The sequence below is a fragment of the Aspergillus luchuensis genome, chromosome 3 (genome assembly GCF_016861625.1).
Source record: "Aspergillus luchuensis IFO 4308 DNA, chromosome 3, nearly complete sequence".
NCBI lineage: Eukaryota > Fungi > Ascomycota > Eurotiomycetes > Eurotiales > Aspergillaceae > Aspergillus > Aspergillus luchuensis.
The window spans coordinates 1-436386 of NC_054851.1; the positions used below are offsets into that span (position 1 = coordinate 1).

At 47.3% G+C, this 436386-nt stretch overlaps 145 protein-coding genes across 145 annotated transcripts; 65 read left to right on the forward strand and 80 right to left on the reverse strand.

The window, feature by feature from the left end:
- Window positions 1-13923: 13923 nt before the first annotated feature.
- AKAW2_30001S (HET domain-containing protein) lies at window positions 13924-15863 on the forward strand (the record flags this gene model as incomplete). Its single annotated transcript, XM_041686466.1, has 2 exons — window positions 13924-14490; window positions 14544-15863. 2 exons carry the CDS (start codon window positions 13924-13926, stop codon window positions 15861-15863), a joined length of 1887 nt encoding a protein of 628 aa, XP_041540448.1.
- A 2707-nt stretch (window positions 15864-18570) lies between these two features.
- AKAW2_30002A (dynamin family protein) lies at window positions 18571-20482 on the reverse strand (the record flags this gene model as incomplete). Its single annotated transcript, XM_041686467.1, has 3 exons — window positions 18571-18970; window positions 19021-19844; window positions 19898-20482. The coding sequence occupies 3 exons, from the start codon at window positions 20480-20482 to the stop codon at window positions 18571-18573; spliced, it is 1809 nt and encodes a 602-aa protein (XP_041540449.1).
- A 1634-nt stretch (window positions 20483-22116) lies between these two features.
- AKAW2_30003A (uncharacterized protein) lies at window positions 22117-22496 on the reverse strand (the record flags this gene model as incomplete). The annotated part of the gene is made up of 2 exons (XM_041686469.1): window positions 22117-22394; window positions 22448-22496. The coding sequence occupies 2 exons, from the start codon at window positions 22494-22496 to the stop codon at window positions 22117-22119; spliced, it is 327 nt and encodes a 108-aa protein (XP_041540450.1).
- A 1928-nt stretch (window positions 22497-24424) lies between these two features.
- AKAW2_30004A (uncharacterized protein) lies at window positions 24425-26654 on the reverse strand (the record flags this gene model as incomplete). Its single annotated transcript, XM_041686470.1, has 3 exons — window positions 24425-24646; window positions 24696-25223; window positions 25272-26654. 3 exons carry the CDS (start codon window positions 26652-26654, stop codon window positions 24425-24427), a joined length of 2133 nt encoding a protein of 710 aa, XP_041540451.1.
- A 2608-nt stretch (window positions 26655-29262) lies between these two features.
- On the forward strand, window positions 29263-30445 carry AKAW2_30005S (uncharacterized protein; the record flags this gene model as incomplete). Its single annotated transcript, XM_041686471.1, has 2 exons — window positions 29263-30184; window positions 30234-30445. 2 exons carry the CDS (start codon window positions 29263-29265, stop codon window positions 30443-30445), a joined length of 1134 nt encoding a protein of 377 aa, XP_041540452.1.
- Window positions 30446-39939: 9494 nt separating this feature from the next.
- On the reverse strand, window positions 39940-40800 carry AKAW2_30006A (ankyrin repeat domain-containing protein; the record flags this gene model as incomplete). Its single annotated transcript, XM_041686472.1, has 1 exon — window positions 39940-40800. One exon carries the CDS (start codon window positions 40798-40800, stop codon window positions 39940-39942), a length of 861 nt encoding a protein of 286 aa, XP_041540453.1.
- Window positions 40801-43489: 2689 nt separating this feature from the next.
- On the forward strand, window positions 43490-44200 carry AKAW2_30007S (uncharacterized protein; the record flags this gene model as incomplete). Its single annotated transcript, XM_041686473.1, has 1 exon — window positions 43490-44200. The coding sequence occupies one exon, from the start codon at window positions 43490-43492 to the stop codon at window positions 44198-44200; it is 711 nt and encodes a 236-aa protein (XP_041540454.1).
- Window positions 44201-46257: 2057 nt separating this feature from the next.
- AKAW2_30008S (uncharacterized protein) lies at window positions 46258-47027 on the forward strand (the record flags this gene model as incomplete). The annotated part of the gene is made up of 2 exons (XM_041686474.1): window positions 46258-46329; window positions 46398-47027. The coding sequence occupies 2 exons, from the start codon at window positions 46258-46260 to the stop codon at window positions 47025-47027; spliced, it is 702 nt and encodes a 233-aa protein (XP_041540455.1).
- Window positions 47028-47530: 503 nt separating this feature from the next.
- AKAW2_30009S (uncharacterized protein) lies at window positions 47531-48840 on the forward strand (the record flags this gene model as incomplete). Its single annotated transcript, XM_041686475.1, has 2 exons — window positions 47531-48017; window positions 48068-48840. 2 exons carry the CDS (start codon window positions 47531-47533, stop codon window positions 48838-48840), a joined length of 1260 nt encoding a protein of 419 aa, XP_041540456.1.
- A 2099-nt stretch (window positions 48841-50939) lies between these two features.
- Window positions 50940-51386, reverse strand: AKAW2_30010A (uncharacterized protein; the record flags this gene model as incomplete). The annotated part of the gene is made up of 1 exon (XM_041686476.1): window positions 50940-51386. One exon carries the CDS (start codon window positions 51384-51386, stop codon window positions 50940-50942), a length of 447 nt encoding a protein of 148 aa, XP_041540457.1.
- Window positions 51387-52340: 954 nt separating this feature from the next.
- Window positions 52341-53057, reverse strand: AKAW2_30011A (uncharacterized protein; the record flags this gene model as incomplete). Its single annotated transcript, XM_041686477.1, has 2 exons — window positions 52341-52900; window positions 52985-53057. The coding sequence occupies 2 exons, from the start codon at window positions 53055-53057 to the stop codon at window positions 52341-52343; spliced, it is 633 nt and encodes a 210-aa protein (XP_041540458.1).
- A 1346-nt stretch (window positions 53058-54403) lies between these two features.
- AKAW2_30012A (putative DUF221 membrane protein) lies at window positions 54404-56487 on the reverse strand (the record flags this gene model as incomplete). Its single annotated transcript, XM_041686478.1, has 3 exons — window positions 54404-54750; window positions 54803-56256; window positions 56318-56487. The coding sequence occupies 3 exons, from the start codon at window positions 56485-56487 to the stop codon at window positions 54404-54406; spliced, it is 1971 nt and encodes a 656-aa protein (XP_041540459.1).
- A 366-nt stretch (window positions 56488-56853) lies between these two features.
- Window positions 56854-57510, forward strand: AKAW2_30013S (uncharacterized protein; the record flags this gene model as incomplete). The annotated part of the gene is made up of 1 exon (XM_041686480.1): window positions 56854-57510. One exon carries the CDS (start codon window positions 56854-56856, stop codon window positions 57508-57510), a length of 657 nt encoding a protein of 218 aa, XP_041540460.1.
- Window positions 57511-67107: 9597 nt separating this feature from the next.
- On the forward strand, window positions 67108-71010 carry AKAW2_30014S (uncharacterized protein; the record flags this gene model as incomplete). Its single annotated transcript, XM_041686481.1, has 1 exon — window positions 67108-71010. One exon carries the CDS (start codon window positions 67108-67110, stop codon window positions 71008-71010), a length of 3903 nt encoding a protein of 1300 aa, XP_041540461.1.
- Window positions 71011-80880: 9870 nt separating this feature from the next.
- Window positions 80881-84783, reverse strand: AKAW2_30015A (uncharacterized protein; the record flags this gene model as incomplete). Its single annotated transcript, XM_041686482.1, has 1 exon — window positions 80881-84783. One exon carries the CDS (start codon window positions 84781-84783, stop codon window positions 80881-80883), a length of 3903 nt encoding a protein of 1300 aa, XP_041540462.1.
- A 6233-nt stretch (window positions 84784-91016) lies between these two features.
- On the reverse strand, window positions 91017-91709 carry AKAW2_30016A (uncharacterized protein; the record flags this gene model as incomplete). Its single annotated transcript, XM_041686483.1, has 1 exon — window positions 91017-91709. One exon carries the CDS (start codon window positions 91707-91709, stop codon window positions 91017-91019), a length of 693 nt encoding a protein of 230 aa, XP_041540463.1.
- A 1683-nt stretch (window positions 91710-93392) lies between these two features.
- On the reverse strand, window positions 93393-94139 carry AKAW2_30017A (uncharacterized protein; the record flags this gene model as incomplete). Its single annotated transcript, XM_041686484.1, has 1 exon — window positions 93393-94139. The coding sequence occupies one exon, from the start codon at window positions 94137-94139 to the stop codon at window positions 93393-93395; it is 747 nt and encodes a 248-aa protein (XP_041540464.1).
- A 273-nt stretch (window positions 94140-94412) lies between these two features.
- On the reverse strand, window positions 94413-95321 carry AKAW2_30018A (uncharacterized protein; the record flags this gene model as incomplete). Its single annotated transcript, XM_041686485.1, has 2 exons — window positions 94413-94941; window positions 94996-95321. The coding sequence occupies 2 exons, from the start codon at window positions 95319-95321 to the stop codon at window positions 94413-94415; spliced, it is 855 nt and encodes a 284-aa protein (XP_041540465.1).
- Window positions 95322-96297: 976 nt separating this feature from the next.
- On the forward strand, window positions 96298-96879 carry AKAW2_30019S (uncharacterized protein; the record flags this gene model as incomplete). Its single annotated transcript, XM_041686486.1, has 1 exon — window positions 96298-96879. The coding sequence occupies one exon, from the start codon at window positions 96298-96300 to the stop codon at window positions 96877-96879; it is 582 nt and encodes a 193-aa protein (XP_041540466.1).
- Window positions 96880-99504: 2625 nt separating this feature from the next.
- Window positions 99505-101405, reverse strand: AKAW2_30020A (uncharacterized protein; the record flags this gene model as incomplete). Its single annotated transcript, XM_041686487.1, has 2 exons — window positions 99505-101033; window positions 101096-101405. The coding sequence occupies 2 exons, from the start codon at window positions 101403-101405 to the stop codon at window positions 99505-99507; spliced, it is 1839 nt and encodes a 612-aa protein (XP_041540467.1).
- A 1287-nt stretch (window positions 101406-102692) lies between these two features.
- Window positions 102693-103027, reverse strand: AKAW2_30021A (uncharacterized protein; the record flags this gene model as incomplete). The annotated part of the gene is made up of 3 exons (XM_041686488.1): window positions 102693-102812; window positions 102886-102933; window positions 102980-103027. The coding sequence occupies 3 exons, from the start codon at window positions 103025-103027 to the stop codon at window positions 102693-102695; spliced, it is 216 nt and encodes a 71-aa protein (XP_041540468.1).
- Window positions 103028-103872: 845 nt separating this feature from the next.
- AKAW2_30022A (uncharacterized protein) lies at window positions 103873-104142 on the reverse strand (the record flags this gene model as incomplete). Its single annotated transcript, XM_041686489.1, has 1 exon — window positions 103873-104142. One exon carries the CDS (start codon window positions 104140-104142, stop codon window positions 103873-103875), a length of 270 nt encoding a protein of 89 aa, XP_041540469.1.
- Window positions 104143-104284: 142 nt separating this feature from the next.
- AKAW2_30023A (uncharacterized protein) lies at window positions 104285-104638 on the reverse strand (the record flags this gene model as incomplete). The annotated part of the gene is made up of 1 exon (XM_041686491.1): window positions 104285-104638. One exon carries the CDS (start codon window positions 104636-104638, stop codon window positions 104285-104287), a length of 354 nt encoding a protein of 117 aa, XP_041540470.1.
- A 399-nt stretch (window positions 104639-105037) lies between these two features.
- AKAW2_30024A (uncharacterized protein) lies at window positions 105038-105538 on the reverse strand (the record flags this gene model as incomplete). Its single annotated transcript, XM_041686492.1, has 1 exon — window positions 105038-105538. One exon carries the CDS (start codon window positions 105536-105538, stop codon window positions 105038-105040), a length of 501 nt encoding a protein of 166 aa, XP_041540471.1.
- A 2046-nt stretch (window positions 105539-107584) lies between these two features.
- On the reverse strand, window positions 107585-108993 carry AKAW2_30025A (uncharacterized protein; the record flags this gene model as incomplete). The annotated part of the gene is made up of 2 exons (XM_041686493.1): window positions 107585-108718; window positions 108775-108993. 2 exons carry the CDS (start codon window positions 108991-108993, stop codon window positions 107585-107587), a joined length of 1353 nt encoding a protein of 450 aa, XP_041540472.1.
- A 174-nt stretch (window positions 108994-109167) lies between these two features.
- Window positions 109168-109533, forward strand: AKAW2_30026S (uncharacterized protein; the record flags this gene model as incomplete). The annotated part of the gene is made up of 1 exon (XM_041686494.1): window positions 109168-109533. One exon carries the CDS (start codon window positions 109168-109170, stop codon window positions 109531-109533), a length of 366 nt encoding a protein of 121 aa, XP_041540473.1.
- A 15-nt stretch (window positions 109534-109548) lies between these two features.
- Window positions 109549-110292, forward strand: AKAW2_30027S (uncharacterized protein; the record flags this gene model as incomplete). Its single annotated transcript, XM_041686495.1, has 2 exons — window positions 109549-109984; window positions 110039-110292. The coding sequence occupies 2 exons, from the start codon at window positions 109549-109551 to the stop codon at window positions 110290-110292; spliced, it is 690 nt and encodes a 229-aa protein (XP_041540474.1).
- Window positions 110293-110422: 130 nt separating this feature from the next.
- On the reverse strand, window positions 110423-110827 carry AKAW2_30028A (uncharacterized protein; the record flags this gene model as incomplete). Its single annotated transcript, XM_041686496.1, has 1 exon — window positions 110423-110827. The coding sequence occupies one exon, from the start codon at window positions 110825-110827 to the stop codon at window positions 110423-110425; it is 405 nt and encodes a 134-aa protein (XP_041540475.1).
- Window positions 110828-114958: 4131 nt separating this feature from the next.
- Window positions 114959-115708, reverse strand: AKAW2_30029A (uncharacterized protein; the record flags this gene model as incomplete). Its single annotated transcript, XM_041686497.1, has 1 exon — window positions 114959-115708. The coding sequence occupies one exon, from the start codon at window positions 115706-115708 to the stop codon at window positions 114959-114961; it is 750 nt and encodes a 249-aa protein (XP_041540476.1).
- A 1563-nt stretch (window positions 115709-117271) lies between these two features.
- Window positions 117272-117551, forward strand: AKAW2_30030S (uncharacterized protein; the record flags this gene model as incomplete). The annotated part of the gene is made up of 2 exons (XM_041686498.1): window positions 117272-117332; window positions 117388-117551. 2 exons carry the CDS (start codon window positions 117272-117274, stop codon window positions 117549-117551), a joined length of 225 nt encoding a protein of 74 aa, XP_041540477.1.
- A 9947-nt stretch (window positions 117552-127498) lies between these two features.
- AKAW2_30031S (uncharacterized protein) lies at window positions 127499-127930 on the forward strand (the record flags this gene model as incomplete). The annotated part of the gene is made up of 1 exon (XM_041686499.1): window positions 127499-127930. One exon carries the CDS (start codon window positions 127499-127501, stop codon window positions 127928-127930), a length of 432 nt encoding a protein of 143 aa, XP_041540478.1.
- A 598-nt stretch (window positions 127931-128528) lies between these two features.
- AIM9_1 (phosphotransferase enzyme) lies at window positions 128529-130285 on the reverse strand (the record flags this gene model as incomplete). Its single annotated transcript, XM_041686500.1, has 5 exons — window positions 128529-128805; window positions 128857-129451; window positions 129499-129677; window positions 129728-129939; window positions 129989-130285. The coding sequence occupies 5 exons, from the start codon at window positions 130283-130285 to the stop codon at window positions 128529-128531; spliced, it is 1560 nt and encodes a 519-aa protein (XP_041540479.1).
- A 532-nt stretch (window positions 130286-130817) lies between these two features.
- Window positions 130818-131366, reverse strand: AKAW2_30033A (uncharacterized protein; the record flags this gene model as incomplete). Its single annotated transcript, XM_041686502.1, has 3 exons — window positions 130818-131169; window positions 131219-131313; window positions 131364-131366. 3 exons carry the CDS (start codon window positions 131364-131366, stop codon window positions 130818-130820), a joined length of 450 nt encoding a protein of 149 aa, XP_041540480.1.
- A 1309-nt stretch (window positions 131367-132675) lies between these two features.
- Window positions 132676-133729, forward strand: AKAW2_30034S (uncharacterized protein; the record flags this gene model as incomplete). Its single annotated transcript, XM_041686503.1, has 3 exons — window positions 132676-133327; window positions 133376-133450; window positions 133500-133729. The coding sequence occupies 3 exons, from the start codon at window positions 132676-132678 to the stop codon at window positions 133727-133729; spliced, it is 957 nt and encodes a 318-aa protein (XP_041540481.1).
- AKAW2_30035A (uncharacterized protein) lies at window positions 133704-134121 on the reverse strand (the record flags this gene model as incomplete). The annotated part of the gene is made up of 2 exons (XM_041686504.1): window positions 133704-133985; window positions 134044-134121. The coding sequence occupies 2 exons, from the start codon at window positions 134119-134121 to the stop codon at window positions 133704-133706; spliced, it is 360 nt and encodes a 119-aa protein (XP_041540482.1).
- A 1630-nt stretch (window positions 134122-135751) lies between these two features.
- On the forward strand, window positions 135752-136193 carry AKAW2_30036S (uncharacterized protein; the record flags this gene model as incomplete). The annotated part of the gene is made up of 2 exons (XM_041686505.1): window positions 135752-136061; window positions 136114-136193. 2 exons carry the CDS (start codon window positions 135752-135754, stop codon window positions 136191-136193), a joined length of 390 nt encoding a protein of 129 aa, XP_041540483.1.
- A 936-nt stretch (window positions 136194-137129) lies between these two features.
- AKAW2_30037S (uncharacterized protein) lies at window positions 137130-138201 on the forward strand (the record flags this gene model as incomplete). The annotated part of the gene is made up of 4 exons (XM_041686506.1): window positions 137130-137463; window positions 137531-137662; window positions 137721-137926; window positions 137977-138201. The coding sequence occupies 4 exons, from the start codon at window positions 137130-137132 to the stop codon at window positions 138199-138201; spliced, it is 897 nt and encodes a 298-aa protein (XP_041540484.1).
- A 306-nt stretch (window positions 138202-138507) lies between these two features.
- AKAW2_30038A (uncharacterized protein) lies at window positions 138508-139066 on the reverse strand (the record flags this gene model as incomplete). The annotated part of the gene is made up of 2 exons (XM_041686507.1): window positions 138508-138942; window positions 138992-139066. The coding sequence occupies 2 exons, from the start codon at window positions 139064-139066 to the stop codon at window positions 138508-138510; spliced, it is 510 nt and encodes a 169-aa protein (XP_041540485.1).
- Window positions 139067-141755: 2689 nt separating this feature from the next.
- On the forward strand, window positions 141756-142358 carry AKAW2_30039S (uncharacterized protein; the record flags this gene model as incomplete). The annotated part of the gene is made up of 1 exon (XM_041686508.1): window positions 141756-142358. One exon carries the CDS (start codon window positions 141756-141758, stop codon window positions 142356-142358), a length of 603 nt encoding a protein of 200 aa, XP_041540486.1.
- Window positions 142359-143511: 1153 nt separating this feature from the next.
- On the forward strand, window positions 143512-145692 carry AKAW2_30040S (uncharacterized protein; the record flags this gene model as incomplete). The annotated part of the gene is made up of 1 exon (XM_041686509.1): window positions 143512-145692. The coding sequence occupies one exon, from the start codon at window positions 143512-143514 to the stop codon at window positions 145690-145692; it is 2181 nt and encodes a 726-aa protein (XP_041540487.1).
- Window positions 145693-146555: 863 nt separating this feature from the next.
- Window positions 146556-147464, reverse strand: AKAW2_30041A (BTB/POZ domain-containing protein; the record flags this gene model as incomplete). The annotated part of the gene is made up of 1 exon (XM_041686510.1): window positions 146556-147464. One exon carries the CDS (start codon window positions 147462-147464, stop codon window positions 146556-146558), a length of 909 nt encoding a protein of 302 aa, XP_041540488.1.
- Window positions 147465-153185: 5721 nt separating this feature from the next.
- On the reverse strand, window positions 153186-154051 carry AKAW2_30042A (uncharacterized protein; the record flags this gene model as incomplete). The annotated part of the gene is made up of 3 exons (XM_041686511.1): window positions 153186-153725; window positions 153792-153961; window positions 154033-154051. The coding sequence occupies 3 exons, from the start codon at window positions 154049-154051 to the stop codon at window positions 153186-153188; spliced, it is 729 nt and encodes a 242-aa protein (XP_041540489.1).
- A 4797-nt stretch (window positions 154052-158848) lies between these two features.
- AKAW2_30043A (uncharacterized protein) lies at window positions 158849-161078 on the reverse strand (the record flags this gene model as incomplete). Its single annotated transcript, XM_041686513.1, has 3 exons — window positions 158849-159070; window positions 159120-159647; window positions 159696-161078. The coding sequence occupies 3 exons, from the start codon at window positions 161076-161078 to the stop codon at window positions 158849-158851; spliced, it is 2133 nt and encodes a 710-aa protein (XP_041540490.1).
- Window positions 161079-163616: 2538 nt separating this feature from the next.
- Window positions 163617-163972, reverse strand: AKAW2_30044A (uncharacterized protein; the record flags this gene model as incomplete). Its single annotated transcript, XM_041686514.1, has 2 exons — window positions 163617-163697; window positions 163754-163972. 2 exons carry the CDS (start codon window positions 163970-163972, stop codon window positions 163617-163619), a joined length of 300 nt encoding a protein of 99 aa, XP_041540491.1.
- A 3042-nt stretch (window positions 163973-167014) lies between these two features.
- On the reverse strand, window positions 167015-168432 carry AKAW2_30045A (uncharacterized protein; the record flags this gene model as incomplete). Its single annotated transcript, XM_041686515.1, has 2 exons — window positions 167015-167595; window positions 167649-168432. 2 exons carry the CDS (start codon window positions 168430-168432, stop codon window positions 167015-167017), a joined length of 1365 nt encoding a protein of 454 aa, XP_041540492.1.
- A 1337-nt stretch (window positions 168433-169769) lies between these two features.
- AKAW2_30046A (class I SAM-dependent methyltransferase) lies at window positions 169770-170989 on the reverse strand (the record flags this gene model as incomplete). The annotated part of the gene is made up of 2 exons (XM_041686516.1): window positions 169770-170667; window positions 170853-170989. The coding sequence occupies 2 exons, from the start codon at window positions 170987-170989 to the stop codon at window positions 169770-169772; spliced, it is 1035 nt and encodes a 344-aa protein (XP_041540493.1).
- A 469-nt stretch (window positions 170990-171458) lies between these two features.
- On the reverse strand, window positions 171459-171852 carry AKAW2_30047A (uncharacterized protein; the record flags this gene model as incomplete). Its single annotated transcript, XM_041686517.1, has 2 exons — window positions 171459-171572; window positions 171622-171852. The coding sequence occupies 2 exons, from the start codon at window positions 171850-171852 to the stop codon at window positions 171459-171461; spliced, it is 345 nt and encodes a 114-aa protein (XP_041540494.1).
- Window positions 171853-173375: 1523 nt separating this feature from the next.
- AKAW2_30048S (uncharacterized protein) lies at window positions 173376-173780 on the forward strand (the record flags this gene model as incomplete). The annotated part of the gene is made up of 2 exons (XM_041686518.1): window positions 173376-173594; window positions 173652-173780. 2 exons carry the CDS (start codon window positions 173376-173378, stop codon window positions 173778-173780), a joined length of 348 nt encoding a protein of 115 aa, XP_041540495.1.
- A 2348-nt stretch (window positions 173781-176128) lies between these two features.
- Window positions 176129-176650, reverse strand: AKAW2_30049A (uncharacterized protein; the record flags this gene model as incomplete). Its single annotated transcript, XM_041686519.1, has 3 exons — window positions 176129-176205; window positions 176261-176487; window positions 176547-176650. The coding sequence occupies 3 exons, from the start codon at window positions 176648-176650 to the stop codon at window positions 176129-176131; spliced, it is 408 nt and encodes a 135-aa protein (XP_041540496.1).
- Window positions 176651-177898: 1248 nt separating this feature from the next.
- On the reverse strand, window positions 177899-178952 carry AKAW2_30050A (uncharacterized protein; the record flags this gene model as incomplete). Its single annotated transcript, XM_041686520.1, has 2 exons — window positions 177899-178856; window positions 178933-178952. The coding sequence occupies 2 exons, from the start codon at window positions 178950-178952 to the stop codon at window positions 177899-177901; spliced, it is 978 nt and encodes a 325-aa protein (XP_041540497.1).
- Window positions 178953-180829: 1877 nt separating this feature from the next.
- Window positions 180830-182585, reverse strand: AKAW2_30051A (uncharacterized protein; the record flags this gene model as incomplete). The annotated part of the gene is made up of 3 exons (XM_041686521.1): window positions 180830-181630; window positions 181684-181771; window positions 181825-182585. 3 exons carry the CDS (start codon window positions 182583-182585, stop codon window positions 180830-180832), a joined length of 1650 nt encoding a protein of 549 aa, XP_041540498.1.
- A 2286-nt stretch (window positions 182586-184871) lies between these two features.
- Window positions 184872-187076, reverse strand: AKAW2_30052A (DUF3435 domain-containing protein; the record flags this gene model as incomplete). Its single annotated transcript, XM_041686522.1, has 3 exons — window positions 184872-185905; window positions 185980-186356; window positions 186415-187076. The coding sequence occupies 3 exons, from the start codon at window positions 187074-187076 to the stop codon at window positions 184872-184874; spliced, it is 2073 nt and encodes a 690-aa protein (XP_041540499.1).
- An 11264-nt stretch (window positions 187077-198340) lies between these two features.
- Window positions 198341-199646, forward strand: AKAW2_30053S (uncharacterized protein; the record flags this gene model as incomplete). Its single annotated transcript, XM_041686524.1, has 2 exons — window positions 198341-198638; window positions 198697-199646. The coding sequence occupies 2 exons, from the start codon at window positions 198341-198343 to the stop codon at window positions 199644-199646; spliced, it is 1248 nt and encodes a 415-aa protein (XP_041540500.1).
- Window positions 199647-200094: 448 nt separating this feature from the next.
- On the reverse strand, window positions 200095-202681 carry AKAW2_30054A (uncharacterized protein; the record flags this gene model as incomplete). The annotated part of the gene is made up of 5 exons (XM_041686525.1): window positions 200095-201068; window positions 201124-201482; window positions 201537-202165; window positions 202220-202433; window positions 202503-202681. The coding sequence occupies 5 exons, from the start codon at window positions 202679-202681 to the stop codon at window positions 200095-200097; spliced, it is 2355 nt and encodes a 784-aa protein (XP_041540501.1).
- Window positions 202682-215886: 13205 nt separating this feature from the next.
- Window positions 215887-216774, reverse strand: AKAW2_30055A (uncharacterized protein; the record flags this gene model as incomplete). Its single annotated transcript, XM_041686526.1, has 3 exons — window positions 215887-216175; window positions 216232-216620; window positions 216694-216774. The coding sequence occupies 3 exons, from the start codon at window positions 216772-216774 to the stop codon at window positions 215887-215889; spliced, it is 759 nt and encodes a 252-aa protein (XP_041540502.1).
- Window positions 216775-217489: 715 nt separating this feature from the next.
- On the reverse strand, window positions 217490-218590 carry AKAW2_30056A (uncharacterized protein; the record flags this gene model as incomplete). The annotated part of the gene is made up of 2 exons (XM_041686527.1): window positions 217490-218253; window positions 218335-218590. The coding sequence occupies 2 exons, from the start codon at window positions 218588-218590 to the stop codon at window positions 217490-217492; spliced, it is 1020 nt and encodes a 339-aa protein (XP_041540503.1).
- A 48-nt stretch (window positions 218591-218638) lies between these two features.
- AKAW2_30057A (uncharacterized protein) lies at window positions 218639-219201 on the reverse strand (the record flags this gene model as incomplete). Its single annotated transcript, XM_041686528.1, has 2 exons — window positions 218639-218728; window positions 218806-219201. The coding sequence occupies 2 exons, from the start codon at window positions 219199-219201 to the stop codon at window positions 218639-218641; spliced, it is 486 nt and encodes a 161-aa protein (XP_041540504.1).
- Window positions 219202-220785: 1584 nt separating this feature from the next.
- Window positions 220786-221840, forward strand: AKAW2_30058S (glycoside hydrolase family 18 protein; the record flags this gene model as incomplete). The annotated part of the gene is made up of 3 exons (XM_041686529.1): window positions 220786-220801; window positions 221010-221183; window positions 221236-221840. The coding sequence occupies 3 exons, from the start codon at window positions 220786-220788 to the stop codon at window positions 221838-221840; spliced, it is 795 nt and encodes a 264-aa protein (XP_041540505.1).
- A 315-nt stretch (window positions 221841-222155) lies between these two features.
- AKAW2_30059S (uncharacterized protein) lies at window positions 222156-222696 on the forward strand (the record flags this gene model as incomplete). Its single annotated transcript, XM_041686530.1, has 3 exons — window positions 222156-222298; window positions 222379-222532; window positions 222619-222696. 3 exons carry the CDS (start codon window positions 222156-222158, stop codon window positions 222694-222696), a joined length of 375 nt encoding a protein of 124 aa, XP_041540506.1.
- A 406-nt stretch (window positions 222697-223102) lies between these two features.
- On the forward strand, window positions 223103-224692 carry AKAW2_30060S (uncharacterized protein; the record flags this gene model as incomplete). Its single annotated transcript, XM_041686531.1, has 5 exons — window positions 223103-223138; window positions 223193-224062; window positions 224116-224199; window positions 224261-224299; window positions 224357-224692. The coding sequence occupies 5 exons, from the start codon at window positions 223103-223105 to the stop codon at window positions 224690-224692; spliced, it is 1365 nt and encodes a 454-aa protein (XP_041540507.1).
- Window positions 224693-226091: 1399 nt separating this feature from the next.
- On the reverse strand, window positions 226092-226661 carry AKAW2_30061A (wax synthase family protein; the record flags this gene model as incomplete). Its single annotated transcript, XM_041686532.1, has 1 exon — window positions 226092-226661. The coding sequence occupies one exon, from the start codon at window positions 226659-226661 to the stop codon at window positions 226092-226094; it is 570 nt and encodes a 189-aa protein (XP_041540508.1).
- Window positions 226662-226712: 51 nt separating this feature from the next.
- On the reverse strand, window positions 226713-227263 carry AKAW2_30062A (uncharacterized protein; the record flags this gene model as incomplete). Its single annotated transcript, XM_041686533.1, has 2 exons — window positions 226713-227005; window positions 227095-227263. 2 exons carry the CDS (start codon window positions 227261-227263, stop codon window positions 226713-226715), a joined length of 462 nt encoding a protein of 153 aa, XP_041540509.1.
- Window positions 227264-229761: 2498 nt separating this feature from the next.
- On the reverse strand, window positions 229762-230505 carry AKAW2_30063A (uncharacterized protein; the record flags this gene model as incomplete). The annotated part of the gene is made up of 2 exons (XM_041686535.1): window positions 229762-229887; window positions 229942-230505. 2 exons carry the CDS (start codon window positions 230503-230505, stop codon window positions 229762-229764), a joined length of 690 nt encoding a protein of 229 aa, XP_041540510.1.
- Window positions 230506-231084: 579 nt separating this feature from the next.
- AKAW2_30064S (uncharacterized protein) lies at window positions 231085-231599 on the forward strand (the record flags this gene model as incomplete). The annotated part of the gene is made up of 3 exons (XM_041686536.1): window positions 231085-231101; window positions 231203-231384; window positions 231439-231599. The coding sequence occupies 3 exons, from the start codon at window positions 231085-231087 to the stop codon at window positions 231597-231599; spliced, it is 360 nt and encodes a 119-aa protein (XP_041540511.1).
- A 722-nt stretch (window positions 231600-232321) lies between these two features.
- On the reverse strand, window positions 232322-234523 carry AKAW2_30065A (LysM peptidoglycan-binding domain-containing protein; the record flags this gene model as incomplete). The annotated part of the gene is made up of 4 exons (XM_041686537.1): window positions 232322-233148; window positions 233370-233422; window positions 233495-234070; window positions 234147-234523. The coding sequence occupies 4 exons, from the start codon at window positions 234521-234523 to the stop codon at window positions 232322-232324; spliced, it is 1833 nt and encodes a 610-aa protein (XP_041540512.1).
- Window positions 234524-234980: 457 nt separating this feature from the next.
- Window positions 234981-236381, reverse strand: AKAW2_30066A (uncharacterized protein; the record flags this gene model as incomplete). The annotated part of the gene is made up of 1 exon (XM_041686538.1): window positions 234981-236381. One exon carries the CDS (start codon window positions 236379-236381, stop codon window positions 234981-234983), a length of 1401 nt encoding a protein of 466 aa, XP_041540513.1.
- A 2526-nt stretch (window positions 236382-238907) lies between these two features.
- AKAW2_30067A (uncharacterized protein) lies at window positions 238908-240904 on the reverse strand (the record flags this gene model as incomplete). The annotated part of the gene is made up of 4 exons (XM_041686539.1): window positions 238908-239028; window positions 239090-239923; window positions 240009-240608; window positions 240678-240904. The coding sequence occupies 4 exons, from the start codon at window positions 240902-240904 to the stop codon at window positions 238908-238910; spliced, it is 1782 nt and encodes a 593-aa protein (XP_041540514.1).
- A 1136-nt stretch (window positions 240905-242040) lies between these two features.
- LEU2B (3-isopropylmalate dehydrogenase) lies at window positions 242041-243276 on the forward strand (the record flags this gene model as incomplete). The annotated part of the gene is made up of 3 exons (XM_041686540.1): window positions 242041-242518; window positions 242585-243005; window positions 243054-243276. The coding sequence occupies 3 exons, from the start codon at window positions 242041-242043 to the stop codon at window positions 243274-243276; spliced, it is 1122 nt and encodes a 373-aa protein (XP_041540515.1).
- Window positions 243277-243974: 698 nt separating this feature from the next.
- Window positions 243975-244450, forward strand: AKAW2_30069S (uncharacterized protein; the record flags this gene model as incomplete). The annotated part of the gene is made up of 2 exons (XM_041686541.1): window positions 243975-243980; window positions 244046-244450. 2 exons carry the CDS (start codon window positions 243975-243977, stop codon window positions 244448-244450), a joined length of 411 nt encoding a protein of 136 aa, XP_041540516.1.
- Window positions 244451-245433: 983 nt separating this feature from the next.
- On the reverse strand, window positions 245434-245834 carry AKAW2_30070A (uncharacterized protein; the record flags this gene model as incomplete). The annotated part of the gene is made up of 2 exons (XM_041686542.1): window positions 245434-245543; window positions 245600-245834. The coding sequence occupies 2 exons, from the start codon at window positions 245832-245834 to the stop codon at window positions 245434-245436; spliced, it is 345 nt and encodes a 114-aa protein (XP_041540517.1).
- A 1731-nt stretch (window positions 245835-247565) lies between these two features.
- On the forward strand, window positions 247566-248784 carry AKAW2_30071S (uncharacterized protein; the record flags this gene model as incomplete). Its single annotated transcript, XM_041686543.1, has 2 exons — window positions 247566-248402; window positions 248476-248784. The coding sequence occupies 2 exons, from the start codon at window positions 247566-247568 to the stop codon at window positions 248782-248784; spliced, it is 1146 nt and encodes a 381-aa protein (XP_041540518.1).
- A 727-nt stretch (window positions 248785-249511) lies between these two features.
- On the reverse strand, window positions 249512-249964 carry AKAW2_30072A (uncharacterized protein; the record flags this gene model as incomplete). The annotated part of the gene is made up of 2 exons (XM_041686544.1): window positions 249512-249935; window positions 249957-249964. The coding sequence occupies 2 exons, from the start codon at window positions 249962-249964 to the stop codon at window positions 249512-249514; spliced, it is 432 nt and encodes a 143-aa protein (XP_041540519.1).
- Window positions 249965-250549: 585 nt separating this feature from the next.
- AKAW2_30073A (sugar porter family MFS transporter) lies at window positions 250550-252210 on the reverse strand (the record flags this gene model as incomplete). Its single annotated transcript, XM_041686547.1, has 2 exons — window positions 250550-251686; window positions 251746-252210. The coding sequence occupies 2 exons, from the start codon at window positions 252208-252210 to the stop codon at window positions 250550-250552; spliced, it is 1602 nt and encodes a 533-aa protein (XP_041540520.1).
- A 1210-nt stretch (window positions 252211-253420) lies between these two features.
- Window positions 253421-254767, forward strand: AKAW2_30074S (uncharacterized protein; the record flags this gene model as incomplete). Its single annotated transcript, XM_041686548.1, has 4 exons — window positions 253421-253694; window positions 253758-253798; window positions 253858-254176; window positions 254241-254767. 4 exons carry the CDS (start codon window positions 253421-253423, stop codon window positions 254765-254767), a joined length of 1161 nt encoding a protein of 386 aa, XP_041540521.1.
- Window positions 254768-255285: 518 nt separating this feature from the next.
- On the reverse strand, window positions 255286-255723 carry AKAW2_30075A (gluconokinase; the record flags this gene model as incomplete). Its single annotated transcript, XM_041686549.1, has 1 exon — window positions 255286-255723. The coding sequence occupies one exon, from the start codon at window positions 255721-255723 to the stop codon at window positions 255286-255288; it is 438 nt and encodes a 145-aa protein (XP_041540522.1).
- Window positions 255724-256368: 645 nt separating this feature from the next.
- Window positions 256369-257704, forward strand: AKAW2_30076S (putative glycerol dehydrogenase (GCY1); the record flags this gene model as incomplete). The annotated part of the gene is made up of 7 exons (XM_041686550.1): window positions 256369-256465; window positions 256527-256611; window positions 256666-256673; window positions 256737-256894; window positions 256954-256983; window positions 257048-257345; window positions 257415-257704. 7 exons carry the CDS (start codon window positions 256369-256371, stop codon window positions 257702-257704), a joined length of 966 nt encoding a protein of 321 aa, XP_041540523.1.
- A 626-nt stretch (window positions 257705-258330) lies between these two features.
- AKAW2_30077A (flavin-containing monooxygenase) lies at window positions 258331-260377 on the reverse strand (the record flags this gene model as incomplete). Its single annotated transcript, XM_041686551.1, has 3 exons — window positions 258331-259555; window positions 259615-260023; window positions 260083-260377. The coding sequence occupies 3 exons, from the start codon at window positions 260375-260377 to the stop codon at window positions 258331-258333; spliced, it is 1929 nt and encodes a 642-aa protein (XP_041540524.1).
- A 323-nt stretch (window positions 260378-260700) lies between these two features.
- Window positions 260701-261939, forward strand: AKAW2_30078S (Zn(II)2Cys6 transcription factor domain-containing protein; the record flags this gene model as incomplete). Its single annotated transcript, XM_041686552.1, has 5 exons — window positions 260701-260842; window positions 260918-260953; window positions 261014-261089; window positions 261149-261647; window positions 261700-261939. The coding sequence occupies 5 exons, from the start codon at window positions 260701-260703 to the stop codon at window positions 261937-261939; spliced, it is 993 nt and encodes a 330-aa protein (XP_041540525.1).
- Window positions 261940-262119: 180 nt separating this feature from the next.
- AKAW2_30079S (fungal specific transcription factor domain-containing protein) lies at window positions 262120-264140 on the forward strand (the record flags this gene model as incomplete). Its single annotated transcript, XM_041686553.1, has 11 exons — window positions 262120-262242; window positions 262290-262312; window positions 262364-262436; window positions 262488-262609; window positions 262656-262769; window positions 262836-262904; window positions 262958-263099; window positions 263147-263287; window positions 263340-263411; window positions 263476-264021; window positions 264078-264140. The coding sequence occupies 11 exons, from the start codon at window positions 262120-262122 to the stop codon at window positions 264138-264140; spliced, it is 1488 nt and encodes a 495-aa protein (XP_041540526.1).
- A 561-nt stretch (window positions 264141-264701) lies between these two features.
- AKAW2_30080A (putative NAD binding Rossmann fold oxidoreductase) lies at window positions 264702-266033 on the reverse strand (the record flags this gene model as incomplete). Its single annotated transcript, XM_041686554.1, has 5 exons — window positions 264702-265238; window positions 265299-265360; window positions 265416-265517; window positions 265579-265690; window positions 265749-266033. 5 exons carry the CDS (start codon window positions 266031-266033, stop codon window positions 264702-264704), a joined length of 1098 nt encoding a protein of 365 aa, XP_041540527.1.
- A 1528-nt stretch (window positions 266034-267561) lies between these two features.
- AKAW2_30081S (SDR family NAD(P)-dependent oxidoreductase) lies at window positions 267562-268510 on the forward strand (the record flags this gene model as incomplete). The annotated part of the gene is made up of 2 exons (XM_041686555.1): window positions 267562-267606; window positions 267713-268510. 2 exons carry the CDS (start codon window positions 267562-267564, stop codon window positions 268508-268510), a joined length of 843 nt encoding a protein of 280 aa, XP_041540528.1.
- A 211-nt stretch (window positions 268511-268721) lies between these two features.
- Window positions 268722-269813, reverse strand: AKAW2_30082A (carbon-nitrogen hydrolase family protein; the record flags this gene model as incomplete). The annotated part of the gene is made up of 1 exon (XM_041686556.1): window positions 268722-269813. The coding sequence occupies one exon, from the start codon at window positions 269811-269813 to the stop codon at window positions 268722-268724; it is 1092 nt and encodes a 363-aa protein (XP_041540529.1).
- A 636-nt stretch (window positions 269814-270449) lies between these two features.
- Window positions 270450-272560, reverse strand: AKAW2_30083A (TolB family protein; the record flags this gene model as incomplete). Its single annotated transcript, XM_041686558.1, has 2 exons — window positions 270450-271562; window positions 271625-272560. The coding sequence occupies 2 exons, from the start codon at window positions 272558-272560 to the stop codon at window positions 270450-270452; spliced, it is 2049 nt and encodes a 682-aa protein (XP_041540530.1).
- A 1536-nt stretch (window positions 272561-274096) lies between these two features.
- On the reverse strand, window positions 274097-274774 carry AKAW2_30084A (LysM peptidoglycan-binding domain-containing protein; the record flags this gene model as incomplete). Its single annotated transcript, XM_041686559.1, has 1 exon — window positions 274097-274774. One exon carries the CDS (start codon window positions 274772-274774, stop codon window positions 274097-274099), a length of 678 nt encoding a protein of 225 aa, XP_041540531.1.
- Window positions 274775-274913: 139 nt separating this feature from the next.
- AKAW2_30085S (uncharacterized protein) lies at window positions 274914-275099 on the forward strand (the record flags this gene model as incomplete). The annotated part of the gene is made up of 1 exon (XM_041686560.1): window positions 274914-275099. The coding sequence occupies one exon, from the start codon at window positions 274914-274916 to the stop codon at window positions 275097-275099; it is 186 nt and encodes a 61-aa protein (XP_041540532.1).
- A 2190-nt stretch (window positions 275100-277289) lies between these two features.
- On the reverse strand, window positions 277290-278075 carry AKAW2_30086A (SDR family NAD(P)-dependent oxidoreductase; the record flags this gene model as incomplete). Its single annotated transcript, XM_041686561.1, has 1 exon — window positions 277290-278075. The coding sequence occupies one exon, from the start codon at window positions 278073-278075 to the stop codon at window positions 277290-277292; it is 786 nt and encodes a 261-aa protein (XP_041540533.1).
- Window positions 278076-279197: 1122 nt separating this feature from the next.
- AKAW2_30087S (zinc-binding alcohol dehydrogenase family protein) lies at window positions 279198-280469 on the forward strand (the record flags this gene model as incomplete). The annotated part of the gene is made up of 3 exons (XM_041686562.1): window positions 279198-279527; window positions 279589-280161; window positions 280257-280469. The coding sequence occupies 3 exons, from the start codon at window positions 279198-279200 to the stop codon at window positions 280467-280469; spliced, it is 1116 nt and encodes a 371-aa protein (XP_041540534.1).
- Window positions 280470-280832: 363 nt separating this feature from the next.
- AKAW2_30088A (phosphotransferase family protein) lies at window positions 280833-282422 on the reverse strand (the record flags this gene model as incomplete). Its single annotated transcript, XM_041686563.1, has 1 exon — window positions 280833-282422. The coding sequence occupies one exon, from the start codon at window positions 282420-282422 to the stop codon at window positions 280833-280835; it is 1590 nt and encodes a 529-aa protein (XP_041540535.1).
- Window positions 282423-283337: 915 nt separating this feature from the next.
- Window positions 283338-290700, reverse strand: ags3 (alpha-1,3-glucan synthase Ags3; the record flags this gene model as incomplete). Its single annotated transcript, XM_041686564.1, has 4 exons — window positions 283338-283386; window positions 283441-290046; window positions 290102-290277; window positions 290338-290700. The coding sequence occupies 4 exons, from the start codon at window positions 290698-290700 to the stop codon at window positions 283338-283340; spliced, it is 7194 nt and encodes a 2397-aa protein (XP_041540536.1).
- Window positions 290701-295608: 4908 nt separating this feature from the next.
- AKAW2_30090S (cytochrome P450) lies at window positions 295609-297258 on the forward strand (the record flags this gene model as incomplete). Its single annotated transcript, XM_041686565.1, has 3 exons — window positions 295609-295784; window positions 295853-296290; window positions 296346-297258. 3 exons carry the CDS (start codon window positions 295609-295611, stop codon window positions 297256-297258), a joined length of 1527 nt encoding a protein of 508 aa, XP_041540537.1.
- Window positions 297259-298784: 1526 nt separating this feature from the next.
- AKAW2_30091S (uncharacterized protein) lies at window positions 298785-300569 on the forward strand (the record flags this gene model as incomplete). The annotated part of the gene is made up of 6 exons (XM_041686566.1): window positions 298785-298952; window positions 299023-299621; window positions 299682-299700; window positions 299760-300070; window positions 300132-300402; window positions 300462-300569. 6 exons carry the CDS (start codon window positions 298785-298787, stop codon window positions 300567-300569), a joined length of 1476 nt encoding a protein of 491 aa, XP_041540538.1.
- Window positions 300570-301483: 914 nt separating this feature from the next.
- On the reverse strand, window positions 301484-302065 carry AKAW2_30092A (uncharacterized protein; the record flags this gene model as incomplete). Its single annotated transcript, XM_041686567.1, has 1 exon — window positions 301484-302065. The coding sequence occupies one exon, from the start codon at window positions 302063-302065 to the stop codon at window positions 301484-301486; it is 582 nt and encodes a 193-aa protein (XP_041540539.1).
- A 63-nt stretch (window positions 302066-302128) lies between these two features.
- Window positions 302129-302830, reverse strand: AKAW2_30093A (F-box protein; the record flags this gene model as incomplete). Its single annotated transcript, XM_041686569.1, has 1 exon — window positions 302129-302830. One exon carries the CDS (start codon window positions 302828-302830, stop codon window positions 302129-302131), a length of 702 nt encoding a protein of 233 aa, XP_041540540.1.
- Window positions 302831-303579: 749 nt separating this feature from the next.
- AKAW2_30094S (GNAT family N-acetyltransferase) lies at window positions 303580-304265 on the forward strand (the record flags this gene model as incomplete). Its single annotated transcript, XM_041686570.1, has 2 exons — window positions 303580-303964; window positions 304033-304265. 2 exons carry the CDS (start codon window positions 303580-303582, stop codon window positions 304263-304265), a joined length of 618 nt encoding a protein of 205 aa, XP_041540541.1.
- Window positions 304266-304512: 247 nt separating this feature from the next.
- Window positions 304513-305934, reverse strand: AKAW2_30095A (NAD(P)/FAD-dependent oxidoreductase; the record flags this gene model as incomplete). Its single annotated transcript, XM_041686571.1, has 2 exons — window positions 304513-304774; window positions 304832-305934. The coding sequence occupies 2 exons, from the start codon at window positions 305932-305934 to the stop codon at window positions 304513-304515; spliced, it is 1365 nt and encodes a 454-aa protein (XP_041540542.1).
- Window positions 305935-306944: 1010 nt separating this feature from the next.
- AKAW2_30096S (aromatic ring-hydroxylating oxygenase subunit alpha) lies at window positions 306945-308279 on the forward strand (the record flags this gene model as incomplete). The annotated part of the gene is made up of 2 exons (XM_041686572.1): window positions 306945-307765; window positions 307832-308279. 2 exons carry the CDS (start codon window positions 306945-306947, stop codon window positions 308277-308279), a joined length of 1269 nt encoding a protein of 422 aa, XP_041540543.1.
- Window positions 308280-309735: 1456 nt separating this feature from the next.
- On the forward strand, window positions 309736-312131 carry AKAW2_30097S (putative C6 transcription factor; the record flags this gene model as incomplete). Its single annotated transcript, XM_041686573.1, has 6 exons — window positions 309736-309797; window positions 309863-309974; window positions 310028-310083; window positions 310167-310567; window positions 310642-311555; window positions 311613-312131. 6 exons carry the CDS (start codon window positions 309736-309738, stop codon window positions 312129-312131), a joined length of 2064 nt encoding a protein of 687 aa, XP_041540544.1.
- A 1359-nt stretch (window positions 312132-313490) lies between these two features.
- AKAW2_30098A (uncharacterized protein) lies at window positions 313491-314516 on the reverse strand (the record flags this gene model as incomplete). The annotated part of the gene is made up of 1 exon (XM_041686574.1): window positions 313491-314516. The coding sequence occupies one exon, from the start codon at window positions 314514-314516 to the stop codon at window positions 313491-313493; it is 1026 nt and encodes a 341-aa protein (XP_041540545.1).
- A 68-nt stretch (window positions 314517-314584) lies between these two features.
- AKAW2_30099A (uncharacterized protein) lies at window positions 314585-314794 on the reverse strand (the record flags this gene model as incomplete). Its single annotated transcript, XM_041686575.1, has 1 exon — window positions 314585-314794. One exon carries the CDS (start codon window positions 314792-314794, stop codon window positions 314585-314587), a length of 210 nt encoding a protein of 69 aa, XP_041540546.1.
- Window positions 314795-315053: 259 nt separating this feature from the next.
- Window positions 315054-315492, forward strand: AKAW2_30100S (uncharacterized protein; the record flags this gene model as incomplete). Its single annotated transcript, XM_041686576.1, has 2 exons — window positions 315054-315130; window positions 315411-315492. 2 exons carry the CDS (start codon window positions 315054-315056, stop codon window positions 315490-315492), a joined length of 159 nt encoding a protein of 52 aa, XP_041540547.1.
- A 232-nt stretch (window positions 315493-315724) lies between these two features.
- On the forward strand, window positions 315725-318013 carry AKAW2_30101S (transcription factor domain-containing protein; the record flags this gene model as incomplete). The annotated part of the gene is made up of 6 exons (XM_041686577.1): window positions 315725-315751; window positions 315836-316384; window positions 316460-316623; window positions 316705-316884; window positions 316958-317293; window positions 317362-318013. The coding sequence occupies 6 exons, from the start codon at window positions 315725-315727 to the stop codon at window positions 318011-318013; spliced, it is 1908 nt and encodes a 635-aa protein (XP_041540548.1).
- Window positions 318014-318384: 371 nt separating this feature from the next.
- On the reverse strand, window positions 318385-320171 carry AKAW2_30102A (uncharacterized protein; the record flags this gene model as incomplete). The annotated part of the gene is made up of 4 exons (XM_041686578.1): window positions 318385-319659; window positions 319732-319839; window positions 319893-320018; window positions 320067-320171. 4 exons carry the CDS (start codon window positions 320169-320171, stop codon window positions 318385-318387), a joined length of 1614 nt encoding a protein of 537 aa, XP_041540549.1.
- Window positions 320172-321034: 863 nt separating this feature from the next.
- On the forward strand, window positions 321035-322642 carry AKAW2_30103S (uncharacterized protein; the record flags this gene model as incomplete). Its single annotated transcript, XM_041686580.1, has 2 exons — window positions 321035-321343; window positions 321404-322642. The coding sequence occupies 2 exons, from the start codon at window positions 321035-321037 to the stop codon at window positions 322640-322642; spliced, it is 1548 nt and encodes a 515-aa protein (XP_041540550.1).
- A 1016-nt stretch (window positions 322643-323658) lies between these two features.
- On the forward strand, window positions 323659-325145 carry AKAW2_30104S (uncharacterized protein; the record flags this gene model as incomplete). Its single annotated transcript, XM_041686581.1, has 2 exons — window positions 323659-324761; window positions 324818-325145. The coding sequence occupies 2 exons, from the start codon at window positions 323659-323661 to the stop codon at window positions 325143-325145; spliced, it is 1431 nt and encodes a 476-aa protein (XP_041540551.1).
- Window positions 325146-325294: 149 nt separating this feature from the next.
- On the forward strand, window positions 325295-325573 carry AKAW2_30105S (uncharacterized protein; the record flags this gene model as incomplete). The annotated part of the gene is made up of 1 exon (XM_041686582.1): window positions 325295-325573. The coding sequence occupies one exon, from the start codon at window positions 325295-325297 to the stop codon at window positions 325571-325573; it is 279 nt and encodes a 92-aa protein (XP_041540552.1).
- Window positions 325574-327329: 1756 nt separating this feature from the next.
- On the forward strand, window positions 327330-328104 carry AKAW2_30106S (uncharacterized protein; the record flags this gene model as incomplete). The annotated part of the gene is made up of 2 exons (XM_041686583.1): window positions 327330-327519; window positions 327581-328104. 2 exons carry the CDS (start codon window positions 327330-327332, stop codon window positions 328102-328104), a joined length of 714 nt encoding a protein of 237 aa, XP_041540553.1.
- A 171-nt stretch (window positions 328105-328275) lies between these two features.
- AKAW2_30107A (uncharacterized protein) lies at window positions 328276-330145 on the reverse strand (the record flags this gene model as incomplete). The annotated part of the gene is made up of 6 exons (XM_041686584.1): window positions 328276-328823; window positions 328874-329171; window positions 329233-329348; window positions 329401-329715; window positions 329783-329867; window positions 329927-330145. The coding sequence occupies 6 exons, from the start codon at window positions 330143-330145 to the stop codon at window positions 328276-328278; spliced, it is 1581 nt and encodes a 526-aa protein (XP_041540554.1).
- Window positions 330146-330426: 281 nt separating this feature from the next.
- On the forward strand, window positions 330427-330807 carry AKAW2_30108S (uncharacterized protein; the record flags this gene model as incomplete). Its single annotated transcript, XM_041686585.1, has 1 exon — window positions 330427-330807. The coding sequence occupies one exon, from the start codon at window positions 330427-330429 to the stop codon at window positions 330805-330807; it is 381 nt and encodes a 126-aa protein (XP_041540555.1).
- A 103-nt stretch (window positions 330808-330910) lies between these two features.
- On the reverse strand, window positions 330911-332187 carry AKAW2_30109A (putative extracellular exo-polygalacturonase; the record flags this gene model as incomplete). The annotated part of the gene is made up of 3 exons (XM_041686586.1): window positions 330911-331180; window positions 331237-331717; window positions 331775-332187. 3 exons carry the CDS (start codon window positions 332185-332187, stop codon window positions 330911-330913), a joined length of 1164 nt encoding a protein of 387 aa, XP_041540556.1.
- A 933-nt stretch (window positions 332188-333120) lies between these two features.
- Window positions 333121-334208, forward strand: pmeA (putative pectin methylesterase; the record flags this gene model as incomplete). The annotated part of the gene is made up of 3 exons (XM_041686587.1): window positions 333121-333563; window positions 333619-333731; window positions 333781-334208. The coding sequence occupies 3 exons, from the start codon at window positions 333121-333123 to the stop codon at window positions 334206-334208; spliced, it is 984 nt and encodes a 327-aa protein (XP_041540557.1).
- A 395-nt stretch (window positions 334209-334603) lies between these two features.
- AKAW2_30111S (uncharacterized protein) lies at window positions 334604-335486 on the forward strand (the record flags this gene model as incomplete). The annotated part of the gene is made up of 3 exons (XM_041686588.1): window positions 334604-334726; window positions 334784-334979; window positions 335068-335486. The coding sequence occupies 3 exons, from the start codon at window positions 334604-334606 to the stop codon at window positions 335484-335486; spliced, it is 738 nt and encodes a 245-aa protein (XP_041540558.1).
- A 448-nt stretch (window positions 335487-335934) lies between these two features.
- Window positions 335935-337354, forward strand: AKAW2_30112S (thermophilic desulfurizing enzyme family protein; the record flags this gene model as incomplete). Its single annotated transcript, XM_041686589.1, has 3 exons — window positions 335935-336230; window positions 336302-336775; window positions 336841-337354. 3 exons carry the CDS (start codon window positions 335935-335937, stop codon window positions 337352-337354), a joined length of 1284 nt encoding a protein of 427 aa, XP_041540559.1.
- Window positions 337355-341124: 3770 nt separating this feature from the next.
- On the forward strand, window positions 341125-342267 carry AKAW2_30113S (putative glycosyl hydrolase; the record flags this gene model as incomplete). Its single annotated transcript, XM_041686591.1, has 1 exon — window positions 341125-342267. The coding sequence occupies one exon, from the start codon at window positions 341125-341127 to the stop codon at window positions 342265-342267; it is 1143 nt and encodes a 380-aa protein (XP_041540560.1).
- A 469-nt stretch (window positions 342268-342736) lies between these two features.
- Window positions 342737-344072, forward strand: AKAW2_30114S (uncharacterized protein; the record flags this gene model as incomplete). The annotated part of the gene is made up of 2 exons (XM_041686592.1): window positions 342737-343631; window positions 343687-344072. 2 exons carry the CDS (start codon window positions 342737-342739, stop codon window positions 344070-344072), a joined length of 1281 nt encoding a protein of 426 aa, XP_041540561.1.
- A 1007-nt stretch (window positions 344073-345079) lies between these two features.
- AKAW2_30115S (SET domain-containing protein) lies at window positions 345080-346204 on the forward strand (the record flags this gene model as incomplete). Its single annotated transcript, XM_041686593.1, has 2 exons — window positions 345080-345919; window positions 345971-346204. The coding sequence occupies 2 exons, from the start codon at window positions 345080-345082 to the stop codon at window positions 346202-346204; spliced, it is 1074 nt and encodes a 357-aa protein (XP_041540562.1).
- A 629-nt stretch (window positions 346205-346833) lies between these two features.
- AKAW2_30116S (uncharacterized protein) lies at window positions 346834-348902 on the forward strand (the record flags this gene model as incomplete). Its single annotated transcript, XM_041686594.1, has 8 exons — window positions 346834-346999; window positions 347066-347173; window positions 347236-347346; window positions 347398-347503; window positions 347561-347723; window positions 347779-347861; window positions 347920-348129; window positions 348194-348902. 8 exons carry the CDS (start codon window positions 346834-346836, stop codon window positions 348900-348902), a joined length of 1656 nt encoding a protein of 551 aa, XP_041540563.1.
- Window positions 348903-349037: 135 nt separating this feature from the next.
- On the reverse strand, window positions 349038-350531 carry AKAW2_30117A (SNG1 family protein; the record flags this gene model as incomplete). The annotated part of the gene is made up of 1 exon (XM_041686595.1): window positions 349038-350531. The coding sequence occupies one exon, from the start codon at window positions 350529-350531 to the stop codon at window positions 349038-349040; it is 1494 nt and encodes a 497-aa protein (XP_041540564.1).
- A 1331-nt stretch (window positions 350532-351862) lies between these two features.
- AKAW2_30118S (uncharacterized protein) lies at window positions 351863-353374 on the forward strand (the record flags this gene model as incomplete). The annotated part of the gene is made up of 3 exons (XM_041686596.1): window positions 351863-352258; window positions 352306-352710; window positions 352757-353374. The coding sequence occupies 3 exons, from the start codon at window positions 351863-351865 to the stop codon at window positions 353372-353374; spliced, it is 1419 nt and encodes a 472-aa protein (XP_041540565.1).
- A 489-nt stretch (window positions 353375-353863) lies between these two features.
- AKAW2_30119A (uncharacterized protein) lies at window positions 353864-354484 on the reverse strand (the record flags this gene model as incomplete). The annotated part of the gene is made up of 1 exon (XM_041686597.1): window positions 353864-354484. One exon carries the CDS (start codon window positions 354482-354484, stop codon window positions 353864-353866), a length of 621 nt encoding a protein of 206 aa, XP_041540566.1.
- A 1226-nt stretch (window positions 354485-355710) lies between these two features.
- AKAW2_30120S (uncharacterized protein) lies at window positions 355711-356091 on the forward strand (the record flags this gene model as incomplete). The annotated part of the gene is made up of 1 exon (XM_041686598.1): window positions 355711-356091. The coding sequence occupies one exon, from the start codon at window positions 355711-355713 to the stop codon at window positions 356089-356091; it is 381 nt and encodes a 126-aa protein (XP_041540567.1).
- Window positions 356092-356392: 301 nt separating this feature from the next.
- Window positions 356393-358194, forward strand: AKAW2_30121S (uncharacterized protein; the record flags this gene model as incomplete). The annotated part of the gene is made up of 4 exons (XM_041686599.1): window positions 356393-356468; window positions 356525-356830; window positions 356891-357259; window positions 357308-358194. The coding sequence occupies 4 exons, from the start codon at window positions 356393-356395 to the stop codon at window positions 358192-358194; spliced, it is 1638 nt and encodes a 545-aa protein (XP_041540568.1).
- A 914-nt stretch (window positions 358195-359108) lies between these two features.
- AKAW2_30122A (MFS transporter) lies at window positions 359109-360257 on the reverse strand (the record flags this gene model as incomplete). Its single annotated transcript, XM_041686600.1, has 1 exon — window positions 359109-360257. One exon carries the CDS (start codon window positions 360255-360257, stop codon window positions 359109-359111), a length of 1149 nt encoding a protein of 382 aa, XP_041540569.1.
- A 2107-nt stretch (window positions 360258-362364) lies between these two features.
- On the reverse strand, window positions 362365-362685 carry AKAW2_30123A (uncharacterized protein; the record flags this gene model as incomplete). Its single annotated transcript, XM_041686602.1, has 1 exon — window positions 362365-362685. One exon carries the CDS (start codon window positions 362683-362685, stop codon window positions 362365-362367), a length of 321 nt encoding a protein of 106 aa, XP_041540570.1.
- Window positions 362686-363460: 775 nt separating this feature from the next.
- Window positions 363461-364059, forward strand: AKAW2_30124S (cell wall mannoprotein 1 family protein; the record flags this gene model as incomplete). Its single annotated transcript, XM_041686603.1, has 2 exons — window positions 363461-363799; window positions 363862-364059. The coding sequence occupies 2 exons, from the start codon at window positions 363461-363463 to the stop codon at window positions 364057-364059; spliced, it is 537 nt and encodes a 178-aa protein (XP_041540571.1).
- Window positions 364060-364716: 657 nt separating this feature from the next.
- Window positions 364717-366692, forward strand: AKAW2_30125S (flavin-containing monooxygenase; the record flags this gene model as incomplete). The annotated part of the gene is made up of 6 exons (XM_041686604.1): window positions 364717-364798; window positions 364869-364991; window positions 365048-365127; window positions 365177-365495; window positions 365552-366187; window positions 366241-366692. The coding sequence occupies 6 exons, from the start codon at window positions 364717-364719 to the stop codon at window positions 366690-366692; spliced, it is 1692 nt and encodes a 563-aa protein (XP_041540572.1).
- Window positions 366693-366905: 213 nt separating this feature from the next.
- Window positions 366906-368594, reverse strand: AKAW2_30126A (uncharacterized protein; the record flags this gene model as incomplete). The annotated part of the gene is made up of 1 exon (XM_041686605.1): window positions 366906-368594. One exon carries the CDS (start codon window positions 368592-368594, stop codon window positions 366906-366908), a length of 1689 nt encoding a protein of 562 aa, XP_041540573.1.
- A 760-nt stretch (window positions 368595-369354) lies between these two features.
- On the reverse strand, window positions 369355-370116 carry AKAW2_30127A (uncharacterized protein; the record flags this gene model as incomplete). Its single annotated transcript, XM_041686606.1, has 1 exon — window positions 369355-370116. One exon carries the CDS (start codon window positions 370114-370116, stop codon window positions 369355-369357), a length of 762 nt encoding a protein of 253 aa, XP_041540574.1.
- Window positions 370117-371677: 1561 nt separating this feature from the next.
- Window positions 371678-373392, reverse strand: AKAW2_30128A (uncharacterized protein; the record flags this gene model as incomplete). Its single annotated transcript, XM_041686607.1, has 4 exons — window positions 371678-372097; window positions 372145-372770; window positions 372832-372996; window positions 373050-373392. 4 exons carry the CDS (start codon window positions 373390-373392, stop codon window positions 371678-371680), a joined length of 1554 nt encoding a protein of 517 aa, XP_041540575.1.
- A 1167-nt stretch (window positions 373393-374559) lies between these two features.
- Window positions 374560-375913, forward strand: AKAW2_30129S (uncharacterized protein; the record flags this gene model as incomplete). Its single annotated transcript, XM_041686608.1, has 3 exons — window positions 374560-374691; window positions 374743-374866; window positions 374928-375913. 3 exons carry the CDS (start codon window positions 374560-374562, stop codon window positions 375911-375913), a joined length of 1242 nt encoding a protein of 413 aa, XP_041540576.1.
- Window positions 375914-376535: 622 nt separating this feature from the next.
- Window positions 376536-377760, reverse strand: AKAW2_30130A (D-isomer specific 2-hydroxyacid dehydrogenase family protein; the record flags this gene model as incomplete). The annotated part of the gene is made up of 4 exons (XM_041686609.1): window positions 376536-377130; window positions 377191-377278; window positions 377333-377385; window positions 377441-377760. 4 exons carry the CDS (start codon window positions 377758-377760, stop codon window positions 376536-376538), a joined length of 1056 nt encoding a protein of 351 aa, XP_041540577.1.
- Window positions 377761-378043: 283 nt separating this feature from the next.
- On the reverse strand, window positions 378044-378545 carry AKAW2_30131A (uncharacterized protein; the record flags this gene model as incomplete). The annotated part of the gene is made up of 3 exons (XM_041686610.1): window positions 378044-378154; window positions 378208-378469; window positions 378529-378545. 3 exons carry the CDS (start codon window positions 378543-378545, stop codon window positions 378044-378046), a joined length of 390 nt encoding a protein of 129 aa, XP_041540578.1.
- A 148-nt stretch (window positions 378546-378693) lies between these two features.
- On the forward strand, window positions 378694-379364 carry AKAW2_30132S (alpha-hydroxy acid oxidase; the record flags this gene model as incomplete). The annotated part of the gene is made up of 3 exons (XM_041686611.1): window positions 378694-378820; window positions 378875-378949; window positions 379003-379364. 3 exons carry the CDS (start codon window positions 378694-378696, stop codon window positions 379362-379364), a joined length of 564 nt encoding a protein of 187 aa, XP_041540579.1.
- Window positions 379365-382569: 3205 nt separating this feature from the next.
- AKAW2_30133S (sulfatase domain protein) lies at window positions 382570-385261 on the forward strand (the record flags this gene model as incomplete). Its single annotated transcript, XM_041686613.1, has 3 exons — window positions 382570-382886; window positions 382937-384637; window positions 384685-385261. The coding sequence occupies 3 exons, from the start codon at window positions 382570-382572 to the stop codon at window positions 385259-385261; spliced, it is 2595 nt and encodes an 864-aa protein (XP_041540580.1).
- An 854-nt stretch (window positions 385262-386115) lies between these two features.
- Window positions 386116-387393, forward strand: AKAW2_30134S (aminoglycoside phosphotransferase family protein; the record flags this gene model as incomplete). Its single annotated transcript, XM_041686614.1, has 1 exon — window positions 386116-387393. The coding sequence occupies one exon, from the start codon at window positions 386116-386118 to the stop codon at window positions 387391-387393; it is 1278 nt and encodes a 425-aa protein (XP_041540581.1).
- Window positions 387394-387506: 113 nt separating this feature from the next.
- AKAW2_30135A (uncharacterized protein) lies at window positions 387507-389292 on the reverse strand (the record flags this gene model as incomplete). The annotated part of the gene is made up of 4 exons (XM_041686615.1): window positions 387507-388097; window positions 388154-388467; window positions 388532-389131; window positions 389187-389292. The coding sequence occupies 4 exons, from the start codon at window positions 389290-389292 to the stop codon at window positions 387507-387509; spliced, it is 1611 nt and encodes a 536-aa protein (XP_041540582.1).
- A 1231-nt stretch (window positions 389293-390523) lies between these two features.
- Window positions 390524-392185, reverse strand: AKAW2_30136A (putative amino acid transporter; the record flags this gene model as incomplete). Its single annotated transcript, XM_041686616.1, has 7 exons — window positions 390524-390607; window positions 390659-391000; window positions 391049-391407; window positions 391454-391785; window positions 391832-391904; window positions 391955-391968; window positions 392019-392185. 7 exons carry the CDS (start codon window positions 392183-392185, stop codon window positions 390524-390526), a joined length of 1371 nt encoding a protein of 456 aa, XP_041540583.1.
- Window positions 392186-393894: 1709 nt separating this feature from the next.
- Window positions 393895-394893, reverse strand: AKAW2_30137A (SDR family NAD(P)-dependent oxidoreductase; the record flags this gene model as incomplete). Its single annotated transcript, XM_041686617.1, has 4 exons — window positions 393895-394088; window positions 394163-394264; window positions 394321-394550; window positions 394616-394893. 4 exons carry the CDS (start codon window positions 394891-394893, stop codon window positions 393895-393897), a joined length of 804 nt encoding a protein of 267 aa, XP_041540584.1.
- A 1645-nt stretch (window positions 394894-396538) lies between these two features.
- Window positions 396539-399046, reverse strand: AKAW2_30138A (glycosyltransferase family 2 protein; the record flags this gene model as incomplete). Its single annotated transcript, XM_041686618.1, has 4 exons — window positions 396539-396871; window positions 396933-397124; window positions 397198-398095; window positions 398163-399046. The coding sequence occupies 4 exons, from the start codon at window positions 399044-399046 to the stop codon at window positions 396539-396541; spliced, it is 2307 nt and encodes a 768-aa protein (XP_041540585.1).
- A 3925-nt stretch (window positions 399047-402971) lies between these two features.
- On the reverse strand, window positions 402972-403802 carry AKAW2_30139A (class I SAM-dependent methyltransferase; the record flags this gene model as incomplete). Its single annotated transcript, XM_041686619.1, has 1 exon — window positions 402972-403802. One exon carries the CDS (start codon window positions 403800-403802, stop codon window positions 402972-402974), a length of 831 nt encoding a protein of 276 aa, XP_041540586.1.
- A 636-nt stretch (window positions 403803-404438) lies between these two features.
- On the reverse strand, window positions 404439-406188 carry AKAW2_30140A (putative proline permease; the record flags this gene model as incomplete). The annotated part of the gene is made up of 2 exons (XM_041686620.1): window positions 404439-405744; window positions 405791-406188. The coding sequence occupies 2 exons, from the start codon at window positions 406186-406188 to the stop codon at window positions 404439-404441; spliced, it is 1704 nt and encodes a 567-aa protein (XP_041540587.1).
- A 1109-nt stretch (window positions 406189-407297) lies between these two features.
- AKAW2_30141S (rhamnogalacturonan acetylesterase) lies at window positions 407298-408077 on the forward strand (the record flags this gene model as incomplete). The annotated part of the gene is made up of 1 exon (XM_041686621.1): window positions 407298-408077. The coding sequence occupies one exon, from the start codon at window positions 407298-407300 to the stop codon at window positions 408075-408077; it is 780 nt and encodes a 259-aa protein (XP_041540588.1).
- Window positions 408078-419175: 11098 nt separating this feature from the next.
- Window positions 419176-422785, forward strand: amdX (putative C2H2 transcription factor (AmdX); the record flags this gene model as incomplete). Its single annotated transcript, XM_041686622.1, has 2 exons — window positions 419176-419269; window positions 419328-422785. 2 exons carry the CDS (start codon window positions 419176-419178, stop codon window positions 422783-422785), a joined length of 3552 nt encoding a protein of 1183 aa, XP_041540589.1.
- A 1352-nt stretch (window positions 422786-424137) lies between these two features.
- AKAW2_30143A (uncharacterized protein) lies at window positions 424138-426915 on the reverse strand (the record flags this gene model as incomplete). Its single annotated transcript, XM_041686624.1, has 2 exons — window positions 424138-426684; window positions 426751-426915. The coding sequence occupies 2 exons, from the start codon at window positions 426913-426915 to the stop codon at window positions 424138-424140; spliced, it is 2712 nt and encodes a 903-aa protein (XP_041540590.1).
- Window positions 426916-427381: 466 nt separating this feature from the next.
- AKAW2_30144S (uncharacterized protein) lies at window positions 427382-431028 on the forward strand (the record flags this gene model as incomplete). The annotated part of the gene is made up of 3 exons (XM_041686625.1): window positions 427382-427433; window positions 427485-430276; window positions 430333-431028. 3 exons carry the CDS (start codon window positions 427382-427384, stop codon window positions 431026-431028), a joined length of 3540 nt encoding a protein of 1179 aa, XP_041540591.1.
- Window positions 431029-431549: 521 nt separating this feature from the next.
- Window positions 431550-434015, forward strand: mvp1 (sorting nexin Mvp1; the record flags this gene model as incomplete). The annotated part of the gene is made up of 5 exons (XM_041686626.1): window positions 431550-432048; window positions 432108-432866; window positions 432922-433064; window positions 433127-433717; window positions 433806-434015. 5 exons carry the CDS (start codon window positions 431550-431552, stop codon window positions 434013-434015), a joined length of 2202 nt encoding a protein of 733 aa, XP_041540592.1.
- Window positions 434016-436386: the final 2371 nt, after the last annotated feature.

Sequence of the window (436386 nt, forward strand, 5' to 3'; positions counted from 1 at the left end):
CCTAAACCCTAATAAAACCCTAATAAAACCCTAAAACCCTAAAACCCTAAAACCCTAAAACCCTAAAACCCTAAAACCCTAAAACCCTAAAACCCTAAAACCCTAAAACCCTAAAACCCTAAACCCTAATAATAAAACCCTAATTGGACCTTCTAGTATTGCTGAGGGGATTTTCCTAGGCCGGGGCTCTGAGACTGTCGAACAGTTAGAATTTGGATCGCAGTCGGAAGATCGCTCGTTTACTGCAACCAGCAGCCTCGGCTATTTGAGCATCACTTAGCTCTCTATCAGCCATCGTATCGTGAATGAAATCAAGCGTTGATTGAGCAAGTTAGGGGTTATTCTTGTCATTTGACTGCTGCCACTAGCTGAATGGTATTATTCTCTAACACTAGACTGAGAGGAAATTAATTACAGACGTGTGTTATGATATTAGGCTGTTATATCCCATACATACGCGGCTTATCAATGATCCAGCTCCGTGCCGTGATTGGCTTAGCGTTGTTTCATGTCGGGGTTGCTCAAACAAACGAAGAGTGTAGGTAGTGACACCGGTATCCGGAAGCCCTGTACTTCTCATTTAGTTTAAAGAGTTCTTGGCGCGAATGCTAAGCCAATTATATTAAGTATATACTTTATTAAGTCAATCATTACAAGAAACATTGTTTAGTAAGCCGGCAACTAAGGACTTCTTAAATAACAAAACAGTGCCCGGGGGGCAGGCTTATTTTATAGATAATTATATCACTTTTTTTTAAAAGCTGGTTACTGTGGCTACATACTTCTAAAGAAAGAATAACTAGTTCCAGAAGAGAAGAGGAGATGATTAGAGTACTATTCAGACTAGATTATATATATTATACATTCAATGTCTGACAATACTGTGAAATATTAGTAATAGATGTATTTAGCTAGCTAAGGATTCCTGAGCTAAATAATAATGATTACCCGCCGTATAACATTATCCAAGTCTACGAGAGATCATAACATAAATGAATATAAAAGAATTCTTGTGCAGGTATATACTGAGCTTAAGTATTTTTTAATATCTATTATCTGTACAGAAACCCTGACCCGCGGACCCGTGTTACAGTATAGAAAATCCGCCACTTTTATCTGTACTCAAATATAAGGACAAAAAGATTAAGTATAGTCTGTTAGGTAATGCCACAGAGTTGGATATATTATATGACTTTTAAATAATTTTTCCAGCAGTTAAACTTTAGAAAAGTAGTCTTCTTTCTATGAGCCTATGATTCTTATTATATATACTGGACAAGTATGTGAAGCCTGGCAAGTATACTTTTATATAGCTCATGAATTTATTTGCTTTAAATCTGTTAGTAATATCTGAAATAATAGACTTAAAACTGCTGTCTTCTTATATAATACAGCTAGTTATTATACTGTCAAGTCTTGAGAATTCTCTAAGCTTATATTTACTTTACTATGCTGAAGAAGTAGCTTTACCTGATCTATCTGTTCTGAGTGTGCTGCTTTATATAATAGTATTAAAATTTTATAATTACATGCACAGTTGGTATTTACTTCCGGCTACTGGAATAGCAGCTCTATAATTTTTATACTACCCTTACCTGCCGCTAAATAAAGAGGTGTTTTATTTTTACTGTCTGTGAGATTTATATCCACTTTTTTATTATTAAATAGAAGATGCACGGTGTTTATGTAGCTACTTTAAATAGCTAGAGCTAAAAAAATATATTATATCAAGTTCCTGATATTAATATCAATCCTTGGATTATCTAGAAGAAGTTTTACTACTTCTATATTATTTTTATTTGCTGCTGCATGTAAAGGTACTTTTCTCTAATTACTATCTTTGATATCTATAGTAACCCGTATACTCTCTAGCAGTAATTTAATAATATCTCTTACTCTAAAAAATATAGTGTAGTATAGAGGTGAGTCTCTTTTATTTATACTTGTATTTATATTAATATCTTTATATTTAAGGAGAATTTTTATAACTTTTAGATGTCTATAGTTCACTGCCAAAGATAACAGTATTATATTTATTAAATCAGTTATGTTAGGATCTGCTTCTTGTTATATATATAACTGAACAGTTATATCTTATTCCTTACTTACAGTCTATAACAGCACTGAACTCTTTGAGTAGGTTATATTAAATTTATATAAAGTAGGATTCAGGAAATTATAAAGCCGGGTGCTAGTTTTAGCAAGATCATTAATATTATTTTCATGGAAGAGAAAGCTGGTAATACCAAGCAGTATCTTTTCTAGTAGATCAATGAAGAACATGAGGTTGAAGAATAATAGTATTATAGATTATAGAAAAGATAAGAAAATTAAATAAAAAGATAATGTTGGTACAGTGTGACTTGATTGAATACAAAGATTTGCTGTGAACTGCAAGTAAAGGCTACTGAGATTCTATTAATTAAATATTATAACTATTATATAACTGCGGTATAGCCTGATTCTTCTATTTACTTTAATCATGAAATGCCCAAGGTAAATTACAAGATAAGTAAAACAGATAGAGTTGTATCTCCTGGGTCTTCGGAGCGAAACTATAAAGATTTAGTACGGGCATGTTAAGAGATGTCTTGGCGCAATCAATACTGGATCTATAATTTAATTATCTGATTTATTACTTGGCCCACTTCTTAATAATGAAATATCTATTGCCTTATACATTAAATAGCTATAATTACCAGCTAATCTACGTGCAGGCACGATACTGTGTGGTGATTAAAAGTTTTCTGGGAAGTTACCGGTCCTTCTATACTATATATGGAATTAACTGGGTTCTAATAAATTATATATAAGTTCTAAAACCTGTCTATATAACTTGTAGTTCAGCACAGTATTTCTATAATTATTTATTAAATATGCTATAAAATGGTAAGCTCATCCACACTAGATTAGTATTAGCTTTCAGATTTATTAATGATAAGATTCTAGTACTAACCTGGAATTTTACTGTATCAGCTAGTTTCTCAATGCTAAAACACACAGTAAGTATCTTATATCTATTACTTTATCTGTAGCTAATATATATTATCTAATTCATACCATATATATAATACTATAATATTACTAGTATAACTAAGGTATACTAGGTAAGGAGACTAGGCAGAATTAGGGAACTCCCCTCCCAGGGCTAGAATATATATAAATATAATAGTACTATCTAGAATTATCTGTTTAATATAATTATAATTATAAAAGTTGTAAAACTTGTAGGTACTGAAGATCTTTTCTACAGGTACTACTAGATTCCTATACTTCGTGCGGATCAATATAGAACCCTGCCATATTATTAAAATTAATATTTATTTTAGATAATATTATAGCAGTTTATATACTGACATAATTACAAATAAATATTAACAATATATTTAAATTTAATATCTATATATAATTATCTACTGGCACAGCACATATCATGTTTTCAATATCTTTGAGATATTAAATATTGACAGGTGTCTCCTGAATATAAGCTAAACTATAATTAAATAAGTATATAGGATTATCAGTCTGTAAACTTTTCTCAGCTCAGTCTTTTAAATATATTAAAGTCATACAGTACTCCTCTTCTGTATTGGCCGAGAAGTAGTATTAGCTGGATATACTAGTATATTAAATATCTGTAAGTAAGGCACCATTTATTAGCTATTACTAATAATAAACTATATTAAATATATATTATATTACTATCTATATTTTAATATATCTGATAATTAACTGTACTAGTGACCTGTTCATGTCAGATTAGCTAGTTATAAGTAATATATCTGTCAAGCCAGAGCCTTATATATGATATTATAAGAAAGAGATAAATAATTTTAAGTAAGAGGGACTCTATTATTTAATTTTATAAATAATTATATAATCATTTAATGTAGTAAGAGTGATACATTCTGGTTTATATTATAAGAAATAAGAGGAGTAATAGTTAAGTAACTGTTCTGTGCTCTTTTTTTGCTGGCTTTATCAGACTATCCCTTATACTATATCTATATCAAGAATATTAGGCCTAGCTCTTCCATGGACCATACTTCTTATAGTCTATTTTATATATTTAAACTACTTCAAGCTACCCGAAAATACTCTTTTTTTATATGGCGTCCTTGACCTGGTTTCAGGGCACTGTACTTATATTTTAAATAAGTAATAAGATCTTATAGAATAGCCCTTATCAAGGGCACAATCCTTTCATAAAATCTGCATGTAGTGTAACTAATTACATAACATAATATATCCAGGTCTTCTGTCCATTAATTAGTTATGGTCTAATAATATATTAAATATAATATACTATGCTCTGGTATCAAGGAAGCAAATCATTAACTCAGTTTTAATTAAAGTTTATGTACTGTGCTAAGAGCGCAAAATGTAAGACAGCCAGAATCAAAAGTAAATTATATCAAGAATATAAGAGCCTCGGTTATGTGTGAATCAGTCTTCTAACATTATTAATTAGGAAAATAGATATACTGTATTATTTTTCAGAGATATTAATAATTTATCTCTAATACAGTTCTTTACACAACTAGTTCATATTATGTTAATCTACTTAGTACTACTTAATTACTATCAAGCTCTGTTATTCCACAGCAGCATGCCTGTATTCTACCAGTCGTGTAGCCTTTAATTACTCTAACTTAGAATATCCCGAAGACTTTGTGGCCGCATATAATTTAAATCTTTTTTTATTACTATGAAGTAGAAGATAGATTATAAACTAATATACTTTAATCTAAGTTTCCAGGAGCCGTTTTATTTCCAGGATTAATATAGTTGGATTTGGGTTATACTCATGTCTAAATCATAACACTAACAGGTTGCAGAGCTTGTACAGATTTCAGAGTTTATTATTCTGATATAACTTCAGATCCTACTGGATATTAGAAATTAAATATTTCAGTTAAATGCCACAAGGTTCTGCCATTTTTTTCTATTTTTTAGAACTTAAAAGGCTATATTAGCTCTCTCTCTTTATAATTAAACTATTCTGTAATCTCTATATCCTTTCCAACTTAGGATAGCGCACAGCACAATATTTCCATTATGAAGAAACCCGATCTGACAGTGAGCGATCCGACAGTGAGAAAAAAATATGGTGAATTGGGCCACTCATTCGTTGAACGACTATCGAGAATGTTACGTGATCTCAACCCTGTAATTTCTTTATCATTCGTTCCTGAGCAAAACTGTTTTCATATCAGTGGGTTTCCTGATATGCCCCTCTCTGAATGCGTTAAAATACTTTCTCAAGTCAGATCTCCCTATTATTATATGAAAGTCAAGGGAGAATCTACCCACGGCATCATCATTTTTCAGCTTGTCCGTAATTCAAGTGATCTTGAACGCGAGCTTGTCTGTATTTTAAGTGGTACTGAACTCGAGCTAAGGGAGAGTCAACACCTTCAATGGGAGCGTCAACGCCTTCAATGGGTGCGTCAACACCGTCAACGTACTCTCGACACCAGAACTTCGGCTGCCTTACAAGCCCAATTCCACCGGCTCAAAGCTGCCCGACGATAACCTATATTTAAGGATCGGACTCGACCACATAGCGGATCCTACCGTGGTTTACGTGGACCTAGGTGACAGCTGTCAGCTTGTGGCATTTAATCATATGATCCTATCTACTCCTGGCCCACGCGAGACAGAGAACTATCGACCCTGAAATTAAGGGTCTCGCTTGATTTGGACATGGAGAGCGTTACAATTAATAAAAGTTAGGTCGCGCGGGAAATTCATGGTGGACAAGCTCAGGGACACTCTAGGTCAGGGACAGCTATCCCTTGACTTGGCTTCCAGTTGTTTCAAGAATCCTTTGATATACTCACTCCCTTTACAAGGATGAATTTGACTGTTATTAATCCTACTTAAACATATTTTTCACATCAAGAAAATTCTACTGTATGATGGGATTTCGTGTCCATCCGAAACAGTCTCAGAATCAGAACTTGTAATGTAGTAAGAGGCTCAGCTAAGTATTTAGCTGACCAACTAAATATGATTCACGCAGTTTCATACATTTAGATGCGCGAGACCCATACTGTGCTAATAAAGATAATGCCTGTATATTAAATATATTAGCCAGAAAAGCAGCTGGACCAGCGGCTTTTTGACAGATAGATTTACTATGATATGCATGGCTTAGTTTAATAACTATTACTAACACCCTTCATCTGTGGTGTATCTGAAATATATATCAGAATACATAACAATACATGGCTGATGCAGAGCAGACTTCTAAAAGTATTATAATAGCCTAGAAAATACTCATCTTCAAAGAACAGGAACCGACGAGAATACATTTAGAAGTTTGCTAGTTATATACTGTACTGAGGTTCCTTTCCGTTCTGCAGTACATGGGTGTGTGTATGTATATACATACACTGATTCCTTACCTTCAGCAATATACATGATCTCCCTATATATTTCCTTACATACTTCGAACCAATCCTTCTCCTTACGAATTTGGTGCCTCGCTGAGGCCTACGTTAACCTAATTATGTGGTGTTCTGTTCTATGGCGCCCGTGGCGCGCGACTTCAACACTCTAGAACACTTCCGCGAAGCCCAATACAGCTCCTAGGGAACTGCAGTCTTATTCAGAGTATTATATCTTACCTTCTTTATCTTATTGTGCTCCTAGCATATTTGAAACGTTGCTGAATTGTTATCGCAGGTCTCCGAGTTTTGGGCAGTCTCTTGGGACTTGGACTACGGGTTCTCGAGCTCCGCAGACTCATCATCCTGGAAACCATGTTGTTTTATATACGCTGCCAGCCAAGAGTAACCCTCCCCGAAGTTGTGTGAGTAGATATGCTTAGTTCCGTGGATAAGATCTGTACAGTCTTCAGGTACAGATTGCAGGCAGCGTTTTACTTAAGAACCAAATAGCTCTTATTACATAGTATTTCAGGTCAGACTTTCAAATCAACAGGTGGGTAAGCTTAACAAGTATCATAGACCGGCCATTTATAACTTACTGTGGACCTTGTTCCTATAGGGTCTAGCTGTCTCAAGAGACAACAACAATTTCGACTCTCCCAAAGGCCGGTGTAAGCTAAGAATGCCAACACTGTCAAATAGAACAGAACGAGGACTGCACGATAATGATAATATACTAAATACCCAAGATATGAAGAAGATGAAGACACGATTCTGCAGATATTATCATCATAAGATTCTTCATTCAGGGCTGTTTAATCTAAGGTGTCCGCAGGAAGCTGTCCACGCATTAGATCAGAGATACTGAAGAAATCGGACTCTTAGGCTACCTACACTACTTTGCACAACTACCATGCCTACCGCTTACTTTCCTGCATAATTTCTCATATTCTGTATCTGGTTAGCTTGCATACGAAAGTCTGTTTCAGCAACAGTGGATGCTCCCTGTTGGAGCGTTGTCTGGACACGGAAGCTTCTAGATTCCGGTATTCCTCTGACGTGTACTACTGTAAGATGAAGAAGTAAAGTATCAAATTTATAAATGTGTCCATGAGTGACAAGAATACTAATATGCCCGCCTAACCGTATGCAGACTAGTGTATCTAAGCCAGGGATTGGGAAAGAGTTTGAGGACTCTGGGGTAGGCATGGTGATTGTGCAAGATACTGTACCGTAGAGTCATCTGTGACAAGGAGCTGCGGTGGAAAGAACACGTACAGAGAGCAGTTCAACGAGCAAGCAAGGTAAACATAGCCCTGAGTGGGCTGCGGCACCTTCGGCTAGAACAGATATGCCAGCTCTACCAGGCCTGCGTGATACCAGTGCTGGATTATATATCCATAATCTAGTATAAACCACTCCAAGATAAGATCTATCTGAGACTTCTTAAGACAGTTTAACAGATTGCCTTTATTCGGATCCTGTCAGCCTTCCCGACAGTATCTATATTAGCTTTTGAAATTAAAGTCTATATACTGCCTACCCGCCTGCGACTCAAGTAACGGGTATAGATTGTAATAGCCCGCTTCAGTACTTTACTGGAAGATTATCCAGTCCATGATGTTATCAGCTGGGCAAGAGTATGCAGCATCTAGGTTAGTAATAGAGCGTGCTTTCCCCTGACAGGAACTTTATAGATAATAAATCTCACGCGGCTGCGAGTCCTGGAAAGAATTGATTCTAGATTACTAGTACCTTGGTGAGACTAATTATTCACTAATATTTAAATTAAGCCAGATCAGGAGAAAGTATTGATGAATACTCTAGCAAGAGCGGTTATATCTAATATTATAGTCTCTTTGGATGCCTCGGGTAAAGAGAATCAGCTAGGAGCCGCAGCGGTGGCTTTTAATTATAACCAGCAGATTATAGAATCTTGATAAATTAGTATTAGTTAAATGGAGTCCTGGTTTGTCTATGTAGTTAAGCTAATAGTAATCTACTATATAATCAGGCTGGTTTTTCAGCTCGCGCAGAAGAACCAGAGATCTAGAGTAATAGATATAGAGCTAGTGATAATTCTTAATAACAGCATATCAACCCTGCAGGTTATCAAATTTTCTGGAATAAATCAGGCCAGTATATCATTCAGATGATTTACCAGTTAGCCGGGGAGCTCAGGGCGCGAGGGATTCTATTGTAATTATAATAAATTCCAGGACACTGCAGCAACCCTGGAAATGAAGTAGCGGATTATCCAATTAAAGCCATAGTAGGAAGTGAAAAGAGATACTTTTCTAAATATTTTTTGTTATAAGAGAAAAGATACATCCGCAAGAATATTAGTAATAAATAGTACCAAGAATAGAGGGCCTCTTAAAACAGAGAATATTTCTGCTGCATTGACCGGGCCCTACTGGTTAACCAGATCCGCTGGCTCTATGGCTTGCTTTCCCAAAATCAAGCCTACTTACTCACCTAACTCTGGACTGGCTACTCATGGCTGGCAATGTATATAAAAAACAGTGCGGGCTCTGAGACAATGAGAAATGTGAATGTAGAGCAACGGAAACCGTGGTCTATATATTAGTTAATTAATTGACCGCGGCTTAGTAGGTTATGTTAAGCCCTCCGACGGAAGATTGGAAGAGTATTTAATAATATTTCAGATATGCTGGGAGGAGCAGGACAAGATAGAAAGATTAGATCTCAAGATGGTCTGTAAGACAGTAGTATTCTCGGGGCAGTCCTGGACTTTGCGGAGGTATTATAGAGATTTTGAAGTCGCACGCTACAAGGGTGGTATAATATAATTCCAGGCACTGGCTATCACAGGCCTTGACATATCCCAAGTTTGTCAGGAAAGTACCGTAATAGTTTATGACGAATAGATGTATATAGAGTGTGGAGGTACTAGTACCCTGTATATTGCTCAGGCAAGGAGTCAGTGTATGAATTAATAATAATAACTACTTCTGTGCCGTAGCTCTGAAGGCGCAAAATATGACATAAAGTTTATGCTCGAAAACCTGCGATGAAGTACGGTATATAGTGAATAAATTGACGGGTTAGTCACAGCAATTATAACATGAGTACGCGATGTTTGAGTTCCTTGACGCCATAATTAGCACGAGGCGTATATGCAGTTCTATGCACTTTAGATGGAGGACTCCTCAAGTTCTGTGTTCACAGCGTGCTCAGCTTCCACGTTGAGTCACTCTGAGAAAGACTCCCACGGGAGGAACCTGTGAGTTGAGGCGGCAATGAGATGGGTGTATATTTGGGAATAGAACGTGTACTTACCGGTCGGGCGGGGGCCGTTCACCCAGACAATCCAGTCAGGAATGATACGGTCACTTTCAGTTACGGGACGTTAATGGGACAAGGCGGGCTGTTCTGCCGCACGAGAAGACGGTGGCGCCACAGTGCGGCTACGTCGAGACTCATGACGGATGATTTAGTGGGAATGTTCTAGCGCGGATGATACGGAACAATACAGTGCGTCCGGATACCGGTGTCACTACTTACTCTTTTTGATTGGTTCAGCAACCCTGACCTGAAACCGCACTAAACCATGTTTGGGATGTCAGCAGGAAAATCTTTAAACCGCCATTGTATGGTAAATTACTATCTATACCGTGACTAAATACCGTATTAATGACTAAGCTCCACGTGCCTTTCACCCATAATCCACATGCCCTGACACTCGGTTACTGCTTGCAATTCAAGCAACGCAATGGCTCCCAATTTAGCTCAATCGACGCTTGACCTCATCCATGATATGCTGGTCAGCGGTGAATTAACTACATCATAAATAGCTAAAACTGCTAATTACAGTAAACATGTAATATTCTGACTCCACTCTAATCTTTGATTGTTTAGCACTCTCAAAGCCCCTCTAATAGAAGACAGACACCCGCAAAAGTTAACTCCACCAATACTAGAAGCCCTTTGCAACCATCTGATAGAAAAGCCAGGTCTGTACCTGCATAAAATAGAACTCTTTCTACTAGATGAATTTAATATACGTGTGCCGAAGTCCACTATCAGTGATATATTCTGCTAGTCTAGTTAGTCTAGAAAAGAATATCAGCAGCAAGTAAAAGAACAAAATACCGATCTACATAATGATTATATATATCTGATTTCAGAATTCCAATTATTCTACTTGGTTTATGTAAGACAAGTCTGAATGTAACAAAAGAATAGGCTTTTGAAGAAGCGGGTGATCTCTGAGTAGTATTATACTAGTTCAGATATTAAGATTTTACTAGGATCAGCACTACTAAATACTCCCTGCTTATGCACAGGACGGTATTATACTTACTAGAGTTTTTCAAGACTCAACCGATGCATTATTCTTTAAGAATTTTATTGAAGAACTATTTTAGTATTGCGGGAAGTAGCCCGAGCCTAAATCTGTACTTATAATAGATAATATATCCTTTTACTGTTCTGATAAAATAGAGCAGATGTACTGTGAAAAGAGTATTAAGTTAGTATATATACCATCCTATTCACTGGATCTAAACCCCATAAAGGAGTTCTTTGCTGTGCTTAAGGCTTTTATTCGGCGGAATTAGCAGTCGTACGAGGATAATACTGAGCAGGGGTTCACAGCGTTCTTAGAGTGGTGCGTTGATAAGGTTGGAGCAAAGCAGCAAAGTGCAGAGGGTCATTTTTGGCATGCAGGGCTGACTATTGAGTATCCACATGAGATATTCCAAGGTGTAGTAGGCTACTTGGCGAGAGATTCGTACAGCATTGTTGACTAGGCGTCTTACAGGTATGGCTATTGTAGTATATTAGATACTTAGCCAGCTACACCAGTTATAACAAAAATATGTTTTGCATGTTACAGCTCTGCCATCACGATTGCATCTCCTGCACCCAGTCATTAATTTCAGTGATAAACCAGCATGCAGCCCCCAGTTTCACGCCTTGGTTAATAAAGAAGCCAGGGTCTTAATCTTAGTAAATCTGCTTCAGATCAAGATAATTATTCAAAACTATATTATATATCTTAATAATATTATCCTTGAAGCTTTCAGTATTCACTTGCAAGAATTACTATACAGTATAATTCTCTACTACTACTTCTAACAGACCGGGGACATTGATAGAACTACTAGGCAGTAAGAAATTAAGTACCAATAGTTCTGCAGCAGCTGGTAGAGATATAGCTGTTAACTAAAGTAATAGCATGAAAAAAATATTAATATTAATTAAAAATGGGAATCTACTTGCAGGATACCCAGGAATCTTTTATTATTATTCCAGCCGCTACTGTTCCTTAGTATATAACTGCTCACGGATGTTATCAAACATATTATCATAGTATTCAATAGCACCCTCCTCCTGCTCCACATACCTAACCAGCTTTTTTAAATAATATATACATAATCTATAATGCTTTTTTCTGACTAGGTTCTACTAGTAATATTATAATTCAAGGTGGCACAGAGAACTAAAATAGTATATTACTCTGTATATATCCCGCCAGGCTGAGGATTGCCCTGGAACCTGTTCTGTGTTAATCTCAGCATCTTATATATGAAGTATTCTTCTGGTTATTGAGATTTATCCTCTTTTATCAGTACCATTTAAAGGCTGGTTGGAATCTAGATAATTAATTAAGATACAGAGCCTAAGCCTTTTGCCTTGCTGAAATAAATTTTTTTATATTATAAGCTGCTTTTAGATAGCTGTCCAGTCAACATCAGTTTTTTTAAAGTACTTGATAAGATTATACTATAAGTAATTATTTACAGAGACCACTACTATAGTATTATTCAGTCTCACCTATCAGTTATAAGCTATTTTCTAATATAGTAAATCTTCCGCTTTCTGTTTTATTCCTGACTAGTAGAAGTTAAGATTTAAACCCAGATCTTATTCTATATCCTTCGCTACTATACAGTTATTAAGAGTTACTCTCTATTCAATCAAATATCAGACTATTAAATATTATTCATCACTATTTATTCCTGTAATATCCCACTCTGTGTCTTAAATGTAGTCTTGAAGCAGCAAATAATATAAGAGAATAAAACTTCAATATCCACAACTAGGAGACAGGCTGTATCCAAATAGCATGCTATCACAGCTAAAGATTCCAGGAGTGGGAGCATACAAAGAAATGCCTTCACCTGGAGCAAGGTAACGCGCTGGAAAAGCAGTTTTACTTATTAAACTAAGTGCCACATTATTAAGGCAATATATCCCGCCGAAGAGCCTATTGTTGGAAATAATAAGATATTAGCTAAGAAAGAGCAGTCTTTTATATAATTTATTTAGAAGACCAAGAGCATTTGCTGACAGGCTGAATATGATAACAAGCAGAGCAATATACACTGCACTACTCATGCTGTTCGTGTGGCAATGGTCCATGTGGTGTATGGTAGGAACATGGACGGCGAGGAGGGGCGTCTTTGGCGTGCCATGGATATGTTTTTGTTTGTTCGGTTTGCATAAGAGCCAGTCACGGTGCCTTCCCGGGCCGGGGCGGTTCCAGATCCTTCTAAGCCACGTGATAAAAACATTAAGTGACGTCACATCACCTGACTCTAGGCTATCAGTAGCTTCGGAGTCCTCTCTTCGAGGCCACGCTCTTCGGCTGACCCTATCACCCGTGGCCGTAGACAGAGTGTGAAGAAATGTGTAGAGACTGAGGGCCTTCCGCAGCAAATCTCTGCCGAGCATAGTTCCTAAATGATGCTTTTTCTCTACTATTGTCACGCTGCCGAAAGAGCCAAGAACCGAGATGCCGATCGCCGCAATGGCGGACATATCGGAAATCCTCCAATCACATAGTAGATATGGCTGTGGCTGGCTAAACGTAAACCAGCACATCCTTGTCCTTCAACCGTGCCAGCTCACCATTAAATATACCTCATATTAATGAATCACTTACCTATCGCTTGTCCTGTGCTACGTACAAGATGCTGTGATATCTCTAAAAAATTAGAGGGCGAGCTCTTTTGCTGTATTAAATATGCCCGATCCTTCCGGAACGTATTTTACGAACCGTTTCGTGGATATGAAGAGACGGAAAGGTGAAAGTTCGAAACCAAGCAAAGTCAACGCAGATGGCTTAACCTGTACTATAAAACGGAGTCTTCCTGATATACACCGAGTCGGACTATCAATATCCGCATCTGTATATCCAGAAATCAAATGATAGCATAACTAGATCTCATAGGCTACATTGGACTAAGCGACATGCTTAGTTTTTCAAAATATATAGTCTTTACCGCTTGATCATTCAGGTCAGCGGAGCCGTTTTTCCGCCGCCGGCCGAAGGTGGGGGTAGCTGATCTCTTCGGAGTTATATGCACGGCTCGGTCTGATTTGAGAACCAGTCCCACTTATTCTTGTATCTATTTATAGGCCACCCCGCTTTTACCTTCACTTTCTGGCGTCTCTGCAACGTCCTGTGGAACACATTGTGAAATTTGCACCAGCTTCGTTGATGCATCTGGTTGACATCATTTAGGGCTAATACGCATTCATTGTACATACGTGGGAGATGATGTCCTCAACACATGAACAAGTCTCAAATATGTCTGTTCCCTCTTTCACATATTCACCACTTCCACCGAAGTCATATACACGAATGATTCGCCTTTTGCCAGACGAGGATGAGAGCGCCCTAATCAAATGTGAACTTCTCAACTACAACCTCTCACAACCAGGAGAGGAACATCTTTATGAGGCGCTTTCCTATGTTTGGGGAAGTCCAATCAGATCTCGTTCAATCATTCTTGGTGGCTATATGCTCCCCGTTACTGAAAGTCTTTATACTGCATTATTGCATCTCCGAAGCAAGCAACTGGAAAGGATACTATGGATTGACGCAATGAGCATAAACCAGAATGATGACAGTGAGAAGAGTAAGCAGATCCCGCTTATGCGGACGATTTATGCACAAGCCAGACGTGTTGTTGTCTGGCTGGGGGAGGCTCATGACCACGGGGAAAGAGCACTTGAAACAATTGCTTGCCTTGGCAGGAAAAAGGTTTCAGAGCCAGTACAAGGAAGAGTCCGTGTAGAATGTGAGAAGTTGCTACAACGAGACTGGTTTCGCCGTATCTGGGTAAGGTAACAGTTTATCGTTCAATATAGAAAAACGCTAACGATGTGGGTTAGGTATTACAAGAAGTCGGTGTCGCGCAGTATATTTCTATCATGTGTGGACCCGTTCAGATCAATGGACAAATGTTCTGTGAGGGCCTGGATAACTTGAAGCCTTCTTCCGCACTCATGGCTAGAATAAGCCCGATTTCTTTTCTAATTAAAGGTGCACCTTTTCGGTCACGTGATGGGCATCTTTCTGTTCCTACACTTTCGATTGGGGAGCTTGTCAGCATGTACCGCAACCATAATGCAACAAAACAGCATGACAAAGTCTATGCATTACTGGGTTTAAGTTCAGACTCGAATAGTACTGCGTTGGTCCCAGACTATGGGCTTCCTTGGCATGAGGTCTTCAAACAAGTCACGGAACATGTTTTCCCGAAATGTTCCGTGGGGTTATGTTATGGGTCAGAAACAGCTGTTATCAAAAACAAAGGATGGATCTTGGGTTACATACATTCAATCAGTGACTCATTGAGGAACAGTCAACAGACTTTCAAAGTTGTCCTCAATCAAACTTGTCAGAAGCTGGGATATTATGATAAGTGGGAGGCTGAATGGAGTGTACAGGCTTCTGGAGAGTTACTTCAAGAGGGTGATATTATCTGCCTTCTCGAAGGCCTTTCACAGCCAAGTATACTCAGATTATGTGCTGAATACTACACGGTGGTGACACCGGTGGTGAAACCCAAGAAACAGGCACAGAATATTGAGGATGACGTGATAATCGGTAAGAGCTGTTCTGATCATGGTCTATGTGATATTCTCTTCAGTTGGAAGGTATCTCAATCAGAAGATAAGCTTGATTTACAAAGCCTATCAAGTCTCATTGAATTTGCGCCAAACCACTATAAAGAAAATCATGAAGCTGAGCGAAATCTAAACCATACAACATCTGTTATGGTAGATGCTGCCATGCAGACATTAAAGCTGAGAGTTCCTGGAAAAAGAGCACTCGACAACGTTCTATCCAAGGGTAGGGTAAAAGGCGTGGATACTACTTTTCTTTTCTCGCAGAGTAACGTCGAAGTCTCCAAAGATCTAGTAACTGCAATTGAGACAGCTCTGTGGCAAAATCATGAGTTTCCCTATGCCTGGGAGAAGGTTCTAGCAGTTGCAGTACGGAATACTCGACCCTGTGGATTTGTTATTACAAGCATTCTCCTGCAGCGTCTACAGGAAATGCTACCGATTTCCGAAGAGGTGGTCAAGGCGGCTGCAGCGAACTATAGGCAAGGATATGAGATCATGCAGCTATTTCTCGAGCATCGTGGGAATAAGTTACCAGTCTCTGACGAGGTGGTCAAGACGGCTGCTGTGAATTATAAGTAAGGACATCAGATCATGCAGCTGTTTTTTGAGGATCATGGTGATAAGCTCCCAGTTTCTGCAGGGGTGGTCAAGGCGGCTGCAGCGAATGAATATCAGGGATATCAGATCCTGGAGCTGCTTATTAAGAATTGTGGGAACAAGCTTCCAGTTTCTGAAGAGGTAGTCAAGGTGGCTGCAGTGAATGAATTCCACGGATGTCAGATTATGCAGCTGCTTCTTGAGCATTGTGGAGACAAGCTACCAATTTCTGAAGAGGTGGTTAAGGTGGCTGCAGCGAATACTGGAACTTCCTTTTCAGATGATACTGGCTATCGGATTCTGAAGCTGCTTCTTGAGAATTGTGGGAATAAGCTACTAGTTTCTGAAGCGGTGGTCAAGGCGGCTATAACAAATACTGGATATAAATGTCATATTATGCATCTGCTTCTTGAGCATCATGGGGACAAGCTACCACTTTCTGAAGGGGTGCTCACGGCGGCTGCAGCGGATGTTGAATATGCACGTGAAATCATGTCTCTACTTGTAAAGTATCGTGGAGACAAGCTACCAGTTTCTGAAGGGGTGGTCAAGGCGGCTGCAGCGAATGAGTTTCAAGGACGTGAGATCATGCATCTGCTTCTTGAGCATCGTGGAGACAAGCTACCAGTTTTTGAAGAGGTGGTCAAGGTGGCTGTAACGAATACTGGATTCTACGTTAGAGATACTGGGTATGAGATATTGAAGCTGCTCCTTGAGAATCGTGGGAATAAGCTACCAGTTTCTGAAGAGGTGGTCAAGGCGGCAGCAGCAAGGAATTATTAAGCATATCGGATTGTGCATCTGCTTCTTAAGCATCGTGGGGACATGCTACCAGTTTCTGAAGAGATAGTCAAGGCGGCTGCAGCGAATGAATATCACGGATGTCAGATCATACAGCAGCTTCTCAAATATCGTGGGAATAAGATACCAGTTTTTGAAGACGTGGTCAAGGCAGCAGCAGTGAATACTGGATGTGCGTTTGAGACTATACAGCTGCTTCTTGAGCATCGTGGGGACAAGCTACCAGTTTCTGAAGAGGTAGTCAAGGCAGCAGCAGTGAATACTGGATGTGCGTTTGAGACTATACAGCTGCTTCTTGAGCATCGTGGGGACAAGCTATCAGTTTTTGAAGAGGTAGTCAAGGCGGCTGCAGTGAATGAGTTTCAAGGATGTGAGATCATGCATCTGCTTCTTGAGCATCATGGTGACAAGATACCAGTTTCTGAAGAGGTGGTCAAGGTGGCTGCAGAAAATAAAAAACAAGAATATCAGATTATGCAGCTGCTTCTTGAGCATCGTGGGAATGGATTACCAGTTTCTGAAGAGATGGTTAAGGTGGCTGCAGCAAGCCACAAGCAAGGATATAAAATTATAAAGCTGCTTCTTGAGTATCGTGGGAATAAGCTACCAGTTTCTGAAGAGGTGGTTAAGATGGCTGCAGCGAATACTGGAACTCCCTTTTCAGAAAATACTGGCTATCGGATTCTGGGGCTGCTTCTTGAAAATCGTGGGAATAAGCTACCAGTATCTGAAGAGGTGGTCAAGGCGGCTGCAGCGAATGAATATCAGGGACATCAGATCCTGGAGCTGCTCATTAAGAATTATGGGAACAAGCTACCAGTTTCTAAAGAGGTAGTCAAGGTGGCTGCAGTGAATGAATATCACGGATGTCAGATCATGCAGCAGCTTCTCAAATATCATGGGAATAAGATACCAGTTTCTGAAGAGGTGGTCAAGGCAGCTGCAGCGAATCATAAGCAAGGACATGAAATCATACAGCTGCTTCAAGAGTTATCGTGGGGACAGACTATATAGGAACATGGGAGTACGGCTGTGTTAACAGCTTGCCAAGTTTCAACATACTATCATCATTCTCTAGTGTCTTTGGAAAAGAAGAGCCTGGTATAGCTAGGGATTATCTACATCTCTCGTTGGTTACGAAGAACTCCACCGCTTTCAGGGTGATCCTGCAGATCTGCCAGTTTGCCATCTTACGGGGCTGTAGTTAACTAGTATGACGTCACTTTGCTGCGGCGTCGCTCGATTTCCGGGGGTTGCAGAAGCGGATGCTTTGATTGCTGGGTCACATTGTGAAGATACGTGTTATTTACCGTATACCACCATGATACAGGAAGATAATTATTCCACCTCGCCCTGGTTCCGTATTCGGCTTAGCTTGGTTTCACTTCAGGGTTACTGAAACAATCAAAAAGCGTAAAGTAGTGACACCGGTATCCGGACACCCTGTACGCCGGTGTCAACTTCCTCTCTCGTAAGCCGCGACGCCGCGGCATTGATTGCTCCTTTGATTGCCAATCGTGGCGTTATACTCCGAGTTGGGAGAGATCAATTCGGGAAGCTCTGCGGCTTCATCCCTCCGTACCCTGCCTGTCTCTGTAGGGAAATGACCGTAAAATTATTCGCCCTTCTTGTCAATCCTTCCTATCTAAATCAGATACACATCTGAGGCTCAATGAGCTGTGTGCATCGTTAAAGTATATAGCAAGGAGACCGCTCTGTAGAGTTCTTTGTGAGATCGATTAAAGTGGTTTCGGTGCTGGTGTCGCCAATTTACACCATTGATTCAGTAACTTAAACCAAGTACCTTCAAACTTCAGCTGTAGTATAGTACGTATTTGGTTCTTCGTATTCTAACTAATTATCTCGCCTATCTACTTACTCTTCCAGACTAAACCAAGATTTTTCTGCCAGACTCAAGGTCCTTGAGCTGCTTTTTCAACTGCTTGCGCTTCCTTCGCACAGAAGCTTCTTCTCCAACAATGTCATCCAGTTGCTCAGGTGATAAATCGTAGACCCAAGCGGGAGAGAACAATCCCATTGGAGCTTCTGGTCCCGTGACCAGATAAAAGTCCACCGCTTGCATGCACATGTTGTCAATGAACCTTTTCCGAGCAACTTTGTAGTACGATTTTAATATGTCGTGAATGTCTTGCACAGTCTGCTCCATATTATTCATATGATGGATCTGGGTTAGGTCAGAAAGTGGAACACATTCTCCACTTGAACCATTTTGGTAAGTCACGGAGACCGATGACTTCTTCGCTGCGGAAGTGATGCGTTCCTGCCGACTGAAACGAACGTTAGTAACTTCGTATTTAGAAACAGGGTTGGCTCTGACCATTTTTGCAGATTACTATTCAAATAATGATTCTGCGTCATTGGCGTGCCGTCTCTTTCGATGCGGAGCAGGAAGTTCGTTGTCGAAAGAGCCTGTCGATATTTGTCGCTAAGACCGTCCAACAGGAATGAAAGGATGTTCTGACCTAATCTCTGATCGTTGCAGATTATGGTCAATGCCTTTTTGATGAACGTGTGAACCACACATATAACATCACAGATGTAGCCCTCAGCGAAAGACGGCCACTTTGCAGACTGTCTTTTCAGTACGCTCGAGAGTATGGTCGAATTAAAAGTACCAATTTCAAATCCACGAGACTCCCGATAGATTTTCTCAATCCAAGCGAGGGTACCTTGGGTCTGTGAGTCTTGGATAGGAACGCAGTCATGCAAGATGTCCTCAATATCGCTGCAACTGTTGATCTTCCTGCTGGGGATAGATTTGCACTCTTCCTCGCTTTCAAACTTGTCAGCATCCGAGCAGACAGAGTTCGCTAGGGAAGCCACTGAACGATTACGTTGATCCTCTGAATCGTCGTCATGAGTATGAGACACAAAGGCGTACGTGTGGCCATGGGTAGAAATCTCATCGGAGAACAGTGCATTCCGGTTGGCAACCAAGGTTGCCAAGCGTAGTTCAGGCTCGTCATCAAATGCATCTTGTGATCCATAATTTGTTTGCAGAGCATTCTCGGTGATACGCTGGAACTTCGATACAATCTCGAGCAGATATTTTCTTTGTTGTTCTGTGGACTCACGCTCTTCGCCTAAGCCCTCCAGAGCTCTCTTGCATTCTTTCAGGCGTTTCAAGACTTCAGATCGCACCTATTATCTTTGGTCAGGCTTCGTCGCACACCAGTTACAAAATGATCACCTACCGACGGAAATTCTCGCCGCACATTAGAAGCTAGAAGTGTTTGCAATCGTGCTCGAAGAGCCTCAATACCATAGTTGTCCTTAGACAGACGATTCCAGGGAGGCGAATGTCGGAAAATGTCTTCCGCAATGTCACGATCTTTGGAGGGATCCTGGAGGTCCTTCTGGCCGAGATTTTTAACCACCACCCAGCCTAATTCTTCCGAATCTTGGCTCCCTTCGACTAGCTCGATGATTTTCTCTTCTGCTCCTTCGTCCACGAGATCGGGCTTGGTAAGGATTCTGAGTGTCCTTATTCCATCGGGATCCAATTCTCTGGCAATTTCTATGATCTCCTGTGTTGCAATATCCACGTTGGCTGGGACGACAGCTAGCATTATTGACCGAGGATTCCTCATATAATTGAGTACCATATCTCTCACAAGAGCAATATCTGACTTGAAAGTCAAGCCGGGTGTCGTGGTCTTGAAAATTCCAGGAACATCAATGACGCTAAGGTGATTTTCATGGGGTCCAATAATCTCTAGCCGAAATACGTCGGAGGAAAACGTGGGCAAGTTGTCTCCCGCCGACGTTGACAGGCCCATAGCTTTATGAACCTTGGAACAGTTAAATTTAACCCTCATTCTTTTTGAAAACTCACTTACTTCGCTTATCAAACTTTCAAAGTCCGCCTCGTTGAGACTCTCAGCATCCGACATACTCCAACTGGCGTTTCCCTTTTCGATTTTGTGCGTTGTTGAAATGATCGAGCCAGAAATTTTCCTCCCCCTCAAGCTCGGATCTCTCCGGAATATGATCTGGGTCGCAAATCGTGTGCAAAGGCCACTGTTTCGAGGGAATTTCAGCTTTGTCAGGCCTTCCAGCACGGAGCTCTTGCCACTGGACTGATCTCCAACAACGACCAATTGTGGAAGATTGATGTATTCACCCACATTGCAGGCGAACAACCTATCAATCTTCTCAAGTAAAGCGGGTTCGGCGAGGACAATGTCGGCCTCAATCTGGGCCTCAAGCTTGACTGTTATTTTTGTTTTTCGGATACAGCGATCTGCGAAATGAGCCTTCCCCCCCGGCACTGTTTTGTTGTTGAAGAAATCTTTGGTTGCCGGTTTACTAAACAATGTCGCTTGCAATGATGGCCTTATCAAAGTATATACTCAACACATTTGGCTTAGCATTCGCACCAAGAACCCTTTAAACTAATTGAGAAGTATATTGCTGGGCAAGCTGATTTCGCAGATCACTGTACTCCCGGACGTCAACGTTTGAATTTACATAGGCACGCGATTCACATTCCTTGGCAGCTCTCCGGTTTGCTAAGTCATTTTTCTGCTTTGTTGGAATTTGAGAGTGTAACCATTGCACCGCCCTTGCCTGGAAGTGCTTCTGATATGCTGTAAATCGGGATTGTCGAGTGGAATTCCTTCGGGGCAACAGAGCTTGTACCCTCCCAAGGGGTCTTCTAGAGCTTCAAATTACATACCAGACAGCAACTGCACGTAGTTGGACGAGATCAATGGCTCGGAATTTGACTCTCCAACACGGAAGAATTAGAATGTATACACACTGACATCGGTACAGTATCGGGAAGCATGTTATCTAAGCATTGGCCCTGACGAGGCAAGCGTTGACCGACGTTGCAGATTTCCTCGGTTTATTTGAACAACATAACCATCTGGAGTAGCTCTAGATTTACCATATAATCTGTATGACAGGAAGGACTTGATAAAATTAGGTTGTTTCAGATAGATAAAATATCTGATTAAGTATGAAAAACTAGAGGATATATACTATTAAGGAGATAGCTGTTCAGTGAAACAACTCTTTATTGGCACTTCTAGTCCACCTAGCATGATTGGGGAAGAACAGGAAGAGTAGATAAGATTTGGAGAATAATTTGTAGTAGGCATGCGCGGGTGGGATATCTAATATGCCTCAATGCCCCCTTATGAGGCAAAATGGCACTAAACACGCATAACGATTCTGTAGTCTTCCTGCTCCCCATGACAGAAGTCCAAAGCCTGCGTACTAAGCAGCGTTTGCTCTGGTTCAGCTTCATCGCTATTCTTCTTTGTAAGCATGTCAGCTGTTGCTTCCGTGTTAAATAATTGGTGCCCAACCTGTATCCGCTTAAACAACTTCAGTATTGATCTCGACTGTCCAAACTTCCCTAGTAATTTGCATACCAAGGAGCAGTACAGCATCAACCGAGCTCAAGTTAGAAAGTGTTGCTTTCTTCTATGTACTGGGGCAAGCTTATATGGCACGTCTGGAGATCTTCCATCACTTGATTGGGAAGGAAGTCTTGAACGCATCGTGACGAAAAGTCGAGCAACTTTCGCAATGCTCGTTCCCAGCTAGGGCCCAGTGCTTGCATGACTTTTACCCACTCGCCGTATATCCCCCATTTATATGCAAAGACGGCCACATCGTTCCCATGTCCTCCGTTGCACGTCACGAAGTCAACGTTATTACCGAACAGGAAGCGGAGATTTGCTGTGAATACCTTGTCAGTATTGGTCTGGGCTGAACAAACTATACATACTGACCTAGGATCTGATCACGAAGGGGAAGGGAGGGTTCACACATTACCCTCATAATGGAAAGGAATAAATCATGTATAATCGCACGAGAGTGTATGCAGCGTTCTCGAACAAAAACATAAGCATCCGGATTTCGAAGATTTCAAAATATGGAAAGGTTGGCATGACGGAGTTTGCTGCCGTGAGCCACAGCTGATTTGTCAACGCGGGTTGGGCACCCTCAGCGGCTTTGTGTTCGGTTTGAAAATGGGGGGCAGCTACAAACAAGATAAATTCGAATTTCGCAAGTTAGACTGAACAAGCTATTACTATGAAGTGATACGCATCCTGCAATCGGTGGTTTCGCGACCAAGATGCCGTTGACCAGCACCTTCGAGGCTCACCCGCACTTGCCCAGCTTCGTACTTCAAAATATTCTGAAGGAGTTACCTGTTGTTCGCACACTACCGTCCATAGTGCATTCTGCCCGGCGCGTCCGCCTTGCTCCTGAGTGGAACTAATAAGAGTCTGTAGCGGCGCCCGTGACCTACCTAACATTAGGAGGGGATACCTATGATATTACAGACTTTATATTGGGGTTAAACTGTTCTGTTTGGGCATTTTCGGGGCTTGTTTACTTGGTACCAAAGGTTCTCCTGGGTGCATGCTGCCTAAGGCCAGAATGGTCAGGCTATGCGGTCGAAGCCCTGCAGCTTGATCTCATGAGCCTCGGTTTACGTTCGGCATCGCTAGGGGAAATTAGGTAGTCCTAGAGAACTGAGTCCCAGCCGAAAATGACTGGCACCCTAAGAGTGAAGGGCCTCCGCAGGGGCCGCCTTTCTCTTTCTCCTTCTAAATGACAACCCTGCCTCCTTCCCTTCTCTCCATTAACGCTCCTCAGCCATTTCATCTTCCCATAACATCTACATTCTGGCAGTCACCTCGCGATTCCACCCTCTCCTGGTCTCTCTTTTCAGTTGACCGGTCATTTGACTCCCTCCCTTGAGCCATGGCCCGCCCTTCACCACATCACAACATTGGCCATAGCAGCGACAATGACGAAACCGCTGGCAGTGCCTTTCCGCCTAGACTCAGACAACGCCGCCGGTGTGGATTTCCCGATAGACATCACTGATGTCACAACTCTGACTCACCTCCACCTATGGACAACCGACCGCGTCTTTGGCCATTTTTATTATCGCGACCTAATATTTAGCTGGCTTTATAAGCCACATTGATATAGCCCTGTCGGCAAGCCGGACCGCCGGCCTTACGACTCTCCCCTCGAAATTAAGTCTCTGCTTGCCGTTGGCGTTCTTCTGCTTGTTTCCTAAGCTCAGTTTACCGCCGGCGTTCCTCCTCCACCCTTAAAAAGAGCGCTTTGTAATTTGGTGGGCTGCTTTTAGCCATTTGCTTGATGTCGGTTTGTGAAACAGCCAATTCCGACCGGCGCTCGTCTAGGCGGCAGGCCTCCGTCAGCTGACCAAGGAGTCGGTGAAAGTGTATTTCCGCGTACTAACCGGGCGGCCAACTAAGTGAGGGCTAGGGGAACCCCTGGAGAGCGGGCTTGGGCGGGGCTAGGTCTTCAAGTCAAGCGTATATTGAAAGGCAGAAACAACTGAGTACCGCCAAGGCATCTCATATCTGCAAAACGACCAATCTATTCCTACAATACTGAGAATTATGAGGCTCTATTGATTTGGGATCAGCATCTGAATAATAATTTCAGGAGAACTATCTATGAACCATCCTTGAGCGTGTGGCAGAAACAATAGTAGTTCGCAATCTCTTCGTGTATAACACGTCAGAGAGATTACGTCAAGAATTCTAATAGACAATTCGAGCAATCTCAGACGGCTTCATTGAAGAGCTAGACAATGTAATATCACGCTGAAAAACACAACCAGAATTTGACACGATTAATGGGGCTGGCTCCGCATTCGCAAATGTTTGTGGGAAAAATCCAAGGGGCAAAAAAACCACAAACAGAGCCAGGGCACACTATCAGTTTCCAAGATCTCGAAGGCTTTTTTCCAAAGCTTCCTGAAGCTGAAGCGCCTCTGCCCTACGGTGGCGAGTATTAGCAGATTCCAAAGCCAAGTCGAGTAGTGCCTCGTCTTCGTAAGCACTAACACTGACTGGGTCAAAGATACCAGGCAGCCTGGCTAGAATGTGCCGTTCAATCACCTGACGGCAGACATTATCGACGAAAAGTTTCATTGCCACCTGAAACAAGTTAATATTCGGAGATCTTGTATGGCACATGTAATCACACCTTGTAGTAGGCTGCCAGGTCATTTCGAGCCTCAATGCAAGCCTGTTCGGTCATATTCACAACGACCCGATCCTGCAAAGCTGTTACCAGCCTGCGAACTTCGTCAGAAGAATTCTGGAAATGAAACCTGCCATTCCACTCTCCTTCAATCGCCGAGTCGATTGATTCTTGTAGCTGCTTTCTTGAATGTTTTTGTCTCGATTTCTGGATATTGTCCGTGTAGTAGTGGTTGTATGTAATTGGCTGACGCTTCTCGTCGTCCAAGAGAGTTTCCAGCTCCTCGTGCGCATGTCGAATATCCATCTCCAGCGTGGCATCGATCACTTTGGATACGCTTTCCCGAACTTTCATGTCTTTGATAACATGTTTAAGAGCGCATTGGATGAATTGCGAAACTATGGAAACAGTTTTGTCTAGATGCCGACGGGCAATGCTTCCCCAGCGGTCCGATTGAGCATGGTATAATTCGGCCAACAGTGCGTAGTTGTGATTGCCAGGAAGCTCTCTTCCACGAGTCTCATGGTATTTCTGTTTTGTGTCAGAGCTTACAACTGAGCATTCTCTTCATGAACTGACCTGTTCGACCCATGACATCATTTGTTTATCTGTGAGGAGAATTTGTTCCTCCTCCGCCTCAATCTCGTCAGCGTGTGGATTGGCAACAACTTTTCGCTTTTCACTGTGATCCCGCATGTAACTGGCAAAGGTCTCATTTTCACAGTGAATGGCAGCACGAAGACGAACAAACATATCCTTTCCATCAACAACGAAGAAGGCAGCGTCGCGGCCACTATAGACTCCCTCGACAGCAGCTTTGACTAGATTATGAAAATCACTACTGATTTTCGTAAGGAAGACACGAATTTGGCTTGGGGAAGATCTCTCTTGACCGAGTTCATTAAGTTCCTCGTTTATCTCATAGAGCAATCTGCGCACGTCCTGTCGAACTTTCGGTAGTTCTCGCTCAATATGGCGATCAAGAAGCTCTTGGAGGAAGATGCGCAAATTATCAATCCCGATCCGGGAAGGGTCGATACCTTGACTTTTCCATGGGCCGGTAGAGAAGAACTCCAACTCCGCTTTCCGACGTTCTGCTAATGTCATGCCTTGATCTAACTGCGCTGGAGTTGGATTCTTCAAGAGGAAAAATCCCAAATTCAACTTGGTGCCATCCAAGTTCTTTGCCACACGAGCCACACGAGCCTCTGTACCGGAATTTATCAAGTCAGGCTTCGTGATAATACCGACTGTTCGACAGCCGGCTTTGTCGAAATGACGAGCGCGTTGGATGATTCCTTGGGTGTCAATGTCGCTGCTAGCAGGAACTACAGCAAGAACAATAGTCCGCGAGTTTTCGAGGTATGAGTCCACGAGATCGCGAACAAGTTTGACATCCTCTTCTTTCTCCGAGACAGAGATAAGTCCAGGTAGGTCCACGATTGTCAAATGTACACCCGTGTTTCCAACCAACTCCAAGCGGAGAATATCAGCTGAAAAGGCTGGCGCGTTCAAGTCTGCGGAAAATCCACGGATTCCCATCAACGCTGAGGCCTCTTCAATGATACCAGGAAGCTCGGCGAAATCATGTATCTCGTGCCGGAACGCATTGAGACGTGCCTTTTCCTCTTCTGTACGAGTGACATGCGGAATAATCATAGCAGTAGCACGCTGCTGTCCGGATTCGTGTCGAAGGCTAATCTCGGTCGCAAACCGTGTGCAGAGGCCATCCTGGCGGGGAAACGGAATCCCGGTGACGCCCTCTAGAACTGAGCTCTTTCCAGCGGACTGGTCACCGCAGACAGCTAGCTGCGGTAGCGAGATATGGTCGCCAACTCCATTGGCGCGAATACGGTCGATTTGGTTGAGTCTGTCGGATGTTCTGGATGTCTGGAGGCCAAGCCCGTCTCCTACTCGATCCAGATCAAGCGCGATCCAGTCCTTGTCAGGCGGTGTATCCATGATGCGTTCAAGATCGGGCCTCTTCTCAGCCGTAATTGGAGGGGAAAGTTTGCCTGCGTATATCGATAGGTCAATGGAAGAAAAGACTAGCGCTCGAGATAAAGAGGATGACCCAGCCTCTTTATAGCCTTGATCTGGAACCTTGCTCGGAACGAGTTGATATCTAGATACCAGGGCACCCGAAAGACTCAACCAAATCGATCGTAACTCCAACGGAGACGGCAACCTTATCACGATATCACAGCTTTATCGTCCGGTCGCGGCCGCGAGATCGCAAGCGGGCAATTGTATTGTAACCAAGCTTTGCTCCAGGCCTTTTATAGGTCCGAAGGCCTAAGATCTCACAAGGTACATTTCGCTGCACATTCCATTCGCAAGGCGGTTGCAGCTCGCGGCTTTGAAGGGGCAAAGAAATTGACTGCAAGGGATTCACATACCAATGAGTGGTATGGAGAAAGTTCTTCTTTGGTTGCTTGCAGCATTCTGGCTGATTATTGCTATTATGTGCATGATCCTTGAAATGTAGTAGCCTCTGCTCATAATGCTTTTTGGCCTGCTTCTTACACAGCGTAAAAAGGCCACGTTGCGTTCGTCTATTTTTCGCTCGACGCAAACAAAAGCAAGTTACATACACTCCCCCAGAGCGATTAATGAACGCAGAACTCACTGTCTCAGAGAGTAGCGTCATACATAACTCCGGATTTGCACAAATGCCGGCAAGGAGTTATCGACGCAATTCTGCGGACTTAGATTCGTAGATTTCTGGCACTTTTACTTCATTCGTTACAGACAGTCAGACAGACATTGAGGCTCGAAGCCGCATTGAAGAGCAAGCATACCATATTGAATATTGACATGAAAATTCGAGCACGAAAAAGCAAGCTGTTACTGGAACAACGCCAGATAAAACATACCAAGGAGCAGAGCACAAACGCAGTATGCTTAGCTAAGCGGTGTATATTTAGCAGTCTGACAAGACCGCGACATTCAATTGGCTGCGTTGGCTTACTAAGATTCTCAAAGATCGTTCCGTCCATCTAGCAGAGTATTGCGTAAACTGGTATTTCTGCTGTGTAGTCTGCCATGGCGGAGATTGTGCTGGACTCAGTGAAATCATCATACAGGCTGGTGCAAAATAAGCTTCACCATTTTATACCCTTCTCTTAATTCTCGGTCTACCGCCAAGACGCTAGCCCGGAAAATGAGTGTAGGTTATTGGGCTCTGGCATTCGGCTAAGTATGAGAGCATGATGGCTCGGCGAGTAACTCCAAGTTCTCGAGCTACTACTTCCCTGAACCAAACCGTCCATGAATAAAGGTACAATTTTCCTGATGTTGAAAAGAATGGTTAATAGGGAATTCTAGGATATTATAGGTTTGGAGAGCGCGCCTTACTCAGCAAGACGAAGTAGAATTAATTATGGCGACCGGGCCTTATGGATTTGCCACTATTTGGAATTCTAGCCTTTATGAAGAGATACAAGTCTATTTGAATTATTTTTCTCTCATTTCCTACTCTTGCAAAGAGAAAGGAAGTAATCAATTAATATATATCTATCCTATACGGAATCCAATGAAGGAAACCCGACCTGACTGATGTCACTGGACAGGCATATATTTGGCATTATTGCCAAATAAGAAGGCTTACATAGTCTCAGGAGGGAGCCATGATACTTACTTATCGTTCAAACGTATTTAATGTAAGAATTACTGTACAATGTAGTGGAATCTATGGGTTCGTATTGGATGAATGGCCTTGGCAGGATTCGAGCTTATCCCTACAGTCCTCAAGGGTCTTTTGAGGGAACCGTGGCCGGGTTCCAGAGCCGCACTATCACATCACAGGAGTTGGACGCCAGTAACTGGACATCAATTGAGAAGACCACTAGATAAAGTTGCTGCCTCTTGTTCCACAGTCTCTCTGTCCCAATTGAGATGTGTTTCGGTGAAATGCATATGTATAGGTCCATGACAGCAAAGGCTTGGGATCGACTTGTTTCTAGTAAGTCAAGGCACTCGAGGTTCATAATCTTCATTATTTTTGCAACTAGAGATTTAAACTATACATTTTGGCTGGGATTCTGGGCTCACAGATAGCTTCTCGAATTAGGTAGTCACGGGGAAGGGTATGCGGTCTAAAACTTACACTTTTGCGCGATCATGATATGTATATATATTATATTATATATACTTTTTACTGATGACCTTGATGATAGGCACTGTTGTGCAATGTTCTGCTGAAAAGAGGTTGTGTTCCTGAACATATCTCCTTTGACGTCTCCGGTGGAGGTTACCGTAGCCTCATCTCAAGTCGCCTGCAACCTTTCTGCATGCAGCATTTTTCTAGGTATAATTAAGGTCCGGAATACTCAGTTACTACAGAAACAGTAGGGAATATTCTATATTAGGATTAGTATGATTCTTCTCACCATGCCATCGATTGTCACCGTGCAACCAAAGGGTTGCGTTGTCCGGAAGCGGATGACGTGCAGCGTAAATTGCTTATTTAATACACAAAGGATATCCTATTTAAAATGGATGTACTTGGCAATTGAAGTCAAAATACAGTCTTTTGAAACAAAATTAGCAAAGTTTAAAGACTTTAAAAATGAAGAGAGATAAATACGGTCTACGCACTCATTTTCCTTCACCGAAATACGTCGGTTTTGCCGAGGAGTCTTCCGAAGAATATTCAAAGAAGAGAGCTGCCAACTTCAACATCCAAGCCAGGTCAGAAATACTCAAAAAGGAAACATCAAAACTCAGAGATACATTACGCGTATTTAATTCTTTCCGATTTAACATTCCTCGCATACAAGGCGAAATTTGGAATGTTATCCCCCTGTTGGTTGCAGGGCCTGAGAATGCAGAGCTATATACACACGGCCAATCAGAGCATGACATTGAGATCCAAAAATTGACTGCCGAATCACGAATTATCCAGGACCTCTTTACACTTCTTCAGGGATTCAACGCTAAACTATCAAAGATTCAAGGGACTCTGAACGACTTTGCTACAGCTCAGGGAACATCTAGGTCACCGATCGGTGTTTATCCTCAAATCAGGCTTGATTCCCCAGATTCAGTGAGCACTAACTACGAGGAAATAGGATTCCTTAGTCCTGCAATGGTAAATTTCTCATATACTGAGAAAGAACTCACCAAAGAAGACATTGAGCATCATTTGAGAGACGGAGACAGGTCATTCCCGCCAACTATATCCGTTTCAACAAGTCCAGCGAGAATCTATAAGATTAGCAAAAGACCGACATTCTCTGACAGAAGGGAATGCTACGTCTATATTATAGACCCTGACTTACTTCAATTACTCGGCATCACTTGCCGCTCGACTTCGGATCTTGTCGAAGAACTGGGAATCGAGAAATATTCCCTCCGCAACCAAGACGGTGCACAATACGTCACACCAAGTCACTATGTTTGTCATGGATTTATTCCTCATGAAGCTATAATAATGAAAATGGAGTTGGGCGTATATTATTTGTTGCTTGAAAAGACAGGAATCACAATAGGTATGTCATCGGTGTACCTGTTGGGATAGTATGCTCACATCTTCAAAAGCTGGAAGTCTGCAGGATACCTCGTGCACCCAAAAGCTTACTGTCCAAGATTATCTTAACTTTGCGAGAAACCACAATAAGGCATATCCTGCAACCTCTCGCGTGGAATTGGGGCCCGCAGCAAAGGGTTTCATCTCCTCGCAGGAGCACGTTGCCGATATTGGTGTCGAATCTTTAGTGACAGAGATGTCAGCTTTTCGACTACCGGTTTAATATACGTCAGACTTTGGGTCATCCCACTCGAATGTGGGAAATTTTTTTCATATCGTTCAAAGGACCCTTGGGATCAAATTACATAATTCGCTCATTAATTGCACGAATCTACCACGTTGTTCGGTAAAGGGAAGCCAAATTATTTTAAGAACTGAGATATGTGCCTGTGACTTCGTCTTGGGCGTATAGGATTTGTCTTTAGTTGATTTTAATTAATATCTATCTGACAGTCATTAAGCCATTTCATATCCTATGGATGGGCAATTCTACTCATAATCCAGTAGGGGATAGTGCCTTAAAGACTTGGTGGAGTTGCCCACATGAATGCGTGTGCCAGAGCCCACTCACCTACACTCATTTTCTAGACTAGCGTCTTGGCAGTAGACCGAGAATTTTGAGAAGAGTATATAACGGTGAAGCTGCTTATGCACCAGCTTGTACGAGAGCTCAAAGCTGGGAAATCTTCTAGAAAATCATGAGAAGAGCCTTTTAGCCGTAATTTTTCAATACTGTACGCGGTATACTGGGCCAGCCAGTCCAACAGGGTATCATGTTGAGGCAGCCTGGGCATGGGTAGGGAGAAGAAGGGATACTACCTTGCATCTCTTGCGCTTGCAGTCGCGGCAGGCGGTTGAGGCCTTTTGTCTGGGGAATATAGGGGTTTCTGAGATATTGGCATTGAATGGCCCACTGGGCTGTCGGCAGTCTTAGGACGTAGGGCGGGGGCAAGAGGCTTCATGGAGCATGAAGTCTCGGGGCGGTTGCAAACGGCGCGAAATTGCGATGTTTAGTTTGAGTGGGTCAGACATTAGCAGGACGAAGAACTTCCTCCTTTGCCCCAACTCCACCAACGGCAATGGCACGGCCACGGGAGCAAGGGAGACTTCCATTATGTGGATGTGCTCCGTAAGTTCCGGAGAGCGACCACCCTTTGGTCGAGCTTGTCAGGCTTTGACCAGAAGTTGCTTCCATCCACACAGCAGCTGTAGTTTCCGCGGGCGACCGGTAGCGGCCACGATACAACGATGCTTACTAAGAACAGATTGTGGTATGGAGTACGCTAGGAGAAGATATCCACGACGAATCTAAATAGTTGGATTGCGCGCTACGGCTACGCGCCATTTGCCGACTAGACCTGTAATCACAACTACGATGCAGGATTACAGTACATGCCGCCAGACTTCTAGCTGTTTGTGGGGCGCGAAGCTTTAGCTACATACTGTAACGGAGTCTGCGAAGAGAAGAAGAATTGCAATTCAATACATCAATCGTTAAGTAGGTGATAAGGTATACCGACCGTCACATGGCCTGCCGATATCTTCCTAAGTTAACTTACGTGTGTCGATGACTAAGCCTCAAACAAGCCGGGAGGAAGAGCCCCAGGGGAAAAACATTCCCGGGGTGCAAAGCCCCTAAGGAAAAGAAGGCCCTGGGGCAAAACGTCCCTGAGGTGAAAAAAATCCCGTGAGGGAAAGAAAGCCCTAGGAGCAAACTTCCATAAGAGAAAGGACCCTAATGTAATGACTACTGGCTCGAACGGCCAAAAGGCGCAAAGAAATCGTGTGAGGATGCATTTTACGAAGCTTTCTCGTCGTGTGTGGGTAACTGCCACCTCTGGAGTGTGGAGTAACCTTAACCATCCAAACATACATATCTATTCTTTAAGTGCACTACAAAGATACCTCTTCCCGGATTATACAGAGATTTCAATGTCAAGCATTCTTGTACTGTAACGTATCTGAGGTTCAAAGTGCCCGCTACCATCGCCCCAATATCTTACATCTTGGCCTCCCACATCTCATATTGAGCAGCTAGCTCGCCCCAAGTTATTTCTCTTGGTTTTGGGTACGACGTGTCCTTAAGAGCTCGTTAATATCACTAATATTACAGTAACAGTCGTAAAGGCTGCCTACCAACTCTTCGCGCGACGGATGCCACTGACTGTTAGAGTTTGTGCTTCAGGCGGATAACGAGTGCAATGTCTGCCTCACACAAGTTGCAATACTCAAAAGCTTTTAAGAACAGGCTGTTCTTTCGTCGAGTACGTTGTTGATATGTGGATCGTTTGCTACTGGGTCTCCGCCGTCGGATGCTTCTCTTCTTCGCTGCCATTATGTTGATCAGGCTTTTGAAATTTCCTCAAAGTACATTAATCCTGAAACTCAAGATCGACTCCATTTTGATATCGCTCATTTGGATGCAATACCTAGCAAATCATCCGGCAAGGGCCGCCTCTCAGGTGTAAAGAGGTTAATGGCAGCTAGTGGCTTAGATAATCGAGGATAACCTACGCATGAACATAAGCTTGTGCTGCCTACTAGCCTACGCTGGCCTGTGTGTAAAAGTCCGTAGCGAAATCTCGATCGGATATTGAGTAACACATAGTATTATGTAGGGTATCTGGGAGTTGTTAAACAAATCTGGCAACAGAACATGGGTGGATGCAAGGGAAACGTCTTCTTGTGATTCACGTGGATAGCTTGCACGTGACATTGGATATCAATTCGTGACATCGCTGATACCGTCAGCTATCAATTAGTGCAGGCTAGCTACAAGCTTGGGCTAGTAAGTAGTTTAAGCTATCTTCAAGCGCAGATAGTGTTTAAGTACTCAATAGCTTATACTGACAGCTAGCCTGGATCAATGCACAGCCTCTGCTACCTATCAGTAGCTGTTAGTATAGATTATTGACAAGTGCATGCTAGCTACAAGCCCAGCCTAGTGAGAAATACAAGCAATCTTCCAAATTTGAGCCAACAGAAAGACATAATAGCCTATCGTCTTCCTCATTCAAAGCTATCACTAGCCCACGCTAGAAATTGTCGATAGATGAGTGAGGCTGTGCATTAGTCTAGGCTAGTGTAGGTTGCTGTTCAACACTCAAATAATAACCGATACACAAATATAGCTTATGCTACCTTAACAGCCTGCGCCAGTTAGACCTGTAAAATCTCAGAGCCTATACTCTGGCCAGCCTTCATCGATCCATCACCCATATTACTATCATTGTGTTTGTGGAAGCTGCCACATATTCTTGCTCGAGACACTTCTGCTGGAATTTATATGTTTGTCGCTTCAACAGTGACGAGTGGTCTCCTGGAGAGGCGGTACTTAGAATTCGGCGGCCGTAGCCAAAATAAGGTCAATACGGTACAAGACGAAAAAACACAGAGGTTGTCAACATTTTCCTGCAAGCTGACCCAAAAGATGACTTGGGCGAAAGCGAGGGTTTAGATAAATCTGACATGACTAAAGACATAGGTAATGACTTGTTTGATTATACATATCATTTATTCACTGTATTACTCCCATCACTATTAGATGCGCATATGGGATAAGGTCATAGATTTCTCCATACCATTTATGCAACGAACCGGGACATAAGCATTATAAACATCAGTACTATTCATCTACTGAGGCATATATTTGCCCGTCACAACGTGCGGGACTAAAGCAGATTAACAATTCAGTCTTCGCTCATTGATTAACTGACATTGCTTACATCATACATCATCCCCAATCAACCATAACATACAACGGATATTAAGTCCACATACACGTTTATAAAGACATAATAGAGAATAAGACCTCCAGGTATAAGTGAGATCCATAATATTTCAACTAAACCTATATACCAGAGGTCCAGTATCCAGCACCAGCTTAGAATTAGTATATAAATTATTTATCTTGATAGAAGAAGATGCCCTGATACTGAAGACACCACCTTATTCTATAATATAGCTTTCATTTGCAAGAGTCAGATCCTCATTAGGAAGAAAGTTCGCAGTAATAGTATTAGATATAATTAAGTTCTGGGCTCAGGCCATAGGGCACTGGTAATTATTAATAAGAAATTAGTGGTAGATCTTAGTATATAAAATTATATTTAATAACTATAGAAACACAAAACAATCACTTAGTTATCCCTATGTTTAATACCACATGGAAGAGTGATATCATATTAAGAAAATGTCCATAATCTTCGCGGTAATATACTGATACTGAGTTTTTATACAGCCAAGTCCTACAGGTCCTTTGGATAGAGCTGTGTAGGTGGAAGGGTAGAAAAAATACTCTTCAAGAAGACTAACTAGCTTGAAAGACCCTCTATTCAAATATCTTCCTAATTATTTTCGGCAAGATACTGTAAGAGGAGATTTATATAATAGTATAATTCTATAGTATTATAACAGCTGGATAACTTATAATACAAGTATCTTTTATTTATTTTTCTGAGGTTGAACTTTTTATATAAAATAGAATTATAAATATACTGATCCCTAGTACAGTATGGAGATATCTACTCACACCATAAATTAATTCTTAGTGTTTTAATTTCATTTAATATTAGATATATAATCTATAATAAACTAAAGATTATAGAACAGAAGCCATAGCTTATATAATTTATTTTTAAAAGGTGTCATGTCTGTGCCTGTATAATTACTGTACTGAAAGTATGATTAAACCCAGTATTATATAAAATAATATAAATAAAGCTAAATAACAAAATAACATATTAGATATCTACTTATAAAATATATTCAAGATCTATATTGTATCTGAGACAGAGTAGAATTATTATATTAGTCTTACTCAAGCATTAGTTATGTCTAAAAATTTATTATTATAATTAAAGATTTAATTACTTTTTAGTCCACTCAGCTTACTACTTAGATAGTCTCTTCTTATTCTACTTTTTCTTATCTAATCCCTGAAATCCCTAATCCTAATTATCACTATCTTCATAACTGGAGGAAACTTCTGGATTAGTCTCTTTATAATTAACTGAAAAAAGCTTAACTACAAGTTTATTACATAGACAATTCTGATCAGAAGTAGATAAAGATAAATTATTTATAATTTTATATATTTTAGACTGTACTTTAAGATATTTTTTTCTATTATATTCTTCAGTAGGCTTAGATTAGGATACAGTAAATAATTATTTACATAAAGACTCATTATTATTCTTTGTCTTACTACTACCGGTAACTCTAAAAATATTTCATAAGTGTGAGGTCTCCGTAATAAAGACTTTGATTATAATCTTTATTACAGCTTTGCTGAATGCTGGATTATTTATAATTTTTATATAAAACTTATCCAGCTGGAATATTATTTTACCCTCTATAAAGTTATTAGAAATTTTAGTGTCTAAATAATGATAAAACTATTCTTTATTTTCAGGTAATTTTGAAAATATTAATCTGGCTCTTTGTAGGATCTGGAAAATTAATAGGATTTTACTAAGAGTTATAATATAATTTTAGACAAGTATATTAAAACTATCTATCTTATACTTCCTGGCAGTATAATAAATCTGGATGTTTTTCTTATATTTAAGTTTAATTTGGTGTTTCTCTCTTTGATTTTCTATATTAAAGATCATTTCATATTCCCCTTTATATAGGAAATGTAAGATAATATAGCTAATATCTACGTTGATATCTCTGAGTAGAATACAGAAATTCTAAGATTATCTTGCTTAGACCAGCAGGTGCCCTGAGAAATAATTTTTTAAAATAAAGTAATTTCTTTTTCCAACAGTAATGACGATGATTCTTAATTATTTATAAGAACTATAATTAAAATAAGAGGATTAACACACATCAACAAAGACAGGATATAGTTATCTTATAATATTTACAGCTAGTTATAATTGATTACTAAGAACTTTATAAAAGCCATAAGTACTTTTCAAATCTTAAGTCTTATTAGTGGTTTATTAGAGGATTAGTTATAAAATAAACAGAAGATATAATTTAAGAAAAACTTGAGAGTAAAGAATTAAAAACCAATTAAATATATGAAGATGCCAGGTTTTTATAATCTCAGATCTTTAAAAAAATAATAATTCTAAATATCTGATTTATTTAATCTAGTACTTAGACTTTATTCCAAACATTACAGTGGAATTGTGATGACACGGGGCAAGGAATATAATAGGGTGTCTTGTAATAGACTATCTTGATATAAATATACTATCTAAATAATAAGTATCTCTTGCATGCCGGCCTTACTTATATCCTAGTGTTCCTTACAGGAGAGATCTGGCTCGAAAGAGAATATATGTGATTATATTTCTGGTATAATGAGTTCAAGCAAAAGAAGGCAGAAGGATATGTATTGTAAGAACTATTCAAGTAGTGTATGAAAGAGCAATCTCTATTCAATCAAAAAGCTTCACCGGAAACTTGCTGAGCTGGCGGACATACTTATATATCTCAATCTTTTAGTCTGAAACAGAGGGAATGCTAACATAAATTCCTTGCAGGTGAATTCTTGGCCTGAAAGTCACAAGGATATGCGGAAATTTTACCTTCTATATAATGTAATTGTTGCTTAGTATGCTATTACTGTCAAGGCAATATATATATTTCAAAGATCTTTATTTATATGGTGGCCACTCTTACATGATATATACATAGATTATAATAAGTCAGCTATCACGTGCGGTGCGTAAGCAGATAATATATATAAATCATAATTATTGTTTATTACAGTGAAACATTTCAGCCACAGTATATGCAAATGAAAAATACCTGTGATATTCCAGACTTTATACTGGGTTTAAACTGTTCTGAAAGATAAATAAAGTAGCTACTGATCCTGGCCAATTAGAATAAAATAAAATAAGATATTACTGTAAAAGAACATATTCTTCTAGAAAATAACAGAAAGAATTTATAATCTAGCAGAGCTGTTGGACTTATATTAACTAATATATTTATCTTCCAACCATTTAGCAGAGTATTAGATAAATAGATATTTTGGTTGTATAGTCTGTTATAATAGAGATAATGCTGGTTCTAGAGACAGTATCATATAAAAATTTAAGATTAGGAATTCTTTAAGAAGATTATGAAATGGGCCCTGTACCCGAAGCTTATCTAAGTAATATATAATATACTGAGTTAACTAGTTTAACAATTTATCATGTTGCAGGAGCCTGGGAAAAAAAAGCTATAAAATATTAATTATTATAAGTTAAATATCAAGACTATTTAGTTAGTTCAAGTCTATTAAGTAAGCAGTTAATTTTTTATAAGCCAGCTGTTGAAGATCGGGAACAAGGTAAGTTTCAGAGAATATATATAGATGAATATAAATAAAAAGAGAGTAGTTCTCTAATATAAAGTCAGTTTCGGGAATTATATGTACAGGCTTTATTTCAATATCTGTCTCTGTACTTTCCAGTAAAGTTAGAGTCTGTCCAATGCTGGTTCCGCTGATTGTAGTAAGATAATTATCTTAGTATACTTATTCAATAAATTATATAATTATATTCTCTGATATCTCTTGAAATTCATACATACTGCTCTGGTCTTTCTTAAGATTATTATCCAAGACTGTAATCAATAATAGGGACTTAGTATAGAACAGCCTTCAATAAATTGTAAATAAGCATCCTGTTTAAGTAACTCAAAAAGAAACAGGCTTAAAATCTAGAAATCTGACTCAGATCAATATCTATTATATGTATATATTCTAGAAAAGAGTAGCTTACTCAGAATATAATAATTCTTATACTTCTTTGATTATACTCATTACTTCTTAAAAGAGTAAGGTTTGATAAGGAGTGAGTGGCAGGCCTTGATCCAAGATTGAAGACTCTGAAGGGATAATTAGACTGAATAGTTATGGTAGTCTTTGTTTTCTTTTTTTTTTGCCTGCCATAGATTTCCTGGTGGGAAGGGAGAATAGAGGATCTCAGGACCTGTCTTATCTTAGGTGCGAACGGTCGACATGTATTCTATCATGATTGGTGGAGAAATATAATTAATGAGTTAGACATAGTTACTGTCTGTAAGGGGCCATACAGGAAGTACATATATGTTACAGTAGGTATTCTGAAGAGACTCTTAATAATTATGTTCCCTTTCACGATGTCAGGCTTGTCATGTTGTTCTTTGATAATTTATAAAAGAACATCTAAAACTGCACGGTATCTAGCTACTGAAGTAATCTATGCTTTGCGGAATAACCACTATGGTTCCTCTCACTGTGATTGTATATAATCATCCTTGATATTTCAATGATAGAGATTATGTGGCTTTACTTATTTATGAACAGTCGAATGGCCCTTAGGGCTACTTTATTTCTTATTATTATTATTCAGATTGGATATACTGTAACCGCTTGTAATATTCTGTTGAGAGTTCCTTGATAGGCTAAACATGTCTCCTTCAAGCTTTCTGGAGGTACTTATCTATCTGACGCAGACGGTTGTGTTCTTGATAGCTCTTATCTTCTGGAGAGACGAGCTCAACACATTTGATATTATCAAGTATTCCAGACTATATCTCAAGACCTACGTTGAAGAAAGCAGAGTAGATACTGTAAAGCTAATTCTTGTCCGAAGAGAGCATAAAGTTAGAAGTGCTCATTTAGTGGAATCGCGAAGTACAGTACCAGAAACGGGAAATGTATGGTCCTATCACTGCGAGAGACCTACTAATGCACATGATGGTATAAGTCTCAGATCTTCCCGTCATATTGGATATCCAAATGAGCAATGTGCAGTGATGTTCAATGAAGCACATAGTGTTCAAGCACATATAGCGGTTATCTGTTGTGATATTGAGGAGAGCCAAGACATGCTATTTCAATTCAAAGCCAGACGGCTTGACCCCTCATTAAGTGGGGCTAACCAGAACCAATCATCTGACAACGTAGCCAATGCCAAAATTGCTGCAGCGCGAAGCTTACTCTTGCTGAAGCTGTTGTCTACAGACTTTCCTATCACTTTCGTTGAAGCCTTGCCTTATCTCCCGGTTTATGTATAGGGTGTCCGGATACCAGTGTCACCACTTCTCATTCTAATTATTTCAGCAACCCTAGTGTGAAACCGACCTAGGCTTGATTTGGACTGGAATGGAATAATAATTCTCCCGATCAGTATCGTGTCCTGTACTTACATGTAACATGAGTACTGGGGCTACAGTAAGCTGTTAACAATTTCATCTACCGCTTTGATCGCCTTGACCACCTCTTCAGAGACCGGTAGACTGGCACCTAGATGCTGAAGGAGAATGCTTGAAATAATATACGCGCGCGCGCGCACACACACACACACACACATGCACAAAACCAATTCATTAGCGCCCAGCGGCCAAGCCGAAAGGGCAACTATCACTGATCTATCAACACTGTCCAAGAGCTTATGTAAACCTGACGCCAAAGTCTGACCATCCGGAGAGCAGGGGTGAGAAGACTAGGATTAGAATTATGACAAGCCGGCTGATCTTCAGGTGATCCTGTCCATGTTTCGGCTTGCCACTTGAGGATTAGTTCAGTTATTCGTGGCTGCGGCCTTTAATGGTATAACGTTGTATTATTGCAATGCTGTTCCGGTTTGAATTCCGGACATTAGATACCTATAATTCGCTATCGCATCGGTATTCAACAAAACCATCTCCCCCGACACGCCTCTGCCAAAGGGTAGATGGAGAAGACTCAGCTGCTCTTCCGCTGAGAAGCTCTCCTGTAACTTACTTGTGGTACGTGAAGCAGCAGGTTAACAGCCTCATCCCCATTCGCTGCATCACTGGCCGCCGATCTGACTTAGCCTTTGTCCCAGTTGCAGCACCTCTCTCAATAAGCATCTTGACAATTCCTTCATATCCATTCTCTGCAGCCAGTGATAGTGGTGTCCGACCGTTCTGATTCTGAGTCTCAGTTACAGCGCCTCTCTCAAGAAGCATCTTGACAATTCCTTCATGCCCATTCTCTGCAGTCAGTGATAGTGGTGTCTGACTCCACTTATCCTCTTTCTCAGTTGCAGCGCCTCTCTCAAGAAGCATCTTGACAATTCCTTCATATCCAATCTCTGCAGCCAGTGATAGTGGTGTCTGACTGTTATGATCCTGGACTTCAGTTGCAGCGCCTCTCTCAAGAAGCATCTTGACAATTCCTTCATATCCATTTTCTGCAGCCAATAGCAGCGGTGTCCGACCGTTCTTATTCTGAGTTTCAGTTGCAGCACCTCTCTCAAGAAGCATCTTAGTAATTCCTTCATGCCCCTTTGCTACAGCCAATAATAATGGTGTCTGATTCCACTCATCCTCTTTCTCAGTTGCAGCACCTCTCTCAAGAAGCATCTTGACAATCCTTTCATGCCCATTCTTTGCAGCCAGTAGCAGTGGTGTCTGACTGTTCTGATCAGTCATATCTACCCTGACATTACTTTGAGTCAGAAGCAGCCATACACCATCCATATCTCCTCTTCTTGCGTCCGTTAACAATGCTGCTGGTTGTCTGGGATGCTCAGGTGGTCTTAACTTGTTAATAGGATAAACCTCTTCTTGAAAGTTACTGGCCTGTTCTACAGTGATTGGTTTTTGTATGAGCATTGTACGTCCGCCTTGGACAATAATCTTTCTCACAGGATATTGGGCTGGTCGGAAGGTACTGGGATCAATTTCTTGAAAATCTCTGCTTTGAACCCTCTTGAACAGATTTATACTTAAAGTCAAATCTTTTAAGTAGATAGTGATTAGATTGTCTTGCTGGGTTCTTTTAGTACAGGAAAGAATTGCGAGATCTAGGCCTCCGCCTCCTATTCCTCTGAAGCCAAGGTCTAAATGAACCCCTCTACTACTCACAGTGAGAGGGCTGTCAAGTGTGCTAAATGGATTGGATTGAACAATGTCATGGGAATGGGAGAATGTGTCAGAGAAAGTGGTGAGAAGCCTACCATGATTATCAGAAGATTCCTATGTGAAAAGACTCTGATTATCTGAGATCCGCATGATTTCTTCCTGAAGTCTGATAAAGGCATTTTCATCTTCCCCGTATATTAACGGCATATTGACGCTAAAAATTTCCATTAGGGAATAGGCATGGTCTTTTACTCTTGATATCTGTCTTTTCACAGCCCATGACATTCTCTGTGCAATGCTAGATGTTTCAAGATTTTTTTCTCCCGATAAAATACTAGCAGGAATGCCAGTATATTCAGAAAGCTTGTTCTGGAGATCTGTTTTATCTCCCAGTATTCTCCATTTCTTATTCAGGAATACCACTCTTGATAATGTGATCAGTTCCTGAAGTATCCAGCCTCTGGTAAGCTATTTACTCTTAGCAATTTTATCTTCAGATCGTGTATCTGCAAGATATATATAATATATCTCAGCCTTTTAGTACCAATGATACATGGAGTTGATTGCCTCAGATAACTCTGTATTACTTATCTTATTAATATAATAAGTATTTATCCAGATGTACTTGTACCTATTCGCCCTAGCTACTAAGCAGTATTGTGTGATTTTCTTATACCCACTCTTTTTCTTCGTGCCGGCTGAGTTGATCTCCTGATAAGTAACTTTCTCTTTGCTCCAGGTATACAACAAAATAGTGTATAGCAGTATTTCATAACCCGTGAACTCATGGATTGCGAATTTTCCTGTGTCAGATATTTGTGTATTTAGTAAATACATAGTTAAGGTCAGCCCAGATACCTCCTGTCTTGAATGTGGATATTGTAATGATGCTTAGAATAGGAAAGATATTATATGCCTTCCTGGGGACTGAGAGTGACGGGGGAAAATCAATATACAAAGGCTTCAAGGGGCGGCTTCGGTACGTGCATGGAAGAGGAAATGAAGAGGAAGTCTCATCAGTTAAGTACACCAGCAGTTGTTTTGGCGATCACTTGACTGACGCGGCTTACGGACAAGGATGCCAGCTTGTGTTTAGGCAGCCATAGCCATATTCACCATTTGATTGGAAGATAGTTCCGAACTATCCATTTTGCAGCAGTCTGCGTCCCACTCCTTTTGTCCACCGCCAGGACAACGATGGAAGAGGGTAATTTTGAAGTTGCTGACCAAAAAAAAAATCTTTGGCAAGTTTCCTGTTCATGGACTGTACGAGTTATCAGAATAACTAGAGGAAAGTTGGATGTGCGGGCCAAGATCTTTCGGACTCAAACTTCGGCCCGAGCCAGGTCCGCACTTGTAAAGGATAACTGTAGTCGAAAGCTATTGGCAAAGTATGATTCACGTGATGAAAGGCACACAGTGTATAATCAGGTGCTCTGGAGAAGGCTCTGGAACCGCCCCGGCCCGGGCGCACCGTGACTGAACTATATGCAAACTAAACAAACAGGAATGTATCCATGACACGCAGTTTAGTCATTAATACAAACTCTGGTTACAACTTGAAACAGTAATATACCATACAGTTGCGGGTAAAGATTTTCCTGCCTGACAACCAAATATAGTTTAGCGCGGTTTCATGTCAGGGTTGCTGAAACAATCAAAAAAAGTAAGTGACACCGGTATCCGGACTCCCTGTATAGCGGGAACGAGAACACATTGCTCCGATCCCTCTCTAGCAGTATTTTTCTACGTATTCCCTCAACTCCTGATCTGTCTTGGCGACTTTCGTGGCAGAGAATAGACAGACTTTGGAAGTCCCCGGACGCTTGCTTGTGAAAACTAAGGGACAGTCTTACACACTCTGGTGCGTTAGCAGCCACTCGCTGGTGTCAAGTAGCTACGCCTCGTAAGATAAATTTCGCTTCTGCATCATCTCTCACTATAACCTATATATGCATACAACTACTCTTTGAAGGCATTGAGCAGGGAAGGGGACAGCCCACCGTTTGCGATGGTCCATCTCGTACCCACAGTAAAGCCCATACATAGCACCGCAAGCATACGAGTGGATCAAAGCAATAGCCAAGATCTGAAAGTTAGATTATAGAGTTCAACAGTTCAAAGATTCCCACTACCTGTTTACTGCGATGCGGAATACCCATGAGTTCGTGGCGGGCCTAAAATGCTGCAACCCCTCGATTATAGTTACATTATTAGTGTTCAGTGATCATAGCACTGCCTGAAAAAGTTAACAGAACATGGTTGGCTGAGGTCGAGTCACTAATGTTCTACCACGTTCGGAGCAGGTGTCTTGGTATATTAGCTCAAATAGGCGCTGCATGCCCACTGGCTGATCCTTGTCGGTTGTCTTGCTCCTCCCTGTCATATTGGTCTTGCTCTTCTTCTCACACTTCTCAACAGTCTGACTGAATCTCCCACAATGATTTGGTCTGAGGTCCGAGGAGGCGATCTCCCCATCATCTTCATCCGCCTGTTCGAGCTCCTATATCTTAGTCTGTCTGCAGCCAACTATCTCTTCAACTTTGTCATTCTCCCCGTCGACCAAGCACAAAATGCACTGGGTGACGGGCTTACCGCCCTCGCTATATTCTCTGTTGCCTCGACACTTTCCCTTCTCTGTATATGCACCCGTCTCGGCCACCGTACCTCTCATTTGGAAAGAGCTGCCGTTATAGTCTTGATGGCCGTGGCAGCTTCCGCATTTGTTTATGTCCAGTTCTTTTACGATACGTGGATAGCTCGAGTCTATTTTGTGATCCTGATCTTCACGGCGGTGCAGTGCCTGTCTCACGGCGTCAATTTTCGTGAGGGCACATTTTTCGACTTTCCGTTCATCTGCCTGGGCTATGGGATAATAGTCCTGGCCCCTGCTATGCATGCGGGCTTGTGGTCGTCCACCTGTCGACAGGCGTTGTTACCGTCGTACCTCGTCTACGTTGGCCTCAATGCGCTGGGGGGCCTTAACCTCATCTTTAATGTTCCGGAGCGGCTGGGCATGTCCAGCGGCAGCAGGTTGGTTCTACACTGTTGCGCCGCCCTGGCAACGATTTATCTGTTCAATAGCCTGCTTGCTGCATTGCAGACTGATATACACTTGGAGGTGGAACGATGTGGGAGAATTTTTGGTTAAGGAAAGAAGTTGCTACCAGCCTTCTACGTGCATCTCTCCTAAGTTCAGCAACATGCACCGTGCATGATGGAAGCAATAATATTGGTTTCCTCGTGCCCAGGCCAGAGGGCCCGAGGAAATGTTACTGTGACAAGCTTTAGCAGAGGTTGGCAATTATTTGAACATTTGAACCAAGGCAATTTAAAGTAAATGTTATGTTGTGATTCAGGAAGTACAATGATGAACATGATTTCAGCCTGCCCCCCTAGAATCCATTGTAGCGTTTAGAAAATCCGCCAAGAACCGCTAGGATATATATGGTTAGACTGTCATAATGCCCAGTGTATTCTGTGATTGTTTTTTAAGTATTCTCTACTGTACAAGGCATACCCCCGCTACTGTAAAGAAAATCAGATGTGACTAGAATCATTCAAACAAATCGGACAAACAGCTGACGCCAAATCCAACACATTGGGCAGCTGCCGACTTGATTGATCGCACCACACTGTATCCGTGAATTTTGAAGATTCTCAGCCCACGCTCAACATCCATAACGTCAAAGCTGCTATGGTCCGTTCATCTACCGCCACATAACTAAATCTGCCTGCTGAACTTCAAGTTCAAGTTGTCAATCATCTTGACTACCCTTCGCAGTTGATCTTGTCTCAGTCGAATAGGTATTCACGCTCTACTGTTGAGGTTGAAAAGCCTACAACGGTGGAGCAAAAGTTATCATACTTGTGTGTTACAGAGACATGGAGAAGGTAGTATCACATGAGAACTCATAGTTGCATCGCAACGGAATACTGACTATAATAGGTACGATGATTAGATGAGTTTGCCAACAAACAAGTATCAGGAAAAGGGTTGAAACAACACACTGAAAATAATCGTCGGTTTTGCCCCACTTGCGGTGTCCGGAAAGGCATATACCAAACTGGACAGGTGATACGGATTAAGAAGCATGACCACTTCCTGTGCTGTTTGTGTTGGGAAATATGTAAATATGGACTATATTGTCGAGTTTGCAGCCGCTGCGAGGATTGCCTTCAGCGCACAATGGCCAACAGCAGTACCGAACCAGCTGTTTCGGAACAATTGAGGGAAGATAGCCGCTGCCCTAATTGCCTAGAACACCGTTTTAGATATCTAGGAGACCCTGAACCGAACCTATCTGCAAGTGCGAAGGACATGCTACTCCAGCTACCTCTATCACTGAAGATGGCCGCATCTGAAGGATGTTATGGGATGATACCTAGCCCAGAATGGCTTGAGGAAGACATTGCGGAGGGCATTTCCTAGTCTGATTCTACACTTCTTTGCCTTATCTGCTTGCCGTAGATACTGTATCCTGTCCGCTTGCGTCTCATACCTAGCTTATTTGAAAGTGCAACTGGTTCAAACGACCTCTCCTATCCTGTAGACTTGCCCTAGTAGACCGACCGCTGCATTCCGAGCAGCAACAACTGCCATGTCTCCGAAGCCAAGCTCAGTGGGTCTAGTTTCGGACACTGCAAAAGTGAACAGGATTTGATATGGCCGCCGGTTGATCTGCCGAGCCGCTGTAGTAAGCGTGAAGATCAATATCGAAAGCAATGCCAAACTTAGCTGACTGTATGCTGGGTTGACCCCAGGATTCTGAAGCTTCCGGTACTGTCCACTTAACACGGGTAGATGGGTCCTGGGGCCACATTGTTGTGTACATTTGGTGCGGTTCAGCACTGTAGTTAGCACTATCAGCCTGTCGATATGGGCCAAGTTCAACTTCACCCACACGCGAACAGTCTGTTGAACACACCGAATCCGGTGCAAGCTCCACTGGTCTGACCCGCGTTCTAGTCTAGTGATTGTTCGAGGATCCATGAGTTTTCTATGGCACTCTTGCCGCAGCTTGTCCAACAGAAATGATGATCGTTTGATCGTTTAACACCGCCGGTCTAATTCCTGTTCGCATAGCCCAGGGTCGCTCGAGGCATTGCCGTTTATCAACAAAGAAAGGCCTGGCATTGTAAGGTTTTATAAATACAAGCCTAACTTCCATCACACTAATAGCAGCTGTCATATTCCCATCGCGCAGAATGAAGATCTTTTTTTGCTTCAGCGCTGGTCTTGCGCTCGTGACTCTCCAGAATGCCGCTGCTTCGCCTGATGTGAGCAAACTGAATGATACAATTATGACTAGTTGGCTACAGCAGCGATGACTAATGGCTGTATTTAGGTCAAATATCCTCCCCGGTGTTACCCTGATCCATGCGCCGGAATTACCTTTCAGGATGACAAATACATCTGCGGGGATCCGCGTCTAGGACCTAGATCGCTCCCGTCCTTCTTCCCACTCACCACTGAACTCCGAACATACTCCCGGTTTGGTGATCTCTGTCCATTCGAGTTTCTCCTGAAGTGGACCACTGATATCCGCCCCAACGGGACCTACATCTATCCGCCAGAGGACGGATTCCTACTGGACACCCAGGGCTCCAGCATCCAGGGCAATGTAACACTGCCGATCGGACAGAAGATCGATCGATTTGGCTCGGAATCTGGAACATTCTTGGCTGTTTTGGGCGCTCCATATATCGAGCGAGCGCTGCCGCCGACAAACTTGGATACGGAAGATGGTTTCTTTCCTTACAATTACCACGTGTATGAGGTTCTTGAACCGCTTGTAGTCAATGCCGGACCCATTGCTAGTTGGTTCGAGCAACCTGGCCTAGGAACGCAGTTTGACGCTTACGATTCCGTTATCGATCTCATCGGCGGGGGCTACATCAGGAGAATGCGCAAATCTGAATACAGCCAATCAATGGATTATGCTGCGGACTATCTGCCGGCACCCGATTCCGAATGATGTGAGTATAAGATACGCTACGTCCGGATGCAGGTGGCACCACCTTCACCCCTTGACTGTTGGCAGTCACCCGACATGAAACCGCACCATGCTAATTTGTGCTGTCAGATGGAAACAATATGTCCCCTACTATGTATCCTAAGATTCTGTCTTGATGAAGGTACTGTACATAACTACAAATTTTCTCCACACCATCATGCGCTGGGTTAAATACACTACTGGTGGTTATCCCTGTAACGATAGAGAACACACACAGTTCTCCATCTCCGCAAACGTTCCGAACTTCATGGACTTTACGGACTTAATGCATGCATAGATCCAAGAGACTGTCCGAGCTCTTCTACACATGTTCGGAATTGAAAGTAGAGCACTATAAATTAAAAGATATATAAACTACTTGAGTGAGCTCACATCGTTCTCAAACACCAAGGTAGTCTATCAAAATTTTCTCTTAATCTACACCAGTTTTATAGTCAATTCTTCATCTTCAACGAGGTTAAATTATGGCTCCGCATCTACTATCGGGCAAGGAGATCATCCAACAACCACTGCCGGACTTACGTGTTGATGAAAAATACCGTACCACTAGCATATCAACACAGAAGCTCTTCTTCTCAGCACACCTATCCCAGTGGAATATAGAGCAGAAAGCACGGCAATATTCTGATACCATCAATTGGAAGGATGACATCCGAGCCTACAAATTTGTTGAACAACTTCTTCACTGTGGTGATGAGCACTCCGTGGTTGCGCGCTTTAACCAAAACCTCGGCCATACCTTGACAATTGCGCTGAACGGATATGTTGATGATGGCTTGGGTTTTGGGGACTACAAATGTGCTAAACAGCCTCTAGATCTCAAGAAGGTCCCGGATATTACTCTTATTACGGATAAACATGATCTATGTGTTGTTGGTGAAGCCAAAACACCCTGGAAGCATAATATTATACACCAACAAAATGCAATTGTAACATTCCGCAACTTTATTGGTAAGCTAAACTAAAGGCTGAATGTTTATAATATATTAATTTTGAGACAGGCCAGATCGCACAATATATGTACATGACCGAGACAAAGTACGGATTCCTCACTACATACGAGCAGACAATGTATTTCCAACAAGTACCTCACCCAAAGAAGAAGAATGAGTGGGTACTCCGCCACTCTCCCGTGATCCATCATAATGTCAAATGTGAAAAAGTCGCGGAGGATGAATCGGACAATCCGGCTTTCTATCAGGGAAAAGTGACATTAACCGAATGTTTCTTATATTTGGCTAAACTGGCCAGCGAGGGCAGCCGAGCCGTTAATACCATGAAAGCTACAAGCTGGTTCGGTACGGATTCGAGCATAGTCGATACGCAGGATGATGGCTATATCTCATTTCATGAGGAAAGCAACGAGGAAAGTGATTCGGACGAGGAAAGTGATTCCGACGCAAAAGACGCAAAAGACGCAAAAGACGCAAAAGACGCAAAAGACGCAAAAGACGCAAAAGACGCAAAAGACGCAAAAGATGATGACAGCAGTTCACGAAGAATGACACGCAGCACAACACGAAGACTAAATGAAAATCTGAATATCAATACCCTGCAGACTGAGACTGAACGACTGAATATTCGAGGCCAGTCTAATCCATACTCGACACTGAAATGGAAAGGCCCTGTTTCTATCTACTTTGAGCCCTCGAAGAATAATTGGTACTATCTTGTTAAGGAACGACGGGTATATATTAATCTTCACCACGACGAAGATCAAGGTGACTTTTTTGTTTCTGGAAACTGTCGCTACCCTGTGAAGAAACATCACTGACAGGTGCTTCTAATATCTGTTAAGATAAGGGAGGAACAGGAGGCAGGGAGTAAATTGATTGTATGTATCATCTATCTAGACCCTCAAGATGGTTGATGAGATGAGGCAACGTATGCAGCAGAGGTGGTGAAGGTTCATGTGTGCTTGGCTACATATACTTTTCAGTGTGACTTTCTCTTGACACGGCAAAATTTCAGTTATTGATTTTTGTTAGTCTAAGCTTCAATTCTATTATCCTCAGCCGGTTCTGTTGGAAGACCTTTATCTTTGGCTTCAAACTTGGTTGAGCAGATCAGTACAGTGCACTATATTCCCTTCCATGAAAACGGTGAAGCTGATATATGAGAATAGCGTTGCATGTAACAAGGCCTTGGGTGGGAACGTGCGGCTCCCCAAAATGCTAGACTGGTTAGGCATCTGCTGTCGAAGGGTTCTACCTAGAATTTCTTGGCTGTAAGCCCTTCGCCTTGTTTGATATTAAGATTGACTTATTAGCTGCTGTAAAGCTTTATGGTAGTGAGGTCAGGCTCATAATCTCTAAGGTGTTGCTACGTAGCAGGAGTGAAATAACAGAGAAATCTTTACTGCATTACTATCTAAGCACTACGCGCAAAGCAACACGTGGAAGAGGTGGTTGGTGAGGCGATAGTCGTGGTCGCGTAGCGATGTCCCGCTAGCGCCTACCAGAGATTATTGTAGCCTTCCGAATGCCCACATTTTTATGTCCTAAGTTTGTTTTGTAGTTTGGTAGTACGTTAAGTTATTGATTCTATACTAGTGCAAGCATCGACTGGCGGCCGCGTCGGGAGCCGTGGCACGAGTGAAGGGTGGTGTGGAGGAAGCCTAGCCGGTGTGGCAGTAGCATCTTCTAACTTCAATTTATGCATGGCACAACTAACATGATATACAAGTAATAAACAACAAGAGTATTAAAACATCAGTGACCAAAGTCAGGCGAGATCAGGTGAGACCAGGTGAGATCAGGTGAGATCAGGTGAGATCAGGTGAGATCAGGTAAGATCAGGTGAGATCAGGTAAGAGAGCTTCAGGCAGTTCAGCATGTTGGACTTCAAAGCGGCATCGCAGTGGAGTGCCCGGTTGCACCCATCTAGACTAGAAACCGTATAGTGCTGTTTGGATCGGCGCAATAATATTATCTAATAAACTATACATACCACGCTGCTAAGGATGATATTTCTCACAGTAGTATAAGAGATGAAGGTTAAGTAAGATATTACTTCTAGTAATGTCATTATATAACTTCTTCATCTTTTCATTAAACCTTCTGAGTCGTATATCGAGCCTTCTATATATATAGTTTTGAGTATGGCTTTGCGAGTGTTTTCACGTGACTTGATATATATATCTCTAAATTACTTTCACTACTACTGCTAGTGGTTAATCAGTTTTCATCATTTTCATATCTACATACCGCTCCGAGGATGCTACTGTCGGGCGGGGTATCTTCCACCTACCTTGCTTACCTTGACCTGCTCCTCCCAGCATCTCTGAAATGTTGTTGAACGCTCTCCCAATCTTCTGCCGCATGTCTTGGCGCAGCCCCTTCAGTTGCGGGCAGTCGATCAGTACATGGACCACGGTCTCTATTCCTCCACACCCGCATTGTGCGTGGTCTTGAAATCCGTGCCGCTTGCGTGTGTTGCGAGCCATGAGTGGCCGGACTTGTCCCACAAGTTCGCGATCACCTGCAGCGCCGACATGCTATCGCTGAGGATGGTGGCTGCCGAGCATACTGTAACAAAGGCCAAAGCTTGCATCCACTACTCGATGCCGAAGTTCAAATGTAAGCATCGGATTTAGGCTTCCACTGTTGTCTTCTTGCGTTGCAGATGCATGATGTAGGACGCATGACGCTACAGTACATACATTATTACAGTAACCCAATAGTGGTTGTCCATCGTACTGTAAATGAGCAATTCATGAATTTTCTATTTCTATGACATATCGAACATAGGAGAAGAAAGGAAGGACGATGAGGAGACTATCCGAGAATGAGTGAGGGATAACGCAAAACCAAAGATGCAAAGCACGGTTGCAGGCCGGTATTGGCGCAGCGTCTTTGCGTGGTTATCCTCGCATCACCTCCGCATAGTCAGCTCTTTGAACAATTCGAGATTCTCTTCCACGATCCAGCCCACTACTAGATAGTGTCGGCTTTGTTGCCCACCACTATTGACCACCCGCTTGCTGAGTACAATGAATTCGTCGGACAGCCTTTTATCGACCTTGCTCCGGTCAGAGAGATCAAGCTCAGCGGTATCCGAATCACTTACAGCTGCCGAGCCCGACCGTTCGTCTGTTTCCATGTCAGACCCCAAGAGCTCATATCCACAGCTGTGTTCGGATTCGCCGTCCGACGTCTCGAAAAGAGTACTGCTATTTGACGTGCCGTGGGAGTAACTGCTGTCCGAAATTGAGTAGCTTGACGAATCAGACATACCGTCGTCGAATAGCAGCTCGGAAGGGTCGATGTATCTCGCAGAGACGTTGTTCGTAGGATCATTGCCATGGCGGGGCGGCTGCATCTTCGCGGACCGCGTTGGACTCAGCTGCTTACCTTGTGTTTGTGGATTGGAGGCTTATCGTGGTGGCTGGAGGTAGCGTTATATAAATGTCCTATGGCAAGTTACAGAGCGTTGTTCGACTTGTGTAGGGTCACGCTATATAGTATATTTCCAACGCCTGCACATGGGCCTGATCTTTGATTGTGGAAACCAGCCGGGAACTATGATGCCTGGGACCAATACTTTTAGCATGTCCACCGCGTTAACGGCGATGTGCCGACCTCTAATAATCTAAGGCTGGCAAAGATGAACAACCGAGCCCTTAGTATGACGTGGACGTGCGAAAGCGAGCAGAACTGACAGAGAGCGGTTTTCGAGGGCCTTCAATATCAGCCTCCGAGGTAGGTTGTGAGACTGAAAACATCCGGCTGAATGATATGGCGGGGGCATTGGAAGTGTGGGGCGGGTGCCGAGCGGATCGGACAACCACCCCGGGTCTCTCTGGTGGAGTCGGATGCGGAAGGTGCTGCCCACCCGGACCCCGCGCCCGCTCGGCCTACGGCTTCCATATGAAGGGTTGTGCGGTCATCGGTTGCGCGCAGAAGTGATCCAAATTCCGTTGGCCTACAGTTTCATCAAGCAGACAGGACAGGCGCCCCCACGTTGACCGACCGCGATGATCCCGGCCGGGTGTGTGAGTATGACGGCCCATCTGAGGCGTGGTGCGACCTTATGCTGATCATGCGGAGTCCTTTTCATCCCTTGTAGAGCCTAATGGGAAACTAACCCGAGCGCAACGCTGATGAGAAGCCTATTGTACTCGGAGGTTATCGGCCAGTCATAGAGATATGCTGCCGTTTCTTTGCATCTACGTATGTACTGAAGGTAAATCACAGTGGGTGCATATCAATGACTAGAGCAGATTGAACAGATCTACTGAGGTCTCAGGAAAGACAAGCGCGTGCAAACACCGCCCTAAAGGATACCCGCGGACTTGGAAAGAAGTCCTTGAATCTGGCCCACCTGATCCAGCGCATGGCAGATGCCGGCTTGCAACGAGGCACAAGACAATTTCAATCGCTCGTTCTCTTCCTGCAGCGCACGTCGTTCTGCATCCCGGTGTCCTCGTTCCTCAAGCAATTCCCGTGCGTGAGATTCGTTGATTCTCTGCCGTTCGGAGCGTAGCGCCTCGTTTTCTTGCTCAAGCTTGCGAATGGTAGCCGTGGAGCTCTCATCACGGACAGCCCCGCCATTCGCCCCGTTGTCGATCAAGACATAAACGTCGGATTCTCGAGGCTTCGGAGCAGATATGCCAACGGGGCTCTCGTGGCTTGGCAACGTGTGCGGCTCCACAGCCTGAACACTGCCATTCTTCAGGGCTTCTTCGATTGCCGGTAATAGCTCGACAGCGCAGCGGCTGAGGTTCTTCTTGAATGTGGCACGTAGTGTCTCGGGCACAACCCATCGGTACGGATCATCGGGGCGGGGTTGCAGCCGGACATGCTTCGGATCGATTCTCTTGCTGAGACGTTGGTCTGGCGAAATGTCATCACTCAGCTATGCCTCTCCAGTATCTCCAATAGACCCCCACAGGATGTGTAAGGGGCTGTTTCACCTACATATGTGGTCCGTGAGAGCCTTTTGGCATTGGAGTCTCCGGGACGACCTGGTGGGATACCGGTTGGAAGACATGTCGCGGGGTTACTCGCGACCGTGACTGGCGTTTGAGTTGAAGCCTACTCGGGATGTCGGTACGCAGCCGCGTGCTCGCCGTATTTAAGAGCCTTGGTGACAGACATTGTAGGCTCTCCAGCCCGTAACACCATGTCTCTCGTTCATAGTATGATACTCAGGTAGTGGCCCCGAACCGCAGTTAGATGTGCGTGATGATGGAAGGGTGCGCCAGTGTAGTCGTTCAACAGACATGCCTCTCTCCAGCAATGCCCTGTCAAAAAGGTACCTGTCAATATCACCGGGCCGTGGATTGCTTCCCGAGTGGGTCTATGTTCGGCGCACGGGCTCTTCAGGACAATACTGCTTACTGTCCCAGCCTGCTACCTCTCCTGGCTGCGTTGTTTTGTTACGAGCATCGACGCATTAGGTGCATTACTGTGTACGGGGCAGGTCAGGGCGTTGTAGAAGCCGCTCTAATGGTATCTGCTGCTTTTGCCAAGGGTCGCTTGTCCCCATACAACACGCCCATTGTTTGCTTTCTACGGAGCATCTACCGTCGCCCAACTGGACGAGACTACGGTGACGAAACGCGGCTTCCAAAGCCATGATATCTCGGTCGTGCGAGGATCAGGATTGTGGAGTTAGAAGTAGCAGACATCAGGAGATTTGACTACCCTCCAGGACGATGGCCAGCGTATCCGTCCTCAGTTTACACCTCCGGCACTGTATCCGGCACAGTAGTGGTCGCCCTCCAGCTCTATTGATGGATATAGTGATTGAAGATAGTGTGAGCTCTGATGTCGGTCAGACCCCGAGATGCATGAATGCCTGCACGATACATATGGGCATCCAAAGCACTGCATCTACGCCCTCCATTCCCTGCTGCCCCTCTAATATGGTTGTCTGATCTTGCGTGCCTCCCCAGTCAATCACGCATGAATTGATAACAGTCCCCTTGGCTCTCAGACCCCGCCAAACATTGGAGACGCCCGATCAGCAGTAGTATGTTGAACGGCCGCCGAATTACAATTGGAAGCAAACCCTCAGAAAGAGCATACAGTTATATCTAGCCAATGATATTGCGAGGCAGCGTACGCAATGGCCATCGCGACCAACACAAAGATACAGTGGCACGTGCTACGCGCAAGAACCGGTCAGTGGCTCAGAAGATGGAAAATGGCTGCCAGTCTCAAACTCGGACTACGTAGGACCGTTGAACGGAAGGATCTGTCAACTCCTCTTGTTGCACCATGAGATGATTGGTGCTACAAATGTCATCTCGGTGGATGTGAGTCTAACCTCTAGCCTCAACGCCAAGGAAACACAATGAGGAGAATTACAGGCGGGGAACCATGCATCCATGTTCAACTTGAAGGAGTGGCGCAGGATACGCTGGCGGAGAGAAACTGAACCAGAGGACGGCAGCGTTGGTGCGAATGGTACTGTAGGGCGGCCACTAGCGCGAGTACAACGGCCGCCAGCACGGCCGGCCCATACGCGTTGCGCAGTATGAAGAGCCCAACCAGAAAAAGGTCTAAGGTGTAGATGCCGACAAAGAGTTGTTGTAGCGCCTCCCAGTAAAGCATGCCTGCTGTCTCCACCGTACTCTCCAGCACGTAAATGATCTGATAGGCGTACGCAATCCCAAACAATCCAAAGACGAGCGTCCCAACCGGAAGAATGAGGGGTGACGTCACGGAGAAGATCAGGCCTGCGAACAGTCAGTGGACGCTATCCAGGGGACGAGTGCGCGACGCTCTTACAGATGCACAGCAGATTTGTCAGCACGGGATAGATCAGGCTCCACGTGACGGCCTTACGACTGGATCTCCGCACGCGGGCGGTAAGCCACGTCCAGAGACTTTGTGGGAGCTGGAAAAATGCCAAGACGCACTGGGTGACCGCCTGCATGAGCAAGTACGAATAAAAGTAGTCGCAAGCTTTCGGGAGGTTCTTGCCCAGCATCGTGGGCACCGATTGGATGCTCCGGAATATGTCTGGAATCATCGTCGTCAAGCTGGAGGAAACCGAGACTACGAGGAAGACCTGGACGTAGAGGAAGAAGAAATAATGTCGCTGCACAAGAACCTGTCGCGCCGCATCGCTGTAGCAATGAAACAGCCGCGCCAACCCCACAAGCATCAGAGGAAATCCGTACATCAACACGGCAAGACCGGCCTGCGGCAAAAGAGCTTGGATGAAGCTCAGTTGGGTGTTCGACAATCGAGCCAGAAGAGCGCTCAAGGAGCTGAGGTAGACCAGCTGGGACAGCAGGCCGGTCATGGCGATGGGCACGACCCATAGCAGAGACAGGCATACGAGCGCCACCGTGGCGGTACAGTTCCGCAGGGCTCTGGCGGCCCGGCCCCGGTATATCTTGGCATTATGGATCGAAGATTCGTCGATCAGATGGGTTGCCATGGTCGATGGCTGCGACGACAGCGGAGTCTGCAGACTGAGGTGGGCCGCGAACAGCGATGCGAACCGCAGAATCGCAACACTTCGGATACTCTGGATGTCCGCTGCCAGACCGTGAAGGCGCCGTCGCAGATGACCGCGACCCAACATCTCATCGACCCATTCTTGTGGTTGCATCACTCTGGAGCGGAGTCGCAGCTTCCCAGACGGTCGGCTCCCTGCCGTGTGGAGCAGCTGATTGTATTCTGCCTCCTTGGTCGTACATTCCCTCTCGCGGAGGAGCATCACCTCCACCGCGCCCCCGCCCAGTTGCGCGAATATCTGCGTCAAGGTTTCCCGGTTCCAGATCTCGGCAGGAATCTCGGTCACGAGGATGGTTGCGCTGACCCCCGACTGCGAGACCCGCTGGAGATACCTCTGCCGGGTGCGGGCGATCACGTCGAATTCGTCTGACAAGACGTGGCCGAAGTACAGATTGGCAAGCAGGGCGACGATCGCGATGATCCAGCACCGCGCACCCTGGTCCTCGGGCACATTCGAGATACTGAGTTTGTCCAGGCCTGCTACGCTGTCGTTGCGGGCCGTATAATACACCGGCAGCAGCGCGGGCAGGACGGTCATCGACGGCAGGATCAGCAATTTCAGGGCCACGTGTAAGAACCGCATCACGAAATAGCTGTCCAGCCCGTGCTTCCGCTGCAGAGTCTCGTCGTCGCTGACCATGTCTTTCAGCCCCTTGAGCCAATCGATACCCGGCGGCAGCGGCCGGATCTCCTGGTCCTCTATGCAGCCCGGCTGGCTTTGGCGATCACGGTCAGCGTGGGACTGCCGAACAGCATTGGTGGTCCCATCATACGTACAAGACCGCGTGGCTCACATTCTTCAGCCAGGTGAACAGGCCGACGCATGGGATGAGCAGGCCGCCGTAGACGCCTAGAGAGATCAGAAATGACTGAGCGGAGAGTCCCTCTTCCTGTTGGGCTTTGCCGGCAAGATGGTCGAAGGTCTGGTTCACGGCGTCAAGGTCCATGTTTGGACTCCTGGACAGTCACACGCAGCAGCCTGTGTCCCGCAGTACAGCAACGAGGGTGAAGCGCTGGCGAACCGCTCCCGTGTGGAGTGATCCCAGCAGGCTTATAAAGTGATGGGAGAACCCACGAAAGGCAGCCGCTGCCGGCCGCGGGAGTGCCTGCGGCGCCCGTCCGGTCCGGCGGGCCTCCTGATTGCCTGGACTTCATTCTCTGGAACCCCGATGACCTGCGTTATGTCCCGCGGCCGGGCCCCGTGACTTTTACCGGGCAATGGGGTCTCCTCTCTATAAAGGCGCGCGAACTGATGGGGTTTATCTGACCTGGGCACCACCCCTGTCTCCTTTGCCCTCGGCGCGGTAGCAGCCATGGCCGTTCTCGCTCTGCATGCGCCATGGATCGTTCTTCTCATGGTCGGTACATGTTATGGCATGATCATCTATGGCGAAGTCGGCTGGCAAGATCTTGGACCTGGTCTCGGACCTAGAACTACCAGCGCCAGCACGATCTCGGAGCCTCCTCATGACTCATACAACATCGCTACGCCTTCGGCGGTCAACATGAGTACGGGGCCCACGCCGAGTATGATTATCTGTCCTCCTGCAATCGGGGAAAGCCGCCATGAGCAATGGACATCCTGTCCTCGAACCCTGTCGGGTGTTGGAATCTCCACAACCGCATCGCTGCGGAACTTGTCCAGCCCAACCTTCTTTGGAAACAAAACAAGACCGGTCATGACGAGGACTAGCACAACCAAAACCACCACTGTATCCATCCAAAGGGCTCCTCAGACGTCTTCAGGGGCGCCGGGCTTGACCACGTTTGCAGCACCGAGCAGCAGCGGCATATCGCATCCGATCCAGTCAGCAAGTGTTGGCCGCCCAGGAAATAATTCATTGCCTTCGCCTAGCACTCAATATACTCCAGCGGCATCCAGTCCTGCAGAAAGCGTCTGGAGAGGAAGAGGGAAAGCTGGAATGTTCTCAATCATCTGTCTTGCTTTACTCCATGGTTTGGTTCTCTGAGATAAGCTCAGGATCGGGGAGAAGACACCCATTTGGCATGTGTTGCGTCAGGAAGGATAGGCGGGACATGTATCCTCAAGCTTTGCTTTTATCTGCGTTACTATGCTGTACAGTTCTAAGCGACTAGAGGAGACGGATCGCAGAATTTGATCTACGTGCCGGCTTCACAGGGCCAGACATCCGGACTACACCTACCTTAGTTGCTCTTTCTCTGCGCACCTCGTCGCAACCTTGTAAGGATGTACAAAGGTTGGTCAGTAGAGCCAATTCCAGGATATTATACAGTATTTAAATGATCGTCACTATATCAAGAGGGGTGTGCTGGTCATAGAGGGACGGTAGCCATCGGCAGCGTCATAGTACGACGCGTTCACCTAGCGCTCAGACGTTTCAATTCCGCAGGGGTAAAGGCTTGAATCTAAATGTCTCTAGCATCATGCGAAATCTGCCCCAGAGGTGTGGTAGAATCATATGGTTCGTCTCTTCATTCAGATGACGGAACGAGCCGGACGGGATACATCTGGCTGGTGGATACTATCTTACCCATCGCGGCCATCTACACACACCCCGTTTGTGGTTCCAAAGACATCATTAAATCCGCATCTCCCGGTTAAAGTGAAGTTCATCCGTCGACGTTCGTTGCAGACACGGCCGTCCCTCGGACTCCAATCATGTTGGCATACCTCAACCTCGGCCCAAGGAACTGGTAAATAGCAGACAGGGTTGTTTGATAAACTTCCAAACAGGCCTCAACAGTCAGAGTCCTGGTAGAGTTGGCGAGCCGCCACAGATCACGGCGCTGCAGTAACGGCTGTGCTTGCCCCGTCAAAGTGCTCCGTGATATAGTCAGTCAACGCTCTGACGTGGGCCCACATTTTCTGATTGTATTGGTTCTCCAGGCTGGGTCCAAATTAGTCTTCGATCACCCACAGGACAGACCAAGTACGGGCAGGCTTCAGGACGGGTACTAGGGATACCTTCTCTCTTGTTGCAGATCGTCCACCCATTTTTTGAATGTTTCCTGGAGTGTTTCGTGCCGCTGCTCGAGGCTTGATCATCATATTCTTCAGCTATCTGGTTCTGAGAACAGTGAAGTAGTGGACCTCTGGCACACTGACCGTTGTATACTTTCGCGGAGCGCTCTGACATGTAATCAGCCGTTGTAAGAAGCAATAGCCAGAAAGGAGGTCACCGTACTTGACGTCGTCTTCAACATTTCGGGTCCGGGGTTCCTCATGGCTGCAGCAGGTTAGGGCTGGATGACCTGTAGGGGACGGGACTGTGTACACCCGGTGATCCTGGTCGGCTTCCAGCCTGTCACGATCAGTCATGGTGGCCAAGACGGTACCCGTACTGAACCTACGTGTCGATGCTACTCCCTATGCTTTCAGCTTCCTGGCATTGGCTATGATGGCAGGAAGCAGTGGCTGTGGGCTTGAGGTGCTCGACCGGAGGTAATTTACACGTGACGGAATTGCTGATGTAGTGAATCCAAGGGTCGTGGCAAGCCATGTGCAGCGGCGTCAAGGTTAGAAAATCAGGGACAAGGCGCGACTTCGGATACCAAGCCTGCTCCTGCGTAGCAGAATGGCAGAGGCATGTCAGGACGACTGGGGAGTCCACGGGGAATTGGAGTGAGGCGTGGAGTTTTAATAGGCGCGTCGTGCAGGACTGGTTGATCACGTTGAGCAGGAGGGCTTGCTCCTCACGGAGATCTCTACTGGAAGCTGATTGTTTGCGAAAGATGCATCACCAAACTGTTGAAAGGCTACCCATGAGCCTGTTCATCTACCCTCCTGCGTAGTCAGACTCGCACCCTGCCTTATGCGATGCCCGCAGGTCCCAGACACAGTGGGCGGGTCTCAATTTCGGCAACGCGCAAGACCTTGATCCTTGATCGAACACAGCCGTATCCGACACCAGATCACCTCACAGACCTAAGGCGATAATATTTGGCCCGCCGGCGAGTGTAAGCCATTTTTATTGCACGCAATCACTGCCGGCGAAACACTTCATCTCGTGTCATACATACTGCAGCCGGAGTGCAGCAAGAGTGGAATGACCCCCGATTCCTGCTTCTCCCTGTGGGTACACCAAACAGTGCGCTCATTCTGACCTGTTTCAATTCCCAGATAGGTAGATGTGTGTATCCTTGCAAGGTCAATCGACAGCCCTGGTCACGAAACAGGGGATGTTGGAAAAGAGGTCTGCGATCATACAGTAGTTGTTGTTGTTGATTCATACACTGACCCCTCGCCTGAGCGATATGCAGGGTACTACTATCTCCACGCTCTATGTACATCCATTCATTGTAGACTATTACTTTCCTGACGAACTTGGAGCCTCGTCAAGGCCTGTGGTGGCCAGTGCCTGGGGTTGTGTTTTACCGCCCTCGTGTCGCGTGACTTCAGAATCTCTGTGATGTCTCCGCAAAGTCTAAGACAGCCCCGAGGACGCTACTGTCTTGCGGACTATCTTAGAACTTATTCTCCCTACCTTGTCCTGCTCTTTCCAGTATATCTAAAATATTGTTGAATGCTTCTCCAATCTTCTGTTGGAGGGCTTGGCGTAGCCTACTAAGCCACGGGCAATTAATTAACATGTAGACCATGGTTTCTGTTGCTTTATATTCATATTTCTTATCGTCTCGGAGCCCGCGTTATTTTCCGTGTGTCGCCAGCCATGAGTGGCCAGTCCGGAGTTGGGTGAGTAAGTAGGCTCAGTTTCGGGGGAGCGAGCTGTAGAGCCGGCAGGTCTGGTTAGCCAGTAGGGTCTGATTAATATAACGGAGATATTCTTTATTTCAAGAAGTCCTTTATTCTTAGTGCTATTTGTTACTAATATTCTTGCGGATATACCTTTTCTCTTGTGATAGAAGATGTCTAAAGAAATATCTCTTTTTATTCTTTATTATGGCTTTGGCTAGGCGGTCTGCTATCTTATTTCTAGGGTTGCTGCAGTGACCTGGAACCTATTGTAGTTACAGTGGGATCCCCCGCGCTCTGAGCTCCCCGGCCGACTGGTAATTTACTGGAATAATATACTAGCCTGATTTGTTTTAGGAGTTTTTGATAACCTGCAGGGTTAACATACTGTTATTAAGAATTGTTACTGGTTTTGTATCTGTTGCTCTGGATCTCTGGTTCTTCTGTATGAGCTGAAAAACCAGCCTGATTATATAGTGAATTGTTATTAGCTTAACTGCGTAGATAAACTAGGACTTTATTAAATTAATATTAACTTATCAAGATCCTATAATCTGCTGGTTGTGGTTGAGAGCTACTACTGTAATTTCTAGCTGATTCTTTTTACCTGAGGCATCTGAAAAGATTGTAATATTAGATATAACTGCTCTTGCTAGAGTATTTATCTATATTTTTTTCTGATCTAGCTTAATTTTAATATCAGTGAATGATTAGTCTTACTAAGATATTAGTAGTCTGGGATTAATTCTTTCCAGGGCTTGCAGCTATGTGAGGTTTATTGTTTGTAGGGTTTCTGCTAGAGGAAAGTGCGCTTTATTACTGATCTAGATATTATGTACTCTTGCCCGGCTGATTATGTCATGAACTGGGTGGTCTTCTGGTAAGGTGCTGAAGTGGGTTATTATTATCTGTGTCTGTTACTTGAGTTGCAGGTAGGTAGGTAGCATGTGGGCTTTAACTTTGAGAGCTGACGTGAATATTATCCGGAAGACTGACAGGATCTGGATGAGAGCGGCCTGTTGAATTGTCTCAAGAAGCTTCAGATAAATCTTGTCTCGGAGTGATTTATGCTAGACTGTAGATATATAATTTAGTATTAGTAATATGCAGGCCTGGTAGAGCTAGCGCATCTGTTCTGGCTGAAGGTGCTGTAGCCTACTCAGGGCTATGTTTATCTTGCTTGCTTGTTGAAGTGCTCTTTGTATGTGTTTTTTCTACTGCAGCTCCTTGTTAAAGATGACTCCTAGAAGCTTGGCAGTGTCGGCTGGTTCAATAACCTGGCTGTTCATCCGGATCTGTCCGATTCTGTGTGCCTTTTTGTGTCGGGTTAAGTGAATCAGCTCGGTTTTTTCAGCGGCAAAGGACGCGCCTGTTTGATGTGTCTATTCTTTAATCCGCGGAATATCCTCTTCTTGGATTTTCTTGATATTCTCTTCTGCTGATGAGCTGATCCGCCAGCGGAAGTAGTCATTGATGAAGGCTGATGCTCCACCATTACTGTTAACTGGTTAATTAATTAGGTCTGAATTATAGAATCCAAAGAGAATTGGTGAGAGTGGGGATCCTTGGGTCAGGCCTGTATTTTCTAGAGAAAGATTATCTATTTCAAAGTTATTAAATGTGATACTAGCTTGTCGGTCCTCCATGAAGCTGCTGATTTATTGTCGGGCCTTTGATAGGATACCTTTGGCCCGTAGTTGAATGCCCAGGCTAGACTGATGCACTCCGTTGAATGCGCCTTTCAGGTTGAATGCAATAAGTGTGACTATTCTAGACTGTACCTATACTTGGTCTATTGTATTGGTAAGGACAAGCAGGGCTTGTTCTGTATTCTGTTCTGGTCTGTCTCTATACTGGATATTTGGAAGAAGTCCATGTTTCTCTGTCTAGTATGACAGTCTGCGGGCCATGACTGCCTCCAGGACCTTCTCCAGGGTATTAAGCAGTGAGATTGGTTGGTATACCCCCGGGGCTGAATAATCGGGTTTGCCTGGTTTCCGCAGCATAATAATCCGTGCTTGCCTCTATTGTCTGGGGTGGTGGCCCAGATCTACTGATTTTATGAAGATCGTGGTGATAATATCTTTAAGGTAGGTCTACAAGTATTTCTAGACAAGCATGGGGATTCCATCTCTACCAGGGGCTGTAGTCCCCTTGGCCACTCTGAGTGACCGGTAGATCTCTTGTTCGGTAATCGGTTCCCATGGTAGCTCCTCCGCGGGGTTCACCAGTTCCTCTGGCTCAGGTTCAGCCATCACGGGGAAGAAGGCTTGCAGGAATGCCTCTGCCTTCCCTTGGTTATCTGTCACCTCTTCAGTGCCTACTTTGAGGGTGGGGATGCTCATGGAGGTATCCCGGGGGCGCATATAAGTAGCTGCTTTCCACAGATGGCCTTCGCCGGCTTTGTCAATAAATCCCTTCCAGTGTTTACTTTTTGCTTTCTCAATTGCTCTAGTCCACTCTCGTCTTTTCTGCCGCATTTCTTCAAAAAGTATCTTCGTCATTGGGTAGTTAGGCCCTAGCAGGGCGCATCTGTTTTGCCACCGTCGCCGGATCTGGTTAACCTCAATCTGCTGGGCCTTGAGATCCGTAGTGAACCAGCGCTTCGAGTATGGGCACGGGGCCTGCACCGGCACATGTCGGTCTAGGGCAACTACTGTGGTCTGGATTAGGTTATTGACCGCGTAGTCTAGATCCTGGGCCGACTGAATATTCACAGGTGGGTCAATCTGTCTTAGTATATCTTGGCCTACTCGGGCCCAGTCAGCTCGGTCATATGCTCTTTTCGGTTTGGGCTTTCTAGTTTGCTCTGCCTGGAGATTCCATTCCGAATATGTTCCTCGGTGGTCTGACCCGTAGTGGTCGTGGTAGAGTTGGCATCTGATCAAGCGTGTTACATCGTTGGTGAGCGTGAGGTCGAGAACTGATGTCTTTCCCGGTTGATTAAGGGACCAGTATGTTATGTCGCCTTTGGCCAGGCATACTGTAGCTCGTGGGCTTGAAAGAAGTTGATCAGTTCCTCCGCATGTTGTGCGAAGCGGTGATGGACCGCGCGATGGCTCCATGCAGGGTGGTGACAGTTAAAGTCGCCTGCTAAGATAAGTTTTGTTGTACGGCTATTCTGCTCTATATGTTCTTGGATATTTTTCTGGATTTCCTCCAGTATCTCCTGGGCGCTGCTGGCTTCGAACGGCTCATGCATTGCTATTGGCAGGATGTAGATTGAGAATACCAGGTACTGTAGTTCTGAAGTCCAGAGTTTGATGCCTACTACGTCTGGGTGATAGCAGTGGATTTGGCGGTGTGATGATGTGGAGATCCTCCGGTTGACATAGAGGAGGCTGCGGAACCGAGGTATTTCCGGGTGTGTCGGCCGGTAGAGTCGCCAAGCACTGTGGTTAACATGGGTGTGGTATGCTGTCTTTGGCGGTTCCTGAATCAGAAGTAGGTCCAGGTTCTGGCTTTGATGGTCGTTGATGAGGGCTTCCATCCCTGCCCTCGATTTCATGATATTCAACTGTAAGATGCGAAGGTTTGCTATCATTGGAATGGACTGGGGTTAGGGGATGCCTGACATGTCTGGTCGCCTGTTGGGTATTCTCCATTGCAGTCTGAGCATCTGGATCTTATTCCTGGGAAGCAGTGACTCTGGTCGTGGTGACCCGCGCAATATCCGCACTTCACTTGTTCCTTGCATGACCAGGCTAGGTGGCCAAATTATTGGCAGTGGCGACACCTCTTCTTCTCCATCCGGTAGGGTTCCACGCTCCCAATGAACCTTTGCCCTATTAACAGTCTGTTATTGATAATCCATTCTGCTGCCTCCAGTGAGTCTAACCAGACCTTTATTGAGGCTGATTTTCCTAAAGGCATGTCCCTCTTCTTCAACCATGCAATATCTTCGACCCGGAATTTCTTGTCATGGAGGTTATTCTTAGTTATAATTTTCTCGATCCCTTGTTTCTTGTTTCCTTCTAGTTCGAAGTCTTCGGTTGGAACTCGGTGAACCACGATCCCAAACCGGGGTTTCACTAGTTTGGTGTTGTTTCCCAGCTCCTCCAGCCACTCGGTGCTGTTCCGGGCTGTCTCCGCAGACTGGGTGTCCCGGAATTGAATGACATACCCTGTTTTGGTAGTACCAATGCCCGCGACTTGCACTTCTCTGGTGGTCTCTGCGTTCAGCAGGGCGGTCCTGATGTGTGTGTTCGCTGTTTCAGTAGGAAGGGCTCTTGAGAATCGGTCATTGTCAACATCTTGATCGAGGGTTGGTGCGGTACTAATTAATAAATACGTCCCGCCAAGCGGAAGCTTGTCCGGACACATTCTCACCATCAATTTGAGCATCCCGCTCAGCGAGCATCCGCTTCATCGCCGACATAGCAGCTCTTTTTTTTCCGTGTTTTAGTAAAGCCGCATTGCTGTCCTCTGTGTAGTTAATAGATACTTAAAGTTTAATCTGTTTGCCAAGGCGGAATAGATTGCTCTATATCAAGAACTGCTTTTCTATAACTGTCCACTTAATCTTAGTGCTTTCATCTTATTAACAGAGATTCTACTGGGTCCGGTCCTTAATAAATGCTATAACAATTATATCCTCTATTCTGATCCTCCGGGTATAATCTATTTTATAAATCTTGAACCTTTCCGCCGTATCCTTCAGAGAATTTTGCCAGAATTCACTTGACCTGACTACTAAATCTGGCTCAGTAATCTGTGCAATACTCTTGCTGTTAAAAGTCATTTTCCAGTCGATCTAATAATAAATATATACAGGAGGCTGCTTATTATACCCTTATTTCTCTTTCCATTCTGCGAATGGGAGGAATTCTAGCTGTTCTGATTATGGTTGTTGATGGGTTAAATAATAATTATCAGGCATGTATTCTGGGGAGAAACATGATGATTCAGAGGTATGATTAAAGTAACCAGAGATTAGGGTATATTCCGGAGTGCTAGTCCAAAGGTTGGCTGGCTGGTATTGGGAGACGTCGTCTGAAGAACTGTATGCTATTATCTCTAAATTAACAACGGCTTTGAGCTACCTAGAACTAGTACCATTGCTGTTAGTCTTACAACCAGTGCCTACTCTCTTGTTGGGGAAGGCTTCATCTGACAGGCCAAGTAGAATGATTACTAACAGCATGAATTCTGCTGACTCAGCCTGTCCTGTTCAAACAATCAGCTCTTGTATGGTGTTTTCAGACAGTTCAGCAGCGCAAGATTTAGGCATGGGAGAGTGAAGACGTTCCAGTGTTGACAAATTGCCCCGTCTGAGTGGCATGTGCCCGAGTCACCCACGACCGAAGCATCTAGAATTCTGTATGGGCTTTACGCCTCCTGTAAGACCAAGTGTAATTTTGATAGAAGCTACAAGACAAATCGGTACCTGCCAAGAAGTCTTATTCACATGCTAACTATATACAGACTAGTATATATGTTAGGGTTTGGGAAAAGATTCGGGAAGAGTCTGGGGTAGGCATGGTAATTGTGCAAGATGCTGTACAATTAGGAGGAGACAGGAAAGTACTGTATGACCCGAAGAGTTGTGCAAAGTACTGTATTGCAGAGAGGACCGTTGAAGAGAGAAATTCGTATATCAAACCATCGTGAGTAAGTGAGGTGTTGTGGCTGTCATTGTGTGCCGAGCGGGCACTAGTCTCGGCCCGATGGCGATCCCGGCAGGGGTTACCGAACCCCATCCCACAAACACCCAAGAAACAGCGACAATTTTCAGCGACTATGACTTTCGCCCAAGGATCCCAGCAGCAAGAAAACGCCGCAGGCGCGGCCTCGACGGAGAGGAAAATGAGCCGATCGCGAACCCTGAATTTGCGACCGGCGGAGAAAGCAACGGGCGGGTGACGAACCAAGACGTCCGACAGTATTTCAACAGCTTCAATGAGGCACTCAAACACCAGACTGAAATAATTGAGACAGTGAGGGCGGAGGTCCAAGAACTGAAAGCTGAACAACAGCTCCTGCGAACCCACAATAAGGAACTGCAGGAAGAAATCGAAGCCCTACGGGCCAAACTGGAGGCACAACCGCTGAACGCCCCCGTGAACAGATCCTGGGCGGAAGTGGCTGCTGGCAACCCTCAGCCAAACCCAGCGAGAACCGTCCCGCGCCCCAGGAAGGAACCCAACTGTGTCCGAATTAGTACCGCACCAACCCTCGATCAAGATGTTGACAATGACCGATTCTCAAGAGCCCTTCCTACTGAAGCAGCGAACACGCACATCAGGACCGCCCTGCTGAACGCAGAGACCACCAAAGAAGTGCAAGTCGCGGGCATTGGTACTACCAAAACGGGGTATGTCATCCGATTCCGGGACACCCAGTCTGCTGAGACAGCCCGGAACAGCACCGAGTGGCTGGAGGAGTTGGGAAACAACACCAAAGTAGTGAAGCCCCGGTTTGGGATCGTGGTTCACCGAGTCCCAACTGAGGACTTTGAACTAGAAGGAAACAAGAAACAGGGAATCGAGAAGATTATGGCTGAGAATGACCTCCATGACAAGAAATTCCGGGTCGAAGATATTGCATGGTTGAAGAAGAGGGACATGCCTTTAGGGAAATCAGCCTCGATGGGGGTCTGGTTGGACTCACCGGAGGCAGCAGAATGGATTATAGATAACGGAATATTAGTGGGGCAAAGGTTCATCGGGAGCGTGGAACCCTACCGGGTGGAGAAGAAGAGGTGTCGCCGCTGCCAACAATTTGGCCACCTAGCCTGGTCATGCAAGGAACGAGTGAAGTGCGGACATTGCGCGGGTCACCACGACCAGCGTCACTGCTTCCCAGGAATAAGACCCAGATGCTCAGACTGCAATGGAGAACACCCAACGGGCGACCGGGCATGTCAGGCATCCCCTAACCCCAGTCCATTCCAATGACGGCAACCCTTCGCATCTTACAGTTGAACATCATGAAATCGAGGGCAGGGATGGAAGCCCTCATCAACGACCATCAAAGCCAAAACCTGGACCTACTTCTGATTCAGGAACCGCCAAAGACAGCATACCACACCCATGTTAACCACAGTGCTTGGCGACTCTACCGACCGACACACCCGGAAATACCGCGGTTCCGCAGCCTCCTCTATGTCAACCGGAGGATCTCCACATCATCACACCGCCAGATCCACTGCAATCACCCAGACGTGGTAGGCATCAAAATCTGGACTTCAGAACTACAGTACCTGGTATTCTCAATCTACATCCCGCCAATAGCGATGCATGAGCCGTTCGAAGCCAGCAGCGCCCAGGAGATACTGGAGGAAATCCAGAAAATTATCCAAGAACATACAGAGCAGAATAGCCGTACGACAAAACTTATCTTAGCAGGCGACTTTAACCGTCACCACCCTGCATGGAGCCATCGCGCGGTCCATCACCGCTTCGCACAACATGCGGAGGAACTGATCAACTTCTTTCAAGCCCACGAGCTACAGTGGTGCCTGGCTAAAGGCGACATAACATACTGGTCCCTTAATCAACCGGGAAAGACATCAGTTCTCGACCTCACGCTTACCAACGATGTAACACGCTTGATCAAATGCCAACTCTACCACGACCACTATGGGTCAGACCACCGAGGAACATATTCGGAATGGAATCTCCAGGCAGAGCAAACTAGAAAGCCCAAACCGAAAAGGGCGTATGACCGAGCTGACTGGGCCCGAGTAGCTCAAGATATACTAAGACAGATCGACCCACCTGTGAATATTCAGTCGGCCCAGGATCTAGACTACGCGGTCAACAACCTAATCCAGACCACAGTAGCTGCCCTAGACCGACATGTGCCGGTGCAGGCCCCGTGCCCATACTCGAAGCGCTGGTTCACTACGGATCTCAAGGCCCAGCAGATTGAGGTTAACCAGATCCGGCGACGGTGGCAAAACAGATGCGCCCTGCTAGGGCCTAACCACCCAATGACGAAGATACTTTTCGAAGAAATGCGGCAGAAAAGACGAGAGTGGACCAGAGCAATTGAGAAAGCAAAAGGTAGACACTGGAAGGAATTTCTTGACAAAGCCGGCGAAGGCCATCTGTGGAAAGCAGCTACTTACACGCGGCCCCGGGATACCTACATGAGCATCCCCACCCTCAGAGTAGGCACTGAAGAGGTGACAGATAACCAAGGGAAAGCAGAGGCATTCCTGCAAGCCTTCTTCCCCATGATGGCTGAACCCGAGCCAGAGGAACTGGTGAACCCCGCGGAGGAGCTACCATGGGAACCGATTACTGAACAAGAGATCTACCGGTCGCTCAGAGTGGCCAAGGGGACTACAGCCCCTGGTAGAGATGGGATCCCCACGCTTGTCTGGAAACACTTGTGGACCTACCTTAAAGATATTATCACCATGATCTTCACGAAATCAGTGGACCTGGGCCATCACCCCAGACAATGGAGGCAGGCGCGGATTGTCGTGCTGCGGAAACCAGGCAAACCCGATTATTCAGCCCCGGGGGCATACCGACCGATCTCACTGCTCAATACCCTAGGGAAGGTCCTGGAGGCAGTCATGGCGCGCAGGCTGTCGTACTGGGCAGAGAAACATGGACTTCTTCCAGATACACAGTATGGAGGCAGGCCAGGACGGAGTACAGAGCAAGCCCTGCTTGTCCTTGCCAATGCGATAGACCGAGCATGGGCACAGTCCAGAATAGTCACACTTATTGCGTTTGACCTGAAAGGCGCGTTCAACGGAGTGTACCAGTCTAGCCTGGACGTTCAACTACGGGCCAAAGGCATTCCGTCAAAGGCCCGACAATGGATCAGCAGCTTCATGGAGGACCGACAAGCTAGTATCACATTCGATGACTTTGAAACAGACGACCTTCCCCTAGGAAATGCAGGCCTGGCCCAAGGATCCCCACTCTCGCCAATCCTCTTTGGATTCTATAATTCAGATCTAGTTAATCAACCGGTCAACAGTAATGGTGGAGCATCAGCCTTCATCGATGACTACTTCCGCTGGCGGATCAGCTCGTCAGCGGAAGAGAATATCAAGAAAATCCAAGAAGAGGACATTCCGCGGATTGAACAATGGGCGCGTCAAACAGGCGCGTCATTTGCCGCTGAAAAAACCGAGCTGATTCACTTGACCCGACGCAAAACGGCACACAGAATCGGACAGATCCGGATGAACGGCCAGGTTATTCAACCAGCCGACACTGCCAAGCTTCTAGGAGTCATCTTTGACAAGGAGCTGCGGTGGAAAGAGCACGTACAGAGAGCAGTTCAACGAGCAAGCAAGGTAAACATAGCCCTGAGTGGGCTACGGCACCTTCGGCCGGAACAGATGCGCCAGCTCTACCAGGCCTGCGTGCTACCAGTGCTGGATTACGCATCCACAGTCTGGCATAAACCACTCCGAGACAAGATCCATCTGAGGCTTCTTGAGACAGTTCAACGGACCGCCCTCATCCGGATCCTGTCGGCCTTCCGGACAGTATCCACGGCAGCTCTCGAAGTCGAAGCCCACATGCTGCCTACCCACCTGCGACTCAAGCAACGGGCACAGATAGTGATAGCCCGCTTCAGCACCTTACCGGAAGACCACCCAGTCCATGATGTCATCAGCCGGGCAAGAGTACGCAGCACCCAGGTCGGCAATAGGGCGCGCTTTCCCCTGGCAGAAACCCTACGAACAATGAACCTCACGCGGCTGCAAGCCCTGGAAAGAATTGACCCCAGACCACTAGCACCTTGGCGAGCCCAATCTTTCACCGATATTGAAATTGAGCCGGATCGGGAGAAAGCACAGACCAATGCTCTAGCAAGAGCGGCCACACCCAACATTACAGTCTTTTCGGATGCCTCGGGCAAAGAGAATCAGCTAGGAGCCGCGGCGGTGGCTCTCGACCACAACCAGCGGATCGTAGGGTCTCGACAAGTCAGCATTGGTTCGATGGAGTTCTGGTCCGTCTACGCAGCTGAGCTAATGGCGATCTACTACGCGATCGGGCTGGTTTTTCAGCTCGCGCAGAAGAACCAGAGATCCAGAGCAACAGACGCAGAACCAGCGACAATCCTTAGTGACAGCATGTCGGCCCTGCAGGTTATCAAAAACTCCTGGAACAAATCAGGCCAGCGTATCATTCAGGCGATTCACCAGTCGGCCGGGGAGCTCAGGGCGCGAGGGATCCCACTGCGACTACAATGGGTTCCGGGTCACTGCGGCAACCCTGGAAACGAAGCAGCAGACCGCCTAGCCAAAGCCACGGTAGGGGGTGAAAAGAGACACCCCTTTAGACATCTTCTGTCACGAGAGAAAAGGTACATCCGCAGGAATATTAGCGACGAATGGCACCAAGAATGGAGGGCCTCTCGAAACGGAGGACATCTCCGCCGCATTGATCGGGCCCTACCGGCCAACCGGACCCGCCGGCTCTACGGCTCGCTCCCCCGAAACCGAGCCTACTTACTCACCCAACTCCGGACCGGCCACTCATGGCTGGCGACACACGGAAAACAGCGCGGGCTCCGAGACGATGAGAAATGTGAATGTGGGGCAACGGAAACCGTGGTCCACGTGTTAATCGATTGCCCGCGGCTTAGTGGGCTACGCCAAGCCCTCCGACGGAAGATTGGAGGGGCATTCAACAATATTTCAGATATGCTGGGAGGAGCAGGACAAGGTAGGGAGGGTAGGTTCCAAGATGGTCCGCAAGACAGTAGCGTCCTCGGGGCGGTCCTGGACTTTGCGGAGGCATCGCAGAGATTCCGAAGTCGCGCGCCACGAGGGCGGCAAAACACAACCCCAGGCACTGGCCACCACAGGCCTTGACGAGGCTCCAAGTTCGTCAGGAAAGTAATAGTCTACGAGGAATGGATGTACATAGAGTGTGGAGATAGTAGTACCCTGCATGTCGCTCAGGCGAGGGGTCAGCGTATGAATCAACAACAACAACAACAACACTGTACAAGTAATCCCTGATCTGGTCGCGGTCAAAATCTGGACGGCAAACATCCAATATCTCGTCTTCTCGATCTACATCCCGCCTATCACGCTCCTCCAACCAACCCACGACTCCAGCGCCCAGCAACTACTAGACACAATCCAGACGACTATTGAGGAACATTCAAATAGCACACACAGAACGACGAAACTGATTCTGGCTGGGGACCTTAATCGCCATCATCCAGCATGGAACCACCAGCCGATCGCTCCCCGCCTTATCGAACATGCCGATGAGCTCATTAACTTCTTCCAGACACATCGACTCCAGTGGTGCTTACCGCGGGGCACACCGACATACTGGGCTCTACACAACCCAGGACAATCATCCACGATAGATCTCACCGTGACTGACGACTCCGCGAGACTGATCCGATGCCAACTATATCACGACAACTACGGGTCCGACCACCGTGGAACCCTCTCAGAATGGGACCTACAGCCTAGGCGAAACAAGCCATCAATACCAAAGAGGGCATACGACCGGGCAAACTGGGAGAAGATTGGCCAAGACATTCAGTCCCAGACGACTACCCTACCTACCATCCTATCTACCACTGTCACTACCGCAGACCTGGACCAAGCAGTGGAGAAGCTGATTAGCTCAACCGTCGCCGCCCTTGACCGACACATCCCGAGGCACCGGCCATCGCCATACGCCAAATGGTGGCTTAGCCCTGCACTCAAGGTCCAACAGATTGAAGTTAACCAAGCCCGCCGAAGATGGCAGAGTAGCTGTGCAGACCTAGGATTATAATATCCCAGTTTCAAGGCCCTCTTCACAGATATACAAGGGAAATGCCGACAGTGGACACAGACTATTAAAAAAGCCAAAACCGCATACTGGAAGAAATACCTTGATAAAGCCGGAGAAGGACACCTGTAGAAAGCAGTAACTTATATACACCCGCGGGATGACTATACTACTATTTCTGTATTAACCATCAGATCCAAAGAAATAATAGATAATAAGATAAAAGCCAAAACATTTCTCGAGTCATTCTTTCCCAAGATAATAAATATAGATATAGAACTAGAAGGTCCAGGATTACCAGTGGAAGAAATATAATAAAAACTAATTACTGAGCTGGAGGTTTATAGATTAATTAAAGCTGCTAAAGGAACCACCGCCTTTAAGAAAGATAAAATCCTAATCTTAGTTTAGAAGAATTTATAGACCTATTTTTAAATAATAATTACCCATATTTTTACCAAGTCAGTCAAACTAGGCTATTATCCTGGCTGATAGAAAAGAGCAAGAATTATAATCCTATAAAAATTTAGTAAGACTGACTATACAGTCCCTGGAGCATACCAACTAATTTTACTACTAAATACTCTCAAAAAAATACTAGAGACAGTAATAGCCAAGCAGCTATTACACTGGGCGGAGTCATATAAGCTGTTACTAGAGATATAATTCAAAAAATAGCCTAGCCGAAACACGGAGCAAGCATTACTAGTCCTTATAAATATGATTAATCAAGCATAGCTATAGTAATAATCAAGAATAATAATACTTATTGCCTTTGATCTCAAAGATATTTTTAACAAAGTTAATAAGACCAGCCTGAAAGCATGCCTGCGGGCCAAAAATATTCTTATTATAATCAGAAAATAGATCTATAGCTTCATAGAGAACCGACATACAAGTATTACTTTTAATAATTTTAAGATATAATTATTACTATTGGAAAATACAGGACTTATCCAAGGTTTGTTTCTGTTATTAATTCTCTTTATCTTTTTTAATTTAGATCTAGTAAACTAGCTAGTAGATACTAAAAGAGAAGTATCCATTTTTATTAATAACTATTTCTGTTAGTGAGTGGGCCTGTTAGCAGAGGAAAATCTTAGAAAGTTACAGAAAGAAGACATTTTATATATTGAAGTATAGGCCTGACAGATTAGCTCCTGCTTTATAATAGAGAAGACAGAGTTGATTTACTTAATAAAAAACAAAAAAAAATAAAATAAGAGAGAAATTATTATGAACAGTAAAATCATCAAGCCTACTATAGTAGTAAAGCTCCTTGGGGTTATCTTTGACAGAGAACTGTAATAAAAAAAATATATCTAATAAGTATTTAAGCAAGTAATCCAGGTCAATATTACACTAGAAAAACTTTAATATCTATAACTGGAGCAGATAAGATAATTCTATCAAGCCTGTATAATACTAGTAGTAGACTATATATCTACTATGTGATATAATTTTTTAAAGAATAAAACTTATTTATAACAGCTAGCTACTATCCAGCAAGCAGCTCTAATACAGATTTTTTCAGTCTTTTATATAGTATTAATATAAGTACTCAAAGTAGAGTTCTATATATTATTAACTTAGTTACAGCTAAGATAATATATCCAGCTTATTATAACCAGTCTCAGTACCGCGCCGGAATATTACCCACTTCATAAGATAATAGCCCGGGTAAAAGCCTGTAATATATATCTCAGATATTATTATTATTTTATACTAGTTAAGATATTATGAATAATAGACCTCCGCTACCTGTAAATACTGGAGATAATTAATCTTATATTACTAGCGCCCTGGCAAGAGCAAATATTTACTAAAATTAAGATTAAATTAAACTAAAAAAAGATAAAAGAGCACACAGCAACTAAACAGAATATATCTAGAACTATAGTTTTCTCTGATATATCCAGCCAGCAAAACTATCTAAGAGCTGCAGCTATAGCCTTTAATAAAAATCTACAGATATTAGAATTGTGATAAGTCAGTATTAGATTAATAAAATATTAATTAGTATATACAGCAGAGTTTATAGTAATTTTTTATACTATCAGCCTAATTCTTTAAGTAAGTTAAAAGAGATAAAGCCAGTTAGATACAGTAAAATATCCTGTAACTATTCTAAGCAACAGTATATCAGTGCTATAAGTAATTTATAACCTGTTTAATAAATCTAGTTAATAAATTATTCAAGCTATACTGCAGGTAGTCTCTAAAATAAAGACATAAGAAATCCCTATTCACCTCTAATAAATACCAGGATATTATAATAATCCCGGAAATAATAAGACTGACTAGTTGGTAAAGGAAGTAGTAGATCTAAGAAAGATATATTTCTTTTAGTCTTTTCTCTTACATAAAAAGAGCTTTATCCGGAAGAGAATTTTAAATGAGTAAAAGAAAAAGTAGACTAGATCTATAAAAAAAAATATTTTTGCCAGATTAATAAAATCCTACCAGTAATCTATATCCAAAAACTATATAAATTATTTCTACAAAATTAAGTATACTTACTCATACAACTACAGACAGGTCACTCGTGGCTGATAATATATAAGAAATAACATGATTTCTGAGACGATGATAAATGTATCTGTAGAGCTTGAGAGATAATAGTCTATATACTAATAGACTACTCAAGACTTAGAAATCTGTGACAATAATTACAGAGAAAGATTAGACCCATGTTTAATAATATTTCAAGTATATTGGAAGAATAATAAGATAAGGAAGATAAGATATAAAATACTAAATAAGACAGTAACACTCTCAGAGCTGTACTGGACTTTGCAGAAGTATTTCAGAGATTTTAAAATTATATACTACGGGGGCCGCAGAATAAAATACTAGATAACTAAACTAATATAAACCTCAACAAGACTCTAAATTTGTCAGGAAAGTAGTAGTTTAATATATTTAAAAGAATATATAGAGATAGATAAATAGGGAGATCCTGCATATCACTTTAAATTATGAAGAATCAGAGTATAAATATATATACACACATACACACACTGTATAAGTAAAGTATTCTATATTGTTCTACAACATGTATAAATCATTTTATATAGTAATTTTTAAGCAGGGACTTATAATAAAACACTGGTCAGCAATTATGGATCATTTTAGAATATAATAAAATCAGATCAGAAAAAGATTTCCGTGACGCAGAGACTCTCAAGAAAAAAAAATAGCCATGTGAAGGCATTCTTAATTCTAAAATTTAGTTAAAAAATAAATGATTATATGAAAATACCTCTTCAAAACCCAAGTCTTCTAGAAACCTTAATTTATAGCTATTATAATCATAGAGCCTCATTTACAGAAGCCTACAGCATGAGATATAACTGCTGTATTTATCTTTCAGACAAAATATAAAATATCTCTTCAGTAAATCCATCTATTTCCTCTTCTAACTAATACTGTAAATCAATTCATTACTATAGTATAGATATCTTGGTATAGTAGTAGGCAGCTAATAAAATAAAAAATATAACTTAACTCTAATTCTTTGAAACCAATACACCAGAGAAAATTGAAAGACTAATAAACTCTGTAAAAGAATTCTATTATTTATTCACTGCCAAAGGCGGAAGCTGTTCATATACATAAATTAATATATATAAAAACTAAAAGCTATTAAGATATCTATTAATTAATAAAACTATAATACATTTTTTTATAAGTTACCACTTAGCCCTTTTTTTTAAATCTTTGTATTAGCTTAACTGAATGTATAAGTATATACTAGAATAATAACTTAGTACTTCTCCTGTTCAGTTTATATAATATAGTAAGCTTTCCTTGCTATAATAGTTAACAAAAATATAGATATTCCAACTGTGTTAAAAAAAATCTAGATATATAATATAATTATATTACTCTTGTATTCCCACAGCACTTTTATCAGTAATAAAATAATTCTAATACTTAGTAATAATATTTTATAATATATCTATAAGATACATGGCCAGTTATATATCCAGATCATAAGACTTTGCCATATTATACACACAGATAATACAGTTAATTTCTTTAATAGAACCCGCAGCTAATGGTCTAAAATTATAATATTCTAGCTCTAGTATAGATTCAGCCGTTAAACATCTCCAATATAGTTTAACCATGAATTATATACAGTTACCAGAAGTTTTTATGGCAGTAGAGGAGGAAATTATTACCCTGCTTACAAATCTTTTCTTACTTTATATAATTCTGAGAAGATATTATTAACATATACTATAAAATAATCACAGCCTAGAATCCAGTGCACATATTTTTTAGATTATATAAATCTATAAATATTATATTAATATAGACTACCAGCCTAAAATTAAAAAGTCTATTTACTAAAAATCTTACACCCTTGAACACAGATAATTTTTATAAAAGGTATTATAGTGCAGAAAAAAGAGATCCAGTAAGCTATTAATTATATATTTATACTAGCCCTTAGAAAGATATAAAATACCGGGGCTATGCTTATATAACAGACCCCCGGCAGATGCAATCTCTATATAGATCTAATTCATCTCATAGATCCTGGTAAGTCTATTTTCAACACTTTTTATTATATAACTATTATAATAAAATAGTCAATTAGAGGGCGCCAATCAGGATATTTTTCCAGTTTTCTTTTCAGTATTATCTATCACTGCAGCTTGCCTGATTTCTTTTATTTTTTTTTCTTATAATCCTTATCATTCACCCCTCTTTATTACAGATTTTCTTATTAAAGAATCTTCTGAATATCTTACAGCTAGCTCCATATCTACTGAAGAAACCTGCTGTCTGTTACTATAAATAATTCTGTTGTAAGAGTTGCTGTCTCTATCTCTGTCATACTACCATATAATTCTAATACTTATTTATCTTTTTATTACTTTATTATTAATTCTATAGGATTCACCTTGTTGCCTGCAAAATCATTATTTTCTTATAATTCTGAATTTTCTGCCTATTGGCACTCTAGTTAATATACTTCTTTTTACCCGGCCACTACAACACTTGGTATTACTATAAGTATTTACCCTAGTCAGGCACCCGTCCGCTCTCTCAGCTTGCTTATTATATACTTAACCAAACCCCGTGATATACATTTCTGTATTAACCAGATAGATTTAAATGGAAATACAGGTATTAAGTATAAATACAGCTCTATTACCACACCTGCTGAACAGCCTGTAAAGCACTTTTGCTCTGAATTAAACATATTAATACCTGGAAATTCAACTCCTGCCAATAGAACTGTATATAATATAGAGAATAATAAAAATATATATTATCTACTGCCTGTAGGGCCTGCTCAGGATAACTTACTAAAATAATAAGCTACTTTAAAAAAAATTATAAAGAGTATTATATCTATCTACTTCTATCAGACATACTCCTTTGACACTGAGCTGTCCATGAGTAGTCAGGCTACTAGATTTATAATAAATACAGATAATAGATATATATTAACAAACCAACACATGGTTTACCCGGGACCTTTTTAGAGATACTGTATCTTTGATAATCATGAGAAAGTATATTATATATTCTACATACAGATTGCCTTGTGACAGTGATGCTGATTTAAATTGGTTACTAACTAGTATAATATTTATTCTATATATCAGGACCCTGTACATGACTTTGGAATTTTAAAATTCAAACCGAAGGCCATTCAATATATAAAATTAAGAAAGCTAAAACTGCAGCCGGGTGTAGTTAAAGTAAGATCAGAGATTCATGTTGTGGATAATAACACAGAAAAAAAATTAAATATTCTATTTAATATTATTAGTCAGCTAGATAGAAATACACCTGAATACAGTAATAGTTACAGTGACTTTAATATAAATTACATCCAGGCTGCCGCAGTAGCTAGCAGTAGAAGTTCCAGCAGTTCTGTAATTAACATTGATGGCTATATAATTACTCTACAGGCCAGTAATTATATAAATAGTATAGTAACAGATTATTTCCTCCCTCTGGACCAACTATTATATATACTGAAATACATTTATTACAGAGAGTCTGTTATACATAGAATAATCCAGATACAGTAGATCCTGAAGCTATTTAATAAATATTATTAGTTAGGCTTGATGCCTGAGTTTGAAACAACTATATATAAAGCAGTATTCATAAAAATTAATATACTAGTAGCCGAGATTATCCTGCCTGAAGACCCGGTAGACAGAAAGCTTAAAAAAGGAGATATACTCCTGTAGGTTAACAGAAAACTTTTTACCTAACTTATCCGGTTAGATAATATTCTGGATTTAAATATTAAGTAGAAAGTATATCTACTGGTTTAAAGAAGTAATTAGAATATAAAGATTAAATACCAGATTAGTGACTTATATATTATTACGCCTGACCAGTTCATAACAGTGGCTGAAGATATATTCTATAACTTATTATATCAGCAGTCGCGGCTGTATACTATCACTACTTATAGTATTTATATCTGCAAGACTACTAGCTTCTTTAAATTAGAAAATATTCTATTAAAATAAATCATCAACTTAGTGGACAAGTGGTTTATGCATAATCTGGATAAGTTTATAAAAATAATATAAACAATCCCTGATTATTTGTGTGTAGCTATCTTATATCAGAATATTCATGATCTCCATATCTGAGGCATTAGTATTATCTATATTAATTAACACTGGTACCTGAAAATGCAACTAGCTGTGTACAATGATAATACCAGTCTGTAGGACTTTTCAAATCTTATAAATCCTATTCCAATTCTTTCTCTGGTTTCAAGAAAAGCTGATTTCATTTAACTTAATAATATTAGCCAGCCTACTGCAGCTGAAATTATGCACAGCTTTATACAAGTATTCTTTATAATATTTCTGAAGCTGAACAGCTACCCCCAGTCTAAGAAAACTAGGTTTAGATTAATTATCAATATAGAGAAGGGTTTAGTGGTTATGTTATAAATAATTATACTGTATAATCTCTGTGATATTAATATTAAAATAGCCAACTCTATTATCATAAATACTAAAGTAGTTTTTCTGTATTTACTTTAGAATTATAATATCATCTAATATAACCCAAGCCTGGTACAGGTGCCGGTTTAGAGTACTAAACTTATTATTAATTATATCAAGCAAGGACAGGACACGATCTTCATGGAATTTAACTAAAATTCCTGGATTATTATGGTTAAAATCACTGTAACTAATATCACTACTGTTTCTATTCCAGCCAATATGTCCGCACCGTGTTACTGTATAATTAATCTAGATACTATTATTATAAACACCAGACTTAGTAAACAGTATTTTAACGGTATTCTGATTAGCAAGGATAGAGTAGTATAGATATTATAATTAAACTATCTTAGAAAACACATGTTTAATTTATATAAGAATATAAAATATTATTTAAAATTTGTAATTCTATCTCTTCTTTCTATCCTGTTAAAGATACAGCACGGAGAGATGCTGAAATTGCAGATTTTAAATATAAAGAGTTATATAATCTAGATAAGTCAAGCTCATATCATAGACATATCAAAGGAATAGATTAAGAAGATAATATAAGATAATTCATTATAATATCAGCTCTTTATAATATATAAGATCAGTTATCCACTACCTGGGTTCAACTCAGCAGCTGATATATTTAAAAAAAATAATATTATCCTAATCTTAGACAGACAGCTGATTACATACATCTCAAAGTTAGATATTATATACAAGAAGGATATGCTGTAAGTCCTGATTATCTGAAATAGTCAAGAAATATATATTCAGGTACTGACTATTCTAATAGAGGATTTAGAAACTGACTATATAATTATATTCTATAATACTGTGTTACAGAAACTGCACCATATAATTTATCAGTAGATTTCTAAGCTGTATAGCAAAGTCTATATTAATATAAAAATATACCCTCTCCCTCTTTATTACTATTATCTAAGTTACTAATTATCTATCTATTCTACAGAGTCGCGGATCCCCCTTCTACTAATACAGTTTAATCTTAATTAACTTTATTACCACCATAAACAGTATCCTAACCCCTAACCTAGACCACTTCTCTGAAGAAATAAATAAAATCCCTGATAATATATATTTCCACCTACAGGCGGTGACCTTTGATAGTATACCATGGATAATAACTATAAAAAAGAATAATTATTATATATACCAATATTCTTTAAAATCATATACTTCTTATAAATATACAGAATTAATATTAATCTTTAATTTCCTATATTCAAGTATATTAAAGACTAGTCCCAGCCCCCCGGCTGGCAGACAGTATCTTATAATAAGAATAAATATAAAGACAGCATTACACCGGATACTGCGAACTTGAACCCAGATACTATAGATAAGGGGTTTAACAGTATCAGTAATATTAAGCCGGATTTCAAGTAATTGGAGGCTGACTCTATAATACTTTGTAATAAGCATAACTGTGTTAAATATGTATAGCAGACATGGCTTAGAAAAGTAACAAGTAAAAAATAGAAAAATAATAGATATAAAATGATATAAACCAGTAGCTTTGCGTATACGAAGTCGTAGACGGATGGTATCATTCTGGGTAAATACTCGGTATAAAGTGTCTACTCTGCTAAGATCTCATTAGAGTTAAGTCTCTGGTATATTAAGTATTTGTCCCATAACATGTATTTACTATTATATACCCTGTATATACACAGTGTATTACTTGACAATCTAGATCTGAGTGAATGGAGAATCAAATGACATACAGGGGAAAAATGAAGATATCCTTATGAAAAGAACACAATTTCAGAATCAAGTTGGACCAGACTAATTGTACAGCAGTTGTTGTTGTTGTTGTTGATTCATACGCTGACCCCTCGCCTGAGCGACATGCAGGGTACTACTATCTCCACACTCTATGTACATCCATTCCTCGTAGACTATTACTTTCCTGACGAACTTGGAGCCTCGTCAAGGCCTGTGGTGGCCAGTGCCTGGGGTTGTGTTTTGCCGCCCTCGTGGCGCGCGACTTCGGAATCTCTGCGATGCCTCCGCAAAGTCCAGGACCGCCCCGAGGACGCTACTGTCTTGCGGACCATCTTGGAACCTACCCTCCCTACCTTGTCCTGCTCCTCCCAGCATATCTGAAATATTGTTGAATGCCCCTCCAATCTTCCGTCGGAGGGCTTGGCGTAGCCCACTAAGCCGCGGGCAATCGATTAACACGTGGACCACGGTTTCCGTTGCCCCACATTCACATTTCTCATCGTCTCGGAGCCCGCGCTGTTTTCCGTGTGTCGCCAGCCATGAGTGGCCGGTCCGGAGTTGGGTGAGTAAGTAGGCTCGGTTTCGGGGGAGCGAGCCGTAGAGCCGGCGGGTCCGGTTGGCCGGTAGGGCCCGATCAATGCGGCGGAGATGTCCTCCGTTTCGAGAGGCCCTCCATTCTTGGTGCCATTCGTCGCTAATATTCCTGCGGATGTACCTTTTCTCTCGTGACAGAAGATGTCTAAAGGGGTGTCTCTTTTCACCCCCTACCGTGGCTTTGGCTAGGCGGTCTGCTGCTTCGTTTCCAGGGTTGCCGCAGTGACCCGGAACCCATTGTAGTCGCAGTGGGATCCCTCGCGCCCTGAGCTCCCCGGCCGACTGGTGAATCGCCTGAATGATACGCTGGCCTGATTTGTTCCAGGAGTTTTTGATAACCTGCAGGGCCGACATGCTGTCACTAAGGATTGTCGCTGGTTCTGCGTCTGTTGCTCTGGATCTCTGGTTCTTCTGCGCGAGCTGAAAAACCAGCCCGATCGCGTAGTAGATCGCCATTAGCTCAGCTGCGTAGACGGACCAGAACTCCATCGAACCAATGCTGACTTGTCGAGACCCTACGATCCGCTGGTTGTGGTCGAGAGCCACCGCCGCGGCTCCTAGCTGATTCTCTTTGCCCGAGGCATCCGAAAAGACTGTAATGTTGGGTGTGGCCGCTCTTGCTAGAGCATTGGTCTGTGCTTTCTCCCGATCCGGCTCAATTTCAATATCGGTGAAAGATTGGGCTCGCCAAGGTGCTAGTGGTCTGGGGTCAATTCTTTCCAGGGCTTGCAGCCGCGTGAGGTTCATTGTTCGTAGGGTTTCTGCCAGGGGAAAGCGCGCCCTATTGCCGACCTGGGTGCTGCGTACTCTTGCCCGGCTGATGACATCATGGACTGGGTGGTCTTCCGGTAAGGTGCTGAAGCGGGCTATCACTATCTGTGCCCGTTGCTTGAGTCGCAGGTGGGTAGGCAGCATGTGGGCTTCGACTTCGAGAGCTGCCGTGGATACTGTCCGGAAGGCCGACAGGATCCGGATGAGGGCGGTCCGTTGAACTGTCTCAAGAAGCCTCAGATGGATCTTGTCTCGGAGTGGTTTATGCCAGACTGTGGATGCGTAATCCAGCACTGGTAGCACGCAGGCCTGGTAGAGCTGGCGCATCTGTTCCGGCCGAAGGTGCCGTAGCCCACTCAGGGCTATGTTTACCTTGCTTGCTCGTTGAACTGCTCTCTGTACGTGCTCTTTCCACCGCAGCTCCTTGTCAAAGATGACTCCTAGAAGCTTGGCAGTGTCGGCTGGTTGAATAACCTGGCCGTTCATCCGGATCTGTCCGATTCTGTGTGCCGTTTTGCGTCGGGTCAAGTGAATCAGCTCGGTTTTTTCAGCGGCAAATGACGCGCCTGTTTGACGCGCCCATTGTTCAATCCGCGGAATGTCCTCTTCTTGGATTTTCTTGATATTCTCTTCCGCTGACGAGCTGATCCGCCAGCGGAAGTAGTCATCGATGAAGGCTGATGCTCCACCATTACTGTTGACCGGTTGATTAACTAGATCTGAATTATAGAATCCAAAGAGGATTGGCGAGAGTGGGGATCCTTGGGCCAGGCCTGCATTTCCTAGGGGAAGGTCGTCTGTTTCAAAGTCATCGAATGTGATACTAGCTTGTCGGTCCTCCATGAAGCTGCTGATCCATTGTCGGGCCTTTGACGGAATGCCTTTGGCCCGTAGTTGAACGTCCAGGCTAGACTGGTACACTCCGTTGAACGCGCCTTTCAGGTCAAACGCAATAAGTGTGACTATTCTGGACTGTGCCCATGCTCGGTCTATCGCATTGGCAAGGACAAGCAGGGCTTGCTCTGTACTCCGTCCTGGCCTGCCTCCATACTGTGTATCTGGAAGAAGTCCATGTTTCTCTGCCCAGTACGACAGCCTGCGCGCCATGACTGCCTCCAGGACCTTCCCTAGGGTATTGAGCAGTGAGATCGGTCGGTATGCCCCCGGGGCTGAATAATCGGGTTTGCCTGGTTTCCGCAGCACGACAATCCGCGCCTGCCTCCATTGTCTGGGGTGATGGCCCAGGTCCACTGATTTCGTGAAGATCATGGTGATAATATCTTTAAGGTAGGTCCACAAGTGTTTCCAGACAAGCGTGGGGATCCCATCTCTACCAGGGGCTGTAGTCCCCTTGGCCACTCTGAGCGACCGGTAGATCTCTTGTTCAGTAATCGGTTCCCATGGTAGCTCCTCCGCGGGGTTCACCAGTTCCTCTGGCTCGGGTTCAGCCATCATGGGGAAGAAGGCTTGCAGGAATGCCTCTGCTTTCCCTTGGTTATCTGTCACCTCTTCAGTGCCTACTTTGAGGGTGGGGATGCTCATGGAGGTATCCCGGGGGCGCATATAAGTAGCTGCTTTCCACAGATGGCCTTCGCCGGCTTTGTCAATAAATCCCTTCCAGTGTTTACTTTTTGCTTTCTCAATTGCTCTAGTCCACTCTCGTCTTTTCTGCCGCATTTCTTCAAAAAGTATCTTCGTCATTGGGTAGTTAGGCCCTAGCAGGGCGCATCTGTTTTGCCACCGTCGCCGGATCTGGTTAACCTCAATCTGCTGGGCCTTGAGATCCGTAGTGAACCAGCGCTTCGAGTATGGGCACGGGGCCTGCACCGGCACATGTCGGTCTAGGGCAACTACTGTGGTCTGGATTAGGTTATTGACCGCGTAGTCTAGATCCTGGGCCGACTGAATATTCACAGGTGGGTCAATCTGTCTTAGTATATCTTGGCCTACTCGGGCCCAGTCAGCTCGGTCATATGCTCTTTTCGGTTTGGGCTTTCTAGTTTGCTCTGCCTGGAGATTCCATTCCGAATATGTTCCTCGGTGGTCTGACCCATAGTGGTCGTGGTAGAGTTGGCATTTGATCAAGCGTGTTACATCGTTGGTAAGCGTGAGGTCGAGAACTGATGTCTTTCCCGGTTGATTAAGGGACCAGTATGTTATGTCGCCTTTAGCCAGGCACCACTGTAGCTCGTGGGCTTGAAAGAAGTTGATCAGTTCCTCCGCATGTTGTGCGAAGCGGTGATGGACCGCGCGATGGCTCCATGCAGGGTGGTGACGGTTAAAGTCGCCTGCTAAGATAAGTTTTGTCGTACGGCTATTCTGCTCTGTATGTTCTTGGATAATTTTCTGGATTTCCTCCAGTATCTCCTGGGCGCTGCTGGCTTCGAACGGCTCATGCATCGCTATTGGCGGGATGTAGATTGAGAATACCAGGTACTGTAGTTCTGAAGTCCAGATTTTGATGCCTACCACGTCTGGGTGATTGCAGTGGATCTGGCGGTGTGATGATGTGGAGATCCTCCGGTTGACATAGAGGAGGCTGCGGAACCGCGGTATTTCCGGGTGTGTCGGTCGGTAGAGTCGCCAAGCACTGTGGTTAACATGGGTGTGGTATGCTGTCTTTGGCGGTTCCTGAATCAGAAGTAGGTCCAGGTTTTGGCTTTGATGGTCGTTGATGAGGGCTTCCATCCCTGCCCTCGATTTCATGATGTTCAACTGTAAGATGCGAAGGGTTGCCGTCATTGGAATGGACTGGGGTTAGGGGATGCCTGACATGCCCGGTCGCCCGTTGGGTGTTCTCCATTGCAGTCTGAGCATCTGGGTCTTATTCCTGGGAAGCAGTGACGCTGGTCGTGGTGACCCGCGCAATGTCCGCACTTCACTCGTTCCTTGCATGACCAGGCTAGGTGGCCAAATTGTTGGCAGCGGCGACACCTCTTCTTCTCCACCCGGTAGGGTTCCACGCTCCCGATGAACCTTTGCCCCACTAATATTCCGTTATCTATAATCCATTCTGCTGCCTCCGGTGAGTCCAACCAGACCCCCATCGAGGCTGATTTCCCTAAAGGCATGTCCCTCTTCTTCAACCATGCAATATCTTCGACCCGGAATTTCTTGTCATGGAGGTCATTCTCAGCCATAATCTTCTCGATTCCCTGTTTCTTGTTTCCTTCTAGTTCAAAGTCCTCAGTTGGGACTCGGTGAACCACGATCCCAAACCGGGGCTTCACTACTTTGGTGTTGTTTCCCAACTCCTCCAGCCACTCGGTGCTGTTCCGGGCTGTCTCAGCAGACTGGGTGTCCCGGAATCGGATGACATACCCCGTTTTGGTAGTACCAATGCCCGCGACTTGCACTTCTTTGGTGGTCTCTGCGTTCAGCAGGGCGGTCCTGATGTGCGTGTTCGCTGCTTCAGTAGGAAGGGCTCTTGAGAATCGGTCATTGTCAACATCTTGATCGAGGGTTGGTGCGGTACTAATTCGGACACAGTTGGGTTCCTTCCTGGGGCGCGGGACGGTTCTCGCTGGGTTTGGCTGAGGGTTGCCAGCAGCCACTTCCGCCCAGGATCTGTTCACGGGGGCGTTCAGCGGTTGTGCCTCCAGTTTGGCCCGTAGGGCTTCGATTTCTTCCTGCAGTTCCTTATTGTGGGTTCGCAGGAGCTGTTGTTCAGCTTTCAGTTCTTGGACCTCCGCCCTCACTGTCTCAATTATTTCAGTCTGGTGTTTGAGTGCCTCATTGAAGCTGTTGAAATACTGTCGGACGTCTTGGTTCGTCACCCGCCCGTTGCTTTCTCCGCCGGTCGCAAATTCAGGGTTCGCGATCGGCTCATTTTCCTCTCCGTCGAGGCCGCGCCTGCGGCGTTTTCTTGCTGCTGGGATCCTTGGGCGAAAGTCATAGTCGCTGAAAATTGTCGCTGTTTCTTGGGTGTTTGTGGGATGGGGTTCGGTAACCCCTGCCGGGATCGCCATCGGGCCGAGACTAGTGCCCGCTCGGCACACAATGACAGCCACAACACCTCACTTACTCACGATGGTTTGATATACGAATTTCTCTCTTCAACGGTCCTCTCTGCAATACAGTACTTTGCACAACTCTTCGGGTCATACAGTACTTTCCCACTGATATAGTCGATTACTTGTACAGTGCCGACCGTTATCGCCTTCCATGTCCGATAACACAGAGTTGGTCTTTCGAAACCCTAATCACATGATGTGCTAGTATTGAAATGGTTAGTCATGTATTTGAGTCCCTGTTTGAAGGTTGAATTGAAGTTTTAATACAGAGGGCAGGTAATTTTCGTACTGTATCAATTTTTATACTTGTAAAATTAAATGGTGATTTTTCCTAAACATGAAGATATCCTGATACCAGGGCATACTATGTAATAATCTGATTAGCTCATTCAAAGACTACTACCTCATGTAAGAAGACTTATATTTCTTATTTTTAGGTAATTGTATATATATATAGTCTTATAAGATGGTGCTTCTGTTGAGATTAAGTCACGACCACCCTTTGGGTGCTAGCGCCATATGTCTTCCCTTGCCATTATAGATTGCGGACTTAGAAAGTTTGATATGGTTCTTTATCTCTTCCTCCACCTTCCGTCTCCAACTTAGAGTTATCTGTTGGTAGTATTTATGCTATAATTTAGGTAAAAGTTGGACATCCTGCGTACAGTACTGCATGATTTTGGCTGATAGTGGGCGGATGATGAATATCTTATAAGAATTGCTATATTCTGGAGTAAAAAGTTTCCGTTTCCTGTCTTTACATGCTTTTCATTTTGCTCTCCTACTTATGGTCATCAGAGCATTGTATTTAATGTACTTGTCTAATCTATTAATAAGTCTCTTGAGAATGTACACGTTGCAAGTTCTATTAACTGAAGGTTTTGTACTCTAGCTAATTTTATTCTATATTGGCTGAACAGGGCGTCTGAGTCATTATGTATATCAAAGAAAACTTTTGAAATAGATAGTGATTTAAGAATAGAACGTAAGGTTGAGCTATTTGAAGTGGAATAAGAGAAAGCCTTGTCCTTGAAGGAGAGGATATTAATAAGAAATATTTTTTATATTGAGGAAACAAAAATTTGAAGTATAGAGATAGTGCTGTGTTGAGAAAGGTTCACACCCTCAAGGTCGATGAAAAGAGAGGGGGGCTAAGCAGGAAGTTCAGCTAAACCTTCTAGTAGCTTGACTAGGCCGTTGAGGATATCAATAAATAAGAAAAAAGGGCTGTTTTTCAAAGTTAATCTCTGAAAAGATTCTATGAGTCCTGGCAGGTCTTCCAGACTAGATTTTGCTAATACTTTGGCGTGTAGTTAAGGCTGCTTAATGTCTGCATTGCCTACCATCTTCGATATTCTAAGAAGATTCTAGGAGAACTAGTTTCAATCAACATCAGTTCTAAGTAGTTATCAAGAATCATTGACTTACAAAAACTCTTTCAGAATTACAAGGTTATTTATGTCATAAGGAATGTACGAAGATTTTTGGTGTTTATAGAGAAATTAAGGGTAACTTTGCAAATTTATATTCGAGGGCTCAGGGAAGGAGTCAAATTTCCAAGGCAATCATGGAACATGGATGTATTTCTTTAGTCTAGATAAAGTATTCTGAAATATTCCTATATAGAACTAAATCTTACATGCATGCCACTCTAGCATGTGATATATGTATGTGGCTTTTACCACATTTCTCAACTCCATTGGTGAAACTAGCTTCCATTATGCACTGTACTTTTAACCCTGTTATCAGAAGTCTGCTGAAAACTAATGAACTGTTGACGCGTTGCAGCCATGCATCTAAGCGAACGCAAAGTGCTTTGTCAATTAATTCGAACAAATCCTCCACTAACCTGTACAGCGAAGAAATCGGAAGTTCGGGAGTGAATTACCGTATTTCCAATACTGAGCCATACAAGGTATGGTATTATCTAGTTAGGTACGGAACAGATTATTTACAGCTAGTCATATCTGGATTAGTTGATCACATGATTAGGGTGTCAAACAGTCTCTCTCTGTTTAGAACATGGAAGGCGATAGCGGTCGGCACTGTACTGCTACACGCTTGGAGACGTTATTCTCGAATCAGAGCAGCTCAAAGATATTCACAAGTCTTAAGTAGAGCCATATATCTCTAGATCAGTCCCGAGAACGCTCTTACGTTCGCCCGAGCGACATAGAACAGTTACGTTTATTGGGAGACTTTGGCTCGGCTTCCGCTCAATCCAGGACTCGAGAAATCAAGCACAAAAAGTGTCTGTCCTTGTTGCACCAACTCTCAGCTGCGAGCCTCTGCTCCTCATGCTCAGAGATCAAGAATACGGCTTTGCTGCCGTCAACCGTGGCTGCACGATAGTAACTGATACCGAGCTGGCATTCAATGGAGTCCCATTGGTGTGGGCAGGATTTTCGTCGGCGACCGTCATCACTCAACACTGTTGGATAAATCTCCTCTTCTACGCCTGATGCCCGCTTGAGCTCAAGGAATGCAGGTCTACGCAGTTATGAGTTGCAACCAAGCGAAATTCTTGGTCCGGACTACGGCCAGGCGTTAGGCCCAAACCCGATACCCTGATCGTGAACTACGTTTACTGGAATCGTCCTACCCCATGCAACCCAGCTTCCGGTGCAGTGAGTGAATTGGGTGGTCCTCTAACAGTACAGTGTCTCCGTCAATCAGCATCTCGCCCAACCGGAACCCTCATAACAACATTTCCCATACCGGTCGGTCAGTCCTTGCTAGGAAGGTATCAGTGTGGGTGATTATGGGCTCGGGATCAGCGGGAGTGCTGCTCACGTACCTTGCAATAGTAACCTGGCATACACCAACCCAGGCTTCCATCGCTTGCGCATCTGTCTTTGTATTCCAAGCGATTCTCTACAGGGGTCTCCGCCACTGGTGTGGCTAGGGCTGCAACAAACAGAGCAATACTGCATGTAAGAAGTGTGTGAAGTTGCATTTTCAGGCAGTATTCTCGCACAGAGGATCTTGAAGTGAGGAATATCAAAATACAGACAATGTATAATCGTTCTGCACGCTGACCGCCCCAGGATTCTCTACCATGTACAAGCGAGGAGGGGACCAACAGGTATTTATCGTTCTTGAAACTGACCTTACAGTAAGTTCTTCTTTCCTGCCCTCTCTATCTTTGTCTGTCGATCAAAGAAGGGCTAACATGTAAGAATAAGGACTATAAGCTAAAATATCGGCATGCCACACCAAAAGGAAGGGGGAGAGGCCGGGGATCAAACACAGAATAAACCAGAGCCACCGTAGTTGTTCACTTGCATTAGTAGTTGCGCCATTCCTGGAGCAAGAGCACTGGAACTTACTGGGAACCTTCTCATGACGGTCTATGCACTTGTATTGGCCGCACGGGTCCTGAACCGACGGACCCGCTCTTGTCGTTGCGGCGTCGATTTCCAGACATAGCCCGCCACTACTCGTCGGTAGAGAAACTAGAGAAAAAGGTCTGCTTACCATGGCCGATGCACGGGACACTCGCACGTAGTCGTGGTGGTGAGGCCTACCACGCTGATTTGTCACCTAGTGAACCCCGACATACTACGGTGACCCAGCCAATGATCCAGCTGGCCGCTTGGCGGGAGAGCAGTAGGCCCAGACAAGAGTCCCCTTCCAATACTGTACCTCCTCTCCCAAAAGGAAGGGCATACTTGCCGGAAGGTACAGAATAAGATGCAAGGTTCGAAGACTGCTGCGAGAGGAATACCTCCACTGGACTGGGATGTCTTCTTCCTCGGTCCATGTCCAGCAGACGTACGGCTTGCTCGATGATCTGTGTAAAATAGTGAATAGTGACTCTGGTTATGCATGTCAGTTGCTTGATCAGGCATCTCCGCCTCGCCTTGGCCTGGCCTGAATCGATTATAATCGCTGCCTCTGTGTAGGTATGATGTTGACTACAAGGGATTATGAAGATTGAAGGTGTACATAAGCTTGTATAAGTATTTAGTGTCGTAGCAACTAGGTAACTAGATAAGCAACACATACATTGTTAGTCATCAATGTTCACTCCCAGACCTTCCATTATAGAGCTGCGTCTTTGTGGAAGAAATCTCTGCTGTACTTTGTATGTGATCCAGAAGTTGACTGGAAGCTGCATCGTCATAGTTCCTTGGCCGAACTGTACACAATGCTGACCTGACCTGGAAGTACAGATGAGAATACTTACTGACGGCTTCAGAGTCATTAGCATTTCTGTATTACTACATCCCTAATCGAATGTACTTGATAGATTGCAGAGTCATTGAACATGTCTGCTACCTTTCTTCACCACACTCCGTCAGGAGTGTATGCTGGTGGTCGGAAAGTGCTGTAACAAATTCCATTACCTTCCACGCATGCCTGCACTTCCTGTTTTTAGACGCCGAGCCTGCTCTCCTGTGTGGGAAGCCCAGCCTACTGCCCAGAATGACACGAGGATGCTCTCTCAGACACTACGCTTTGAAGCGACATTGTGGCAATGGGGGTGCTCTATGGGATACTCGCAAGGAGCAAGATCATTGGGATCCTATAGCAACATCTACACAGACATCTGGTTTGGCTCATTCTCCGGGTTGAAAGCGCGGCTGTCTGCTCCTTATCCAATCTATTTGGATGCCAAGGCTTCCCTGATAAACATGGTGGAGTTGAGATATTCGTCTGGGTGCAATGTAGGGTTATACAACCAGTCCGACGACTGAATTTCCCCTTTGACTTCCTTTATTGCTTTCCTCACCAGGTTTTCGTCCAGCTTACTGCGCCAGTCTTGGAAAGTTGTGTCATCCATGTTCCCTCTTTGGATGAATATTTTGGCCACCGTCTCAAAGTGGCGGGGAACCTGATACGTATTCGGAAGGCATCTCTGCACGAATAGAGCAACGGCATGTGTGCCCCAGTGAGGGAAATTGTGACTATTTTGACGCCGTTGGTCAATACCCACTGGTGTGGTCGCAGGCTCGGGACTTACATATGAGCGTCCATATCTGCACCACACGTGATTAAGATACCCGGGCCAAGATACTGCACGAGCTCGCACCACCGTCGTCCGACGCGCTTCCTGGCGTGGAACTTGTCGCGTGCGGTCTGTTTGTCCTCCTGACTCCATTGCTCCCAATTCACGTAGGCCTTTTGGAGGCATAGGTTTGCAGCTTGGGTCTCAAGGCCGACACCTGGTTCTAGCTTCCGAGGACTGGCTTTCATCTGCTCATCGTGCCAGTAGTACAGGCGCACCCATGCCAAACGCCGCATGAGGATGTTGGCCATTCGATCATCGTACAATTCCGCCTCGACCAGGTCCGCGCACTGCATGGAGAGTGCACTCACGACGGGGTGAGTTAACAATGGTTGCCAAAGACCTTCTTTTAACCAGCCCACAAGGTATTTGTCGAGAAACTCGAGAAGATCTCCCCTCACCACGGCTTGACCTGCCCGGACGACAAGAGCTATCTTACCCATATCCGGCGTAACGGCGGGGTTGATGGAGCCGGGAACTCGGTATTGTGACATGGTCTCAAGCCCTTGATGATATCTGGGCTCAACGTCTTTCTTGGCTGCCTCGAGCGCTGCTGTGGTCTGGTAGTCACTGGGTAGGTTCAGCATATCGAATATATCATTGCCCTCTGCTGCTGTCGCAGGAGGCGACTGCGCGCCGCCCATGAAATCTCCGTTCCGTCGATCCGAAGCCCGTGCCTCGCTGGCCGCGGACCGTACCTCGCTGGCCGCGGACCGTACCTCGCTGGCCGCGGACCGTACCTCGCTGGACGCGGACCGTACCTCGCTGGCCGGAGAACGTATCTCGCTGGCTGCGGACCGTACCTCGCTGGACGCGGACCGTACCTCGCTGGACGCGGACCGTACCTCGCTGGCCGGGGACCGTACCTCGCTGGCCGTGGACCGTACCTCGCTGGCCGTGGACCGTACCTCGCTGGCCGTGGACCGTGCAGCATAAGTCAGTCCTGCATGGCGATGGTCGGAGCTCGAAGCATTGGGAATGCCTAAGTGCGACACACAGAAAGGTTGCTCAAAAGGGTCCTCTACATGTCCTGGATGTGTGTCAGTGGCCGCAGGAGGCCTCCACCATCTTTGACAGAATGAGACCAGCCCAGCCGTTATGCAGCGGGTATTAAGACCACGTACTGTCCAGCCGAAACAAGGTCGGATATTTGGTGCTCAGGTAAGCCGATATCGCGTGCTTCTGAGCTCGGTCTTGCCCCGCTATCCAATAGACATGGGCCACGAGTGCTTCCACCGCCTAGTAGAGACCCGAGCCAGAAATTTGCTGATGAGAAGGGCGTTTTTTAAAATTCCGGACTGGGGGGAGAGGCAACTATACCTCCCTATCTTGCCTCTCTAATGCGGCAACTGGGCCTTCATGTTCAATCTACACAAGTCAGTTGGTCACCTCTGCGGGTTGGCAGCTAGTCGTACTGGAATATTGACAACAAGGTATCTCATCCCGTATATGTCTGGGGTACAGACCGGTCACTCTGCTGCAATTCACGCTTCAAAACCGCTGAATGGAATATTGCACCGCGCGAGTGGAATACCCTTGCCGACAATACTTTATAGATAGCCAAGTCGAGCTAAACATGTCTTCTGTACTCAGCGCACTCACCCGCCTCAATGGGAGGGCTGCCGGCATGGTCCGGCCTCACGGTGTCTGGCGGGATACGCGACAGGCTGCACAGCGGCTTCGTACCTCCGCTGGTGGTTATGAGGTGGGATAGAGCAGAGAATAATCTCCTGCTCTTGTGGATGAGAAAAGCATCATGACAAATGGTCAGGCACCGCTCACGGTGTGGTGGTACATTCCGAGCGCCCAGAGCTTTGACAGGGCCAGGATGAACGGTATGCCCGTAAGTATATTTGGCAGCCGCTAGAAGTGGGTCCCACAAAAAGGGGCCCGGCGGAGAGTCGCGGCTATAGCTCACGCGTGCCAAGATCCCAGTGATACATACTGCGAATAGGTCCTATACTGGGCGTGCTGTGACGCGTCCGGGTCGCGACGACGCGGAGCTGCCGGACGGCACTGATTGCACCGGCACCCCTCCAGAATCCGCCGTCGTGTTGCAGGTCTGTCTAGCTCGACAGCCAGCCTTGAAGCCAGTCTGCGTTATGCATTACCTGCGTCTCAAAAAGACCCATTCGCAGTTCCTTGAGCGCTTACATGAAGAGAGGGGTTCATGCTAAGAAGAACTGCTAGTGCATGTCTGTACGTTTACATACTCGTCTACAGTATCGTGTCGGAAGCAGAAAACCTGACGGAATGTGTCAACGTTGCCGCGCGTCCTACACCGTCTGCCATTCTCGCATAGGCCATATGTCTCGCGGTAGGGAGTGCTAGCTCGCACGGAGGAGATTGTTCCAAGCATCCTCTGCCTCCGTCTCCCGATTACCCAACGCCCGCATGTGCTGCAGCATTCGAACCGCAATGTCCGCCGTCGAAACGCACGGCTGCTGGGACTTCAGTTCAGATAGATACTCAACCAGCAGCCCCAAGGGCGGAGAAGGCTGTGTGCTGTATCGACTGAGATGCTCTTCCGCTTGGGCCAAGGAAAGGCCAGGTTGTAGATAGAACAAGTCCAGCAGCTGGACTACCGCCCGCAGAGACGGAAACTGCTGCAAACAATGGCGGGACAGGAACCGCTCCACCGTGTCCAGCGAAGGCACCGGATGTGCGAGACGCCCCACTAACTGCATGACATCAGCCGACGTCGGTACCGGCTGGGAGGTGAAGAGCCGTAGGTAGTCCAGCAGCTCGCCCATCAAGGCAAATGGCCGCGAAGCGCACGGACCCAAAAGACCCTCGCATTTACTCAGATCCGACGCCGGCTCCAGATAGAACAGACATAGAAGCTCTACGGTATCCTTGAAGGGCAGGCATGCCTGCGAGCAGTAGAGGTCGAGGAGCCCCTGGATGCCGTTGAGAGAAGCCGGCTGCCAGTAGTACAGGTCCAAGAGTTCGTCGATACCGGTGCGAAGCACCTCCTGCAGCTCCTGGAATAGGCCATAGCAGGCCCGATACAGGCGATTTTTACCGCGGTGCCACCCTATCTCGCGGATAAGCTCCAGATTCCGGTTTTCCATGGCTGTCGCACGGCAGAGACGTGTACTATCCGCTCACACGGCCTTGTGCCTGGTTAAATACCGGAGGCCTGCCGTGCTTTCGGGGTCGAACCAGAGAACTGCGAGAGCTGCGTATGTGGCTGCCGCCAATACGACATCCAGGCCTCTGGCAAGAGTTCTACCCCGTGGAAATCTGCTGCCTCAGGTTTGGGTGACGGTACAATCCGGCCTACGAATATGCGGGGTGGACATGGGGGAGTAACCAGATGCACGTCGTATGCAGCGAGTGGCTTTCTATCTAGCTCGGGATAGAACGAGGGCGTTCCCTAACTCCTTCTCTTTCCACTTACTCTGGTCCAAGCCATGGCCATTGAGGTCCCACGGATCTACACCAGATGGATGGGACAGGAGGCTAGCGATTACCCCGCTTTCGGAGATAGGCACATTTTCCAGCGTGAGCATCCGTAGATTAGGGAACTCCACAGGGTCGCGATCGTGAGCACGTGCAACCGACGGCGTGCGATCCACCGCGCGCCTCGAAAACCTGAGGTCCAACCTCTCGAGCGTCCCAGAGTTCTGCCGGATGCATGTATCGAGGACAAGGGCATGTCTGCGGGGGCAGATTCCGTGCCACACCAAGCACGTCAGGTGGCGTAGTTGGACAAGACCGTCAACGCTGATCTCTTCGGCGATGCTAGACCGGCCGGTGCCTGTTTCATCGCCCGCCTGGGTATACAGCTCCAGCGATACGATCTGCGGCTGAAACCGCGGGATATAGCCATTCGAGTTCATGATTCCTCTGGGTAGCCACGGATAGCACCAGCTGTAGGTCTTTTGTTAGCTGAGCACAGAACAAGGACCTGCTCGGACTGCTTACGTGAACTTCACGAGCGACCCGGGGCTGAGTCCGCGCAAGATCAACTGGATGCCGAGGACGAGGCTTTTGGGGATGAGCATGCGGTTTCCCACGGACCATTGCGGGTTGTGCCGGTCGTGTAGTGCGCGATCATGGCACAGGTTGTTTTGTACCGGGGTCTCGGCCACAAACGCCAACTCTTTCAGAAGCGATAAGACTAAGTCCGCATTCTGCTGATCATGGCAAGAAAGGAAGCTGGCAACCCCAGCAAGGGGCTTTTGGCGCGGCATGACAATGCGCAGTTCTCGGTTATGGGGAACTATGTCGTACCAATTCTGACGCACCATTGTAATATGGACTGGACGATCCACCTCGAGCTCACCAACAGATTGCCACAGATTGCCACAGATTGCCACAGATTGCCAACCATGTGGCGGTTGCGCGGGTCCGGACCGGATTAAGTAGCGACAACCGGGCAAACCACGAGGTGTACCGCGGCGCGGGACGTGAAGAAGTGCTTGCGATGCCAACTTGGCCAGGAGGCTCTGCTACAGACTGCACTATTCTTCGCTGTAGAAAAGGGCTATTCCGTCCCTGGCTGGTTGGTTCGTTCCCGGATGAGCCAGCGACGTATACAGGAGCCTCTGCGGCATGATTTTAGGAACGTGTTGGAGCTCCCAGAGCAGGGGCGCAGATAGCTGGTCCCGAGTGACCCAACGCGGCGAGAAGCTAACCGCTGTTGCACACTGCCTCCTGTTCAACCGGTCGATCCGCGCCTTCGAGAGCTGACTGCACGTGCCCGGATTTTATCCCGACCAGGTGGTACTCGGCGCAGCGATCTGCCGCCACAGCACCCCCAAACGTTGCACGACTGTGGCGCCTGGCAAGTGGTTATGCAAAGAGAGATTGATCTCAGACGAGGTGTTCGTCACCACCGAGCCATCCGGCTCCTGGCTACCGTTCCTGACCCACTCTCTGGCCGCCTGCTGCTACGCCGCTTTTGTGTGAACGGCCGAACCGTAGGAGAAATAAACACGATTTTTTTGTCAATGTGCCTGGTGTGTTCAACAGTACCATGGACGTTCCTTTCTCTACTTCCGGACGGGTGCATTACACTACGAACCGAATATGCTGACAGCCGGACTGGTACCGTTGCCGCGCCATGAGTCCTCCGCAATTGCTCGGAAACCCCCCCGGTCATTACCAGACGATAGGCGTCGACTTTGTACAATACCCATGCCATGCACATTCCGTATAAAGTCCCATCGGTGGGCTCGTTGGGGCGGCAGAGCACCCTCTCGGCGAAGCTCTTAAGGATCAGTGATGTGGAACCTCGACGCAATGGACGGCCGCTGTCGCGACACCCCGGTGCGTCATGTGACAGAACTTCCGACGTCGACCCCCTCGTTTCCGCAACCGACGGGCACTTTCTTCACGAACCGTTCGTCGTGCAGCTCTAGCGCCGGTTCCCTCGATTTCTGCAACACGACTGCCTCGTATGCGAAAGCCAAATACGAAGCAGCCTCGACACCGAACTGGGAAACATGTCATCTTCTCTGCACTAAGATCATATCCCGGTTGCTCCAGACGACAGAGGTTGTGCGCAAGGTGGATCTGTATTACTGTGGCGAGGGAAATGACCAGCAAAGCAGTACGATGCTGGTATTGACAGCTCACCGTCTCCGAGACGACTGGGTGCAAGCCGACCTCTCCTGCACTGACGGAACATTGGTTGCCAGCGCCTTCGCGTTGTTTACCCAAAAGTCGGCGCAGAAAACTCACGTGCGATCTCTGGCGTCACCGATTTCCTTCAAAGACTCCCAGGGCAAGCCAATGCCGAGCGACTTCAGATTCCCATTTTCCAAGCCCGTTCAGGGGCCGACGTCACCGTCGGGTGACTACTGACGACCAACGCGCCACCGCCGTGGCGCCAATGATCGGCAGCTATCACGAGTTGCTGGTCCTACCTCTTTGGGCTTATCACGCGAGAGAACAGACTGATCGTACCACCCACCTGTGATCTCTACGGTCTACTTGCGGGCCTCGGGGTACTCTTGAGCTTCCGCCATCGGCCATGTAGCTAGAAGCAATGATTCCATCGCGAACAGAATTTCCCACGAATGTGCTAGGCAGATACTTTCCCAGGCCGTCATACTATGTACTAGACAAAGGGACTTCGTTGGCTGATCAAGCATGCCTTAACTCCGAATTCTATCACCATAGTAGACTTTGCTGGGAGTTGCTCGAAGCTTACAATATATAAATTTTCTGTCAGTTCAAGTATGTAAATAGTGTAAATGAGGCAGTAATTCTGATCCTCATATAAAAGTTCTATAGAATGTGAAAATCCAGGATAACAATTCGAACATCTGGATAACTATGGATACTTCTAACCTCAGAATCATGTACCCATTAGCTAGGTTCATCTGATATACGTGCTGTGAGGATCCGGTCAATCTCACATTCACCTAGAAAAAGTAGGTTTATAAGTGATGCGCGTTCTGAGTCACTAGAACCAGAATTCTAGACTTGTACTAGTTAGCCGAGCGGTTAATGCTAGTAGTCTAGAGAATCTATTACCTAAAGCGCACTAGGTTGGACTCTGACACGTGCCGCCGACCTAGCCGAGATGGTGACTGGTGAGTTTCACATTCAGGATAGTTCCACTGAATCCAGCAACTGGAGCAGAAATGAAGGGATTGTTGCCGACACATGCGGAGAAGATAAATTGTTGTTCATCATAGCTGCACCCCGAACTCAACCCCAACGATTAGTCAGCTCGATTGTCGCGGACAAATACCACAAAGGGTCACCAAATTTCAGTGGAATCAGAGCACGTGAGTATTTCGAAGGCTCTCTCAGGGTCAAAATAGAGGTACTTTTGGCTGATGGCCCGAAGACAAGAAAAGTACCGACGACAGACCGATAGACTGCAGAAAATGGATGGCTCATCAAAATTGATGTGGGTGCCAAATTGATCCGTGTTCAACAGCAGTGGGGCCTCAGAAATGATGGAGGTCCACTAGCTAGGTTCATCTTGCTTGATGTTCAAACTTCAAAGTAGAGGTGGTGTGATTATACTTTTGGGAACTCATTTTATGAAATTTGCAATTTCACTCCAAAAAGTCGTTACAATCACAAAAATCATGTGGAGATAGTGGATACCAACCGTGAACTTTGATCGGCTTAAATGGACTAATATGTTGCCTACATAGTAAAAGATTTTCTTGGGGGCCAGCGTAGGTTTTACCATTACAAATCCAAAAATCCGTTACATGAAATCTTGACCAAAAGTCATTAACCATCATGGAAATCAAATTACACTGCACATCCCTACTTCAAAGAGTGTTGAACACCGAAAGATTTGAGTTCAAGAGAACTCCGTATTTTGCACTGACTTGGAAATTACGTGACAAGCTAGCTCAAATCACGAGGGTGTTCCACCGTTTCTGTCTGTGACTCTCCCAGCCTAAACCACACTGCCCGGCGGCCGGGCAAACATACTGGACACAGCCCCTTTACAATGCACGGTCCAAGGGGTGATGTTAACGATGATCCAATTCGAGGTCATTGCACAAGCCCTGGCGAAACTCCCAAGCGAGACTCCCGTGGAGGCAATCCTGCACAGCGATTGCTGCCCGGTTGCAACCTGTCTAAAACCGCAATTCGCAAGGTGCAATACGCCCGGTGAGCTAGCATGTGGCAGCGGCTCAAATCGTCAGTTCCCGACCGTAAGCTGGCCAAGCCAAAGGTTATCCCTGGTCAGCTCCTGCTGTCAGAACACAGGGATGTCCGCCTGTAGACTTTACCATGTCGTTATCTGAGTATGTAGTTTGACCTGGAAGCCAATACAGAGCCTAACTTCACGATATTGCAAACTTACATACAAAATGGGGAATTTCTCTTTTCAATAACACTGTAAGTTCTATACACCGTAACAGTTGTCCAATCTCCTCAGCAGGATACAGGCTAGGGATGGCAATATGACCCGCAATCTAGCAAGGCCTATCAACTTGTATCAAGCGGTCAAGAAAAAGATTATCTGCTGTGTATCAAGGCATAAAAATTACAAACGCTGCTTCTATCGACTGAACATATGCAGTATAAGGCTCGTGTAGATTTCTGGTACGCGCTACAACATATCTCTCCCCCGATATATTGGCATGTTACTGAAAATAATAATGGCACGCGCCCCAATCAGTAAGTTTGCAAGCCCCAAAGACCAAGACATAGAAGAAAAGCTTTAAGTATTGAATAGCAAGGATAGAACTCAAAGTAGAGACAGTGGTGTATTGCAAGATCGAATCGGAAATTACCAATGAGCAGCGTCAACAAAAGAGCATCCAACAGAATGAATATAATATGTGTTCTGGTCTTCCGAGGTATCGAGCCGTCCGCCCAGGGAGAATTCCATCGCACTTGGTATGTCGGACCATAGTCAGGTCCCTAATTGTGGTTCCAAGAATGCTGAAACATCAAATGTGCCGTACTGTCACAACTGATAGACTAACCTCAATGTGCCGTCGCTGTCTAGTATATATTCAGATTCTCAAATCTGGTTCTCAATGCCACCTCCAGCATTTCTGTAAAGCTTGGCATGTATTCTTGGAGACAGCTGTTTATCACACTGTTAATGTCGTCCGGGGAAAGTACTGTCGAAACCGGCTGTGATGAGGCTTGCGTGGTCGCTCGAGGGGGCAGGGGCGACACTCGTGTGGTCGCTTGAGAGGGCAAGGGTGACGCTTGCGTGGTCGCTCGAGGGGGCAGGGGCGACACTCGTGTGGTCGCTTGAGAGGGCAAGGGTGACGCTCGCGTGGTTGCTCGAGGGGGCAGGGGCGACGCTCGCATGGCCGCTCGAGGGGGTAAGGTCGACGCTCGCGTGGCCGCTGGAGGGGGTAAGGTCGACGCTCGCGTGGCCGCTGGAGGGGGCAGGGGCGACGCTCGCATGGCCGCTGGAGGCGGCGAGGCTGACGCTTGCCGTCCTGCTGTATCCATGATGTGCAATGCTAATCTGTTCTCTGGGCAGTCCGCATTGAGCGTGGAATCACGCAATGCTGGCAACATTGATGGTAGAATCAGACCGTCATTCACGCAGCATTGATGAATCAGCTCCATTGCGCTGGTCTCTGTCTGCCATCTCTTGAACAAATACATCGGTACGAATTTCGGTAACAGTTCCTCCTTCAGCCATACAAGACACTCCGTCTCAGGAGCCCCTCGGTTTGTTTTCTCGGATTTTCTGGACCGAGCAGTCAATGATGCCGTAAACTCGAGTCTTCGTAAAGTGCAATTCTTGAGTATATCCCATTGATGATACTTATCAGATGCACTAAAGATGCAGCGTTCGTGTTCCTCTGTCTTTTTCCTCCACGCGTCGATATGTCTGCGATAATCTTGATATCTAACAAGACGTCGCTGCCATACAGTTCTCCATTCATCAGTTCCTTCGACCTCCTCTAGAACAGGGATCTCCACGACAAACAAGCTGATGGTGTCTTTTTTGCCAGCCCTCATAGAACCGAGCGACTGCCTGTTTGTCTGTTTTTCAGCCATGATTGCACCACCGTTGGGCAAAGGCATTGTGACCCAAGGCCAATCATGGCACTTGTCTTCGCCGACTTGCGTCCAGCCAACGTTCTCGCATGGCACTTCATCGAGTTCATCTTCCAATTCCAATCTGTGACCTGGTCTTGGCCGGTTCGGTTCCGGGCTAACTGAGGGAATACTCGCTGTTATCCTAGAAGGAGACTCTTCTCTCTTCACGGCCACTGACGGTTGCGTGTCAGAGCCGCTCGGCTCTTCCTCTTGAGGGTTCTCCGGCTGGCCGTTGTTCTCTCCCCTTGCTGGGGATTGCGTGTCAGAGCCGCTCGGCTCTTTCTCTTGAGGGTTCTCCTGCTGGTCGTTATTCTCCGTTTCCTGTTGGTTGTCAAGGTCCATGCCATCTGCACCCGAGTGGTTGGGCGCTCCTCGACTATCGGAGTCCAGACTCGGGGAAGCCATTGAGGGGTTCAGCTGATCCTCCTGTCGACCTTCCTCGGATACTTGAAGCGAACCAAGCTCTGGTGCAGGTTTACAATCAGTTAGTCTCGACAAGGATGCATAGTACGGATGTTCTGCTTACTTTCCAGGGCTTCTCCTGCACCGGGGATCTTTTTCTCTACCGCCATACGAAGAAGTTTCTCCCATTCCTCTTTCGCACTGGACCCTTCTTTGCCAAAAAGCGGAGGAACTTGAGTTTGAGCTTCTTGCAGCGTGGTAATCTTTTGGGTCACGGCGGCTATCAGTTTTTCCTTCTGAACTTTGGAGATATCTCGCACATGGTTTTTCAAATCCGACGGGAGCGGTGCCTCCTTCTGCCCAGATCCAATATGTGGGAAATCCCCTGCGTCAACAAACTTGACGTAGAGTTCGGTTTCCGGATAAGAAGGCATGTTGGTGTGCTATATGCTCCGGGAAGTGATAGTCAATGTTTTTGAAAGTATTCCTGTAAAGCCTCTGCTGACACTGCTTGCATTTGGTTCACTGTGACAGAATGTCTTTCCCTTTATAGTCAAAAAATTTCAGCCGTGGTGCATACACATCTCTGCACCTCATACATTCGATGAAAGCCCCGGTAAATGGCCTGAAACCAATTAGAGTTTCTTTCAGGTACAAGCTTTTCCAGATTCTCGGGGCGTAGGGAATGTTGTCCTCCCGCAGAAAGCCACATACTGCCATATCCGCCGAGAAGCCGACTAGTAAGCCATCAACGAGGTAACTAATATCCAGTACTGACGCCCTACAAGGCTTGATGAGGTATAACTCGAGCAACGGCCTTCGGAGCAAGCCGTTTTCAATTCAGCAAAGGCAGGCCCGCCAAGACAACCACTGGCCATGTATTCACGACGCCCGCGGAAAACGCAGCTCACATTTACACTAGCGTGGAGCAGCTTCACATGTCAGTAGCGCATTGATCTGTAGACTGCACATGGGAGCCACCGCACATTTTCACGAAGCGCCTGATATTCGAGCAACACGTACCACTAAACGAGACCCAGTACCCAACACAAATCAGCGAGCGTAAGCCTGACGCAGCCAAGCCATCTAGCAAGATCTACGGTAGGATCAACTCTAGTTGCTTTCTCTAGGCTAGTTCCCTGATCAGATACCTATGGTGCGTGTCGTGGAGTATTTTAAGACCTCACTTTTGGATGCAATATGCACAGTCACTGCTGATACTCAGATCAAACCAGAGCCAGTCTGTCTTTGTCTACTCAATGTGACAATCTGGCTGTTGTGTCAATTACAGTGCCGTATTAGTTTCCAGACTCAGCATGGATGGAAACCGCCCTTTCTGCCTTCATATGGAGGCATCGCCATCCATCTGCCCCTAGTCATGGCAGGCCTACTTTTTCTTGCGATACTGTGTACGATGGTTTGATGGCGCTAGCGCCCCCGGATAATCTCGCGTGTAGGCATGACCGCTGAGCTTGCTCTAGGCTTGAATTCATAGCGACATTCGTCTGTGCAGGGGAGAGGGGTATGCTACTCTGAATTCTTAAGTATCGTAGCATTCTCCTTATATTGAGCCCTCCAAGTATTCATTAGATCTGCATGAGGCCGGGTTCATGTTGCTGTTCATAGGGAATTTGCTAGCTACATTACACAACTGTCCCGTCTCCTTGGAAGGGGAAGTCTCTGCACGTATCCCCGTTCAGTGCCGTGGTCCGCCAAATAGATCATATTGATCTCCGGTGACTACGGTACAGCCGACTCCGGCTCCATCGGTACACCCGACATCGTACCATGGGATCTGGCTTTCCAGGCCTCCTCCCGTCCAGACGGTGGATGGATGCTTCCTAGAGAACGCACCGTTTAGACCTTAAACCAAGAACGCGAGCAGCCAGAGGTTGGTCATACACGCCTAAGTACCTTGTGTTTCGAAAGCGGAATGGGGCTTCCACTGATTGTCCCGAACATCTAGACAGGTCAGGCGGGAGTCGCTCAACTCGGGGACGATGCTAACCACAATTCCAATCCCAAGCCACGCAACAATAAGCTTGAACCCCAGCATGGAGTGTAGTGCGACGCGGTTGATACGGCCGAGTGCCACTCCCTGTCAGAGCGACTGAGATATAAGTTGTCCTGACCTGGGCTGGTCAGCTGCGACCCAGGGTCGACGGACGGGACACCCTTCCGGTGGCGTGGCGAACCGTACTTTATGAGTCGCATCGGCCGTCCGCAAATACATGAATGGTGATTTGACAGGTCTGTACAATGTTCAGGTCGGCAGTTTGCTGTATCGGTCGTATGCTCCGGGCGCAAACATCATTTTTATGTGATGTTATAGCGTTCGGGAGTAAGTACTGTAACTCCGTCGTCGCATTGAAGATGCCTAGCCATCACTAATTGAACTCCGCGGATATTACCCATACCCTTGTTTCAACTTTTTTATCCGGTAACATGTGAAACAGTGAATGGAATTCCTCCGGCTGCATTGCACTCGGAGAGAGAGCCGAGCCGACATGAACCAGCTAGTCTAAAATAACAAACTCTAAGTGGCCATCTGCATCCATGCACATGGCGAAATAATGCCCATCTTGCCTATTTCTATGTAAAGCTGTTACTATGCTCACACCCGTATCCTCAAGTCTGCACAATTGGGGATTCCTTTCATCGCCTTCCTGAGTACAGGCTCGGTACATTGATGCTCGCGACCACCGGTCCGTGCGGCTCAGGAGCCTTTCTATGTCTTTGCCGCTAGTCTCACCCTTGGTCTGGTTGCCACATGCGTGAAGCACAACCGGAAACCTGCTTCTGGATGGCCATAATCTATGCAATGGTCACCCTCATCCGAGTTCCTTTGCATCCTCCGCGAAGAGGCGAAGGAGGTCGGAAACATGGACCGAATTGCCAGGATCACGGCAGCTGTACGACCCGGGAAGGTCTGTCGTCCAAGAGCAGAGAGGCCGCAGAAACTGCCGGCCCCATGATCTCTTCTTTGCCCACCAACAGCTGTAGGACGCGCGCCGTCTTCTCGTTCTGCATCATGAGATGCAGACCCAAGGCGCACAACCGTCGACTAGCACGTCTCCGCAGACGGACCAGGAGCGCACGGCGTATCTGCGTAAAGTCCGCGTCTTCTGGCCATTCCAGCACGCTCTGGAAGCACTTACAGGCGCTTCTCATGCGGCCCAGGTGGTGTTGGTCGTTCCATCGGGGGAAGACGCCGGCCGTGCTGCGACGCCGCGATCCGGTCGGTGGCTGCGGTGGCTGCCAGGCCCGGCGAGCCAAAGGGATACGGATGGGCGGTGGTGCTGCCTGTCTCTATTTAGCCTCCCACCATCTCTGTTCGCGCGGGGGGTCGAGCTACCCTCCGGATCGCCACTCCGTTGGTCGGAGCTGGGCGACCGCCCTCCACGATCTCCCGCACGACAGCCGCCCCCTGAACCGTAGGCCTTTCCCGTGCCGTCACGCATCCCACCGAAACCGGCTGCGAGTATGATTGGGCCAGGATGACGATCACTGCGATAACGCATCGTTCCAGCAAGCTGCAGTGAAGCTCAGGGTACGTACCAGCATCTTCAACGGGTGATCCTAGTCGCGATGGGGAGCATGGAACAAGTCCGTGGGGCGAATGCACCTCCTGGCTCTCGCCGTCTGCAGGCATCGTGGTTCCGGACATCGTTGGCCGTGGCCAACCTGGTCCTCAAGCGGACTCCGTCCGGCTTTATATATGGAAGGAATGTAACGGACGCAGATACAAAGCGACGCCCTCAAAATGTTCAGCTGCAGCCCCGCCGGCGACTTTGATTCTACTTTGCTGCGGCCAGATGACTACTGAGGGGAGATGCATACAGGAGCATGTATCTGACGGGAGAGCGCCAGCGCGCGGTCCCGTACTTTAATACGCGTCGCACCAGGACAGAAGTGGAACAGCTTGGCAGTGCTTCGGCACGTTCCATGCCATCCAGGCCGACTGCCTTGAGTACGGAGTACGTCTCTCTACTCGACGGTAACAGACCAGTAGATACACTCATGCCTCAACCATCCCTCCTCTGCCCCAGGCTGCTCCCAACGGCAGCTAGATCCAAGTGGCTGGCATCGCGGCTGCTGGCGGGACATTCCAGTATTGCTTCCAATGCTCTTCCGCGTTTCTTTCCCCGGCCTGTGCTGTCTGAAGCGCCGCGCTGAATTGTCGGATGGCATCGTGGAGAAACGGATCTCCCGCCGGGGGTGACTCCGGCTCAAAGTACGACTGCAGAATGAGCTTCTGGGCGATATCGGACACCTTCGTGCGCAGCTCGTGGTATAGGTCATAGCAGGCGCCGTAGAATTGGTTCTCCTGTTGATGTTGATCCAGTTCCCCCACCAGCCGGGCTCGGAGGTCGCGATCCGTCTCTGGCGGGGAATATTTCGCCGCCTGCATCTCCGGGTGCATGGCGGTCGGAGCGATGGTCGCCCCCCTACAGCTTCGGATGACATGGTCGACCTCGTTCACTTCCGGGCCACGGGACAGACGATGTAAGGAAAACCAAGAACGTTTGTGCCGGGATCTTCTCTTCCCACTGGCGGCGTTAACCATGGCAGGTTCTTCGGTTCCAGGGGTGATGCGGAACGGGCCAGGGAGTGCCGTTAAGCCTTTTCTTTCGGTGCTCCCAATGGTCGGCGGCGCTACATTTGTATTCAACACTGTGATTCAGGTGCAAGCTTTGACCTGCAGCCGCAGCTGGAGGCCCCATGCTTGTCACCTCCAGAATTACACGGCCTACCTTGGCCGGACCAAGAATTGAGGGCCCCAGTGCAACTCAGCTACCGCCACCGAGCGTACGGTAGCGCAGATAAGGGGGACCCCTCGATTCGAGGCAACATCGAGTGAAACAGCACAATAGTGGTGATGGTCCTCCAACCGGGACACTCAGAGCGGTACCGCGGACGGAAAGAAATGCCGACCGCGTTCAGGAAGAGGCCTCTAGCTCAGCATCGGAGGTCAGTTCGGCAGCAGGATTAGCCGCATGACTGCGCGCTGATGGCAAACATTGCTGCGTCTCGATTGATAGTACTGCTGTGTTATCCGCGGGGTGGCCCCGTTGTAGGAGCTAAATGTAATTTGGACTCTTTTGGTTTTCTCGTAGACCTAGGGAAGAGCGAGTCCGCCGTTCGACCCCAACGCCGCCGCCCGAAGTGGACCTTCTTTCCAAATGAAGATGGCCGGACTGCGGAACGGACGGTCATCGGCCTGCCAACAGTCAACGCACATCATAGGGCAGTCGCTAAACGCGCCTGGGCGGCAATATATCCTATCTTGGTAAACAATCCGTTTCTGGGAGAGATGCGAGAGCAAAAACCGTCGCTCTGATTCGCTCAGGAGACGCCCTGCGGAGGGTCTAGATCTGCACGATTGATGGTTGGAGTGGATCGGGCCCTCATCGTCGATTGAGCCAGTACTGATCGTGGTTGTGTCTGACACAACGGTAACTACTGACTCGTGATTTGTTCTCCCAGATTGGTCCGTCTATTGGACGGACGGAGCAGCGCGGAGTCTTCTACCGTGGTACGACTTCAATAGTCCTCACAGGCTCCTAACGCTATCGGAGGCAGAAGCTGACTCCAAAAGCATTGTTTCGGCTATGTCCGAGCGATCGCTCGCCATCCAGCAGGTCAGTTCCTGTGGGGAGATGTCGGCAATACAGGCCATTAGGTCCGATTTCAGTGGAGGATAATGGGCCACCACCCTGATCTGGCACGCCAACGCGCTCGGTTCTTCCTCGATTTGCGGAGCTCAGAATGAACATGATGGCGAGATACTGTCAATACGCCTGAAAACACCAGAAACGCCTCCCCTCGCTAGGTGTTACGTATTTTCTTGCTTACGATTCGAATGTACGGAAGAGCGACCGCCTGAGTCATGGGTAAGTTCCGATGCTCGGTCTGGGCGGCAGTGAGCTGCTTGCGACGTTGAACAGAGAACGACTCCACCATGGGACCGTGACTTCCCGCTCCTGAGGCGCGGATCTGCTGTCTCAGCACGTTCTCGATGTTGCTTCGGCCGAATGATGAAAAGTTTTCGCTCTGCGTGAAAGGAGCAGCAGAAACTGCAAACGGACCGCGAAGGGACAGTTGCAACGAACGGCCACTGGCCGAAGTATGTGCATCCACAGAATCGACTGCCTAGAGATGGCCTAAGAGCTACTGAAGCTACTAGCCTAAAACACTGATCCGCTGAGCAGACAACCACGGTTCGTGGAACTTTGCATGTTAGTTCGAATATCGGGGGTTCTGTCATCTTGCAGGCTGATCATCCGCTTCCTCTTCTTCCACCATTCGGAGATTACCCGGCAGGGATACTAAGTGCAACACACCGGAGCACTTGGTGGGGAAACTCACCAAACGATGCCTACTGCGGAGCAGGCGCCGGCTCGAGTCAGTAGGCGCAGCACATGTCAGGAAATGCACAAGGGTTACAGTTCGTTGCAGCCATCATGGATATTGCAGTGCATAGTCTATAAGACGGTGTATATCAATTCAAAGCAAGGAATTATCATGCCATCATGCAAGGTTGAACATTGTGTATTAGGTTAGATAGTACTAGACATGCCGAACCGATCTACACTCCAGCAAACAGTCACCTTTACCAGGGCTCAGAGGGGGCCGCGTATCCGCCTGCGGATGCCATGGCCATTGATCCCATTGAGCCGTCGGGTACGGCTTGGTTCGGTAGGTAACCGACTTGAGTCGGATACTGTGCGGTCTGCGCAGACAGTCCCTGATTCCACAGTCCTGAGTGAGCCGGCGGCATATAATGTGGTGGAACTAGCGGATTCATCAAACCGGTCGAGTGACCCAGAGAGGGATACTGACCGGACTGCAGCATCTGGCCCGAAGGAGACGGAAATGCAGGACCCCCCCACAGGGACCCCGCATACATCTGAGCAAGCGGGTTGTAGACCACAGTTGACGGGGCTCCATAGACGGGGCCATTCAGAACAGAGCTTTCCGGTTGCGTCGCATGGCTCATGGGCGGCGGCGTCGTCGTTGTCGTCGTGGTGGCCTGGGGCAGCACCGCGTAGCCTTGCGATGGCTGCGAGCAAGGCTCCGTCGATGGCCCATGGCCAGCGGACAGCATGGACGCGGACGATTCACCCGGGGACGGCTGCTGCGCATGGCTGATCTCCGACGCGACGAGCGCCGTCGGGTCCTGGACGTCAGGCGGGATGTCAGACGGCCGCCGCTGGTTTTCCGGTCCATCATTGTGCGGGCGACCGGCAGGGGAGTTATGGGGATCCCGTTGCAGATCCGATGCGACGTTGTGCGGATGTTGATGGGAGACAACGGTCGGCGTCCCCGGACCGGTTGTGGGTTCTGTCGCGGCCGTCGTAGCGGGGGAAGAGTCCGCATGCTGCGAGTCAGCCGCATGCTGTGGGATGGGCGCAACATCGGGGGACGCTGATCGTCGTAAGAAAGGGCTCGGCGGCTGGATCGTGCTTGTCTCCGAGGGAGATGAACCGCCGTCCCTGGCACGCTGTTCACCGGCACCCCCGGACCAGTCGTCCTTTTTGCGCAGAATGGGAGCTGCAAGAGGTATAATAGTTGTATTCGGCCCCTCCATGATATAGCGCAGCAATTCCGGGGCCTCCTTCGTAAATTCCTGGGCTTTTTGATACAGTCCCGGTGGTCCCTGATCGATCATGTTCCGGGCGACAGCGCAAACGTTGGCCAGGAAACTGAAGAAATGGCGATATTCGCCCTGGCGGAGCTCGTCCATCTAGCCAGACGAGGCCCGTCAGCGCGTTGCAAATGGAGGAGGGATTCAAAACTCACTATACCGTTGATGGCCGCCAGATTCGATTCGTCCTGGCCAAGATCCTGGCCAAGATCCTGCCGGCTATCCTTGCGTTCAACACGGCTGCACTCTGCCGCTGGTGTTGCCACCAGATCACTGCGTGTCGACGCGATTCCCGGTCCCGACTCGGAACAGCTTTCGGTCTTGTATGGGAGCAACGAACGGCGCTGCTTTCGCGATCGTGTACTCCGTCCCATATTGCCGTGTTTGTGGTATCAGAGGAGTTAATCAGGATGACGGAATGGACACTCGGAGTGCTGCACAATGCCTTCGTGCCATATTAATAGCGCTCGCGTACGCGGGTACCGAACAATTCATTCGAGCCCCTGGTGTCTGCGACGACCGGTTGTAAATAGCGCCGCCGAGCGCCCATGGCCAATTCGGCCGGCGTGCGCAACGTGTGGGGTGGTGGATGTCTAATCTCTGCCATTGCGCTTAGCGCCGCCACCATGCCGCTTCAAGACCATGGCAAGGAACGGATCCACCGAGACCGGATCAACGCGAAAATTGTCAACGCAAGATGCCAACGCTGTTGCACTCATGCGCGCAACACGCAGAAATCGGCGAAATGGCCGCAACAGGCATGTACCCCACCCAGGGCCACCACAGCCGTCGGCCGCCCAACGCGGACTGACCACGAGTGGGAACTCTGCGCGTGCATCTGCTGTTCGCAGAGTCGATGCGGTCCTGTTCAACCGACGGTCCTCGTTGCACAGAGCAGTCGGCTTCCCGGGTAGACCTGGCGGTCAAACATGGCAAGATCAACCACGCGACGGGCACGACGGAGGTGGCAAGAGGCGGAGCTCCAACACTTGTGGCCCTGGATGAAGGAGCAAGAACAGCAAGGGACCACATGGAAGGTCCGAGAACAGAACTGGCTCAAGGACATTGGAACCCGGAGAAGCGGCCCGGCCATCCAGGCGCAATGGCATCGCCACACCCGCAAACGCCCGCTCTCGGGGCATGCTGAAGACGACGGCAATGTTCGAGTGCAGAAAATCCCCGCCGAGCCATTGCGAGCGCCGTCCACACAACAGGAGGCTGCCGGCCCCGCGTCACCCGCGACCAGCAGCTCGCCCCCGCGCTCGGAGACCGTGCGGCCATCCTCGTGTACCGATCCTGCCCCGTCCGGGAACGATGAGATCCCCCCGCCGATCGAAGAGAGGTTCTGGTCCTTGATCCAATTCGGTGAGTTGCGATCCTAGACCATCGCCCAAATATCAGCCGCTAACCGAACGCTAGTCGCCACCGTCTGGGAACCAAAAGTGCGGCATCGCGCTTGCGCGAAATCCTCGGCGGCGGATGGGAGATGTAGAGACCTTCCGCCTCCAGGGTGCGAAGGCGCGACAGAGCGCCACGCTCCAGGGTCCAGGCTCGCCGGGATGTGCCAATCCCGACCTCGGTGCGAATTGGGTCTCGAAGAACCGATTAGAACCGCTTGTTCTGCCGTTGCTGCTGTCCAAGTCTTAGGGATGGATGAATGGATGATTGGATAGAATCAACGGTCACCAACAGTGTCATTGGCCTCATCAGTAAGCGCGGCGCATCCCCCAGCACGCAACGTAGACGGAACCCAATGATGGGACGCCATTTGTGCGAATGTAGCAACCAATGACTGGAAGCATCTTACCCGACCAGGGAGTCGCCAGGCCCTAGCCAATCCGCCGGTGGAACAGGTATGTGCCAGAGGGGCCGAGGAATCCGGAAAACGACCGCACCAGCAGTATGAGCGTCGACCGCCGATGAACGGGTGAACTGGTCAGCGTCCGAGTAGAGCGCCGCGGGAAAGCCGGTAGACGAGGCTCGAGCACGGCAACCGCCCAGCAAGAGACGAGTCGAGCAATGCAGCCTGAGACACTTGGGAGACACTGCCCACGAGCCTCGCAACACCGACGGACCCAGAAGCAGGTGGCCCGCCTTACTCCGGCTGCCGTCTCGGTGCCTGGAGGTCTGTCGCCGTCGAGGCTCGCGATGACATGTGCCACCGACAGACGAAAGCACCAGCCACTCTGCTTCGCACCTCAATGCCATTACCACAGAGACCGGTCTTCGGCTGCGACAAAGTAGGAACGGAGTGAGCACAACTAGTAGTCCGAATCAACGCCTTTCACTGGATGTCTTCCAGCTCGACGGACCGATCGCGACATCACGGCATCAGCTGGACGGCGCCCAGTGAACAAAGTAAACGGACACGGATGCCTCACGAGCTGACAAGGGCGTGGTCGGCCCATCCATTTTCTTCCACCAGTAGAGCCCCATCTTCAGGCGCCAGCTGCACTCTTCAGACAGACGAGTCATAGCCAGACTTCTGCCATCCGCTCGGCTCTCCTGCAGTGTCTTAGATGAGCGGACATGCGTCTCGCGACCAATACACCCATTCAAAACACTACGCACTCGACATTGTGATCGTGGTCGACCCCAGTGCGCTGGAGTATTCGCAGAAAGAGAGCCGACAGAGGGAGCGCGGAAGATTGTCGGTGAGCGACTGGGACTGGGAAGGAAGAGGGAGATTGGCAAAGATATGGGAAGAGATACGAGCCAGCAGCGGGGGCACACGGCTGAAATCTTCGCAGCCCCACCAGACTGTCCAGGTGCAGCGGCAGGATTCGCACATGAGCTGATCCATCATCATTGGAGGATCCTTGGATGCTTACCCCCACGAACATGTCGGTAGTGATGATAGGTGATTTTTTACTGCTGGGATAGCACCGGAGACTAGAGATGGATTGTCCGGATGCAACACGCCAGACGCTTCGTGTTTGTACGCCCTCCGTGGTGCGAGCGTGATGTTCGTCAGGAGGCACGCTATTTTAGTCCGGACACGTGTTTGACCCGGTGGTGTGGTCTCCGGGGAAGATTTGTTAATCCGAGCTGAACGAGGCTAAGCGTGCCCTCGATTCGGTCTAGCGCTCCCTCTAAGCGCTCCTCTAATATGTTCGAGAAAATTCGAGCCTGGCCGCTAGTGTACCTTTGCTGGTCAAAGGCACCGTTTTCGCTGAGGCGAGATGTTGATAGAGAAGTCATAACACTGAGCAAGTGTACGGGTTGGAGACTGAATATCTATAATATCGCCCACAGATGGTGGGTCACTCATCGCGAAGTGTCGCCCTTTTTGAATTATGGAAATGCATATCTAGAAGTTCGGATACTATGAATAGCAGAAATTAACCGTGCATATTCAGACGTCTATATGTGTATATATACATAAATTCCAAGAACATATATATATATGCCAAGAATCTCCTGGACTGCTTACTGGAACTTATTCGAAAGAGCAAGAATTACGGGTCATGTGGCGCTTTTTCGAGTTTCAAACCTGTGTTAGCTTAACTTCATCGATGCCCTCTCTTCGACCCTTGATCTGTGTAGATGCAGTGGGCGAGGCATGGAAAGGTACAGTGATCTGCGAAATGAGCCTGCCCCCAGACACTGTTTTGTTGTTTAAGAAATCCTTGGTTGTCAGCTTACTAAACAATGTTCCTTGCAATGATTGGCTTAACAAAGTATATCTTCAATACAATTGGCTTAGCGTTCGCGCCAAGAACCCCTTTGATCAAATGAGAAGTATCTTGCTGGGCAAGCTGATTTCGCAGTCCACTGTAGCAGCGATCGCTGGAGCTCGCCAAGAACTGACGAACAGATCTGCAATGACATAACCTCACGTGAGTGTTAACTTGCCTGATCCATTATGAGGTCCGCTTTCTTCCGGAAACCCGATGCCTCCCCTACAATGGTCGTCATGGCGGTCGCTCCGAGATATTCTGTGGTAGGTAGATTTCCTCGAGAATATTCTTCTATTGTCGCTACGAGACATGGCCTAATATGGGCCACGACTGCTGATGTCGACGCGGACTGGGCAGTGACAACATTAGAGATATCCCCAATTTGATTAGTCCCAAATAGCCAATAGATTCCGAGCCTTGCTCATAGGGGATGGATCCCGTCATTTTTAATTATGGAAGTGGCGTGTTTCCTGATTCTGTGCGACCGGTCTCCGAACTGCTGGGATATAGATTATCCGCGTTGCCGCAGAGAAGCTGACGAAGCCACTGGCGGCAAAATGCGCGTATGCTACTGAACTTGGGGTCAGCTGGTGCTCGTATTCACTGTTGTCGTGTAGATGATCCTTAAGACTGCTCTATGCTTCTGACTAGCCGCGTTTAGGATATCCTCCTTCATTGCTAGGTAGCGCCACATGCGTCTCCATGCATCACTTTACGGGGTTGGTTGCGAGGCTGTTCCTGTTTTGCCATTCGCCAAGACGAAGAAAGACCATATCCCCGAACAAGATGGCAGGTTTCTTCCGATACTGGGGATAGTTGATCTGCCCTTGCTACTGCGAGAGAGACCTCGAGGCTTGCCCATGATAAAGTCCGACCATGCTTACGCTTCCACCATCATGATTACTGTGATGCCAGATATTTGTCGATCCATGTTTCTTGTCGCATAAACACACCTGATTTTATTACACCCTCTGACTGGTTGAATTTAGAGGGTCTTGTTGATCAAGATCAGCCATGACTGCTTGGCACACTCTATTGTGTCGTAGATTAGTATATGACTAGTGTTTATTATACACTTGCAGGAAAAGATCTGTGTTGGCGGTGTTTTTAGGATATCGAACCTAGTCACACGTAGGAGCATCCAAGATTGTAGCGTTGACACAGAACTCCTGGTCACATTACGTAGTGATATTTACCGGTATACCACTGGTGCTGTTATGCAACCGTCCATGACACCTAAAGCACAGATCACTTTGGGCCAGTTATGGCTACTGTGGTGCAACTTTGGATCCGTCCTCAAATCCCCAGCTGACAGTGGTGGTCTAAGATGACAGCTCGAAAGTGCTGCGTCATTCAGCTCTATCCGCGGCCGGTCATCGGGCGGGAAAGAATCTGCAGGAGACGAATAACATACGGCCTCCCTGAGAAGAATTCGTCGCAGGGCCGCAATTCGCTTGATGCAGGCTGCTCCTTCTCCGGTCTCGGGGGATAATGATGCCCGCAGTACTTGTGGGCTGCTCGGCTACGTTTTGGATGATGATGTTTTGGACAGGGAAGACCGGCTGCAGGTGCGCTTTTCTTAGTGGAAGTTCGTCTACGGTTGTGAATGCATAACCGGTTGCAATTAGGGGAATGCCCGACAGTTAGAGTCAACCTACTACTGTCTTGGTCGAGAAGAATGAACGGCCTGTCCAGGAGAAGAGATTAGTGGGGACCAGACGATCTGTTCACAACTCATATGGATCCACTCAGTGGGGCCTCCCTGGCTATAGGTGCAATTAGCAGGCGTTCAACACACTAGTCGACTTGAGAATGAACGGCCCTGCTCAATGAGGGGGAGCGGGGGCGGGAACGAGGGGGATGACAACCATGAGACGCTCAAGGGCGGTGTGAAGCAGACAACAGAGAGATTCAATTTGTATCACCTGTACTTCGCTGCAGCTGCCCAGTGTTAATGAGCAGCTGCGTGTGATTAGAGTTTGTTGAGGCGCGAGATTATTAGCAAAGCAAAGCAACGAAAACGAACGCGAATTGCAGCAAAAGAGTGTGTTCAATTGTAGCAGCTATCTAGGTGCTCTAGCAAAGCAAGAGAAGGGGTCGTTCGTGGGCGGTCTGGGCGCCAGGCACGTGACTACGCCCACGTACTTGAAACTTCGGCAGATGCCTCAACAGAGTTCACCAGAGCTGTAGTTGTTGCACTGAACCAAACTGCTTGCCTTGTCTCCACAGGTACATAACGGTACGGCTGCGCACTGTGCCAGACGCGCACTTCGCATGGCACCGGCAACTGTCGTTCCAGTGGGCTGATGTCCTGAAATGGTCGCTCCGAACCTGCTGCAGATGCGACAAACCTTCCGCTAGACTCCCTTACAATCAATGCCCAAGTCCAGACATGGTCAGGTATGGCAGCTTTTACCGAAAAGTTCTTCGGCGACCACGTAAAGCCGCTCCTATACCCATTTTTGAACTAGCTCCCTATAGGGAAAGTTATCAGAGTACTAAAACTGTGCAACTTGTGCTCTGGTTTTGCAACCACACATAGAATACGAACAGATTACCAAGAAGAGACCCATGAAATTTGATTTTGGTCTAGTTCCATTTAGATTGCGTAATAGGTAAAGCTAGATCGATTATAGTGGGAAATTCCTGGTGTATCCGCTCAGTTGCCACGAAAATTTGTCCAGGAACGAACGAAAATGTCCAGGAATACTGAGCATGATTGCAGATGCAAGCTGAGGAGACGGTCGTCCTTGAACAAAATCCGCCTCTTATGGAGATGATAGAACATCAAATCCACAATCCGGCTCTCCTGCAGCTCATCCTTCTGAGTAGACTGTAGAGTGTCTAGCTCAAGAACCGGCTTCAGTATCACGTTTATTGAGTTTAGTAGATCATCAACCTCCCATTCCTTTTCGATCGCTCTTCGATAGTAGTCGAACGCGATGTCCTGCAAATCCTGCGGCAAGCCAAGGTATTCCGCCAGCTGATAGACAGCGGCTCTTCGTTCTAGGTGTCCTCTATCGTCTTGTCGGTTATTAGTCTCCTTCCCCACATGACTGGTATATGCAGGAGCATTAAGGAAGCAATCACCTGGCTGATTCACAAGAGGGCAAGGTTTTAGTGTGTAGCTCTGGCAGTATAGCAGCTCTATCACTCTCCAAGCTGTGTGGACGTTGCCGCTTTCCAAGTTATGTGAGAGTTGTATCTCTGGGATTTCGGTCTTCTGCGGACGAACGGCGAGCCATTGGCGATAATATCGACTTCCGGCCGCAATTATCGTATTATGTACCGGTATTCTGACGTTGCCCACAACGATCACAGCATCTGTCTGCTCCTTTGGACCGTTTTCTCCCCATTTCTGTTTCCAATTATTATGCCTTTTGAGCTTGAAGAACCCGGTGGGAGCCATAAGATAGAGGAAAGCCGATGCGAAGCATAGAGATTGCAACAAGTTATGTATGAGATAGCATGTCATATATAAGATAATCTGTACTTGAACGCCATCGTAGCACGCGCGTTCGGCCGCTGGCTATTGCGGTGTAGGTCCGTGGAGTGTGGTCTAGAAAGTCTTGTTATTGACCTTGACAGTTCAATAAGATTGATATAGTGCATTGAGTTGATCATCTGATAATGGGACCCCGAACACCATTGACAGTTAATAGTATCTTTTCTTCGTTGCAGCAATTTATTGATCAACAGCTCCGACATATCAGCCTATCGCGTCTTCTGAAGTGTCCTTAAAGCATTTCGGCTGCGTTCTTGATGATAAGCTTGGTGGGGCTCCGGTCGATTACCAAGACACTAACATGCATAGTGTTTATCTCATCGCTGCTTGAAATATATGTACCTTTCTCCACATTATGTCGCAACTGGGAGCAAGAGTCTTGTGCCTGGACTGAAACGTTGCAGCCGGCTCAATCAATTCAGGAGAATGCCGACTAGAATAGTGTCACATGCATATCTTCATGATAATAATATTATTATCATGATTATTTTCAACTGCAAACAGCTCAGAGAGCTAAACCGTAGTACGAGAAGTGCAGGAGCTATGTCTGAAGGCACTGCCATGTTCTTGTAGTCCGAAGATACTGTTCTATTCTCTGATGACTACACAGTTGTTTAGGTGCAACATTCTCAGGATTCCCAAGACATGGATCAAAGCAAAGGTCGAAGCACAGACGAAGCAATAAATTATGATCATGGAAATTCTCTATAAGATACAAGGCAATCATGATAACGCGTACATTCTTTTCCCGCAGCCTACCCCATAAGTGCTGGACAGTTGGTAGGGTATCAGTTGTGATGGTGCGCATTCATTGTATCACGTGATGGTAAATTTGTTTGCTTTGTTTGTCTTGCTCCACGCGCTCGCATGTTCGCTTAACTCAGTGTTATCGCGTGTTTGCCTTTACTCCGTACACTTCTTCCTTTCCCTCCTCATGTTAGTTATATTCGTTTAGTAGCGCCAACACCATTGGGTTTTTTGATCGGCTATCACACCAGTTATACAGATTACTTTGTTCCCTCCTGCTATGTATACAGGAAGTTCTTATCTTAGGTTGACGTTGTGAGCTCTGGAAATAACTATGAAGGATAGAGAAACGCTAAGGAACGGGGCGGGTGAGGAAGTATTGATCCATTGTGTCCTTCCCATACACTATGATGCACTCACGCTCATGGCTTGCGATTGGTCAATGAGCTTACCGAGAAGGAGGTTGGAATTATCTGGGAATACAAATGTGAAAAGGAAGAATCGAATCATCGATAAATCTTCGGATTTCAAAAGCACGGTTCATCGACGCCTGCCATATTCGGAGTCGGCACCCTAAGTTATTAGTAAGAGTCCACGATGACACACGCCTTCATGGTTTCGCTAAACTATAGCTCTCAGGACTGGCGAGCTTGCTAGGGCCTTGGCTTAGCGCCTCAGCCAGTTCGGATATTTCGATAGGACGATCCAGGATAGGTCAAAATGTTGTCTGATCTCTCCAGTGCTCCTGACCCACCCAGCGACTCAACGAGCTATCTTCGCTGTAAGCTTTGGAATGCCACTCTAATATTTGGCGTAGACTCACTGTCGATATCAAGCTATCATTCCCCTCTTTATCCCCGGAGACCTCCCACCACATGCCTCCTCCAAGCTTCTTGTCAATGATGTATTCTGCCTTGCGTCTGATTATGTCCGGGTTGTCGTAACTGACCATTACCTGGTCTTGCGAGCTATATTCATAACTTGCTCCAATATCCTCTAAGACCGTCACGTTATCTCCACTGAGAGGGAGTGACTTATAATCGTATACACCTTTCTCCCAATCGCCCGCAGGGGTGCTGTTGAAAGCTTGGCCAGGCCCACTTGTATTTGCAAAGCCCCGCCCATATAGTGGTAAACCGAGAACAATCTTTCTAGAAGATATATTAGCACTTATATAGCTTTCAACGGCTTGATTGGTGTTGAACGGAGTGGACGCAGGTCTGTCCATGGATGCATAAAGGTTGGCCATGTGACCACTTTCGGAGTCCCAGCTGCCCGTATAGTCTTAGCTCATCAAGTTCCAGAAATCAATATAGGCATCCATCTCTGTCTTTTTAAGAATATCGTACTTTGAGGGCCCTATACCAGGTTCAATGTCCTAGGCATCTGTCATGAAGAATGGTGAATCTCATACCAGCTGGTGCCGCAACTGTGAGAAGAAAATGTCTTTCCAACGAGTGTAGGTCACTATAACGGTCAAGCTCCTAAGCAACGTGCTATTATTAGTAGCTTAACCCAGCAGTTGCCTTGATAATTACCTCTCGCACTTGCTTCAGAAGCAATACCATGTTTCCTGCATCGGCATCATTGGTGGGATACTGGAAGAGATTTCGTAAGCTTGTGTCGAACCATGATTCTTGTGAACACATGCCTCCCAGTCTATATCCAGTCCATCGAAGCCCCAATCTGCCATGAGCTTGACGGCTGAGGCTGCAAATGTTTCCCTTCCAGAATCCGTAGCAGCCATAACACTGAAGGAGCCTGACTGCGAGTATGTGTAACCCCCGATTGATAGAGATACCTTAAGGTTTCGGTGGTTCTTTTTGAGTTCGAACAACTTTTGTACACAGCCGTGTACATCCTCGTTTTCTGCTCGTTTTGCACTCTCGCCTGCCGATGGCCAGCGCTTCTCTACGTCCGCCCAGGTGTCTGAGGCAAAAACAGTGCCATTCGGCCTAACGTTCGCAAATGAATATAGAACATGAGTCAGGTTTTCAGCAGGCAGCTGCCATGGATAATATTTTCGCGCGTAGATATCCTTTTCCTGATCAGCTGTGCACGCCAAAGAGCTGAGTAGCAAACGACTCACCCAGTTAGCGTAATATGCCACAGACCTGTAGCCATCTATTGATTCTTGATCAGCAGATCGAGTCCGGTGGTGATGATGGTAGGTAGGATGCCTATGTGCAGCAGTCCAGCCGATGATGAGAAAAACGACGGCCAATACATCAATCTTATGCAGTATCATAGTTAGGATCCAGGACAAATGGAGCTCGAAATGTCTAAAGTTTGCTAACGCTCAGTTACGGTATTGATCTTGGACTTGAATACTTGAACAACAGCAACGAAAAGCGCACTGGAATGATCGCAGAACATGAGCATAGAAACAGTAGAATAGAGGAATATAAGTAATCCACACTGTGGTACACTTCACAGGAAGCTGCATTTTCAGGCGCCCCTCCGTAAAACGGTGTCTCTCAACGAAAAGGGGTCCAGTAAATCATGTCTCGCCGATCACATCAACCATCGATGTGCTGTGATATTCCTCTAGTTGAAAATCGCCCACAATCTGTTCGTTTCCTGTTTCGACTGCGTACAGACCCTCCACGGTCTCCATAATTCTGTCGATGAGTCAATGTTTGTCCATCGTTTCTTGAGATGATCATACTTCAGCAATGTAGGGCTCGCTATATAAGGGCGTCTGTAACGGGAACCTTGGGTCCCACTGAATTGTTACATGGATGAAGAAGGAATGAAGCGTATTGCCCAGGTGAGGTGCTAGGATTATGGCCGCTCCTAATGGGAGGTCGTCCCCACTCGTCACCACGAGCGCTGCATATGTCCTTGTGTACAGCGGTAGTCCAGAATTCTATACCAGTGTCTCGTCTCATGAAAAATGACCCTGCTGCAAATTCGCCCTGATTGGACTATATGACCGAGAGTAGTGCTCTTTCGAACAGTCTCTGTATCTGATGATACTGTACAGTCATCTGCGAAATGAGCCTGCCCCCCGGACACTGTTTTGTTGTTTAAGAAACCCTTGGTTGCCGGCTTACTAAACAATGTTTCTTGTAATGATTGGCTTAACAGAGTATATACTTAATATAATTGGCTTAGCATTCGCGCCAAGGACTCTTTAAACTAAATGAGAAGTATCTTGCTGGGCAAGCTGATTTCGCAGCTCACTGTATACTATCAGGCTGGTTTTCCACCTAGCACAGAAGAAATATACTACAACAATGGCAACCCAAGGTCCAGCGATAATCCTCAGTGACAGTATATCCGCACTACAAGTAATCACAAATCTATGGAACAAATCAAGCCAGTAGATCACCTAGGCTATTCATCAGTCAGCTGCAGAGCTAAAAATATAAGAAATTCCGCTGCAATTACAATGGATCCTGGGACACTGCAGTAGCCCTGAAAATGAAATAGTAGAATCTCTGGCCAAGGAAGCAGTGGGGGCGGAAAAGAAACACCCATTCCCCACCTTCTATCGCGGGAGAAGACTTTCATCCGCAACAAAATCAAAAGTGAATGGGAACAAGAATGGAAGACCTCTAAAAATGGAGGGCACCCCTGGCGCATAGATCGGGCCCTGACCACTCATGGCTCGCCACCTATGCTAAGCAACATGGCTTCCGAGATAACGAGCAGTGCGAATGTAGAGCGACAGAAACCGTGGTCCATGTATTAATTAACTACCTGCGGCTGAGTGCCCTACAGCAAGAACAGCAGCAGAAAATCAGAGACGTGTTTAACAATATTTCAGATATACTAGGAGAAGCAGGCCAAGATAAGAAAGGTAAGTTGGAAGATGCCACACAGAACAGTAGCATCCTAGGGGCAGTACTGGATTTTGCAGAGGCGTTGTAGAGATTTCGAAGTCACACACCACGAGGGCGGCAGAGCAGAACACCAGGCAACGGCCAACACAGACCTTGACGAGGCTCCAAGTTCATCAGGAAAGTAATAGTCTACAGTTAATGGATGTACATAGTGAGTAGATAGTGGTTCCCTGCATATCCCCTTAAGGCGAGGGACCAGCGTATGAATAATCATCATCATCATCATCATTGTAACAAAGGTCCGGAATAACCGTCCTAAAAAGCTTAGCGTAAATCTAATTAGGGTTTCTGAAACAAAAGAAGATTATAAACATTTGCGCCATTTTTGGAACCAGGTATGTACGCAAGGAAGTGGATTCCCATGTGAAGATATATTATTGGTAAGATTGACAGTTATATGATTTACCGGACAGGCAAGCTACTCTTATATAAATTCTCAGAGGACTTTGGCAACGGCGAGGAAGCGGCAGGAATAAGACTCAAGAAACGCAATCCGTGGTTATCGGGCTGCGCAGCTTAGACTGCGCTTGCAAGAATCATATCTCGGTTGCCGGAGGGGCAAGGAATATATGTGTCGTGACGCTATACGCTCCCAACAGTCCCAATGAGTTTGCCTGTAAAAGTTGTCACAGCCTCGCTGCGATAGTCAGTTCAAAATGGCATATTAGAATTGGGCTGTAGTTAGTGGCATTGCTTCCACAATTATGCCAGTGTATGTTTATAAGTATTTATAGCTTTTACAACATATATCAAGAATAGCTCCCAGAAACTGCAGGAGACACGACTGGAAGAGGAAATTTACCAGCTAATTATAGATCTATCATATAACCAAGTTAACAAAATCTCTATTAGTTATTTAATCTTCAGGAATATTACAGTACTTTTCCGTCACTAGTCCGAGAAACTGGCGAAGGCTCTCATAAATCAAGAATATCTTATAATAAAGTATGCCAGTGAAAAGATTTAAATCTCAAGTAATTATCTAAGATTGATAGAAGATTATATAATTAAGATCTATATATAGAAAGTTCAGAGGCTTAAAAGATCGCATAATCCTGGTTATTTTCAGGATATAAATAAATAACTTAAACTTTTTACAATAACTGAATATCTGATAAAAATTTATTAATTTTATACTGATTAAAAAGAAGCAGTCCCTGATCATACATATTTACAAGAATCTAGTAAACAGGCTTAAGAAATTTATTACTATAGTCTTTCTCTTTTAGTTAGATAGTACAACTATAGTCCTATATTATACAAAGATTTAGTACTAGTAAAGTCAGAAATCTGAATTAGCCTGCAGAAGTATACTGAAAGATCTTAAATACAGACTATATTATAGTATAACCACTGTCAGATAATCTTCTATTAATTATAAAGTAATAAATATCTTCATGGATATGATAAAAGATAGCAGAAAGCTATAAGAAACAGCAAATTTAATATTCTTTTTATACTTTATAACTGATTTATCACTCTTGTTCCTTATATAACAAAGTAAATTATTATATATTATAATCTAACTCTCGCCAGACTTCCAGAAGCTCTTTGATTATAAGATTATTCTATACCAGTATCTTATTAATAAACTAACTTTCTAGCTTATCCCACGGTGTATATAGCTGGGATAAAGTCTGAGTCTCCAGCTTTTATATATTTTAAATAATTTCCTATAAAGGACTTTCTTTTTATAATAGCTTGTTCTATACTTTCTAATATCTGTAATATTATAAGTCTTGAAGTGCTTAAAGTAAATACAAGCTCTAAAAAATATTATATATCTAGATAAAGACCTACTAAATCATATTAAGTGATATTATAAATATACTGTGTGGAGGTATACTATAATTTACTTTAAACAGAATTATAAATATTACAGATTATCTCTAGTCTAGCCTATGTATCCTGTTGTATGCTAGATAATATATTATCAGTAATAATATAAATAAATCTAGTAGAGACTGACTTTTTTAAGTTATATTTATCTTATACTAGTTTATCTTTGGATAAATAAAGACTAAGTAATACTGTAGCCTGGTAATCTACAGAAAATTTCAAATCCATGCTCCGTGAATACTACTAGTTAAGAAAAATTAGACAGCTTTCTATTCATTACTTAAAAACTGATAAGATTAGTTTCTTATAATAACTCTCGCAATCAATGACAGTAATCTTATTATACTTATTAAAAAAGATGGCAGCTTCTACATCAGATAATACAGTTATAGAAAGCTATTAATATATAATACTTTAATTACTCAGTTCGAGAATCTGCGTATCTATATTAATAATAACTTTAATTAGAGAATATTACTGGCTGATAAGATTAAGCAGCTATTTTATTTAAAATTAAAAGTTTATTATATTCTCTGTTATAATACAGTGCCTGTTTTCCTCTTAGAGTAAAAGACTCAGGACTAATATATTAATATAAAAGAGCTGCAGTAGATTCCACTATAGTATAAATTATAAAAAAAGAAATTAGTTATTATTTATCCTGCTAAAATCTATAATAAATAATTAATCAAGCTTTAATAGCAGATCTTATACTAAAATATATAATTTATAAAAAAATTTTTTGGCCTCCTTCAGAAACATAACCCTGGAAAGATAAAAGTTAATAAAATCTTTTTAATATTATAGATAAAAATATAAAATCTTTATAAAAGTTAAGATATCTTCTAGATTAATACTAATAAATACTTGGAATTATAAAATCAGAGTAAATCTAGTTCTACAGATCTAGTTCTAATACTCAGCTTCAGGATTATTTTTCTTATCTAATAATATAAAATAAATCTAAACTTACTCAGGATTAAGACTATAATAATAATAACTTAGATATATCAGAATAATTATAATATCCGGATAATTAAACTTAGTATACTCAGATAGAATTCTTTTTATACAGAATAGAACTGTTATTATATATTAACTCAGATAAAGACTATAATTTATAAGCTATCTTTTTCTAACCAGAATAAATCTGAGAATATTATAGACTAAAAGATCTTACAGAACTAGTAACTTCCGCAGAGTAATTTCCTGTCTAAAAATATCTTAAATAAAGTGAGACTCCTACAGTATCAGATAAATAAAATAAATAAAATTTAGTATCTGTTAACGGATCCAGCGGCTTTAAAAATATAATAATAATCTAATTAGCCTATACTTATTAATAACTAAAAGAATTATATTTATTAAAGTATCTGCTTTATCTATTCTAAGAAATTAAATAATTAAATATCAGATACCATAATATTTAATATTTATACCAGATAAATCCTGATTATGGAGTTCTGTTACTTACTATTCTATTAATAAAAGTAAATTTTATATAATTTATTATTACTTATTATACCTGTCCAGGGACTGCTGGTTCTTAATAATATATATTAATTAAAACTTCAGGTCAAGGATCTTATTACTCTTGTTAATAAAATTACAGTAATTATCTTATAATTATATTTTTAATTTAATTACTTTCTGAGCTAATTTTAGTATCTGTTCTATCAGATCTAGTTCAACTAATTAAAAAAATAATATATATTCTGGCAGCGTAATCAAGACTTTCTGATACTTCTAATACTATTTATATATTTTTTATAGATTTTTTAGTATTTTCTTATCCAGAGGCATATCTCTGGAGAAAAAAATATAATATATTAGATGATTTAAAATGCGGCCCAGTATTTATATAAATAATATTAGATTCTATTAAAAAAAAAGCTTCAAGATAATAATTTATAATATTATAGAATTATTTATTAAATTTAATATAATTATTAAAGTAATCACAGTAGTCTTTCCCTTATTTATATTTAACTGTGAGACAGTATTGCCAGGCTGGTCAAGATATATTATATACTATATAATTTCAGCTTATTAGATACAAATAATAATATTATTTTTAATTTTAAGGAGAATTTCCATTTGGGCCGCCGCCGCCGTTTCCGGCCGCGCCCCCGTTCGGGTTTAGCCCTCGTCGCCGCCCCGCCGCATCCGGTTTAGCGTGTCCCAATGCGGTTTGGTGGCCCGCGCTATGCCCGAGAAGGTACTGCCGCCGTCCACCGCCCCGTCTTCTGACCCTCCGGACTATATAAGGGTCGGGTGCGTCGCTCGACGACAACTGCTCGTTCCTCCCCTCATAGCACTGCCCCTGTTTCGCCCGTCCTGCACGATGGAACGGCCATCTCCGACCTCCCGGCTGAACTGCACAGCCTTTCCAGCCCGGGCTGAAAATTCGGACCATCACACGACCTGCCGTCTCCACTGATGGGCATGAATGTAATTCGCTGACTCGCTGTTGTGAGCTGCGAACCCATCTTTTTGGCGCTCAGCGCGCGCGCTATTTGTGTTGGGTATGGGCATTCTAGGCTTGGAGGCAAGGAACGTTGCTGCCTAAAGGATGGAGGAGGTGGTGGAGGAGGAGAAGAAGGTTTCATCCATCTGGCGGAATCAATTTCACCAGGCTGTATACACCGCGGCGACGACCCTTCACCCCCACTCCGTCTGACTTCCACCACTGTCTCCTTTGCTCCATGTGAACTTCCAAGGTCGGCTGGCGGAGGATGGCCTGGGGGGAAGAAGCCCCCCATCCCACCTCAAGGCCTAGATTCCCTCTAGCGTGCCATTCGGGTGGCCGTTCCAGGATCTCATGATGCGCCTCGACAAGGCCGCCTTATCAAGGCCAATCAAAAAAATGCCTCAATTGCTCCTGCCCATCCCGACTTTGCCTCGTACGGTGACGGAAGCACACAAGAAGGGGGGCTCCTTTCTGCTGATCATTCCCCTCCAACGGACAACCGATCAATGTCCGACGGCGATGACACGTCCAACTTCACCGTCACTGCCTTGACAGCATCTACTGGTCGATAACACACGGCACAGCCCCGACGGTGGGTCATTGGGTTCCCAAACTGGGAGATCCGTGCGGCCTGCATTTCCTGAGGTGTTGTTAGACGGGCTTATTGGCGGCAAGGAGCCCAACACTCGTTCAGATTTGCTAGGCTAATTGGGACTGCATCGGAGTCGGAGAGGCAATCTACGAGTTTCCGGGCTGTTCCGCTGGCCGCCTGGCCGTCTCAAATCTTGGAGGTTGGATGCTGAACTGCTATGCTATAAAGCTGGCCTTATCCATGTCTACGCAGAAAACTGTGTGAGCCATTGTCTTTTTTTCTTTTTTTAACCACTTCAAATTCTTTCTCGGAGACTCTCCCGGGTCCATCTTCCCATCTCTCCACGATGACCCAGCCAGCACCACGAAGGGCTCTGGTAGATCTGGACAATATCGAGTTCTACCGGCCGCAGCCCTCGAAATTACTGCAGCCGGAGCCGGCTCTTTCTGTCCAGCCTATAAGCCCATGCCTTTCTTTCCTCCCAGGTACGGCTGTCGGCACCACCCTCCCTCGCGGCGACGGTACTCCACTTTTTGACCGTCCTCATGAGAAGGATTCTCCATGCAGCCTTGCGCGGCTGAATTCATTTGATGTCGAGTTGTCCAAGTTCGCGAAAGCAGCATCACAGGTGACATTTTCAGCCATGGACAGCCAGCGCACGCACGGAGAAACCAGCAGCGAGGCTTTTGATGCCTCCATATTCTGTGAGTCAGCGCTTTTAGGTGTTGGTATTTCGCTTTAAGTCATTTGACTTACGTTCAGCCTGCAGCCCTAACTTCGTGTCTCTCCAGCCCCAGACAAAGGACCGATGCCCCCGACCCCTTCGTAACTACGACGGCGCGTGAAAGGAGTGAAATCCCTACAGGTCTTAATGGTCATTTGTGCACTCCATCTCCGGACCTACAGGAGCAGGATCATTCCTTAGGTAAGGGCATCCCATACGCACACCTGATTTGTGCAACGATCTGATTTGTTTTCGCAGACATACAGCCTTCCACCTCTGACGAGTCTAGCGTAATCAATCGGAGCTGTTCGAGTCCCCCGAACGACAATCATGACATGAATTTTCGCAGCACCCCATCACGCAATGTGCCTTACAATGAGAGTACTGACAAGCCTATTGGGGGACAAGAAAATAATCAGAACGTTTTGGGCGATGTCCCGCAGCAGTTGAAGCAGCACGTGCCAAGACCAGCTGTCAGTGACGGGGAACAACTTCCGAACGATCGACGGTCGCCTTCAACTGCGGTGATTGAATCCAGCGCAGAGGACCAACTCTGTTTAGAGTCAGATCAGTCTCGTTCGGCGGGGTCCGAGGAAGCATTCAATCGAAAATTAGCAGAAGTTGCCCCTAATCTAGATCTTCCATCCGCGATCACAAAGCCGCCTCGGCGAAAGGCCTTTGAAGTTGCCCAGACACGAATCGTGGAACCAAAAAACCAGCGACCCCGCGACTGCCAACCGGGCCTTGATGCTATACCTGCCCGCCGTCCCAACTGCTCCGACACGGAAGAGAGCCCGCGTCTTGCTAAGAGACGCAAGCGTGCAATTAGGCCTGCGAAGAAAGTGGCCAACCATGCATATTCTGGACGTTCAGGGAACCCGCTACGTGGCACAGCATCTGCGCGGTCTGCAGAGCCTTGCAGCAGCCAAGATATCTTTGGGCATGCCATCCTCACTATCGAAACCCGCGCGTCCGGAACCTCGTACTTCTTCTCTTTCGAGCCAAATTCCCTAAATAAACCAGAGGCACCGCCGTTTCGGTTCTCCCTTGACGAGGAGCCGCATCGTCTTGCGGACGCTTCGTCCACCCAAGAGCCCAGAAACGTTGGAAGGTCTAGGGAGGGTAGGCCTTCCTCCAGGAATCATATTCCCACTAAGGTCCCATGCAACACCATCGACGAGCGAGAATGGGAAGTGGAACGTATCTCAGCTTCACGATTATCTAGAGGAAAGCTACAATATCAGGTTCAGTGGAAAGGATGTGATCCTGATCTCACCTGGTATCCAGCACGTGGATTTAAGGGCGCTCCGTATAAGATCCAGAACTTTCATGGAATGTTCTCAGATCAACCCGGCCCCCCCAGGAGGTTGGCAGAATGGCTGGAAGCTTGGGAGGCAGGGCAAGAACTTGAAGATGTCCCAGATGATGACCTGCCAGAGTGACTGGAACCATCAAATACAACGAAGAGCAGTCCATGCTATCCAGATTTGGTTGTCACTTCACTGTATTGTACCCAAATACTACAGCAACGCGTCTTCCCCAGCCGGACTCCAACGACGCGAAATCCAATTTGCGATCTGACAAGGGCTCGGTGGTGGATGGAAAACTTGAATTGATTCTCCGAGCCAACAAGAATGCTGCAGATGCGGGTATGAAAGCTGCAGCTGCTGAGGACAGCTATAAGATCTGGGCCAAAATCCTCATTAATCCCGAAAATCTAGATAAGAACCAGACTGCGGAGGATCTTTCTTATATTCTTCAAGGAAACAGACTAAAACAGTTAAATGTTAGTATAGCTTTATCACTTTTGACTACTTGCCACCGTCGCTGTCCTGTCAATGAACTAGTCACTCAGCTCGACTCAAAACGTACCTTGCAAAAGTGGAAAGGAGGGATTCTGGGATAGCTATATGTATATGAATACAATTTGAAGTCCATTAGCTCTCCATGGCATAGTCTGATTGGGAATGTGCATGATTTGCTATGCCCTGCTTTTTAAACAGTCAGAGCTTCTGCGTATTACGGTAGTATAGTTGTAATTTTCTTTCCTTGTATGAAATTCTCTCAGTTATGTCTTTGCGCCATGAAAATCCTAGTTTAAGACGACGGGAGTTACAGGATACGGGTAACTTTTCTCCGAAATAGGGAACTGTTTGGGTGCATAGACTGCAATTCTCCAATCATTGAAAGTCTGTTTTGTGTGGCAGCCCTCCGAAGGCGTCCACCTGCAGTCAACTGTCGGAACCACGCAAGCGAAAGCCGCAAATATTGGATGGCCAGCTATCTAAGTGGGTTCGAGGTCCTATGTCCGGCTCAAAGATACGTCGTATTGAAAGAGGTGGGATGATGGCACATGACAAATAAGTGCTTAATAAGCAGTTTACAGTCGACAGAGTTAAAATTACTGTCTATCCCATCTGCAACCACGTGAGCGGTTGGAGCTCAGTGTAACACCAGCCCGACGGATTATCGTTAAAAAAACAGTTGGGAAGAATGCGGTCGAATTAATGCTTCTTGACCCACTGCGTCTGTTTTTCGAATGCGTCTCTCTCCTTGCCTACCATAGCTTTCAGGCCAATATCTCGTAGCTCCGTAAAAAGAGAAATGGCATCATCATATAGATGATGTGGTGTCCAACCATCTCTCGATACTATATGCGCAACAGAGTCCCAAAATTCCTGAACGTCGTTCCACCCGTCACTTTCTTCTGCATGAATACGAAGATCATCCTCTGTAAAATTGATAGGGCATGGAAAATCAAATCCTAACTCGTTCCAGCTCCTGAAGCATTGTTAGTAATATGGTATACAAGACAGACAGAGAAGTACTTACCTCTCAACCCTTATCAATGATTCTCGCAAGGGTATGATTTCATCATCCCACGTGTCACCCACAAATAAGATTGGCTCGCACCGTATCCTGCCGTGGTCAAACCGAAGGACTCTATCAAGGAGGGGTATGTCTTGAGCAATCTGCTTTTCGTAGAGGTAAAGTAGTATCGAGCTACTCATAAGGCCTCTAATTCGAGTCTTTTCTGCTGGTTCAAGATCTTTAAAGTTTGCCGGGGCTTTCAAAATAACTTCCCCATTATAATCAACTAGTCGTGCATGGCGTGCTTGAAGTATCAATGGTGCTGCCCACAGACCCTGCCAGTCTATAACACTGGAAATTTTTCCCTTTTGGACGAAGATGTTTCCAGCATGTAGATCTGTATGCCAAATGTATGGTGCAACTACCGCAGGAGCGTTTGGGAGAAGATAAGGTGCCACTTTAAGATACTTGTGTAGTAAATCAATATGGCTGTTTGGAGAGTTCTGCGAGGCTGAGGTCACTAGCGGGTCGTCTTTGGGTCTTGGGGTTGCATATTTCTGGATCCATGCCTCTTCTCGATGGGCCAGAGAGAGCACGTAATCCTGCGGTTGTTTCCCTTCAATTGGTCAGTCAAGACAACAAGGAGATGGGTAGATAACAAACACGGTCCACGATCCAAAGCCATCTCTGCACGTTCTTTTAACCAATAATGTCTTTCTGCGACTGGGCCAATGACAAATCGGCGATTTATCTTGTCCTTGAGCTCAGGGGATACATCTGCACATATGTCAACTGGCGTAGCACCCCTGATATTAGTGTTCGCAAAGTATAAACTTCCATAACTAGTCATCATTAGCAATATAATAGACCAAGTTGGCTTCGAAGATATTACTTATTCAGTGGCACCTGGAGCATTTTCTTCTCTAGTTGGACAAGATCCTTCATGATCTCTATCTTCTCTTCAAGAGAGATAACGTCCCATATGTCGTCCAGTTTGGTACCGGCGGCTTCTTCCATTATGATATACTCAGAACCGACAGCATTATTCACATCGGCATTCCAAGCATATACTCGAGGTGTTGGTACTCCGAGGATTGTACGGGCCTGGATCTGTCAGTGATATTATACCTGATACATCATGTTCAATCCTTACAAATTCCATCGTTGCAACCTCAGACGCCGTAGTATAGTGTCTAGGCCCGGCAATAGGATGAGGTATTCTTGCAATCACAGATGATCCATTATCCATTTGAAGTCTGAAAGTCTTGTTGAATGATCCTTCGGCCAATTTTGTAATTGCAGTACACGTGTCTGCTCCAACACTTTGCGCTGCAATTCTCTGCAGCTCAGGCACATTGAAAGGCGAAAATCTTTCTCGAAGTTGCTGCTCCTCGTCCCATAGCCAACGACCACTGGTGTATTGGAAGAGATCCGTGTCGCGGTGTGGCATGCTTGCAGAGCTCATGACACGGAGATGTCGGCAATACCCGTTGAAAAGACAGGGAAAGGGGCTGAAAGGTAATTTTGAGGTAGAGCGTAGTGTATGTGGATGATAGATTTCTTGGGGATGAATATAGAATTTGAAGTGTGCTGTCCATCTGGTTGGCAGCTTCATATTGTCTTAATGATCCAACTCAAGCGTTGCGCGAGAAGGTCGCCCGTTCTTAAGTATTTCCGGAGCTCCTTCATTGCGTAATCACCACTTTTACTGGTCCACACTTCAGGTAGCCCCACAGTTTCCCCATGTATACCCGTAATACCCACGGAATCTCCGACAGCCTTAAAGCAGGTAATAACATGGAGAAACAGAGCTACTGAAGTTCAAAGTATACTCATATGCATATAGCTAACCCAGAATCCCTCCTTTCAAATTTTGCAAGTAAAGTACGTTTTGGGTCGAGCTAAGTGACTAGTTCGTTGACAGGACGGCAACGGTGGTAAAGTAGTCAGTGTATTGAAGCTACGCTAATAGTTTAACCATTTCACTCCGTTTCCTTGAAGGATTCAAGAAGATCCTCCACAGCCTGATTCTCATTCGGATTTTCGGGATCAACAAGAATTTTGGCCCAGATCTTATGGCTGTCCTCAGCAGCTGCAGCTTTCACACCCGCATTTTCAGCATTCTTGTTGGCTTGGAGGATCAATTCATGCTTCCCATCAACCACCGAGCCTTTGTCGAATCGCAAATTGGATTTCGCGTCGTTTTTGGGAGTCCGGCTGGGGAAGACGCGTTGTCCTCGATCGACATTTGCGGCTTTTTTGATGACTTTGCTCCATGGGATACCTTGCGCGAATTCTTTGACCACCTTAGCTGAGAATTTCGCCATATCTGGACTGAGATTAGGTAAGTGTACAGAAGATCATGTCATATCGAGTAACTTACTGAGCGCGCACGACGACCGTCGGTGGATACGATAAGGGGATGATCTCGTTATGTGAGGAACTCAGAATGAGAACTTGATTTAGCTGTGATAACCCCTATTTATATTAGAAAAACTTCCATAGTGTACAATAGACGGTAAAAGAACCATAAAATTAACAATGAATTTGAAACAATCGTCTCGAAATGACTGGTACGCGGAATGCCGTACTTTTGTTGTACTCTAACCCTTGGAATCCAATTGGGGGCTATGACCTTGTCATCACAAATCATGTCCCTATGAAGCCAGCTAGACACTCATTTGACGTGACAGTGTTGTGACAAAAGCCTATGTGAGCAGAAATTTAGCCGTGAGAGCAAGCTATGATAGACTTTTGTCAATGCAACGTGATTGCCAGTATGAGGGCGTTTTGGTCATGCAAGTTCAATCACAGCAATATGCGGGAGATTGTTGACGAGCCATCTTGTATGTGGCCTGTGTGCTATAAGCTCTTGCCCTAGGAAGACTAGCTCTTTGGGACTGCGATTGATGATAGGTCGAAGAAGTCGTCTTCATGTAGCTTAACGCGCGCTGTAAATGTGTCGTCCTACTAGCACACCTTATCACCAGCACTTGGAATACCTGTTCCCGAACAGTAGCACGAAGAAGAGTACATCTATGGACCGAATTTTGGTAATATTTCGACAAGTTTTTGACGAATATTTGACTAAGATTCGACTGGTGTGGCCTTGCACTTCGGACCGCTACATTTCTCTGCACAAGCCAGAGATGGGCACGGAAGCCGCGACAAGGCTGTAGGCAACAGCTTTCCCCAGTATCTCTTTTACACCTGGCTATTGGATAGTAATATTGTGGATCCCACTAAACATGAGGGCTCCAGGAAAGCGCTAATGGGCACTAAACCATGTTAGTAAATAAATTCTCGCTAAACCTCATTAGGTCTTACACTCTCTGGCATGCTGTATTAGGCTTTCATTGGGTAGCTGCAGGACACCCTGTGATAGACATCCATATCTACTGGTCTAAGAGAAGCGGAGGCTAGAACGGGCTTGCCGATCATTTCCCTTCTAATAAAGTACACATAACATGTAAGTACTAAAAACCCTTTGGGCTGACGTGGCTTTGCTTAGGTGTTGGGTCCGTTTATACATTATCATGTTGTTTTGAAATCTCACCTAAGTCCGGACGCCTAGCAAACTGGCCTATAAAGGGAAGAGAATGTGGATTAGTGTGGTCTCCTTCCAGATGTGGTAAGGCTTCTTCTTAGATGTTTCGGTCCGGATATTAGCAACACGTCACCCAGGCAGGCGGGGTTCAGAGTTAGGTGAATTGACGGAAGTACATAACTTCGGACTCTATTTAGATACTCTGTATTCTTATAATCTGCTCGCTTGGACACAATAATAACAAAAACTCTTACGGACCTAGAATTTACATTTCTCCCAGCATAGCGCGCAATATGGACGCCAAGACCTCGGCATCATGCGATCCGACCGTGATCATGACTCACTTGCGGGAACTCAGCAGTCAAGCAGCCAGTATTGTTAGAGCTCTAAAGTATGGGAGGGTGCAACTTGGTCACGAAGAGTACAAGTCCTTGGAGGCTGCAAGCATGGACCTTAACAAGACTGTAGCGACTGTTACGGAGGAGGTCAAGTCACTGGGAAGACGGCGGAAGGATGCAATTGTCGCAGAAGGACAAAAACTTTTGTCTCAGGCAGAAAACGTTAAATCAGACATGATGAGGACAAATGAGTTGAAAAATCGCGTCATCTTTATACGGAACATGCAGTTATTCTTCAATCCTCCAGAAGGGTCAAAACTTGACTCGCCGCCTGTCCAAAAAAGGAAGAAGTTAACTCGTGAACGTTGTGAAATGATTCGCAGGCTTCCTCCGAGTGCAGCAATTATCTGGGCAGCAGCCTTTCCTCCCAGTGCTTGGGATTCGAACATCATGTCTAAAAGCCTATTCGATTACGTTATCGAGTTTCTGACTCCTGAAAAAGATGAAAAAGAACTGCGATACCCTGCCAGTTTATACGAGATCTTAACGGCGCTGGCAGCTGAGCAGCCACTCCAGAATTCAACCGAATTTGAAGCGTTCTTGGCCAGTGAGTACGCCACCAAGGTTCTGAGTAAAGAAGACTAAAAGACGGTAGATCTATATAATGAAGTAGGAAGCGACCACATAACCCCGCGTGCAGAGCAAAAATCTCACGTTACTGGTGTGAACGGTTAGTAGCTTGAGGATCTTCTTCTAAATTTATTCTCATACCGAAGCAGAAGCGGCACAAGAAGTCATTGAAATGGCATTCCTTGTTCCAGGTTCCAAAATGGACAGACTTCTAGAACTCCATTCGTTGTCCGCAAACCGTCATAGCATTATCCTTACGATTCCCATTGAAGACCGTGTTGCGACTGTTGTTATCTCTATACCGCGTGACGATGCTATCCGATTCGGCCACCAATTCTCTTTGCCAGTGATATTTAACTCAAATCCTTTTTCCTCGTAAACAACTTCAGTTCGACCAGCATCGCTTCAAACTGACAGTCGGTAGGTACTAGTCCCATGTATGTGTCGCTTTTCCGAAGTACCTCCCATTCAACAGCGCCTTGTGGGTTCCTAACCCTTATACAGTTGAAGAACCTGGACGACGAAGGAGGCCGAAATACGATCAACCGCTGTATGGATGAACTCTCGAAAAGTTTGACCGTGTAGGTAGTCCAGCTTTCTTCAATATCCACCTTCGACTCGAAATCACCTCCGAACTAGGAAATTTCATCAGACTCCGCTTCTCAAGTCATCTGTGTCGTTGTGTTTACTGACATTTTTCACAGCTTCCGCTATCAACCTGGCTTCATCGTTTGCGACGTCTTGCGATATTGGCACATAATTTGATTGCATAGCTCGTGAAAATATGTTCACTGTGACATAGGATCCGTCAGTTCAATGGTCAGGAAATTCTTTTCGACTGGTGTTAGGGGTGAGTCCGCTGAATTGGGATTCAACCATTCGCCGTAGCCAAAACGTGAAAACTGGATCGTTGACAACAGCGTTGTAGACTATCTGGGAGCGTACCATGTAATCTCTTTTTCACAATGGTTTATACCTGTCTGTCGTTCACCGCCACTGGCTTCTGCCAGCCTGATGATAAATTATGATGCTTCAACGTGGGGTTCCGGGAGAAGAGCGGGGCATCATTCAGCTGTCATGTGATGTGGCTTGATGTGTACTATCAGTTAGTTAACCTGGATCTACCGATGAGCACATTCTTCAGAATATGAAATATGTCATCAGGTACCTTGTTCCCTTACTAGACCAGAAACTCTTTGGGCAGCAATATGAGCAGGCTGACCGACGACGCTAATTAGTTACGTAATCTAGAAGATGAGTCAGAGATGCTCGGGCGATGTGCTGCTTCGTTCCGAATGTACATTACAAATAATTTAACCTTACTTAGGAAACTTTTAAGTTTCACCTAAGTTATAATGAACCTCTTAGACTTCATGATCCAGTACGTGCTAACACAGGACCTCAAGACGAGATAGTACCGTGCAAATGATAATATGCATCACAAAGCGGGGTAAATTAAATATGGTGTCTTCAGTCGCGTTCTATGACATAGACCCATAAGAGGAATGATATCGAAATACGGTCATTGTTGGAGCAGGGAGGGGGATGGGAGCTTCCCAAGTAACAGTTATAAATATAATCATGGTCATAGCATCTGCAATGGGCATGATACTGACCTCAAAGTCTAGTAATTCTACAAATCCACTGGTTCAAATTTCGTTGTCCGTTCCTGCTCTCCTTGAATTACCATGTATTGCCTTACTAGCATTGTTCCGAAGGGTATGAGACGGTGGCTGGTTGGGTCCAGGTTTCAAAGCCATACGGTCAGGCACTTACGTATATTGCATACTTTTTATCTAACAAAGGATTAGACTATAGACTTTATTGGCGTGGAGAGAGGCCCCGACGACCTCGTGGTTACTTGCCTTCGTGGCAGGTTTAGGGACCGTCTTCTCTGGAGCAACTTCAAGGCAATTGGGCAACCGGCAATAGTTGCAGTTGCTCGTGCTGGTTGGCACATCCAGAGCTTGGATGATATCGCCAACTCAATCAGGGAAGGGAGGTTCGACGAGCTAGAGCTGGAAAGAGCCCGTGAAAATGCAAAGAAAAATCTTACATGGATTAACCGATCGTCGTCTGGACCACCGAGTCAGTTTGATTAAATCAGTCATGTATTGGAGAAGCCAATAGGCGCGATGTCCAGGACGATATATGCGTGTATTGACGTAAAACGGTATTCCGGTAGTGCATGAGCCGTCGTGCACAGCAACAGGGCAATGCGTCTCACCCCTGGCATGTCGTACTTTAGCCTTAGCTGTGGATTTTCAAAAAAGAAGAATAGTGGCCGGTCGTTTGAGCCAAGTCCCTGATCCCAGGCGAGGTCTGTTCCTATATAACCCCTCGAGACTCTCACTCTGAGTGCGTAGATCTGAAGTTTGCAATCACTCCTCCCAGGCACAACATGGCCAGCTTGCAAAGGCAGTTGAACACACTCAAAAAGGTTCTTGAGAAGACCTCCATAAATGTTATTTGCCCACTATGCCTTAGGGGCTTCTCCCGTGCTGACGTCTTATACGCCCATTTCCGCCAAGAGGGAGGAGAAGATACCATGCATGCAGGTCTTGCTATGAAACAAGCCGACTTCGGAACGTTTATCTCCTGCTATGAAAGGGCTATGGGGGCTTCTATTCCTTCTTCTATGTTGCGCGATGGCCACGAATGTTTTAAGACCTGGTTCATAGTGGAAAATTATAGAAGAGATGCCGAAAACGGTTGGTGGTCTCTTTTCCGTATCAGATTGACCCGCTAATCCACCTATTTTAGGAGCGGTGCATCCTGACGCTTCGCTAGGAGAGTTATTCAACTTTGATGCGCTCGATGACTGTGAATCCACCTGTGTCTAGTTTTACTAGTGTCTTCAAGGCGAGCCATGAAAGCAGAAGCAATATGTCAGTGATGAGGAAAATATCCGGGCAAACTCACCATATTGCATGGACTAGCCATGAGGCTACTTTGTGCCATTGGCGGAAAACTGTGATGTTGGAGGGCTATTGAAAGGATGAACGTGTGTTTGAGTACTCAGTGATGCTGGTACAAGAGGGATAATGAAAGGGCCCAAGTGGCCGATCTGCTCATGTCATAGTATATCAATTGATACGAAATTCACTAGCTTCCAGCTTCTTCATGTGTTGTTCTTGTTGCGTGTACAGCTTCCGCCTCAGGCAACGAGTAATCGAAAGGAGCCTTCCTATATAACGATTCAGCCTTGTAGTGATGAAAAAGCAAGAGATTACCTGATGGTTCAATCAGAGCTATGCTGATTGTTTCGTCTCATTGGCCGCCTGATTTTGGATTCGGCCTTTCTCTCACATCTCAACCATTCATGAAGGTTGCGACTCGCTCACAAACGGTGGGGCAGTTCCCGAATAGCAATTGCCTATGATAGGCTGGGGCGGCGAAGGCATAACACCAAATGCGGGAACAGCCCCTCTGTCTACTTGGCTATGCTTATGATGTACAAGTTTTCGCTTTCAGTAGCTTGAGTTGAAGGCCTGGTTTCGCTTAAGTCTGCGTCCAAGTTCGTCAAGCCCGCACTTGGCTTCCGTGTGCCCAGAAAACTCAGAGCTCCACCAGGCCAATTTCCCTGCGGTCAACAATTCCGATTTGTGCAAGGGAGTCTTGAAGTGACTAGATTTGTAGGGAAAGCTGCCGCGTGTGGGTCAGCCACTCGGTATCATTTTACGGTACACCACGTATTGGTGTCGGGTCTCAAAAACACTCCAGCCCCGCATCAGTAGACATTTAACCGCATCCCACAAACTCTCCTCTCCTGCTTCGACATGCCCAGGAAAATGTCTAGACTCGAAAGGAGCTTCAATACCCAAAGTAGGGTTCTTCAGCAGTCAAAAATAAAATATTTATGCCCAAAGTGCCTCCAAGGTTTCTCCCGCTCCGACGTTTTATACCAGCATTTCCGACAGAAGGCAGATGCGATCCATAAAGGGCTTGATTCGAATAAAAGCAATTTCGCACTGTTCCTTTCAAGCTATCAGGGATGTATGGGAGCTTCGATCCCAGCTGCAAAGCTACCCAAAGCGCCAGATTGTTTTGATGTTTTTTTTGTGATTGAACACTATGGCGAAGAAACAGAAAGCCCAAACATATCAGATTATGGTATGCAGTCTATATATATGTCCCAGTCCATGAACAATTCCCTTTACTAAAACAAGCATGCTTCAAGCCCAGTCCTATACGTCTACACCTTCTATGCATCCCCACAGCTGCAACTTTTCTGTTCCGCTTTACCATGATCGCCAGCCGCGTGGCTATGATCATGATTCACATAGAGGTACTGCATTGAGTACTATGCCTGGTGAGGATCTGACTACTGTTTAAAGCGACTGCCAGTTTGCTAAATATTACCGACAAAGTGCCTGAGCAGCATATACGACACCTGCAAATACTTCACGATGTGCAAGTGGAGGCTAAGATCTGTGCACTTCTACCCCAAATGGATAATTGGTTAGATGGGACTTTGCCTCTTTCGGATCAGCCCCATCATGATTTTGGCGTTATTGTTCCGTCTGTGGATGTTGATAGGCCATTGATCCCAGTCCGAGACCTGCTATACAAAGGGGTAAGTTTCTAAAATATGTTTGGTAAGTGTTCGTCGCTCATCATCAATAGTTCGGAACATTCGCCCTCATACGCACATCCAAGGATGTTTTCTCGCCTCAAAACATCCCCGAGGCTGTCTATACGGTGCTCAGAGTAGACGGGCCGGGCCTAATCGGCAACCAGAAAGTGGCCATAGGCGAGTCAATCTGGGTTAGCCATCAGACAACCTTATCCGCTGGTCTGATCCTTCTGATTGGCGTTTTCCCAACGGTAGTAGTTGGACAGAAGGTCTAGCACACAGATTGTCGCGGTGTACTTAATGTGGATGATACACATGGATTGTTGTCATTGCGGGTGCGGGCTGGCCTGGTTGAAGGGGCTTCATTTTGATTAATCATCACAGAGCGACAATCTGAGCACAGTTATCTTCAGACCAATGCACGGTCGCATACAAGATAGTCTTGGCACGGACGTACATAGGATGGAGATATGCCCGTGAAAAGCGTTACCACTTTGCTACATACCTTTCTATATTTACAAAGGATGATATTGTCCAGATGCAGCCTCAGTTCAATACTCACTTTCGCAAAATGAGTGTAGCTAGCCACTCCTACCACATGTTTCGGTCCAACTTCTGGCAACATACCCTTCAAGAAAACGTATCAGTCTTAGCATCTCAACCGTGAAGACTTTGCATGACACATAATGCTCCGAATGATCGCTATACCGCTCCCAGATAACCTGGCATACTTCCTCAAACTCATCCAGTTCGGTAATGAATTGAAGGAGCTCTTGGGAGAAATCGCCTCTTGCATCAAAATGCCACGTGAGGAGAGAAAGCTTTAGTAAGGCGTCTGGAGTGAGGTCGCTGGAGATCTCTTCCACATGTCGACAGACCGTTTCATTTTGATCCAAGCGGGATATGTTCACGGAATTCGAGCCGTATATCAATCCCAGAAAATAAATATGTACCGCCTTGACGGTTGATTGAGCCGGGAATACCAGGATCGCTTCCGGAATTAGAGTGTGGGGAGCCTTATCCATTGGCATTAGTGAAGTTATGTGAATAAGGGTAACCACTTACCATGATTGTTTCAAATTTCGATAAAAGAGGCGAAACATGGGCGAAAGGTCTCGAGGAGTCGTGGAGGGAGGTCATGATGGCCGGAAAATGCAGAATGTTGGACTTTAAATCAAGGGTTATCTAATGATCTTTCTTTTCCTACCGGGTAAATGCAAAGGGCATGTCGTCAATGTTGATTGCTCTTCCCAAACTCCTGATAGGTAGGCCTTTGCGTCGGACATATCAGCGCCTTTCCCGAGGTAGTCACCATATCTTGGTGTATTGAAACCGTACGTATTGTAATATAAGGCGAACATTTCCCTTTTGGTAATGATCGTCGGTGGAGATTGGAGATTGCCCAGTGGATGTGCTTTCCCCTGACTTATCGTGCGGTAGTCTAAAAGCGTATGGAGCCGCTGGCTGCCAATGAATTGAGCGGAATTGCCTGGCATACAACGACTACCCATGTGTTCCAATTTTTGTCTTTCTAGACCGCAGGCTACATTTCATGGTGCATAACAATTGACCAACGGAGTTGCTGCAGTATCCGGTCCTAGAATTAGTGTTGCCTGTAAACAACAAAGATGGGCATTCTGATGTCTGGAGCAGGGACACGTGCTATACTGCTAATACTTAGGAGCGCTCTTATAAAGATGCCAGGGGTAACCAGAGGCTGGTTTAACATCCCCATACACCTTGCTCCTTGGCCATCTACTGAACTCATAACGTCCTCTGAATAACCTTACGACCACGTCTACTATGTACGAACTAGCTGTTGTGCTGTGCCTGATCTGTATATTCTATGTACTCGCAGTGTGCGGGGTTTTCGGTAAACGTCTATTTGATATCTTTAATGAACTATGGCAGATGCGCAGGTCAGCACCATCCTAGCCATTGCTCAGCGATTTTCTATAGACTAACACAATCCAGAGAAATTGCCGTGCAGCTTCCGGTTTGATCTGTCTGACACATCGGTCCGTTGAAGAAGCACGACCTTAAATACACTCGAGCCGCGTCTTATAGGCAGAGGCTGACGGGGCAGGATGCTTATTCGTCTCAAAACTGAGTATCGGTCCAGCATATGCGAAGAGTACGAGACAGGCCAATGCGCTGAGCAGATATATTGAAGCGTCTTACTGAGAATAGGAAAAGTGAAGGCGCACTAGAAAGTCGTGGCCCGGTAGAAGTCTCTCTAGTATAGCTTCAGGTGGCAGGATACTGGACACCGCATGGGTAGGATTCATTGTGGGAGAATATGTTGGTACTACTGGTCAAACTCCTGAGTACGGAGCAGAAGAACTGGTATGAATAGAATAGATACTTCGCTTTCACGACACTAGTGAGTATTCTGGGCACTGTAGGCAACACTGCCGGTAGTAGATTATATACTGCTTTCACATGGTTTATTACCGGATGAGATCTTGTAATATTACAAATAATTAAGCGAGAACGCTCTCAGCCCCAGGAATTAAATCCCCTAAAAGATTAACTCAACCACACGCGTTTTGTGCCGCGAATACTTCCACCAGGGTCATCTCAGATAAGTCAGGAAGCACTATTATGAACAGCATACCATGGACTGCATTAGTGTCCAGGACTTTCTCCTTGCCCCACTCGTATCCACTTCGGACCATATTACGGTGTTTTGAAAAGCTGTATTGAATGTAGTATTCAATCGGGAAAATCTCTCGGACCAGTCTAGATTGGCCCACCGATGTTCATTGGGTATGCCTTTAGCGCCTTATTCGACTTCAGTAGACGATTCCCTTTCTAGGTATGATCTTCTAACAGGACACTCATGCCGTTCAATACACACGCGAGGCGACCTATCTCCAATCAAGCAGGATTTTTCCCATCGGGTGTTATTTTTGTTCGCTTAAGCTTCCTAAGGATTATCGAGCAGTTTGTCCTAAGAGCAACTAAAGTGATAAAAGGGGACGCAGCCACTAGTAGATACCTGTGGGTGGGAGTTTAAAGGCAACGTCTCATTGCATTTGCTTAGACCAAACAGTGGATACCTTTCCTTCTAATTCCCAGTTTGATCGAGTAAATCATATCAAGATGCCCAATTCTGGCTGTCACCAGGAAAAATCCCCCATGAACTGCGAGTCATGTAAACGGCGCCATGAAAAATGCGATAAATCCTTGCCGCAATGGTATGCCTTCCCACGGAGCCCAGTGTATGGTGCCGAGTCAGTTGACCAGTGCAGTCGAAGTTGCAGCAATCGCAGCGTCTCCTGCAAATACACAATCACAGCAGAAATCGAGGAAGGGCCTAAGTATTGGCGGCCTATCAGACCGAAACTGAACTACTTGCCGCTAAACAAACTCATTGATCTTATTACCAAGCTCTACGAAAGTCTGGAACAGCGCGGCATGAGAGACTACACAATCTGGGCTCAGAAGCTGCCTCTGTAAGTAATTCTAACCCATATCGAAGCCAGAGCTGATATCATATACAGATTCTATTCTATGGCAGGCTCCGATAACTTAGTAATGAGCTCGCTCCTCACCCTATCCGCATCCTTGTTAGCTACAATCGAGCCGAAGGTGGGAATAAAACAGACATATTTCTACTTTCGTCAGACTGCAGTCGAGCAACTACGAATAGCTTCTAGCAAGCTTTGCAGGGAGAATTATGATAAAGTCCTTGCGGCTACCATGTTACTATTATGGGCAGACAGTGAACGGTAGAGAATCTCTTCTTGCCAATACTACGGGTGCTGATAAGTTTAGGTCAAGCTGGATAGCGTTGTGGACTGGTCTGAAATCTGTCTTTTATTCCATGCCGCGGGATTGGAGGTACGAGTCCGAGCTGGCAAAGTTCCTCGAGACTGAACAATACCTTCAAACCTTGGACTCGTCTTCTATCGTGAGCTGCCAGTTCAATAATAAGAATCTATCTGGTCTTGCCGATACAATTACAGTCCTGCGGCATATCCAGAGACAACTTGTGCATACTAAAAAGCACTACAATCAGGTGAACAAACTGGTGGATTTTCTGGATAAATTCCTTGGTGATATTGGTTCTCTTTCGCCAGATCAGGCTTTCCAGCGCATGCACATTCTGCGACAGTGGCTCTTTTGGCTTCCTCCAGTCATGCTGCGAGATGGCGTTGACGACAACCTCGGTCTAGCGGTTCTAGCACAATTTTTTGCTGTGGGACTCAACCTGTACTGCTTATTTCCAGAGCTAGGATGCCATGATCTTGGGCCATTGGCTGTGGGCCCTATTAAAGAAATTGACCGTACTGTCCGTGCGCGCAACATGGCGAAGCCTCACGACCCGGACGTACAACTGGCCATGTACCTCATGGGCATGCCCCAAAGTATCGCCACCAAGTATCAGGATCGCCTTATCGCCGACGAAAGTGCTGTGGGACTATAAGAGCGCCGTGATTATGTTATGTATCTGGGTCCTCTTTAGCGCAGTTGGAGCACCTGTGTTTCTGTTAGCCGTCGTGGCGAGGAAAGCTTACCACATCGCATGGACTGAACATGGGGAAGTACCAAGTCATCATTCTGGTGTGTGCTCGTACGTTCAGTTAGCTGATACAGGAGTCTAAAAGGAGGGGCTAAGTGGCAAATTGCAAGCAAATATATTATAGTTTCATCAAGTAATGGACATCTCAATGGCTTTCGGTTCCCATATATATCCATTTGCGTGTGCGAAAAATTTCCGCCTTCGGCAGCGAACAGTCAATTGAAGCCTTCCACGGAGTTCGTTGGTCTTTCGATTTTTTCCGGTATGCTGGTTTCAAAGAATTTGAGTTGAGATACATTTTTCGTTTCATTAGCTGCCCGCGTTCGGATTTTGGATCTATTCAAACTCCGTCCCAGCCACTCTAGAAGACCGTGGCTAGGCGGGAACTGCATCTTTTGCCTGTTAGCAGCTTCACAGTTAGCTACGCTCAGGAACGTCTTCCTGTCTTCAATATAGCATTGCCCTGAGGACTTGACTCCGCTCAAGCCTGTCTCCGCAGTGTTCCTCAAATCCTCACTTGACCTCTGTATGCCCAGTGACCTTAGTGCTCCACCTGACCCGTTTTCCCCGTTCAATAGCTCTGACTTGGCCACGGAACTAACTCGGTATCATAAATTTGGCTGCTCGGGTTATAAGCTTAGGCGTGTTGAGAGTTTTCATTGGCCGCCCTTTCATGCCCGGAAAATTACTTTCGCCGACCCTTTGAGCATGCGCGCTTAGACAATGGTCAACCGTGAACAAATCTATTCAGCAAACTAAGAAGCTTCATTACAGGGCGGATAGCACGGAAGCAGTGGCTAGCGGGGTTGGAAACATCCCAGCTAATTACAGAGTAAGCTGCTCCGCGAAGAAATGTTTAGGTCGTCCATTTTCAGGTTAGGGATCCAGGTGTCATCGAGAGCGCTGAACCCAGCAAGCTAATTGGCCGCCATTTGATGCGGACTATCTTTTAACCGACTTCCATGATCAGCTGACATATTACTGCGACCGTCTCCGCATGCTCGCGAGATAATGGTCGACCAGAACTACCTCCCCTCCAGGAACCGACATCAAGCAGATGGCTAACAGCAGCCCGCCAGATTACAAGGCGCTCTTTTTGAGGGCAGAGGAGGAAAAGAGACAGGCGGAGGAGCGCCAACAGCAAGCAGAGGAACGCCAACGGCAAGCAGAGCAGGAAAGGGACCAGGAAAGAGAGCAAACACGACGAACCACCTTTGCAGAGCTAATTCGATACTGCCACAACTATACTTCTCTATGCCTGAGAGTCGAAAGTCCGTCTCGCTCTACGACAGGAAAGGTTCCGGCGCCTAAGGGGAAGCGCTGTCCGCTGCAGCTTCTGCCTTGGACTGAGTGCACATCCATACAGCAAGAGATCTATCACTCCGTCTGCACATATTTAGCACCGCATGGACAGCCTGCTGCACAAATATTCCCGTCACGTGCTGTCCTGAAGGGGTTTGGGGAAGAGTTCAAGAAGAGAGCTATAAGCAGTGAGCAGGATCTGCAAAGCTATGAGAGATTCGGGGTGGAGAACCATGTTCGTGATATAATCACGGAACTCTGCAAGATACGTGCTGCTCGAGAGGAATTTCAGTTAGGCGATGGAATTCAGTTCGATAATCACGCAAATGCCCTTGATGCGATCGAAACAGACCAGTCTAAAACAGATAACTTGGCGAATTCCCGACCGGACCAATATTGCATCCACCGTGTCGAAGGTGATAAAAGTACAACTATTATGACTGTTGAGTACAAGCCGCCCCATAAGCTATCTGTAGAAAATCTTCGAGCGGGTTTGCGACCAATGCGGTTCTGGAATGAGGTGGTCAGACCGGACTCTGTTCCCATGAAGGGCCCTGAGAAACTGAGATACAATGCGGCATGGCTAACCGGCTCAGCTGTGGTCCAGGAGTATCATGTCATGCTCCAGGAAGGACTGGAGTATTCATATCTAACTAACGGGATTGCATTAGTTTTGCTGTGGGTTCCCTATGACAATCCAGGCACCTTATACTACCATCTCTGTGAACCCAACATGGAAGTTAATCCGGATAATGAACCGAGTTCTCTACAACAGCCGCTAACAGCTGTTGCTCGGGTATTGTGCTTATGTCTCATGAGTTTCCGCTCACAATATCGTGACCAGGAGTGGCGGAATGCCACAAAGAAGCTGCCAGAATGGAAGACAAGTTTCGATCATACACGTTCCCAGATCCCGGAATTGGAATTGCAACAAAACCCGCCCGATTCGGAATACACAGCATCGGAGTATACGAGCTCCGAACCTACTACATCAGAATATATACCGTCTTCGTCTCCTGCTCCACCCCCTGCCGACGCCCGCCGAATACCCACCCGGTCTCGAGCTAGCTGCGCGTCGCCGAACTTGACACCACGAGATGATGCTGATTCTGACGCAGATCAAGCTCCAGGAGGAAGGAAACGTGGTTACAGCCAGATTCTATCATCTCCTTCGTCTCCATCTGCTCAACGATCAACACGTCTGGCGGGATCTCGATATATCCAAAGCAGTGGACAAGGTCAGCAGCACACCGCACAGTTTTGCACCCAGAAATGTCTACGTAGCCTGCAACGTGGTGGTCAGCTGGATGACAATTGCCCAAACGTCATGCTCCACCGACAGGGAGGGAACAGCAGCCAACACCCCATCAATGCCAAAACGCTGATCAGGCAACTCAAGCAGCAACTAGACAAAAATATCGACCGAGACTGCACACCTCTGGGGGGTTGTGGCGCATCGGGAGTCCCGTTTAAAGTCACTTGTACGGCATATGGATATACTATGGTCGGTAAAGGAACAACTCCCCAACGGTGGGAGGAGGTCAAACGTGAGGAAGTTGTATACCGGATACTCGACCAAGCACAGGCTTCTGCTGTTCCTGTTTTTCTGGGGGCAATTGATTTGGCCAAATCCTACTACGTTCATGGAGCTGGCGAGATTCGCCACATGCTCATCATGGCCTGGGGGGGTGAACCTATACCTGAGATTGAGCGTGATAAGAGGACACGTGAGATTGCGAGGTCTGAGAAGAAGATCCGTTCCCTGGGAGTCTTGCACGGGGACCTCCGGCTGGCCAATATTCTGTGGAACGCTGAGCTGGGACGGGCCTTAATCATTGACTTTCACTACGCGGAACTAAATCACCGTCCGATGAAAAGGCGGGTGAAGTCATGTGGGAAGCATTTGCACAGGCGAAAACGACTTTGTATCGTCTAATAATGAAGGTAGAAGGAATTGCACGCGTGTGCAGAATTGGACTGGCAGTAATATAATGCTTAATTGATAAATTCTCAAGTAAACGCAGGATTGTTGTTTACACGGTAGCTACATGGGTCGATTCCGGTGTCGCGATGACCTTTACGACTGCAGGGCCAGATGAACAGCGGTTGAGTGAAATTGGAGTACGTATGTTGCTGAGTTTGGGGAATTTTTTGGTTTGTCCAGCTCTGGCTCTTGTCATCTGAAGGAAACTAACCTTCATTATCTAGCGTGAAGACCAAAGACAAGGGCTCCGTAAGAATACCAAGTGGTAATAGTACATGTCGCTTTCGTCTCCATCATTGCATTTGCAAATATTTCTGCTACATCAACCAGCGACTGGCTGGACAGGAAGACCCTTGTTTCGGTAGACGACAAACTATCAATGACAAAATAAAGTTGAGCAGTTCCTTAACTACACATTGGTGGAATCATTAAGATCATGGCCTTCAATAGTATCTTCCAACACGCCAAAAAGCAGTTTGAATGTAGAATAATCACAGTTGTGTTGGTAACTGTGATAATACGAAAATGGACCGTACCATACCGGCGATCTGAACGATAACACTTTTTGCACGAGGGATCTGTAGCTCAAATCCGGGAAAGGAGCCACAGGCCTCAGCAAGAGTAGGGCATTCAAATGCATTTCTTTTGTCAGTGCCCCGTACATGATTGAGCTGCATTCGAAGCTACACCCTTTACTGCCGTTTTGGAGTTCATCGCGCGTTTCTTCAAGTTGAGAAATTAGGCCAGCGATCGCTCCCTGTCTTTTATCATTCATCGATCCTGCTTTCAATTAGCAGTCAGGCGTATCTGAGGATTCAAGCGCCCATACTAATGATTTCCTCGGGGATTGGGAGCCCGAGATTATCAATCCAGCCGTTACTTAAAGACATGGCACTTGAGGTGGCTTCTTTGAAGTTAGCGGGGAGGTGGAAATACCAGGCAACCCATAACCAAAGTATCAAGTCCCTAGAATATGTTGCGGGAGTAATATCGTCCAGAGCGTTAATCCATGTATCTGCGAAAAAGACTACAGCCTCCCTGCAGTCGTAGTAGTCCGCCAAAACAGCAACTTTCGCGAGCATCTCAAGCGTCAGTTTACGCGGTATTTGATGGGACTGACAATGTATAATGCGAAGCATAATTAAGAGCGCGTCGACATCCCAGCTATCCGCAGTGATTTCAACCGAGCCTTTTCGTAGATATGTAATACTTTCTTTCCACCCACCAGTGAGTATTTTCTTGAAAACTGAGGAGGAGAGGATCAAATGTTTCGCCGATACTTGGATGCGGAAGCAGTTTTCCTCCAACTGTTTAGTGACCCCAATTCCGGCAGGTCCTTCGGCGGGTTCGTGAACGGGTTCGTCAATGGGTTCTTCAGCGGGTGCTTCAGCGGGTTCGTCAACGGGTTCTTCAGCGGGTGCTTCAGCGGGTGCTTCGGCAGCGGGTGCTACAGGAGCAGACTCTTGATGATGAACAGCACGCCGCCCAGAACTAGACACTTTCTTCTTTTTCTTCTTCCCCTTTTTGAGCGTTTTAATCGGCTCATTTCTCAAAGCTTTTATCCCTTCCGCCGAGTTCTGGATTTCATCGCTTGGTCCGGGAAGGATATATGCAAGATTGTCGCTGGTCAGAGCTTCACTTAGTTCTGCAAAAGGGGCATTTGGATTTTGTAGAACTATTATAACTTCGCCGTCTGGGTCGATAACGTGAGTCACTCGGTCCATGACGGTTGTTCGTTGCGGGATCTCAACACTGGAAACTCTCTTGTTTGGTACGTAGTAGAAGCATTGAAGTGGGGGGTGAAGGAAGATAAATCTAAAGATAGTCGTGCTGATTATCATGTGTTTTTACAAGTGAGATAGATGTGGCAGCCTATGATTGGTATTGGTGATGACAGCCTCGCAGATACAACATGGTCACTGATGCATTCATGCCCAACCATTGGCACTAATTGGCTTGATAATGTGTGCTGTTACCAGTGCTCATAGCAGTTACGCTGGATAAAGGAATGTTGAACCGTGCTTAATGTGACTGCTAATACATACATGCGTAACATGAGGATGCCACAACCTCCATGATTCACTTACAAGCTGGTATTCATCTGACCTCCTTTGAATCTCTTCGACGACGCTGGGGGCTTGCAAGGGCAATAGGGGGTGGAGGTATAGCCTCTTCAAAATATGCCGTAGTACAACAGCATAAGTCACGTCATACGTAAGTCCTTTTTGACGCTGCGGGTCAGATACTACTAAGCGCATAGGGAAGACTCATGTTGAAATAAGGAAGACAAAGCGTTGACTAGGCTAGACCGGGAGCCATCTATCTCATTGATTACACAGCAAGCAGTGATTAAGAGCCAAGGTGGAAGAAAATTTGTTCAGACCTGTTAGAACAGGAACTGAATCACGTGAGCATTGTCATGCGCTGTTATCATACACTGTAGTAATTTACCATACATACGCGGAGTAGAAATGTTTCTGCATGACCACCAAGAGTGGCTTAGTGTGGTTTCATGCTGGGGTTGCTGAAACAAAGAAAGAGTGAAAATGGTGACACCTATATCCGGACATAGTGTAGCACGTGTTCTTTATGGCTTCTTAATATCACTACTATCTACGGTGCAAAATAATTGCCTACCAACTCATCGTTGCCGAATGTTTGCAGGTTGGAGCGAATATGCACGATTGACTGTTTGCTGCAGCCAGCAACGTAAGCTATCTTGGAAGTTGTCAGGGAGCCGCTCTGAATCAGGTGGTGAATTGGTTCTAGGTTTGCGAGTTTCAGGCTTGGAGCCATCGTGCATCATGCGACGACTGTCAACTGTCCTGCAGTAGGAAATGTTCATCAAGCAAATGCTCTACGTGGCCCGGTACAGACGTGTGTGTGTGTGTGTGTGTGTGTGTGTGTGTGTGTGTGTGTGTGTGTGTATTCATACTCTGACCCCTCGCAATTTAAAGCGATATGCAAGATCTCCCTATCTACCTATCTCTATAAATTCCTTATATACATTGAACCACTACTTCCCTGACGAATTTGGAGCCTCGTCGAGGCCTATGTTGGCCTAGTCGCCTAGTGTTCTGTTCTGCGGCCCCCGTGGCGCGCGGCTTCGAAACCTCTGGGACGCTTCTGCAAAGTCCAGTACAGCCCCGAGGGTGCCGTGGTCTTGTTCAGCGTCTTGTGCCTTACCTTCCTTACCTTGTTGCCCTCCTAGCATGTTTGAAATGCTGCTAAACGCAGCTCCAATCTTCCTCCGCAGTTGTTGTCGCAGGTATCTGAGTTTCGGGCAGTCCACCAGTACGTGGACTACCGTCTCACGAGCTCCACAGACACATCTGTCATCGTCCTGGAACCCATGTTGTTTCTGGTACGTTGCCAGCCAAGAGTGACCCGTCCGAAGTTGTCTGAGTAGATATGCTCGGTTCTGTGGGAGCGATCCGTACAGCCTTCGGGTACGGATTGCCGGTAGAGTTTTGTCGATCTGGCGAAGGTGCCCTCCCCTTGGAGACTTGACCCACTCATCCTTCCACTCGTCGAGAATTGTCTTCCGGATGAAGCCCTTTTCCCGCGAGAGAAGGCCCGGTACATAGCCGGATGGCATCGTGTGATTCGGATCAATCAACTTCCGTTCCTGCCAATGATATTCATCTTTGTGCGGAAAATTCCCCACCTCTTGGACGCGGCCGTGCCGCGTAACTCCTGACATGGACCGCAGCAATCTAGTTATTTCTGCCTTTCAATATACGATTGACTTGAGGACCTAGCCCCGCCCAAGCCCGCTCTCCAGGGGTTCCCCCAGTCCTCACTTATTTGGCCGCCCGGTTAGTACCCGTAAATTCACTTTCACCGACTCCTTGGTCAGTTGACTGAGGCCTGCCGCCTTGACGAGCGCCGGTCGGAATTGGCTCTGTTTCACAAACCGACATCAAGCAAATGGCTAAAAGCAGCCCACCAAATTACAAAGCGCTCTTCTTAAGGGTGGAGGAGGAACGCCGGCGGGAAACTGAGCTTAGGAAACAAGCAGAAGAACGCCAACGGCAAGCAGAGACTTAATTTCGAGGGGAGAGTCGTAAGGCCGGCGGTCTGGCTTGCCGACAGGGCCATATCAATATGGCTTATAAAGCCAGCTAAATATTAGGTCGCGATAATAAAGATGGACAACCGACCAGGTCTTCGGCCTGGCATGGACGCCAGTTGGTGGTCATACGCCTGTGCTGGTCGTACGACCAGCGTCTCAACATCATACAGGTCGGGTGCATCGGAACAGAGGGCTGGAGTTGTGGACCTGGGTGCTGACGAACTGGGTCGTTCGGTGCGAGGCGTAGGTCCTGTGACTTAGCACCAGGTACGCCAGACCTTGTGCGCCCGACCCATATAGTCTCAGGACGCTGGTCGCACGACCGGCACAGGCGTACGACCACCAACTGGCGTCCATTCCGGGCCAAAGACCTGGTCGGTCGTCCATCCAAATTCGTGCGACTTAATCAGCCTGGAGAACATGCGCTCTGAGACCACTCTGATGATACATAGTGCGCGTTGACCATGTTCCGCTTATTGAGTTTATGATGATAATCAATATTGTTCCGAGAGCACAAATATTGGTACCGGACGTGGCAAGATACTCTAAAGGCTTGCCCAAGGTGCATTTTCTATGAATACACTCGGGTTTGTTCAACACAGCCCACCACAGGGGAGTATCGAAAGTGTTATGTCAAACCTCTGTGGTGGGAGTATTGCTTGAACAGTGGAAACATGTGCGAGGCTAATCTGCAGCTGCCCGCAAAGTGGCTTCGTACGTTGAGGCCGACGTAGAAAGGGGAGGCACCTGCACCACCGCCCCCTCCCTGGGAGTCTTCAATTCGGCTGTCCACGGAAATTGTTCGCTTTGGTCATCGTCTCGCGGGCCACCTTCCAGGACATCACAGTACAACGGTACAGCCTCAAGTGGTCTCATTCCGTCGCCGCCACTCGGCTTCTACGAAATGGGCCACTTCAACAGTTTGCCTGGGGTATGTTCGCTGTGGAAGAAGGCGCTCTGTGGCGTGAATTTATCCCTCACCCACTCCCGCACACGCTGGCGGACGGCATACAGCAGTCTATATCGTGTGTTTGTGACTTGTCTCTTCAAATCGGTGTGTTGACCAATCCTTCAATCAGTCTTTACCGACGACGATGAAGTTTCCGGCTGAATACATCCCACTTCTGAATAGCTTTCTGAATCTCTGGATCCTGATCGACTGTAGCTCTCCACGTACCAGTAAGTTCTCGGGATCGGCGTCGGCTAATCCATCATCCTATCCGTATAGGGCTCGCGATATTGCAAAATCCAGCTCAAGGCCTCCTTTCATTGCCTGCACATCGGTGTCTATTCATCGAGAAAGATAATGGTCCAAAAAGACTTGGATGTCCGCATGCTTCATGATTAAGTTCTTCTATGTATCGCTGATAAGCTGTAATATACCTAGTTGCTCCGCATTAGTGTTAGATCAAGGGAGCCTAGGGAGCCACGGGCATGCGCCAGGACTTACCATTCTTATAGAGGATGGTGCTGCCGCCATACTGACGTTGATGTATGAATAATGACTTCATAAAGCCGGCAATCTCGCTAAACGTCACGAGTTGTCGTGACAATGTACTCTGAGAGGGCTTCTGAAAGACAGCAGGGAATTACATACACTTGCGCTATGCCCTTATATCCCCTGGTTTACTCATACTTGATCTCAAGGAGGATTTGGGTGTCTCCTTGGACGGAGCACTGTAGATGCTGGTATCAGGACGTCGAGCATGGCTGGTGTCAACATTCACACCACCGCCTTCAGAGCCGCAGTCTAAGTCCGTATTCATGCGGCTTGGAGAAGGAGGTTCTTTCTCACTCTCGTAAGACTTTCTCCCTGAAGACCGCTGTCTAGAGCGGTTCCAACAAGTTTGATCCTTACCTCCACGGCCAGTGGGTGGAGGTAAGTCAAAGTTATGACATCAGTGAGGTCCATCGGGAAATCCAGATCGGCGGCGTTGTCTGAGTCTACGCAGAAAGACACACTACTAGCGATTCGTTGTTGTCGCTGCTACGGCTAATGTTGTGATGTGGTGGGCGGCGAGCTATGGCTTAAGAGAGGGAGTCAAGTGACCGCGTTTACTGAAAAGAGAGACAACGGAGATGGTGGGATCGTGGGGTGACTGGCAATAATGGCAGGCAGATATTATGGGAAGATAAGATGGTTGAGGAACATAAATAGAGAGAAGGGAAGGGAGCAGGATTATCATTTATAAGGAGGAAGGCGGTCCCTGCGGGGGCCCTTTACTCTGGGGGGCGATCATTTTCGGCTGGTCAGAAAGGATAAAATGATTGATTTTTTTTTTTTTTTTTTTTTTTTTTTTTTTTTTTTGCTTTAAGGCGGGGCGAAAGTCCCTGTCAGGATGCAATTTCTAATAGCTCAAGGGCCAGAAAAGGATCTCACAATCGGATCGATAGACTGAATAAAAAAGATGGCTAAGCAAAACTGATAAGTGTTCGAAAATGGATGGATGTACATACGATTGGTTTTAAAAATGGATGGGGTTCCTAATTGAAGGGGGTTCGAAGGATGGTGCTCAACTTGTCTCATGTTCAGTAGCGTTGGACACCTAAGTTGCGAGGTGATGCACAAAAGAAATACTCTGCTACTGTGAAATAAGATGCCAGACGAGACTCCCATGAAGGCAAATCACAGAAATTACTGGCCAGTTCCAACCTGTTTGGGGCCGCATTCGCCAGGGGCAATTCCGACAGTATGGGAAGTTGGCCAAGCAAAAGCTAGTACTGGTACGTTTCCGGGTTTGGTCACGTGACACATACTTTCGAGGTCGCATGTCAGATAAACCAACTTAGATAAGCATAAGGACTTCATTGGTCCAATTAACAGTGTCGCAGCCATGGCTTCATATCGCAGGTGTATTATGGGTGTCTGCTCGTAATGACCACCAGGGTGAGTTAGGCGGTGGGGTACCCGCTTGTTGTGCTGAATACGTAAGCAGTATACGGAGGTGTTGTTCCAGAAAGTCATTAACATGACCTGTCACATTGCAGTGTCTGGGCAGTAATGTATAGTAACCAGTACCCTGTACAATCCCTCACGTGATGCAAACCTCAGTCACGTGAGGGATTGTACAGTGTTTCCAACTTATATTATGAGTACTGTGGCGTACAGTGGGAATTCCCTATTTTCCGATTCAACCAATATAGGGAGAGTATCTTTACGCAAATATCCAGCCGACAAGATTCCTGGATGTTGAACATGTCCGATATCCAGAGTACAGCTACCTGTAAGGCATAATTACACCTAAGCTACCATTAGGAAGTTTGTGGGGGTCCATTCCAGCGTATAGAGGGACATGCTGGATTGATGTGTGCAACAAAAAGAGTAGAAACATGCTCCCAAGTCCGTCCGCCCTTCCTCCACTAGTTGAGCCTACTGACATTGATACGATTCACGAAGCCTCTTCGCAATGGCGGGATCCACTCGGTACAGCTCCTGCTGCCGCATCGAAGGTCTTCCGATGAGAAGATCATATTCAACATCTTCTACAACGTAGAACGCTGTCCGGTAAGGCTTGCTGCGCCCACAGAAAGACCACTGAACTTCTGCAATTCCAACTGGTATGCTATCTTGAAGTCCCAAAACTGGGACAGGAGCCCCGCGATAAGGCATGATGTTCGTTCCAAGTCTCTGGTGTGCGTCTTTCGACATAACGTTGGTATCTGCGTGGAAGCTAAGCAACATGCGTCGACGGAGCTGCTCCTTTCCAGGCGCACCGGCCATGACATCATAGGCAAAGTCGCAATGATGCAGCTCTGGTAGCTGCGGTTCTTGTGATAAAGCAGAGTCCAGCGACTCTGTTAGTAAGAGGTCATCGTTATGAACTGGTGCGTGGTCATTTTCATCGGCACCACACTGCTCCACTATATTTTCATGATGGTGTAGCTGCCATGGCTCGTCCCGCTGCTGCTCCTAGTAAGATCTCAGTATTTCAGTTCTGATGCTAAGATAAAATATAGTAATTATTGCCTATCTCACCGGTTTACTTCCAAAAAAGTTGAAAGATGGCAGTACTGCAGATGCAGTTTTGTAGAGTAGCTGGCCACAGGAGGAAATGAGCGGGGAGACTATGTCGGATTCATTGACGTCTGAAGATTGACTGGGCGTTGGCTTTTCGTCCTCATTCTGGTCCTGCGTTTGCCAGGGTGCTAGCGCAAAACAACACTAATCAGCATTATTTGGATGGAGTTAAGTGAGGTTGGAGCTATTGTCTACTTACCAAAGGTGCTCCAGGACATTTTAGCGACTACTAAGGATAGAATAAACGGTGGGACATATCTCCCGGAAGCATTGCCCCATAGAAACGCCCGGGCGTGAAGGGCTCTTATAGCCTTCTTATAATTTATAAGCTAAGCCTTATTTGCAATCTTAAGAAAAATTCCATAGCCTCTCAATTTATAAAATTAGCATGCGAATATTTCCTGCTGGTGTACGGAGGTGTGCTTCAAAAGTCATTGAAATGACCTGTCACATTACAGTGTCTTGGCAGTAATACATAGTAATCCATCCATTCACAGCTACTCACGTGGTATCCAAACTCAGTCACGTGCTACTTTATACAGGTATTGTACATCAGGTGTCAATGTATAAAGTATTTGGGCATGGTCATGTGATGCATAGGGTATTACGTATTTCCGCAAAATCACTAGCGTGACTATTGAAACACACCTCCGTACTGCATGGGTTTACGTTGTCAGTCGTGGCAACACTTGGTAAATCAAAGAAAATTTCGTCAGCCTTCCTGGCGCGGTAGGCGCTAAAATTATCATTGGTGGCTAGGCTCGCCTGCTCAGCCTCGTCTTCGTGACTTGAACGCGCATAACAAGGCTGAAAGTGAGCGAAAGTTACACGCTGCATACCTGCCAATAATTGGGCGGCTGGGACAGTATGAATAAATCAATCAATCAATCGGAAAAGTCATTGGGGGATGAAAGTCCCTGGGGGAAGTCCCTGGGCCTGGGGGAGATTTGGGGAGAAAATTCCCTGGGATTAAGCGCGTGGGTCCTATTGTCAGAGTCTACCAGATCCCATACGGACTCAGCTACTTGGCTCTAGATATCCTGTAGACCTAGGTCTGTGGGTCAAGCTGTAATGCCTGAGCAGCGTGGCTCAGTAATTGTGGCCTAAGGCAGTGACTCTAGACAGCTCTTAGATCTAGGTGCGTGGACCTAGATCCACAAGACGTCCAGGGCCAAGCACCCGAGCCCCTAAAATGCCCAAGCATGCGCTCGGCGCCAGCCCGCACGTATATATTTGCCCAACGCGTAGAAAGCCTTCTCTGACTACTGGTTTGGTGAAGGACCTTACGGTACAACAGGGACTCCAGTCAAGGATTGAGAAAAGCACTGCCTGGTATATTGCTAAGCAGAACACCCCATAACTCACATAGTGAGCGACAGAAGAAGCTCACTATAGGCCTGGGCTTGTCTCCGCGTACTTAATCCTCCCAAACCCCCTGTCTATCCCTAGACATTCAATTTGTGAGTGGTTCAACATGTTCAACTATGGCAGCAATTAGACAGTTGTTGCTGTGCCACAGGTGTTGAACCAAGAGAAAGGATTACTATACTGTCATACTATGAAGTGAAGAGTTGGGCAGTTGACTTCCGGAGGATTATGTTCAACTGGCCTTGGCTCCCCTTAAGCTCGACGCGCTGGGCTGACGTGCCGGTGCGCAGCGCAATGCTTAGGCATTTCGGAGGTTCGGCCATATGGCTCCGAACGTTCTCCGGATCTAGGTCCACGCGCCTACATCCAAGAAGGGCCCACGGCCATTGCCGAAGACTAGAATGACCAGGCGATGTCGCCCGAGCCCTACACCTTACTGCTTGACCCCAGGAGCCTCGGTTGCCCGTTCTGCCGTTTCGCCTTTGGTTGAAGATAAGTAGTCTTCTTGGGTAATCGAATCCACGCCTATCTTTGATTTTTATAAGCAATGTAGCAGCTATTGCTTGTGAACAGAGTACGAGTCACCACAGGTGATCAGCGTTTACAACCCACGAATGCCAGCTGTTCTGGTTCCCTTGCTGGTAGTTGCCTCCCTTCCAGCCAAGGCTACTCACCCTTGGTACACCGTGCGGTGGCGTTTGGGATCGACATTAGTAAGGTACTTCATCACTGATCTCCACTCATTTGTGCCGTGTTGGCCGAAGCTGAGAGCACCCTTATATCCCATAAGTGTAAGAGATGGGCCATGATGTCTATTTAGGTTGCCTATCTGCCACCCCGTTTCTCCTTTCGCATACTTATTGGAACGCTGTCACCCTTCATCACCCTCCCTGTGCGACTTTTGCGCCGACCGCTTAATTATAAGAAAGACGGCTATCTGTACTAAAGTTCGCCGGACCCGCAGCGGTACAAATCGAGGAACACTTTAAGAGGGCTGCTGCGGGAAGTACGCAGTATTGACGCACATTATTAGGCCGGGAGGCCAATCAACATTTACTTCTGATACTTGGCAGGAACGACTGCGGTTCAGCTGGAAGTCGCTTCGTAACCATTGGACATCCGCATCACTAGGCCCGCAAGCAGGAGACCCACTTTTCACTACCCGTACTAACGTGTCAGCACCGCTGTGATAAATGAGATATGAGTCATTATTATTTTACGTTCTTTGTCTACGGAGTAGTCTCAATGACTCATACAGCAGCCACCTCCCATGCTGTAGGCTCCTATACCCAATGTTCTATGATCGCATTGGCTATAGATCCAGCCTTCTAGAAGGCCTGCGCTTCGAAGAGGTGTTTCCCAAGACTGTATGGTTCTTACATGTATTTAGATTTCAGAACAGTTCTCACGTGGCTATTTTCCTCACAAGAGGATTTTCATGAGAGCCATTCCATTCTGAAAAACTCCTTCTGGTCTGATACTTCCATGTCCCAAATCAACTTATGATCTTTCACATAACAACTTATTTCTAGAAGCTTTTGCTTGAGTATCGCTATATAAAATAATCCATATATGTCGTGGGGCAACAGAAAAGGCATTTCTCTTACTGCTAGCCGCTCGGAGACGTCATTCTCGAACCAATCCAGCTCATATGTATACAAAGGTCTTAGATAGAGCCACCTATGTCTAAACATGTCCTGAGAATGCTCTCACATTCCCCCGAGCGACATAGAACAGTGACATTTATTGGGTGATTTCGGCTCGGTTTCCGCTCGATCTAGGACCCGGGAGACCAAGAATAGAAGGTGCCTGTCCTTGTTGAGTCGGCCCTCAGCTGCGAGCCTTTGCTCCTCATGCTCAAAGATCAGGAATATGGCATTATTATGGTATCGTCGACAGTGGCTGCGCGATAACATTGCGCGGGGCTGAGGCTTTGTAGATCCCGATCATACAGCGAATAGTTCTTCCATGAATACTTCCTCGCAATTCGTTCCACCGGCGATGGATCGGAAGGATCCACTCGGAGACTGTCGGACCGCTTCCACTCCTCTCGTTTATAACTCCAGAAGGAAATCTCAACAAAAGCTGGTGGTTGTGGTGCCTCCACCGGGGTTGGATGGTTATCCGCCTGGAGTACAATGGCCAGGTCTTTAACTTCAACTCCAACAGCCAGTGGCGTCTTCGCGCGTCCGAGCACCGCGCAATGGTGTAGGTCGCCCACGCAGCCTTATCCTTGTGCTCGAAGCTCTTTGTGAACATCTAGCAGAAGTCCTTTGCCACTGTCCTATTATTAAACATTACTTTCCACTCTACCGAGTAATGAATACACGACGGTAGATCTTCATCATCATACCCCGTCCTCCTCCTAATCACCAAGTTGTAGTATTGGAAGTTTCTAAGATTGCACGATAATAGATTGCGAGAATATATTGTCGATTGGCAAGGGGTTGTCGCTCATAGTACTAAGATATAATGGAGAGCTAGCGTTATAACCGACGTTTCCGGGGTTGGTGCATATTATAAAGAGTTATTCCAACTGCCGTGTTCGTGTAGACACTCCTAACATCATTCATAATCAATAAATCAAGATTCATTATGGTGGGTTCGCTGGAAGCCTCGTTGGTGACCTACACCAGCTCAACAATGGCTAGCTGCTGTGCGCCCGCAAACACCAGAAGCCTACTCAAACTAGTGCTTCTCGGATCATCTGTAATGTTCAAAATGAAAGGGAGCGAATCAGGCGTGAGGCTAGATTGACCTCATATTTGCTGTTGATCGGCCAGAGGCCATGCCGTGATGCGGGGAAGAAAGCGGTTGATGCTACATGGCAGATCTGCCAGGAATCAGGCACAGCCGTTCCATGGTTTGTCTGGTTTGTCAAAGTACTACCTTAGGTTTGGAGGAGTTCTAGTGCAATGCTTTGCTATAACGTAAACCGGTAAGCGAGTCGGCCACCCACTGAATATCGTACACGCCTCCTGAAATGAGCCTATTCGACCAGCCATTACACCACCAAAAATGCCAAATCATCAAAAGTCTTGGTGGAACAGGAGGGCAGGCTCTTTTTAGCAGCTGAGGCTGTTCATAATGGTCAAGTTAAGTCTATTCACGAAGCTGCACGTGTTTTGCAATTTCCTCGATCAACACTTCAAGATCGCCTCTAAGGGCTTAATTTTCGCAAGAATGCTCGAGTCAACTCTCACAGATTGACCTCTATAGAGGTAGAATTGCTTAAAAAATGGATTATCTCATTAAATCAACGTTGTGCACCGCCAAGGCATTTTCGAATCTGCTAAATGGCCAATCTATTTCTTCAAAACTGAAAATAATAAGGCTCTTTTGATTTGAGATCAGCATCTGAATAATAATTTCAAGAGAACTATTTACGGACCATTCTGGAACTTGTGGCAAAAATAATAGTAGTTCGCAATCTCTTCGTGTATAACGTGTCAGGGAGATATATGTCAAAAATTCCCGGCCTACTCAAGCAATTTCAGACAGCTTTATTCAAGAGCTAGATAATGTAATATCACGCTGAAAAACACAACCAAATTTTGACACGATTAATGGGGCTGGCTCCGCATTCGCAAATATTTGTGGGAAAAACCCAAGGGGCAAAAAACCACAAACAGAGCCAGGGCACACTATCAGTTTCCAAGATCTCGAAGGCTTTTTTCCAAAGCTTCCTGAAGTTGAAGCGCCTCCGCCCTACGGTGGCGAGTATTAGCAGATTCCAAAGCCAAGTCGAGAAGTGCCTCGTCATCGTAAGCACTAACACTGACTGGGTCAAAGATACCAGGCAGCCTAGCTAGAATGTGCCTTTCAATCACCTGACGGCAAACATTATCGACGAAAAGTTTCATTGCCACCTGAAACAAGTTAATGATTGGAGATCTCGTATGGCACATGTAAGCAAACCTTGTAGTAGGCTGCCAGGTCGTTTCGAGCCTCAATGCAAGCCTGTTCGGTCATATTCACAACGACCCGATCTTGCAAAGCTGTTACCAGCCTGCGAACTTCGTCAGAAGAATTCTGGAAATGAAACCTGCCATTCCAGTCTCCTTCAATCGCCGAGTCGATTGACTCTTGTAGCTGCTTTCTTGAATGTCGTTGTCTCGATTTCTGGATATTGTCCGTGTAGTAGTGGTTGTATGTAATTGGCTGACGCTTCTCGTCCTCCAATAGAGTTTCCAGCTCCTCGTGCGCATGTCGAATATCCATCTCCAGCGCGGCATCGATCACTTTGGAGACGCTTTCCCGAACTTTCATGTCTTTGATAACATGCTTCAAGGCGCATTGGATAAATTGCGAAACTATGGAAACAGTTTTGTCTAAATGCCGACGGGCAATGTTTCCCCAGCGGTCCGATTGAGCATGGTATAATTCGGCCAACAGTGCGTAGTTGTGATTGCCAGGCAGCTCTCTTCCACGAGTCTCATGGTATTTCTATTTTGTGTCAGAACTTGCAATTGAGCATTCTCTTCCTGAACTGACCTGTTCGACCCATGACATCATTTGTTTATCTGTGAGGAGAATTTGTTCCTCCTCCGCCTCAATCTCGTCAGCGTGTGGATCGGCAACAACTTTTCGCTTTTCACTGTGATCCCGCATGTAACTGGCAAAGGTCTCATTTTCACAATGAATGGCAGCACGAAGACGAACAAACATATCATTTCCATCAACAACGAAGAAGGCAGCGTCGCGGCCACTATAGACTCCTTCCACAGCAGCTTTGACTAGATTATGAAAATCACTACTGATTTTCGTAAGAAAGACACGAATCTGGCCTGGGGAATATCTCTCTTGACCGAGTTCATCAAGTTCTCCGTTTATCTCATGTAGCAATCTGCGCACGTCCTGTCGAACTTTCGGTAGTTCTCGCTCAATATGGCGGTCAAGAAGCTCTTGGAGGAAGATGCGCAAATTATCAATCCCGATGCGGGTAGGGTCGATACCTTGACTTTTCCATGGGCCGGTAGAGAAGAACTCCAACTCCGCTTTTCGACGTTCTGCTAATGTCATGCCTTGATCTAACTGCGCTGGAGTTGGATTCTTCAAGAGGAAAAACCCCAGATTCAACTTGGTACCATCTAAGTTCTTTGCCACGCGAGCGACACGAGCCTCTGTACCGACGTTTATCAAGTCAGGCTTCGTGATGATACCGACTGTTCGACAGCCGGCTTTGTCGAAATGACGAGCGCGTTGGATGATTCCTTGGGTATCAATGTCACTGCTAGCAGGAACAACAGCAAGAATAATAGTCCGCGAATTTTCGAGGTATGAATCCACGAGATCGCGAACGAGTTTGACGTCCTCTTCGTTCTCCGAGACAGAGATAAGCCCAGGTAGATCCACGATTGTCAGATGTACACCCGTGTTTCCAACCAACTCCAAGCGGAGAATATCAGCTGAAAAGGCTGGCGCGTTCGGGTCTGTGGAAAATCCACGGATTCCCATCAACGCTGAGGGCTCTTCAATGATACCAGGAAGCTCGGTGAAATCATGTATCTCGTGCCGGAACGCATTGAGACGTGCCTTTTCCTCTTCTGTACGAGTGACATGAGGTATAATCATAGCAGTAGCACGCTGCTGTCCGGATTCGTGTCGAAGGCTAATCTCAGTCGCAAACCGTGTGCAGAGGCCATCCTGGCGGGGAAACGGAATCCCGGTGACGCCCTCTAGAACTGAGCTCTTTCCAGCGGACTGGTCACCGCAGACGGCTAGCTGCGGTAGCGAGATATGGTCACCAACTCCATTGGCGCGAATACGGTCGATTTGGTTGAGTCTGTCGGATGTTCTGGATGTCTGGAGGCCAAGCCCGTCTCCAACTCGATCCAGATCAAGCGCGATCCAGTCCTTGTCAGGCGGTGTATTCATGATGCGTTCAAAGATCGGACCTCTTCTCAGCCGTAAGTAGAGGGGAAAGTTTGCCTGCTTGTATCGATAGGTCAATGGAAGAAAAGACTAGCGCTCGAGATAAAAAGGATGACCCGGCCTCTTTATAGCCTTCACCTGGAATCTTGCTCGGAACGAGCTGATATCTAGACATCCAGGGCACCCAAAAGACTCAACCAAATCGATCGTAACTCCAACGGAGACGGAGACCTTATCACGATATCACAGCTTTATCGTCCGGTCGCGGCCGCGAGATCGCAAGCGGGCAATTGTAGTGTAACCAAGCCTTGCTCCAAGCCTTTTATAGGTCCGAAGGCCTAAAGTTTCACAAGGTATGCTGCACATTCCATTCGCGAAGCGGTTGCGGCTCGCGGCTTTGGAGGGGCAAAGGAATCGACTGCAAGGGATTCACATACCAATGAGTGGTACGGAGAAAGCTCTTTTTTGGTTGCTTGCAGCAATCTGGCTGATTATTGCTATTATGTGCATGACCCTTGAAATGTAGGAGCCTCTGCTCATAATGCTTTTTGGCCTGCTTCTTACACGGCGTAAAAAGGCCACGTTGCGTTCGTCTATTTTTCGCTGAACGCAAACAAAAGGAAGTTACATACACTCCCCCAGAGCGATTAATGAACGCAGAACTCACTGTCTCAGAGGAGTAGCGTCATACATAGCTCCGGATTTGCACAAATGCCGGCAAGGAGTTCTCGATGCATTTTTGCGGACTTAGATTCGTAGATTTCTGTCACTTTTACTTCATTCGTTACAGACAGGCAGACAAACATTTAAGCTCGAAGCCGCATTGGAGAGCAAGCATACCATATTGAGTATTGACATGAAAATTCGAGCACGAAAAAGCAAGCTGTTACTGGAGCAACGCCAGATAAAACATACCAAGGAGCAGAGCACAAACACAGTAGGCTTAGCTAAGTGGCGTATAGTTAGCAGTCTGACAAGACCGCGACATTCCATTGGCTGCCTTGGCTTACTAAGATTCTCAAAGATCGTAATCATCACCCGTCCATCTAGCGGAGTATTGCGTAAACTGGTATTTCTGCTGTATAGTCCGCCATGGCGGAGATTGTGCTGGACTCAGTGAAATCATCATATGAGAGCTCAAAGCTGGGAAATCTTTTAAAAAATCATGGAAAGAGCCTTGTAGCCGTAATTTTCAATACTGTACGCGGTATACTGAGCCAGCCAGTCCAACAGGGTATCATGTTGAGGCAGCCTGGGCATGGGTAGGGAGACGAAGGGATACTACCTTGCATCTCTTGCGCTTGCACTCGCGGCAGGCGGTTGAGGCCTTTTGTATGGGGAATATAGGGGGTGCAGAGACATTGGCATTGAATGGCCCAGTGGGCTGTCGGCAGTCTTAGGACGTAGGGCGGGGGCAAGAGGCTTCATGGAGCATGAAGTCTCGGGGCGGTTGCAAACGGCGCGAAATTGCGATGTTTAGTTTGAGTGGGTCAGACATTAGCAGGACGAAGAATTCCTCCCTTGCCCGAACTCCACCGACGGCAATGGCAGGGCCACGGGAGCAAGGAAGACTTCCATTATGTGGATTGTACTCCGTAAGTTCCGGAGAGCGACCACCCTTTGGTCGAGCTTGTCAGGCTTTTACCAGAAGCTGCTTCCATCCACACAGCAGCTGTAATTTCCGCGGGCGACCGGTAGCGGCCACGATAAACGAGGCTTACTAAGCACAGACCGTGATATGGAGTACGCTAGGAGAAGATATCCACGACGAATCTAGATAGTTGAATTGCGCGCTACGGCTACGCGCCATTTGCCGACTCGACCTGTAATCACAACTACGATGCAGGATTACAGTACATGCCGCCAGGATTTTAGCTGTCTGTGGGGCGCGAAGCTTTAGCTACATAACGGAGTCTGCGAAGAGAAGAATTGCAATTCAATACATCAATCGTTAAGTAGGTGATAAGATATACCGACAGTCACATGGCCTGCCGATATCTTCCTAACTACGTTGTGTCGATGACTAAGCCTCAAACAAGCCGGGAGGAAGAGCCCCAGGGGAAAGCCATTCCCGGGGTGCAAAGCGCCTAAGAAAAAGAAGGCCCTAGGGGGAAACATTCCTGGGGTGCAAAGCCCCTGAGAAAAAGAAGGCCCTGGGGGAAACATCCCTGAGGTGAAAATCACCTGAGGAAAAGGAGGCCTTGGGGGAAACATCCCTGAGGTAAAAAAAACCCCGTGAGGGAAAGAAAGCCCTAGGGGCAAACATCCATAAGAGAAAGGACCCTAATGACTACTGGCTCGAACGGCCAAAAGGCGCAAAGAAATCGTGTGAGGATGCATCTTACGAAGCTTTCTCGTCGGGTGTGGGTAACTGCCGCCTCTGGTGTGGAGTAACCTTAACCATCTAAACATACATATCTATTTCTTTTAGTACACTACAAAGATACTTTTTCCCGGATTATACAGAGATTTCAATGTCAAACATTCTTGTACTGTAACATATCTGAGGTTCAAAGTGCCCGCTACCACCGCCCCAATATCTTACATCTTGGCCTCCCCCATCTCATATTGAGCAGCTAGCTCGCCCCAAGTTATTTCTCTTGGTTTTGGGTACGACGTGTCCTTAAGAGCTCGTTAATATCACTAATATTACAGTAACAGTCGTAAAGGTTGCCTACCAACTCTTCGCGCGACGGATGCCACTGACTGCTAGAGTTGAATTTGAAGACCTGGCCATTGTGCTTCAGGCGGATAACCAGTGCAATGTCTGCTTCACACAAGTTGCAATACTCAAAAGCTTTTAAGAAAAGACTGTTCTTTCGTCGAGTACGTTGTTGATATGTGGATCGTTTGCTACTGGATCTCCGCCGTCGGATGCTTCTCTTCTTCGCTGCCATTATGTTGATCAGGCTTTTGAAATTTCCTCAAGGTCTATTAGAGCCGGGCCAAGGGCTTGTGGATCTGAGGATTATTTATTCGAATACATACAAGAAACTTATCAGACATTGGACCTTTTATAGAAAGAAGACATGCGCGAAAGCGAAGATGGGCAAAGTGGGAAATTCGCTTTTTGACGAGCGATGAGGGCCACGATTTTGAGCGCTACGCACCAGAATTTTCGACGTAAAAGTGTGCATAAAAGTACTGATCTAAGGGCCTAGATACATGAACTCTGAAACTCGAGATCGACTCCATTTTGATATCGCTCATTTGGATGCAATACCTAGCAAATCATCCGGCAAAGGCCGCCTCAGGTGTGAAGAGGTTAATGGCAGCTAGTGGCTTAGATAATCGAAGATAACCTACGCATGAACATAAGCTTGTGCTGCCTACCAGCCTACGCTGGCCTGAGGGTAAAAGTCCGTAGCGAAATCTCGATCGGATATTGAGTAACACATAGTATTATGTAGGCTATCTGGGAGTTGATCAACGGATCTGGCAACAGAACATGGCTGGGTGCAAGGGAAAAGTATCTTGCATACATCTTTTGCTTGAATCACGTGGATAGCTAGCACGTGACATTAGTTATCATTTCGTGACATCGCTGATACCGTAAGCTATCAATTAGTGCAGGCTAGCTACAAGCTTGGGCTAGTAAGTAGTTTAAGCTATCTTCAAGCGTAGATTTGTGCGTAAGCACTCGATAGCCTATACTGCCAGCTGGCCTGGATCAGTGCATAGCTTTCGCTATCTATCAATACCGGCTAGCATAGGCTGTTGACAAGTGCAGGCTAGTATGAGATATAAGCTATCTATCAGTACATGTTAGCACAGGATATTGACTAGCGCTTTTTCGCTACAAGCTCAGGCTAACAAGTAATCTAAGCCATCTGAAAGCCTACGTATTACTGGAGTATCCTGTAGCCTAGGCTGCTATCCAGCCTGGGCTAATGGAAGGCCTATATTATCCATTAATGCTTTCTAGCATAGGCTATTGAGTAGTATAAGCTGGCCATAAGCCTAGGCTATTAAATAGAATAAGCTATGTGAAAGCCTAAGTATTACTGGAGTATCCTGTAGCCTAGGCTGCTATCCAGCCTGGGCTAATGGAAGGCCTATATTATCCATTAATGCTTTCTAGCATAGGCTATTGAGTAGTATAAGCTGGCCATAAGCCTAGGCTATTGAATAGAATAAGCTATCTGAAAGCCTAAGTAATACTGGAGTATCCTGTAGCCTAGGCTCCTATCCAGCCTAGGCTAATGAAGGGCCTAGGCTAATGAAGGGCCTTATTAACAATCAGTATTCTTTAACAGAGGCTAATAGTTAGTATAGGCTAGCTATAAGCTCAGGCTATATTATAATATAAGCTATCTGAAAGCCCAAGTAATACTGGAGTAGGCTGCTGTTCAGTACTCAACAATAACCGATATACAAATATAGCTTATGCTACCTGAACAGCCTACGCCAGTTAGACCTGTAAAATCTCAGAGCCTATATCTGGCCAGCCTTCACCCATATTACGATCAGTTTGTTTACGGAAGCTGCCACGTATTCTTGCTCGACTAAGACGGTTGGCCCTGCTTTTGATAGAATGTATATGTTTGTGCTTCAGCACTGACGGGTGGTCTCCCAGAGAGACGCGACACAGGTACTTAGAATTACCTACGTCACTATCCACCATCGCGCCAAGAGAAGTACCCACGGGTATACCCGTGGGTACTTCTCTTGGCATTATTGCCGTTTAAAACAAAACGACGCAACCTATTACCGTATAATGACGTATCCCTCCAGGGACTCGCGAGTACCCAGCTGGGTATACCCCGTGGGTATACCCAGCTGGGTACTTTTCTTGGCATCTTACTAACATGCGCCTAGAACGACAGAGCTCTGGGTACCTGGAGCAAGGCCTACTATGAGACTTATTTGCATCTTCTTGAAGTTTCCGGTTATTGCAAGTTGCGTCCACAGGAGAGCTAGAATTTGCCCACAGAGCCGTCAGTCTGTTCCTGAAGTCTCCCCTCCCACACCTGCCTATTCGGGCTGGTGGCCGGTTGATTGGTAATGTGCCAGGGAAAAGCCCAGCCTCCACTCTTTGGGATACATCATGAAGCCCAAAGTTATACAGAGTCGCCCGAAACTGGATTCCGTGATGTATATACAGCGACTTATTTCCAAACCCTAATCACATGATACACTAGTCTAAATATGGATAGTCCGTAAATTATCTGTTCGGTATCTTACTTGAAATATTACTCCGTGGAGTAAAATAATACCATCTAGGAGACAAGGGCCTGGAACCTTCCAGTCATGCTCGCCCGCTAAGCAAGACCGCCTTCGAAATGGCAACCTGTCCAAGAAGCGTCTTTCTCCGTCCTGTTCATCTCACGGCTGTTGCACTGCAGAGACCTTAGTGCCCTCTAGGTCATCTAAGTCAAGTTGATGGGTAAAGCTTGAGATACCGGGTGATACTGTATCTTTACTTTCTTCAACCATTGATCATCATTATGCTGCGGCTTCATGTCCCTCAGCATCTCATTGACACTCTCCGTCATGTGCTAACCCCTTGCAGCTTGTTTGCTTCGACTTCTCTCAAACACCAGACAATGACCAATAGATGCCATGCCAATGCTTACCAGTCTCGGATGATCAACCCATGGGACGACACTTCCACCCATACCCGGTCACTTCGGTCATACAGTTACCACCTTGTCTTCTCCTAGCCCTGCCCCGGACCCTACCAGAGATCATCTGCAGTCCGATCAACTAGGATGTCTCCCATTTTGTCGATGGAATGAGAATATCAACTACGATGAGCGACCGCCTAACTATATTTTGCTATACCATCCCTTGGAAGCCTCTGCTAAACCGCACGACGGTGGGTAGAATGATGTAGCGGATCTTGAACTTGGAGGCCAGTCTCGGTATTTATCTGCTCGGGCTTTTCTAGCAATGAGTATTTCAGTTATGTACTAGCTCACAAGTTCACATGATAATATTCACGAGTTCAAGTTCATAGATCTTAGTGTATCGGACGGATCAAACGACATGTTCTTTTCGTGGGCTTCCTCTAGGATGCTTTCAAAAGCCACAGCAAACCTTCGAAAAGAATTTCCCAGAGCCAATCTGTTGCAAATTGTCTTGTATTGGCACCACTCATAAGACAGATTCAAATCCCGTAGAAAATTGTAAAAAATGTTCTCAAGCTTCCTTGCATATGCCTCTTGTTGCTTTGATTTCAAGAGCAACAGTGCTGAATGCTCGTAGTACCCATTGAGACCATTAAAGTTGCGTTGCAACTCTGTTGTTGGCCATGATATCTGGCACCAGCTTTTGAACTGCGAGTGTAATTGTTCGAGCACGTTCGGGACAACAGTCTCTTCATTCTCTAAAATCGACGCAATATCGCAACATATCCAAGTAACCTTGGATTCCACCAGCCGATACGAACGATTTTCGACACAGGTAAAGCCATCTTCACAGAAAAAGCATTTCTTGAAACCTGCTCTCAAAGCCTCGAGAAGATCTGCCCATTGGCTGGTGAGATAATGTGCTTTCCAATACCTTTGATTTTCTTCGGCTAAGACGAAAATGCGTCAGAAGCCATCCCATAAACCACAGTGGGTGGAATACCTTTCCGAAGCTTCTTTGCCTGTTCATGACATTCATTTCTCAAATTAGCCATCCACGTCTCATCATTCCATCTCCCTTGCCACAAGGAAAACGCCTTAACGAATTCCAGGACCAGTAGGCGCTTAAAGCAACTGAATTCCGGAAAGCGGTTGATCGCGTAGCTGGGATGGAATGCATTTACGCGAATAAGCTCCAAGCCCGATTCAGCTAGCTGCCTTGACCCCTGGAGATCAAAATCGAAGTTGGACCCAATTCCTCGATGACATAAATTCTGAACAATTGCGTTCGTTGTATGCTTGTTAAAGCAGGATATTACCACTTTTGGCTGCTTTGCCTTGATCATCTCGACGAACACGTCATGTGCCTTCTCAATAATGTTTTTCCCAGTAACCTTCTCGTTGAGAAATGGTACTGCGTCAAAAACACTGATGCCATCAAAAGATAATCTTGCATTGCTTGCCACAGAAATCAACTCAGATACTGCGTTAATCGTCGAACAATTGCGTTTACCTGCTAAGAAGCCATCTGAGTTATCCTGTGAAGAGTGGGGTTGTAACAAGGCAACCAGAATGCCACCCTTGGTTTCAGGTCGCGCCATTTCGATTCCAAAGCTGAGATCACATGTCGCAAGATAGTCATCCTCATCCTCCCCCACCTTTAGTGAAGTTCCGAATTCTTGGAGTATTCGAATATGATCAGAGTCCAATACGTTCGAATCAATTGGCCGAACTTCCCGAATTAGAGACCGCAGTCGATGGTCAACAGGAATACCGAGGCACTCCATACTCGATCCAGTAACCTTGAGATTTGGCTACCCTTGTGGCAGGGGATAATGGCAATGATTATAGATGGCTATGTCGTTGGACTGGGATACCGACGAGAACGGGAAAAGACATTCCACATTAAATACAAATTCAACAGTCATTAACAGCCTGGTCATTGACCATGAGTTTTCTGCCATCACACAAGCGTTTCGTCATCAGGCATCACTGCATAGCTGTCAGACAAAGTTAGGTCGTAATGCAGATAGATTGTACCGAATTATTCCTAACCATGTCCCGCTGTTTCGATGCATACAAAGGCACAGGCACTGAAGCTCACTGATCTGGAAGAGATTTCTTTCTGAAGTAAAAAAGAAAAAAGAAAAGAGTGGAAGCGGTATGTAGAGCAGGGCGCCCAGGTAATGGCTGTAGCCCTGGGTGGTCATGATGGTATCACGCATCACAGGAGTAACAGTAGGCGGCCGGCCGCACGGACGGGGGAGATCTTGCGCCACCGGACAACCTCATCTTCCAGCGTATCTTAGTGACGGTGGATTCACTACATTTCATGCTGGGCAATCTGTATGTCGTAAACCATTTGTTGCTACGAATCATAAAGTTGTTCTTCCAGGGATTGAGGGTCTTGCCATTTTGCGATGGCCAGCTCGAATGATGGTGATATTAGCAATGCGGCGACGTCATGCATATTTTGATTTATTTTCAGGCTACAACAATACAGTGGTCATACAGCTGACTCAAGTACCAGGTGGTTTTGTCTAGAGCACCTGGCCTGCAAAACATAAATTACAAGACAGCCTTTCCTTATATAGATAGCGCATCTTGGCATTTAGGGTTCGAAAGCATCTCGTTAAATGTATGATATGTATGGAATCCAGTTCTGGGCGGCTCTGTACAGCTAATGATGATAATGGTTCATAAACTGGCCCCTCGCTGTGGAGAGGTAGGCTCGTTTCCAAGGAAATGGGCTGTAAAAGACGCGCAAGCACGGCCCAATCAATATAGTGAAGGTGCCCTCCTTTTTGGGAGGTCCTCCATTCTTTTTCCTATTTCTTATTGATCTTATTGCGGATATACACGAATACCCTTTCTCCCGCCAGAGCAGGGGTTGGAAAGGATGCTTCTTTTCTAGGCTGTCTGGCTCCTTAGCTAAGCGATGCGCTGTAGTCGTTTGTAGGGCCGCCGCAGTGTCCTGGAGCCCATCGCAGTCGCAGCGGGATTCCTTAATCAGAGCTATCTCGTCGGCTGATAAGAACGAGCCTGCCACCAAACACCGCACGTAAATAATCAGAATGAAACCTGCATTGCAGCTAGTACTTTTAATGATCCCCCCAGGGGGCCGTCAATGGGCCCGGCCGCCCGGCTTCCGTGCTTGGTATACGTGTAGGATGTTGTAGGCATGGATTTTCTTGTTAAAGGCCTCTGATTTAGCCTCAGCTACTAGATGTCTGATCCTATCCAAAGGCCACTTGAACACGCGACTGAAAGGGGCGAGACTAAGTGTCTCGAGACTCTCGGAAAAAGCTAGGCTATACCAGCGAGCAACCTTTCTCTCATGTTCATCATTATGCCAAGGATTGAGAGGCAATTTCATCATCTGGTGGTCGATTTGGGTAAAGCCTGCCTCTTCAAGGGCTCTGATTGTATCACGCGAGTTGTGGGCTATGGGCCGCATAGTGGCTTGTGTTGCCTGCTTCAGGCACTGGTACCATTGGTCTAGTGCTAGTCCGTCCAAAGAGCAATCGTCGCAGCGAGGTTCGAAATCGATTTCCACCTGCTCAAACCACGCCCCTGGTTGAAGATGCCTTAAGATCCGCCTGTAGAGATTCGGCCAAGCCACGACACTGCCGCAACCCATCTGCAGATGGATGAGATCCCAGGAATCTTCTCCAAGCGTCCAAGGACTCTCAAAGTCAAAAGGCGCATAGAATTGGCAGTTGTTGGGGTGATTAGGAGGTTGTATAGGTGCTAGATCCACCCCAACAACAAAGGCATTGGGATATTCATGGGCGACATCGATTGCCCAGATCCCAGTCCCGCACCCCACATCTAAGAATCTACCATTCCTGGGGTGTGGTGCGTAGATCAAGCTCGCAGACACCCGTGCTACTGTGAATAGCTTATGGAATAGATCAAGACGGTCCTGCTCCTCTTCATCACACGGTAACATATAGACTCCTCTCCGATATCCGTGATATGTGCGGCCATTTTCTTCGAGGAAGAGACTTCTGTCCGGAGGCCTAAGACAGATAAACAATGGGAGACAAGGGTCCCAACATCAGTCACTCACTGATTGAATATAAACGAAGTATAATCAGCACTTCAGGCGTGATAACTTTCCGGGGGAGGAGTGGGGTTGGTTGAAGGAGGGGCTGGAAGAAAATGAAGACGAAGTGAGGGCAAGGAAGAGACCAGGGAGAGATACTTGCTATCAGAATGGCTCATGCTTGGAGACCCATTGCATACTAAGTACTCGCTGCTGGTTGGGGCTTTTCTGGAGGGTTCTTGGTCGGTAATGAAGCGAATATCCATAGCGTCCGGCTTTTGTCCGAAACCGCGCATTCTCGTAAGATGCTGCGACTTGAAAGGTGAAGTGGTCGCGAGACGGCGAAGCCAAGATGACTGGCTGATGCAAACCCTGACCGTTCCCAGATATGATGTTCGGATGTCAAAGAGTTAGTCCACAAGAGGGAATCTGTCTTGTCCTGCTAAGAATATGACCGAACTGAATACATTCGTAAAGTGACCAGCATCATTGCCGGCGAAAGAATACCGACTTTAGCCAACAGAAACCAAGAGTCAGGTAGCGCAGAGAAAGGTGAAGTTCGGTTCCGCAGATAGACCCGAGAATGTAAGGTCGATCATCACGTGATTAGAGCACGTTAACCATCATGTTGGCTCTACGCTTCGGCGGCCGTAGCCAAAATAAGGTCAATACGATCACTCTTTTTACTCTACTTCCTTGAGCCAGTGCATGCATTCCTCTGGTCATCGCAGTGTGTCTAATCATAATAAATATTTATGGGTCTTCTCATTGTTCTCCCCCTTTGACGTCTTCAACTGCAGCTGAGTCATCCTCATCAGTTGTAGGATTGGAGTCAAAATCCTTCTCCGTTTTCTGAGTCGGGCGTGGATAGTATATTTCCTATTTAGTGTTAGTTTCCATACCGACAGCAAGCATACTAAAAGCGTACTAGTTGCGAGGAAAGGCCTGACCAGAATCCTGTCGAATCGGAGAGAAATGTAGTGACCTGGCCAGACTCTCGAATGCGAATACCCAGGCAGACGTCAGCATCACACAGCTTGCTGTATTCGTAGGCCTTTCGTAAGAGGCTCTTTTTACGCCGGTCTCGTTTCTGTCGCATCATCTTCTTGGGTGAGGTGGGTGACTTAGGTGACTTCTGCTTGTTTGATTCCTTTGACATTGTACAGAGTTCCGCGAGTTACTGTAGTCTGTAGGTAGTCCTCTTCTTATCTCCTCATCTCAAATCACAGACCCTCGCAGTGTTTATTTATATTTGACTACTGAAGCGTTTAGGTGGTCTACTAGGTTTTTGACCATCACTAAGGAATATCCGAAGTAGTTCAACATGTTCAACTATGGCACCAGATACACAGTTATTCTGTCGCGAGAGCATTGCTTGTGTTGAACACGGCTACGGTGCAACAGATGTTGAACCCAAAGAATAGGTTACTGTAATGTTATTAGTGAAGAGTTGAGCAAAAGACTCATGGAGGACTGTGTGCAACTGGCCTTGCCCGACTACTGTACTGTCCCATCCTCTGTCCAGATTGCCGCAGTCTCCTTGGTTCACGCTGTTCCCTCAGACTACTGCTGCTCACCTAAAGTGACTACTATCATAGAAGTTCAATCGAACGCCAGTGTCGATTTCAGCCAGACTAATATTTGCCACTAACCCCATGCTAAGGCTTTGACTCACCTGGCTTGCATCATCATCGACACTCCTTCGAGTAGGCTTGTGAAGGGACAGGAAGGAGAGTAGGTAAGAATAGATGAATATCATGAGAAGCTCGCTCTGGTATGGCATGAATTATGGGAATTTCTGCTGAGGAATGCACCAGGCAATGTCTTTCGCAATCTCCGACCGTAGTGCTTATTCGACCATAAGAGCCTTCGCCGAATCACTAGTCGAAGAAGGTTCTTGATGCTCTAGGCAGACGTGCCGGTGCGCAGCGGATGCTTAGGCATTTTGGCGGTTCGGCAACTTGGCGCCGAATATTCTCCGGATCTAGGCCCACGCTCCTAGATCCGAGATGTCTCCAGAACTATTGCCCAAGGCCATTATGGCCAGGCTACGCCGCCCGGGCCCTACCGCTTGACTCCACGAGCCCCTTGCTGTTCTGCCGTTCTTTGTTCCGGTTGATAAGTAGTCCTTTGGATAGCCAAATAGAGCCTTTTCCTAAATCTTTATAACCAGCGTAACAGCCATCGCTTGTGGCCCTGCTACCCTTGGCTGGGAGGGGGCTACTACCATGAAGGGGGCCTAATGGGTATGCACCCGTGCTGCGTGCTCACCCTTGGTGAATAGAATAGGTGATCGTGAACTGGCACCCCGTGCGCCGGCGTTTGAGACCGACACTAGTAAGGTACTTCATCCCTGACCTCCACTTATTGGTGCCGTGTTAGCCGAAGCTGAGAGCACCCTTATATCCCATCATTATCAGAGATGGGCTACGATATCTATTTAGATTGCCTGTCTGCCACACCATTTCTCCTTTCGCATACAAATTGGATCGCTGTCACCCAAAGTCATCACCCCAGCTCACCCCAGCTCACCCCAGCTTACCCCAGCTCACCCCAGCTCACCCTCCCCGCGCGACCTCTCAGCCGACCGGTCAGCTATAAGAGAAATGGAAATTGCACACATCTGTCTCGCGCCTTTACAGGCTTGGATCCCCCACTGGCAAGACGAGACCGATATCCGCCATGGCAGCACGACCGCGAAGAATTCAGAAACGCCTTTCAGATAGTCCGAAATCGAAGCGCCAACAACAATGTCGCCGAAAAGATAATTTGTTCTTTAAATCCTTCGAGTACTGTCATGAGTGTGATGCGGATATATTTATCATGGTTCGAAACAAGCAAACTGGCCAAATCCTATTCTTTAACTCCAACAGCAACTGGCCCCCATCACTGGAGGAGCTGGTAGAATATTCTCCTATGACAATATTGAGAGTGCTATTCTGATAAGATGATATATAGGCTTCGTACTATCCAAAGCCGAAACAGGTCACATGGAAAGAGTTAGCTGCCAGATACGCTACCGAAGAGTCACAGAATGTTCCGAGTGACCAGTCACAAGCCCGGGCAACTGAAAAAAATCACAAGTAGCGGAGTCGAGAAATGAGAGTGAGGCTGTGGCATGTAGAGATAAAATGCAAAGGCTCCGAAGTGCGAACGACACTAGATTTGACGGTTGAGCTTCAGCTAAAACAGGCAGTATATACCCGTTTTATCATGTCATCTGGATTTTTGATACGAGGGTTAGTGTTGCTTCTTCGCTTCCTACTGTTTACCTGAACTGGGATGGCGTAGATCAACTTAAGCTTCGAGCATGTTCCAGCACTTCTGCCCTGTTGTTTTATTGATCACTATAGGCTCTATAGATCAGATATAACGTCTGCCTAGCGTTTAGCACGAGAATACATGAGAGGGTCCCTTTATCATACTTTAAACCTGTCCAAATCTTCGGGCTATTCTTAGTACGCCATCAACGAATTATCTAACCAGGTCATTTGGATCTAAATTGATGGCATAAACCCCCGCGTGGTACATGCTACTCCAATCGCCACATTATCAGGTATCTTTCTGCTTAGTTATTATCAGCCATGACTTGGAGTCAGTGGACCCCCAAATCTGAGGTTTTTGCGGATGGTTGACACAGATCGCTTATCGCATTCCACACTTTTCGCGATCTGTGATGAAGTAAATCTTCTACTACGAATCATATGAACAATCTTTGTACGCCGCCAGGGCTCCAGGTGCCGTGCCATCTTGAGGAAATACCTGGATAAGACGGATGTTGGAGTGACGTCGTCTTAGACTGAGGTTACGAGGAGATGCAAACACATCAAACAGCATGTATCTAAGCCGATTTAGTTGAATGCCTGCCCCAGGCTTTCAGGCATAAATAAGCGCCAAGCCATTGTGGACAGCGGAGCTTGATCCTCGTCTTTGCAAATGCCAAAGTATTATCGTACTCGAGAATGAATTAGACCATTTTAGGCTAAGAAATCTGCCTCAGGCTTCGAGTCGGGAGAGAGGCTGTGCGGGGTTCGTCTGATATGATGCCCGAGAGCCGAAGTCTCATCGCTCACCACATCAACTCAGCACACAGAGCACATCGCTACCAGAACCAATAAACTTACCACTAAGGGACCAAGATTTATTCCAGTGAAAATCACGAGTTTTAGCTACAAAGTGAGGTTAATCCGCTACTAGATTTCATAGTTAACGACAAGGTAGATGTGTGATTATATCGTGACTACTTGCCCTCGATGCAACAACATCATAGCTACTGAGCGGATCGACACCTGCCGTGATACCATCCATCAAGTCACAGACACGGTAAACGCCAATGTATTCCCTCGAAGGGAAGTCTGTGGACCCTGTAGTCTGCCTACGCCAGAGTCTCAATAGGAGACACCGCTAGGTTCGAATCTCCAAAACAATCTAGCCCTCGATCTTATTTGCTGAGGGCGGAGTACAGGTCAAACCAATAACGATGGATCGCGTGGATTAGAATATAATGGTGACTCGATGGTATAATCCGTGACAAAGGGCGGGAAGCTGTTTACTCCGTTGGCGTTGTGAACCCGGGCAACATCGCTATTCACTTTGTTCCCCACAGGGGCGCTTGCTGAGTAGGCTTGTACCTTTTTGCCCAACCGAATGATTGTAATAGGAAGCTTGTTTTGCTCGGGTAAATGTCCTAGAGTAGGATCATAAGAAGTATTTGAAATGTCGAATACAAGGAAGACGTGAGTTGCCCACTTCTGTTTTACCAGCAGCTTCAACTCGGGTCGCTCATTATATGTGCCCTCCAAAAGATGATTGTCGCTGAGTATATCAAAAGCTATTGGAAGTAAGTCCTCCGAAGAAGACCAAGACTGCTCCCAATATGAATTGCTCTCCGAGACGATGACGAGCACTCGCTGTGGCTTTCGCTCCGTCATTTGAATGCCTACGTTTGTCAGTTATAGAAAATTGATTTCGTCACTGGCAACTTACTACCAATACTCTCAGATAGACCACATGGAAGAATTCCGTCAGATTACGCGATGATGTGACTGTTCCTGACTGACGAGTTATCCCCTTGCCAGGGAAAATGGCTTGGAGAGCCGACCGGATTACATAATGATCTGCTGAATGATTCCGCCGGCTATTGGCGGAAAACGAATTACTCCGCAACGGCACATACATCGGGCGAAGGATTGGAACTCGACAAGACGATTCCATCTCGCCAGTTCAAGAAGTCACCATACCGGCATTTAAGCTTTTTTATTCTTGTCTTGTCCTGAAACTCTACATAGTACCTGCCTCTACTCAGAAAAGGAAAGATTGCAGATTTGATTGAAATTGTGACAGTTCAGCCCAAAAGCGATCGTTAGCTGCTAGGTACCATGTCCACCACCTTTTCGAAACACGTCTGAACATCCTGGATGCAGCTCCTCACCGATTTATGGGCTTCTCCTGCGCATTTGCTCGGCCATCCACTCCGTGCGTTCTTCTTCCGCCCATTCGTCGTACGAGTATTCTAATATGTTTAGTCATGTTAGGTACAGTCGCCCGGTGGGAGAGATTTAACTCACCGCAACAGATGACATCACAGTCGGCACCTGCGTCTGGGGAACCGCACTTCCTGACGACCATTGTAGACTCTTTGACAACTATATTGCCGCCGCTATCTTTTGACTGGCTTAGGAGACGCGACGTCGCCTTTCCGTGGCTTTCAGTTGATATAGCCGAGTGTGTAAGGCACCAGTCAAAGCAATTCTGAACAAAGCACCATTTTGTAATGTTTCTTCGACATGAAGGACTATATAAGGTTCATGAGCAATTGTTAACCACAATGAAACATACTCGAATGGTACGCACCACGGCTGCCCTTCAACATTCGCCTCGACATCATCAACCGCTTCATGCGTCTTGTCCCTTCGCTCCTCATATTCAACAATCATCCTGTCTTTGAGATCCAACATCGCGGTATGGTTTGTATGGCTGGGACTTTTGTAGGTTCCGGTTTAACTCAGGTGTCGTGGTCTCTAAGGACAAAAGACGGGTGGAGGATCTGGTAGGCCAGATGACGAGAACTTGATATACTTAGTCTGCAGGTAAGTTGTCCAACTTAGCAGCCATTCTGTGTAACATCAAACATTCCAAACCTCCTCAGAGCTCTGGTATGTAGGGATAAATAGCGCAAATCTCAAGCTCCTCCCTGAAGCTTAGGTTTGATTTAGCAAAGCGCAATGAGGCGTCGAGAGTTAGGAGACAATTTCCATCGGTTGGACGTCATCATCATAAACAAATCAATCACTCGCCATTTCCCGGAGTTTATCAAGCAAGATATCTATTGGAGGCGTTAAATATTAGTTACTCGGGTGCCCAAAGTCATGCCAACTGACAGAGGGTGGAGATCAAGTAACCAAATCCAGAACTGGTATTGAAGAGTGCCGATGATCCTGCTTGGCTTGGAATAGCCTCACGCAGGTTTTCGGACGCCGTGCCGCTCAGCAGTGAGCAACTGCAAGTTCGAAGCAAGTTGTTGATAAATTGCCAAATTGGCACACCGTCGTTTGTTTGTTGAGTTTGCATGGGATCTTCCAGACTGAAAAGGCAAGAAAGTCTACATTCTTTGTCTCGCCCATTACCAATATAACTTACAGCTTACGGGTTTTATACGTCATAATTCTTACCGTCGCCGAGTGCTGGTTTTATGCTAATCCTAATTCGGCTTAAGATGAGCATGTGATTAGGGTTGGAAAACGAATGCATATGTCTTTGAATGGGAAGCTAAAGGCGCATCTCACTGTAAGAAGACTGCTTTATCTTCCCAGACCGATAAAGTCTTAGCAGACTACCATAGCCTCTCCAGAAAACGAGAGTCCCTGTAGAATAATTGTCTTTTCAGACTAGAATAACTTACCGAGGTAATCGTCCCATTCACTTAGTTTTCATGGCCCAGAAAGACAAGGTTGTCTTTCCAGACTAAGATGTTCTTTCCAGATGATATAAGCTGCCTAGAATATTAACGTCCATTAAGGGTGAATGATCTTCCCGGACTGATAAGATCTTAACGTTTATAGATGGTTGCAAATACGGTACAAATCCTTATCCTCTGTATCCTCAATACTGGAAGTTCAACCATATGACCGATCGCTTCCATCAGCAGAAAACATACCACCTGTTGTGCCTTCTAGATCCCCTGTAATGCTAGCAGATTCCCAAGATCATTCCCAGATAATATGCCAGAAATCAACAACAAATTCCCCACCCTCCGCCAGCAGCTCCTGGAACCCGGTACTTTCACCTATTTGCCCAAGAACAGATACAATATAGGTTGTTACCAATGTCCTAAGAGCATCATTCGGCATTGTACCTTGATAAGAAGCCCGAACCAACTCAGCTACTACACCTATATCATCTTCGCACAGTGTGAAGCATGACAAGGTCATCGCTAGCTTATCCAGAACCAAATCCGCAAGCGAAACAATACCATACTTATCAGCTAAGATATATAGCTTCGTATGTCCAAGAAAGACAGGCGTAAAATCATCTTTAGGATCACAATTGCCCCTTGGGGCAAACTTTTCTTTTCTTTTGGATAAGACATTGTCATACGAATTCGTATATTGCATGCTGAGATTTTTGAACCTGTCCCGCAGATAGTCGCTCCAGATACTTTTTTCTCTGTAGGGTAATACACACCCATTAAAGGGATCATGGGTCTGCGCTACTTCTTCTTCTGGCTCGTCTTGTGCGACCGTTGCTTCGTCGACGTAATCTTCAGGAGGCTTTTCCTCTGATGACGGTTCGAGGCTCGAGTGGTAGCCTTTCTTTTTCTTCCGCGTGCTTTTCTTTGTTTTCGATGGAGAAGAGTACCCACTCCATTCGCCAGCCTCAGTTTGTTGCTCTGGCATTTCTGATGCTGATACAAGTGTCTGGTAAGACCTTTCCGTGCACGACGGTGGCGTATAGTCGCGCACGTAAGCGTACTCACACAGCCGAATAAATGTATCCTCATCAACCACCTCCGACCAGTCGACATGATGAGTCTTTGCCTCTAGCATTGGGCCGTTTAGGATACAGTCTAGTGTGGATGATAGGCTGGCTAGGGGGCCGGAGTGTATAGTGACTTCCTTCCTTGTAGGGCCGACGATGAAGGTGACGAGAGGAGACGAGACGTATCTGCTATACTATTAATATAAAGGTTCCCTTCTTCTATGGTTCATTTGGAGGATTCTGTTTGTTTGGGGTGACTTACATGCTAAAGTTGCTGTCCATTGTTGTGGGTATAGCGAGACTGATTATTGTAGCTTCGGGGGTTCTTGGATGAAGGAAGTGATGGTGGGGCCCTTATAGTAACTACATTCTAATATCACATGTAGAAGCGTGACTAGGCTGACACGTCACAGTCGGCAGTGCGGGGTTGTTGAATTACTAAGTGCCATTAACTTACTAACACGATAGCTATACAAGGATAATGACTGGACTGATTTTATGTAATTGCCTGAAATTGTAACAAAGGCTGAGTTGAATCAAGCCCCTTTGGCGGACACCAAGATTAGCAAGCAAGGCCGCAGGTAATTAAAGACTCTGGGCAAGAGAGGACTGCGAGCAAGAGAAGACTGGGGGCAGCAGAAGACTGCGGGCAAATGAGGACTGCGGGCGAGAGAGGACTGCGAGCAAGAGAAGACCGGGGGCAGCAGGAAACTGCGGGCAAGAGAAGACTGGGGGCAGCAGAAGACTGCGGGCAAATGAGGACTGCGGGCAAGAGAGGACTGCGAGCAAGAGAAGACTGCGGTCAAGAGAAGACTGGGGGTAATTAAAGACTGGGGGTAATTAAACACTGGGGGTAATTAAAGACTGGGGGTAATTAAAGACTGGGGGTAATTAAAGACTGGGGGTAATTAAAGACTGGGGGTAACCAAAGACTGCGGGTAAGTAGAACCCCTTCACCGGAGTCCTAGTCCAAAGATTATGCAATAAGCTAGCTCCAACTTCCAGGAACCAAATCAGCAGTTTCTGTGATCTTACCCAACCTTAATCTTGAACTTTTAGCCGGCGGCCGTACAGTACCGGCTACTTGCCAGATTTCCGACCGTACGTCATGTTTGCCAAGCAGAAAGCTAGTTCCGGTATGTTCTTGTATTTAGTCACGTGACAAATTCCTTACGTAGACAAACTTAGATGGGCATAAGGACTTTGTTGGCCGACCGAAAGGGAGCAGTGTGTCACGCGTGATACGCTATACCAACCTACGGTTTGACCTTGTTTATGTGTAATAAGTGTGATCCGAATGAAAAAATATTGCTACCGTACCTTGTTGTTCGATGGCGCACCTTCCAGGAATTGTTCATGGAGCGATAAGCAGCGGCAAGAACGACTGAAAGAACCTCAAAACCAACGAGTGACTTCGAAAATGGGTTGCAGATGGGCTTTCGGGCAGTACTTCGGTATATGTTCGACGTTGCTAAGGCAGGGGATGAGAAAGCAGGTAGTGGAGAGTGTCAACTAACATCGAAGGGAAAATGGTCAGGCCTACCAATTTGCAGCAATGATCATGAATTGAATTTGTTGCCAGGACTTATGGTTACGGTGGGGATGATCTCATTTCGTTACCATGCTGGTAGATCTAATAGTTTCTACTGTAGGCAGGGTGGTAGTGTAATGCACAATGACTTCTTTCGAAAGGAAGGACTATAAGGGCTACTATGAGCAATTATTGACCAGAAATAGAACATATCAAGATGATGCAGTACGCACCACGGCTGCCCCTCAATATTTGCCTTAACATTATCAAATGCTTCATGCGTCTTATTTCTTTGCTCCTTGTATTCAGAATCGCAGCATAGTTTGTGCGACCGGGATGAATCTAGAGCCTCAAGTGTACAGGTGGTTTCCTCATGAATTGAAAAAGAGGGATATAACATGTATTGTGATCATTACTGTAAGTCTTACTCAAAATCACATAACTTCTCACTACATGCCAAGCGACTTTGCTATCACACTAACCGGTTATGAACTAGCGCAATAAGCATAGGATCAAAGGGACATTCTTAAAGGAGTCTAAGTTAGCGTTAAGGTGACAAAAGAAAGGAGCCGAATTTCGAATGCGGGCCTATAAAAGTAGCATCCCATATTGCTGTAACTGTCATTCATCACTTTCCAGTTGCCTTTTTAGTACCATTTGAGTGTCCGTCTGGCTGGTTTGCACCTTTGGGGTTGGCAGATTTGCTCCGTAAAGTCTTTGCCATGACTCGAACCACGCTAGAATTGGATGTCGCCTTTGGTAATTCACTGGACGCTGCGCAGAAGAGAGGTGATGATTTGCTAAGCTGGATCACAACGGTGTGTAATGTCATACGATCGTTCTCTATGACTGAAAGGCGCGGAAATATTGTTAGAGCATTCTCATCCTGGGTGTTCTGTGCAGTTTGTGCCTCCGGTCGGCTGTTGTCGTCTAGAGTAAAGGGAAGCCAATACTCGTCAGGGCCTGGCTGTTCAAAATCTGGCTCATATCTTCGCTTGGCACGTCGTATGGGTTGCCAAACTCCTGCGGCCTTCCGCACGATGTTTTCCAAACTAGAGCGCATTGACGTACGTTGTGCCTCTGTCAGTAAATCGTCAAAGTATGACAGCACGCGACCAACGACAGTCTGGATAGTCGACGAAAGAGCTTTTTCTTGGGCTTGCGTATTAATTGACTGCAGGACAGACCGGCAAAATGATTCCTTCTCACTGTCTGTCATGGCAAGATCACCAAGAATTTTCCGAATACGGGCGTCTTCAGGGATGATGTAACATGGCTGAAAGATATATCTGTCGATCTCCCTGGCGAGGATAGCAAGAATAATTGCTAAGCGGATTTGTTTCGCTGGCGGGGTATTCGAACAAGGTAGGGGAATGTGGTGGTTACGGACGAGATCGCAGCGTTTTAGATTGGTCCACGCTGAGCCGTTCTGAGGAAATAGATCAGTCAGCCATAATTGATATCTTGCTGTCAAATACGTACCGAGATAGCTTCTGTAGTGAAGTCGACCTTGAACTGGGAGTACAGCTCTGTTTTGGCAAAGTGCCACAGGCCAGTGAAATCATCTATTCTGTAAGCAATTAGCATGCTCTAGCTTCTACTGTGTTACCAGGTGTCACTTACAAGGAGCCCTCGTCCCCTTCATAAAACCCAGAGGCAAATCCTTCGATCGTGTTGAGTCTGGCACGAGTGTTATCCAGCAGTTGTTGAAGGTTTGAATTCTTCTCCTCGAGTGCTTTTGCATTCTCCTTAGTAGTAGAAAGGCTATGTTTTAGTCCCGATTCTGCTGCCTTTAGTTGGTCGATGATAGTGTCCTTCGCCCTGAGATTACCCTGTAGAGCACTGATTTCCTGTTGCACCTGCACCAAAGCCTCCGTTTGTTTCCTGAACTCGGCCTTTGCTTTTCTTATCTGTGTTTCTTTGGTCTCCAGGGCTGCATTTTGTGCATTGATAAGGTTGTCTTTCTCTTGCAGGGTCTTTTGAAGCTCTTGCACACGACTTTGGGTATCTTGATGGCACCGCCTTTCTTTCTCATTCATCAGGAACATTTCGTTGATGGCTGTCTCCTTTTTCGAATCACAGTCTCTTATCTTTTTCTCAAGATCGATGACTTGCTCTTCTTTGGACTTCAGATGACTTCGCAGTGTCATGTTTTCGTCGTGGACTGTCAGAATCATATTGAAGCCTACTGTGGGAGATAAGTCCTTGAGTTGGGCAAAGAAGCCGAAAAATGCCTGAACATCAGGGGCCTGGGCCTCGGCCTCGGATTTCACTGATAAGGCGGTTGTAGTTGCGGAAGGCATTGCTGACAGGAAAGCTTCAATTGGTTCCCTTGCTAAGATAACAGAGTGAATCGGTAATAGTACATCATTTTCAAAATCCATGCCCTGAGCAGTTTGCGAGCTTGGTACTTATAGTGAGCCGCGGACCCTGTCCATTCTCTGTCATACTTGGAGCTCAGCTCTTCGATGCTACTAGCTCTCAAGTGGAAAGTAGTTTGGCGACTGAACTGCCCATTTGATAGTAAGCAATAGGTGGTATTGTTGTGGCATGGTCTGTATGGTTACCACACCTGTGGTACTGTCACTGCGCATCTGCGCACTCTTGCTTACAGGGTTGCAAGTTATAAGATTCTCGAAAGTATTCTGCTTTTGATCTGCTACAATCCACTCATATCTGACTAAAATCAGAGTGAGGCAGTCGGGTTGGAAAGATTAACACACGTTTGACTCACTAAGACTTACAGCTCAGCAAAGACAAAGAGGGGTTGTGCAACGTGTCGCTTATCCTGGCGGCGCTTTGACCCTGCCAACTTGGCTGAGTACTCCAGCAGTTCAATTGAACATAGTTTCTGTGGATCACTGACCCAGCGCATCTAATCGGAGCGCCCGGATATGTCGGGCTCCATTATCCAAGGCCATGCAGCACATTAAAGTCTACGCTCTGTTAATCATTGGCATGATTGAGACAACCACCAAGTAGAATCCCCTCCCATTAGAGGAGGGGCAATATCTAGCCTATAACTTTGCAACAACAGTATGACAGACGCTGGCCCCGCACGGAAAAAACCCGGTCGCCGGTGTAGTGGGATTGCGCGTAGGTCCGATCAAAGCAATTAATGTTAGGCCAAGAAATGAAGATGTCCTTGGAACAAATCTTGCCTTGTACATCATACAGCAATGAGACAACGGGATATTTAGCTCTACGCCACGCTTCTAAGATCATCCTTATGGTGCATCGATTTGGTGGAACGGTGCATCTGTTCCCTCAGATTACTGCTGCTCGCCTAAAGTGATTACTATGATTTTGTTTTCCGGGCAGCAGACCTTGGACAGGAGTCTGGCATGGATCATGATCGGTGGATCGCGATCCACATCCGCTCTCAATCCACGAAATCCAATCCAACATGGCTCGTTTTCATGTTAGGCGCAATATCTGAGGCCCACTCTTCAAGCCAGACCAGAGTCTTGTGTTCAGGAATAATCGGTTCGTCCAATAGGACTAACAGGATTATTCCGATCTAACCTCACCATCATTCGTCGTGACAGAAATAGTTCTTCGGGCGCCAAGACCCTGAAGTCCTGTGTTAATGGGCAATTAGTCTTTCCCTGTCCGCGACTGCGGGGTTGGCTGGTGTAGCCTCTGGCCGTGCCTCGGGGTCTGAAGTTTCGTCGCGGCCCCCGCTGGTGGCGGTGTCTGTTGGCTCTGTGCTTGGAGGCATGGTCGGAACAAGACTGAAACGATGAAGAAAATAAATCAGATTCCCGATATAAGATTATTTATGGGTGCGCCGGTACAGTATCAACTTGGAGCAGAGTGGTAAAGAAGAGAGAGTTGGTGTGGAAGAGAGCACGGCACTGAGCAATAAAAGGACAGCCTTGCGGCGGGTTACTTTCCGACGGTCCAGTTTCAACAAAACAGGCTTTTATTGGCCATGAGTCTGTCTGGCTGAGAATGTAATTGATACTAGCGTTGTCAGCACGACTCTTGGTGCGTCTGATTGATTTGCAGTGGATCCTCCCGCTTCAGCGCTTCAGCACTTTGGCCTCTCGTGCTGCCAAGGAACCAACTGTCGGTTCATGAGACACCTTGTCCCAGAAATGACATATCTTGAGAATCGCCTCGCCATGGGACACGCGTTCATGGGATCTACCTAAAACTGGGAGCAAACTTGCCAGCATGGCGCGGCTGGCAAGGAAGTTTCTGTTCTGAAGAAATAACATCTAGGGCGAAATTACGTCGCAAAGACATTGGATTACGGCTCATTTCTGGCGACTTCAGCAGGGATGGGGCTCGTAGAGGTAGAGCTGGTTTCTTTTACGGAGGATGGCTGGGACGGCAACGCTGACGTAAACCAAACCAAACCATCTCCGGTAGTTACAGTATCATATTGTCTTTGTTCGAGATGTGAGACAATTGAATATCGGCTCTCTTGTCTGCTTAGGAAAGATCCTATACTCTCTTCCCAGCAGAACACCTTGATACAATCTGGCGAGACGCCAGAAAACTCTAACCAAGGACGTGAAATCGGGAAGCAGGCCTAAATCTAGACTAGCGAATATTTAAAGGGGATTTCATTTCTACGGTCACACGTGGACGAACCAGTTAACTTCTCCATGGCTGATCTAATGTAAATATGCTCCTGGACCAGAGTATTATCCATAACATACTCAAAGATCGTGAGGGTAGTCCCCAAGGTATCTGACATTCAAGCGATGCTTGTCTACGGTGTGCCTTCGCCAATACATCTCGTTGTCCACCGACTCGTTGCAGTAGTTACAGTGACGATCGTCGAGATGCACGGCTCGGAAGTGTCGCAACAGACCTTTATGGCGGGAGTACTGCATAAGACGCCGATTGTCAAATCCCGCGGGGTTTCCATAGCATTGAAAGCATGCTCGGGGCTTCGCGGCAGTTTGGATGTCTTTGCCAGCCTCCTGCAAGGCAATTTCATGCCGTGAGGGCGACGGGGCAAGAAGAGGGGGTTGGGCCGGCGCCATAACTTCTCCGGGGGGGCTAGGCATCCGGGTGTCTTGAATCGGAACAATCCGCTTCGGCCGTCGACCTCGTCGCGGGCCACCTTCCAGAACATCACAATAGAGTCGAACGGCTTCGGTAGCCTCATTTCGCCGCTGCCACTCGATTTCCACCGACAAGGAGGTGGGCCAAGTCATGAGTTTACCTAGCAGGTGAATCTGCTGAGGAAGGAGTTGCTCTTCAGTTTGGAGCTGCTCCTTCGCCTCTTCGTCTAGAATTGCAGTGCCCGCCAGTTGCCGCTCAATATCAAGGACCGCCTGCTCCTCGTCAAATTCCTCTCGCACACGTTGGCGGAGCGCATACAAGAGTCGATTCCGTGTATTCGTGACATTCCGTTTCAGCTTGTCAAGCTTATCGAGCTTCCGGCCACTCTTTTTCTGACTGCGCTGAAGTTTTTTGGAGAACGCATCCCGCTTCCGAATGGCTTTCTGCAGCTCTGGATCGTGCTCCACGGTGGCCTTCTGCGCATCAGTGAGCTCTCGGGGCCGACGTCGGTCAATCCATCGTCCCATCCGGGTGACAGCCCTCATCATGTCCGAATCTGGCTTGAGTCCTCTCATCAACGCCTGCATATCAGTGCCGATGTGCCGAGGAAGGTAATGGTTCAGGAATGTTCGGATATCCGCGTGCTTCATGATCAAGTTCTGTTGGGCATCGCTGACAAGACCTAGCAATCACAACGGCTTTGAATCAGTATTGTATGACGGAAGGACGGGCAAGGTGGCATATTCCACAACTTACCGCTTTCATTCAGAATAGTGCCGCCACCGTACCGGAACCGATGCGTGAACAACGACCACTTAAAGCCGGCGATCTCGCCGAAGACCTTGAGCTGTCGGGATAGGGTATTTGTGGGAATGGGCTGATCGCGATGTATCTGAATCTTGCCGCGGACGCTCTTGACTTTGCAGAATACGTAGTGTTTAGCCTTGTCCCGTTTCAATGGGACTTCCATCTGCTGGCGGCCATCTTCCACCCACAGGCGTCGGAGGTCCCCCATGGACTTTATTCCCGGAGCCCGAAATGCATCATCATGAAAGAGAATCCCAAGAAGGAACGTATGAGGGCTCAGCATCAACGATGGATCATAGATAATCTCGGGGAGGGGGAAGGTGTTTCTGATGGGCCAGTCAGTAATGGGATTTCTAGTGCGGAAAGAAGCAGGAAGCTACATACGCTTGCGTCACACCCAGGTATTTCTTGGCAAATTTATACTTGATCTCCAGAAGGATTCGGGGGGGTCCACCATGAGGATCCCGTTGGATCGAACACTGTAGATGTTGGTACTGAAGACGACGCATCGCATTGATCCGATTCACCGTAAAGCAGGCCATTAAAGGGTAGAGACATTGCTGCATGCGCTGAAGACCAAGATCAAAACGTTTCTCCATGGTGCGCAGGGTTGTCTCCTGCAGGGGCACCACATCTTCGATATACATCGGAGTCTTTTCTTTCTCATCTGTATCTAAACCATGCTTCCTTGCAACTTTTCGAATACTCTGGGGCCAAATATGGTTAGCAATCCATTTCAAAGAGAGGCAAGTTCTCATCCCAACCTTTCTCATTCGCCGACCGAGCACATCGTCCATTGGCTCTTCCATGAGCTTTTCATAGTATCGGAGAAACGATTTCCAGTCCGTATCCAGAGCCTTGAATTTCTTGATACCCTTGAGCTTTCGACCATTTTTGCCCAGCTGCAACCGCAGGCACCAACGGACAAACATAGTCAACTCCTTTTGCCCAGCATCGCGAAGTGCAGTCGCTGGATCAGCCCACTTGCAGTCCGGTCGCGCTAACGCTCTGTATTTCTTCTCTCTCTTTCGACAATACCTGGTCATTTATTAGCCTGTACCTGATGCTTCTGTGCCACTGTACGGAATTTCGGCATACCGTTCCCATCGGTCTTCCATCCGCGTAATGTTCTTTCTGGTGCCGTCTGCATAACCGTCATCATCACTGTCTGACGATACCTCGGTATCCGAATCAATATCGGGGTCCGTGTCAGAGTCACTGGCAGAGTCACTATCACGGCAACTATTATCGCTGGAGCTGGTGTCTAAATGCTCGTCTTGTTTTGCGACATCTGCCAAAGCAGCTGGTTTTTGAGGTTTCTCCCGGGAACACCTTTTCTCTGAGCGACGAGTACGGCTGGCACTAACAACCATGCCACCTTCTCCAGAGCTGCAGTCTGAGTCCGTATTCACACGGCTTGATAAAGGAGATCCTTTACAAGTCTCATGAGACTTCCTTTTTAAAGATTTCTGCCTAGAGCGGTTCTGACGGGTTCGACCCTTGCCTCTTCGGCGAGTGGGTAGAGGCACGTCGGAGTCTGTAACATCTGTGATGTCCGTCTGGAAACCCGCACTTGCGGCGTCGTCCGAGTCTAGGCGGAAAGACGCATTGCTAGCGGTTCCGTCGTCGTCGTCGTTGCTGCTGTGGCCAGCGTCGTGATGGTGTGGGCGACGAGCCATGGTTCAAGGAAAGGAGTCGAGCGACCGGTCTACTGAAAAGAGAGACCAGAAGAGGGTAGAATCGCAAGGTAAGTGGCGGCAACGGCAGGCAGATAATATGGAAAGATGAGATGGCTGAGGAACATAGACGGGGAGAAGGGAAGGGGGGAGGAGTGTCACTTATAAGGGAAAGGTGACTGCTTCGGGGAGGGGGGCGCTTCACTCTGGAGGGAGCCGAAAATGGCTCCCTCAGAGGCTGACCTTCAAAGGTGAAAACGAGCATTGCTGTGGTTTGTTCAACAAAGCACCAGGAGTGGACAGTATCTTGCCGCGGGAGCTCAGTTGGCAGCAACTGGTGCCTGTCACGTGCCAGGAACCCGGTGCGTGGCCGAGATGGAGTCGTTATGCGCACGGCGGCTAAGTCAGCGGATGGGCTGGAGCAGCCGTTTTTGGCGTCATTTGCGGCCGAAAAGGGCAGCTCCAGCCCAAATTGAAATACTAAGATAGTAAATTATACTATATCTACTGTTTCTATCACACTTTATTAGATATTAACTAATTTATTACTTATTAGATTAAGTTACTGTAGCTGAAGTTTTATAAAGTAGTAATAATTATATTCAGTACATTATCCTGAATTATATAGTTAAGATTCTATATATCTTACTAGATTAACTGACGTGTATATACTTTAATATAATATAGAATTCTGGAGATCTGTATTCATGTAACAGTTATTATTAGATTATTCTTTTTTATCTCTAATAATATACTTTCAAAGATAATAATAGAGATACAGATAAGATAGAAGAGATCTTTTATATTATATAAAAATATCAAGATAAAATATAATTTAATAATATATATAAACTGGCAGATTTCTTTAATTTAAATAAGTAATTACTGCTGCACATAATTCTATACACCTATTTATAAATCTAGAGTAGTAATAAGACTTTTTATTCATTATATAGTAATCTACTGGCTGTGATATAAAAATATAGTTACCTGTTTGATTACACCTATTTCAGACAGACTGAGAATGCAGAGTATAAGAATAATTAGTATTTCCAGAATATAATACTTATTCTAATTTACTTTAATAAAGTTGAGCTGGTGTTCCAGAGTCTCTAGTAAATATTTATTAAAAAATCTATTCTTAAAAATACAGTAAGTCTCTCTTAACTCTATATTTTTATTAGGTGTGTCTAACTCTTATACTATCTAGTAAATAAGAATATTAACAGACTCTTAATTTAATAAAAGAACAGGGGATACAAGCTCATGTATAATATTAAATTATTATATATATTTACCCGCGCGTAAGCAGCTAAAAGTAATAAATTCATATAAACTCAGTGACTGGTGGTAGTGTACTTAATCCATGAGAATTTGGTTCTAGATATATTAGAAAGAGTTTATTGTATTTTAAAGATTAGAATAATACTCTTGTAGAAGATAAAGTATATATAATAATTTAATAATTAAAAACTCTATCTAATCAGTAATCTAGTTATTACTACTATTATCACTATCAAGAAGCCGGAGTTGAAAGAGATATAAATAATTAATTTCCTGAAAATCCATTAAAAATATTTAATAATTATAATAAATCCATTACCATGACTTTATTTTTAAATTTAAAATAAAATACTAGTTTTATTTAACAGCAAACCTGCAGGTTCTAGTATAATTTAGCAGATTCTGTTTTATATTCTATATTTTCTTCAATTTATGTTAATCAAAATCCTGAATAATTTTCTAGATTAAATTATACTATACTATAAATTAATAGAGACAAACTAGCTCAAAGAATATAGATCTTAAACTATTTTTATTATTTAAAAAAAATTATTCATAGCTTTTAATAATGATATTCTCAGTCTATTCTATATATAAGTACTTTTTATATAACTGTATATAGTTATAGCATCCTTATAAATTTAGCTCTATATTATGTTCAAGCTGTGCAGCTTAAATATATAATTTATAATATTTACTTAATTTTAGATTTTACTTTATTTTCTTTTTTCTTAGTTAATTCTGAATATACTGCTTAATCTCTTATTACAGTTATAGAAGATTAACAGATAATTTATAATATAAGACTGCAAAGCTTTTACTCCCGGGATTATAATATATTAAACCATATCTTTGATCTTAATACTGAATATAAATATAATTCTTAATCTTTTTTACTCTACATATCTAGCAATGGTGTGGTAAGAGTAGTAACTTAAGAAATTTAACTAAAATTTTAAGAAAATATTTTTTTAAAAGCAGACATACTACAGTATATATATAATTAAAAATAATTTATAATTCTAACTGGATTAATTACATAACTGATATTATTTCAGAATTACCTGCAAAAAATTTAGTTATATATTTATTATACTGGCTAAATTAATCTGCTATTATATAAATAAAGTTCTTAGATAAAATCACTGTTTCAGTCCAGGTATTTATATTATATTTAATCTAATATTTAAAATTTAAAATAAAGATAAAATCATATTTTTTTAGTATAAGAAGACCATAATAATTATATTAATTATAAGTCTGGCTATGATGATTTAATTCCAGGATTTTTATAATTATAGAACTTGGTGATATTACTACTGTAAAAATAATAATTAAATAAGAAAGTATTAAATACAAATCTTATAAAGTATATATAAATTTTTCTAGAATAATAATTAAATTACTTTTCTTGAATTCCATCTGAATATCTGCTAATCTGGTTTTAAGTATTTTTTCTACTGAGAATATATATTATACTATAAAATTATTAATCTTATTATTAAGCTTATTAATATAATAAGTAATCTTAAACTAGATTACTTGTAGCTGATTAGTACAGAGAATACTTAATATAATATTAATATTCAGAATAATTTAGATAATAAAATAAAGTATAAAATTCTTATATTAATAATACTTCTTAATATTACTAAAAGCATATTAAAAAACAATCTGTAGTATAACTTATATTATAAATTAAAGAAAAGATTATCTCCAGGAAAATCTATTATTTCTCCAGTTAACTTTATTATATATATGCTTGTTAAAGAATAATTAACTATTATAAACTTCTTATACTAAAAGCTGGATCATGAGATTTTCAATAACTATTTCAGAATAAATAATATTATATTTCTTAAGAGCCTGGGCTCCTGCTTTCTTAGTAATAAAAATTATTTTATTTATTATTTTATTAGAAAGATAACTAATCTCTCCAGTTAACTAGAAATAAAATTTCAGCTTATTAACTATATATACTGGGACAGCTACACTTAATCTAGAAAATTACTAAAAAAAGCTCTCCTATACAAATAAAATATCTGCTATATAAAAAGATATTTTAAATATATTAAAAATTAATTTATTATTAGTCTAGTTATAATAAACCAGCTAGCTGTAATTTTAAACCTAGATATAAAATATCACAGTCCCTGTTTATTAATATTAGTTATATCCTGGAAATAAGAAATAATAATTATATTATAAATTTATATATTAGAAAGAGCATTATCCAAAGTATTTTTATATAAAATTTCTTTTTTTTTAATTAATATCTAAAGATTTAATATATTAAACATAATATTTCAGGGTCCCGTTGACTCTGGTAAATAATTACTAGTAAAATCTTTAAAAATATTTAAAATTAATTAATATAACTTCCATTCTAATAGCTTCTCCTGGTCAGAAGTTTCTGTTTTATTATATTAAAGCAGCATTGGAGAATGAATAATATAGTAATAAATATATTTAAATATATATATAAATATTTTAAATGATTAATTATAATCAATATACTAAAATTAAACAATATTTTTTCTTATTTTACTTTTTATATATATAGATTATCAGCTTCTTTCTCTGCTGTGTCTTTAGGCAAATAATTCAAGTCTCAGTCCTCTTCCTTGGATTTATATTTGCGCTTTCCATATTAATTCCAGCTTACAGTATTAGTGGTTTCCTGTTAATACATGAACATCACCAACAATGATCTACGAGGCCGGATAGTGAAGCTGTCAGAGTAATAAATACTAAATTTTAAAAGAAAGTCTAGATATAGTATTTATTATATAGAATTCCTTTATTTCATGTTTACAAAACAGTCTAATATAACCTTATGTAAGGAAGATACATCATTTATAACATTTCTGTGGTTCAAGCTCAGCCAATAATTCGGGTCTCCGTAGGAGATTTAAGTTCTCTGGATGTGGATCATCGAAAGTTTGCTTGGTAACATAGGACAAATAGTAAGCTTTTGTAACCTGTCTAGCGTCCATTCAACTATTAAACTTCGCAGGCCCAGCTTTGGTTGGTATCTAGATGCACAATATGTTCTTTTTATCATTTAATTCACATTAGCAGACCCATTAATTTGCTGTATATATAGAACATAAACAGCAGACAATATATCATAAAGTATAGTAGTAAATAGCCTTTTCATAGCTAGATCTGATTTATACTTTATTCTACTAGAATAAAACCCCAGCACTAAACAGATCTTATATTATATAAATTATATTATTCATATTTTTTTCTATATTACTTTCTCCATGAAAGAGTAAAAGAGCTGAGTAACTAGATATTCTATACTATTAAGAATAGTATACTTCTTTACTAAACAAGAATTTATTACACACTGTAAAATAACTATAATAAAAGATTATAAAGTCTCCAGGTATTATACAATTAATTTATATATATTTCTTATTACCTGCCGCAGTTCACTTAATTATCCAGTCCGGGCCTTCATTTGGATCTAATCATTACTAATCATTAAATATATATTATAGATAGGAATATTATATTTAATATTAAGACTAATATCTTTGAGGAGATTTCAGATCCATATCAAAATAAAATCTGGTATAAATATATCCTGGAAGTCTTTACTATAATTCTTATATAGATTTTATAATAGAATTACAGATATATAGCAGTATCCGGCTGCTAGTTAAACATAGTTTTTATAACAGTTTATTTCTAATCTATAATATTCCTGAAGCACTTTAGCACTTAAGAATATAAGATTATTATTACTAAGCTGAAGCCACTAATTTATAGTTACTAATAAAATATTTACTAATATTATATCTATAATACTATATAAATCCATCATATTGGTTTTACACACTTCTTGGAGTTATTCAAATAATATAAACTTATTAATCTTAAATATTCTTTTATAAGATAAAAAGAGAATACCAGATAGTTAAGAATAATAAATTATATCTAGAGAAATAGATATTGCCCAAAATTTAGAGATTTAGACTAAGCCTTAACTTACTAATTAAAGACCAGCTGGTATTACTAATTCTAACTAGCTATAATTTAAACTAAGTTTCAGTCTATCAAAATACCTATTGCAAATTTATCTCACTAATAACTTTAAAAAAAAGTAAAAGTATTAATATTATACTCTTGAAAGCCTTTACAGTTTATTAAATATAATAGTATTATAATAATACATTTTCAGCCTGTGAAAACACTAAAAGAAATATATATCTTTATCTATTACTCAGCTTATAAATATTATATAATTGGATGAATACTAACATCCTTCTGTTTCCAGGGAACTGAGACATAAGATTACACTTCAGATACTATGTATTCTTCTGAAAGCAGTTAAAATTAATAGTAGACCAATTTACTCAGATATATAAACTTTCAGCATAAATCTTGATTTCCAATGACGTTGCCCTAATCCTCTCAAGAGCTATATGCCCGCCACAACATGTCTCTAGTCTGTTCAGCAGTCATCAAGATACTGACCCCTTCCAGGACCAGGAACTTTCCAACTGAATTAGATAAAGGCGCAAGGAAGCATCGAGAGACACTGTCGCAGGAAGACTCAAGTTGTGGGTCTTATGCATTTGAAAGTCTAACAACAGTCTTGCTATAGCCGTTGTCAAATAACATGGAATGATGTCTCACTGACGCGAAAAATAGAACATTCTCGCCACCAGTTGTCTAGAAACATGTATATTGGAATATCATTAATCCATTACTATCCTCTGGGGGTTGTCCAACTACTGTACTGACTCTGTGTTTATCAACATCATGCTAGCATTATGAATTATTATATCTATACAGAAGATAGCAATAACTTTTAGACTGATATAAATTTAATCAAGTATTTATGAAAGCAGCACCACACTGATTTTATCAGAAAACCTGGACACCCGGGAATCATGGACAACCATGGATATATCTGGTATTACTTCAGATATGAACAGTCTATAAGTAATTATAAAAGTTTTAACTCTGACTGATCCATACTGAGCCATCTTAAAAATTATTACTAAGATCTTACAGCTTCTGTCTGTGAGTATTAGCCTGAAATACTTTAAATATTATTATACACATTTTGCTTCACATAAAGGTTCGGATTGACTGACAGAATCTGTTGTGGGTCAAAGTGGATGATGTTGACAATGATGAAATTCTTAGGCTGACCCTCTTGCCGTAAGCATGACTTCAGCTTTCTGTTACCGACTCATTTGGTCCAGAGGACAAAGGTGATAGCGGCGAGGTTTCGTATAGTGACCCGTTATGGCTGTTTCTTAGGCCCCGTTTTCGAAAAAAAAAAAAAAAAAAAAAAAAAAAAAAGTTGGATTGATCTTAGGCAGAACACATTAGCCATAAGATCAGTTAGTTTCCGGTATGATTAATCATATATCATCACTACATAAGCGCACATCAGAGCCTTCCATTGAAGGTCTTTGGTCGTTCAGCGCCCTCTTCCGCGGGCGGTACGGCAAAGAGTCCCATTGTGGGAACACGGCGTAGGCGTCTACGCTCTTGACCTGTTCTGAAAATTATTTCCTGAATGTTGAGTTGCGCGCTCACAATGCCAGTAGATATGGGTAATTTAGAAAGTGCGAAGGGATAATTGTATTTGAAAGGGGTAAAGGAACGGACAGTATGTCATGGTGTCTTTAAGAATACTGGTAACGTTCACAGAAATCTCAACGCGTCAGTACCCGAATTTCTAGTTTGTCTGACGCCAGAGAGCGGGGCAGTTTGGGTCAAGTCCTGCCCCATGTTTAAAATTACTGTCACGTGAATGGTCATCTGGAACATGGGGAACCATATGGATGTAATACTCTAGGCTAATCCGATATAGTTGTACTGATATGGACTCCTGCATGCTCCGTCATATCTTGAATGTTATCTATCATCACTTCCATCCCAATATCCTCACAGATGTCCATAGCTGACTTCTGGAGTAACATCTAGTTTATTCTCTGCCGGCTACACGGGTTTTCTGTTTTTTTTTTTTTTTTTTTTTTTTTTTTTTTTAAAAAAACGGAGTCTGACCTTATACTGGCATGAGTAGATTTCGCCAGCTCCCATACGTCTTTTCCGGGGGTGTATCCGTGGTACGCGGTGTGGCTCCCGTTCGTGAGCTGCGTTGAATCTTTATAATAAATAGTCAGGTGCCAACCATTTGGATCTTCCTGGTGTCTACCATTGATGCTGGTAGTATTGTGAGATCCTGACCTGACCAGGTATACTGTCAGCTGCTGCTTCGACTATGGAGGAAGGAAATGATGCTTAAAAATGATATATCTGCTGGCGGAGTATTTGCCCGTGGTCGGGATATTTGATGTACCTGATCAGGATTGCTTTTGGGTATAACTTTCGGTCCCTACCTGTTTGGTATGCGAGGGTAGCCATGTTCCATGTTCAAAAGCTTGGGATTGTTAGGTATAATTTCTCTGTAGAAATTATACTTGACTAGAATTCACAGTCGATATTGCTGCATCGGAGGTTTGTCAGTAGATAGGCTATGGCAGAGAGGAATAAAGCTAATATTAGTCTTCTATGATAAGGACATGCAACGATATGGACAAGGTTTTATATATGCTACTTTGCAGAAGATGACTATTAGGAATTGTAAGTTAAAAGTCCTAGAAAAATATAGTTTTTAAAGACAACGGTGCAATTGGCTTTCCAGCGACAGAGGTAATGTGAAAGTATTATATTGAGTTAGTTTGCTAAATAGTGCAAAAGATGTATATATATGCGTAAATCCGCGGAATTACGGGCTAAATTGTGTAATGGTCAGGTGCTCTGCTGCGCCAAGAACCTAGAATGTACTATGTGTCGCGACGAGTATTTTATCATCTGGCTGTATATATAGTCATGCATGTTGCTCTCCATTATAAAGAGGTTAATAAATTTCAAGTCCTGCATGAGTGATGTAGCGTATATTAACTCGTGGAGGAATATGAATTTCTGCCTTAACTGTTCCAGGCTCTTCTTGATTAATGTGTCGCGTCTCATGAAGTTATCTTTCCACCCTAACTGTCATTATTATAATGAGGATACTAATGAAACAGGTTTAGTGATTAATAAGTAGGCTTAGTATGTTTTCACCACCTCATCTTTTGGTGAGAATTGTTAATGAATTACATATAAAAAACCAACTAGATTAGGTAAGGCTAGATTATTACATGACTAATCACTGAGATGCTATTCCTATTAAGATTCTGCGGACAGAAATTACTATAATACAATTATTATTATAATAGTGCAGAACCTTTCTATTGTGCACGCCATGCACCGCTCAATATTCGGCCGGTCTGATTTTCTGCCGATAGAATTATGCTCAATATTTTGCTGGTTTGTTTTTCTGCCGATTAAATTGTAGCAGTTTTCACCGCTCAATATTCGGCCGGTCTGATTTTCTGCCGATAGAATTGTGCTCAATATTTTGCCGGTTTGTTTTTCTGCCGATTAAATTGTAGCAGTTTTCACTGCTCAATATTCTGCTGGCACTTTGTTTATACAGACTACTCCCATACCGTGCGAATTTCTGCCGGAACACCGCTTCTTAGTCTACTGGTTCTAATGGGCACATGTACTGGTTGATAGTCTGCCAGTACAAATTTGAAACGCGTCGCGAGATTTCCTGTTGATCTGACTAATTACGAACATTGATTTGAACTGTCTCCCAGTATATAGTTTTTAGGTGTCGTATCATTATTCTGAGGATATATGTAATCTGCGTCTGTCAGTCCCAGTACGACAAGTGATTTACAAACGAACTTACTGCTTGCTTCGGAACTACATATATTTGGCATTATATCACGTTGCTCTGTCTCAGGTAAGACTCCTGGTTCGCATAAATCAATTTCTGCGTTGTGGTATTCTATCTAGACATTAGCTCTCGCTAAAACAGTTATCAATGGGACGAACTTCGAAGGAACGGCTGTGTGCTCGCATTTAGTGGCAGTTTTACTACGGTTCTTCGAATGGAGTCACGCAGGATCCAGTTCGAACGAAAAGCTCGTCTTCCTAGATATTCTTGAGTATTATCCACAAGCCAATTAAACTCTTTGTCTGGAAGAGAAGAAAGGCCATTGAAAGAGAGCATTAAAAATAATTGCGTGTCGCAGTTTAGTTTCAAAAACTCGTTCCACCTTGGCGTACAATCTCCCGAAAGCTTTTTGACATTGTAAGTGATTCGCCGGACTGGTAAATCCCGTTCATGCTTAACAAGCTTGGAAACAGAAGCAAGCCTGATTAGCATGGGTACCTCGTCTGCAAGCATGTTAAGTCTGTTTTGCAGTGCAGTGCCGATTTCTTCTTCGAAATCTTCGAGTTGCAGAAGACTTTTGTGAAATTCTTCAAGTCTATCGAAGACGTTTTCAATCATGGCGTGCGCGTGGTGTGAATTGGTTTCGAAGCAGATGTATGTGAATAATAAAATTAGGGAGCTGGAGTACGAAAGGAAATAGCGAGCACAAACTCTGTTTTTCAATGCCAAATGGGCTTGATTGAGAGCTGATTATTTTTACCCCGCCTTTGGAGTTTTACAATTGAACAGCAGACACGTGGCTGTTTGGTTAGAAACAGTGGTATTCGTGAGAACGGTTTTCATCGTTACAGTTACAGAGCATGTTGACGTGGCGACGTCAAATCTCAGCCAATCATAGATGTTGTCTGAATAATGACTAATTGGCCAAGACACGAGCGCAGTCTTCTAAGACGACCGCGACCTTTCCCTTGGTTTACTATTAATTATCATCATCATCGCCTCTATCCATTCGTTGACAGGTATAAGTGTCTCTACAGCACACACATTGTCAATTAATTTTCCTTCGCGGACTATGAATCTTTTCTCCAAATCCTCATACCGGATTCCTAGGTTACCACCCAGGTTACTAAGGAGAAACATGAGCTCTAGCAGCAGTCGCAATCTGTTTGAATACACGTCGGGTCGGTTCTTGTAAGCACCTGCTGCTTACCTAAGTTAGTCTGGCGATTGCGTTTTACTGAAATCTATGGTGCCTTAGATTCAACGAAAAACTTCGTCGAAGTGAACGATATGTACCATTCGATATCGATGCGCTCTTGAATGCTATATGCAATGCTGTCAGTCGAAATGCCGGTGACGTAGCTTCATTTCTAAGATCGCAGAAGGGGGGTTCAATCGGATTCTTCAGGCTACTTTCAAAGATGGTTATGCAGTGATTGCTAGGATACCATATAGAATCACCGTTCCAGAACATTATGCTGTGGCTAGTGAAGCCGCGACACTTGACCTTCTTCACTCCAATGGCATTCCTGTCCCCAAGGTTCTCAGCTATGCCCCCAACCGTGCGAATCCTGTCGGTACAGAATACATGCTGATGGAAAAACTTGAAGGCGTGCCATTGAGCACTCAATGGTTTACGATGGATAATAAAGCCAGGGTAAAGATTATGAAGCAAATAGTCGACTTGGAAAAGCAGTTCATGAGTATCCGCTCTCCGGCTAGCGGGGGTTTATATTATCGCAAAGACTTAACACAATTGCAACGTGCAATCTCCCTAGCTGTGCAAGATGACCAGCGCGGCCCTAGCGAAATTGTGGTTGGCCCAACAGCGCAGCATGAATGGTGGTACAAAGAAAGAGCACGCTTGGAAATTAATCGTGGCCCATGTTCGTTAATCACTTTTGCTCTGCACGAATGGTCCAGTCGTATTGACAATAGATTTAGGGATTGATTTTCGCTCAGCCTTTGAGGCTCCTGCAAAACGTGAACTTGAATTCTGTAAACAGTTCGGCAGACCTCGCCTTCATGTTGAACGATATTTGCGTCAGCTATACGAGTTCAAGGAAGCACAGCCGGCAACTCACATACAACTTCTCCTGGACTTTTTAAGGTTGATACCTCATCTGGAAGTCCCTTCAGACCATCGCTTCTCTCGCCCTACCCTTCGGCACCCAGATTTTTCACCGAATAACATTTTAATTAACTCCTCCAATGATATATCGGGAATTATCGACTGGCAACATGCTGTTATTTTGCCGCTTTGTTTATGCGCCGGTATACCAGATTATTTTCAAAACTGGGGAGATCCTTTGTCGGAGCGACTTGCGAAACCAGAGGTTCATATGCCAGACAATTTCAATCAACTGAACAAATTTGAGCAAGCGACAGTTCAAGAGACTATACGGAAACGCCTCGTCCATTTCTATTATGCTGCGCTGACTATGAATCAAATGCCAGATCACTTCGATGCATTGAGGGAGGAGAATTTAATGCTGCGTGCGAAATTATTTAAACGTTCCAGTGCGCCGTGGGAAGGTGATTCATTGTCCCTCGAATATGCTATATTTCAGGCCTTTACAAATTGGCCTATGCATTTCGATGATATGGAACCTGCAAGTGCCGTTACGTGTCCAATGCAGTTTTCAGAAAATGAGATCCAACGCATCTTAAAAGACCATGATCGAGAACAAGAAATAATGGAAGAGCTATCGGAAATGAGAGATCTGATAGGTATTGACGCTCTTGGCTGGGTTCCTGATGATGAGCAATTAGGACGGTCGAAGGACGTCGTACGGCAGATTAAGGCAGGCTTAGCGGAGCACTGCAACACAGAACTAGAGCGGACTGCGTTGCAATCTCATTTTCCCTTCGATGATCATGATGAGGATGGCTAGAGAGTTCAGGATATGTAGCTCATTGAACCAACTGTCAATAGATTCGTCGCCACTCAACTTCCGAGCAGACCGGGTTATCTTGCATGAAGTGCTGAGCTGAACGGGAGAAACGAAAATAACGCCGAACACGTGAAGGAACTTCTTACTGTGTAGCGTAATAGAGGGCACAAAATATTGTATGAGTGCATGGTGTTTGCCATTTCATGACATTTCCGTTGAGTACTCAACTGCTGGACCAGAGTCGAATAAAGAGATGAACTCAAGCATCGATAGAGAAAAGAAAAAGTGCAGGAAGACTGATCCAGCGCACCTGTATGACGCTACAGGTCGACGTAGTCGACTGAACATGCACGCTTGGAAGTACAGTAGGTTATTAGTACTAGTGATAATGACATACCCATCGATTTACTGATCGCAAATATTGTTCAGAAGGGTAGGGACACATGATTCAGGGACGTAGTCTGATTCCGTGAACCGTCTGGGTATGGTTTTTGAACTCATTCCTGCTGGAAGGCAGAAAATCAATGTTTCGTATGCTGCATATCCCACAGCGACGATTGCCAGTGTCAAATGCAGCTAGTTCCTGGCAGTGAATCTTCTCCACGTGGTCCCACAGTTTATTCGTCTTGCATTTCCGTTTTTGTCGGTCAACTTGGGGCAGACGCAAATCTGAGAGGCAGAACGGACATTGTAAGGGGTCATATCTTTCGGGTATAATTTCGGCCTTCGGTGGTGTCGGGGTCGGCATTTGTTGTATTGAGACGGCTGCCTGCTTTCCTCGACGTGGGCTTTCCTTTCGACGCTGCCAGCGGACTAGAAGCCGTACATACTCGAGCCGACGATGGTGGGCATCCTCTGTTGTTTCCGCGAGCGCGGAGTAGCACAGAAGACGGACGAGCTCCGCCCGTTCAGAGATATGATAATAGCGAGGCAGCTGGCTCTGTCCGTCGCCGCTTGCGGCTCCAGAAGTGCCCTCATATTGTTGATTGAATATTGCCGTATCGGTATCCCTAAAATGTCTCTTTCGGTTTCGCTCCTTGGCTTTGTCTCGGAGACATGTGAGCATGCTGTTCAGCTCCGCGTCTGCTCGCCTTTTCTGTTCACCAGCCTCCGTCCCTGCCGCATCCTTGATAGTGAGGCCCATCGCACGGATTCTCGCTGTGAGCCCCCGGGAAATCCTTCTCAAGCGCCGTACTTCCGGATCCCGGGATATTTTCCGAGACTGTGCATCCGTGAGGCCGATTGGAGCGGTATGGTCCGCCAAAAGTGTTGCCGAGCGAAGTTCCCGCTGCACAATTTCGTTCGATGGTCGCTTGTGAAATGCTGCTGCGGTGTCAAAGTCCACCACCTCATTGAGGTAATATTTCACAGCATTAGATTCATGATCCGCAACTTGATCACGAACAGACGATGGGGCTTGGTCTATTTGTGGAGCGTTTAGCTATAGGGGTCAACATTCATGTTGCTGGAAACATACTGTTGATCGCGTTGATTCCACCCCGGCGAAGCACTTTCTGCGTCAGATTTTGCGCCTGACCAGCCCGAATTCCAAGTCGTTTAAGATTGCGACTCCATGTCCGCGACTTAAGTGGTTGACTATCAGATGTTCGATAGCCTTCTGCGGTATGCTCGGGCTCCCGAAATATTGGGATGTCCAGTTTGTCTCTCTTTATTTTCATCTGAATACCTCTCCGGTGGGCAGGGATGGGCACAGTGTAGATATCCGCCACGTCCTTCATTGTCGCGACGAATATATCATCGTCAATAGCCAACGCCATCAGCTGACCTAATAGGTCGAATATCAGGTTTTCCTCATGTTCGATCACAAACCTCTTGCTATATTCGTGTAAGTAGATGATTAATATAATCTGCTTCAGGTCTAATAGTTACATTCTCGGCTTTCGGTCCTCCCCTTTCGTGTGAAGCAGCGTTATGATAGCGGCGAGGATATGGCGTTCACCGGGAGTCGGATTGCGGACAATATAGAATTCAATATGTCTCCAAAGGATAGTGTTGGTCTCTTCGTCGCCCTCGAGATACCCGTCATCCGTAACGCTAGATGCGTCTGAATCGCAGTCGACGTCGCTCGCAGTTTCCAGATCGGAGTGGTGGCTGAAAATGTCATCCAGATCGGTTTCTTCTAGCTCGCTCATCTCAGTGTCTTTACCCGTTGTATGGCTGGAACCCCCAGAGGGCGCCTCGTCCTCCGACTTCTTAAACGAGCTCTCGCATTTCGTACGATTACTGGGGTTCTTGGGTCCAGAGGTTTCGAGGGGGCGTCCATCAGGTTGAAGGTTAACAGTATGTCTTGTGTCAAACAATGATACTGCTCGGCAGGCGGAAATGCTCGATAAATTGAGACCAGCTAAGACATATAATCGTTGCTTCTCATCGGCAAACACCGAGTCGCAATGGGCCATGTGAGTGACAAGAAAATGTAGAAGGTCATCTGATGCTGCTGTGGGCTTGGGCAGAGGGTGTCTGCGCAAGCCCATCCGCCTACTCACAACGTTCATATACTATACAGCCGCATTAGTCAACCCTCCAAGCCAGTTCCGTACGGGAACACTCACATTACGGCAGTCTGTCTGCATGTTCGGCTCCATCTCCTGGTGGTTCTTAATGAAATAAAGTCTTTTCAGAGTTCTCCAATAGTTTGCAAGTGCACTGTGGGCTTTGATAGAGCCCGAGAAGTTTTCCTCAATCCAGTCAAACCAGGACTTAACATCTGGAGCTGTAAGATTCTTAAGAAGGGTATCTGGGTCCTGGCAAGCTTGGGAGCAGAACCTGGCAATAAGGACGGTCAGTAGTGTGGCCTGGGATTAGGAATAGGCATTCCCTGGACTTAAGACATACCGACTCCATTTCCCCCTGACCGAGGCCGCTGAGATGTTTGTGTTAGATGCATACTCGGGCAGTGTTGGCCCTCTTTCGAGGTGCAGCTTCCGACGCTCAGCGTAGTAGAGGTAGGACTTACGTCCTCCGTGCTTCTCTTGTTGCGCATATTTTCTTCGGGGAAGGCCAGAGAATCCCATGGTGTGAAGAGTGCCTGTGAAAGACGGGCGCTGAGCGCGAGGAGTGAAGAGGATAGAATCATGGTGACAAAATAGCAGGCGTGCACAGGGCTATTTATCTTCCTCCCCTGGCCTCTTGCTACACTATGACAGGATGAAAAGTAAGGTCTACGGGTGTCTAAAGAGCGGAGCTCCTTTCCCTCCTCGTCGCTGTGACGCCGCTGAGGGTTCTATCGTCCTCAGCCGGTCGCGTCTGATGGGGACGGCTCAGCAGGAGAGGAGTCATAGCTAGCTGGGTGGGGGTGAACTGGGCAGGCTGAGGGTAAAATAACGGTATTACAGGTACATGTCCGGGTGCCGCTCTGTCCGGGCTAGAAGCAGCACCCACGGATTGCCCATTTTGGCGAAGTTTCCGGGGCCGACAACGCCAGAAACGGCCGCTTTGAATGCCCTTTTTGGCGTCGACGGCACCCAAAGGCACATTCTATATGTAAATTAATAGAATTAATTATATTAAAAATTAATAAACTATATAATATTTTTTATGATTTTATAAATTATTATTTCTAAATATTTAACTAGCTAAAGAATAATAAAATTTAAGAAGTCTAGAAGAAAGCTTTTTTTATTATTTTAAAATTAGATTTAAATAATAATTTTTTTAAAATTCCTGTAATTAAAGCCCCTGTAATTAAATTTTAAAATAATATTATAATTCTTATAGTTTAGACTACTGGTAGAGCCTGAAACATTACTAAGTAATAATAATATATAAAGAAAGAATATTATTTTATTTGTAGTAAAACTGGTTATTAAGCCAAGAATAGGTATTTTAAATAGTTTAAAATTTTAAAGCCAGTAAAGCCCGAAAATATAAAAAAAATAATAAAGAAATCTATGAAAAAAACTGATATTTAAAAAAAATTTTTATCTTAGATAAGATTAATATTAATTATTAAATACTTAATATATCTGTTCTTTTAAATAATCTTAAATTTAATTTTTTTATTAAAACTTTAATCTCCTATTCTAGTATAATTATAAAAGCTAAAATACTTGTTAACTTTAGAATAAATATCTATAATTATATAAATATCTAATTAACAATCTAACTAGTTAAATATTTTAATCTTAGTATAATTCTATTAAAAATCTTTATTTATATTTCAGGATTTAATAGGAAAGAATGAACTAAGCTTATTTATATTATTTATTTAAATTTTATTATAAATAACTAATTCTTTTAAGATAAATTATTCTTTATTCTAAATATTAGAAATTATAATATTATTCTTAGATAAATATAACTCTATAAGTAAAAGATCTTTTTAAATTATATTAATAAAACCATTGTATAGCCAGAATCCCTAAAAATTAAAAAAAAAATAAAAAAGAAATATTTAAATAAAATTTTTTACTAATAATTTTATTAAGATACTAAACATGCCTTGATATATATAAATTATAAATTATAAATATATAAAAAATTTCTAGAATCAGAAAAACCTAAGATCTGATAAAAATAGAACTATATTTATAAAAAAATAAATATAGTACTTATTAATATTACTGGAATATTCTACTATTTATAGAATCTAGAAAGCTAGAATTTTATAATATTATTTTATAAATTTAATTAAATTATTAAGAATAAAAAATATAACCAGCAGGAAATTAAATAAATAGAAATCCTGGAATAACTACTAGTAATCTATTATAATTATATAAATATCTTTTTTAAAATAATATCTGATATACTGTCTCCCTTATAAAAACTAGATTTTAAAATTAAGTTAAAAAAAATAAATTATCTAGAATATACTCCCCTGTATAAAATAATTCTTAAAAAATTAGAAATTATAAAAGAATATATTATTAAAAATCTATATAAGAAATTTATTAAATTAAGTTTAGTTCTGTTTACTTTTCTAATTCTAATAACTATTAAATCTGGAAAAGAATTATATTTCTGTATAAATTATTAAAAACTTAATATTATTATATAAAAGAATTAATATTTATTATTTTTAATTAATAAAATAATATACTATATTAGCAAAGTCTGAATTTTTATTAAGCTGGATATTAGACAGGTCTTTTATTAAATTTAAATATATTTTAACTTAGAAAACTTAATAATATTCTATTTTTATTATAATATATTTAAATATAAAATATTTTTATTTAAGCTCTCTAACAGCTCAGTAATCTATTAATAATTAATAAATAAAGTACTTATAGAATATTTAGATTTTTTTATTATAATTTATATTAATAACTTACTTATCTATAGTAATAATAAAACAAAATATAAGATTTATATTAAAAAAATCTTAGAGTAATTACAAGAAGCAGGACTTTAGATAGTAATTTATAAATATAAATTTTATATTACTTAGACTAAGTATCTAAAATTTATTATTAGAAAGAATAGTATAGTAATTAATTTTTAGAAGATAAAAATAATTATCTTATAAGAAATTCTTATAATAGTATAAGAAATACAGTTATTCCTAGGATTCTATAATTTTTATTACTATTTTATTAAAAATTATAACTGAATTATCTAATTCTTAATATATTTAATAAAAAATAAGATTTTTTTTAACTAGACAGCACAGTACCAGAAGATATTTATAATACTTAAAAAAATCCTGATTAGTACTTCTATTCTAATAATTTATAATCTAATATAAGAAACAAAGCTGGAAACAGATATAGTAAATAAAATTATTACTAAAATACTCTTTTAAAAGATAAAAAGTAATTAGTATTTTATTACTTTTTTTTTAAAAGGAATAGTTTTTGTAAAATATAATTATAATATTTATAATAAGAAAATATTAGTAATTATCTGATTATTAAAAGAATAATAACTAGAACTTAAAGAATTACAGTGACTGAAACAGTTTAATATATATATTAATTATTAATTTTTAAAATATTTTATAATTAGTAAACACCTTAACACCTAACAAGTATAATAATTTAAATTTTTATTATAATTTTATTTTCTAATCTATTATTATCTAAGAAAAAATAATATATTAATAAATATTTTTATATATTATAACAGAAGGCTGAAAAATACAAAGAACTATTATAATTAAATCCTGTTTAAATAAAAATAACTAAAAAAAGAGATATTATTAATTATAATTATAAATAAAGATAATAAGACTGTAATTATATTATTAATATTATTAAATCTTAATTTAATTATAATAAATTATATATTATAAGCTAACCACAGCTATAAATTACTATAAATTTACTAAGATTAAGTAAAGACAGAAAATAAAAACTAGATATTATAAAATAAATTACTATAATTTAAAAATAAATTAATTATATTTAATAATAATAATCTTTATATCTAATTATTAAATAAAATTTATTAATAATTCTTAACAGCCCATCTAGATATTATAAAAATAAAAATCTTAATCAAGAAATACTACTACTAATTTATATAAAGTAAGAATATCCAGAACTATATTAAGAATTATATAATTTATTATTAAAAGAATATATATTAAAATCTTTTTTTTAATTTATTTCAGCTGCTACTAGTACTGGATAAATTTTAATAATATATTTTAATAAATTTCTACTTTTTTCTAAAAAATAAACATAAATATAATATTATATTTATAATAATAAACTAGTTTATAAAAAAAACCTGCTTAATATTCTGTTTAAAAATAATTATTTTTATAGAAATAATATAATTATTTTTCTAGTATATTTATATATATACTAGTCTATCTGATATAATAGTATCAGATAAAGAACTATAATTTATTACAGATTTTTAAAATAAATTATATATATAATTAAAAATTAAATTAAAATTATTAATCTTCTATTATCTGTAAATTAATAGATAAATTAAGATTATAAATTAATATATAGCCCAGCGCCTGATCCTTTTTATAAATTACTATTAAAATAATTAGTCAGATCTACTATTTATTTTAAATTTTATAATAATAATCTTGTCCAGTATAATTATAGACTAATTATTTTTTTTATATTAAATAAAAATATAAATTCTGTATATTCTTTAACTAGATAAAATTATAATTACTTTATTAATTAAATTCAAATTAATAAGAAACTAAGCAGCTAGCAGTATAAATAATAGAAATTTAAAATTTTATATATATTAGTATTCTAGTTACTTAAATTAAATAATCTATATAAATTAATAAATATTAATAAAATAAGTTATTTCAGATTAGCCAGCAAGTCTATATAACTATAAAAAACTGAAATCTAGAATAATCTAGCTATAAGTTATCAAATTACTGGATAAAATTATATAAAATATTATAAAAAATAAGTTATTTATACCTAGTAGATCTGTTAGAAAAAATTAAGATAAATTTAATTTTTAGTTCTTATAAACTACAAATTATAATAAAATACTAGTTACTACTAGAATAATACCTGGATAATATCTAGAAATTATATATAAATAATAAAATTAAATATAAGATTAAAAAAATTTTATCTAGTTAAATATAAGGCAATAAATTATAATATAAGATTAAATAAACTGGAATAGATATCCCAGATAATTATTAATATAATATTAAAAAATTTAAAAATACTTTTATAAAACTTAAGATTTTTTATAAGAAATATTCCTTCTGTACAGGATTATTAATTTAATTTAAATTATAATTAAAATTTATAACTAGCAGCACCCCCTCCTTTAATTATAATAATAATAATATAATAATATATTGAAATTTTATATCTAGGGACAGTCATGCCTAAAAAAAAGAAATATATAAGATTTCAGTTATTCTATATCTTATTATATAATTATTATATATAGATTATATAATCTTCTAGACCCAAAAAATTACTGATAGTAATCTTTAAAAAAAATAACTAAGAAATAGGATTTACTAAAGGCAAAACAGGAACCAGCTGAAAGAGAGAAGAAAAGAACTGAAAGATTAATAAAAAATTAATAAAAAATTAGTAGAAGAAAGAATAGAACTTATTAAAAAAAATTAATTTTTAAAAATATATAAAATAACTTAATCTTCAAGAAGTAGATAGTTTTCCTTTTCTTTTCTAGATTTATTAATTCTCATGAATACACAGGCATTATTCAGACTCAATTAGTTCTTGTAGCCTTCAGGTTCTCACACTCCCTGTAGGCCAGTGACTGGCTGATTCAAGCATGGATATCCCTGTCATCCAACCGCGTCAGTCTAACAAACAGGCAAACAGCCAACATCTAGAGTGCCGCCTTGGGGCCCGAGTGTGAGAACCTAAAGACTACAAGAACTAATCATATCTGAATAAAGCCTGTGTATTTACAAAGACTAATAAATCTAGAAAAAAAAGAAAAATTATCTATTTTCTAGGCATCAAGTTATTTTATATATTTTTAAAGATTGATTCTTCTTTAGTAAGTTCTATTCTTTTTCTTATTAATTCTTTATTAACTTTTTATTAATCTTCTAGTTTTTTTCTTTTATTTAATTTTTAATTGATCTCTTATTATCTCTAGTAAGTCTTATATTATAATTATTATTTTAAAGATTATTATTAGTAATTCTTTAAATCTAAAACATTATATGACTTGTATATAGTGATTATATAATAAAATATAAAATAATTAAAATTCTATATATTCTCTCTTTTTAAATATAATTATTTTTAGATATAAAATTTTAATATACTACTATATTATTATTATTATAATTAAAGGGAGATGTACTGCAGATTATAAATTTTTATTATAATTTAAATTAAATTAATAATTCTATATAAAAAAATATTTCTTATAAAAAATCTTCAATTTTATAAAAATATTTTTGAATTCTTTAATATTATATTATTAATCATTTAATATATTTATTCCAGTCTATTTAATCCTATATTCTAGTAGGGAAATTGTCAGAACGGGACAACAGTCAAATGATATTTGATAAGTTTCTAAATAATATTATTCAATAGGGCTTTCCACGGGGAATATAATAATATAACATTTATTTTTTTATTTAATTATTCTGTAGAGTTATAAGTGTTTAAAGATAGCAGAATATATTTTTAAATTTAATTAATATAGATAATAAAGATTTAATCAGATTAATATATATAATAGAAATTTAAATTAAATTAATATACTTTTCCACAGGTACTAAGCTTAATTAAGTCTATTTAAATATATTAAAAATAAATATTATAGTAATAAGTGTTATTCTAATAAATATTATATAAATTAATATATTAATATATTTATAAATCTTAAGAATTCTAATCCACTGGAAAAATCAAATTAAATATACTTATTATTTTGATAATATTTATTATAATTAAATTATATACTTTTAAAAAATATCTCTTTTTATAATATTAAAATAGAATAGTCTATATATATACTTACAGTTAATTATAAGAAAGTAAAGATTATATTTTAACCTGTAAGCTGTAAAGATAATATTATTATAAAAATAAAATTAAAATTAAGAAAATAATATTATATTAATATAATTAAATCTACATGATCCTGCTGAGCCAGTAGATAGTAAAGAAAAATAATATATATTATAATTAATAATTTTTTTACAGCTTTTGCACTCAGGTAATATTCTTTTTAAAAAAAAATATAAAAATTAATATATATATTAATACTATATTTATCTGTAATATTATTTTTCTTAATATGTTTAGTCCTCTTGCCCCTCCTACAGCTAGTAAAGTATAAAAAAATTATAAAAAAATAAAAAAAATATTTTATTATTATATTTTAATTTTTACAATTCTGTTAAATTAGTAGATAGTAAAATAGATAATAGCTGCTGTATTATAAAAAATCTTTATATAATAAAAATTCTTTATTTTTTTAAATATATTTTATTAGTTTATTTCTCTGAACAGCTACTGAGCTTGTATTATAATAATTATTTTTAAATTTTTATAATTTCTGTAAAAAATAGATTATAGAACAGATAACAGAGTTTCTAGAATATTAAGAGTTCTCTTTTTTACTGCAGAGATTTTTTATTTTTTCAATATATTTTATTTTCTCGCCTCTCCATGCGGGCAGAGTGTGGAAGCTGTTTAAATAGTCAAATTCAGTGCTATCTAACGAGAATTTCTAGTGTGAGGAAAGAAAAGAAAGAAGCTTAGAAAAGAATATATAATTATATAAAGATAAATAAGCCATGTAAAGTAAATAAATAAAATAAATATAATAAATATTATATAATCTAGAAATATTACTTATTATTATATTATTCTTTTATTTAAGTCTAGCTGTCCTCAGCTAGTAGTAGATTATTTTTTTTATAATTAAATATAAATTTATTAATCTTTACAGTTATTAATTATTACAGGAAATACTTGAAAAGTCTAGAATAAGTAAAATATTTTATATAATAATTCTAAAATTAAGAAAAAAAGTATTTTTAAAATTTCTTGCTAAATATTAAATATAATTTATTATATTAGATACTAGTTATTTAATCTTATACTAAAAATAATTATATTACAGATAGTTTACTGGAATATTTTTAATTTTTTATTTTATTTAATTATTAATTTTAATAAATATAATAGTATTTTAAATCTGTCCAGGTAATAGATTAAAAATATTATATAAATAAAACTTCTTAAAATAAAAGATAGGATATATATATATATCTTTAAATAAATAAATTTTATATATATTACTTATCTTATTAATAATAAGTACAGGATTATATTTATTTTTAAATAATTTTTATAAGGGCTGGCTCCATCTCTAATTACAGATATTAATAAAGATTTTATTCTTGATATTAAAATTAATAAAATAATAAAATCAATTAAACTGTTATATTTATTAATTTTATATTTTATAAATTTTATAATATATAAAGATCTAAATTTATTCTATATAATAAGTAAACTCGTGAGCTTAGTCCTGGGTAATATTATATAATAATAAATTAATTAAAGAAATCTAAATTAAATAATATATAGAATTTATATTTTTTTTAATTATAAATAAAAATAATCTGGTAGATTCATGGGGCAGGACTATAATAGTAAAATTAATTAATAATAATATTTTTAACTAATTATTCTGAAAATAATTAACAAATTATAAGGACCTAAATCCTTATAACCCTCATGATTAGATTATTGCAAGGAATATCTTGTGATAAAATAACCTAGCTATCAGGGCCGTGGGCATTGGAATGATGTATTATAATAGCTATAAAAATTATAAGAGTATTAATAAGAATTCTATATCTTCCTAATATCTATAAGATACTGATTTCTTTATAATAAATTACTGATTTTCTAAGAATCAGTCTATTTTATGAATATAGACTATCTTTATTATTATTAAAGAAATTTATTATATTTCATAACTAATTTCTTACTTAGTTAATAGATTTTCTATTCTGATAAATAGATTTTATTATATTCTAGTTCTTTTTATTTTAATTATTTAAGAAAGATGCTACTCCTTAAAGATAATAAAAAAAAGATATTTAATAATTATATTGATTTTAAATTATTATTAAATATAGTTTTTACTGTTAAGGAAATCTAATAATTAAAAAATTATATTTATTAATTAAAACAGACTATTAATTTATAGAAAAGAATAACTTATTTTTAGAAATATAATCTTCTAGATAAAATATTCTCTAGTTATTATTATTTTTTTAAATTAGAAAAAAATAAGAAAAAGATTAAATTTAAAAATATTTCATATTTTATTTTAAATTTTAATTTCTAGAGATATTAAGAATAGATTACTGATCTGGAATATATATTTTAAAAAATTTTTAAAAAATATTTATTAAAAGAATATAAAATTCTTATTATTATTAATTATATAGACTTAGTATACAGGCAAAAATAATATTATTTTATTAATAATAAAAATTTAGAAATAAAATAATTTTTTAAAAAATTATAATCTTGATTCAAAGATTAGATTTTTATTTTAATTTAAAATATTATAATTCTTTAATTAAATATTATAATTTAATTTAAATAGACTTATTAGTAATATAGTTAAGATTTAAAAGAGTTTTATATATATTTTAATATCTTAAAGTAATATTTCTCCTGTTAAGCTGAGACAAAAAAATCTTATTTTATTTTATTAAATTATTATTTAATTTTAATTATTATATAAAAAATATGTTTTCTATCTACCAGAGGAATAGAATAAAATAATAATTATTATTATTTATTATTATAAATTATAGAATAATAAGGGGAAATATAAATAAAATAATAATTAATCTAATAATTATAAATTATATAAGTATTTTTAAAAATAAAGCTACTTTAATTGATTAATTAAAAAAGATATATTAAATTATAAAAAGAATTCTACTGGAAAGAATAGTAATTAATTATAATATTTTATATATAATAATATCTAGTATTTTATAAACTAATATTTTATTAAAAATAGAAAGATTTAATTTACTAGAATTTATTAATATTTATTAGATTCCGAGAGAAAAGTAGAGAAGTTAGAATAAATCTTATAATTTTAATTTTTTTATCTGAAATAAGGATTATTTATTATTTTTATATTTTTATTTATATTTAAAACAGTCTCGAAATCTTTGCGGATTTAGATAATTATATAAAAATAAATATTATCAATTATTAATTTATTAAGACTTATAATTTTTAATATACTATATTTTATTCTTAAACTGATAGTTAAATAGAACAGATAAATTAGATTTTTAAGTATTATCTTTAATATTACTTGAGTTAGTATAATTCTAACTAGTCAGTAATATTATTAATTATTTAATTTATTTATAATAATATAAATAATATAACTACAGGTTTATTTTTTTATAATATTTTATATAATTACTTTCTGGATTTTTATATCAGGATTAAGAAGAATTTTTAATAATAAAAGATTCCAGCTGTACAGAATAGGATTGAAAAATTCAAAAAAATAAAAGAATAGTTGTAGAAGACATAATAAATAATTATAAAAAAATAAAAAAAATATTATAATAAATATAGAAAATTATTTTTATTTAAAAAAAAAGATTTAATTAAGCTATTAATCCAGAACTTATAATTTAAAGAATTAAGAAAATTAATCCTAAAGTTTATAGAATTTTTTTAGATTTTTAAATATATCAGATTCTAAGTGTACTGCTTATATTTATTCAAAAAATATAAATAAATTTATAATATATTCTATATTCTATTACTAGAATTATAAAATATTAATTAAGATTATAAAGAATTACTTTTAATACCTGATCTAGATGATGAGGATAAATAAAAAATTGAAAAAATTAAAAATTATTAATAATATAATAGCTAGAATTACTATCTGATTAAATAAAAAAAATACTGAGTAAGTATAATTTATAGATTTCTTATAAAAATATAAAGAATATATCTGAAATTATAAAATAATATTAAAAGTTTTATAAAAAATACTTTGTATTAAGGAAGTAAAAGAAAATTATTATTAAATTATTTTATATTTTTAAAAGATAAATTATAGAAATATTAATCTTTTAATATTTTTTATTAACTATATTGTTATAGATTAAATATGTTAATAAATATAAAATTATTCTATTATAAAATAATAAAAGATATTTAAATATATTTAATTATATTTATTATTTATTTATAAATTAAATAATAAAAATAAGTAAATCTTCTTATTATAATTTAAAGATATTTACAGGAAAAGTAGACTTGAGAAGAAGAATATAAAGATTTATAATTAATTTAATTATATTATTATTATTATTTAGAGTAGTCTGTGGATTATTAATATCTAGAAACTAGATATATATTATAACTTTTACTAAATTTAAAAAATTTCATAAAATAGAAATCTAATTTATATATTCTAGATTACTGGGTAATAAATATAATAATATTTTTATTTAATAAATATTATAATTTTTTAATAAAGTATAAAAATTAAAATAAAGAACTAATTAAGTCAGAAAAATATATTAGATTTTAATAAACTTAATATACTTAGTAATATATTTCTAATAAAATATTAATAATAGAATTATAAAGATCTTATCTTTTAATTATTATAAAAATTTATATATTTAGCTGTTTTAATATTTTTTAATAAAAATTTATAAATATAGATATTCTCTATATTATTAAATATCTTAATAAGAATATAGATTTTTTTATAAATTATCTATTTAATATTCTTGTTCTAGTATTTTATATTAAAAATAAGAATAATTTATTTAATAATATTTATTAAATTATATATATTCCTGAGTAGACTAGTTACAGATTTAAAAGATATTAATAATTTATATATATCTGATATAAAGTATGTGAAATATATAGAATTATAAATTTTTTTTATTAAAATAAAAATTATATAAAATAAATATCTTTATATCTAGTAAGTAATAAATATTATATAAAATATTTTTCTTAGAGTTGAAGTTATAATTTATATATTTAAAATAATATATATAAAAATTATACTGGATCTTAACAGAAATATTTTTTTTGGAGTGCTTGATTTCCTTAAATATTATATAATAATTAAAAATAAAATTAATATCTGAAAAAAGAATAATAAAAGTAATATTAAATAAATAAAGTTAAAGAGAAATAATGAAATATATATAAAATAATTATAAAAAATAGAAAAAATAATTTTAAAATATTAAAGAAGCAATAACTTCAAGATAAAAAAAGAAAAAAAAAGAAATAATATATAAAAATCTTTTATTTATATTTTCTTCTAATTAATCTATCTATATAAATATAATTAAATATTCTTGAAACTATATAAAAATAGTATATAATCTTATTTTTATAATATTTCTTATAAATCTTATATTTTTTATTATTAGATCCATGCTATTCTAAATTAAAAATATATAAAATTATTTTTAATATTTAAATCAGATAGCTTGCTTTAATAAAAAAAATATTATTTATAATAAAATAATCTAGTTATCAGGGCCTTAGATATTAGAATAATATATTATAATAATTATAAAAGTTATAAGATTATTAATAGAGGTTTTATATTTTCCTGATATTTATAAAGTACTGATTTCTTTATAAGAAGCTATTAATCTCTTAAGGATTAGTTTATTTTATGAATATAGGCTATCTTTATTATTATTAGATCAACTTATTATGTTTTATAGTTAATTTCTTATCTAGTTAACAGGCTTTCTATCCTGACAAGTAGATCCTATCACAAAAACCTTATTTCAAATATCAGTTATTCCTTCTTGTCCAATAGGCGATGTACTCTTGGGACCAAGGGGCGACCCCTAACATAAATAAGCTATATGAGATAAGTAAATAAGATAAATAAGATAGAAGTCATATAATTCTAGAATATCACTTACTACCATGCCAACTGAATTTATAAATATATATTATTATTTTTAAATACTTATAACTCCATAAAATAATTGAGTAATGAAATAAAAGTTATATTACTGTATTCCTCATGGAAAGCTCTATTAGATAATATTATTTTAAAATTCTTCAGATATCATTTGACTGTTGTCCTGTTGTGACGATTTCCCTACTAGACTGTTTTTTTATAGACTACTGATTCCTCAAGGATCAGTCTATCTCGTGGATATAGGCTATCTTTGTTATTATTAAATAAATCTATTATGTTTAACGTAATCAACGGTTGGACAGCCCACACAGTTGGGCGGCCCATCTGGTAATACTATATAAAAGACTCATTTTCAATACAAGATAACTTAATCATTATAAGTCTAAAAGATTTAATATTGCATAAATAGATTATGAATAATATAAATAACCATCTAATACTCCTCAAAAATCTATATAAATATGAATAGTATCTGATTATAATACAGTATATATATTTTATCTGTAATTTTGGATACATTAATATAATTCATACAAAAAATTTTTGAAAAATTATATACTATTCATCAGAATATATATTATCTATATATAAAGTTACAACTAATCAACTTCAGTATTGGTTAAGATATAATAGATTTAAAAAAGCATCTTTTATATGGATAACCAGTTGGGCCGCCCAACCGTGTGGGCCATCCAACCGTTGATTACGTTAATGGCTGATTCCATACCTAGTTAACAGGTTTTCTACCTTGACAAGTAGATCCTATCACACCTGTTGTAAAGATTTCCCTACTAGAATATTAATCCAACAGTCCTGTTTAGTTTATAATACCAACAGTTCCCGACTAAACGGCTGACTGCCATATCTCATCCCCCTGGGACCAAAGCTCCGCGGGTGGCATAGCTGTAAGGATGGGATAAAGCTCTGGGATTACCGAGACCACAGCAACTCGGAAATACCCTGGGTATTCTCCCTCTTCTACTTCACTCGAATGATCAAAATTCATATCCAAAGCATACACCCATGGCAGGTCACTGTTCATGGACTCTACAGCGGCAGTATCAGCAACCAGACATAGGCCCACATCTAATCCCGGAGCCAAGCCCTCAGTTTCTATGTACCCATAGTATGATCTGGCTTGTATCAGTGACCTGCATTGACAACATTTAAATTTCAAGATTGATCTTACTGTTGTATCTGCTGATGAGTAGCACCATGTAATTCCGGATCCTCAAAGCGAGGCATCAAGCATTTATCCATAATCTTCTGACCGCCAGCGGACCTTTCTATCGACAAATCTATTAGGCGATCATACTCTGCATCCCATTTATCCCTACGTTCATCATCTGAGTAATCTGTTCGGAAAGTAATGAAACCGAAGTCATCGAATCCATTCTCTTCCACGACCTGGACGACTGCATCATCGGGTATCTTAAATATATCTTTTGGAGGGGCAGGGGGCATGCCCTTTCTCGCGCGACTTGATCTTTGTTCCTCGAACAATTTTGCAAATGAAATGATTGTGCGAGCTCGAACATTGTCGAAGGGGATCAAATTTAAATCAATTTGGCGGATTTGCTATGTTGGTGAGAGATGGTTAGTATGAATCAATAGAGGGTTCCATAAAGTTCGAAGGTGATCATAGGCTTACCTCCTCCGGTATTTGACGCAAGTCATCCTCGGTTATGGTTCGAAGTCGCTCTTCAGTCCATCCGGGTGGTAAAGAAGACATATTCGGCGGATATACTTAAAGCCTTTGATATGTAATGTCTTGGGTTGGAGAGGGAAACGCTTTGACAAGGCATATGGGTGAGGAAAAGAAGGAATTTGGACAAGAAAGGTTGCGATATTGAACAAAGGCGGGGACGGGGCTCGGTAAGGATCCACTCGGTAAGAAAGCATGTAACTTTTGAAAGCTTAGCGTAACTATAGCAACCTAGGCTCCCGATTATTCTATTAAAAGTGGCCTAGGGCTGGTAGCGAGGCATAAACTTGGAGTAATACTGGAACCTAGTGAAAAGTAATCTCCGGTCGGCCCGATTGACCTTTTCAGATCCAATATCTTTCCTGGTTTCGGTTGTAGGGACTGGGTTTATAAGCTGGTTTTTTCGTTTCATTTTTCAACGCCTCGTGCCCCGGGAATAAATAGCATGCTTCGATTAGACCCTGTATATAAGAGTTCACACTATTTTTACTTAGCGGTGCACGAACCAAATTCGTGAGTATCAAGTATTGGACCTGACGAGAACTTGAGACTTTGTCCATCGACTATTTGATTAATGATTTGCATATTATCGAAGTTATGGATCTCCGCTCCCTACTCGGCAATATTTGACATCCAGTTCTTCAAGTCAATAGCAAGAAAAGACAACCCACAGCATTTAGATTACTAAAATGCTTGCTATACTAGAATCCTTCGGAAGCAGAATGAGTGCAGCGACCGCAATTCAAAGATTCAGCGCCGTCGAAATCGCCGTAGCAGAAGCAATCCTGCTGGTAGATGAGACATTACTTGGTCCATCCACACAGTATGCATCTCCCAAAATAAGATTTCCACACGTCGAATTTAAATTGGAGTTCCAAGATTGTAATTGCGTAAAAGTAATTCCATACTCACTCTCCAGAAGAGCACAGTAGTCTCCACTGATAATCACATGCCACTTGTAGCAATCAAATGTGGTGCCAGAAGGTGTTGGTGCTGGCGCAGTAACATAGGAAGCCGTCGTAGTTGTGGTCGTGTTGGTGCTGTTCCAGTTTGCTACTGGACGCACACAATAAGCCAACCCAGGAACCAAGTTGGTACATCCAGCATTGATTGATGGGTTGATCGCCTCAAACAAACTCACTGTGATGGTATTGTTCAGCGCGACGAGGCTGCAGTCGTCTCCACTTTGCACAACGTAATATTGGCCGCAGTTGGTTGTGGTCCCATAAGCCAGGTTGCTTGGAGCGGCAACGGTGGTAGTGGCGTAGACGCCGTTTTGAGTGGCTGAAGCGCCTGGGATGGTTGTCCCAGTCCATGTCGATCCTGCCTGCCCGACACAAACGGCTTGTCCAGCTATCGGGTTGGAACAGTAGCTGTTGATGGTCGGGTTCCAGGAGGTTAATTGGACGAAGGTGATTCCTGCTTCATTACAGATGCTTTCACAAGTGTCTCCAGACTGAACAGTGTAAGCATCACACGTTTGCGGAAGGCACAATGAAGCGCCAGCTGTCATGGCATTGTTAGCTCAGAAGCATACTATTTGGAGCGACATATGTGGCCGTGCGCTGGGTGGTTGGGTTGGGTTACCGTCAAGGTTAGAACAATCCGGGAGCAAGTTATTGAGCGAGATAAGTGTCCCAGTGGAAACATTTTGCGCTTGCGAAATAGCGATGCAATTATCCCCTGAAACAACCGTGTACGTCGCTTCTGACAAACAGCTTGGCGAAGTATAGTTTGCAGGCGCAAATCCGGCAATATCAGTGACATTTGTGGGATTCTTTGGGACGTCTGTTGGATATGTGACGTGGCAAAGACTTTGCATGGAAGACCAATCGGATGCCATCTCGGAATCGTAGTATGAATATGGCGTCTTTTGGAGAAGCTGGTAACTCTAGAACGCATGGGGAGCATGCAACAGAGGATGGTAATGAGGTTGCAGATACATCGTCTGTATAATTGCTCGAAAGAGTGTTAAAGTAGTCTATGATCCACAATTATTTAGTTTGATAGGGCGAGAATACCTCCGATAAAAGGGCTGAAGCAGGAATTTCGACTCACCAATGCATGCGCCCCGGAGGTGGGATCTGCCAAACAAGACAGATTGTAGCTCGCCCAGTACACATCTCCAAAATATGTCGCTGGATATCCACTCCAAGCCTCATCCTGGCCAGCACAAGCAGATGAGACGGTATTGTGATATATTTCCAGAGATGAACAACAGCTATTGGTGCAAAGATAGGCGTATGTATCATTGTTAATGCCATAAACATCATCTGCGGCGGCAATATTCACCAAAGTGCTGTTGCAGTTGACAGTGCCCTGCAAAGCAGTTAGGCAAGCATCAGAGAATTTCACAGCAGTGCTGTTTGCGATGGACTCAGCATCTAGAACTTGAAACTGTGCCTGGCAGAGGGTAAAAAATGCTGCCAAAACGACCAAGCCGAAAGACTTCATGATCGCCCGTAGATCTACCGAAGGAATGGATTTGCGGTAAGGGTCTCTGGGCCTTGAGAAGAGGCAAGTCGGACTTCTAGACTTGAATATGATCGCAACTATGGCCCCTCATTTGGTTCAGTCCTATCTACAAGCCTCCTAGGTTTAGAGACATTTCAGAACTAGGAAAATCGGAAAGTATCATTTCCTCTAGTTCCCGGCATCTCGGCAGCCTTGCATGGCAGAAAGTGACTCCTGTATCAAGTCTGTATTGGAAAACTGGGTCTACCAAGCGGAGCTATTAAAGGTTCCTGAAGCTTCACCAATGAGACAAAGCTGCACAATTGACAGATACCAGTCTCATATGCGCACCGGATCATGCTGTACCTGAATCTTAATCTTATTGGCTGCGGAGCAAGAGATGCAGGGCCGATGTAACCTCCTCTAGCCGGCATATCCGTGGTGTTCCGATAGCATATTGCACTCGAGGATATGTGTGGATGGTCTGGTCCCATGCGGATCCGAACGCAAGGCTTGATTGCGGAGGCTAAGCGTTGGTCATGTGCATAAGGCTCGTGAACCTGTCGGTAAAATTTGTCCTACATTGAACCTTGGAAACAGGATCTATTCACACCTGGACCCTTAATGCTACCGATCAATAATGCCTCGGGTTTAGTTCGCAGCCACTAGCAGGGGTAATTTAGTGCAAGCGCTCTAGGCTGTCACATATCCCTCAGACCTCAGGGCCAGATAGCGCCCTCGGGAAGAGCTTCTTAGGCTGAAAGACGTGGACTTAAGCGTGAGATAGAATGGTATAGGTGCTTGTCGGGTAATGTATGAAATGGGGTTTTCGTAATTTCGAGTAATCGTGCTGGAACCGACATTCCCCCGAATTGAAGATATTTGTACAATTCATGAGTCTGCCGACATGCCGAGTCGCTTCGTGAGATTTTATCGTTGGCGAGGTCCAGTCTCTGAACTTTGTGAGATAGAATATCGACTTCCTTCTACCTTGTCCTCATTAAAACCTGATTATAGACCTGTCCAAGTATAGGATGTGGTCTACGTTTTGGGCCGTCTGGGTCCTAAGTCTTCTCGGTTCTCTGCCTCCCTCGTATTCCCAAGGGACCATTCCATCGGCCGACGACTATACCTGGTATTTTCCTTGTTCCTGCACCCATATGCGCCTGAAGGATTATAGCTGATATCCCAAGCTCCCTAACGAAAACCTGCGCCATAGGATGTTGCGGTAATTCTGGCGTCTGGTAAGTGATAGTGCCAGTTATTCCATCTCAGGTCGCAAGCGATAACAAGTGTTTAAAAGTGGACTAGGACCTGACTTTTGCGGCACCGGAAACTGCACTTCTAGTTGTGATGCGAAGTCTGAGTGCGACCCTGGCTGGGGATCGGAATGGAGCACGGCAGAAAAATGCCCCCTTAATGTCTGCTGTCCGAAGTATGGGTTCTGTGGTAATTCACCAAAAACGCCAAATCAAACTTCTTGGCCGTGATCTTGCTAATCCGAATTGTGATCATTAGAAACTACCTCAGATTTCTGCGGGAACAAGACCGTCAAGAAGCCCTCCTGCAGTGGGAGTTCAGCGGATGGAAGATCAATTGGGTGAGTTATCACGATTCTGACTTTAGTGTTGACTTAATATTTTTTTGATCCTAAGATACAAATTAGATACTATGAAGGATGGTCAATCAGCCGGGCTTGTGATGCCAGTAAGTTCTCACTCGCTTTGATTTTTCCTAGGATGGTTGGATCTTAATCGAGTCAAGTTTTTGAATCAATACGATGGCTAACAATTTATTCAATACTACAGTGGTCCCCGAAGCACTCCCCGCTGGTGCTTATACTCATCTCAACTTTGCGTTTGCCTACATAAATCCCGACACATTCGAGGTGGCCCCTATGAGCGAGAGTGACATGGGTCTTTATTCTCGCTTCACTGGTCTCAAAGAGGACAATACGGGCCTTGAGACATGGATAAGCATCGGTACGGAACTCTGGATAGTGCAAGTGAATTTTTATTGTTGACTTCTTGCTAGGTGGATGGTCGATGAATGATGCCGACCAGCCGACTGCCACCACGTTTTCGGACCTTGCGGCTTCGACATCGGCTCAAAAGGCATTTTTCAAATCCTTACTGTCATTCATGACAACTTATGGCTTCGACGGCGTTGGCATTGACTGGGAGTATCCCGTTGCTTCGGAAAGATCTGGCAAAGCTGCCGACCTCAAGAATTACCCAACATTCTTGCAGAACCTAAAAACTGCACTGGGCTCAACAGGTCACAACTACGGATTGTCAATCACTGTCCCGTCTAGTTATTGGTATATGCAGAACTTTGACATCGTCGCGATCGAAAAGACTATTGACTGGTTCAATGTCATGACCTATGATCTCCATGGAACATGGGACTCGACAGATCCATACATTGGTCCGTATGTATATGCACACACTAACCTGACTGAAATTGACCAGACAATGGATCTCTTTTGGCGCGACAGCATATCTCCTTCAAAGGTTAATCTTGGACTTGGCTTTTACGGCGAAGCTTCACTCTTACTGATCCGTCGTGTACAGCAGCTGGCTGCCCATTCAGCAGTGGCGGCAATCCAGGTAACTGCTCGGCATCCTCTGGAACTTTGATGGACTCGGAGATTCTCTCTATAATTGCCGAAGGCGGTACAACTTCAGTCCTTGACAAAGATGCGGCTGTCAACATCGTCACATGGGACACGGATCAGTGGGTTTCATACGATCACGAGACAACAATTAAGATGAAAAAAGATTATGCTAATGGCAAGTGCCTTGGCGGTACTATGGCATGGGCGGTTTCTACAGATACGAGAAATGGATCAGTGAGTCAAGAGCTTTTGGAGATGAACAGCCTCATCAAGAGTCTTTTCGGAGGTCAAACCCCTCAGGTTTCATCGCTCTCACAGTGTGTTTGGGGAGGATGTGATGAAGACTGTCCTTCTGGCACTACCCCCGCAACCAACGGGAAAGGAAAATCAGCTTCAAATGTGGCGATCTACTCAGCATGCTTCAATGGTCAGAAGCGCAATTACTGTTGCCCCACGGATAATGTTCCGACTTGTCACTGGGTACGTTCTTTCGATCTGGGTTCCCCGCAATATGGATGTCAGTATTTTGAGCAGTTGCATATGCTAACTATTCAACTTAGCAAGGCTCAGCTCCCCTTTGCCGTAGCCATTCCTGCTCAAAGGGAGAAGTCCAAGTCGCAACCGATCAATCTGCCACGGGCCATAGCTGTTGGTTCAACCATAAGTCCTTATGCTGTACTTCGACGTCATCCGATGCAGCAGTTGGACTGTGCAGTAAGTTACAAGTCCTGCTTATGCCTTCAAGAAGAGGGATTTATGCGACATTGTATTCCAATAGTCCACTAACAGAGTGGAAATAGAATGGTCAGGCTCTGCACCACACTGTGCAAGTGGTGACAATCATGCCGGTTGTGCTTCGGGTTATCCTGAGTACTTAACAGATAGCGTAGATGGGCAAGGTGGAGAGTCAGTCTGCTATAAGGGTAAAATCAGGATTTTTTCGCGATCCAGTACGAAAATAACTGGAATTCTGCCAACGCCTTTTTCTAGGGATGAAAAGTTTGTGCTGTACAGATCCCGTTCCTTATCAGAACTGCTCATGATATGATTTAATTTTGATCAGGGTTATCTTGTAGGAAAATTCGAATACTGATCTACTGTAGGACGACTCGTGCCCATACTATTCTCGCTCCTTTCACTTGCAATACAGGCTGTCCTGCCGGTAAACAGATCGTCGCTGAGAGTTATATCGATCATCACTCCTCATATCCATGCTGGCACAATACAGCAAGTTACTTCTGGATAACTCCATAAATCCAAACTTACTGTATTCTATTAACGCCAATGATTTTTCAATGTAGCTGTGATACCTTCAACCAGGTAGCTTTAGGCCCAGAAAGCTGTGCAAAGAAGTTTCCATTAATATGTCTTTAGACTGATCCGACGAATGACCCTCCTAATTTCTGCTCAGCTGCAGATACCGACTACATATACTCGGACGAGCTTGACTCTGATGGAAACCCAACAGACTTCATTGAGCTGTATTGGTACGAAGATGACTGCTTCACACTCCCTAACACTGGAAGCCCAGATGTAATGAAGCGGTGGTATTCATTATATGAGAAAGTCGGAGGTTTGACTGCAAAACGTTCCGTATTAGCCACTCAAGGCGACGAAGACTATGACCTCCCGCAACTCTGTGAAGGGGATGACTGCTACACAGTGCCAAAGTTACATAGTGAAGAGTTCCGCGAGCTGTTATGGGCAATAGGCAATGCGACAGAGGAGGATTCTGATGGAATATTTGGTGGTCTGTTCCCGCGCGCTCGCAAACCCAAAATTTGCCAAAACAAGAAAACTATCAGCACTTTCAAAGCGAAAAACTATCCCAGTGTTGGAACCCTGTCTGCCACCCGGCAGTTCTACGGGGTGGTCAAGTCTGGCGCAAAGACTGCCATCTGTAACGGACTGCCAATAACTCTTGGAAAGCGAATCCTGGGCACCAACTACGTGGTCGAACATGTTACCGAACTTCAAACCCCAGCTCAATTTGCCACGAGCATGCTTTCTGGGAAGCTTCCTAGTGGGGCGGCTGCTCCGGGAACCGCATCGAACTATGACTGGACCCAAGTCTTCTCTCAGAATGGCTACTTTTTCCAGACTTGGGCACAATTAGGAGTCACACAACCCACTGGCCTGACTGGGGATACTCCTGCAGAGGCTATTGCTAATGCACTGGGAAGTACCGCTGATATTAGCAATCTCCAAATCTTGGACGCTCCGACGAACGGGTTCAAAGCCGCTGTACGTATGCACCATGAGCTCAATTGTATATCTCTCTAACACTGCAAACATAGGTTTGGCAACTGTTCGACAACATTATCTCGCCAAAGAGATTCAGTGCGGAGAGTGCACAAGGAAAAGTCGACATGATTAATCGTGTGAGCCATTCCGCGCGCTGTTAAATCTCTCCGCTTAATATTGATACCTGATTCCTTGCAGCTTTACGATACTCTGCCAGGATACCTGAACAGTGTCGATGTATGTCAAATCTATTTTGTTTTCTTGATCATCACGGGATCTAACATACTGCAACAGGTACAAGATTCTTTGGAGTATGGCTATAAAGCAATCAAGGCAGCCATGGGGGCCCTCGATCAAGCTGCGCAAAATAACCCGAATGTTAACGGCATCACAGCCTCCTCGTTCGAAGACGCATGGATAACTTACTCGAAAGACTTCTTCGAGCAAATGCAAGGGAACCTTCAGGATTTCGTGACGGCTCGTATCAATGAGGTTACAGAGTATTGGAGTTCAAGTGCCGCAACCAAAGCCTTTACCAAGACCGGGGCAGCGGCAGTTGCGAAAGCACTTGGCGAGAAGCTGAGTGGTGTGTCTACGGATGTTGTCATAGACAGCACCTTTGTTCAGTGATTACCATCCATTTTTGATGTGGGTGTTACAAATGCGATTATCCTGCCATGTCGCGTATCATGTCATTTCAAAGGCGACTTCAAGTTGGTAAAGATGAGAAACATAATGGAGAGAGTGTGTCAAAGATGATTGTGCGGAGTTCAAGTATACATAGCTCCTAGAAACCTAGTAGTACTATATACATCCACTGTAGAACCAGTTTTTGTGGTATAACCAATACCTGGATTTATCTTAATAGAAGTAGAATTTAGCTTTAAGAACATGTATATAAATATATATAGATATATAAAACAGCTTAATTCCAAGTAAATATATATTTTTCTCTTTCTCTAGATTTATTAGTCTTGGTGAATACACAAACATCTTTTGACTTGTTTAGTCAGTGTGGTCTTCAGATTATCACAATAACTTGGTCAATTGCCACTCTATTCAGAAGACAGTTGGTGCAACAGAGTAAGTTTGTGAATGCTATACTTAGATATGCAATTCCCTGACATCAGTGGACTAGAAGGAAAGAGTAAAAAACAGAAAACGGATAGATCATCTGACCCTACTAGAGTAAACAGCTCCAATCACTGGAACGCCCTTGTCTGATACACAGGGGTAGTAACACCTGGTGACCCCCAAAAGAACTGTGTTCTTCGCTTCCCCCCCTTCAATTCCTGCCTCTGGTTCTTTCTGCGTAGTTCCTGTTCACGAGCACGTATCTGTTTGCTTCGCTTCCGACTTCGACGCTGCTGGTATCTCCAGTCGACGGCAGTGTTGTTGGCACTGAAGAGTTTGCGGAGCCAGTCTAGCATGGTAGCGTCTTTAGAAAAATATTAAATATTCGTCTTTCTGATTAGGCCACCGAAAAAGCCCGCGTGTGTAGTAAAATAGTGGCAATGCCGATTACACTGAAAATATAGCATAGGTTAGAAAAGAACATTGTCTCTCGTGGGTGGGTTGTGTTTATCCTCACGTTCAAATTTGATGGGAGGACTTGCAGTGGCTGGTTTGTTGTATGAAAGATGTAGTAAATAGGAGCTTCTCTAGTGTGAACATATGTGGGTATTCCGTACATTTATTATGCTACGGACTAGAATTCAGGGCAGGTGACTGGTGGGGCGTGGGCTCACTTGATTTGCAATCATGTGACACCTCTCCTCTGTAGAAAAAGATACTTCAATATCGAGGGGTGCCTGAGTGCCCGAAGGCTCAGCCAAAGGTAAAAGATGACTAATCAATATCATTTGCTCACTAGTAAAGCAGGCAGTACGGGATGGCAGGACGCCTTGAAAATCTTTGTAATTTCTTCTGCGTCCCGTCTACTTTGTAAATTAGTCCTGTTAACGGCAGGGATCAGCAAAATCACCCGACTTATTGATGACCAAAACCCATTCATAAATATTACTACTGACTACTGCCAACCGTAGTATCCCTGAACTTGCATCAAAACTGCATACATTTTGGGATACTGCCACTTGGGAGTGATCCAGAAGAAAAACTTCAGAACCCAAACACACCCCACAGCCGCAGTAATTGCTCTCAATGATCCTAACCAAAAATACTTGTCACCACCTGCATGATATCTATTCATGAACCTCAGCCTGCGCGCCACTAACACCTCCATGGCACTGGCCAAGAAATTCGCCCCGAAGAAGAGTAGATCATCATGCGGATAGCATGGCTCGCCCACCTGCCAGTCAGGAATCACATGGCACAATCCTGAGAGCAAGAACGTCCAGAGCGCGACGAAGATCTTTTCACTTCGGCATCCAGGTGTCATGCCGATAAGACGGCGGGTGACCTGTGTTCCAGAGGAAGCGCATGAGGAGACGGTCAGGCGGTGCCAGAATTTTGTCCAGAAGCGGCGAATGCTGTATGCTTCGAGTGGGCTGCCGAAGAGGGGTTGCCATTCATCGGGGTTGTCGAGGCGGAGAATGGCACTGAAGAGAATGGAGAGTAGTATATTACATAGGTCAAGCATGAGGTAGGCAATCCAAATCCAGTAGACTGAGAGAAAGAGGCGAATCTGAATCTAGCGGAAGGTAATAGGGCGATAGTTGTTATAAAGAGGTAGCAGGCGACGGAAGAAGACTTTGCGGGAGGGGGCGAAGTCTTGTGCGGTGAAGTTGAAATGAATGGGAACCATAGGGCCGATGAAGATGAGCTGAAAAGTCCAGCAGAGGATGACCTTGGCGATTCTGTGGAATGTGAAACCTGTACGACTGGAGAATGAATTGGCACGCTTGTATCGTGGTGGAAGCCCGGGACTCATGCGACGCTGCGGATCGTCCAAATTTTGTATGTCGCTAGCCACGAGGATGCCGTCTTGGGTACCCTCAGTTGGTCAAAGTAGAGGACGGCTGCTGCATGTTGGATCCAGACGCAAATGAAGAGTGCCCACAACACGTTCATACCGGTGAGCCATGTGAGGTAGGGGCTCGTATGCAGCGAGAGGATTGCGCTGCCGAATAGCAGTGGCGAGACATACAGTCGACCTTTGTAGGGAAGGTGGATGGCAACACAGAATAATGCGCTTGAGATAGTGAAACATACTGGGGGAATTGAGGATATCCAGAATAGCATGAGGAGTGTGAAAGTTGATCGAGGAGACTCAGGTGAAGAAAGTCAGGCGGTAGGATGTAGAAACGTTTCAAAGACTTTGACGTTGTGTTATATTTAGCAATTACCCCCTGAATCTATGCATCGCCCGAACTCTGCCTCGTACTCTGTATTTGAGTAGATAACATGTACCTCTCCTGACCAAGACCCACGGCCATCACTGCCAACATGGTGCATAATGATGCAATAATGTGCCCAACTACGGTCCCAACTTTTCAACAAGTCTTTCATATCGTGGGGCATGTTGGGGTTGGCGCACTTGGCCATGGCCTGATGTTTGCCGGCATAAATCCGTTGATCCAAACTAACGCCGTAGCTGAACAGTAAAATACCTACCGCCAAGCCCTACATCCGACGTAACAAGAGAACAAGAGCGTCAATGAGTGGCCTTTCAATAATCTCTCCTTTCTAGGCTGCTTAATAAACTATATTTTACTGTGACCCCAACGCGCTCACGATAGAAGTTGAAGAATATGGAGTCATTCATGGTTCTCACGCTGCGCAGCGGTTTGCTGAAGCCTGCTGGGCCCTTTTGATCATTGCTTGCAAACTAATGTAGCAGGTATCTGAGGCTCCAGAAGAACCTTCTGGTCCTATCCACAAGGCCAAAGTAGAATCCCTATAGTTGGAGATGTCGTAAATTATGCGGGAACGGCGAAGCTGGAGTCAGACCCGCTTAGTTCAAGCACTAGCTCAGAACTAGTACAGTTGAGGGCGTGGAGACTAGTTTCTGGGCACGTAGTTGTTCCTCCTTCTCCGGAAAATATGCTGGCAGTACACTAAGAGGGATAGTCAGTCTGCGGGAAGAGCCGACGCACAAACCAGAGAAGAGAGACTGGCGGGGGACTCAACCTCGCGGGAAACCAGAGGTAGTCCAAGGGCTCGAAGGTCGGCGAGCTCCAGCCGGTATGGCTAAGGCAGACCAGTTTGAAAGTAACAGAGGGCGCAGGAAGCAACACTATAGCAAGGATAATCGAAGTTTAGCGATTAGCATAGACATTCTCGAATGATGCATCCCAAGGGACCGAGTCACAACTAAAAGGCCGAGAAAAAATATCATTACCCACAGCTGGCCTTGAATTAGTAGTTACAGGATCTCACTGCTCCAATATTGCGTACATAGACGCCGAGCACGCAGCTCCACTGTCTCTTTGATAGTTCAGTGGAACAACCGCCTACAGAGTGTCTGTAGCTGAAGTACAAAGTAAGACATACAGAGTTAACTGTCTATGCTCTGACTGACCCAACCACGGTCAATAGATACCCGGCGCCTGCACCGGCGACTTGGCATTAGTAAGACAGAACAAAAAAATTTCCGTTGCCAAAATGCTAGATGATGCCCACACGCGAGAAATTATGTCGGCGCACTAACCACTAGACTAATAATTATATATCGCATCTAGTTAGGCCAGTAACAGAAAGATTACTGTCCCAACAAATTATCACCGCCGTATGTGGCTAATGCATGATTTTGCTGTGTACTACTATGAGTATGCAAGAAGCAAGGATTGCTTTATCTTTGTATGACAAACATCCGCCAAAGTCACGCGTTGGCAACGGAGAGGAAAAAATAAAAGAATAAAGTAGAAAATTGTCACGTGCGCAGGCTAAGTGCGGATGCGGATACAATCGTTTGAAACTGGCTTCGCCGCCAAGAGACCCCTCAAGCCAACCGTCGGACGAGGTCCGCAGCGCACCAAGGAACTGACAGTGGCGCCCCGCTTATAAGCACTAGCTGGAAGAACTGAGTTCCGCGGAGGTGTCTTAAATGCACACATGGCAATGTCAATATAATAGTAGAACCAGTATCTATAAGCGCTAGATGTTATGCGGGCGGGAAAATTCAAAGATACCAGAGATCCAAGGCAGTCACGATTTAATGAAGAAAGAAAACTCCTAAATCGTCGGAATTCACGGATAGTGAAATATAACAAAGTATAGGAATCAAAAGTGGAATGCTATCTTACTGAGAAATATCAACAATTGATTTAGCCCCGGATCGTGTTCATGTACGCGTAAAATCCGGAAAGCGGAGTTCTCTCCTATTGGCCCTTTCCAAGTATTGTCTCAATAATTGTAGGTCCACCGTTGGTAAGATGCTTTATCAATTCTATGCAAATTTCCCATAGTTTAGAACTAAACTCCTGTATTATCGTATTGTAATGATATCACGACTTCCTTGTATAGGTTAATCCAAAGCCTACAAAATATCGCCTAGAGAGTCCCAGAATATAAGAACCTTACATGCTTGTGTTCAATCGATGACTTTGAAAGTAAGCAGGAAGTTATGTTGTTCCATGTATCCAGCAGAGGGATCTAAAGATGAAATCATACACCACTGAAGATGATAGGCGTTACAAGAAGTATTAAGTATCATTGGATGTTAATTTACCATTCTTGACGACTGTTCTGATGATCAGTGATCACTAATTATCTCAATAAACTATTCAATTCACTGTCCATCACGGCATCTTGCCTTTTTCATTTCTCGTCGATATAACGTCGTCTTTCTGGCTCTTAGGGGAATACGACGACGGCATGCTACTATACTTAAGCAAGGTGGCCAGGAGCACGCCAATAATCGATGCCTATGATCGCATCGTTAGGCCCATCGTGTATATTTTTTTCTAAGGGGTACCTACCAGCGAGAGATCAAAGCCTTCTGCAACCGTCAGCTCCCACTCAGGGCGTTTCCCTGGTACATATACCGACAGCATGTCCGTAAGTTTTGCCATCATCACCAGTGCCCCATTTTGGTAGACATGCGTTTTCACTTTCCATATATCCTTTCCGCGGACTTCTATGACCGTGTCCTCTCCGGATGCAGCAGCATTCTTGATATGAACGTCAAACTTGTCCTTGAAAGCACTCCATTTCGTTGCGATTGTGGCAATAGGCTCGTCATCGTTTTTGTCACTAGGTAGGTGGACAAACCACGTCACACCGGACCTTTTACGATGGAGCTCAAATAAGGGCAGACCAGAGGAATCTCGAAAATGCCGTCGCTGACTCAAGGATCCAAAATCACCGTCAACAGAGAATAGTTTAGTGACAGATCCTTCTTCGCCTTGACAGGTTGAGATGGTGAAGTCGCCTCCGGACCAGCTCTTACTGTGTTGCTTGATTCTGATGGTTGTAAGGGACGACGCAATATGTTCGGGCCGAATGGCGATCGGCTGCTTGAGTGCGATTGGAGTTGAGGACATAGGGTTTGATAAGGTGTAGGGAGGAATTATAGAATCAGTCGATGTTCAAAGAAGGGTTGACGGGGGGAACTAAACACATACCACCCCTTCGCAACGGGTGTAGGAGGGTCATTTTATTTGGCTTTGAGACAACCTGAGTTCGACGGCTCCACCAGGGCCAAGAGTGGGAAATTGGGGTTCTTAGTATCACACGACGATGGGACAAGGTATGCCCAGGCAACTTCACTAACGCTGGAACAAACAGCAGACCCTGAAGTTGGTGGTGGATACAACAGTAGGGCCAGGTCAGCCCAGTCCCCGCCGAGAACGGAGAAATTCCGATGGCTTGGCACAAGACGTGATATCTACTTTAGTTTCTCTCAAAACATTCAGGATTCATTACAGGAACACTACCTTTCGCCGCCAGCTTGGCATGCTAAATGTTAGTCCGAACCTTCCAACCCTTGGGTACTTGTGAAGTGGTGGATTCTGAGGGCCACAGAGCGTTAAAGCTATAAATCGACTAACCTGTTTAGATTGAATCAATGTGTTCCCAACAAAGACAGTTTATCCTAATCAGGAAGCTGGTACGATAGCACAATGCGCCCAATTCTCAGGTTTTAACAATAGGACAAAGGCGATGAAAATGGAAATAGATAGAGTATTGGTATTTTGTAACTCAAAATCTACGATGTTACGCCAAAAACCAGCAACATAGCCGCGGTTTTGCCGGCAACCTGCTCTACATTGGTCTCAATGGCAACGTTAAGCGGGCTGACATCAACGGCGAGACTCTATCCAAGCGGCAGTCCTGGCCGGGTGTTCCTGACTACAACATCCAAATGTGCCACGATGCCAACATTGGCAGAACCGTGACTGTTACTCAGACTTCTACTTCTTGTACGTGCTATCACCTCTTTGGAGTTTGAAAAGAGAATTACTGATAATCCTTAGCCATGAGAATTGAGAACGTTGCCCCCGAGTGCATGAACCTCGCTACCCTCTTCACTGAGCAGGGGACCCCCATCCCATGTGGCTCTGCTTGCCTCGAGTATGTCAACTTGAGTGCTGAAGACAACCAGAAGCTCATTGACATTATCAACAATCTCCTCTAAGATGGATGTGGCTGTGGGGGAAGGCTGGGTCATTGAAGGATAACCTGGGAAGTTATATTGTTAGAGGATCACATGCGGTAGTTAGTCTTTTGCTGCAATATCCGTGTGGAAGGCGGGTTTCTATGCGTCTTCGGTACTTTCATAGGATATAAGAGTATTTTTGTGATTCTATGCAGAGTATTTCTGCTACGGTGTCGAGTAACGGTATTATTAGGCTTGTTTGGCACGCCCATCGGGCCGGGCTAAACTAAATGTACACAAACGCCCCACAGATGGAATGGATATATCATGATTGCGTACAACATCTAAGGGTACGATTACTATGGTTTATAGGGTGTAATAAGAAATCAACTTAATCTGATACTGGACCAACAGCGCACGGCCGCCGCGTCTCAGAAGCCCAGACACTACCTTTATAAGATTGGGACTCAACACTATTCATCTAATGTTCTATTATAGTAGGCGCTTACTATCCCAACAATTACCATCATCTATCATGACCAGCCTCAACCCAGGTGCTGCACAGGGAAAGCTTTGGAGGCACTGCACCGATTGGTAAATTTACTGAGGGTCTTGATCCAGTTGGTATGGCCTCTTTGGACGTCCTCGAGGCCATGTCCTACAATTCCGATACACTCCAGCCCGCGATGTCGTACTTTGGCAGTGACAGTTTTCCGACCGGTGGTCGTTATTAAGCTATAATCCACCGTTCCAATTATTACCTAACTCGTCAAGACCGCTGCTCCATTGACACCGATACAATAATACACATTTACCTGAAACTCAGTGCCACAGTCCGCACCATCGGTCCCGAGCACCAGATTCCATGCGTATAGCTCCGCAGCCATGATACCGTGCTCCGTCGCAAAAACGCTGCAGTACTCCCCAATCACAGCCGCGGCATAGAGGTCGCAATTCCCGGGAATGGCGTTGTTGTCCAGGATGGGGGACGGGATCGCGACGCCCACGCAGTACCAAACGTTGGCCTGAAGGGCAGTGCTGAAGCTTGCGCCATTGGCACCTAGCACAGAGTTCCAGTTGTACAGTTCGTCCGGGGTGATATTGTTGTTGGCCGCGAAGAGGGTACAGTTGTCGCCGCTGAGGGCCTCGGCGTAACGGTTGCAGTTGCGGGAGATACTTCCGGCTTGGGTTGGCGATGGTACTGCCACGGAAGAAGACGAGGAAGAAGTGATGGTGACTGTGGTAGCCGTGGGACTGGTGCTTACCGGGCCCCCGGTGGCCGGCGAGATCGGCGTTGTTATGCCTGTGATTGTGGCTAAAGGTTCACTTATCGGGGTTGAAGAGTACTCCGTCAAAGTGTATGTCTCCGTTATGATGTCACCCGTGGAGATGGGGCCGTCTGCTATTACACAATATCTATAGCTGTCGTCAAATGTGCAATTATTCGCCGTGGTGTTCACGATGGAGGGATTCCAGACCGACAGGTCCGTGGTGAGGTTGAATGCCCAGAAAACCGATGCGGCGAGACAGTCGCTTACTCCAGTCATGTTGTACTTGAGATCAGACCCGTCAGCGTATATATAGCATCCTGTTCGTGTTAATGACGCCAGAGGCAAGGTAGTTAGAGAGAATATGGGAGTATATGTTGAATCGGGAAGGGCAGAATACGCGATGGTCGAGTAGGTAGCCACAAAGCTACCCGTATATCCAGGGGCATTAGGGTAGCTATCGACTAAGATGGGAGAGAGCGTGTGCGTGGTAAAATATTTGCAAGCTTCATAAATATAGCGTCAAGGGGCCATAACTTACTGCTGCCTACTGGAGCGACGCAGTAACTCTCTTCCGCATCCAGCTTGGTACAACTGTGCCGCCGGAGTCAATGCTCTGATAAGAGCGAACGAAAAGGAGAGAAAGAGCTCGAGAGGCAGACTTACTTTACATTTATCTCTGGATTGAGGACCCGGAAATCTGCGAGAAAAATACCGAAGGTCAATGTGATTACATCACAATCATCGCCAGCGGCGACCAAATAATATTTGCCGCAATTTTGGGTGGTACTATAAGCAATGTCGGTAGGCACGGCGGCAGCCGTGGAAAAGACTGTAGCCGCGCCAACTGTTGTAGATGGTATGGTGTACTTTTGTCCCGGCTCGTTCACGCATATTTGATACCAAATAGTCAGGTCGAAGTTATAGCAGCCGCTGTCGATGTTAGGGTTATAAGCTTGCAGCTGGACCCCGGTTAGATTATGTGCAGCAGCAACACTGTCACAAGTATCTCCTGACCGTACAGTGTATACTTCACATGTATTAATCAGACAAAGGGTACCGTCAGCTGGGAAGTCCGCACAATAAGCCGGAAGATTGTTATCTATTAGTAACCAAGTGGTGCCGATTCCCTCAGAAAGACTGATAGATGTGCACGTGTCCCCAGACTGGATGGCATAGGAAAGCCCGCTACAACCGGCTGTGGTTGCTGTTGCGGAGGCAGAGGTGGCAATATATGATGACCTATGGCATAGATGACGGATTTAGCCCCTGTCTATCCGATCAAGGGGGACGTAATTTTCAGGAGTTCTCAACTCACAGTAAAGTGGTGGTAGTAGTCGGCGGCAGGGTGTAACCTGTATACGAACAGTGGGAGGTGTAACTTTGGAACAGACTGCTAGAACGGACCAGTGGCCCATCTCCATACTCGAATAGCGCCTCATTGTACAAAGAAAGCAAATAGCAGTCGTCACAGATGACCGTTGCGCTGGACTTTTCAGTTAGCGATGCGGTAAGATTTCCCAGGACTGTATTGCAGTAACGATTGAGGCCGTCTGTAACGCCTTTGACGAAAATTTCCGGGGCTCGGCCTATGCCAGTGCAGCTCCGGGTACAGCAATGAGCGGGCCCGCCAGACCGGCGGGGGTGACCAGCTGGGGGCTGCGAACTGCGTGGTGCTTCTGGATTGACAACCATCTGGCAAATATCGAAACGAACATTGGTCCGTGGTTGCACACGGGAAAGACAAGGTTACAATCCCATACGAAGGGATCTGATAAGCTGGCATCGAGGTTCCTCGCAGCATACATGGGTGTCAGTGGGCTGGCGAGCACCAACCAAATTCGCTTCCCCCGCGCTGCCAACTTTGCAACCACCCCACTTCCAGGAACGGCCAACAGCGCCACCACAACGAGCAGCAGATGCGGAATGTGAGGGAACAACGGCTTAGGGGCCCTGGGGGTCTAGTCAGAGGGCGTGATATTGGACCATGCGCCCCAATCGGAGGTGTGTCTCGATGTCTGTATGTATTCATGTGTAGATAAGGTCATGGCACGGGTTGCGAAACAAATCGGGAATTGCGACTCAAAGTCAGGATCAAGGGGACCAAAATATGGGTGAAAGTGTAACAACAGAGAAGCTCATCGTACCAATATCAATAGACCATTGCGAGTCTCCGCGCCACCTCTTGGATTCCCACACTGCGCCAAACCCGAAACATCGCATAATCTCTTGGTTGGTTCGGTTCTCCATATAAGTTGTAGACGTTTTGCATCGCCTCATCGGTAATCTCGTCTCCATCGGCCAAGAAAAACAACACCCCTGGCCCGGTGAGAAAGTCTGGGCGGTCAAGAACCACAAAAAATGTCTGATAAGGTTCCCTGTCACTGGGGTGGCCGCGATTGTACCCCTTTTGTGGGAACTTGCGGGCTCTTTGTCCTGAAGTGGGCCGAGAAACGGCCACTCCCACCTCTGGTCGTGATTTCATCAATTCTCGATGCGACGATAGAGCTGCGCCCAATGATGAATTGGGGACCGAATGGAATTCAAAGTGTACAGTCTTCTGTCCAGGGACATTCTCCAAGATCGCGGCAGTGAAAGCGCGACCGATCGTCTGCAACGTCAGGTGATTTTCGATTCTGTGAGCGAATGTCACGTATATAATATATCTGAGTTCTGGGTCCGAGGTAGTTATAGCGCCCGAAGTCATGACAACAACTCCATTGTCGGAGGATGGCTGGACAACAGCAATCTCCTTGGGCAGTGAGTCGGCTCTGCGCTGCCACTCCTCTACAATATCCGGCGTAGGTGGTTCAACTGACCTATTAGGATCGCCCTCATCCTCTCCCAGGCCGTAATCGTACACATAATCCTCAACCACATCATCACGTTGACTTCGAATGTGAAGGGAGGCCAATTCTCGACGGACATGGTAGATATTTCGGCACTTGCGGACCACAAGATGCTCCCGTTCCGGCCAAATTTCCTCCTCCCATCCCTCGTCGTCATCAGGCTTGGGCGAAGGCAGGTCAACGCGAGCCTGGTACGGAAAACAGCGGTCGAATTTGACGAACAAAGGTCCGGTTTCGGCTTCATCATCGGGGTAATGCGGATAGTCGCGGAAACTGTAGGACATAATAACAAATATTACTCCCTGGAGTTGCGGATCCTCTCTGCTGAGGGCAACCTTGGCGATCCCAGGGGAGAGACCATCATCTCGAGATGGTGAAATGGCCTTGCGATGGAATATCTCACGCCGCTGATGCTCCACGCAGGCGAATACATCGGTTTGTGGGGTAGAATAGATCTCAAATGACGGCCCGGGTAATGTGGATATCTCACGGGATAAGTATCGGCATATGGCAATGAGATCATCCTCTTGATCGAGAGCAACAGTCGTATAGACCTGAATTGCGAAGGCTGGATATGTCGCCTCGGGTTCCGGTGTGGTTGCTTTGTAGACTAACAGAGCTGCAGGCTGGCTTGCATGATCTTGATAAATCTGAGCACTCCATTGTAGTCGCCCGCGCCGCGGGATATTTCTGTTTCTGGCCATTGCTTTTCTGGGTTGACGGGAAGAAAGGCGGTATTTGAGAATGCCAGGATATTCATATGCCCACCGCCGAGCTGACCGCTCCGCTTGGAGTTTCTGCAGGTTTCCGCTGATTGGTGTAAGTGTAAAGCCTCTAGTCTCTTACTGTAAGCGGCAAGCCAGTCTGCCACATAAGCGAGACGACTATCCCATTGCACTGCGAGACATCCGTCTCTCATGCTTCCTCACCTAAACTATTCTGGTCTAATTTAGGAACAACATCTACCCGCAGCCTTTGGAGAATTGGTAGCTGCTGACAGTCTAACGGAAAAACACGAAGGCATTGAAGGAAGTTAGCATGATAGACAATAAGGAAGCAGAAAGGAATCCGCGTTGCTGCTTCAATACTATATAAAGTAGCTATATGTTACAGCCACCTCCTACTCAACTATCACTTAGTAAGGCGGACTTGTCAGGCAGAAAGCGCCGGTAGAGGCAGCGCTCGGGCAATCGACAACTCTAGTCCAGTAAAATTGTTTATCTTGATTTCGGTATAGATAGTTAAATAACCATGACTGGTAACGAGAGTATTCCACTGATAATCCTAATCTATTAATTGGATGAGCATAGATATCATAGATTAGTGTTGTATTTTAGCAGGCTATGCTGGGATATATTCAGTACTCCGTATTATGGATATGCAAGTAATCATAAATTTATGTTCATATATCTTCCCCAAGAATTTGAGCTTATCACGAAATGAAAAGACTACAGGTTAACTAGAACCCATTCTTGCCATTATTCGAGTTTGATTAGTAGAACAACTGGATAAATCAAATAATGATAAGATAAAGCTGTGCTGTATTTTCCATGCCCTTTGTTCTCATTACTCGGTTCCATTTCCTCCTGCTTTCTGTTTCTGTCCGTTCTCCAACTCTCTCCTTTTTCCTGCTTCCTTTCCCTTCCTTCTACTCCTTGACTTGCGTTCGTTTTGCATACTTCTAAAGGTTATTACCACGTCTCACAAATCATCCGAAAAGCATCCACATAACCTGGCAAACCCTTATCCCAAAATTGTTCTTTTGAAGATACTCCAGCTCTTTCTCACACATATCATCACTCATTAGCACTCGGACATCCAGTGCATGACTTTTAATCACAGTAAATATCTGCCCCTTTGCACAAGCAGTATATTCAGTACATGCGTCAGTGTCTTAGCAATAATTTGTCGCTGTAGCCAAGTCACTACAGTGTAGCTCCACGGCTTTCATTGATTCATTTGTCATGCTCAGAGACATTTCAATACGATCTGTTGACTCCACTGTTTGTGGCGATGGTTTGAATAGAGGATTTGAGGTTAGCCTCGCTGACAAGTGTGTTGTATTGTCCGCCGACGATCGGGTTGCCCCATGGGTACAGATGGCTTTGTGATAGGCCTCGTACGCATTGTCGAGTTTGGGTCCGGCAGCGGAAGAAAGCTTTTAGCAGATTATGCCAACAAGGGGAGAGCTGTTAGAAGTGGGGGTAAGGAGGGTTACGAGGCGGTACATTTTGCGGATAGGGTTGACGTTAGAGGGTTAGAGATCAAAGTGCATAGAGGCAGTAGGGCGATTATGAATCGAGTATGGTAGATTGCCAAGTCACTTCTTCAGGATGTTGCATAAACATAGGGGGAGACCCCCTTATGTACCCTGATCATCCATAACACACGGTTATATGGGGATTGTGGCGTCTCATGGATGAAGGCCCCATCGTGTTCGCAATCACTTTTTGAGATCATCCTTACGTTCGATGTTGGTCTTCACATGAGTGATAATTCGTATCGCTAATGGACTCAGCTTAAAACCTTCAGATCTTGACGATAGTTTGCTCTAAGATACAGCTCGGGGCTCAGAGGTCTGTAGCGGGGAAATAACCTCCGCATTTTTCCACCGTGTTTTGGGCTAGGTGAAGCTTGCGTCTGTGGCTTAGCATACCATATAAAATTGGCAAAGGATATTCCAATTCGATGCGGGGATTTCTACAGCGTAATCCGGCTGACTTATTTGAATAACAGGTCATCCGGCCGTTAGAGCCAAGATTACTATTGGGCATCGATCTTACTTAACCACAGAAAGCGAATCTTCCACATGCGATGGGTGACATCTGGAACATTTCGAAGATAAGTTCATTGACAATTGTAGTATTTATGGGAGGAAACACCAAAAGATATATGGTATCAATGAGCCATAGGCAAGTTACATCGAACGCTGAAGGCTCCGCAACTAGCTTCAGTAAAGTCTTGTTGCTTAGCACGGTGGATGTAGATCCGTTATCTACTGCTTGTACCTGATTCCGGTTAGTATCCATTATATCGAACTGGTTGCAAACGACTAGTTATTGTGGTTATAAGATCATGGGATGCCATAGATAAGTGTATTATTGCATCATTTTAATATTTGTAGAAAATCCTATCTTAATGGGGAGAAGAAACCTTCAATCTAAATTCATAAAAACAGGAAGATGTACTTAGTTATTGAACAAAGTCCTGCGTTCTTTCACGTCTTGCCGTCAAGTAGTAGCAGCCACCATTGCTTGTGGTAGCTTTGCGTCTTTTTCCGGACCAGACGAACGAGTTATCATATCAGGTTGTGGTACTGCAGAGTATTTATTACTTCGACATAGAAACCACCTACATTGGTCAGTTGTTTTGACTTCGAGTAGAGCGAAACCTAATGAAACGGTAAACCTACCATAGGGCAGCTGCCAATGCTACAACGGCCGGGAAACCAAGTCCCACACTCAAGCCGATAATCAGTTTGTAGTTGTTGGAATGAGAGCTTTTGTGGTTAGGGTCATCATCAGTATTGGGATGGGCGCTACTAGTGGCGGTCGCAGTGGGGGGAACGTAGGATACCGGTGTTCCAGATGTAGAACCCAGTCGGCGAGCATTACTTCCAAAAGGGATGGCACTGGTCAAGGATGAGAAGGTTCTTGCAGGGTATGTGGCGTCTATGCCCGATTCGACTGTGAGAACAGTCGTCATAGTGCTCTTCACTGATGTCGTACGCTGAAGATAGACAGGGCAGTTGATGAGCCCTTTTGATGAACAGTCAACAATGGTATACGTCGTTGAGGTAGATACTGTAGTAGTGACGAGATCGTTTCGCTGTCCAAGGGTGGCAGAGGGTGTTATGGTCGCCGGAGATTTTTTATAGCCGGCGCAAATACTATCCAGCGTTGTATAGAACACTGGCACGGTGGTGTTGGGCGTGGGGCCCCATTGGTATGTATCAACAGCAACTGTCGCCCCCGCAGCAGCACCCACAGCAAGGGTGTACTCTGCAACCGCTTCAAAGCCGCACTGGGTATCATTGCTAGTAGAAGCGTCGATCTGCAACAGGAAGTCGGCCACATACGCAGACACCTCCCCTCCAATCCCTGCACTAAAGCTGAGATACTCGAACACGGAGACCGAGTTTGGGGTTGATATCTGGAAACCAATACTCGTTTGGACCTGTAAGAGGGCCCGGAGGGTTCCATGGCCTTGGACGGTTACTGGAAGAAATTCCATCCGCCCACCGGGTCTACGACATGTCAATTAGTGTTTGTCACCCGGGAAGAAAAGCCCACCTCGCCTAGGGCCTCAGCTTGTGATAGAGACTAACTCACACGGTGATACTCGAAACATTGTTGTTGAACAACTCCAGAGCCAGCGTTAAACCATCTTCCAGCTTGATGTGGATTCCACTGCTAATGTCGATTTCCGCTTGGGCTATTAGAACAAGCGAAACCTGGAATATAGCACCGGCCTCAAGACTAGATATTGATATTCCTGCTGGGGTCTCGGAAGTGAAGAGGTCTAGTGTGTAGGTAGCTCCGGTCGACAGCTGAAGATCCAGGTCCAGATAGAGCTCCAAGCTATCGAACTCGACCTGTGCATGTACTCCTGGAAATCCATTTGCCTCATCTAGATCAAAGTTAAGATCCAATGTCGGCCAAGCGGGGATATCGATCAATTGGAACTGGGAGACATCCTCGAGAATATCACGGGCGGCTTCACGCGCGAAATCTTCTAGCTGAGAAAGTGCAGAATCTGTGACATTCGCAATATCTGCCTCGGCGCTATCCACGACCGTGGTGACATTGAACCCATCCTCGACTGTCAAATAGCCACCAACAGTACCATTTATATAGCAGGCTTTGCAGACAATTTCCAGGCCAGATTGCAGGCCTACGGTCCCGTTTTTTGACCCAACAGAAGTTTCCGTGCTACGGTAAGAGCGTCAAAATTAGTGTTTGTACTTTGCATTAGGGAGCAAGCGGTGTTGATTTAATTACCTTGCTCCGATGGAAAATATAGTAGCATTTGCCCAACTCTTTGTCAACAGAGTCTGGTTCATCGAGTATGTCGTCCCTCTAGCCTCGTGTAGAGCCCGTCTAATGGCGATGGTGGCGTCTTTGTCAGCATTGGTGTGAGCTTGCAATGGGGCGTATTTCCCCCCCAATGCGCGCACGATGTATAAGAATTGCAGGCAGATGAGCCCAAATATGCTTTTGGTCATCATGCTGAATCTATTAGATTGCTAATCTTCATTTGCTATCTGAATATGGAGGCAGGCGAGTGATTGTTCAAATAGTTGGCTGCTTCGCGCAGCCTTGTGCCGCACCGCAAAGGGGCAAAGGTGGTAACACAGAAAACAGTTGTATCACAGCCCCCTTAATACATTTAGTGGGCAAAATGATGGCGCAGCTTGCCTGCATTAGCGCTGTAATCGGCCGAAATGTAACTTTCGGGAGCTGAAATTGGGGTCGCGATGGCTTTCGATGGATCGTATGCGGTAGAGTATATTACCTGGATCTGTTACTCTAGCACCGTGATGAGTGTGGAATTATTATAGCCTAGGTTCACTGGCAGAATGTGGCCTCAGAAGAGAAAAAAAAGGAAAGATAGTATGCTGACAGGCATATTCCCATTAGACTTATGGGTTGTCTGGGAAGGAATAGGACAAGGCTAATTTGGCGCTACCCTTCCTAGCGGCGGACGGGCCTTCGTGTCGAGGTTTCTGTGCCTCCCTCTCATATCGCTTGTGTTACTTTTGGATTGGCCTCCGCTTTGGTACCTTGAAGATGAACTTATTCTTAGAGAAGACGTCCGGTCAATCGTAGACTATATGTACAGATCGTGGCAGAAGGTACGCGAGGAGCTGCTAATAGAGTTGAGATAGTTTGTGCTAATACTTAGATCTGTATATTGCTATCATCAGTATCGACCAATCAAGGTAACCAAAATGAGAAAAGATGGAAATAACCTAGGGTAATTTGTGTGTGTGTGAGGTGCTATAGTGATAAATAGTGTTCCAGGCCTAAGTCAATCTTGTATATTAAGTAGATAGACTGGTTCTATAGCTTCCCAGACTATCTCCGGTGTTTCTCTTAGCTCGAGCTTCCGAAGGGCTATTAATTGTGATGAATAATATTCACCTAGAGGAGAATGGCAGCAGATCCATGTCTGTCGAAGAAAAGGGATAGTCATTATCGGGGGAACGCCGGTTGTTGGTATTCCCCGCACTTTCGGCCTGATCTCCGACCTCGGAACGGATATAGTATCACCGTTCCTACGGGAGGGATGCTCTACTAGATATCAGGACTTTCGCACCTGCGCTGGTAATTACTCACTCATATCCAATAGGCTACGAACACCATGTCGGATTCAAGAAACTACAACATTCTTGTCCTCCCAGGAGATGGGATCGGTCCGGAGGTCATGGCCGAAGCCATAAAGGTCCTGCGAACCTTCAACACTGCCTCAGTCCAGTTCCATCTGCAAGAAGATCTTATTGGCGGCATATCTATCGATACCTATGGCCAATCCGTTACACAACCCGTAAAAGATGCCGCAGTTGCTGCAGACGCCGTCCTTTTCGCCGCGGTTGGGGGTCCAAAGTGGGATCACATCAGGCGCGGACTTGACGGCCCAGAGGGGGGTCTATTACAGTTACGCAAGATCATGGATATCTATGCAAACTTGCGACCGTGCTCTGTGGAAGTTCCAAGCCGCGAAATTGCTAGGGACTTTTCACCGTTCAGACAGGAGGTGATCGAGGGGGTCGATTTTGTAGTCGTGCGAGAGAATTGTGGAGGCGCCTATTTTGGCAAAAAAGTTGAGGATGACAATTACGGTAAATCTGAACCCGCTGAGTGGGAAGTAGAAGGTGGCTAATGTTTCCTCTGTAACACGAGTACAGCAATGGATGAGTGGGGCTATTCCAAGATTGAGATTCAACGCATTGCTCGTCTCGCTGCAGAGCTTGCCCTGCGGCATGACCCACCATGGCCCGTGATTTCTCTTGACAAAGCCAATGTCTTAGCATCATCACGTCTGTGGCGCCGTGTTGTCGAGGAAACCCTTTCAATAGAGTATCCACAGGTGAGGTTGATCCACCAGCTCGCGGATTCAGCATCATTGATCATGGCTACCGAGCCCCGAGTCCTCAACGGTGTGATTCTGGCGGACAATACCTTTGGTGACATGATATCGGACCAGGCGGGGTCACTAGTTGGAACACTAGGTGTCCTGCCGAGTGCTAGCTTGAATGGTCTTCCTCATCCCGGTAAGAAGGAAAAAGTTCGCGGTCTATATGAACCAACACATGGCTCCGCTCCGACGTAAGTGTTCTTTGATATCCTGTTTCTCCTATTGCTAATAGCTTGAAGAATAGCCGGCAAGAACATCGCAAACCCAACTGCGATGATCCTCTGTGTGAGCCTCATGTTTCGATACTCTTTCAACATGGAGATCGAAGCGCGCCAGATTGAAGATGCTGTGCGAGCTGTTCTGGACAAGGGCATCCGCACTCCTGATCTCGGGGGTGAATCAGGCACTAAAGAGTTTGGTGACGCCGTAGTCGCTGCATTGAGAGGGAAATATCAGACCTGAAACGTTATACATAGACTTGCTAGAAGTATCATATGTGTTGATTTCCTATGATATGTTAGCGGTCATGTGGACACTAGAAGAAAGTCTTGAGTGGCCAAATGAATATCGTTAGCAACATTTTCCTATATGTAGTTGGCCTTTGCCGTCCTGTGGTGAGCGGGCCGTCTTGATGGACAAGTGGTTGAAACATGATAACCTGTCTTTGGGGCTTATGTTATTACTTGATGAGTACCGCGACATTCGATGTCTAATTTTGTCTCTCATTCTTATTGTTTGACCTAGACTGTGGAGATAAACCGACCCGGTGGTGTGAATCACGACGATGCTTCGGTAGTGGGAAGCTGTTTTTTGATGGGTTAACTTTCTCCCCCTAAGCACATACGATCAGTAAATAAATATACAACCTAGTTTCCTGCAATTGTTAATGTGATTGAGATGGCATTGCATCTTCCTGGGGCTGCGATCCTTTCGAGATATTACGGTTAATGAGAGTTATGATGAACCATGGTTTCACAGACGGGTGAACTTCAACATCCACTTATATGGTGTTTGCGGAACGGTTGGGTTCTTAATCTGGCGAGCAGATGACCCTATTAGTAAGGGCTCAGACGTCATGATTACTTATACCTGATTATGACCGGGGTGCCCCATCCCTCTCTCTCTCTTGAATCCTGCAAGCTGCGTAACAACTTCTGAAAATGCAGGTGCCCTTTCCTTAGTATTCCTCCTTATATCGGCAGATCGGTAAACTAATAGTGGCTTCTACTAGATCCAAGCAACGAATGAGCTACCGAAGTGCGGTGCTTACCACGCATCTCACAAAGAACAGGAAACGAAGCAAAGCCGGGTGCTATACGTCGTACACGCGATCATCTTGTTGAAATCATCGATACCCCAGTACGATATTTGTAAAATGGAGGCAAAGAAGAATCTACTCTGTGCTCAGCTCGAAGGCCGTGAATCGCCTGCCCCGGAAAGTCAGACCGCCGAACAGCAGGCGCCTTTTTGCTGGGGCAGAATTCCTCGCAATCTGCAGCAGCCAGCATATAATTCGACAGAGGGGAGCTCTGATCCCGTCAAGCCCTTTGTGTTGGAAAGCAACCCCGTCCATCCTCTGGAGGCGCCGTTGGCGGCGCAATATGCGCATGACAAAAAGCGGAGTATCTCCGAATGATGTTGGTTTTATTTCCCTTTAACTATCGTTTCACTTCGCCGCAGTATCTGCTTTCATTCTTGGGTTATGTATCCCGTCTATTAAAATACTCTGTGGGCCCCGGCTCATTGAAATTTCGTGAAGACGTATATGACTTTGTGGTGAAATACCGAGAAGGCACTTCTATAGCCGTTGGTACAACAGTGTTCAGGATTCTTGACATATCGGAATAACACTCCTTACCACTCTACCTTGGGTGATGGAATATATGTAGAAGGGTTTTCTCATGTATAGCAACACACCATGCGGACCCATAAAGCGGTCTTCCTTAACGCTTCAATAAGAGAATCATCGACGCTGTTAGAAAGGGTAGATAACGTGATCAGCAGAGATGTTACATTATCTACCCCTGTAGCATCAATATAGCGTACTCATACAGAACCCCGGGGGTGTCGCCAAGTACCTGTTGAAAATGTAAACATGTGACTCTACAAAACGTCACAATGAAGGGTGATAAAGCTTTGTGGTTTCAAAAAAAATCACTCTTCCAACAGCTTGAATTGATATTAGCAACAACATCATTCAACTTGACTACGGAGATATCACCAGGTCTTGGTAATGCACGTCCAAGATTGAAAGGTTCCAAACCTGCCCTTGTGTGGAGTTGAGACCGATGTGACGAATAGGTCCAGACGTATGCGATATTAGCAGCGAGGGCCCATGCTACCCATTTCTACATACTGTTTGACAGTCAGATCCATGACAAGCCAAGGCAACATTTGGTTTAAATGTGGTTTAAGAAATTTATAGCACAGTGGTTCTCGCAGGATGTCGGATACTAGATCTTTCCTAGACATAGCCTTTTCTGCTTATCATATGCAATCTTCGAAATTGTGCACATTTTTAGCTCAAGGATACAGATCAACCTCCTCCTAGCATTTGCAAATATTATTCACAGATAGGATTCATTCCTCATTCCACTGCCCGTCTACTTCCACCGACTACTAGTTCGAGACTAGCTTGTAGCTGGCGAACGCAGTGTCACCGTCAAGGCATCCTGGCGCAGTTACATTTTGGACGCCCTCCTCGCAATTTGAATCGGTGAAGAATTGCGCTGGGAAGAATTGTTAGGTGACATGAAAGATCTTAGGGAGATGGAGATTGACTTACCAGCATAACCTGCTACGACGTAATAGGTGGTGATAGAATGAATGGCATAGGGGCCTGCAAAGGTGCCACATTCATCAAGGCCGGATTGGTACAAGCCAAGCTCACCCATGTTGTTCTCGGCACAACCAGTTTCACCCCAGAGGCGGAGTTGGATAACTCGCGTGTCGGTGGTGGGCAACGCCATTGCGGAAACGGCTAAAGTGAGAACGGAAATGATCTTGAGCGTGAACTTCATAATGGCGATGTGGTCAATGACTGGTTATAAGAAATGGAATATGCGATTTGGGTATCTGAGGAGGGGATCTGCAACGATCGTGGTAAAGCTGGTGGTTATGGAGGGATGTGTAGTATGTGGGTTTGATGCCGAAGACAAGAGTCAGGTTTGGCATCTGGCTGATGCTCTTTATATAGTTATTCGTTGTCATGGGTAGCGATTTCGCTCATCTATTTTTACTCCGTGGGCGGTGCAATGTCCGGACGGCAGCGGAGGTCACATGCGACAGAAGGACATACCTATTACGATGATGATTTAGTGTACATGGTGGACTAAGCTGGGGTAGACTTGTACGTGGTTCATACAAGTCATACGTCTTGAGCTTAGCAGTGACTTAGAGTGGCCCGTTCGATCCCAGTTTCCTGTTCTGGCCACACGGAGAAACATGTCTTACCCAGGCCAAGGCCGTCAGCCCGACCGTCCACTCAGAACGCGGTGATGCGCGCCCCATGAGATTGCCATCTGCAAATGACAAGGCATGAGGAGAACCGTCAGGCTCCCCATTCGTCTTGAACAGCCAGTCTTCGGGATTTACCCGACTCCACCCACGAGCGGAATTCGTTTGACAGACCTCCGCAGTCTGTCCACCTCAAAGCGGTCCGTTCCAAGGTCATTCGTAAAGATGGACCATGTGGTACGGTCAAACAAGGAGATGAATGTCAATACTAACAACACCACGCCAGATGGCTTCTGGGATCTGCTCTGCCTTCAAGGCCGCAACTTGGGCGAGTTTCCATCCGGCACTACCGACAAGGCGTGGCTATGCTGAATCCGGAGGTACCATGGGTTAGGCGCTCCAATTTATGCATCTCATTTCAATTTCGCTACTCATCATACTCTCGCTCAAAATAGATCCGTTGAGCCCTGGACGCCTGTTAGGCCCCCTGCGTAGTAAGTCAAGAAAATCGTGCAGGATTAATGACTAGACTCAGTCACGCACAAACGTCTTATGTGACTATCGCATAATGCTCCTCGCGCAACTGAATACGTTACAACTCAAGATTGTCTGTGGAAAATAGAGTGATAAGGGTTCTGTACAGTGGAGTTCCCACCCAAGACCCCGCAGTCATCTCACTGACAAAAACATCAACGAATAATGCAACCAATCGAGATGGTTGCAGGACGCAGGGTGATTTCATGTCTTTTTTTCAGCCAGCAGGCGGTTCACAGACATGGTCTACTACCCTTTCCGGCTCTAGCATCCATCAACCCAGCTGGGCTCTGCATTATTCTTCATCGATCATTAACCGGCGCGCCCTCAGCTACCATAATACAACAATTACAGCCGGTTTATGAGAGCGATCGCCGCGCTACGGCTGTTACCCCTGACTTTTTGATGGAGATGGGTGATAGTTTGACTGCTGTCTTTCACTCCCGGTCAGAAGAATTCGATCCGCCCCCGCCTTCCTCATTCCACTAGCATAGCCTGTAGGTTAGCGACCCCGATGAATGCAGTAAATAAGGGCCGATAACAGGCGACTGTCTGTAATCTTGGGCAAAAGGTTCTGGGGAGGACAAAATAGCTTGCAATGTCACCGAGGAGGACCGAGTGTAGCTTATGGGCCGAATCTAGATAATCGCCGGGCAGTCGCTTAATCGCCGGTCCTTGCCCAAAAGGAACGTCACCGGCTTTCAGCAAGAAGAGCCGATGCCTTCTTTGTAATCGAAAATTGTGTTCGGAAGTCTCACACCATGACAGTCATCGCCTCATCGACCATCAAGGCGGACCAATCCCAACCGTGGCAGGAGATTGATCGGCTGGTGCAGAAATATTCCGCGCACCCATATATCCTCACGCCCGTGCTCGCCAATGCTGTGGTTCTTCTTACAGGAAGGTCAGGAAGCTTAGGGTCGCACTGTCTAGCACAGCAAATTCAATCCAACCAAGTGAGCCAGGTTATTTGTGTCCTCCGAAATAGTCAGAGTCCTAGTCCATCCGTCAGCCCAAAGGCCTATCGCCAGCAGCTGCAGGAGAAGAAGATATTCCTCTCCGAAGCCGAATGGTCTAAAGTTACCTTCATCACTTTGGATCCGACGGACTCCCACTTGGGACTTGACGTAAACGAGTATCGAGATGTCCAGCGTCGTATCACTCATGTTGTGCACGCCGCCTGGCCCATGGACTTTCGTCCAGGTTTATCGTCACTCTGTGATCAATTCCAGTTTCTCCGCCATCTCCTGCTTCTGGCCTCGTGCGAGGGCATGCGCCGGCGCTTCCTCTTCGTCTCTTCCATCGCGGCGGTGACCCAACGTGGGCTCACTCCAGCCGATGCGGGTGAATTAATCGAGGAGGCTTCCATGGTCTCCCAGAAGGCTGCTACCGGACTGGGATATGCCGATGAAAAGATCGTCTGCGAGAAGATCCTCGAACGGGCGGCAGCGACGTATCCGGACGATCTGGAGATCGCCATAGTCCGAGGAGGGCCTATCGTAGGATCTCGCGCCACGGGCATTTGGACCACCAAGGAGGTGGTGCCGATGATGTTGCGATCATCGTTGGGCCTTGATAAGCTGCCCCAGCTGCGAGGAGTAAGTTGCACTCGGAATTCCACATGCCATGGGAGATGCAAGTGCTGACGTGATTGACGTGATGTATGAACAGACGTTGTCGTTGATGCCCGTTGACGATGCGGCTGCCGTCTTTTGCGAGATTCTTCTTGCGCCGCATCCGCTGGCGCCGGTCTACCAGGTGGAGAATCCCATCCGTCAAGCATGGAGCGATCTGTTGGACACCGTGGGCCCCTTTCTGGGGCTGACCACGCGAATTCCCTTCGACGAGTGGCTGGCCGCTGTGGTAGAAGCTGCCGAGACGGAGGGCTCCACGCGCAGGAACCCCGTGCTGAAGCTGAAGGCATTTTTTTGCGCGGTTGTTCCAACCTGCCGTGTGTGGGCATGTTATCCTGGCCACTGATCGCTCCTGGGCCTGTTCGCCCACTCTACGCCAGATGAGGGCCGTGGATGATGAAGTGGTGCTGAAGTTTGTGCAGCACTGGAAGGACATTGGCTATTTTGCCTAAGCAGCATTGTATCCCTGTTACACCTGTGGCTTAGGCCGATCAGCGCGCTGCAGAAACGAGAGAATGACGCATTAACCTTTGACCTGTATTTCTTTGAATTCGCACACTTCTCTTCGTTCTCAGTATGGATGTTGCACCTTGTGTATGGAAAGTCAGTAGAAAGACGCCAAAAACTGTAGGTAATCCAACCACCAACTGCTTAGTTGTCGAGTTGCCGACCGTGCGCTGCGCTGGATAGACTGCACGTAAACGGGCTTCTCAGCATAACTTCGTCTTCCTTCAGATTGCACAGACCACCAGTCTGTTCTTTGTTGTCCTAATTAATTTATTGAACCTGACAGTCTGATGAAAATTTGTCAAGTCAAATACCAATGGTAATACTGCAAACGAGCACGGATGTGGACGAGTGGCAGACGGATACATCCCAACTCTCCTTGAAATAGTACTACTAATATATATTTACAGAGTCATAATAGTAACAGTAAGTAGGAGTGCCGAAGTGTCAGTCGGGATATAGTAAGTTACTACTAGGATACAATAGTACTACTACTATTTATTGACACAAACTTGGGTAGTACTCTAGATGAAGGCAGGTTTATGGAGTCATGGACACAGAACCATCTAAGTTGGAAAAGGACCTAAATCGACAATTAAAGCACCATCGCATAACCGCTGGCGTGGGTTAAATCCGCGGCGGAAAGACAGCATGGGACCCTGACCGCCGGCCGTAACATGATCCGCCACCACATACTCAGCATCCTTGGCTTCGCTGTCATCTCGATCTACCCTCCGCATGTCAAATTCCCAAAATAGACGGGCCATGGTGAGCATCACCTGCGCCAGCGCCAACGGTTTACCGATACAGCTCCGGGCTCCGATCGAGAAGGGCATGTACGCGCGGCCGTCGACTTCTTGAGTTCCCGATCCCTTCAGCCACCGGTCGGGATTGAACTGAAAGGGCTTTGGCCACTCGGTGACGCGGTGGTGAATGCTGTAGATTCCTACTCCAACCTCAGAGCCAATGTAGGCACACTGGTACGCATGACTTCCGTCTGCAACTAGTTACCTATTCATATGAGAATATATGTATGTCATACACTTTCTTGCACAGCCTCCAACATATCAAGAGTGTTAAGTGTCCATTTAAATGATTAATTACTGTCCCGAACTAGGGCGGATTTCCCAAGATGGGTCTGATTACAATGAGTTCCGAATAATTACACATAAGATCATCTTCTCCCCAACACAATATGATTCCCTAAGCGATACCTGCACAAGTGACGTCATTGTTGGTTGTGGTCTCGAGGATGCAGTACATAATTATCCTTAACCTTGGTCGTTGTGCAAACTGCCCGAAGTTATCTTATACTCCGGAGTATGCCCGCTTATCGGAAGTCCCGTTTGCCTTATGGAGTCATGGGCTCCAAACCGCACGGGAAGAGAGAGTATGAATGAGGGGGAAAATGGTCCTTTTCGGCCAAAATCAATAGGCATACTCAGGAGGGCACCGCAAAAACTCGTCGAACAGGATAATAGCACAGGGAAGCAACAAGAAAATTCTTCGGACGCGATATTTAGACGTAACTAACTATGCCACTTTATATATTTTATCTTGAAAATCAGTCGTTGCCCGCGTGATCTACGTCCCACTATTGCTAGTCAAACGTCGACACGATTTGCCTCTCTAACCACTTCTGATGTAGTTTCTCCGGTAATCTCGCTGTGTGCTTGTTTGCTAACCTTCCCAAAAACCTCATCAATTTCCTCTAGCGTCCTGCCGGTCGTCTCGGGTACCAAGAAAAAGGCCCACGTTCCTGCAAGAACACAGCATGCCGCAAAGAAAACGTATGTGCCATAACCAATATTAGCCATCATTGCCGGAGTCACGATTCCAACAATGAAATTGGACAGCCAATTGACACAAGTTGACAACGCGACCCCTTTAGAACGGAGTACATTTGGGAAGACCTCCGAGGGCAGGGCCCAGCCGAGAGGTGAGTATGTATTCCCGTAGACAAGAATGTACAGGAAGGCCATCGCCACACAGGCCCAACCAGCCGATGGGTTAGCCCAATTGGGCCCATAAAGAGCCATTAGTACAGCAATGACGACATAGCAGGCTCCCATAAGGAAACCTCCTAGTATAGCCAGGGGTCGCCGACCAACTTTGTCGATGGTGAAGAAACAGACTAGGACAGTGAGAAGCTGAAGTGAATTGAATACACCCGACAAAATCAAGGACATCTCGCCCTTCTGGCCGATTGAAGTGAAGAGCGTCGGCGCGTAGTATATGAAGGCATTTACACCCGAGAATTGTTGGAAAAATCCTACACCCACGCCGACTGCTGTCCTTTTCCAGGTCTGCGGCTTGAATAGATCCATCCATATCAGGGCCTCTCGCTTGATGCCAGTCACTCCCGGGCGTTGTTGCTTTTCCATGAGTTTCTGGGCTCTAACCTCACTGATTATTGCGTTGAACTCAGCCTGGACTTTCTGATCGCTCAATGGAAGGCCGCGCAGCCGACTCAGACTTTTGAGACAATCCTCAGGCCGATCAACGAGCGCCAGCCACCGTGGTGAGTATGGGAAGAAATGGATACCGATTCCAACAAGAGTTGCGCTAACCATCTGCAAGCCAAAGGGCACACGGAATGAAGCTTCACTGTTTACTAATCTCATGCCGAACGTTATCCAATATGCTATGACTGACCCGGACACGAGGCAAATGGATTCGAGCACTAATAGGGTTCCTCGCAGGTTTGGTGGTGAAATTTCTGAGATGTAAAGTGGTGCGCCCTGGTGTTGCCAGATATGTTAGCAAGCTGTCTTGCATGGGACAGGAGATTCATCTCTACCATAGCCAGTGTACCAACCCCGATACCACCAATTGCTCTTCCAGCAACCAGCATGCCGTAACTTTGGGCAGAGGTCTGGATAATGGCCCCGATGTCAAAAATAATAACGACCACCGTCAGGGCCCACTTCCTGGAGACCTTGTCGGCAAGGTAAGGCATGAAGATACAACCGACAAATGCCCCCAGGAGCAGCATGCCTGTCATGAACCCTTTGCCAAATTCACTCTCCGCCTGCGGGATAGCCGCATGAAATTGCGGCATGACATTGATGACTGATATAACTCCTTGGTCATACCCAAAGCTGAAACCCCCAAGAGAAGCAAGGCAGGCGGCTCCAAGAACATACCCCGAGCTGAAAAGCCCTCTGACGCCATCCGGTCCATATGAAGGCATCATATCCAGCGCTTCAACACCCCTCTCATCATGCTCCACCGTAGTATCATCCTCTTTTGTCTTTTGATGCATTGAAAATCTTGAGCGAGTTATAACTCTTGACCGTTTCTCCATGTATTTACCTGATTGAGGACGCAGGGCTGAGCACTTAAGTAGCCCGTGGGGCAGGAGATATTTGACTGGAGTTACCCCGGCCGGCTCTAAACACATCCCCCCAGACGGCCAAAAGGTATAAGCGCACCAATCACATCTACTCAAGTGGCGTACAGGGATTACGAAAATGACAGGCGCATCGGACATCTCTCTTGACCTGACCTCCGGCTACTTACCATGATTATTAGTCCCGTGTCGTGTCGGTCAGTCATTGGGCGAATAACGCACTTACTCGTCTCTCCATAAGCCGGGTGGCCGGAGAGATGTGGATTATAGGCATTCTGTCTACAATGAAGTGCCTTGATGAGTTCTGCTAGATGGCTGAAAATACGATGATTTCCAGAGCCACATGGTCTCCGTCACCGAAGACACCGCTTGGGGTGTAGTGAGGAAAAGAGGCTTTTCGAAAATGGGCCATGTCAATAGCTTGTCTATCAAATATCTAGAGCGCTCAGATTGGTCATGGTCAACGATTTCTTTGATTCAAATAACTGTTTGCCCCAGACATTCTTGGTGCAACACCCCGGCTATATTCACGACCGAACAGCAACCGGGCTTATCAACCCGGATACCAAATGACAGGTGGAATGAACCAGTAATGCACCACATGTTGGGCCTCTCATAAGACTAGATCCAACAAAAACTTTTTTTGCTTGGCATTGTAACTAACAATCGCCCCTATACTACATACGTCAGGACATGCGAATTTAGGAATACGTAACCGTTGTAACCCTTCTACGGCTTTTGCGGGGTCCCCACACGTCTCGAGGGCATTATTGTTTCTGGGGAAGGCTGCCTGTGCAAGCCGGGATGCTCCGAGGTACCCCATCAAAGTCTTTGTTTCTACCACCGGCCTCCACTCATCCGTTCATGTCTCTCCACGTCGGGGTCCGGGAACGTTGTAACATGGCACGGAGTCGGGTGACAGACATCGGACTTAATCACTGCAGAAAAGGGGTTCGGATATGCGCCCCGGTTCCAACCCCCTCGGCCGATTCACGTGATGTTAGGCCGTCAACGTAAGTATAGGCCTCGATACCATTGTGCATGAGGAACTGAGCTTCTACTATCTCATCTTGATGACCCCTAGTGGACCTTATCAGTTCTCTCTCTGTCCCCTTGAGCCGTTATGCAGTACAGACTTCTATTAGCAGGCGACAGAGCCGACTTCACCACGCTCGAATTCGACCAGAAGAGAGGAAAGTTGAGCATCCTTGCTAATTATGCAGCCCCCTTCAATGCTTCCTGGGTCGAGCTATCGTCATCGCAAAGGGGCCTGGATCAACTTGTCGGCCTATCCGAGGGGAACGAGTCGGGTCTTTTGTATACCTTCGAGATAGATCACCTGAAAAAGGATTACACAATTACCAGCCAGTTGCCAACTCTGGGAGCGCCTGGTCACTGTAGGTAGATACATCACTCGGTTTACCGTATGGTTCTTATTAGTGACAATTTGGTCTCACTAGTCGTCAAGTTGCATGATAATACTGCACTAGCTCTTGGAACTGTTAGTTGACATCAGGTCCTCCCGTTTCGACACATCTACTAACATTTCACTCCATGTAGTATCTGGGAGGATCTGTTGCCCTCTATCCCATTTCCAGAACAGACAATGGCAAGATACTGCTTCAAAATGTTCCGCGAGCGGAGATTCTACCGGAATTTCCCTATCAGTCGATTGGACACGGTCCTAACAAGGCCCGTCAGCAACAATGCCATGTGCATCAAATATTGGAAGACAGCCGAGGAATAATATACGCCCCGGATCTGGGATCTGATAGGGTTTGGATACTTCGGCGCGACGGCGCTCAGCATCTTGAAGTCTGCGGCTGGCTACAGTGCCCTCCCGGAACGGGCGCTCGACATGCCGTATTGACTCCCAATGGTATGTTCTCTTAGCCTCAACACGGAGATCCCATGTTCCGGAGCTAGCTGACCTTAATTGCTAGAGACAATTATGTACGTTATTGGAGAGCTCTCGCACACTGTCATCGCCTTCGATGTATCAGCTGCCCCTGCAGAGGGCATACCCCCGATTGGTGGCTTCGCACCGAGTATAATCCCTCCGGAGGTTCACCCTGATCATCAAGGCATGATGGATTCTGCCGAAATCAGTCTTCATCCCTCCATTCCTAACGTTATATATGCCAGCAATCGCTGGGAGAGGCACATCGCGCAGCGTGAACCATACCTCCGCAGTGTGCCTCGCGATCTACCTCCAGGAGATGCGATCGCTATTATCCTGCTCTCCGAGGACGGCCGGAAGGTCAACGACATCAAGCACGTACGGACAGGCGTTGATGTCATCCGTGGCATGCGGCTCAGTGACGACGGCAGGTATGCCGTTGTAGTCGGACAAGAAGGGGGTGGCGTGGAGGTCTATGAAATCAACGGGGAAAAGGGGGACAAGTGGACTTTGATGGCTGCCCTGAAGGAGGGGCTAGAAAACGGGATAAAGCATGCCATTTGGTTGTAAGAGGGTCTACATAGACCGGGGGAGCGCATGGACACGTATACTTGAGATTGAGTTGAATTTAGCGTATTGCCTTTGTAGAATGGAAGGAAGAGCACTAGATGATTCTAAAACCCAACCCCTACCCCCAACCAGTGACCTCCCCAGAAGAGATATATTTGAGTTTAACATTCAAATATTCCTTCTCTATATAACCCTAAGAGGTAGGGAGGGGCTGTCCATGCCTTGAGTGCAATGTTGTCATATGTCAATGTTAGGCTTTCAGTTGCTAAAATGTTGGATCGAATGACTCTGCAGCCTTTTGTTTCATGTACATCAAGCTTTTTTCAAGGCTATGAGTCTGATGAGTGGAAAGAAGCTAATATTCGACAGGTAATTACGGTTGCGAATTCCAAAATAGACAAAAGACAACCCGAGCACATTCCTCGCAATCAAATTAACAAAATCTACTGGATGATGTTCATGTTCTGAAGACATTTCTAAAGCTAGCCGTTTCTCATGTTCAACGTCATACCAACGTTTCAAACAAATTGGCTGCCTTTGGTAATACCCGAGCATACAAGGGACAACACATGGCGCTGCACCTGCTCCGCTGATCCTTCAACAGTGATGGTAGTGACATCCCACTCGCTCTTCTGTGGCTCCTCCAGGACTTGCAGCTGGGAACGCACCATATTGCTCTTCATGTAGTGGCCCTCTCGCAGATTCACACGTTGCATAAGTGTCACCTCACTTACCTTAAGGTAAATAAAGTGGATTTTGATCTGCGACGAGCCGTACGCAGCGATGCGCATGACCTCGCGGTACTTCTCTTTCAAGGCGGAACAGGAAACGATCACCGAGTTTGGGGGATGAAAGTTGTTGCGTTGGCTAGGGGACAGGGCCTGAAGGGTGGCCTCGCCCAGAGCAATAAGCCAGTCCCAGCGATCTTCATCCGCAAGAGGTACTCCGTTCCTCATTTTATCTTTGTTGGATCCAGGATGGTACTGATGTGTGTCAAAAGCCAGCTTATTTGCCTATGATGATTCAAAGTCCATCCTTCATGGACAGTTACCAACCTATGTCATCTACTTCGAGGAACGGTACACCCAGCGAGTGTCGCAAATATTCACATATTGTTGTCTTCCCAGACCCGGCAGGACCAGTAAAAACCCAAGTATGTTGCAACTGTGTTCCTCCGGGAGCTCGCATGGGATCAAGTACGACTAGGCGTTCAGTGCGAGCGGCATGATTGGCACTCAATCGCATAGTTCAGATGTGTCAGTGACCCTTTCTTCGGTGTTGGTCCATAGTATTGTATTTGAAAAAACAGTGAGTATAGACTTCCGGATGTCCCATCGGGTTTATTTTTGGCTTTTCGCCGCTTAGCGACCGGAGGTTATCCTAGCGGAATGGTGAGCCGGGCAGACTCCCATTCAACCGAGGTCAACATTCTATGTCCGATGACGGGGTCCCACCAACACCATTTATCCCCGGTGCGTCACAACTCCGATCCTATGGCCTAAAGTAAATCTCCTGTCATCCTCATATACATCCCCGTTCCAGTTTGTAATGTCTGTTAGGCTGAAAACCATTTTTATTGGCCTCCCCTGCTGGACAACTGCATGTACCATTCTACGTCTTCAGAGAACAACAGCAACATGGCTCCCCCCACTCACTTCAAGCTCAATACGGGCGCCCTCATTCCAGCTGTCGGCCTCGGTGAGTGGCATTTATCCTGATGACGTTGCTGCGCCCTCAATAACATAGACGATATGCCCAGGAACATGGAAATCCGAGCCAGGAGAGGTCGCAAAGGCAGTGGCCTTCGCCCTCAAAAATGGATATCGGCACATTGATGCGGCATTGTGAGTGAGCCCTGCTGTCCCTCTCATCATCGAGTGCTGGCTAACGAACAGAAGAATCTACGGTGAGCTCTTCTATGTCGGTGGGTTATCTTCCCAAGCCACAGTTAAAATAACGCATAATTCAGGTAACGAAGCCGAGGTCGGCCAGGGAATTAAGGATAGCGGCGTGCCCCGCAAGGACATATTCATCACCAGTAAGCTTTGGAACACACATCACCCAAATGTCAAGGAGGGTCTACAGAAGACCCTGGATAGCCTGGGCACCGACTATCTTGATCTTTACGTAAGGGCACTGTCATTTTGTATGCGGCCTAGCATCTGGTCTGACGAAGTATCCATCAGCTTATTCATTGGCCCGTTCGGCTGGTTCCAGTGAGCAGTTCACATTCCCAGCATTCCGCCCCAGAGCCCTGCGCGACTAATCTTCTCCATGTAGAATGAGACGAGCGAGCTTCTGCCGGTAAACCCGGATGGCACCCGCTCGGTGGACCGATCGTGGGATCAGAATGAGACCTGGCGCCAGATGGAGGAGGTTTACAAAGCTGGTGTGGTCAAGGCGATTGGGCTCGCCAACTGGTCCATTCCCTATTTGGAGGAGCTCCGCAAGACATGGACCGTTGTGCCGGCTGTAAACCAAGTTGAGCTGCATCCTTTCCTCCCTCAACATGAACTCCGAGAGTATTGCGACAAGCTTGGTATACTCCTCGAAGCATATTCCCCTCTAGGTTCTACCGGTGAGTAATTCATCTAGCTCTTATTCTCGTGTTCCACAAAAGCCATGTGAAAATAACTTCTTTTGCTAGGAGCTCCTATCATGTCAGATCCTGAGATCCAACAGATTGCGGACAAGAATGGGGTCTCCGCCGCAACGATCCTCATCAGCTACCACGTCAACAACGGCGTGGTTGTTCTTCCGAAATCGGTGAGTGAGAAGCGCATTGCTAGCAACCGAGAGGTTATTTCACTATCTAAAGAGGATCTGTATGTGCTGGACGGAATGGCGGCTGCGGGCAAGGCGAAACGCCTGAATACGCCACTGTGGGGATTTGATCTGGGCTTCGCGGACTGGTACGGTCCGGTGAAGTCGCAGTAAAGCTCCTATAGCTCTGTGTGATTATAGAAGGTTTCAATCCAAGAAAACTAGGAAGTGAATGCTGAGTAGATTCTGTCACCAATTCTATGAAGCTAGTATTCTTTTCCAATGAAGACCGACATTCATGAGTAAGGCTATACTATATTTCCTAAATTCAGCATTGAATGTGCCACTATGGGCTGGACCGACCTGAGTCTAGCCTAATGACGAACCCTTGGCCTACACTATCCATGAATCTTGTTTTCTCCGATTGTTCCCCAGTTACACGTGAACCTTTGGTTAGTACTTCTGGCCAGATGTTTCACAAAGGCCTCCAGGTTATAATGTGACTTTACTATTTCACCTTGGAATACATGCAGCAGATAGAACATTTATGAGAATTTATTATGGTTCCGTAAGATGAAATCTTTGGAATGTTGTTATCAGAAAGGATGGATGTGTTGAACTCGGGTACTTAGGCTAGACAGGCCACGAGACGTACATCTTCCCTTCCCTTGAGGTGAGGTTAGCTAAATTCTACCCACGCAATAATATTCAAAGCAAACAACCATACAGGCGCTTTCAGAAAGCCATATTTATTGTAGTTGTATTGTCTATGAGATCCTTGGGTGGAGAGAAGCTAAGGTCTAGTCCTTGTATGGAGCCGGAGATATACCTTCCATCAGAGCCTTTATGCGCATAGCAAGCAGTTTGGAATGGAAACGGGTGTAGGGGAGATAGCCGACCATGAGCCAGAGGTTGGGCACTCCAGTCTCCCGGTACGCAGTTTTGAACTCGCCCTCCTCATCAATACCCCAGATGGGACCGCACTGGTCGGCGATCTTGTCACCTAGAGTGGCACGGATCGAGTCAATGGTGTTGGAGAAGCCAGTTGCGAAGACAATCAGGTCGAATTGGCGCTCACGCCCATCGTTGAGGATTACCTTGTCCTCCGTGAACCGCTCAATGTATCCTGGCTCCACCTTGATCTTGCCATTGATGATGTGCTCACACGCACCGGCATCGAAATAGAAGCCACCGTTGCGGGTCTGGCCGAGGGTGGAACCGCCCGTGCCGCGCTGACCACGCCAGGTCCGGAGACCACGAGCATGGAGTGCATCCAGAAGAGGCCGGTCAAGGTCTTCCAACACCTTAGCATTACGCCTGGCGAGTTCTTCTCCAGGCCCAGTAGGGGTTGCAAAGAAAAGACGGTCTTGTTCCTCATGGCTAGGCCGGTTGCCTTCGGCGTCAGGACCATAATTACCGATTGTGCGCGGGACGGAATGGGTCAGAGACATGATGTAGGTTGGGGACCGCTGAAGAAGTGTAACATCGATGCCCCGGCGCGAACAATCGAAGGCTGTATCGAAGCCAGAGGATGAGGTACCAACGACACAGACCTTCTTACCCACAAACTCACGCGCACTGTCGTGGGCCGTTGAGTGGCGGATAACACCACCCTTGAAATCGGCCATCCCGGGAATATCCGGGGTCATGGGAACGCCGCAAAGGGAGGTAGCCATGATGACCTGCTTGGGGTGCAGTTGTCTGGTTTCGTGGCCTTCTTTGTTAATCACGACCGTCCAGTTATGCTGGTCGTCTTGCTCTGCCTTGACGACCTCCGATTTGGTCCAAACATTCAACTCCAATGCCTCCGCATACCACTTCATGTACATTCCTTGCTTCTGAGCGGGTGTGTACGTGGGCCAAAGCTTGGGGTATGGAAAGTAAGGCAAATCATCAGCCCAGTGGGGGAAGTGAAGCGATAGGTACTCATAACGCTTCTTCCAGACATCGCCAACCTCTTCGCTGCGCTCAATGATGAGACTATCCATACCAAGTGCCTTACATCTGGCAGCTAGCGCGAGACCACTATTAAGAGAAAATAGAGTCAGTCTTTGTGAAAAAAGATATGGAAGAAACAGACTAACTTCTGGCCTCCACCAATGATCAGGATGTCGGGGTTGGCAGCGTCGATTTCCGCAGCTCTTTGCTTCTCCCAGCTGACGGGGCCCGTCATATGCCCGTCGGAAGGAGGAACTTCAGGAAATTGTTTCAGCTTCTCTGCAACCGTGTGCATCGTGTAAATCTTCCACCCCTCCCGAGTGAAGACCGCATTGATAACGGCTGAAGAAAGCACGACTTCAGTCTCAAAGGATATGACGAATTGCAGCTGAGCAAAATCCAGATAGGGCCGGGAAATAGCCGGAGCCGGGGTGAGGAATTTGAAGTTGGTGGCTTTCGTTTTAGGGAAAAGGTCCGTGGCAGCCTTGAAGATTGCCGGGTGAAAATTGAAAGTGCGGTAATCCCAGGTGAAGGACAACTTGTCCCGCCAAACTCCTGTACCGAGAAGGACATATTAAGGGATGCCTGCACACGCTCGTAAAAGTAAAGCTCACCATATGGAAGGAACATCTCAGCAAATGCCTGAGCATCCCCAGCTCCCATGGTCTGTGACAGCCGCGCCACGATGTCTTCGGCTTCCCTTTGGGCATCGCAGTCCGTGGGAACTTCGATCCCCAAAATATCTGAACTGGGCAAGGCGTGATTATATTTGAAGTCGTACATAAAGTTGTCGTCGACCGGAGGCTTTGGGGAATGGCATTGCAGCTCCTTAACCACGGCTTCGGCCTTGATATCGGTCATGTTGGCTTTGCTGCTGTCGAGGACAGAATCATGCATGGTAACAGCCATTGCGATCGATGTAAAGAGAACCTTGGAGATGTACCAGACGTTAACAAGATAAGCATCCTGTCCATCTTTCTCTACATGTCGCTGCAGCTACCCTCGTGCCCTTTTTCAATAGACCGCTCTGCTGCATGCTTCCATCCAGGTGACCGGAGATAAACGGGTGATTGGGGCCTCGGATATAGTTCTGGTCACATGACCGGACATAATCAAGCCCGTCCACCCGATGCCGACGACTTTGGCCTGTCTCTCTGGATGAATTGACTCCGGGCGCACTCTTTGACCCATCCACTCCAATTTCCTCCATCATATCGTCCGATTCCCATGGTATGATGGTCAACCAGTCAGGATTGGACCTCTCCCACGCGTCAGGCAGAGGCGCTGGTTCTCCGCGCCGGAATAACGAGGCCGGGGACACGCAGGGGCCGCCCAAAAAACAAAGGAGACAACGGCCCTCTCTCAGCTGCGCAGGTTGGTGCCATCCAATCCCTGCAGTATAGGCTGCTCCAGAAGCGTTCATGCAATGGCTAACGCTAGGGCTGTCAGAATGTCGCCGGCTGAAAATGAAATGCGACCGGCAGGGTCAGTGAACAAGCTAACCTGGCGTCTGGAGTGTTTCTCCCGACTGAAAGAAGATTGCAGTGCCATGCTCCAACTGTGTCCGTCGACGCCGGGCCCCATTCTGTAATCCGGGGATAACCGACCAAACACCGTCACGGTGTGTTTCTCTCGTTATCTCTGCGTTCATGTCTGTCACCAGCTGAGTCAGTATCATAGCAGAGAGTCTGAGGTGCACCAAAGACCGCGCCAGGCTGCCGGGCATGATCAGCCCTCGCAATCCCCGGACGGAATTACTCGCCTTTCACCTGCGACCCATGAATCTGGCCCTCACCACAGAAAACGATGGGAATTGCTACCCCAACATGACTTCTCCCAGCATCACAATCATGGCCAAGCTATCGTCGCTGCGCAGGGCTCCGCGGACGATCCGGGTCGGAACCTGCCGCCGCTGCATAGCGGCAGACGGGATGAACAACTCGCCCTCCTCGCCCATGTGCTACAGTCAGACTCCTTACAGAACTCTCCTTCGGTTCCCACAAACCGAAATCCTCTGGCTGGCCACGGTGATTCAGGCAAGGATAGTGGCCTCCACAACTCCGCCGCACAGCCTCTCCGGGCGGGTGAACAAAGCGGCTCCTACGGCACATTGATGTTGGGCAAGGGAGGTCGGTCAAAATACTTGGGTCCGACTGCGGGCAGTGAATGGTTGAAAGAAGTACGTCTCCTTGCTGGAACAGCACTCAGTCCGCTAAGAGTATAAATGGTAGTCCGAAACACAAGACATATCAGACAGTCCGCCGGTTACTCGCGCTCCTTCCCCCAAAATAATCCAAGAACCGATTCGATCTCAGCCTGGTCGGTTAACTCCCGATACTGCTCCCATCGCCTTTCCTTTCAACGCTGCAGCCTCCCATATCAGTACTCGCGAACTGCTCTCCCGCCTACCGCCAAGAGAGGAGGCGGAGACATTGGTTGCGTCGTACTATCGCTACTGTGCTTGGCAGTGAGTGTCGGAGACCCAGTACGAAAGATGGCCCTGACAAAGGTTTATTCATGATGTGGCTCCCAGAGCCACTTTTGATAAGACATTTGACCGAGTCTACGCAAATTCAAGTGGAATGTCTTTATCCCCACAAGTCAATCCACAGGAAATTGCACTCGTTTTTATCATCCTGGCTCAAGGCACCATGTTCAATATTGAGATGCCCAACTACGATCCATCTACCGAAGACTGGCTACACCTCTCTGAGCTGGCTCTGGTCAAAGGACGCTTCCTCTCAAATAACATGGTAGCCGGTCTCCAGACCTTAGTAAGTCTTCAGTTAATCACGCTCGATCAGCTACTAATATTTGTTAGCATTTGATGGCGCATCTGCATTTGTATAGGAACCCCTTCGTTGCGTAATTTCTTCAGGCTAACAATCTGGGTAGACAACTGGATAAAGGCGGAAGAGGTGACAATTCCTGGCCTCTGTGGGGACTGGTCATGCGATTAGTCCAAGCGGTAAGCATGGCTCCTTGAAGTGACGACAGGATCTAATGGGTCCATCTGTAGATGGGTATGCACCGGGACGGTGCGCGCTGGAACCTCTCTCAAGATGTGATTGAGGAAAGACGCAAGGTCTTCTGGGAGCTGAATGCTGCCGATACCTTTCAGGCTCATTGCTTTTCGAGGCCGTATGGATACCGCCTGTAGGCTTATTGCAGTTCTGATGTCGGTCAGGTGCGCGATTAATCCTGAGCATTGCGACGTCGAATTTCCTGCCGAGCCGCTCCATGTAAGCCAGGAGAAGAGCTATTCGAGACTACGATTCGAGCTATCTCAGCTTTCTTCCGAGTGTGTACTTCATTTTTACCCAACCCTGCTTTGTTTGTTATTGCTTCGGGGCTAATGAGGCTGAAGAATTCTCCATATGGCCATGAAAGTACGGAAACCACCGTACTCTGCTGTCACCGATCTAGACATTAGGCTGTATGTCCTCCTGTTCGACCATTGCAATATATTCACATGCTAACCCTACCGAGGGCGGACTTTGAGCGCAACCTTCCCTTCTCCCTTCGTTGTCGAGCAGCGTTCCTGTCCATGCCCTCTCGGTATCCCCACGTCCAGGCGGCAATCGAAGCATCACCAGAACCATCCCGGAGGTCAATGACCATATCCTTCCAAGTTTGTCTGCCCATCCCGTGCATTCGTGCGTCTGCTGATTGAATCAGCAAAGTAATCTTGCACTTAACATATCGGAGACGATAATCAATTTACATCGGCCTTATTATGCCAAAGCGCTCTACGACATCAACGAACGTACAAAATCCATATATGCGCCCTCATTTCTCACAGTGATCGAGCGTTGCGGGGTAAGGCCATCCTTTAGGCTGCCCAATAATGATCCTTGCTTAACATTGGTAGATTATCATTGCAATTGTTGACGACATTCATACCCGCTTTCCTGCGGTCAGCACCAGACAATGGAATTTCTGGGTAGGAGAATCCACTTCCTTTGTCAATAAGAGACCATAATATCTGATGGTGTATGGCACGATAGTATCACGTGTTTGGTTCGGCTCTCTGCTTAGGGACATTGGTGTTGCGCGATCCCAAGAATTCAATGGCTACTTTTGCTCTTACGCAGGTTGATGCCGCGATCAATCTATTCACTTCTTTGGTTCAGCACGGCGCCAACACTCCGAGATACTGCCGTAATCTGCAGTGGCTTTCGAAACTGCGCGCTCGGGCATCGTCCAAAATGGCCACAGCGTCTACCGCCGCCCAACAGGCCGACTCGCTGCGAGACCAGGGCGATCCGGACAGGCAGGAAATTGGTCGAGAAGACAGAGAGGATAGTGAGGATGTCGAGCTGCTCGGTTGGCGGACCAGGTTGATTGAACGGGCTGGTCAAGGTCGTCCGACTATCCGCACTATTCAGCTTGCTGAGACGCCGACCGATTCTCATGAGAGCTTTGATGTCTTAAACGCATCGCCGCATGGGCATATTCACAGAGCCCCTCAAGGTGAGCTGGGAATGGGAGATAATATCATGATCCCAGGTTCATCCCTTCCTATGGTGACCCCCGACTCGACAAACGAACTTGTGAGCATCATTATCCTAGCGTATGCCCATTGTTCGAACTGACACATACCACACAGTTACAAGACTTTTGGGATCCAATGCTGCTGCAGGATATATTGGGAGGCATTCCAGTGGAGTAGGCAGATATGATGATGACTTCGGAGCCAAGTCTCTCTAACTTTCCTCCGTCGGGAGGCCGGACCATTGCAACCATTTGGCATGCTCTAGTAGGGGATTCAAATTTCGTTCCAAACAACTATGTTCTTAACAAGTGTGGTACGATGCTCGTATTGTCTTGACTTGCCATGATAAATAGAGGGTATCCTTTAGGCAGTATCAATCTTCAAAGCTTCAGAAATTACAGCCAAAGGCCTTCAAAGATCCCGATGCCGCCACTCAGGGTTCTGCTACACACCTATAGGTTTGTTCACAAGACCAGAAGCTTATGCACCCCTTCAACTTTAAGTCCATCTTGAGATTTGCTGGGATGTTAGGTCTACTATAACTTTAAAATGCGGAATGTCCCGTCTACAAAGGCCTCGTGGTAACCTTTGAAAGGCTGTCAATGCAAGGAAGGATGCATATGTATCACACCTACAGTTCTGCTCATAGGCTTTAATGGTCAGCAGAAGTAAGACTTGCACAAACATGACCAAGGAGACTATTAGTCTATTTTACTGACTGGAGTTATATGTTAAATACTAGGCCTTGTCCTTCGCAACTTCCATGATAGGGAGACCATTATCGTCAAAGTATACCGGTACGCCATTGCGGAACGAGTACTGCAGAGCGGTGGCAATCTTAGCCGCCTCATAGGCATCCTCGGGGGCGCAAGTGAGAGGCTCGCCGTCAAGAACCGCGGCCGCAAACTCTTCCAAGTCTTTGATGAACGATTTATCGTAGAGGACGAAAGCATCTGGGGTTGTAGCCGTACGCACACCATGCGAATCACGAATCTCAACACGATTGATAGTGGAGTTTGCATTGATGACCGCGTGGGCCTCAGTCCCGCACACGCGAGTCATCCCCTCGAAGCCGTTGGTGAGAGTGCGGCCCAAGTGGAAGGTGAGGATCTTGCCGTTGGCGAATTCTACCAGACCCCATCCGTTGTCGCAGTCGCCATACTTGGCAAGCTCGCCATACACAGCCTGTTGCCCCATGGCAATGACTCTGTTGACCTGTTTCTTGGGGTTGGTGAGGCCCGACTTGACATCCAGGTAGTATCTACCAATGTCGATCTGTGCGGTGTGAGCAACTGAGCCCTGCAGGGACTAAGTAATAATGGAAATATGACTGACATCGTGGACCCCCATATCAACAAAGATACCTCCAGACTGCTCGGAAAATTTCACAAAGAAGCCTACGTAAGACGGTTAGAGCTCACTAGACTGTCGATTGTTTGAAAGAAATCTCACCTGTAGGATCCTGCTGGTCGATGCAAGAGCTCTCGACCGCGTGGATATCACCGAGTGAACCATCCATGACCATCTGCTTCGCCTGACGATACGAATCATCATCTGTTCTGGGTTAGTCGATAGGCCTTCACGTTTAGCACGGAAGTTCAAAGGCTTGACTCACACCGTCGACAGAAGGGTACCAGGAATTTCAGGTGAGGCTTGGAAGCAGCCTTGGCGACAACCTCCTCAGTAGTGATAACATCTACCGAGATTGGCTTTTCACACATCACATGCTGAGACCCTGGTTAGCTCTTGATTGCAACACTGCTAGACAGTTGTCAGCAAGCTCACCAGGTCTAGGTCAAGTGCTTTGAGGATCAAGGGGGCATGGGTAGCAGTGGCGGTTGAGATTAAGACAGCCTCAGCACCGCTATTCTTCATGCAGTCCTCCGGGTCATTGAAGAACTTGACAGATGAAGGCAGGTTCGTCGCTGCCCACTCATCTGCCCCGGGTTTTGTGTCGCAGGCAGCGACAAGCTCAATGCGAGGTTGCTGGAAAGCCAGAATTCGGGCGCGAATGGCACCCAGACGGCCTAGGCCGATCAGAGCGATCTTCATGCGAGGTTGGGCGGTCATGGTGAAAGGAATAAAAGTTTTTATTGATGCTTGTAGAATATAACGGCTGTGAAACAGCTTGCTTTCATTTTGTCTCTTTATTTATTATCATTTTAGGGCGCAGTCCTATTCCAGACATGATTGAGGGGTCTTGTTAGGGTCCGATGTTTGCGTTCATGGTTCGGTCAATGTCCGGCGGCCAATGCTTCCGCCCGATCTGCTTAAGTCCGACTCTTGTTACTTGACCCGATCGGACATATTTTCTAAAGGGAAAACATTCAGTGAGCTACTCCAATGCTGCTCCTGCCACTATTCAAGACATTTTACTTTTTAGCCTTGAAGATTGTTCCTCTTTCGGACGAGTGGGAAGATGATTTGGCCTCATAATTAATATCCTTATGACATGAACTATAAACTGCACATGAATGGCAGCGCAAAAGTCTTTATGACCTTATGTGTTTTCTAGAAATTCTCGTACTGTTTATTGGTCTCCATTGAAGTACTATCCTGGCCATGAGCCGTAAAATAAACCGTCTGAGTTTATCCTCCGACACTACTAAAAGGCATACATTGTGGAAATATATAATCGTTGGGCCAGGTCTACTACACAGGATTATCACCGGTTAGTAGCCCTATCTGAATCCATCTGATCAGTGTACTAGTACTGCCAAACTCCGTTAGCATACTTATAGCATAGATTTCATACGAAGGGCCTTGTAGCGTATGAGTCGCAAAAGCCTGAGGCACGAAAATGATGCCTTGAGGCAGGGATTCATGCCTGGCCTATTTGGGCCGAAGCGGTAAGGATTCTGCCGTTTTATCTGATTCCCCAATAGGTAGGCGGACTGCCTGCCCATGATGAACACTACTGACACTGCGACTCAGTATGAATACCTGATAGCGCTGTTCATGATTGATGAATGGGCCAATTCCGTGTCCATGGGGACTGCTGTCTATTAATGGGTCATGGGTGGTTGCATCAGAAACTCCATTCTGACCGCGGTGGCTAACGGCTTCGTTTTATCCCATCTGTGGCAGTCTCTGAGCGCTCAGCAGATGCAGCCGGTATTTCCACTCACTAGAGACCCTTTGCAGCCTTCCAGCTTCAGTACGTGGCCTCGTTGTTTCGGTGGCAGAAGGATCAAATATTCCTCTGGGTACTTGGCAGCGATGATAGTGGGGTGCGATTGACAAGTTACTGGATTGTAAGGCGCACCAGTCAATGAGCGGGAGGCTGCGTTCTCTTTGTGTTTGTGCGTCGCGCTACAAAGAACCAGCTTACCGATAATGGTATACGAACAGGGATCATCACTATTTAGTGCAGTGCGCAGCAATAAGGCCTAATTTCCCGAAATGCATTCCAAGGCCTCCCTTCCCCGTTCCTATTTTCCCCTTCCATCTCTTATCCTCGGGAGTAATGCTGTGCTCCTCCTTTTGCTCCACCACCAGTCTTCAGCCTTGGGGGAACCTTTGAGTCTCCCCTCACTAGCAAACTTTCTAGCAATATTGACTCGTATCTTCGAGGCTACTACTACTGTACTTGCCCACCATGGCAAGCATGAAACTCAATGGAGGGGTCGCCCTTGTGACTGGGGTGAGCTCCTCCCATCCCATCTTGCGCAGATTAATCCCCGTGTACCTTGAAGCATTCGAGACAGCAGCACAATATAATCAATCCTAACTATGCTTTGACCTACTAGGCATCGTCCGGTATTGGCAAAGACGTTTGCTTTTCGCTCGCCGAAGCTGGCGTCGAGTCGATTGTGCTCGCCGATCTGAACCTCCCTGACGAGGCCATTCTGAAGGAGTGTGAAAGATTCTCCTCTCACCCTAGCTTCCGTGCCACTGCTGTCGTCGTCGATGTTGTCGATGAAGCCAGTGTTAACGATATGGTTCAACGCACTGTTGCCGACTTTGGCCGAATTGACTACTGCGTCCATTCCGCGGGCATTTCGACCAAGCGTTCACCCACCTCCGATCTAAACGTGGAGGCCTTTGACAAGGTAATGACAACCAACTCCCGCGGATCGATGATGGTGCTTCGGGCTGTCACCCACGCCATGGCACGCCAAGAGCCTCGTTCGTACACCAGCACACGCAGCAACACGACACGCAGTCTGGGTCGCGGGTCAATCGTCGTCATCGCATCGATCAACGGCATGATATCAGCAGCGGGCATGATGCCATACACAGCGTCCAAGCACGCGACCATTGGGATCGCCAAGACCGCCGCCGTGGACAACTTTGAGAACCAGATCCGAGTAAACATTGTCTGTCCGTCGTGGACTGATACGCCAATGATGCAGAGGGGCATTGAATATTTTCCTGCGCTGGGCCCAGCAATCCAGAAGCTGTGCCCACTCGGCAGGACCGCCATGGTGGAGGAGGTGTCCGATGCGGTTGTCTTTCTGTCTAGCCCCGCGGCTTCGTTTATTAATGGGGAATCCTTGGTGATTGACGCGGGGTTTACTCTGACAGGATTTCGGTTAGCTCATTAGATGCTACCATCTCGTTCAGTAGAGGTCATGTAATCAGAACACCACAAACTTGATGAAGGGGGTGCTCCAGGCCTATTAAAATATAATCCTTTCGCCCAGTTTCTCCAGGCTTTGTAATTCCAAGGACCAAGTCTTTTACTTGCAGATAGAATTCACAGGCTAGGAACATATGACCAGCATCGCCTCTACTGTCTGAGCCTCGGAGCGATACTTAGTCGTCTCGAAAAGGATGCTCAGTATCCGTAAATTTCGCCGGTTCCCTGCGACTTCGGTCTACTCGCAAATCAAAAACATCCAACCGTCGATAACCACCCACAACATCGTGATATTGCTTCCCCTCAACGCAAAGCTCCAAATCCAAGTCCGCATACAATATTGCTTCTTCCATCTGCAGAAACTCCCGTGTCTGCTGCTTCTGTGTCGACTCCATCACCGTAAACCCCTGGACCGGGGATCCCGTGGGATCGAGGAACATGGTGACGCCGCGCGGTGAGAGCTCCAAGGTCCGGCGAATCCGCGCGGTGTCACTGGCTCCAGCGACAATGGTATCAATGGCGGTTTTATCAAAGAATCCACTGCACATCACACCAAAGCACTTTGCCTCGAAGCAATGGGCAGCAGCACGCAGACGGTTGGCCAGTACATTGTTGTAGTTCGACCCAGCGGTAGTAACAGAAGCGTCCTCGGTACTACCCGCCGCCTCGGAAGGGGCATCCAACATGCGGGTAGGCCAGATGCATGGCCACGACGAGATATGAATCTGCTCCCGTTGGGTCATCAGAGTATATCGTGCCAGCGGGTTCGTGTTCTCTCCGCAGATGAGCCCGCCGATATTGCCGTACGGGGTATTAGCGACTCGTAGCCCGTACCCGTCGCCGGGACTCCAGGTCAATTTCTCGAAGAAAGTCGGCATCAACTTGCGGTGATGCACGGCGATGGAACCAGTGCTGTCGATGATGAGGTTCGAGTTGTAGAGACAGGCAGTGCTGGTCAGGCTACGCTCCGAAATGCCGATGCTCACCACAGTGTTGGTCTCACGAGCGGCAGTCCGCAGCGCAGCAACCTCTTCGCCATCGATGGCAATAGAGTTCGCCACCATACGGGAGAACAGATCGTGATTATCCGTGGGTGGACGCAGCGCACTCCAGAGGGGAAAGGCCGCAATGTAGGATTCGGGGAAGACAGCTACGTGGGCGGCATTGCGCGCCGCTTGATGGATGAGGGAGACGGCTTTGCTCGTGGTTTTCGACGCGGACAGGAAGTGAGGCGCGACGTGGCAGGCTGCTACTCTGGTAACGACCATGATCAAGAAGTGTTTACTCTCTGTGACGACTTACAGCACGGTGGTCTTTGCATATAGCAAATTGGCGCAGTTGAGAGTCGCGGATGTTATCAGTGAGGGGGCTGGTTGATAAGGCCATGGCGGGAAATCCGCCCGGCCCGCTTGTCGCTCCACTTTCGGGTAGTCCCAGGCTCAGGCTTCTTGGTGCGGCCAAGGTTGCTTTTGACGGTTGTTTCGATCAGCACGGCTAGACATACCGAGAACATCGTCGAGCAATAAAAATTCAATTGCTAGTAATAGAGAGAGCTCGACATCTTAGTCGCCATTTTCCTGCGACGCCTTGTCCCATTATCTCAGCGAATATGCCGAGGTCTGGTCAATGAACCAGTACTAGCTTCAGATAGAGTCCAAGACTTACTCTGCCACCACCTTACATTTGCACAGTACGATTACATAGCGAAGAGGCACAGTTGAGATCAGATATCCACGCAATTGAGTCTTTGACATCGACACACACACACAAGATTTCTTATATACAATGATGACAGTGGAAGTTTAAAAGGTCCATCAAGGAGAACAACAGGAGATGGAAATGGAGATACCACCACCTAGACGATCAGTCATAATCACGACCTCTCTTAGTCGCGCGTGTCCACCCTAGGAACAACAATGGGATTCCATGACGTGAGCGGGCGCAAACATAGGCATGGCATCTTCCCACAAACTGTTCGACAACACGGTCTTGTTGCTACCATCGGCTTCCATGAGCACGATGATAGCGTATGGCTGCATAGAATCATCGTATAAGGGTGCCTCCTGCTGGAAGCCGAACATCGCGGTACTGTATAGGATACGTCCATCTTGGGTCCACACAGCATGGGCATCACTGGCGATAGAGGGAGTGAGCTTCGTAAGTTCACTGCCATCCGGGTTCATGGTGAAAATGTCATAGTTGTCGCCAATGTTATCCAGATTGGTGCGCCGTGTGAACAAGATCTTCTTGCCATCAGGGGAGAAAGCCGGGAGGTTATCCCACTCGGTTGTAAGTTGGGTCACCTGCCGAGAGGGTAGATCGACAATGGCCAATCCAGTGGTGCCAATGGTGGTACCATTAGAGGCAGTACCAGGCCATGTCCGGAAAACGACCTGGGTGCCATCATGGTTGTAAGACGGGAATCCGTAGTTGGTGATGTTGTTGCCGGCGAGGAGGGTCACGCCCGTACCCTCCGGGGTAACACTGAAGATGAACCCTGGGCTACTTTGGCGACCCACAAAGTATGCGCCGTAGCCGAACGTGATGTTGGTATCATTCGGTCCCCAGTTGCCCTGATAGGCACGGGCGTTAAAGCCTTCCGCGATAGAAGGGTTGATCATGCCCTTCTTGGTCTCGAAGAGGGTAACCTGATCAGTGCCGTTCATTTGGAGACGCATGAGATTGCTCTCCGCGACACCCTCCATCTGCTGTGACATGGCCATCATAGGGCAGCCTCCACGCTTGGCCATCGGGAAAACATCCGTGAAGCGGTAGTCCCAGTCCGGGTCAAAGCTCCACAGCGGGGAATACTGAGTCTTCGATGTCGACGTACTACCGCCCGTGGGACCTTGTTTTTCATAGATGATATATTTGCCATCTGGCGACCAGGCAGGGGAGCGTATAGCAGGTGTCATGGTATTCATGGGAATGGTCTGGTATTGCGTGTAGTTTTTACCCGAGATGGAGGTGTAGTAGATACCATTGCTCGCCGACTCTTTCATGACGTAGCCAATAACCTGTCGTGGGCATTCAATGATCAGTATGGAATACTACAGTTTGGCTGAATCAGGATACTTACATCGTCGGTGACGAACGAAGGACTGATCTTGGTCCCATCTCCAGTAGCATGAACAATGCGGTCACCACCCGTGGCGAAATCAATCGAGACGATGCTGGTGTTGAGGTAAGATCCTTCGAGCAGTTCAGGCTGCAGGCGACCATTGTATGTGTCCTCGGTCAACATCTCATAGAAGACCAGGCGCTTTCCATTCGGGGAGAATCTAGGCGATCCCTGGGTGTAGTTGCTCCGAGACGAGACGAGACGAAAGTCGGTACCATTGGGGCGGGCTGCGTAAATGGACAACTCCTGGGTATGCTCCCAACCAGAGCCGTCGCTGTGGCCCCGCCATGGGGTGTTGCGATCGGATGTGAAGACGATCCACTCTCCATCAGGGGACCATGTCGGTTTGAAGTATCCATTGGGTAGTGAAGAGTTGGCGGCCTCGGAGATACCGGGAATGAGCGTGAGGTTCTTGAGCGATCCGGTCTCCAGGACCATGAGCATTATCTGGCTAGTCTGATTGTATCTTGAAGTTGCAAATGCCAGCATCTTGCCATCAGGGGAGATCGAAGCAGAGTCGTCGACACCGGGTGACAAAGCGACTTCCTCTATTTCTGCCCCCTCGGTACTGGTGCCATTAATGGCGACACGGTAGATATCCGCCTGGCCGTCCCCTCTTCTCTCCGACGTGAAATAAACATGCTTTGCGTCAGGAGACCAGCTGGCTCGGAAATCGTACACGGTGTTGGAACCCAGGAGGAGCTTCTCATTGGAGCCGTCTGGCTCGGCAATATACAGCTCGGAATAGTTGGGACTGATGCGGTTGTGCAGAAAGGTACCTAGTTTTGTTCCTGAGGTAGCCTCTCTCCTAGAGTGGTCTTCTGCATGTGATGCACCAGAGACTAGGGTGGCAGTGGCTAATGCAAGCCAGGCCCATGTCTTCGAAACAAACATGGCTCTTTCCACTCCCTAGCGACAGGGGTGACAGGGGTTGGTTGAATGGGCAGATATAAAGATAACAGAATGCAGGTCACCGCTCACACACGATAGCCTGCTATCGAACTAAGTTCTGAGACAGATTTGGGCAGTAGTCGATGAGCAAGCAGGGCCAAGCTTCGTCTTAAATGTCAGAACTCGGAACCCAGGACTCTGAAGAGCGGGATGGGGTGGGGATGTACCCGCTGACAATTGGAAACGACCAGAGCCATCTTCGCTTAGATGGGAAGAACTATCTCAGCACTGGGGTATGGCCCTCAGGGCTTAATTTAGTGTCTTCTAGTGTGGAGGGTCAAAAAAATGCAGGTGCCACGCAGAGAAAAATCCGGGAGCTCCACCTTTCGGACCTTGAACCCTGAAATGGATACCCGTCGGCGATCACTTGTTGCACCTCGTATAGCGAATTGGCCCTCGGACCTGCCCACCCGAAGCGATCCGCGCCCTCCCGATCAGGTACGCGTAAAGGATGACGGATTTGAGGTTGCTAACCTTGCGTAGTTGTAGTCCATCTCAAAAGACCGGTGGAGAAAATACAATACAATACGCCACTCCTAGCAATCTCGGGCCTCGTCCGGGCCGCTCTATACCCCTCTGATGCTTGTTTTGTCAAAGAACACGGGATAATCTTCTTCGTCCAGATTTGCTCCCGCATGCATGTATTGCATGAGAGCTCGGCCATAGTGTTTCAGGTCCTTTCTTAAAAAATGAATGGATCATTCCCAGCAAGTCGAGGCAGGACGTTTTGTAATTGGGATCAGAGGTCCACCCACGCGTTCTCCCCACATCCCACATGAAGACTGGAAGGGGGGAAGTGTCTCCTTTCGTGTTTGGAAATTGCCGCATCGGCTGTTACTATTATCGTTCTCCGAGTTGAAAGAGGCAGCTGCGCAATCCTTTTACCTCCGACATCACAGGGCCGAGCAAAGCCTCGAGCCCTCCGAATAGGCAACCGTCGTCATTCCTATTGGGTCCTTCAGACTTCACATAGGGGAGTATACGCAATATTTCCGACTGGTCTGAATGCCTCTACTGCCCAATGGTGTATCCCAAAGAAGTCAGATTACGACCCAAGCAGCACGCAGCCGGCGGCTTCAGCTAAGTCAAGCGTTCTTCTTGTCTCACCAAAGAGATCAATGAACCCGGACCCTACAATATCAAGAATATAGTGTGGACTATACGATGTTCAGTTTGGGATAGCATAATGCTTACAGAGGGTTGATGACTACAGCGGCAGCCGACAAACAAGACAGTTTATACTTCTTATACTCTTATGTATTCATCATCTAGACCTGGATTGAAAAGCTCCTTATTTACAGATAGGCAATTGTTAAAAGGCCTCTCCAACAGCAACCCCTTCCCAAACCCGTAATCAAAGTCAAGACCCAGTTGGAATGTAAAGGAAAGTACATGGGCTTCGAGCAGAATAGAAGCAATGATGGACGCATACGGCTGGATAAAACCGTCTCTTCAGCAGACCCTCAAAAGGGAACAACTCTAGCTGATAACGGTGATATTGCTCGACAGAGCAGTGCAGTTGATCGGAAGATCAATTGGCGGAGCTGTTCCCCCGTTGCTGAAAGCCAGACTGCTGTAGTTGTAGGTCGGGCTTAGCATCATGATTTGGCCAACAGTCGTCCCATACTTGTCGGCAAGATCCTTATACACACCCCACTCAAACGAATAAGGCTGGATGATACATTGACTCGGCGAGCACTCGGGGACCTTGATGAACTGGCCAACCGGCAATGTTTCATTAGCGGACTGACCGCCCGAGAGTGATTCGGTAGTTATGTTGAGACGGAGGGCAATCTTTTCATAGGTGTCCCCTTTGACGGTGTAGTACAAACGTGGTCCACCGTAGATGCAAGTCCGGGTACGGCCCACATCTTTGATCAGGCAGGATTCATTGTCTGGAGTGCAGGTTTCGCCAGGGATGATGAAGACTTCGCCAATATTAGGTGGAATGGTCACATCTGCCATAAGGTTGTGTCGGCCAATGTCACAGACACCGCGGTTGGTCTTGCGGGCAACCTCGAACACCGTAGTCTCTTCGGTGATATCGTAGAGATAACTTGTGGTATTCAGGGTACTCGGATCGCAGGACGCCGAGGCAACGGCAATGGTGCCCAGAGAAAGAAACAAAGTAGAAACGGCGGATCCAAAGCCCTTCATTGTGACGGTAATTAGTCTTTAGTGGGGGTGGAAAGAAATTGAGATGAAATGAGCGACTATGAAATGAGAAGAATGAAACAGACAATGTACTGGAAGTACAGGAGGCCCTTTTATAGCTATCAAAAATTATATCCTAGCAATGATTGATCTTCCACGCAGAAGTGGCTCCGGGAGCACGATAAGGAAGTTCCGATCGGTGATCATGAACCGCTCATGCCGCAGCAGTGTGGTCAAGGTGCACATGAATCCCGATGGCACCTTCGCAGTCCAGGCCACCGACATTCATTTCTTCAACAAGCCTGAGTACGTGTATAACGATCACTAGGTACTCGGGGTATCCGTGTCTCCCCCGACGGCACGTCACGGAGTTCCGGTCCCTTCCACTGCCTATAGCCTCGTCAGCTGCGATATGATAGACGCGTTAGCCACGCCATGTAGTCCGCGATATCGGGGAGTTTGCTAAGGCATTCTAAAGACACTAAAAGCGCCAGTGCGTCTTGTAAAGTGCGTCATCGCCATATCCACCGCCCTCATTGGAGGAATTTAGATGCTCTAAACAGGGAGCGATGTACGGAGATACCCCAGTTTGACCCATAAACTGGTGGGTCGGACGGAAAATCTGCCGCGGATAAGAACGGCTTTAGAAGAAACACAGACCTTACATGCGTAATATTCCCTTCAGTTTGGGTTCCAATTGTCGGAGGTCGGATGTGACACAAAGATGGATCCAGGCAGCCAACACTAAGATCACGTTTATGCATTTCTGCCATGCTGAGATAAAGGATATTGCCCCTGGACAGACATGCGGAATAGACATAGTTGTGCTACTCACATCGAACAGGGAAGGTCAGGAGTGGGGACACGGTATCACAATGGAACTCGCTAGGCTAAATCTTCATCATCTCTTTTTATCTATACTACTGGTCGTTCTAGACCAAAAAATCAGTGATCCTCTAGAGCGGGACAGAGTGTTTCTGATCAGGCAATGATCCTCGTGCGAGTGGGTCCAGGGCAGCAGCAATATGAAGAGCCTGTTATCTCCGAGGATCTTGAGTATCTTCGGTCTCCTTATCCCCCTTTATGCACTGACAAAACGGCTAGCGTCTGTCGGCAATCCCACAGGGCTCTTAGGTTTTACATTCAATAACGTAGACACGTGGTCATAATTTTCGATGGTTCCATGTCTATGATCTGCAATCACTGCGGAAAACAATTGGGAATAATGTAGCCTAGGAGCATACGTATTCAGCTAAGAAGCTGCGCACAGGAAGGAAAGTAAAACCCAAAACCTTGGAATGGACGCCGTGGGGTTTCGCAAAGTGACCCCAGATTGGGTTATAGCGGCTAAGTGGGCGGTGTTGGGGTTGTTTTGGCACGCTTCATCTTATCGGCGGAGCCCAGACCCACGCCGCCGATCTTGATTAAAGCAGGGTCATATTGGCTCAGCGCAGACCACAGAAGGAGCTGAACTGATAACGGCCAATGATCTGTGTTGGATTTAGAGGCGATTGCGTTTTCTGATGGATAATTTGATGTATCTCCCGTCTCGAGACCGTTATCTAGTTGTTCGCGGGAGGGCTCCAGTGGGTTATACGGCTAGTATTGGTTTAGAAAGAAAGTCTCCTTGCTCTCTCTTTCTCTTTAAAGACCTACCTTGCGAGTTCAATGACATAGCAGGCGATATACCGCGGCTGCCCTAGCAAAGTCCACAGAGTCTACTCCCCCACAAGGCGATCCATAGGGACAGCAGACATGTAGTTCAACCGAGCAACATAGTTGAGGCGGATGTCAATGCAATCAATCCAGGTATCGTCTTTCCATCACTATCTCCGAGGCTCCAGTGTCCCACGGCTATTCGTTATTTGACCATATTTTTGAGCAGCCATGCACGAGCATAACCCTCACTTTAATAACTGAATATGGCATATTGCCTCATTAGTGAACACATCATGATTCCTTGACCTTGCTTACGTTTCCTGTCTGGGGTTGAACGCCTACCTTCACAAGTCTTTTCAATATTGGACTTGCCTCATCGACCACGTAGGTACCGCCATCGTCAGACTTCCGATTGACAGGAAAGGTTATCATGTCTCAAGTGCTCAGATCATAACATTGTCAGGTTATCGCACCTTTAATCTCTTTTATTACACGGTTTGATTCGTGATTTTGGTCATTTGAGGCTCCTCAAAGTGCATAAGCACTCCATACTTCTTATCCTCAATCACATTCATCAGGGCGATAGCAGTCCAGACAACTACTTTGACACGTTCTGAATATCTTTTTGAGTCCTACAGTGGTCAACGTAGAGGGCGCTGTACCGATCGGGGATATGTTATACGGGTGTATTTTTAGGAGGCCCATGGCCTCTTCGATCGATTCTATCATGAGACAGGTTTGAGTGATGAGACATTGAAAATTTGGAGTACCTTGCAGTCAATATCTATGTGCATTTCATGGTGAATTTGGTCAAGACGTTGGTACAGTTCGTCATCCCCTCAATAGAAAGCTCTGCATTTTAAGCCGGCAGTTTCAAGCCAGTAACCTCTTCACAGGCTTCCACGACTTTCTCTTGCAAATTCTCATCTCTTGCAGCCGGAATCGGCTGACCAATCTTCCCTTTGGGCTCGAAATACCCTCCAGACAGGTTCTGTTCATCATAATTCCCTTCGGCTAACATGACATACGTTTCAACACCGTCCTCCACCTTATCTGGGGCACCGTGTCCGCCAAGCTTGGTTGCCACCCACCCGGGGTGCACCGAGGTCACCGATGTGTTCCTGAACCGCCTAGCGACGGCATTGGCGAGGAGCATGACATGAAGCTTGGAGTCACAGTATGCCGAGTAACTTTGGTAGCTGGCCTCCCCGCGCTTGAACCAGAACATATCCTCCAGGCTCGCCATGTCTGCGTACCGGTGCAGGTTTGAGGAAATGAAAACCAGGCGTTTTGGTGGACGCAGCAAACAGGACATCACATAAGGTGCGATAAGGTTGACCGACACCAAGGCTGGAACACCAGTATTCGCATTCTTCCGAAAGCCACCCTGCATGATTCCAGCATTCAGGATGACAGCATCAAATTCACCAATTGCGTTGGCATCGTCGCAGAGCTTCTGCGTGTCTTCCATCCTGGATAAGTCGGCAGTCAACACCCCGGCGGCACCTGGGCACGCGGATTTGGCGTCCATTGCACGTTGCTCATTGCGTGCATGCAGGTATACGGTGTGTCCTCTGTTAACAAGCTGCCTGGCAGCCTCGAGACCAAGTCCGTCGACCGAGCCAGTGATGAGAATGCGAGCCATTTTGCTGATCGCCAATGATTGATAGGCCAATTTCAAGTGATGTACTGTCACGGCTGGAAGCTTCCGAATTCAGATAAAGGCAGCGAGAAGGGAGGAGGGTACAAAAGTTGAGATACAGTCGAACTGGAAGGTGAGTCTGTTGTATGGCTATGCCCGGGGCCGTCGGAGCAGCGTTTGATGGTCGTGGGGCAAAACACTGCACGGGAGTAAAGTCCGGTAACTCCGACGGTTTCCCGACGGGTTTGTAGATATGGGATTATGATGGATTCTACACGGTGGATGTAGCCATCATCCTGGACCCTGGGTGGAGCTTTTGTCATCTCCACACTTTCAGAAGGTGTCGCCGTGTCAGGGCTTTTCGCCGGAGCTCACAGGATCAGAAACTGTCGACGTGATTACCGGACGGAGAAACAGGAGAGACATGTCCCAACGGGAATTGACAGCGCATGCTCATAGGCCATATAATTCCGGCATATTGCTTCATCTGAACTATTTCATGGGAACGGAAAGGAAATTTATTTATTCCATATGGCTCCATCTTAATTGCTATTGTTCTACTCCATACTTTATTCGCCTCGTTCTTTCTCTTGGCCTTATCAAATAGCAACGATCAATCTGGCCAATGTACATACTACAAAACAATATACTAAATCACTCAAATTAAATGTGCCTTTTACGTGGTATCAAAAGATTCATCACGCACCCTGCAGGCACAGCCAGACCATGAGGGACTCCACTCCCCACGGAAGCTAATGCGCTTTGCTGACACCGCCAATGAGATACCGACTGTCAGCACGCTACCTAGGTTTTCCATCTGCTAGACCTTCATGGGGCATCGTGATGGTTCGACTGCCACCGTCGTGATTGAGAATCGAACTGTTTAGAAGACAAGGGGTCAAGTTTCGTCATTCATGAGTAGAGACGGATTTATAATCGCATCGTGTTCAATTCAGAGTTGCCACCACAGCCCAGTTGTGACGAGCTTCATTGTTTGTGGGGTCGCGGTTATATATATTTGAACTATGAGCCCTCAAGCTGGCTGGCATCCTCTGGGTTAACACTAACAGCACAACTCTGATCATTCCACTCCGATCCATTTCCTTACTTATAGTCTCCATTATCATGGCCACCCACCCAGCAATCATTGTACCCGCACTGAAGGGGCCTTTAACAATTCAGCATGTTCCGACTTGGAAGCCTGCCCATCGGGAAATTCAGGTCCGGGTGGAATGGGTTCCATCCGCCCCGTTGGATGTCTGGCAAGTTGATGCTGGGCTCATGGTCCAGTTTCCTCAGACACTGGGTGATACGGCTGCGGGGACTGTAGTAGCTGTTGGTCCTGATGTCAAGCGCCTCCAAATTGGCGATCAGGTTTTCGGAATGTTTTTCCAAAATAAGACACAGAAGGGTCAGCAGGTATATGTAACTGCACCAGAGACCCTTTTTGGTAAGGTTCGTTCACACACCACTTCCAATTTAGTTTTTTCTATGCCAGTTAAACCCGGAGTGCTAGGTCCCACAAACCATTCCATTGTCTGCTGCGGCTACCATACCGACCAACTTCTGCACTGCATTCTTTGCACTTTTTGAAAAGCTCAAGATTGAGCTGCCTTGGCCGCGTCCAGAAAACTTCACCCCATCTGACAAAGACGTACCGCTTCTCATCTGGGGTGCTGCCAGTTCCGTGGGGCAGTCAGCGGTGCAAATCCTCCAACATTGGGGATACACGAACGTGATTGCAACATCTTCGCCGAAGCACCATGCAAGGATCAAGGCTTATGGTGCGGCGCACGTCTTCGACTATCGCGACCCCAATGTTACTGCCTCCATCCTCGAACTCTTGGCTAGTCAAGGGCACTCAGAGATTATTCGTGTCTTTGACTCCGTAGCCTCGAAGTACGGTTCCTTGATTCCAATCTCCAAGATTGCGACACAACCAGGATCAGCTGTTGCTGCTGTTCTTCCAGTCGTTATCAGCACCTCAGCTGAAAAAGACGGTCTCAAGCTTTCCCCAGATGTCTCTGCGGAAGCGCCCTGGGCATCGGGAGTGGAGATCCATCCCATTGTGGTTTACAACTACGAAGAGGTATGTCGTCACTTGCATCTCTTTTTCTCTTCTGTCCTATGGAAGACTCCATGTTGATCGCGACCGAATTTGGGCTAATAATACTTCGTCTTCAGAATCAATTTTTGCGGGACCATCTTCAAGCTGAGATCATGCCAACGCTTTTGGCACAAGGTGCTATCGAGCCGAATAAGCAGCAGATAGTTGAAGGAGAGACTCTCTTGGATAGGGCGCGCAAAGCTTTAGACATTATGAGAAGTGGCACTGTTAGTGGTGAGCGGCTGGTGTGGCAGGTCTGGACCGAGGAGGAGTTCCCTGAGTTCAAATGATCTTACTGCCAGGAGTGAGCGGTGTTGTGATGTACTAGAGCAAGCCCTGTTGCCTTGGTCTTTAATTTTCTAGTAGAATCGTTTGTTCGTGCTCTCTACGCCTTTACGATGAGTTATTCGTAATACACACGTTTTTATCTGGGCAAAGCGTGCCTTCTTCCTAGATATAGCAGAACTGATCTCACACAAGGTTCACACAAAGAAGGCCTGTGAGGAAGAGACATATCAAGAGGTGATTATAACTAAATATAAGGACAGAGTGTCACTGTATGCAACTGAACAAATGATATTTCTGGTCAATGTAAATTTTTGGGGAAAGCTACTTGAGAGAACATATAATCATTCTGCTTCGGAACTACACTGCTAATATACTTTGCTTCGAAGCTTGTTAAAGACAATAAACGAACCATCACCGACCAGAGACAGTTCTTCCAGCGTTGTCGGGCCAGTATACATTCTCTCATCTGGTGCATACTCGGACGGTTCCCTTTCAGGTTCGTTGTCTGCGTTTTCGCAGAGGGTATCTGCGACCTCCCCGGTGTAGCCATCAGGATCCCAAGCCAATGGTCGAGTCTGCATCTCTTCAACCTTGATCGCCACAATTTGTTCAATCTCAGCTCTCTCTGCAGGCTCGAGTATGACCAGTCTCTGTTTCCAAACATCATCGATGGGAATAGACGTCGATCCGAAAAATCGTTGATCGATCTTATGCCAGTATATCAAGTCAAAGGCAAAATTGTTCCTCGCTGCATATGCTATCCAGAAATTGCCACTCTCCCAGCTGTCTCTCATATGACCCGACAGCCGCTGGGTACTGGCCAACCACCCCTGCTCAATTGCTCTCTCCTCCTGGTCTCTTATCGCCTTGAGGAAGGTGGGAAGACGTCGTTGATATTTACTGCACCAGTCTTCAAGACCCTGTGGCCAGTATTCGGGCTTCTCAATTAGCAGCCACCATGGAGGTGCAAATGAGAATTCAACAGGCGCGGCGTATGTGAACTCCCAGTCAACAACTCCGACGATCTTCAGCTCTTCGCTCAGGAGGATATTAGCTGGGCGGAAGTCATCGCACCAAAGCTTGAACGGGCCGTTATCGAAGGCGTCCAACGGCTTTGTTAAATGATGTTCTCTGGCGAGTTTTCGAAAAAGGAATCGAGCAACAAGCTTCCGTCGACAGTCGTCCGCTGAGTCAATCGCATCATTACGCTGGTTGATGAGGTGTGCAATGTGAAGTTCTGCTAATGCTTCGAAATATGAAGATGTGGTTTCGAACGTCGTGTTAGGAAGTTTTGATCGAGGTAGCGTACCCAGTCGGATCAGACTATTCATAGACATTGACAAGGGTCTCTTGCTTACTTCCCAGGTGAAATCATCGACCTGTTTCAGTGACCCTATCCGGGGAAAATTTGTTTTGGAAAGCTCCAGTAAAACGGTTGCAACCTCTCCATACAACGCCTCCAGCCTGGCCTCACGGATATCGGGGTTAAGCACACCACGCTCTTCGCGAGGACAACCAGGCCTATTGAGAACATCATACATGTTTGTCTTATGCTCAACGTATTCCATTATGATGAACGGGCCTAGTCCCCGAGGACTTTCTTCCCTCGATCCCCAGTGACACACGAAAGGAACAGGAATGGCAGTCTGATCATTGATGTATCGCATCATGGCCACTTCATTGCGTACTTTCTCTTCGGGGAACATGATTGATCCTGGCTGGACGAACCGTATGACTGTAGAGTTTGCATTCTTGTTCTTCATCTGGAAGGTGATGTTGTACGAGCCTTTCTCCAGATAGCTAAACTCATCAATCTTCCCAGGGCCATGGTGTCTTGACAGGAATTGCGCGACGGATTGCAGAATCTTGGGGTCGAAGAACTGTCGAACCCATGCATTGGTGATGGCTTCAGCCTTCTCCCAGGCGACGTCGTCGTGGTGCAGGCGTGGTTTCATGCTTGCCAGGTGCCTCTAGAGGTAAATGTCAGCTGATAGATACGAAACAGAGAGAGCTCGTAGATGGAGATGACTCAAACCGACTCTGAGTGATAGTTATTCTTGGTCTGTGGGTAACAGCGATCAGAAAGACCAGTGGTTTATGCTACGAGATACCCAGCCCTGAGGAAGAGTGTTGTTTAAATCCCGCATTAACCCCCCACTAAGGCAAGGGGATGCACGTCGAGTCGCACAATTCCCAAAGATCAGCTGCCTGGTCTAGGCTCCTCTACCCCACCATGTGCACGTCAAAATAGATGGGATGGCTTCTTGATTTCCTTGGCGGTGCTTTAGATAACTAAGTGAATCTTACACAACGCCTTTGTTTCCCATGCACAGAAGGTATTATGGCTTGCTCAGGCCGGTCGGACACTGTGAGACAAAGCTATGGTGTTTGAGCGTCGTTCTCCTAGATACGTAACGGGAGACCAGTCATATTTGGGGTTGCCAGGATCATATAATACGACAAGTCGCTGACTTGCCGCGGGTAGTACTTTGGTCATTGCCAGCCTTGCGCAAGAATATCCCGGCCGGATAAGGCTCCCCGACAGGATAAAACCGGCGGTGTCGAACCATACGCGCATGCATTTGCTCCTTCGTATTCTCAAATTGTACTTCTATTTAAACGAAGTGGTAAGAAAAGACAATATATCCAATTGCTGATCATGCGACTTATATACAAATCTATATGCTATAAGACAGGGGAATTATAGGTCTATGGTCATGAGTAATGGTGATGATGACATGTCTGCCCTTGCCAGTAAGTCCTCGTAGGAAGCAGCAGAGACAAGAGCATTTGATGCGTATGCAAAGAAGATATCTGCGCACGTAATGGTAGTGGCATGCGCGATTTGTGTTGACCCGGTAGGGCATAATTTAGGGTCGGTTGAGCTGTTCGCGGCGGTAAAAGAGCAGGAAGCCCCAACTGTTCAAACGTTAGAAGAAGTTCATATCAAGAATAGAGAGTGAGGAGCCTTACCTTGCCAGGAGCTGGAAGAAGAGAGCGATCCAGAACCATGCGTTACCGACCTTGTCCACCGACGTGCCCACATCCGGGGAGATATCTCCAGGACCAATCTTGTTGGGGGCGAAGCCGCGGGCGCAGATGGTGGCGATGGATCCCAGAGCTTGGGCGGCCAGCAGGACGAAGCAGACATGTACTCTAGTCATGGTCTGCAGCAGAATCATACCCAATCCGACTTGTTGAATTTCGTCAAGGAGTCCCAGCCAGAGCCACAGGCAACGGGTCACGATCGATCCTGACACCAAGCTGCCGGCCCAGGGGAGATAGTAGCCGATGTTGGAGGTTCCCCACCAAGTTTGTGCCCATCGGGGAGCACCCAAACTGAGACCAAAGACTGGCAAGATCCAGCTGTGTTCCTTCGACAGGGCACGGAATATGACAAGAATGGCCACCCATAGGACGACAAAGAAGCCAAACACAAGGAGGACAATCTCCCAGGGCTTGACGTGCTTGGACGTCCAGAGGAAGGACCAGTTGCGGCCGAAAGCAGCAGAAAGGAACCAGTTCTGGACGATGACCATGAAGAAGAACCACAGTATGATGCGTCGACGGAACAGAGACTTGTAGAAGAACAGGATACGACTGGGAGCTTGACGGTAGTAGTTGGGCAAGCCCAGGGCCAGCAGAACTCCAATGACGAAGCAGAGGGCAGCGATGGGCATCACCACGGCTGTGAGTCGCCAGGAACTCAGGGCCGCCACAGATACACCTCCAACTTCGGCGGCAGTGACCTTGGAGCTCCAGAACCAGAGCGCGACCGTGTAAATCTGGGAGATACCTTGAATGATACTGGCGCGGAACATCCAGTCCTTGACAGGCACAGCACCCTGGTCTCCAAAGTTCAGAGCGAAGAACAACGAACCGCTAGAAGATGCAATGGCGTAGACGCCAGCCGCAACATTCTGAGCCCAGGACCGGCCAAGAGAGGTGAGACCGAACGGCGAAACACCGATAACGATGAATGCCAAGCAGTAGATGAACCACGGAAGACTGAGGGAGATGACGGCCGGGAATCGATGATACATGAACCACCACGCGATGGAGGAAAGGCAGTAAATAGCGGCGATGACGTACAGCTTCACAGCGGTCTCTCCGACCTGGCCGACAAGCAGGGTGATTTGTGCCGAGTTGGTGGCGATGATCTGACCCAGTCCCAGGAAGAGCGAATACACTGGCCAATTGCCCAAGCGGCGTCTCATGAATCGCTGAACAGCGATCGGACGCGTGTAGCCCAACCGCATCAGCCAGCGGTCAATCTCATCCTCCCCATTGAGTTGTTCAGAGTCCTCACTAGAGTAGGACTGGCGGTTGTCTGTACCGGGCCCATCATGTACGACACTGACAGAGCTAGGAATCGCGATCCCACGGTCCTTGGGTTGTTTTTTGAGCTGGGCGTCGTTGTATGAATTGTAGAACTTGCGCTCACTCTTCATCAAATAGACCTCGATGCAGTAATCCGTAATGGAGTTCTTCTTGTTCAACTTGTCAAGCGACTGCTCGAAGCGACGAGTGAAGTGACCAAGGCTGTCCGTGAAAGTCGGGTCCACCTTCTGCAACTCGAAGACGGGCTGGTCCTTGTCCTCGCCACCAAGACTGCTGAGGCGGTTATGGTCGCCAACCACGGAGGGCAACGACAGCATAGAAACAGTCCGGAAATGAGTCATTGGCGGCGGTGTTGGACACGCTGGAGTGGAGATCTGGGAGACGGGGTACGGGGATACGGGTCTGGACAAGTAGGAGGCGCGGGGAGTACTGTCTCCAGTGATCGCATGGGGGGAGAGGGTGTTGTTGACAGCCTGCATGGCCTCCTCTGGGGAGATGTAATCCTCCTGCGGCCTGTGGTCATCTTCGTCAGCGTCGGTGTCGTGCTCATCTTCTCCGTGATCAGTGGAGATCTGGCTCGCGGTCGCTTGCTTCTTCGTCAAGCGCTTTCTGCCCTGACCAGGGCCGGACCGGCGACCCAGTGACAGTTTACGGTTGAGACTACTATCGCGACTGCTTCCCTCGGAGGCTTGAATCTCTTGAAGGCGAGCGTGGGCCTGCTGAATCATGGCTTCAGGTGGGGTGTCCGAGCCGTCAGACCTGGAGAGAGCCATGTTGGGAAGCGCCACGGTGGAGTAACGCGCACTCTGAAGGTTTTGCAGGTCCCAGACACTCTCCGACTCCGGAATAGATCCAGTCACTGTGTCCTTGTTCTTTTCATGGTGAATCTTGATCGACGTTCGCTGGAGGGTTTCGAGTTTCTGGATCCATTCGAGAACGGGGAATCGCTGCTTAGCGGAGTTTGCGCGCATCTGCGCTCGGGTTTCTGGAGACGAGTCCAGAGCCGATTTGATGGCAGTCCTGAGCTGGTGTAGGAGATGGCGAGTGGCGTCCGATTCGACGGTGTACCACCAGCCTGGCATCTGACCCAAACCTCCAATGCGAGATCCAATTCCCAAAGCACCCTTTCGACCGAATTCGACAGCAATCAATCCGAATGGCTCATCGCGAGACGGGATCAGAGCAAAGTCAGCACCAGAGAAGACACACGGGGGTAAAGCAGTAAACTCAGGTCGCGAGAAGACCCGGCCAGGGAACATAGCCGCGATCTTCTCCAGCTTGATGGCAGCCAGTCTTCCGTAAAGATCAATAATGGGACCAACACAGATCACCTGCACCTGCGGCCGGTCAGAAAGAACGGCGGGGATGACATCTGCAATCAGATCGACACCCTTCTGCTTAGACCAACGACCAACGAACACCAGGAGGTCAGCCTTCGGATCCTCGGTCAAGCCTGCCCACTTCTGAGCCTCGAGCTTGTCCGTGATGCGTTCCTCGTAAGACCGAGTTAGAGCTTTCTCGTCAGGAGTATCCTCCAAGGCCGCAGTATCGGTCGGGTCAGGGTTGGGCAGACTACCAATCTTGTCCAAACTCCAGAAAATGGGATACCGCGCCCATGAACGCTTTCCATACTTCTTGGACACACCGACCGCGCCAAATCCGCGCTGATGGAATCGGAGGTAACTCGCTCCTGTGTGAAGCAGGTTGAACACATTTCCGAACTGGCAGTACTTTGTGGCGACTTCAACGGGCAGGTTAAAGACTGAACAGACTTCCTTCTTTTCTTGCTGGGTACGGAGGGGCCAGAGTCCCTGGAACTCGGCGTTGTGCAGAGACAAACAGACGGGGATTGTGCGTGTCGGTAGGAGGTACAGCGGTGCCAAGCATCCATGGAAATCGTTGATGTGGTACATATCGATCGACGGGAAACGCTTGATGGTCTCTGCGATACACTGGTTCCAGGCGGAGTAGTAAATGGCACTGTCCAGGTCATCCATCCGCGGAGGGTACGGCTCTGCTTTCGTCTGCTGCCGGAATACGGGAGCATCAAGAAGGACGTAGGTGATGTTGTTCAGAACATGATACTGCACATTAACGAGGTAGGGGTTGTCCAAGATCTTCACGACGTATGGCTCTGTCGGGGTATCCTCGGGGTATTCGATATCTCCCACGCAGGGAACCACCCAGATGAGGTTCTGGTATCCCAGGTTTTGGGACATGAGCTGGGCCATGACTCCCAAACCACCAATCTTGACCTTGGCCTGCCAATCCGCGATATCGTACTCCATGGTGGCAATCAAGACGGTGCGGCGTTTCTCGGGGGCTCCTGCAATGGCCAGATCGCCTGCCACGGCGGCAACCTCTGATTCTTCCCGGTCCATTTGTCCATCACCTCCAGCTTGACCCTTCATCCTGCGCCAGAACAACAGCGGCAACTTGTCTTCCTTAACCACATTGCCATCGGTATTCAGCTCAACGCGGTAAAAGGTTCGGATGAAGATGAAAACTCCCGCCAGCCCCATCAAGATCGGGACGACCCAGAGGAGAATGAAAAGCACAAGCTGGGCCCATCCAGATCCGACGGGGAGCAGTTCATAGCGGAGGTTGGCATCATTAAGGGAGATGGTCCAGCCGAGGTGCGGGAAGGGGGGCAATTCGGTGATGTTGATCACGTTCGAGGACAAGTAGGAGGGAGGCAAGACCTGTACAACTGATGAGTTGTCAACATCGCCATAGACGTTCGTCGTCTCCGGAACACCGTCCTTGCCAGTGCCCCAGACACTGATCTGTCCCACGGACGGCCATTCGTAGACGAAATCATACTTCCATCGGCGATCCTTCGTATCAAACCGCATCTTGCTGTCCAGACCTGCATCATAACCGTATTGATTGTACGGGCCATTCCACCACAGGTGGGGAAATCTGCGGGGCACATCGGATTCCCAGTCATAATCACCCTCCTGGATGTAATCACTGCTGCCAGTAAGGCGGGAGAAATACTGCACCCGAATGTGAGTGCCCTTCCATTTCTGGGCATCTGTACCCGTCCAGGTCGGGAAGTCGATCGTTGTGTTGCCACCAGTGTAGTCCGTCCAGTTCGACCAGCTCCGGCCAAAGTCAGTCGTGTAGCGAAACTGATCAGCGCCAGCCGCATCATGCTGAACATAGTAGCTGCCGTTATCCGACTTGTGCACTAGGCTGGTAGAGTAGTTGGCAAGCGGCGATATCAACGGGTTGGTGTGGGTTCCGACTCGGAATAAAAAGCGGTCGATGGCATCTACGCGCGTTCCGGACGTCGTGGAGGCATTCTTGACGGTGATCTGGTGGATTCCATGATAGACATTGGTCAAGTTCGCGGACCAGGTCCAAACAGTGGGAACTTCGCCGACGTAATTGTTACTGCTCGTCCTGGCTGTCACGTTGGTGCAGCTCACGCTGGACGTGTCAAGGGATGCATTGACGCCCTTGATGGTGGTCGAGTTCAGGGAGATTGCTTTTGTGATCGCACTGCAATCCATGGTCTTGGAATAGCCCAGCTGGATTTCCAGGGTCTCCCCAGTATCCTCGGAAGACAGCAGGCGTGCATCATGACCGGGGACAAACTCGGTGACCGTAGGGCCAGGTTCAACGAAATCGCTAGCCTTGACGTAGGCCCGGAATTCCCATGGCAACAACTTCATTTTGGTGGTGCAGCCGTAGGACTCGGTGCCGTTGCTAGCGTCACTTGGTCCATCCTGCAGCGTGAGTTCATCGTAGGGATAGAAGAGGTTCTTCAACTTCGTTCCCGACTCGAAAGGAGACAGAAGAGCGGAGTCCTTGCTAGAACAATTCTGGCCATATGTTTCCGTTTTATTGGCATTGTGATATACGAGCCAGAGAGTATCGTTACTGGTCGAGGCCTCTTTCTGGACGCCGGGGTAGTAGCTGCGCAAGACCGACCAGAGACCGGTCACCGTCGGGGTAGTCGAGGAACCCGGAAGATAGAGATCCTGGGTAAGCTGGGCAATGGTTTGAAGATTGAATCCATCATTTGCTACTGGGTAATGCTCTCGGATTTCAAACATGCGCTTCATAATGTTGCGAAGGGGATGTGCCGGGTTCCGTTGATCGTAGGTAACAGTGATATCGTTGCAGCCATTCAATCCCTTGTCGTTGGGGAAGTCGTAGAATTTCGAGGTGTTCAGTGAGAAGCAACCATGCGTCCACCACGCCGTCTGGTAAGTCATAGGCTGACGACCGAACAAATAGTTGGAGGCAGTCGCATCGAAAACGTACATCTCCTGCTCCTCGCCCCAGAGAACCAGAGGGATTCCCGGCAGCTCCAGCGTAACAATGTATAGACCCAGTAAGTATTTCTCCGTACCATTCTTGATGGCTGGCCAGCGGAAGTTATCCTGGTTCGACACACCATACATATGCCTGGGATCCAACTCGCCCGTGAAGGCATTGATGAAGTCGTTAGTGACGAGCATGCCATTCCAGGCTTCGATGAAATCGGTGGGCAGGTCAAAGCCGGCCACCAGGTTCCCGTCCATTCCCAGGAAACGGGTCATCGAACGATAGATAGTATAGTGAAAGGCCGCGGCGTCCAACGCTTGCAGGCCATCATCACGGAGGAAGTAGGAATCCGACGATGCATTCGTCAGCTTCGCGCCAGCGTCCGCCGAATCAGGCGTCTGGTTTGGCTGACGACCCCGACCAAGGTAGAGACTGCCAAAGGTGTTGCCCGAGGTGATTTCTCCCGGCAGGAAGAAGTTCTTCTTTCCGTATTGTTTGGCACATTCACGGTAGACGGCGAGCATGTCACCCAGCGGATCCAGAGTGGCTTGGACGGCTTTGTCAAATCGGAATCCATCAATATCCAAACTGGCGATCACGATGCAAGAATGGCGGGTGATAACGTCGCGAACCGGCTTGTGCCATTCTCGCAGACGATCTTGCACCGAGGCAAATTTGGTGAGCTGTCGCTTCCAGTCAGGGAAATTACCAAATGCCTCGAGTTCGCCATACTGATCGAAATCACTATTGTAGCAACCCTTTAGGTCCTGCACACCACCGGAAGTCAACGGGTATCCCGTCTCGTTCCAGAACCTCGGGTAGTTGCAGGTGTCGTTGTAGTCATTGCCGAACTTGAAATCAGCGTACTGTCTCTCGGTGACGTACTCCACCTCGTACTCTTTCGCATTGAAATCAGCCGAATCGTTCAAGTGGCCCTTGAAACCGATCAGGTTACTCAAACTGCACGGGAGATCGTTAGTGGCATGGTCGTCTTGAATACTCGGGGCATACTCACGTTGCCAATGTATTATCCATAATCACGTACATATCCCGGTCGTGGATCTCCTTGATGGTGCGCCTCCAATCCGACAGGGTGCCATGGTGCTTATCGAGGAGGGTGGTATCCACTGGGGAGTAACCATCGTAGCCCCAGGGAAGGTTCATCAATCCCGTACCAGCGAAGTAGATTCCCTTATACAGTCAGTTAGATGGAGATGACATGGGGGGACAGTAAAAGAGTGGTGAACCTACCTTGAATCCCATTCCTCTGATGTAATCGAGCGTATCAATCAAACCGACTAGGTCACCGCCATGGCGCATCTGATTCGAATCAAGTACATGCTCGTAGGTGGTGCCATTGATATCGTCGTTAGCGGGATCTCCGTTGGCTATGCGGTCCAGGAAGATGGTATAGATGGGGAAGCGCCAGTTGTCTGGCGACGGATGATAGGTGTGATTAGGCCATTCTCCCCAATAGTTTATCGGTCCCTCTGCGGTTTTATTCTCATTCAAATTGTAGTCAACGAGCGACTCATCGTAGGGCCAGCCCACGGTCGTGACGCTGAGGAGCCCCAGAATGAGCACCACGCAGCGCTGAACCGTCGTGCCGAACATGATGGCAAGCGGCGTGTGGTACCAGAAATTCTGTGCCAACCAAGGTCCAAAGGATTATGCAGGAACCTAATGCCACATGCCCGAAACTTCCGCACCGAGTACAGCGAGAGAAAGCAGCACAAAAAACGAATGACTTTGGGGTATGAAACGAGAGAAACGTGGGAGGAAAGCTTTCCCAGGGGATGGTTGAAACGAGAGAAAAAAAGAGGAAGACAGCGAATTGCTGCTGGGAGGGTTACTGCTGCTAATGCTACGAGAGACCAAAGACTAGACTACTCGATGACGAGAGACAAGCGCGGTGCTTAAGCCGTCGTGAGACCACTATCTAAAACCTTTCGCCCGCGGTGGGGTCGACAGGCCCTGCGATCCAAGACACCTGTTCGGTCATTCTCTGCTCTGGGTGGCTATTATTAGGAAACGTCATATCAGGATAGCATGATTGGGTGAGGTGGAGGCGGGCCTCGTCAGTACACCCTCCGTCATTCGATAATAGTCAACAGCACTGGATGTGGAGGGTATAGGTGCGTGTGTGCTCAGTGCTGATGGTGGTGATCCCTGGACTTTACCGCTGGGGCAGCCGCCACTACTGCAGTCACTGAGAGATGATCAGTGTGACCGACACTCAGAGCGCTAATCTCGATCATCCTAATTTTTTAAGTTCAGTAAGAACGAAGATGTTCTTGTTCTGTTCTTGTTCCTGTGCCTGTGCCTGTCTGACCGACAACAGTATATCCGTGGAATCCCATCAGTTATTGCCAAGGTACAAAAAAAAATCTGATGTCGGGCCAGCAAATGGGGCGAACATTGGTCGTTGTGTTTCGGCACAACCAGGGTTTTCTTTTTTCTTTTTTCTTTTTTTCTCTCTTACCATTTGCCTTCGCGCAGATTCTATGGTTGGAACCAGGCGCGGCTCGGTGGAGATCCGAAACCATCTGGACTTTGCTTATAAACACTGTGAGTGGGCATGTCGCGGATCCCATCCCCACTTCGATGGCCCACGTACCCTCCAGCGAGTCGCCAGATCCTGTTATTTGTGTTATCTCAGCGGACAATTCGCAGTCAGAGGGCAAGGACCCTGTCCCATGCCTCACACCTGGCCAATGGGCATTTCACGGCGCCATGCCTTGTCCTGCCGACCCCGGTTCGGCTGCATCGCCACTGGCCCCGTCGGGATATCGGACAACACTTCATCTAGGGTTTCTAACTGGGCGGCCAGTCTGGCCGTTATCAGCCCAAGAAAACGCCTCATAAATCGCATACAGTGTCAGACGTCATGGAACCTATCAGAGTGTTTCGGTCTGCTTCGGGATTGCCCCGTCGTCGTTGAAGGAGGGGCAACCAGGCACATTTTGAATCCACTCAGACACTGACACAGTCCGGGTCGCAGAATGAGTGCCAGACCATCCTCCTGTCCTTGGCCCTTACCAGACAATGTCCCGATTGACTTTCTGTGGTTCCAGCCCAGGTTCCATCCCGGCTTCAGAAATGCTTCGCGATTCTTCGATTCTTTCACACAGAAAGCTTGTTGCAAAACTGTGGCTTCGCAACAACCCACTGATGAGCCACGGTCGCAGATGTGCCCCTCAACCAGTGCATGATGCTGACATGCCGCACATACCCAGGCACACTCTCAACAAGAGAGTCAGTCAGTCTGGTTGGCGAACTTGGACGCGTACGCGACGAGGTGGCCTTTCTGAAGATCAGCGATCTCGCGGTGATGTTGTTGGCTGAAGAGAAATGCTAGATCTCAGCGCGGGACGGGCAGTGACCCGATCAAAGCCCACCAGGATCTTCACAACCCTTACTACGATGGGTAGTGTTCTTCTATTTTCATGACAATCCTTTAATAACATTGCCGCCGAAGCGAAGTTGACTGACTCTGTAGTTCATGCGAGTTAATTCCGGCAACTCAGTTACTATTCACGGTCTGAGATCAACAAACACCATCGTTTGTCTCACCGGGGGGTTTTGAAGTGAGCAGAAGCAATATGTTCTCCCGCGATAGAGCTATATATAGAACACTAACCGCCGCCATTACGTAGGCAGAAGCAGTCGACTGCTTCACTTGGTCGCAGACATGAATCAGACGCTAACATTCACCGCTGCCGTTTAGACATGGAGTGTCTGCCATAGATCAACTTGTTGGTTTCCACCCGTCCTCTATCCCACCATCGTGCCTCGGCCCCAAAAAGCATGATATTGCGAGCTACCACTCCAATGATTTCTTTTCGCTCGAAGACTGCTGTGTTGTACTGCATATGCATCAGGTGCATTGGTGTTGGGGGACAAAAACAAAGCAACTGAAAGGTGAAAAATAACAGGTGAAAATAAGCAGGCAATCCTCTACGCAAGTACGTGGTACGTCGCACACCGTACCTGCAGGCTATGAAAACCCAATGCCACATGTGCACAGCGGGAGAAAAAAAACTCAATTCCAGGCTGCTGCTTGCATGCGCAGATTTTTCCATCCAGTCGCCTAAACTGACTACATCTCTGGGACCGGATTTCTCCGTGAATATACGGTCGGATTACACGCAGCTGGGAGTTCGAAGACTCCTTCGATCAGAAGAACGAAGATTTGGATATTTCTGGTAGAATTGGGGCGAGATAATCTCGGCAGGGTTCAAATCCAATCGCATAAACTTGTTTATCATTGGGGCCAGGCCGGGTTCCTGCTGCTGTCATCCAGATGTTGAATGAACCGTCTCACCAGGGGCATCGAGTCACTCTTGGCGATATGCTCACTCATTCACACAGCCCCAAATCCTGCTGAAGAGGATGGCGCCCAGAGGTCGATTCTTCTAGTCTTCCCGGATCACCAGTGTATGGAAAGTTCTAGGCTCTATGAGAAATTTGACAGCGAAGTGACTACCGGGGCCAATCCGTCGTTGTCATTGCCGTAAATTACAGTATAGAGCTTGCTGTGTGATTGATAAAGTGGCGAGACGTGATTGATCATTCCATGATGATAAACACTTACCTCCATCTCCAGGCATCAGCACGGGTAATCCAGGTGATCTATCCAGCTTTCCGCTGAGTCCCGCTCCGGGTACTAATCCAGCCCGCTCCCGAACGCGACGAGCACCACGAATCGCGGTCGATCGCATTTGGTCCGGAACGCTCACAATGAAAGTCTCTAGCTGTGTTTTGGCGGCCATTGGTATATGCACCGCTAGGTTGCCTGCTATGCTGTGATTTGCTTCCTTGGTCACTTTATCCAAATGCCTAGGGCATCAACAGAAGGCGTCCAGCATGAGTTCTTCATTTACGCGCCAAAAGCAAAACTTGAACTAGCTGGTCTTTCAAGACCGATCCGGCTGGTTTTCGGGCCTCCTCATGATAAAAGGCTTTCAATGGCTTGCACTAATTGACAAATTTAGTTGTAGCTTTGATATCAGCGCTTCGGGCATTGAGGGCCTGAATGAAGAGACGGAAATGAACAGTACAAAGTAGTATATAGAAAATTTCAATCACTAGACGATGATGGGACTATTGCGAGTAATATGAGCCTAAACATCTAATCACTTTATTAGGAGGCAAATTCCAAATGCCAACATATGCGACCGGCCCAGGTTCCAAATTCTCACCCTGAACGAATACTAGTAGGGGAAAACTCATCCTCAATACCTCCACAATTGAAGCCTACACCGCGTCGCGAGCAACGTGTAGTACGCCACTCAATATGTCAGTAATAGTAAAAGGATGGCCTGTAAAATGTGACTTGGGCGCACTAACTTCCACGATAATGATGGTGAGTGTGGGCACGATTCGATATGCCTAGACATTGCTGTGTTGACGGCTCTGGGTACATGATGCCTTGATTCATGAAGTCATGGAGTGAAACGCGAGAAAGTGAGTATCGTGAAACAATTCTTCTGCTATAGAGTATAAGAGCTCCAACAGCCACCAAGCACTCGAATTGCTTGGATGGTGCTCTTCAATGTATTCGCATAGTACTATATATATTGACATCCTGCCGGGCAGTACTACTTATCTACTAGTCCGTCGGTAAATGGGTGCACCAACTACTTTGCAATGTATGAACGAACTACTAGTATAAACCGTGGCAGATGTGCTCCCACGCTTATTCATCTATGATATCGGACAATTCCATGGGTTTGTGCCAGTCGATCAGTGTCCACCGGAGATATCTCATCGAACATCATGATGCTCTGCTAGGACCCACATCATCCCGGGATGGGATGACCTTATTGGCAATGCAGACAGCCCCAAGCTAGTACTGATTACACAGCACTGCATAGTACTTAGTTATTACCTATTTGTGTACATAATGGCCCTATGATTTCTTTGGCACCCAATCAAAATTGCAGGTAGGGTGTTTGTACACATTCATCGCCAGTCTTATGCAGTTACTTACAGTCTTTACACTGGTTACAAGCAGTTCGATAAACTTGTTCGGCTTGTGTGAACCTTCATTATCCACGCTATCCAGTGATTGTGTCCCTACTTACTACTGTAGCAGTACAAGTACTTAATACTGAGGACTCCTCGGTCGCTCTCCACTGGCACAAGAGAATCCCACACACCAGTACCAGAACAGACAACATTGCAATGAATACCACCACAACAAAACTATCCACACATCATGTTGATGTGTTTTTTGGTGACAGATGAGCCGGAAGCTTAAAGAAAGATCCGGCCCTTACCCCCACCTCGGGAAGCTTAAGATACTAGCCGAAGCAGCCAACTGGCGTTGCGATGTTACTTATTATTACTTATTAGGCCTCCAGCAGAAGAATGGCGGTCGCGTGATTTGGGGCTGACTCCATAAACTCTCTTTCTTCCCCGCGAAAACACCAACTCTGGCCTGCAATTCTCTATCCCCTTCCCCCAATCCCCATTTTCTCACACTACTCTGGGTGGCGCCCCTTCGCGCCCCTTCCAGTCATGCTGGACTTCTACACGCTGGCGGTGCTCGGCCTCCTGGCCGTCTTCGGGTACGCCTTCACTCGTCGCGAGAAGCCCGACCCGCGCGAACCACCATTGGTGCGCAGCAGTATTCCCGTGGTCGGCCATCTGCCGTGTTTCTTGTGGTATGGCTTATCATACTTTACCATGCTAACGTGAGTCTTGGAGTCCCTATAAACTCGGTGATTGGGAACTCGACGACAGACCTTCTAATGCGCCGTAGCGAGAAACATGGCCTACCGATTTTCGGCCTCAACATGGTCTTCACCAAGAGCTACCTGGTCACCTCGCCTAGCATTCTGCTGTCCATCCAACGGAACAAAAAGTCCCTGAGCTTTGACCCGTTCCTCAGCATGGCGGCCGAGCGCATGGTCGGCATTCGTGGCCCGACGCTGGAGCTGATGCGCGAAAAGCAATCGGGCGGCCAGGGATTGAAGCAGACCGTCATCCATGCCATGCAGCCCACGCTAATAGGCGCGCCCTTGGATCGCATGAACGAGCGCATGACGCGCCTGCTGCGACCCCTGGTCGATGAGCTGGCCAGCGCCACCACCATCGACCTCTACGGCTGGTGTCGCCATGCCATCACGGTCGCAAGTACGGATGCCTCGTATGGGCCACTGAACCCCTACAAGGATGCGAACATCGAGGAATCATTCTGGTGAGTGACTCGTATTCTACGCGGATTTAAGCGAACTATGGGACTGAGTGGATAGGTCCTTTGAGTCGCACCTCAGCCCATTAATGGCCAACTTCCTCCCCTGGCTGACCGCGCGCACTGCGTGGCGGGGGCGCGAGGCGGTCGTGGCCGCTTTGGTGCGGTACTACGAGCAAGGGGGCCATGAGGACGGATCGGAGATGACCCAGGTACGATGGAAGACGATGCGGGAGGCCGGGATGTCCGCTGCGGATATCGCACGAGAGGAGGTAGGCATGGGCATCGGGCTCCTCTCCAACACGGTTCCCGCCGCCTTCTGGGTGCTGTATGAGCTGTACTCCCGACCCGACCTACTGGAGGAAATCCGGGAGGAGATTCGCACGAATGCGCTCCGCGTGGACGCCGACCAGCGACACATCATCGATATCTCGGCTCTACGCGACAACTGCCCGCTCGTGGTCTCGAGCTTCCAGGAAATCCTACGCGTGCAGTCTGCATCTGCCCCGACGCGATTTGTCATGGAAGACGTGATGCTGGCGGATCAATATTTTCTCAAAGCGGGAAGTATGATCAACATGCCGGCCAAGACGTTGGGTCGCATGCCCGAGGCATGGGGAGAGACGGCGAGTGAGTTCGATGCGCGGCGGTACATCCGGTCGGAGGAGAAGAACCCGCGGCGCACGGCAGGCTTCATGACGTTTGGAGTGTCCCCCGTCATCTGTCCCGGACGACACTTTGCCAGCTCGGAGATTCTCGGATTAGCCGCTCTGTTGGTGCTCCGATATGATATAGCGCCGGTGGATGGCCAGTGGCGCACGCCGCGGTTGAACTCGATGGCGGTCGCGTCGAACATGCGACCGCTCAAGGATAAGTTTCCAGTGACGGTGCGTCCACGCAGCGAATACGCGGGAGTGGAATGGGACTGTACGGTGCAGCCCGGGAGTGGAGTGTTTAACTTGATGGTGGGATAGAGTAGTAAGTAGTTTGTACGATGTAGAATGGGATGAGTAACTGCCCATTAAAATTTGCCATGGACCACGTGGCTGGTTATACCTTGTGTTTTTCGAGAGAAAAAAATTCCGGTCGCTGCTGCAGTCAAAAGTGAAAGAAAGGTGATTGAGCACGTGGCCTGTATATCTCCGAGTCATGCCCCAAATCGGGGTGCATCGACCCATTTCACTGATTCTAATCGAGTCCGATCCGACCAAGAATACTACTAATCGCTACAACTACGTTGAGCCACCTCTGGTAGCAGCACTTATTTTTCATGATGAAGCATCCATGCATTCATTCATCCTAACAGCAGCTGCGCCAGCTGCAGGATGCGCCAGAAAGGGCGGCACGTGGGCCCAAGCGCCGTCCTGATTAGAAGTTGATTAGAAGCCCCCATCGAGCCCACGTGCCTGACAGACTGGCAGTTCCATCCATGTCCCTTGATTCTTTGACAAAGAGAATCAGTGAAGTCTCCATAAACAAAACAATATGCTGTTGCTTCAATACCCTCTTCTGATATCTGGCATAGGGTGTAAAGGGGAAATAGCAGAAAACTTTGAAGTTACAGCATCCCAACTTTCTGCACTGCGACCGCCTATCGCGAATCAGCAGCGATGGCTCTATCGCGCCACCACCCCCTGTACCATCGAATAAGAGTGCGACCTGGTGGCAGATTGGCTCGTTGCTCTGCACGCGCCCGATTGCCCTGCAACGAGCGTCCCTCCGAGCTGCGTATATTCCTCCCTACGGATTCCCCCCCCTTACTCCATACATGGGGGGCCAACCGGCGACACCCAGTGAGCCTTGCACGTGGAGCGAGGGTGTCAGTTGGGCTGGATCCATGGTGTCCCCACTTCAAGCTTTGAAGCAGAGAAGCTTGGTACCTACCCAGTAGTAGTAACCCTATCTAGGACTAAGTACTCCATAGGTAGTAAGTAGACACTAGCCAAAGTGGCTCGGGGACACCGAACCACGAGTTCCTATCGTCGTCTGCCGGTGGGTCGCCTATCTCTCTCTCTCTCTCTGCTTACTGTGTAGTCAATATCCTCATGGTTTACGCTACCGGAGATAGGCAGAAAATGTCTGTCAAAGTGTCCCCAATGCACCAGTGAGATACGAGGAACCTGGCCCATTCCCTCGTGCGCACGCCGTACTACCTCAAACTTGATCCTTTCCCCACCACTGAGATCCGCTTTGCATTTCACTCTCTTCCTTCAGACCAGTTCCCTGCCGCGATGATGGGGCAATTTCCTCGGACAAGCTTTGCCCGCTGCTGCAGGTCACCGACTCTATAAAACCTCTCCCCCACCCACCGGTCGAGCGTCTTCATGCTGCTGATTGCCGCCACTGTTGGTAGGGTATCCCGTGGTCTCGTGCCCCGGCTGGTTAACGTTGCCCCTCCTGCTGCTTCCCCCTTGCTTTCTCTTCTTCTTCATCTCCTCCATTTCTCCCAGTTAGATCTGTCTATCTGTCAGTTTTCGAGACTGCAATCTAAGTCTACACAATGATGGACCGCAGTGACGAGAAGACCAAGGAGCTGGTGGTGTCGCCGCACGGTGACCCTCATGTCGATGAGGATCCCTTGGCCGACACCGAGAAATCCTTCTGGGAGCGCAGTTGGCCTACCTTTGCCTGTGGTGCTGGTTTGTGGTCGGATGGATATTTGCAATATGTCAGTGACCTCTTCTCTTTCAATATGTCCCTTGAGGTTCAATCGCACTGACATAGGTTATGGCCGTCAGGTCATCGGTACCGTCAACACCATGCTCGACAAAATTTACCCCAAGATCTACGATGGCTCTACCTACAGTCAGAACGTCTCGTCCATCGCTTTCGCTGGAACGGTTGTTGGCATGCTCTTTTTTGGCTACCTCTCCGACCATTGGTCTCGATCCAACACCCTCATGGTCTCCACTGTCATCCTGTTCGTTTTTGGTGCTCTCTGTGCCGGTGCCTATGGCCATAATGGCAGCCTTCCCGGCATGTTCACAGCCCTGACGGTCTATCGCTTCTTCTTGGGCCTAGGTGTCGGAGGTGAATACCCTGCTGGTTCCGTCGCCGCCGCCGAGAGCAGTGGTGAACTGGCCGAGGGCACCCGGCATCGCTGGTTCATTCTCTTCACTAACTTTCAGCTGGATTTGGCCTCTGTCGCTTCGTCGCTTGTGCCTATGATTGTTGTGCTCGCCACTGGAGAGAATCATCTTCGCGCTGCCTGGCGTATCTGCCTGGGCCTTGGTGTCATTCCTCCGCTCAGTCTGATCTATCTGCGGATGAAGCTGAAGGAGCCCGCCGAGTACACCCGCGAAAAGATGAACAAATTTCCCGTCTGGCTGATTGTCAAGTAAGCCTCAGCTCCCTCCCCCAGATGAGATCAAAACATAACTAACAGGAATATTGACAGATTCTACTGGAAGCGTTGGGTAAGCCTGCCAGGAACTTCAGGCAAACCTTACCATTTCGAATGCGCTAACTCGTCCAGTGTGTCGTATCTTTGATCTGGTTCATCTACGACTTCTCCACCTACTCCTTCAGTATTTACTCATCCGCCTGGTTGGCCGATATCATTGGCGATAGCGCGCCCATGTGGCAGACACTCGGTTGGAACACCCTCATCAACGTCTTCTACCTACCCGGGTCTGCTCTGGGCGCATTCCTGAGCGATTGGTACGGTCCGCGCAACACACTAGCATTCGGAGTGTTCGTCCAGGGAGCCATCGGCCTGATCATGACCGGATGCTATCCCTACCTGGATACCCCTCACTACGTGGCCGCCTTTGTCGTTGTCTACGGGTGAGTCCATCCCCGATCCATCCCCATTTGTCCCACTTCGCACTAACCACCCGGATGACAGTATCTTCCTCGCCATGGGCGAAGTCGGCCCCGGCGACAACATCGGTCTCTGTGCAGCCAAGACCTGCGCCACGCCCATCCGCGGTCAATACTACGGCACCGCAGCCGCCATGGGCAAAATTGGCGCGTTCGTAGGCACATACGTCTTCCCCGTGATTGTCAAGAACGCCCCGAACAAGATCCGCCAGGGCCAGGATCCGTTTTACGTGTCTAGTGCTTTGTGTATCTTTAGTGCGTTTTTGGCGTTCTTTTGCTTGCCTCATATTGGTCAGGTAAGTGACCTGTCAATTCGATCTGATGGAGGATACATGACAGTGCTAATTGGAAATAGGATACCATCACGCACGAGGATGCTCGCTTCCGCGCCTATCTCGAGTCCCACGGGTACGACACATCTAGTATGGGCACGGCGGGCGGCGAGAGGCAGAGGACGCAGTGAAGTATGCATCCGACGAGTTGGACGAGCCATGTGTATCCTATCCTATTTTCATTCGACGAAAAGTGTATTCTTGATCATGAGCATACTAGTTACGGTACATAATTCTAATGCCCCCTTTACGGAGATATAATCTGTACCCTATCGCAATGAATGTACTACCCACCGCAGTGTGGATAAGTCCATAACATAGAAACTACATATGAAATGCAATCTGCTAGCCAACGTCACATGTAAAATAGACAGGACCAGAAACGGTAAGCTGCAATGTTTATCATGGATAATGGCCCCCGACCCCCGACCCCCGACCCACAACTCCGGCCCATTATCTCTGCGTCAAATAGATAACCCTAGATAACAACCCTCTCAAGTGACCCCTGCTATTGCAGCCCAGGGATTCCCACGCTAACCGTCCTGCAGGAAGATACTAGACTTCTACCAGCTTGCCTGCCACCACCGGCCGTCCGTTGGATCTCCGGGCATCCGGCAGCCGGGGCTACGATAGATTTCACCGTCGTCTACGTAGTAACTTGTATCTGGAAAGCTTATCTTTATGAGCATGTCAACCATAAGATAATCAATGTATGCTGCAGAGGTTCCGACAGAGAATGGTCACTCGAGCGTACTGTCTATCTCCTAGAGTAGTTGTCATCGCTAGTCTCGACTGATTCGTATGATAAGCTTAGTTGCTGGTCGATTCGAGAACTTCCAGTGGGGTTGTAATTGAGAGATAAGGCAACATTCAAGCTATCTATCTATCTATCTATCTATCTAGTATGTACTTATGATGGTTGAAGCTTGTAGTGCATGAGAGTTGAAAGGTGATAGTTTCTTAGTAAAACACCACTACACACGCACACACACCCTAGCTACTGACAGTAAAGAGTGCTCTAGCATACTGGCCAGCAAGTTAGCAGTCATTTTAAACGTAGCTGGTTCACCCAATCGTGGAAGGAAAGGCCGCTTCGCGCAACGTTATAAGCAGTCGTATCCTGATTATGTGGCGGGCCCCAGGTGTATGTCTCATCTTCAATTTCCAGCACATGACGCTTAAACATAACGGCCTGCAATACAAGGAAGTGCAAGGAAAGCTCATCGCGAAAGGATTCCAAAACATGCTGCCAATGGTGCTTGGTCTCCCCTGGGGTGTCTTCTTGGGGCAAAGGGCCGTACGGATCGTCAGGCTGGGCTAGACTGACTGCTTTTAGAATCAGGTCGGTCAAGGTAGGCGATACAGCACGAAGAAATTCCATCAGAGCTTCCGGCGGGACCACTAGATTCTGCAAACGGACTTCGCGCAGGCGTGGAAATTGTATTCCCGGGAAGATCTCAAGAATGGGGAAAGTTGTAGGGGGGTAAGACGAGCTGTTGGAGTCGAATTGATACCGTAGTACCTCGAGAGTCGGGCCAACGGCTGTCAACAGCTCACGGGGACGTTCTGGATGGTCGCCCTCCGGTGTTCCCTCCAGACAAAGGTGTAAGTTCAACAAGCCTTTCATGAGGGAAACAAAGGATGTCCATTCTTTTTGAGTCAGCTTCAGCCTGGCAAGCGCCACGCCATATCAATGCTTGCCACAGGTTGACAGATGCTTCACGTTCTGACCACTCGCAATCAGGGCTCTAACAAGGAAGCAGAAAGCTCGATCCTGCTCTCTGGAGATCCATTCGTGCCGGCGGAATTCCTTGGGGAACTTGGGGGGAAAGCCGAGGTCGTCTGTTAGACTGCGCCAGCGTAGACATATCGAGTCACGACTTCCTTCGGCAGGGCGATATCGTAACCCGACTGTAGTTAAGTTGACAAAACGGCTCATACAGTGTCGGAGAACGCGGATGGCAGTCGGCGACTTCAGTATGCGTCGATGATCTTTCATGACGAAGCGAAAATCCTGATAGTACTGCGAGACATGGGCTGAAGCGGAGTACTCCTCAGGCTGCTGCTGTCGCTGTTTCTTCAAGGCCAATCGAATACAGTCCCAATACGCGAAACCATAGGGAGGCATTTCATATTCACCATTGAATAGCTCCGGGACAAGTCTGAGCTCTTCGACATGTTGGCGAATACCCTCGTGCATGGAAAGCTCATAGAGTTGGCACAGTCCGCCGGAGGTGCACAAGACGGAGATGCTGCGGAAGACGCGTCGAAACGAATCGAAAGTGATGTTGTAGAGCGACCGACAAGTCAGTCGAAGCGCACACCAGGCTGGTAGCTGCAGATAGGTGCAGATTTTCCTCACCAACTCAATGGGAAGACAAGCGAAGGACATGTTGAGAGAGAGAGAGAGAGAGATTCGATGTGTTGATATTACCAGGCTGCTGGGGAACGCAGAGCGCGTCTATATACTGTCGAGGCATTCATTCGTTCAATCATTCATTCACTGTCGCCAGGCACCTACCTCTGCTGCCTACCGTGGATGCATCTATCATCAACCCCCTAATTTGATTAAATCCGACGTACATGCTTGGATTGAATACGTCCTCCCCCTGCTCCTGCCGTTCTATAAAGAATAGATATTTAGTTAGGGGTCACCGGCATGGCCATGGGTGGTAGTTTTAGGGGAGCAGCAGTAGCGACCAGTCTGGATGGGCGATGAGTTTGTTGGAGAGTTTAAGTTGGTGAATACATATTGATTAATTAACCTTGGACGGCGGGCCGGGCCACGACCATAGCCAAGGAACCTTCATGGCAAGGAACTCAAAAAAGAAAATGTATAAATCTCATTGTTTGGACATGAATAATGAAATCGGATTTAGAACTTAATGGTCGATCTGGGGCCACGGGAAGGAATTCGTCAGAAGGATGAAGAAGAAAGGAGAGACGGAGAGGAACAGTTGGGGCAGTGGATCCCCCGCCGATCGATCCCTTTTTCCCTCCCACCAACCCGGGCGGTGGGTGATCCGTGCACGCGAGTCAGTCATCCTCCCCTCCAGACTGAAGCTATTCCGACAGGGATAGTATTCCTCTTTCCCTTCAATACCAAATAAACCAGCAACTCTTCTTCATACAGATATAGTCATGGCTTCTACCACCTCCCCCCTCCGCCTCGAACCCGCCACTCTCGAGGACCTCCCTGCCCTCACCGACCTCTGGTACAATGCCTTCACCACCGAATCCATGCTGACCATCTGGCCCGACACCCCGGGCGTCCGACAATGGTGGCACGAAGCCAACGAGCACGACATGCGACACAAACCCGCAGAGAAATTCCTCAAGGTCGTCGACACCTCCCAGAATAACCGCATCGTCGCCTACGCCAAATGGTCTCTGCAGACGGCGGAAGAGCGTGGTGCTCGCTGGCCGGCCTGGCATCCGGATATGGATCCGGTGCATAATGATGCCTTTGTCAAGCAGCTGGAGACATTCCGGGCTGCGTTGGTGGGTGGGGGGAGACCGAATTATTGTATGTTTTTATGTTCTCTCATCTACATAGCTTTGAGAACGGGCTGGTTTGCTAATGGAACGTGGTAGATCTCGATATGCTCGCGACTCACACGGATTACCGACGGATGGGCGCCGCTCGTCTGCTTCTGGAATGGGGCTGTCGCGCTGCGGACCAGGCAGGCGTGCCGGTCTACATTGATGCCAGTAAGGCGGGCAAGCCCGTCTATGAGCGCTTTGGCTTCGAGGATCGTAGCCATGTCTTTGGGGATACGGGTGCCTTGGCACCTATGGTGCGGGATCCACCGAAGAAGGATGCTTGAGGGAATATAGTGCAGAGGATGTGGTAGAGGAGGAGTATATGCCGGGTTCATTCAAACTTCATCGGCATCAGGGAACACGGAAGAAGGATATATTTATAGTATAGAACCAAGGCCCTACCAACGAAACTGGTGGCCAAACCCCTACCCAATAGTAGATACAATAGATCAAGTACTTCAACCACGCTAATAACAAGAAGCTAAAGGGTCCACAACGAGCTCTATGTAGATAATCACTGTCAGTCCTCATCTATATCTTGGCGGGTCTCCGGACGAGAGCATTCGTCAAGGTCAAGAGTCTGTCTCGCTCCTGCGCCGTAAACTCCCGACGTCCAGGACCACCCCGACTGCCATCGCCGCCGCCGCGAGCACTGGCGCCCGTGAACAAGTCATCTTGCGCCCGCGACCGGTAGTCGGTGTGGAACTTCCACCGTTCCGCCAGGTCGGCGGGCAGTTGACCCAGGAAGGCCTTGGCAATGTACTCGCCGATTACCGGAAGGAATTTGTATGCACTAGTCCCTCGTTAGTATCATAGTTGACACCCATAGCTTTTGTGGGGAGATACTCACTGTCCCGTACCGCCGGTCGCGACAAACACGTTCTTATGTTCGGGATGGCGGTCAAAGATGAAATCGCCCGTCGGGGTCTCGTTGTACCAGCAGAGACATGTCTTCTCGAAACCTCGCGCCACCAACTCAGGTAAGATCTCACCCAGACCAGCCAGCAGTCGTTGACGGCCTTCCTCGGGGATGAAGTTGGCACGCTGTGAGATGGCCTCGCTGGGTGGGGAGGAAACGTTGGACGAGGACAAGGTGTAGCCGAAACTGTGGCAAGCCACCTTCAAGTATCCGGTCTGCTCATGAGGCGGGAAGCTGAAGAATCCCGTAGACAGGTTGAAGATGATGGGGAGGTCCTTCAGACGCTTCACCTCCTCCGGAGTAAGTCGCACGAACCCGACGATCTGCGCGGTGGCCACCATGGTGTTCCATGAGGGCACCAAACTGGCGGTCCATGCTCCTGTCGCCAGAATGAACTGATCGGCAGTGATGCGCCCGCCATCGATGGTTCGCACGGCGGTCACTCCGCCATCCGACCCTTTCTCCAAGCTGGTTACATGTCCATGGCGACCGGTGACAAAGGAGACGCCCGCGCGGATGCAGCGATCGCGCAGGCCGGTAATGGCGAGGCCCGCATCGGCCCAGCCCGCGGCGTTGTTGTAGAATCCCTCGAAGCCTGCTCCGATGGGAGTGCCTGACACTGTAGGGAAACGATCTTTCAAGGCGGTCACATTGTCGAGGTTGTGCCATTCGCAGCCCATATCCGTGAGGATCTTCTTGGTCTTGCGAATGAAGTCGGATCCGCCCGCCGAGACGAGGTCGGCAGGCCCTGACTGCTGCGCCGTCCAGACACAAGGGGTGCGATGGAAGGAGTCCGCATAGTCGGGACTGGTATTCCAAAGCTCGTAGGCATCGCGGCCCATCTTCGCATAGACGGGATCACCATAGTCGAAGCGAATAACGCGGGAGATGTCATTGCTCGATCCATCGGGGACGGGCGGCATGGACCGATCCATTACCGTGATGGAGGAGAAGCCATCTTCGGCCAGGTATAGGGCTGTGGAGAGGCCAAAGACGCCGGCTCCCACGATCACGATGGACTGTGTCTTGTCCATGACTATACTAACAAGAGAATATCCAGGAATCAGAATGTAGTGTCATGGGACTACCTCCCCCTAGGCCAGACCCCCAGATTCTTAATGTGTTTGAGAGCAGGTATTGGACGGTTGTTTTGCCCCGGCTGGGAACCGGGAACCGAACCGAGTCCGTCTTGGCCTGCGCCTGCAGCAGTTGGATTCTTTCTCGTTTGGGTGAAGGAATCCGTGGATGTGGGGGGCATTGGCTTGAAGCGATGAATGGCAATGGAGAGACTAACCGTGGACCGGTTCCGTGGTGGAGAACTGATCATGCAGTCCAAGTGGACAAACCTGCAGTGGTGAACTGGCAGCTCCTCGGCCGGCTGACAGCTCAAGCTTTCCCTAGACCGGAAAACATTCAGTCCCTAAGATTAAGGTGGGCTAATAATAATCTTGCTGTAGGGAAGATCTGGGGCTTGACTTCCCAATCGGGCTAATGTATGTAAGGGGGGCTCTGTTTGTGCCCTCCATCACGGAGGATGATTTTCATCTGTCCGGGTCAAAGCTCCCTTATCGCTCCGTATCTGATTGCCAGCCGGCGGATCGGTCAAAGGTCCCTTCTGCCGGCCGTGTCTATCTTCAGAGAACATGCCTTTGTATCAGTTCCATGATAGCGTTGTGAGCTGGGATAGGGCTGGATGCTAGTCCCGTGCATTGACCAGACGAGGAACCACGGCTGCCATCGCCGCCACGAGGCGTTCCGGTGCCAGAGAATCCAGGCTCCGTCCCCGACCTCCTGATCGCTTTGGAGCCGGTGGACGGCTATGGAGCCGCTGTCAGGGAAGAAGAGGATGGGTTGGAATGAAGCAAGATGATAGAGATAAAACCAGATAACCAGCTGGCTATAAAGGCAGTATCTCATCTCGTCCTCAAGTCTGGTAGAACAACAACAACGACCAAGATCCATCTCCACTCAAGAGCCTCTTTCCAGACTCTCACAAAAACCCTCAAAAAACCAACATTCTATACTTTACATCTGGTCTAATACCATGGCCTCCGCATTGTGGAACTACCTGGGTCTCCGCGAGACCCCCACTACCCCTACCAATGAGGCCGTGCGAGCCCTGCCGGCTTCATGGTACACCTCGCAGGAGATGTTCGAGCTGGAGCGACGCGCCATCTTCTCCCGCAAATGGCTGCTGACCACTCACAAGCTGCGTCTCCCCAACACTGGAGACTGGCTGCAGTACGAGGTGTCCGGCTTCAACTTTGTTCTGGTGCGCGACAAGGAGGGCAACATCAACGCCTTCCACAACGTCTGCCGCCACCGCGCTTTCCCCTTGGTGACCGAGGAGAAGGGTTCCGCCCGCATCTTCGCCTGCAAGTACCATGGCTGGTCCTACGGCCTCAATGGCAAGCTGGCCAAGGCCCCTGGCTACCAGGACCTCGATGGCTTCGACAAGAGCAAGAACAGCCTCCTCCCCATCCACGTGCACCTCGACGCCAACGGCTTCATCTGGGTCAACCTGGATGCCGGGGAACAGCCCGAGATCTCGTGGGACGATGACTTCAAGGGCATCGATCTGCAGTCCCGCTTTGCCGATGTCAAGTGGGAGGACTACACCTTTGACCACACTTGGGAGCAGGAGGGCGACTACAACTGGAAGATCCTGGCCGACAACTACAACGAATGCTACCACTGCGCGACTACGCACCCCGACATCCCCGCCCTGGCCGACTTGGCCACCTACTCGGTCGACACCAAGGATGGCGGCATCATCCATGATGCCCACTCCAAGCCCGACCAGATCGCGGCCGGGCTCCGCATCGCTAGCACATACTACTTCCCCAATGCCTCCATGACTGTCTCGTAAGCGTGCCTCTGTCTAATTTAACCCCTCCCCACCAGTTCCAACCCTAACATTCATATCTGCAGGCCACACTTTTTCTTCATGCAGCGTTTCGTCCCGCTCTCCCCCACCCGGTCGGTGATGAAGTACGAGGTGTACCGCAACAAGAACTCGAGCGACGAGGACTTTGAGCTGATCAACACCATGTACAAGCGCATCATGTCCGAGGACAAGTATCTGTGCGATCTGACCCAGAAGAACCTGAATGCGGGAGTGTTTGTGAACGGCGAGCTGCACCCGAAGATGGAGAAGGGCCCCTTGTATTTCCAGAAGGTGGTGCGCGACGTGGTGACGGAGCACTTCCAGCGCGAGGAGAAGGAGGGACAGGAGTACTGGCCCGCCCGTCAGCGGGTGCCCAAGGAGGCGGCAACGAGTGCGCAGGACATGCAGTTCTGTGCCAACCTGGGGTGTGGGGCCGGTAAGGAATGCTGCTCGAATATCGGGGCGCAGCCACCGGCGGCGGTCGCCTGGTGAGGGGGAAAAATGTTTATGAAGGGGATCGGCAATTGGGACAGAAGAGAGAGTTGTGCTATGATTCCATCTTGACGAGTTTGACACATTGTTTTCGGCAAATCAGGTTAGCGATCTTTTGTTTGGATTTGAGATATTGTACCGAATTAGAATAGTATCTTATTTTAGCATGCTTCCAATCTTTAATGACGTTCAAGTGAATCATGGTGCATTTCTGTCGCGTATTGCGACTAGATAAGTAAAACGGGGGTAATCCAGAAGACGAAGAGCGGGATCGGATGGAATGGAAGGGGGAAGATAGATAGATAGTAGAAGAGAGGAGCAGGATGGCCAAGACGGGAAAAGCAGCCAGAAGAGGAAAGGGAACCAGACTAGACCACGTGCGCTCACCTGACCGGTGGGAAAAGTCACCGGACTTTTTTTAATCTTCTTCTCTAAGACCATCCAGGATACAACCCAGTACTGGGACAAAGAAAAGTTAAAGTTAAATTATGATGCTAAGTATTAAATTACTCCGGGGTTAGTCAGAGTGTTCCAGTCCCAGTTCTTTTTTTTTGCTTCCCACGCCTGGTCTGGAATGTTCAAACCTTCCCCCCTGCAAGTAGCCAGACGCACCAAAACTTGGACAGGGTGACGGGTCATGGCGGGGATTCCCAGGGATTCCCAAGGACTGACAGGGGCCCAGCTGACCACTGGCCATGGAAAGGGAGTGTATTGGGTGAAATTATGCGAGGGTGGCCATGAGTACGAAGTAGCCTGTAGTCTAGCTACTACTATGAATAGCCCTGCCATACGTGAATAGAATCAGACTCGGGCTTATCTCTCTCCCATCGATACACACCGGGAGATACGTTGACTGGCAACGTTGTCTGGCTGGACCCTCCGGGGAGAGCGGCAGATCCACCTTTTCGCGCTGCTGGTCCCTCCATCCATCCAGGAATAGCCGATAGTAATCTGGTACTGGTACTTGGTACTAAGATAGTAGTAGTAGATAGCAGATAACCCTTCTTTCTGTGACAGTTCCCAGGTTCCACTGCCAACCCAATCTAGTACTTACAGCTTACATACTAGTTAGTTCATACCCTCTTTCTTCTTTTCCCTCCTTGCACTCCTACATCTATACGAATTATCATTGGTTGTTTCTTATCCCCTCCAAACTCTCCGCGTACTCGGGACTACTACTACCGATAGTAGTTGGACACCCTAGTACTATTAGTGGTGGTGGTAGTAGTAGTAGTGGTAGTAGTAGTAGTAGTATATGCCCGCGCGCCAACTCTCGTCCCTCGTTCCTTCCTTTTCTAATCCGAATCCCCTTCTCCGTTTCCCCTCCTTCTCCCTCCCCTCTTTTGTTCCCGCGGGCATCGCGTCCCGTACTCATTCCCCTTCCCCTCCCAGCAGCTCTTCCATCATCATCATCTTCTTCTTCTTCTTCTCTTTGAGTCATCCTGGGAAAAGTAACATGACGCCACCAGAAGGACAGCGTCGGAGATTACGGTCAAATCATGCTTGTTTGAATTGCAGGTACGAAGACTCCAAGTATTTTTCTATCTATGTGCCGAGAAAAACCCACTCACCAGCGTTGACAGAAGGAAAAAAACGCGCTGTCCGGGCGAGAAACCGGCCTGCTCATGCTGTGTGCGGCTTAACCAGCCGTGCTCGTATACACCCGTCACGAGGACGTCAATAGGCAGTCCTTCCGTGGGTGCACCCAACTTCCTCTGGACTTCGCGGTTGCTGATGTTCCACCTCAGAAAGATCGCCTGGCAGAGCTGGAAGAAAAGGTCAATCTCATTCTAAACGGCAATATGTAGGTCTTTCTCTATCTCTCTCTCTCTCTCTCTCTCCTCGCGAGATTGTCCGCAGTACAATTAAGCTCACAGATCCTCACAGACTAGCTCGATCGACAGGTCCCGAGACGAAGTTATCGCCACCATCCCCGAGACGCCGCGATTCTCACACCCCTTATCCTGTCCCATCGGGGCTGGGCGAGGGCACTACCCCTCACTCTTCACCCTCGGTCATCGCCAGGGCGATTAATCTCTACGTGGAGCACTGTCACCGGCAGCCGGTGTGGTGTTTCGACTTCGATGGGCCAGGCGAGCCCGGCTCTCTCCCGGAGGAGCTGATTTGTAGTCTGTTGGCACTCACCTTGCGCTACTTACATGAGCAGGACCAGGGCCAGCATTATGCCGACGATGCTAGGACGCTCATCATGCTGCGCATTGCCAATGGGACAGTGGAGCTGGCCACGATAGAAAGTTTGTGTCTGCTGTCCTATTCTTCTTTCATCGGTACGTCTACCCCCCGGAATGGCCAAGCAGTGTGGAAAGTAATAGTAACTAAATGGTATGTCCCATTGTCGCAGATGGCAATACACACCTCGGACAGTTCTACCTAGGCCTGGCATCCCAGCTTTGTCGCGCGGCCATGCTAGATGTTGCGGTCGCCTATTCCACCGATGATCCACACATGGAGCGAAAGAAGCGGCTGTTCTGGAGTCTACAATTGCTCGAGCAATCGTACGGCCGACAGACGGGCATCTTACGCACATCGACCGAGATCTGGCGCCCACCATACTTCGCGACGGATGGCGACCAGGACAGCCACAAGGCGACGGGGCCTCCGCCGCCACCCATGCCGCAGGACAGCGTGGGATGCACGAACCCCCACGATACAGGAATCTGGAACATGAGCAACCAATTCGGCTGGGTCTGGAGTAATGTCAGGGGCTATGTATCGGACTGTGCGCGCAGCAAAATGAAGGAGCCCTGGCGGCATGAGTCAATGTACTCCATGATCCTGTCCGACCTTACGGAGGTCGAGAACCGGACGCCCTTCTGCCATCGCTATGATCACGTTCAGTTCTACGAGCGTACTGGTGAGGAGCTGTCCTATGAATTGGCCTACTGGGTACCCTGGTTGAAGTTGCAGTTCATGTACCATGCCATCCTCACCGTCCTGAATCACCCGTTTCTGTACATTATGGCCTCGCGCCAGAATCCCAACCTGGCCATCCCGAACAGCTTCTGGCGACGTTCCTCGGAGCTGGTGGTGCTGCACGCCACCTGGATTGTGCGCTTGATCGACATGGTGGTGGAGAAGGAAGTACGCCTGTCCGACCCCTTTTTCGCCCATGTCGCCGCCATTGCCGCCACGGTGCAGCTATACTATTGCTGTGCCGGGGATCCCCGTCTGAAATACAAGTCGCGGGTAGACTATGCCAAGTGCCGCGAGTTCCTGAGGACCTTTGCCACTACATCGCGGGCCTGCGAGGGCTTGGTAGGTGATCGTCCCCCCCTGCCTACAGAATGAGCAGCTGACTCTCTGTCTCTGTAGCATCGCATCCTGGACCAGATGATGCGTATTGCATCCGGCTCGGAGAATGTCGACTATGAGACCTGGCTCCCCTCCAAGATCTACTTGAGCATCCCACTCATGTGGGACATCCTACAGTTCAACGTCACGGATCGGTCGGCGGGCGGGAGGGGAGACGGCCGCCTGCTGCATTCCTCATTGGCAGCATCGGCGGTCGGGCAAGGCTCCGAAGAGGACTCGACGCTCGAGGTGATTGTCACAACCTCGCCGGAGGTGACGGTCAACACCGCCGACGGGGGCCAGGCGGTGCCCCTGCCTCTGTATCGGACGCCAGCGACCTCCAAAGCTAACGCAGCAGCTACTTCCATAATGCGTGACACCCTCGTTGCGCCGATTGACAGTCTGATGGTCAATACTCCATGGCTCTGGGCCGACTCGGCTCCACTGGGCGACATGGAGAGCTCCCTGGGATACGCCAACTCCGGTCCGGGCGGCGGAGATGCGGAATTTTCGTCATGGTGGAATTTGGGAAACCTGTGAATCGATCCAAACCTGCGTGAATATCTAATACCAAGAATAGTCTTGATTGCCCTTTTGATTCGATGGAGATAGTATGGCCACCTACCCACTCACACACACAACCTGAGCGGAGACGTCGAAACCTGTGCAATCGAGAGGAGAGGGACAAAACACAAGAGTGAAAGAGAGAGAGACAGGGAAGAGGAGTCCCGACCAACCCCGCACGCACAAAAGAAATCATCCTCCTCTCCGTCCTCCTCTCCTCTTTCTCCTCGTCCTTCCCCCCTTTGCTGCTCGCCCCGCCTTTCAATCCGCGGTCAACCTGGCAGTCCCTATGCGAGATCTCCCTCTACCTCGAGTCTCTTTTCCACCCATGAGCGAAACTCTCCAACCAAGAGACCATACGCGCCACCCGTTCTCCGACCGATAGAAGCGAGGGGCATTGCCAATCCGACGAAGGCCAAAGCTCCTCCGTAAGACACGCTAGGACCCGCCACTATCCAGTACCGCCTTGCCTGTTTCGGACATCTTTTCCCAGGGATCCATCTTTTCCCCCCTCGCGACCTTGCCTTCCTTGGATAAGATACGATACGTCTGCCCCCCTATCGGCCCGCCAACTGTTTCCCCCCTCCTTCTTTTAGCGTCATGCGCTTTGTTTGTTGTTGGGATGACAGTAGCTACAGGCTTCCCGACGCAAGTCATCTCACACAAACACCGCGTCGGCTCCGCTGGTGCTTCGGGTTGATGTCGATCCCAACCCGGACGTCTCGGAACGCCATGGGTATTCCATCTTTTGGACTGATAGAGCGCAAGGGAGACGACGGTGGAACCGGTACTGCAGACGTCCAGCAGGGGTTCCCGGTGTGGTATGCTGTCTCTTCATGCTTATCGGCCATCAGTTTCCCGCGCGAAACGCGTCACCCCAAAGCAGGGGGGAGGTTGCACATGGCTAGTACCTCAGGTCCCCAATTGCCGTGTTGGGGGAAGGCGGGGGTGAAGAAAAGTAGTTTCCCGATGCCGCCAGGCTATGCGACCAGAACCTTCGCTGTATGCTGTAACTCGCCACCACCAAGTTTACCATGGCGATGCCTTTGATTAGTGTGGATGGCACAATCATGATCATCCTTCCCTTTCCCATGTCTCCTCTCTACATCATAATGGATCTCAGCCAATCGAGCTCCCTTGTTCCCGACATCCTGATGGGGATCTCTGCTACTGTTGTAGCATAGGACGATATCGGGGACACACTAACTCTTTTGCAGATTGCTCGCTCCTCCGGCATAGACCAGTCTCAACGGGACTTGTTGTCTATAATCTCTAGTATTCCTGTTGTATCTAATGTCTAATATTTACTGATGCTCTTTAACCAGACTACGACACCTATCCCAACGCACTCTTCAGCCACTCATGGGCCTGGCCATATATGTCCTCGCAAACCTTTTTCCGGTACGCTCTTTCGGCCGCATTCCCCTCCTGGCCGTGCGTGAAGCCATGCGTACACCCTCGGGCCAAGGTCCACTTATACGCAGACGTCTCGAAGGACGCTTCCTGGTCCTCTTTATCGTGCAGCCCCGCCAGGCGGTGGATCATCTGCTGGGCTTCCAGCCGCAGCATATCCCACTGCGCGGCAATCATGTAGATGCGCGGGGGCAGGTCTTTCGGGTCGGCGTACCAGGGGCTCAACAGCGGATCGCGTCGGTTTTGTCCCACACAGACATACCCCCAGTCCAGAGCCCACGCCATCATGCCTATCTTGTCCAAGGGACCATCCGTGTAGGGGCGGGAGGCTAGTTTGACGGGCGGGGGATGGCCAAAGTCGACAATCGGGTAGTAGACGACGGCGGCTTTGACCCGTCCATGCAGGGGAGGCAGCTGCGACACCGACAAGGCCAGATTCCCCCCCGCACTGAACCCCCCAATAGTGATGCGCTCGGGATCAATGGGCAGGGACTCATCCGCCAGCACGTCCTTAATCTGGGCGACTAGATCGTAGGTGGCGGTGGGGAAGGGATGTCGCGGTACGCGGCGGTAGTCCAGACTCACGACGAGCATGCCGGTCCGCTCGGTCCAGGCGGCGCAGAAGCGGTCATCTACCTGGACATTCCCCACGGCGAAACCCCCGCCATGAATGTTCAGATATAAGGGCAGGCGCTCACCCGCACGATAGTTGGGCGGGAAGAAGATGTGGGCGTTGAGCATGGGACGAGATGGGTAGCGACGGACGAAGGTGGGCTGGTAGCGACGCGGCGGCGGTCGTACCAGGCGCCGAAAGTAGAAGTAGATGGCGGCCAGGGATTTCAGCAGCCATAGTCGGATGAAGCAGTCCACGCGGTGCCAGAAAGGCATGCGCACTTTCCAGAGAGGGGGAGGGGACTCCGCGGTGGTGGTGTCGGCCTGTCCCTTCATGGTTGAGGCTGGCCAGTGAGACGGGCTGAGGGAAGAACGGACTCCCTGTCTCAGCAGGAAAAAAAATATCAGTTCACGGAGGGAAAGCGAACTAGCGCGTTGGGAACGTCATCCTTCGACACACAGCCTCCCCGTCCGTCTAGCGCTCCCGTCACCGCGATATCGATTAGTCCAAAGCCTTTATCTCCTCCCACCCCTACCCCCAAGGAGCTCATCCCGTAGTTGCGTCGCATAAAGAGGGCAAGAATTGCCGCGTAGTCGACGGGGACCATCGCCATGTTTCCTCCTCCCCGCACACAACGGTTCGAGAAGAGAGGGAGAGAAAGGTGTGTGACCGTCTTGCAGTGGTTGACATGGCTGGACGGGAACGAGGAGGTTATGTGAAGATAACTGTGAGTGCCTGAGATGGTTGATCAAGAGACAGAATGATACTTCTGGGCATCATAGTAGTGGTGGAAGATACACCAAGAGAAGGGAAGAGGGCCGGTTCGAGGCTCGACCGCGCAAACCTTATCTTCAGATCTTAGGATCTGGCCAATGGTAGTTCTGTCAACTAAAATCGAGTGCTCCGAAACAATTCAGGGATCTTTGACATTGTTAGGAAAGTTACTTAGGTGAGTAAGCAGCAGTAGACTCTGAGGAATGTGTGTGTGTGTGTGTGTGTGTGTGTGTTTCGTCTGTTTCTGGTCTGGTTGAAAGCTTCCCCGCATCTGTGCTTACCTCAGCGGTCCCTCTCGTCTCCACTTTCCTGTTTCATCAATTCCTCTCCTCTCTTACTCCCTCTACTCCTCTCTTCTACTTCTCGACTACATCTTCCTTATCGCTATACATCCCCCATTACCTTCTCGTCTTCTACTGCCCGCAAACCTTCCTGGTTAACTGATTTTGCTCCAGACTTCTGCTGCTGGATTGGCAACTCATCATGTCTACGATCCCCATTCGCGCATCTCCCTCCCCAGCATGGGCGAACGGATGAATTGTGGGTTCCCTTTATGTCATCATGGCATCATCGCCATCCTTTCTCCTGCCAGCAATATCATCATCATCACCGGCTTCTCCTCCGTTCGCCCAAGAATTTCTGCTGGCCAAACTCAGGAACCCTTCCATGTCCCTTTTCTCCCTCCCCCGAAAACCAACCCCTTCTCGAATCTTCCCAGAGAACCATTTCTCCCACTACCTCTTCCTGATAAACCGGCCGTCGTGCCCCCATGTCCACGCGCAGAAAGAAATCCGAGGTACGTGCTGGGTTTCCCTGCCGCGCCCTCCCTTACCCCACTGAATCGTCCATTCCTTAGTCCTAGTCTCTTATACATTCGTAGACTGCCCCAGCCAGGGCCGATCGCGCCCAACAACCCGCCGCCGAGTATGCTATCAGCTCGGGTAACTACCATGAGGACCTACTGCACGATCTCTTCCACGTCGTCCGATCCATCGACCCCGATCACACTCCGACCCTCGTCGACATGATCCGCAACCACGCCTCGCTGGACGAGGTGCGGGCCTACCTCACTCGCGCCCTGGCCGCTGCCCAGCCCTCGGCCCCAGATCAGGAGGACGCCTTGCGCCGCCTGGAAGGCCTGCGTCGCGGTATTGAGGTCGAGAGTGAGCCCCCACGCTTTCGCCCTCAGATTATGGATATCCGGTATTTGTGCAGTAATGCTCCTTATCGCGTCCCTGCCAAACCCTGGACTTCCGTCACCGACGACGATGACCTCGTCTCCCACTTAGTCTCCCTCTACCTAATCTGGGACTATCCCTTCTTCGCCTTCTTCGACAGCGGAACCTTTATTAAGCACATGGCCATGGGCAACACCGAATCCGACTTTTGCAGCCCCTTCTTGGTCAATGCCCTATTGGCCAATGCTTGCGTAAGTCCCTTTCACCCTGCCATGTATCTCTTTGAGCAGACGGGATAACTATCGGAGTTGCGTGGCTCTATCTAGTACTACTCGCAATACACCGAAGCCTACACTGTCCCCGGTGATGTCCGCACCAAAGGAGCCGATTTTCTGGCAGAAGCAGAACGCCATCTACAATCGCATCAGTTTGAGAAGGGAGGCGACATTCGTCTGGCATCTTTGCAGGCGCATCTATTGCTGTATGAGAGGTATGCTCGCACCAACCCTGGGCGGTGGGCGCCCTGACGCGTCGACCGGAGGACCTGACTGTATGTTTCTAATCCCACCAGGTACTCCTTGTCGGGCCACAATGACTGGGGATACACTATGCTGCATCGCGCCATTGAGATGGGAGAGTCGCTAGGTATCGTCAATAAGAAGACCGATTTACGCCTCTCCGTATCCCAAATGTCCGAGGATATGATCGTCTCCATTAAGCGCACCGCCTGGGGCCTGTTCCAGGTAGACACGTAAGTGCGATCTCACGTTCCTCTTACACACATTTTATGTCCCAGGCCCCTGTCTGATAGGGGACAACCGCAGGGTCGTCCATACCAACTTCCTCCGGCCCAGCCGCGTGCGCTCCGTAAGTGTCGAGCGCATCGACCGAAATGGCTTGAACACGAGCGATATGTGGGCACCGTACCCTGTATCTCAAAAATCCCGCCCGTCGTACCTAAACCTATATTTTGATGAAGCATGCAAGCTCTCCTTCATTGCCCGCGACATTTCCTGGAGTCTCTCCCGCACCGATCGGTCGGGCACCGAGCCAGATCAGCGCAAGCAAGAACTCTACGACCGGCTCAGTGCATGGGAAAGCAATCTTCCCGAGTGCTTCGATCCGGCCACGCGACCGGCACCACATCTACTGCTGCTCAGGTAAAGTGTACTTCCGATCCGCGAGGCGGTGGAGCATGAGTGAGCTAACCAGTCCCATTGTTCTACAGAATGCGCTACCATACACTAGTAATAAATCTCTGCTGCGATCGCTTCGGATTCCACCCCATACTCTCCGAGGGTGACGAGCGTACGCCCCGAGAAAGTAAAGGGTTCAGCGCTGTGGAAATCGCCCTTTCATCAGCACGAACTATCGCCGCGCTTACCCAGCAGCTACGGGTGGAATACGGGATGGAACATGCCCACCAGTTCGCCATGTATTCGGTCAACCTGGCGCTGTTCACCCTCCTCGGCCAGGACACCTTTGATATCCTCGACCGCGACTTCCTCACCCTGACCAGCGCCATGTCGATCATTGCCTGCCGCTCGCAACTGGGACGCCACCTCTTCCACCTCTTCAAGCTCTCGGTGCGGTCCCGCAACCAGGGCGATCGGGTGCAGCAGTCGGATGAGGTGCCACCCGGGATCAAGGAGCTGTTCCAGCCAGACTCGAAGGCACAGGTTCCCGACCGGTGGGATAAATACGCCGAGGGGTTAACCAAGATCGACGGCGAACAGAGTTACGTGGACCACTTCCAGGACGATCCCCAATCGTTAGCTACCTCTGGGCTGCACGAGATGTTGCAGCGATACGAGCGGTTAAGTGTGGGCAAGGAAGACGAGTGGCGTGACCGTCGGCCAAAGGGAGTGACGCATTTTTGAACTCCCTCTTTGGCAGGAATATAGATTAGACCATGTCCCATTGTGGTCACGAAGCTCAGATACATCCCTGAGCCTGTACATATATATGACTCGATTGCATCGGTAGACGATACACGAAGTTACCATTTCAATTCCTAACATATTCACCTCTTCAGAAAGTCCATATAACTATAAGATCAATTGATCCTCCACTCGGTAACCCGAAATACCGACATCAACCCTGATTCATAAATACATATATATCACCACCCCTCATGATCCCTCCCCCCTTTTGTATGATTACATCATCTTTCTAGACAACAAAAGAACACACAAAATATAATACATCCGAAAATTGAATAGTAAGTTCACGAAAGACCCCGCAAAGCTTCTCACAAGTAAAGGCCCTCTTCTTCGAGGGTCTCCAGCACCTCCGACGCACTTCCAATCAAGTGCAGACTACCCGTGATAAGCACAAGCGGCGGCACACGACCCTGGCCGCCGACGCTGCCAACACCCCCAGCGCAGCGAATAGCTTCCTCGACGGTGCGCACAACAGTGATGCCCGTCAACTCCTCACCGGGGATACCGCGCCAGTAAGTGCTCAGCTGGGCCTGGAGGTTGAGGTTCTCCTCGCCTGCATTACCGTGGAAGGTCATGGACGCGCGCTCCATATCCGCCGTCTCATCCCTCTCCCAGGCAATGTTTGAGCAGAAGATGACATGGTGGAACGGCTTCTCGGCCAGACTACTCCCATTGCCTGCGGTCTGACGAATGCTATCCCGGAGGTGGCGCACCAAAGTAAAAGCATCGCGGGTGGACTGGTTGAAGATGAGAACCCGCTTGGCGGAGTCCTGCTGCGGTGCGGCCTTCTTCGCGAACCAGGATCCCACCAGGTCCATGCTCTCCACGGTGTGCGCGCCATCCAGATGGAACCGACCGGACCGGCAGTCCCGCGTCTCGCAGCGGCCCGGCCAGCTGGCGGTCTCCAGGGCGCGACGGAATTTCTCCGGTAGGGGAGCGGAGGTGATGTCCTCGGGAATGTCCGAGTAGCCCATGTTGCGCAGATGGGTCGCTGCCACGGCTATGGCCAAACTAGCGTTTATCTTCTGGAAGTCTCCTGCTAGTCCCAGCTCCATGGTCTCCACTTCTGGGTGCATGGAGACAATGGTCAGTGGTGCTCCCACTTCAGCGGCGATCTTCTGCAGGGTAGCGGTAGCGCCGGGAGCTTGGGGAATAGTCAAGATCGGGACACCGGGCTTGATGATGCCGCCTTTAGCCCAGGCGATATCCTCGATGGTGTTACCGAGGACGTCGGTGTGTTCTAGGGCGAGACTCGTGATTGCACTGACACTGGGTCTGTGAAGTACATTGGTTGAGTCATGTCGGCCACCGAGGCACACTTCGACCACGGCGGTGTCGACTTTCTCCTGCAGGAACCCGTGAAGGGCCACCAGGGTGAGGAAGCGGGCAAAGGGGGGGCCGCTCTTAGCATTCTCCTCTGTCAGGCCAAGTCGGCCCCAGACATCACAGAAGTACTGGATGAATTGGTCTTCGGTCAGAGACGTGTGGTGAAAAGGGGTGTCGTTGGACGGGCTGATCCGAATGCGCTCCCGGACAGTGCGCAGATGGGGTGATGTGTAAAGTCCCAGCTTCTTGATTGGGTTCTATGACATGTGTCAGTGATGACTGCGGATGGAATTGTTCGACAGCTCAGCTGCAGTGGTTGCAGCGCATACCTCGTGACCCTGGTACTCGGACAAAATCGAGAAGATAAACGCCGAGGTGGAACCTTTGCCTTTACTTCCGGCAATGTGCACCGCATTCAAAGGATCGAAATCGGGACTCTGTAGATCGCTGTCAGTGGCGGTCTATACTATCCTCCGGAAATATTACACACCTCATACCCCACAGCACGACACCATCTCAGCATGTCCTGGATGAAGACATCTTGGTCTACTGTCTCAATCTGGAGTTGGCGATACGCAAAGTTGGTGTTGAGCGAATTGAGCAGGCGAAGTGTGTCCTTTCAGGGTGTCAGCACGACCTTTGGCCTTGATTTGGAATAACTCACATTGTATGTAGTGTCTACATTCTTTCCTCCCGCCCGTTCCGCCGAGGAAGGGTAAGCTGCGTCCGATGGGGGATCCATTTCAGGCATGAACTGAATTGACGGCATTTTGAGGGTGGATTGCGACTACAAAGACCTTCTGGATCTAAAGATGTCCTGGCTGCCTTATTTGGTCAATGGTGAAACTCATTCTGATGAGCTTTATATAGACACCCAAGGGGCTTCAGTCACAATTACTTGGCATACTTTTCTGGTATGCATCCTTTGTTGGGCCAACATGCGCCGAAGCTAAGCTGCAGGTCCGCGATGGCGTGAGTATTAGGGTTGCGCACCCTGAATGATCGACAGGTCGAGCCCGGACTTTCTTTTACCGCCAATAGTTTAGCTGTTGCAGAGTGGAGATGCATGATCGACGATGCAGCCGCTGACGCGGCTGCGCATTTAAGTTCTTCTTCTACTTCTCGGCGTAGTTTCGTGTTCCATTGAAACTTGCTTTTGCACCCTGATCATCGTTGACGCCACCCCTGGGGCTCAGCCGCGATCTTCCCCAACTTTTAGTTTCCATTACTTAAAGGTTACTTCCATAAAGGTCCCCATTTCCTCTTTCGGCAAGCTGAAGCTTTGAATCACACCGAACGTAGCTGAGAAAGTGCCTCCGAACTGCTCGGGAACGGACGGAATTATACGTCCCCACGAAAGGCCCCGTGCCGTGAAAACACTAGCCAGGACGTAAGACATCCCATCCTTGATGTGATTTCCGGTTGCCAATTCCGGAAAACAAGCATCGATCGGACGGATGCATATGTCATCGGACAGGGAGAGGATGTCAGCACAGAGCCCGTATAACTATGCCAGACATGGCAAGTTTCGCGGTCGATTGATGCTTTGGCTAAACCAAGTCATTCTTTTTGCATTTTCCAGGGCCTATACCAACCCTTTTTCACACCCTAAGGCAATCAAGTCAATTTATCATGTCTCAAGAAGTCAAGGACAAAGGTCCTCAGGAGGTTGTGCACACAATTGAGCTGGGCTCCCTCGGGGGCAGTGCCAGCAGTGCCAGCCTCCAGCCACTCTCTCAAACGCCCTCAGAGGCGCCACCACCTCCCCCGCCTCATACAGTGTTGACGGAGAGGAAGAAAATCATGACCATCGCTATAGCGGCCATTGTGGGCTTCCTAGCTCCGGTATCAGCAAACATCTACTATCCCGCCATCGACCAACTATCAGACGACTTGCATGTCTCCGTCAGCAAGATAAACTTAACTATCACCACGTACATGGTAAGATTCCATCCCGGGTCCGAGAAAATGTGCAGCATAAGCTAACATATTTCGAATCAGATCTTTCAAGGAGTTGCGCCGTTGGTGACGGGTAGTATCTCCGACGTGTATGGCCGTCGGCCCACGATGCTGGTCTGTCTGATCACGTACCTCGCCGTCAATATCGGCCTGGCACTCCAAGACAACTACATTGCGCTCATTATCCTCAGAACCTTCCAAAGTTGCGGAAGTAGTGCCATCTCGGTCGTTGGAATGGCTGTCACGGCCGACGTGGTCACAAGAGCCGAGCGTGGTAAATACATGATCTACTCGTCGCTAGGAATAACAATGGGACCTGCACTGGGACCTATTATCGGAGGTGTCCTGGCCCAGTTTCTTGACTGGCGAAGTATCTTCTGGTTCCTAGCCATCTTTGCCGCAGCGATGATAGTCTTGATTCTTGTCTGCTTCCCCGAAACCTGCCGCATGGTGGTGGGAAATGGATCCATTCCCGCGCCACGATGGAACCGTCCACTCATTCCAATCGTGGAGCCCTCAGCCTATGAGGGAGCTGAGGCGGCTAAGAAAGAGCTGGAAGACGGGCCTAGGCCCCGTCGACCGTCGCCAGTAGACAGCATCAAGATCGCCTTTGAAAAGGAGACTGGCGCCATCATCGCCTTCTGCTCCATCCTCTACTGTGGATACTTTGCTGTCCTCAGTAGTTTATCTTCAGAGCTGGGGGAGAAGTATAACTACAACTCGCTCCAGATCGGTCTGTGCTATATCCCGTACGGCATCGGCAGTCTCACCTCACGGTGGACCGTTGGGCGATTCGTGGACTGGAATTTCCGTCGCGTAGGCCGGCAGCATGGCTTAGAGGTGGCCAACAACCGCCAGACGGACCTCCTTGAATTTCCCCTCGAAAAGGCCCGTCTTCAGATCACCTTGCCGATGGTCTATCTGTCCTGCATCTGCATCATTGGCTACGGCTGGGTCATGAATTACAGGACCCATGTGGCTGGACCGCTCGTTATGCTGTTTTTCACGGCGCATACTATTTCGGGAGCCACCAGCATCCTGGTCACATTGCTGATCGACTGCCACGTAAAGCGGGCGGCGACAGTCACAGCTTCAAACACAATGTTCCGTTGTTTTCTAGGTGCGGGTGCGGTTGCAGCTGCAGTGCCTATCATTGACGCAATCGGTATGGGCTGGATGGGGACCCTGATTGCTGTGCTGTGGGCAGTTGGCAGCATCCTTCTTTGGGGTGTTCTACTCTGGGGCCACGACTACCGCAAGAAACTGGCGGGGAGGGTCTGATAGGATCGTCATTCATTCAGGGGTGCCAACGCACCCAAGATCTACGAGCCACTGTAGATCGAAGTAAGAAAAAAGGATGTTTCATAGATAGACAAGATCGGATAGGTAAAATCAGGAACTCGTACCTTAGACCTCTCGTGCATATACCAGGAAAACCCTTTGAATGCGTACGTTGTAGACGAATTTTGAAGAGATGGCATTCCTAAAGCGATCAAAGTTTTGACCTGTCGCCCGAGTATACGCAATGGCGTCCCTTACGTCGCCCGTGCGCTGCCCTTGCATTCTGCTTTGTTCCGAATGTGCTTTGTAGAATGTGCTTTGTAGATTTGAGCGGGGATCAGGCTATGCCATATTGCTTACCCATCATGCCGTCCACGTCTTCACCTGAAGGTGATGAAAGATGATTGCCGTGTGATACGAATCTAGTGAGAACCGGCGTCACATCATGGAATCACGCAATGATTGTCGCCGGTGTGATGCTAAAAAAGCAACAGTCAGGGGAATGCAAGAGTTCTCCGGACCGACGTGGGGAGCTCAATGTCCGAGCTGGCAACTGAACTCCGAAGAGAGGTCCCGACAAGAGCTGGTGTGGAGTTGGGCAAAATCTGCAGTGTCAGTCTGCAGCGGTGCGAGTCTGCATCACGAAATTGGCCGATCGCCGTCCCGACAAGAGGCGCGGCCGGAGGCGCAGATCATCGGTCTGGAGCTGCAGCAAACCAAGACGGCCCCTGGCCCACACGTGCAGATCGATAGATTTCATCAGCAGCAGCCAGTCTCAAGCTATTGTTCCATAGTTTCTTGGTCAACAGGCATCAATGCTCAGCTCAAAGGGCTTACGCCAGAAGGTTCATTTACGTAAATCCATCACCAATCCCTGCTGGCTGAGAACGAGCCTTCGTCGTAGAAAGTATATAAGGGAGAGAGGGTCCACTGAGAGACCTAAGCCCAGACACGAGCATATCAAAGAAGCTTGGAGACAGAGCCAGTGGTGATAACCTCGTGAACTTCTCTTCATCATGCATCCTCCACCAACGCCTCGACAACACAGCGACAGGTCTTCGCACACTGTTTCGAAATGGACTACACCCATCCCTCAATGTTCACTCCCCCGATTTGTCTTTGGCTCCCCTCGACGCTCTCCGAGTAGCCGAAAGATCCTCATTGATGCCGACTCCCCTGACACGAGAGCTTTGTCGCTGGCACAATACCGACTCCTATCTGCTCGTGTAGCGGTGGGCTTGCAGAAACTGGGCGTCAACCCGAAAGATCGGGTGTTGTGTGTGACCTCCAATGCCCTCTGCTATCCTGCGCTCCTCATGGGCACCGTGATGGCCGGCTGTATCTTCGCTTCTGGACAACCTGCCCTCAACCAGGCCGAATTCCATCGTCTCATCTGCTTTTCGCAACCTTCGGTAATCTTTGCCAGCCGTGCCACCCTTCCAGTTGCCCTTCAAGCCGCGCGTCTAGCGAATCATCCCGATGACCGAATTTTCGTCTTTGATGATGACCTCCTAGACGGCTGCGGCGAGCCAGAAGGTCCAATTCAGCACTGGCAAACGATGGTGGCGTCCGAATGGGAGGGGTCCCGATTTTGGTACCCCTCAGTCATCTCCTCCCAGGAGTACAACAGTACAATTATGCTTCTTTTTACTTCCGGCACAACTGGTGAGCCCAAGGGTGTCGAACTGTCGCATCGCAACTACATCGCTGCAGCAATGGGATACATCCGACGAATTTCCTCGCATCCAGCTTGGAAGTACAACCCTCGTCTTGGAGGCCCTGAAAACGTCCGCGTGTTGGGATCCCTTGCGATCAACCACAGTGTGGGGCAGCGGTCATATTGCGCCATCTTTCCCAGGATGGGTGTTCCGCTGTACTTGATGCGACGCAATGACTTCCGAAGCATCTGCGAGGCAGTTGAGCGGTTCCAGATCACTGATGCAATCATTCGGAGCTCTGTTCTTACCTCCATGGCAAAGAATGCCCCCGTTTGTCAGCAATACGATCTGTCATGCCTCCGTCGTGTCGAGGCGTGTGCTGCGCCAATGAGTCAGTTCACGAAGTTCAAGCTCGAAGGCATGGGGATTGGATACGTCGCCCGAGCCTGGGGGCTTACAGAGTAAGTGGGGTCCTGCAAGACGAGTGTTCACTGTTGCTGACTCTATGACTGAATAGAACGGGAACTATTACTGGGCCCGATCCCCTGCGCCCGCCAAAGTCCGAGACGGTCGGGCAACTGAACGCCACATACGAAGGAAAAGTAACTGATTCCAGCGATTCCTCGCGGACGTTGAAGACAGGAGAGGTTGGCGACATCTGGATCCGCACGCCAGGATCAACTCGAGGATACTGGAACAATCCAGCCGCGACAGAGCAAGTGATGGGGACAGGCGGCTGGATCAGCACAGGAGATGTAGGATACGTCGATGACGAAGGTAATTGGTATATTGTCGACCGTAAAAAGGTAATTCCTTGTAACCTTGCCGCCAGGTTTGGCAGGTAACATAGGACTCTCGCTCACTGTTACCACAAAATTTGATTAAGGTCAACGGAAGTCACGTATCTCCGGTCGAGATTGAGTCTGTCCTACTACAGCACCCGCACGTCTGTGATGTTGGGGTCATCGGAGTCGCAGTGTAAGCCGCCTGTGTCATGGTTTGGAGGATTGAATCTAACTTCCGCAGAAACGAGGACGAGGGTCCCCGGGCCTATATCCAGACGTACCCCAAGACCTCCGTGTCCGCCGAGGAGATCCATGAGCTCATCTCGGAGAAGCTACCTCCATACAAACGTCTGTCAGGCGGTCTCTCGTTCATTGAAAAGATTCCTCGGAACGCGGTATGCACTATTCCTTGCCATTGTATTGTTCTCCATGATCTGCAAATTCTGACCATACTGTTCGTGATAGTCCGGCAAGGTGTTGCGCAGTGAGCTTCGACAACTAGCCATTTCGGAGCTGGGAGACTATCTAGGAAACTACCACGGCACGTCCGCTTCCAGTTCCGAAGGGGGAGTGCACCTCTAGTCGTTGGTCAGGTCTTTCTGTCCTGCTAATTGTCTGCTTCTGCGGGGATTTTCACGGGTCTCACACTGCTTCCAGTATAATGTCGACATATCTCCTCTTCTGTGATAGGTGAGGCCCAACGTTGGGGGGGTTCTGTTTCAGTGGAAGTAATAGGTTAATGGTCGCGCCAGCCACTCGCTCTTTGTTTTTGTTATTTGTTCGTGTATATACATATATCCTTCACTAGCTTGGCGGGGTGAGCCCATTAGTCTCTCATGAAGGAAAAGTTCCTTGGAGTTGCTGTTCACATGGTTGTAGAGGTTCATTGGCTGCCTCACAGATCTTCCTCTCTAGGCATCTGTAGCTGGGCATGTAAGTGTATCCAAACTGTAATCTTCAACAGTGCCCGGTATCTTTGATATACCTTATTTTTTTTTTCTTCAGTATGGCAGGAGAAGTATGGAATGCAAGACAAGTGAGCAAAAGACGCGACTGGGGAGATGGATCGAGCAGACATGCGGGGATGGAAAGGAAAGTGAGGAGAAAAAGGGGGGCGGGGAAACACGGCAGAACCCCCGCGCGGGTCACGTGCCGAACCGCGGAAGGTCTCCTACTAAGTAACATATTTATGGTTATTACTTTAGATTGGTGTTGATGGGTCGGCCATGAGATGATTATTAAATGCTATTTACTACTGCTATGGGATAAAAACCTTTTGCATCCCAACTAATGGTGCTTGGCTAAGATACATGCCTAGTAATACTGTCAATACAAATCCTACTTCCCGTACAAGCACTACTAACTGCATTGAATATATATATGTTTGAGGTTACTCCTTCACTACTACTACCGGTATTACTGGAACGGTCTGGCCAACTGGACGTCGATAGCATCGATTGTCGAGCACTTACAACCGTACCTAGTATCTCTAGTAGCAAGTATAATGTTGCTGTTCGCAATCTACGCAGCGTAATGTTTTACTTCACAAAGAAAAAATACAGAAAGACTGGCGTGTGACGGTTGTTGCAACCTGAGGCAGAAGCAATCCATTTCGGGATTAGCGCAGAGGCGGGCCCTTGACTCCCCCACAACAAGTTTCCGGCTGCAATCGCGCAACAATCAATTAGTTGTCACGGACTCCGTAAGGAGGAGTGAATGAATCTCTTGCCTCCGGGAATCAAATGTTGTGCCACCCTCCACAGTTTTAAGCTTATCTTCTCTTCATTATCAGATTATCACCCACATCGACGACCATGCACCTTCTAAGCTTCTCCCGCATGCAAACAGTTACCGTCAACCCAAATCCAACAACATGATGCCATGAGTGACAGGCTGCGACCGCACTCCCAAACGGCCACTCCGATCCTCGCGTGCGACCCTCGCCCGGTTTGCCCATGCCAATTCGACTGCCAGGTCTTCCACAGAGCACAATGATACTATATCAATCCGCAGGATGGAACCGGCTCGCCCGGTCGGGAGTTGGAAACCGGATCGAGAACCCCGGATGCTACGGAAAGCCTTAACTCTGACAGGCAGCTTCAACCACGGTCGGGGATGATGTCATGTCGACTGAACCTGGGATCGGGAGGGGTAGCCACGAGTTATAGATATACTGCTGGGATGTGCAGGCGTGGTAGAGGTGTGTTCACCTTTAAATCGGCCCACGAGACATTCCCATCCAGTATGGTCTACAATATCACCGAGAAAGAAACGCAGCCTACTATTTGGAGCCACATCAATGGCTCCGAGGGCGATATCCTCGATCGCTATTGCGTTTCCGAGCTCTGCAAGGGTTGGCCAGTATATCGCGACGCCTCCGAATGGAACCACTACCGCCATCTCTTTGTCGACAAGGGCGCTTTTGTCTTCACTAGTAGGTCGCGTCTCTCCTTTCGGGGCAGCCAGTCCAGCTAACATGCCGTGTGTTTTTCCAGCCTGGAGTGGCGGACTCCCCATAGACGATTTCATCCAGACATCCATCAAGGGACGCGCCAACGGAGACCACATCATGCATCGCGAAAACGGCACGCTCGTTGACCTGAACCCGACTACCGGTCGCGCCATCGGTAAAATGAAGGCCACCATCACTCAACGCTTCAACTGGGACGGAGTCGAGTTTGACGTCGAGTGTGATTGCCGCTTCATAAACTTCTGTCTGAAACAAGGCGGAGATTGGAAAGTAGTATACATAAAATTGTTCTACGAGAAGGATCGCGTCACACCTGCAGATGGTCAGACGGTGCCGAAATTTGACCGGGCGGAGTTGGAGAAATACCCCAAGGGATACCAGTATCTGGCGGTGGCGCAGGCCAAGCTGGGCCACCCTATCTTGAACGATTTGCCGACGATGAACAACAAGGCGTTTTACAAGTTGTATGAGGCAATGGATGCGTGGATGGAGGCCCGACCGGTCGGAGATCTACTGGAGATTCCCAAGGAAGCGTCGCCACGGTATTGAAAGTGAACCACCTAGTGGATTAATGATTTTTCTCAAACTTTATTGATTCGATGTTTGGCGGATCAGTTTGTGGCTAAGTTACCATCCCAATCCCAATTCTCATCGCAGATAGCATATCATCCCTCATCGCACATATTACCAACCAAACTGAATATTTCCTAAACCTGCATATCACGTCCAAATACGGAATGGAATCGAAGAATTGTAGCATCCCCCATCCAACCAGTCCCCAGTCACCTTACGCACCGGGGTACCCTCGCCAAACTCCAGAATCTGCCCACCCCCAGGAGCATCCGCATCAAAGGCCGGCCATCCGACCGTGACATTAACCGTGGAAGAATCCTTCAAGAAAGCCAGAATATGATCCTGCATAGTCTCAGAAGTCTTCACCTCCAGCCCCGGGACCTCTCCGACGTCTTCGCGATAAGTTCCGAAGATCATCAACAAATCCGACCAGTGGAACGCTCCCAGCCAGTCGACGGGACTAATATTGGTGAAGTTGCCGGCCCAGAAGTACCGGTACGTCTCGAGCCCGAGCGACTTGCGCAGAGCCGAGTCCTGGGCAGCTCTGCAATCCCATTCCCCTTCGCTGATCATCACGCTTGTGGTATTCGCCGATGCGTCCTCGCGGGCTGCGTCGGAGCGGATGGCTGGGCCTCGGGCGACCTTGCCTTCGAGGTATCGCTTTGATTCGTTGGAGAAGATGTACTTCTCGTCGGCTGGAGGTATCGTTAGTACGGAAAGGATGGAGGTGAACGGCATTTCATACGGATGTAATTGCTGAATGCAATCGAGGGTGACCCCGAGTACCGATTAATGTACTCCTCAATCTGCACCCAGGAGACCTGGCGCATGCACTCCAGCTCGGCTTCCGCATCATCGCCGTAGTTGCAGCCTAGGGCCTTGGCGACAATGTCAAAGTCCTGATAGACGTCATCGGTGGTGCTCAGGTCAATGGTGACTGATGGTGGCTGTGAGATGATTCCGAATTTGACTGCTAGTGGGTCATCGGGGAAGGCGAGGGTGTAGAGGTGTGTCAGGGCGGCTCCTTGGGATTGACCCCAGAGCTGCAGATAATAGTCAGTCGCATTGCACAGAGCTAGTTCAGCGTGGTGGAGGACGACCGACCATGATATTGTCGCGATCTCCACCAAAAGCCTCAATGTTCTCATGCACCCATTCCGCCGCCGCCCTCACGTCCAGCAGCGTGAGCGACGTGTCGTTCAGGGCCCGGGACTTGGGATCTACAGACATAGATGTTAGTGGATGCAATAGCATAACCGGCGGGAGACTTACTTCCAAAGATGTTGGCACGGTAATTGATAGTCACGACAATGTGTTCCTGCGAGCGAGACACCCACGGCGAGGGCAGCTGAGAGGGGATTTCAATTCCTCCAGTGATACCTCCTCCACCAGTCACGAACAATGCCACAGGCAACTTCGAGGTGCGATTGGCATAGGATGGGGTCCAGACTGCCAATGACAGACAGTCTTCCGACGTCGACCAAGCCACTGCCCCTTGGTTCAGGTTTTCTCCCAAGTTGACCAAAAGGTTAGGGGGTGAATATTTGTTCCACATGGTGCTTTCACCGGTCACATATTGCGGACAAGCTGGTATTGAGAATTAGCTGATGTTACCACCGGGACTTCGTACGGTTTATCATGGATTTCATAGTACCTGGTCCATATCGAGTCGAGTCATATCTTCTGCGCGACTTTTCGGGTTTTTGTGGAGGCATCCAGCGAAGGTCACCGACAGGAGGCTGTCGCAATGATTTGGTTAGCAGAGATGGCCGTGTCCAAGAAGTCAATCAACACCGACCTTGGCATACGGGATGCGCAGAAATTGGCGAACATTGGGATAGGTATCATTCAGCATGCCGATGAAGGTGCCCGTCTGCGTCTCCACGGTCAAATTGGACCAGTTGGAGAGCGTCCGCGGGGGCTGCCAGGTAAGATTGGCATAATACGGCGGATAGACCTCGGCAGACGCAATAGCAGCGCTCCCAAGAAGGGCGCCAATATTCCAGGATAGCTTCATAATTACTGTCTGCCGTTCCTGGCTGGTTCAGACGAATCCCGGACGATCCTTGGGCGCTCTCTGGCACCTTATATAGCTTCAAACATCCCGTGGGAAAAATCCTTCTCAAAAATTGAGTTCCGTCATCCATCCCGGGCATTTGGAGTAATCCAGGAAGAAAGCTCAACAGTGGGGAAGTCGGATGCTGTTTCTAGGCCCGATCTCCGAGCCGGTATAGATGCGATGGGCCTCAGAGAGGGCCGATTGGCGGAGGAAGGATCAGCGGATATGTCTTATGCCGGATGGTGCGGTGGTTCCATCCCCACGCCAGCCTCCCCGCGTCCACTTCCTGGGGATGGACGAGCGGCACTGGCCGAAGGGTCCCATTTGGTCCCAACGATGATGCAGAATGCAGCTTATTGCGGGGATTCGGAGAGAAGGACGGGATGACCGACAAATCAGTGGTAGTGCCGTATATTAACATGACGGTGGGAGTGCTTGAGCCCATTCCGGGTGAAGCCCGATTGATTCCACTGCCTGAAGGAATCCCCATTAACCCTGGCACCGGATCTCTCGCCAGAACATTTATTGACCTCTACAAAGGTGTTGCGTACAATCAGAATGCATTGTCTTTCGAAAAGGATGATAATTTCACTAATCAACTATATTGTCACATTATGTAACACACACGACCATACCAGATATCAAACCTGATGAAAAAAAAAAAAAAAAAAAAAAAAAAAAACTGCAGCCAGTGGATACAAAAGGTCTTCCGGCCAAAGCTGTTTAGCCCGAAGCTCCCGAAGTGCAAGTGACGCCCAAGTCAGACGGGGTGTTGGCGCACAACACTTCAGACTTGCCCGATGGCGCCTTGACGTCGAACCCACTGATGGAGATGCCACACGTTCCATCCGCACCGCAGTCAAGGTTGGCCACAACCGGGTCGTACTTGTCGCTGGTTGTGCCACTGAAGCTCGACACGACAATATCCGTCAGTTTGGCGTTGCCCGGGTTTTCCTCGCAATAGTCATCGTCCTCGCCGTAGCAGCTCTGGATCTGGAAGGCGTAGTCGGAGTTGTCCACAGTGAAATCGTTAAGGTCACATTGCTGACCGTGGAGGTACCGTGGTCACCTCCACTCGGATAAGTCTTGATCCCGGCGGCTTTGGTGGAGTTGATCATAGTTGCGCCCGTGACATAAATGTTCTTGACCGAGTCATCGCTTGACTTGCCCAGCGATCCCACGGAAATGCCATGGGAGCCCGTGCAGCTGATCGTGTCCACGGTCACGTAGTTGGAACTGGGCTTGAAGGCGACACAGTCATCATCGTTGACTACGGTGACCTCGGTGATGGTCACGTAGGTACTCTCGCCAATATCGAACCCATCGGTGTTCTTGGGCGGATTGTCCGACTTGGAGTTGGCATCCATCTTCAAGTTCGAGAAGACAACGTTAGTGGCGCCACCCTTGACCGAGTTGAACACGTTAGGGGGATTCTTCTGACGCAGCCCGGAGATTTCCAGGTTGCTGCCGCCAGTGATGTACAAGAGCGTTGGGCGTGAGTAACTACTGTCCGAAGCAAAGAGGTCCCACCTGGATTGGATCGGTCAGTCAAGTCAAGTCTTGCTTTTGAGAAGGGTGACCACATACGCATCCTGGCCATTTCCATCAATGACACCAGACCCAGTCAATGAGCGCAGTTTCAAACCATCTACATCGGAAACACTGATCATGGCAGTGCGACCGCTCCAGTAGTCGGTATCGCTAGCGAACTTCAGAAGGCCTTCCACCTGGATGTCGCAATCACTGCAGCTGCTCAAGTCCAGCACACTGTTGAGGTAGTATGTGCTGCCCTCGGGGAAGACAATGGTGCCGCCATTTCCGCACGAGCTGAGGGCCTCAGTGATGGCGGGGACATCGTCGGTGGAGGAATTGCCTCCTGCGGTTGGGGTACAGACAGCGCGAGCGTGAAGGGAAGAATCCGGGACTCGCTGGACCTTGGAGGGAGCAGCACTGCTTAGCCCAAGGCTGGCCAGAAGGAAGATGTTACGATATAGCGCCATGGTGGGCACTGTTGTGACAATGAACATGGATTACTCGTAGTTTCGGAACAGGTGACGAAGCTGGCATTGCCCAGCCCCCTATATACGAATCGCATCCTGCCCGACGCATACCGTAGTGCACCTCATACGGCAGTAGCATTAAGTTGCAGCGAAATGAATCAGTGAGGATTGTGGGATGCCGAGGCAGACCCTGTCATCTCGGCTGGGGGTCAGTTTGAAACGAGCCGGATGCTTGATTTAGTGACGGAGCTACCGCCGTGCCCTGACCATGTCATGGCCTGTTTAGTATCGGTTAATTGGCCTACAACAGCTGGCAGGATTCTCGATGAACTGTGAACACGACTTTGCAATTTATTCTTATGCCGAACTGCCGACCGATCCCTGCGAGGCACGATGAAACCCCGCCCACTAACATGCAACACTCGACCGTTCCAGGAAGCAGAGCGGCCAGCTGACGTGCTGGTATGTCGATCCGGATAAATTGCAAGGGTTGTTCCTCCGCCCCCTGCTGAGGGCTGAACCTGTCTGGTAGCTTTCCGATGGCACGCCGCCAATCGCTCCATTCTGCACGGATAACCGTCGGTGTCAACGGCGCGTTCCTGCAGGCGGAGGGTGCTTATTTGAAACGCCATGGCGTCCATTCCGTGAAGGGAAGATGGTTATTCATGGAAGTGTGGAGTAAATTCTCCGGCAATGGTGTCTCTTGGCGCTTGGCCGCCATTCGGTCCCAGTGTCTTGTTGGCAGCCTTCTAGGGCGAAGAGAGACATCGGGAGATGTCATGACATGAAATGACAGCTTTGTTGACATGTGCTCGGAAGCAAGCTATATAGCTGCTTGGCGTACCTGTCGATTCCTTCCTTTTCTGACCTCCTCCTTGGACATCATCCTCACTTTTTTTTTAAGTCCAGGGGATCTCACAGCAACAAACCATCATGTATACTTCATACCTTCTGGGCACTCTTGCCATCTTAACTGCTACCGCGGTCGGAGCTCCGACAGAGCACATTAAGAAGCGTGAGAGTCGGACTAGTGCCCCCTCGGGATGCCTGACGGTCGGATCGGACGGCACATATTCCACCATCGGCGATGCGCTTGATGCTCTGGGCTCATCCACTTCGTCCGCTTGCATTTACGTGGCTAGCGGCACGTATGAGGAGCAGCTGACCATCGACTATGGTGGCAACCTGACACTGTACGGTGAGACCACCGATACTGGCACCTACAAGGACAATGTAGTTACCATTACCCACACCATCTCGTCGTCGGATGCCGGCTCTCTCGACAAGAGCGCCACCGTCAACGTGGTGTCAGACGGGTTCAGCATGTACAACATCAACGTGGTGAATGGATACGGAGAGGGATCGCAGGCGGTGGCGTACGTATTCTGACCTTCACCAAAGAAAAAGAGTGGTAGCTTAATAGCTTGGTAGTCTTGTTGGAAACGCAGATCAGCTGGGCTTCTATGGGTGTCAATTCAGCGGGTACCAGGATACCCTCTATGTCAAGGCCGGAACCCAGTACTACTCCAACTGCATGATCGAGGGTCAGTATCTGTCTAAACAGCACGAGTAAGAATTGACTGACTCATCCAGGCGCGGTCGACTATATCTTCGGGGATGCGTCGGTGTGGTTCGGCGAATGCGACATTGTCTCCAATGGCGCCGGTGCCATCACGGCCTCATCGCGGGAAACCTCCTCTGACTCAGGCTGGTACGCCATCGACAACTGCAACATTAAGGCTGCATCAGGTGTCTCCCTGACGGAGAAGGTCTACCTGGGCCGGCCATGGCGCGTGCTTGCACGGGTCATCTACCAGAACTCGGTGTTGTCGGACATCATCAACCCCAAGGGGTGGACGACCATGGCAGACGGTGCGACACCGTTGTATTATGAGTACAACAACTCTGGAGCGGGATCAGACACATCAGACCGCGAGTATGAATCCTCCATTTCTGCGGCAGTTGACAAGACCACGGTGCTGGGCGAATCTTGGGGCGACTGGATTGATCGCAGCTACTAAGTGTGTTGTGGGCTGGACCAAAAATTAGACAAGCACCTCATCGGCGGCGCGATGAGGCCATCGTATGGTCGGCCCCCACAACCAGTATAGCCATACCCTATACCTTAATATGACTTTAATACAGTTAAGAACTTGATTTTACCCCCTGTTCCGGCAGTCTGGATCTTATTCCGAACTGGTCGATTTTCAGCAGATCCCGCGCATATCCCGTAGAGATCCCGTCCACTCTGGAGTCAATTTCTGCTCACCACTCGGTATTCAAATGGCGTAATGACCCCAAAATGAGGCCTGGGCGTTTATAAGATATCGGGATCTGGGGGCCGCCCGTGGGATTCTAGGTCCTGAATCAGCATAAGTATCTGTTCCTAACTGCACTGCCTTCACAAGATAGCACCATGTCTACCAGCTCGCCAACAGACAGTAAGAATGCCGCCGATGCATTCGACATTGAGCGACAAGCATCCGTATCTGCAGCTGCAGCTGCGGTGCCAGTCGCACCAAAGTCTCTCGGCGCAGGTGTATGTCATTTCCTATATTCACCTCGAGTCATCGACTAATGTGCATGGGATACACAGTCAGCCCTAGCTCTGGGCGCATTCGGCACAACTTTGACCACCCTATCCCTCAGTCTGATGGAATGGCGCGGCGTGACCATCACCAACGTCTACGTGGGCAATTTCTTCTTCATCGCAGCATTTGGACTGGTCATCACCGCACAATGGGAGCTCTCGGTGGGAAATGGTTTCGCCTACACAGTATTCAGTGCATTCGGTATACCTCCCTCAGGCACCCTGTTCCTTAGATCTCAGCATTAAATTAAAAAAAAAAAAAAGGCTAACCAGACTGATAATGTGAACAGGTCTCTTCTACGCCGGCTACGGCGCGATCCTCACCCCGGCCTTTGGGGTCGCACAAGCCTACGGATCCGACACAACGCAGTACAATAATGCGCTGGGGTTCTTCATGATACTATGGACAATATTCGTGTTCACATTTCTCATCGCATCATTGCCAATCAATCTGGCGAATATTGCAGTGTTCTTCTTTGTGGATCTGGGATTCTTGACTGTGGCGGCGAGTTACTTTGCGGATGCGGATGGACACGCTGAGTCGGCGCGAGCATTGCGCAAGACCGGAGGGGCAAGTTGTTTCGTGGCGGGGATGGTGGGGTGGTATATTGTGTTTCATCTGTTCTTGAAGGATAATAGTCTGTTGGAGTTGCCGTTGGGGGATACGGGGAGGTATTTTGCGAAGAGTAGGAAAGGGAGGGAAGAGTAGAGGGGCTACGCAGTGTGGGGGAATGTAGATCGACAATTTAGGAGGACTAAATAGTGGTAGTATAGTATTTCTGGTTATAATAATGTATTGAGTTAATTATTGTGCATCCAGATAAGCTTATGTTCCTTGCCAACCCCCGTAATTGCGCTGCTTATGCCATTCTCAGCGGGATAACGACATCTTCCTTCCACTCGAACTATCCAACAACCCTGACCTTGTCGATCCACGATGCGATGTGCTCAAACCCGCAGATGGCGTGATCCGTGCGCGTCATTTACAAGCTTCCAGCGCAATCAACACCACCTCTGGACTACTTTTTGAGTCTATCAACAGACACTACTTATATGCAAGCAGTTGCCCTGTGCCACTATGTCCGCAGCAACTCCTCATAGCCCTTCAGAACCCCTCACGCTCCCAACTCATTATCATCATCAGAACCACCATCATTATGACCCAATCCGACGTCCCAGCTACCGATCCAGCTGTCTATGAGGCCTATAAGACCCAATGGGCCTCATTACCCGACACTGCCGAAGCCTGGCTAGCTCGGGCGCGTGAAGTAGCCACCGTACTAAGCAAAGACGCAGCGCAGCGCGAGCAAGATAACAAGTCCCCACGGGCGGAAGTAGCTTTACTCAAACACTCCGGATTGCTGAAGCTTCTGGGTCCCAAGAAATACGGTGGAGGCGAACAGCCCTGGAGCGTGGGATACAAGGCCATTCGCGAGGTGGCCAAAGGAGATGGGTATACACTGACTTCCCCCATTCCATTCAATCCCACCCACAAACATCACAGCGATACTGACAAGCATATAGATCAATTGGTATGCTCCTAGGCTACCACCTCCTCTGGTCCACAACCGCCAACATAGTCGGCACCCCCTCTCAAGCCGACCGCATCCACCAATGGATCATCACAAACAACTACTTCGTCGGCGGGGCCGTCAATCCCCGCGATAGCGATCTAACCATCACCTCCGACGGAGAGGACATCATCTTCAACGGAGCCAAGTTCTTCAACACAGGTGGTGTCGTCTCCGACCTCACCGTCCTAGAAGGTGTCATCGAAGGAACAGGCGAGCACATCTTCGCACTCGTCGAGACCCGGCAGGCGGGGATCAAATTCGCCCATAACTGGAACAACATCGGACTACGCTTGACCGAGTCCGGAGGAGTCAAGATAGAGAATGTGCGTGCGCCGTGGACAGACGCATTGGGATGGGATAATGTGTCGAAGAGGCCGCGGGAAGAGGTTCTGGGTGTGCCGTTTGCGAGTTTGTTGCTTCCGACGTATGTTTCTCCTCTCCTTCTCCAAACATGAAATCATCAACTGCAGTACTAAATTATGTGAACAGGATCCAACTCGTCTTCAGCAACTTCTACCTCGGCATCGCCCAAGGCGCACTGGCCTTCGCATCCCAATACACCGTGAGCACGACCCGTCCATGGCCCTTCGGCGGGGACAACAAGGCCTCCGCTACCGACGAGTTCTACATTCTCGAGCGGTACGGGAACTTCTTCGCGCATCTTCGTGCCGCAGAGGCGCTGGCTGAACGGGCTGGGGAGGAGATCTCGTCCTTGTATCGCGAACACTCGGATAATAGGCCTGGGTTGACGGCCAGACAACGGGGTGAGTTGGCCGAGTGGGTTGCCAGTGTTAAGGTGGTTACTACAGATGTGGGGTTGAGGGTGACTTCGGGGATCTTTGAGGTTACTGGTGCGAGGGCGACGGCTGTGAAGGTCGGGTTGGATCGCTTCTGGCGGGATATCCGGACACACACCCTGCATGATCCGGTGGCGTATAAGAATCGCGAGCTGGGGAGGTATGCTCTGTTGGATGAGGTGCCGGAGCCATCGTGGTATACTTAGAGTTGCGTTAACTGATAGCGTTTATTCGTATGCATCTTTCAAATCGGCGTACAACTGAGATTGTAATTAGACCAACGTGAATACATCACCCTAAAGTACCATTATATAGCATAGAAATCTAGTATCATGTTGCGGAATATAAAGCCCGATTGACAATTAATCAAAGTACAGCTACAGAGACTAATGATAGTAGAGACATAGGGATAAAGTTCAATTTCATGGCAACTAACTAACAAAACATGCAGAGCGAGTAGCAATTGCTCACTCAGTCTCATTTCACGAGGAGATTTCTGCTACTCTCCCTGGACTACTTCATCTTCCCGCTGTGACCGCGTTGACTGAAGGGCGGAATGGCAGCCAGGATCGCAGCACAGGAATAACAAGTGCCGATACTAGCCTGATTGCCATAAGATATGTGAGAGAATGCCATCTCTCGGTGCTTGGGCTTGCTAATCCATGTAATTCCGGGGAGGGTGTATGACGGCCACTCTTCGTTGGTTATCTAGCAGGTGAACTGTCAGTTTCCATGTCCACAGGATATTCTGGAATGCAACTTACCTGTTCGAGGTCCTCCATCTCTCCGCGATCAGAGTCGAAGTACCCGTGGAGATGCGGGGCCACACGGGCACGCCCTGCGCGGTAGAGGCTGTTTGGCTTCTTTGGCAGATGGTGCTTTTTTCCAAACGCGAAGGCATCTTTCATGTCCTGTACTTCGCGTGTCAACAATAGCCGCTTCCAGTGCTGATCCACATTAAGAAGAGGATTACTGGACTCCCAGGGGTACAATTCGGTGTACTTGAGAGAATACTTTTTGCCCTCCTTCAGGTACTTTTGTAGCCCAGAACGGTCGTAGCATCTCTGGGACCAATACTCCCCATCAGAGTCTGAGCCTTCCTCAGAGTCCGGGTCTTCCTCAGAGTCCGGGCCTTCCTCAGAGTCCGGGCCTTGCTCGGGGTCACTCTCTTCGAGTACATCAAAGCCTACAGAGTCTTCCTGTGGTTCTAGGACCGGGAGGATGCTCACGTCTATACCGAGGGCCTCGAAAACAGCATAGACAACAAGGTCGGCGCCCTTCAAGGCACGCGGGAGTAGAAGTTCGGCTAGACCCGAGGAATGAGGATAGGCATGGGAGCAGAAGACCCCTATCACGCCGCCATCTTTCATAAATTCAGGGGTAGTCAGTAGACTTTCGATCAACCCATAGAGCGGGAGAGTCTGTGGATCGAGGACGGGCCGGATGGGGGCGAGTATGGCACCGGGCATCTCCCGTACATACAGATTGTATGTGAGAGTGATCCGATGGCCTGCTTTGATCGTTTTGATCTCATGCTCGCAATCCGAGTAGAAGGCAGCCCATTGGATGCTAGAGCTACTCTGCCGACTCCAATCAAAGTTGGTCTCCTGCCCGTGATGCTGCACAGTCAGGTTGCCCCCCTCGAACTCGCATGGCAGGCAAACCACGAGGGATCCGATCTGGTGCGCTGAGCGTGGCGTGTCGACGTGTTTGCGGAAAAGCCCAGAGGGTCCCGAGTATACCTGCAGTGGATTCAGTCAGAACATGAGGATAATAGGGGCATGGGGTAAAACGGACATTCAATTTGTACAACTCAGCCTTCAGCTTGCGGAACTGCAGCCGATTCTCAGTCTCACTGCTTATCCCAGGTAAAAGGATTTGCTCAATAAGCTCAATTATGCCAAAATCAGCTGGGTGGAAGCTTGTCAGAAATCGGTCAGTGTCGAGCTTGCCCGCCCGGCGGTATTCGGGGTCAAGGATGTCCTGTCCACCCCTACCAAAGCTCGCAGGCTGGCAAGCATCAAGAAGGGATTGGAGCCCATGGATTGAAGAAACACTGGTCTCACTTGGCACCGGCAGCGTGAGCTTTTGTGCATTGTAGTCGTGCTCGGCACCCCAGTGAACTACCTGCACACAGGGCGAAGTAGGTCCAGCTGTAGGTTGGTCAGGGCCGATGAGATTCGCGATCGGGATGCTGCCTCCGCAGGTAAACGAGGCAGACGAGGTTTCGCTCTCAATTGCATCTCTCAACTGCCGGCAAGCCTGCTTAAAGGAATCAGTCACTAGGGAGGAAGCCCCGGTGCTCCCCTCTTCCGCTGTTGCCACACGTGCCGCACCCAAAGTGTCTAGGAGTCGATCCATGAAACAAGCATCGGGGTGTGCAAGGCCTTTACCCCCACACACCTCTCCCCGAAGTTTCTGCTTTGGTCTAACCTCCGTTTTTGTGTCTTCTGCTTCGGCGTCTTCTCTTTCCATACCCTCCGGCTCCTCATTGTCTTCAAGGGGACTATCTTTGTCGGAGGTTTGCTGCAGATAATCTCGGTCCCAGACCACCTTGGAGCCGATAACCTTCCATCGGCTTTCCATTCTTCGAAACACTTTCTTATTGGTCAGAATATCAGTGCTTTCCTCCACGTAGCCCGGACGAAGGCGATTCAAATTATCCCGGAGTTCAGAGGCAATTTCCCGCAGCTCCTCGGCACCCTCTCCATTCCATTCCAATGCCTCCGGTGCTTTTGCCGGAGTTCCAGTCCGATAGGCATAGGAGTACCTACGTTTCAACTGATCCAGGATGGAAGGATTGAGCCGGTGAACGCGGACGAGGAACCTATCAACGCATGCATCGGCTTTACAAGTCTGTCATATATTATCAGCATGTTCTCGGGAGATTCAGACGATATCACTATCTCCTTCTATTTAATGCTATCGTGCAAAGGGGAAGACAAAAGAGGGTGACAGAAAACAAGCATCAAAGAGAAACATCCACATCGACAAGTGGGGACATAACGGGGTGACTTACATCGATGATAGACTTGTTGACCCGATCCTCGAGGTCCACGAGGGTGTGTTCAAAGTGAGGTGGTGAGCGAGTCCGACGAGGCATTTTCGGTTCAGTTATTGATGAGACCAGTCAGCCTACCGACAGCAGTGGCATATTGAACATTTCACACAGATCCCAGTGAAGATAATTTCTGACTGATAATGAAAATTTGGAATACTGCAGAATGGCAAGATGCATGAACAAGGAAGCTTCCGATCGTGATTCAGCTTGGGGACTGGGGCATTAGCCTTGTTCTGCTCAGGTACGGGAAGAGCCATCACTGCACACTCTTAACTTACTGCTCCATTACAAACCATCGACTTCACTTGGGGGTGACTGGGTCAATAACCTACCTGACAGAATATGGCTGGATCGCATTTTTCTGATTTTTTTTTCCTTTTCTAGCGATTCCAGTATAATTACTGCCGAAATCGATGCAGGTGAAATGACTCCATGGTCTGACAGCCACTACGATCGACTGTTTGCAGGTGTCTTAATCCACTGAAAGAGTATTATAGGGACTGCAATCCCCACAAAGATTTATATTCTCCAGATTCAGTCATTTTATCTCACCAGCTAATCCCTTAAAATAATGAAGCTCTTGGCTTATTCATTAGTAGCTGGACAAATGCACAGAAAGCACGGCAATCTTGACCCTACTGTTCCATAGTGCGCTCAGATCCTTTTCACCTGCCTTGCGTGTAATCCACAAATCCTGTGTCATAACAGGCCGTATTTTTATGAAGATGGATTATGCTCTCATACAGAGAGTGAAAATTTATCTATTCGACCTTTTCTAGCCCTCAGTGTGGATTCCTGTGTTTCAGAGGCCCCGTGAACATTCCACATGACATCAGGATCGGCGCCCTACGCGCCCTTAAGATATAAATACCAGCGTCAGACATTTTCCCCTCTGACACCTTTCATATTCCGACAATGATCGCATCGGGAATATATGTTCTCCTGGGGCTTGTCTCCATAGTCGCCTCATCTCCCAGTCAACTAACCCTCTCCTCCACCACAGCATACTTTGACAACGCCAAGTGTGCCGTGAACACGCTACAGAAATGGTACAATCAAACGACAGGACTGTGGGGTACAACCGGCTGGTGGAATAGTGCCATTTGCCTGACCGTCCTGGGCGATCTCACGGCACTGGACCCTTCCATGCTGAACTCGAGCTCAGTAATATTCGACAATACATTCATCCAAGCCCCAAAGTCCACTCTTTCCCATAGTGTTCGCAAGCCAACGTCAAAGTACAAGCGTCAATCACCCCTGAACGATACTGAATCTAGTACTGAGTTTCTTAATGATTACTACGACGACGAGGGATGGTGGGCGCTGGCGTGGATTCAGGCCTACGATTTAACTCAGGATCAGCGATACCTTGACACCGCAGTGAACATCTTTGATGACATGGCAGCCGGGTGGGATACTACATGCGGGGGAATCTGGTGGGACAAGAGTCACACAGGCAACAATGCTATCGAAAATGAACTGTTCCTGAGCGTCGCTGCTCATTTAGGGCGACGAAAAACTGATAACCCATCTTACTATCTCGACTGGGCAATGAAAGAATGGGAGTGGTTCAAGAATAGCGGGTTGATTAATAGTCAAAATACCATTAACGACGGACTGGATCTGACAAGCTGTCAAAATAACAATGGCACAGTCTGGAGCTACAATCAGGGCGTGGTTTTAGGGGGACTGGTGGAGTTGTCGCAGCTGGTCTCGAATACATCGTATATAACGACAGCGCAGCGGATTGCAAAAGCAGCTATACAGACATTGAGCGATGCCAATGGGGTTCTCCAAGAATCCTGTGATCCGAACTGCACCGGGGATGCGCCACAGTTCAAAGGTATCTTGATGCGAAATCTTCAGATGTTGTACCGGGCTAGTCCTGATGACGGGGTGAAGCAATTCCTGCAGCAGAATGCCAACAGCATCTGGCAGAATGACCAGGGTGATGGGAATCAACTCGGCCCCGTCTGGTCAGGGCCTTTCACTGCGGCTGATGCATCTACGCAGAGTTCTGCCTGTGAAGCATTAGTGGCGGCGGCAGCCATTCGCTGAGCTTATGCGTCACTAGAATAGTGCTTGCACGTTAATAATGAAAGAGAGCTAGATTCACGCAATACATTCATGAGACTGTGCAGTGATTGCCCATCACGGGACTGACGGACATATCTACTATATAAAGGCTTGCCTCGCCGTCTTCTCCTCTAACCTCTGCATTCTCCTGAGATGGGTGAGTTCGAACCAGTGCGGCTGGGAGCAGAGAGTCTCGAATTGGATATTTTGACGCGGGTCTGCCGTTCACTTTAACCTGTGATCGCCCAATCAGGCACAGAAGAGCACCAGCGCCGAGCAAAGCAGTGAATCCTCAAACTGGCCATGGATTCTGCTGCTTCTCAACTCCATGATGGAGTGTTGCTTTCATCTCACACTCTCGTATCTCACATTCTCTCATTTACCTTTCCCATACAACTCGACTGCTCATCTCGCTTTCCTACCTGGCCAAGTACGTCAGAGCAGTCCAAGAATGGAGGAGGAAACATCAGGGATGGAGCAACCAGACTATATCCTCGATGAAGAAGGCGAGATACTCATCGGTTTGGTGTATCCCAATCAGCCTTTCGTTTCCTTTGAGCCAGGAGTAGCGCGTGAGGCCGGCTCTCAGGTCGTGGATTCCGAGCTATTGCAACGATGGATAGCAATGGCCACAGATGCGGGAATCATGGAAGAGAAGTATAAGAAGCTCTCAATACTTCCACTTATCGTTCAATCTGATAACCAAGTCGAGGCGAGTGAGCCGGAGAGTGGCATCTGGGGGATCGGCGGGCCACCTGTTGACATTCTCCCGAGCTCACTGCTTACGGAAGAGGAACGACAAGCGCGCAGACGTATCAGGGAAGACCTCGAGAGAAGGCTTCAGGCTAGAAACGATGAAAGTCAGAGTGAAACCGAGACCGTGGTTACCTTCCAAGCATCGGCGAAGCATCTTATGACCGCGTCGCCGTACTTTAAGGCCCTTCTCTCCACCGGCATGGAAGAGAGCGTTGAATTCCAGGCGGATGGAACAGTGCTGACGACAGCAGAATGTTGGGACGAATGCGCGTTTCTTTACGTCCTGAAAATTATCCACTGCAAAAGTCATGAACTTCCTGACAAAGTCGACCTAGATATGCTTGGCAAGGTCTGCGTCATCGCTGATTATTACGATGTCAGTGATGCAGTACGCTTCGCTGCACGGCCGTGGATTGCGAAGCTCAACCCTTATGGGCCTCACGACGGCTATCGCGACGCTGTGATCTGGCTCTGGATCAGCATATTTTTCCGAATGCCGGGTGTCTTCAAGGCAGCGAGCTTGAATTTGATCAAAGAAGGAAGAGCACACGTGCCTCCTCTGGGCCTTCCGATTCCGGCACCTATCGTGGGTAAGTTGCATATCTAACCAGTATAATGCGAAGTCCACTGCTGACAACTAATCAGGAGAAATCAACGCCCGCCGAATCAAGGCTATCGAAGGATTGATGGGCCACGTCTATCGCGTCCAGGAAGAATACTTGACCGGGAAGAGGGGCTGCTCATTCGAATGCAGTTCCATGCTGTATGGGGCCCTTACGAAGAACCTCAACACACACAACCTGGCCAAGTCGGACTTCAAGGCACCTTTCCTGTATCACAACTACACTTCTCTTGTGAACATCATTGATCGGTTCAGGCAGCCACGATGGTACGATCCCAGAAGTTCGAAGTACCTGTGCTGGCAGTACCTCGAGCACGAATGCCACGATGCCCACTTTTGGGAACTCCGATTGGGAAGGTTCCTTGATGAAAATGGTTTGGAACTGAAGGATTTTATTCAGACGGACTGACGACGGAATGCGGATCCTGACAGCTTTTCCTTTTGTACGCCGGTGATGCTTTGATAGTGAGATAGTAAGGGGGTGTATTTGACTCAGGTGATGCATTAAGAAGTAAAGCTACTAGTTGAAGACTGTATCTAGGAATGACATCTTAGTTTAATGTGTTGTGTTTGTCTTTCTCGACTATATCATGTCCATAGCTGCCTCAGGCAGGTAGTACTAATCAGGTGCCGCGCTAGTCCCAGTCTAGAAAGAGTGGTCGAAGTTAGTCAGCTGAAGATTTCCCAGCTGGGAAGTGATCAATGAGCCAATCAGAAGAGGTATAGTAACCGTGTGCACACTGCCTGAGGCAGGTTTGCCTCCCGCAATTATTGAAGGGAAGGAAAAGCAGGAAAATTGAAGAAAGGTTGTTTGTCAACAAGCCACGCTATTGAAGGTCAATATCCCCATTCCTTCTTTTTGTGTCGGGCATAATGCAATCATAGTATCGATAAGGTTCTGGTGCGGATAAACCATCGACCTCGAGACAATGCCCTATCCCAGATTTCATTCCAGCTACAAAAGACTACTAAGTCTGACTCTCAGTCTGCATTTTCAAATCCATCCAGCGCAGTCATTCAATGGTATCATGCATAGGGCATATTGCGCATACTGCAGCGTTCATAGGTGGCTGTAACTCGTCTGTGCCGTCTGCAGCATTCGATGGCTTCGCACTGCTTGCGTTCCAGGCTTTGGCATGGAAGATCCGCAGTATCCACTGAAGTTTGCGGTTCCATGCTACTGCCGTCGTCATTGGTTCCTTCACGATGATGGCGAACCGATTGACCATTCAGACGTGATCCGAGTGGACCCGAATCGGGCAATGGAGATAAGAGCGCGCTGACGAACTGCAGAAAAATTTGGGAAGAGGGACGAGAAGAAAAATTGGGGAAAATGGCGTGCCGAAATAGCCAGCTTGTCTGCGTAACAACCAACCCAAGTCTCCGAGTCCCAGTGACCCTAAGCAGCACCCCATCATGAGTTTATCAACAACAACAGTCGAAAAACGGCTCCTCGCAACCGCAGAGCATCTCAATGCCCCTAATAAATCCCAACCAACGTCGGTTCCGTGGGTACATCCCCATTTAGAGCAGGGCGTGGTGCCGATAAAAGGCCGCCAGCTGCGTGCCTCGCAACCCATCCGCCAGGGCGAGCTTCTGATGATTGACGTGCCCTATGCGCTCATTCCCGTCGTCGATGATCCGGCCAGTAGCGATAGTCTTCTGTGCAGCAACCCAACCTGTAGTCGTCAGACGCAACACGGTTCGGGACGAATGTCGTGTCCGAGTCGCTGTCTCGCAGATGTAGTCTGGTGCAATTCGACCTGCCAGGAAGCTGATGAATTGCGCCATGAATTCGAGTGCACCTGGCTGCAGAGATACGCCGCTCCCATCCGCGCAAAATGGGGAGAATATGACTTTGGGATGATGTGGCTGATCGTCCGCATCCTCGCTTCTCGACATATGGAGCGACAACAGCTGTCTGATACAGAAAATCAAACGAATCAGCGATTCAAGGGTGGCTGGGATGCCATCCAGTCCTTCTGTGGCTCGTTAGACAGCTGGGCCCATTCCCAGGTACGGTCATGGACAGCGTTGGTCAAGAAGTACCTTCGCAGTAGTCCGGTTCTGCCACACGACTTGAGTGCCGACGAGATCGTGGCTCTGATCTGCCGGGAGGAAGCCAACTCCTTTGGCTTGTATCCACGCGAGACGGGTGTATATCCTGTCCCAGAACCCCCTGTGGACCGGGGAGAGCAGTTTGCTGCGGCCGTGTATCCCCGAGCAGCGATTGCCAACCATTCATGCAGTCCTAATGTAAGCGCTCCTGAGTTTCTCCTTGACCGTTAGCTAACATGACCGACCAAGATCATGCATAAACCAGACCATCACGGACGGATGGTATTCACTGCCTCGAGGGACATTGCCGCCGGCGAAGAGTGCTGCATATCCTATTTCGACCTGAGCAAACGTGTTGATCTTAAGTCCCGTCGTGATCACCTCCAGGGTCTGTTTAGGTTCGTTTGCGGATGTGACCGATGTTCGGCTGAGGAGCCATCGGAAAAGGAGTCCAACTGGGTTGGACTACCTTTCTTGGAATAGAGTCTTTGCACCAAGATGCTTATAGGCCCGATGGTGGCTAGTGTTTCGGGATTTTCTTGGCTCGGTTTCTTTCATTGCAGTTACAGCGCCGACGCATCACCAGCTGGTCCTGGTATGAAGTTATATAAATGATTGATAGAAGAGATGATAAATATGTTTGGTTAGAGTTAAGACATCCACGTGTACCGTGACCTATAAATTATGCCAATTTCCCGTGTCCGACTCTATAGTTCACGCGACATGTGCTGTCGATCGGGTTGTTAGCAGCTAATTTAGACTCCTTCCTCGCGTTTTTCTAGAACCCTACAAGCCATTTCTCTCGGGATGAAAGAAACATCAATGTGTTCCTCCTCCACCAATTCCCGGCCAAGATCAGGCTACACGATCGCCGGCTGCCCAACATCTCGATCGGATAACAGCCCAGGATGATCGCACAGAGCTATCTGCATCTCAAGTGGATGCCCTCCTCTTATAGGCCGAACCCCGCCCGAAGCCGCCCTAACACCGTGCTCCTAATGCAAGTACGTGGGGGCAATCTCAAAACCTCAGAAGCGGTATGATCGTGTGCTGGCGCTTAAATGAAAGGTAATGCTCGTGATTAGGAATGGGAGCATGCGCAGCTGTCAAACATGGATACCAAGTACCGCCAACCCGACCTTGGCGTGGCCGAGGCCAGCGACTATGCTTCAGAGCCTCCGGAAACCCCGAATATCACGGCAGGATCGCAGCATCTGCATCGCAAGCTGGGCGGAAAAGAGGTTCAGCTCTTCGCGGTCGGGGGAGCCATAGGAACATGTACGTGTCGGCATGCCGGTAGATTCGAGGGCACAATTTTCTAGACCGCCGACTAACTGTCTGCAGCGCTTTTCGTTCAGGCCGGTGCTATGTTGCCTAAGGCGGGTCCTGCAGGTCTTCTAATTGGGTTTCTCGCGTACACGCCTATCATACTCGCTGTCAATCAATGCTTTGGTGAGTTCGTCTTCTCCGAACCTTCGTCCCCGTGTTCGGCTGAGCTGAGATGACCCCTGCAGCGGAGATGGTCTGCTACCTGCCCATACCCTCTCCATTCATTCGACTCGCCGGTCACTGGGTAGATGATGCCCTTAGCTTTGCCATGGGCTGGAATTTCTTCTTCACCATGGGTTAGTCGTAAATCCTTCAAGCGGGTTCTGGAAGGTTAACCTCAGCAACAGCATTGGGGATTCCGTACGAGATCGTCGCTATCAACATCCTCCTCACCTACTGGACGGATCGTGTGCCTGTAGCGGCTGTCGTGGTGATTATGCTGGTGCTTTACACGTGGGCATCTCTGATCCCTGGGCTATTATATCTTCGACATGACTGATTGGATCTCAGGCTACTGAACGTATTCACTGTTCGCTTCTTCGGAGTGTCAGAGTTCTATCTGTCATTTTTCAAGATATTCCTCATAGTCGGACTTCTCCTGTACACCTTTATTACCATGGTCGGAGGCAATCCCCGGCACGATGTGTACGGCTTCCGATACTGGCGTGATCCGGTGACTACCTCCTCTCATCGTCAGACATAATGCAGACTGATGACATGCCACTCAGGGGGCATTTGTGTCCTACATTGAACCCGGAAGCGTCGGGCGCTTCTGCGGCGTTCTAGCATGCATGGTCCAAGCCTCATTCACGTACGACCAATCCATCCACCTTACCCCATCTACTTCCGGAAGCTTACCACCGCAACAGAATGGTCGGCCCTGAGTACATATCCATGGCCGCAGCAGAAGCCGCACGACCACGACGAGTAATGCGCAAGGCCTACGCGGCGTACCCCTGGCGACTGGTTACATTTTTCGTCCTGGGTGTTCTATCCATGGGCATACTCATACCTTACAACGATCCTACGCTCGCCGCAACCTTGGAAGGATCGGGCCACGAAAGTGGCACGGGAGCTGCGTGAGTCCGACCCTACCCGAATATTCATCCAGACTCTGCCCTCTAACATCCATATCTTCTCCAGCTCCCCCTACGTAATCTCGATGAACCACTTCAACATCCGCGTCCTCCCGGACATCGTCAACGCTCTAATCATGACCTCCGTCTTCTCCGCCGGCAACAACCTGGTCTTCTCCGCCGCTCGGACCCTCCACGGCATGGCCCTGGAAGGCCGCGCCCCATCCCTCTTCGCACGGTGCAACCGCAACGGCCTGCCCTACAACGCCGTCGGCGCCTCGCTAGCATTCTGCCTCCTGGGCTTCCTCCAAGTAAGCAACAACTCCGCGACCGTACTAAATTGGCTCGTGGGAATAATCGTCGCCTCATACCTGTTGAACTACGTCGGCACGTGCATCACATACCTGCACTTCTACGCGGCACTGCGCCGACAGGGTATATCCCGGGATACACTCCCATACAAGGGAGTGCTGCAACCGTATGCGGGATGGTTCGCGCTGGTGGGTACGATAGTCATGACGCTGATTATTGGGTTCGAGATATTTCTGGATGGACAGTGGGATGTGCAGACGTTCTTTTTGGATTATACGATGGTCGGATTTTTTGTGGTCGCGTTTGGGTTTTGGAAGGTCGTGAAGAGGACGAGGTATGTCTGGCCTGGGACGGCGGATTTGGGGTTGGGTGGGTTGAAGAAGGAGATTGATGAGTATGAGGCTGGGGTAGTGGTTCCGGTGGGGAGGGGGGTGGCAAGGGTTTGGGATGGCTTGTTTGAGTAGGTTGGTTTGGTTTGGAGGGTTAGATGGGATAAGGATGCTTCGTTGCATGGGAATGAGGGTGCTGCGCATAAGGTGCAGTGAAAAAGCGATCCTAATAATCGCTATAGATTATATACTATAGGTTCTGCTCAGTAGCTAGTCGGTATATGGTAGATCGAACGATGGCCCCGTGTTCTGTCGGGTGGTGTGCACTCCCTCGAGCCGCGACATTTCCTCCCTGATGCGCTCTCCGAATCCTTCTGGCTGCGACTCTGATGGTTCACCTTCTTCTGCCTCTGCCGCCCCGGCAGGTCCCTCCTCTCCATTAGTACCGGGGGTTTCCTTCTCTGCCTCTCCTTCCGCATCAACAGCCAAACGCTCCTGTGATTCCTTCTTCGCCTCCTCGGCCAGCACCGCATAATGCGCCCGCCGATACACCCCGAGGCTACTGAGCACCATACCGACAATCTCATACGCGAATAGAACCGGCAACGCATAATCCAGTTGGGGATTGCAACCACCGGACCAAATATCCACCATGACCTGGAAGATAGCATGCGCGGGAAGCGCATATCCCCATTTGTAGAAACCCGGGGACAACTCAAACGGCAACAGGATTGACGAGACATTCAACACAACCCATGATATAAGGGCCATGGGAACAACTGGCGGCGCCAACCATATAGTAAATACATCCAAGACGAGGAAGTTCAGATGCGCGAATAACCATAGCGCCATCCAGGTTATCATGAACTGGGCGCCGTTGACGTGCCAGCCATATCGGAAGGCCCAGATGGCGCCGGTCGTGCAGAGCGAACCGATGAAGGTGTATGTCGCTGAGATGAGCTGGCGGATGATGGCGATGCGGTGCGCGTCAACTGAAGTGTACAGGTGGAATTGCTGATAGAGACCATTAAGATAGCCAAGGTAGAAGAACTCTTGGATTAGGATGAGGATGACGACTAGAGTGTTGTAAATGAGGCGGGAGCCTTGGGTGGTGGGTTGGATGTTGATGGTGGAGAGCGTCCAGGGGTTGGCGAGGGTGGCGATGGCTGTCTGGTCAGAGGTGTTCATAGTTGGAAGGATGGCAGGGCCGTTGGTGGTGGTGTAGATGATGCGAGCAGCTTCAGATAACGACAGGATGTTGGACTCGAGAGCAGAATCTACGACGGTGGAGTAGCGCGCCTCATTCCAGACTAGGGTCATGACATCACTTGTATTGTAGATTGCTGTCCCGATGCCGGTGAGAGCAGCTGATAGGCGCGAGGAAGCATTCTCGACGATGTACAGACCTCCCCAGTAGTGAATATTGCAGACGGTGGAGACGATCGACGCAGGATTGGGATAAGCCTGGACTGACTGTTCGCGGAGGGTCGGGAAGCCGGACCCTTGCAGCTGTTGGTAGGCAGCGCGCACGGCCCGACCGATGGCCCCGCCATCGTAGTCAACGAAGAGGACATTGAGATTATGAATATGAGTGGTCTGTTGAAAGATGGACCCGAACAGATAGCAGAACAGACCAAGGAAGAGGAGTTGTAAGATGAGCAGGTTGATGGTGGCAGCTTTGAGGACGGCTAGACGCAGCGGGCGCACCTCCGGGTCGTGGATGCTGCGGTGAGGGCGTTGACGAGCAGCGGCATACAATGCCATGGGTGTATCCTAGGGGCAGTCCAATTTTCTTCTGTTGAGATATAACCTCCAGAGGTCGTGAAGATACGGCAATCTCCCGGTGGTAGTGAGTTGAGGGTTGGGCCGGAATCGCGGGGAAAGTCCAGTCGGAGGGAGATTCCATGGTTGAGCGATGGATACGAGATCCGGTCGTTGAACCTTGTTTGTTCCTTCTTGGGAGGGGTTAGTCATCGGATTAGACGGATACGGGACCTTGGTTAATCTCGATAAGACATTCCTCTGTGCCCTCTATAGCAGTGCATATGTGTAAAAGTGCTCTCTTAACAGTGCTTCTCATAGATACTAAATACAACTTCCGAGGCCCACTACCAAATTGAGCGGAAGTACCCCAGGGCTTCCGGTTGAGAACCAATGCCCTGTCGGTGCGCAGAATATGCAGATCAGCTCAAATCTCCCGTCTAGTACTACTGAACAAAACAATCATGTAGGATAAGCAGTAGCAGACAGCCGAATTGAAGGGCCGAACCACGCAAATTCCCAATATTCTTGCCATTCGGCAGTCATAATATCTCCAGCACTTGGACCTTCGTGTCTCTTCCATAAGATCCTAGGCGCCGACGAGTAGGAATGACCTACATAGAGGAACAAGGACACCTAATTAATAAGGGGCAGATCCCGAAAAGCTCTTCGTTCGCTTGTATCTCAATCGAGTCATCGGAAGCTGCATTACGTGGTAGTTGTAGTTGTAGTAGTATCGTGTGTCAATTACACAACATATAAATATTATTACAGCTCCCACTGGTGCGTCAGCATCATGGCACTGGGTGACAACAGTTCCCATCAGTCATCATCAGAAATTTCCCATCGATAGCAAACATTTCCGCCCACGAACAGCTGCATAGTCATGTCACAAGGAGTCCATCTTTTACAGAGTGCTTGTTCTCTATGCGGGGACTGGCCAACAGGTGGTGAACGGATAATAAGTGAGCCTTTGGCCCCTCAAACCTCGCGCAGTATCATCTAACCCAATCGCAGACCTTGACGAGAACCAAGTATCTTTCCAGACTGTACGTGAGTGCGAGATTGAATGCAGAGAGTGTTATGAAGACCCAATTCCAGAACTCTGGATTCATACACGGTGTTATCAGCTTTTGATGGCCAGCTTCGGCCCATCTGACAGACCCTCCATGAAGGATATAAAGGATTACGCTATTGACACGGAAGTACTTTATGGCAGGAGGTATCCACGTAGACATCCCGGAACAATTCTGGAAGGTCTCTCGTCTAAGCATACCTCATGCATAATCGCAGAGTCCTTCAAGCAAAGCTTTTTTGATAAATTGCCCCCGGAGATGCGACGCAGGATCGCAGCGTTCGTTGGACCATGCTGGTACTTGGCTGTCCTAGGCGAGGCCCACCGGCTCATTGACTATATTCGACAAAGCGACAAGGATTTGAGTGAAGCGCTTGACCTCGACGAAGACTTGTGGATATCGCGGATTGTTTGCCAAGATCATTGGTACCTATCACAAATCAGCAATATGCCAATTGAGGCGACTGAAGGAATGGACGTTTTCCACATACAGCCACCCCAGACCATTCACAAGATCATCGCTTCAACGGACCAAATAGGTGTGCGTTGGATCCAGTTTCTCGACCGTGAAACTACTCCGACACAAGATCAGTCACCATGGTACGAGATATACGACGTGGAGAATTTTGAACCAAGGCTGTGGGTTGTCCATGGAGTAAGCAACTCTATCCTCAGTATCTGGGCATCAGCTGACGTACTTAGCGTGTTATAATAAAGAGAATTGAAATCGACAATGACGAAGCAACACGTCTCTTGCCGTCGACGTGGACCTCCCCGAATACGCCCATTTTCCACCCATTACAAAATATCTGCTGCCCTTGCCACTTACAGGAGGCTAAATTTCACCATATGAAACTTGGACCCCAAGTAGAAGGCATTCTTGTCGTCCGCGCAGGCGCCTATGATATAGTCGGGATCCACAACTTCTCGGGCCGGAACAAAGCGTTCTGGGAGTTTCTCGAACAGGTGCATGCCCGTAGAAGGCCACGGACGGACCCGTCTTTATACTGGTTCTATTTCCCGTTGAATGACCAAGAGGATATCCTAATGGTTTGGAATCGGCAGTTGAAACATCCCGACGGACGAACAAACTTCGATGGTTTGGTTGTTAGTGCTTCCATCTCATATCTGATCTCATGGACTGACCGGCTAGGTACAAACATCCTTCGGGAGGGATATGACATTCGGTGCGGTATATCCACCCGCCTTTACTAGAAATAGTATATACCGCCCTATGGTTCGGTACACTGATGGTCCAGTTTCCGGAATAATTCACAATGGCATGGATTTGAGGTTCCGAAGCATGACGGTGTTCGGGGTTACCTGCCATAGCCCGCATGATGGCGAGACTCGAGCCCGGGTCCCAGTACGTTACGCTAGTGGGCCTCCAGGAGCCCATCCCGGCGAGGACCTCGTACCATGGTATATGACCAAGGCCACATTAAGGGGCGTGACTAGGGTACAAGTGTGCAGGGACCGGACGCAGTCGCATCATCCTTGTCTGGGTATCTTGATGTTCTATGCCGATGGTCACATCGAGTCCAATGGACAAATTCGCTGGGATTATGGACTGGACGAAGAGATATGCAGTCCTTTCGTAGTCGCCTCAGGGACAGTTAATGAAAAGGACACTATCAAGGACATCCGAAATGCAGAGGACCCAGTAGTGGCCACTGTGCATCGAGGTGAATGGAAACCTCTGCCTAGTCAAGGGATACTCACATGGTGGTTTAGCGAGTTGGGCGACAGACTTGCCTTTTACTATGAGTAGTGGGTACTACATGGCTTTACAAAGCTCCCAGAAATCCAACCCAAGTTCACGTACACTCCAGCGCTAGGTAATTAGCACAACGCTTCGATTGAAGCGACGGCACCTGTAGACCTGCCGAGAATTATGCGCAGGATGACCATGCCATGTGAGATTGTGGCTTCATGGCCTACGCTTCTTTTCAGTGACTCGATGCATCCAAAAGCATCGAATAAGACAGATGTCAGTAGCAACATAGATAACTCGACTTCGTCTTCAACGGAATATTATTGAATGTCATCATGAGATCGAGGCTTCTACTATATCAGGTAATTGTCAGATCAGTGTCACAGGAGTCTTGACATACGTTGCGCAGACACATGGTCAGACAATTTTTGCTGCATCGTAGACTCTATCTACGGAGCATATGAGAGAGAAGACTGTTGGTTTATGGAACGAATAAAATGACCAAAATGGGATGAACGAAACTGCATCGCAACCACAGATTCCCACTCAAAAGCCTTGATGGTGGATACAGGAGTCACCTTCTGCTAACAGTTTATCATGATCATAGGCTCCGCATTCATTCTTCATCCACTGGACAATTCCATTGATACGGGAAGCCTCAGGCGAGTGGATATCAACGTAACCTCGAGAATCAGACCCATCCACCGAGCCAAACAGCGGCTCCAGCCATTCATCCTCCCTTGAGCAAGACCATACTCTACACTTAGTACCAAATGCCGTGAATGCGTACACTCTTGACAAATTATGGTGACTTAGAAGATAGGCCATACAGACTGTGAATGCATGTCTCATAAGCCCATCAAGATCCTGAAGTCTGGGATCCATCGCCACAGGTTCATAAACGCAAAATGCCATCATATCCACGTCAACATCGACATCGACATCGACATTGGCACCACGTATATTATAATGCTCTATGGTAATATCCAGTCGTTGACGGGGACAATTATCTGGCGTGGGCCTATAGAATACAACCCAGTCTTTTCCGGAGAAGAGATGTTTCATGAACAGATGGCTCCACAGCCTGGCCACAGCTCCTTCATCACCAGGTGTCTGGGAGTCCTCCCAAAGCCTCGTGAGACAGATATCACCGGTAATGAGCGACATTGTCTGTCGATGGTTAGCTGGACATAGCCTGGTTGGGGAATGAGTACACCAACTTGGAAAATGGAGGTAGTGTTTTGTAGCGCCAATGTCCGGCGTAGGTGCGTATAGTAGGATTGGATATTTCTAGTGACGAGAATTAGATCGTGCCATCTGAGAACTGCGGATGTATGTTGGTGAATTTAGACAGTGGGCAAGGTAATTTGGAGGCATCTATCACTCCAGCTGTGCCTTGGAGCCTAGTACTGGCCGACGAGGCTGTAACCTAGAGATAGTGAGATTCTGTGATGGTGGGTGGAGTTGAGATCTTATTCGCTCTTCAGGCATTGCTTGCAGATGGCGCTAAGTAGGCGCTTGTTTGGGTTTCCACCATTCGCCTGGGTGTTGCCAAATCTCCATCTTAAAGCCTGACATACGGAGTAGATGGGCACTGTCCATGAATCTACTCATATGCCTGACCCCAGCTGTCTGTCTCTATGGTTTGAATTCTTCCATACGATCAGTTGCGGTTTCTATGCAGGAAGAGGCTTGAATTTTCGGCCATTCCCGCTACCCCTTTCACCGACGGCAGCACCCTGTTCTGAATAGGCGCAGTCCCAGTGTATATTCGTCTAACAGAATATCTCGATGAAAACATGCGTATTCTGTAGGCGATCAGTTATTTTCTCCTCATCTGCCCTCCGCCCTTCCCATCATCCATCTCCCCAGATATCGCTCCCACTAAAGTTCAAGATGCCGTCCTCAGATGCCTGCATGACCTGCGGCTCAGAACCACATTCTCAAACTGATGACATCTAAAAGCCAAGTCAAATTGTTTTACCGGTCGACCGACCCAGGTGTCTGGTCGATTGGATCCAAGCTGGTTCTCAAAGATCGAGGAAACCCTATGTCGTAGCGACAAGGCGTTCAATATCCGATTTATGGACAAATAGACATCTATTCCAGGCCCCAAGGTCCTCACGGCTTGGAAAGAAGGCGATCATACCCTAATTTGGATGGAATGAGTTCCTGGCGAGCCACTCAGCACTGCTTGGCGGAAACTCTCCGCGGAGCAGAGAGAAAACATCGCAAAACAAACAGCGGATTATCTGTTCCAACTTCGCGAACTCCAATCCGATTGTGGGCTGTCCCTCGACGGTGGACCAATATTACCCACCGCTAGCTTTAAAGGACTTCAGAAACTTTGTCCCCGCGGCCCATTCACTCCAGATGAAGAGCTTTGGAAAGAGATGGAGGGTGCATTACATGAATCTGTTCCCGAGGTTGTGCGGAGACTACTCCGACGTCGGATGCCGCCAGCTACGCCGTGGTATACCTTTACCCATGGGGATCTTAGCTATCGCAATATCATGGTAAAGGATGGCTGTGTTACTAGAATCATTGATTGGGAGAAAGCTGCGTACATGCCTTTATGGTGTGAGTCTCTTTGTGTCTCATTCTCGGGTTGTGAGGAAGATGAAGCCTGGAAGATGTTGTTGCGCAACTGCATGCCTGGTTATGATGCTGCATACAGCTTTTGGCACCAGTATCACTATCTCTGTCTCGATCCGAACATATGTGGAAGGCATCTCATCGACGAAGCCGAGCGTGAGGCTCGTATGAATGAATAAATATTATCCCTGGGATGATGGATAAGGTATCTTTGAAGGGGAGATGCGGCCCTCATATTCTAAGACTAGGATGCCATAAAACAGAAATTCAGTTTTGGTAAACAATCACGTCGAATAACAGCTACAACTAGTTAGTAGTCAACATGTCAAGGACGAGTTTATATGCTACCTGACCAGCGCATAGAACGTATCAGACACACACTAAGCCTATTGTAGTCTAGTATCTATGCAGGGATAATGCCTTGGCTCCTCTCACACATCCAGTGTTTGCCTTGATACCACAACAACCACGGAGGATACCATGTTCTCCATATTGAGAGGGATCAGACGGATACGACAGTCGCAGCCAACAGCCCAGCTATCCATCCTTTGTCGTGGTAATTGCCAGTCAAACAACAAAGCGGCCATATCTACGTTACTCATATTCAAGTAGGAAAACCAATCAGCCGGGATGAGCTCTTTGCATATACGAACGGCCATTTCCTGGTCGATGAAGAGCAACAGCTGGCTCGACGCTACGTAGATTTCGATCTCGATGCTCTCTGCAGTGTAGCTGCGGCTCTGGGTGACGTTCCATCTCCCGTGGCAAGCGTAAGCAAAATGGAGGGTGGATTTAGCAAGGCTCTCTTGATGGAGAAGGAGAACGGTTGCGAGGTCGTCGCCAAAATCCCTTTCCCTTGTCGAATTGCTGGACCTGTAGGGCTGACAACTGCATCCGAGGTGGGTGTCCTTAAATACTGTACGTCGTCCTTCGCTCTCTCCTTTTCCACCGCGTGTGATCACTGATGTGACTGTGTAGTACGCAGAAATACCACAATCCCAGTTCCCCGGGTTCTTTCGTGGTCTTCAGACAGGGGCGGATCCGTAGGCGCCGAGTATATCGTGATGGAAAAAGCTAGTGGTGTCCCCTTGTTTCTTGTATGGGGTGACATGACAGAATTCGAGAAGTTGCAGCTTATTCAAAACTTGACCAAGCTCGAGGCGCAGTTATCAGCTGTTCGGTTTCCTGCCTACGGTGGTTTATATTTGCGTGACCATCTACAGAGCTCAAATCCTCAATGTCTACTTCTAGATGACGATGTCGATCGATCGCAATCATTTTGTATCGGCCCTTCTCCTGACCGTCAATTCGACGTCCATTCGGACCATTCTAAAGATCAAGGCCCTTGTTCGTCTCTGCACCTCCAACGTTACTACTAAGGCTTACTATCCACAGGGACCACATTATCAGAACTTGGTATATTCATTGCAAAGCGCGAGCTATCCCGTATCTCAACGATACCAAACAAATCAGCCTTGTTCTATCAAGGCACCTTGGAAGAACAAGCTCAGCTCCTCAACCTCACAATAAGTCTCATGCCCATGCTAGACTCTCATCCCTTACTAGGCCAATCCGCCCAGCCTACACTTTGGCACACCGATCTACACATGGGTAACATCTACGTGGCGCCCGACCACCGCACACAAATAGTCTCAGTCATTGATTTCCAGTCCATATCAGTTATGCCCTTATTCCTCCAGTCCCGATGGCCCGAGTTCTTGAAGCCCCCAGACAACTACACCCAAGGCTTCACGAGCCCTGAGCTTCCTGATGGGTACGACAATATGGACGATGAGAGCAAATTGCTGGCCCGACGCGAATGGTCCCAGGCCAAACTAGCAAAAGCATACGAGGTCTCGACTTACCTTGAAGACAGACCTGCACATACTGCGAGGAACGTGCCGCGAGTGTTCCGAGAATTGTTCACCCGGTGTGGGGAGGTGTCTGAGGTGGGAGTTATCCCCCTCCGAGCTCGTCTGATAGAAATATTTCAGAACTGGTCCAGCCTAGGCTTTATCGGATCGTGTCCTTATTCCTTCTCGGAAGAAGATATCCAGACGCATGAGCAACAGTTTGCTGATTACCAGGCTTGGCATGAAGTTCAGCATCTTGCACAGGAGTGTCTGGATACAGACGCCGAAGGATGGATATCGCCCGAGCTAGACATCGAGGAGAAGCGACGCCAGAACCGGGAGTTACTGGCGATGTTTATCGAGCGTATGGCGGGAGAGAAGTCCCCGGAGGAGGCGAGGCAGATGTGGCCGTTTCCAAATGACGCTTAAAGAGCAATGTACATCCATTACACAGATACATTGGAGAGTAATAACACAGATCCCCTCCACATACGCGTCTCGCGTCTCTCCTTCCAAAACAACAACAATAGTCACCATCCACCCCAACACAGCAAGCAAGGAACTCTACCTTCCCAATATAGTTAGCGTATGCATCCTTACTTATGCAATGACATAATCTACCCACAGTCCCAGTCTAACCCAATCTAGCAATTCGATTATGCAATATGGACCAGTAATAACCTGACCCTCTTTAGTCTTAAGTCTTAACTTGAAATTCCCCGTCCGTCCCCATCCCATACCCCCCAGACTGAATCGCCTGTCCCCACAGTCCAACGTCACCGTCCTCCACGATGGGTCCTGACATGGCACAACTTGGCATATTATTATTCTCCTGATATTAATATCCAGGTGGGAAGTGGAAAAGAGTCCACGTGTGTGACGTTGACGTATTCTTCTTCTTCCGGTGGTTGCCGGTAGCGTGAGTGGCCGAGTCTCCGACCGGGGTTATGATGTTCGCCATGTACATTGTTGTAGCTTTTAGGGATGGAAGTAGTGACTACTGTATTATTCGGATGTGGTTCATATTTTGTATGTGGATATTATATATAATGATGCTGCGAGGTTCTTAGGGGTTAGGGGTTATGTTGGGGATGTTTGGAAACAGTGTGCTTAGTGGTGGATGCATATATATATTGTGGAGCGCGCAGTAGTACTATGAAGGATCACCTAAGTAGTATTGAACATCGACGTCAAGGCTCCGCAGTGGCCTTAAACTCAAATTTACGACTATGACAAGCGTGGGCAGAATATAGAGGAAGATAATATTGTTGTAAAATCTAATTGTATCGTAACGTCATACGGATGCATTTATATACAGACAGACACTTTTCGGTAGGACCAGACTAGTGCGGACTATCCTCATCCGAGTCAAAGTGCTCGCGCGCCCAAGGACTGCGCAACCGAATGGCACGACCCTTGTAGAAGAAGATAAATGGAATCGGCACGAGCAGAATGGCAATAAATCCCAGCAGACTGGACGCCCACTCGTAGTCGAGCTTCTCGTACATCTGCGTAGCGAACAGCGGGAAGCCAGCACCGACAAGGTTCCGGACGAGAATAACACCAGCCAATGCAGAGGCAGAGTAAGTCTGGTAGCTGTCGACGACATAGTTGAGGATACTGAGGATGACGATGTAAAGACCCGCACCGAAGAAAGAAGACGCAATGATGGGGACGATCCAGTGCACGGAGCGGTAGCTGGTCCAGCCGAACCAGAACAGACTGATCGGGATGAGCAGCGAGCCGACACGGGCCATCCACATGCGCGCTTCCGGGACACTGCGGCCGCTGTTCTCGGCCACGCGGCGCAGGTAGTACCGCTCCTGCAGCGGGGACAGGGCACAGGCGATGATAGGGCCAATGGCCATGCCCAGGAAGCAAAGACCCTGTTGACCGACGTTGAAGCCGTGGCCGTTGGGTTCGCCAAAGACGAGAGGGAAGGCTTCGTTGAAGAGGTAGACCAGCCCGTAGAGGAAGCCGTTGTAGATGGCGGAAAAGGTGGTGATGGGCTCGGTGAACAGGAAGCGGAAGGGACGGGTGAGGGTGATCGCAAACAGCTGGTGCAGGCCCTTGCGGTCTTCTGCGTGGAGGTCGGTGGTAGTCTCTGCGGAGCGCAATCCCTCGCGTTGCATCTGCTTGCGCACGCGGGCGGCCTTGCGCTGAAGGATGATGCTGTGACGCGTTTCCGGGACAGTCAAGACCAGCGCAATCCAGGTGCCACCAGTGATGGCCATCATGATCCAGAAAATCCAGTGCCAGTTCAGGTTCAGGCCGATGTAGCCGCTGACCACCAGGGCCATGGGCGGGCCAAATGTGCTACTGAGACCGTAGAAGGCCATAGGGCCACCACTGTGGTTACGCTCCCACAGATCACTGATGGTACCACCCGTGTTGGTCAAGGGGGCACCACCGGCGAAACCGGCGATGAAACGGCAGACAATGATGGTGCCAATGTTAGGAGCCAGTGCGAGAGGCATCTGGAAGAGGGACATGATGAACCACGAGACGATGTAGACGGGCTGGCGACCAAAGTACTCGGACAGAGGAGCCAGCAAGACAGGTCCAATGGCATATCCCAGCACATACATGGACAGACATAATGTAGTGACTTCAGTAGACACGTGGAAATGTTCCGCGATGCCGGTGGCTCCGGAGGAGAAGGAACCGCAAGACCAAGTGCTGGATTTAGGTTAGTAGGGTTGAGATACAGGAGGTCGTCAGTAGACATACGTGATGACATTCAGAAAACTGGCAAACAAGGTAATGTACCACTTGCGCCAGTAACCCCAGCAGCGCGGGTTGTCCCGATCTTGCGGGCCAAAGGTGATACGCAAGGGGAGGGCTTCATCAGGCTGGTTCCTGGCGCGAGCCAGAGCTTCCTCCTCGGTGACGACCAGCGGAAGAGTCTCACGGTGTACATCCGAGATTTCTTGCTTCTGGTCGGCAGTGGCGAACAGGTCGCCGACGTGGGATTCCTCGGTCATGGTCGCGACGCCAGGCACAGGGAGATGTTAGGTCAACAGAATACAGAACAAGAAAGTTAGATCAGATCATCAGGGGACGAAAGACTTTTAATACGGAAAAGAAATCTGCGGCGCGAGGGGCAAAAGGGCATCAGCAGCCCGCCGCGTGACGTTCCCCGATTGCATTCTTGCCATGACCCAACTCCACTGGCCGGTGAGGGTTGCAGATGGTCTACCAATGAGATGGAGGGCACATAAGCTTCGACTCCAGATTTCTCCAGTTGCAGCCGTGTTCTCCATCTCTTCGGGGTATGACCGAGCTGGTTACAGGGTAATCCGGTGTCGGGAGGCAAGCTTTGAGCGTCAGGTTCAAGCCTCGGTCAAGCTTTAGGGCGCCGTGGCATCCGGGCGAGGATTCCAGAAAAGAGGGCCGATAAAGGCGGGATCTTGGCCGCCTTACCCAAAAGGCGCTTAGTCTCGCTGCACTCCAGGGGATCGTCTCCTCCTTATTCCTCCATCCTTTCGTCTCCCCGTGGAGTTGCCCTTGTTTCTCTGACTCACCGAAACCGCACGGTCGTGGGCCGCCCGGCCGATACACATTTCCCCAGGCAGGATTGCCGACCCCCCGCCGGCTGTTCCATTTGCCGTGGATGCTGTCCAGCAAAACTATTTCTCTGCCCTTGTTGGGCCGAGATGCTTCCGGTGAGCTGATTCTGGTCTAACAACAAACTAGAATCAGCCACACCGCGTTGGATTTTTATCCCCCTGCTAGCGAGATAGATTAGCTGCTGCCATTGCACCCAATAAATGCTCTTCCGTGGTAAGCACCTTATCTTCCTATCGTGTACCACAAGAAAAGAAGGCAGAACTCAGCTGCTTTAGGAAGAACAAGCAACCTTTTTCAGTGTCAGTATTAATATTAATAATTTGGAACCTTCGTGATTCCCAGCCGCCCTCCACCGGCTTTTAGGCTAAATGCCATCAGCCCCAAACCCCAACCCCAACTTGCGACGCCAGACAGACAAGACACTAAAATCCCCGGGCTGTTTTTCGGAGGCTTATTCCCCACTTGCCATTGGTAAGCACTAGATACGGCTCCTTCGAGTCGGTTTAGATCCCACGGAGAACCAAAAAGCTGAGCTCCCCGGTGAATGAGTCGGTCGGTATGTTGCTCCCACCACGGTCGGCTTGCTTACGGGCGTCGCTCGCATGCCGGTTGTCGGCATCCTTTCCCCGTGAGAACTGCCCCTCACCTAATACTATATCAACCAAGTACGGAGAACGGTGTACACAGTAGACGGTAGGCAATAGACAGTAGACAGCACGGGTATAGCTGGGTGTCTGGATACGTGTGGACCTTCTGCCGCACCTGGTTTGGCCTGGCCTCTTCGTGGATAACGTGCTGGTGTGACAACCAATCAGTCGACCTTGTCTGCTTCATCGATCATCCAGCCTCAATGCTGATTTGTTGTGCGGTCGCTGGCGCTGCTCAGCTCTTTTTTTTTCGGTCACAGCTGGTCTGCCCACATTAGCATCCACTTGGCTAGCAGTTGACCAGGCCTCGTCTGTGCCGCTCATCACTCGCACGGAATCAATTCTCCGCTGTCTACGGAGTACATGCTGGTTTCTGGGCTGCTTAAGCCATGCAGCGCGACAAGAACCTCCTCTCTCCCCGGTCGTTGTGGACGCATGGATCGACTGGCCCATCTTGGCATCTGGTGGTCTCCAGACGCCGACTCAACTGGCTCTGTCCTGGTTGGCCCGGACATTGTTGTCTCGCAGAGAAGTCCGAGGTGAGCTTTTCTCGGGTTGCCTCCCTCATGGAGAGGCTGTATTTCGGACGTGAGCCGGCCCAGGGACTCCACCAGGCTAGTTCTCGCACTTTTGGAAATTTACCGTGCACAAGGAGTTGGAGACGCCCAGTATCCTTTCCATATATTGCCGTTGCTATTTGCATTCTTCGCGCAAGGTATGGAAGGCCTCACGCCGATGTTGTCTGTCCTATGGTGACATAGGACGTGATGGGCAGTAACTTAATAGGCCCGAGTGAACGCACGGTCTCTGCCATTATGAATGGTAGCCATGCATTGTCTGTGTCGTGTGCTGTCAGTGCTCGTGTGCGGTCCCCGCGCATTAGTGAACCTTGAGCCGTAGCGATCATCGGTCGGAGAAATTCGCCTTTGACGAGAATTCACTGGTTTGTCCCACTAATGTGTATCATAACCTGCCAAAAGCCCGGTTTGGTGTGACAGGTGTGACACTGGGGAAAGAATCGTGAGTGCTGCCCCAGTCGGGGTGTTGTCTTTCCAAGACAGTGTGTCAACGTTGAACCTACAATAACTGACCACCAACCTGACGGTTACATTTGTACACTGGAAGACGGGAGTTCATGACAAGATCCTACTGACATCTGCATGGCTCGAAGCTTCATCCGCGATGGTGAAACTGTTGCAACCGGAGGGACGTCACTCTTTCGATGAGACATAACGCCCAAACAATGGGTTCCATCATGCGACGGAGTTAGTCCACGGATGAAATTAACCCCTGTTATACAGCATCCCTGGCGAAAGTCATACAGAATAGACCGCCTGTTTCCAGGTTGAAGTCCCAACTTCACGGTCAACTTATATATATATATATATATATGTATAGCGTCAGACCTGCTTGATTTCAGCAATAACAAGAGATACAAGATAGCAGAAAGGACACCGACCACTAAACCAGCTACCAAAATGCGCATCGCACTTACGGGGACCGCCATTCTGGCCTATATCTCGCTTGCCACCTCGCATGTCATCAAGCGGGACATTTCAATTGTCCTACGTGGTCTGTCCACCTTGAATGCCAACATAGGCACATTCGGTGCATCCGTTTATCGTTACGACGGAACACTTCCCGCTGCGATTGAAATCTTCCACCAGGAGAGTAGCCTGGAGAAGGACCTCGAGGGAGTGGCGGCCGACACCAACAGCACGGCGGAGTGGACCGCCCAGGAGAGCAATAGCGTGACTGAATCCTTGGTGGGATTGGAGCCGATTATGCGAACCTCAATTGCTGCACTTGTGATGAAGGTTGGAAGCTATCCCAAAATCTGTCATTCTTCTGCGAGATGTTCTGACGTTTTGATTTCCAGAGAGATCTCTTCATCAGCGCCGGCGTGGGCTCTGCAGTGCGGCTTAATTTGGTCAACATGAGGAGCCGGACAGTTGCTCTTTCTGTGGCTCTGCAGAACAAGGCTGTTGGTGCTGATAAGGAAACCATCCGACAAGGGACCGGAGATGTGGACGATGCTTATGACAGTGCCATTGATTCGTATGAGTCCCGGCTGTGAGTATGTCTGTGCCGCCTGTGGCTTGGTCAAATTGTTCTCGAGGCATCGATCAGGCGCCCGGAATATTTGTTCATGATTAGCTATTCTCAATGCAAAAGCTGTTGACATATGGTCTATCTCATTATTTTAGGAGTGGAGCACCGCGTAATGGTCGGGCGTCCACATCCAGCATGTTTGGCTTTATGAGGGTGGCTGGATGTGATCTATCAGTTCCGCACATTCAAGTTTCCGCCTGTCGCTACAAGGTCCCAACGGTTGATTTACAAAGGAGCCGGGGCCGAGGCTTAATTAACAGCTAGTTAGCTAACTATGTTAGCTAGTTAGTATCTATATCGATGAGCACGGATGTCTCGGCTCCCGCGCGGCCAATGAGGAGCTCAATATGGGTCTGCAACACCTACCTAATGCATACCAATGCGATAGCTACAGCTAGGTTACCAATAATCGATAGAGTTGATATTGAGCGCTCTATTGTTTCCATCCTCGGAGATGTAGGGCGAGAGGGGAATGTGCCGAGCCGAGGTGCTTCTCCCCGACGCGAGCGGGGTTGGAACTAAGTACAAAGTCGCACAGCAGAAGAAGCAATTCCCATCCCTCGATTCACCGCATTTCACTTCCCCTGAACTCGTTCTACTTCTACTACCACTCACTCTCATCATGCCCTCCAACTACGCTCACCATGTGGGAAACCATGATTATACTCGCGCTACTGTCGTGATTATCGGGGCTGGCGTATCAGGTACGAGATGAACCCCTTGCCTTGCTTGTGACCAGGGAAATGATAAACTCTGTCACTAACAATCTCCCAGGTATATGCATGGCCATTGACCTCCTCCGTCGAACCCCCATCCGGAAGTTCGTCATACTCGAGCAAGGAAGTGCTGTAGGAGGAACCTGGGCCAACAATCTCTACCCAGGCTGTGCCTGCGACGGTCAGAAGCGACCGGCCCAGCATGGTCGCGCGTATAGATAGCTAACAGCCGTGTAGTCTGGAGCGCCCTGTACAGCTATTCATTTGAGCAGCGTCCCGACTGGACGGCAGAGTATCCGGCGCAGGAAGAGTTTCTGGTAATCCTGTCTTGCTTGCAACGCATATCAGTTGCTGACGCACCTGTAGGAATACCTCACGGATGTTGCTCAGAAACATGGCCTCTACCAATACATTCGCTTCAACTCGACCGTACAGGAAGCCCGCTGGGACGACCAGCAACGGCAATGGAAGGTCCAGGTTGCCCTGAATGGCGCCAAGGCTAGCGAATTTCATGAGGAATATGAGCTTACCACAGACTTCCTGGTTTCCGCCGTCGGACAACTCAATGTGCCCAGCTATCCCTCAATCCCGGGTCTGGATGATTTTACCGGCAAGTTGATTCACTCAGCCAGATGGGACTGGACCTACGACTTCTCCGGCAAACGAATTGCGGTTATCGGAAATGGTATTTACTCCATTCTCACTGTAACACTCAGCATCATATACTGACAGCTATGGCAGGAGCCTCGGCCATCCAAATCGTCCCTGAAATAGCCAAAACAGCCTCTCATATAACTATCTACCAACGCAGTCCGAAATGGGTCGTTCCACGCTTCAACAAGCCGGTCGGCGCTTTCCAGCAGTTCCTACTGTCATATGTACCTCCCGTGCGCTGGTGCAAGAGAGTCCTGCAGATGCGTTTCCGAGAATGGTCATACAACGTCCTCGTCACCCCCGGCACGGCCCCGGCCCGCGAAGGTGAGGAAACTGCAAAGAAATGGATGAAAACCCAGTTGCCCGACAAGCCTGAATTGTGGGACACTCTGACCCCCAACTATGCCATTGGATGCAAGCGCATCCTCATTTCCGACGACTTCTATTCAGCGTTAAATTCGAGTCACGTTGACCTCAACACCAAGCCAATCCAGCGTATTTCAGCCACGGGTGTCCAAACGGAGGGTGACGAGCAGGAGTACGATCTCATCGTGTTGGCCACTGGATTCCGTGCTTCGGAATTCCTGCACCCAATCCGGGTGTATGGCGCTGGGGGCCGGTCACTGGAAGATATCTGGAAGGGCGGACCAAAAGCTTACTACGGTATGACTGTTGAGGATGTGCCGAACTTCGGCATGCTCTACGGACCCAACACAAACTTGGGTATGTTAAGCCCCTCACAAATCCTTCAAGAATCCACGCACTGACAAATATAGGCCACAACTCCATCATCCTCATGATCGAAGCCCAATCACGATACATAACCACCCTGATCCGAGCCGTAGCCGATGTGAAGAAAAAGGACCAAACGCTGGTTATTCAACCCCGCCCAGACGTGCTACGCGAATATAACGACCGGGTCCAGAAACAGCTGGCAGAAACCAGTTTCGCCGACCCTAACTGCCAAAGCTGGTACAAGACTGATAAGGGCCTGATCACGAACAACTGGCCACTCAAGGTGGTGGAGTACCAGAAGGAGGTGTCTCAGGTGCGATGGACGGACTTCCTCCTCAAGGGCGACGGGGCTGCGACAGTGGAGAAGAAGAAGGTGACGCACGTTGGTCGGGTTAAGGAGGAGGTGCTGATCAGTAATGTTACTTTGTTTTTGGGGGTGGCTTTGGCGGCTGGAGGAGTTTACTGGCGTGCTACGAGGGGGTGGAAGTGGTAGGCTTTAGGCTGCTGCTTTGTGATACGGATCTATTGTAATTGCTACAATCGAGACAGTGAATTAGCATGCTCGTGTGTCTAAGTAGAGAGACGCCTCCTGTAGACAAAATAAATGTCGATGGGTCTAAAACTTCTGCCTAAGGTTTCTTTATTATCCTATTATACTACTAATTGACCCGGATCATCACATTTCACTGTTCTAATATATAGTCACCTATCCAAACATAATTTTAAACCCCTCAAACCACCTCCCAGAGCGTCTAGAAGCTGGAACCTCCGCAGCAACAATCTCAGCTATCCCAGTCACCAGATCCACCTCCTCACACGGAATCAACCAAGGTCCTCCCCGCCCAGTATACAATCTATGCCCTAGATAGAAGATCACGAATATCGGAATCCCCACATACGAAGTAACAAACGTCGAGGTATCCCACTGCTCCGGAAAAAACACCGTAAACCCATTCAACCACAATAACAAGAAGATCACACAGCCAGCAAAATACGCAGCATATGGTTGAAACATCGACCGATACGGTAACCCCGCAACATCAAGTCCCTGCGCCACCGTGGCCTTCCGAAAGCGAATGTATATAACACATACACACACCCAGCTTACATACGCGCCGCTATTCACGAGGTTGACGAACCAGTTGAATACTGTTGCGGCGGAGGAACTGACGTTCATGTAAGCAAGCAGGGAAAATAGTGAGGTAAACCCCAGAGACATGTACGGGACACCTGATGCTGTACAGCGTTTGAAGATCTTAGGCGCGGTGCCGAGAGTTGCCATGGAATATAGTGTGCGAGTGGCAAGATATAGCCACGAGTTTCCTGCGGACCAGGCTGATAGCAGAATCACGACGTTTATGACCGAGTCGAGACCCTTTATACCTGCGTCTTTGGCTGCGATCGCCCAGGGAGAGGCGCTGGCGTCACTGCTGCCGCCGAGTAGCTGGTTGTTGTTGCTCGGGCAGATCAGACCTATGAGGAAGGCACCGAGGATGTAGAAGATGACTAGTCGGATGAAGAACCGTCGTCCGGCTGTTGGAAGGTTCTGACGGGGGTTTTGCATCTCTCCTGCTGTGATGACTAGGAGCTCTGGTGTGAAGGCAAAAATGTAGACGGAGAAGCGTAGGGTCGCGATGAATGCGACTAGTCGCCCCGAGGCTCCACTGACAATGTATTCATTTGTAGCTCCGGGGCTATGCCAGTAGGCGAACCCTATTGCTTTGTAATTCGGACCACCGCCGCAGGTGATTACCAGGGCCATGATGAAGAGGCCGATAATGCCAATTACTTTGATCGAGGCGAACCAGAACTCGGTCTCTCCGTATACTTTGACCGGGAAGCAGTTCAATCCCACAATGACCACCAGCATGATCGTGATCCATACAGCGATATTCACAGGACTAGGCCAGTAATCAATGACGAGCGCTGCGGCAGTAATCTCCGAAGGGACCGTGATGGCGAAGACGTAGTAGTACATCCAGCCTAAGGCAAACCCCATACTACTCGACACAAATCTATGGCCGAAGTAGGCAACGGATGAGCCACGGACTGGAAGGAAGGAGCTGAACTCGGTTGTCGCAGTCACTATGCAGAACACCAGTAGTGTTAGGAGAGAGTAGCCCAGCAAAAGGAACAGCGGGCCCCCGATGCTCAGAGATTCACCACTGCCGATGAACAGTCCGGTGCCGATGGCGCCGCCAATAGCTATCATTTGGGTGTGGCGCGATTTGAGGCCTCTAACGGTCTCGACTTGGATGATGTTTTTCACTTGGCCTTCTTTCTGTGATGGGATTTGGCATAGTCCATTCTCTAGATCTGTTGAGGGGTCTGCTTTGCTCACGTCTGCTGTCTGGATCGGGGCATTGCGGGTGGAGATCGGGTTTGAATCTGACATTGTGTGCTCGTGCGATAATTTTCCTTGGATAAAGATACTCTAGTTATGATATGTGATTGACTTCCAAAGATTCAAGTCAAAGCTCATAGTGGTTTTAGTGATATAAGTATCAAGTGATCCTATATCTGCCTATCAGCATAATCTGCATTTTAGAAAGCATTATGTACAGCATCTTGCATAAAGTGACTCGGCCCATCCCAGCCAGAGGCCACGCGTGATATGCTGTCAGCATTTACCGAGACGATCCAATGATATTCAAGCTTTCTACAATATCAATGCCAAGGTGATAAGTACAAAAGAGATAAGGGCAAGGGAATTGCAAGCCCGTCCCGGAAGTCAATATCTTGAGGTCAGCCGTTGCGGGGAAAGGTGCCAGATATGACTCGGCTCCCGGGCTCTTGTTAATCCATCGTGGTAAATATTTCCTGCTTGTGTTCAGACTTGCGTTTTAGAGTCGTGGACGCAATAGTGGATTTATTGTTTTTTCTTGTCGGCTTGTTAATTCTTATGCCTTGTATGCGCAGCCGAGCGTTTTGATTTAGACAGTATTAAAAGTTCAATATTTGGATTATCGAGTGTATTATTATCTAATTAAATTTTGATATAATTGCGAGAATATTCCGCATATATTGCTTTCCTTCCTTATCATCCTCCTTTATTATACATTTTCTTATGATTGTGTCCATTCAGTAGAGGGTACAGAAGTGAGACAGACTGAGAATCCCACCTATTGTTGACGCCGACGAGCAATGTAGCAGACTTAGACCAACCTCCGTTGCCTAAGATATTCGTAATCGGGCATTGCCTCGTGAACCCTCTTGAGAATAAAATTAGCCACCTTGTCGCCAAATTCATGCTTCCACCTTTCCGCCTCCGAAGCAATATGGACAACCTCCGGCGCCTTCTCTTTTAACACCCCGGAGGATCCCATCAGAGTTGTTCTCATGGAAGTTTCAGCTTTTTGAAGTATGGAGTCTTGCTCGGAAGCTCCATCTCCTGACGAAGATTTATCCTCAGGACCGACACTCTCCCACTCAAACTTTAAAACTGTGGGGTCGAGTCCCGTTTGCTCGCAGAATTTTACCATAGAGCTCTTATTATGGATAAGGTCAGAGGCATCCAAAATGATTGGATGCGCCTGTCCCTTCCGGCGAACACACCAATCGTAGAGCATCCGTGTCCAGCGTAGAGTTAGAGTAATTTTCAAATAACTCTCCGACAACAGACCCTCGAAGGGATTATCACCCGAAGGATAGAGATCCTTCAGAGCCCGATCAGCCCGGTACATCGATGGGAAAACTAAGGCAGGATGTCGGATGAGAAATGCCAGTTGCCATGTAGCCAGGTACCCGTCTGGGAGGACAGTTTCATTCAATGGAGGAAGTCCTTTCGACCGGCCATACTTGCTATCCACACGAACCCGGAAGAATGAGTGGTAATCGGGCGCCATTAAAGCGGCCAAGGCATCTCCATTGGTGGTGTCGGCATCATGCAGCATCCTAGAAATGGCGGCCGGGTTCATCAGCCAAGATATATGCTCTTTGACGAAGAAAACTTTCCCTTCATCACGGGCTAAGGCGGAGGATCCTTCCAGGGTCTCCAGACACTGTTGGAGGACCCCCTGAACCTCCAGGGCTTGTTTCAGTGTCCATTGTGAGATGGGCTTGCTGAGGAGGTCATCTTTGATCAATCTAAGATATGTCGGTGTGAAACAATACCCGCCTTATCGTTGGTGATGGCACCTGGCTGATCGCTAATAGAGAGTATCTTCAATAATAGATTGGACGCGGTCCGAGGCATGCTTAACAGCAGCACGCGGCGAGGAGGGCTCTGGGTACTATCCATGCTGGGGGTTTGAATCATGAAGACTGCGTGGTAGGTAGGGGGATCAGAAAGCAATCGATGGAAACTTTCGAGAAGGTAAAACGGAAGTGAAATCAAATTCGAAGTACCCTTGATGTCTCTGTGGAATAGACAGAATTGATTGTGAGACAAAGAATGTAGGGGTCGTGAAAGCGGAGTTCCCGCCGCAGAGCCTACTGGCTGGTGACCATCAAGCTGGTAAGGGTATTCCTATATTTGAGGGCCCTCTCCGCGGACTGAACTAGACTGATCATTCCTCACACTCCCGAGGACAGTGAAGACAATGTTGGCGCACTAACCACTAGACCAAAAGCAATATACCGCTTTTGGCCAGCTAGGCGATAGAGAGATACATGTTCCAACAGTTAATCAACTTGCGAGACCAGAGATAAACTGGGGTGAAGTCAGTGCACATCGGGAACTATACAGTTGAAATGCATAAAGGTTGGCCATGGCGCGAGAACTTTGCATTGTTCGGGTGATGTTAGAGATAGGTTTGACTACAAGTGAGGAGCGAGTCTTGAGATTTGAGAGAGGAACAAACGGAAATGGTATTGCGGAAATCCCTCTAAAGTGGGTCACACCATCGAAGAATGTCTAAAAATAGCCATTATGTGATGACATTTCCGGCGCTTATCGTTTGTTGGTCAGATTGATTGACTGATATATCGAAACTTACGCAGATAACAATGCACCAGCATACAGCCAGCTGTAATACTCCTATGATTAATAGCCAAGTTGACATATGGGTTGGGTATCCCTATCTTGGCGGTGCGGCTGCCATAAGAATGTGAAGCAAGGGAACGTGAAACTATCTACATATATGGTATAATGATTATAACATACGCCAAGCTGAGATTTTGCTCACATTTCTTTCTAGGGGCGCATACCTAAGCCGCGATATGTCTACTCCAGCCGAGATAACCTGCAAAGACCACGCACATATGAAAGCTAATTATGGAGTACTTCATAATATTCAGGTATTTGATTCTAGTATGGTACAGCGGAGACGGACTGATTTAGGCTGGTCACACTCCAGTATTACCCCTTCTGCCGTTCCATGTCAGTTCCCAACTATCCGCTTTCCATGCAAAGTGGCAGAACCCCTTGAAGATCCTCGATTCCCGTTATTGCAGACTAACTATGCAGCAAAGCAGCATTAGGTATCCTCATACTTGCCACGGCATTCTCTTTCCATGAGGTTCAAAGCTTCGGAGACGTCACAGGTGGCTCTTAGGCTGGGAGCAGCATCCGGAAGAATTCTGGCTGGCGGGCTTCTCTGTAAGCTCCACACTCTTGTTGAATGCCTGTGTGGACGGAGGGACATCGTTCGCTGGGTTGAAAAGGCAGAAATTATAAGGGCTCAGCCGAACCTGTGCCATTTCGGCCGGCATAACTGGGAAGTCCTCTACACGCGGGTTATGAGTGAAGCCGTAAGTATGCCAGATGACAATATCATCGTTTCGGACCGAGTCTCGAGCTTCGCTAATCCATGATTTGATACCAGTACCACCAAGGGATTGATTCGTGTAGTCACCCGCTGGGAACAGCTGACGGTCCTTGTACTTCGTGACCCAGATCGGGCTCTCACAGAATTCCGACCGGCGCGAATGCCAGGAGCCAGGGCGAGCAAGCAGCATCTACAAGCGTTAGTGTTGTCCAAAATTGAAAAGTCTGACCGACTTACTTGAGAGCGATGAGGCACGAGTTTGTACCCAATTGGAGTCAACGACACGGGGTTTTGGACATTCTCGTTCAAAATTTTGAAGACTCTTCCCTTCGAGATGTCGTCCTCCACAGTTCCTGCCCGATCAAGTATCTGCTGTTGGGTTATAAAACCGGTACCAAGGGGGTTCAGATCCTCGTCCCAGGGAAGGGGAACAGTGTCGGTAGACGCAAAACTATTCTTGTGGCCGCCCACGGCTGGATCGATACGCAGGTTGAAGAGATGCTGATGATACGGGGCCATCACTCCGTCCGCAACACGGGTGCCCCAGGCTACCTTGGCATCTTTGTCGATTGGCTGGGTAGAGAGAATACCCGTAGCACGGGTTTCGAAGGCGAGTTCTCCCGACTGATCGAAGTACCACATGAAAATATATTCATAGTTGGCCACGGTGATGATCGTTTGCAAGACAAGCTGCCGCTTTCTCACTACCGTTGCCTTTCCAGTTCGGTGGTTGGTATGCTTCCACTGGATGCCGTTATCAATCTCATGGATGCAAATAGCATTCGGCCTAGGCGCAGGGCTTCCATCTTTGGCGACAACACATCCGTCAAGGTATTTGATGAGGCCGAGGCAGTCACAGCCCACTGTTATGAGTAATATAGTCAGACATATATTGCAAGCCTGGACAAAGGGGAAAGAGCGTACATTGAAGGTTGTTTGCAGTCACACCTGCACCGACGTTTCCCAGGTCAAATGCACCCTTTCGATAAACCGGGTTACGGGGATCGCCGTATGGCACAAACATTTCCGAAAGTGAGAGGCGATAGAAGGCGCTCTTTCCATCGAAAGACACATCATGAAGGGTCATTCCTGATCAGTATTAGTATCTTGGTTATTCCTCCAAAGTTTGGGGTACAGCTCACCTTCACGCCAATTGAACCCAACGCGGAAGCGCCATTTCTCCCATTCGATCAAGTACCCATTGACTGTATAGGACGCCCCTTCTGGCTGAATTACTTGGTAGGGCTTTAGGGTAGTCCGAGGAGGGTTTTTCTGCAAGCGATGATCATATTCTGGCTCGACGGGGTTGGTCCGACGATGAGGCACAGCCGAACCAATAGCAGTGGCGGTTTGGTCCGATCCCAAAGGCAGACGAATAATTTTTATCACTTCCATCTTGCAGAGATCTACAATGACCATGAAATCCAGAGGGAAGCTATAATGACTGGAATCGGGGTCATTATTCTTGGGATTTCGCATGTACATGAAGACCTGAGAATGAACCTGTCAGCTAATTGTGCACGAGGCGGCGGTTCAGCAACGCAGTACCTGGGTGCGACGAGTCTGTGTATCTTCACCATCTACGCCGTAATCCCAAGGATCGAGGACGACGGTGGTGTCATCAATTTGAAGTCTCTTAATCTCCGCCTGGACACGAGGATCCTTCATGACAACCTGCGCCGCTTCGTTCATCTCCACCCGGTCGACCGGTCCATGAAAGTCGCGTGGAAGCTCTTTATGATGGACAAGACTCTGTCTGGAGAGGTCCACGATGCCTTCGAACAGACGAGGGGTGTACTCAATGTACCAAATGAGGAAGATCTGACGGGGGATGAAGGGAAGGGGCCGACCATGGTGCTCTGCGTCCAGGAAGTCAACAAGAGCAGCTTTAGGTGGCTCTTCCAGTCCAGCTGCTTTGAAGTGGAGTGAGATCCCATTGTATTTGGCTTTCACTAAATCAGTCGCCTGCCGGATTTCGTCCGGGCTGGCTGGATCCAAAGGGTGGCACGACATCGTGAAGAGAGGTGATTAGGTGACAACTTGATAGGTGAGAAGATGAAAGATGCAAAGATGAAGTTGGTCAGTGTTAACGCCTCCAGCGAGAAATATATATCGCATCGTGGGGCCGAGTCAGCGAGCAGAACAGAGTCACTGAACACCGGCCGAGTTGAACGTCGAGTATGCATGTTTCCACACGGTGGGCTGGGCTGAGTGCAGATGTCCGGACCTTAAGGCAGTGACAGACTGTCATTAACTCTCCCATGCCCCCAATCTTCCACGATCACCGCACATGATAGAGCGTGATGTGCAGTATGCTCTACATAACTCCGCGACAAAGCGGAGTCGGAATGTCCGATTGCGATCGTGTTCGCCAGCTGCTGCCAGCATGCGCATCCGCGGGAATTCCTTCTCCTTAAGGTACGAAGCCCCTGCAAGTGTATCTCACCGGGTATTTGATTGGTGTATCGGCCAGTCTCATCCAATTACCCACGCTATGCGACGATAGAGGCAAGGTGGCAACCGCATCAGATAAGAGAATATTGGCAACATCGGAAGGAGGAGGATGCGGGGAAAAGTTTGGGGCCGAGTCACCACTTATCCGCATCTTCATCCCGTATCCCAGCGTTTCTGGACGCCGTTCCTACCATCACCATGCCACGTCGCGTATGGTCAACCGAAGAAGACGAAAAGCTCATAGCCCTTGTTGAGCAGTTGGGAGATAAGCGTGGCAGAGACAGTAAATGGACTGAGATCTCCAAGAACCTCCCAGGGCGGACAAACAAGGTCCATCCTTCCGGAGACAGTTTGCGGGTTGAATACTGACGACAACACCAGGATTGTCGAAAGCGTTGGTTCCATTCCCTAGACCCAAAACTGCGCAAAGGTCGCTGGACCAAAGAGGAAGACGAGATTCTCCTCGCCGCTCATCGGCGACTGGGACCTGCTTGGAAGGAAATCGGTACGCTGTTGCATTGATTCGTCTTCTTTTGAATGCAATTTGCTGAGTAATATCTGAGCAGCACTTCTCATCAAGGGCCGAAAGGATGATCAATGTGCGAAGCGATATACCGATATTCTAGACCCCTCTGTGAAAAACCGCCTCAGAAGTTGGTCGCCAGAGGAAGACCACTATTTGACGACAAAGGTAAAGGAACTGGGGCATAGATGGGCTACGATATCATCGGGACTACCGGGTCGTCCTCCTTTGACTTGTCGAAATCGGTGGAGAAGACTATGCAAAGAAATCACAACCATGCCAACTCAACCCAGCCAAGGCCAGGACGATTCCACGGAATTATCACCATCCTCCGGCTCTGGCTCAATTTATCCAGGCTCTAGCAGTGGAAACGCTAGTTCCATGGACAACGGCTCGCAGGAAGATGGCGAAAGCCCCGATGTTCATCTGGATGCGATGGATATGGCCACCGGATTGTCGGAAAACATATTATTATCCTCACCATTCGACCTGAACGATGCAGCTATTCTTTCCATGCGTTACCCAGATGAAGGCTATATGTCACTTCAATATGACTCGGGAATGTTCTCGTATCCTCTCGTGCAGAACCAAACCCCTGAGAGCAACCACACAAGAACACACACCGGGCATCTATCATCGAACGAGAACGCCGAGATGAATACAATACCAAGAGATTCCCCCTCGATCTCGAGCCCTGAGGGTCGGGCTGGAGACCGCGACCGGCTTATGTCAAACAACTCCGATATCAGGGGTCAAGAAACATCGCCTACCAATGGCCTTCACACCTTCAATGCGGACAATATTCGGCTCGCCTTAGACTCATTTACACAAAGCGCGGAGCCCGATCAGAATGCCATAGAGGAAGCAGCCGTTCAACAAGTGCTTACGTCTGCTCAGTGGACCTCTTCAAACTCAAGGGATGCCTTATCACGGTCATATCCTACCCAAGCGCAAGAGGTTCATCACCACCACCATTTCCATCATCATTTCCATCATCACCATTACCACCACCAATCTCATGGAACATAGTAGCTACCATCATAATATAATGCATAAACATAACATAAAATACCTTTTCGACTACAAGGTTCCCTGGCCTGTGTGTATCTGCCAAAGAAACATTGGAAAACTGCTCAGCATATCAATTAGCCATAACATACAACAGATGATCCTTTAATGCGATGTACCCGTTATTTCTGCGAGCTCTCTGGAACATAATCTTCCGCCCATGTACTGTCGGTCTCGTTAGTTGTTGTTCGGAACTGCGATAAGCGGTATTCCTTTGCCGACTGGGCCGAGTCAACAGCATCCCCACTTCGAACTGATATGACTCGGCCCAGTCTTGATTGGTCACACCCCTCTTTTACAGCTGTCGATGCATTGCATGTCCTCAATTGTTGTGGCTACGGAACTCAGCATCGTACTATGTAGGACTTCTTTATTTCACACTCACACTACCTTCACGCCAGATTGAATGACCAAAATTCCCTCCGACTCCCACCTACTCCTATTAACCCGGATCTCTCGTCATGGCAAAACACATGATGTATAGTCCGCTTGGACTTGCTCAAGCGAGTACAAAAAATAAAAGAAAAAGGACTTGACCATGGACACGAATCATTGCTCATATTTGAAGAGCGCCTATTACGCTCTAATACCCCAATGCCCTATTGACATGATTAACTAATGGCTTGCCCTGTGTCCGTCTCTCCAAATTATACGCAAAAATCTTCAACACGCGCTCATAATAATGATTCGAGTTGCCACTACAATGAGGCGTGATAATGACGTTCTTATACCCCCAGAGCTTATGATCAGCGGGTAACGGCTCTGGATCCGTCACATCCAAAGCAGCACCCCTGATTTTGCCTTCATCCAGTGCAACCATCAAGTCCTCCGTATTGACACAGGGTCCCCGTCCAACATTACTAACATAGGCCTTCTTCTTGCTAAGGATGTCAAACTGCTCACGCGAAATCATTCCCCGGGTTTGATATGTGAGCGGCAGTGTGATGACCAGTAGATCGAGATCCGACGCAAGAAATTCATTCAGTTGCTCTTTTCCTGCAAACCATGCCGATGGAAATTCGCCTTCGGGGTCGCCCAGTCCCGGTTCAGTATAGTCTTCGGATCTGCGAGACTCAGGGGTGTCCCGGCTGTGCAAGGTATACGCGTAGACATCCATGCCGAATGCTTTGGCGACTCGGGCACATTGTCGGCCAATGGAGCCGTATCCTAGAATTCCACTTCAAGGTTGTGTCAGCACTGTTATGAAGCAGTAGGGCGAAGGATGGTGTTACACTCACATTCTGAGGCCGACCGCATCCTCTGTATCCTCATCAGTAGGTGGATCTACCCACTTGCAGGCCCTTTGGTTCTCGAGATACTCCGGAACTTCCAATAATTAGTGTCTACAATTATTGTGAAAAAGTTGTCTTTCGGCCTTACTATGATGCTGAAACGCCAGGAACGTTGAGAAAACCCACTCCGCTATTTGGGGCCTTAAAGACTGATCAGTTGTCGTGACTCCTTACAGCTACTAGGTTTAGTACTCACGGATGATTGCCATTAGACGTGCAGAATGGAATATCTGTGTCTTCAAAAAGTGGCATGCCCAGTAACTGATTGCATCCGGCACTCAACAGCTGAACATACTGAAGCTTCGGCACCCATTCCTTCGGAGGAAATACTTGCCAGGTGAAGAGTATGGTAGCCTCTGCCCATGTTTCCTTCGGGATGGGTGGTAGTTCTTTCGCGTACATCTCCACATGATGATACTCCACTCGCATTCCCGGATTAGCCTGTCGCACTCTCTGGAGCCATTGGTCCGGAGGCGCAAAGGGCTGGATGAAGAGTAGAAGGTCTGAATATGTCATTGTTTGAAGGGACCGATGTGGATATCACGCTCTATGAGTGCGGGTCAACCTCTACTTAAGATTCCGGTAATGACTCGGCTCTGTAGAGACCGAGTCAAGGGCCCGAAGCCGTGTCAAGATGCCATCAGGACCGAGTCAAGAGATCTTATCAGTTGCGATGGCGAACCACTATCAATTAGAGAATTAGGTGCATATAAACACGGGTCGATGGACCACTGTAACTGTTCAACGATCATACCAATTAAGTTACGCGCACGAAGTTATGGCAAATCGAGGAAAAAGCCTAGACTCGGAGATCTTCTCCATTGCCGACTTGCAGGCCAAGGCATCGGAGAAACTCCCAAGAGTATTCAAGGGTAGCTAGCTCTACTAGATCTGTGTATTGCGGCATCCGCTGACCACTTAGCAGAATTCTTCAATGAAGGCGCAATGGATCTCATCACGTACGTGGGATAATATCCATATCATATCATATCTTGATAACACAATCATAGCGTGAAAGACAACGAAGATGCCTTCAACCGGTATAAGATCCGCCCACGCGTTCTTCGCGATGTCTCTAACCTGGACACCTCGACAACGATCTGCAATACCAAAGTTTCTTTCCCATTTGGATTTGCTCCCGCTGCCACCCACAAGATCGCCCATCCGGACGGCGAGATCGGAACTTCCAAGGTTGCTGCTGAGGCGAATATATGCATGGCGTTGTCTTCACATGCAACCTGCTCGTTAGAGGACGTCATAGCAGAGGGGTCGGGAAACCCATACATGATACAATTCATCATATTGAAGGATCGGAATATTACGAGGCAGTTACTTGAGCGCGCAGAGAGTGAGACCCATCCCTTTGTCTCCTTGATCATTGCGGGTGCTAAGTCTTCTTATGTCACAGAATCTGGGTATAAGGCAGTCATGCTAACAGTGGATGCGCCAATGCTCGGAAGGCGTCTGAACGAGTACAGAAACTCTTTCGGAATTCCAAACGGCATGGGATATCCCAATCTTGCCCCTGGCTCTGATATGAGTAACTTGACCGAGACGGGTGAGGGGCTAGCATATGGTGAGTTACGGATGTTCGAAATCTTCCTTCAAACCCCTAATGATATATTCTTAGAGGATGGTATTGAGTGGGCCGAGGCCATTGCGTGGATTAGAAGTGTAACTAAGCTCGAAATTTGGGTGAAAGGAAGTAAGTTTTGATTTTGCTTCGTACTCTGTGGAGAGGCTTACATTATCTATTAGTCTATACTGCTGAAGATGTCGCACTGGCCATCCAGCATGGAGTCAACGGTGTTGTGATTTCCAACCACGGCGGTAGACAATTAGATGGAGTACCAGCCACTCTTGATGCACTACGCGAATGTGCACCTGTCGCAAAGGGCAAAATAGCCATCGCCATTGATGGCGGTATCCGCCGCGGAACAGACATTTTCAAGGCTTTGGCCCTAGGAGCGGACTATTGCTTTGCAGGGAGGATACCTATCTGGGGATTAGCGGTTAGTTTAATATCGTCCTTCCATGACCCTTTCCTGACTTTGAACCTTTTAGTACAATGGAACAAAGGGCGTGGAACTTGCTGTCAAGCTATTGCAAGAAGAATTTAAATTGGCCATGTGCCTTGCTGGGTAAGAGACTTGACTCGCCTTTTTCGTTAAATTTCAACACGCGAGGGAATAGTTCTAACTAGAATCTAGATGCAAAACCATCAAAGATATCAATAAGAGTCATCTGTCTATCCTCGAGACGAACGGTGTGCTTTCGAAGCTATAAGATTCATGGCTTACTATTCTGACGCCCATAGTCAGTATTCAATTGATATATGCGGTGTGAAACGTGTATATTTGCGTAGCGATCCACATGACATGTGAGATTACTAGGATACGAAGAGTGTGGACCCTTGCTGCTGGTTCAATTTCCTATGGATATTGCATTAACCTGGTTTTTCTTGGAGCATCTTGATACCTATGTGTATTTGCAGTTGAACGTAAAATAGTACGCAAACTCAGTACCCTATATCTCTATAAAAAAAAGTAGCTTCCGGCTAGAATAGAGAAGAGCCATAGGCAAATGGACTCATTACATGCACACTCACCTTTAACACAAAATATCTCACATAATATGTAAGTATTCACACCTGGGTTGACTCGAATGCTCTATCCTTCCGGGGGTGCTTTCTGCGAGTCAACATGCAATTTCTCTCACTGTAGTTAGTGAGATTTTAGGGCCTTAGATAGCTACATTGGGTGCACTGATTGTCAGCATGTGACATTCATATTCTGAGTGATGTCATGATCGACGAGGTTTCGAAGGTCTCCCCGCGATGATTGAGTTGGCAAATCCCTCGGGGCGCAAGGATCTTCGCTGGGCTGGACTGCGATGCCCGGCTGATAGAATCATATTACTAAGGGTGAGTGTATTTCGTTGTACTTTGAACGAGATATTTACTAGTTTACAATCCGAAGAATCTACTGTTTGCTTCATAGTAGTAGCTGTAGCGAAGTTACAAGTCTTTGTCATGTGCCGAAAGTGGTGGGATGGTGGGTGGGATATATATTTGGATGACTGAGGGCAACACTGCCACATCCTCTCAGTCATCCCACATCCTTCTTGATCAAACCCGAGCTGGTCGGTCAATAATAAGGAAAAAAGCACGATGGAGGATGGGACTAAGCTCGCAGCGCCTGATAGGTACAACAATGTGCTCATTACTCTTGGCAATGCAGGGTCTACAAGGCAAGGCTGAGTGCCGCGGAGAACGAGGTCAAACGTGAAAAGGCTCCTGGCAGTACCTCTGCGACATATTTTAGCAGCGTAACATGTCATATAATAAAGTTGAATCTTTGAAAGAGCATTAGGTAACACCCAGGCAATGAGAAACGCCAACAAAAGCGTTAGGCAACACAAACGGTGACACGTTTTCTGCCTGCGATACAAGATGAAACCAACATGACTAATTCTGTCAACGGCGCTTTGACGCATCCAAGCCAAGACCATGCAGGGCTTTGAGGGGTCAATGATTATCTTACTCAGGGTGTTTGTTGGTAGTGAGCTGCACACTCATTTTCGGCTTTTGAGAGTTGATGGCGGTGATGTCCGGATCCATGCCATGTATCCGCCGTGATCCACCACGTCTATTAATAATGACAGAGAGAGACAACAAGAGAGACAAAGAGTCGGGAATAAGAGAGGAATCCGGTGGGACTGCCGTGTGCCAAGGACATTGTTCCTCTTTTTTCCTCCCCGATAGGTTTGACAACCCGGAGGTGCTTCCCACATCAGCATCAGGTCTCGTGCAGGTGAGTTGCTTGAGGAGAAGAATCCCGATGGATGAGCGGGGAAGCGAGGCTGCAGCTGGTCCCATGCATCCATGCAAATGAGCGGATTCTAACATCATATGAAGGAATCCACACGTGCTACATGCTGCTTGCTGCTTGCTGCAGTTTAGAATTGAACCTAACAGTTACACACAAACCATAACGGCACGTCAATACATGATGTAACGTGGGAGACTGTTCACTGGCCAAAAGAGGAGAGAGGAAATGGCAATTGGGCAGAAGGGGGCTATGTAAGACAGGTTGAAGTGAGACAACGGGAAGAGGCAGAGGGAAATTTTGTGAATAACAACAATCAAAAGAGAATAAATGAACGGACAAGAGATTTCTCTGGAAGCCTTGGCAGTGGAGCATACACGGGCGGTCTGTTTACTGATTGGTGAGAGCGGATGTAACCCCCCGCTCGGGGGCCCAAAAAGGAATGTGGTCACGCCCGGAGGGACCAAACTAAACTCCTCTGGGGCATCAGGCCTCCCGTTTGGGATGAAAATAACAGATGCATCTTTTGATTCCAACTGAAAGGGAAGGTCCTCACCACGTGTTCTTGGGGGCGGAAGACAAGCCTGCGGATCGTTGGTGATAGTGGCAACTAGACCGAGAGAGCTGCTTGCTTGTATCTATCGATCGGTGGGGGACAAAAATTATTCTCAAACATGAAATCAATCTAGTGGTACCCCTATTGCAATTAATGGAACACGATGTTTGGGATGGATGGATTTGCCCCGGAACACACGACCGATGATAATTGCAGTTAAGATTTCCCCTGTCTCAGACTGACTTCCCAGGGTCTGCGGGTCTTGGCCCCGAGGCTGATTGGTTTTCGGGGCACGTCTGGCAACGCCGCTGCTTCTAATTTTACCGGCTCTCGCCTGCACAGCCAATGGTTTCCCATCTTACTGGTGGACCATCAGGGTCCAGGGCCCTCAGGGTCCAACTTTCTCTGCGCCAGGCATCCATCGCAATTCATCCTCGGTCATTAGTGCTGTGTAGTGCTGGGTAGTACTGTGTAGTAGAGATCACTAGTCTCGGAGCACTACTGGTAGTCCACAAGTCACTAGACTGCTTGGAGGTTGGCACACCGTGAACCACCCAGCTTTAGAGTTCGCAGGTTCGTTGGACTGGCCAGCGTGCTATATTGCCCGTTTGGATGCAGGGCTGTGAATTGAAACTGCGGCTCTATCCGTGATTGCTGGCTGTGAGAAAGACTCCACCTCCTCAGGCCTCCATCATCATGGCGTCCTGCTCTTCTTTCCCCATCTCTCTCCTCTTTTTCTTTCTCCCCCTCCTCCTCTCCTTCCCTCCTCTCTTCTTGAAGAACCCTTCATTCCCTTCCTTCTCTTTTGACGCCTTCTTCCATCATTCCGGGCTCCCATCCCGGTCACGCCATCTCCGTCCCTCCACCCTTCAATGGGTGTGCTCTTAGTCCGTGGTGCCATGCGGTCCGTCTGCTGAGATACTGTGACTTTCCTGCTGCACCATGAAGCTCTTCAATCCCCTCCGCCGCTGTGGCCCTGCCCTACAGCGTCTGCGTACATCTCCTGGCGAGTTCTTCGACTACACATGGGAGTTCACACGCCGATATTTCTTCACTGTCTCCTTCATCGCACTTTTTGGCGCCAAATTGTTGCATCTTTACGCTCACATCCATTCTCTCCCTCCTCCTAAATTCTTCCTCTGGGGCTCGACCTTTTTCTTCCAGGATGTAATTCTCACCCTCCTCATCCGCTTTTTCACTCAGAAATTTCACTGGCGCACTGTTGCACTTTTATCAGCTTTGGTGATTGTACCATTTAGGTAGGCTGTGCACATACCAGAAATTGCCTCTCAATCACTGACCAATCTAGTTTAATCATGTCCGGAATGACCGCCGCAAATACCTCCTTTTACATCGTCACCGGTGCCGAAATTCACTGGCGACAAGCCAAAACCTTCCACCGCGATGCCGCTGCCATGCGCACATTGTTGCAGGGACTGACAGGATTCCTGATCGTGGAAGGCATTCTGCTCACTGTAGCATGGTTTCTGTCTGCACCACTGCATCGCGTTGTTGGTGGCATCCTCACAATCCTCGGACAACCATTCAAATGTTTGTTCCGTTGTATGAGCCGGGTTCGTGCGTTCCGCCCGAGATCTGGATTGCCGGAACCCGAGATCTACGAGCAGATCGGCGTGGATGACTATCTCGACGATAAGAGTGACGATGGCTCTTCGATCCACCTTCTCGAGCCATATGGTGAAGTCGCACCTGCCACGAGACGGGGACACTCGATTCTGATCAAGCTGGCCGTCTGGGTGCCATTCCTCAGCTTGGTCTTGCTGCGCGTGGTTCGACCCTGGGATCCCGCCTACATGTTCCTGTCAGAAGCCTTGCCAGTAGCACCCTTCATCGGTGGTCACCGACACTCCCCTGTCCGCGCTGGGGGGCTGCCCGGCGACTATGAGTGGTTGGAGGGTCGCACACTCTTAGACAAGGTACCCAAATGGGACTGGCTGCCCAAGGGAGGATTGCCTGGCTTCGAAGACTGGACCAGGACAGATGTGCCTCGGTTGCACTATAACCCCGGAAGTGATCCGCTGCATGTGCCTAACCTGCAGAACCCGGTGTTGGACTCCTTGCAGGAGGCCTTGTCCAGCGGCAACGTCAACATTAAACATGTTATTCTTATCAAGTTGGAGAGTACCCGGAGCGACGTCTTTCCCCTGCGCAAGGACGCTTTCATGTGGAACCGCATCGCCAAAACTTATTCAGATAAGAAAATCCCCGACGACGTTCAAAAGCTCGTCGCAAATCTTACCCGCACTTCCGAGTTCCTAACCGGCTTTGACGCGGGATTCGGTCACGACAACGAGCATGATTACGGCCGACGGTCATATGGCGGCATCAGTGCCCGCAACGCTTTTACCACGGGCACCTACACCCTGAAGAGTCTTGTCGGGACGGTATGCGGAGTGACGCCACTAGTCGCCGACTTTAACCGCGAATACAACCATCACATCTATCAGCCGTGCATGCCGCATATCCTGGATGCATTGAACCACCAGGATGATGTGGATACTAACCGCACCACTGATCAATCCGACTACCGCACCTGGCCATGGCATTCGGCATGGATGCAGTCCGTCACCGAGGGCTATGATAATCAGGACAAGCTCACCCCGAAATTGGGCTTCCATGACGTCGTGACCAAAGAGTCTTTGGAACAGGCAAATGCCACGCATTCGGCCTCCTCGTCGAAGGAGGTCAACTATTATGGATACCCTGATATGGTACTGGGCGACTACGTGCGCGATGCGCTCGACGATGCGGAACACAACCACCGCCGGCTGTTCCTAACGCATCTGACGGGCACAACGCACCACCCGTGGGGAATGCCCGACAACGCATACGAGGAGATGGTATCATCGAAAAATACCAATTCCAATGAGGATATCAACAAATACCTGAACACGATTGGATACATCGACGACTGGCTGCAGGAGATCATCGACATTCTGACCGAGAAGGGCGTTATCAACGAGACATTGCTCGTCATGGCTGGTGATCAGTAAGTTGTTCTCCATCATACCATGAGTCGCATACTAACCGGGACAGTGGTCTCTCCCTTCCGAATGATGGAGGTGTCACTCCATACGATAACCCCCACATCGGCAGCTTCCACATTCCAATGGTGTTTGCTCATCCTCATCTTCCATCCATTGAAGTCAACACCCCAGTCATCACTCAACAAGTGGTCCCTACCATTCTGGACCTGCTGATCCAGTCGTCCTCGCTGGGGCCCAACAGCACCCACACTGCGCAGGATCTGCTTTCCATTTACGAAGGCCAGTCGATGATCCGCGAGCTCGTCCCGGAAATGGACGGCCGCCAGAACTGGCAATTCACCGTCATGAATACTGGTGGTTCATGGCTGGCAGTGCGGTCCGCTGCCCATCCCGAATACCGACTGGTGATTCCCCTAGTCGACGACGTCGAGTGGCGGTTCACGAACGTCGAGCAGGATCCGGAAGAGCAGCACCCGGTGACGGAATTCAACCTGGTTGATTTGGCCAAGAGGCTGGAGAAGGAACACGGCAGTGATGCGGTGGATTGGGTGCGTGATGCCGCCCATGTGGCAGAGTGGTGGGTGATGGAGAACTGGCATTTGTACCAATATCATCCTAAACATTAGGATGTTACGACCTACGCGAGGATCAGTTGAAGTCAAACATTTGTACATAGTCTTGGATGATATCATGATATCAGACATTTGCAGCATTTGGCGTTTATGCTATATTTCACTGGCGCGCTACTTTACCCATACAATCTTTCTCGAGATTAACTTAACCCTTTGTTATGCACCTTGCAGTCTCCTATTGACAGCGATTACCTAGAATGTCGTTACTAAGATCAATATAAAGCCTAGTTCCTCGGCGCCCAGATCTTGATCTACCGTAGGGCCAGATGGAGATGTTTGCAGATCGTTATTCAGTGTTGGTTTGACTTGGCAGTCTTGGTCACCACATTATCTGAACCCCCAATTGGACCGTAGATAGGACTGCAATTCAGCATATATACGCATATGCTGTACTCGGATATGGTCATCTCAGGATACATCCAACAGTTCACCGCTTCTACTTCATAACAGCACTTGTATGCCTCAGGCATCAAATTATCACGTGCCTCCGATAGCGGCCCCTGAACCAAACCTCCACCTCATCCAAGCCAGGGATATCATCATCTCCGAAGCTTATCAGTCCATTGCGGCGCCACACGATAAGCTATCCAGGAACACCGTCGGCCTACCTATCACCATGTGTGCTCTACACACTAGCTTCATCCTTCGCGCAGCCTTCACCAGCTAGCTGGATGATGGTGCATGATTCACCATGAGTCATGCAACAGTAACCATGCATCCATCAACATGATGGTCAAAATATCCTCAACATCATGAGGATACGTACTACTACTATATAAATCACAATGACAGCCATAATCACCATGGCCTACATACTCCCAGCGAACCGCTCCCACCCACCCTAACCCATGACCACGACGTCCACAACACCAACAATGACGACCACCTCCAACCTCCCACCTCCGCTCCCCTCAACCAGCATACTCAACCTCCTCAGCAACCTCTCCCTCCCCCCACCAACAACCATAACCCCCCTCCCCGTCTCCGCGGCCTTCCACACAATCTACCTCATCCAGTACTCCCCCTCCGCCGCCGCATCCGCCACGCCCCCGATCCGCGCCCGCGCAGACCCCTCCGACGGGAGCATCACCCTAGTGCTGCGCATCTCGGGGACCCAAATCCCCCGGATAAAGACCCTCAACGAAGTGGGTGTAATGACCTGGGTGCGACGGAACACTTCCATCCCCGTTCCCGCGGTGATTGCCTACTCGGCGAGTCGGGACAATCCCCTCGGGTATGAGTTTACCTTGTTGGAGCGGGTGCCGGGTGTGTCTGTTGCGGAGGTGTATGAGGGTCTTGATGAGGGGAGGAAGAGGAGGTTGGTGGAGCAGGTGGCGGGGTTTGTGACGGAGTTGCATGGTAAGCCCTGGACGGGGGGGTATGTGGGTGGACTGCAATTAGCAGCCTGTGGTGGTGATGATGGGGAGGAGGAGGAGGAGGGGATGGAGATAGTGCGTGGACCGCCTATTGAGGAGACGTATTGGCAGACGCAGGATGTGGAGACATATTGGGCTGGAATGGGTGAAACGCTGGAAACGCTGAATCCGTTCAAGAGTGATGGGTATGCGAGTTACACGGAGTATAATATTGCGTGTTTGGAGCGGTATATCCATGCCATTAGCATTCATCCATCATTATCGACACATAGGGATTTAATCCCCCGGTTGGAGCAGTTCATCTCAGTTATTGGGTCTGATGACAAGTTGACTGATGTGCCTTATGTGTTGGCTCACAAAGACCTTCATTTCGCCAACATCATGTGCGATCCATCGTCTCCCGAATGTCCCATCACCGGCATCCTGGACTGGGAGTTCGCGAGCGTGGTGCCGGCGCCGCGATGGAATCCGGTGCGGGCGTTCCTGTGGAACTATCGGTATGGGGTGGAGGATAAGGCAGAGAGGGATCGGTTGGAGGGGGTGTTTGAGGAGGTGTGTAAGAGTAGGGGGCAGGGGTGGGTGTTGGAAGGGATGAAGTTGAGTAAGAGGCAGGAGGGGATGCAGAGGGTGGTGAATCATGTTAGGGCTATTGTGGAGGTGGGTGTGAAGGGGGCGGGGGAGGAAAAGGAGGGGAAGGTGAGGGGGTGGAGCGAGATAGTGGAGGAGGGATTGAAGTTATTCAATGTGTGAGTAGTCATGGGATGTGTGTATACTACTTATGTACCTCTAGCAGCTCAAAATTGAATGTACATGCATTAACACATCATATACAACCCTCCATAATACATATACAGTAAGTATAATCACAACTTCGCCTCCCTCTCCAACTTCTTCAACTCCCTCCTCAAAATCTTCCCGGACGGATTCCTCGGAATACTCTCCACAAACCTCACACCCCCCCTCAACCTCTTATATCCAATAACCCTCTTCTCCACGAACTCCACGATCTCCCTCTCCAACCCCTCACCCCCCTTCCCAACAACATCCCCCTTAACAACAACATAAGCCCTCGGCAACTCACTCCCCGCCAACCCACTCTTCACCCCAACAACCCCAACATCCTTCACAGCCGGATGCCCCAGAACAATCCCCTCCAACTCGGCCGGCGCGACCTGGAACCCATTATACTTGATCAACTCCTTAACGCGATCGGTGATATAAAAGTTCCCTGCATCATCCTCGTACCCCACATCCCCAGTCTTGTAGTATCCGTCTTCGGAGAAGGATTCCTTATTCGCGGTGGGGTTGTTCAGATACCCGAGAAAGACGTTAGGGCCCTTCACCCAGAGTTCTTTCTCTTTGTTATCTCCGTCGTGAATGGGATGGTATTTGGCTGTCATGTTGGGGATAAGTCGCCCGACGGAGCCGGGGTGGGTGTGGGCTTCCGACCAGGTCTATCTTTTGTTAACATTGTGGTGTGATGTGATGGGGGGAAAGAGTGGGAATGTACCTGAAAATGAACAGCCGGCGCACACTCGCTCATCCCGTATGCCTGACGAACCACAAGACCCAACTTCTGCTTCGCAGCGTGGATCAAATCCACAGCAAGTGGTGCCGCAGCAGATACCACCATGCGCAAGGAAGAAAGGTCGTAGTTCTTAGTGGCAGCGTTGGAGACCAGCTCCAGAATGACGGGGGGCACGACGTAGGCGTACGTGATGCGATGGCGCTGGATGGTATCGCAGAACGAGGGGAATTGGAAGCGCGGGAGGACGTACATGGGTACGCCGGTGTAGACTGTGTAGTTGAGGAGGAAGCCGATTCCTATGACCCAATTAATCAGTATATTGGCGGGAGGGGGAAGTGGGAGGGTGAGGAGAGGGAATACCGTAAATATGGAAGAATGGCAGAATGCCCAGAATGCGATCTTGGTTCCAGACCAGCTGGCCCTGCTCGGCAACGGCACTTTGCACCATGTTCGCGACCATGTTGCGGTGCGAGAGCATCACGCCCTTAGGTAGGCCGGTCGTTCCGGAGGAGTAGACCAGGAAAGAGAGGTCTTTTTCGGGGTTCTGGATCGGGGGACGGTGCGGTGCGACGTAGTCTGTGTCTTTGATAGTCGCCCATAGTGGATCTAGTTGATCGAGAAGGATGACACGGTCGCGGGAGAGGCCGGCACGGTCAATGGCTTCGTATACGATTGGGGCTTGCGCGGTGGTAGTGACGATGGCTTTGGCGGCTGCATCGATCAACGGATGGCGCAGTTCTTCAGCGCGATAGCTGGGATTGACCGGGCAGACGACACCGCCGATGGCCAGAGTACCCCAGATCAGCGGGGGCAGGTCAATGGCATTAGGGGCGAAGACGACGAGCACGTCGCCGGGTTGCCAGGACCATTTGGATTGGAGGTGGTGGCCGAAGTGGAGGGCGCGTTGGCGGATTTGTTGGAAGGAGAGGCTGCGGTTGGAGAGGGGGTCTACGAAGAGGGCTGTATGGGATTAGAATTGTTGATATCTGGCATGATGCGATAGTGGAGAACGTACGGTGGGAGAGTGGATACGGGCGATCTGAACGCTCGAAGAGAAACGACCAGAGGTCGGTGGAGGGGATCTCCACGTCGGGGAAGGGAGATACGGAGATGGTAGCCATTGCGTAGCACAAGTCGAAGTTAGATGAAATGAATTGGGGCAGGGGACTGAAGGAATAATAAATATTGGACTAGTTTGATTAAGCCCGGGGCTGTCATGCAAGAAAGTGGATCATATAGCTTCACGGGCCATCTCTTTGTTGCCTTCACAACGGAAATGAAAGCCGGCAGACTGCACTCACAGCAGTTCCTTTCCCTTTCTACTGATCGGGATTACTTCTCCGTTATCAATTCATTATTTCCAATGATGGAATCACAATTGGCCTGGCCACATACTCTGTAGTATGGGCAGCGTGGTGATGTGCATGCACCGAGGCGACGGCATGATCGGGCCGAGGTGATGCTGGGATGACTTGCTATCGCCGGGCCATCCGAGTGATCGTCAATACGAGATCATCCTATCACAGTGTATGTAGGCTAACACAGCAGCAGTTCATCTGCAGCTTATCTTCAGGTCGCGTTTAATATACTCCGACCAGCCGAGCTGAGTCCGTGGCGAAGGCTCACTATCCTGCCATTGTCGGTCCAGGATCAATGCTGTTGACCAACCCTAACAATCTGCAGGACAGACCAGTGCAGTCTTTATTGCATGGTGAAGTAAACAGCATCCAGTAAAATGCAATCTTCGATGCAATATCCATGCATTGTCCACTTCCTCATATGGCACGATCTGCGGTCTTTGGATTTCAATTAGGATTCAATGAATTGTTCTGTCTGTATTATCGCCAGATCATCGGTCCACCTCAGCCGCATTTTCACATGCAACGTCAGCCGCAGTCCCCATCCACAGACCAGATCTGACGCTCGACAATTGGATTGATTTGATCAGACTAACCATGGTCTTGCATAACGTGAGCTAACTAGTGTAGCTCAAACAATTAATGCATCCCCGAGACATAGCCAGTGTGTAACGGGCAAGTTGTTGCACCTTCCCGTGTGGTGAGGGCCGTAGCTCAGTATTCACCATGTGACTTTGTCTTCATCTGAGACTATTGTCTGATCAGACTAACAAATGGAAATTGTCTTCTATTCTCAAATCATTGGCAGATAGACGAACGGGTCTATGGTCCGGGTATATCTGCTCTCTCGGATATTATAAGCGGGCATTGTGAACAGTATGCACATTGATGACGTGCTCAGCACGAAATTATAAGGATCCTATGGATTGTGCTTTTATATACATTAAATCGCCTCCCATTAGTCGTCGAGTCATCCAATTTTTTTCCAAGTACTCTATGCATTGTTGGCGCACGAAAAGCTGGACCGGGACGAGTCGTCGTGGATTGCCTTGCCGGACGCGTACAGACCGAGACCGCACTACACAATTAGCATGCGTTCACCCAGAATAAAGAAGAAGGTAAAACTTACCATAGCGCCACCAATGGCAAAGATGAGCATGTTGATGATAGTGAGAGCACACTTCTTCGGGCTCGACCACCACTGGCCGTAGTTCATGTGCAACCAGTAGGCACCCGGCAGACCGAAACTAAACCAACTGGCAAACAGCGAACTAATCAGACTGACCAGGTTGCTGAAAGAGGGGATACCCTCGCCGATGATCCAAGCAATCACCCAGCAGGTCACGCCAATACCGATCCAGGATCCCACAGAGACCCAGTCGTTCTTGTGCATACGTCCCGACTTGCGGAAGATGCGCACATAGATGTACTTGAGACCAACATGTCCGTTGACCACACCAGCACCAATAATCTATACACATCAGAAGTAATCCTCGAACACAAAGAGGGGTGGACTCACAGTAGGAATGGCCATGCCGTAAGCCACCTTCTTCAAGACAGGGCCAGCCGATCCCAGAGCGGGCGAGTCAACTCCGTTACCCACATAGTAGTAGATGACGATAGCGGCGGTGACGTAGAGGGAAATTTCGAAGCCCTGCAGCAGACACAGCGCCTTGGGGAAGTCCTTGGGTTCCTCCATCTCGGCGATCAGACCGAAGAAGGCGACGTGGGCGCAGTAAGCAAACATGATCTGGGTCACACCACTGAATGCCGTGTACAGGTTGGTCTCGGTGGTGATGCTGATGTTCTGACCGCCCTTGTACTGCACACCGACACCAATCATGGTGATCATAACCGCAGAGAAGATACTCAGGAAGGCTAATTCATTAGCTTCGCCCTGCACAAACGGGGAAAGTAAACCTACAGGCAGTGGAGATGTAGGTCAAGTTCTTGATGGTTCGGGGCAGCGAGAGAACCAGACAGATGATGAACGCGACGATACTGAACACGATGGAGCAGGTGCCGTGGTCGGTAATGGTGTTCATCATGACAGTAAAAGTGACGATATGGCTACCCATGATGAAGATAGAGAAGAGGATCTGGCCCAGACCGAACAACTCCCGACCGAAAGTGCCCATGAGGATCTCTCCCGCATCGGCAAGGTTGTGGATGTAAGGGTGGCGTTCACGGAATTGACCAATGACATAACCAGTGTAAAGGGCGAGGATACCAAGACCGATGATGAGAATGAGAGAACTGCACTGGTTAGCCGCAGCGCAGAAGCATCGAGGCGCTGACTTACGGAACAAGACCCAGGGCCGTCATAGTAGCCGGAAGAGACAAGACACCGAGCGACACGGATTCAGCAATCATGACTAGGCTGGTTAGTATCTCGCAATTTGCAGTTATCGTCCTGGTCACATACACATTCCGCATTGCCTAGTGCCATTAGCTTGTTGTCTATCACAACGCGCGACAGAAGTACTTACCACCACTTCAAGGTCTTGTACTTGACCTCCGCATTAGCTTCATCGCCAAAGGCGTCCACCTCGGGCGCACCATCGATCGCCTTGAGGTCCTCCACGTCCTCATCCTTCTCCCGCTGGCTCTTGGGCTCAACCGCATCGGGCGGAGGGGCAACGCCGTCCAAACGCATCGTGACTAGAAATGGGAGCTGTGTCTAGTTGCAGATAGACGCAAGTAGCAGCAGCAGTAGCAGCAGCAGCTAAAGTGCCGATGAACGTGAAACTGATACTAAAAAATTCTCACGAGTGGGTCGATGACGATCTGGTCCTCCGCTGGCTGAGCCTCTGCAGGATGAGCTGCCGGCCACACAAAGGTCGAGGTTGAACACGGAGGAAGACGAAAGGCCAGATGAGAGAAGGAAAGGAAGAAGGAAGGAAGAACCAGAAGATAGAAAGGTAGGTAGATACCCTGCCACGTTGAGTCGCGGTTACTACATCGGGGGGGAGCGCGGGCGTGGCTTGTCCGTTGAGAGGCCGAGGGCCGTGCCCACCCGCTAATTGCATCTGCATCTAGCTTTTTCTCCTCATACAATTTTTTCTTATCAGCAGCATACATAGTTAGCCAGTATCGAAAAAAAGAAAAAGGGAAGATCCTGGTGTTCCTGCCCCACAGGCCAGCAGTTTCTTTTAGTGTATTTTTAGCTGGGCGAGCCAATGAGGCAAAAGAGAGGTTAAAATTAAGTAACAGAAAGGCTCCCGCCCCGCCCAACCCTGCCGCGCCCCGACGATAGCCGCGTCTCCGCTGGACGCTGATTGGTGCGGTGACCCTGGCCCTGGTCGGCTCGGTGGGATTCCAATTGTGCTTCTAGAAAGCATTGTTACATCTGCTTGCCACTTATCGCTTTTTTCCGCCTTTCATGACTGCCACAAATGACTGATCATTAGCTCATAGTTTGCTCGTCAGCTAATCGCTCGCTTCTGATTGATGGACACTGCTTTCCTACTTGCATCTCGGTCTGCTTTCAAAGCGAAATCCCCGCGGCAATGCTCCACCCGCTGCAGGCCATCCGCCTTGCCACCCACTGCCTGCTCGTTTCTCCGGATATTGTTTGCGGGTTAGCGTCTGTTTCAACGACGACGGAGAACCGAGTTATCCGGGTGCCCAGGAATTGTGCCGCGTATTGCTAGGCTGCATATCAGGCAGGTACCGGTGTGTTTGGGTCCGAAGACAGCACACCACGTCTATCGTCGATGCTTTCCAGAAGAGCTTAAAGTTAAAAGTAGCAGTCCATGATAGCTTGGACGTAGTACTTTCCAATGAGAGTTCAAAATTCACAAAGTATATGCTCCGCAGCGTTTCATTGGCAATGTGCTTGTTTCAATTGGCATAGCAGCTGCGGCCAACCGCTGTCATATACATATATTGTTCTCCACACATATTAGTAGTAGTACTGTCTTGGGAGTAGTGGGCAACGATAGAAGAGCACTACTGGTGGCACTATATTGAGAACTATCTCTTAAGAAAACTTGGAATTAGCAGATTGCAGATCTGTAGTCTATTATTCTTGCCCTGACAGAACTATATATCTTTCTTGGCCATCTGGACCCTGTACTCTGGGACAATTTATATCTCCATTGAGACAGAGATTATCTTCAGGTTTGCTACATACTTTCGCAGAATTTATTCCTGTCTTTTTCTCTAAAAACTGTAGTATCATTTCATGTTACTTCTCCCACAGGTCAGAGACCAATCCATTACTTAGTTATCTCATTAACGTGACATACACATTAAAGGATGCTACCACTAGCTGTAGTATTGAGGTACAGCTCAGAGTATTCAGTGGCATGACATGCTGGCTTTCGCTGGCCTCTACCTACACTGCATGTATCCGCTGCGACCTCACCGCGCAGTATACCCTCCATCAACAGGAATCACAGCTCCCGTCATCCAGTTGGCATCCTCACTCGCCAGCGTCACGGCCACCCGCGCAATGTCATCCGGCAACCCAGGCCCATTAAAGGGATGTCGTCGGATCAAGTCCTCCGCGGCGTGCATATACTCCGTCGTTTCTTGATAGATGGCTGTCCTGGTATCTACATGCCTTGTCAGTCATAACCCACGACTATCCCTACACAAAGAGGCTTGAAAACTAAGTGAGAATACTTACAACCCGGACAAATAGCATTCGCATGGATGCGATCGCGCGCATAGTCCAACGCTACCTGACGCGTGAGATTACTCACAGCCCCTTTGGAGGCACAGTAAGATGCTGTCACAGCTTAGCATCATCATCAATATTGTTCCGTCTACCTCGATTCAACCTACGATTTTCCGTCGCGGCCACGATCCCAAGAATGGATGACAAGTTGATGATCCATCCCCGATCGCCAGATGGATGCGGATCCTGCTTCAACATCTGCGTGATGGCATACTTACTACCCAGAAAGACCGAGCGAGTGTTAATCCGCATGGTGGTATCGAACAGTTCATTGGTGGTTTCGTGAATGCGAGCTGGGGTACGGGATTCCAGGGAGACGCCTGCATTATTGACCATACTACATATACATTGTCAAGTCATCATTTTCCATGAGATAGAATCCTGGGGTCATGTCACACATACATATCTAACCGACCAAACTGCTGTGCAGTCTTCAGCACCGCATTTTCCATCTGTGATGCATCTCCCGCATCAGTTTGGAGGAAGAAGGCCTGTCCTCCCTTTTGGCTGATCGCATCGTGGGTAGTAATGTCCAGTTCATTCGGCACCGGCGAGCGTGCAGTCGGAGTGATGTCCGCACAGACAACCTTGGCTCCTTCCCGAGCATAACGCAAGGCGATGGCCCGTCCAATACCCGAGGACGAGCCAGTGATGAGAGCAACCTTGTTGAGAAGACGCATGATGTTACAGACTCTAGGGGGAGTATAGCTCGCAGCTAAGAGGAAAGGGATCAACCTGATATACCGATTACTCCTGGGTCCTCGTATCGAGGGACAGACATTGTCGGCCGATACGAGCTTGATGCATTCGTATTCCTGCAGCTGTTTAGTGGTCAATAGTGGATTCTGCTGCATGATACTGAGGGGGATTGACCTGTTGTTGGGAGTTGTGCGGGGTAGAGGCGGTCGATGCGAACCAGACAAAGAGATATCATCCCTTGCGGTCAATTGAGTTGCACAGCAGCAGCTCTCTCGGAGCATATCCGATGCTATGAATGAACAACAAATACTGCAGCTGTATGTACCCCGCCTGCTGTTCCTCTGGTGTACACTGTCAGAGCGTTCAATACTACGACTACAATGTCCAGAACAACATACTAGAAGTGAACAACATACTAGAAGTTGAATTAACAGAGCAGCAAGACAGTGCTGTGTGAATAGTATAACGATTTGAGAGATCCTCGTCCAGTAAGTCACCGCTGCGACCGCCGTCTGTTGCCAATGTCCCTCAGAAGGGAGGACGGCGTATACTCCAAGCGATTTCAAGACCCAGTCTAGAGATAAGGTAGCAACATTAATCGCGACCAGGCCACTGCCAGAGATGCATGGTGGATGTATCCAGGGCCTTGTCGCCACCAAGAGCAAAACCCGAGGCAGAGCATGTCATCAAGATATTAACCAGCATGCAAATGATAAAGGTCTCTCGCACATAACACAAAGATAAGAAAGGTCAAACCTCCAGCCAGCTAATTAGCTATCATACCCACCGACCAACAGCATCCCTACAATGCCAAGATACCCACATACATACAAGCATAGCCACACACCAGCCTCTCCCAAACCACACATCATCACGATTCATGTCAAAATTCCTATTAGCTCACAAAAAATAGAAAACAAGAAAGAAGCAAAACACAAAAACTCAAATTCGGCGATATCCGCCAGGGATGATCGTAGACCTAATTAGGATGTGGGCTGTGCAGGAATGTTAGGGTGCAACGTGTCATAAAATGAGCAAAGCCACCCCCTCCTTCAGAGGGGGAGACAGACATGCCAGATGCAAAGTTTAACCAACGGAAAAGGATTGAGAGCCTCATTGATTCATTGTGAATGGCATGGCATTCCCATCGATTCAGACATTCATTCATGGTCGGAGGGTATTTTCCACGGGGGCATTCTCGGGGCATAAAGGAGCAAGATCTTGTCAAGCAGAGATTTGTGCAATGCGTATGTTGATGGATAGATATGTTAGTGGTGTAGTACAAGGAAGAATGTTCACAAACCTTCATGACAGAAATCCGGGATGGCCAATCTAGGTAGGAGTATTCGATCCAATGGTTTTGTTTCCAGCTTCAATTGATTCGAATGAGTGTATATACACATTGGCAAGGCTTCAACAGCAGTAGCCATAGCCACCGCCACGGCGGCGCTCCCGTGCTGAAGATAGGTTAATAGAGGTGGGCTGTCGAAGATTAAGATTAGGGTTAACGGAAGGATGCAAGGCATCGCAGTGCTAAGAGACTAGTGCATCGAAGGCGTTGCGAACCTAGAAAGAGGGTTCAATGTTCTATCCACAGTAGTATATTAGGTTGCTTCCGCATGAAGCTTATGTGTAGGGCTCAATTACAACGTCCGTCACCTCCGGCTCTTCAGCGTGACTTTGTAGGGACCACCGGTTGCGAAGTGCAGCTAAGCCCGGCCCACTACTCATTCGGTTGCTCCGTCGCACGCCAACTGAGCGCACAGTCATGTTGCGTCCCAGCCCAGTGGAACCAGGGCCACGGTTCTGTGCACTCTCTTCCAGTTTCAGTACCAGTCCAACCGCTTTGTGGTCTTCCGTGAGCTTGGGCCGTCGCTTGGCAAAATACCGGGCATATTTGTACAGAGACCAGTAGTTGCTTCCGACGTTGATAATGGCGATCATGATCTTGTAGGGCATCTGCATTCTCAGATTAATCTCAAATACACCGCGCAATATTTCATTGGGAGGCTCATCTTACATAGTAAAACAGGATAATCTTCAAGCTGATCCGCTCCTGCTTCAATCGCAGGTGAATCTCGTTGAAGACAATGGCGTTCAGTAGGTACAGCGCGAATGTGGCCATGATGAGAGAAATGCAAAACTTTGGGCGGACGACGAGGGATATTGGGAGGACGAACGGGGCTAGAATGGCAAGGACAGTCTCATACAACTAGTGCACATTAGGTCTCATCGTTGATTTCAGACTCCTTGAGGGGAGTTCAGGAAAGAGAGGGTGGACATACCTCCTGCAGTACGAATAGTTTCGTGCCGATTTCGTAAACTCCCAACTTCCACGATTTTGCGAGGTAAGTTACATTGTACCGCAGGCCGTTGACAAGAAAGAAGTTCCACCGCATAAATCGCTGCTTGAAAACGGTCATCTCCCCAAATCCACCCCGTCTTTTCCCGGGAGCGAAGAGAAACGAAGGGGGTGCGTGAGTTTCCACAAACACAGAGCTACACATCTGGATTCTTCCGCCGAGCCGTCGACAGCTGTTGCCCAGGAACCAGTCCTCGCTGATGGAGAATCCGGGATGATCCTGAAGGGTATCTCGGAGAAATGAACGTTCCCAAAGAGAGATGGCCCCATGAGGAAATGTAGCGCTGCCGATGCGTCCAGCGAAGGTGCGCTGCAGCCCCGCCAGCTTGTACTCCAGATCCTGCGCTTGCTGGCAGTATGTCCCTGGAGAGGAGTCCGCAGCAACAGCCTTAATCGTGTAGCCGATACAGCGGACAGTGTCGCTAAGCCGGGACACTACGACGGGGAAGGTAGGCGGCAAGATGCAGTCGTCGTCGATAAGGAGAGCATAGCGAAATTTCTTAGCGGCGTAACATCCAACGAATAAGGCGATGATCTTCGATCCGACTGGGCTCCAAATGTGATTGACTCCATAGGGGCGGCAAACCTCCTCAGTATGGTCAATTGGCGTTAGGGCATCTCCATTCGCGATCACGAATATGTGTGATGGAGGGAAGATCTTCACGGCTGCCTCGAGGGTCCGGCCCAAAACAGATGCTGCTCTGTAGCAGGGGATGAGCAACGCAGTATCGGGGGCTGTCGGACTGATGCGGCGACTTTCATAAAACTCGGGATCCGGAGCGTCTTGCTCAAAGGTAGCGAGAAGTGGCGTGAACGAGTAACTAAGTAGACGCGAACACGGAACAATAAGCGATGTCTCTTCATGGCTTCGGATGGGCAGAAACCTACAAGACTGCCAGGCTGATGACAATGGCCCAGCCTCCCTGTAAGATGAACTTGTGGCGCATCAACCAGTACAGCCAGTAGATAGCACCTTTCCACAGAGGCATCCCCACCAGCACGAAATACACGAATGCGACGTAGACCGTGTATGTGCCATATTCGATCACCAACTGGACCCAGTATCTGCGTTCGTGCTTAATGTTCACCAAAGTCGCCCGGTTGTAGAGGGTTCCCAAGCTGCTATCGCGGGCTCGACCCATCACACTCCGCAAAGACTGGCGAAAAGCTTTCGCGGGTTGACTGAAACTTCTCGTTTCGATGGCAGGAGGGGGGTCCGGTCTAATGGAAGCCTGTTCGCTCACAGCCCGAACTACTCCTGCCCCGTCAGGAGATGCGGAATTAGGGATGCAACCCTCGAGCTCCACCGGATACACTCCTTGGGGTCCATGCGGCGTTTCCACTACCACCTGGTCCTCTAGAAGCGGGTATATTGTCCCTCTGCCTTCCTCCAAAGCCCCCGAGTGACTCGTTTGTCGTCGTCGGGCATCGCCTGGATCCACTCCAGTGGCCGGATAGCTGGCGCCAGGTTTTCTTCGCTTGATGACAGACACCTCCTCCGCCGGGTTTGGAGCAATCGGCTGCGGGGACCAGGGTTGCAGGGACGCCTGATTCCATAGCTGCCTGAGTGACGCGGCAGCTAGAAGAGACTCGAGAATAACAATTTCCTCTGTGAGGGGCTCATTGAATGGAGTAACCATGCTGCCTGATTGAGGCCACTCCGCAGGATCAGGGTCATGAGAACAAGCCTGGGGAGGCCCCTGGCATAGTTCCCAATAAGGGCCAGGGGTCTCTCCGGGGTCAGCATCCTCGGCGACAGAGGGACTGTGCATGTAGGGTGGTTAGCCTATCGCTACCGCACTTCAGACCGGCCTTGTGACCTGTCACTAGGTGCGCGCTTTGGGCTGTCCGCCTTTATCTATATAATGAATTTTGTCGACGATCGGTCGTCACGGAATGTCTGCAGGTCGAATTCAATGCGTGTCGCTTTGATGGTGGTTACACAGGTCGAGGCCTGAAGGCCTCTTATCGAACGAGTCATGACATCTACACGATGGCATGATTGTGCATTAACTACCCCATAGACCATAAACACTGCCTTCACAACGTCCAGCGGAGATCCGAGTCAGCGCCATGCAGTTAAAGCATAGCTGGCTTGAAGTATGCTACGCTCCTTGCGCACGGACCGAGGATCTGGGGCATCTGCCTTGGTTTTTGCTTTTATTTTAATCCTACCTTATCTGATATTAGTCAATACGCAGTCGTGTTGTTTAGGATTCCTATGATCCGAACCCTAGAAGAAAGGTGAAAGCTGCTCGCTGCAACTGAGCCGATCAGGATGATCATTTCGCTTCCTCGGACAAGGATAGGAGTGTTCCCGCAGCCTCCTTGGGGATTTTTGTCCTCCCAGCTGGTCCCATGAACCTAACCAACAGCTTCACGTCTATTCCTTCAGGCTACTAGCTGAGTTGGTGGGGATCTTTGCCGCCCGCACCTGGCGTCACGGCATCCCCATCGGCGGCAAGGGGTAAACAGGGAGATCGGCGTTCCGAGACGCTGGTTTGCTGGGGCTTGCGACAGGACCAGACACTGACTCGATTCACAGGTACAGTGGGATGGAGGGGAAGGGAGATGATTGGCAGACTGGGAAAGATGGTTTCATCTGGTGGACGGATAATAAACCCGCCCACATTGCTGGGCCGCATACCAGGAAATGGGATCCGGTATTCTGCCCTTCATCCATCAACATCTCACTGTGGCTGTACCTCCGCGGATCACCCACCACCACAGATGATTACTCCTAATGATCCAGGCAATTCTATTCTCATATAGGGAATGAGTTCCGCCAACCAGAGTGGGCTGTTTGTAGGAGCTCCAAAAGCCATGGCTTGCCATCTCTTTATGGGCCTGCCAATTAATGAGGTCAGCTATGTCCATCGTAGAGGTTTGAAGTCCATCAGCTATGGGCGAGGCAGCCGAGAATGGGAATATATCAATTACGCTAAGCCTGTACCTGCCTTCACAACAGACGATGTTGTGTAACCGCTTGAACTGAACGTTGGAGTTTAAGCAATTCATGTGAGATCACTCAGATACCAGTGGTCTCGTGGGCCCCGATCACTGTTTGTTTACCCGGTTCTATTTCCTAATTTTGGAGGGCCGGCTGTATCGCACGGCCCGTGCCTTCTTGCTGGTACATCTCGTGTTCACGGGCAGCCGCACCACCGTCAACGCGCTTTCATCACTGGCAATGGTTATGATAGGATGAAGATCTCCAGAGGGTACAATCCAGCACAGGTTGCCATCCTGCAAGGGACTGCCGCAGAGGAGGCTTCATGGTCGGGCTGGTATTGATGCGACCAGACCGAAATACAGACTCAGCAAGCGATGACAAATATAAAATCAAGAACATAATATAAGTAGGTTATCGACATAGTAGCAAGCTAAAGAAGGGATAAAACCACATCAAGGAAGCAATGGGAGGACAGAATTTTTAGAAGCAGCATACCAGGGATACCTCAAGAACAGTGTCCCAGCATCATTTAATTAGGATCCAATCATAATGACGGGAAACATTACCCCTTAAGCCGCCAGACCAATCATGCTCTCTGTGGTCGGGTACAATATTCCAGAACTGCTACACTCGAAGTTAAGGGACGGCTGATGCCGCTCCTCCCCCATAGTCGAGCTTGGCAGGGACGTCTCTAGTGCGCATGGAAAATACTGATAGTAAGAGAGCTAAGCACTGTCCGAACAAGGCAACAGCCATAATACTCATTGTCGAGGAAGACCAAGATTCTGCTCAAGTGGAACATGACTTCGGGATAGGCACACCAAGTTTCTAGTACTTTCATGCGTCCAGGCCTTTCATAGGGTGTAGATTCTTCTGAATCCGACTCAATCATCGAATAGGACCTGAGTCGCAGCGGTAGGCATCTTTGTGGCTCTTCATTATGACATGCACTGTTCCAATTATACGTCGCGGTTGTATTTTCCGGTACAGGGTGAGAAGCTCTCCTTACGCTGTGGCGCGATGGCCTTGTGAGGTACTCGCAATGTTGCTAACCCTAAGATATGCATTCTCCAAGTCTTGGAGCTATTTCGTGTGGCATTGAGACAAAGGCCTTACAGGTTGCGGTCATCGTGTACGATCCTATTGGTAATGAGGATAGTAGACTAATCATTTGACATGACATCGTGTAACAACCTGTCCACCATGACAGCGGCGATGTGCTACTATAGAGCCAGTCTTTTCATGGTTCGGCAGGTGTCATGCTCTTCGGGATTCGAAGAGAAAGCAAGGAGTATCCGTTGCGGGCCCATGTCTCACTCGCTGATTACAAGTATGCCGCCCAACTCCACGGCATAGTCCACAAATTCCCATAGGGTTGTCCCATTCTTCGTGTATATCATACATATTGTTGAGAAATTTGACTGAGTCGTATTTGAGCTGTGTGTCAAGCAGTAAAAATTCGTTTTCATCAGCAGGAATTGCATCTTTCGAACTGATTGTTGCCGTGGAGAATGCTTGACTCAGTGAGTCCGAAACATGATTCAGTGTTCAGAGGTCAAAGCGTGCCTGGGGCTGAGATGTCATTTTTTTAGCCTGTACTTAACCAGCCCATTCTCAAAGGATCCATAATGTGACCTTAGAGCGACAGCACTAGGACAATCGAAGAATGGAAGAGTGGAGTTGGAATCCAAGCATCATATCTGACGGGTTCAGCTGAGCTGGTGATGTACCCTTCGAGAACTTAGGAGAAGATGAAAGAATTGACGATGGTCATACCATTCGAAACCATTCGGTCGGTCACGAGCCTGTGCAAGCGATATGAATGGCGTCTTCCAGTAATTGCAATGGTGGTGTGTCGACCGACGATGTTCATGAAGTAGACAAAGTAGTGTCAGACCGGTTCGAAATGTGAATTTCGTTGCTGATCCAGCAAACGTACATACAGATAAGAAGACACGAAGAAGACAATGAGATCATGGGCTATGCCCTTAGATGGCCAAACATCAACATTCACAATCTATGCACCTGTAAACATTAGGTACCTCCCAATGCCCGCTATTTCTAAACTGTCGGCTACGGTAGGTCGGGAAAATAACACCAAGTGCATCCTGCGGTGTGTCGTGCCTAGGAATTCTGTCTATGTTTCAATACTTATCAATGAAGAGTAGTACGAAGCTGTTGATACATATGTTTTGTCATTGAGCTTCGCTCGTAATGTTTGAATGCGGTGTTTTACACAGGTTCACCAATATATACTACTAGTAGTCTTGGAGGAAAGTAATTTCGACACATGATGTGTATGCGAGTGCCGTCCTATTCGCACTTTGAGAGTAATTCAATCCGAGTAGATCAATGGGAACTTTTTGACAAACCATTTTCATGATTCTCTTTTCTCGATTGTGTATGAGACCATCTATCTACAGTTGCTTCGCATAGGTACAAAAAGAGAGGAGGCCCCTTACCTACCAACCAAGGTTATTGTGTTGGATCGGATGCTTGCTTAGTATTCGAGGCCTGGAAGACACTCAGCTAAGCCCTTCAAACTCCGTGATAAGTATGTCAGCTCCCTGAAATGGGTAGAGACAGTCCTGGTGTCACAATAATTCTGTCACCCCCTCCTGCCCAATATGTTTCCAGAGCCCTTGCCCGCGAACATGTGCTATCGCACTGCCAGACCCAGTCTCCAATGTGTGGCGGCCTCCAATGAAAAATACTCTCATATTGAATAATTACAATAGAAGTCTTTACGACCTATACGCGACAGCCATATACATCTTCGCCTCATCGACCAACACCCCCTTCGCACCCGCTTCTACACCAAACCTCTCGACAAACAACCTCTTTGCCTCACTCCTAACCCTCAAATCACCAAAATTTCGAAACATGGGACTAGAAACAGCCTTTTCAAAAACATTCTCCGCATCAGAAACATTATAAACACGATCCTGAAACGACTCCGTCAAGAAAACTGTCTTGACAACCAACCCAGCGCCCTCCAGAAGCTCCCTCAAAGACCATTCCCCCTGTACCCAACTTTCATCCCACACAAGCTGCACCCCCAAATCACCACTAATCTCCTTAAAAATTCTACTAGGAACATGAACATCCCTCGCCGCCACATCCGTCACGATCCTCCCACCAGGCTTCAACCACCGCATCCAACCCCTAACTGCCCTGCCAGGATCAGGCAGCAACACCAACGCCGCAGCACAAGTGATCAGATCGAAGCCCTCCTCTCCGCGCGGAAGAAGACTCTCCAACCCGAGACCCGATAAATCAGAGATATCATGTTGGAAAAAAGTGACCTCCGAACCGGTCTGCTGGGCTTTGTGACGCGCCACGTCCAGCATGCCAGAACTGATGTCGATTCCAACGACCAGGCCAGATTTGCCAACTTCTTGTTCGGCGAGGAAGGATACAAGACCTGTGCCGCAGGCGAGGTCAAGAACAGACTCGCCTTCGCGGGGGGCGGCGGTGCGGATGTATGCTTCTGCTAGGGCGCCGTGATGGGAGGCGTCGTAGTTGTGGCTGCGTTCATCGTAGATGGACTGGATGATGGATGTTTGAGGGGGCATGTTTAGTACTAGATGAAGTGGTAAACAACTAGTAAAAATGTCTTTGTTGAAGGAAGATGAATTTAAAAGTCAGATCTTCTTATCATGATGCTGCGGTTGAAGTTATATATAAAAACGTAGTACTCTCGCTTATACCCGGTTGCCGCGTCTGTAAGGTTACACGTTGACGTAAATGCGTTTGAAATGGCAAGCGTTTTAGATCATCAATTCTGATGGCTTATCTAGTATTTGAACTTTTCTTTAGGTAACCTCTCATGGTTGTGATTGGTAAAATGAGGTCCAGTCGCCTTGATGCTACATCATCCTCGGACCATACTACTCCGGACAACCTCTGTAAGCCCGAGTCTTCACCTCTTTTCTCCAAATGTTTATACCTCAGATTTGGTTTTTAATCCGATAAAACCTAAAATACAATAGATGATTTATTATAATGATCATTCTCACCATTGAACATATCAACGCCTTCGTGTCTCGCTTCGCAGTGGTCTCTAGGATATGGTGGAAGAACAATCAGCCGATGTCAACCAGTGCCTCAACCTTCAAGCACTAGTCCTATCCTATCATTTGTTCGAGTGTTACAGCCAAAATCCCCGAAAGCATACCTCCCAGATACTGCCATCTATCTATCTACCTAACCTACCACATCTTCTCCCACCACCTCCTCGCCCAATGCATCCTAGCCAACTCCGCCCTCCTTCTCTCCAAGAACCCTCCATCCTCCCAGACCCGACACTCAGCATCCACCTCAGCCTTCCCAGAATATATATCAGCCTTTGCCGGATCCACCAGCTTGGTACCCCGATAGACCTTCCAAAACACAAACATTACTGCCCAAAACGCCACGCCAAAGTACGAAGTCACGAACCCCTCCACACTGAACGGGACGAAAACCGTGAACCCATTGAACAGCGTTACCGAGCATCCGATGATCAACGCCACAATAGCCGCGTATGGCTGACACGGCGACGCCCACGGGAGGAACGTCTTCCGATCGATGCCTTGTGCCTTAAGGGCACGGTACCAGGCTAGGAAGACGCAGACCATGCCGGTGTAGGTGAGGATGAAGGCGGTGGTAGTGAGATCGACGAACCAGTAGAAGACCGTCACCGCAGAGGTATCAGCGACGAGGAAGGTGATACAGGAGAGGAGGGAGACGACAAGGACGCAGTTGATTGGAACTCCGGCGGAGGTGCATTTCAGGAGAAAGGCAGGGGCTTGGTGATCGCGTGCGAGGGAGTAGAGGGTGCGGCTAGAGCTGTAGAGGTAGGCGTTTCCGCAGGACCAACCGGCTAGGAGGATGAGGAAGTTGATGAAGCCGGGGAGGCCGTGGATGCCGAGGTTCTGGATGCCAATCACCCATGGGGAGGCGGCAGATCCGGCAGCTGAGGATTCGATGGCGCTGATGAGACGAGGATCATTTGGGGAGCAGATGATGCTCACGGCGAGCACGCCGATAACGTAGAAGCCGACGATGCGGTAAAATGTCATTTTGACAACGCGGGGGATCGTGAAGCGCGGATTTTCGATCTCGCCGGCGGCCAGGGCTGGGAGGTCAGGTCCAGCCACGGAAAAAGCGGCGTAGACGACGACAGAGAACCAGCCCAGGAAGCGGCCGGTGCTGCCAGTGGTGTAGTATTCGTACATGACACCGTGGGTCCAGTTGCGGAAGCCGTAGATGTCGTGGTGGGGATTGCCGCCCAGCATGGTGATGAAGGTCAAGAGGACGAGGCCGATTAGGAGGAGGATTTTGGTGGAGGCCATGATAAATTCGGTCTCGCCATAGTATTGGACGGCGACGATGTTGAGGAGGAAGCATACGACCATGGCCATAGCAACCCATACGGCGGGGTTGACACTGGTGTTCCAGTACTGCATTACTGTCGCTACAGCCGAATATTCGGTGCAGAGAAGCATGAGTCCGCCGTAGAAGTATACCCAGCCCCTACAGATGTCAGTACAAGATTCAACGATGAGTTGGGGCTCCGTACATTGCAAATCCGAATGCTGGGTCGATGTACCGCGCTGCCAACTCGAAGATTGATCCTCGGATTGGCAAGTAGGCGCACATCTCACCCACGCAAAGGTTCGTGGGCCAGATGAACAATATGCCATAGAAGAGATACCCCAAGAACAGGGAGAGAGGCCCAGCATCGCGCAGGTAAGAACCAATGCCGACAAAAAGGCCAGTTCCAATAGATCCTCCAATGGCCATTAGCTGCACATGGCGCGATGAAAGCCCACGCTTGGTTTCGTGGTATTCAATGACGGTCCCATTTTCTGTATGAGAGAGACTATCGTCTCCAGACTCTCTGGATATGCTAGCTACCGAGGTTGACTTTCCCATGGCTGACTTTGGCAGATGTGTGGGTGTGGACGGCGAGGCCATCCATTATAAACTCTACCGTCCGTCTGCATTGACGGCAGGAACTGATAAGTGTAACTTGAATTGCAGATGGAGATAATGCAAAGTTCCAGCGAAGAGTCTGGGGAAGCATACTGGGTGATGCCATTCGTGGAGGAGCAGGACACGGATCGCGATAAGAGGCTGGATCATCGGACGATCAATCAGAAAGACAGCCGATGTTATCAGAGTTATCACGTTGCCGAAAGAGGGAGGAGATGGCGATGCCAATCTCGCCAAGTGATAAGCTCACGCGCCATCGTTTCCGTCTTTATCTGTATCTGAGTTATGATCATATGCGCAGATGGGCATTTACTCTGTGGATAAGAACTGGCGATTGCAACCAGCTTCAAACGATTGCAAGAAAGCAGATGTGACAGTCTCGATCTACCCACACAGCAAAATTTCACATAGTGGATGAAAGTTCAGCAAAAAAGTCCTAACATCGGCTTAATCATGGAATGCGACATTTTCCTACAGAAGTCGCGAGCTTCCAGTAGTTCACGATCCTGACTGACGAAACTCATATTTATAACTGCTTTGTCTGCTGGTTGTCAGGTGCATATGGTCAGCTTGGTTGATTCCAAGAAAATGAAAATAAGATTGGTCAGTATTGCTACGTATCCTTCAACCTAACCTATATTCACTTGCTCACAATTCTTCAGAGCTTCCCCGCCGTTTACCCCGGATTATCCTCGCTCGGGCTTGGGAGGCGCCTGTGACTTCCCCTCTTTTGTCGGGATTTGATTTCAGCGCCATGCCTGTGGCTTCGGAGTCGCGGTGCAAAGCATACCGACTTGCATACTGGCTCAGTGGTGCCAACACTTGGCTTGCTCTGGTCATTCTTGCATTGACTCTCTTTGACCAATGACAAAACCCTGGATGTACCATCAACTATGACCAACGCGACGCCATGAGATCTGCATATTTGCATCGGCCCTATAAGCAGGACTTGGCTTTACTATTTTTCCTGTTGGTGGAATCAATCTAATACATTTGCATGAATCCGGAAAATATGCGATATAAAGCAGCTGGTGGTGTCTTGCACATCATGATCTACGCTGGTTCACAGACAAGAATCTCCAGCAGTCACGATGAAGCTCTCTTTCCTTTCCGTGTTTTTGACCTCCGCTCTCGCACTCCCATCTCCCCGCTCAACGAGAAATGATATACCTCCATTTTTCCTCCTGGCCGGCGATAGCACCACCGCCGTCCAATCCAGCGGTGGAGGCGGCTGGGGCGATGGCTTCATCAACACGACACTTCACCAGGGAGCCAAAGGCATAAACTACGGCCACAACGGAGCCACAACCGTCAGTTTCCGATCCGGAGGCGACTGGGCCACTGTCCTGTCCAAAGTCGAAGAGTACAAGTCTGACTACCGAGCCTTTGTGACCATCCAATTTGGCCACAACGACCAGAAGGCCTCCGCGAACATCTCTATAGCTGAATACACCAGTAATCTGGAGCAATTCGCAGAAGATGTCAAGAATGCAGGAGGCACATCTATTCTGGTGACGCCCTTGTCTCGTCGCAACTACGATAATTCTACTGGGACGCCTCTCGTAATTGAGAACTTGGCGGACCAGCGAGCGGCGACTATTGAAGCTGCGAAGAATACCGACACGTCATATATTGATTTGAACAAGGCGAGTACGGATTACCTGAATAGTATCGGGCCGGCCGATGCGTATACGTACAATTTGGCGTCGGATGATTATACGCATTTGAACGACGAGGGGAGCATAGTGTTTGGGGGAATGGTGGCGTCGTTGATTGATCAAGATTTTGCAGAGCTGAAGAGTGATGGCTATGTTACGGTGAAGGCGAAGCTTCTGACTGCGTTGGAGAAGGGAGAGTACTACTGGCCTTGATCGCTGGTTTCTCGATGGGATTTTAGTCCTCATATGTCGCCTATATACTGCTTATTGATCTATGCGCAATGGTTAGTGGATAATATTTATCAGGCAGAAAATGACAAATTTCACATCCCAGTTTGGGTGATCTTAACACGACGTGTTTGTGTTATTCTTATGCTTTGGTCACTAGCAATATTCATTCAAGAACTAATGTTCCGGGCTTTTTCGACCATGCTGCTCTGTTGATCTAAACCATTCTGTAGATACACTGCATCAATCCCCTATGCTCTGGCCTTCAAACAGCAAATCTGTATCCCAATCAAACGTTTGTGCATCCATATGTGTCATCCAAAACCAAAGAAATCTATTCTATGACCCGAATAACCTCCGATATTCTGCTCCACTGACTCAGCTTAGCAGGATAGCACCATCCAGTGTAACATTCTTGATCACAGCTCAAAGATAAAGACGTAGGACTTTGAAGGTTTTATAAAATATGAGTGTATCATGGTCGTCAGACATCGCAGGGGCCCTTGAGGTAGCTATATAACCTTGAGTATTGGATCATCTATCATTGCATCTACTGACAACAGCAGTGTCTGCCCTTAATGTACTCATGGAATTTTCCACCACTACAATATGGACCATTGGGTCTGAGGCAGTCGTATCACTGTCTGCATTTGGTGTTGGAGACGTTGCACATAAAATCCTCTACGTGCAATGTTAAGGTAGTTTCATGCATTGAATTATGCAAAGATATTTGATGCCAAAGCGTAATACCTCACAGATTAGAAATGACACGAGTATCCCTGTTCTATATCTTTGTCTATATAATAGCCACCGAACCGAAGCATGTGATATTCATGGATCCTTCAACCAAGGTCTTTCAGCCCATTAGATATGTTCAAAGTACAACAGCGAATATTTTAAATAGAGATATATCCTCTCTAAACAGACTCTCCTGTCTCAGTCGACCACAGAATCCCCCATGTTATCCTCCCAGCAAAGCAGAAACAGACTACAAAAAGAAGCAAGGACCTCTACACCCTACACACAATATCCAATCACGCAGCAAAGTCCACAAACAATGACAAACAAGCTTCTGCTGCCAGATGACATACCTGCGCAGCACGTCAGCCCAGATCTATAGCACGGCGAAATACAGCCCTTCTATGTATGCAATGTTATGTGAATTATTGCATGGGCTTCTGCAAGGTTCGGTGGGTGTCAGCAGACATTTTTCTGCAGCAGAAGTAGATGTAAGACAGTCTGGTAGACTTCAGAAAGTAGTAGGAAGTATAGGCTACCAAATGGTACATAGGGAGTAAGTGTTGGAACCTGAGAAATCTCTCAACACACCACCACCACCACACCACAACAGACTCAGCTGGCACACACACACATACACCCCAGCTAACTACTTGACTTCCTGATCGGCAATCTTCATCCGACAGCCATGACATCCCCCGTTACATCCCCCAAAAATAACAGCAACAAGGCAAAGGAGAAATGCCATCTCAGACGCAGGGAGGGAGGGAGGCGAATCCCGAATCAAGAAGGTGACAGTGGAAGTGCAGTCTAGAGTCGGGTGCAGTGCATGAGAATTGAGACAATAATAGCAATAGCAGCAAGTCCAGTCCAGTCCAGTCCAGCCAGACCCGAGTAGTAGTACTCACTAACCTACTAGTAAATTAGTTAGTTAAACTACCAAGTTAGTTAGAATTTAGTAGCTAATAGCAAAGTGTTACTCGGCCGTGACATCGAATAACCACGCAGAACTAAGAATCGGCTTATCTCCGTTCCCTCTGATTGCATACAGCCGGTACCCTTTGTTACCATACTTACATACACCGAATACATTGTCACAGTTAAATGTCTCAGCCAGGTTCACCAGGCAGTCATTCATTCATTCAGTGCCCTATATTCACTTCTACCAGCATAGACATAGTTGAAATACTCTTCCTCTTTACCTACCACACACCCATCATCCATTATCTGTCATCCATAATCCATCATCCATCATCGATCACCCACCCAATACCGTATAACCCAGTAAACAACATAGTAGTAACTTTCCCATTCCACATGCAGGGACCACCCAAAGGTCCGTGCATCCAACCGGTCTTCTCTCCTAACTTAGTAGCCTACTAGCTAAACTGCAGTAAGAAGGTAAGTAGGTGTGGTGGGTTGGTTAAAATGACGGGCGGCCGGCCGGGCGCGTGCGCGGACGTGGATACCTTCCTTCCCTTCCTTACCTATCTATCTACTCCGTATGTATGTACTATCTATTAATTTTTCTCTCCATTCCTGCAACGCGTTCTGCACGGCGGCCCGTGGCACGGGAAGACTTTTAGAAGGGGGGCCAGCGCTATGGCGCTAATTTAGGTGTGTGTGTGCGCATGCGAACGGAAAGACGGATGGCTATCTACTATCTATCTATCTACCTCGGAAGTAAGGACTAAGAAGTAAGTAGGTGTGGTATGGTGGGGAGCTATCGAGGTAAACTTACCTATTTGTCTAGGAGTTTAGCTACTTTGTCCGACAATGGGAATAAGTAAGATACATGAATGAGTGAGTGAGTGAGTGAGTGAGTGAATGAGTAATTGGACATTTCTAATAAATTGAAAATCATTTCATCACATCCCATCCATCCGAAAACCCTCGTAGAATAATAATAACAATAGTATGGTGTAGTAAAGTGATCCGACACCAACCGTTCTGGGGCCCAAAAATATCCCTCATCCGAACAACTAACACACACCAGCAAGCAAGACAGCAAGAAAAACCAGCATAATCCCGTTCCCGTAGCGTGCAGGATCGTCAAGGCTCAGCCGCAGTTCCGCTCCACCACTCCACAAGCTGGTTGGAGTAAAATAGAAGGATGAATATTACATCTAATAGCAACTAAGTGTAGTGTAGTGAAACTTACAAGTCAAGAGAAATCTCCTCGGAGTAACTGCGGGTAATACTATCATGGTATCTAGATACGAAGCGACTTGCATTAGTAGTTTAGAAAATTACTAGGGGAGGTACTACGAGTCTACGAAACAGGTTTAGCTAGGCTAGCTGGTAGCCTGGCAAAGCAATTATGGAGAGAAAATAATAATAATAATAATAATAATAATAAAAGAGGTAATGAATAATAGCGCGCTAATTTCAATTACTTTTGCTGGCTGCATAACGCTACTGTAGGTCTTATGTTGCTTAGGGTGAGACCGCGTAGCACCAGGAACGGTCGAGTCAGCTTTTCAATGGGCTTGTGTGTTATGTACTACTGGGGGAATCCCTGTTTAGTAAAGTAGTAGTGGGTGTGAGGTAGTGGTGATTATTGGTTGTTAGTTAGTAGTGGGTATTATTGGGTGTGCGCGCGCTTCCCACCATTATTTACTACTACTATCGTTGCTGTTCAATGCTGTGGTTAGATGTGCAGTGGCAACTGGCAACTGGCAAGGTTACATATCATGCAACAATCAGGCCGAGGAGCTTTCTCCACAGATGGGAGAGCGCGGACATATTGCATACATAGAAAGGTGGATTAGTTAGTCGAGATAGGTATAGTAGACTGTGGTTGACAATCACATCTTACTAGACCGGATGGGGTCATTGGAGTGCAAGTCAGCGAGGTATTATTACTCCAACCACCTAATTGTTGGTCACCTATCTTGAATTAACCAAACACACTTCAAAGGTGTATTATTAATCTCGTCACCGTCGTACATTGCTACTTATTTACTTACTAGTATGTCTGGGTCTAGATGATTAAGGCGATGGTGTGGGAGACCGACTAGAAGACAATTGGCTACTATTCCAACAGACCAAAACAATGTGGAGGGGAGGGCCTCCCGTGCCAATTGCAGTGTGGAGGGATGCCCACCGGCCAGTGCAACACCACATCGTGACGGACTGCAATTACTGGTCGAGGCTGAAGAGTGGAGACGCTACTGGTGGGGTGGGATAAGAAGGACAACTGCAGTGACAGCGGGCCTATCATCATCCCGGTCCTTAATTTACTCGGCCATTGGGGGATTGTCGGAGCTACTAAGGAATGGCGTGCTACTACTTCAGTCGCCCGTAATTAGGGAGTTATATCCGGCCATCTGATAGCAAATCAGCCCTAGAGGCGTTCCGTGCCCCCCTGTGGTCAACCAGAGCATGTAACAGCTATTCAGCACCTAGATCAAGGGCACATTGTATCCCAATGTCGACCAGGGCTACTTGAATATCCCGCATCGCACAGCCTGCGCAAAACGGTGGTTAGCGTCCCTGGAGTATCCGCGAAGAAAGCACGCGTGAGATCCCGATGAGGCCAAGCTTGGTACCTCGACTCGGTGCTTACAGCCTTATCCTGTAAGTATTATTACTTTTGTGACGAGGCCCACGGCCCGTGCAGAAGTTATCTCGCGCCCATGATGCCATCTTGCATATCCGCTCGAGCAAAGACCACCAAGGCGCCTGTATTCCACGATCGCCATGCACGCCGTCGGAGATTTTTCTTCTCAGGCTGCCTGTTACTCGCGTCGCGCAGGATCGACAATGCGATTGTTCTATGCTTCGTATGGATGGGTAGCTGTCCGTACGGAGTACAGGAAGGCTGATGACGCTGCGGTGCACCATATCGGACCATAGTGGTCCGTGACACCCGTTGCTAGATCCCTGTCTGTATCCTGTTGCCAAGCTTGCTCGGATTACTAGGTTGATGCTTCATGCGCCTATCATCGGTGCAACACGTCCTCTGGATGCGTCTCAGATCGTCGGCAGCTTCGCATATGTACACGCTCGAGTCGGGCGGCTCTAGGTATCCGCATCGCTAGTTGACGTCTGTATAGTACAGCGTTCGTCGCATCTCGCGGAAAAGCAGGGAGGTCTCGTTCCTTGTTTTCCTCTGGGGATTCAGGGGAGCTGGTGAATCTCAGATGCATCAAGTCGTATAGTAACACGATCGCACCCGCCCCTAACCCACAACGCCCTCGGACCAGCCGTCTCCAGTAGAGCGCTAAGGAGGCACTGGTAGGAGATCTTCCGCAATGGGACCCCAGACTGGTTAGGTTCGGATTACTCGGTTTCTGACAGGTGTACTAACGTATCGTTCCTCGGTAGCCTTGACGGCGGATCGAAGGTTGCGGCAACACCAACGTGATGATTGGCATCTCCGCAATCGGTACCTGTATATAAGGGGATGCTAGCGTCCTGCCGACTACCCATTTCTTTCTCGAGCTTTAGCAGTAGTAGCTGGTTCTGGTGGTGACGATGCGTGTGTGTAGATCCAGGGTATTGCGTACCTGCTCGATCAATACCAATAATACCACCGATGCACCACCTGACACCGCACTAAATGGCGCTTGAGCTGTCGGTGGCCTCAGGTGTCGAGGGTCTGTGGTCAGCCAGAAAGAGGGACCGTGCGATGAAAGGAACTGAAGGAAATAACCTCGGAAGGGTGTAAGAACCGCTGGCGAGCTCAGCTCACTCCTACGTGTCCGCTATCCATGGGTGCGATGAATTATGCTTCGCACGAGTCATACTGCTGTTTCGATATGGTTGTGCAACACCGGTCGACAACGTCCCATTCTCAAGCCATGATCCCAGAATTCTGAGATTCTCCTACCCTCTTCATTTACAATGCGCGGATAAAATCTTGCATATCCCACCGTCGACGTATCGTAGACGGACCATGGACCCCGTGCTAGATCCATGCATGGAAGCTGTCCTCAAACACCTTCACTGCCAGCAATCATTGTTCAACGTTCTGTCTGCAAGCCCATAGACGTCATAACGTGGGATGTTGCCAGACATGTTCAACCAATCGGCCATTGTAGCACTCACGTCGGCAGCAAAGGTGGGCGGTAAATCCTGGGTAAATGGGATCCTCGTGCAGCACTATAGGTTACCATGCAACACCATCCCTTAACGCTGCAAGGAATCTTGGTTCCATACGGACTTCAAATCATGTTAGCAACCCAGTAAGTACATGGGATATCTCTTTTGTGCGCTTGTTGTTGTAAGTCGCTGGCACTTTACAGGGATCTCACAGGCTCCAGCAGGACGGGCTTTCGTATGCCGCTCGGAGTATAGCTTTCATTCTGTAGATCGCGCGTCTATAATCCATGACTGGAATATATCGGTTGAAGACACAGGAATTGTATTCTGCTCAATGTCTACTTGATACTAGGAGTTCTGTTCCAAATCAGTTCTCATTGCGATGGCGCAGCGGTCGTGCGACTAACAACCGCCCGTTAAAGTTGACAGTCAGCAGGTCCGCAACCATCCGCACTTCCCCCATGCACATCCTGGATAAGACTGGACAGTCGCTTGTGCATAATGCGTGGACACTCTAATCAGTGTTGTGTTTGGGCCTGCCTCGGAATGGCGACGATACCTATGCTCAGGCAATTTAGCATGAAAGTCAAACTCGCGTGCGCCAGTCACCTCTTTGGAATTGGAGACGAGATTGGCCAATGCGACCAACGTGGACACGATACTTTGGAGGGAATCCTCGTGTTGGTTGGTTGTCCGTTCCCGGAAATCGAGGGCGAACGCGCTGTTCCTAGGGAACCGACCCCAGTGCTTCAGGGGACGCCAGTCCTTGGGGAAACTGACCAAGATGATCAGCTATGGGCGGCGTTCAGATCCAATCAACGGGCAGTGGAATGTCGGAAGCTACTAGTGCAACCGATGAGCTCCGGATTATTTCGCCCACGGCCTTTGCCAAGTCTTCATCGTCGTCCGCTTGACAGGGAAAGGTACTCCACTAGGCAACGATCAACTGCCCGATGGGGGCGTTGCGGAAGATGAGGTGAAACCGAACAAAAAAAGAAGTCGTCAATTAACCTTAGTAGCCGGGACCAAAATTGGACACCGCCCGATGGAAGCGAGGAAGGATGAACCTAGGTAGTTGGATGCCTAGGCGCATCTGTGTTCCATCGTGGAGAAAAGATGGCTGGGGGAGTAACCGCCATTCTCGTTCGTCGGGATTGGTACGGTCTTCGCGACTTTGACTTCCCAACAGTTTGTTAACACGATGAGGTATCAGCTTGGTACCATACTTTGCAGCTCACCAAGCAGTCATTCGTCTTTCTTTCCCTCCAGGCAGCTCACTTTCCAGCCGGTGGAATGACCTCAGGGGTCCCACCCGCAGCAACGGATCGAACGGATACGATTGGCAAAATACCCGCTGGATCCAGGGAAATCCCCCACACGAACCTTGAACCTTCTCATTCGTCCTCCCCACAAAATGGCGCAGGCTCGGTTTTCCATGCTGCGGTCCGGTCGTGAGACTAGTGCAGGAGATAGACTGACGGACTGACTGAGAAGTGAGAAGATGGTCCAGTGCTCCAGCTCCAGCTCGCAACCGGTCCTTCCTTTTCCTGTCTCTCCACCCCCCAACGTCTTCCTTCCTTCCTTCCTTTCCTTGCCAAATTGGCGCCAGCTGCGATTAATTACGATCAGTTCCATTGTTTCCCTCCATTACCCTGATTGGGGGGTTTTTGAAGCGGCGCCAGCCGCCACCACATATGTAAGCAGTTAAGCAGGGCTAGGCAGCCCACCGACTCGGGCGTAGCCGTCGAAGGTTTAATGGATTGGTTTCCCTCCAACCCCAACCAGCCGACCCGTCGACGTGGTTTCTTTTTCCCTCTTTGTTCCTACCCCATACGGATGACGGATACTTCTGACTGGGATCTCGCTTCCATCGTGGCTCCTGCTAAAGCCGGAGGCAATAGTGGCCGATCCGGGCAGTCACGAGGTCTGGGGTTGAATTCCACCCTGAACTCTGGCTCCTGCCGAGAGAAACGACCCAAGAGGCTAAGACGGGCCAAATAACGGCTTGGGAGACCGAACCGGTATGGTTCTCTTACGGCCTTACCATATCTTACCCTTTCACCAGCGTCAATGTTACCTGCGCGCCGTATCAATAATTACCCCAGGTCGCACACCAAAAAGCAGGACCGGCCACAATCGGCCTGCAGCCCGTGAGCCTGCCTGATCTAGTTAGCCTGCATACTAGTCCGGTAGCCTGAACGCCCTTGACTTTTAGTAGTGACACACCAACTCACCGGTAATCTAATCTGCAATACATTTGCCGATGATAAGTGACAGTGGCCGGTTGGAAAAAAGAAACGCTGTAAGTAACGCTAGATAATCATAATCTTCTATCTAGAGTCGTCTCTTGGCTAGCAACCCTTTGTGGATTCATTAGCTGCTTACATCGTCGGGATTCCCTGGATGCTTCAGGACCCAGAAGAGTATGCGAGGTTCTAGAAAGGCAAGGCTGTGTTTGTGTTGTCTCCGAATGGCACCGCCTGCTTTACTTCTCCTCAGTCAATACGTGACAGACCAGACTGAACCTAATTCAACACACAGACTTTATGTTGTATCCCGGATGGGTGCGATATTCTGGCATGCAACACGAGCTTTTTTGATTATCCTTTATTTTGGATCATCTTGATCGACTAATACTGCAGCAAACTAGCCGTAGTCTTCAGGTGTTGCTCTGTGTTCATCCTGTAAACACCGGCGCCCTTTCTAGAGATCTCCAGCGACAAACACAACAGCTCCAGTTTGGATGAATTCAAAACCCTTCCCCCAAGCCACAGCGAGCATTTGAGCTCCTACACCAGTCACTTTCTACAAGATTGAACAGAGCAAGCAAGAGTACCGTCGACAAACACTAAGAATACTGTCTCAAATAACCGACAACACTAATATTCTCCAAGTAGAACACAACTTATGCAGGCCTAGGTACCAGACCACCATCCTACTAGTGTGTCTTCATAGAATGATGTTAACCCAGGTTTAAAAAATAACGATATGGTCATCATTGCTAGTGGTTCGTATTCCATGTCTCATTGGAAGTTGCTCTCAAGACAATGAGAGGGAATTGATGATCTTGACGAAGCTGGTCATGCACGACTAGTCCATCCTCAGGTCTGTCCCTTCTTCTGCCTCCTTGTTAATGCCTTGTACTCTCGGCCGTGTCCCCTGCCGAAGGGCCATCGTTGACATTCTAGACGACGGTGTGTGTCGTAATTAGGATCATTCCACCGACCATGAGACGGGCTCAGATGGCCAGGTCGCGGTCTACGGAGATAGCTTCTTTTCCTCTTGTCTGCCTCTCTAGCTGGCTAGTTAATTAATTAGCTTACTAGGCAATCATCCCACTAGCAAGGGAAGTAACTCGAGATACTACCTGCCCAAGAAGTAAGTGATCGGAGAGAGACCTGCGTGACGGGCGAATACCCAGGAGATACGAAATTACAATACGTGCGGCCGGGATGTGACCGTATTGTGGGCTGGGACAGCATCCACTCCCCCGTGACTGGGTTGTGGGGCCCGCTTTCTGGCTCTGGCCCTGTCATGGCCCATGCTTTCCCTCCCAAAGCACGCCGGACCAGAGCCACCCGGCCCACTCCGTTTCCCGTCACGACCCATTATTGGCTGACCGGCCGTGACTAAAGCTGGATGCTGTTTCGTGGGTTTGTCCCGCAACATTCGCCGGGGTAAGTTTAGTTAGTTGGACGGGCCTCTCACTGCTCAAGCTGGTAAAATGTAGGTTGCAAAATAGAAAAAGAAAAATTGAAAAAGGAAGGGGGAAAGAAAATTGTCACTTTCGGCCTGGGTAGCTAAGGTGGTAGGTTGTAGTCCGGCCATCAGTTAGTTGGGAGGCTAGGCTGGTCTGTTCGTAACCGGAGGGAGCGATCCCAATACTTCAGGGAATAATATGGAGTAATAAATCGAAACGAAATGACATATCTGGCAATTGGAGATGACTAGCTAACTAGTAGTTGGTTTAGCAGGTGAATGGACCGCGCCTGCTTACGACATACCATCGACCTGCCACTAGATAACCCGACCAGCTGCTCGGAGCATGTACCAGTTGAGTGAGTGAGTGAGTTGAAAAGAAAGAAAGAACAGAAAACAACAGAAATAACAGAAAAAGAAAAAGAACCACTGCGAACGATCATGCGAGTTGTTCAGTTCTGGTGCTCCCCGTGCAACAGCCAGACTACTAGGGCGTTTCCTTGCTGCGGCAGAAGCCACTAACTGCTGCGGTTCCTGCTCGTACTGACACCCTTCGGAGAGTACAGCCTTACAACCACCCAATCCGCGCTCATCCCCCATCCCCCAATTCATCAGTCATCCTTCCTGCTCACCTTCCATCCCTCTTAATTACATCTATCTAACCACCACTACAACTACTACTACTATTCTTTTTTTTTTTTACTTTCATATCACACCCCCCCTCTCTCCCCATATCCCCAACCCCAAAGTGTGCCTTTCTTCTCTTCCTCCTGAGCTCTTTTTTTCGGACCACATACCGCCCTCTTGTCTGCTTATCAGCAATTGATTAAAGCACAGCTACTACTAGTCGGCTATCTCCGGCTTATCCACCGACTCACACCACCATCGCGGCGCATGTCCGCGCAACTGACCTCCATCCTATCCTATACCACAATCCTCGTCTCTAAGGAATCCAGGCCCAATGATCACTGGCATTCGTGGGTGATTTAGTCCATCCTCACGAGTCTTTCCGTGCGCAGAGCTTAGTGAGTAGCCACCCGTGGGTTTCCCCTGGAGCCTGGAAACTCAACCCCTGCTGATTACAGTTGCTAATCCCGAGATCGATTGCCTCTCCCCCCAGGAACGGAGCCACTTCGCCACCCACACCCACTTGGTCTAATTCCTTTGTAACGGTGATCCTATTAATCGTCTACACTTTATCAAGTTATCGCCGCCCACAATTATTCTTCCTTCAACCTACCTTGAACTACTACCCCCCCGAATAACGGCCTTCTTGTTTGTTCTTCTCCCCGACCTTCTGTCCTGACTTGGTGAGCTTCCCGTGGCATTGCTGCATTCTATTCGCTGCATCTTTTGTCCGGACAACGAACCAAGCTAATTCTGATCTCATTGAATCAGAATGCTGTCAATGTCGCATCTCTTTCGCAATCTTCACCAGTAGCTTCCTTTCGTCACTTCTACTGTCCTTCCTCTCTTGGCAGTGCTTTGTCGGCTTCATCTACCTTATAAACAAACCCCCCGCCTCGCGCTATTCCAGACCCCGCCCCCGCAACCAGTGCTTTCGTCACTGGTTCCCACAAAACAGAAGAACGTTCTTAGGATGTTACTAGATACAATGGTCGGCCAGGACCCGGCCACGAGCCCCAAGGTGGAGGACCTTGCTAGTATCAGCGAGATCCCGGTCGATGTGCCTGGTGAGCTTATGTTCTTCGAGGAGTATGCTTATCTATCCGTGAATCCTAACAAGACCAGCTGCCCCCAAAGAGGACTCGAAGAAGGAGTCCAACGGCCAATCTGATTCCAAAAATAATAATGTGCCTCCCCCCAAGACTGACAAGCCCCGCCCTCATGGATGTACGACCTGTGGCCGGTCTTTCGCTCGCTTGGAGCACCTCAAGCGTCATGAGCGCTCGCATACCAAAGAAAAGCCCTTTGAATGCCCCGAATGCGCGCGTTGTTTCGCTCGTCGGGATCTCCTTCTCAGACATCAGCAGAAACTACACATGACTACAACGCCATCATCGCGTCCCAGAAATGGTCGACGAGAGAGCACGGGAGGCGCATCCACTGGAGCGAACCGGGTTCGCAAGAACTCAATCGCTAGTAACTCCAGTAACATGCGTCCCAGAGCAAATACCATCAGCCATGTCGATGGGGCTTCCTTGGGAATAGTGAACACCTCGAATCCTCCACCAGCGCCAGCTGGCCACTCGGGTCATACTTATCATGCAAGTATTGGCTCCGCGTCAGTGGGTTCGAACCTGGATTTTCGAGGTTACTCTTCAGGTCACCATCCTTCCATGAATGGCTTGACCAAGCTAGAAACATCGGGTTTGCCCATGGATCTTTCTGGTGGTCTTCGCACTGCTCCTGTTTACGGTAGCTTTGACATCAATGTCCCAGATATGTTCATGGGCCATGGCAGTACCATCAACCCAGCGCAGCTGCACTTTGGAGGCTCACCCCAGACCTACGGAAACGACTCGCCATCATCCCCATATGCCCATGGTGCGCATCATATGCCTCCGGCGGATGGGATGATGGAAGATGATTTCAGCTTCGATTGGATGAACACCTTTGACCCTGCTATGGCTATGGGTAAAAGCGCCGATTCCGCCATCGATGAGTCGTCCCCTTCTGCAATGAGTACGGGCAGTCAGAGTGGAATCAGTGAAGCCATGATGGATGGCTCACATCGCTACTCCATCTCTTCAAACAGCTGGCACAACCCGTTTCCCCCACATTCGGCGGCGGCCGCCGGCCAGTTTCCCCTCGAGTACACCTCATCTAGCTTCAACGATATAGGCATTCCACCGGAAACGGTTTCGCCCAAGTCATTGATGGCCCAGAATCCTTTTGCGGAAACCTATGCAACTCCTCCATCCATGACTTCCGTTGGCCAGCCCTTAATGGGTGGACATTCGCAGAGTATGTTTTCATCCTCTATGGCAACAAACGGAGAATCTCCTAATCCTTTCAACCTCCCTTTCGCGAATAGTGCCCTACGAACTCACCATTCCCCAAGCTCCACGGATACCTTTACAGACTCCACCCGACAGGCTCTATTAGCAAGCATGGCGCGCCCTACCAGTCTCAATCACCGCAAGTATTCCCAGCCCGCCAGCGGCATGATTCCCTGCCGCGATCTTTTCTCCCGTTCCTCCACTTTCACCGGCTCCGGTCAATTACCTAGCACCTCGGACATGCAACGCTACATCTCAGCATACATCACGTATTTCCATCCACATATGCCGTTCCTTCATATCCCGACCCTTGACTTTCAGGCGCCCGAGTACACCAACAATCTGCGGACTCCCAGCGGCCATCTCAATCTCAGCTCTACCGGCATCACTGGAGGTGGTGGCTCCCTGATCCTCTCCATGGCGGCAATCGGGGCCCTCTACGAATTTGACACTGCGGCCTCCAAGGACTTATTCGAAGCTGCCAAGAAAATGATTCAACTCTACTTAGAGGAGCGACGTAAAGCGGACATGTCGACCCCGGTCGGGCGCCACAGTAACGCTCGTGACAGCTCGGTGCACAATACGCCGCTTTGGTTGGTTCAAGCGATGCTCCTCAACGTCATCTATGGACACACCTGCGGCGACAAGACATCTGCTGATATTGCGAGTACGCATTGTGCCGCGTTAGTCAGCCTTGCCCGGGCGGCTGAACTGAATCGCCACCTAGATGCGAAAGACCTCTCTCAGGATTACCTCACTGCCGGACTTGCCAGCCGCGTTGGTACTGACGCTGACAGTTGGGGCCAAGCAGGGCAACCGAAGGAGAGAAGGGACTGGTTGGAGTGGAAGATCGTAGAAGAGCGAAAGCGAACTCTCTACGCAATATTTGCGCTTTCATGCTTTCTTGTGTCGGCTTATAACCATGCACCCGCTCTGACCAATTCCGAAATCCGCCTCGATCTGCCCTGCGAAGAGGATCTCTGGGCCGCGGAGTCCCCACAAGCGTGGAAGAAGCTTGGTGGACAGTCAACACCAAAGAAGGGGCTGTCCTTCTCCGCTGCTTTGACTACGCTGCTTACCGCCAGTCAACGAGAGCAACAATCGTCTACAACACAGGCCAAAGCATCTGGCAACGATGCCTCCGAAGGATCTCCCAGTGGCGAACTCAAACCTAGTACCTTCGGCTGCTTGGTTTTGATATATGCTCTTCACAACTACATCTGGGAGACTCGTCAGCGTCACATAGGCCGGCAGTGGACATCACGAGAGAACGAAGCCATGCAAGCACACATCGAGCCCGCACTGCGAGCCTGGCAATCCGCTTGGGCCAGCAATCCTGTGCATAGCTTGGAACGTCCCAATCCTTTCGGTGCAGGGCCCCTCTCTGCTGACAGTATCCCGCTGTTAGATCTCGCGTATGTCAGGCTATTCGTCAATCTAGGAAGGTGCAAAGAAGCATTCTGGCAGCGTGATTGGAATGCGATGTCAGATGAGCTTGCGCGTGGAACAGGTGTAGATCAACCCATGGACGATATACCATCTGATGTGCTGGACCCATCGATCACGGAAGGTTCCCACCAGATTGATCATCGGCGCGATTCAGTGGCAGATCTGGGTGTAGGTGATCTTGCTATATCCGGTACTCCCACCCAGGATCATCCTCTGCAGACTCTCATGGGCGTATACCGACCTGGCCAAACCAAGCGGGAAAGGCATCTGCGCAAGGCTGCCTTTTATGCAGCTGACTCAATCTCAATGTCCGATCAACTAGGAAATACCTTTGCTGAATTCACGTGCCGGGAGCTGCCCATTCAATGTGCCATGTGCACTTTCGACTGCGCTCAAGTGCTGGCAGAATGGATCACTACTGTTCAGGAACGCGTCGGCCCCTACCTAGGTGTTCTTGGCCAGGATGACGTCGACCTCATGCAAGCTACCAGCCTTCTCTTACTCGAGGAAGAGGACTGCAAACTGTTGGGCAAGATCAAAGAGATTCTTTCCAGCGTTGAAAATAAGATGCAGAGAGAAGTTCAAAGCGGGGTAACCATGTCAGCCCTGAGCGTCCTACAACGCCTGCCTAGTGTTGTTGAAGGGGGTTATGGCAGCAAGATTCTGATTGCCACGGCAAGTCTCCTTGACCGGGCCGCTGTGTGGCCAGTGACAAAGCTTATGGCTCGATCACTAGAAGCCCAAGCTATGCGGCTGAAAGAGCGTGCTCAAAACTCGACCTTGGGAGCCAACAACTAGCTCTATAATGAGGATGGCTTGATGGCATTGTAACGCTGATCATACACTCTCTCCTGGCAAATATTGCTTGGCAACCCTCCCAGACAGACTTGCTGTGCTACCATGGATTGGCACTATTGGCCACCTCAGATCGTCTCTGCATCTCAGGCATACGCCACACGCGTTTCATTAATTCAAGCTCCTGACTGTTCCGCATCATTGTGCATCAGAATGATGGAGGGTGATTATCGAAGCAAGTAGGATCCCCTCACCAAACTCTCGAGTGCGATCAATGGCGGATGACCTAGGAAATAACCCTTCTGGTAATCCTCGCTAGAATGCGCCTTTACCCTTCATGGTCCTTTCCTGACTGGTCGGTGCCAACAAAGCACGTGTTCGAAACGAGCTGACATACTGTTTGACGGTGCCCTTTCTCCCCCTACAACCCCTTCACGGATCACGCAAGTGCGATTATGTTTTATTATTGAGTGCCTCTTTCTTCTGATGCCGGTTTTCTGTGCCACTACCAAGAACTGTTCTGTGATTTTTGTTTTGATTTGTCATATCTGGGAAAGGCGGGACCTTGACAACCACCAGGGAGGTTTAGTTGCTTGTGAACCTAACGACTGGGACATGGATCTTCACGATACCCCAAACCATTTCTGATGACTTGCAAGCATGACGATCCAATATTGAGACGATAAGTGCCATATGTTGGGAGTTGGAGTCTTTGGGTTTTATCATTTGTGCATATATTATATATAAAGCGTGTACATATTCAGACCATGTGAAATTGAGATCGAATGAGACTGGCATATTGCTTCTATCGCTGTTCCTGGTTCAATATATATTATACACATCGTAATGAACACTACTCACTAGCAACAAGTATCATGAGTTTCATAATCGCAGCCCTTCCGCCGTCTCCAGAGCAAGTGGCATCCCATAGTATACAGTAGGACTAATTGAGAAGTGGCGTCTACTATTATGAACCCCTTCATCGAATCGCATTGATTGAATGCTTTTGCTCGAACATTCAAAACAGCCAAATCCCTTCAAGGAATAATAGGGCCTACTGATTACCCCAGTCACTGCAGTACCCTTTGCCTTTCATCAACGCCTACAGCTGAACCAATCCATAGTGTATTTACCATGATCAATCCAAAATCCCATACTATCACCTGAATGGACATCATCATGAACACAATGACTACCAACTAACCAACCGATCATCTCCTCTAAGAAATCAAACGAATGAGAAACATGGACTCAATGAAAATATATATATATATATAAAGCTTCGAATTGATCATCCGTTCTACTTTTAGACCATAATACACCATATACCGTAATAAAAATAACTACTACCGAATCTATACAATAAGTCTCTCGAAAGAGTACTTGCCCGCCGCTTTCCGCCGCAGATAACCAATCTCTCTGCTACTTCTCGTCTTGACCTCACCAGTGGACAGCTTGACCTTAGTCTTGCTGACATCGTTCGATCCGGCCTTGAGCGACAACGGCAACAGCTTGCCGCTAGCGTCACCCTCAAGTCCATCATCGTCCTCCGTAGCGCCAAAGACCATCAGGTCTGCGCCGTTGAGCTTCTCGAGCCGCACCATCGCAGAGGCAGGGGTATCGCTACCGGAGTCGACGGCAACGGTGGTAGTGGCGGAGCGGATGGCGCTGTTAGCGTAGCGGAGGTATTCGTGGAGGATGCCCTTGAGGTAAGTGGCCTCTTCGATGCCGGCGAGGGCAGCGGAAATTTCGGACTTCAGGTCGGCGATGAGTTCCTGGTCGCGGGCTGTGATGGAGTCGTCGACGCCCGAGGCGGCGGAGATCCAGCCGGAGGGGCCGATGGCGTCGACGGAGGCGTTGAGGAGGTCGACGATGGTGGAGAGGGAGATCGGGGGGTTGGTTTGCTCGGCGGGGACGGGGATGGGAGGGGATTCGGTGAAGCGGGAGGTGTAGCCTCCTGTTGCGAGGGAGAGGCGGAGGTGATGCACCATCGAGATAATCTCGGTGCGGGAGAGGGCGGAGCGGATGGAGGTGGTGATGGCGGGGAGGGGGTGGCGGTGGATCTTTTCGAGGGTGGTGTTGAGAGCGAGGAAGATGTTTCCGAGGCTGGGTTCGGCGTGGGAGAGGGCCAGGGCCTGGGTGGTGGCCTCTTGGTCTTGGTCTTCGCCGTTGGTGAGCGCCTTGGGGGCTTCCTCATCGAGGGTGACGGAGCGGGAACGAGCGGTGTTGATGAGGAGCTTGAGGATGTAAGCGAGCTCGTCGGTGGAGAAGAGAACGCGACCTTGGAGGACGTCGATGAGGCGTTCGAGGGATGGGTCCAATTCGGTCAGGGCTTGGATGAAAGATCCGGTGGGGAGGGATGGGAGGATACGGGGTTTGAAGGATCGGCGGAGAGCGATCTCGACGTTGTTCGGCGACAGGTGGCCGATCTGGATGAGCCATTGGCAGGTTTGCTGGGGCCACAGGTTGATGGACAAGCGGAATGAAGACGAGGCTGACAGCTGGTCCTGGCTCGAGGCATCATCTTTCAGCTTGAATATCAGGGACAGAAGATGGACTGTTGTCTCCGGGTTGACGTAGTCCTCTGGTGAAGGGAAGCCGTTGGAACCGAAGTAGGTCAGTACTGCACGGTCAAAAGCATCGGCGTCCTGGGCCTCGGAGCACTGGTGGAGGTCAGCAGTCAGCTTGTTCCAGCGCTTGACTTCTTCGGGCGATGAGAGACCCAGAACTGCTGTATCCTCGGTGCGATGCTTTTTGGCGGATCCGATACCCCGGCCGATAGCGTCGATTAGCAAGCCATCCCTGGACCGTTTGAGGGAGGGGTTGGCAGTGTTGTGCGACGGGCTCAAGTCGAAAGCGAGCAGAGTGTTGTCCTTGGTAGCAATGGCAACTCCCAGCTTGGCGTAGTAGCTAACAAACGTGGTGCGCGCCTTGATGCCGGAGGCACTGGCTGGGATGTCGCCGACAGCGATATTGCGCTGCACGGATTTGTATTGCGTATCGTAGACGGCGATCATGGACTTGCCGGCACCGATCACGGACTGAGGGGAGATACGCATAAGGGAAGAAAATTCCTCATTCTCAAGAATAAACTTCGAGGTCATAGTGGGAGTGTACTGGGAGAGATCGAAGTTGATGTATCCCTGTCCGAAGGAAACGTTCAGCCCAGCTGATCCAGCATGGAAGTACCACTGCGAGCCACGGGTCTCGATCGTCTCAGGCCCATCAATGTCAGGGAGGTTGAATGTGATCAGGTGGCGCATCTTCTGGCTTTCGTCGTGGCCCGAAGAGGAGGCATTGGCCGGAACGGAGAACATTTGGACCTTCACGTCGCTCAGTTTCGTGTGCTGAGAGCCAATGGGTTGCGAAACAAGCAACAGCACCGAGGGTTCGTCGACACCGGTCTCTGTAAGGTTTCCAAAGGCTAGGGCGGCCAGATCTTGTCTGCGCTTGAACAAGGATTTCTTCGCATCTTCGAATTCGACGAGGAAACATGAGCGGATCTCATGAGTTGTGCTGGTTTTGGCGACCTCGCTGTGCCGTAAGCTCCAATGCTGGGTCTTCAAGTCCGAAGACAGGCGCCGGACGCGACCGTCTTGATGAACAGCCAGAACATCGAACGATCCTTCCTCTTCCTCCTTAGACTCGGTTGGAACAATGCCAACAAAAACCGCAGAACTTTCCGAATCGGTCACTGAATAAGACGAGGAACCGATGGAAGGCGCACTAGATCCGTTCCCGCCATTCTCCTCCACGAAAGACTTGATCTGCTGCTTCACGGCGACGTAGGTCTGCCTCCTGACAAGAGACTTATTGATCTTTCTGCGCACCGAGCAGGGCTGGCAGGAGAACGCGGACTGAGGTGGGACGGCGTAGGAGGTCACCAATTTGGGGGTTTGGATCTAGAGAGAGTCGGCGAGTCAGTCTCTATTATCTTGCCAATGCTGAGACTTGAAGTTCATGCATACGTTGTAGATATTCACGGCCTCTCCATCGACCGCAACAACCACTTCATGTCTCTTGCGCTTTTTCGAGTCGGCCAAGCTATGCACTTCGCCCAGGTGGGTTTTACCGGTAGAGGCATGCAACAGGCGCGGCAAGTGAGCCAGAACCGACGGAGGCTGCAGATCCATGATTGTAAGAGCCGGTCCAAAAGAATGCGATCGAAGCGCGACCGTTCTCGCCGAAGAGCTGAGGCACCTTGAACTTCCTGAAGAAATCCATTCTGTATGGCTTCCCGAAAAATTTCCGGGCTTATGTTGCGCCGATCTCCGGGCGGTGTCTCCCAATGGGGTTAGGGGCCACATGACTGCGGGTCTTGTATGGATTAGGTATGGTATGAAATGACGTCCAAGGCGGGCATTATTGGCTCCCTCGGTGGCCGCGCGGAAACACGCGCTGCTTCGCGTCGATTTCGTTCCTTAATTGCTTATCGTTGCTGCAGCTGAGAAGCTGACTCCAAACAATATCCTAACTATCCGCTCCTTGACATTCTTACCCCAGTTCATGTCTTAAGTACCCCTTTCACCTAATCATTTTCCCTTTAGACGATGAGCACTGGCTCATCTCATGGATGCATCGTGGTGAGCCAGATTTAGTATGGCTATGGGACAGGGAGAGCAGCGTGCCATCCATCCGTTCTTTCGAAGAGGTTATTGTCTCCTTCGGCTTCCTCATGTCCATTGATGCTTATATTTCACAGAACTTGGGATATCCACGAGCCCAATTGGCCAAACACCTGTCGGCAATCACTCTTACGAGGGCCCGGAGCTTCTGCACAAACAACCGCCCAGCAACCATGTCCCTGCCCCGTCCTCTTGCCCCGAACCGTCCCCTACGCCTGTTGCAACACTGGATCATGACCCTAACGCCGACCGGAGGAAGAGACGGAAAACAGACAAGGAGAAGTCGAACCCAACAACGTCGGGTCAGGGATCTGTGATGAACTATGTCATCTCCAAAGATGCGCGATCTCAGGATAGAGATACCACCTCAGTTGCAAGCGAGAATGCAGATACGACCGATGATGGCCTAGTGCCTCCGGAGTCCAAGTCGGAGTCCAAGGCTGGCACTGAGCCCGCTACTCCTGCTTCAGAGGGGGTGGACACGACTAAACAAGGGTCTGATCACGAGCTTGCAGCCGGCACTGCGCATGAACCGGTGACAGAAAGAAGGTCACCTCGGCAAAAAACGATCAAACTGAACCCTAACGGAAAATTGTTACCTTCTCCTGTGGCAGATAAGATCGAGGATAAGCCGAAGAAGACGAGGACCAGCAAGCGTAGCAAGGTGGACTCCCAGAAGCTTACCGGTTCCGAAAGCAGGGTGGTGATCATCCGATACGGCATGGAAAGTAGTGCGAGGGAACGGGTAGGAAAGCTGATTGACGATATACTTGCTGGTCACAAGAAGCATGGCGTCAAACAGGCCTCCCAGCCTGTGGCCCCCGCCTCTTCTACAGTCGCACAACAGCCACAGAGACCGACTCATCCATTCTTCCTGAAGAAGTCCACGCGCAAGCAAGACACCACAGACTCGCAGTCCCGAGAACCTAATTCTACCAATTCACAGCCCTCCAGGGGAACAGGACTTGCAGCGCGCCCATTTCCTGGCCAGGATACAGCATCAACAACCGTTCCTTCCACCACTTTCACATCGTTTAAGCATCGTCGCTCCAAGTTTCCCGAACCTATACAGCCAATTTGGCCTCCGCGCGACCTAGTCCATGTCCGAGGCATCGAACACAACACCCAAACTACAGCCACTTCCGACCCCGTGATGCGGGACTTGAAGAAGGCAAAGATGGCTGCTATTAGCATTCATGACAACGAAAACGTACTTTTACACCAAATTCGGCAATATTCGTCAGACTCTCCGCAAAGTCTGAGGATTCCCTCTAGACATGTCGCTAGCGGCAAGGTTATACAAACAGCCGTGACCAGACAACTATCGGCATCTTCTCACGACAAAAAGACGCTCGTGGGAGCCTGTCACCCAGCCCTTAGAAAGCTCCATTCCTCGCTTCCCAGTTACATGACCCCATTCGATCAAGGGGCATTCGAAACGTTAAATTGGGCTCAAAAGTATGCTCCTCAATCGGCTGACCAAGTTCTCCAAACCAGCAAGGAAGCATACATGCTACGGGACTGGCTGAAATACCTTATGGTTACAACAGTCGACACCGGTAAATCCTCCAAGGGCGATGAAAAACTAAGAAAAAGTGCCGAGGAGAAGAAACGAAAGAAACGCAAGAAAGAAAACTTGGATGGCTTTATTGTCTCAAGCGAAGACGAGGCATACGAACTGGACCCTGTTAATGAATCAGATGATGAACTAGCGGGAGATGTCACCACTAAGAGAACCCTGGTCCGGTCCAATGACCTGGCTCTGAGTTCGAAGTCAGGCGCTGATAGAGCTCGCGTATCCAACGCAATTCTCCTCAGTGGTCCTCCGGGATGTGGTAAAACGGCGTCAGTGTACGCGGTGGCAAAAGAGCTTGATTTTGAAGTTTTCGAAATCAACCCGGGTAACCGCCGTAGTGCCAGAGATATCGTGGAGCGTGTGGGTGACATGACACGAAATCATTTGGTCCACAACGCGAAGACTGGCGAAGTATCTGTCGCAGATGGGCCGGATGAAGCGCCACCCGATCACAAGCAAAACAAATTGATGGGTTTTTTCAAGTCTGGAGTCGCTAAAGACTCCAACGGGGCTCCCAAGGTCGACGTGAATAGCGCCACTCAAGTGACCGATATCAAGCGCTCTCGGAACCAGAAGCAATCACTTATATTGTTGGAGGAAGCTGACATTCTTTTCGAGGAAGATAAGCAGTTCTGGTCCGGAGTCATGGCACTAATCAACCAGTCGAAACGTCCAATCATCATAACATGTAACGACGAGAAACTTATCCCTCAAGACATAGGATTTCATGCCATCCTTCGCTATAGACCTCCTCCACTAGACCTTGCCGTCGACTACACCCTCCTCCTGGCTGCAAATGAGGGCCACATGCTCAAGCGCAACGCTGTTGAGGACCTATATGCGAGCAACGGCAGAGACCTTCGACGGACCGTCATGGAACTCGGATTCTGGTGCCAAATCGCAGTCGGGAGCGAAAAGTCTGGTCTCGATTGGATTATCGACCGGTGGCCACGGGGCTCAGATCTCGACCAGAATGGCGATCCGCTCCGAGTGCTGAGTTTGAACACTTACGAACCACACATGGGCTGGTTTAGTCGCGATATGTTGTTGTGCGACGGCATAGATGCTGATATAGAGACCCAGCGCGAGGCCTTTAATTGGTGGCACCTCAGCACCCAAGAGTCGGAGAGTAAAGCTGACGCCAAGTCTAACCTTTCCAAATCACCATTGAACCCAGTCTCGGCCACAACGAACGCCGAGCGGCTTGATCAGTTACGGCAGGCATCCGAGTTCATGGATATGAAGAGCAACCTGGATATTCTTGGCTCCTCTTGCTCGATCGAAGCCAAACTGGTAAGCCATGACGTCTGTCATACCACATGATTACCAGACATTGACTTTTTCTTTAGGATATTGTGGATACTTCGGCTCCTTTCATGCCGGAGAAGCAGCGATCGAACTACGCTGAAGGCTACACCTTACTCGACACCTCTCTCGTACCTGACTATTCGCAGACGCAAACTGCCATTGCTTGTACCTTTGAGGTCCTGCTTGGGAGAGCCTTTCGGCATGAAGATGGACAGGACGAGGCCGCTCGAGCCGCCCAGGTGCTGGAGAGTGTCGCTAAGCCCGAGTCTGCGAATACGTCCGAAGCAGGTCTTCTCTCCGCATTCGCGCCCATTATGCGGGCTGACCATGTGTTTCCTGCACCTACGGGACGCCTGGCCCCCTCATTTGAGAATGGCCTAGCGCCTATCGCCGAAGATCTAGGCCCGTACATTCGGGGGATCATGTCCTATGACATGCGTCTCGCACGATATCGCCATCTGCTGACCGGCGCGCTCTCCGAGGACCAGAGCGGTACGAAACGCGGGCGACAGACCAGGGCTAGCCGCGCGGCGCTGGAAGGGGGTAGCAAAGCTCACACGCGGAAAGAAAGATGGTTCGCATCCGATGCGAATCCATCATTGATCCTAGCCACTGGCAAGCCAGAATGGCAAGATGTCTTGGTGCAGAAGGGATATTTTGCGGTCCCATCCGGTGGGGAAAGCATGCCGGAATGCCATGAGCAAACATCGGAGAGTTCAAGTGAAGGGGGCATCTAGCGGCGGATAGATGCACGAGATGGACGCGACTGCATTCTCTAAGCGAACGTATATAGATACCTAGATACCAGATGAAAAGAATAGAATAATCTGCAAGATGTGTTGTTGTTGATGACAGAGTAAAGTGCAGTTGAACCATGGTTGTCGAGGGGGTCCTTGACTTGCCAGCCGCACTAGCGCCTCCCGCCGGTGGAGCGCCGACTTTCCCCCAAAGAGACAGACACTCGCTCACTTGCACGCGTTGCTGCTGTCTTATCATCCACCCCCCGAGGAAGAGCAGGCCCTTTTCCCTCGTTGGCACCCGATTGTTCATCGCTATCATTTCAATCGGCTGTCTACTATTATTCCCATCTGTTTGATCTGCATCTCTCCAACCCTCCGTGACCGTAGGGGTGTTTGTCGTGGTGGTGCCCTTTTCGCGCAGCACTTATCACCTCATTGCTCCTCTCCGACCGAGCTCCGCTTCGTCACTGCCTACCTATCAACAGTCGCATCCATCGTCCCCAGCCACCACCGTCTCCATGTCTCTGTTCGGCACTTCGCCGGAGGACTCTCCACTGGCTAATTCGGCCCAGAGGTCCAAGGCCTCCCTTTTCGCAGACGAGCCGCCGTATGGCAGCAATACGGGCAATGCGAGCTCCTCCCTGTTCGCCGATGACGACAGCTCCGGCTCACCCTGGATGAGTAACACCAATAAGAGAACGTCCAAGGAAGAGATCGTGAAGACCCTGCTGCCAGATTCCGATGTCCCCGAGAGCTATATCGATGCGTATGATCTAGTCCTTAGTGCGGGGGACCGCGTTGGAACCGGTGTCGGGTTGACGTCCGTTCGGGAAATACTGTCGGGCAGTGGCCTGAGCGCCACCGATCAAGCGAAGATACTCAACCTTGTTATCTCGGGCGATAGTGACAGCTCCAATGGTCTTGGCCGGGGAGAGTTCAGTGTCCTACTAGCGCTCGTGGGTCTTGCGCAGGAAGGCGAGGACCTTACGTTTGATGCAGTGGACGATCGACGCAAGAGTGAGTTGGCGCTGAAACTTGTCTACTTTAATTAAGCCACTAACGGGCGCGGCATGCAGAGCTTCCTGTGCCGAAAAGCTCTTACCTCGACGCATTGCGCGCCAAACAGGAATCATCGGCTACACCTGTCCAGTCACAAGACCGTCCCGCTACGCCTCCTCCTCCTCCTTCCTCCGCCGCCTTACGAGAACCGAGCTCGACTCAGTCGCGACGATCTGCCCGAGGGTCGATGGGTAGCTTAGAGGCGGATCCGTGGGGTAGTCCCCAACTGCACCGTGGTCACAATCATGCCCAGACCGAATCTGAGCACGCCGTTTTGAATGGGTTTGGGAGCGTGCGATCGGGATTCAATGCATGGTCGAGTAGGGCCAGTGAGGGGGATCATACACACGGAGCGTCTGATAACGGCCGTGCCAACGGCCATGCCGATGCTCCACCTAGCAATACTGGATTTGGATGGGGCGAGAGCACGGGGAATACATCTGAAGGCAGTGGTGGTGGACTAGGAGGGCCTGTCCGAGCAGGGCTTGGAGGCTTTGGCTCCTCTGGAAGTGATCAGGGCGAGCCCAATCCCCGTCGGCGGTCGTTGGGGATAGGCCGGGTCAGCAGCCCCCGTCTAGAAGAAGTCATAACGATAACGCTACTCCCGGAGAAGGAGGGCATGTTCATGTTTCAACATCGCAATTACGAGGTAAAGTCGGCGCGTAGGCAGAGCACGGTCGTGCGACGGTATAGCGATTTTGTCTGGCTCCTGGACTGCCTTCACAAACGATACCCATTCCGGCAGTTGCCTTTGCTTCCACCCAAGAGACTTTCAGGTACGTTTGAACAAAGCTTGTTAAAAGCTCTCCAAGATTACTTACCTGGTAAAAGTCAATGGCACTCACCTTGCAGCGGATTCCAATTCCTTCCTTGAGAAGCGTCGCAGGGGACTCGTCAGATTCACCAATGCCCTTGTTCGTCACCCGGTTCTCAGCCAGGAGCAGCTGGTCATTATGTTCCTCACCGTCCCTACGGTACGTCTGATCTTCATGTCTCGTTCTGTGCACTTCTAGATGGGGAAGCTAATGTTGGGTAGGAACTTTCGGTGTGGCGTAAGCAAGCCACAATATCAGTACAAGATGAGTTCACCGGCCGAGCCTTGCCTCCCGATCTAGAGGACTCGTTACCATCGGACCTCACGGACATGTTCGATACGGTTCGCAGTGGCGTCAAGAGGTCTGCGGAGGTATACATCAACCTATGCACTTTACTCGAGCGTCTAGCCAAGCGCAATGAGGGGCTTGCCGCGGATCATCTGCGATTTTCGCTCGCCCTTCAGTCGCTTACTGAGATGACGCGAGACACGTATGCCTTTGACACCAACGACGTGCCGTTGCTCAATGAAGGCATTAAGGCCACCGCGAGGCACCTCTCAGCCAGTCAGAGCTTGCTAGAAGATGAAGCACGAGCCTGGGAGGAAGGGATGCTGGAAGACCTTAAGCGCCAACGGGACTGCCTGGTCAGCGTTCGCGAGATGTTCGACCGGCGGGACCGTTATGCACGCAACAACATCCCTCAGTTAGAAAAGCGGATTGAGAACAGCGAGAGAAAACTGCAAGAATTACGGGCGCGGACCCAGCCGGTCAAGCCTGGGGAAATTGAGAAGGTAGAGGAATCAATTGTCAAGGTATGGGCTTTCTACAATTTCGAGGGTGTAGCGTGGAAGATGAGAAAGGGAAAGGAAATGGCTGACCTTGCATGTTACACTGCTGTAGGACAAGGAATCGATTGTGCATCAGCACGCACGTGGGGTGTTCATCAAGGAATGCATCCGCAACGAACTTATGTATTTCCAACAGAGCCAGTATCACATCAGCCGGCTCCATCAGGACTGGAGCCAGGAGCGAGTGAAATATTCGGAGCTGCAGGCTGACAATTGGCGGTCACTGAGCGATCAAGTGGAGGGCATGCCACTGGGTGATTAGACTTCGACCGGGTCCAGTCTGTTCCCCGTGTCGCTGTTGGCACGTATGTCTTGATAAATGTGTGTGACTTGTCAATGTGGGAATTACCGGCGGTAGTCTTTGGCTCAGAATCTTGTCACGTTTATTTGCTTCTCACGCGCATAATGTCTCGCTTATTTTCCCCTCCTCTGTTCCGCCGTATTTGCTACGACGCTGTTCCATCTATGCTGCTGTGTTGTTTAGCCTGAATTCTGTTGTCTTCTCCTTGATTTTTTTCTTTTTTTTTTTTTTTTTTTTGCCCGTGATGTGTTTGTTTGTCATGCTTCCAAGCGACTCCTGTTCTCTCCGTGGTCGGCTGCAGATTGCAGGGTTGATCTTTTGACACATGGTTGGGTTGCTTTTTGGGACTGACCTGCAGGAGAGAGTAACACACTTGCATGCAGAACCAAGTCAAATCAGGCATTCATCGTGGGTCCATCTGTCTGTCTGCCTCGTGCTGGTAATTTTTTTTCTCCCTCAGGTGACTTGAGTTCAGGTGACTGGTGGGTTATCCCGAAATTTTCCATGAATAGTGAGTAAGTAGTAGACCCAACAGGCAATAAGTAGAACTATATCCACGCATTCTGTTAGATGCATAGTACTCGAAATCAAAGCTCTCTCAACCCTCGCCACAGATTATGATCGCCAACCACTCACCCACAATACATCAATTGAGGTATTCTACCAATACGAACTATTAACTAGACATTTAGTATTGTGTACTCGCGCGCTAGCCGGGTTAAATAAAAGCGAAGACATCATCACCCACAACACCCCTGACCCTCATTGGCTAGTTACAGAACTACGCAGTAGTAGTTGCATTCAGGAACCAAGTACTACGTATCAAATCTCTTGTCAGTTCCTGTCTGTTCACGTGGAACTCGTTCGTATATAGTATATTCTTATGCAGGTCACTGCACATAGGTAATGACTGGTTGATTGCCGAGCATTGCTAATACTACTTACTAAGGGGTAGTAGTAATCGGTTAGTTAGTTATCTATCTGCAAAGTACTTAGTCACTGACTCAAGCAAGATCCGTAGACTGCAGATGCAGTAGGTGGTAGGTAGATAGATCCCATCGGTGGATTTCCATCATACTAAGTAGTACTTGTAGTTCAGGTTTGTGGGTGGGGGTGGGGGTGGTGTGATATATGCCTGCATCGAATTATTCCCTAGATTCCAGTGCTTCAATTGAAATTTACTACTATTAGGCAAGGCCAGATAAGAAGCAGGTATTGGAGGAATTGGAAACCTTTTGGAAAGGAGGAGGTGATACTATTACAATTAGTAGTCGATGGGTTTGCGTTACCTTCCCAAGTTTATAAGTAATTGGACTTCAATAGTAGTAGTGCTATTGAGGAGACTAGTAGAGGGGATGGTGTGGTGAAATTGCTTTTTGTTATTATGCCTGATAAGTAATCAAGACTTTTATAATACTAATTGCATAATTGCATTTGCCATAGTATCCCGATTGTGACATACTTATGTCAAAGTGACATGGACAATATTTTAAAAATGTTATGATATGGTCGTTTTCTCTATTGTATTATGGCTTGATTGTCAGTAGATATATTGAATGTGACAAGTTGGCTTATGTTCATTGGCTAGTCGGTATTGCAGAACGTACTACTACGGCACTGTGGCAGATGTAGTAAGTATATAGGACAGTGTTATATGAACTTATATTCAACAGTAGACAACTAGTAGAGTTCAAAGCATCTCAGTTATGCTTCAATGCTATCATCTTACTGTCATGTCCACTTGACCACCTCCGCGGGGTTGCAATGGCACAGACTCGAGTCTCCAAATGAAGGGTAGACATAATTGAGTTTGTCTCAAAGCTTGATTGGTATGATGGTGGGAGACACTCGAACGTGCTCTCGTCGAGGCAACTACCTATCATATTGAACGTGATAGATCTATCCAACTTGTCTTGTCCTTTCCTTACTTTCAATGTTCCCCTGCAGCTAGAAGACAACCTATGAAGGCTTTTTCCCATGCAGCTCGCTCAACGGCGAGGATTGGGTCTCCATGCCTGCCAAGGCAAACGGGCATTGGATTGGGCTCTGTTGTGAACTTTATTCTTGTTCACTCTTTGTATGTCTGGATGCAACGTACGGTGCGGCATCACATACCTAGCATGCCCACCTACCTTCCTCGTGCAGCGTGAACAATATTTAGCCGGCGTAATAGCATAGAGCAGAGTCAATTGTTTGCACAGCCCACCTGCTACTATTCATGCAAGTTGCAAGTGTTTGGTGCGCTAATTATAAGCGGACATTTTCAGTCTGTCACACTCACACATTACTTACCAAACCAGGTATATCTGCATGGGATATGGCTTCTGCTGTC